Below are 576,716 nucleotides of genomic sequence, written 5' to 3'. Positions count from 1 at the left end.
AGACTAGCGCGCTGAGCGGACAAACAGCTGATCAGCTGTTTGTCAGCTCAGCGCGGCAGCCATGTAAATGTAAATGAAGCCGCGATCATTTAAAACGCGGCTTCATTTGCCTTTGCCTATGTGTCTAATCTACATGCCTCTGACGACAGAGGCATGTAGTCTAGACACAGCCTAAATGTCAGACAGTGGGGTGGAAGGCTGCATTCCTATTATTTGCTAGTAACTCAAATGCTGTAATAAGGCCTACTTTTGCAATGCTTACAGAATTGTGCCCAACCAGAGCTTGCTGAAGAATCAGGACCTGACTGCATCACACACTGGGTCTGAGTATTTTATGCATATAATTATATTTATTTGCTTTTTAGAAACAAATCCAGGTACAAAGGAAAAAATAATTCCTTTGAAAACTTTACGTTTTCTTTAATATACAATTTGTATATTAAATTTGCAAATAGAATAGTTCAGAGCTGGCAATCAAGCAAAATGAATAAAATTAGTTTCTAACCCAGAAAAGCCAGATTACATTGCCAGGCAGGGCTTTTCTTCAAATATATTACTGACAAAAGAAAATATTGTAAAGTTGTCTATTTTCACTGTACACCCTCCATTATTCATAGTTATATGTAACTTCCTACTTAAAACAATGCTTCTTTAGCAACTGGGTCCAACAATCTGTTCGAGTTGCCTCAAAACATTCCCATTTCTTTTCATTTCAATGATTGTAAATGACATGGCCCTACAAAGTTTTCAACCAATCTGCCTAACACATGCAATGTCAAACTCCATCTAGTGGTAGAAGTACCATATCTATTGCAGTTGATTCTGTGGGGTGTTTGTTAATTGTTCTTGGAAGTGTTGAAGGGCTTTATCAACTTTTTCAGCACTGGGAAAGAGAAAAGAGTAGGGGAGTTTTGTTCTATTTACAACTATATGGACACTTCTCTTTCTTCTATGCAATTTAAACAAATAGAAATTCAGTGAGCGTATGTCCTCAAAGTGTGGAGACGGATATGACTAAATTCTCAGTTGGTATAAGCAGATATAGCTCCAGTGACTACCAAGGCTCTATGCTTATTGTCACCAGCTGACAATCTCATCAGGTTGTTCATAAAAGTATAATTTTTTATGGAATGTGACATATAACCCCACTGTCTGTGGGAAGTGGTAATCAATGTGTGTTTTCCGTTTTTTGATGTGGAATGTGATTTACAATGACTATTTAAATAATAGTTTGGAAAAGAGTGCTTATTCAAAACTTTTTTTTTTTTTGCGTTTGTAACTGATGCCTAAGCCTATAGAAAGAGGCATTCATGATTAATCACAATGAAATATAACAGTGATTTGGCAACTGCAGATATGCCTTAGAAGTGCTGTTGTTATTTTTCTTGTCAGTTACACAGTGCATTAATTTCCCTTCAACTGCCCATCATTTGAGTCAGCCTTCTTTTTTACGGTTCTAGAACTCATGTAAGGCAATGGACAACAAAAAGTTATTCAAGAAAATAAAAAGCTAATTTATTTTGACTGTATGACCATTAACATCTTTCAAAATTTTAATTCTTTAGCTATCTAAAAAGACTGAAGACTTAAGAGCTACAAAGTCTGTTGTCAAATTCATAATATTTTTGGCAAATGTGAGTTGTGAAAAAAAGCATTATAGATTTTAAAACTATTGTATTATTTCTTACTTAGCATACATAGATGAAAGCAGTAGCCTGTTTCAGCAAACACTTGGTTTTCACTATATCTCATATAATTCTGAACCATTGGAGTCTCCATTTCTTTAATTTATTCATCACCTTTCCACCAATGAGGGGACTGAAAGCATTTGGTCTAAATCATCAAGGAATTTAAATTGCAGACCTTGGCGTAGTCTGTCCATTAAAAACTGTTTTGCCTATTCTTGCTACCTTGTTTAGGCAATACAGTGCACACAGATATAGGCCAAATTTTCAAGTGCCTATTGATTTTGGGTGCCTTAATGGGGCACAATTTTCCCATGGTGGTGCACATCACAGTCACTCATAACTCTGAAATGTTGGCTGTCAGTAATCTACAGCATTGATTCCAAAGCTATCGCCCATTTACTAACATGATCATGTATTTCGTCATATAAAATGGAACAGTCAGAGAAAGGTGAGTAAGTAGCATAAAAGCAAAAAGAGAGGACAAAGATGATATTGACATCACATTTTTCTAGACTATTGTAATTTGGACTTTGCACTTAAAAAGTGAATTCAGAAAGTTTGTGAGTAAATCTGCTTGATACACTGTGGTTTCCTCAGCACTTCGCAAAATTGGGTCACAGCTGTGATATTACCTGTTGTGATGGATAGGAGGAGTGCTAACCAACACCCAGTGACTAAGAGGTTAAACTCAAGTAGTTAGTAAGCGTGTTGGCAGGAGGCCAGAAGTACCAATGGGGATATAGTGCTGAAATCTGAATTGTAGTTAGATACCTTGCCCGCTCTCTTTGTGAAAAAATTCTAAGTTAAGGGCTTGAGGAAGCAGATGAAGTAATCAGAATTACCATGCCTATAAGAAATATTGGACATGGCAGTGAACTGAGCCTTGAAATACAGATCAGCATGGATCGTGAGTAGAGGGATAATGTATATTTAGTCGCGATCAGGGTATTTTTCTTTATTTTGGTAGTTTGGTTAAACTTTTCTCTGTGTGAATCTATGCCTTTCCTCCCCCGCTCACCATTTAAGTTACAGAGCGAAGAACTATAATTCTTTGTGGCTTTGATCTGCTTCTTTCTTGGTTGTTCTGTAACACCTAGCAACCAAGTATGCTTTACCAAGCATATCTTTTTGTTTTGTTAAAAAAATCATCTTTTTGAAGGCAATGATTTGATTCTTGTATCCTGGAAGGTAACAGGAGGCCTATGTGTTTCTGTCTAGCCTTGGAAGTCAGCTATCAGAGATACAGTTTGTTTTTCAGTGTTTTTTTGCTTCTTTTTTCGAGCTCTTTTGGGGCAAAAGAGCTTAGGGTACCCCTGGGGAAGGAATTCAAGTGTTCCTGTTTTTTCAGGGTTAAATCACTTGATAGTAGCAGCTGCCCCCCAAAGTCGATAAATCTGTGACTCTGGGGAGTTTTTGTAAGCAGAGCCTATAGAGGCAAGGTATTTAAGATCCCTTGCAGGCCCCCATTTTTGCACTCTGAGTGCCAGAGTGGAGAACCTGTGCTAAGAATAAAGTGCAGAGAATGCAGGGTTATTTTTTTTTCGTTTGAAGGTAAAATCTAATTATTTTAATGGTATAACCTGTCAAAAGAGTATCAGTGGTAAGTATAGAACTTGTAGGCCAGACATACAATAAAGAAGACACAAAGGAGATTGATAGTATGTGAGTTTCTGCTTACACTTTCAGAGGCTGCAGTTTGTAAGGAAGACAGCCAATACAGCCGGTCTCCGACTTACGAATGAGTTATGTACCACACAATAGGTCGTAACTCGATCTGTTTGTAAATTGGATTACATTCGCTTACGTACGGCCTTGCTGTTCGTAAGTGTGGATTTCATTTGTAACTCGGGGACCGGCTATATAGGAGACTGGTCGTAAATACGAACGGTTGTAAGTCGATGCGTTCGTACCTCAGGGACCGGCTGTATGTCTTTTAGTGTTGCTGTAATAGCTTTGTTGGTCACTGGATATGAAAGACAAGTTCAGCAACGTAATATCTTTTACTGAGCCAACTTCTATTGGTGCAAGGGACATCTCTTCTTCAGGTCAGATCTTCCACTAACAGTATTTGATCCAGTAAGTGATACTACCTCACGTATGTGGTCTCTTTCAAAATGTTTTTACACATTTTTCTGGTCCACTTGCCACTACAACCTTCTCTCTCTTTTTTTTTTCTCCTTGAGATCACACTCTGTATGTGGAGGAAAATCTTAGATACAGTTCAAGGTAGTGTAGACTCTGTTGCCATTGCTCTGGGGTATAGTTCCAAATTTTTGGATTAGATACACTGGCTCATGCTGATACCAAGTAGAAGATAATCTTATACCTTAGTGCATCAGTTGCACTTTTAATAAATTGTATGCAATAGTTCTAGTTAATCTACATGAACATGATCACGTAAAAGATGAATCTTCATTAGAAAAAAATTGTACCTGTATTCTAACAATGCTACTGGCTACTGCTGAAACAGTCCAAAAACCACTAATGCAACTGTACAGTTGTTGCCCATTGTTGGAATATTAAATTTTCTGGCATAGATAAGGCCTCAGTGAACTGCTTTCCCTCACAGGGATGCTGTCTTATGAAGTGTACTCATCACTTACAACATAGTGATACAAGAACTATTGATTCTTTAATCGCTTAGTAATGATTAACCTTAAGTGGTGAGCCCGATGTTATGGAAATTTGGTATTATACGTACATACTGACTGTGATTTAATGACATGATGGCTCGTACAGTCCTTATGAGTTCATTGACTTTAATAGGAAACTCCTTTGCTCTAGAATTACTTAAATAGGCCTGCCCATAATTTTTTCCATATTATGAACTTGGGCAGATTGCATAATGTTTATAGTAGACCACAAAAAGGTAATTACCCAATTATTGCAGAAATATATAATAGTATTCATTAGATGTAAGCAAATAGGGTCAGATCCATAATCCTGTGGGCACTTCTAGAGCCTATATTAGAGGATTCCCCCATGCCATCTTCTCTTGGCCTTCCCCTCAGTATGTGAAACATTCCAGGGCAAAGCCAGAGCTCAGTATGTCCAACAGAGAGGGGGTGTGTTATCTGCCTTACATCAGGAGCCATTCAGCTCCATTATCCTTGTAATTTGGAATTGTGTAAAAGTAAAATAATTCTGCTTCATTCCTATCTATAGATGCACTAGAATATTGCTTTTGCACACCTATGTATCTAGCACCATAAATCTAAGTAAATAAATCTATTAATTCAATCCCTTTTCTAGTTCTCAAAGACACTGTGAACTTTGAGTATTTAGTATTTAGTCTGTATTCAAAATTCACAAGACAATTTCTTCTAATAATTCTTATTCTTATATTAATAGTTATTTGTGAGCAGTTCACTATGAATATTTGGGCATTTGAAATCAAGCTGTTTTATGTTGATTGGCGGTGCAGGTCAAATGGTATGTTTCTGTTCTCTCAGTGGATAAGGATAACTCATAAACTCAGACTACCAGCAAGAATATTCCTGATTACAAGTTCATAATTGGAGGTAATTTTAAATTTTCTGATTACACATTTTTCCATTGGAAAATGCCTGCATGAAAATCAAAACTGTCTGTCAGAAAGGTTTAGTTTTGTTGTTAAAGGGGTGTTTTTTGGGGGAGGAGGTAGGGTTGAAAAAAATTGAAATTGTTAGAATGAAATATTTGGATATTTTCTAAATAAAAAAATCTGGTTCTCCAATCTTAAATTGCTTTTCATTTCAACATATAAACTAAATACATGTTTTTAAAAATTAAAAATGATCAAAAATTGAAATGTTGAAATTATTGAAACAAAATGTTTCAATTGATTTTTTTTTCAGATTTTCTGTTTGTAAAAAATTGAGATTTCAACTTTGTCCTAATTTGGGATGGGCAATTTTTTTGAAATCTCAGGCGGTGTTCATATACTCATGAAAAAAATCCTACAGCCATCTTGTTCTGCATCTCTTGCTGGGAAAGCTCCATACTTTTAAGTCAGTACATGTACCAAAACAGGAAGCCTTTAAACAGATTTCTACTTTGTTGGAATACAAACTTGAGACTTTACCTACAATAACACATTCTCTGGATGGATGTATAACCAAGTGAAGCAGCAGATGAATAGAGTGGAAAGTTATGCCTTCCCAGTGAATGGAAACAATTTAAACTGGCATTTATAAAATATAATACAGTATCAGGCAGGCTGATAGGTATGATGGAAAACCAAATCCAAGCCAAAAATATCTAGATATTCAGAGTCTTTAAAGGAGGAGAATAATCTGAGTTCACAGCTTTCCTGTAGTAAATTATTTCCTCCATGTTAGATTTAGAAGTAGCTGATAATCTTTGTACATGTGAATAAATGCAGGAGTCTTGCCAAAGGGTCAACTAAAATGAACAAAATATGAAATACAATTTATTGCTACAATTTTAAATCACATTAAGAGACTCTTAGCAGCAGACACAATGGGAGGAAAAGTGAAAACACTGAAGGAAGCAACATCCTTATTTTCCCAGATCTTTACCCAGCCACATAGTCCCACAGGCGAAATGAAGAGAGCTTTCTAAGACAAATTTGATGCTGCAATTCTTTGTCTTGCAAATACCATAATATACTATACAATTTAAGTCACATTTGGGGCAGAGGTAGGGTAGAAATTCTACACAAAATATGCTAATAGGCTCAACTAACATAACGAAGAATATTTCATAGGTTTCTAGGGAAAAAATTCTGGCGTAAATGCAGGAGTTTAGTTAGCATTTTCCTTATAAACTGTGTTGTTTTATTCAATTAGTCTGAAATCCTCTCTGCTTGCACTGGTTCTGGATACCTAGACTAAGTGAAGTAAAATGCATGCACATCCCAACCACAGGTTAATGAACCTCTGGGCTGGAATAATTGCATTGCCCAATCCATGACAGTTGTCCAGTGTGTTGGAGGCTACTGGTTCTTTAAAATTGTGGATTCTGTGGCCCATTGCCTTAGCCTCCATTAGACTTACTGTGTTGATTTTACATGGTCCTTTTTTTGTAAAAAAAAAAAAAAAAAAAAAAAGTGCCAGTACTCCAGGGGAAAAATTGTTGAGCTCTGACTGGAGGTGCTAGTACTGCATCTGGAGGTGCTGGTACTGTATACTGGGCAGTACCATCACAAAAAAAAGCACTGGTTCTACATAGGCTGGTGCAGAGACTTGAATCTACAGAGAGATCTGTATGGTAAGTGCAGGTGACAGAATGGGAAGCTATATAAAAGTGAATCATACTCACTGATACTTGTGAAATGTGTTCCTTGTATAAGTTATGTAATAGGAAGTTAGGAATTGACATTCTGGATCAGATCCAAGGTCTGTCTAATCCTATATCCTGTCTGTGACAGTGCCCAGTTCCAGATGCTTCAGAGAACTATAGAAGAACATCATGTGTTGGAAAATCTGTACCTCCTACACCCCACTTCTCCCCCTGTTAGCAATTCAATTCAACCGTGAAGCATAATATCCCTTCCCCTCTTGACACCCATAAAAATATCTAATCCCTTTCTGAATCTTGCTAAGTGCTTGACCTAAATTTCCTATGACAGTCCATTCCATGATCTAATTATGCAGTTTTAAAATTGGTGCCTTTCTGCATCACTGACTGTCCCCTTCTTCTGTTGTGTGTTGCTGAAGTTCTTCAGTGCTCTTTTGTCCTGACCTAAATAACCTTGTCATCTGCAAAATTTGCCATCCTTCTAGTAACCATGTCTTTCCAAATCATTAATACATATAAATACTGGACCTCGAATAGAATGTTGGGACACCTGACTTTAACCTTTTGCCATGAAAATGAACCATTTAATTCTCCTCTTTGCTTTCAATGTCTTAGCCATATTTTGATTAGTGTTGATACTTTAATCTGTACCCTTTGACTACTTAGTTCTTGTATGGAACATTTGTCAAAGTCCTTTTAAAAATCTACATAAATTAGGACAACTGTTTCTCCTTTATCGACTATTATGCTGAGTGCTCAAAGATAAGTGAGACACAATTTTGCTTTGTAGAAACCAACTTGATTAGATCCTATCAGATCATGATCTTCCAGATGCTTTTTTAATTCTATTTTAATTATCATTTCAACCAATTTTCTAAGTACAGATTTTTACAGGTCTGAATCACCTTGAGAGCCTTTTGAAAATATCAATATATTTGCTAACCTCCAACCAACTGGAACCACAGCTGTTTTTAATGAGATTGCATGTTTTTGTTAGCATCTCAGTCACTTACTTCATACTTGAAGTTCTTCAGAACTCTAGGCCTGGTAACTTAATGCATTTTAAATTATCTTTTTGCTCCAAAAACTCTTCATCTGGTAGTTCAGTCTTGGAGTAAACTTCATTATTCCTAGACAGAGAAGGTCTGGGGCAGGAATTTTTCTAACATCCTTGGAAATGAAGATTGATCCGAGAAATCACTTAGCTTCTCATCAATGTATTTTTCTTCTTTAATAGCTTATTTTAACCCATAGTGATTCAGCAGGCCCATTTAATCTTTCAAACAATTTCTTCTACTTATAGTTATTTATTTTATATTTACTTATTTAAATATTTTTATCCCGCCTTTCTATATAAAATATTCAAGGCGGCTGAATCCTTTATACTCTGATCCTTTATACTCTTAAAGGATCGCTGGCTTGTTTTTACACCTTTAGTTATTTGTTGTTTTAAATCAATTTTGGCCCTTCTAATGTCTAATCAGTGGTATGTATGGCTTCAGAGACTCTACTTCAAAAATATTATCCGTAACACTTCCAACAATTTTTCTGCTGTTGACTTTTACTTTAGGACACTTTTGATTTAACATCTAGTTTTATTGAAATCTTCCTCTTCTAAGGTTTAGTGTCACTGTCATGTTCTGGTACCCTACTTTGATACCCTACCTAGGATGTTGAACCTAATAGTTTTACATATTTGGTTTTTTTTTGGCTTGGTAACAATTTATTGTGATATCTGTGTTGAAAATATAGCATATTTTGGAACTTAGAAGTAAGCATAAATGAACTAAACATAGTTGTAGTTTGCCAAAACTCCTAAGAAGTGATGCAAACTTTAAAAGAATTTTGTTCTTAGTACAATAGATCATAATTTTCCAATAGTGAGTATTTCCTTCTTATTGAAGTCTTGGAAACTTTTAAAAGTGATTGCTTACAGGCACTCTATTTGTAAAATAATCCTATATAAAAATATGGAGATTTGGAAGTCTGAGTGTATAGTTTGAAAGCTTTATTTTTAATACCAGCAGTGAAGGGTTCTAAATGAAATGTAAGATGATGGTTCCTGGACAAGTTTGGGAAAGTATATCTAAATATTTTAAGCAGCATCTTGAGTTATTTAAACGTGGAATAATATTTAGTGCACCCATAGACACAAGCTTGCTATTTTCTTATTTGGATTACCAGACTTTTTGGCTTGTCAAAATCACACATGCATGTATACTTTCCAAAGCCAGCTGCCTAGTTTCTAACTGTTCAGCAGAGACTAAATACTAAATCAGTTTTCAACAGTAGTCAGCTAGAACATCGTTGGCTGTGGTACAAGAGGGAAAGTTCCCTTCTCCCCCAACTTTTCATACATCCATATGCTCCATTATGTCTTTCTCTTGTTTTCTCCCTGTCCCCCAACTTTGTAGGACTGAGAGAATTATATATGATTATATATGATTCTCTGATGATAGAACCCCTCTCCACCAAATCTTTTTGAAATGATGTTCCTGATTATCAGGATATAACAATTGCCTATTTCGTTTGTTGAAGAGCGACTCTGATCCCTAATAATTAAACAGACACTCCATGTGAGAGCAGAGATTTTCCCACATTGAACTGTTGCAGGATCATTAAGCACTGATCCAGCTAAGCACTTAGGTATGCAATTAACTTAAAGCATGTAAGTAGCCCCCATGGATTGCATGTGGCTTACTCATATGCTTAAAGTAAAATATATGCTGAAGTGCTCACCTGGACTGGCATCAGAGAGAATAAATGGAAATGTCCATACATTTATATGGGAATTTGTGCCTGCACATCAAGCTGCTTCCTTTCACAAGAAATAGGACAAATAAATTAAGATATAATTTATTTTATAATTTGTTTGCACAGTGCATAATTGAGGCTGAATAAACTCTATTGTCTGCACTGGCATATTGTCTGCTGATGGCATATGACTCAGATGATGAAAATGACATGAACATTAGTCCTCAATGGTTTGGATCTTTATTGAGCAGAATCCAGCATGAACATGGATGTGTGTCCTCTAGAAAGGTGCTCAAAATATTAATGGGCATACTTCAGGTGATATTGTAAACCAGAAGTAGGCAGCATTATGTCCTGCAAATTTAAACAAACTTGTTTGAATGATTTGGGTGAATAAGAAGTATGACTGAGTGGACTTTTAGGCACTAAAGTTTTACATGGTTGTATTTTTGAATACTTATTTTTACATAATTCTGCATTTGAAAGTTCAGTTTTCATGGTAAAGAGATTTGCAGTAGGTGAATTGAAAAATACAGTATTTGCATTAGGTGAATTGAAAAATATTGTTTCATTTTTTACAGTACAAATATTTGTAATACAAAATAAAATATAAAGTGAACATTGTACTCTTTCTATTTTGTGTTGCAATTGAAATCAATGTATTTGAAAAAAGTAGAAAACATCCAAAACTATTTAAATTAATGGTATTTTATTATTATTCAACAGTGTGTTTAATCATGTGATTAATTGCAATTAATTTTTAAATCCCTTGACAGCCCTAATGTATGTCCAGCATCTCTTTTGGTAGGAACTAGTGAAGTTTCTGCTGTAGCACTTGGGATGAAGATAATGTTCATGGGACAGAGATCAGTACAACAGCTTTCTTTCAGCTTTGAAGAATAACTATAAGTTTTGGATCTGGACTCTTATCCAGATGACCTGATCTGGGGCCTGGTTGCTTGAAGACCACATTGTTCCTGTACAGGCAGTCCCCGGGTTACGTACAAGATAGGGACTGTAGGTTTGTTCTTAAGTTGAATTTGTATGTAAGTCGGAACTGGTACATATTGTAGGGGAAACTCTAGCCAAACATTTCTCCAGAGCTCAGTTTTATTCTCCCACACCTTACTTCCCTCAGTCCTTTATTCTCAAGCTGAGGTGTCTGCTGAGAAAAGCCGCTCCGCGTCTCCCTGGTGTGCTGGGGGAGAGGGGAGCACTAGCTTCGCGTCTCCCTGGTCTGCTGGGGGGAAGCAGCTAGTGTGGGGTTTGCCTCACCCCGTTTGTAAGTAGGGATCCGATGTAAGTCGGATCCATGTAACCCGGGGACTGCCTGTACTACACTGTCAGTGATGCACTCAATGGAGGTACTTCAGCTGGAGTTTCCTAGTAGTTAGATATGGGAAGGCTGCGGGGAGAGTGCTTTGAAGTTGTGGGATCCTCATGAAGGACTCCCTCTTAAGCCTTGCAATGTGCCTTCAAGGGCAGCACATTCTGTTTATTTGGGACCAATCTATATACTGAGAGTTTAGAGAAGTATGGGAACATACAGCAGATGGGAGTGAGTCTGAAGCAGAATAGGGTAGTATCTTGCATATGTATTATTCAAATGGTTCAGCTGACTGAGATTCTTTAAGGTGCTATATATATTATAAGTGATGGAGAAAAGAGGGACAGATTCTTAAATTATTAGGTGCCTAATGGTGTAAGTAGATGTCTAGTAGGATTTTCAAAAGTGCCTAGGCACCTAAATCCCATGAACTTTAAGGATCCCCATAAGAACCTATCGACATCTTTAGTCTCCTAAATATCTTTAAAACTTAGCACCTAGAGTTTTGAATACATTTTTTATCTTAAAGCTTTAAATAAATAAATACAGATAAATAATCTGCAGTTCGGTGGCTAAAAACAGTAAGCAGATGATGACCTGTTCTCTCAGAAATCAAGATGGTAATCTTTATTCCATTTATTTACAGTTGGCAGAGAAAATCCTTGCTTTTTACTCTACCAGAATTCTATACAACTCCAGTTTTTCAGTCAGCACCATTTCAGTATCAGAAAGCATCCTTATTGTACACAGACATTATTTTTAAGAGTATGTTTCCATTGCACAGCTAACTGGGGCTCTTGCTGGGTTTTAGTCACAAACTCTTTACCATCCACCCAAAAAAATCTCTAACCCAAATCTGAAGGGCAAGATTGTACAAATGGACTCTGGGTTAGTGCCTGGGCCCTGTTTCTAACAGGTTGGAACCCAATAACTATGCAGCAAAGATGCAGGCAAAATCACATGAATGTTGACAGTCGTTTGGTGCCTTTCCCACAATTCCCCCTGTGAGTTGGACTTATTCTTCCCAACTGACTGAGGAAAATATACTAGGGAACCTCAGCATAAAGAATCATGTACTATGTCCCCTGACACACACACAGGCAAGTGCAGAAACAGTGAGGACACAATAATGCAAGCAGGGCTTTGCAAATCTTAGGTAGGCTACCCTGAATCCTCAGCTTGAACATCTGGATGACCATCATCCAGGTTAATTGTAGCGATCACATAACTGAAGGGCCATAAATTTTCCTATAGCCTCACTCTTTGCATCTCTGCACAAAACTTCTCTCAATATCAAGACAAAGTTCATCTAAACTTGAACTCTGAGATACGACTCACAGCTTATGACTCCCCGCACTTGCTTTGCTTGAGCTAATGTGCTAAAAATGGCAATGTAATTAGGAATTAGGCTGGTTTAGTTTGGAAAAGAGAAGATTGAGAGGGGGCATGATAGCAGTTTTCAAGTATCTTAAAGAGTATGACAGAGAGGAGGGGGGGGGGAAATTGTTCTCCTTGGTCTCTGCTGATAGGACAAGAAGCAATGGGCTTAAACTGCAGCAAGGGAGGTTTAGGTTGGACATTAGGAAAAAGTTCCTAACTGTCACGGCAGTTAACACTGGAATAAATTGCCTCGGGGGCGGGGAGTTGGAATCTCCATCACTGGAGATATTTAAGAGCAGGTTGTACACACATCTATTAGGGATGATCTAGACAGTGTTTGGTCCTGCCGTGAGGGCAGGGGACTGGATTCGATGACCTCTCGAGGTCCCTTCCAGTTCTCTGATTCTATAATCATGGACACCTCAGTTAACTCTGAAAAGTGTCGATTTATACCTAATCTGATCAATCCATTTAAAAGATATTTATTATCTTGTCATTTTGAGTAATATAACACACATTACCTCCTTTATGTATGATGTACTGGACTAACAGTAATTGCATTATCTTATCATGGTTTCATAGTGTTTTTATATTAATGTGCACTACAGAATTATTTGACAGATCTGAATGACACTAAGATCTTCGAAAGGTCCCTCCTATTCACAATTACAGTATACAATCTAATTCTTAACTTTATGCAGTGGTTAAAATTGTGCTACATTATTCTTGTTTCGAGGAAAAAATGGATTACTGGAATAAGTGCTAAGGTGAAGCAACAGATAAAAGAATACTATTACCAATACACTTGTATAATAGCAATCAGAGGTCCTTTATGAATGTTATATACATTGTAATTAGAGCAGGGATCAGTTACATTTTAACTAATGTTCTCTATTTTAAATACTGCACCACATTTTGATCCCTTTGCATCATTCCATCATGGGGGAGTTCCTACCGGGTGCAGTGTGCATTGGAGGTGTGCCTGAGGGAAGGTATGTAGCCAGAATTTCTTCAATCCCCAGTTGTATGAATGGCTCCACAGTGAGTTCAAATAGGAGAGGCCAAGAAAAATGGGATCTTTGTTTAGAAAAGACAGGGCTAGGGGTGTGTCAGGGCTGTTTCCCACTCTGGCACTCCGAGCGCAGAAGATGGGGGCCTGCAAGAGACTTTATAGGCTTTGCCTCTATAGGTTTTGCTTACAAAAATTCCCCAGAGTCACAGATTCACTGACTTTTGGGGGGGTGGAGGTAGCTGCCACTACCAAGTGAAACAAAAGAAAAACCCCTTTCTTCTTGAACCCAGGAACAAAGCACTTGTTACATCCAGAGTGGTACCACAGCCCTTAACTTAGGATTTTCACAAAAGAAGGGCAGACCAGGTATCTATATCCAATTCAGATTTTAGCACTGTATCCCCTTGGTTCTTTTGGCCCCCTGCCAATATCCTTGCTTGCTACCTGAGTTAAACCCTTTAGTCACTGAGTGCTGACCAGCACTCCTCCTGTCCATCACAGGGTGTAAAATTCCATTAAATTGATTAACCAGTTAAACACAGTGTTTCAAGTGGAGGGTGGGGGGGCTGCTCCAACCTGACTGGGCTGGAGTGGCCCCTGCTCATCACAGCCAGGCTGAAGCAGTCCCCCTCCACAGGCTGGGACTGCTTTAGCTGGCGAGATCAACTGGGGCTGGGCCTGCTCCTGCCTGCAGAGAAGCACTGCCTGCTCCAGCCCCCACCAGTTAACCAAAACTAGACAGGATTTCTGTTTTTAATGTCTCATCCCACAGACATAGAATTAATTGCATGGCACTCATTTGATGGGATTTAGAAAACTGAAATTTGAGACGGTCGCCCAGTCAACATTTGGATGTCATGTTTCAGGAATCTGGGCTTTCCAAAATTGACACACACTATTGAACCCCTCCCTTTTCTGACCTGCACAACCAAGTGGCACACAACTAAGATCAGTTATTCTCAGGGATGAAAGTATTATAGGTACTCTTATACTGCAACCCACTTCCCTTGTGGGGAGGCTCAAGGTAGGGGGCTGAGAGGTTTCCATATGACAATACCTGTAAGAAATTTAATTGTGGGATCGAGTGCAGGGTAGGATTAGGGGAGGGGGTTGGAGGGTGTGTGGATGCTCAGGGCAGGAGGCTGAGACTGTGCAGGTCTCAAGGAAGGATGTGGGGGATACAGGCATCAGGGAAGGCGAATGGAGCTGTGGGGGGTTCAAGTTTGTAGGGTGGAGTGTAGGTTGGGGGGATTCAGTACTGGGGCAGTCCCAGTTGGTGGCTCTGCCCCATGCTGCTCCTGTTCCTAGCCAAATGGGAGCTATGGGAGCAGCAGTGCCCATAGCCACAGGAAGGAAACTAAGAATGCAGCGTGTGCTGCACCACCCTGGGCCCCTGCACATGCTAGGATCCTGGCTTCTGGCTCCATGTGCTTGGGGCTCTGCTGCTGGCCCCATGCACCCAGAGCTTTCCTGATGGCCCTGCATGCTGGAGTCCCAGCTGCTAGCTACTTGCATCCAGGGCTTTGCTCCCAGCCTCAGTTCTGGGCAGGGGGAGGGAAAGGTTGAACAAGGGTAAGGGGGCTAGATCAGAGCCCCAAAACCAGCCAGTGACTTTCTTACCAGCGCACCTCACCGGGTCACACCAGCTTACTTTTTCCTTTGATTAGGTGACATGTATTATGAAGGTTATGAAACTGAAATTTTTCTCAGATTTCACAGTACCAACATGGCTTTCAATTCAGATGTCATACTCAAGCCCATCATAGCAAATGACAATGTGACAATACAGGACATAGAAAAAGTTGTAATTGTGCTTGAAAAGGGGAGTTTAAAATGTATGCGGACTGTTTGCTTTCAACACGTGTGTTATTCCAGGAACAAAGGGAGGGCAGAATGTGCATGAGCAGGATAATGACTGGCCTGATCACCACATGGGTTGTTTTGTCCATGACAAATGCATTCTCTTCTATTAAGGCAAAATTGTCCTTTATCCCCCAGTCGCAGAAAATGGTAATCGAATGATAGCAGCTGCAGTTTGCACGTTATGCCCTTTTTATTTAGAATTATGTAGATGAGAATTTACATTCTACATTTCTTATGTGACTGTTTTTACAAATTGTCTATTAAAGAGAAATCCTGGGCCTGCTGAAGTTGATGGGAGTTTTTCCATTGACATCATTGGGACCAAATCTTCACCCCAGCATCACATACTTTTATTAAGATGTACACAAATCTGTGTCAGTGCCAAAAATGAAACGCCTTGGAGGAGTCTGTGCGCTTTAAAGAGTCATGGTGAGTGATTTAGTGAACCGTGCTAAAGTAACAGTTCTGTTTAGATAACCTAACTCCTATTCAATCCCCTCCGGCTCATGAAAATCATTGTAAGAACCAACAGTTGTGTACACTTTGGATCATGATTTTAAGTATTAGTGGCATCTATTTGAGCACTGTCCAGTATTCTTAAAAATGTGATTTTGACTGGTAGGTTCAGTTACTGTATAAACTATGTCTGAGCATAGTTGCTTCTTTTAACTTTCAAAAAGCATAAATGCACCATACCAAAATGGGTCAAATTTTACTTTAATGCCATTCCAGATTCAAGAGTAACGACACTGTCAATTTCTAATATTTAACTACTGCCTTAACAGAACATACAATAAGTCATCATGGGCCTGAGAATGATTGCCTGGTGTGGTGCTATAGGCACTGAGCTGTGATGTGGGATAATTACATACGAATCCCTGTTTTAGTGAATGCTTAATTATTTATGCAGGAAAGAAATACATCAACAGGAAAGACTGAGAGAGACCCCAGACTAGCAGAGTAGTAAGGACAGTCACTTTGGAAGAAGATGAGTTGGGTTCAGATCTCTGCAGAAGACTGGGGATTTGAACTTGGATCTTCTACATTTTTCAGCCTTATCCACTTGGCTGAAAGTTATAAGAATGGTGTTTCTAAATAGTTCAAAGTTTTTTCAATTTGGTTCAACCCAAAGTAAACCTTTCCCGATTTTTTTTTTAAATTGATAGTGAACAGAAAATAAATTATTCATCTACTCAAGTTACAAACTGACTTTAGTTCATACGCTGTACCAGAAACTTTACTTAAACTGAATCTGTATCAAAGGGATGGCCATGTTAGTCTGTAACTTTAAAAACAATGAGCAGTCCTGTAGCACTTTAGACACTAACAAATGTATTAGGTCATGAGCTTTTGTAGGTAGAACCCACTTTCTCAGATGAGTTGGAGTGGAAATTACAGAATCCAGAATACCACAGCAAGAGAAGTTACCTATCAATTGTAGGACCTGTGTTAATGAAGCTAATTAAGTCAGGCTAGATGTGTCACATTCATAGCATGTGATTTGAAAATGCAAATATCAAAGGCAGGGAAGTTGCTTTTTGTAATGCATTAACTACTTAAAAACTTCATTCAAGCCTAAATTGATAGTGTTGAACTTGTAAATCAACTCCAGTTCAGATGTCCGTCCCCCCCCCATCAGACTATAATCAGGTGATAAAATTCTTTTGTAGATGAATGGCAACTTTTAAATCCATTATTGAATGTCCAGGGAGGTTAAAATGTTCCCCTACAAGTTTGTGTGTGTCACCATTTCTGATGTCTGATTTGTACCTATTTATCGTTTGGTGTAGAGAATGTCCGGTTTGGCCAGTATACATGGCAGAAAGTCATTGCTGGCACTTGGTAGCATAGATCACATTAGTGCATATGCAGATGTATGAGCCCCTGTCAAGTCTGTTCCCTGTTTTGGAACTCCTGAATGCAGAAGGTGGGACCCCACAAGAGAGCTTCAGAACCTTGCCTCTATAGGCACTGGTTACAAAAACTTTCCCCCAGAAACCTAATACACAGATTTTGGGGAATTTGCTGCCACCATCAAGTGCTTTTTGATCCCTAAAACACAGGGGTGAACACTTGAAACCACCCCCATGGATATTCCAAGCTCTTTTGCCCCAAAAGAGTTTGAAAAGAAAAGAGAATAACAGCCTGCAGTTTCTGGTAGCTGACCCCTCATTCAGAAGCATGCAGATACAGACCTTCCAGGACACAAGAATCAAATCATCACTTTAAAAGAAGTGATTTTTATTATAAAACAAAAGATAAACTTGATACAGTATACTTGGTTGCTAGATGTTACAGAGCAACCAAGGAAAACAAATTTTAAAAAACAGAGAAAAGTCTCGGCACAAAGCTTCGATGGTAGTAAATGGGGAGGGGAAACATAGATTCACCCAGAGCAATTCAAACCAAACCACAAAATAAGGAAAAATTACCCTGAATGCCACTGGATTCACATTTCCCTGGTACTCACTTCCAATTTTCTCTTTGTTCAATCCACTCCCATGCCCTGAATTCCATGGGGAAGGAGGGGCATAGTAGTCCTGCCTGGGTTTAAATGATTTGGTGTGTCTCAACTCCTGGTGCAACTCTCCCACACAAAGAAAGCAGGGAGGGAACCTTTATGCAATTCATATTTCAACTCTCTATCTTGACTGGTTCTCTATCTTGACACTTTTGCTAGGTACCTGAGTTAGCCCCTTAGTCACTGGGTGCTGGTCAGCACTCCCTCTGTTCATGACAGCCCCTGATATTGTGGCTTATGTGGTTAGGTCCTGTGATGGTGTCGCTCGTATTGATATGTGGACAGAGTTGGCAATGGGTTTTTATGCAGGAATAGGTTCCTGAGAGAACATATCTGTGGCATGATGTGTGGCTACTGGAAAGGATTTGCTTAAGTTGGGGCAGGGCTGTCTTTAGGCGAGGATTAGCAACTCTGAAGTTCAAGAACTTTTGTTTCCCTATTAATGGAAATATTTTAACTAACTTGTTTTCTGTTTCCTGCCTAATTGTCCTACTCAGGACAATGGGAGTCGTGCTACTCTGTCCTAATATTTACATTTTTAAAGTTTAGACATAAATACAGTAGCAAAGGCTAAGTTAAGATGAGATATGCATTATCATGTTGCTGTAAATATTTTAGTTAATCCAGTGGGAAGCAATTTATTATTTTAATTAGTTTTTGGCAAGGTCATAAGCAAAGATGAAAAATATCCTATCTTGCTCTCCTTCTTGGTTGTTTAATAACATGTACTGATTCTGTTTTTCCATGCATTACATTCACTGTTGTCGTAGTCTATATGTTTCATAGCCATAATCCAATGCATATTAAAAATATCCAGATGAAAGAGACAGTCTAATATCAAATTAGTGACATTTCATTTAAAATGGATTCAAAATAGGGAAGAAATATAGTCTGAGTCTCTCAATTTATTCTATTTAATTATCTTCAGCCTTCTGTCCACTACTTCAGCTGTAGTGCTACAGAAAGTGCAGAAACACTTCCATAATTTTTCAATTCCATCCAAAGAGAAAACACCAGTCCCCAAATGTTAGCTTGGATAGAAGAAACTGGTAGAGATTTTGCTTCTACTTCTGCAAAAATTCTAGCCTGAAAGTTTACAAATTCCTAGAATCACAGATGTTAGAGGTGGAAATAACCCATTGGATAATGAATTGATAATGTTCCCTACAATGCATTTGGGGAAATTTGTTTAGTGCCATATAATTTTCAAAAGCTAAAGCACAGGCCTTCCATCATCCTCTTGGAAGACTATACCAGAATAACACATCTTGTCAGTAGGATTTGCCTGATATTCAACCTAAAGATTTTGAAATGTTGCTATTTCATGTTTATATATAATATAGAACCACATTTATTCATGAACAGAAGGGACAAAATGTCACTAATGGGCTTGATAACTTACCTAAAATGCAATCTCCAACAGCTTTTCTTTGTATGTCTTGAGATGAACTTTGGGATTTAATTGGGAGCAATTTCAGGGAGTAGGCTTCTGATCTCAAGCACCAGATTGGAACCAAAGCACAGAAGTTGTTTCTGAGAGAACCAGTGGGGTTAATCAATTAAATTTGAATTTCATCTGGAAGCAAATGATTAATTAGGTCATCCTGTAGTGCACTAATGTAATGACATCCAGCACAAAACACTTGTACAGAGTAAACATGGAACAATGTTTTCCACTAGTGCAGATCAAATTGCAGTATTCCACTCTGCAGTAATTTAGGCAGGGATAATTATTGCATTTTCACAAATTCATTAGTGGTTTTCCAAGTACTTCAAATAGTGAAAAAACTGACTTCATGATCAGCAAGACAAAGTCTCTATGTTCATTTATTAAAATATGCATGAATAATTTTATATTATTCACCCACCTTTATGAACCTTCAAGAGGGAAGTTTCCCCCTCTTTTTGCCAACCATACATTACTGATAATTGAAAGTCAAATCAGAACCCTAGATTGTGAATGTTGTCATCCAGGTAATTTCCTCAGCCAAATAGCACCGCTACTGTATCATCAAAATTGAGCTTCAACTAATTAGCCCTCATCCAGGCCTTAGTGTCCGTGACATACTGATTAAGATCAGAGGGGTAGCTGTGTTAGTCTGAATCTGCAAGAGCTGCGAGGAGTCCTGTGGCACCTTATAGACTAACCGAAGTGTTGGAGCATAAGCTTTTGTGGGCAAAGACCCATGCATCTGACGAAGTGGGTCTTTGCCCATGAAAGCTTATGCTCTAACACTTCGGTTAGCCTATAAGGTGCCACAGGACTCCTCGCCGCTTTTACTGATTAAGATGAGGCTGCACCATCTGGGTCTGATGAAAAATGTTAGTGACACTACAATCAAACTATGCCCTTAAGTATATAACATTTTTTAAAACTACTGTTCAGTCTCAGGCAGCTACATCACTAACACTATGGATCATAAAATAACATACTCCAAACTAGAACTGGTAGGCAAAAAGGGTTTGTTGGGTTTTTCCACCCTATGAAAAAATTAAATAAATAAAAATAACTTTATCTTTTTGGCCACAACATTATGAAATGCCTGGTGGTGACTCTTGAGAGTTGTATGTTAGGTGTCTAATTCTCCCCCTATTAGAAATTCTCTTGTCTGACTACATCTCCCATGATGCAACATGATTCCCTCTTTAAGAAGAGGAAGGGCAGTTGCATCTGGAAGTGCCCAGCTGTGGTGAATCATGGCAGATGCAGTCAGATGAGGGAACCTAGCTTATAGAAGAGAATCCTCAAACAAATGTCTTTAATTTCCAGCAGTAGCTATTTCTTATGTAAGGCCCTAGGTTTCTCCACAGCCTGAATTGTTCTGCAGTCTTCCCCTGTTTACTCAAGGTATTTCCCAGGCCTCTCTACCTAGGGAACTCTTGAAGGTCAGGTTTCTGGGATGCTCCCCTTCTCTGGATCTTCCTTCTTTCTCAGGAGAATTTCCAGCAAGTTCTCCTGAGCTTGTTATTAAGTCTAGGTTTTCTTTACTTGCTTATCTGCCATCCAGCTATATAGTCAATTAAATGGACCTGGACTGTCTTAGTCCCTTCAGTGGAGCCTGAAAGGACCACCCCTGTGATACACCTATTGAGTCTAATATCAGAAAATTGGGAGTTAGTTATATCTTCCTTTAACATCACAGCTGAAACAGTGACTGGTGATATCCTTAGGTCATCTGACACATTGTGAGTCTATCTTAGTTGTATTTCTATAGCACCTAATTTTTTGTTCATCAACAATATTGCCATGTTTCTTCAGTGTTTTCACTTGATGGATTAAATTTCATGCCTCAATGCTTGGTCTCTCAAAATATGCATTTAATAAATGTTTAGTAAGGTTAATCATATCAAACTGCTCTAAATACAAAAACTCATCCTCATTCATCTTTATTTAGCTAATTAGCTCTCTATAAGCTTTCTATACTAATCAACAAGGTCCTTTGTGGGCTTGCTTCTGTTTATTTGCCCTATCACTTTTCTTATTATATTCCAGCTTGTATATCAGAAGTCCTCAAACTTTTTTATAGCATGGACCACATCTTAATAGAAAGATTTGCTTGTAAACCTCATATTCATAATTGCACAAACCACATCCCTCCTCATGGCAATTGAAGAGCATCCCTGTGATAAATACTGGAACTGCTTATATAGAAAAGTGATATCAGGAAAGTATTATATGCCAAAAATTCAAAACACATGCATCTATTTAGGCTCTTAAATTTATATATAGGTATCTAAACAAATGGCCTGGTTTTCAAGTGCTGAGCACCCAGCTGCTTCCACTAAACTAAATAGGACAAATTGTCTTTTGTAGAAAGGCTCCTTTACTCTACTTTGGCAGTGTGAAGTAACTCTATAATAGCTGTTTAGAAATAGCTATTATGGAAATGCTATCCCTGAATAACTCTTTGTGTAGACAAACTTATTCCAGAAAAAAAAATGTCCACCTATTGGGTTATTCGGGCATAGCTGTTGTGGTTTAAATTCACACGCTACCTGATTCTGAATTAATTTTCTAATTATAGACAAGTCACTAGTGTTAATGACTCATTTTAGACACCAATTTAATGAACTGAAATCAGAAAGGAATCCTGCAAAAAGTAGAAATGTGGACAAATGTCTAAGGATGAGTACAAAAGAATGGCAGAATCATTCTAGGGACAAAATCAGAAAGGTTAAGGTACAATATAAGTTACATGTAACAAGGGATATAAAAGGTAGTAAGGAATTCTGTAAATTCATTAGAAGCTAGAAAAAAACTAAGGGGAAATGTAGCTCTTCTGCTTATTGGAGAAGAATTAATAATGAATAAAGCTAAAAAAGCTGAGGTGTTCATTTAAAAATTTAGCTGTGACCAGATGCTTCGCACAATATTAACAATTGAGACGAAAGACAAGCCAGAACAGAGAAAGAACAAGTTAAAGAATATTTAGATAAGTTAGATGTATTCAAGTAGGCAGGGGCTGACTGACTTCACCTCATGGTTCTTAAAGAACTAGCTGAAGCAATCTTAGAATCACTAGAAAATATCTTCAGGAATTCATGGAAGACAGGTGAAATCCTAGAAGACTGATGAAGTGAAAACATAGAAACTATCATTAAAAGGGAGAACAAAGAGGACTCAAGAATTATAAACTAGTCAGCCGAACTTTTGTACCCAGAAACATACTAGGCAAAATTATTAAACTATCTATTTGTAAGCACCTAGAGGATAATATGGAGATAAGTAATAGCCAACATGGATTTCTCAAGAACAAATCATGCCAAATCAACCTAATTTCCTTCCCTGACTGGATTACTGACCTAATAGATAGGGGAGGGCAGCAAATATGGGACCTCAAAAGCATGCTTACAGAAGAATGGAAGGGTTTGGTTTTGTACAACATTGTCCACCACCCATTGGGAGAGGGAACTATGGTGTTTGGTCACCCTTCTACTGAGGTGGAGGCCTGCCAATCTACTTCAGGGAGGGTGGCTAAAGTAGTCAGGAGGTAATTAACCAATTACAAAAAGAAAGGGTAAAAAGAGGGAAGATATGACTACTTAGTGGCATAAAATTAAAGAACCAACGACCATGAAGAGAAGAAATTCTTTAATTTACAACATACCAATACTAGGAGTCTGAGTGACAATCAAAAGAAACTGAAGTTGCTCAGCTATTAGAATAAATTCTATCTAGCTTATATTACTGAAATCTGGTGAGATGAGTCCCATGACTAGAATGTTAAAATCAATAGTTATAAACTACAGGCAGTCTCCGGGTTACGTACAAGATAGGGACTGTAGGTTTGTTCTTAAGTTGAATTTGTATGTAAGTTGGAACTGGTACATATTGTAGGGGAAACTCTAGCCAAACATTTCTCCAGAGCTCAATTTTATTCTCCCACACCTCACTTCCCTCAGTCCTTTATTCTCAAGCTGAGGTGTCTGCTGAGAAAAGCCGCTCCGCGTCTCCCTGGTCTCCTGGGGGGAAGCAGCTAGTGCGGGGTTGCCTCACCCCGTTTGTAAGTAGGGATCCGATGTAAGTCAGATCCATGTAACCCGGGGACTGCCTGTATTTAGGAAGGATTGATCAGTGAGTTGTACTCTGTATAAAAAATGGTAACTCAAAAGGAAATGTTTATGGATGTTTTACCTCATTTAGAGGTAAAAACATAAAACGATGGAGTATTGGTTGATGTTTGACATAGACAATGAAATCAGACTAAGAAACAGGATGACTAGCTCATTGAACACACAACTGTAATGTGTAGAGGAAAAGCTGCATAATCATGACATGTGCTGGAAGTCTCAGGCTATCAGGACTAAAACATCTTTTGAATTTTAATATATTATAGATGACAATATCCTAACTCAAAAAGTATTGCAGCCAGCACAGGGAAATTCTATGAGAGGCCTTGTTTTAAAAATTGATGGTATAAGTGATTATTGCCTGAACACATTCATGAGGTACGGACAAAATTAAGTCCATAACTGTGAAACATGTACTTGTTGCTGTAAAAGGGCCAGTTTCAGAAAGCTTAAAACAATCACGATCTCTATCAGCTTGGAAGAAGAATTTAATAAAAAATATGTGAATGATAATTGCAAATTGTTTAAGAACCTCCTACCCTTCTCCCCCCCCCCCCAAAAAAAAAAGAAACAAAAACTGGGAAGAAGGCCATATTGTTTTAAAAGTGATCTGGTTTAGAGAAAAAGTGATATTGAAATTAGAAAAAAAAACACAACTGGAAGAAAAAGGAAATTGAGTAGCAGCAACCAGAAGCTATGAGTTATAGAAAAATGATAAAGGAAGCAAAAGGACACATGGAGAAATCTGTAGCCAGCAGAGTTAAGGACAATAAAGAAGGGGTATTTTCTAAGTATATTGAGGATGAGGGAGAAGGAATCCTAAAAATGGTATTGCTCTGTTACTAGACTAAAATGATAGAAATAGAAATAATAATTCAGAATCATTCAATAAATGTTTCTTTTCTATATTTGGGGGGAAACAGATGATGTAGTTATACAATAGGTTGATAACACTCTCTTCATTCCATCAAAAATCCCAGGAGGCTCTTCAGCAGCTGCTGCTAAAGCCAGACATTTTAAAATAAGCAGGTCTAGACAGCTTATATCCAAGAGTTTTAAAGAACTGGTTGAGGAGCTTGCTGTCCCATTAATGTTGATTCTTCTTCAATAAGTATTGGATCTTTGGAAAAGTTCCAGGGGACTTGAATAAAACTAATTTTGTGCCAATAATTAAAAGGATACAGACAGGCTGGCCCAGATAATTATAGGCTTGTCAGTCTCACATCAGTCCTTGGCATGAGAGTGGAGTGCCTGATATGGGACTCAACTAATGAAGAATTAAAAGAGGGCAAAATAATTAATATCAATTAAAATGGGTTAAAGGAAAATAGATCCTGTGAAATAATTTGATATCTTTCTTTGATGAAATTATAATTTTAGCTGGTAATAGTAATAGCATTGAGGTAATATGTTATTAGACTTCTTTAAAGCATTTCACTTGGTATGAAACAACATTATGATTAAATATAAAACTAATGTAGCACACATGAAATAGATTACAACCTAGCTAGTTGATTGTTCTCAAAATGTAAGTTAATGGGGAATTTATAGTGAGGTCCTGCAAGGATTCATTCTTAGCACTATTCAACTGAACATTTATTTTAATGACCTGCAAGAAAAAAATAAAACCATCATGATAAAATTTGTAGACAATGCAAAATTGGGAGAGTGGTAAATAATGAAGGGGACAGGTCAATCTAGATTGTTTAGGAAGCAGGGTGCAAGAAAATAACACGTATTTCAGTATGGTGAAATGTAAATGTATGCATGTAGGAACAATGAATGTAGGATGCACTTCCAGAATGGGAGACTTCATTCTGAAAAGCAATGATGGAAAATATGCGGGAGGAGCACTGACACCAGTTGAACGTGAGCTCCAAGAGCAAGGCTGTGGTTAAAGGAGCAAATACAGTGTTTGGCAACGTGGACAGGATAATCTTAAATAGATGTGGAGAGGTTATTTTACTTCTGTATTTGGCACTGCTGCTGGAATATTATGTCCAGTTCAGCTTTTCACAATTCAAAAAGGACATTGATAAATTGAAGAAGGCTCAGAGAAGAGCCACAGGAATGATTAGAAACACTCAAGGAGCTCAATCTAATTACCTTAACATGGAAAAGATTAAAGGGTGACTTGACTTGATTACTGTCTGTGAGTAGAAAAAATCCCCACTTGCTATAATGAAACCTTCAGAATCCAAGCCATTTATTCATTATAGCAAGGGGTTCATTATAGCAAAAGAGTCCCACTATGGGGAGAGTGTGGTGTGGAGGAGGAACTGCTAGCCTCGACACAGCTGAAGAGTTCAAGATGAGATCCAGAAACAGGGTTCATTATATCCCAAAGTTCGTTATAATTAGGCCCTGTCCTACACTGGCTTAATGTAGCTTAAAATAATGTGGCTTAAAATAACTCCCCTTATTTCAAAATAACAAGCAGAGCACCCATGCTACCAAACCTGTTATTTAGAAATAATGGGCTTGTTATTTTGAAATGATAACTCCTGCTTGTGAAGAGGAATACGCTTATTTCAAAATAATTATTTCTGGAGTTATTTCGAAATAACTTCTTTTGAAATAACCTGGTGGTATAGGCATAGCCTAAGGGAGCCTCCCTCGAATTAATTTTGAGGCTTCCTTATACAGGCAGTCCCCGGGTTACATGGATCTGACTTACATCGGATCCCTACTTACAAACGGGGTGAGGCAACCTCACACTAGCTGCTTCCCCCCAGCAGACCAGGGAGACGCGGAGCGGCTTTTCTCAGCAGACACCTCAGCTTGAGAATAAAGGACTGAGGGAAGTGAGGTGTGGGAGAATAAAACTGAGCTCTGGGGAAATGTTTGGCTAGAGTTTCCCCTACAATATGTACCAGTTCCGACTTACATACAAATTCAACTTAAGAACAAACCTACAGTCCCTATCTTGTACATAATCCAGGGACTGCCTGTAGTGTGGACAAGCTATTTCAAAATAATTACTTTGGGAGTTATTATTTCAAAATAAGTTATTTTGAAATAATGTCCTAGTGTAGACATGTCAAGTGTGTTTCAGCAGGTTGTACAGTATCTACTTGGGGAACAAATATTTAATAATTGTGTTTCCAATCTGTTAAAGATAAGAATAACATCATCCAATGGCAGTAATTAAGCATTGGAATAAATTATTTATGGGGTGGAATCTATATCAGTATAAACTTTTTAATTCTAGATAAGATATTTTAATAAAAGATGGATTATTTTATTAATTTAAAATAATTAATAGTAGGAATTATTTTGGGGAAGTTCTATGGACTGTGTTATACAGGAAATTGAACTAGACAATCACAATGGCCCCTCTGTCCTTAGAACTGATAGCATTTAGTAAGGCTTTTGAAACTGTCTTACATTACTTTTATAAACAAACTAGGGGTGCGTCTACACTTGCCCCCTACTTCGAAGTAGAGAGGCAAATGAAGCATACCGAAGTTGCAAATCAAGCCTGGGATTTAAATATCCTACGCTTGATTTGCATGTTCCCGGCTGGTCGCCATTTTAGAAATTCTCTGACCCGGAGTAACTGCCCACGTCTACATGCAGCGGTGAAACGGGAGTCCGATTTAAAGCCCCTAATTTGAATTAGCTGGTAAACCTCATTGCAGGAGGAATGCCAGCTAATTCAAGTTAGGACTTTAAATCAGACTCCCGTTTCACTGCCGCGTGTAGACGCGGGCAGTTCCTCCGGGCTAGTGAATTTCTAAAATGGCGACCGGCCAGGAACATGCACATCAAGCGCGGGATATTTAAATCCCAGGCTTGATTTGCAACTTCGGTATGCTTCATTTGCCTCCCTACTTCGAAGTAGGGGGCAAGTGTAGACGTACCCTAGGAGAACGCAACCTAGATGGAACCACTATAAGAAGGTTGCATAAATAATTGGAAAAGTGTTCTCAGAGCATAGTTATCAGTGGTCCAGAGTCAAACAGTAAGGGCATTTAAAGTGTGGTCCTACAGATATCAATTCTGGGTCCAGTTCTGCTCAGTATCTTCATTAGTGATTTAGATAGGAACATAGTGAGTACACTTTTAAAGTTATTTGATAATACTGAGGAAAGCAGGGTTGCAAGTGTTTTGGAGGATAGGATTATAATTCAAAATGATCTAGACAAACAGGAGGAATGGTCTGAAGTAAATAGGATGAAATTTAATAAAGAAATATGTAAAGTACTCCATTTAGGAAGGAATTATCAGTTGCACACATACAACGTGGGAAATGATTGCCTATGAAGGAGTATTATAGGAAGAAAACTGGGGTTTATAGTGGATCTCAAATTAAACATGAGCACAGTGATATAACACTTACAAAAATGTTGCAAGCAAGACACACGAGGTAATTCTACTCTATTCAGCACTGATTAGGGCTCAGCTGGAGTGTTGTGTGCAGTTCTGAGTGGCACATTTCAGGACAAGAAGCAATGGGCTTGTAATACAGCAAGGGAAGTTTATGATGGGTATTAGGAAAACTTGCTTAACTGTCAGTGTAGTTATGAACTAGAATAAAGCACCTAGGGAGGTTGTGGAATCTCCATCATTGAAGCTTTTTAAGAAACGGTTAGATAAACACTTGTCAAGAATGTTTTAATGTATTACATAGTTCTGGGTTGAGTGCAGGGGATTGGATTAGATGACATCTCACGGTGTCTTCCAGTCCTACACTTCTGTGAGTCTCATAAGCAAACGAGGGAAATGTGATATGGATGAAATTACTATAAAGTAGATGCCCAAATGGCTGAGGAACTATACATGAATGGTTCATTCTCAGACTAGGTGGGTGTATCTAGTGGAGTCCAGCAGTATTCTATCCTGAGTCGACTACTATTGAACACTTTCATAAATCACTTAGACAAAGGAATATTGAGTGTACTTTTGTGGAAATACATTTGTGGAAGCATTGTTAGAACTTTGTAGAACAGGATTAAAATTTAAAATTACCTTGAATAATTCTCCAATTTATCTGAAATCAATAAGTTGAAGTTCATTAAAGACATGTGCAAAGTACTACACTTCGGAAGGAAACATCAGCTCCAGAAATACAAGATGAGAAATGACTAACTAGACAGTAGAACTGCAGAAAAAATATGGAGGCTATAATGTATCATAAACTGAATATGAACCAATAATGTGATGCAGTTGCAGAACAGGCTCATATGGCGGGATGTATAAGAAAACTGTCATATTATTCTGTAATAGGTGAGGTCCCAGTTGGAGTAGTGAATCCAGTGGCAGGTGCCATACTTTAAGATGTAGACAAATTTGAGAGTGTCCAGAGTAGAGGAACAAAAACAATGAGGCTATATCTACATTGCGCTCTTTTGTGCAAGTACTTATGCAAATGAGGCATGGTGATGAATATCGCCATGCTGTAGCCAGACAGGAATCGCCCCTCTTCCCCCCCCCCCCCCCCCCCCCGTAACATTCATCTTTGCTTGCCTGGAGCACACAGGGCATAGACAGAGCAGTAAAATCAGCATAGTCTTTGATACCTTGACTGAAGGCCCAGATATGCTGGCTGCTGTGACCTTGGATGGCTGTAAGCAGAGATACGCCAATTGTTGACCTAGAGGCTGCCGAGGAGTGCCCTTGACTGAAACCTATATTGATACGAACACACTCGTCCGTTGGGGGGCGGGGGAGAAATCTCCTGACCCGTAAAAAAATGTCCAGTACTCACAATTTAGTTCTCTCTCTTGCAAGTGTAAATTAAGTTGAAACTCCCTGTAAGAACTGGCGTCACAAAGACGGACCAACACAATTTGGCATCTTAGATAAGAAAGAGAATACGGGCCCCTATGGGTATAAAGATGGGTCCAGCAGCACACTTACTCTAAGCATCAATCTACCATCTATCTGCTGGTCGGGTTAGGTGATATACCACAGGGACGCCCACCTTGTATTCATCTTTCCTAGGAATTGAGGGACCGGCCCTGGCCTGACACACTGGAGTCGAGAGGCACAGAAGGGAGTAAAAAATGTACCTGTATGTGTCCTTTGTCTTAAGTGTACACATAGACTTAGAGCTCTTTAAAGATTAAGCTGTTACTTGGTACCATTATTTCTATTTTCTATCTTTATTTTCTTTGTAACCATTTTTAAGATCTATATTTGCTAGCAGTTAAGAAATAGAGCAATAGCCGTAACCATATGATTTATAAGCTTCTTTAATAAACCTGTAACTGTTTAAGCTTTAACCTGACTCCTTCAGTTGCTGTAACAGAACAAAGCACAATTTTAAAAAACTCCAGCCGGTCATAAGGGACAGATACAGGCAGAGCTGGGCATTTGGATTGTGTTGCTTCTAGAGGACAGATTCGTAGGGGAGTCTCTCAGCCTTCCCTAGGCTGCCCACTGTGAAGGGATCCTGTATCCTAGCAGTCAAAGTCTGAGGTGTAATAAGCGCTCCCTGTAAACTCTGGGGCATTTGTCAGCCTATTGGCTGCCCACCGCAAAGGGACCTGGTCCTAGCGGTCAAAGACACAGTTGTTAAACTTCGCAGGGCACCTGTCAGCCTCCCTAGGCTGCCCACTGCGATGGGATCTTGCGTCCCAGCAGTTGAAGACTTGGGTGTAACACACACACACACACACACTGCCCTGACCATCAGCTGATACATGCCTCATTTGCATACTTAATGAACCCCCATTTTTGCACAAGGGGCTTTTGCGCAAGAAGAACCAGTCTACACTGCTCCTTCTTGCACAAAACTCCCCTCTTGTGCAAGAGCCGTTCTGCTGCTTATTTTCAGGCAGAACGGCTCTTGTGCAAGGGGGGGGGGTTTGCAAGAAGGAGCAGTGTAGACGTAGTTCCAGTCGTAATGGGCTTACTCTGCAGCAAGGGAGATTTCAGTGAGATATTAGGGAAACCTTTTTAACTATAAAGGTGGTTACACACTGAAACAGACTTCCAGGTTACCAAATTTCCATTACTGGAGGTTTTTTAATAGCAGGTTACACAATCCCCGTCAAGGATGGACTAAGTATAATTGAATCTGCCTCAACAGAGGTGGATAGTGTAGATGACCTTTCAAGGTCCTTTCTAGCCCTACATGTCTCTGATTGTTTTTTATTTTACTTTTTTAAATTCCAGGCTGAAGTGAGCCATTACTAGATGACTTGCTAGCTCTATTTGCAAAGTCAGTGGTCCATGATCAATTTGAGAATAATTTTTAGCCTACGTTTATCAAAAACAGGAAGTATGTTTGTAATGAGATAAGTGCTAATGCCATTTTTAAATGCACCACTGGACTTTAAAATTCTCTAACTTGTGATTTAAAATAAAAGGTTTGTGATTCCAAAAGGTTAGACTTTTGCATTTTTAAAATTTTTGCAAATGGTTTAAAGAATTACTGCAGTTACTTACTATATAGCAAAGCAACTTGATGTGAATATTAGCAAAGGTGTTTCAATGATCCATTTTGTTTTGTATTTATTGTACTGTATTCCTGGAAGTTCACAAACCAGATGTACCAAATGATCTTCAAACATTCAACAGCAAGATTATAAATAGGTTTGTGAATAAATTGCATACATCTTGAGTTGGGAGATTTCTCTCATGCTACGTCTAGACTACGCAGTTTTTCTGGGATACTGGAGGGAGCGCATTTTGCGTAGCTTTTTCCGAAAAAAGCAGCAGTATAGACCTAGCCTTGTTAGCACCTCTAGAACTGTGCAAAAAATTCTCACTCCTGTTGAAACCAGGAAAATTACATTTGCATATGATTGAGGACCTAATCTTACAAACTCTCTCTGCCAGAATTAGTACTTAGATTGTTATTTTTGTTCACAGATGTGCTACTTGCACTATTCACAAAGTGCTGGGATGTTTTCAAGGGAGTCAGCACTACTCATAGCAATCTTTGCAGTACTTAGCCTTTAAGTCAATACAAATAACACAATCCAGATCAGAGTATCAAATCCTTATCTCATTGAATTAAGGTGTAAAAATCCCACTGACTTCAATGCAGTAAAGTGGGGTGAAAATTAAATGGAACTGCTGGTGGAAATAAACACTAATCCTAACAATATGTGAAGACCAGAGCACTTTTTCTTGAAATCTTAGCTCTCTGTACAATGACAAGCATGCAGATAAATACCGTATCCCCTCTGGGTGACTGTTATCTGTACTGGCACTCCTAGTAAGTCTTCTCTCAAATGTCTCACTTGGTCTTTTTCTCATTCTAGCTATCAAATTGTAATTTAGAATTGTTGGCGGTTACACTTAGCAGTGGGCAGGAATGGATCACTGATATTTTCCAGTGTGCACTGGGAAAAAAGCATATGTAAATACATGAACAGACTAATATAAAATGTACCAGCAAAATAAATGAATAAACTCAAGTTGTTATGGGCAACCCTTTTTGTTCATAAGGGAGCGATGACAATGAGAAACATCTGGAACAAAAGATACAAGATCTGAAAGGAGGTACAGAAAAAAATGTAAGAAAAACGTGACAAAATGTATTTCATTCAGCTAATCAAGTGAATTGCCAGACAGACAAATCTCTCTTTTGCTCTTTGTCCTTCAATGAAATCTCATTTGTTTTTGAGAGCAAGTAGTTTTGTAGCACTGTTTTCCATCCAGCTGGCAGCAAAACCAAGTGCGAGTGAAAACCTCTATAAATGAAGAAGTATGCAAGGAAGAAGGTTCAGTTTTACTAATTTCAGCCAGGGCCCATCATTGCCAACTTTTTCCTCTTCAGTCTCTCTCCTCTGACTTTCCATCTTAGCCACAGAGAAAGACACCATGAATTGTTGTTTTTAGGGGGAGGGTTAAAAAATTTCTCTGTGTCATGTTGCTGCAAAGCATCTGAAACTTTTGGAGGCATTTCTGGTCTGTCTCTTTCTCTTAGAATTAGATGTTGAGTTAGTATATATTAAAGTTGTGAAATCCAAGGTCTTGTGCACCTTCCAAGTTTCTTGACTTTCCATTTCATTTGAGTTACATTCTGCAAAAGGTCTTAGGAGGTGAATTTAAAATACTTCAAATGACATTACTGGTAGATATGAGTAAATGCTCTCTCATTGCACAGAAGTTAAACAAATATTTACAACAGAATTACAAGGCATTGCCATGAAATTTTATAATAAAGGTATTTTTAAAACACGAGGATTTGTCAAAATAAGAAAAATATATTCTCCCTTGATAAAACTGGGGAAACTTTACCAGTCTACATACTTTACAAGAAGGAAGGGCTTGTGGTTACAATGTCATAATAGCCCAATCTATACATTTTAAAATATTTTATAGTGCCTGAAAGAAAAGAAGTCTTTATGACAAAATGGTTTTGTGGTCAACCAACTAGACTGGGATTAGCAACATGTGGGTTCAGTTCCAGATATTGCTATCAATTTCCAATATGAACTTCCACCAATTCCTCACAGCTCGATCCAAAGGCCTTGGAGTCAATGGATCTTTTCTGTTGACTGCAACGGGCAGTGGAGTCGGTTCCTAATCCATGTGCCTCGATCCCTAATTTGTAAAAAGGAGAGAGAGCCTAAGAACATTTTGCCTACAAGACCTAATGCTGATCTCTGCAATACTTCCCCAGATGCCTTCTCTCAAATCATGTCAATTAGAATTAACCTTTTTTACAGTTCACATTACTGTGTCTATCCAATCCAATTTAAAATTTTCAAGAAATTGCATTTTGGATGTCCCCTTTGAAGCAATTAGCCCCTTTGTAGAGAAGTGTGCAGTCAATTGCAGCAGGCGAATAAATACCAGGGAGCCATGCCACTAGGTTGAAGACGGTCTAGTTAGCAGCACAGAGGCCACTTCACCGTCTATGCACAACCACAGAACCTTTATCCACTGGGATACAATGTGGCATTTGACCATTGGCTGCTAGAGAGTGGGTTGGTGGGTGCAGAACTGTATAGACCATAAGTTACTCAGGTGGGACTGTGCCTCAAGAAGTGATTGGTACCTGTGCAAGCTGCACCATCCATTAAAATGTTTCTCTTTGACCCCTGTTATAACATGCTGCTGTTTAGGCCATTCTGGCAGCCTGCTTGTGAGCTCTCCAAGCCCCACTTCTATCTCACACATTAGCCTCTCACTACCTGGTCCAGTGTGGAAAATGTTTCTCTGAGAGTTCTAACTTGGAGTTTGAGGATGAATTTTTCTACATTAGGGAGAATTTACATTAGCTTTAAATCTCTTCTAACTTTGAAAATCATGGGCACATTCGTACTTTATTTTATTTTTTTATATTTCCCATGTTGTTTTTCAGGAAATCTCTACGCTGCAGTATAATTGTAACATCTTAGAATAATGCAGTTAATCGCATATTCTTTCCATCACTGTTAATTGATTATGCACATTACTACATTTTAATCTTTTATAACTACTTTCAAAGGGCAGGATTAGCACCTATTCGCATGACAGTGTCTGCTACATCATCTCTGAGTCCACATTTTGGATAAAATCTTATGGTGGTATTTATTTATATTTATTTTTAAGTCTTTCCCATCTCTTGAAATATTCCTCTTGAATATGAAAATGCTTGAGAAAAAAGCAGCAGTTTTGCAGGATGCTTCAATTTACTGATCTGCTTGCCTAGCACTTAGCAATACAGAGCTAACTGCCAGGAATTCAATATTATTAGATCTTTTAGGTAGCAACTGTTTACATTATGCAGAATAGGCAGTGAAGTCAGCACAAACGCAGCAATGATTACTGAAATAAAATTATGTTTAATTGACTCAACAGTTAGAAGGCAGGTGCATGAAAAAGAAATCTTCAGCACTCACAGAAAAGATATTATGAGAAGGTTGTATCACAGGTACATGTTTTGTAGAGTAAAGCCTTTAATACTACCTTGTAATGAAAAAGGCTTATCGGAGGAAAAAATCACAACAGTAGAAATCCAAGAACACATGCTTAAAGAAGATTAAAAATGTAAAATGAGATGAGGATGCTGGCAAAAGTTTAATAAAATAAAACTCAGAACTGCAGAAAATATAATTTATCCATCAAAGATTTAATTATGTGTCAGATTCCAGATATATCTCAATGTTATTAGCATAAGAAGAGAGATGAAAAGTTCTGTAGCATTCTGAAAATTACCTTTGTTCTAATTTCGCCTTTTGATGTTCCCATTTAACGCTGTTCTAACTACTTGAACAAGAAGATCACTTTGCTTGGCTTTTCTATGGTGTATTTCTGGGCACCTACATTAGTTACATTTAGAGAAAAGGTAACTGGCAGGTCAACTTCTATAAACAGTTCCTAGAAAAAGCACTCCACAGGGCGTATTAGCTTTCATGAAGTCAAGGTGTAATATATATTAAACATTCTTTTGTAAGCATGCCTGGATGTTAGCTAGTTTCAGTTGATCATCTCTTCACGGCGGATCCTGGAAGGTGCTTAGTCTTCAGTGGGGTGAGTGACCATTGATGTTGTTAGGTCAGCACCCCACAAAAGTGCTCAGGTGAGGATTTTGAAAAGCACCTAAGTGAGTTAAGTACTTAATGCCACTTAAAGTTCAGGGGAGCTAAGTGCCTATCTTCCTAAGGTACTTTTGAGAATTCAAGGTCAGCACCTCACAAGATGAGGCCCTATCAATACTCTGAGAAGTAAGCCACAGATTGATTTATTTTTTTACAGCTGCTTGGGTCACACCCCCATGTCAGTGGTGTTCATTCAATTTTTTTTATTACAAGCTAGTATGTTTGATTATGTATTTTCAACCCAAATCCTATTTCATGCATTCCAGGGTTTTGTTTGTTTTCATGTACTGCATACCAACTACACTGCTGTTAGCAGTTAAACTTGTGAGTCAAGTATAAAGAAGTCACTGCTGGCTTGAACTAGTGGAACTGTTCATTTTGCTCTTAACTAATCCCTTGTCTGGAAAGCTGGAAACTTAAGTTTTAATCTCCACAATTCATAACTTCTCCCTTTCAATGCATTTTCATAAACAGGGAAGTTTATTTCAGAGCTGTGTGTAACACTTGCCAGTTGTCTAGAGTCCAGTCGGGTATGGGAAGCATTATATAGGTAATTAGAGAGATGGAATCCACTGGTGGCATGAGCTAATTGTGTTATTATTGGTAACTAGGATGATATAATAAAGTGAGCTGCGATGCAGTTACCCTCTTTGCCAGGGGAGTTACCATATATAATCCATGCTTTCATGTTATCCCAAAATAGCATGTATAATTCTGCAGAAAATGTATAACTGATTTGTCATCATAGTATTCCAAACACCAAAGGGCAGCCGGGAAACACACACCTAAGAAAAATCCAAACTCATTATAGAAAATATGCTCAGTGAGGTTCCTCTGCAATTTTGGCCAGACCTACAAAAAAGGCGGGGAGGACAGAATCCTGGAAAGCACTGACTTAGGAAAGAGTTTATGGGTCATATTGGGCAAACAACTGAATATGAGGGATCAGTGGAATGCTGTGGCAAAAATGGCTAATGCATTTGTTGGATGTATCAGAAGGAGTAGGCAATTTGAGGTAATAGGATAAAATGTAATGGCCTGTGATATACAGGAGGTCAGACTGGATGATCTAATCATTCCTTCTGGCCTAAAACTTTATGAAGCTATTGGAAGTGTCTCAGTTTTTTTTTCTTCATTTAAATCATTGGTCTGGAGTGGGACTGAGGATGAGGGGTGCAGTATGCAGGCTGCCCCGAGGACAGAGAACTACCTTAGCCCTCTCTCTCACTGCAGCAGCTTGGGGCTGCATGAGAAGCACCTCTCCATGGTTGTTGCAGTTTCAATGGGCACAGCCAGGGGAAGGATGCATGTCCCCCAGCTGGGGCAGGTCTATGTTCGTCTGCCCCCGGCATTCCCCAGCCAGAGTGAGGAATGCAGCAAACTGTTCATTTTCCCTTTGCTCCCTGATGAAGGGAAAACAGCCAGCAATGTTCCCATATAAATGGGGGGGAGACTCGGGGTTCAGGCAGTCCCAGATAAGGGAGGTGCACCTCCAGCCAACCTCTTATTTTCTTTAATGTATGGTTTTATGTGGCCACGAATTCATATGGTGGGGGGAGCTTCAGTCTCCCTATTCGCCCATGCACAACCAAACCCTTATTGTTCTTGAAGTTATGATAAAAGGAAGATGCATACCAAATTTGGTGGTCCTGGCTCTTACTGTTTGGAAGGAGTTATTGAACAAAAAGATGGACTGACAGACTCACGCACTTGCTCACAGACAGACTTTCGCAAATATATAGTAGAAGAAACACTTGATTCTACTGTCTTCTTCCAGCAGAGCAGCAATACAGAGACATTGAGAAGAGGGCAACCTTTGGACACTATTTTCTGACTCTTTCTTTTTCCTTTGCTTAATTTTTATGACTGGACACAAGTATCCCGTATACTCTTATATAGTATATAAATAGTGATAATTATTTCATAATCAACTAAGTACCTAACATGGATAATGTGAGCAAACATGAGATCTGCACAATTATTTTCCATAAACATTGATAAAGTTTCCTAAATTATATATCCCTTTTTAGTTTTCTGATCGATTTAGTGAAAGGAAAATGCTCCTCAGACCAGTTAAACTTAGTCAAAACTGCAAACCCATTATTGTCAAACAATATAAAAAGTTGTAAACTGTTGACCTTCTCCAGAGTCTCTGCTTGGGTTTTTTTTTCCCCCTTCCTTCTTCTTAATGTCAAATAGCTAAAGAGAAATGCCAGAAACCAAGAATTCATAATCCTGTACTCAAGTAGTGCAAAGTGTAACAGCACTGTTGGAACATGATTAAGACAGAAATAGAAGTTGCATAAACATCACATTGAGGCCTTTTTTAATCAGAGTTTACTAAAATAAATATTGTGCCTGAGGGAAAAACAGTAGACAAAGCCAAAATATGACCAAATTAAAACTGTCATGAAAAATGTATCATTCTGAAGATACCAAGAGACAGATGTGGATCTGAACTTTCAAAACAGAAGCTGCCTTAGACTAGACTCATAAAGACTTAGGTGTCTAATTGCATCCTTAGGTGCTGGAGTCCACCACTTAGGCACTATTTGCATTTGCAAAACCCTTGCTCAGCTGCTGCCTAATTCTGTAGGCACCTAAATTCCCAGTGATGGACATGAACAAAACAGTCCTGACAAGTCTGAGCTACGAGTCTGAGCCTCCTCCTTGAGCCCTAGAGGGATTCAGAAAGTTTCCCACACCTCACTGGGAACCTGTTAAGGCCAGAACCAGGAACTAGTGTTATAAGTTGGCAGTGTGTCCACATTGCCACAGGATACTTCCCCGATGCTCCTGCAGAAGGACTGGGCCCAGGAAGAAGCACCACCCAGTAGGACTTAAATGACAGCTCCTCACAGCCTGGTGATTGGCTGACACTGGTCCTTAAGCTAGAGAGCCATAACAAGGAGTTGTCTGAGCAACAATACAGGCTTTTCTGCATGGCTTCAAACTTGAGTGTGCTCTCAGATCCCACATTTATCACTGTGTACTTCCTGCTTCATGCTTCCTGGTTTAACTTCTGGTCTGTCTGGAACTCTGACCATGATTTGACCAAACTCCTTTTCTGATCACTATATCTAACCACTCATGACCAGCTTGTGACCATTCAAACTATACTCTATGCTTAGTTATAGTTTGAGGTAGGAATTTGAAAAGTAATGTTTACAGACTATTATGAAAATCTGATCACTAAATATGTATGCAGTCACTGGGGATTCAGTGGGCAGATGCTGAGTGGCTATGAGCATAGAGAACAGGTCTTGAACTGGAATACATAAGTTTAATATGCCACTAGTACTTTCTGACCCATGATTTGAGGATAAAATATCTCCTTGTGTACATTTTGAAGTAAAGTTTTGGGCTGTCCTGATGGACACTGAAAACATTGTACTCAGCAATGTGTTTATTACTAACACTGATTTGAGGCTACAACATTGTTTAAACATTTTATTTGATGCTTCCAATGACATTTTTCAGAAAAAATTCTGAGGATGCCTTTCCCAAAGAAAGGTTTGAAAAATCGTGAAGAAAAGCTGCAGGTTAGACCTCAAATCCCCATCAGAATACAACATTGCCACACAAGCCTGACAATCTAGTGTGTTGTTGTTCAAGCATAGTGTAGAATGAATGTATTCACAGATGGGGAATAGAAAACATGGTTAATATTGGATGCAGATCTCATCCTACCACACTGCAAGTTCCGCCACACTAATCCCACATCTTAGTTTTTCCTGACCTCACATTGCAGGCGTTCAGGTAGGCTACGTCTAGAAAGTGATGCTATTTTGGGATACTGGAAGTATCCCGAAATAGCAATTCTGCATTTTTAAATGTGCCCATTATTTCAAAATATAATGGGCTCACTATTCTGATGTCCCTGTAAACCTTGTTCCATGAAGGTTAAGGGACATTTCAGAATAGCTCTTTATTTCAAAATTTGGTGCTGTGTAGACAGCGCTAAATTTTTAAATAAGCTACACAATTTGCATAGTGCAAATTGAGTAGATTATTTAGAGATAAGGGTGCAGTGTAGTCGCACCTTAAGTACTTTAAGATTAACATGGCCAAAACTGAGCGTCTTGTCTTCTCTGCTCCTGAAAGCTTCCCTTTTGCTCGCTCTTCCCATTCTTTCAGGTCCATGCACTGGATGTCATCTGAATGTCATCTCTTTAGATCCTCATGCCAAAGCTATTGCCAAGTTTTCCTACTTCTACCTATATAATATTGCTACAATCTGAACTATCAATCTGCCAAAATTCTCCTTTGGTGCTCATCTCATGCTTTCATGTTTATCACCTCAGCACTTGTCTTGATACTAACCATACATCTCCCCCACTTGTGCTGCTGCTCTAGGATCATTATTCTGGCTCAATATTCTGACCGCATCATCTCCTTTTGGGGATCTTTCCAATGGCGCCCCCTACTTCAGCACCACATAACACACCAACCTTGCTGTCTTTGTTTTTAAAGTCCTCCACAATGTAACCCCACCTTTTGTATCAGTTTTCTAACTCATTATGTTTTCAGTTCCCACCTTTGCTATGCCAGGCTTGATTGCTCACCTGTCTATTTTTCCCTCAGCTACCTCAGTGCTTTCTTCCAGGTTGACCCCATTCATGGAGGAGATTCCCAACAAAATTCATAAAGTTGTCATCTTCGCCTCATTTAGATTCCTCCTTATAACTACTTTTGCCATGATCACTGCTTAGAATGAGTTAGGCAAGTTGAAAGCTGAGACTTGTATTTTTCCTGCTAAACTCATTTTGTTTTGTTAACTCATCCTTCCCGCACACATCATTTGCCTCTCTTGTTCACTTACTGTCATTTTCTGACACCTAAACTGTAAGTTCCTGCTTTACTTGTATGTATAGCGCTTAGCGTAAAGGGCCCACAGCCTTTAATAATTAATCAATTACTGGGCAGTCATCCATTTTCCTCTCCTGTAACAAAGTTGTTCTTCAATTTATTATGTAGTAATCCTGTAAAATGCATTCTGGAGCTGTTCAAGGGAATAAGTCCAGATGTTGTCACTGATTATGAAAGGGTAGACAACAGTAGTCACTGCCAAGGAATGTCAGCACTCCTTTTGGAGGATTAGCTCACAACAAAGTTTGAAACTTCTGAAATTGCCAGCAAAGTGGTTCACTCTCCGTATTAGCTTCTTTTTCACCCTTTCTCCATGCCCTTATCCTGTCCTAGGCAGTGTGGAAAACTCATAGCTTCTTTGAGACAACCTCCTGTACACAGATGCTTCCACTGGACTTGCTCACAGGTCAGTACTGATTGTAACTGGACTTATATAAAGTGCCTGGCCAAGGGAAGGATCCTGCTAGGAAATTCTATTAGAAAAGATTCCCTCAATGTAGGAGTGAGTACCGCTGAAAACCTGGTTCTGCAGATACACGCCAATTTGTACATAAACTTCACACAGAACAATATTATGGGTGCGTACTGTAAAGACTACACATTTCTGCTCTTGCTGTCTCTTAGTTCTAACAAATTGGCTTGTATCCTAACAGTATGCAAACTCACTCCTAGTACAATCCAATTTAGCAAACCTACATTTCTCATCTGATAACTGAATTCCACACTAGAATACTGGTGAGAGTCACATATGTCTGACAGGAAATGACTGTCTCTGAAAGGATCCCATTTTAGAAATAATTTATGCTCTGAAGGGAGTATGAATACAGCTCTGGCCATGGGAAGGGAGCTTGTGGAGAATTACTAATCTTATAGATAAATTTGGGGCAATGAAGAGTTTTCATCCTGAGGATATAGAGTTTAAAATCATGCACTGTGTTGTAATTCCCAGCAACTACTTGTAGTAGGCAAATATGTCCAAACATAACAGTGACTATGGCTATCCCATGAGAAAATAGAGCAAGGCATCCATCAATTCTAGTGAAGTATGCAGAGAAGTGTGTGGAACCAGAGTCTGATCTTTTTAAAAAGTGAAATGTAGTTGGCTATCTGCTTAGCATTTAGAAATCGATATATTTATGTTACATAGAACATAGGTGTGGTTCTCATCTATGAGGTCACGTGTGATAATGAGCAATTAGCAAATGTTAACGGCATGGCATTTCTGTATTCAACCCAGGATTTTTAATAGCAATGATAATAAGTGGATATATTGGTTATTTGCTAGAGGTCAGCACCATGTTTGGGCATCAAGACGTAATTTGTCCTGTTCTTGGTTACCTGGCAGATACCCTAAACTAGTTATTTTCTGTAAGATGTAGTCCTAGAAGTTCTCAACATCCCTGGAAAACACATTGCCATGCTGCTAGTCCCTGATATTCATTGAGTTTTTTAAAGAGTTCAAGGCCTGCTTTATACATAGAGAGAGTCTGTATTCTAAAGAAACAAAATACCCCAGGGAGAAATGTGTATATGTAAAACTAAAATCCCCGTGGAAACAATCAGGTAAATATTTTAAATTAGTTGAGATTAAAAGGCATTTATTTTATTCATTTATCTACAATCTCTCAATCAATATTTGCAGATCAAATTTCCTGCTGCAAAAGGCTTCCAAACACTATGCATGACAGACATTTCTTTGATATTAAAAGCTCAAAATGAAATGAGAACCCTTTTTAAAAACATATAAACCACTAACATAACAAGCTGTATAAGTGAAATGCTAATTGCAAATACTGATGAATGAGGGCTAGCAAAATCAAGGAAATGAAGAGAGGGTTGGAATCTGACTTTAAAATGTCTGAACTATATTTGTCCTACCAGCATCATCACATTTTGCTAGAGTGTTATGCAGAAATGGATTATTGGTTGTGTGACTGGTTGAAAATTTTCAGTTAATGAGAATTTATTATTTTCATAATAAATGCAGAGTTTGGGAAATATTTTACTACTCCTAAAATAAAATGTTATCACTAATAATATTGATTCCTGCTTATTAGAGTTGGTTGAAACTTATAGTGAAGGAAGTTATTCTGTCATAAAATGCTTTTGTAGAATTTCAACTTTTGTATAGAATACTTTGAAACAACTTAATATCATTTTGCCCTACTTAAAAAAGAATGATTTGTGTCAAAATAATGATTGAAAAAACAGTTTTAATTTTGATTTTTAGTTATTAAAAATTAATTGCATTTGTCAGTTTATCAATCATTTGCAAATTTTTCCCACGGAAAAAAACAATGTTTCAATCAAAAACTCTTGAGCCAAGATTTTATTATTAGAAATTTCCTCATGGGAAACTGTTTTCTCAGATCAACTGTCATGTTTATCTCTCAGGATTTTGTATGTACTATTCTACTATCTACATGACATCTCTCTGTCTGGAATGGATAATTATTATACTGGAGTTGGGGAATCACAATGAATAACTCTAAAGAATAAATTTTTAGAATTCCAGAATAGACTGTCTATTATACTGCGCCCATAAATGTCATGATTAAATCAGTATGTCTCTTTGATAAGCCAGTTCTCATGGAAAAATATAAAGGGACTGTCCTAGCATAAAAGATGCATAAAAATGTTGAACTGGAAGGAATCTTGAGATCTCCTTCCCCTGAGGCACAACCAAGTACTGTATACCTAAACCAACCCTAGATGTGATTGTCTAACCTACTCTTAAAATCCCAATGACAGGAATTCCTTTGGAAAACACTCCAGTGGTTAACTAGTCTTATAATTAGAATATTTTCCCCAATATCTAAATTAAATTTCCTTTGCTGCAGATTGACCTGGTTACATCTTGTCCTATCTTTAGTGGACATGGAGAACAATTGATCATTGATTTCTTTATAAGCATTTTTTTGCAATTTCATCACATTGTTGCATTCAATTTGCAATCCTCTGTAACCTCTAGCATAGCTCTTCAGCAGTATTAATGTATAGCCAGTTAATCCCATTTTGTAGTTGTGCAACTGATATTTTCATTCAAAATATAGTACTTGTCTTTACTGAATTTTATCTTCTTGAATTCAGTCCAGTTCTACAATTGGTCAAGGCCATTTTGAGTTCTAATTCTGTCCTCTGACCTTTCCCATCTTGGTGTAATCCAAAATTTTACAAGCATACTCTCCATAAATAATTAAGAGTTGGGACCAGGACAAAGTCTCTGTTGGACTCCACAAGACACATTCTGCCAGTGTAACCGCAAACCACTAACAAGTACTCTTTGATTATGTTCTGTGATGAAGCAGAGAAACTGCCTGCCAATGTGACAGGAGTTAGAGAGAGATCCCTGCCCTGTTATAGCTCCAGCCCCAGGTGCTACGTTTCTTATTTTTCCGGGGGATGCTCAACCCCTACTCTGCACCAGATCCTGTCCCCTAACACTCTACTCCCACCCTGCCTCTTCCCATTTCCTGCCTGCTTGCTGCCCTACTTGATCTGCAGCGGGCAGGAGGCACTATGTTGCTAAGCCTGGAGGGGAGCCTCTATCAACTGAAGTCATGTGATGCCTGAAACAGAGAGACATTGTGGGGTTTGGCCCCATCAAACTTATGATTGTCCTGCCCAAAGCAGCCTGGCCTCCAGTGTCAATGAGAGGGTGTTACCAGAGATAAGACACCTCCAACTGAAAGGACAGTGGTAGGAAACAGCCCAAGGTAGAGGGACTTAGACATTCTACTGAGAGGTCCCCCTATTAAGGGCCCTGGACTGGGACCCAGTAGAGTGGAAGGGTTCATAGCCACCTATCCCACCCTCTGAAAAGATTTAGGCACCTCAACCAGTGAAACAAGGCTACCTGGCCCACCAAACACTCTGTTACATTGGCTGTCTTTTAACCCGCTGTGCATCAACTTTATAGTTATTTCATCTAGACCACACTTCCCTAGTTTGCTTATGAGAACATCATGTAGGATGTATCAAAAGCCTGACTAAAATCAAGAGATATCATATCTATGGCTTACTAAGGCAGTAATCCTGTCAAAGAAGAAAACTGCATTGTTTTGACATGACTATTACTTGACAAATCTCTCTTGGCTCTTATAAACCTATTATATGTATGACAAGTGCGTATAAAGTGATTGTTTAACATTTGTTTCAACACCAGGACAGATATTGCAGTAAAGCTGACTAATCTACAATTGTTGAGTATCCCCTTTGTTCCCCTTTTTAAAGATAGGTACTATGTTTGCCCTTCTCCAGTTCTCTGGGACCTCACCCATCCATGAGTTATCATACATAAACTCAAATGGTTCTGAAACTGTTTCAGCTAGTTCCTTAAATTTTGTAGGATGAATTTCATCTGACCTTGCCAACTAGAATACATCTGACTTGTATAAAACATGCTGTAACCTATTCTTTCAGTGTTCTGGCTTGTGTTCCTTCCTCTTTGTTAATATGGATTGTCATAAGTATCTGGTCACAATCAACTTTTTTAATGAAGACTGAAACAAAAGTGGCATTACACACTTCCTATGGATGTCATCTGTTTGCTCGTCTTCCCTGCTAAGTAAAGGATAGATTCATGCCCCATCTTTTTTCTTCTTTCTAACATATAAGAATGAACATAAGAACATAAGAATGGCCATACTGGGTCAGACCAAAGGTCCATCCAGCCCACTATCCTGTCTGCTGACAGTGGCCAATGCCAGGTGCCCCTGAGGGAGTGAACCAAACAGGTAATGATCAAGCGATCTCTCCCTTGCCATCCATCTCCACCCTCTGACAAACAGAGGATAGGGACACCATTCCTTACCCATCCTGGCTAATAGCCATTAATGGACTTAACCTCCATGAATTTATCTAGTTCTCTTTTAAACCCTATTATAGTCTTAGCCTTCAAAAACTCCTCAGGCAATGAGTTCCACAGGTTGACTATGCACTGTGTGAAGAAGAACTTCCTTTTATTTGTTTTAAACCTGCTGCCATTTAATTTACTTTGGTGGCCCCTAGTTCTTATATTATGGGAACAAGCAAATAACTTTTCCTTAGTCACTTTCTCCACACCCCTCATGATTTTATATACCTCTATCTTATCCCCCCTTAGTTTTCTTTTTTCCAAGCTGAAAAGTCCTAGTGTCTTTAATCTCTCCTCATATGGGACCCATCCCAAACCTCTATTCATTTTAGTTGCCCTCCTCTGAACCTTTTCTAATGCCAGTATATCTTTTTAACACATTTGGGTGCGTCTACACAGCTATGTTATATATATACACAGCAATGTAAATAACAGTGTGAGCATCTACACAGCAATTCTATTATTTCAAAATAAATTTGAAATAATGGACGGCTTATTCCAACTTCTGTAAACCTCATTCCACAAGAAAAAAACACCTATTCTGAAATAGCTATTTTGGAACAGGGCATGTGTATATGCAGCAGCTGGAGTTATTTTGAAATAAGGGGCCTTCAGGAAATCCCACAGGTGCTCTGCTGGCCACTCTGTCTACAGTCATCAGGACTCTATAGTTCCCCTTCCCATGCAGCCCTTAAAGCTGTAGCCACAGCAGAATGGGTTTGTGACAGGAAGCTGGCCCTGACAGCCTATAGCTCACACTGAAGCTGTCACAGAAACTCATTGGGCTATCATGAGTGACCCATGAGCCCCCCAAGAACCCTCTGCTACTCCCAGGCAGTACATAACGTCCCGATATATAACACCACCTTCCTTTTTCCCCTTTGTTTTACTTCCTGACCAAGCTATACCACTCTCTACCAATACTGAAGTTAAGATATAGTCCTTTGACTTTCTGTGATGCCAATTATGTAATATTGTAGATGTATGTACTGATGTGTGTATTTCCCATACTTCTTGTAGTTGTATATAGACATCTAAAATGTTGAGCAAATTTCCTCACTCTTGAAAACTTCTCTCACTGGCTAGAGGAAAAGGGGCGAGGCCTCTGTCTATTGGCACCCTATGTTCAAATATTATTGTACATGTTTTTCAGACCTGTCATAGGAGGAGCAGAGTCCGGTTCACCCAGACTGAATATCTGCTGCCCAACAGGGTGTAAAGGGAAGCACATGGCCCTTTTAAGGGAGGGGAAAAGCTGCATGTTGTTAGCAGATACTTTCTGCAGGCAATATGGCTCCTGCAGGGCCCTGACTCTCTAGGGAAGAAGGTCTGTGGATTAGGCCAAACTCCAGGCAAGAGGTGCTGGGAGAGCTGAAATACATACCTACAGGGAGATGTATCTAGCTTAGAACTGGAGAGGAAAAATATTGGAACTCTGAAGGGAAGACAGACTCTCAAAAAGTGGAGGCTGGGCTCAGCTGAAACTGAAGACTTTATAAGTCTTTTTCTTTTGATAGTGTAGAACTTAATAATTGGAACCCAGAAGAGGGAATGTTTTGAATATCTGGACTGTGTAGCCTTTTAAGGGATCTTGAGTGAAGGGGAAACTAAGGCAGGCCTCAATAGAGTCAAACCTGGTCAGAACAGTGTGGTACATGGCTGGCACACCTTTTAATAAGACCTACATTTTCCTTCAACACTGGGATCTTAATCTGATAAATTGGTGCACTTGTCCAAAATGACTACTTGATTTAAAAATGGATGCTTTATTTCTACAGCTTTCTTCCTTGGAAATAGCTGATAATATTTCATTAATGTTAATTAAATTACAAAAGTACCTCTTAAAATTACCTTCCATACCAAAAGACTCCATATCCCTCTACATACAGCATCACCCACCATTAAATTAGGCTATCTCTTGAGTAGAAGGATCATAGAATCATGCAGACCGTTGGTGTATAGGACATAGTTAAAATTTCATAGCCGTATTCTGCCAAGAGCATCAAAGAAAACACTTATACTCATGCAAAGTGCTTTTGGATCTTCAATACTGAGCAGATAGGATAAACAAGAGTTAAGAAAAGGAAATGAAAAGGCAGATAAATTGTAATAAAAGTATACAATTGCCCAAAAAGCCTGCATTCTTGTTTCCTAGCACTTTTCTGAAATATTTAAGTATAACTGTTAACAGGTCAGAAGACCCAAAAGTGAATGCCAGTTGTACTTTCCTGCAATACATTGGGGAGTTTATACAACTGCAACTTAAGCAAAGAAATAGGCATTTGTTACATAATGTTAGGCAAGCAATATGTAACTTCATTGCATTCATTTTTCTTCAAAATCCCACCTCTTATTAAGCAATGAGTAAGTTGAGGAATGACAAAAATACATAAATTAATGTTCCCACAAATAAAGAAAGCTAAAAATAAGTTGTAGTGCCTACTTATTTTAATTTCTGCTAATACTAGTAAAGGGCTATGAATTATAGTTTAAAAAGGTACACCAACGTTGTTCCTGAGATAACAGCAATGAAAACAATCAGCCATTTATACGACCTTGGGAATCAAAACAAATGCCAACTTCCCACTGAATGTCTGGCATAGACTCCCGGTAGTAATGTCACTGGGGCTTTCAAAGTGTGCAGCTATAAAAACATTTATTTCAGAAATGCTACAGTCTGAAGAGATTGTGGTGATGGATTAGAATGCTAACGTGTAAGTTATAGTCACCACCCGATGATGATTAAAACATATATTTCATAAGAGTCTTATTATATCAGAGGATAATTTAAGCCCCAGTTCAGCAAGGTATATATTTATGTGCAGGTATAACTTCATACTCCATTAAATGTTGCAGTAAGAGACTTCATATATCACCTTTATCCATCCTCACTGGAAGAAAGACAGGAGGCCATGATTGTAATTTAATTAGTCTGCATTTTTATTCATTTAAAATATCTGGGCGTAGCCATCATCAGATGTGTATAATGCAGGAAGGAAGAGGTTGTCTCTCCATGGTATGAGATCAGAATAAATCATGGTATGGATTTATTGTTGATGTGTGAATTAGTGAGATAATTCCACCTTAATTGGAAGTTATCATAGATATAAGATTGATTGAAGACATAACTAGTTCTTCCCTGTATATATAAAGAAAACATACAATAAACTTTTTTTTACTGCTTCCACACATCATTTAAAAGATTTATTTGTGGGTTTAAATGTACCATTTTTCTTAGTAATCTAAATGAACAGTCCTCTCTGACTCAGTATATATCATGTCTGAATGTTTAAATGCATGCCAAACTGTGTAAAATTATTCCTCATATCCAAAATTCCCAGTGGACACTTCTATGTTAGAAGATTCACGGCTTTAGTACAGTGGGGATGTTGTCTTATGTCAAGAGCCTAACCATAATGGTTTGTGACAATAAGGTGTAGTCCAGTCTAAGGTCTACTGTAGTTCTGGGTAGCCTTTTCTTTTGTTCTTAACATTTTATTGAAGCATAGAATTCACATATACAACATAATAATGCTACCAGGAAGTTCAATTTTAGTATAGGTACGATTAAAGATAATTTCAAGCTCAGGACCTTAGAAATCCTCTCTTTTCCTTCCTTGGCATATTTTCTTTGATCATCCCTCTCTGGTGAAAACACATGAAAATTTAGTAGTACATGTCTTTCACTGTTCATGAAAGCTTTTGGTTTATATAAAACTAAAAGACTTACACATTGTTTTTTAGGTCCTTCAGGACAGAGGCCTAGGGTGTGGGAGGTGCAGGAGTTGGCCGGGACTGCACTAGCTGGGCAGCAGCTCCCCAGGGCTAGCTACGGTGAGAACTGTGCTGGCCAGGAGGCAGCTACCAAAAGCTGGCTCACAGACAAAAACTCTCTCATATATATAGTAAATTTGTAAATATATATAAACCAAGATTTTATTCCAGATTAAGAACAGTTCTGTTCAAACTTTGAAAGAGGTCCAATCCTTATTTCATCCATCAGGCTCACCTACCCCTAAATGTGTAATATGATGTATACAATAAGACAAAAATCCTGTGTGCTCAGTGTATTTACAGATACTGAGATAGGTAATTACATTATGATAGTAATAATATAAGTACAGGCAGTCCCCGGGTTATGTACAAGATAGGGACTGTAGGTTTGTTCTTAAGTTGAATCTGTATGTAAGTCAGAACTGGCGTCCAGATTCAGCTGCTGCTGAAACTGACCAGCGGCTGACTACAGGAAGCCTGAGGCAGAGTTGCTCTGCCCCGGGCTTCCTGGAATCAGCCGCTGATCAGTTTCAACAGGCTTCCTGTAGTCAGCGCTGGTCAGTTTCAGCAGCAGCTGACTTGGGGACGCCTGGGGCAGAGCAGCTGGGGTGCTGCTGGGTTGGTCCAGTAGCGCCCAGAGCGGCGCTGCGGGACCAACCGGCAGCGCCCCAGCTGCTCCACCACAGGCGTCCGGAGAAAAGCCTGGTCTGCTGGGGGGGGGCATACTAGCTGCGCTCTCCCCCCCCCCAGCAGACCAGGGAGACGCGGGCGGCAGATCGAGATGCACCGCGGTCCCGCCGCCCGGGTCCTCCGCAGCTTTGCTCCGCGTCTCTCTAGTCTGCTGGTCTGCTGGAGACCAGCAGACCAGGGAGACGCGGAGCAAAGCCGCGGAGCATGCGGGCAGCGGGACAGCCCAGACGCACCGCGGCTGTCCCGCTGCCGGCGTCCTCAGAGGCTTTGCTCCGCGTCCCCCTGGTCTGCTGGTCTCCAACAGACCAGGGAGACGCGGAGCAAACCCCGTTTGTAACTGTGGAGCCAACGTAAGTCGGATCCGCATAACTCAGGGACTGCCTGTAGTCTAATTATTACTGAATTTAAAGAAGCTCACTTTTCCCATGAGGATTTTTTTAAACCACAAGATGCTTGTCATCTATCTAGGAAAAGCTGATTCTTCAGATCATCTTGCTAAATCCAAACTTTTCATGGGTCATGAGCACTAGAGAAGCTGTCAAACTTGGTAACTACACTTCTGGATTATTTCTAGCATCTGAATAAGAGTCAAAAGGCCTTCTACTTGCTCATTAAAATGTCATGAGGGAAAAACAAATTGTGGGAAGTAATTAAAATATCTGATCGGTAAAACATACCAAGTAAAATCTGCTTATATTTCCAGTAATAATGAGGTCCTGTGGATCAGGAGGCCATCTGTTCGGGAACGTGATGTGGTACCTGTTTTAGACGGGGTTACTCTCCTCCTGAAAGCACAGGTACGCAGCTTGGGAGTCCTCCTGGACCCTTTTTTGACATTTGAGAATCAGATTTCTTCGGTGGCCAGGAGTGCTTTTGGGCACCTTCATCTGATCTGCCAGCTGCGGCCCTTCCTGAACAAGCATGACTTGGCCACAGTGAACCATGCTCCTGTTACATCACAACTGGATTACTATAATGCACTTTATATGGGGCTGCCTCTAAAGAGCCTTCGGAAACTCAACCAGTCCAGAATGCGTCTGCTCGAGTTTTAACTAATACTCGTTATACGGAGCACATTATGCCAGTGCTCCAGCAACTGCACTAGCTCCCGGTATGTTTCTGGGCACAATTAAAGGTTTTGATTATAACCTATAAAGCCCTCAATGGGTTGGGTCCGGGGTATCTGAAGGACGGTCTTCTCCCATATGAACCTGCTCGGTGATTAAGGTCAGCTGGGTAGGCTCTGCTCAGTGTTCCCCCACTTATGGAGATAAGATCAATATCTACTCGGAACAGGGCCTTCTCAGCTTTGGTCCCAAGCTGTAGAATTCTCTTCCTTAGGATATTTGCATGGCACCAACATTAACATTGTTTCGGCATCAGGCTAAAGCCACACTTTTTACTTGTGCTTTTATGGGTGTTTGAGTCTGTATTCATAGAATCATGGAATCATAGAGCTGGAAGAGACCTCAGGAGATCATCAAGTCCAGCCCACTGCCCAAGGCAGGACCAATCCCAACTAAATCAACCCATCCAGGGCTTTGTCAAGCCAAGACTTAAAAACCTCTAGGGATGGAGATTCCACCACCTGCCTAGGTAACCCATTCCAGTGCTTCACCACCCTCTTAGTGAAATAGTTTTTCCTAATATCGAACCTAGTCCTCTCCCACTGTAACTTGAGACCATTGCTCCTTGTTCTGCCATCCGTCACTACTGAGAACAGCCTCTCTCCGTCCTCTTTGGAACCTCCCTTCAGGAAGTTGAAGGCTGCTATCAAATCCCGCCTCACTCTTCTCTTCTGCAGACTAAACAAACCCATTCGGTCCCCAGCCTGTAACAATGCTTGGGATTCTCCCGTCCTGAGTGCAGGACTCTACACTTGTTCTTGTTGAACCTCATCAGATTTCTTTTGACCCAATCCTCTAATCTGTCTAGGATTCCTCCTCTCAAGACACTTTTAGCAGGTTTTATGTCCTTCTGGGGTCTCGTATTTTAAATTTTCATATAGATATTTGTATTGGGTTTTAAACATTTTTGTAAGTCACGTCGAATATTTCAAATAGAGACAGGGTAAAAATATTTTAAATAAATAAATAAATAATAATGATGACCAGTCTGGCAGACCTCAGTACTGTGAGCAGGTACCTCTGTATTTTCTAAAATTGTTCTGACAGTCTGACTATAAGTCATAAGTTCAGATGAGTTAATGTTTTGTTTTTACATGACTCTTAAGTGCATAGTAAAGTTCTCCAAATTTGGGAGAAATGGCTTTTCTACATAGTTAACAGTTTAGATATGACCAATTCATTTTACAAGCTCAGTGCTATTTCAAATCAGAAACCACACACGACTGTATTGCATCTCTCTTTAAAAACTGAACAAGAGGAGGAAGGAGGAATCTCATTTCCTCAGGCAAATGAGGAATCCGGTTTTCAATAAACTATGCATTTGACATGAAGGCAATTGTGGTAACTAGGAGACCAGGTGCCAGCTCATGCCAACTATCCTAGCTCTCTCTAAATACTGCCAAATGCGTAGCTGGAAACCAGTCTGGCTCACCTATGTGTTAGTATTGTTAAAATAAATCTTAAGTTTATAAAATTAATTTGGTGTCTAGGTTTTAGAAGATGCTGCATGTATTAATCTAATAACATCTGTACCCCATGTTATAAAGTTATAGTAAGTGTTCACAGTATAATCATCTGAAATTATGTAAATCAAACAAGAAAGGAGTAGACATGCTGGATTCCTATAGAAGGTATTAGGTCCTGCCCACAAAGAAGACCCATTGAAACACAGCAAATTATTGCGAAACATGAAAGAACAAAGGGCTTTATTGATTCCTCCCCCACACTCATGAGACATTCAACTGGACTCATCCCATAAGCTTGAGCTCTGGGGGAAGGCAATAAAAATCCCTGACAAGAAGGAACAGTATGTCTATGCTGCTTGAACTCTGAGACTTTTAAGCTTAAGCAAGGGATTCCCCAGGAGTCTAGCCTGGATTAGCACTAAAGGACTTAACAGAGTTTGCCTATCACAACAGTTTATTTTGGAACCTAAGACTGCAACTCATTTGTGTGAATTTATCTGATTTAACCTTGTAAATAAATGAGTTATTTTCCTTGATTAACAAATAGTTTATTATTAAGGTTGCGAGTATGTAACAGAGGATTCGGTGGTTCTCTGTGATTTCTGCAGCAGCTAGTGTGGCTGGTTGGGACCTGCATGGGCAGCTCAGGCCCCTGGGCCAGCTTCACCGGCCACTGCAAGAGCATACTTGGGCCACTTGACCTTCCCCCCAACATAAGTAAGAGTTTGGGGGAGGGGAAGGCTCAGGTATGAAGCAGGGGATTGGAGTGTGGGAGCAGATGAGAGCTCTGGGTGGCACCCACCTCAGGTGTGTTGCCCAGAAGGAGTAACATGTCCCTCAGCGCCTATGCATGGGGGTGGCTGAGCAGCTCTGTGTTGGAACATCCACCATGTCCAAGGGAGCTGTGGAACTAGTGCTCAAGGCAGTGTGAAACGCCCCTAGCCATGCCTCCACCGAGGAGCTGCAGGACATATTACTATTTCTGGGGAGCTGTGCAAAGCTGGGAGGAGAGCCTCTCAGCCCTGCCACAATATGCCCAATGGCAGGATAGGTCCTGGGTCATACTGTTGCTGCCCCCATCACTCACAGTGCCCCTGGACTGCCCCCCTCCCAAGCACCCAAGTTTTAGTAAGGTGTATATAGCACAAATCATGGGCAGGTCACAGGCCTGTTTATTTTTTGTTTATTCCCTGTGACGTGTCCATGACTTTTACTAAAAATATCTCTGAATAAAGCATAACCTTACTTACTATAAAGTTAGCTACAAGCATTCTCTGTGGTTTTGAGATCCGAGATGCTATTAACTTGGAATAAGTGACTGGCTGTTTGAGACTAGAGTAACTTGGGTAGTGTTAACAAAATACAGGACTATGTAGCACTTTAAAGACTAACAAGATGGTTTATTAGATGATGAGCTTTCGTGGGCCAGACCCACTTCCTCAGATCAAATAGTGGAAGAAAATAGTCACAACCATATATACCAAAGGATACAATTAAAAAAAAGTGAACACATATAAAAAGGACAGATCACATTTAAGAACAGAAGGGGAATACAGGGGGGTGGGAGGAAGGTAAATGTCTGTGACTTAATGATATTAGAGGTGGGGAAAGGTAAATGTCTGTGAGCTAATGGTATTAGAGGTGATAATTGGGGAAGCTATCTTTGTAATGGGTAAGGTAGTTGGTGTCTTTGTTGAGCCCCCCTTGAAGAGTGTCGAATTTTAGCTTGAATGACAGTTCAGAGGATTCCCTTTCAAGTGCAGATTTGAAAGTCTTCTGGAGTAGGATGCAGGTAATTAGGTCGTTGAGACAGTTTCCTTTCTGGTTGAAATGGCAAGAAACTGTTTTTTCTTTGTGATCCTGTCTAATATCTGTTTTGTGGGCATTGATCCTTTGGCGAAGTGTCTGAGATGTTTGTCCAATGTACATAGCAGACGGACACTTTCGGCGCATGATAACATAAATTATATTTCTGGATCCACAGGAATATGTATTCTTGATCTTATAACTCACTTGGTTAGGCCCAATAAAGGTATCAGCAGAGTGAATATGTGGACAAAGCTGGCAACAGGATTTGTTGCAAGGGAAAGTACCAGCGTTGGTATTAGTGTGGTATGTCCTGTAGTTGTTGGTAAGAATCATCTTGAGGTTAGGTGGCTGTCTATAGGAGACTATGGGTCTGTCTCCCAGAGCTTCTTGGAGTTTAGTATCCTGTTCCAGTATAGGCTGTAATTTATTGATAATGTGTTTGACAGGTTTAAGTTGGGGGCTGTAGATGATGACAAGTGGTGTTCTATTGTTGGTTTTCTTGGGTCTGTCTTGCAGTTGATGGTTTCTTGGGTCTGTCTTGCAGTTGATGGGTCTGTCTTGCAGTTGATTTGGCTCTTTCAATTTGCTTTTTTATTTCTCCGGGTGGGTAGTTGAGGTTTTAAATGCTTGGTAGAGATCCTGAAGTTTCTGGTCTCTGTCAGTGGAATTAGAGCAGATGCGGTTGTATCGAAGGGCTTGGCAACAGATGATGGATCGTATAGTGTGTGCTGGATGGGAGCTGGAAGCATGTAGGTAACTGTATGAGTCAGTGGGTTTTCTGTAGAGGGTGGTGTCTAATTTTCCATTGTTGATTTGTACTGTGGTGTCCAGGAAATGGATCTCTTGTGTGGAATGGTCCAGGCTGAGGTTAATGGTGGGGTGTAGGTTGTTGAAATCTCTGTGGAATGTCTCCAGTGTTTCTTGGCCATGCGTCCAGATCATAAACATGTCATCGATGTAGCGTAAGTAGAGAAGGGATAAAAGGGGACGGGAGTTGAGGAAACGTTGTTCTAGGTCAGCCATGAAGATATTAGCATACTGTGGGGCCATGCGTGTACCCATGGCTGTGCCGCTGATCTGGAGGTATAAGTTGTTCTCAAACTGGAAATAATTGTGGGTGAGAACAAAATTACATAGGTCTGCTATCAGGTTGGCAGTGGTGTCCTCTGGGATAGTATTTCTAATTGCTTGTAATCCGTCTTCATGTGAGATGTTGGTGTATAGTGCTTCTACATCCATGGTGGCAAGGATGGTGTTATTGGGGAGGTTAACGATGTTTTGTAGTTTCCTTAGGAAGTCAGTAGTGTCTCGGAGGGTACGTCTAGACTACATGCCTCTGTCGCCAGAGGCATGTAGATGAGGCTTCCAGGCATAGGAAAATGAAGCGGCGATTTAAATAATCGCCGCTTCATTTAAATTTACATGGCTGCTGCACTGAGCCGATCAGCTGTTTGTCAGCTCAGCGCGGTAGTCTGGACACGCGGGCGTCAACATAAAAAGCATTTGTCGACCACCCAGGTATGCCTCCTGGGATGAGGTTTACCTGGGTGGTCGACAAATGCCTTTGATGTCGACACCCATGCGTCCAGACTACCATGCTGAGCCGACAAACAGCTGATTGGCTCAGCGCGGCAGCCATGTACATTTAAATGAAGCAGCGATTATTTAAATCGCCACTTCATTTTCCTATGCCTTGTAGCCTAATCTACATGCCTCTGGCGACAGACGCATGTAGTCTAGACTTACCCGGAGATAGCTGGGGGTGTTGGTTGCGTAGGGTTTGAGGAGAGAGTCTACATAGCTGGATAGACCAGTAGTGAGTGTGCCAATACCAGAGATGATGGGGTGTCCGGGATGTCCAGGTTTATGGATCTTGGGAAGCAGATAGAACAATCCTGGTCGGGGGTCAGAAGGTGTTTCTGTGTGGATTTGTTCCCGAGTAGCTGTAGGGAGGCTTTTAAGGAGACAGAGTAATTTCTTTTGGTAGTCCGAGGTGGGATCAGAGGAGAGAGGTTTGTAAAATGTGGTGTTGGAGGGTTGTCTGGTTGCCTCTTGGTTATAGTCGTGTTGAGTTGAGTAGTGTTGTGTTGAGTAGTGTTGTGATTTTTGATGTAAGCAACCATCTTTGCCTGCATAGCAACATGGATTGGAGTGCCCAGGGTGACTGTCTGACTCCATGATAAGCACTTGCAGGGTAAATATTCAATACATAGTGAAATCTAATTCTAGAACTCAGAAACAGTTTGAGGTTTATGCCTGCTTCTTCACAATCTGCCCCAAGCTGCTGAGCTACTGTTGACAGCATGACCATAAATATGCATGCAAATCTTGAGCTTAATACAAAGTCCATTGAACTCAGACTTTCATTGGCTTCAGTGGGACTATGGACCATGCCTTCAGTGCTCAACAGCACATGCACATTTTCTAAAATCAGGGTCTAAACCTAATCTTATTTATGTGCAGCATTACTTCAGATTCCTGTAGCATTTCTGTCTCCGGTCAATTTTCCAGTTTTTAGAAGAAATTTGAATTCTTCTATCAAGAATCAGCTAATTAGAGTGGATGAAGTGAAGAACATACTGAGACTGAGTCACTTAGATGATACATACTTAACCAGTTATCAAAATATTTGGACTCGTAGCACAAACACAAGTCCTTGGTTTCTCCCAAATAGTAAATAGATGAGATGTCAAGTGTAGTGTCACCACAGGCCAGAAATTCTTTCTAAGAAAGGTTAATAATTTATTAGAATTTGTAGTGACCCTTATTGAAACATACCATTTGAAATTTCAGGGAGCCATCAAATCATTTTCCATCTGAGGATAACAATCTAAATAGTGCAAATAAGAGTACAAAATCTAGAGTACTTCTGTAAAATGTGAATTTATATTTACATCAGAGTAGAATTTTACCTAAATAGTTTATAAGTAGTTTATCTTCCTTAACAATTCTGAGATTATTAGTCTGCCTCTTGTAAACAGAAACTAAGTTAAATTTCAAAAGATCATGGGAGCATTCATGTACACAGAAACACTTGAAATTCCATATATCATCCAACCTCAGTTTGGAATTTAGACTTAAATTAAGTCCAATTTCCTTTCTCATTCTGATAAATAGTTCTTCTCCTAATACGATAAATCTTGTAGTAGAGGAAAGTATAAATACAAACTTCATATAAAAAACAAACTTCATGTAAAAAATGAGATCTAAAGGTCCAGGAAACTCTTTCATCAGACTACTGAGAAATGTAAACATCCGTGAACAATGCAAAGACTATTAGAACTGTCTCTAAGCTCAAAATAGTAATATTTAAGACTATGAAGAATATATTGCCTTAAAAGCAATGTTATCAGTTGCACTAAGACAGACCTTTCCCTAAAGAATTTGTTACATTTCAAATTTAATTGGATTTTTTCTTTGGCTATGCCAAAATGAACAACTTGTCTTAATGAGATCACAGTCTGTCAGAAAGACCAGTGAGAAACGAGACACAGACAAAACTTTGGAGAGGGTTCCAAGAAGCTTGTATTTTGGGAATATTTAAAATGCTCAAGGCTGTCCTAAGGCTTTTAAGGAAGGTTGCTGTGATTCTTTGGCTACACCTCAAGCTTAATTGATACATTTTACATAACAAATGTATGTATAGGTGGTATCATCAGGTCTCCACAACACCTGCTGCAGAAGTTTGCTTGATCCTTTCAACTGTACCGATAAAGTTAATATCAGTTTGGTTATCTTCAAAGGGAAAAGGGTTGGAAACTGACTCTCTCAGTGAAAACTGTACTTAAAAAGGTCCAAAAATTAGCTGTATTAATAAGGGCATTGCTGAGCCCTCTTAATGACAGCTAAAAATACAGATTAAGGAGAGGTGATTATAGCTGTTATATCTTCAGTGACATAGAACTGACATATTCACCTCTCACTCGCCCTTTAGCATTTATATACTGTTTGTTAATAACTGGTGACCCTGTTCACTTCTTGAGCGGCAACTTAAGTCCCAAATTGTTTTTTTCATTAGTCAACAGCCCATCACTGTCCCCTATGAAACAGATGGGGATACGACATTACTATGGATTATTTAAGGAACTTTTAAATCAAGTTAAACATAAATACACAATAAAATATCAGTGCCTCATATGAATTCATTTCTTTGAATTTGGAGGATGAGGAAGAAGCAGAGATTTATACCTCTGGATGTAAACCTTCAGTTAGCATTCTTGTTTTGCTACACTTAAACTATAATCAAAGTAGATATTCTTGTGAAAATCCCTCAAAATTGGTTCAAATCTTGCAAGAGCAGCTGATTTCAATCCTGACATTTGGGATCAAAGCTTGCTTGCGGGAATGGTTAGCTTTATGTCAGCACCACCACACTTCTTCAGCTTTAAATCTATTCCGTGACCTGACTATGATTTTCATCTAAACAAAATCTTGCCAGCTTATAAGCACTTAAAGTAAGTCTATAGTTCTTGGTGTTGGGGGGGGGGGGGGGAAGAGGAGGGAGGTTTTTTTTAATTTATACATGACAAAAGGTTTCTTCATGGGTTCATCGTTTTGGCTGACATGGGAACAAAGAAATCAGTTTTTTAATAATGGGTCTAGGATTTGTTGACCGCTAGAGAAGATAAGATGGGAGCTTCTGTTTTCATTTAATGAGACATTTAAAAGGGAAGAGGCCCCTTTACAATAAGAATTTTACATAGAAAATCCTCCCCAGTTAATCTGAGATCCAGTCTTTTATGCTAATTACCTCAAAAAGAAGCTCTAAATGATCTTTCTAAAACATATCTAATGATACCTTGTTAATAAGAAATGGGAATTGACTCTGAATCTACGTCTACAGTTAATTATAAATTACTTTCAATACCCTCACTATACACTGAATTCCAGTTGATATAAATGAGGGTTCTGCATGTGAAACATATGTAGAATATTCCTCTATTTGTACAGCTTTGGCTGGCATGCTTTGAAATTAAGAAGTTATCTTCTAAAATTCTGTGACTGCCAGCTAAATTCTTTAATATCTCATTATCAGGACATACTCCATAATCTTTAAAAATGTTGTCATCCTTGACCATAGATTAGAACATCTGAAAAAAGTTCTTTGCTATCCTCCTAATTATCTTAAAATGGAGAGCTTCTATTTGCCAATGAATTGTTGATATTTCAGGCTTGTATTTGCAATATACCTCTCAAACATCTTTCATTGTTCATTTTGGCTACAAAATTAACAATGCCCCACATTTCTTTGTTTAAAATGATTTGTCAGAAATGAAAAATAACGAATTCTAGGTTATGGAAAGCAAAGGAATAGATCCTGTGTCCTTTTAAATTTGCTACAGTAACAACTTTTTTGTGTTTCATTTTAGGTCTTTTTAATACATTGCATCTCACATTGGGACACTGTCAAACTGAAAGGTATGGTTTAGAGCAGTGGTCTCCAACCTTTTTAACCACAAGATCACTTTTTCTATTTGAGTGCAATGTAAGATCTACCTCAAACCTAAATACCCTGGGCCCACTTCCTTCCCACCCCTTCCTTGAGGCCCTATCCCTGCTCCACCCCTTCTCCAAGGCCTTACCCTGCTCACTCCATCAGCCTTTCTTCCCCATCCTCACTCACTTTCACCAAGCTGGAGTAGGGAGTTGGGGTGCAGGCTCTGCTCTTGAGCCAAGAGTTCTGAAGTGTGGGAGGGGCTCCGGACTTAGCCCAGGGAAGGGAATTGGAGTCCAGGAGGGGTTTCAGATTGCAAGCATTGGGAAGGAGTTTGGGTGCCGGGGGACTCATGTCTGGGGCAGGAAGTTGGGTGCAGGAGGTGGTTCAGGGCTGGGACAGGGGTTCAGGAAACAGGCTCTTCTTTTAACTGCGATGGCTTCTGGGTGGTAGAACAGCCGAACTAAGGCAGGCTTACTTCTGCCCTGGCCCTGCACCACTCCTGAAAGCAGCTGGCATGTACATCAATGGCTCCATGCCACCATGCGCTGCCGCTCATCTACAGGCACTGATCTCACAGCTTCTGCTGGCCACAGTTCCCCATTGCTGATCAATGGGAGCTGCAGGAGTGGTGTCTGCAGGCAAGGGAAGCATGTAGAGACCCCCTGCTCTGCCTTTCTAGGGGCTGCATGGAAATGCCAGCTACTTCCAGGGACAGCAATTACCATAGGAATAATGTCTAGCCATAACATTAGGCATTTTAAGAACTCGCTACTCAAAGAATTAAATTTAAGCATAAGAGAGAAATGAAAATGATGAAATGCACAGACCAGTCGAAAACCAAAAATAACCCACTTTGCGAGCAGTAACAGAAGTAACAACCCCCCATGTATGTGTTGGGTCAGGAGATGAGAGTGAAGGACAGTGTGTGTTTGTGAGAAAGTCAGACACACACAGGCTGTGTCTACACTGGCATGAATTTCCGGAACTGCTTAAAACAGAATACTATTCTGTTTTCAGTTTTTCCGGAAAAGGAGCGTCTACATTGGCAGGCTGCTTTTCCGGAAAAGCCCTTTTTCCGGAAAAGCGTCTGTGGCCAATGTAGACGTGCTTTTCCGGAAAATACTACTGGGCTGTCTACACTGGCACTTTTCCAGAACAGTGTTCCGGAATAAGGACTTATGCCCGAGCGGGAGCAGAATAGTTTTTCCGGAATAGCGGCTGATTTTGTACAGTAGAGCATTGTTGCTTTTCCGGAAATTCAAGCGCCAGTGTAGACAGCTCGCAGCTTATTCTGGAAAAGCGGCTGATTTTCCGGAATAAGTGGCCCACTGTAGACACAGCCAGAGTGTGTGTGAAAGTGACAGATTTGCATTGCCAAGCTCCCTCCATTCCCTTCTCCCTGTGTGGAGATTGGGTACAGAAGTGGGGGGAGGAGGGACACCCTGATATCAGCACCCCCTCTCCCTCCTGTTTTCCTTCCCAAACCCTGCACAGCAAGCAGGAAGCTCCCGGGAGGGGGGCAGCTCCAAGGAAGAAGGCAGGAGCAGCATGACAGTGGGTAGAGGGACAACTGAAGTGGCAGCATTTGATAGCTTCCTGACTAAACCAGTCAGGATCACCAAGATCTACCAGTAGATCCTGATCTACTGGTTGGTGACCACTGGTTTAGAGTTTAAATAAAATGAGGCCAGATCTATTAGAATGAAACTTAAAGCCTGAATTTTCTTTTGTTCATTTTTTATCGCACTTTGCGGTTTATTAGCACATCTTATTCCCATTATTTGCTGAACTGAAATGAATTTTAATGCTGCGGCTCACAGTACTTCCTATAATTCCAGAGTGTGGTTTTTTTCATGGAGAAGAAATACATAGTTACATATCTACAGCCTATCAAAGACTATTCTGTTTTCCATCACTGGTGTATACTTATGGTGTAACTGATGGTCCCTCTGCTTTATGCATAGAATGCATTGCTTTTAATCAGGGTTTGCCTTCCTTTTATCATAAATTCCAGTCCCCACGGAGTACGAAGATATTCGTTCACATTACCAGCATTCTGAAGTAGCAACATGACAGTCAGATTTTGAATGATGTTGAAAATGAAACCTCAGAATTATTGTTGGGAGAAGGAATTCAAACTCTGAAACACTGACATGAAACATTGAACTCATTGTTATGGGATAAGGTCACTAGTTCAAATAGCATCTATATTACAGACAGTTCTTAAAGTGAAACTGAAGAAGTGCTGATATATATAATATATTAAAGGCTTCTTTTATATGTTCAGTCATATTATGTCAAGTGTGGTGGGTTTGTGGCAAGGGAGGTGGAGTAGGTAATGAGCCATAGTGCAGCTTAATTAGTCCATATATTGATGGCTGGAGAAAAAATGAACTAGTATTAGATGTATTTGGCTATACCTATTCAGCTATGTCTATTTTATAAGGATTTTTAGATAACAGAAGAGAGGATATTAATGAGAATTCTTTTCTTGAAGAATGGGAACTGCCAGTAGAGCACTCTGCTCATGAGCTTACAGATTTACTATTTGACCATCCATGTGTAACCCACACATCTCCTCAGTATGGTGTACTGTCCCATCTATTGGCACTGAGACCACTTACAGAGAATAATGCATCTGCTCTACAACTTTAGCTAATAGCCAGCTGGCTTTTAACTCATGCAGTAGAGCAGAGATCTCAAACTCACAGCCTGTGAGTCGTGCCCAGCTAGAGCAGTTGTGCAATCCAGTCTAGGAGTCCCAGTGCGGCTTGGGAGATGGGAATGAACATTTCTCTCTCTTCCCCTCTTCCCTCCTTCACCCCCAACTCCTGGGAGAGATTGCACAACTGTTCTGGCTGGGGATGGCCAATGGGGCATGAGTTTGAAACATCTGCAGTAGAGGCTCATACACTAATCTCCAGAAGTCCCAGGTTCAGGTCTACCCATAGCTGACCAGGGCCTGTTGGTGTTATACATGGATCCAGCTGTCCAAATAGAGACCAAATACATATATGTGTCATAAAGAAACCCTTTAGCAGCAGAATTTTAAAAAGCACTGAAGTGGTTAAAATACCACCTTGGTTTTCCTCATCCTACAAGGATCTCCTTCACTTAATTTCTTAACTGCATTTTCAGTGAAGGATCCCAAATGTCAGACCAATGCTTAGACCAGCAGAGAAGTATTTCTAGCTTCTTCAAAATGTTATTGGAACTTTTGAAGATCCTGAACCATACGAATGTATCCTCATTCTTCAGTAGGGCTAATCATGTATTTAAATTTAATCATGTGCTTAATTGCTTTTCTGGGTTAGAACCTAAATTAAACATGATTACAGTATTTCAATATATGTCTATAAAGAACACTTCTATCACTAATAATGTTGAAGCTAGTTTCTTATCTTCCTCCATGTATTTTACATTAGAGACACACACACACTCACACACACACACACACACACATTTATAAATCACCAAATAAAATAACAGAAGTAAGAACATGTTGATCTGATTCTTTTCTAACACTGCTGTAAAAGTCAGGATGAACTCTGCCGAAAACAGTGAGGCTGCAGCTATATAAAACTATAGTTAGCCTCTATTTAATCTGCCTTGTCATATCCTGGTATTGAAGCATGAACAGGTTTGAGAAACAAAGTCAAGTTTTATATATATGCACATGATCAGTCATGCCACTGAATGTAAGTAGTATAGAAAGTAATGTACTTGGTTAGAAAAGATGTGACTGATGGCTGATAATATATGGCTACTAAGTGAGGTAAAGAAAGAAGAGGAGAAAGAGAACATAGGCAATTTGGAGAAAAAAAAGGAGAAATAGCAGTGAGGAAAGCAGATGTCTGAAAATACTCCTGAACCACGGAGTCTCCTGTATGTTAAATTACAATAACCTTTGTCTCCATAATGTTAAAGGCTACAATGAGTACATGATGTTTTGCTTTTTAACTTATCCCTTTCTTCCTGAGAATATTGAGTCTCATACTATGTTTTAAATGTGACCTCAGGCTCAAATATCTTACCCAAATTAGATGCTTTTGCACTTGCAATTTTGTTTTCCCTATTATTGAAAGAAAGCACAAATAGTCTCACATCTCAAATGCTGTTCTCAAAAGGTTCCTTAAAAATATTTTAATCCTGATTCACGAGGCATCAGTTCCAAAGCAACACCTACTGAATAAATGAATGCCCTAGTCTGGTCAGGTGCTAGCATAGACCATCTTCTTTACCAAATAACTGAAAGATAGCTAATGTGATTGCAAAATCTAAGAAGGACTCCAGAGCTGATGATCGTGGCAGTTACAGGCCAGTAAGCCTGACTTCAATGCCAGACAAAAAAGATTGAAACTATAGTAAAGAATAGAATTGTCAGACAAATAGTTGAACGTACTTTGTTGGGGGAAAGTCAATGTGTTTTCTCTAAAGGGAAATCATGCTTTTAAGGTTGGCAATAAGTTGTGGGCAAGGGGGGTCCAGTCAATGTGCAGCACTTAGATTTTCAGGAGGCCTTTTACATAAGATACCTCACCAAAGGCTCTTGAGCAAAGTAAGCTGCCATTGGATAAGAGAGAAGGTTCTCTTATGGACTGGTAACAAGTTAAAAGATAAAAAAACAAAGTATAGGAATAAATGGTCACATTTCCGAATGGAGAGAGGTAAATGTTGGTATCCTGCAGGAAGTCTGTACTGGGTCCAGTACTATTCAACATATTTATAAATGATCTAAAAATGGGGACAAACAGCGATTTGGCAAAACATGCAGATGATACAAAATAACTCAAAACAATAAAATCCAAAGCAGACTGAAGAGTGCATAGCAATCTTGCAAAACTGCTTGGCTGGGCAATAAAATCTGGTGTTGATAAATGCAAAGTAATGCACATTGGAAAACATACTCCCAACTATACATATAAAATGAGGGCTCTAAATGAGTGGTTACCAATTAAGTAAAACTTTGGAATCATTGTGAATGGTTCTCTGAAAACATCCACTCAATATGCAACAGCAGTCAAAAAAGTAAACAGAATGTTTGGAATAATTTAAAAATGACAGAGAAGATGACAGAAAATATCATATTGCCTCTGTATAAATCCATGATATGCCCACATCCTGAACAAAAAAACCTCTATGGGAATTAGAAAAGGCACAGAAAAAATTATTCAGGGTATTGAATAGTTTCCATTTGTAGAGAGATTAAAAAGACTGGGACTTTTCAGCTTGGAAAAGAGATGACTAAGGGCAGGATGTGAGTGAGATTTATAAAATCATGATGAGTGTGGACAAAGTAAATAAGGAAGTACTATTTATTCCTTCTAATAACACAAGAACTAGGGGTCATCAAATGAAAATAATAAGTAGTGGGTTTAAAACAAACAAAAGGAAGTGTTTCTGTACATAATACACAGTCAACCAGTGGAACTCTTTGCCAAAAGATTTTGTAAAGCCCAAATATATAAAAAGGTTACAAAAAGATCTAGATAAATTCATGGAGGATAATTCCATTGATTGCTATTAGCTAGGATGGGCAGGGATGGTGTCCCTAGACTGCTGGAAACCGGGGAGTGAACAACAGGGAATGGATGACTTGATTACCTGTTCTATTCATTCTCTTTCGGGCACCTGGCATTGGTCACTGTTGGAAGACAAGATCCCGGGCTAAATGGACCTGAGTTCTCAACTATAATGGCCATTCTTATAGTCTTATGAGTCCAAATTCCTGCTCTACCATTTACTTTGCATCATATTGGCCAATTCACTGAGGACCAGATTTTTAAAGGTATGTCGGTGTATAAAATGCAGGTGGACAACTCAGTGAGCTGTTCAAAGATACCTAGACACATAACTTGATTGATTTCATTGGGAATTATGTGCTTAGGTACTTTTGCAAATTCCACTAAGTATCTATCTGTATCTTTAGGCACCTAGATACCTTTAAAAATATGACACTTTGCCTCTCTGTGCCTAAGTTCTCTATCTTTAAAACATGAATAATAATTTCCTGCCCCACTAAGGTATAGAGGATAAATATATTAAAGATTATGAAGTGCTCAGTTAACACAGTAGTGGTTGGGGGCCCATGAGAACCTTAGAATATTTATTAGCACAGTTCAGGCCAAGGAGAATATATTAGATGACAGTTGATCAAATCTGAAGTATTTGCATTCTCCAATACAACATGCATTCAGCAGGATGGGCTAGCCTTCCACTTACTTAGTAGTTAACGTTGCTTTATTGCTTTCTGATATGCTAAAGAAAGAACTTGAGAAAGTTCAGTCTAGACTAAATAGCTGGTTCTCAGTGAGGTCCTTCTCATCTAGTTAAATGGTTAAATTAATTTAAGCACATGGAGGTCAAATTATTGGTCTAAGATCAAACACTGACACAAGGTCTTAGCTTGGAATAGACTCTTACATTTTTTTAGATTCAAAATTTTAGTTTCATTACTTGACCCTCTTATCTCAGAAGTACTTTTTCTTTTTTTTTTTTTAGAATGACCAATAATCTGGTCAAGATTGTAAAATTACAGAATAAGCTCTCTTCTTCTGACTCCTTTTGCATATTACAAATTGCAATAGTCTTCTAGAGATATATGGACTTCATTATCCTAATGGTCTATGGTAACTATTCAATGAAGCCAAAACTCCCAAGAGCATGTCTACACAGCAGCGTTATTTCAGAATACCTGATGTTATTCTAAAATAACATAGTGTGCGTGTACCCTACATCTCTTTATTTCAAAATAATGTTGAGCTGGAGGGCTTCTTACTTTGACTCATAGTAACCCTCATCGTATGAGGAGTAAGGGAAGTCAAAAGAAGAGTGTTCTTCCTTTGACTTCCTACTGTGTAGACAGCGCTAAAAGCTATTTCGACTTAAGCTACTCAATTAACGTAGCTGCAGTTGCATAGCTTAATTCAACTTTAGCCCTGCTGTGTAGACATATCACAAATTTATAGATATATGCACGTGAAACAAAATAACAAAATGTTGCCTGGTTTTTCAGAGGCATTGAACTCTTACTGACTTCAATGGGAGCTCAGCATTTTTTTTTAAAATAAAGCTCCTTTGTGTGTAAATTTAATATAACCATTTTTTTAGGATAACTATTATACAGGGTAACTGTGTCTAAATTCCTGTGTCTAAAATTCGACACTCTCCGGGAGGGAATGAACAAAGACCCGAACTATCTTACCCATTACCAAGATAGCTTCCCCAATTATCACCTCTAATACCATTAGCTCACAGAAATCTATCTTTCCCCACCTCTAATATCATTAATTCACAGACACTTACCTTCCTTCCCCCCCCCCCCCCGCATCCCCCTTCTGTTCTGAAATGTGATTTGTCCCTTTCATATGTGTTCACTTTTTTTAAATTGTATCCTTTGGTATATATGGTTGTGACTATTTTCTTCCACTATTTGATCTGAGGAAGTGGGTCTGGCCCACGAAAGCTCATCATCTAATAAACCATCTTGTTAGTCTTTAAAGTGCTACATAGTCCTGCATTTTACTTCAGCTACATCAGACTAACACGGCTACATTTCTATTATAAATTCCTATATGAGTGATTGCTTTTCATGATTGTGCAGGACAAACATTGGAACAGAAATTTTAACCGTAATCATATAATGCATTGAACTGGATTGTTAGTTTATATTTAGTTCCTTGTTCCAGTTGTCAGGAATAAGGGAGCCTACTGAACAATATTAAGCAAATTTCTATATTGAAAGATTGTGTTATTTTGTGTATGCCGGGGGATATTTTCAAAGACTGCTCTACTGCCATTTGTGCTTTTGAAAATTTCTCCAATAGGTGCCATTCTGATTCTCTTTGAACCCAATGGAAATTTGTTCCTTAACTTTGCTGGGGGATTAATCAGATCCTTAGTGTAGTAAAAATAGTCTAAGTTCTTTTTGTCAGAATATTCCAACTTAATTTGTACATTCAAAATTATTTTGCCTCATACTTAAGGTATATTTTTGAAAAGTCATGATGCATTAGATGTGATAGTGTATTAATTTGTCTAGTTTTGTGCCTATCAACAATGTGTCAGAGAACTGAATTAGAACTGTCATCTAATGGGAGAAATATATCTGATGCTGCATTGTACAGTCTCATAATATTTTTCAAGAGCTGAGTTATTTATTACCATATGAAATGATAAAGACATTTATTTTGGATTGATTACTTACACTATAAATCAACTAATTTTAGCATCAACTGAAGAAGCAAGCGTTATAATTACTACAAAAGTTCAAGTTGTTGGTTACTGACTGATGTCATTATGTTCCTATCTTACTGTAAATTAGAAGATTATCCTTTGCATTCTTAAATTCAACCCTGCCAATTACACATGCAACATAGGACTTCTCAGTTTTAGACTCACGTTCTTTTCTTTGTATTTTGCAAAACTTTTTTTTTAATTCTTTTTCATACTTATCGTATTTTACATTCTCATTTTTCATCCCAGACTCATTTTATTAATCTTCTCATTCATATTTCTGGTTCATACATTTCAAATGAATCTAAACAGCATGAAATGTAATTAGTCCAATCTAAAATATTCAATATATTTTGAATGATGCTTTGTATTTTATTTGTTCTGCCGTTTAAAATCTCAAAACATATTACTTTATGACAAACATACAAAGGCACTGAGCAGGTCAGAATGCTCAATGGCACATTTTCAATTCACAGGGAAAGCCACTAAGGACCTAATCATAAACCCTTTGCAATCAATGAGATCTTTCCATTGACTTTTGAGCAAACCCTTTCCATTGACTTTTAAGTGCAACTCCTGTTTTTTCACGTCTAATTTCCTACCCAGGATGCTGAACATTTCCCTGCTACTTGCTTCCTAGAAATATATCGTGAAGCATTTCAGATTCAATAAAAATGTTAATTTCTATGGTAGTAACAAACAAATGGTGGGGACAGACATGACTTGCAATGATCATTGAAATTGCTACTTATATGCTGTTGTATGGACATATTGATATACACTATTCAAGTGTTTTCTGTACAATGAACTCATTGTTTTCCATGATTAACTTCCATGTTTCTGGCAATGCACTTGGAGTCACAACTATGTTGTAAAGTGTTCATCATGCTTTACTGAAACTTTACTGAGAGAGATCCTTACATCAACAATGGGAGATTTTCATTGTCCCTTTCACTGCTGCAATTTGGAAGCAGCTGCTTTCCCCTCCTGGACTTGCAGTGATATTGAGAATTCACAGCAATGCCTCTTGGATTTCCTATGTTCATCCAACTAACAGCACCACTGTGGACAGCCTGATTATCTCTGAGAATGAGTCTCATTCAGTACGGCTATCCAACAACAATAACCATCTTATCACACATGCTGGCACAGGGGGCAGCTGCCCTAGGGCCTGGTGATTCAAAGGGGTCCAGGCTCCCACCCACTATCACTGCTACTGTGGCAGTGGTAGTGGCTGAGTCCCAAGCCTTTTAAGTTGCCGATGAAGTGCCTTGTCTCATGCTCTGTGCAGCTCTGCGGGCTGGTGATATGTGCCCCTAAATGATGTGGAGGGATGGCTGCTTCGGCCTTGCCCCTTCCTCTCAAGGTCCCATCCCTTCCAGGAGAACGAATCTGTCCCCCCTTTGCTCAAGGGCCCGTGGAGACCGTTGGCTCCCCTGCTTCCTAAGGAACAGTTATTAGTGGTTCACAGTCAAGCTGAAAGGGCATATCAAATGGGGTCCCACAGAGATCAGTTCTGGGTCTGGGTCTGTTCAATATTTTCATCAACACTGTACACAGTACCAATCTGGGAGGGGTTGCAAGTGCTTTGGAGAATAGGACTAAAATTCAAAATGATCTATTCAAACTAGAGAAATGGTCTGAGGTAAACAGGATTAAATTTAACAAGGACAAATGCAAAGTGCTCCACTTCGTAAGGACTAATCACTTGCACACACACAGAATGGGAAATGACTGCCTGAGTAGGAGAACACGTTGAGCTTCCCAAATCCAGGACTCTCTGGTGCAGCAGGACCATGGATGTTACTGGACCAAAGTTCACCAGAGGCTGAAAGAGCACAGGACTGATGAGCCTTGGCTAGGTAAGCAGCAGCTGAGCTAGGTGGGGGCTGGGGAACCCTGGCATCAGTGGGACCAGGTGAGGAACAGGGAACCTTCACCCTAGCCAGGGAACCCCGGGTGTTAGCCAGGCCAGGCAGCTGCTGTGGCGCTCCAGGCCAGGGAACCGTGTGGAACCCTCAGTGGGAGCTAGACTGGCCCCGGCAGTGGGGCTGGCAGTGGTATGAGTTAACAGTATGACTTTTGCAAATAAAAGTGAACATCATTTTGGAATGTATTAGTAGGAATGTAGTAAGCAAGACACAACAGGTAATTCTTCTGTCTACTCAGCACTGATCAGAACTCAACACTGAGTATTTGATTATTACTTAGTATCATGTCCTAAACTAACTTTTCCTTTCATTACACATACCTTGAAATATTTTAATTTTTTTCTGATATGTGCTCAGCACTTCAGTGTACAGTATTAACAATGTATTGAATGGCAGTAAAAATAGGCAATAAATTCTTAATGAATGTTTGGAAAAAACCAAGCATCAATGCTAATTATGGATCAAAACCATGTGTTTAATATTGACAGATCCCAAATAACGTGATTTTGGCAGGTGTTCTCCAGAGTCCAACTGCTTTCTTGATGTATTTGCTTTGAAAACCTTTTCATTGGTTGCACCAATAAAAATATTTATACTGTTAACAACTTTGTCACTATCTGTACAATCAGATGCATCTTAAAGAAATAAATGACAGATGACAAAACAGCCAAAAGGAGTTACATTTAGCTTAGTGCTAAAAGGATATCACTCTGTGTTAGGAAAGGGTTAAATACATAATTGCAAGGCACAGTTTTATAACTGACAAACAACAGGAATGTAGCAGATATATGGGAGCACCCTTAACAAACACTATTCTTCAATTCAGTCTGTACAGTGATTTAGTCAATTGGTGACGTGTAGTGTACCGCAGTGGTTCTCAGGTCTGTGAGTCATCTGCAGGGCTCCCAGCCCCACACAGATCAGTTCCTCCTTCCCAGTGTCTTCTGTGTGCCTTGAAACAGCTGTTTAGTGGAGATGAGTGTGGTTGGGGGAAGGGAACAAAAGAGGCGGGGAAGAGGAGGGAGAAACATGGGATAGAGTGGGGGCTTGGACTTAGAAGGGCTTGAGCACTCCCAGGGAAAATCAGAAGCTGGCTTTGGGATCCATGAAAAAATTTAAATCAAAATGGGGGGAGGGGTTGAGAATCACTGGTGTAACATTCTGCTACATTTGTTTGTTGAACGTATTTTATTCAAGAGTAAACATGATATACTGTCCACTAAATTCAGGATGACAGAATCTAAATGAATGACTGCCATGATATTACACTAAAGATTAGGATTTACTACCTACTCTTCCTCAGAAGACATAACCTATCTAACTGGAAGGTTTGGTTATGGCACTATGTTTAACAATAATATATGATCTATAAAACAGGCTATAAAAATTACACTTTTTCAATTGCATGATTGTCTGCTGCTGACTTAGGGCTATTTTGAGGAGCAGCCAGAACTCAATGGAACCCCATAACTCACATTTCTCTCATGCCCCCTCATCTTAAACTTTTATTTAAAACAAAATACAACAAAAACGATTGTGATGATAACATTCCAAATGTAAATTGATATCCTGCTGGCTTCCTGAGTCTGCACCTGCCATTCATCTTCATCAGTAGCAGCTAGCAATGAGGGGTTGGATGCATTAATTCTTAGTCCTTCTCCTTTAAACAAATGATGCCTATCTCTCTCGCTCTTTTTTCTATATCACTTTTCAGCAATAAATCTCCAAGCACTTTACAAAGATGAGTATCATTACCCCAGTTTTATAGATAGAAGCTAAGGAACAGGAGAGCAACATGTCTAAGGCCACGGAGCAAACTAGTAGCAGAGCTGGGCTCAGAACTTATATCTTTCAAGTGCTAGGCTAGCGTGTGAACCTGTGAGCTCCCCTGCCTTGGACAAAGTCAGTACGTTGTGGCAGATCTTTTTCTTTTCTAATTTCTCTCCAGCATCATAAAGAGGAGATCAGCAAAGTGTATGGGAACAAGCAGACACTAGCTTCTACATGGCAGCACCAACGATCTCAGTCAAGGGAAGGATGGGCAGATGATGCTAGTTGGATTTCCAACTTCTGTGGAGGTTTGTTTCTCCAATGGAAGTATGAAATGCCACTGAGAGCTAAGCATGCTCACAAGCCACCTCTTCTGTCCCCTCTGAGACTAAAGCAGATTTGTCCCAAAGGATGTGAGCACAGGTGCAGTCTTTATTTCAGGGCTCCACTTCAGCTGAGCTCTTGGGCAGCCGCCCAGGAGTCAAATGCCACCGAGCTGATTAGCAAAGTACCCACACTCTCCCATAGCTGGCAGCATGTATTTCTACTGATGATGCACATCCACACAAGCCTTGGTGCACATAACAACATTTATTCTGCAGATGGATGAAAAAAATTAAAGGGAACATTGCTCAGGAGCAGCACTAATGGCTGAAATTAAGGCAGATGAGCTAGCTACAGTGTAGTGAAGGAGACAGCAAGGAGCAGCTGGTGATCTGGAGGATAGGTTTGAAAGGGGGAACTAGAGACCCAGGGAGGGAGCAGAGCAGTGCATTTTCAAGAGAAGTGGGAGAGCAGAGGAATTATTGGGGGAGTCAGAAATTCATTTAATATGGGAAAGGGAAGACACGCAAATTGCTAGATGGCTGGTTTGTTTGGGAGATGACTATGTTTTTGTGATAGGTATCTAATTGCTGGTTCCAGTCCTACTGTTTATTTTGGGCACCAGGCATCAGTCCTCTCTTAGTTATCTTTGAAGCCCAGTGAAGATAATCTAAATGTAGATACTACTTAACTATTTGATTGCTGATCAGTCTGGAAGAAACAACTGCCAATTCTGTGTCTATAAGAGTTTGAATACTGCTACCTTTTCTTTGCCTGTTGACTGATAACATATGTCCTGAATTTGTTTTGTGACTGTTAGATCCTTGTTCATGGCTTTATATCCTCCCATTTGTTCTATGATTTCATGCCATTGTTCATCATCTAAGAACATACACAATACATAGACTACAGCTTCTATAAATTGCTGCTGCTTGGATAGTAATAACACCTATAAGCTGAAGGCATAAAACTCCAGTTAGGATTCCATTCTGTTGCTGGCCAGACAAAGCCCATACTAATTTCAGAGTGGTCATCTTGGACTTTTAAGCCCTTCTCATGATCTTTTATCTTTTCACTCTTGAATTGTTAAGTACCAACTAAGGACTTCTATTATTTCATTAAGGGCTTGATTCAAAACCCACTGAAATCACAGGAAGGGTTTCTATTTATTTCAGTAGACTTTGTATCAGACCCTAGCACCTGATGCATTTGGCTTCAAAGGAATGTTTATTCTAATGGTGCATCTGCTTACTGAAAAAAGTATGTTACCATATGTAGCTGTTCAGATGGGAAAAAACACTTTCACTGTGTGTCATAGTTTTCACAGCTGAATTAATGAGCCAGACTGTTGTAATAGATAAATTTCCTCCTACTTTTTGTGAAATATACACAAATGTGAACTATGGGTCAGTTCTTCTAGCATAGATGTGTCAGAATGTGACATGATAAGAAGTAACACTATCACGTAATCAGAGGCTTGTCATGCTATGTGCTACATTATCCTGTTACATTAAATGAAAAATTACAAACATATTTGTAAAGAAAATGCATGTTTAGATGAATCAAGTACAAATAATTCAACTGACTACAGTCCAATCTAAATTCTTTTGCATTTGGTGTAGCACCAAACATTTCTACACTGAAATATGTAGATTATGTTTGGAGAGGCTACAGTTTAATTTAGAGTGCAGTATTGGTCATTCAGAAGTGTTCTGTTACCACTGTATATTGAAGCATAACCACTCAACTATAAACAGATAACCTAATGAATCGTAAACCAGATTGCCTGGTCTCATGTCTCCTAAAGAAGGAAAGCATTTGAGGGCTTGGAATGTGTGGGATTTTGACTTGATAGTTGTTTTTGTGCAGTGCTGACCTTTGTGATATTCTGTGACCTTTAAAATCAATTAGTAGGCTGCTGTTTTATTTTATTTTTTGTATAAAAAAGAAGCATAACACTAAGTAAATATTATAATACAATGGAATATTAATAAGGAATTAGGGAAAAGGAAAAAATTAGCTGAAAACAAAATGAAAAAACCCCAAATGTTCAGAAACAGTAAAAGAGAAATATTGAAGGCAGAAAATGTTCAGAGATTCAATTAACTCAGCAGAGTACATTTTCAACATGGACTAAACCTAAAAATATAAAGTGGTCAGGAATATCTATTTAAAAAATTAAAATATAAGAAAAAAGCCAAAACATTACATCACCAGTCAGTGAATACATTTCACAAAGTGATCACTCTATAGCTGAGTTATCAGTCCTCATCCTCAAAGGCAACTTGAACACCACCATCAAAAGATGAGCCTGGGAACTTAAATTAATAGCTGTGCTTGACACTAAAGATCATGAACCAAATAGATGAGCTGGATTTATGGCTTATTACAACAATCTATAAAACCCATTTATAATCCCCCACAACTGCTTCCCTCCTTTCTTCCTTTCCTCCCTTTGACTGAAGGGTTGTTAACAGGCCATGATACCTTGATATATATGTTAACTACTTATGCTAAACAATCTGTTCCGCCTTTTATTTAGCTCTGACACTAAATTAGTTTCCCAGACTTGAAAAAGAGTTTTGTGTAAGATAGAAAGCTTGTCTCCCTGACAAAAGTTGGTCCAATACACTATATCACTTCACCCACCTTGTCTCTCTAATATCCTACAGCCTGGCTGTAATAATACGGCATACGTAAAAACTCAGCATTTCTTCACAGTGAGCTCATGGTCCATATCTACACTACAAAATTAAGTCACCCTAATTTATGTCGGCATACACCCACCACAGTAATTACATTACTTTTGCATATCTACAGTTGCTGTGTCAGTGTGCATCCTCACCAGGAGCACTTGTATTGATTGTATTTTCAGTGTGGGGCATTGTGGGAAAACTCCCAAAAGTAAGCAACAATCAGCATAAGCAATGTAGTGTCTACACCGGGGTGGGCAATAATTTCTGATAGGGAGCCACTCTAAGATTTTGGAAAGTGGTGGAGGGCTGCACTCTTTCATGGTATTAAAGGAGGAGATGCGGGGTCTGGGATGGAGGTTGGGTGCAGAAGGGAGTTTGGGGTAAGGGATTGGGGTGCAGGAGGAAAAATGGGGTCTGGGAGGGAGTTTGGGTGAAAAGTTGTGACCTGAGGCATGGAAATGGGGTGCAGGTTTTGGGATGTGGTCTAGTATAGGAGGGGATTATGATCTCAGGCAGGAGATTGGGGTGTCAGACCTGGGAGGGACTATGGGTGCATGTGGAGTAGCAGGGCAGGAGTGGGGGCAAAGGGTTGAGGAAGGGAAGGTAGGTTCTGGCCAGGAGACTTACCAGTTAGCAGCCAACTCAGCCTGCTTGTAGAGTTTAAAATGTTTCTGCCTGCTCAGCCATGCACCTGAGTGAGTGAGCAGGAGGGTGGTTGACTGTTATTCAAATGGGCAGCTCCCATTGGCTAGTGTCTGTCCAGAAACTGTCCAATAGGATTGTGCTGCGGTTGGAGCAGTATCTGAATCTTCCCTCCACCCTCCAGACTGAAAGAGAAAGCGCCCCACAGCTGCATTTCTGAATAGCATACAGGGCTGTGGGGCAAGCAGGGGAGCCTGCCCGGGGCTCCACACTGCCTCCACGAGCCAGATCCGGTGACTTGGCAGGCTGGATGTGGGCCACAGGCTGTATTTTGCCCTGGCCTGGTCTACATTGATACTGCTCAACCACACTACATTGACTTTGTGTTTATGGATTTTTTTATTTCACATATTAGTTTTTCCAAATAAGTTCTTTATACAAATAATTTCTTTTGAATTAGTAAAGTTTTAGCAAATTCCCTTAAGCACGTGATGTAGGGGGGAAACCATGAGCTAAAAACAGCACATTATTCACAAATACAAATTGAAATAAATATAATGTGACAAATTAGAAATTAACTATTATTGAGCAAACCACAAGTAGATTGTCTCACATGTGCTGGAATTCCTTGCGAGAAAGGTTGGCCTTGTATTTATGGCAGTGTACTAGGACTGTGCAGATGTGGATTTAGTTCCTTAAACTAGTAAAGAATAGTGCCTGACACAAAGAATTTGCAATATTTGTGGACAGTGCTTACGTGGTTAGTGCATTAGAGGAAAAAAATCCTTGGCAAGGTCTTTCTTAATGGATTTTTGTGTATAATACCAGAAGAATACTGTCATGCCATCAGTTTGCAAACAGAACTCCCCATTCTTGTTACTGTTGTTTTTGTTTGTTATTGTTTGCTTAACTACTACTGGCACGAATCCTCCATGAGTCATTCCTGATACTATCTTATTCAAAATCCTGTATCAGAATTTTGGAGCTAACTAGAATTTTTGTATATTTCAAAACATACACATGCATTTCTATTCCAAAGGCAGCTACTCGTAGAATTTGTTGAGTACATTGTATATGTAATACTGGAAGCAGGCCCTTTCAGAGGGGAGGCCAGGAGAATCACTTGGCCCGGGCCTCAGAAGACAAAGGGGCCTCAAATTTTGACATTTTTCTATCAAGTCATTTCCATTTATTAAACACCTTGCAGTTATAACAGAGACAACAAAAGAAGCTCTATGTACCTGCAAAAAACTGATTTAAATCATTGTGGGACCTTGGTCAATTTTTCAGTCACATCCAAGTTTTCATCTTCATGCCTGGAGATTGGAGTAGCTTCTGTGATTAGTGTTTCTGTGTTATGAAATGCTGCTTACAGTCTCTGCATAGTTTAGCGGTTTTGAAAGTCATAATTAATTCTGAAGCAAAATGCAGGACAATGTAGCACTTTAAAGACTAACAAGATGGTTTATTAGATGATGAGCTTTCGTGGTCCAGACCCACTTCCTCAGATCAAATAGTGGAAGAAAGTAGTCACAACCATATATACCAAAGGATACAATTTAAAAAAAATGAACAAATATGAAAAGGACAAATCACATTGCAGAACAGAAGGGGGATGCGGGGGGGTGGGAAGGGGGAGGAAGGAAGGTAAGTGTCTGTGAATTGCTGATATTAAAGGTAGGGAGAGTGGGATGTTTGTGAGTTAATGGTATTACAGGTGATAATTGGGGAAACTGTCTTGGTAATGGGTGAGAAAGTTCAAAGACTTGTTAAGTCCTTGTTGGTAAGTGTCGAATTTTAACATGAATGACAGTTCAGAGGATTCCCTTTCAAGTGCAGATGTAAAAGGTCTTTGTAGCAGAATGCAGGTGGCTAAGTCATTTAGAGAGTGTCCTTTCTGGTTAAAGTGGCAAGAAACTGTTTTCTCTTTGTGATCTTGTCTGATATCTGTTTTGTGGGCATTAATCCTTTGGCGAAGTGTCTGAGATGTTTGTCCAATGTACATAGCAGACGGACACTTTCGGCACATGATAGCGTAGATTATATTTCTGGATGCGCAGGAATATGTGTTCTTGATCTTATAACTCACTTGGTTAGGTCCAATAATGGTATCAGCAGAATGAATATGTGGACAAAGCTGGCAACGGGGTTTGTTGCAAGGGAAGGTACCAGGGTTGGTATTAGTGTGGTATGTCCTGTGGTGGTTGGTAAGAATCATCTTGAGGTTAGGTGGTTGTCTATAGGAGACTATGGGTCTGTCTCCCAGAGCCTCTTTGAGTATGGTATCCTGTTCCAATATAGGCTGTAGTTTATTGATAATGTGTTGGACAGGTTTAAGTTGGGGGTTGTAGGTGATGACAAGTGGTGTTCTATTGTTGGTTTTCTTGGGTCTGTCTTGAAGTAGATGGTTTCTAGGTATTCGTCTGGCTCTTTCAATTTGCTTTTTTGTTTCTCTGGGTGGGTAGTTGAGATTTATAAATGCTTGGTAGAGATCCTGAAGCTTCTGGTCTCTGTCAGTGGGGTTAGAGCAGATGCGGTTGTATCGAAGGGCTTGGCTATAGACGATGGATCGTGTGGTGTGTTCTGGATGGGAGCTGGATGCATGTAGGTAACTGTATGAGTCAGTGGGTTTTCTGTAGAGAGTGGTGTCTAATTTTCCATTGTTGATTTGTACGGTGGTGTCCAGGAAGTGGATCTCTCGTGTAGAATGGTCCAGGCTGAGGTTGATGGTGGGGTGTAGGTTGTTGAAATCTCTGTGGAATATCTCCAGTGTTTCTTGGCCATGTGTCCAGATCATAAAGATGTCATCGATGTACCGTAGGTAGAGGAGGGGTGAAAGGGGACGGGAGTTGAGGAAACGTTGTTCTAGGTCAGCCATAAAGATGTTAGCATACTGTGGGGCCATGCGTGTACCCATGGCTGTGACGCTGATCTGGAGGTATAAGTTGTTCTCAAACCGGAAATAATTGTGGGTGAGAACAAAGTTACATAGGTCTGCTATCAGGTTGGCAGTAGTGTCCTCTGGGATAGTGTTTCTAATTGCTTGTAATCCGTCTTCATGTGGGATGTTGGTATATAGAGCTTCTACATAATTAATTCTGTTACTGTAAAGTAATTTTGCTTGGTCTGAGGGTGAGTTTAACCTTTAAATTGGATATCTCTGCATAGGAGATTTTCGTATTCCTGTTTTTTTCTTGTGTGTCTTCATATACAATAATCATATCAGACTCAGCTGTAAGATACCTCTTCATCCAGTTTTAGATTCACCTTTAAAGGCATTTTTGTGATGATAAACTTTTAATTCTGTTTTTTAATACACTTTTTATCTAATCTGGCAATCACCTCATGTTCATATTCACAATAATTCACCAGTTATTAGAGGAATTTAATACCGGGAACATGTTAGCAGACAGAATTTCAATACTTTGAAATAAGGCTATAAGGGCCATAGTAAATAACACCCCCAAACTGTTATTATATAATATTCATTGTGAAGTATATACAATTAAAATTGTGTATACCCAATAGCCTTTAACAAATTAAAGTATTGTATGTTACTGTGTTTTAAAAGAACCTCTTTATAAAAACAGAGGGAAGATCTGAAAGTGGTGCAAAGAAGAGATGGCAAAAGCAACAGGGTGAAGCAGCAGTTAAGAATTTAAAGCCAATAACATCACTTTTTACAGAAAAAATGCCTCAGCCATTAGACCGTGACCAAACTGACAGTGACACTTCCAGTTCTGATGATGAAAACTTTGTACCCAAAAATGACATTTCAATGCCACTGCCCCAAAATAAGGAGGTCATTAACCCAAACACAGAAGTGCCAACAGTAGCAATAGATGCAGAATCTATGTTTGATTTAGAAACTGTGAAGGCAGAAAATGAGAACCTTGGAGATGCTGTGCAGCAAGAGCAAAAACTTCTGAATAACACAGGGACACAGTGTAACAACAGTGGCATCAGAACCTGATATTGGACTTCTTGGTAAGAACAAAGTTGCTCAAATACAGTCATTTCTAGTTGTTTTCAAATGCCAGGTAATACATTGAAAGATGCTGAAAGTCATGCTTTTCCCACTCATCTGCTGACAAAAAACTCTTCCAAATGGAGAGATCTGCACAAGAGACTGTCTCTGCTGGAGCATGGAAAAGCAGGCTCTGTACTGTGTACCCTGTTTGATTTTTAGCAGTAATACTTCAAATGCATCAGTACTGTCTGATTCATCTGCTTGGAGCATTAGTACAGCTTAGAGGAAGTTGAAAGGCCAAATACCTGCACATTAAACTTCAGTTACATGGAAATCAGCTAGTAGAGAAACACTAGCTGACAGTGCAATTGAAAATTACTCCTAAGTAAAATAAACAGAAACTGATAACTGTAAAAAACTCCTTGAGTGCATATTGAATGTCATTCTTTTTCTTTCTTAACGGGGATTGGCTTTGTTCGGTTCCAGTCAATGTATCGGTGACCCTACAAATGGAAACCTTCTTGATATACTTGAGCTTCTTAGTAAGTATAACTCACTTTTATCAGGCCATGTTAAGCTTGTTTGAATCACAAGAGAGTGGAAAATGCATGCAAGTTCATTATCTGTCTAACAGAATACAAAACGAGTTTATTGATCTGTGTTGGACATTTGCGTAAACAACAGTTCTTGGAGATACAACATACAAAGTACTTTTCAATTATTATTGATGAAGCTCCAGACTGTTCTAATAAAGAACAGATGACCTTGGTTGTTCAATATGTTAACATTGCAGGAAGTTCAACGGTTTCAACTGAAGAATGATTCACTTTGTTTGATAATTTCATGAAAAAAACTGGAAAAGAAATTGCTGCTCGTGCATTAGAAATTCTCAAAGGCTTCAAATTAAATTTTCATTTCTTCATTGGCCAAACTTATGACAATGGATCCAATATGGCTGGGAAGTACAACGAAGTACAAGCAGTCTTCCTTGAGCAAAATCCAAACTGTATTTTCTCCAGTAGTGGCAACCACACACTAAATCTTGCCAGCATTGATTGTGTTGAATCATGCAATGAAGCAATCACATACTTTGAAACAATCCAGTAATTGTACAACCTTTTCAGAAGCAGTCCTCAAAAGTGGGAAATTCTGAAGAATCATCTGCCTGTTTCCTTTCACAGCATGTCGACAATGAGATGGTCATCATGAACTGATGGTGTTAAACCAGTGGCACAGCATTTGGACTCTGTGAGAAAGGCTTTAAGAGAGCTTGAATCTCTCACGCTGAGCTTAAGTCAATTCAGAGGTATATGTCCAAATGTGAATGCATTTTAATGTTGTCCATGTGGATGAAGCTGCTGAAAACAATCCATGAAACTAATCCTGTATTTGAAGCATGCAGTACATCAGATATTTAGAGCAATGACATTGAACAACTTCTTCAAGATATTCAAAAGATTCGTGCTTAATGAGACGCAATCGTTTCTGAGTCCAAATCAGTAGCATAGGGTATTGACATTTCATTTGAGTTTTCCACTAATTGCAGCCTAATATTTCAATCTTACGCAGAAAGGTACTATCGAGTCCATTTTTGTTGTTGTTATTGACTCCATCAAATCTGGACTTACACATTGATTTGAGTCACTGTAACAAATTTGTACCCTTTTTAGATTCCTTGGGGAGTTCAGAAAACTATGTGATGAAGATCTAAATTCAGTGGCTGAATAGTTTCAACAAAGGTACAACAATGAAATGTCAAGAGATCTCTTCCTGAAACATACATTCTACCCACAATTAAGAGATCTGTTCCGGAAACATATATATTCCAACCACTTTAAATTGGACTGCCAAAAGAACTGCTTCAAGAAATGTTTGATCTCAGCCTGTCAACTGTATTTCCTAATATCACAATTGCATTACCGTAAATTAGCGTATATAACCCACACCCGTGTATAACCCACACCTGTGCATAACCCGTGGCTTTTCCTAAATGTGTAAAAAAAAGTCTAAGATAATCCGCATACGTGAATAGCCCACAATATGCTACTTTAAGGTACCTGGTAATTGCTGGCCAACCTGCAGGAAGGGAGCTGCACTCGTGACTAGGCTCTGCGCAGCTGCAGCCAGCCACAATCCACCCTCCTCCGGGAGAGGAGAACAGAGAGCACAGGCAAGCTGGCTGGCCTGTGGGAGGGGAGCCACACTCATGCCCCAGCAAGTAAAAATAAACTTATATACCCCGTAGACATGTATACCCCATGGGAGGGTTGTGGGGTTTGTAAAACTTTGTATAACCCGCAGGTTATATGCGCTAAAACACGGTACACATTTTGTCAGCCTCATTGCATCAGTGGCTTCAGGTGAACGCACATTCAGCAAGTTAAAACAAATAAAAAACTATCATCATTCTACAATAGGACAAGTGTTTGAATGGGCTTGCAATGCTTAACATTAATAGTGATGTTGCACATACATATTTTCTTCAATTACACTGGTCTACAATTTTTTAGAAGTCATCTGCTTCAGAGATCAAATGTGCTATTTATTATGTATTTTGATGTGCTGAATTCAAATATGAAAATTAAAACAACTGATTGGCTACTGTTTCCAAGATATCTATGTTTTTACATTTTACGTCTATGTATATTGTGTAGATAGTAGTTTTAATCATAAATTGTAAACCTAGGTCTTTTCATGTGTTTATGGTTGCTTTACATGATAATATTTCACCTGTCTTGTTTATGTAACACTTTAAAAATCAGCAAAAGGGTTATATAAATAAAATGTATTATGAAACAAAAGGCAAAAAACTATTATGTACATAGTTTCGTCCTATTCAGTGTCTACTCGGCGCTTCTTGGCTTGTCTCTTGTATTCATTAAATGGAGCATCTCTTGTCACTGTCCAGCAATAGTCTGCAAGCATTGATGGATTCCATTTGCCCTGATAGCGTTTCTCCATTGTTGCAATGTCCTGGTGAAATCGCTCGCCATGCTCGTCGCTCACTCCTCCGCAGTTCGGTGGAAAAAAATCTAGATGAGAGTGCAAAAAATTTATCTTTAGTGACATGTTGCAACCAAAGCTTTTGTATGCCTTGAGGAGGTCTTCCACCAACAACCTGTAGTTGTCTGCATTGTTGTTTCAGAGAAAATGTATTGCCACGAACTAGAAGGCTTTCCATGCCATCTTTTCCTTGCCACGCAGTGCATGGTCAAATGCATCATCTCGAAGAAGTTCACGAATCTGAGGACCAACAAAGACACCTTCCTTTATCTTAGCTTCACTTAACCTTGGAAATTTTCCATGGAGGTACTTGAAAGCTGCTTGTGTTTTATCCATGGCCTTGACAAAGTTCTTCATCAGACCCAGCTTGATGTGTAAGGGTGGTAACAAAATCTTCCTTGATTCAACAAGTGGTGGATGCTGAACACTTTTCCTCCCAGGCTCCAATGACTGTTGGAGTGGCCAATCTATATTGATGTAGTGGGAATCTCTTGCATGACTATCCCATTTGCAGAGAAAACAGCAGTACTTTGTGTATCCAGTCTGCAGACCAAGCAAGAGAGCAACAACCTTCAAATCGCCACAAAGCTGCCACTGATGTTGGTCATAGTTTATGCACCTCAAAAGTTGTTTCATGTTGTCATAGGTTTCCTTCATATGGACTGCGTGACCAACTGGAATTGAGGGCAAAACATTGCCATTATGCAGCAAAACAGCTTTAAGACTCGTCTTCGATGAATCAATGAACAGTCTCCACTCATTTGGATCGTGAACGATGTTGAGGGCTGCCATCACACCATCAATGTTGTTACAGGCTACAAGATCACCTTCCATGAAGAAGAATGGGACAAGATCCTTTTGACAGTCACGGAACATGGAAACCCTAACATCACCTGCCAGGAAACTCCACTGCTGTAGTCTGGAGCCCAACAGCTCTGCTTTACTCTTGGGTAGTTCCAAATCCCTGACAAGGTAATTCAGTTCACCTTGTGTTATGAGGTGTGGTTCAGAGGAGGAGGATGGGAGAAAATGTGGGTCCTGTGACATTGATGGTTCAGGACCAGAAATGTCATCCTCTTCCTCTTCCTCGTCTGACTCAAGTGAGAATGATTCTGGGGCATCAGGAACCGGCAGTCCTTCTCTGTGGGGTACCGGGCGTATAGCTGATGGAATGTTTGGATAATGCACGGTCCACTTTTTCTTCTTTGACATACTTTTCCCAACTGGAGGCACCATGCAGAAGTAACAATTGCTGGTATGATCTATTGTGTCTCTCCAAATCATTGGCAATGCAAAAGGCATAGATTTCCTTTTCCTGTTCAACCACTGGCAAATATTTGTTGCACAAGTGTTGCAGCATATGTGTGGGGCCCATCTCTTGTCCTGATCTCCAATTTTGCAGCCAAAATAAAGGTGATATGGCTTTAACCATAGTGGTTATACTGCGCTTTTGTGATGCAAAAGTCACTTCACCACAAACATAGCAGAAGTTATCTGCACTGTTCACACAAGTATGAGGCATCATTGCTCACTTTGGCTAAACAGAAATGTGTCCCTTTGCAAAATCAAACACTGACAAATAAGAGAGCACGACACTGTATGATTTCCAGAGCTGATATAGGGCAATTTGTTCAGCAGAGTGATGTAAGCTTTGTTAGATTGCATCATCCATGACTTCTAGGAATAACATGATGCAATTCATATCATGTATGACGCAATACCAGCTTCAGATTGTATCATTCATTGTTTTGCCTAAAAAGCAAGTACTGTCCATTTATTAGATTTATTCATAGATCCAGTCAAAGATGTATTTTAGTCATTTCTGGTTTAAATTGAGATCCCTTCCCTTTATAACTCCCATTCGCAAGTCAAGGGTCGTATATACTGACCCAATAGCATATCTTGAAAACTAGAGCCAATCAACAATTTTAAATATTATTTTCATTCTCGGTGACCCAGAATTAGTAAAATTTGACTACATTTATTTCAGAAGCATTTTGGCTGTAGAGCAGTGTTATAAATGAGTTTGCACACAACGAAGCCAGAAAAGCATTCCTAAAATGAAGAGTTTTGCTTGCAGTGGAAACTCACAATTAAAATTGCATTGTTAATATACATGCTATAGGTATAATTACTTAATTTTTAATAAATAAATGTCTCGAGGGTTAATTTTCATGTATTCTTTTGGTTTCAGTATGACCCTATGGATGAGAAGTTAGATAATCAGAGGCCTGGGGCTGAACTGAGGCCTTTAAATTCAAAGTGGCCTGGGCCTCTGTCATTCTCTGAGAGGGCCTGACTGGAAGGTATTAACATTTTGAAATACATATGGTCATTGATTGTTGTTTAATATGTTTCATTCTCAAACTTGCAGTATTATAAAAATATGACATTTTAGTCAAATAGGATACCCTTTGAAGCAGCCTTTGGATGAGCATTACTTCCCCAATTACATTAAATTCAACATTATCTATTAATTACAGGCACAATTTTGGATAACATTGTCGGTACAGATGCCACAGCAATGGAAACTAGATTGCATGGAGCAACACTGTACAAATGATAGTTCCCGGGGGCATTTGGGGCCAGGTTCTTGACAGCACCTTCCACAACTCTTTAACACCAATAACAGCGCCAATAACAATGGGCTTCTAGCCCATGACTATGGTCATACTATCAATAATAACAGCATTTCTTGGTATCTTTTAGAAATACATGTGGAATGTTGATGTTACAGAAACACAGCACCACCTTAATATGTATCTATCCTTGCTAGTGATTATAAATAGCACTGGGAATTAATATATCAGAATTGCTATTTTTATACTACAAGAATAGGCCAAATTATATGGAATTAGGTGTTTAATTAAAGCTAGCTATTTAACTTTTCAGCTTCAAGCATGCTTTCTGGAAAGACACAATCATAACTCTGAGAAATAAACACTAGAAAGTAGGTGAGAATTTGTAAATCTTGCTTGAACAAAACTCTCTCAGCTGGCTTCAGTCTGAATGCTTACCAAAAATGTTTTGCTGGCTTAGATTAATGCTACACAAAGGGATTTGGATACACCAATTTCTTTCTAGGAGAGGAAAAAGAAAACCAGTAAAGGGGAAGAGAAATGTACAAATGCAATTGTATAGGCATGTTTAGAGATCAAAAGATGTGAATTTCACCAGTTGTTAAACAGCAAAAAATGTCCTTTGTTTTCAGAAATATAGGGTATATCTTACTATATACATTACCTGCAAGGGCTTGGAAAGGATTGTCTTAATCACATTACACTGCTTCATGCCACTACAGCTATACAATACTGTGTTTTTCAGCTCTTGCTGCTACTGATATTGTGCAGTCAGTGCTCATTCACATAGTGTTGGTAACCAACATGCTCCAGTAGGTCAAAGCTTTGTAGCTGCAAACAGCTATCTAAATTGGCAGTTAAACAGTGTGATATTATTAATGCTTCATTAAGAACATGGGAGTAGTCTTAAGTTTAAATAGGATGCTGAAAATTTAGGCAACTGTTTCTGGACAAATGCCTGATCCTTCATTTAGAAGCCTCATTTAAGAATTTAATTTTGAATTATAAAGAATGTTCTAAAGAATTAAACTTTATCTTGCTCATAAAACCAAAAATTATTATAGTAATTCACTGGCACAACTTCCTATTGAGTGCAATACTAGATTAGAATAATGAACAATGTGGAATATGAAAAGCAAGTTATTTTATTCTCTATGAGTATGTCTACACTACAGCGTTATTTTGAAATATCTTATTTCAAAATAGTTAATTCGAAATAAGTTATTTCAAAATAACGCTTCTACACACAAAATGCATTTCAAAATAGCACGTCCACACTGAGTGGATGCTGAATTGCATTTAAGGCCAGCCGGAACCAAGTCCAGCAGGGCATCAGGTCAGGAGTTATTTTGTGTGGCTACTGTCTGAGGCTACCTATGGCCTGTGCTTAAAGGGACCCCTTCCCCCCAGACAGCCAGTTCTCAGCTTTCCCTGCTTGTTTGCCTACCTCGATGAGGGACAGCAAAGCATTTTGTCTCTGCATGCTCTGGTTGCCCTCACTCGGGACACCACAGTACTCTGCAACATGAAGCCAGAGCTGCCCCTGGGCACTCTGGTGCTTCTCATGGATGGATTGCTGTGAGCCTGGCTGCACTTTCTGCAGGCTGCCATCCAGGAGGTCCATTGGGGGGCTGTCAGTATCCAGAAGGCCCTGCTGGAGAGCTTCTACCTTGTGGAGCACTAAGAACCTCCCTGATCTGCCCCACTGGGGGCTTGTGCCTCATTCCTCCCTCATGTCCTTCCACTTACCACTCCCTAACGCTCCTTCTTGATGTCAAATAAAATACATGTATTTTCATAAACACAAACTCCCTTTATTTAACAAAACTGCGGGGGCAGGAAATGAAACTCTGATGAGACTGGGGAAAGGAGCAGAGCCGGCCCGAGCCATTTTGGTGCCTGGTGCATGGCGCATGCATGGGCCCGCCCCTCCTAGGGAGCACGGGCTCGCCCCCGGGCGTATGGCGCATGTGCGGGCTTGCTCCTGGGGTGCACGGTGCATGCGCAGCCCAGCCACGGCCTTTGCCGCACAGCCCAGGGCCCACACACAGCACATGCGCAGCTCAGCCTGGCCCAGCCATTGCTGCTGGCGCGCGCGCCAGGCCATGCAGGACCCCGTGGCTGTGGGGGAAAGGGTGCTGCTGGCCAGCGCTGCGGAAGCCAGGCACGCGGCGCCAGCCTGATGGCAGCTATAAGGGATGCCACGCACCCCTTACAGCATCCATCAGGCACCCCCCATCGGTTGGCACCCTGGGCAGCTGCACAGCTCGCCCACCCCTCAGTCTGGCCCTGGAAAGGAGGCAGGAGAGAGGGTGGAAAAGGGGAGGGGAAAACCTAGGAGGAGGGAGCTGGAAGGGGGAAGCAATGGGAAGCAGGGGGAGGGGAAGCTCAGGGCTCAGGGTTGGGGATCTCACCGGACCAACTTGATTTTCATGCATACCTGCTCCTGGGTTCGCATGTGGCCTTTGGTGGCCAGGCTGGTAGCTATCATGCCATAGATGTCCGCATTCATCCATCTAGTTTGGAGATCATGGACGCTGGGGGCATCTCCCCCAAACCTGAATAAGATCCATGATCTCCACCCTGGACCAGGAAGGCGCTCGCCTTCTCCAGGCCCCGGCAGGCTCCTGGGAGCTAGCAGACTTCTCCTGAGGAGCAATGGAGGTCTGGCTGCCAGTGGCTTGCCAGCTCATGTTTTGAGGTCACTGGGTCAGGGACAGTGACTGCTGGCTCTGGGCTGGCAGGCTTGGAACTGGCACAGGCACTGTGGCCAGAGTCAACCCCTTTAAGGGCTCCGGGGAGTGGGGAGGGAGAGGAGTGTTCTTGGTTGAGGCTGGAGTGGCCACCAGGGGTCCCTGGGAAGGCTGGAGGCCCCCTATTTCGATATAAGTGTCTACACAGCACTTATTTCAAAATAGCTCTTTCAAATTTGGCGTTATTCCTCATGGAATGAGGTTTACCAAATTCGAAATAAGGACTCCACTATTTTGAATTAATTTTGAAAAAGCGGTTTGGCTGTGTAGACGCTAGTAAAGTTTTGCTGTGTAGACATACCCTACGTTTTCCTTTTGCCATAGGTTTGGGTCCTGCAATTTTCAGCACCTTGTAAAACATTGTTTGCTTATTTGTTTTCAGTATTTAACACATCCAAAATAAGGACCAACTGAAGTATAAAATAATATGCATACCCACTTTAAATCAAGGGTGAGCTACAAATCACAAGGGTTCATTCTTGGCCCTCTCATGCCGTCTCTCTTGGTGACCTAATTCATAAAATTGGCTTTTAATTAGCATATCTATGCTAACTCCGGACCTCTCTTCTTCTATGCTAACTAGTATCTTGGCCAGAATCTCCTCATGGATGTCCAGCTGTCAGCTCAAGCTCAACATGTCTATAGCTGAGATCTTGAGCTTCTACATAAGACCTCCCTTCTCCCCTTTTTCTGTCACTGAGGACAACATTACAATAACTCTGTATCATTCAGGCCATCACGTTTGACTTCTTCCCCTGGACTCACACATTCAGGCAGTGTCTATATCTTGACAGAATCTCCAAGATCTGGCATTTCCTCTTCATCAGCACATCTAAAACAGCCATCTCATTCTGCTCCCTTCCAGCCCTGACAAATCCCTTAATTGCCCTCATTCAAACACTGCTGCAAAATCATTTTCTTGCCTCATCACATTTTCCATGTCTCCCTATTCTCTTTGTATCCCTCTGGGATTGACTCCCTTTTTCTCCACCACATCAAGCACAAACTACCTATTTTCATTTTAAATACTCTTCCTGACCTTCTTCTACCCGGTCACTGCCATGACATAAAAATGTGGAACCCCACCTCTCCTCTGTCAGTGTTGCTGCCCTTGATTGACCATTTGTCAAATTTTGTTGACCCCATGGCATCCCCACTCTCCTTATATATACATTCCTCTGAAAAAATTCAGACACCCCTTTGTCATCATTTAAACATCTCCTTAAACCCACCTCTGGTATAATTCCTATGAAGTACTGGAAAGCGAATAGGGAATTAGTGTGCTGGGACTCTCTTCACTTACACAGTTGCTATTTTGTGGTGCCCCATCTCTCTGTCCTTTTTCTTTTCATAGACTGTAATATCTATCTGCAAGGGACCATCTCTTTGTTAAGTTCATGCAGTGTCTGGAACAGTAGGTCCCTGGGACTGGATATTACAATTCATATGGGTAATAATCATTAATAAAACAAGGAAAGCTTCTAAACCCTTTAATTTCTTTCCCCTTTAAAGTGTATCTTAAAGTATCTTCTAAACAATGGTGATTACTGAAGGCAGCCTCCTGAATGGAAGTCTGCAATATGGCACTTGTAAAATGAGTGCTAGTTAAAGTATTATTCTCCTAAGTTAATATTCACTCTTGCAATGAGAGCACACATAGAAGGTCCCACATGCTACTTAGGTATTGTGTTAGAACTATGCAAAACATTTGGGGAGGAACAAGTAGTTGCATTGCATCACCGTGCATCATCTGAGACCTAAGTAAGGGTATGTCTACACTACAAAGTTAATTCGAACTAACGGATGTTAGTTCGAATTAACTTTCATAGGTGCTACACTAGCGCTCCGCTAGTTCGAACTTAATTCCAACTAGCGGAGCGCTTAGTTCTAACTAGGTAAACCTCATTCTACGAGGACTAAGCCTAGTTCGAACTTACTAGTTCGAATTAAGGGGTGTGTAGCCCCTTAATTCGAATAATGGGAGGCTAGCCCTCCCCAGCTTTCCCTGGTGGCCACTCTGGCCAACACCAGGGAAACTCGTCTGCCCCCCTCCCGGCCCCGGACACCATAAAGGGGCACGGGCTGGCTACAATGCCCGTGCCAGGTGCAAGCCTGCCAGCACCCAGCCAGCAGACCCTGCACCTGGCACGGCTCGAGCCAGCCACCTGATGCCCCCGAGCCCTCCCCCTCTTCCCGGGACCAGGCTGGCATCTCCCGGGAGCTTTCCCGGGACCGCAAGAGGCGGGCACCCGCCTGGTCTAGTGCGGACATCGTGGGCCTCGTCCACGACCTCCGCACTAGGCACAGGAAAGTGGCCGTCTAGGGCAGGAGAGCTGCCATCCTGGCCACCCAGGAGCAGGTGTGCATGAAAATCAAGGTGGTCCACTGAGACCCCCGACCCTGAGCCCTGAGCTTACAATGGCCGTACTGGGTCAGACCAAAGGTCCATTTAGCCCAGTAGCCTGTCTGCCGACAGCGGCCAACCCTAGGGACCCTGGAGGGGATGGACCGAAGACAGTGACCAAGTAATTTGTCTCGTGCCATCCCTCTCCAGCCTTCCACAAACTTTGGGCAGGGACACCACTCCTACCCCCTGGCTAATACCACTCCATGGACCCAACCTCCATCACTTTATCTCATTTCTCTTTAAACTCTGTTCTAGTTGTAGCCTTCACAGCCTCCTGCAGCAAGGAGTTCCACAGGTTGACTCTTTGCTTTGTGAAGAAGAACTTTCTGTTACTAGTTTGAAGCCTGGTACCCATTCCTTTCCTTTGGTGTCCTCTAGTCCTTCTATTATGGGAACTAATGAAGAACTTTTCTTGATGCACCCTCTCCACCCCACTCATGCTTTTATAGACCTCTATTCTATCCCCCCTCAGTCTCCTCTTTTCTAAACTGAAAAGTCCCAGTCTCTTTAGCCTCTCTTCATATGGGACCTGTTCCAAACCCCTGATCATTGTAGTTGCCCTCCCCTCTTCCACCCTCTCTCTTCCCCTCTCCCACCTCCTTTTCCCAGTCTCCCCCAGTTTTGTTCAATAAAGAGAGATTCTATTTTTGAACACACGTTTTCTTTATTTTGTACATCAGGAAGGGGGGCTAGGGAAGGGTAAGTGGAAGGAGGTGAGGGAGGAATGGGGTACGAGCCCCGATAGGGAGGACTGGGCTGGTTCTGCAGGCTTCTGGGGGTGGAAGCTCTCCTGCAGCCCCCCAATTGCCCCCTCTCCCCAGATGGCAGCCTGCGGCAAGTGCAGCCAGTCTGATGGCCGAGTGCTGTGATGTGCCCAGTGTGGGCACTCAGGGCACTCCAAGACAGGACTGCTTTGCAAGCGGGGTACCCCTGAGAACTGTCTGTCCGGGGTGGGGGTCGGGTCCCTTTAAGCACAGCCCTCGGCTAGCCTGAGGCAGCAGCTCCACGCTCTAAGTCCTCATCTGATGCCCTGCCAGCACTGCTTCCGGCCATCCTTAAGCCCGGTTCAGGGTCCACTTAATGTGGACATGCTAGTTCGAATTAGCAAAACACTAATTCGAACTAGTTTTTTAGTCTGGATGCGTTAGTTCGAATTAGCTTAGTTTGAATTAACTAATTCGAACTAAGTTAGTTCGAATTAGCGCTGTAGTGTAGACATACCCTAAGGGGGAATCCCTGCTGATCCCTAAGGCCAGTGCCCAAAGCCTGGCATGATGTCACTTGCTTTCCCTTGAGTGAATCCAGAGGCCCAGTTCCCATACAGAGGGGATGAAAAGCTGTAGCCACTATTCCTAAGCACAATACTTGTTCACTCTGGCTTTGTTTGGCTTTGTTGCAAGAAAGAGTGAATTTTACTTTATTTTCACTTGACTTTGCACCAAGCTGTAGGAGGACATAACTATATTGACTCCTGTGAGGCAGCCATGTACATTAAAACTTTCTGTGCTCTCAGGAATGTAGAGGTTGCTCCCTTTGTGTGCAGGACATGTCTTCAGATGATAGAGATGGAGAAGGAGGAGGTAGAACATGGTTCCAGTCCTCACCCCATTACACCAAATGTACAAGATGAATATGTTGCAGCCAGGAAGGAGTGTGGCTATGGATGAGCTTCCTTCCTCTGCCCCTAAACAGGAGAACTCCAGCCTGTTCCCTTCCCACACCAGTAACTATAAGGCACAAAGGAACCTCAAATAAATGACCTATCAAAGGTACACTGTAGAAGATTAAATTGACTACATTTTTTGTATTCCTAGAAATATAAAAAACTGCCACTTTGTAGAAAATTTTTAAAATTCTGCCTGCCTGGTACATCAAGTGAAATTTGAATATTTTAAGAAACTCCCCTATCCCACAAGTCTGTCTTTGATTTTTTCACTGGTAGTTCATTTTTTGTTCATTCCCTCATATAGAGCACCTAGCATTTTCCATCTTTACATGAAGTTGGTATGTAGCATGTTTGAAAACTGAATGCCAAATGTTCCTTTCAGGCTAGAAGGTTAATGGCATTAGTCTGCCCCTTGACTATAGGAACCTGTCAATCTAATTTAAACTGACAGATGTGCTTTTACAGCTGGAACTGCATTGAGGATCTTTAAGTTTTGGCCTTCTGGGAGGAAAATAATGTATAAAACAGCAAGGAATTTCACTGCGTAGCTTTTCTAACACAGAATGACAAAAATTAGGACAGTGTGTTTTCCTAAGAAGCCTCAAGAATTTACAGAAGTTTTTCCAAAGCAATTATAATTGTATGAGTTACCAAAAAACCTAAAACTTTTCTCCAAGAAACTATATTATCCCAAATGAATAAAACCTTGTGGGTGGTGATTGTTATGATATATATTTTCAACATACATGATATTAATTTGACAGACTTTCTTGATTAAATGGACACATTGTATGATGTTTTTAGAGAGCTTTTTAGAATTTATTTTTGTTACTGTTTTGAATGGATTGTTTTGAATAATAAACATACAGATCAATGTTTCTCTTCAAATCCATACATGATATTCCATTAGAAGTCAATAAGAGTGGTAGATTTAGGAAGAATCTGACATCTCAGAAATACGTTCCCTGGGATAAAAAGAATATTTTTCCTATAATTGTATTTACATGAAGCTCAACAGTAACAATAGATACTAGTAAAAAGTTTAATCTATAGTATCATTACTGTATTTAATAGATTTCTGCATATCTATCTGTGTGGAAGAAATATTGATGATCGTCTGAAATTATTCAGATTTTAGTGTTATAATACATCTTATTTGACCTCATTTCATGCTACACATTTAGCTTTGCAAACATTTTACAATGGAGATATTTTATATAATCAGTTACTACACAAAACAGATCAATAAACTACAATGTTTAAAAAAAATTAGATTTAAGGGTCTCCTCCTTATAAATGCCATTCTTTATAGAAAGTGAAGAAAGTGGTACAAAAAGTGCTACTGTTGATCTCCAAGGGTTAGCACTGAAGTCTCTTGAGACAATACATAGATAACATCTGAAAGTTTGTTTAGAGTAGAACAGTATTGAGGTCACTTTTCATGACAACAAACTGTCTGCTGCATTCTCTGACCCTGAAAGGTTAGAGTTTAGGAATTTCCTGAGGAGATTCTGTTTGGTTTAACGTTTTTATGAAAGTGTCAAGGGAATAGTGAGAGCAATAGTGGGATTATTTTCACCAGAGTTGTAAAACTCTGCTATCATGCCAAAATACTTTCAGGATGATGCCTGTTCAGGTTATAGGAATAAAGTGGGGAAACTGCAATTCTATGTGAACTTACAGACAAAATGTTTGGTTTTTAAAGGGTGCTTCTCTCTGTGTCTGTAGCCACAGACAAGTACAGCAACATTCAGTGAGAAGAATAGCATATATAAACGCTATTCATTTGTTCTATGTACAATAGCAGTTTTATGCGACTGAAGTTCATGTTATGTGATGCTCCTTCTCGTTAAATTTATTTTTGTCCACTTTCGTATCTGTGATAGACACAGTCTAAAAAACAGAAAGAAACTTGATGCATCAAGTCATTTTTCTGAAGTAATGGGATTTGCTAATAATCGTTTGGGAAAATAAAGCTGCAATTTAATTTTAAAAATGGCCATGATAATTAATAGGAGGTAACAGACAAGTAGGTTGTTTCTAATAATTTTACTCATATGATATATAGAACACCTGGACCTGATATGTGGGCTGTAATAGGTCAGCGCAGCAGAATAAACCAGTCCTGCAAAGCAGTGTAACTCCATAAACATTCTGGCTGTGTCTACACTGCACCCCTTTTCCGGAAAAGGGATGCAGATTAGACACTTTGGAATTGCAAATCCGCGGGGGATTTAAATATCCCCCGCGGCATTTGCATTTACATGGCTGCCGCTTTTTTCCGGCTTGGGGATAAGCCGGAGAAAAGCGCCAGTCTAGACGTGATTCTCCGGAAAATAAGCCCTTTTCCGGAGGATTTCTTTAAAGTAGGAATAAGAAATCCTCCGGAAAAGGGCTTATTTTCCGGAGAATCGCGTCTAGACTGGCGCTTTTCTCCGGCTTATCCCCAAGCCAGAAAAAAGCGGCAGCCATGTAAATGCAAATGCCACGGGGGATATTTAAATCCCCCGTGGATTTGCAATTCCGACTCATCACATTAGAATCCCTTTTCCGGAAAGGGATGCCAATGTAGAAGTAGCCTCTCTATAAGACTGAATGATCTGCACCAGAACTGAGCCCATGCTATTTTTCCACTGCCGCTCTTTCTCTGGTCTCTCCAATTCTTAACTTATTCTTATCCAGTCCATTCAGACAATAAAAGCTAAAATCAACATCCTCACTTACCACTCAGACCATGACACTTCCCACCGGATCTCTCTTATGACTTCCTCTCTCTTTCCACATCAGGTTCAAGCTTCAAATACTATCTGCAAGACCCAGCACATCTCTGAACCACTAGTATCCTGGCTTTCATTTATTACTGCTTCTTCTCAACTGCTTTCACTCCAGTGAATCCGGCTTCATCTATACCTTTGTCACCTTCTCCCACCCCCTTCTTAGTGACTTACTCCATATTGCCCCTTATAAGTGGGACTCCTTCCCCATGCCTTCTCCTTCATATACCTCTTCAAAATTCCCATTCTTCCACAAGTGCTCACCTGCATAATAACTATGAATACCCCTTATAAGGGAGGGTGACAGCATTTTTCTGCAGTGGTTTGATATTTGTACATTTTGAAGAAGTGGATTTTCAGCAATATATATATTTGACAAGGAAAAACATACCTCTGTGTTTCTATGGTTTTGTGTTATCCTTCATAAGCTACTCGAAACAGGATTCATGCCATTTCTTTGTTTTGTTGGGCGGTCTTTCTGTGCTTAATAAATAAAAATAATCAATTTGTAGTCATGTCCCTCTCCTCCTCATAGCTGTTGAGACCTTCTGAGTATATTACTTTTCCTGTAGATTCTGGGTTGCTTGCATTGTTTCAGAGGCAAATTACATAACATCATTCTGTTATCTAAGCAACTTTAGTTAGTTTTAGTTATCACTGAATGCCCCTACTTCACCACCATCCCTCTCATGGCCAGTGAGGGTATGTCTACACTACCCCCTAGTTCGAACTAGCGGGGTAATGTAGGCATACCGCACTTGCAAATGAAGCCCGGGATTTGAATTTCCCGGGCTTCATTTGCATAAGCGGGGCTCCGCCATTTTTAAATCCCCGCTAGTTCGAACCCTGTGCTGCGCGGCTACACGCGGCACGAACTAGGTAGTTCGAACTAGGCTTCCTAGTTCAAACTACCGTTACTCCTCATTCCATCTAGTTCGTGCCGCGTGTAGCCGCGCGGCACAGGGTTCAAACGAGCGGGGATTTAAAAATGGCGGAGCCCCGCTTATGCAAATGAAGCCCGGGAAATTCAAATCCCGGGCTTCATTTGCAAGTGCGGTATGCCTACATTACCCTCCTAGTTCGAACTAGGAGGGTAGTGTAGACATACCCTGAGTGATTTGATCAGATTGGTTTGAAGGATTCAATCCATATTAGGTTATTATGCCTAAAAAGGTTGGTTTGTTGCATGATTTGTTATTTCAAGACAAATCACTAAAGGTATGCACTGCACACTTGTTTTGAAATAAGCTATTCTAGAAGAAATACTCCAAAATAGTTTATTTTGAAATAGCACGTCTACACTACAGGGAAGCTTCAAAATTAGTCCAACGCAGGCTTCCCTAATGTCAACACGCTACCTCGATTTAGAGTCCCAGGAGGCACTAGGGAGTAATTACTTTGAATGGCCCTGGAGAGGAGCTAAGAATTTATTTCAAAATAATGGAACTGCTATGTAGACTCTCGCATTATTATTTCAGAATAATGACGAACCCAAAATGAAGCAGGAGGACCAGTGCTGTACTTATCAATATGCATTCTAATGGATTTTTTCCTACATACAATGTAAAAATGAATACTTTTGTAAAATAATTCATACCGTATATTATCATTTCTGACCTTGAAAACACACTTCTTCAGAGCTAGCAGTAGTGTATTGTTTTTAGCCAGTGAGTTCTGGGAGGTTTTTTGCAATTGCCAGCATAATAAAAAAGTGGGAATATTTGCAAAATTTATATCCGTATCCAAGTTCTAATTTAAATAGTCCAGAATTAGTTAGTTTTGGAGATTTGGTTCAGACTCATTTCTGAATTAAACTAAGTATTGCATTTGGCTGAAAGGAAAGTTTGGGCTATGTGACATGATATCTACAAGACACAGCACAAAATTGTTTCTACAGTATTGGACTCTGTTCGGAAAACTCAGTTCTTTAATATTCATGTCTCAACAGCTCTGTCAGTTGAGCTTTAGACTAGAAGGCAAAAGTACAATTCATAAAATAACCAAAAAAACAAGTGCTTTTGTTCTTATTTTCTCCATTGTAGCAAGGAGAGTAAGAAAGACCTTTTATGTCAACTGGAAGATTGCTATGTTTTGCAGGACTGGTAGCTCATACTGACAGTAAGCTGTTATTCAGAAAGGGTGAATAAATCCTGAGTGACAATGGGTATATGTGCTACAGCATGGGTCTTTAACTCGGTACAACGGCAGCTTGTCTTGTTGATGAGCATCTCCATCAAAGGTTCTATCAATGAATATAAAACTACCTTTCAAACTTGGAGGCCTTGACCCAACTTCCTTATTCGGTAATGCCAAGTTTTTTCATAATGACCTTACATTTATAGAGTGGCTTTTATTCCCAAAGGGTTTTACAAACTTAAAATAATACCAGCAAGTGTATAAAAGTATCCCTTTTCCAACTGAAGCTGAATGGCAGAATGAAAATGCACTCAGTACCTTTTCATACCTACAGCTGCCCTTTGCTAATTGAAACACACAGATATAAGACAGATTTTAAGGGGCAGTTAGATAGAAAAGAAACAAAGTTGTGATGGGAAGGATTGCATGTGGAATGTCTGATGCAGTTTCCCCAAAAAGTTTTCATTTTTTCGTTCTTCATAATGTTTTTTGTAATTAACATGTTACTCTATAAACACTAAAAATAATCTGCACAGCTACCACAGGCTAACAGTTGAATCCAAAATTGTGACTGGAAGTCAAAAATCAGAGTTCAATATAATATTTTTCATGCAAAGAAGTAAAAAAAAAACTACAGACTTTCTGGAACTGAAAATCCGAAATACATAAGCAAATTATCTGAAGTACTGTACATGTAATAAGAATGTACTGTAAATTAAATTCAGTGCTTTTCTGTTACAATCATGAAATGTATTTTTAAAACATCATGAATTTTGAAAGGAAATACTTTGTCTAATTATCAACTTGAGACAAAACACACATACAAGATATATCTTTTCTGCCCTGATGCTGGTTTAACAGCCATTTAATGGGCAATAAAGTTGGTTCACTAATGCAGTAAACTGTGTGGTCCGTCCTTGAACTGTCAAGCCAGGAGTTGAACTCCAGCTAATAACAGTGCACCTCAATGATCTTAGCAAGATTTCTTTTAGGCTTCTAATAGAGTGCAGAGCACTAAAAAATGTGAAAAGGAAATTTGTGTTTCTGTGGTCTGGGACTAACAGGCAATGTTGTGCTCCATCCTTCTGTTCAGTACTCTCTCTCTCCACCCCCACCCTTTGGATCCTCTCTTTTTTAATGGCGAGAAGAGAAGAGAAGAGAAGAGAAGAGAAGAGAAGAGAAGAGAAGAGAAGCTCCTCCATCTTTGGCTTTTTCTCAAGCACATCAGCTAAACACTTCCACAAAAGATAGGCCTATGGATAATTCAGAAAGGGCCCAATTCCTGAACTCTTTATTCAGTCCTTCAGGGGAAAAATCCTCTTGAAGTAGTGAGTAAACACTGAGGAATGACTTCACAATTTGGTTTAAGAGAAACAAGTTGCTAATGTAATAAGTGTATCAACAAAACTGCCAGAGAAGTTCAAGTGCATCTTTCTCTTCTCGACCCCATGAGGAGGGAAGGGATGATGATGGAGTTTGACTATGCATTTATCCCCCACACTGTTTTCCACAAGCAAATTGCTGCTTGCCCAAAATAGGAGACTATGGCCAAAATAAGGGAAAAAAGCAAAACTGTAAATTTTGTTTTGACCCTAGAGAACACTAGTTTGCAGATATTTTCCTGCCTTTCCAATAAACTTCAACATATTTTAACAAACCCTCTCCACAATGTCCTAATATAAAAACAAAACTAGGCATCACTCTATAATTATATTTACAATCAAAGTAACATTTTAAAACACAAATTGCGGTTAGCATAAGCAGCTCAGTGTATCAGAAGGTTTTAAGATATAAACACTGCACAGCAGTCTTTAAGAAAGAAGCATAGCAGAAGATTAGAATAAGGTTTGAAGTCCAGGGGTATTAGTGCTTCTGTCAGTGTGAGTTGGCAGGAATACACAATTTGAAAAGATCAGTAACATACAGTACATGTATTCTTTTTATAGGTCATAGAGCTAGCAAGTATAACAAAATATGGTGCATGCTGAAAGATGAAAATATAAAAATAATGTATCAAAACAATCTTTTCAAATCAAAACAGGTTATTGGATCTAGATTATACCTTGAAAATATTTTAAATTGAATGACTGTTTTATAGCATTCTGTGTAAGAGGGGGATGAGAGAAAGCATTTCAGTAGTCATTAAAATTAGTCCTTTGTTCAGATACTGTACAAGAGTGAATGTTTTCAGCAGATGCTGAATTTTCATACAAAGGAAGTGCTGTTAATTAACCTGGGGAGTAAAAGCAGAAAAAAGTCTTTACATAATGAAAAAAGGTTCATTTCAATAAACACCTCTTTGCAATCTATACCCTCAACCAGAATTTGCTACTGATATTAAATAAAATTATAATTCTAGACTTGATTTCACTGTTCCCATCAATGTAGCATGACTAAAAACTTCAGGATAAAAGAAACCATGGATAAAAAGTCTCACATTCCAGAGCAGGGATATACTTAAGTGGAGGGGAGGGGGAAAGCTAAGGCTTTGTTTTCTGATGCATAGCAGTAATGTTTATAATACAGAAACACATACCCTTTTAAAACTCACTTGATTGGCTAAAAGTAATTTCTTCCATCAACTACTGAAATCCCCAAGCACATGCTGTTTTGCTTAATGGGAACCGATTTACAAAGCATTTATGGAATGTATGGAAGGAGCAAGTCTGAAAACATCTATACCAGCGATGCATACCAGCTGCAATCATTCCCTCCTTCCTCAATGACTTTAGCAATTTAGGGCTTGATCAAGCACAAAATACTCATGACCTTCTGAGTCATGTAAGCCTATAAGACTGCAGATCCACAGTAGGCCTAGCTATTCAAAAGAGAATTTTTCCACAGAAGTCCTAAAATAAATCTGCCTCACATCTGAGAACTGTGAAGTAGCTGAGGAGGAGGAAAACTAATATAAATTAGTCTCCTATTTCCCATGTTGCAATGTGCCCATTTCCCAAGAACTTCAGACCTCTTTGTCTTTTGTTATCAAAGCTAGCAGGAGAGCAAGTTATATTTCTGGGTTGCCAGTGATAGCAAGCGACTGGACTTGGTGAACCATGTTCTACCTTTTTTTACATTGCTCAATGAGCTGAGGTACAACTAGAAAATAGGAATTGCCCAGGCCTCACAGTTACTCACGGGAACCTGCTCGTCATATAACAAAAAGTAGCATACATGGCCAAAGCCAATTAATTATTGTTCCTATTTCTCCTCTCAGTTGCACTATTGTCCATTGCATGCTTCATTTGTTATTTACTTTGCCTTTTGGCTGTGGTTGTGTCAAATTCTGGTTGAGTCTATCCAAAGTCTGAGCATGTACATGTTACATTTACAAAGCTCAAACAGGCTATTTGGAATACAAGTTATCAATACTTGTTTGCAAAATAGTCGCCAGTGAAGCACACACAAACTTTATAATGTCTTATATTTTTGTAAAATATCAGTAACCAAAGCTTAGTTGGTTTGATTTAAACTGTCGTGGGTAACCTGTACATCCTCTAGATAACTGTACATTGCTCTTTTCTGTGACAAAAACATTTGAATCACAAATAAGCATTTTGTTCAGACTTTTAAATTCTCAGTTTCAAAATACTTAATAGTAATACTAGGTGCTGTCAATAAAGAAGAAAAACACTATGTCATTACAACTCTACATAGGGAAGCCATATTTTCTCAAAGGAGCTGTCTAGTAAGGACCAGAAATCTTTCTCCTGCTGAAAGGGTCTTTATCTGTTTTCTTCCCCTCAAGAACTATCCTCAGCCTTGGTAAAGAGTGTATTTTTCTGGATACTCTTTGTTCAAAACTAGTAAATTAATGTCTTAATTTAAATATAGATGTTACATCCCTAATTTTCCATTTTTATGTATAATATAGTGAGCAGGATCCTCTTCTTTGCTTAAATTTAGGGATACAAATTGAAACCAAAAGGACTAAGCAGCATGGCGTGAAAAAGGAGTACTAGATGTGTGGCATAAACACCTTTGTCTCCTTTCCCTGAATACCTGCAAGCCTCTCCATAGTCATGGATGGATTGGGCCATATAGGTAGAGAGAAAAAGTATGGGGGGAAGACACTGAGGAAATGGGGGAATATCCACTGTATGTGCCATAGTTCTCTCTCCATTTTGAAATCTGGTTTAAATTTCCCAGAGGTTAATACCATAAACAGCATAAATTTCCTCGCTGCACTTTCTAATCCCTTCAACGGGAGTAAGGCACAAATTCTGGTAAAGAATTGTAATGGAGCATTAGAAAATGGGTTGCAGAAAGCCCTATCCTGCTGTAGCTGCAGCCAGTGCCAGGTTGGGGAGGAGGAGGGACCTAGCTCAGTTCAGGACTGATTGACAAAGGGGCAGGAAAAACTTCAAAAACAACAAATAGTCTAGTAGCGCCCACGACTAAAAAAACATGTAGGTGGTATCCACTGCCTATATATGTGAGGAACATTGTGACAAGCCCGAGAGCTGGGATAGCTACGGGGAAGAAGACAGAGATGGCTGACAAGACTGGGGAGCACCCAACGATGAGTCAAATTTTTTATTTGACTGTAAGAACAGTGTGGCGCTAGGCCTCTCCAGTTTCATATCTGCCCTGCTCACAGGGACCTGAGTCCGCAAGGGGTCACTACTGCAGGCAGGATATTATAAACTTTTTGGACCAAAATAAAGGCACAGATGTAGGAAGTGGCCCAACATAGCAAATTTGGACTCCCTCTTGATACTGTTTCAGCCCATGGCTCTGCGGGAAATTACTTTGGTAGAGTCCTCTTACAGCAAGTCCCAGCCCAGGGCCCTATGGGGTTCGGGAACAACCCTTATTCAGCTGACGGAGTCCCACCCCGTAACACATCAGCCCATGGGTGCCAAAAGCTTTCTGCCCCAGGCCGCCCACGTCGCGCCTCCTCGCCCTCCTGCCGAGGCCATGGCTGGCACCTCGTGGGTTCCAGTGCAGGCCTCGGCTGGATTGTCACACTCTTTCAAATAGAATCCTCCCTTGAGAAAAGACTAAGGAGGAAACTCTGCAAGGTGAACCTAAGTTTCCAACATATTTTTTTCCCTCCTCCCGCAGAAAAAGCAATGAGATGGTGATGATTGGACCTAGTGTTTCTCTGAGCTTTCATTCCTGGCAACATTAAAAAACAATCAGTTGAGTTCATAACTCTAAATAATACTACATTAAGTGCAGTCAGTTAATGGCATACATTATGTCACACAACTTAGAAACACATTATTGAAAGCTCAAAAAGTACCCGAGGCACACTAAGAGAAGCATAGGGAATTAAATAGCAATTTTTCACTGTCATCTTAAGTAGGGCAAGTTCATTCTTTAATAAAAAATGTGTTGATAATGAATAATGAAAAGCTCTTGCTTGCCAGAATTATTAATGCATTATTCACTGAAACAGAGCTGGTTCTAATAAGAGTGGGGACCAATTCCTTTAAAAAATAGATTATTCTAGTACAGAACTATCATCAGTGATTGGCATAGGTAGCATAGGGTGCTACTAAATTATCTGAGAAACCTACCACAGGGATTAGAGTGACCTGATATGTACTTTCTGCTGTTCTTTCAGTTACTTGGATTTAAGAGGGTCCTTTTGGGGCACCTGCTCTTCTGACTTGGGAACATTCATGGGTGGAGTCCTACATAATTGAATTTTATCCCTTTTAGCATTCAACATAGATGTTAAATCCCTTGGGGATAACGTGATGTGTCATGGACTTCAGTTTTAGAAAAACATGGACAACCCCTAACATTGTATTTCCTTCACATCACACATATATAATACCATCAAACAGTTCTCCTGAGCAAGGAAAGCTCCCGGAGAAAGCAGCTGGATGAAAAATAATTCAGTGAAGACATAAGTGATGTTGATGGTGGAGAAAATGTTTCTAAAGAACTGTTATAATTGGTTACTTATTTGTATTAGCATAACAGCCTAGAAAGACAGTGACTGCTACAAAGAACTTATGGGCTAAGGCAAGAGACAACAGATGAAGACAGACAGACAGGGGAGTACAAGGAAACAGCGAGGACAATATTGTTCTGCATGATAGGCATTAGTGTTAGGACTCCACTGGCCTTGTAATTGCCTAGTTTTTGTAGGCATCATGGCAAAGGATAGTTTTCAGGAGCAATTTGAAGGAATTTATCATAGGTGACAAGTGAGCAAGAGAGAGGTGGATGGGCTGATCTAGTGGATCTATCAATAGTGAATGAGAGATGACTGGAAGGATGGATATAGGTCATATAGGTCCTTAAAACTGAAGATAAACAGCTTGGCTACGTCTACACTGGCATGAATTTCCGGAAATGCTTAAAACGGAATACATTCCGTTTTCAGCTTTTCCGGAAAAGGAGCGTCTACATTGGCCACGGAGTTTCCGCGATAACGATGCGCTTTTCCGGAAAAGCGCGTCTACATTGGCGGCGCGCTTTTCCGGAAAAGCAGAAAGCCCGGAGCCATTTTGAAGAGGGCAAAGGCCACCAGCCCTTTCCGGGGGCGGGGCCAGAGCGCCGTTCAGACACGTGCTTAAAGGGGTCTCGCCGGGCAGCCGTTGGTCTCCTGCTCCCGTGCCTTGGGGCCTCTTCCAGGGACTGACACCCTTCGCAGGTCTGTGGGTGCCCTTTGACTTTTGGGGACACCCCCCCTTTGGCCCCCAACTGCTTTTCTCTGCGGTTTATTTTTTTGCCCAGCTCTGTGTACTATGGAGCCACGGGTGGCCATGTGCCTGGTCGGGCCCCTCTTGGTGCTGTTCCGCTGGCTGCAGCTCGTGCTGCAGGCCGGTGCCATGCTGTTCATGGACCAGGAGGCAGAGATCGCCTTGGACGCCCTCACCAGGGAGGCCCTGGCAACTCTGTCTCATCAGCACCCCACTGTATACCGGCCACTCTGGAGTTTGGACATCAGCACCGACTGGTGGGACCGTGTGGTCCTCGGACTATGGGACGACCAGCAGTGGGTCCGGAATTTCCGGATGAGAAAACAGACCTTCTTGACCCTGTGCACCTGGCTCACCCCCGCGCTACAGAGAACCGCCACCCGGCTGCGGGCACCCATCCCCGTCAACAAGAGGGTTGCCATCGCGCTGTGGAAGCTGGCCACACCGGACAGCTACCGCTCGGTGGCACACCAGTTCGGGGTGGGAAGATCCACCGTTGGCGTGATCGTCATCCAGGTAAGTCCCAGGGGGAGTGGGATGGGGGGAGGGTGCTCCACTCCAGGCCCAGGGACAGCCAAGACTCCAGGCTGGGTCGCCCAGGGGTTTTGGCCATCCCTCCCTTGCACAGGCCCACTGGTGGGGGGGGACATGGGGGGCCCTGGTGTGTGTGTGTGTGTGTGTGTGTGTGTGGACAGAGGGAATCAAGGGGGGGGGACCCAAGGGAGCGCACACTCACCCCTGGCTGTATGTAATGTGTTCCCTTGTGTTTCTCTGCACCCTTCTGCAGGTTGTCCACGCCATCAATGACGTCCTGCTGCCAAGAATCATCCGCCTGCGCGACGTCGATGAGACCATGGCCGGCTTCGCTGCCCTCGGGTTCCCCAACTGCGGGGGAGCCCTGGACGCCACCCACATCGCCATCCGGGCCCCAGAGCATCGAGCAGCCCACTTTATGAACAGAAAGGGGTACTGCTCCATCGTTCTGCAGGCCCTCATGGATCACCGGGGCCGCTTCCTGGACATCTACGGCGGCTGGTCCGGCCGGGCACACGACGCCCGCATCCTCCGGAACTCTGGACTGTTTCAGAGGTTGGAGGCGGGCACCTACTTCCCCTGGCGGGACTTGACTGTTGGGGATGTACCGATGCCCATCTGCATCGTCGGGGATGCGGCCTACCCCCTGATGCCCTGGCTCATGCGGCCCTACACGGGGCAGCCGGACCAGAACCGGGCCCGGTTCAACGACCGCCTCAACCGGGCCCGAAACCCAGTGGAGCTGGCATTTGGTCGCTTAAAAGGCCGCTTCCGTTGTTTGCTCACCCGTCTCGACATGGGTGAGCAGAATGCAACGGAGGTGCTGGCCGCGTGCTGCGTGCTCCACAATATTGTGGAGCGCAGTGGGGAGGCCTTCCTCCCTGCATGGGTGGCAGCTGAGGCACAGACCTTGGACCAGCCTGCCACAGCTGCCATCCGCCAGGCGCGCCAGGAGGCGGTGCGCATTAGAGAGGCCCTGGTGGACATGTTTGCCCAAGCCCCCTAGCAGGGTCGCTTGGGTCACCCCAGAGTACTCTGTCCCAGCTCCTACCCTTCCCCACCTCCTCCCCTTACCTCCCCCCCCCAATAGTATAGTAAAGCGTCGGGTCACAGCATATCGCGCCCGTCATCAAGTCTGTTCGTCGGGTGCGTCGGGCGTAGTTAGGGTTTGTCTTTTAAGTTAGGCTAGGGTTTAGGCCACCATCGCCGTCCTGAGGAACAGCCAACAGGATTTGGGACTTGTGTGGAAGGCTTACATCAGTGCCATCTTCAATGGATCTCCTGGCTGTTCCTCTCCTGAGGCCCGGAAGGCCCAAAGGACTGACATGGCCAGCAACAGCACGATCATCCTTCGAGGGATCTCCTGGCTGTTCCTCTCCTGAGGCCCGGAAGGCCCAAAGGATCGAGGTGGCCAGCAACACCACGATCATCCGTCGAGGGATCTCCTGGCTGTTCCTCTCCTGAGGCCCGGAAGGACCAAAGGATCGAGGTGGCCAGCAACAGCACGATCATCCGTCGAGGGATCTCCTGGCTGTTCCTCTCCTGAGGCCCGGAAGGCCCAAAGGATCGAGGTGGCCAGCAACACCACGATCATCCGTCGAGGGATCTCCTGGCTGTTCCTCTCCTGAGGCCCGGAAGGACCAAAGGATCGAGGTGGCCAGCAACAGCACGATCATCCGTCGAGGGATCTCCTGGCTGTTCCTCTCCTGAGGCCCGGAAGGACCAAAGGATCGAGGTGGCCAGCAACACCACAATCGTCCTCCCTGTGCCTAGAGTTTGTTTAATAATCTCTGTTGTGTGCATCTTGTAACTGTTCTTGCTAGTTTGTAATCTATGTTAATAATATTTTGTGGTTTACCTGTTACTGAAAAGTGTCATCATTTATTTCTGCGCCACAAACTACTGACCACTACTGACCGCCCCCCCCCCCCCCCCCCCCCCAGTGAATAGAGTACAGATTTCGTTCTCCACAGTTTGCCACCATGTTACATTTAAGTGGCTACTTGGCATCTCACATCATTTTGTACACTACCCAAGAGTTACACAATACCCAACACACGAATGAACAGCAAAGTAGAGATCTGTTTATTTACAAGGGGGGGGGGGGGGGAGACCTTCAACTGGGACAGGAGAGGGGGGAGACCTTCAACTGGGACAGGAGAGGGGGAGACCTTCAACTGGGACGGGGGGAGGCAGTTACTGGGATGGGCGGCCCCTGCGAACGCTCCTCCGGGGGCCAGCCTGCCCACGCTGGGCAGACCGCGTCGGGGCAGGCTGCACGCGGAGGTGGCCAGGAGCATGGACACGGCCAGGAACAGGGGCACGGCCAGGAACAGGGGCACGGCCAGGAACAGGGGCACGGCCAGGAACAGGGGCAGGAACAGGGGCAGGAACAGGGTCAGGAGGAGGGGCAGGAACAGGGCCAGGAGCTGGGATAGGAGGAGGGGCAGGAACAGGGCCAGGAGCTGGGATAGGAGGAGGGGCAGGAACAGGGCCAGGAGCTGGGATGGGAGGGGGCATGACCTGTGCTACGGGAGGGATGGCGGGGGCCTGGGCTCTGCCCATGCCATAGTGAATGGCATGCACAATATGTGCCGTGAGAGTGTCCATGGTGGTGCGCATCCCTCTGCATTCGGCCAGGAAGGCAGCCCAGGCATCCTGCCGCCACTGCAGGTCCCCCTGCACCCGCTCCTCGATGGAGGCCTGGATTGCCTCCACAGCATGGACGTGGCGCCGAAGCAGCTGGTCCCTCTGGCGGAGCCTGTGCCTCCGGGGTTGGCCTGCTGGGGGTGGCGCTGCTGCCGCAATGGAGGGTCTGGTGCTGGGTCCCGCTGCAAGGAAGAGAAGAAAGGATGGGTCAGTCAGGCAGGCCGTCCACTGTCCCCACACCGCATGCCCTCCACCCCGAACCCAGGTGACCCCACAGTTGTGTGGCTTGGGCCCACTCGGTTCCCCTCCTGCCTGCCCCTGGAGTAGGGTCCTCCCTCCAGGGTATTGTAAGCACCGCTCTGTATCCTGGCCCCATGCAGGGCGGGAGGGTGCTAGTGCAGCGTTCACCTGTGGAACTCCCTGCCGGTGGAGACTGTGAAAAGCTTTTGGGTTAATCACTGCTGTTTGACAGGGAGTGAGATGCATCCCCACGCAGTGCCTGGGAGCACATCTGGCAGAGGCGGTCTGGGCTCTCAGATCCCCTCGTGTGGGATATCTCCTGGACGGAACCAGAAGGGTGACTGGGGGGTGGGGGGATGTCCCATCCTTGCAGCACAACTCAGGGGCCCTTCTCCCTCCCACGATCCCTCCCGCAAGCCCGGTAGCCCAGGAACATGTGTGGCCCCAGTGGGGACTTCCCTTGGGGAACCAGCCAAGGCACCGGGAGCAGGTGAGGGGCTCGGTGGGGGCCACGGTCACAGGACCGTGACGCTGCGGTCTACCCAATTAGAAGCTGGCTGTGCCTCACAGCCAGGCATGGGACAGTGTGCCGTTCTCTGGTCTGCACCCTTGCTGGAGCTGCGGGCTCTGGGCTGAGTCCCTGGGGCCCTGGCCAGTTCCGTCCGGCATCCACCCTTCCCCCTGGTCCCGCCAAATGTGTGTGAGCAGCAGGGTCCCAGGCGTGGCCTGCAGCTGCCTGCCGTGGTCACGTGCCGCTCGGTCACCAGGTTGCACGTGGTTGCACCTGCTGCTTGCTGTCCTCATGCTATGCAGCGTGCAGCTCACATGGCCTGAGTGACATGCTCTTCCCCTCCCCCCTCCGGGCACCTGGCTCCCCACCGCCCGCCCTCCGCCCCCCACCCTTGGGAGTGCAAACTGCACAGACTCACCAGTGGGTTCCTCCCCGTCCTCGGAGGAGTTGCTGGAGGGGGCCTGCTGGGTGGCAACGCTGGCCTCCTCACCAGATGCACTGCCGCTGTCGTCTGCCTCCTCCGGCTCGGTGGGACGGTTAATAGGTGGCCGCTGGCAGGTGTCCACGGGGACCGGTGGGGCTTGAGGGGCGGGCTCTCCCAGAAAGGAGTGGAGCTCCGCAAAATATGGGCAGGCGTCGGGTCCTGCCCCCCTGCCCTCAGTGGCCCTGACATACCCCAGCCGCAGCTCCTTGACTTTGGAGCGGACCTGCTCACAGTTGCAGCTGGGGTGTCCCTGCTGGGCCAGGTTCTGCGCAAGCCGAGTGTACAGATCAGCGTTCCGGCGCCGGGAATGGAGGTCGTGGAGACCCTCCTCCTCCTTCCATAATTCGATGAGGGCCTCCAGCTCCCTGGGGCTCCAGGATGGGGCCCGCCTTTTGCGGCCCCTGGGGGCCTCCTCCGCTGGGGGTCCAGGGGGCTCTCCAGCAGGAGCTGCCATGGTGCGGTGAGCCGAAAGGAAAAAAGTGTTGGGCAGCACAGCAGGCGGCAGAGCTGACCCAGACAGGCTCCTGGCACGTGTGCCCAGCAGCCTGAGAGCCCTTTAACAGCTCGGGCTTACCAGGAAGTCCGTGGCTCCTACGGGGTCTCCCAGCGTCCAAACCGCTTTTTTCCGTTTTTTCTGCTTTTCCGGAAAAGCTGTCTACACTGGCCCTTTTCCGGAAAAGCTTTTCCGGAAAATGGACTTATGCCCGAGCGGGAGCATCGTACGGTTTCCGGAATAGCGGCTGATTTTGTACAGTACAGCATCGTTGCTTTTCCGGAAATTCAAGGGCCAGTGTAGACAGCTCGCGGCTTATTCCGGAAAAGCGGCTGATTTTCCGGAATAAGTGGCCCAGTGTAGACGCACCCCTTATGTTTGTTGTGATAGAAGGGGAATCAGTGAAGGGATGCAAAGAGTGGTGATAGAGCAATAAGCTAGGAAATGATCTTCGTAGCAACATTCTGAATGGATATGAAAGGACAAGACTGCATATGTCAAGCCAAGCCATAGTTTTGCCGCTAAAAGGGGACATCTGTCCTCCAATCGTCTGTTTGTTGTGCACTCTAGGGATCCCTCTAGATTCCTTATAAGTCCTGGACTGTCATGCTCTCTTCAACTGGAACTGTTTAATGACATCTTCTCTAAGGCAAGAGGCCATGTCCGCTTCTTTCAGACGCAAAGCCGAGTCATGGTGATCTGTTGGCTCAAATTCTGCAATTCACAATGTCTGGGATAGAAAGAAACTCCAGATGTTACCATATGTTTCTAAACAATGTGCCACCCCAGGAATCTGCAAGCTTCTCTGATTTCTTATCCAATACCAGACCCAATTTAAAGTCCTTGTCTTAACCTTAAACATTCTAAGTGATCTGGGTTTTTGAGTAGAGACTGTATTTCAGTGACCATGACCTGCCTCAATAACTGTGCTCTTCAAGGACAGAGACAGAACTTCATCATACCAAGGATGAAATGCCTTTATAAAAGTCATCTTAGCATCTGGCAAGTAACTACAGAAAACCCTTTCATGAGATATTAGGCCAACTACACTTTTTATCATCTCCAGAACAGAATTAAAGATCTGTCTGTACTCATTAACCTTCACAAAGATGGACTAAAATACTTCACCACATGCATCTTCTTAGTGTCTCAGGAGACTAATAGGGAAGCACAGTCCTTGGGCTAATCATATTTTTATAATTTATAACTCAGTGCAGTGATGAGTAAGTTTAGATAGCTAAAACCTCCCTCTTGGTATGCTGCCACACCAACTTGCAGCACATGCCACACACATATGTGCAAAAAAAATCTTGTAAACAGGGAATATAGTCTGAAGAAATGTGACGTGTCAGGGCAATGCTTAAGTACTGTCTGCTGTCTTCCAGAAAGAAAACCTCTAACTTATTACAGAAGGCTGATGGCAAACTAATGCTTCCTTAAATTATAAACTGTTAACTCTGTAACAGTTTTATACAGAAAAGATTCTGTTACACAACTGAGGGTTTTTTATTGTTTTTGTTTTCATACTATAATATTCCTTTTATAAAAACAGTGGTGTTTGTCATATTTTTATCAGCACCGAAAGATAACATGTTATATTCTTTGCTTGTTAATATTCAGGTGTATATTATAGCATTTTCTATACATTAGTATCTTTTTCATAGAAGTGGTAATTCAAGTCTTCATGCTGGAGAAATCTGTTCTAATGAAAACTAACTAAATTAATTAATTAAATTCAGTAGTACTGTTTTATGAAAATAAGCCTGTACAAGCAAGCTACAACAGTAGATATTTGAAGACAGGGACATATGTTAATATTGTATTAAACAGCATGATGGAGAATGGTTTGAAATAAAGTCAAGATTAAATGTGATCATATTTATTTACCAATGACTTCAAGCATCATTAGCCAGATTTTCAAAGGTGCTGCACGCAAGCTTCTCCTGTTGGGATTTGCCAGCTCTCAGGTCCTCTGCAAATCAGGGAGTTCAGAAAATTTCTAAATAATGAAAGTCAGTCTCAAATGAGTGAGTGAGTTGCTTGCTGCTCTGTCCTTAGCAGGGAAATGCTGCTTTTAGTTAAGGGAGGAGTCCCTGACTGGGCAGGACTCATTAAACAGCTACGGGGCCATGCTACCACACAGCTTAGAGGGAACCTTGGTTCAGTCATTATAACATCAGTAATACTCTAGCTTCCTACCTCTTCTGACAGTATATCTGCAGCCTTCTCAACTAGGAAGGCAGATGTTACACACCCTCGAAAAAGAAAAAAATCTGCCCTTCTATGTATGCCAAACTAGAATGCCTTCTGATGGATACTATGTGCAGTGCCCTTCTATGCCCTTTTTCTCCTTGTGCAATAGTACAAAAGATAAGGAGTCCAGTGGCACTTCAAGACTAACAAATGTCTCAGGGTATTAGAGCATAAGCTTTTGTAAGCTACAACTCACTTCCAGAAAGAAGGAAGGAAAAATACAGAGATAGGAGTGTGACAGCAGAGCTAGTTAAATCAGAATGGACATGACAAATAATGGCAGAATTAAGAAGTTATACTGGGAGATTATTAGAGTTCCATAATTCTCTGTGTAGCCCCAGTCCCAGAGACAGGTTACAGCATCCCCGAGGGAGAGACTGACAGCTAATGTTAACTGGAATACAGCATGATCTGACCCCATCTCCTGCCGCTATCATACTCAGTTCACCAGGAAATGGTGGCTTGGCAGTCAGCCATGTCAAATGCATGTCCACAGGGGGACTCCCTCACACCTGCAGAATTTACAGCTAAGAGGATGCAGTTGAAGGCACAAAGAGGGAGTAGAGTGGAGTGGAACACAGAACTTGCTCCTCTGCACTGATCACTTGCCCTTTCGAATTAAACAAAATACTTACTCAAAAAAGAGACCCTTCCTGTATCACAGCCCTCAGTGTGGTACAAGCAGAAACAGGAAAGCATTTCCAGAGGTGGCAATTCTCTTTTATTCTTTGTTCCAGTGAATTAGGAATGAATCACTGCAATGGCCTTTTCCAGATGCCTGAGCAACATATGGGTATACCCTGGATTTCTTCTTCAGTTGGTGATGAAGACCCATTAATTTGCATTTGAATATGTCACTTTGCATTTTGTTCCAGAGCCCTTGAAATATGATGTTCCTCATTTCACAATGACCTTATATGATACATGATAGTGGAGTTAACAAATGGCTAGATCTGCTATTGATTTGGATAAGTTGGTATTTCACACCATGGTTATAGCATGGAAGAGTCTAGGTCATTCATTTTTTCATGTAAATATTAGGCCCTGCTCAACTGATCTCTGCTCCAAACAAAACACACACACTCTTTCAGTCTCTTCCACTATAAAAGTTTCTCCATGCTTCTAATCCCTTTTTTCAACTGCAACGAAACATTTGCTATTTTCTGCAGTAACTATTTTAGAGATGGGATTGTAGGGGTCAATTGTGGAAGAACTCTGTACGTGTGAAGTATAGGAGTGGCTTCCCCACCTATTGATAGTCCTAGTAACTCCAGATTAGCCACTCATTGATTTACAATAAGATATTTCCTCCTTCCCTCTCCCTCGCCCCACCTTCTGTCCTAAAATTTGATTTTTTAGTTTATAATGTGTTCACTTTCTTCATTGTATTCCTTTGGTATATATGGTCATGTCAATTCTCTTTCAGAATATGATCTGAAGAAGCGGGGCTGACCCACGAAAGCTCATCACCTAATAAACTATCTTGTTAGTCTTTAAAGTGCTACATATTTTTTCCTTTTGTTTTAGTAAGATCAGACTAACACAGCTACCTCTCTATTCCTAAAAAATGAATGGCACAACAATGGGTCCACAGAACCTGAGTTAGTTACCTAAGGATCCTATATGGACAGAATGGCTCCTAAGAATGAGATTCACAGATATCAGCAGGCTAAGTGGGAAGCACCCTACATTAGACAATGAGAGATGCTGATGAGATGGGTGTGTTTTAAGCTCTGCCATTCCCATGGATTTAGGCATCTATGTCTGTGCTGCAGGGGCCTCTATCACTGCTTGGGATCTAAAACTGGGAAAAGCCTTTCTTGGAATGAAGCAGCTTTGGTGCCTAAATAGTTTCTTGTGCCTAAATCTGTACAAATCAGCTGAGGGCTGGGAATACAAAAGTGTAAACTTTGTAAACATTCACCCATGTGAAAGGATACTCATGTGGGATACAGAGGACCATGTTTCATGTTCGGGATATAAAATCCCATGTAGTTGGTTAACCAGGTCAAGGTGATGTTTAACCAGTTAACCAATTAAATGATGGGAAGTGTGGTGGGCGCAGAGCCCTACCACCTCAGGCAGGGGTTGCTTCAGCCTAGACAGTGCAGCCCCTACCTGCAGTGCGCCTGGGCCCACCACAGATAGGGGTTGCTCTGGACGGCAGGAACAGCCCCTGCCTGGTGACGTATCCATACCCACTGCAAACAGAAGCTGCTCCAGCTCAGCATGAGATCCCTTATCTGTGACAGACCTTTTAGGACTGGAGCAGCCCCCCACCCGCAGAAAAATGGAACTGCACCAGCCCTCACTGGTTAACCATTAAGGTTGATGCTTACCGGTTAACTTTTTACATCCATACATCAAGTGCCTTCTCTCAGTCTGATAAGGAGACAGAATTTCAATAGGAGTTTCCAATCTCTCAATTCACTACCCTAATCAATGTGCTATTCAATTATTTTCTTTCTGGCTCAATTATTATTAAAGTGGAACAGACTTCAGCAAGAGCACTGAAGAACAATCCACATGAAAATATCCGATAGGGTATGTCTACACTACAGCGTTATTTCAAAATATCTTATTTTGAAATAGTTAATTCCAAATAAGTTATTTCAAAATAACGCTTCTACACATAAAATGCATTTTGAAATATCATTTTGCTATTTTGACATAGTGCATCTACACTGATTGGACACTGAAACCGGTTCCAGCAGGGTATCAGGTCAGTAATTGCTTTGTGTGGCTGCTGTCTGAGGCTATCTGAGGCTTGTGCTTAAAGGGACCCTCTTGGACAGCCGGTTCTCAGGCTTTCCTGCTTGCTTGCCTACCTTGATGAGGGACAGCAAAGCATTTTTTTTCTCTGACTCGGGACACCACAGCACTCGGCATCATGGAGCCAGAGCTGCCTCTGGGCACTCTAGTGCTCATTTTGGATGTCTTGCTGCAAGGCTGGCAGAAAGCGCTGGAGACTGCCTGGCAGCTTCTGCGGCAGCCCAAGCCCCAGGTCCTCTTCCGGACCCTCCTGGGAGCCGTGGAGGAGAGCGGCCAGATGCCAGCATTCCCTGCCGCATCTGGGGTCTGGACACCAGCACCGACTGGTGGGACCACATCGCCCTGGAGTGCTGGAGAGACCAACAGTGGACCCAGAACTTCAGGATGAAGAAGGACACCTTACTTGAGCTCCGTGAGTGGCTCGCCCCTGCTCTGTGGTGATGAGACAGGCTCATGAGGCCCACCATACCCCTCCACAAGCATGTGGCCATCACCCTCTGGAAGCTCTCCACGCCGGAGAGCTACCGATCCGTGGGGAACCAGTTCAGCGTGGGGAGATTCACTATCGGAGCAGTGTTCATGTAGGTATGTCTGTCTCCGGCCACTGTGGCGGGGGTGTGTGCGCGAGGAGGGGATGGGCTGCCCTAAGGAAAAGAGGGGGAGGGGGTGCAAGTCCCCTCCACGAGAGGGTTTGAAAAAAAACCTCATCATGTGTTTTCTATAAACCTTTGTGACCAAGTCACTGCTTCATGAATCTTTGCCACAGGAAACATCCCTCACATTTCTATTATATTTTGGAAACAAATTGGAGGGAAATTGACTACTTAGAGGTCAATAATATGTCAGGACTTGAGGCTTGACTGGGTTTTCAATCTTAGGTGCACATAATTTTATGCACAGGCATGTGCAGTAGGTTACTGCACAGAGATCCACGCTTTATAAAGGAGAGAGATATACTTCATGAGAAAATTCAGAACATTAGCTATGAAGGCAACCAAATGGAAGAAAGATGGGGTAGTGTTCTTAACCATAAGACTCAATCCCAAAAGAACACAATTATTCCTCTTTCTGAAGTTCCATCAATTTTAGCCATTTATATTACATTCCTGTCCTGCTGCTTGTCAATAAAAGACATGGGGAAAGCTCCTTGTTCATATAAGCACAATAAACAGAACTCCCTCTTATCATATAAACTTCCCTACTCACTCTGGGTATGTCTACACTACAGAGTTAATTCAAAATAACAGCAGTTATTTTGAATTAACTGTAACAGCAAACTGCTATTTCGAAATAAATTCGAAATAGTGGAGCCCTTATTTCGAATTTGGTAAACCTCATTCTATGAGGAGTAACACCAAATTCAAAATAGCTATTTCGAATTAAGTGCTGTGTAGACACTGAGGGTATGTCTACACTACAACGTTAATTCGAACTAACTTAGTTCGAATTAGTTAATTCGAACTAAGCTAATTTGAACTAACGGATCCTGAACCGGGCTTAAGGATGGCCGGAAGCAGTGCCGGCAGGGCATCAGAGGAGGACTTAGAGCGTAGAGATGCTGTCTCAGGCTAACCGAGGGCTGTGCTTAAAGGGTCCCGACCCCCACCCCAGACAGACAGTTCTCAGGGGTGCCCCACTTGCAAAGCAGTCCTGGCTTGGATTGCCCGGACTACCCACACTGGGCACATCACACCACTCAGCCATCAGCCCGGCTGCACTTGCCGCAGGCTGCCATCTGCGGAGAGGGGGTAATTGGGGGGCTGCAGGAGAGCTTCCACCCGCAGAAGCCTGCAGAGCCAGCCCAGTCCTCCTCATCAGGGGCTCGTGCCCCATTCCTCCCTCACCTCCTTCCACTTACCCTTCCCTAGCCCCTCTTCTTGATGTACAAAATAAAGGACAATTGTGTTCAAAAATGGAATCTGTCTTTATTGAACAAAACTGGGGGAGACTGGGAAAAGGAGGTGGGAGAGGGGAAGAGAGAGGCTGGGAGAGGGGAGGGCGACTAAAATGATCAGGGGTTGGGAACAGGTCCGATATGGAGAGAGGCTAAAGAGACTGGGACTTTTCAGCTTAGAAAAGAGGAGACGGAGGGGGGACAGAGTAGAGGCCTCTAAAAGAAGGAGCTGGGTGGAGAGGGTGCATACAGAAAAGTTCTTCATTAGTTCCCATAAAGAAGGACTAGAGGACACCAACGGAAAGGAATGGGTAGCAGGCTTCAAACTAGTAACAGAAAGTTCTTCTTCACAAAGCAAAGAGTCAACCTGTGGAACTCCTTGCTGCAGGAGGCTGTGAAGGCTAGAACTAGAACAGAGTTTAAAGAGAAGTGAGATCAAGTCATGGAGGTTGGGTCCATGTAGTGGTATTAGCCAGGGGGTAGGAGTAGTGTCCCTGCCCAAGGTTTGTGGAAGGCTGGAGAGGGATGGCACGAGACAAATGGCTTGGTCACTGTCTTCGGTCCATCCCCTCCAGGGTCCCTAGGGTTGGCCGCTGTTGGCAGACAGGCTACTGGGCTAGATGGACCTTTGGTCTGACCCAGTACGGCCATTGTAAGCTCAGGGCTCAGGGTCGGAGGTCTCAGTGGACCCCCTTGATTCTCTTGCACACCTGCTCCTGGGTGGCCAGGCTGGCAGCTCTCCTGCCCTAGACGGCCACTTTCCTGTGCCTAGTGCAGAGATCGTGGATGAGGTCCACGATATCTGCACTAGCCCAGGTGGGTGCCCGCCTCTTGCGGTCCCGAGCAAGCTCCCGGGAGCCGCCAGCCTGGTCCCGGGAAGAGGGGGAGGGCTGGGGGGCATCGGGTGCCTGGCTCGATCTGTGCCAGGTGCAGGATCTGCTGGCTGGGTGCTGGCAGGCTTGCACCTGGCACAGGCACCGTAGCCAGCCCGTGCCCCTTTAAGGGGTCCGGGGCCGGGAGGGGGGCAGACGAGTTTCCCTGGTGTTGGCCAGAGTGGCCACCAGGGAAAGCTTGGGAGGGCTAGCCTCCCATTAGTTCAAATTAAGGGGCTACACACCCCTTAATTCGAACTAGCTTGTTTGAACTAGGCTTAATCCTCGTAAAATGAGGTTTTCCTAGTTCGAACTAAGCGCTCCGCTAGTTCGATTTAAATTCGAACTAGCAGAGCGCTAGTGTAGCGCCTATTAAAGTTAATTCGAACTAACGTCTGTTAGTTCGAATTAATTTTGTAGTGTAGACATACCCTTAGTTTGAAATAGGGGGCCTCCAGCCCTTCCCAGTGAGCCCTGGTGGCCACTCTGGGCACAACCAGGAAAACTTACTCTCCTCTCCCCCAGCCCCGGAGACATTAAAGGGGTAGACCCTGGCCACAGTGCCCGTGCCAGCTCCAAGCCTGCCAGCCCAGAGCCAGCAGTGGCCCCTGACCCAGTGGCCCCAAAATATAAGCCAGCAAGCCACTGGTAGCCTCCACCGCTCCCCAGGAGCAGTCTGCCAGCTCCCAGGAGCCTGACGGGCTGGAGAAGGTGGGCGCCTTTCTGGTCCAGGGTGGAGATCATTGACCTTATTTGGGTCTGGGGGGGAACCCACAATATCCATGATCTCCGCACTAGACAGAGGAATGCAGCCGTCTATGGCAGGATAACTGCCAGCCTGGTCACCAAAGGCCACATGCGAACCCAGGAGCAGGTTTGCATGAAAGTCAAGTTGGTCCGGAGAGAACCCCAACCCTGAGCCCTGAGCTTCCCCTCCTCCTTGCTTCCCCCTTCCAGCTCCCTCCTCCCAGGTTTCCCCCTCCCCTCTTTCACCCTCTCTCTTCCCCTCTCCCACCTCCTTTTCCCAGTCTCCCCAGAGGTTCATCCACCCCCCCCCCCCCAGTTTTGTTCAGTAAACCCAGTGTCTATTTTTGAACATACGTGTCTTTTATTTGACATCAGGAACGGGGGCTAGGGAGGGGTAAGTGGAAGAATGTGAGGGAGGAATGGGGCATGAGCCCCCAGTGGGGAGGACCGGAGATGCTCTGAGGGCTCCTCAGGGTGGATGCTCTCCCTCAGGGCCTCCTGGATCCTGACAGCCCCCCAATGGACCCCACAGATGGCAGCCTGCAGCAAGTGCAGCCGGGTTGATGGCAACAACCCCACGAGACACACCGGCATGCCCGGGGCAGCTCTGGCTCTTTGTGGCCGAGTGCTGTGGTGTCCCGAGTGCGGGCACTCGGGCACTCCAAGACAGGACTGCTTTGCTGTCCCTCATCGAGGTAGAAAAGCAAGCGGGGAACCCTGAGAACTGTCTGTTCAGGGTGGGAATAGGGTCCCTTTAAGCATGGAGCTCAGTTAGTGTGTGGGGCTGCTGCCTGAGGCTAAGTCCTAAACTGATGCCCTGCTGGCACTGGTTCCGGCCAGCCTTAACTTCTGTTCAGGGTCCACTCAGTGTGGACGTGCTATTTCGAAATAGCAAAATGCTATTTCGAAAAAGTTTTTGTGTATAGATGCGGTATTTCGAATTAGCTTAATCCGAATTAACTATTTTGAATTAAGTTAATTTGAAATAGCACTGTAGTGTAGACATACCCATAGCCTGTCTGAACATGGATCTAGCATGTCTGCACTACATCCTTGTTCCTTCTACCGTTACCCATTCTGTGAGCCTGTCAAAGTGCAGAAGAGACTCTTAGACCTTTTTTGATAGGCATGTACATACCTTCTATATCCAAACACAGAGATAAAAGTCTCTTTTAAAGAATCTCATTAAATATAGCATGTCAATTATCACTGGCAAATAGGATTTTCTCCATTTCTCTCCTATTACTGGGCAAGAGATCTAAAATATCTTTCAAACTGACTTCAACAAGCCTTGTTGAAAGCTATATATGATTATGGGATTAATTTAACTAGGTTGCTACTAAATGTTTCTCTGCAATACTCATCCACATTTTTTTTCAAAAACAAAATTGCACTTCAATAACAATATTAAAAGAAAGAAGGCACATGGACAATGGAAAATATAAAAATGCTATAACTAGCCTGCAAAAAGAAGACCAAGAGGTTACCTGATTATGATGTATAACTACCTTTATGGGGATTAGATATAGAATACTAAAGTGGTCTTTAATCTAATAAGGCATATAAAGAAACAATGGCTGGACATTAAAGTCAGACAAATTCTAATTAAAAAATAAGGCATGCATTTTAAACTGTAAAAGTGGTTAAGCACTGTAACAAATTTCTAAGAAGTGTTTGATTCTCCGGCCCTTGATATTTTCAAATTGAGATTAGATGGTTTCTCAAAGATATGCTTTAGGCAGTCACCAGTTACTGAGATTTATAAAGAAGTAATGGGATGAGATTCTACATTGTGTTATATAGGAGGTCAGATTAGATAGCTTTATGGTCTTCTGTGCCATAAAATCTATAAATCGTTTTTAAAAACCTCATAATATTTTTCAATAAGAATGGAACAAGTATATATGAGATCACAAGAGCCTCATTATATATGATTGTGAGGTAGTTTCAACAAAATCTCCTTCCTTGAGAAAGGTTGAAAAATGTTTCAAATCTATCAATAGTTCAGCATTTTCTAAATGAAAACAATATATTTTTCCATTTTTAAACTACTTTGTTTCAAAATTTAAGCTAATTAGACTGAAAAAAGTTACAAGAAAAAAAAGGCTGAAGTAAAAACAAAACATTTAAAAGTTATTGAAATTAAATTTTTCAAACCAAACCAAAACTGTTTTCAATTTCTGAACATTTTTGAGATTACTACTTTTTGAGATAGTAAAAAAAAAAAAAATCAAACTCTCAAAAATATTTGTGGCATAAGGGAACCATTGCCCACCCAGCTCTAGGTAAGAATTAAACATGTTGTGGTTTGTTCCTATTTACTAAATTATGTGATCTACCTTGAACAAAATATCTATTATTTATCAGCCATCACATATAGATGGGAAATTTGAGGCCTTGGAAGAAATTCAATGTTGCATTCACAGCAAATAATCTATTTGTATACTCTTAAAAAAAACACATACATAATTCTAAAGTCCCTTTAAAATAAATAGGATTAGTCATGTGCTCAGTCACATACTTGCTGATGACTCTTGCTGGATCAGGTCCTATTGCAGCAGTTGTATCTGGCTATCTGGAAGAGGTATAGTAATATCAGTTGGAAATGGCGCCACGTTCTGAAAATGTATTCATGTCAAGTTCTGTCACATGGCATAATTTTGTCACATTATCCAAATCATTATTTTTTTAAGCTACAGTAAATAGGTTGAAACTGATGCTTAAAAAAAACACCTCTGAAAAATTGGCACTAAAGTATTTCAATTCACTTCTAAACAGAGGAAAATATTTTGTTCAGTTTCAGAGAAGATGGAGGTTAAAATTAATATAAAACATTTTTGGCTTCTGGCTTGCAAATTTCTACAGTTTGGAAACTGAGCAAAAATGTAAAAAAAACCTTCTCTCTCTGGGATGTCTCTCAGAATGTGAATTTGAATTGCCAGAATTCCTATCAAAACTAAAAACTGAGAAAATTAAGCAAAGCAAAGCTGCGTGGGTTCTTATATTATACTGCCAAATAAAAAAATCTATTAAAGTAATGACTGCTGTGTATTTTGACATTGTTAAGAATATCTGCAAATAATGAACAATATAAATGCATGAACTATAGTGATACAGCTGTTATTTATGAATTGTTTTCTATTATTCAGCAAATTCTACTGCCACATCCCTCGTAACCAGTTTTCAATGCACTAGGAAACATTTTTATTTGAACAATAAGAATATTTTATATTAGTTCCTGAACAATTCAATGAACAAATATTGAAAACCTAAAAGGTGAAATATTTACCTTAAACAGAACAGATCTTTTAACATTGTGGAGGACACACTTGAATGCAGATTCTGATTAATTGTGACATTAACACCAGCAGGTGCCATAGAATGTTTAACTGGTGCCTGGGGTTGTCATAGCAACCAAGGATACAAGTGTGGAATGTATCTTTTGATTTTGATTATGAAGTGGAAGGCCAGGCTGGGTACAGAATCTGACTTGTATAGAGAGAGGTTACTCAGGCTTAGGAACTCTAGGAGTTGGATTACATTGTCAAAAGAGGGTGGTATATAGGCCCATGGTAAACGATTAATTGGGTCTAAAGCTCGATAATCCAGCTGTTTGCCTCCAGAGAGATAGGAGGTAAAGATTGCATGTCTTTGGCACAGTAGAATACAGAGCTAGTTGAAGCAAGTGAAAACTAGCTGATAAAAATATCCCCTGACAATTAGGGAAATAAACATTCATCTAGGCTTAACTGGTGCTCCCTAGAAAATCTCAGCTACACTGTTGATAAGATTGTTTTACTTTACCTGAATTTATTTTTAATCCTGTTTCTTTTTTTATCTTATTAGAATTATTTTTGAAAGTCTGCTTCATTTTTAATCTTTCCATGACTTCCTGTGTCTATTTAGCTGAAAATTTTGCTAGACTTCTTATTTATCTCTATTTTTTCCTTCAGCTTGTGGTTGCTGTTTTCTATCTCTAAGATCAATGAGTGTAAGAATCTAAGTGTAATCTGACCAGCTCAAAAACAAACTAATAAATTTCTTAGACAGAACTCAGGGGGATGTATAGCCTTAAGAATACAGGAAAAGGAAGGATGAATGTTAGGAGCTTTAAAAAAAAATCTACCCAGTTGTCATCAAGTGGGTCTGGCTGTGATATCTTCTTTTTGTTTTAGGGGAGACGTCATAGCAATTTTGAAAGGGAAAGGCACTGATCTTGTCTATATGGCTGATTCCTTCTTTCTTAATTTGGTGTTGATGTTCCAGTCCATCTGGGCTGCAGGACTAGCTCACAGAAAGTTGGCAGGGAAGGTTCCTTATTATGCTTCCCTCTTCACTCCTACTGCAAACCAGAGTAAGAGCTATGCAGAACCTTTGGTCCTTAGCAGTAAATTAAGGAATTAAATCTTTGTATACAAATTGCCATCATTTTAAATCATATTAGTTAAATTTTGTATTTTTACAGTAGGAAATAATATTTTCAAAATTTAACAGGGTCTGTATCAATATGCCTGGGTGTCCATATGTAATGGGTGAAAATATCCCCATAGGTGATGCATTGTTTAGGAAGAGAGGACTGAGGCAAAGATGTTAAGATTTACAAGTGTATCTCAACCTAGGTGGTGACCTATTTTAATGTACTGTGATTTATGATTATATATGGTAATTACAAGGCAACAGGGTTTGCTATAATCTGCTCCTATTGCAGTGGTTTAATATCTTGGCAGTTATAAAATGGATCAGGTTAACATGCAAGTTCTTAGTTGTTGGGTAATTTTTGTTACCAAATATGGCTTAAATCTATTAAGTCATTGGTCTGATAGAGTGCTGCCAAAAATATGGATTCAAAAATATGGATAATAAGAGGGCTTAATTTTTCTAAGAAAATTTAACCAATTATTCCATAAAACAGACTAAGTCTATTTGGTATTTAAAGGGTTTTGAAACAGTTGAGCTATTTAACTATGAAATGTGTTTTTAAAGCATACTCAACTACAATTTGGTAACATTTCTTCAGATGACAAAGCTCCTGTTGCAGTGAATGAGAGAAAAGTTTAGAAGCATTTTAATGGGAATTTGTGTATCTATATGTTATAGAATAGGATTGTTTTTACACATGTATACATCATCTGCTCATGTGATGCATTTCTGGGGCCTGATCTGATTACAGCCAATGGTAAAACTCCCATTTATTTCAATGGAAGCAGGATCAGGTTCCGGCTCCAGGATGCATGTCATGCTGATATTCAAAATTAGCTGTTCCCTCATCTGAGAAATGTTACACATTTCTCTGAATCTGTAGCTGGACTCTCTGCAATTTTTTACATACTTTAAGATCAGTTATTTTGCTCCATTCTTTATAATTGTTCAGTGTAAACTCAAACAAAAAACGCAGCAGGACAAAATAGGGAGCACTATGTCGCACAGTAAGCAACATATTTTTGTGTTGAGAAACTGCCAATACAACACTGGACAGCCCTTCAGCTAATATCTAAATTATCTGTGCCATGACATGTTAGGAGAAAAGGGGTCAGAATCAGCATCGCTCAAATAAAGTTAGGGTACGTCTAGACTACATGCCTCTGTCGCCAGAGTCATGTAGATTAGGCTACCAGGCATAGGAAAATGAAGCAGCGATTTAAATAATCGCCGCTTCATTTAAATTTACATGGCTGCCGTGCTGAGCCGACAAGCAGCTGATGGGCTGTTTGTCGGCTCAGCGCGGTAGTCTGGACACGCGGGTGGCGACATCAAAGGCATTTGTCGACCACCCAGGTATACCTCATTCCAGGAGGCATACCTGGGTGGTCGACAAATGCCTTTGATGTCGACACCCGCGCGTCCAGACTAACGCGCTGAGCCGACAAACAGCCGATCAGCTGTATGTCGGCTCAGCGCGGCAGCCATGTAAATTTAAATGAAGCGGCGATTATTTAAATCGCTGCTTCATTTTCCTATGCCTGGTAGCCTAATCTACATGCCTCTGGCACCAGAGGCATGTCGTCTAGACGTACCCTTAGTATGGTTACGCTAATTTATGCCATCTGAGAATCTGGCCCAAATCTTTTTAGACAGCTGCAGCCTGACCAAAACTCATTGACGTCCACACACAGACTCTCCTTTAGGTCAGTGGGTTTTGGGTTAGATCAGTGATCACCAACCAGTAGGTCAGGATCTACTGGTAGATCTCGGAAACTTTTACAGGTGATTCTGACAGGTTTGGTGGAGAGACTATCAAGTGCCAGCACTTGATCTGCCCCTCTCCGCACTGCGGTGCTGCTCCTGCCCTTTACCTTGGAGGTGCCTCTTATCCCTGGGAGCCTCCTGCTTGCTGTGCAGGGCATGGGAAGAAGAGGAAAGAGGGGGATACTGATGTCAGGGTGCCCCTCCCTCTACCCTGTACCCCATCTCTATAGATCAGAGGGGGGCAAGGATGGAGAGAGTTTGCAGACTGCTTTGGGGGTAGTTCAGGGCCAGGGTAGGGGCGAGACTGTCTTACCCCCCTGCACCACCACCCAGAAGCCACCTGTGGTAAGTGGTGTCAGCTGGAGCCTGCATTCCGAACCTTGGCCCCAGTCTTGAATCCCTCCTGCACCCAAAGCCCTTGTCCCCAGACTGAGTGGGTGTGGATGGGGGAGGGAGGATGGAGTGAGCAGTGGCAGGAAGGAGGTGTGGCAAGGATGTTTGGGTTTGAGGTAGATCCTGGACTGTACTTAAATTCAAAAAGTGATCTTATGCTTAAAAAGGTTGGAAATCACTGGGTTAGATTGTTAGTCCTTGCACTGCTGTGCAGGAGACATCCCGGATTTTTTTGTTTGTTTGTTTTTTTGGGTTTGTTTTAACATCCAATACACTGCAAAAGTGAATTATTTCATAGTTGCAGGCATTGCTTTGGGAATGAGCTGTCACAGACTGTTAGCTGGAGACTTGACTAAAATAGATGTAAGCTGTAGCCACAGAGACTGATTTGCATTTCGGGAAAACTCTATCAATGAACATGTTTTTTCTGTGAGGTTTTCAGGATCTATTGCACAATAATTTTTAAAAAATATAACAAGTAATGTCCTATCGGTGCCTTTGTCACAAGTGTTATGATAAATATGCAGACATGCACAGTACTTTGCTACAGTTTCCATTATAGTGTTTTTAAAAGGTTGTCTCAGATGTTGCTGCTGCAATCTGAGAAACCATTCATGTGGAAAAAATACAGGTCACAGAAATTGGAAAGTGAGAGAAACTGTACCTGCACTACCAATCAGTAACTAAAGAAAAACCAACAGAAACCAAATGGAAGAGATTAAAAGAAATTAGATCTTCCTGTGAAAAAACTCCTTCGCTCTAAAGATATGAAAAATAGTCTTTAAAAAAAATCTTGATTTAGACTTCAGTTTCTAGTATTGATCATTTTGCTTATATCTAATCAACTCTGTGGCATATGAATACTTAAGAAACCAGTGCCTTGTATCTGTCCCACACTGAGTTTCTTGCTACAAAAAGAGGACTTTTGCAAATGCAGACTCTGTCAGACAGTATTCTGCAAGGTCAACTTTTCCCCACTGGTTACAAAGTGCTAGGAACCAACACCTAAACCAGAACTCTGATCATGTAATCAATTATGTTCCCATGAATCCGACTGTGCCTAATTAGCAGCTTAGGACATGAGGAGGAGGTTTAAAGAACTAATAAGACCATGAATGCAGCAAATAGAAGGTACAAGAAGGAAAGGCTGGAAGGGGAAACATAGGCCAACAAAGTTAGAAACAGAAAGGAAAAGATCTCCAGGCAGAGAAATCTATTGCCCTCTGTAGAGGGCTGTCTGAAGAGAAAATGATACTGTAAATGTGGCACCTTGATCAGTCAAGATTGTGGGAGAGTAAGGTTTATAGCGTATATAGTGATGTTTAGTCGTAGAACATCTTTGAATAGTCTGTTTAAGATGACCACAAGACAGGGGTAGTATGTTGCTTTGCTACAGCACCCTTAAAAAGAACAATTTTTTAATCCACAAGAAGTGGGAGTTTGCTGTGCTCAAGTCTGCATCTGACTGTCTAATAAAAATCCTGGTTCATGAAACTTCTGTCAACCAAATGTTAGCTAACTCTTGATGTTTGATCTTATGAGTTTTTTCATACTTCAGAAATCTAGTGATAGAATAACTGTCCTAGAAAAGCTTGCTGAAAGATAGTACACTGTCTCTAAAATTAAAAGTAAATGGGAAATGAAGCTTGCCAAAATATGTTGACACATCACTGGTAAGAGATGACTTCTGCTAGCCAGCTGATCATAAGCAGTGTTGATAACTTATTCATTCTTCTTCAGATGAACCGATTATCTTAAATAAAAGATACTGGATGTGAAAAGCATAACAGAAAAATAATTTAACCCTCCTCCCCTACGCCCCCCCCCCCCGCCCCCCCCGATGTTCACCATCTGAGCATGAGGCTGTTCAGGAAAGGGCAAGCCTGCCTCATGGCTTATTTGAGAAAGAAGTTGGGTGAAGTAATATCTTTTATTGGATAATTTCTGTTGGTAAGAGAAACAAGTTTTTGAGCTACTCAGAGTTATTCTTTAGGTCTGGGAAAGATACTAAGGGGCATTTTATGCTGCTTTGGGCGGTAGGCCTGAGGTTTCTCAATGAGCCTGGTGTGTGCCAGCCTGGGGGAAAATAGTGGGGTAAGGAGTCAGTAGGGACAGGTGTTGGGAGAGTTAGTGATCTGTTGCAGGTACACACTGTTACCCTGAGTGTAAATGCTATGAATATGGGTATACAAAATGGAGTCTGTGAAACCACCATTTTGTATGAGGGATGTCTTTACCAGTGTAGCTTCCCGCCAAAAGAGCAGTGTTGCACACGATACTATACCTATGCACTCATCGCAACATCATGTACACTCATCACCATAGTGCTGCACCCTGCACCAAAGCTGCACTTCGCCCCCCAATTAGCTGCACTCATCCCTCTAATCATCTGCACATAGCCCCAAAACCTTGCACTCAGCACGTTGAGCCCTTTTCCCGCCTCAAGGCCAATAAACGGCTTGGATTTAGGTGAGTTCAGGTTCCTTTGGTCCCTCTTGCTCTGTGGGTTCCTTAGGTTTCATACCCTTTTGTGTTCATGTAACATCTATGGTTTAATGGACTGTGGTGTAGCCTTTGGTTTTTGACTCTCATACCGCCCACGTGTGGAGAACTCCCACGTAAGGGTTTTTGAGGTGGAGTCCTATTACTTTTGGACTTGGACTCTGTCATCATTCCACTCACCTTCCGGACTAGATGGTTTTGCTGAAGAGCCAACCAGTACCATATCGAGGGAGAGCCATTATCCTAGATGACTGAGGAACTTTAGGCAGCCCTAGGCCAGAAGGCGAGGATACTGCGTCGGGGGATCTCCCCGCTAGTCCTCCCTCGAGGCTTAAAATTAGCCAAGAGGTAGTAGGTCGCAGGCACTGATCGCCTGACATTTTGTAAAGTATAGCCTTTTGTATTGGGATCTTTTCTATCTCTTTTATATCTTGGGATAGGGTGGGTTGTGATATTGCTCCTGTTTTGCTGTTCAGTGTTCTAAAATACATGGTTTGGCCCTAAACCTTTTTTGCCTGATTATTTGGATCAGTGGTCCGCCGGTGATAGAGATACAGATTACCAGACGACTCTCGCTTCTAGATCAGGGATCATTTACAGTTAGAGTGAGTCTAATTCTATTCTAAATTAATGTTATCTCATTCCCTGGGTAACAACACCCATGCTCAGGACTCCATGAAGGAGCAGCCAGTTTATATCTGCAGCAGGACATGACAACAGACTGGAGTGCAGACTAGCCCACTGGTGTTCCTGCCCTTCTTGAGGGCAGTGTGTCTTGCTATTCTGTGAGGGAAGTGGTTCAAGAGAGTCACTACAGGGGGCAGGAAACAGAAGATTTGAGTTAAGGCAGAAGAACTATAAAGTTAGGATACTGTAGGTAAACGTTAGTTAGTTTGGACCTTTAGTTATTCTTGTAGGGGATAGGGAACTATTATAGACTTAGCTGTAATGCTGAGCCACAGAAGATCTAGCAGGAAAATTGAGAGATGTTGGTTGGGAGGTCTGATTGTGAGGGGTGCTAAGTGGTCACAGGGATAAGGGCGTGAGAGAACTGAATGGTGTGAAGCAGAAGTACATATAAGGCTGTGTCTAGACTGCATCCCTTTTCCGTAAAAGGGATGCAAATTAGACACATCGCAATTGCAAATGAAGCGGGGATTTAAAACCCCCCCTGCTTCATTTGCATAAAAATGGCTGCCGCTTTTTTCCGGCTCGGAGCTTTGCCGGAAAAAAGTGCCAGTCTAGATGCGGATCTTTCGGAAAATAAAGCCTTTTCCGAAAGATCCCTTACTCCTTATTTTAAGAGGAATAAGGGATCTTTCGGAAAAAGCTTTATTTTCCGAAAGATCCGCATCTAGACTGGCGCTTATTTCCGGCAAAGCTCCGAGCCGGAAAAAAGCGGCAGCCGTTTTTATGCAAATGAAGCAGGAGGGATTTAAATCCCCGCTTTATTTGCAATTGCGCTGTGTCTAATTTGCATCCCTTTTACGGAAAAGGGATGCAGTCTAGACACAGCCATAAGTGTTTCCTGGGTATCGTTTAGAGGCAGATGGGCTAGATACTGTGCAGCCAGAGAGATCATGGGGCAAGTGCTTGATGACAATGTCCAGAGGGCCAAGAATGAAATGTGTCCAGGAAGCACCTTCCTGCAGGCCCTGCGCAAGTAAAGCTTCTCCCAACATGCAGCAGTTTGTAGCCCACAACTTGTAGTTTACACTGCTGTTGCTGAAGCACATTAGACATTGAATTACTGAATGAACATTTGGGAAGAACTTTTCTGAGAATTTACTCATGGGACCTACTGTCTAGATATTAGATTCTTTGTCACAACATATCACAAAAGGATAATTTGGTATTTGGAAATGCTGGCCACCACCTGTTCTCACTGAGCCCCATTGGAATTAGAGCACTCAGCACATATCAGGATTTGTAGGGTCTAGTTCTCATGGAAAAGAGAATGTATCCCAGCACTGGAAGTGGGAAGGAAAAATGATTTACCAATAGAAAACGATGAAAAATATTAAAATAGTCTGTATTTGCCAAACTACTGATAAACTAAATATGTTGAGTTGTTCTTCATTATTGTAGTACTCTTGGAAGCTCGCTCTTGCATTAAAAATATTTCCAAATTTGTGATGTAGCATAACATACAGCTATGCAAATGTATTGTTCTTTCATGTTAAAATCACTGAAAGCCAGACTCTGTGGCAACAAGTCTTCTCTTTTATCTCTTTTGTGTTTTCAGCTTTCTTGCGTGGGAGAAGAGAACTAGAAAGGGAAGATAAGAAACAAAATAATTCAGCCCCTCAATTAAAAAGAGACATTCCTAAGTGAACTGCAGCAGGATACTGAATCAATTAATCCAAGGGACTGTGTTTGAACTTGGCTTTTAGCATATTTGTGTCTCTCCCTGTCATGAGCTGGCTTCCCTTTAAGGCAAGCTGGGATCAGCATTGCCCTTAACTTAGGAGCTATCCTTCAGCCTCACTAACCTGGCAACATCAAGACTAATTAGCGACACCATCTAGTTGTAATGGGACTGACCATTCCTTTGTGGTGATGAAGCAGGAAGAGCTCTACTTAAATAGAGCTGGGATCTCCAAAAGAAGAAGGTTATGGAAAAACAGCATATTATTTCTAAAAATAGATATAAAGGCCTGCCAAAATATAGTGATCCCCCTGATCACATGGTTAGCTTAAATCAGGCTGTCTACTTTGGCAAGATTTTGTGCAAATACTTTTAATGCAAGAGTTTTTGCGTTAAAGTATTTGCGCAAGAGAGCGTCTACACTGGCATGTGCTTTAGCGCAAGAAATGTGCTTTTGCACAAAAGCATCCGTGCCAGTATAGGCGCTTTCTTGCGCAAGAAAGCTCCAATGGCCATTTTACACTTGTGCAAGAGGGCTTATTCCTCAGCGGGAGCGTCATAGTTCTTGCGCAAGAAGCACTGATTTCTTACATTAGAACATCAGTGTTCTTGCGCAAGAACTCGCGGCCAGTGTAGACAGGCGGCCGCTTTTGCGCAAAATCTTGCCAATGTAGACACCGCCTCAGAGTTTCTACATAGGTGAAGAACTAAACAGAAAGGGGAGTTCACCTCTGAAGAGTCTAGGGAAGTCAGGCTGAGTCCCCTACAGAGAGAAGCATAGGGCCTGTGTGGGAAGATTGATCTGAGATAGGACCTACAAAAAGCAGGAAGATCCCCAAAGAGAAATTTCTAGAATTCCTAGTGAAAGGAAGCAGTGAATTCTGTGGTGTAAGAAGTGTTTCAAGAGAATTGCTGCAGGGGCCAGGAACAGACCATTTGAGTGGAGGTAGGGAAAGACAGCTGCAGCCAAAGTCTAGCTGTCTACACAGTAATTAAACTGCTTTCTTAAACCCTGCAAGCTGAGTCAGCTGGCACAACCAGGCATGAGTATCTAAAAGCAGTGCAGACATACCCCTTAGTCCTTCATCTCTGCTTGGCCTCTGGAGTCACAAAATGGGAAGAACAATTCTGATAGATCTGGATTCAATAACAGGTGCCAAGTGCAATTCAGCAAACAGAAAATTAGAAAAAAAAATAGTTTAGAGAATGTGCCAAATATATCTTCCCTGTGGTTTTCAAAAGTAATTTAGGGTTCACTACAGAAAACCCATTCAAACTAGTAACTCACTATACAGTGATGACAAAAATGGAAAGTCAGGCTGAGTTCCCTACAGTGATGATATAAATGACAAAGAGAATACTAGGTTGTGTTATAAGCTATAAAACAAAGAAGGTGATTGTCACATTCTGGGGTCAGTGCAAATGAAGGGTCCCTTGCCTGGTAACTTTGGGTGCCTCACAGTGCTTTGTTGTTATAGCTCCCAAAGTGAGCTGATCACAAACAGCCTAAAAGCATGCAGGTCACACTCCTAGTGTCTCTGTGTATAACTGACCTAGCAGCTCTGACCCCAACAACCTGTCAGCAATATACCATTTACACTCTGGCTTTCACCAGCCTGGGGTACTATTTGCAGGATGACCTCAATGTAATCCTTGTCACAGATATTTCCAAAAACATGTGTTCTGCTCTCCCCAGCCCTCCCCTGAACAGTTCAGTTATAAAAGGTTTGGTGCGCCTATAAAGAATCAATATTCAACAGATTGCTATTTTCACTGATGTTATTGAAGAGTTCAGTTTTAACAGAGCACTGGATTGGTTTAAAATCTAACACAATCATTAAGGCCATGTCTACACTACAGGGTTTTTCCGGGATACCTCATTTTATGAGGAATAAGGGCTCTTCCGAAAGAGGAGGTTTTTCCCACTTTTGGCCCCAAGTAGATGGGCCAAATGTTGGAAAAGCCTCTTACAAAAAAAGAATTGGAAAAAGGTATGCAAATTGCAGTTTGCAATTTGCGTACCTTTTTCCGAAAAATAACTGCAGTGTAGCTATAGCCTAACAGAAAAAGAAAGATTTTTAAGTGAATTCAAATATGAGACAGTTAAAAACGATTACAAGCAAATAGAGAAAACACTCATCTAAAAGTCTAAAACTTAAATATAGCAAGTTTCAGTTCATGTCTTTGTTTAAAATAGCCTCTCTCTCACTCACAGTCTTTCCAGTAATATGGTGACCTTTCCTTGGCCAGGATCACTCCCAGATGCCCAACAGTGCTGCTGCCTTTGTTGCCTTAGGTGAAAGAGGAAGAATTTGAGGTTCTCTACCCCTCCTTTTATAGTCCAAGAACCTTTACAGTGGATTTTTCTGAGCTTATTCAGGTAGAAAAGAAGGTCAGGTAGGGTCTGATGATAAAGGAGGATCCAGGAACTCTCTTCTCACTATGTTTGTTAAAATGCAAATTTGCTTTGTCTTCTGCCATCTCCTCCCCCAAAATGAGGTAAAGACACATTCCTTTGATTAGGACATGCTTGTTTGGCAACTTGGCATATGTAGGGCTGTGTGGTTTTGAACATGTGCTAACACCATCATAGAGGAGGATTCAATAACTTTACATCTAACAATGCTATACACATTTCTCCATGATATTATTGACTAGCAAGTTAATAGTTTTCAAATGAAGCCTCACAAGGCATATTTTGTACAAATGGTATAAACCTTAAAATGGTATATAAAGGTGTGAGTACAGAGGTGCTTTCAGAGTGGTTCTTTTCTTTTTTAAGACCGTGTTAAAGCTCATCATCTGGAATATTGTACACAGCAGCAGAGGAGACAACAGACTTGCCAAGCTCTGAAGCAAGGTGGGATAGGGCAGCTCTACAATCCCGGAAGGGCAGGACTAGAGGCAGTGCGCCTTCAGTACTGCCTGGACCATATGGCACCATGTCCCCCCCCACCCAGGCAGTCTTCAGAACTACTTGGAGAGTGCCATAAAGTGTTTTGGCAGCAATTTAACAGGCCTGGGGCTCTGGCTGCCACTGCTGCTGCTACTGCCACTATAGCAGCAGCAGCAGCAGCCGCCAGCAGCCCTAAGCCCTTTTGAATAGCTGGGCCCTGGGGCAGTTACCCCCTTTCACCTGTCACTGGGCCTACACTGCACTGATCACTTTCCAGTGCAAGGAGGGTTAACACTTGGATAGGGGCACAGAGCAAGAAAGAGTTTAAAAATCTGTCTTATAAGGAAAATTTAAGGGAGCTAAGATCTCTCTTGATGTTGGGAAAGGGGGAGTACTCTTCAAAGAGACATATTAGAGGCTTTTAAAGTTGTTAACTGACTTGAAGAAAAAAGAAAAATACACTTTTAACATTAGTATGTATGGAGGTAAAAAATAGTGACCATAATTTAGAATGCCACAATCCTGAAAATCTTGTTTCGTTTTATTTAATTCTTACTCGCTGATTTCAATGGTTATTGTATTAGGCACTTTTAAGATGTCCCATTGAAATGAATGACATCTGCCAAAAATGATCTATGTAAAGATATCAGAATTTGATCCAATGCCAAGAAACTAAAAGAATGAATAAGGGAACTCTGGAGAACTTTATTTATTCTAAAAGTGATAAACAGAATAAGTAAACTTGGAAATGCAATTCCAGCACTATTTGTATAGGAATTCAAAGAACAATTAAATTTATTTTTGAAGAAGGGCATTGTAGTATATGATGAAAAAAACAGACTAGTTTGGATAAAAGTATATTTTATACAACCCTATCTGAGTTGCTCTGTGTTTGAGGTTAAGTGTATCGTTGAAAGCTTCACAGAACAGGGAGGACTAGAACTAGAAAGAAACTCAGCAGTGAAGCAGAGATAGGGAAGGTGTAATGTTACAGATAATACTGTTTTTCTAATTGTTAAATAGGTCCTTGTTCAGAATTAATCTTTCTGTGATATGCTACCAGTGTTACATGTCACATTTTCTTATGTTTATCTTGACTGTAAAACTGAACAAATGAAGTGGAATCACGTAAGTAAAACTATGCAGAATGCAAAAAAGCTCATTTATCTAAAGAAAAACTCTTGAATTATTAATTACTGGGACATCTAATTTTGTTTATATCTTGTAGTGTCTTTTCTGTCAGGTGGTCAGTGAGCTGAATGTAATGTGTACTCAATGAAAAGCCAAGCTTTGAGTCTGAATATTGTTTAAAGAAAGAAACCTAAAAGCATGAAAACTTCTTTTAACTCTGAAAATACACAAACATAATATAGTGCAAAAAAATCAAGAAATTGAAGCCAAAAATATTATTCTAACATATCTTTTCCCAGCTTCCATCATTTCTTCTATTATGTTGCAAACTTGCATGTTACTTGTTGATGGTACATGGTAATTGAATGCTGTGGTAATTTTTTGTTTCAAATATGTACTTCAGACCAAAAATTATTCTAATTTCCACATGCATATACACAGAGATATTTATAGTGATTGTTCAACTGTTAAACACTGTAGTTGCCGATTAAAAGCTTTTATATGAAATCAGAGAGAGTTTTGTTATCTAAAACCCTGCAGCTACATGCCATACTATTTGGGGGGGAGGGCATTATAAATACCACTGAACATTTTCACAAACCCTTCCTGTTTTACTTAGAAATATTTGATGAATACAAAGCCAAAAGTCTATCAGCTTATTGGATCTGCTTAAAATCAAGGCTAAGTAGCAAATTATAGGTCAATGTTTAATAATTATGTTTAGATAATACAAACCAAAAAGTGCCAGGAGACCAGGACATGAAATGTTAAAGGACCTATTTAAGGTGTTTGTGCAAATTGCCTTATGATCTTCTGTGATCATTAACAAATTTAGAAAGATTGCATAAAATGGGATTTACCACTCTGTTGCTGAAATTCTGGTATTTCTGCCCATTGTCCATTTGAGAAGGGAAAAGTTTATTCAAAGTCTTTAAAAAATGTTGCATGCCTCTGAATGAAAAGATTAAACTTTCTAAAAGGAAAATAGAAGTGTTTCCCACTCTGTTATAATGTGTATACTAATGTACAGCATATATAATAGTGATAAGTTATTACTAACATGTAGCTGATATAATAGTGATAAGCTCCTCAAAGTAACGATCCTAAACTTTTGGTGAGTGGGGTAAAGTAGTATGGCAAACAGGTATCTAACTCTGTAATGCTTCCCTAATGAAGAGGCCTACTCTAGTGATATAGTGTGTGACAAGTTATCAGTTCAAAGTTTTATTCCTGGGTTTTCCCCAGATTTCCAGTGTGAAAGTAATTCCCTTTGCCTCAGTTTCCCATCTACAAAATGCAATTAGTAATTTTCCCCCTACCTCACAAGCAGAATCAGACTCAGCCACAATAAAATGATAGGGCATACTAGCACCTCTCAAAACTGCTTGGCTTGTTTTTTTTCTAAAAACCTCAATTTTTGATTTGTAAGTCATTAGTTGTTATAGTTGTAAAGAAAATATCACAAATATGAATTGATGCAGAGATGTCCATATGGTCTTCAAAAAGCCTGGAACAGTAGTTCAGAGGGTTATGAGCTGCCCCATTCACCTTGGAAGGGGCTGATTTAGATGTCCAGAGATGGATAAGTTAAACTTATCAACTTGTCAACACTGTTAACTCATTCATCGTTTAAGAATGGAGAGATTGATTCACAGATGTGCTAAATATACTTTGAATAACATTTCACTTCAAGTGGGTATGGTTTGGAAGACATCACCATTTTTTTTCTCCCCAATCAAGAGGCTAGAGGTATATCTATTCTGCAATTGGGGAAACACCCACAGACCTGTCCAAGTTAGCTGTATTCGAACTAGCTCATTGCAAATAGTGTAGTTATGCTAGCACAGGCTAGCCACCCGAATATGTCTCTAGGGCTCTGCAAGGGATTATTTTTGTGACACTGGCCTGAGTTACTGTTTCAACCATTACACCTACAATTGTATTTTTAAAGAGTTAGCACAATCAAAATGTGCTTTGGTGTCTATACCCCTGCCACAATTACACTTCTTAACTGATGCATAGCAAGGGCAGATGACCATTTCGCAGGGCCCAGGGCAGCACAATTTCGCAGGGCCTCCCTTGGCGCCACGGCACATGCATGGGGCTTCTTGAAGTGTGGGGCCCAGGGCAGCCGCCCCGCTCGCCCTGCCCTATATCTGCCCCTGATGCATAGACATATATTGGCAGATCTCATAAGGGGGAACCAAATTCAAGGAGCCCAGCTAGCACTCACTTTCACATTTTTGAGTGGCATCTCACTGTGATTATTTATGTAGATGAAACATTCCATCACTCTTTTAACTTAATTTGACACATACTCACAATGCTTCTGTGAGGCTTTGTAAAGCATTTATGCCCTAATCCAGCAAAGCAGTTGAGCATATGCCTAATTTTAAGCACCTGTAACTTCAATCAGACTACAAAGATACTTAAAGTTATCATTTGTATAGGCTCTTTAATTAACTAAGGCTGTATTGATTCTCAAGTGGAAGGTGTTCTAAAAGTGCACTGTATTATATTATAATTACTTTTGCTTACATTTTAAACAATTATTGCCTTTTTACATTCCTGACCCTACTCTTCCTAAGAATAGCTACTAGCAATATTACCATGCTTTATCTCAAGTTTTCACCAAATACCTCTTGTGAGGGTTTTTCTGTTACAAGATAACCCTTTACTCCCCCAAACACAGTTATATAACATGAAGTATTTTCTCTTAGCATGGAGAATAATTATAATGCATTAATCTTATGCATGTTTATACAGGAAGAATGGGCTCCACCTAAACCAAAGTGGATCCAGACTGCTGGCACTTAACATTAAAGAGGTCGCAGAGCAGTTTTTATACTAAGAGATGGGGGAAAGCCAATTGGTGCAGAGGCGCAAGTGGATTGGTCAGAGAGGTATCTTACAGGAGAGTCTATTAATAGAGATTCTCTAGATTTTAGTCAGGAGGAGAGGATGGAAGAGGATAAAATATGGGCCAGATCAGATGAAAAACAAACATTCACATAAAAAAGAATCTGACACATCAGAAAAGGGCAGACAAATAAACAGTGACATGTTTTTAAAGTGCTTGTACACAAATGCTAGAAGTCTAAAAAATAAGATGTGTGAACTAGAGTGCCTCATGTTAAAGGAGAATACTGATATAATAGGCATCACAGAAACCTGGTGGAGTAAGGACAATCAATGGGACACAATCATTCTTGGGTACAAAATATATCGGAAGGACAGAATATGTTGTGTGGGTGGGGGAGTGGCACTATATGTGAAAGAAAATTTAGAATCAAATGAAGTAAAAATCTTAAATGAATCAACATGTTCCATCGAATTGCTATGGATAGTAATTCCCTGCTTTAAGAATATAACAGCAGGGATCTATTATCGACCATCTGACCAGGATAGTAATAGTGACTACGAAATGCTAAGGGAGATTAGAGAAGCTATCAAAATAAAGAACTCAATAATAATGGGGGATTTCAACTATCCCCATATTGACTGGCTATATGTCATCTCAGAACGAGTTGCAGAGACAACATTTCTTGATACCTTAAATGATTGCTTCTTGGAGCAGCTGGTATAGGAACCCACAAAGGGAGAGGCAATTCTTGATTTAGTCTTGAGTGGCGCGCAGGATCTGGTTCAAGAGGAAACTATTACAGGACTGCTTGGAAATAGTGACCATATTATAAGAACATTTAATATTCCTGTGGTGGGAAGAACACCTCAGCAGCTCAACACTGTGGTATTTAATTTCAAAAAGGGGAACTATGCAAAAATGAGGAGGTTAGTTAGAAATTAAAAGGTACAGTGACTAAAATAAAATCCCTGCAAGCTTCATGGACACTTTTCAAAGATACCATAATAGAGACCCAACTTAAATGTATACCCCAAATTTAAAAACATAGTAGAAGAACTAAAAAAGAGCCACTGTGGCTTAACCATGTAAAAGAAGCAGTGAGAGATAAAAAGACATCTTTTAAAAAGTGGAAGTCAAATCCTACTGAGGTAAATAGAAAGGAGCATAAACACTGCCAAATTAAGTGTAAAAATGTAATAAGAAAAGCCAAAAAGGAATTTGAAGAACAGCTAGCCAAAACCTCAAAAGGTAATAACAAAATATTTTAACTACATCAGAAGCAGGAAGCCTGCTAAACAACCAGTGGGGTCCCTGAACGATCGAAATACAAAAGGAGCACTTAAAGTCAATAAAGTCATTTTGGAGAAACTAAATGAATTCTTTGCTTCAGTCTTCATGGCTCTTTCTTATTAGTCGATAGATCCCCTTGCTCCTCACTAGTTGTCCTATGTTTAGGTTTCTCTGCATCTAAATTAGGCTGAAGTCTTTACCTTTTCTTTATTATAAAACCTAAAAAGGAGAGGTGTTTCATAAAATAAAGCATTAAATTCTTTAGTACTAATTGAAATAAAGAAACTAAGTCTTAGAAGAGATAACAGCACAGGAGGAGTGTCAAGTTAAAGCCAATTAAATAAAAAATCTGGTGGATATAGATGTGTCTGATTATAAATTTCCAAATATTTAAATTGTTAATCTCAACAATTCAAAGTATTTATGATTTTTAAAAGCAGCATTTCAACTATTTTGCCCCTTTTGATGGTCAGTGGTCTGAATATTTTATGCAATACATTGCTATCTTTAAAATAATTGAACTGCCTGAGGATACCAAATTTATTCATCTGTGAGTGAATGGCAGCAAGCAGCTGTGGGAAGAAGGCAACCAATGAGTGATGATGTCTAAATGAGGAAGGACGATCAAGAATAGTGGGGCAAAAAAGAGGAGGGCAGGGTAGGAAGTGACACTGAGTCATATGACTGGTTTCTTTTTATGTGGAAAACATGGTTCTTTATCCTCCTCCTTGATCTGTCTCTGCAGTTTGACAGTCTCGCCTTTTAGGCTTTTTCTTGTCTCTTGACCCCTCCTGCTCTGCATTTTCACATTTCTTCTCCTTGTCTTGTTGATTATTTTCTCTAGTATCAGTTTTAAATGGACCTCATTCTCATCTCTTCATATAACTGGAAGGCCTTGTCTGCATGAGAAAGTTATACCAGTTTAAGATAAGGTGTGAATTTAAACCAATATATTTTATACTGGTGTAAATCTTTTTGTCCCTTCCATCTCTTTCTTAGTAGTCTATAGATCCTCTTGCTCCTCACTAGTTGTTCTATGTTTAGGTTTGTCTTTATCTAAATTAGATTATTAATTGTTTTGTTCTCTACGTTTGTATATATGGTTCTATCAAAATGGTTATTATTATTAATAATAATTAATAATTTGAGATATCTGGGGAAGTCATAAAGGATATGATATAATTTATTGGAAACATCTATATTCAATCTTACTGTAACATCCGGAGATATATGAGCCATTATCATTTTCGGTGTCAGATTAGAATAGTTGGAGTAAAATTAAGAAATGTAAGAGACTATTTTTGATGAATATGAGAGCCTCAAGAAGGCTTTTAAAGTAACTATTTTTGTTTTGGTTGTTTCGTAAATAAAACTTATAAAAATCTATAGAATAAAGTGAAGATCTAAATTAAGCAGACCCACCAGAGTGAAATTCTAACCAGCTTTCATTTCACTCATTGGTTCTCTTGTTTGAGCATCAGACTTCACAGATCTGTGTTATGACTATACGGATGGAATAAAAAAACCACTCAAAAAACCCCACTGAATTCAGCTAAAATGCAAATAAGTGACAGATGCAGGACTGACAGAGTACCCCTTTACATCTAACAAGTAATATGTGTTAAAGTCAAAATATAGAGAGCTGCAACTGATTGAATAAAATTTTAATGATGTCTTGGGCTAGTTAAGCGCTGGCATTAAAATAAGTTTAATGGATGAAGTTATAGACAAATAACACTTGGAATCATTCCTTCTCATCACAGATTAAATACAGTTGTTGTAAAATCACTACTCAAGCATTATTTAAAAGGTTTAAGTAGACTTCCCAGGAAGGCTCATTTCCATCCAAATAAAACCAGCAATGGGTAATGCCACCCTATTTGTAATGCCTGGTGGGACACTTAAAGCTTCTGTTGTTTATGAAGTAGTCCAGTGTAAGTAATTTGCCTTGGTAAGAGATCTATAGCTTTTAGGTCAAAGGTCTTGATAGGCTGTGACCCAGAAACAAGAAATGTTCAGCCTTTTTGTGTACATAAAGTTTGGCCACTTCAAATCCTTTTGAATAATCATTTGAATGCCTATGCCATGCCCCTGCAGTTGTGTGGGTATTCTCTAGCTCAATAATTATTTTTTAAAAAACCCTTTTTAAAAATAGCACCTTTTTAGTTAGACTGTTCACCGTTCTGTATGTGAATCATACATATCACATTCATCTTAGCAATCAACCTCTTCAAGGTGAAAAATGCATTTAACTAATGATTCATTGAGTTAGGCTATCGTTTAGACAGCAGTCAAATCCATGCTGACTTCACAGGCAGTATTTAACTTTAAAACTTCAGTGTTCTAAAAAGCATGATGGTTAGCCTGTGAATCTCATTTCTTGATTTTAGAAGATCTGACTACCTTATGCAGGAGAAATATTTAGAATAGAGAAAAATAGTTTGGTTAACTTCAATTACCTCCTGCAGGAAAGGATTTTGCCAATTCATCTGTCATTTATCACCTCATTGCAGCTGCATGGATATGCAGCAAAGGATAACAATACAAAAACATGGCAGTATTCTGAATATACACTTCTGTACTATATCCTGAATGTTGATGAGCAACTTCTGAGTATCATTTTAATCCCACTAACAGGGACTTGGGCTTCTGCCTAACCATAAGTGTGTGCTATAATGCATTGCTGAATAGAGATAGATGCTTGCATGAGGAACTCAGACATCCACAGCCTTCAGACAGAGAAGAAGCTTGATATAGATCAACACCACGTATGTATAGTTACATCTACATCCAGCCCCATTGCACACTTTGATTCCCTCTGCTCCTTGTTTCACGTCCCCTTCCTTTTTTTCCCCTTCCCTCCTCTCTCCCCTATTTATTTTGGGTATGCATATCCTAAACTCAAAACTCCAGTCATCTGAAGAAGTGGGCTGTGCCCATGAAAGCTCAGGATATCATCTACATGTTTTGTTAATCTATGAAGTGCTACAAGATCACTTACTGTTTTTTAGTTTCTCTCTTACATAAAGCAATTGGAGTTATACAGCTGCCTAGGTCTAGGGAAAAAAAGAAGAGCAGAGAATCCCATGAAGTCCAAAAGGAATCTCACTCCGGCCTGAGAGTATTTGAGTGGCATGGTACTAAACATTCAAAAACCCTTTTGTAGCTGTAGCAGTAGTTCAGAAGAAAACTGAACTAAGGGTTTTTAACAGATACTTCATCAAACTACCAAAAGTCCTCTGATTTAGCACTCCTTAAACGAGAGTTGGACTGGGCCCAAACACTTTACAATTTAAATTAGATTAGTATCACAGAGCTGTGGGGAAATACTTGCAACTCCATTCTAAAACTTCAAAAGAGATGGTTTCTATATTTTGTTTTGAATTGATAAAAGTAGTTCCGTTTTACTGAGACTGAAATTGTTTGTTTTTCCTCTAAAAATACAACCAAAAATAAATTATGTCATATGCGAAGCCTTTAGTTTTCAAAATATTTATTTGGATAAACATCAACTGTCCTATCAAAACAGAAGAAATTCAATGTTTGTTTCAATGAAATAAAAAAGCTAATTCACAACATCTTGTCAAAAAACAGACTTTCCTGATCTGCTGATTGACCAAGAAAAAAAATGCATTAATGAAATTTTGTTGGGGTTTTTTTGCTTTTCAAGAAAATCCCTAAAGAATTCATTTTATATCAAACTAGAATGCTATATGACAATATGCAAAATGGATGGAAACTATTTATGTGTATCTTCATCAATATATTTTTCAAAAAGAAAGGTGAAACTCTTGAATAATTATTATTTATTTTATTATATTTTACTTACTGCTTTACAATTCAATGACCCTTAGCAAAGGGTCGCTTGTTCTTTTCAAACAATTCTTACCTCAAACCTGACAAACTCATTAGAACAAACACAACTTGAAGGATATTTATAGATAAGTCAATGTGAGGTATCTATGGAAGGCTCATAGCTTCTTAAGATTTATAACATAAGAACATAAGAATGGCCGTACTGGGTCAGACCAAAGGTCCATCTAGCCCAGTATCCTCTCTTCCAACAGTGGCCAGCACCAGGTACCCCAGAGAGGGTGGACCGAAGACAATGATCAAGCGATTTGTCTCCTGCCATCCCTCTCCAGCCTCTGACAGACAGAGGCCAAGGACACCATTTTATCCCCTGGCTAATAGCCTTTTATGGACCTAACCTCCATGAAATTATCTAGCTTCTCTTTAAACTCTGTTATAGTCCTAGCCTTCACAGCCTCCTCTGGCAAGGAGTTCCATAGGTTGACTACACGCTGTGTGAAGAAGAACTTTCTTTTATTAGTTTTAAACCTGCTCCCCATTAATTTCATTTGGTGTCCTCTAGTTCTTCTATTTAGGGAAATAATAAATAACTTTTCTTTATCGGCCCTCTCCACACCACTCATGATTTTATAAACCTCTATCATATCCCCCCTCAGTCTCCTCTTTTTTAAACTGAAAAGTCCCAGTCGCTTTAACCTCTCCTCATATGGGACCCGTTCCAAACCCCTAATCATTTTAGTTGCCCTTTTCTGAACCCTTTCCAAGGCCAAAATATCTTTTTTGAGGTGAGGAGACCACATCTGTACACAGTATTCAAGATGTGGGCATACCATAGTTTTATACAGGGGCAGTAAGATATTCTGTGTCTTATTTTCTATCCCTTTCCTAATAATTCCTAGCATACTATTTGCCTTTTTGACCGCTGCTGCACACTGCGTGGAAGTTTTCAGAGAACTGTCCACGATAACTCCAAGATCTCTTTCCTGATTTGTCGTAGCCAAATTAGCCCCCATCATACTGTACGTGTAGTTGGGGTTATTTTTCCCGATGTGCATTACTTTACACTTATCCACATTAAATTTCATTTGCCATTTTGTTGCCCAATCACTCAGTTTGGTGAGATCTTTTTGAAGTCCCTCATAGTCTGCTTCTGTCTTGACTATCCTAAATCATTGTGAGATGTACACATGAGTAATAAGAACATAAGAACGGCCATACTGGGTCAGACCAGAAGCCCATCTAGTTCAGTATTCTGTCTTCCGACAGTGGTCAATGCCAGGTGCTTCAGAGAGACTGAACAGAACACATGGGCAGTGAATGAACCTAGGGCTGGCCCCTCCTTCATTCCTGCTGTCCAAAGCCCCACTCCTGCCACTACGGCCCTCCTGTGGGAGCCAAGCACCCTCCTCTCCAAATTGTAGGGCTAGGCCCCCAGCCCAATCTCCCTGATTGGGCAGTGCAAGGCCCCAGCCTTCCTGACCCTGGATCATGGGGAGAGTGTGCAGCTCCTGCCTTCCCGGCCTTAAAGCACAAGGAAAATAGTCAGCATGCAGCCCCAGCCTTCCTAGTCCCAGAGCCAGAGCACATGGAAGGCAGAGAGTTCCATCCTTCCCAGCCACAGAGCCTCAGGTGGGGGAGGGTGGACAGCCTCAGCCTTCCCAGTCCGCCGGGCAACCCAAGGTGAAGGGAGCCATGCTGAAGCGAGAGGGAGCCTGGAGGCGGAGTGCATGGGGCCATACCTGGCAGTTTGGGAAGGCTATGCCTTCCTCTGCCTCGGATACCCACAGCACAGGCAATCATCCAGTGATCCATTCCATGCCCAGTTTCTGGCAATATTTAAAGGGGAGAGAAAGAAAGAGGGAGAAAAGATGTAGTATAGAAAAGTATGCTTTATGGACTGGGTTCACCCCATTCAGGCATAGGAAGGGTTAAAAAGTCTGTGCATCCATTCACTGAGGGAAACCCCTGGTGTGTGTGTGGCGGGAAGGAGGTGAACAAGTGTGTATAAGTGGCTTGCACACTTCTGAACAGAGCTCCCTTCAATGCAGCAGTATGCATCTCCTTGTCCAGGGATGTGCAAACCACTTGCACACATAAGCAAGGACAGCTACAAGTGAGTCTGGAGTCTGCTTCAGTGGGTGGCGGTGGAGGTGGTACAGCCACACCTGAAGAGCTGCCAAAGCTGGCACTAACTCGTGCAAGCCATGACTTGACATGCTGCTGCTTGGGGATGGGAAGCATTTACTTTATTATATAGAAAAAGTAACTTGATAAGCATAGACCCAAATGTGTGTTCTGTAGTTCTGTTTTGTGTTATAATCAATTGTTTTCATCTCTTTCTCTCACTTCTAGTTAAATGTTTATTCTTTCCTAAATACATTTCCTTTTGTTTTATCACAAGTGCTCACAAGTAGTGCTGTGTGGCTTACAGGAGTTTCAGTTTAAGGTAAAACTGGTAAATGGGGGAACATTTTGATGACTTCTGTACCTTTGGGGACAGAGGATGTGGAATCTCTTTGAGTAGCCAGTTTCAGGGGCTGGATATCACCAGGGAATGATTCAAATGGGTTTGAAGGCTAGGGTGCACATCTTGTTAATCTGTAAGGCAAAGATAGGGTGGGCATAAGTACAGAGGAAAGTATATGAGTGGCTGAAGGACTGACACCTAGCTACCACAAGCAAGAATACCTTTTCCTGGAAGCAGTGGGCAACAAGAGTGTTCACAGTTCAATGTGTCAAGAAGTGGAAAATTATAGGAGCAAATCTTCTTATCACTTTAATTAGCTATAATTTATAATGCTCATTTCAAAGGCATCTTAGGCCCTGACCTTGCAACGTAGGCCAGTTCAGGTTGGGCCTCCCTGATCTGACACCCTTGGGACACAGCCAGTCCTAGATGAGGGATTTTGCCAGATCACAGGAGGTCATATCTGCCTCCCCTGCTACCAGCGCCTCCCAGGCCTGGACCAGACGATGACCTCTTGGCCAATTCCCCCTTGCCACCAGTCTCGCTTCCCTGACGGTCCCCCCACCTCCTTCCTGCTATGCCAGGCAGCTCAACTTCAACCCAGCTCCAGCCCAGCTCCCTGCATGCCAGGCTCCTGATCCCACCGGGCAGCCTTGCTGAAGCATGCCAAGCTCCTGGCCTCGCAAGGCAGCCGTGCTGCAGCATGCCTGGTCCTGCCGGGCAACTCCACCGGGTTATGCCTGGCTGCCCAGATGAGGCACACCAAGCAGCCCAGCTATGGAGAGAGAGGAAGCCCAGCGGCAGGGAGCCCAGCTGCCAGCTCTCCACCAGGACACTCTGGTCCTAGAACTTCCATGGAGTCCTGCCAGATGACAGATGTTGATGGACCAGAGAATCTTGGTTTACAAAGGCTCAACCTGTAGCTCAGTCCCTGAGGCTGTGCAAAGTCTTTTGGATGTCAAACCAGCAACACTTAAAATGTACTTTAACTACTTGTATGATGCATTGCTCAAAAAAGGGAAGAGGCAACAGAGCTAGAATGGGAAGCCACAACTGATATCTCAATAACTAATTCAGCCAAAGTTCTTATCTAGCATGTGCAGACCTTTTAGCATCAACACAGTCTTCAAGTAAATTCAATTTACTGAAATTATTCAGCACTACATGCTGCTGATAAGACAAAGCTTGTAAGTATGACTGTTCAAATCTATTCAAGCAGTATTAAAGCAACCTTGGCTATTTGCGGTTTCCAGTCTCCTTTTCTGTGCATTCCCAGGGATGAAAGCATATTGCTTTGTACACTGACTGTGGTGGTGAGGGAAGAGGAGGAGGATGTTGCCCTTGTGGTGGGATGTTAACCCCTGCTGTAGCCCAGAAAGAGTTAATGTGACTCAGAAGGGATTAAGTAACCTGGTAAGCCACACCTGAAGTAGGGGTAGGCTTGACAGGCAACCACTGGTGGAGAACAGAGCCCAGCTGGACTGAAACAAGGTCTGGTATATGACCAGAAAGTGAGGACAGAAGGGGGCTGCAGCATAGAATCTTATAGTCACTCTAGTCTTAGAGAGGGAAAGGAGAAAACTCACAGGCCAGGGGAAACCCTGGGATCCTAGCCCTGAAGAAAGAACATACATAGAGGAGCGGTGGAATAGATGTCTGATTAAGGGGGAAGTATGAAAAGATTCCATGAGATGGGAGCAAAGTTTGCAACACTGCAGACCTTGGTTGCTAATTTGAGGGGTCCTGGATTGGAACCTGGAATAATGGGTGGGTGCAGGTTCTCCTACCTGCTATTGGAAAAGTGGCATGTGCTTAAACTGGAGGAAGGTCAGGAACAATAACTCATAAGAAAAGACAGTATGGCTTTGATGTTCTGGAAGGGGAAAGCAATAGCGATCTGGCCACTGGCCAAAGGCACAAAGAAGAAATGTCCTGAGTTACAAAGGAGAAGCACTGAAATTCCCTGGAAAGTGAGAGCAGCTGCAGCATGAACAAGGCAGCAGGGGGTGTCAGTCCAGTCAGAGCTATCTCCCAGATGCACCCCAGGGAGGCACCCTAGCCATGGGCAGAGAACATTGCGACACGTCTCCGCCTCCTTTCAGGAATATTTTTTATATCAGTAGCCATGAATAAAGCAGTATTACAAACACACATTCTTATGTGCCAACATTCCACTCCTTCTGGAACATTTAAATGAGACTTTAGTATCCAGGTGTAAGACGGTTAGGCCTCCCGGAGGGGTTCCTCCGCCTCTGGGTCAGTGGGCAGCCACTCCGCCCCACTGCACAGTCATTTAAAAATAACCCTCCAAGTCAATATATTGTTCAATAACCGTGTCTTAACCAGGTCGGGATGAGAGGCAAATTGTTCAGGAGCCCGGCCTTGCTTCAGGCAGGCGATAGGCCCACCTGAACAGCAGTCAAGAGTCCTGGCTCTCGGTCAGAGCGGTCAGCAACTAAACCCAAGTGTCAAGTTCCCAGCCCCTGGTTCAGGGCAGGGCGAGCAGCAAACAAACAGTTAGTTCCATGTGCCCTGGCCCTAGGTCAGGGCGGGGCAGCAAGCAAACACAGTCAGGAGGCCCTGGCCCTTGGTTAGGGCGGGGCAGCACACGAACAGTTTACCAGTTTAGGAGCCCAGGCCTTGTTCCAGGCTGGACAACAAATGAACAGTTTAGCAGTTTGGTGAGCCCTGCCCTGGGTAAGGGTGGGCAACAAACCGACACAGTCACTTTAAAGGGAGACCAGGCCCTGTTTCAGGAAATAGCAGCAAACAAACACAGGTCTGGGGTCTCCTTGTTCAGAAGGCAGCTCGCCTGCAGTAGCGGAGAGGGGGAGACTGCCAGGTCCGCCCACTCCACTGCACCCCGGCCCAGGGCCCTAGATGCAGCAGAGCAGCTACTGCTGGCTCAGCAGGAACTCTAGCCCGAAATGTGCTGGCCTAGGGCCTTTACCAGCCCTGGGTATCCCCGGACCACTTCCCTTCTCCCCCTCAGCAGGTACCTGGACTTTCAGCAGGTCGCTTGGGAAGTCAAGGGTAGTCTCTTCTGGTTGGGGTCCTGGCAGCCCAATCCAGTCCTCAGCCGCTTGCAGGTTCAGCAGTCCCAGCTGGTGCTTGGGCCACAGCAGGAGGCGGTGTTCCGGATGGTCCTCTGGGTCAGACTGGTCTGCAAGATCTAGCTGGTCCTTGGGATCCAGCCCAACTGGCGGTCCTTGCAGGTCCGGTAGGCCCACATGGTCCCAGGGGATTGGCTGGTGCAGGGATTCAGGCGGGTCCTCCGGGGCAGCCGCAATCGGAGGCCTGGGCCAAGCCTTAGCCTCCCCGGCTGGAAGCACTGCACAGGCCTCTGGTCCCTCTGGGTCAGTGCGAGTCAGAGGCCCGTTCTGAGCACCCAGGCTGGCTTCTTATAGCCCTGGACATGCCCCCTGACTTCCTGGCTTCCTGTTAGGTGAGTGGCAGAGGCTTTGCTGTGTCCAAAATGGCTCCCGAAGGGGTTCCTCTGCCTCCAGGTCAGTGGGCAGTCACTCTCCCCCACTACACCAAGCTAATAGATTAATAAATATTAAGGCTAAACAGGGACCATTAGATGATCTAGACTGATCTCCTGCTTAACGGAGACCATAGAATTTCATCCTGGTACTCTAGGACTGGGCCTAATGAATAGCATTTTGACTAGTGTGTGTCTTCCAAAAAGATACCAGAAGCTGGAGAATCCACCACATCTCTTGATAGTTTGTTCCAGTGGTTATTTACCCTCACTGTTTATTTAAAGTGTGTCTTGTTTTTATTTGAATGTGTCTGTCTTCAGCTTCTTGACATTAGTTCATTTTATGCCATTTTTCTGTTAAGATACAGATTAAATTCTCCACTTGAGTTACTAAATATCATTTCCTTTGGTTTTCAAATTCATTTGGGAGCTCTCGTCAACCAGTGGTGTAATTTCTACTCCAGGCATTTATACCAGACATGCAGCAGGCTCTGCTAGTGCAGCCCTTCCTGTTTTGTGTTTAAAACCCCTGAAGTTAATACCAGAAGTACTTAAGATGAGCTTTGTGAGTGTCCCTGTATGTTGGACAGCTCAAAATGAAAGAAGGAAATGTTCCCAGAACTGGCAGCCACAGTTGACATCTCAATAACAAATGCAACGGAATGTCTTATCTGACACATGCAGGCCTTCACTTACAAAGTTAATTTTCCATATAAGATCATCAGTTGAGTAAGTTATTTAAATATCAGTTATGGTTGCCTGCTCTGGCAACACTTCCTCATCCATGATGAAGGTTACATCTTCCGTTTTTATCCTAGCATCTATGGCAGGTGTATGCATGTCACTGTGCACATCACAAAGCAGAATGCTTTCAGCCCAGTCAGGAATAAATCACATTAGCATTACAGCACAAGTAGTGTTAGTTTTCTAAAGACTTTTGGACACAATTAAATATGAGCTTTGTCTCACAAGTAGAATGGAGTATTGTATTATGTCTGCAAATGCCAGATACCTTTACATCTTCAGCAGATTGTGTTCATCATAGGTAGTCTGCATGAATCACATCTACTGAATGAATCATTGGAATGACAGTTGTCACTCAAAGCACCTAGGTACTGCTGGTCTAGTGATCTACCAAAGAACAGTTCTTACAGCAGTCACAGTCAGGTGCCTAACATTTATTCTTAAAAATTCATTTGAAAAATCGTCTTGGATGACACAACTGTCCTGTTGAGTTCCGCAATAAGTGACAGATATGATTAGAAACATCCGTGAGTTTACACCAGAACTGTAGACTTGCCACACACTTTGGATATCATAAGAATAAGTATCAAATACATGAGTTTTTGAGGTGCTATTGTTAGTTTGTTTTTGGGTGAAGGATGGTGGAGAATGGTTCTTGGAAAGCAATTCCAGAACATCATTAAGAGAAAACTATTTTATATCCTTTTTATATGTGCTCTGATGTTGAAAACTGATCAAATGAAACTTTATCCAAGATCATTAAGTCACTGTAAGGTATTTAATTTGAGTTCCAGCCACCTAGACTGAAATTCTGGAGTCATGTTATTAGTGGTTATTTTGGCAGCATCCAAGAGTATCAAGTATTTCAAATTTAGGCCATCTCTGCATCCCACCATTATTAAGTCTACCATCACCTCTGATGAATTTTCTTTAGCACCCATCTTGCAAAATCATCATCATTTTCTGTGTGACCCTTTTTTGAACCTTGAACTTCCTATATTATAAGCTTTTCTGAGGTTGGCTAATTTACTGAATCATTTATTAAGAATAAGGAATAGTAAAGAGTGTGAGATCTAATTAAATATAGAGTATGTGACCATACAAAACCAAAGCTCCCCCCACGCACTCTGCCTTGATAAATACAAACTTAGGATCTAATTCAGACAGCATACATTCTGCATTTCATATTGAAGTGGATACTTTTTTAAAACCTCTTTTAGGATTAGTTGCATATTACTTTTGGTTCTTTTTGCTTTGACTTGTGTTCTTTCTGGCCCCTCCCCCTCAAAAATAGCAGAAATTAACTAATACAATACAACCAAAATTAATGTTTTATCAGTAGATTTTCCAGGATGACATATCTACCATAATGGAAAAATGTCTGAAATCTCAGCACTGAATTTTCAGATGCTATAAATCTCTCTTCGTCCCTAAGCTTATTCTCGTTTCTCTTGCTTGATTTTTCAAGCATATTTACAGCTTCTTGTAAACTTGTATTGGAACTCTAATGTTATTTAAACCTTTTCTAAAACTACTATACTAAACTATGGAAATCATTGAGATCATATTAATCTATAACAGGAATAATGTAATCATTACTATATTATGGTTGTTTGCTTAACATGTATTATAAAACTTACCGTGAAAGGATAGTTTTAAGGATATGGGAGCCTTAAATCATGGGGGCTCCTAGAATTCAATTTAACAGCTCCAAAATTCTCTCATCATGCTAAAATAGACTTTTTTTAGCATTAATTATCTGGAGGTTTTCTACTTAGAAAATTGTCTGTTTTACCTACTAAGTGAAGACCCTACTAAATACCATTTTTTAAGTATCATGTTTGGGTTACAAAAGAATTTTAAAAAATTGAAATACCCATATACACGTCCTCTAGTTCTGCAAATAAAAACTTTTAGCACTTGAATAGTTCCACTGACTTCACTGAATATGATTAACATGCATAATTATAAAGGTTTGCCTAGTTGGGGCCTTACTTTGTAATTCAGTTGCATTTTTAAGCTAAAAAACATGTGTTCCTGAGCTGAATCCTTTTCAACTTTGGCAGGTTTATTGTTAGAAGTGGAAAATACAGGAATTTAGGCCCAGTCAAAGACAATGAATACTCTGGTTCCAAATGGAGTGGATCTAGTCCATGTGACGACACAAACATTTGTGTTGCTATAACACAGTAACTAAATATAGTCTATCTTCAAGTATAGAATGTCCTCCTATTGATACCCGTGTCGTAAAATACCGCTGAAGAAAGTCAGCTATTTATTATATTACTGGCATATGTTTTATTGTAACTCAGTGTCTAGCCCCCAACTGTCTGCAACAATTTTCCAATGCTTTTTCATAACAGATATTAACAGTTGAAAAATAACAAGATTATGCTCTTGGAAAAATCTATCCTAAAAGCACAATTTCTATTAAATTTCCATAGACTTGGAAGACAATCAGCCCACCCTTTCCTATCTTACTTGCACATTTCAAAGAAAAAGATTATCTCTTATAAATTAACCGAAGTTATCAAATGGCTGGAGTTTCCCCTACTTATTGAATTACAGGCAGTCCCCGGGTTACGTATAAGATAGGGACTGTAGGTTTGTTCTTAAGTTGAATTTGTATGTAAGTTGGAACTGGTACATATTGTAGGGGAAACTCTAGCCAAACATTTCTCCAGAGCTCAGTTTTATTCTCCCACACCTCACTTCCCTCAGTCCTTTATTCTCAAGCTGAGGTGTCTGCTGAGAAAAGCCACTCTGCATCTCCCTGGTCTGCTGGGGGGGCGCTAGCTTCGCGTCTCCCTGGTCTGCTGGGGGGAAGCAGCTAGTGCGGGGTTGCCTCACCCCGTTTGTAAGTAGGGATCCGATGTAAGTCGGATCCATGTAACCCGGGGACTGCCTGTATTATTTACATTGCATAGGGCTGGTCTTGTTGAAGCTGGAAATGAGCAGGCCAAATTGTAATCTTTTGTAGATAAAAACAAAATATACTTGTTTAACTTACATTTCTCTTTAGAAGTAGTAAGGCACAAATCATATATATTATTATTTTAATATCTGTAATTTTGGATCCTTAGCAGGTCTAAATCAATGTAGCTCATGGATGTCAGTGGGGTTTAGATGATTTATATGAGTTGAGAATCTTGACTTATATTGGAGACTATATCCAGCTATGTAGGGAGATGGATTTTATGCTCTACTGAACCATTTCCATCTCTAAATACTGTGATTTTATGGGTTCTCCTATATGATACTATAATGGCAAGAGTCTCCAAATGTTCAAGCTTATATAGTTCTAAAGCATCCCTTCATGATGTCATCTTACAGATGTTACAGGAGAAATTAAATAAACTGCTACCAATAGTTCCCCAATTTCTAGTCAGCACTCATGTAAATAAGCTATAGCTTATATCATGGTGCTCTAGCAGGTTCCTCTTATAAAATGAGGAAATTTGGTTAAAGAAAGAGTCAGTTTTTATAGAAGATAATAAGGTCTCAACGGTAGCCAGATTAAGGCCTTTAGCCTTTTTTTCCTAAGACCCAAAAGAAATAAAATTACATGTCTGATCAGATTCTGCAGATATTACTTAGGTGAAATTCCCTTTAAAGTCTAAGTGAGTTTTTCCTGTTTAATGAATGGAGGATTGGCCTATAAACAGTTTTGTTTAGGCATTCTAATTTCTCCTATAAAATACTTGGAAGAAATTGAAACTCTAGTAGCACATTTTCTCCCAAAGTCTCTTCACTTAAGGACCCCACAAGGGAGTGATAGGTAGCATAGCCTGTCCCCTCACTATTCTGTCCACCAAGTTGGCCTAGTTTGTGATACACCAATTTTGATCTCTAGTTCTACAGATTTTTTTCGTTTAATAGGCATGATCTTAACTCAGTCCTTGAGTTATATCTGTAGGCCTTTTTGTTTGGAGTGATTCAGTCATCTAATCTCACTTTGGAAAAATTACAAATCAACATTTTGTACAAATCAACATTTTGTTGTAGATTATTGTGATAGTTTATGAATTTACACTCACTTTCTGAAGTTGAACTCACAGCTAAGCCCTATTATTACAACATGTCCCCTAAATAGAGAAGTCTTGGGACAGCAAGAGCCAGAAAAGTGTATCTGCTGGGTAAAGACAGTAACAGGAAATGAGTGGAAGTTCTCCTATCCTAGAAGTGAAGAAAAAATAGATGAAGTCTGAGTTGTGAGGGAGAGACTTTGCGTTTTTGTGTACACTAAAGGTGACTTTTCAATCAAATTATAATAAAAACTGTCACCGAAAAATGGAGGGAAATAAAAATCCAAACACAGACTCTGGTGAAAGCCTACTTTAACTATTGGTACAATAGTATACGGAGATTGGTGAAATGTGCCATGAAAATAAATAAAGTTCATATTCAATATTCAAAACAAACAGAAGGCACTCAAGCTATTAAGTTCTGCCTGGCACAAAATGAAAATAGCTACATATGGGAATGTTTGAATTAGGATGGTAGGAACTAAAGCGGACACGTGCATATTGCAATTTAACAAAATGCATATTTTGCATTTTTTATGCTTATTGCTTAATATTTTCTTCAAGCAGTCACTGTTGCTTCATATGACTTTACAGATTGCTCTCTGGCAGTAGCACATGCCTGTAGATACCTGTAGTACTCAGTATATTCTTTTGAGGAGCAAGTTATAAATTTCCAGCCACATGCAGCTCTATATTAGTCGGTTTTCCCGAGCCTAGCCTCTTCCCTTTGTTTTGGTTATGAAACAGTAATTTTGTTTTAGTTGGAAAACAAATGACTAATTAGCCACTCTTAGGATATGTCTAGACTACATGGCTCCGTCAATGGAGCCATGTAGATGAGTTTACTAGACATAGGAAAATGAAGCGGCGATTTAAATAATTGCCACATCATTTACATCAAAATGGCCGCCGTGCTGTGCCGATCAGCTGTTTGGTGGCACAGCAGGGCAGTCTGGATGCACTGCGGTCAACAAAGGAAGCCTTTCTTTACCACTCCGGTAAACCTCATTTCACGAGGCATAACGGCGCAGTCAACAAAAGCTTCCCTTGTCAACCGCAGCATGTCCAGACTGCCCCGCTGTGCTGCCAAACAGCTGATCGGCACAGCGCAGTGGCCATTTTGATGTAAATGAAGTGGCAGTTATTTAAATTGCCGCTTCATTTTCCTATGTCTAGTAAACTCATCTACATAGCTCCGTTGATGGAGTCGTGTAGTCTAGACATACCCTTACTGTCTGAGCCCTCTTACTGTCTGTTTTTTCACAGGTTAAAGAAAAATATTTTCATGGGAACCATTTTTTAAAACATTGGCAGCATCTCACTCAATTCTCTGTTCTCCCTGATACAAATAAAAAATATAAATTCTTCATTTACAAAAGAGAGCATTTTTATAACAATAGTGCAACCCTTCAGTGTGCCTCACTATGTGTCAGTGTACATTAAACTACCATTCTATAGAATGAAGAAATTTAAAGTCATAGTATTGAGTTTTACCAACTTGAAAATAAAAAAGTATTACCACTAATCTCCATACAGGACTGCACTTGATGGAGAACTAGCAGTACTCTCTTGGCAATACCAGGGCTGGAACTTTGTAGTTGTTCTACACAGGTCATTTATAATTAAACATAAAAACCATATGCAAAACAGAAGTCCTTTATATAAAGCCTATATACAACGTGCAAAAAAACTCTTGAATACCTCACTTTTTGCTTAAGAAGCAAAACACATATGATGAAATCCTGGCCTTAGTGAAGTCAGTGAAGGTATGTCTACACTGCACACCTATTTCGGAATAAGCTATTCCAGAAGAAATACTCTGAAATAGCTTATTTCAAAATAGCATGTCTGCACTATAGTGAAGACTCAAAATTAGTCCGAGACAGGCTCCCCTAATGCGGACGCACTTTCTTGATTTATTGCCCCAGGAAGCACTGGGGAATAATTACTTAGAATGGCCCTGTTGAGGAACTATTTTGAAATAGTAGCAGTGGAGCGTTCACGCTACCGCTATTTTGAAATAGCTATTTTGGAAGAGGGTTATTCCTTGTGGAATGAGATTTACAGAAGCTGGAATAAGTCATCCATTATTTTGACTGAATTTCGAAATAATGGAATTGCTGTGTAGATGCTTGCATTGTTATTTCAGAATAATGGTTGTTATTCCGAAATAATGCTGCTGTGTAGATGCACCCTGAGAGTTTTGCCATTGACATTCAATAAAGCCAGGATTTCATCAATTTTTAAAAATCTGATTATGGTTGCAAGCATGAGCTTTCTTCAGATTATACCCTAAGTCGAAAATGTACAATCTCCTTGACTTCAATGGGCATGCACAAATGGAACTGACTGATTGAAACTTGGTAGCTATTTCTCATGATAAAGTACAACATAAAAGTTTGTCCTAACAATGATGCACAATGCGCATTTTCATTCAGCCTCAGCTGTTGGGTTCTGAAGGAAAAGCAGTACTATTTCATTTTGCTTACTAAAATATACAGATACAATTCAATTATGCAGAGAGCAGATCTGTTGAGTAGCATGGTGCCATTTTTGCCTAGTTATATTTGGATTGTTTTCACTCTATATTTCACTTTTAATATCTGAACACTAATGATTATTGCAAATGATACTTCAGCTTTAACACAAAAAGAACCTTATCTCTTCCAGTATTTTTGAAAAGTCCATATTTCTCATATTTTGTAGCTAGTTAAATAATTTAAAATGAATGATCTCTTTTGACAACTAAACTGATTGTAACCATAAGGTTTGCTTATTTAAGCGTTAGTATTCTGGTAGCATGCCTATGACTGATTGAGCAGCAGGACACCATTTGTATACAAGCTAACATGTTCACTGGACATTAATGAAACCACAGCCCTGTCTATTTTATATTTAAACATGAGCCAAATTTAGTTGGCTACAAAAAACTTGTAGACCCTCAAAACATAGTTCCAAATAAAGAACTGTTGTTTTTTCCCCCTTTCAGGATATGTATTTAATATGTACCCATTTAAATATCAGTAAAGGGTCAAGAATGGAAGATTTCTAAAATGAAAATGAATAAAAATGTTCATAAAGTGTAAGTGTCCTTTTGGGGTATTAATTACACTCTCTAGGATTTCAATAGATGGCTTACAGTCTCTTTTTTAATCTAACTTTTGGAAACAATAACTAATGACACTGATTTATTCAGTTCTATTGTGCCTGTCACACTTCAAATAAAAGACACTTTAGAATAAGATATTCTATTTAAGACACATTTAAACAAACCAGGGGGTAAAGCTTCCTGGGAAAATGGGATTTAAGTGTCTAGAAAACAAGATTAGCCTTTTCCACTTGATCTTTGGTGAAATAAAGTTGAAATGAGATGTTTCAAAGCTGACAGGTCCTAGTGCATTCCACTTTTTCTTTGCATTACTGAATCAGAGAGCAGAGGCCATAGGCTTTTGCTGCCCTTTTATTGTTGCTTGGTTCCGTTGAGTTGATTCCCACGTGAGAATGTCTATTACATATATCTATAGAGCAGCTAAGGCTTCACTAATAGCTCTGTACTTTAGAATGGCTCTTGAGCCAATCCTATAGACTTCTTGTAGTAGTTGGATAGACTCAGATCCCTATGATTAATTGCATGTGACATTTGATACATTTTTTAAAAAGTTCAGCATAGTAGGAAGAACACACAAACCCTGTACACAAAACGGTTTTGTATAGACTCCATTTCAATTGTTAGAACCTCTTACAGTAGTACCTCACGTAAAAGTGATAAATGTGCGGGGGGAATGGTTGACATGTTTTTACTGACTTTCATCATTCTCTTAATAAATTCACACTTAGTGTGCCTTCATAACAGATAATAAAAAAGCAGACAGGGATATGTTATTTTCTAGTCATTTTTGTAATGCAGAGGACCTCAGTGGTACACAGTGGAGAAGCTGAAAATATCACTGCAGCTACTGGATTCACTGCCACATTTTATAACTGAGTTCAGAAAAAATACCTCTCCAAGGAAATTTTTCTTCATATGATGCATTCCAAATGAATTCTGTAAAAGTACAGGGCTTCAGGTATACAATGTAACAGTATCACCTTCATAAGTCTGTATGTAGAAGCAAATATAATGACTAAAATTTTCAAAATTGTGGGTCAAAAGTTAGGCACCAAGATTCATTTTTATTAGGCATCTAAGCACCCTGATGTTTTTCAAATGTGCTTTTTTACATTTGAACTGTGTCCCCTCTGAAAAATAAAATCAGGCCACTTATTTAGGGATTTAAAAATAGCAAATGCATAAAGTTTACATTTAGATTTTGGAAACCGTTTTGGGCAGGCAACTCATCTTCATGCATTTGTGTGCTCAATACATTAAAAAAAATTGTACACATATTTAAAAATTGTGGTATTTTTGGCCATGATGGAATATTGTATTTTAGTGATGAGCAAATTAAAAATAATAAGGGGGTGGGAGGTGAATAGCCCAGAGAACTAATAGTAGCACACATGGCATTTTGCCCCCTTGGTCTCCAGGTCAGATCTAGCCTAAGCTAGCAACCATCAATGAAGAGCTAATAGTTTTGGAAGAGCACCATGTTCTTTACCAATACAAAGTAGCATGAAATAAAATGATGAACAATGTAAAAAACTAAAAACTCACCCTTCAATGGCAGCTCTGTCCTGCATGGCTGGGCCTAGTTTCCACTCTGGTTGTTGTGACCTGGCACACACACACTTGCAGCACCACTCAGGTTTGCCCTGGTCACCTTTCTACAATGGGGTGTTGTAGATAAATATGACTGAGTGATTTTGAAACCTGGTGTATAGGGTTGCAGTGGTGCTTATATAACCACCACCGGGAGGATTTGAACCTAAGACCTCAGGAGCTGAGTATAGGAGCCTCTACCTCTGAGCTAAAAACCAGCTGGCTTCCAGCCCAGCTAGGTGTGTGGGTTACACTTACTCAAATGATGGAAAGGCAGGTGGCCCAAGCCTCTCTATCCCATGGCCCCTCTCCACAACTTTTGGAGAAAGGAATTAACCCCACACTCAGGGACTGCTTCTCTCCTGAGGAACGGGTCCTGATATACTCTTTTCACCCTGTATGGATAAAAAGCTTCAGTGAGGTGAGATTAGTAGCTCCCAGATCTTTCACGAGGACAGTAATGCCACCTGCCAGGGGAAAATTATGTGGTTTTGGTGTTTTTAATAGCTCTGGTGTCATCCAGGAAGTTTTGCATTTACCTTATTGAAATACCATTCATATTTGAAATTAAATCATAGTTGTGAAATGTAACTTTTTCTATTCTATCTGAAGGAGTTGGCATGTACATTAAATGTAATTTAGTACAGCGTGTTGTATGTTCTACTGTAAATATATCATAGGAAGATATCTGTTTGGCAAACATATACAAATTCTAGGAATTTTAAATGCTTATTTATGTAGTTACATAGAAAATCTTTCAAAAAACCTTATGATTCCCCAGGCTCCAATAAGACATTACAAGTATTCTAATCTGATGTTATGAACATTATGTTTATCTGTAAGTTGGGCTTGTAGCATGCTGTGGAACCAAAAAATAAGGTGGAAAGGGGGACTAATATATTTGTTTATGTCACTCAGAGAAACTATGTAAAAATGTAATATTTTTCCTTGACAGAACTGGTCCCTATGTGTCCTGCAAGCTGAATCTGCTCACTTCTCTGAGAAAAATACTTTTTAACATACTCATGTTAGTCTTGCAGAAGATAGACGCATGGGAAAATGAACGGGTCTTTTATGTGAATCATGAATAATGAATCATCAACGGAATTGTAGCAAAGTTCCACATGCAAAATCTTTACCAGGAATGATTCTTGGACTAGAAGGAGCCTAGCTTGACGCTGAGATTCCAGACTGAGTTTACAGGGTTGGCAGTTAGAAAAGGCATGTATTTTTCTTGTAAAATGAGAAATTTTGATCTGGAGTAACAAAGTAACGATAAACATGCGGCCCAATGATGACATTTTTAAAGAGATTTTTTGTAGCATAATTATAGTTTAAGGTCACTTTATGTAGCATGAGTTGCTGGATTTGCTAGGAGAAATTACTAAAAGATGTTCAGCCCTTATCCATGTTCCAATCAGTATTTTGGACAATACTTCTTTAAATTAGAAATTATTTGGGACCAAATACACACATTAGAAATTTTCAAATACATCAGTGTCCTTACCTTCCTTTTTTTTTATAATGTATCACTCATCCTCAGCTTTCCTTGCCCTATCACCTTTTGACTCTAGCTCAGCACCATATTGTATCTAAAATTTAACTTTGAGAGCTCTATAAACCAGATACCACAGAATGCAAAGAGTGAACTAGGGATGTCAAATCCTGATTTAACCTTAAGTTTAACATGTTAACTGATTAATGGGGATCCCACTCCTGTGGCTCCCCTCCCTCATGGGGGAGGCTGCTTCTGCTCCTCGACACTCTGTGAATGGGGCTGCCACTCCCACCTCTACCCCTTGCATGCACAGGCAGCCAGCTCCTACGTCCAGCCTCTCTACCCCATGTGGATGGAGCATCCTTCTGCCCACGGTGGACCATGTGGGGGGCTGCTCTCAGGTAACACTTAACTGGTACCCAGTAAGCATCACTTGGTAAAGGTCATGCTTACCAGGTAACCAGTTGCATCCCTGGAGTGAATTACACTCTGAACCTGCATTCTGATCACTTAGATGCTAATTAGTTCCCCAGAGGAAGCTGATTGGGGTAATTATCTAATCAGGCTGGTGGGCATAAATTCCAAAAAATGATAGTGCTGGAGGTGGAGCAATTTCTTCAGAGAAAGGAGATTCTGTCCCCCCCTTCCCTCAAGTCCTAAAGAGAGGGTGAAAAGTTATTGTAAACAGACTGTTGCATGGGACTGTGGTGGTATTGATGAGAACTTAAAGTCAGTGAGTGCAGAGCTGGTGGAGTTGGTGCAGTTTCTGAAGGAAAAAAAAAGAGTGAAGTATTGGTTTATCACATAAAGCACTGTGCACAATTTGGACATTGTAAAATATGTACCAATTTACTAATTGAAGTTAAACTGATCAGAATGAAAGTCATTTGCTCCTGATGATTATACTGATTATTAACTTCTAGAAAAATACAGTGCTGAAAATAGAATGTTGTATCCATAACAGTGACCACTGTTTAGCTTTCCAGCTGGTACTTATTTAATATTCTTCTTTATAATTATTTTACACTCTTAAAAGTTTATAATAACAGACTCCACCTCAGGATTTCACCTCTGCTCACACATCATTAACTGCCAAAAAAAAGCCCTCCTGTCAGTCATTGTCCTTAAACCAGGGATGTTATTGTTAAAAAGAAGTAATACATTTAGCTTAGCTTCAGAGTATCTGGAAATATGTTGTTTACATTTCTACTTTTATTTACAGGCCTGGAACTTTAATGTCTACTGAATCTGTAGGAAGGATGTGGGTTGTTTTTTTGTTTGTTTTGTAAAACTCAGTACAATTTAATGGAACTCACCTTTTAGACTGGAAATCTTCTGCAGGAAAGCTGAAAATGTAACACTTCAGAATTGAATATTTGAGGCATCAAGTGGATACTCTATATGAAACTCTCTCCTGTTTCAGACTAGAATAGAACATTCTCACATGATATAATACCCAGTGACCTAGTGGAAGCTTCTACCACTTCTATCATTGCTAACACAGTTAGGCTCCAGTAGTGTTCAGATCTTCCCTTGAATATACATTTTAACTGCTTTGTTTACAATTAGCTAGACGTTGTTCATTTTTTATTCCCAGGAATTTCTCTGAATTCGGATACACAAGAAAAATATATATCCAAGATGAAATCTGGATCTACTGAAGTCAATGGCAAAACTCCCGTTCATTTCAGTAGGGGCAAGATTTCACCCTGTTGTCATCCACTCTAAAAATGTGACATTCACCCCATTGAAAGGTCAAGAGAAAACTGTACTGTCTCAGAGGCTCAGCCCATGAGGAAGGCTATACTATTATTGGTTGCAGTGGGTTTGATGACTAGGACAGCAATCTTTGAGGTTTCGACCCTTTAATGTCTCCAGAAGTTTTAAATGTAAGGAAAAATGAAAGAAAACATACTGCTGTAGTGTGGAAAAACTGTGGAAAATTATCAAGGAGGCAGGGAATATCAGTGAAGTCCATCCTGCAGAATTTTCTCCTAAATTTCACCTCAGAAAGGAGGGATTTGGGAGACTGCTGAGTAGGCAAAGATTAAGATTCCCCCTGTGGGTATGTCTAGACTACATGCCTCTACCGATAGAGGCATGTAAATTAGACTACCAGACATAGTCAGTGAAGCGGGGATTTAAATTCCCCCACTTCATTAAAATAAAAATGGCCACCATGCTGTGCCGGCTCAGCTGGTCGTCGGCACAGCACGGTAGTCAAGACACGGATTGGTCGACAGGAAACACCTTTGTCAATCTCTCCGTTATGCCTCGTGAAACAAGGTTTACAGGAGCGGTCGACAAAGGCATTCCCTGTCAACCAATCCGCATCTTGACTGCTGCGCTGTGCCGATGATCAGCTGAGCGGGCACAGCATGGTGGCCATTTTTATTTTAATGAAGCGGAGGATATTTAAATCCCCGCTTCATTGACTATGTCGGGTAGTCTAATTAACATGCCTCTGTCGGCAGAGGCATGTAAGCTAGACATACCCTGTATGTCCAAGGGATTTAGAGGGTATGAAGCCCAAAAGGACCATGAATGTAGGATTCACAATGTGAGCAATGCTGCCTCCCCATTTTTCTGCTTGCTGTGCCTCTGTCTGTGGCATCAGAGCTCCTGTTATTGCCTGGGTTGTCCTGAGACTGCTTATTAGTGTTTAAAATGAGTGATTTTTGTACAATACCCATCAGTATTTAGTTGAAAGTCTGGGGCATTTGGAAGTATGGAGGACAATGACTATGTCAAAAAAAAGAGAGAGAGAGAGAGAGAGATTCAATGTTCTTTCTGTCTATACTCATGGCAAGCATTCTTCAGACAAGGATAAGGGTATTGAAAGCAGGTCCTTGGTTGACGTAACTGATTCAGAACAAGGAAACGTATAATTCTGAACACTTTCTTTTGGACTCTATTTTTCTTGCTGCTATAATTGGCAAGTTCTATGGGAGGTAACAGATCATGCAAATGAATGATTCCATGACTTTTTTCCAATCTCAGAATGAAGGAGGATCAGTGAATCACAGAAATTAGTGTATTCAGTGCATACGCTGTCTCTTTATTGCATTTTTATTGCCCTGTCCAAACTAGTTTATCCTATTCTGCAGGCTATTACATCTCTCTCAAGAAAAAAAATTTCTTCATTTGATCCTGTTAATTCCCATGAATTCTTTTTATACCATCAGAAGGAATTTTTGTTCTCTGTCCTTAGAGTTTCTAATCTACAAATAATATAGATGATTATTAGTCCCTCAGAATTATGAGAAATAGGGTCATTTGTATTTCTGTGTTCTCATTGAATTCCAAATCCCCTTATTGTCTGGTTTATTTGTGTGGGTTTTTTTTAAGTAAATGCCTAGGTAAATGGAAAAGAGTAAGAGAAAAATTGAAGATATTGACATGTAGGTAACTCAACCAGCAATTCCAAAAAATCTCTACTTTGACTTACTGCTACAATCAGACATTCCTGTTGTTTGACAGATATGAGATTGACTAGCATAAGTGAATCCAGATACAAATGTAGTGGATTTGTGTGGAGCAAATGGTAGCAAAATGCACCATACTAGGAGCCAGTCCCATGGCTCTACTTAATTCTTTCCCTGACCTTTCCATGTTTCATGGCCATTTCTTCACAGAATTACGGTCCTTGGTGGAGAGTGAGTGGAACAGAGAAAAATCTGGAGGCAGACACTGGGTTTGGGTTTGGCTTGCTTTCCTGGGTGTGGCAAATTTCTATTTCACCCACATGTCACTGCTGCTTAGAACAATAATAATTCCGCCTGGCTGCAACCCTCCAACAGTCACTGCCTGCTGACATCAGGTTGGAAGGCTATCAAGGAAACTGTAAGGGAGGTGCTGGGCACTCCAGCTTCCTGGAAGCCTCCTAACACTTGTGGGATTTCCATGAATTTGAGAGCCTGGACCCACTGTTATTTCTAAACCCAGGCATGGGTGAAACAAATACTGTTTCAAGTGCTGCACTGGGTGTGTGTGTGTGTGTGATGGGGGAGGAAATCAATGATGAGAAATTTTCTGAATATCTAAACCCAGACATGGTATAAACCATATATTTGTAGCCCTCTGTTTGTTTTTAACACAAGCTGTCCTGCTCCTTCAATGAAGGGTTAAGGTTAAATAGGTCATGAAATGTTTAATTGCCAGCTCTTTGTTTTGTTATGGTTGATAAACCAAAAGCTGATTTAGCTAAAATTACAATGTTTAGCTGAGCACCTTAGGAAAATAGTTTACATGCAAGGTCAAGTGTTCAAGTCAACCTGAAAGAAATGAGCAGTGTTATAATACTCCTTGTGCTGTGAAAACCTGAAGCTGGCTAACTGTTCAAATGGTGAAACTTTCATCTCAAATATGTGCCTCAGTAGGGTATGTGTGGTGGGTTTTAAGAAACGTAAGGATTTGGATTCAGAGCTCTTGTTTGACCTTGACAGCAAATGTATTGAAGTCATGATTTTTTCTCCCTATCCACTCACATTCAGCTGGGATTTTTAATCAGGCATTTGCCACAAAGTTTTACAAGACAATGTGTCATGTGAAAGACACCGCAATAGCACCAAACCTGTTATACTTCAAGTTCTATTTTGTAGCCTTGTATGCATGTTTATATTGAAAATGTAAATCCTGTCTGCCATGAAAGAGGAAAGATTCTTTAATCCCATTCTTAAAGCCTAAGTAACTAATTTTCAGATTATATTCCTATGTGATGAGACTCCATGGTCCTCTTTTTGGAAATTTTTCCAAATATAGATATATACCTAAGTAAGGAAGAAAATGAGCACTCTAGCATAAAATTCACTTTAAAATAATCTTTTCTTTAGCTGAAAGTGCTTAGACTGAGATTTACAAAGGAGTCTAAGAAAGCTAGGTGTTCAGTGTCTATTGAAATTCGATGGCATTTAAGTACCTAATTTTAATTCACCTGGGCTGCTTTGAAAATCCTAGAGTAAAATGGTGGACTGTAACAGTCCAGAAGAAACAGTAGTCTGTCACATAAAACAACATCATGGTTGTTTTACAATGGTCAGTACACAAGACCATTAGACAAATTTATTAAAGTTGTCTTATTACTATGTATTTTTTTAAATTTGTGCATGTCTATAATTTTTCAGGTTGCAAATAGTGGTTACAAAGAGCTTAATAATGTCCCTTATTTTGAAATTATGCATACATGTTCATTTGAGCAGGAGGCATGGAGAGGTGTGGCAGAGCAGAACTCTACTAAGACTGATCCTCCACTAGCATAAGACCATGTGTTGTTAGTTAGAGCTGCACTCATCTAGGTTTAGCTTGCACCTAGGGCACATGATTCAGGATTTGTTTACCTCAGTCAACATCATGAAACCCTGACCTTAACCACCACCATGCTTTCATGCAACTTAAATACAGCTAATAATCGGACCCATGTGCAGTATCCATATTATAAACTGTAAAGTATCCATGTTATAAATATAATCCATATTATGTTGGGGGAAGGGATAGCTCAGTGGTTTGAGCATTACCCTGCTTAGCCTAGGGTTGTGAGTTCCATTCCTGAGGGGGGCCATTTAGGGATCTGGGGCAAATCTGTCAGGTATGGTACTTGGTCCTACTGTGAGGGTGGGGGACTGGACTCAATGACCTCTCAAGGTCCCATCCAGATGGTATATCTCAACCTGTTGAACTGAGTCTATAACTGCAGTGTATATTCAACCCCCCAAAAAAGGAAATCTGGATTTAAGGCTGAAATTCTTCCCTGAATGCATTTTGAATAAGTACAGTGGGGTAGGGGAGAGAGGGAGAATCCTACCACTGCTTTACTATATGATGAGCATGAGTTGTGTCCTTGTATTGACACTGCCCACATATACCTCTGCAGTAGGAACTCCAGAAATTCATTTTGCCTGCCTCTCAACAAGCATAGAAACTAGGCTATTTTTCAGTGAATACAGCATATACACCTCTGTGACTGCAGGACTAGACTTGTCAGTCATTGTACCTGGATAGGATTATTCGAAGGGGGCAGGAGGGCAGAGCGAAGATATAGCCCCATCTGCTCTCTACCCTATTTGGGTGTTACTAGCCAGAAGTACTCATTACACTGTTGGAACTAAGGGTGCTCCAGCACTCCCTTGCTCAAAGTGGTTTCCATCATATGCAGAGTTTACAGTTTGGTTCAATGGCTTTCAGCACCCCAGCTATCTAAATTGTTTCAATACCCTTGATTGTTGTCATGCAAGTGCAAGGATTGCAGTTGTGCCTGATCCCTGAAAGGGTAATGAAGGAAGGGAAGGCACAGTTTGGACCTTTAAATTTGGTAAATTTAAGGCTGGCTTTCATGCTCCCCTCAATTTTTAAACATAAAAAAGTAAAATCCAACTAATATTTTTTGAAAACTCACTTTACCAATATCTAAACTAGTTACCTATTATCAGATCTAATTAATTTACAACAAATGAAGGTTGTACAGAATGTGCTTCCAACAGCTATACTCTCATAACCTCTCCTGTTCATTGTATTATTTGTTTCCTTTATGTTTTCCCTTTTAATTTCCTACTTCTTCCATTCTGATCTGTGAGTTGGTGCTGGGACAATGCCATTACTGAGGGAAGGCTTCTTAAAGAAGTGGGTTTGTTGTTGGGACTAAACACAACTTCATTCTCAATCTAGTCTCCTCTGTTAGTGTGCCAATATCTGTGGTCAGCCTCTGAGAAGGCTCTGCATGCCCTGATCTACACTAGGGTTTTATTTTGAAATAACCCCCTTTAGGCTGAATTTATAAGCAGCGTGTACACACTACCAAGACTATTTCAAAATAAAGGGCTGCTTATTTCAATGTCTGTATTCCTCCTTTTCTTGAGGAATAATGCTAATTTCAAAATAGTTATTTTGAAATATTAGTGTGGATGCTCCGGTGCCACTATTTCAAAATAACTACTCTCCAGAGTAATTTGAACTAATTACTCCCCAGTGCTTCGTGGGGCTCTAAGTCAAGGTAGCACATCCACATTAATGGAGCCTGCCTCAGACTAATTTCAAGGCTTTTCTGTAGTGGGGACTCACTATTTCAACTTTGTAAAATTGGGAATTAAGTCGAAGTTAGTTATTTTGAAATAGTTTCTTAGTGTACACATGGCCCTAGTCTAACTCTTGTACTTGAACTGTATGCTGGGCCAGTCTAGCTGAAGAGTTGCTGTAGAGAGTAGCTGTTTTGAACCTTTATGATTAGGTGCAAATTCTGAATTAACTTAGACCTAGAATTCTTACTGCCTTACAGACCAAGAGAAGCTGTTTAGGTTTCACTTGGAAAGAGGCATCCAGTAGTTTTGACAGTGCTGTTGTGCTGTGTTTATGTCAGTAGAAGTAGGAGACCTGCTTCATGAATTTAATAGGGGGGGCAAATACAAAGTACTCACTTTAGAAAGGAACAGTTTCACACATACAGAATGGGAAGTAACTGTCTAGGAAAGAGTACTGCTGAAAGTGATTTAGGGGTCATAGTGGATCACAAGTAAAACATGAGTCAACAGTGTGACACTGTTGTAAAAACAAGCAAACATGATTCTGGGATGCATTAACAGGAGTATTGTGAGCAAGACACAAGAAGTCATTATTCCGCTCTACTCTGCATTGATTAGGCCTCAGTTGAAGTATTGTGTCCAGTTTTGGGCACCACATTTCAAGAAAGAAATTGGAGAAGGTCCAGTGAAGAGCAACAGAAATGATTAAAGGTCTAGAAAACATGACCTATGAGGGAAGACTGAAAGAATTGGGCTTGTTTAATTAGAAAAGCGAAGACTGAGAGGGAGGGGACATGTTAGCAGTTTTCAAGGCGGAGAGAGAAATATTGTTCTCCTTCACCTCTAATGATAGGACAAGAAGCAATGGGCTTAATTGCAGCAAGGAAGGTTTAGGTTGGACATTAGGAAAAAATTCCTAATTGTCAGGGTAGTTAAACACTGGAATAAATTGCCTAGGGAGATTGTGGAATCTCTATCACTGATGATATTTAAGAGCAGGTTGGATAGACATCTATAAGGGATGATCTTGGTCCTGCTGTGAGGGCAACGGACTGGACTCAATGACCTCTTGAGGTCCCTTTCAGTTTTAGTATTCTATGTTTCTATGATGTGAGCCTCAGCTTCTTGGTGGCAGTCAGTAGCTTAGTCTGCATATTATGAATATGTGGATTGATGGCACAGTCCTCATCTGAAAGAAAAGTGATGTTTCCTGGCCCTCTGAAGATGATTGAAGTGTTCCAAGCCAAAGACAAAATATGAACATTAGTGCACTATCACTCTTGAATTCATTGTAACCATATATAAAATACACTGCTATAATGGCTCTTAGAATTAAAGAGACAAAGAGTGAATTTGGAATGTTTGCAGCCCTGGTTCCCCATCTTTCTGCTTGTAGAGTGGAGATGTGGGCACATCTCTGAAAATGGCTGTAATGCTTCAGTGAATCAGCATAAAACATGAAAAGTTTTTCCCTCTAAAAGGTTTACAAGTTGTATTAAACATTAGGTTTAGTCATGAACAAATCTTTAGCTAGGAGTCCAGTAATGTATGTTGCCAAGTCTAAAACGACTGATGCAACATATAGTAACTTGGATAGCAAAGGCAGCCTCCTGGCTGATTTATAATATTTCTTGCTTCATGTTTATAAGAGACAGGCAAATTTACCTGGTGTTGCTGGAGTCTGAGAGCAGAGGGTGTAGGAGTTAGGGTTCTGGGGGAGTGGGGGATGAAGAGGGACTCTAGACAGGGGACTGTGTGTGTAGGGGGGTGAGCAGAGAGGGATGCTTGCTCTTCCCCTTCCTGTCATGGTGCAAAAACAAACTGCATAGCTTGTCTGCCCCCTTTGTTCTCCAGCAAACATGATGAATGCAGCACACAGTGCACCTCCTTCGGCCTGGTATCAAGGCCTACAGCAGGGGAGTTCAGTAAAAAAATGGCAGCTTGCAGGGTTTAGTCCCTGGAGGGCTGCCACTGCCCATATGCTTACCTGTACCTCTGCAGGTATCGGAGGACTGCAGCTCTGGTTGGCTGCGAATTGCCCTTCGTAGCCAATGTGAGCAGCAAGAAGTATCACGGACTAAGACACTGCTTCCTGCTGATTGCATTGGCTGCGAATGGTGATTTACAGCCAGTGAGAGCTGTGATCCTCTGATACCTGCAGTGGCTAGGGACTAACCCTGTGGACCAAAATTCTGGCCTGTATCCACCCCTGACCTACAGCCTGGTAGGTGTCAAGCTACAGCCTAACTCTCCCTAGCTCCCCTGAGCCTTCCCAGTACTGCATTCTCTAAGGTGCGTCCCTAGGAACAAGTCCGGCACCCTCCCTGGTCAGCACCCAACTGCTCTTTCAACTGAGCAGTTCCTTATAAACAGGATTGTCCCAACAAGCTGCCCTCTGATTGGCTTCTTAAAAGCACCCCCTCTGACTGGTCAGGGCTCTGCGCAGGCTCCTTCTAGCTTGCTTTATCCCCTTCCAGCTAGAGTGGGGGCAGCCACCCCACTACAGACCCAAACAAAACTATGAAAACTGAATATCACAAACTTTATGGTCTCTGGCTCTGAATCTCTGTCATAATCTCTGAACTTTGAAATATTTGGATTTGTAATCACTGTATCTCAGGCTTTCACTAATAATGCATCTGACTTCCTCATAAATATTAAACTAATAGTTGATTTGCAAAGGCCATTACTAAGTCAGGAATCCCAGTCAATTCTATTGATTGCATTCTATGATAAATAGAGATCTGAGGATAATATAATGCCTACTACCATTTCAACCCACTACCCACAAGATTAGTGCACATCTGCCTTTGAGAAGGTGATACTTTCTGAAAATAATTTTCACATTCAGTAAAGTTTACATCTTATCCCTCTGGATATAAGTGGCAAAGTCAAGAGGAGAACTTACTGCATTCTGATTTTCTAAAATTATGCCAAATAATTAAACAGAAAGCTTAAACTAAGGAAACCCCAGTATTGGGGAAACCAACATATAAAAACAAACACCACAACATACAGTAGAGAGAAAGTGGCGTGCGTGCATGCGTGCACACTCACACACACATACACAAAACAAAACAAAGGTAATGGGAGTTGCACCTACTCACATGAGGATTGAATTTGGCCATCTGTTGAATAATTACATAGGAATTTGTTTTCAATTATTTTGGGACTTGTTTTCCTCTGTTACATTCCAAATACATTTTATAAACACTAGCAGTAAAAGGATTCTGAATGCTTTTGTGCTCTCTCTTTCTCTCTGAGTAAATTGTCAGTTTGAAGAGCAACACACTGTTGACTATGTAATGTGATGTGTGTGGTAGTCATGTGATATTGACTACTAATATTTTTCTGTTGATTTTGAAGTTATTTATATAACAACATGGCTTTGATTATACACAGATTGTACAGAATGTTCAGCTAAGAAGCAGTACAAACTCAAGAGCAGTAATTTTATTGCTTACATTCAAAGGTTATACTATGAACTGCATTATTATGTGCAGATATAGTTTAATAGGAAATAAAACCAATATTTCCCACATACCAATGCATGTGCAGGGCTTATTAAACCACTAGCTACACTAAAAAGAGAGCCTTCGCTCCTATTGTGGTGCAACTGAACCCAAAGTCAAAGACACAGCTCTGTAGTGCTGCCCTCTCCCAGGGATTCCAGCTCAGGAACAACTTTAAAGATCTGTATTGGCCCTGTCAGTGGAGCCTTCCCAACAACTACTGTTGAACAAACACTTCCCTGGAGCATGCTGCCTGTGCTGCCTACTTCTAGGTGCAGCAGCTACATCTAAGCCATTTAGGATTCAAGGATTCAAGTGTCTGAAGTACTCTGATACTCATCATTCACAAATAATTTCCACTGCCAGAGGCATTTTGACAGCTTCAGAAAGAGGAACTGAATCCAAAGAGAATGATATAATTCAAAGCATGATCCTGCAAGCCCTTGCATGCAGAACTCATATCAAGGGCTTGCAGGGTCAGAATCTTACTGATCATCACTGAATTGATTATAAATAAGGACAAGTTTCAAAATAAAACAAAAATAAATAAAATCCTCATATATTATAGACCAAAGTATCAGTTTAAGAAATTATTTTGCAGAAGCAGCATCTTTCTAATTGAATTAAAAGGTTTGTTCACGATGGCATTTTCTCTTTTAGAGGGGAGAAATGGATAAATCTACATTTTAGAATCCAAAAGTATCACAGATGCATAGCACAATTTCTTCTTGGGCATGAAGAACTGCAACAAGGGAGGTTTAGGCTGGAGATTAGGAAAAACTTCCTGTCAGGGTGGTTAAACACTGGCATAAATTGTCTAGGGAGATTGTAGAATCTCCATCTCTGGAGATATTTAAGAACAGATTAGATAGACATCTATCAGGGATGGTCTAGATGGTACTGTGTCCTGCTGTGAGGGCAGAGGACTGGACTTGATGACCTCTCGAGGTCCCTTCCAGTTCTAGTGTTCTGTGATTCCATGATTTACTTCATACCATCCTGATCCAAAGCCCACTGAAGTCAGTGGGAAGACACCAGTGATTTCAAAGCGATTTAGATCAAGTCTCAAATTACTGGGCTCAGGACCCTAACTGGGATCAGGTATGGTAACATAACCATTGAGTCAGCCAAAACAAAAACAAAAATCCCACAACCTTACTCTTGTAAATTAGAGTGTGTGAAGAAAGAAATAGAGTACATTAAGCACACAGGCAGTAAAATGGTTCAGTATGTTTAAATACTTCCTTTCTATAAAATACACACAAGAGATAGTAGAGGAAAAGGAAGTATAGATTGAATCAGACTACACCTTTAACTTTACGATTGCAACTGGTATGTGACAGAATCTCAGTGTTTTCCCCTGTGTAATATATTTCTCAGTGGCAAAAGCACAGTAAAACATGAAGAACAGAATGTAATGTTTAATGGGCATTAAAACATAAAGACACAGATACTCTGAAATTACAAGTGATTCTCAATGTTGGGTGCCCAGTTTGAAGTTCATTTTAAATGGTTTGGTTGGTTTTTTTTGGGGGGGGGGGAGAAGTTCGGTGCCAAACACTTTCCGGAAATCAGGCTCCTTTGGGGCATCTCAAGATGGGCCTCTGAAAAAGGAGGCACTCAAAATCACTAATGACTTAAGAAAATCTTGGCCAACATCCAGATAGACACAAAGAAAAACAGTGTGTGGGGGGTGGCAAAGTGAGGCTTATAATAACACTTTCACCTTTGGGAACAACTCCAAAAAAGCACCAGAAGATTCTTTTGATTTGCAAGGGCTGTGCTGTCAGTTTTTCATTCAGACTTGCATTATATACAAACTAAATGGAACCTGTTAGCAAGAACTAAAGATAAGAACAAAAGCAAAATAGCACTGTTTGTCTTTATCTTTTGGAAATACCTCTTATTTTATAAAATATGAGTCTATTTAGGGACATAATGTAAAGCAGATTTAACTTTGAATCTAAACTAACTTTGAATCTAACTTTGAAACTAAATTCAGTGACTAGATGAGACTTAAATACAAGGAAAAAACAAAATCAGAAAAGAAAAAAAATGGTCAAAATAAGATTCTTAGTTCTGTAGTTTCAAATCTAGAACAAGAAGCAGAAAAGCATGTTATAATAATAAGCTACTGATTTTACTGCTACTGTTTTAGATACACTTCCTCAAATCCACCCTTTCAGCTCATGTTTTCCTTACTGCAGTTCCCATATGACATTTCCTATCAGTGAGGTATCCTACTTCTGAAATGTGCATGTTTCCACAACTGTTTTCTATCTCCATTCATTCAGAAGGAACATGTGGACATATCAGGTATGTCTAGACACATAAGTGAATGTGCTTGACAGATATACCTGGTATACTGAAACACCAAGACAGTTCATTTTGATTTTTTTCAACCTTTCTTAAAATAATACATTGAAAAAAGGTTTGAAATAAGAGCATATAAGAGTGTATTTGTTTGCTAATCATAATTAGTGTGATGGTTCCCTCCCATGTTTTATGAAATTGGCTTATGAATATAAATATGCATAACTCAAAGATACTTTGGACAAAATACCTCATGTAACATATCAATGTAAATGTCACAGTTTGCTGGCTCTGCATATCTTATTTTAGTGCATGTATAATTCTTGAATGTAAAGTTAAAAATATGAAGGATGAGATTGTTTATAGTTTGAATGTACTAATGAGAGCCATCAATGATGATGGTGGGGGAGCCTTAACAACTGGGTGATCAACTTAACTTTTTGTAAACAGCCTTATTTGCCCTTTAAGTCTAAGCAGTGATTAGGCTACTGAAGAGATGTAACCTTACCACTCTGGGATACCAGTTGGATGCAGCAATTTTCCATGGAAGGGGAGAGGGAAATGTAGAACAAAAGATTCATGCCCAAGAAAAAGTCTGTTTAAGCTATGGGAAGCTATCAGTTCCTTTGTCTTTGGCTTAAATTATGTGGCACAGACGGAAGGATGGTTAGGGACCCTCGTCAGGGAAAAGGGAGTCTCTGAATTTAAGATTATGGCTAGGACTAGAACAGGTCTTTAGGTAAGAAATGATCTTCAATATATTTTAGGGTATTAGAATTGGCTATGTGTTTTTTCATTTTAATTCTGTAACTTACTTCGATCTGTCTGTTTTCACTTGCAACCACTTAAATCCTACTGTGTGTACTTAATAAAAACACTTGTGTTGACTATCAAGCCCAGTGCAAATAACGGTTACCTGCGCGGGGAGGGATAACCAATGTGCATATCTTCCTTTAATTGATAAAGGGAGCTTACCAGAATGGACTTTCATTGTATACAATTTTTACACGGAGAAAGATGGATTTATTCCTGGCTTTGATTCCTTTTGGGGATTGGTTTCCTAGGTGCTGTGCTGTCAACTGCATTCTCCCAGAGTTGAAGTGGTTCAGTGTCTGCATTGCTCTTTGTGGGGAGGGGCAGTTACTCTGTGCCTTGCCTGGGGGAGACCTAAGAATCTGGCCCAGTGGAGTGGAGGGGGGCCTCAGCAAACAAGAAGGCAAGTGTCAGTGGCATAATCAGCACACTGGGGAACAGTCCCAAAGAGGCTTCTGTGACTGCACCCCATCACAGTTAGTACTGCATCTATAGAGTTGTGGTGGGCAGACTGAAAAATGGCCATGTACGCCTTCAGCTATATCCTATACTATATATTATATTATATTATATTATATTATATGAAACTCACTTCTATACAGATGGTCAGTTCAAGGTCTATGCACTATTAAATACCACTCAACTCCTTAAAATAAGTCAGCTACTGGCCTTCCACTGGTCCACTCCATAGGAGTGAAATTCATCCTTATTTAACACACACATATCTTAAAAATTGAATCACATTCTTTTGCTTGATTTGAGTGTGAGGGGAGGATACACACTTTTAAGTACTCAGTAGTAAAAAATATTGAAATCAACTATTCTGTATTTTCATATTTTATGGGTTTTCACAAAAGCCAGCAAAGTCAGAGTTATTCTGTTGTTTACTAGATATCTGCATCTGCTGCCAGGTTTTGGCAAAAAGCTCATATCTAAACTTGCTTTCTTGACCAGCTCAAAGTAACTGAATTATAACGTAAGGACAGCCATACTGGGTCAGCCCAAAGGTCAGCCCAATATCCTGTCTTCAATATTGCCCCAGAGGGAATGAATAGAACAGGTAATCATCAAGACTTTGTCTACACTGCAGGGTTTTTGCTCAAGAAGCATTTTGTGGAAGAGATCTTCTGCAAAAACTTCTTGCACAAAAGCGCATCCACACCTCAAAAGCGCATCACAAAAGTGATGTGCTTTTGCTCAAGAGAACGTCCACACTGCATGGACACTCTTGCGCAAGAAAGTTCTGATGGCCATTAACAGAATGGCCATTAGAGCACCTGTGCTTTTTCTGTTGAATATCGACATACACCTTTTTACGCAAGAACTTTCCTCGTAGAAAGAGATATACCTACACCACAAAAAGCCCTCTGTTCTGCCATTTTTATTTTAATAAAATTTAATAAATTTTATTGCACAAAATGCACTTGAGGCGAGGAAGCTTTGCGGGTTTTCCGTTTTTGCAAAAAAAAACCTGAAGTGTAGATATAGCCCAAGTGATCCATCCTGTTGCCCATTTCCAGCTTCTGACAGAGGCTAGGGACACCATCCCTACCTATCCTTGCTAATAGCCATTGAGGGACCAATCCTCCATGAACTTACCTTTTTTGAACCCTGTTAAATTCTTGTCCTTTACAACGTCCTCTGGCAAGGAGTTCCACACGTTGACTGTGCATTGCTGAAGAAGTATTTCCTTTTGTTTTAAATCTGTTACCCTATTAATTTTATCTGATGATCCTTAATTCTTGTATTTCGAGAAATATTGATCACTTACTCTGAAAACTCTAGATACTTGGTTGTAAATGTACTCTTCTCAGATGATTAGATGAAAAGATTTCCTTGGATTTGTTGAAAATGTAAATTTTAAATGGTTTTGGTTATTTTAATCAACCTATAAGATGATATATGTTTACACATAATAATGTATATAATGGTTAGATTAAAATGATATATTTTACAATTTTATTAACTTAGCTGTTTAAAAGTTTGTATGTTAATTTATAAATAACTGTAAACATTCTCTAGTTAGGCTGAAAAAACATAAAACATGAATTCAGAAAAGATCTTGAGAAAGAACTATTCAGCAGCCAGTCCCAACAACCAGTGGCATATCTCATTACCTGCATGAAGAGAATATAAAGCATCTACCACTGTGGATGAGAAGAAATGCAAGATTTAGAACTTGTGGACTCTGCAAGGTTCAGAATTTTTGGCCTCTATCTTGCAGAGTTAAGTGTGTGATTAACTTTATACTTTGGACTCATCCCATTTAACTCAGTTTGACTACTCACATGCATGTCTTTGGAGGATTAGGGTTCTAATTGCAAAGTCAAAATATAGACAGAATGAGAATCTAAAAGGAGCTGGGGAAATTCTGAAGCTGGAACTAGGAACAACAAAGGTTTTACCTTGTCCTGATTTTAGTTTTAGGGAATTAAGATTTGTTCCTTGCCTGAAACTGAGGGATTGGGATAGCGTTATCTGAATTTGTGTCAACCAGGTAAATTTATGGTGACTATGGAAGGCCTGGTATGTTCCCACATAAATTATGATTTGGAGCTCTGGAATTTTTAACTGTGAAAATTTCAGTTCTTTCCAATTATTAAAGTTCAAGTTTAAGATAAACTTTTTGGGGGGTTGCTTTCTCTTATTAACAAAAGATACTACTGAACTACTAGAAAAATCCTTTACCTAAAGATAAATTATATTTACATAAACATTTTTCCCCAGAGGCCAATGACTGTAATTAGAAACCATGTAGGTTTTACATAATCCTCCTTGTAAAGTAGGATTATGTTACTGTTTAAAAACACTCTTCAATAGGCTGCCATTTTGATGAAGGATCATGCAATGTTTAAATTAAAACCAGTAACACTGTTCATGGTTTGTATGGTGCTGCATTCAGAGAATACACTTTTTTTTCCTGGCCTCTGACTAGCTGTATTACACAGGCACAAAAGTCCATTTGCTTAGATCACAGTGAACAATTGATGACTTTGTAAAGTACTATCTGAAGAACATTATCCATTTTTGTTTCATTCAACTCCCACCATAGTTCCCACTATGCAGCTATTTTGCTTTCTGTGAACAAACTACAGATGTACCAAAAAGACAAAGTGGGTAAGGTAGTATCTTTTATTGGACCAACTTCTGTTGATGGAAAAAGATAATAGAAGACTTCTTCTTCAAGAATAAAAACTCTGTGTTGCTCAAAAGCTTGTCTCTTTCACCAACAGAAGTTGATCCAATAAAAGATATTACCTTACCCACCTTGTCTTTCCAATAACCTGGGGCCAAGAAGGCTGTAACACCACTCAGACTTACGAGTACTTTATAAATATGGCTTCTGATTTTAGGCTTTAACAGATACATACCAATAAAACTCCCCCAATACAAAAAAAGAAAAAAGAAAAAAAAGAAGAAATTGGTGTTTATCTAGTAGTCACTGGAAATGGTTCCTTCTAGCTAGGGGATTGTCCACATAGAGCAATAGTGTGGAGAATGGGGGTGTGATTTCTAAAGTGTGCTAACATGTATATTAAAACTGGTGGGTGTGAACTAAATGTCCCAGTGTGCTTTAATATAGTGCTGTTTGAAACGGTAGTATGTTAAACTGCACTATGGAACATAAAGAGATTACAGTATGCACTGATAATGTAATGTATACATTACTCATTACAGTGTATTCTGAAGCTTCAGGAGGTAGCCAAGTTAGTCTGTTACAGAAAAAAAACAATAAATGGTCTGGTAGCACTTTATAGACTAACAAAACATGTAGATGGTATCATGGACATCTTTGGACATCTACACATCTACACAAAAGTCAAATTGCTAAAAATAACTGAAAAATGGCATTATAAACTCTGAAAACAGAAGTCTTATTTCTAAAGCAAAATGCAGAACAATGTAGCACTTTAAAGACTAACAAGATGGTTTATTAGATGATGAGCTTTCGTGGGCCAGACCCACTTCCTCAGATCAAATAGTGGAAGAAAGTAGTCACAACCATATATACCAAAGGATACAATTAAAAAAAATGAACAAATATGAAAAGGACAAATCACATTGCAGAACAGGAGGGGGATGGGGGGGGAAGGAAGGTAAGTGTCTGTGAATTGATGATCAATTCACACACTTACCTTCCTTCCCCCCCCCCCCCCCCCGCATCCCCCTCCTGTTCTGCAATGTGATTTGTCCTTTTCATATTTGTTCATTTTTTTTAATTGTATCCTTTGGTATATATGGTTGTGACTACTTTCTTCCACTATTTGATCTGAGGAAGTGGGTCTGGCCCACGAAAGCTCATCATCTAATAAACCATCTTGTTAGTCTTTAAAGTGCTACATTGTCCTGCATTTTGTTTCAGCTACACCAGACTAACACGGCTACATTTCTATCATTATTTCTAAAGAACTGTGAAAAATATTTGTCACTTGCAGTTGTCTATACACTGTATTTTTTCTGTTATTTGTTTTAATCTATATGAAATCCAGATCTTTGTTTCTTAAGTGTGTAATTCATCCAACCCACATGTGAAGTGGTAATTCTTTGTGTCATCAAAATAATTTCCACAGCAACAAATTGTGATGGGGCTGATGATTATAATTTAAGATGAGTAAAACAGAAGAGAAACTCTTAGGGCTTGATACTGCAACCCTTACTTATGCTGGATAGTATGTTGTTCTTGAGTGATTGAGTAATTACTGTGGCAGAATCCAACCCCCAGTAACCAAGATTCTTCTCCCCCTCCCTCGCCCCCATACCCTTATCGGGGGAAAGACATACAAAACATTTATGATACATAAGCAAAATCCTTTCAATAATGATTTTCAAAAGTTTCCATATGTGTCAGTAGCTCTTCAATAACATTGTTGACTCCAAGGGAAATGTATGTAGGGAGTAAAACCCCTTCCTGTCATATACCCAAGAATCAAACAAAGAGTATATCGCCTTAATTTAATCAGAAATGTGTGGTTTTTAAAAGGCTTTATTTGTTAAACCACAGCTTCAGTGAAATGCAGTAGGTATGTACTCTGTTTCATTTAGGGTGGCTTCCTACTGAAAAACAACTTCAATTCGAGGATTGCTCAGTTTGAAGATGCACGACACAGAGGCTGTGTCTACACTGGGCCACTTATTCCGGAAAATCAGCCGCTTTTCCGGAATAAGCTGCGAGCTGTCTACACTGGCCCTTGAATTTCCGGAAAAGCAACAATGCTCTACTGTACAAAATCAGCCGCTATTCTGGAAAAACTATTCTGCTCCCGCTTGGGCATAAGTCCTTATTCCGGAACACTGCTCCGGAAAAGGGCCAGTGTAGACAGCCCAGTAGTCTGTTCCGGAAAAAAGCCCCAATCGCGAAAATGGCGATCGGGGCTCTTTTCCGGAAAAGCGCGTCTACATTGGCCACAGACGCTTTTCCGGAAAAAGGGCTTTTCCGGAAAAGCAGCCTGCCAATGTAGACGCTCCTTTTCCGGAAAAACTGAAAACGGAATAGTATTCCATTTTAAGCATTTCTGGAAATTCATGCCAGTGTAGACACAGCCAGAAGGTATTGGGGAGTGAGTGCCCCTTCGCCCTGGCAAAATCTTATTCGGGCCATCAGTTAAAAATTAGTTTCCCCTTTCCCCTCCAAATCCTCCCCATCTAATTTAGGCATAAACTCTCAGTGATTCCTCCCCAAAAACAACTGATCGGAAGGAGTCAATGGGAGTTTTGCTTGAGGCCTTCAGGATTTGTCCATCTACGATGTGAGCAACTCTTGTGCACTGAACAATACACCATACATACACTTCCTAAACGTCTGATTCTGCAGCCAGCGGTAATCCGGCCTATGAAGAAGGGGGGGGGGGGTGCAGGGTGCTTCGTGGAGGAGAGAGTTTATGAAGCGCTCGGAGCTGGGGCTTAGTGCCCAGTGTCACTGTGAGATCGAGCACTAATCGCCCGCGTGCAGTTAGCTCTCTCTGCACCTCGGGGCACCGCAAATCCGAGGCGAGGCAGAAAAAGGTGCGAGGCTGCCAGCGGCGGGCGGGAGAGGCAGGCGTAGCGTGTGGCTTTATCGCGCCGGGCTTGCCCGCAGCAGGCGCGCGTCCCCCGTCTCGCATTTCCTCCGCCCCGGGAAAGGCGTTGCACGGCGAGTGGCTGCTTGTGGGACGCGCGGGAGCTGGAGGAGGCGGCGGCCGGGGGGGCAGCTCACACCCTTTCCTCCCCTCCCTCCCGCCGCCAGCCAGTCGCTCAGTCTCACAGGCACAGGCAGAGGGCGCCTGAGCCATGTCCGCCCCCTGCGGCCGATGCTGCCGCTCAGCTCCACGCGTTGAGAAGGCTGCTGCACCCCGGAGCCCGCTGCCGCTGACAGGCGTCCTGCGAGCTAAGGCAGGAGACTGAGTGGGACGGCTCCCTCCCCGCGCCTGCTTCGCCTAGTCCATGGGGCTGCGCTGCCTGTGTGCAGGCAGGGGGCTGCTGCTGCTGCACGAGGAGGTTTGAGCAGCTGCGCTCCCTCTCTTCTCCCTGCCCTGCCTCACCTCCCAGCTCCTGAGCGAGCCCGGCTCGGATGTCCGGTTTCCTGGTGGCTTTTCACCTGGCAAACTCCAGACAACTTCGGTGAGCAATTGCAGAGCGTCCGGGCACGCTGGGAGCTCCCCTGCAGGCAGCTGGTGCTGCTGCATCTTCTCCATCCCAGGGATTTCACCGCCTTGGATATTGGGGGGAGGCAAGGAACAAAACCGAGGAGCCTCCCGACCCCCCGTACACTCCTCGAGCTTCCCCCCGCCCCGCCACGCATCCACCCTGCCATCCATTCCGTGCACAATGCACTTGCTGGGATTATTCTCTTTGGTTTGCTATCTGGCTGCTGCTGCTCTGCTGCTGGGACCCAGGGAGCGGGCCACCGTCGCTGCCTATGAATCCGGGCAGGGCTACTACGAGGAGGAGCCCGATTTGGGGGAAGCAAAGGTAGGTGCAACCTCCATACCCTTGCAGCAGATAGGACTCCACTTTCTCAGGCATGTGACTCCTGGATCAGTTTGTTTGGAGAAAATATACGAGGAAAATCTTCTGGTGTTGTGATTCTTCACGAGGCTGCTTTTTGTGTTTGTGTGTGTGTGTGTGTGTGTGTGGAGGGGAAGGAGAAGGTTGAAACTTACAAGTTAGTGGGTTGTAGCAGGTGATACAAATTTGTTTAAAATAAATGGAGACACCTGATACGCAGAATTAAACCCAGTGGCTCAGCTCACGTAAGAAGTGAATGTAGCGAGCACTTTTCTCCTTGTTGCTGTTGTATATTGGTTGTGTGGTGTCCTCAGTACTGTACAAACAGAAAGAGAAGTGGCCCCGCTTCTTGTCCCCTAAGGGGTTGACAATCTAGTTTAGTCATTAGCAAACTGTTTGGCCGTTAGCGTGGTGTTGGCAGTGAGGTGGGTCACTGATATATTTGAGGTTTCTTCGTCAAGGGCAAAGCTTCAGGGTGCCATGTGGGTTTGTTTCGTTGGAGTGGATGCTTGTGTGGATTCCTGAAACTTTCCGATTTGGATCTGAGTAAGTTTTTTGGATGCATTTCGAGAAATTGGTGGGTTTGGGAATGATATGGTAGGGGAAGTGATACACGGGAATAATAATAAAAATGGAGATTGTTTATTTTTATCTTCTCTAGGTCTGTTTTGAAGTTTCTGAAATTTATAATGATTTACTGAAGGGTAACATGGTTTGTAACCTGACCCTTGAATATGAAAGTGTTGCCCAAATATACAGTTATGATTTCAGAGCTGTTCTCAGTTTCCAGGCAGAAGTTTCTTAAATTTGTAAACATTTGTACTTGTGTGTTCAGATCCTTAATTTAGAATGTAAGTGCCTTGGAACTTTCATCATGTCTTCTATGCCCTGTTCATCTAGTTTCCAGCACTGTGTCAATGCAGAAAAAAGGGTATAAAGTATGTATCACTGGTGTAGAGGTTTCCATGTCTAAACACCTCCCTTTTAAATACTGCAGTGTTAAATTTGTGATACACACATCAACAGCAGTATTGACACTATGATTTGTTAGTGTGGAAATGTAGACCAACAATATTGGCTATCTTAACTTTGACATTTGCTATGTTATATTTGATTGATAATATAGCCTAATACTACTTATACAGGTTTAGTAAAAGATCATATCAGGCTTGTAAAACATGTTACAGTATTTATGTAGAAAACCAATAATATACCTAACTGATGTTTTTATAATGCATACTAGTTAAGCTAATATTGTGTTCAAGCTGTATATTACCCATATTGCATGGATTCTTTGTTTTGTATTTCTAAATACACACTACAATTCTCTATGAAAGAACTAATTGTTTATACTGTATCACTTTAACAGAGTCTGGCCATTTTTATAATCTCTCGGAATTTAGAAATTTAGTTTTCTTTAAACCATAAAAATTAGCGAAACAGTATTATGAGGTAAATGTGTGTCACATCATTAAATCATAGAAATGTAAAAAGATATGCACACAATCATTCAACAGGGTTTATCACTAATGCTATTTCTAAAACTTCTTAATATTTGGTACAGGGGATCCAGTCCTTTCTAGCTATAACTGTATAAACCAGATATTAGCTCAAAGTGGATTTGATGATTGAGTTATAAACTCATGAAAGTGCTGAAAAAAACATGGTGTAAGTACTTTAGTTTTTGAAAGTGATGGAACAACATACATCTGGTAGAACAGCAAAGAAATGCTCCTGAAAGTTGAACATTGATGTGTATAATATATACATGTCCATGTTATAGACGATCAATTCTGTTTTTTACAAGTTTGAAAGTGATGCCAAAATCTTAGTCATCATTGTGCTGCATTTTGCAGAAATACAAGGGCTTAGTGGAAAACTTGGAGCAATGAGGAAACTGAAGGAAGAAAGAATCAGAAACAGGAAGAGGGTAGAAAAGCAGGTGTCAGGTGGGTCTTAGAAAAAAAAACTTTTCTCTTAATAAGTGACCAGAGGTGAGGGGTATAAGGAGAGTTGCTATGTGAGTGCCTAGACATTTAGGGCTTAATCTGGCACACTTTAGGTACCTTTGAAGTCCTTACTCATGAATGAGTCTATTGACTTCAGTTGGACTATTCTGGAGAGTAAAATTTTCAGGATTGGGTCCTGGTTAACTATTTCTCCCTGTGAGATGAGAGACTGAATCAGCAAACTTCTGAAGGTATTAAAAGGATAATACTTAGTCCTGCCATAAATTCACGGGACTGAATTAGATGACTTCTTGAGACCCCTTTTAGTCCTAATATTCATGTGGGTTCACTGCAGTTATTCACTTTACATCACATATGCTATTCTGTTACATAGGTGGTTGAGATAAGTACATGAATCTACACTTTTTTTTCAAAAACTTTTACTAAGATTGCTTTGGTGCCATTGGTATAAAAGTATACGGACGGCTATGCTGTCTTCAATATAGAAGACTCTGTGAAAGTTGGAACTTATCCTAGACATTTGCAGTTAACTGAATGTCAGTAATAAATCAATAGTATTTTTTCATATATTGCTGCCTCAAGCACACGTGGTGCAACAAGTGGACATTGATAAGTTGAGGAATAGTGACCAACTTTTTTAGCCTGAGGGGACAATACTGTTGAAGACAAATTCTTTAGAAAGCATAAAACCAACAGAATAAACCTGCAAATATGCTGCTGTGGATTCTTCCTGTTTCAAGGTGTAGAACAACTGTAATTAACTCCTCTGCATCCCACTCCACAGTCCTGGCATAGGGAAGTGACAGAGGTATGTTATGGTGAAAATAACTACAGCTCACAGTCCTTCGGGAGCCACAGACAGTTGGAATAAAATAGAATAGCCACTAGACTGCTCTGACCTGTGCAGGGCAGAAAATGAAGGAACTGTAACTGGTGGTTGGGTCTCAGTTTCTCTTTTTTCACTCTTCTGAGGGGTTGTGTGGGGAAGGCGCACCATTCTTTGCTAGGTGCTCCCGTAGCTTAAGGCAGAACCAGTTTTGCCTCTGTCTTGTTCTCCCTGGCTATGTCTATACAAGGAATGGATCCACTTTTTCAGATCAGTTTCCGAAAAAGCGAGCACGTTCTTTCGGAAGCCCTGTATCTCTCATTTTATGAGGAATAATGGTCCTTCCAAAAGAGGAGGCTTTTCGCACATTTGGCCCCGTATAGATGTGGGAAAAGCCTCTTCCGAAAAAATAATCAGAAAAAGGTATGCAAATTGCAGTTTGCAATTTGCGTACCTTTCTCCGAAAAAGAACTCCAGTGTAGACATAGCCCTTGTGGCTCTCTTGATCCTTTGAGAAGCAGACAACTTTGTTACACTCTTCATTCCCCTGTGATGCAACAGGCTGACAGCAGAGGAGCTGCTGAGCAGTGATAGCAGGAAAGGGACAACTGCTCCTCACAGAATTTTGGATTAAATCGGAGTCGATCCTGAAATGTCTCACACACACAAAAGTGGGAGATTGCTGGAAAGACAGAACCCTTCACCCATTTCCCCAAGCAGATTCAAGTGCTTCAGATAAAAAAAAAAATCACAGGTGGTGGCTCAGGAAAAACACTTTTAATTCAGTTAAATTCAATTCAATAGAGAAGCTTCAGCAGGTAGCCGAGTTAGTCTGTATAGGATAAACTTAAAAAACAACAAATGGTCTGGTAGCACATTATAGACTAACAAAACATGTAGATGGTATCATGATCTTTTGTGAAGTGGGCTGTGCCCACACAAGCTCATGATACTATCTATATGTTTTGTTAGTTTATAAAGTGCTACTAGAGTATTTGTTGTTTTTTAAGTTTATACAGTGAAAGAGGGATTGATAGAAGTGAACTCTAAGAAAATAATATTTAGTTTATTGCAAATCCTGTGAGAGTTGACTCTCTTTATTGGTGCAACACCATTAAAGCCACTGGAGTATGCAGAGGTATAACAGAGGAAAATTTGGGTCGTGTATATTAATGTGTAACTTTCATCAAAGCAAACTTTTAAAACTTTGCACTTGATTTAATTATCACACTTTCTGTAATGTTTTCAGACTCCCATGTATGTTACACCTGCTTTTGTTATTTTGTGGCTTTTAGTTTTAACTGACAATTATTTCCATATGTTCTCTGAAACCTACAGTAAACCCCATTCACTGAAACAAAACCTATTGATTTATACAGACATTTACTCCTTCAAACATGCACTCATGGAATCCAGCAGATGTTGCTAGAGATTTTCTTTTTCAAAGAAATATAAGCAATCCTTTTCCCATAGGAATGAAGTAAGTAAATGTGAGTTTTAGAAATTCTCTTTTTCTTACCAGAAGTGGAAACAATTGACTAGCATCAAATGGCTTGAAACTTTGGTTTCCTCTGGGAAGGAAGACAATAGCATCTGTCAGGAAAGATCTTGTGTGCTTTTAATTTCATTATGAATTACACCTGTTCAGTACATAGCATATAATCCATATACTGAATATGTACTACAGACACAAGAAAAAGAAGGATAGAGAACCAAATTATTCTTTACAATTATTTTTTCAAATCCATTTCTGTTGGCAAAATAATCTGTAAATAGTACAATTTCAAAGTAAGGATACTATGAATATATGTTCTACAAGTATAAATATAAAATGTTATAACATAGTTTTATGTAACATTAGATTCTGTGAAAGTTGTGGAATCGCTATTACTTTATACAAGAAAAGGTTTTAAAAGGCTTTTTTAGAACATTCTAAGATTGGACTAATACAGTGTGTTTCTGGCAATCAGCCAATGTTGAGAGATACTCAGATTCAGTACTGCTGTTCCTGAGATTTCATGCAGTTTGAATGTAGTAGCCAGCAAATTTAAAATTAATATATACCACATGCACCTTAATCATCCACAGTTTTAAAGCATATTATATGTAACTAGGAAGCCTTCCCTTTTATCTATGAATATTGATCTTCCTTTGATTGCAACCTATCCTACCATCTCTTAGGTCATGTTTCCCTTTACCTATATCCTCTTATACATGAATGAAAGACCTTACAAAGGGCTGTGCAGCTGCAGTAATAACGATATTGATGGCTCTGAAATGGAGTTATGACAGTCCTCCTTTCTTCCAATAAATCTGACTTGGAAGGATTGGTGGTACATTCTCTCTTACCAGTCCCAAGCCTCCCTTCTTCCATTCACTCTCTAGTCCTGTGTCTGATTATACCTCTTTCCAGTGTGGCAGCTCCACATGATGCATTCTTATCATTGCCACGGTTCTCCCATGACACACAAGCTTTCAACTGCCATACACAGATCCTTAGGATGTAACCATGGTGGCACTGCATGCTGTTTTTGCATTTCTTCAACTCTGGCCTAAGTATCCTTACTATCAGAGGGGTAGCCGTGTTAGTCTGAATCTGCAAAAGCGGCAAGGAGTCCTGTGGCACCTTATAGACTAACTGCAGTGTGGGAGCATAAGCTTTCGTAGGCAAAGACCCACTTCGTCAGATGCATGTCATCCTTACTATGGAATTGCTAATGTTGGGAAAGAGTTATGTATGGCACTAAGAGGCCTAAGTACGTTCCTCACTCCTCCATGTATCAAGGTCCACATTTGGCTATATCCTAAATGCCTCAGTTCTGAGATGAAATTTTCCCATGAATTATTTACATAAAGTTTCAGAAGTTTAAAGCAAAACTGTAAATCAGTAATTTAGATATAGCTTGATTTCACAACTGTTACGCAAGAATTCTTAACTTGGGTGGAAATAAATAAATCCAGTATGTCACTTGTTGCCAATTTTAAAGTTCATACTGAAAGGTGACAATTTAATTTCTTTATCCAGACAAGATTAGATTGATGAAATACAGAACTTTTTTTCATTATAAATCATTTTTTTTCTATGGAAAAGTTGAATCTTGCATTCCCTTTCTCTTGTCCCAATTTTTGTCCCAGCTGAGATATATCTGTCTTAATAAGTGAGCTTATTCTAAAGAGCTGCCAAATTATATCTAATGCAAAGTGGCTTTAACTATTTCTAGTGCATGGTCAGGAGCAAAAATAGTGTGGACAATACAGACTTCAGTAGCTTTACCTGCTCCTGCTTTCTAGTCTGTTTGGAAAAATACAGATTGGGTGGCAAAATATGCCTGCTGCTACTTTTTGTAAAGTATGCTTTACTGTTTATCTTAATACTGCAAGAGACCAGGCCAGGTTTCTTGCTCCAGACTACAGTCATCAGACTCAAACTAGTGCCACTTCAGGCAGGTAGCGGTAACTTTATTTACATCATGACTGTAATTTTTTACATACAGATTCAACTTAAGAACCCCAAGCTCCCCAAGTCAGCTGCTGCTGAAACTGATCAGCGGCTGATTCCAGGAAGCCTGGGGCAGAGCAACTCTGCCTCGGGCTTCCTGTAGTCAGCGCTGGTCAGTTTCAGCAGCGGCTGACTTGGGGACGCCTGGGGCAGAGCACCTGGGGTGCTGCTGGGTTGCTCCAGTAGCACCGCTCCTCGCTCCTTGGTGCTACTGGACCAACCCAGCAGCACCCCAGCTGCTCTGCCCCAGGCGTCCTGATTCAGCCACTGCTGAAACTGACCAGCAGCGGCTGAATCAGGACCTGGGGCAGAGCAGCTGGGGTGCTGCCGGGTTGGTCCAGTAGTGCCCAGAGCGGAGCTGCAGGACCAATCGGCAGCGCCCCAGCTGCTCTGCCCCAGGGTCCACAACAAAAGCCTGGTCTGGTGGGGGGGGGGGCACACTAGCTGCGCGCTCCCGCCCACCCCAGCAGACCAGGGACACTGGGAGCAGAGCCACAGCGGCAGCGGGGTGCTGCGCCTCTGAGGCTTTGCTCTGGCAAAGTCTCAGAGGCGAGGGACCCCGCCGCGTCTGCGGCTTCGCTCCGGTGCCTGTGGTCTACTGGAGATCGTCCCCAGCAGACCACAGGCACCGGAGCGAAGCCGCAGCCACGGCGGGTTCCCGCGCTTCTGAGGCTTTGCCAGAGCAAAGCCTCAGAAGCGCGGGAACCCACCGCTGCTGGCTTTGCTCCCGGTGCCTGTGGTCTGCTGGGGACGATCTCCAGTAGACCAGGGGCACCGGGAGCAGCTTACGAACGGGGCTTTCTCGCCCCGGAGCTCGCAGGCAGCAATCCTCGCCCTGGAGGTCGAGGTGGCGAAAGCCCCGTTCGTAAGTGCGGATCCGACGTAAGTGCGGATCCGACGTAAGTGCGGATCCGACGTAAGTGCGGATCCGACGTAAGTGCGGCTCCGACGTAAGTGCGGCTCCGACGTAAGTGCGGCTCCGACGTAAGTCGGGGACTGCCTGTACATGAAATGTTTTTTCTCTACCCTATTTATATTGTAACTTGAAAAATGCCTCCAGTTTTGAGCAGAATAACCAAAAGAACTAAGAAACTGGCATGAATGTCTTACAATGATTAAAAGGACAAATTATAGTTTGCCTAATTATGGTACAAAAGTCTACAAATAGTTGAAGGGTGTAATCAGTAGTGGAGAAGGAGAGAGTATTCTTTTGAATAACAGTTTGTGTTGTGGCTATCTACTCCCTTTATTACTCCCTATAGTCGAAGACTTAAAGAATGGGGTGGCCTCTTCTTGCACTCAATTCCATTTTACCACCCAGGGATTAGAGATGGAAGTCTGTATCTCTGCCCCTTACTCTTAGCTAACTAGCAATACTTTGCTATACTTTAATTATTGTACTTTAGATACGTGGTTTTTGTCTGTTGGCTTTAAAATATATCTAATTTAGTTTATTAGCCTTTTTCACGGCCACATCACATAGGTGGCTCCATAGTCGTCCCGTGATCAATCAGTACACCAAGGTCTTTCTCCTTCTCTATCCTTTCCAACTTATACACCCTCATCTTATAGCAAAAAAACTTGCTAGTCCCTAAATGCATGATCTTACACTTTGCAGTATTACATTTTATCCCATTTCAGTTACTCCAGTTTACAAGTTATTCGGGTGTTTTTTTTGTATGATATTGACCGTACCTCCCAACTTTGTGGCATTTGTAAATTGTATTAGAGAACACTTACTTTTTGTGCCAAGGTCAGTAATAAAAATATAAAATAAAATTGATCTAAGATCAATCCCTGAGGAACTCCACAAGTAACCTCTGACAGTTCATCTTTCAGTGTGACCCATTGTAGTGTCGTCTTTTAACCAGTTCCTTATCCACCTTTCAGTTCTCATGCTAGGGATATTAAATTGTGGGTAACTGACTAATTGAACAGACAATGCGACTATTCGACTAGTTTATAGGGCGCCTCCTAGTAACAACAGCCCTAGGGCTGTTGCTACATTTTAAAGGTGAAAGCGTCATGTGGAGCCCAGGTCAGCTGGGGAATGCCACCGCATGAGCCCAGAGTCAGGTTCCCCGTGGCATTTCAAAGTGGCAGTGCTGCGTGGAGTCCAGGATCAGTCCCCAGCTGGCCCCAGGTTCCATGTGGCGCTTTCTCTTTAAACTACTGTTCTTTTCCCCTGCCCTTTATGCCTCTTTCTGATAAAGGCAACAAAGGGCGGGGGAGCTACTAGTTGACAAGGTTGTTGACTATCCAATAAGCGTTTGCTTATCGGATAGTCAACTAGTTCTTCACATCCCTATCTCATACTAATCTCCATGTTCTCCAGTTAAGCTAATAAAGGTTCATGTGGAACGGTGTCAAATGCCTTACTGAAATAAAGAAAATTCAGGTAGATTAGATCTTCTGTGTCCTTTTTTTTTTTTTTTTTTAAAGTTGTCTTCTCAAAGGCAATCAAGTTGATCTAGACCCCCAAATTTATCAATTCATTAAAAATCCTTGCTATTGGCAATTTCCTGTGCTAGTTGTTTTGATATTCTTGGGTGGAGATTATCTAGGCAACCCAACTTAGTTCCGTTAAGCTGTTTTAGTTTGACTTCCACTTCACATGGGGTCATTTCTGCCTGCTTATCCTCGTTGCCATTAGCCAGCCTGCCACTAGCCCTAAGATGTTAGCTTCATTCTACCACATTAAAAACTAAGGTAAAGTATTTGTTTAGGTATTGGGATGTACCTAGATTACATTTAGTATCTACCTCCTCCTCAGTGCTATGTACTCCCACTTCTTCTTGGTTTTGTATGTATATGGCAATAGTACCTTTTACTGTTTGTTTTAATTCCCTTTGCAAGGTCCAATTCTGCTTAGCTTTTGGCAGTTCTTCCTTTATCCCTACATTATTTGGCCTCCAAGAGGTAGCTTTCCTTGCAGATTCCTCCTGTGTTTTATTACTTGTAGACATTTTGTTTTCTTTTAATCACCAGTTTGAGATGCTTGCTTGCTCATTCAGCTTAGTCTACAAGCCTTCCCTGTGATTTTTTTTTCTCCCTAGCGTGGAATGCGGATTTCAGTTAGTTTCTGCAACTGAGACTTAAATTCAAAGCTTCTTCCACATTCAGATCCTTGAGTTCTTCAGTCTAGTTCACTTCCCTAACTAATTCCCTTAATTTTTTTTAAAGTTAGCTCTTTTGGAATCAAGGACACTTGTTGCAGATCTGTTTTTATTCCATTTAGTTCACACTAAATTAGTTTTTGATCGCTCAAATCAAAGGTTGTCTTTTACAATTAGTTCTTCTATAAGCAAAATGCAGGACTATGTAGCACTTTAAAGACTAACAAGATGGTTTATTAGATGATGAGCTTTCGTGGGCCAGACCCACTTCCTCAGATCAAATAGTGGAAGAAAATAGTTACAACCATATACACCAAAGGATACAATTAAAAAAAATGAACACATATGAAAAGGACAAATCACATTTCAGAACAGAAGGGGAATGCGGGGGGGGGGGGGGGAAAGGAAGGAAGGTAAGTGTCTGTGAATTGATGATATTAGAGGTGGGGAGAGTGGGACGTCTGTGAGCTAATGGTATTCGAGGTGATAATTGGGGAAGCTATCTTGGTAATGGGTAAGATAGTTTGCATATTTGTTCATTCCTTCCCGGAGAGTGTCGAATTTTAACATGAATGACAGTTCAGAGGATTCTCTTTGAAGTGCAGATGTAAAAGGTCTTTATAGCAGAATGCAGGTGGTTAAGTCATTGAGAGAGTGTCCTTTCTGGTTAAAATGGCAAGAAACTGGTTTTTCTTTGTGATCTTGTCTGATATCTGTTTTCTGGGCATTAATCCTTTGGCGAAGTGTCTGAGATGTTTGTCCAACGTACGTAGCAGACGGACACTTTCGGCACATGATAGCATAAATTATATTTCTGGATGCGCAGGAATATGTGTTCTTGATCTTATAACTCACTTGGTTAGGTCCAATAATGGTATCAGCAGAATGAATATGTGGACAAAGCTGGCAACGGGGTTTGTTGCAAGGGAAGGTACCAGGGTTGGTATTAGTGTGGTATGTCCTGTGGTTGTTGGTAAGAATCATCTTGAGGTTAGGTGGTTGTCTATAGGAGACTATGGGTCTGTCTCCCAGAGCCTCTTGGAGTATGGTATCCTGTTCCAGCATAGGCTGTAATTTATTGATAATGTGTTGGACAGGTTTAAGTTGGGGGTTGTAGGTGATGACAAGTGGTGTTCTATTGTTGGTTTTCTTGGATCTGTCTTGAAGTAGATGGTTTCTAGGTATTCGTCTGGCTCTTTCAATTTGCTTTTTTATTTCTCCGGGTGGGTAGTTGAGGTTTATAAATGCTTGGTAGAGATCCTGAAGCTTCTGGTCTCTGTCAGTGGGATTAGAGCAGATGCGGTTGTATCGAAGGGCTTGGCTATAGACGATGGATCGTGTGGTGTGTTCTGGACGGGAGCTGGAAGCATGTAGGTAACTGTATGAGTCGGTTCGACACTCTCCGGGAAGGAATGAACAAATATGCAAACTATCTTAGCTTCCCCAATTATCACCTCGAATACCATTAGTTCACAGACTTCCCACTCTCCCCACCTCTAATATCATCAATTCACAGACACTTACCTTCCTTCCTCCCCCCCCCCCCCCCCCGCATCCCCCTCCTGTTATGAAATGTGATTTGTCCTTTTCATATGTGTTCATTTTTTTTTTTAATTGTATCCTTTGGTATATGTGGTTGTGACTTATTTTCTTCCACTATTTGATCTGAGGAAGTGGGTCTGGCCCACGAAAGCTCATCATCTAATAAACCATCTTGTTAGTCTTTAAAGTGCTACATTGTCCTGCATTTTGCTTCAGCTACCCCAGACTAACACGGCTAGATTTCTATCACTATTCTTCTATAAGGTGCTCCTTATTCACCAACGCTAAATCTAAAATGGCGTCAGCTCTTACTGGTTTGCTGACTATTTGGTGAGGAAGGAGAGTTATCACATTCAGGAATATTTGGGACCTACCATTATTAGTAGCACTTGTCCTTTAATCTGTATCTGGAAAGTTTAAAGTCTACCATAATAACACAATTCCTTATAGTATTTGCTTAATTAAAAACATTAAAGAGGTCTCTGACCATATCCAATCGGATCCTGATGGTCAGTAGCACATTTATTTACTCTTTCTCCTGTTTTAGAACCCATTACTTACTAATTTTTACATGCAATGCCACTGTGAAATCAAGGTATTACAGTTTAAGAGATTACTAAGGGGCTGTGCCCTATGCTCATTACACTTTACTACTCTCTTTCCCCCCCCCCCCCCCCCTCCCGGCCGCTGATGTTTCTCTGAGAGAGTCTGATGATGTGATGGTGTTGTTCTGTCACCCGGCTGGAACATTCTGTCATCTGGCCGGAGAAACTTATTTAATTAGGGATGTAAAGGACTAGGCGACTATCCAATAAGCAAATGCTGATCACGGGGTCCTCGCGGTGCTGCTGCTTTGAAATGCCATGTGCAGCCAGACGCCAGGCTGTCCACAGCATATCAAAGTGATGCTTATCTGATAGTAGAGTTGTTACTCCCCCCCCCCCCCCCCCCCACACACACACACTGCCTCTGTCAGATAGAGGTAGCAAGCGGGGGAGGGAGGTGGGGAGAAGGAGTACTTCAAAGCGGCAGTGCCACTTGAAGCCTGGGGCCAGATGCCAGGCTCCACACAGCGCTACCGCTTTGAAAAGCTGCATGCCTCCCAGGGCCAGCTGGGTTGTTCTCAGGCTGCATGCAGCATTTCAAAGCAGCAGTGCCACATAGAGCCGAGATCAGCTGGAGACTCCCCAGCTGACCCTGGGCTACGTGCAGCACGCCACTTTGAAATGATGTGTGGAGCCCGGCATCGGGCAGAACACGGCATTTCAAAGCAGCAGCACGACACGGAGACCGGGGTCAGTGGGGAACTCCCCAGCTAACCCCGAGCTCTATGCAACGCTTTCAAGTGTAGCAATAGCCCTAGGGTTGTTGCTACACTTCAAAGGTGGAGGAGCCCTATTGACTACTCGAATAGTTGATGCAAAATGCATCGACTATTCAATTTAGTCAGTTACCCAATACTCAACATCCCCCCTCTCATTTTTTTATATATATATATATATATATATACACACACACACACACACACACACACACACACGCACACACAAAATGAGAGCGAGAAAACAAATGGGATATGTTGTTTGCAAAAACAAAAAAGAAAAATTAGTAATTAATTGGTATCAATTAATAGTTTAAAATTAGGAGGAAGTCAGAGTAAGTATTTTTTTTTTTTACCAATTTTTGATAATTTAATCCAAAACATTTCAAGTGCCGAGTTTTGGGGGAAGGAAGGAGCTGAAGAGAACAAAATTTAGTTCTTGATTTCACAGTGTAGTTTGGACATGTGAGATCCCAAGGACTTTTTGTCCTCCTGGGGACTGGAGTTTATGCTACCAGTTTATTTCATAGGGGGGTGGTGGTGGTTGTTTTTGGGGAGACACATGACAGATTTTGGTGGACTACACAGCACTGTCTTCCATGTCCAGTGTTTTAGGTATAAGTCCCAGTCTGAGTTTCTAGGGCTCAGATGTCAACACTTTAAAAAATAGACCAATATTTAAGATGACAGATGTTGCACAGAAGCTTCAGATGGGGGTTTATAGAGATGTTTCTCAGTCCTACTCTGAAACATCATCAGATTTATGTGGAGAAATTTGAGCAACTTCTGCCACATTGATTCATTCAGGTCTTGACAATTAAGGCTCTAAATAATATTTTTGGCAGCTGTCCCACAAGATCTAGAGACCTCCTAGAATACATAGTCATGGAAGCTTCTCCATATTATCAGGAAATACTCCATCACTCATTTGCTGTACTGTGTGTTGCTTCCCCATGGACCCTGTTGTGCTGCTGATGCCGCACTGCACCAGGTCCTCCTGGTGACCCCTGAAGCCATGTTCTCGGGGGATGGGGTGCCATGGGTAGAAAAGGGCAGGGTGATGATAGGAAGAAGTGGGGTTTGGAGTGGGATGATCACAGAGTATCCCCTTCCTTCCCTGGGATTCCAGGATGCCCAGGCTGGGTAGTGCAATTACTCCAGCTGATGGCGTCCCATGGGCCAGGAGTTTGAAACCCCTGGTCTACAGAAATGTCACCTTAGTCTTTGTGTACATGGCAATATTCAGGAAGCTTAATTTTAATGAAATTTTTAAGTGGATTCATTAAGATATGTAGTGCATCCACACAGGGATTTTTTTATTTAGAATGAAAGTAGCTTTAATTCAGAGTTCAGTTTAATTCACTTTGGAAGCTTAATATGATTTGGAAAATGCACTTGAAATTCACAGCTTTTAGTTAATTTTGTATTATTTTTCCTGGTGTGTGTAGACCAACCCTTAGATATTAAGTGTCCACATTTTAAAACAAATTGAATTGCGTGTCATAATATGAAACATTTTCTAAACTATGAGCACACAATATTTCTGTTGCAGGGGGGAGGGCGGGACAAGTTTAGGTACATAGAGTTGCTAGATTTTTTTTTCTTCACAGTTTTGTTTAGATACTTTGCATTATCAGACGTGATTTTTGCTTTCCTCAATTTTTGGGAGCGAGAGTGAGAATGAGAATTCTTTACTTTCTGAGAGCTTGGCTACACAATGGAGTAATGCATACTTCAAGGCGTGATTTCTAAAGTGCATTAACCTGCTGCATATTCACTGATTTAGGTAGACTCTTTTGATGCATACTAAAAGTTGCCCAGAGCACTTTTATGTAGTACTGAAATTAATTGAGAATAATTATGGAATATTTTCTAGATATCACTCGACAAAGCTTTCACTCCTACAACTTGATCTAAGCAAATGGGTGCTATGTAGACATGACCTCTACATAATACCTCTGTTTGATGTGGGAGAGACTCACTGCTCTGTCCTCAGCAGGGAGCTGCTGCTGTAGCTGAGGGAGAAGTTGCCATCCTCCAGCTAGGAAGCAGAGCTTTGAGCTCCTGGCAGAGGAGGGCTCATTAAGCATCTGTGGGGCTGTGCTACTGCACAGCTTAGAGGGAACCTTAGTTGGTATCATTCACATTTGTCACGTGAAAAGCAAACTGGAGGAGTAATGTATATGGGCATCTTATTTTCTATTCACTGTTTTTACTCTTATCTTGTGTATTTTAATTAACCAAGTATAAAAGTATTGCTGCATTGCGGTCAGATCCATGTGGACACTAGGTATGTTTCTTTCTGGATGTCACTTAGGTCTAGTCTAACTGAGAGTTTAGGTCAAACTTAGCTGCATTAGGTTGATTTTTTTTTTCTAAACCAATAAGTCTACTAAGCCATTGACTTTTAGGGCCGTTAAAGTCTATTTCTGTACTCTTGCTTTCACAAGGAGTAATCCCTAAATTCGCTCTTGCATTGTCAACTCTCCAGTAGTGCAGTCAAAGTCTTTGGCCTCCAGGAGGTGTCCTGCAGTTACTGCGCTGGTCATGTCTTTGAATTCTGCTGCTTTCTAGTTGAACTGCAGGAAGTGCCCTGCAGTTACTGTGCTGGTTATGTCTTTGAATTCTGCTGCTTTCTAGTTGAACAGGAAAAACCCTAGGAAAATTTGAATTTAATTTCTTGTGTGACCACAGTGGCAGACCTCAGCGCAGACAGCACATCTGAGCAGCACACTGACCATGAGTTCCAGAGGTCACAGAAGAGTACCAGCATGGAGCATTCAGAGGATCATGGACCTCGTAGATCTGTTGGGAGAGGAATCTGTTCTTGTAGAACTATAAACTAGCAAAAGACTCACAGCTATTTATGCTAAGATAGACAAGGACATGGAGGAGAGAGGATATGCCAGGAACATACAGCAGTACTGTCTGAAAATAAAGGAGCTGAGGCAGTGATACCAAAAGACACAGGAGGAAAATGGACAGTGGAGCATTATTTCAAATACCTGTGATTCGGGGGAGGGGGGGGATTTACCAGCTTCCCTGCCCAGTCTGTGGATTCCTCCCAAGATGCTTAGGCAGCCTTGGGCAGTAGCGTGGAGGACAGGATGGTGGAGGAGGAGGAGGAAAATGCTCATTAGGCGAGTAGGGCAACCGAGATCACCGGGAGTTAAGAACATTTTTATAACTTTGGAGACAATCCCTCCTCTCAGGCTGTCTCACAGTTGGCACTGATCCTGGGGGGCGGGGCGGGGGGGGGGGGTGGCACTTCTGGTAAGTTCATGTTTTTTATCTTGCCTAAAGTGGGTTAAGACAATTGGGTGTGACCTGTGCAGATACTCCGCCTACACAGAGGGGGTCCCTTAAACAGCTTAATAACGTGTCTGGAAACAGAGTGAGAATTCTCCCTGCACATCTCCATAATAGAGGAACTCTTTAACCTTCTCACAAGATTTCTCAGGAGGCCTGCCTTATTCTCTCCTCCACCTCAAAGCACCTTTCTATGCCAAGCCAGCAGTAAGTGGTCTGGTATTCAAAAGCCCTGGTTAGGCACTGTGCCTTGACATGCCACATGGACAGATACGTTTTCCCCTTGCTCTCACAAATATTATGGAGCACACAGCAGGCTGCCACCAAAATGGAAATGTTGCATTCACTGAGGTCTAACCTAGTCAGTAAACTGTAGAACCCTCCCTTTAAATGCCCCAAAGCACAATCTACCTCTATTCTGTACCACCAACATGTAGCTGAACTGCTCCTTACTTGCAGTTAGGCTGTCCATATAGAGCTTCATGAGCCATGGGAGCAAGGGTAGGGTGGGTCTCCAAGAATCACTATTGGCATTTCTACCTCTCTGATTCTAATTTTCTGGTTTGAGGAAAAAGTTGCTGGTTGTTGAAGAGACAAGAGTTCCTAAAGGTGAACATGTCATGCAGCTTTCCTGACCATCCCATGTTGATGTCAGCGAAATGACCCTTGGGATCCACCAGCCTCTGCAGCACCGTTGAGAAGTACCCCTCGCAGTTTATGTACACCTTTGCAAGGTGATTGGGTGCCAAGATGGGGATGTGCATTCCATCTATCGCCCCACTACAGTTAGGGACCCCCAGAGTGGCAAAGCCACCTACTATGTCTATGGTCACTATCTGCCATAGCAGAAGGGTACTGATTGCATTGGCTATTTGGATCATAACAGCCCCCACTGTAAATTTTCCCACTCTGAATTGATTCCTAATTGACTGGTAGCTGTCTCATTACAAGCTTCCACAGGGCAATTACCATGTGTTTCTCCAATGTCAGAGTGGATCTCATTCTGATATTCTTGTGCTTCAGGGTGAGGAAAAGCAGTTGGCAAGTTTCCATGAAAGCGGCCTTAAGTCTGCGAAAGTTTTGCAATCGCTGATGATCGATCGTCCTATGCCCGCATAACTATGCATTCCCACCAGTCTGTGCTTGTTTGATGGCACCAGAACCGGCATACCACTGTGTCCAGACAATTGATTGCTGGTGTAATTTGCAATTCGTTCAACTCAAATTCTTTGCAGAAGAGAATGTTCATTGCTTCCTGAGATTCTTCCTCATTCCACCAGACCCTAGATATGCCCTGGACGAAATCCAGCATCAGGTGCACCAAGGTTAACATCAGCATCATGCTTTGTTGCACAACAGGATCCACAGTGGGGTCCATGGTCATGCTGCTATGATGTCTGCACAGATAACCAACAAGAGAAAAAAGGGTGTGACAAGTCTGTTTGCCATATACCGTCTGAAGCAGAGGGAAAGGGAGGAAACGAGTGAATTATGGGCTGCTGATGACATGTACCCAGAAACACTCACTGCACAGTACTGGTCCCAGCATGCACTGAGAACATAGCCTGAGATGCAAAGGGTCGCAGACACTGTGGGATAGCTTCCCAGAGTGCATCACTCTCCAAGCTGATGGTAGCTATCCTCCTGAGGACACACTACTTCGAACTACATTGAATTCTTGCATACAATGGGTATATGAACCTTAGACATTAACAAATTGGGTGCTAAAAATCAACCTTAATAAATGTGATCTTATCTCTGTGTAGACATGGCCTTAGACCCGTGGTCCCCAACACGGTGCCCGCGGGGGCATTTCCATGCGCCCGCCAGGTGCTCGGGGCTAGCCTGGCACCAGGCGCATGGCGGGGGGAGCGCCGGGCGCGTGGCGCATGGTGGGGGCCGCCCCCAGGGCGCAAGTGTCCCCGCCCCCTGGCGCCCGGCGGGCGAACGGCCACGCCCCCTGGCGCCCGACAACCTTGAAAGGTTGGGGACCACTGCCTTAGACACTAAGCAGCCAATCAAAAGAGATGATTTTCATGCCCATCCTTTCACCTCTCTATTATCTGGATGTCCTGTTCCTTTCCCAATGGTTATGGTCTCAACAAACAATAGAGAAGAAAGGAAGGAGCAATAAGGGGAATTTCAGTGAATGAGGTATAGTCATAAGTGCTGGAACTTTAGAGTGAGGGGAGGGGGAAATGCAGCACAATTGGCTTGAAGTGGTTTCCATTATATACAGGATTTACAGTTTAGTTTAGTGGCTGTCAGTACCTCCACTATAAAATTCTTCCAACATGCCTGGATTGAGTGTAGGGATGTTAAATATCAGTTAATTGAATAGTTGAGTAACCTCATGAATTCTTATTGGTTATTTGACTATTCTAGAATTCCCAGGGGTGGGGCAGCCAATGTGCTCTGGCCTTGCTCCCAAGGGGCCCCCTGCCACTCTGGGCTGCTGCCTCTGAATCAGAAGCAGCAAGTGGGAGCTGGTCTGCGAGGGGAACCAGTTTAAAAACCAGCTCCCCTCACGGACCCGCTGCCTGTCACTCTATACAGCAGCCCCTGTCTGGGAGAGGTCTGAGCTCCCAGATCCAGCAAAAGCCAGAACTGAGCTGGGTTGCTTGCCCACTCAGCTCCTAATATTCTTTAAATGCAGAGACGCAGCAGGGGTAGGTCCTGGACCCATCGCAAGCCAGGACTAAGCCAGGTTGCTGGCCAGCCTGCTAAAAAATGTATGGGCAAGAGGGAGTGGGGGAATGTGTGTAGTCTATAGCATTGATCTATAAGCTTTTACTTATCGGTACATCAACCGATTTCATCCCTAGCAGAGGGTATCTCTGATCCCCTTTTTTTCCCCTCTCTGACAGTTTTGGATAAATTCTTTCAACTACCTCCTTACATTACCCCCTTAGTGAACTCTGCATCCTCCCACAAAGAACATTCTCTAAAAGTCTTCTAGGCTTCTTCCTCATCTCTCCAGTTCCTTCCACAGTAGTATTTGGAGATCTTTTTTTCTTCCCCTCAGGAAAAATATCATTAGATACCTGTGAAACCTCTATTTCAGAGATCTGTCCTCCCTCTAGGGCCCAGTTGAGAAGGGTGAAGTGTGATCTGATGAATGACTGACCTTTCAGATTTTGGCTAACAAGACATGGAAAATAACTGTCTAAATGAAAAATATATTTCTGAGTAATTTCCAAGACAGATTATGATCTGTCATCGTATTTTAGCTCTTTTTTTCTGTTTTGTGATGGGTATGTGTTTCTGTTGTTTTTACTATAGACCAGTGTTAGATTAGCAAATGTTTCAAGAACATCCCCAAAGCAGTGCAGACAGCCATTGGGCTTTTCACTTGTGTAAAGTGGCAAATGTCTTAGGAGGAGTGGTATAGGGTCTTTAGCTGGAGAAACAGCAAGCAGGAGTGAGAGTTGAAACATGTGAACATCTTTCTGTGATGGGAAGCTTCCTGCCTGGGTGATAGCCAGGAAAGTACATCCCAAAGATCTGCTCTGGCACATACCAGAAAATAGTTGTCAGGTTAAAAAATGTACCTGTTTATTGCTTTTGCATTTGTTTTTATCCACAGCTGCTACTGTATAGTACAGATACTGAAGTATACAGAGCTTCCTCTTGCCTTTGTAGAATGTGACTGGTCCAAAACCAGCAAAGGTCTATCGACTGCGTGTAATAAAATTAACGTGATACTGTAGTAATCTTCCCATAAGGTATAGTATCCCAAACTTTCTTAAGATCAATAAAAATAATTAATTTTAATTCAGCCTTTATGGCATTATATTCATTTATGCCATTATTTACAATGTTCTGTATTAGAGTTGTGTAAATCATACATTGAACAAGGACTTCAGATCCAAAGATGTTTTCTTTGAACACGATGTTGCCAGTCCGTTCCCCGCAATTGCCTCTTTCTTCATAATTTTTATTCTATATATACATTGCTGATAAAATCTCATTTTATTCAGTAGCTGCTCATTCAAAGATTTATCATGCTTTTAGAAAATCAGTTCACATATTTTTAGCTTAACTGCCTTTCAACGGAGCTATAAAAGAGATCGTAGTGATGTATAGTAAGGTGTGTTGATTAAGTATCTAGTACAGTTTGACTGGGGATTTCTTTCTCAATTTATGGTAAAGTGTTGAGGTATTTAATATATGGAAATGGACTTCTATTAACATCTAGATTTCGTAGCTGGTCTTATGACAGAAAAAAGCCAGTGATTGAGTGCTGTGCACAAATCTTTGAAGGAGGGAGAATTGTAAAAAACCCACCCTTATGATTATTAAAAAATGCACTAACTTGCCAAAGTTGGTTTTAAAATGCTTACTTTTATCCAGTATTAGTCACATGCTTTCCCCAAATCCTTTTAAACATCCACAGTTTGTCACTCCAGTCATTTTGAAATAGAAAAGTATTCCTATTAGCAGAATAACCACAGTGACTGCACAGACTTCTAGGGAATAGTGATAGAAATGTAGCTGTTTTAGTCTGGTGTAGCTGAAGCAAAATATAGGACTAACAAGATGGTTTATTAGATGATGAGCTTTCGTGGGCCAGACCCACTTCCTCAGATCAAATAGTGGAAGAAAATAGTCACAACCATATATACCAACGGATACAATTAAAAAAAATTTTTTTTAAAAAAGAATACAATTAAAAAAAAGTGTGTTCATATGTGTTGTTTTTTTTAATTGTATCCTTTGGTATATATGGTTGTGACTATTTTCTTCCACTATTTGATCTGAGGAATTGGGTCTGGCCCACGAAAGCTCATCATCTAATAAACCATCTTGTTAGTCTTTAAAGTGCTACATAGTCCTGTATTTTGCTTCTAGGGGATAAGCATCTTGGTTGTCTCTATTAAGTGACAGAGTTGAATGTCTTACACTGTGAGAAGTGTTTAGTCTATTTTTTAGACAAGATTACTTAATACCAGATCATTGGCCCTTGTGGTGATATAACTGTGTTTGGGAAGAACAAATGCAACGTTTTCTCCAGTTGAGTTTGTCAGTTTTACTTAGAAACTGGCTGCATATGTAAATTTTACCAACATAATTTTACCTCTATAGTTATACTAGCATAACTCCCTACATTGATACCCTTAGTTCAGTTTAAGTGTGGCTCTGTCTGGTTTAGCTTGTGTTACTTTGAAAGAGGCATAAACTAAACTAGAAAAAGCAGCATATTCCAGAATTAGAGCGGGGACCTTTGGCTTGAATATATACACAATGCTACAGCGTAGATGCTACTTACGTTGATAAGAAGGATTCTTCCATCAGTGTAAATAATCCAGCTCCCTGAGGAACGGTAGTTAGGCTGGTGGAAAAAGTTTTCCAATGATCTATCACTGTCTGCATAGGATTTTAGGTCTATTTAACTACTCTGCTCAGATGGGTGGACTTTTTCCAAGAGTAGATCAGCAATTATACTAGTATAACTATAGTGAAATAAAGATAGAAATGTAGCCGTCTTAGTCTGGTGTAGCTGGAACAAAAAACAGAACTATGTAGCACTTTAACACGATGATTTATTAGGTGATGAGCTTTCGTGGGCCAGACCCACTTCCTCAGATCAAATAGTGGAAGAAAATTGGCACAACCATATATACAATTAAAAAAAAATGAACACGTGAAAAGGACAAATCAAATTTCAGAACAGAAGGGGGATGGAGAGGGAGAGAAGGTAAATGTCTGTGAGCTAATGATATTAGAGGTGATAATTGGGGAAGCTATCTTTGTAATGGGTAAGATAATTAATGTCTTAGGTTTAAACAAAGTGTAAAGTGTCAAATTTAAGCATGAATGACAGGTCAGAGGATTCTCTTTGAAGTGTGGTCTGAAAAGGTCTTTGAAAGACCTTTTTTTTTTTTTTTTTTTTTCCTCCCTGCTTCAAAGACCTTTTCAGACCACACTTCAAAGAGAATCCTCTGACCTGTCATTCATGTTAAAATTCGACACTCTCTGAGAAGGAATGAACAAACACTCAAACTATCTTACCCATTACCAAGATAGCTTCCCGGTATTATCACCTCTAATACCATTAGCTCACAGACATCTAACTCTCCCCACCTCTAATATAATTAATTCACAGACACTTACCTTCCTTCCTTCCCCTCCCCCCCCTGCATCTCCCTCCTGTTCTGAAATGTGATTTGTCCTTTTCATATGTGTTCATTTTTTTAATTGTATCCTTTGGTATATATGGTTGTGACTATTTTCTTCCACTACTTGATCTGAGGAAGTGGGTCTGGCCCACGAAAGCTCATCATCTAATAAACCATCTTGTTAGTCTTTAAAGTGCTACATAGTCCTGTATAGTGAAATAAGTAAGCCAGTTAATTTACTTTTGACAAACAAGCCCTTACTCAGATTACGTTCTGTTCAGGAATCTTTTTGGGAACTTTAGGATTCTCTCCAATACAATGTCTTCTGTTCTTTCTTTTTAAAATGCGTACATAGGCCTTAGTGAGAAAATAGAGATTGCTTGTTGATTAAAATAGTCTCTGCAGTCTCCAAAGAAATGAAATCAAAGTATACCTTGGGAATTATTATTATGTGTATGATCTGGGCAAGGTGCCACAATGGATGAAAGCAGAGCAAGGGGCAGAAAAAAGTGACTTGTATATAAATACATACTTATAAATGCATGATGTAGTCCCAAGGGCTTAGTTCTCTCTTGCACAACAGTACCTTGTATAAGCATGAATAAGGTCCATAAGTTTCAACATGCACAGTTAGGGGGGATGCGGTGTCTCCCCCTCACCATTGCACCATCAGGATGAGTAGAACACATTTTTCTATATTTAAAAAATTGCTGGTGTCTGTTGAATTTGTATCTGGTTCTGAGGGTACCTGCAATACATGCAGGGAGGGTGAAGAGATAAAGTGGAAGGGCAGGAATTCAGAGTATCTATTATTCAGCTATGCTAGGAGGTGCTATAGAATGAGGTCTAATTAAAGGTCACAACTTTATTCCTAAATATCCGGGAGTACCAGACAGGTACAATTGTACAGTGTAGGTAATTTCATAAGCATTTCAATATACAGGCACTCCTCTACTTTATAGCATTCAACTTACGCTGTTTCTGAATAGACAGCCTGATTCAACTTACAACATTGGTTTCGACTTTGATGCTCGGTCCAACGATGGAATACAATGAGGATCCAAACTATGACATTTTGATTTACGATGCAAATTTCTGGAACCAAATGTGTTGCAAGTCTGAGGACTACCTGTATATTGGGGTTAGAGGTGGGCCTGCTGTCAGCCTTCACCCTTTATCCATCCTGGTCCCCAGCCAGCCCATTGCTGGAAACTTGCTACTCCTCTTCTTAAATCAAGGTAAAGGAGAGTGGGTTGATTTCCATGATGTTCCAAGCACAGGAGCCCTGAATCTATCACCCACCCTTGTTTCCATTCCTTTGGAGAATATCTCCTTTAAATCCTTTCAGTCCATTTTATCTGACCACTGCATTCCTTCCTTACAAAGTACCTGCCCCAGACTTCTACCCCTAGGAGACACCAACAGTTAGCTTTGCTGCCTGTGCCCCTTACTGAGCAAGGTTCCCGGACATATCTAGGTGGCTTTTTTTTTTTTTTTTTTTTTAAATATCTGCCAAAACATATCAGTTCCCAAGTCTGACAAGTGGACTGTATCCTTTCTGAATAACTCTGGTGCCCTGGTCCCAGTGCTATCTATAAATTACAGCTCCCACCCCAGTCCCAGTGCTACCTATAAATTTGGCCACCTCCCAAATGTTACATCTCCTAACCTTGTTGACTAGGGTTATCATCTGCTTTGGATGGATGGAAGATTGAGCTGACATTGCCTGAAATTAAGGTAGCTGTTCTTGTTTCATTACGTTAGCATGTATAGTGTTATCTTACCTTTAGAAAAGTCCCTGTATGTGCATTAGCATAAGAATTTATAACAATACACCATCCTTCCTTAGTGTTGCCAGCCTTGATGCCCTTTTGTCTTTTTTTCAATATCAACAACTCTTCTTTTTAATGAGATAGGAAGTCCCTTTTGGATAGAATGCATGCTGTACCCCCATTTACATCTCTATAACAGGAGCATTCAATTTGGCATGTCTTTTTCACTTTTTATATTTATTAAAAATGTTGACATGTTAACTGAGCTGACTTAATTGACTGTATTATGCCATCTTAATTTCCTCTGTGGTGTATGAGGCTTGCTCTCCAGGCTAGTGGTGGGCTTCTCTGGTGTGTTAGAGGAGCTGCTGGATCAATTCTCCTTTTGTCCTCCCTAAAAAGGGTGTGTGGGAAGAGGGATGTGCTGTAGCCCATGTACATACCTGGGTTGTTCAGTTAGCTATCGTGATGGAGGCAAGGGACCCTTTGAGCTTGTCTGTTGGAGCTGCTACACTTCAGTTAAATACGATTGACAGCAGCAACTCTGAACTTTATGTTCCAGAGGTTAGATTACCTATCTTCCTTAGTGGGGCTGTGAGACTGAATCTTCCCTCTGCCTGCCATAAGAAGCATGTTGGAGTGGTTTCCAGTACAGTTGTGCTGCATGTAGCCTGATGGATGCAGGAATTGTTTCCCTCTTGTGGCTCACAAAACCATTTTTCTGTGCCTTACTAATCAACAAGATGCCAATGTTCCTTACACTTTTTTGTAAAAATATATAAAATGTACCATAGATTTTAATGTGTGGAATATTTTGAAATATGAAATTGTAACAGAGATATCATAAATGTTTGTTAGTCTACAGCCATGTACCTTATAGACAAAAATAGAGTGATACAGGTTGGGCCTCCCTGGTCCAGCACCCCAACTGGTCCCAGATGAAGGATTTTACCAGACCATTGGAGGTCATTTCTTCTGACCTACTGTGCAGCTAGCCCCACCTACTGTCCTGATGCTCCACTGGCTTTCCGGCTCTCCCCCTCCCCCCAACAACCTTTTACATCTCTATTGGGAGGGCTCTCTTGTGTACTCCTTGTGTTACTCTTGTAACTGACTCCTTCGGCACTTCCTTGGAAGAGCTGCTGCAGACACTGCATATGCTGACTGATACTCTCCAGGCCTCTCTTGCTGCCAAGGGTTACCTTGTCCATCAATTCTATCATCATGAACCCAGCAAAAGTTGTCCAACAGAGCCAGCTACAGCTCCCATCAATCAAAAGGAAAAGCAATAACTCTCTTGGACCCCTTACAGCAAAGATTGGAAATGTCTTGACCTGGTTGTCAAGAAGGTGGCCCTTCAGTTTCACAGTGCCAGTAACGTGCAGTAGTTGGCAAAGTGTTCACACAACATCTTTTCACAGAGGTCTACCTTCATTGACCATTTTCCAACTGACAAGAAAGAACAATATAAAGCTAATATTGCTGAGGGTTTCCTCACTGCCAGAATGCTTAGTAGGTTTTTTGGACTCCACTGACATGGCGGCCCACTTCATTGCCACATCTGTAGTCATGCGGAGGGGCTCATGGCTCCATCTTTTGGGTTTTCTCAAACAGGCTACAGTTGAGGGCTTATCTTTTGAGGGACAGAAGCTCTTTGTGGACACCATGGATTCAGCCTGGCACACCCTCAAAGATTCCTGTGCAATGCTGAGAACCCTGGGAATATATATACCCGGAGTTAATATAAAATCTGCCCTTTTTTTACCTGGCACTTCTGCACTGCCCCATATGCACAACTCAAAGATGTTATGACAAGCATCACAAATGCCAGATGAGACGGTGGCTAGCTGAAAAGTGATCAACGACATCTTAACCAACCACTTCTAGAGAAACATTTTGAAGTGTTAATCGAGGGCACGAGAGTCCTACATACTCTACTGCCAAAGTCATTCCTCAATTCCAGCCTATTTGGGGATTGCCTAACTTTTCTACCTAGCCTGGGCACCTGTTGCATCATAGACAAGGACTATTGCATCTCCTTCACTTCTAGCCTGCCTATCCACTCCCCCGCCTTGTCCCTCTTCAGGGACCCATCTCACAAGCACCTAGTACAACAGGAAATAAACCCCCTCTGGCAACTCAGTGCTGTAGATTCCAGACTTGCCAAACACTGGGGGAGTGGGTTTTATTCACACTATTTCCTTATATAGAGGAAAAGAAGCAGATGGAGTCCCACCTTGATGGAAGCTAAACAAGTTCATCAGAACACAGCATTTCAAGATGATTATCTTTACAACCATCATTCTGGCAATGGAGATAGGCTCTTGGCCCTCAACCTCCAGGATGCATATTTCCATGTCACTGTTCATCCTGCACACACAAGATTCCTCTGCTTCATACTAGGGAGCCTCCATTACCAGTAAAAAGTGCTCCCCTTTGAACTATCCACAACCCTGTGAGCCTTCTGCAGGATTCTCACTGTGGTCATTGCATACTTTTGCAGGTAGGGGGTAATTATATTTCCCTATCTTTGGACAACACATGTACACAAGTGGTGATGATTTTCCTTATTTTTTGGATGATTGCCTGTTGAAAGCATCAGCATACCAGATCATAGTGGATAGTTCCCTCACTACAATCCTGGTTACAAGACTAGGCATTCAAATCAGCTTCCAGAAATCCACTCAAATGCCAGTGTAACAGTTGGAGTTTATAAGTGCACATCTTGACTGCATCACAGCATCAGGAAAACAACCTCAGCAAAGCTTTGTTGCCCTAATGAACCTCATTACAATTGTAAAAAGAAAAAATCCACAAATTGTGTGTGTGTGTGTGTGTGTGTGTGTGTGTGTGTGTGTGTGTGTGTGTGTGTGTGTGTGACGGGGCGGCCCCGCCCTGCACTCAAGCCCAGGGAAACCACCTGGAGCCGGGGGCGGTGAGGGCCCCACCCACACAGCCCTACTGGGCATGCTCCGCGGGGAGCCAAGGTATAAAAGGCTACTGGCCTGCTCAGAAGGGGCAGACCACGACCCGAGTTGGAGCTAGCACCCAGCTGCCAGAGAGGGAGTCGCCAAGAGGGCTGAACGTGCTGCTGCCAGGCCCCCAGTGACGGAGCCGCCGGCCGACCCCCTGTGACCCAGGCACCGGACTGGACTCTGCCGACCCCGACGCTGACTGGGGAAGTGTTGCTACAGCCACCCGACCAACGCCAACAGGTGGGGATCGCGCGGGGCCGGGGTAGGAAGTGACCCAGGGCAGGGAGCTGGAAAAGCCCCTGAGGGCTCGGCGCGTTGTGGGGAGGAGCCCCCGCTGAGCCAGTGGTGGGAGTCACCCACTGCTCATAGGGCCTTGGGTCGGGGCCCGGTGAAGAGGGAGGGCCCAGGTCCCCCTGCCCCTCCTGCCCTGAACCCCGGCGAGTGGGGAGCTCGGCCCGAGGACTAGGTCGCAGAGCCAGCATACTTTGGGACTAGGCCAGTGGGCTGTATTACCCCTAAAAGAGGGGCATTGCACTTTGGGACTAGGACCGGGTGAGCCGAACTATGCCCCGGATGGGGGCGGCGACCCCAAACCAGGGGGAGCCCCCCGACAGTGTGCAAGAACGTGTCTTCAACTCCTATGGCACATGTCAGGCCACATTTGCTGTGCAGCATGCCAGGCACCACATGAGGTATCTACAAACATGGCTCCATAAAGTCTACATTCCTCACAGGCAGTCCATCCACAGACAACTGAAAATGCCAAGCAAGATAAAGGGCTCACTCTCCTAGTGGACAAAACAATTAAACATTTGCCTTGGTGTCCTAATTCAGTGACACAACTCATGAGTAACAGTCCCCATGAGTGCCTCTCTTATGGGTGGGGTGCACACCTGCCTGAAAACACCATCCAGGGCCAGTGGTCCATTGTGGAATCCATGCTCCACATAAATCTATTGGAACTTCAAGTTGTTTGGAATGCATGTTCTGCTCTGTGCAGAAGCTATTAATCTTTGGTAACGGTGCATCTCCCACAACACAGATCTCATGGCAGCCTACCTACCTGGAAGCCAGACTCACAGAAGATGACCTAAGGAGAAGTTTCTGCTAGGTGCATAAATGAGATTGGACCCAGCAACCCTGAACACTATATTCCAACAGTGGCTTTTTCTCTCAAAAAACCTTTTTGTGACATCCCACAATACTGATCCTATGGAGGACTTGGACAAAATTCTCTGGGAGACACCTCCCTCATGAAATAGGAAGCCCCTCTGATGTATGCCTTTCCTCCCATTCAACTGCTGACTCCTGTCCTTTGGAAAATCAAAAAGGACAAGTCCAGAGTAATCCTGATTGCATCAGTATGGTCCAGACAAACCTGGTTTCCCTACCTGACCCAGATGGCCACAACTACAATGGACTCTTCTCCTCATGCCTCATTTGCTCACGCAGGATGCCTCTGTCACCCACAACATTCTAATCTTCCATCTCAGGGTGTGCTTAGTCCATGGCTAATGTCCCTGGAACCATGATGTTCCACTGAAGTGCAGGTTATTCTGATGAAAAGCTGATGACTGACTACACATGTACACAAGTGGTGATGATTTTCCATATGGTGACAGGACAAACAAGTTTCCCCTCAAACGGCTCCATTACCCACAATACTTGACTACACGTGGATGCTGGAAAAAAATCATGCCTCCCCGTTAGCGCATTCAGAGTGAATTTAACTATCATTACCACTTTTCTGTCCAAAGTAGATGGACATATATTTGCTCCTCCCTCTCAGTAAATACTTTCTCAAAAGCATACAAAAACTTCTCGCACACTGAGACACCCGACCCCACAGTGGGAATCTTCACCTAGTCCTTTATGTGTTCATGGGCAAGCCCTTCAAACCTCTGGTTATCTGCTCGCACTCAGTACACAGGTCTTCTGGACCAGTGGTTACCAACCACTGGTCCATGGACCGGTGCCAGGCTGTGAACTGTTGAATGCCAGGCCATGCCCATATCTTGTTTTGCTCAGCAAGAATGTTTTCACTTAGCCAATTAGGGTACGTCTAAACTATATCCTTCTTTTGAAAGAGGGATGGAAATTAGACACATTGAAATTGCAATATTTGAATTTCCTGTGCTTCATTTCCATAATTGCATCATGGCGTGCTGTTGAAAAATGCTATTTTGAAAGTGAAACCGGGGTCTAGACACGGTTCTTTCAACAAGAAATGCCTTTTTCAAAAGATCCTGTACTCTGAGAGACTTTTCTTTTCGAAAGAACTGCTCTAGAACATGGTTTCACGTTTGAAATAGTGTATTTCGACAGAATGCTGACGCACAATTGTGCAAATGAAGCACGGGAAATTCAAATTTGCAATTTCGATAGGTCTAATTTACATCCCTCTTTCAAAAGAGGGATGTAGTTTAGATGTACCCTGAAATGTTCTGTTAGCTCTTTAAATTGGACAGTGGTAACTGTGTCTAGTCATTTCTGTCTAATATAGTGGCTAAGAGATGATCAAGCAAACGTCCATGGATTTCTTTTTTGGAATAAGTGCTTCTGCGAAAAAAGACAATGATATGCCATAGGATAAAGAGGAGAACTTTGAATGTGAGTCTACCCACTGTATTATTCATCACAAAATTTTGGCAAGACAAAAACTTTGTCCTGAACTTCTCAATGTTTTGCATGATGTGATCTGTATAATTAATATCAAAACACATCCACTAAATTCACATTTATTTGAATCTCTGTGTGAGGATATGGATGCCAAATACAAGCAGCTTCTCCTGCATACAGAAGTTCCTGCATACAGAAGTTCCTTGGCTGTCGAGAGGGAAAGCCCTGATCATAGTCTGTAAGAGAACAGCTGAAGAGATTTCTTACATATAAAGACTCACCATTAGCTGCACATTTTAATGACAAGATCTGGCTCTTGCTAAAGTTGCATATTTGAGCACCATATTCACTGAGCTGAAGAAACTGAGTCTTTTGCTGCAAAGAAGAATGGCATCCATTTTTAAAATAGCAGATAAAATAACTGGCTTCAAAATAAATCTGGAAACTTGAGGATAGGGAAATTTTTGACATGTTTCATACTTCTGTGGATTTTTCAGGAGAAGCTGTTGGACTTTCCAAGTTTAGTAAGTGAGCATCTGAAGTGACTCTTGGATGCATTTGAGCAATATTTCCCAAATTCAAAAGATCTGAGAGTTGGGAAAGAATGGATCCATGATCCATTTCTTCCTACCAATAGGGAGTTGTCCTTGCCATCGCAGCAAGAGGATCAGTTGACTGAGCTGGCATGTGACAGATAGACGTAACACTCTGTCATCCTTCTGGATTAAAATAAAGTGTGAATATCCAGAACTCAGCATCCTAGCTCTGAAGACCTTGCTGCCATTTCCATCTTACATACCTTTGTATGAAACGGGTTTCTCTGCAATGATTGCTATCAAGACCAGACATTGGAATAGGCTTGATGTGAGAAACACACTCGCTGTCAAGCATAATGCTTCAATATAATTTGCTTGTGTCAGGCACACAAACCCAATGATCTCAGTGATATGATTTTGTCAGCGAGTCATACATTTTCATGTTATTTAGCTAGACTAACCAGTGATATCTTCTGTATGATTTTTAACAGTGATGGACGTAAAATACTTTTGTGGGGGGATAATAATAAAAAAAATCCATTACAATGACATGTTGTTTTATATTTCATCTGTAAGCACACAATACATGTGACCTCTTAAAATTAATTACCATAATGAATATGCAAATATAATATTTCTATACTGGTCCGCTAAAAGATTTTGAATGAGTTTGCTAGTCTGCAGCATAAAAAAGGTTGGGAATCACTGTTCTGGACAAACTGATTTTATATTTGTAACTTATTTTGTTACAGAATCCATCTTCTTTATTTATGAACTCTAAATTATTAAAGACATATTTTTAAAAGATGTTCACTATTCTGGCATTTTTTCAGTCATAACATTATTATTGATAGCAGATAAAAGTCAACTATTGTATATTTGTGAAAGTCGTCTCTCCGTGTGTGCTGGCTGCGTGGAGCTGTCTACTCCCCCTTGTTGCTTCTCCCAGAGGCAGCAGTACAGAGGGGAGGCTCCCCATGAGCAATGGCTCCCCCCCCTACTGCTTCTGATAGAGGCAGTAGCGCAGGGGGCAGGTGGCTTTGCAGGAGCTGATGTGCAGGTAGCCAGCTTGGAAGCCGCTTCCTGCATGTACTGGCTCCCACCTCCCCAATCCCCTGGCACTTGCTGCCTCTGTGGGAGACAGAAGCGAGAGGGCAGGCAATTTGCTGGGAGCCGATACACGTGGGGAGCCATCTTGAAAGCTGGTTCTCTGAGCGTGCCAGCTTCGCAGAGCTGCCTGCCCTCCACCCCCTGCTTCCTCCAACAGAGGCAGTAGTTTGAGGAGGAGGGGCGCGAGAATTGGTTCCTACCTGCTCCACACTGTTGCCTCTGATAAAGAATCCCTGAGCCCCTCCACCCGGATAAAGAGGCAGCAGCACTGGGAGCAGGCAGCTCCATGGGAGCTGACACATGCGGGGAGCTGGCTTGAAAGCTGCTTTCTGCACATATTGCCTCCCACCTGCTACTCTCACCCCCTGCACTGCTGCATTTCTATCAGAGAGGGAGCAGCGCAGGGTGACGGGGACAAGTGGCTCTGTAGTAACCTGCATCCCACCTGAACACCAGGTCCTATTTCCCTGAACTGCTGCCTCTGTAGGAGGCAGCTGTAAGGAGGAGCAGGTGGCTCCACAGGAGCCAATGTGCAAGGAGCCAGCTCCCCATGGGCCACAGTTCCCACATCCCCCTTCCTAGCTATATCTGATACAGAGGCACCAAGGGGGTAGGAGGGGAGATGCATGTAGTTGTTAGGATTAACTGATAAACCCAGGTGTATTGGTTAATCGTGTAACCAAATACACACTAACATCCATACTTATAAACCTTATTTTCTGCCAAGTACAACTTTTTCTCTTGATGTACTTAATTTGTGAAAGCCCCCTTTTATTCTATTTAATTCTACTCGTTAGTATTCATTTGTTTTTTGGCTATCTTAATCTTATCCCTAAAAACCTTCGGCAGTGCCATCCACAGGTATTCAAAAATAAGTCACACCTGAAAAATCATGACTTTGGTGTAAAAATGGGATTTTATAAATAATACGATTTGTAAATGTTGAGATCTTTACATTTGCTTTCTGTTATAGGAGCCATTAGGGTTCAAATTATCAAGCTTTTCTGTTCACCCATCAGGGTTAGAAACTTTTTTGTTTGGTGAAAGCTGATAAGACCCTAAAAATCAGAGCATTCTAATATCACAAAACTTGTGGTAAAATGGTGAGCATTGAATACACTGGTACATGATTGAGTGTTCTTGCTTGGTTCCCTCTCTTTCCATATCTAGTATAGATTTTCTTTTATCCTCAGATATTTGAGCATCCCTTTGTGAAGCCATCTTAAGGTGATTATTTTATCTCATCTTATACAGTAGCACCTCAGAATTAAGGACACTTCAGGAATGGAGACTGTCTGTAACGCTGAAGAATAGGTTATGAATTTCAGTCATAGACTGGTTGGAGCTGGAGCTGCAGGATAGAATGGGAGTCAGGGCTCCAGGAGGGGGAGCTCAAGGCTTTTTCCCCTTGGGGGGTACTGGGGTTCAGGGCTTTAGACCAGAGTGAGTGCTGGACTTCAGGCCCATGGCTCTGCTCCTGGTTTCAGTCTCGCAGGGGCTGCTAGGTCTTGAGGCTCCCCATAGCGCCATTCTTAGCTTCAGGGCTTTAGCTACATAGAGAGCACTGGGCCTAATACTAGAGAGTTGTAGGGCTGAACCTCTGAGCCCCACCACTTCCCTCCGCCCACCTCCTCTAGTCTAAGGCCCTGAGCCCTTGTGCTCCCAAAAGTCAGAAGCTCGGAGGTGCATCTCTCTTCTCCTCCTCCCCCACCCCCCCGCCACACACACACCCCATCCCATGGCTGCAGCACCAATCCCCCATGGCCGAAAGCCTGAGTCTCCGTGCCCACCCTTGGCCCCCGTGGGGCTGAAACCAGGAATAGAGCCACAGAACTGAAGCCCTAAGCCTCAGTTCTTCCCTTGATCTAAAACCCTGAGACCCAGTGCTCCTGAGGGTCAGAAGGATCTGAGTCCTCCCCCCTGCCACTCCCTCCTGAGCTCCTCAGTGGCTGCAGCCTTGAACTCCAGGGCTAATGCTTCAAGACATTACAATATTTGCTGGTGGAGGGATTGGGGGTTTTTGTGGGTGGGTGCGCACTGTTGCCTGACTTCTTACGCCTCCCTCCTCCCCATTCCAAAAGATGTTCAATTAACCAGCAGGTCTGTAAACTCTGGCGTCTGTTTTTTGGGTTTTACTACAGGGAGGGAAATAATTTTTAATGGGGGGGCCCTCAAAGAATTTGGAAAGTGGTCGAGGGCCACACTCTTCCATGATATTAATGGAAGAGGTGTGGGTATGGGATGGAGGTTGAGTGAAGAAGGGAGCTTAGATCTAGGGAAGGAATTTGGGTGAAGGAGGGAGTTGTGACCCTAACTCACCCATGCACAGGCAGCAGCCATGTGCTCTGGAGCCCCTGGTGCTTTTTTGACTGCCTGTTATTGAAACAGGCAGCTCCCATTGGCCAATTTCTTGCCAGAAACAGGCTTGTATTGGGGGTGGGATTGTATTGGGGATGGGAACAGCTTCTAAAGCTTCCCCTGCTCCCCTCCAGACTCACGAGTTTTTAAAGAAAAACCACCCTGCAGTCACATGTCTGAGTGGTGTGGGGGTGGCAAATAGGGAGCCTGCCTGAGGCTCCCTGCAGAGTCCGTGGGCCGGATCTGGTGGCTTGCTGGGCTGAATCTGGCCCATAGGGCCATATTTTGCCCAGGTCTGTTGCACTGTATTTTAATGACTCCCATCACGATAATATCGGAGTGATTTGTTTTTTGCAATTGACTTTTTCAGATGAACTGTATTTTGTGGCTAATGTGCTGATGTAGATGTTCACAGATTTTCAAACTTTTTGGTAAATTTACCTCTACAGAATTTTTGTACTACCATCATATAAAAAATATTCATTAAAGGCTTGATTATGAAAGCTGCTAAGCTAGTAGGAACTGAGCATTTTGAACTCTTACAGACATCAGTGGGACTTGAGGGCAACTAGGTTCAAGTTGTAAACTTGTTCCTGAAATCATTAAAATATGTTTCATGCATTTTTCTGGAGTTTTACGCCAATGCAAACCAGTGTGTAGACTTTTTAAAACAACTCATACTAAGGATATCCCTAGAAACAAAAGTATTTCCACAGAATGCGTTGTGCTGATCTGATTTGTGCTCACTGTAGGAGAACTAAAATGGCATATTAGCAAAAGTCTAAAAATCATCACTTATGCCAACCAAATGGCAGCACACAGGTGGCATAAGTCATACTCTAGTTGACTCAAATTTGTTGTCTTGGTAATAGAGATTTCCTTCCTTTGTAGTCAAAACTTACTGAGTTATGTCTTTATTTGGGTGCATTTAAAAAGAAAGATAAATACATGTCAATCAGGAAGTTATGGATATATATATATATTTAAAAAGAAAAATAACTTTTTCCACATTGAAAATATTTTGGCAAATGTTTTGAAACTTTTTACTGTGTATGGGTGTGTTTTTTTTTTTTTTAACTGTGTGCACTGAGAAAATACATGTCTGTCAGAAAGTACCATAACTGCAAAAAGTTTAATGAGCCCTGGATATGCCGGCAGCCCTAGACTTACCGCAGAACCCCGGCCCAGATGCACTGCAGTGGCAGCTCTGGCCATGGCCACGCCAGCAGCCCCAGATCCGTGCCCTGGGTTGTGGGTAGATGGGAACTCAGCACAGCCATGCCGCAGTGGCAGCCCTGGCTCCTGTCCTTCTGGCCCCACTGTGCCCTGAGTGGGGGTAGATGGGACCCTGGCACCAGCTATACTCCAGCATTCCCAGACAGGGGTAATTGGGACCCCAGTCACTGCACAGAAGCCATGCTAATGCGACCTGTAGCCCTGAGAGACGCCCATCTGGGCTCCTCTGAAAATAGCAAATGGTTAACTGGCTAGAAGATATAGTTTTAATCATTTAAATGGTTAACTGTTTTGAACTATATTTACATCCCTGCAGAATATAGCAGTTCAATAAGCCATAATCCTTAGGCCCCAATCCTGTAAATGCTTATTTCCCTGCCTTTACACACTAGTAATCCCAATGACGTCTCAACTGCAGAATCAACTGAGGGCAGAAAAGAATGTACAAAACACACTTTATGTAACAAAGTTGTCTTTGCCTGAAAATGTGGAGATTTAGTGGGTTATTTAAGTACCACTCCCTTTGCAGTTCTTTAAGTTTATACTGAACAGTTTTTCTTTTAAATATAAAAAAGTAAATGAAAGATCTTTCTTTTTGTAGCTTGTAGCGTGACTGAAGTTTCTAAAAAAAGCAGTTACAATATAACATGGGTTAGCTTAGACTGTGTCTCTAAGCCTCGTACACTGTCTTTGTTCAGCTACTGATTTATATTTTTCAAACAATTCATTTTTTTGCTCATTTTTAAAGATTACTGCTGATGACAAGGCGGAGATATGGGCAGGCCACAACTTTTGGAAGTGAGCTTACGCTTCATTGTTGCATTTACAAATTTGTGGTTTGCTGAAAATGTGCCTGTGGGATTTGCCCTCAAAACCATTGAAAGACTTTATTAAACAACGTGCCAAGTGCTTTAGAGCACTTCACAGTAATTTATAAATAATTCTGATGTAAATACATATTAAGCTACAGTGGCCTCTAAGTCAAATTTATGCCCCATGCAATCCCATTGATGTCAATGAAATTGCACAGGACAAAGTTAGAGCAGAGCTACAAACTATAATGGCTCGGTTTAAAATCATTAGAACCGTATTCACAACTGCCAGTACAGAATTGTTCATTATAGTGTTTTCCATTGCATTTTCTGGTCCTCAAATGTCTCCAGCCAGGAAGCTTCTACCACTTCTCTTGGGAAATTACAGGTCAGTAGACCTCACTGTTGGAAATTTTGTCCTAGTATTATGCTAGTCTGATTGTAATGTTCAGTGTGATATGGCCTAGTGTCTGAATATGGAAAAGTGCTTCATGATAATGGAATGACTTATTATGTGAAGATTTGTATACTAAAATGTACATTAAATAGAGCCAACCAGGATCCTAAACCTGCTTCCATGGATGTGCTTAGCTTTAATGCTTAAAGTAGTTGGGTAATATCCAAGCAATGAACACGTTGCTAGTCATTTGTATACCAAGTCACTAGCTGGAGCACTATGAGCACAGGGCTTATTGGTGCTTAGGGGAGGTAAGGAAGGAACAAGGGACTCATCATCCTTATGGATCAGAGGTGCCATCAGAGGGGATATGAAAAATACTTATTGAGGTTTGTCTCTTACACTTCAGTAGTTTGCATTATTAGCTACTAAGTAACAAGATGGCACAAAAATTCATGTTTACATAGTCTTTTTAATTCCTTATGCTTCCCAGGATTCATATCTGTCACCCCCCCCCCCCCCCACCACCACACACACACATACTGGGCTCTCACTTGAGTTGCTGGTGTCCCTTACGATGCTCCTGCCCCTCCACCAGACCTCCCTCTTTCTGGGTTCTTTGGTCCAGGAAAATCTGTGGTCCTTGTTGGACCAGGCAGTCCCAGTTAAGGGAGGTACAACCTGTAGCTTTTGTGGGCACAACCCACTTCTTCAGATGAATGAAGGAAGGAGTCCACAGGTACAAATAAATATCAGAAAAAGAGGGGATATGGAGAAGAAAAGAAAAGGAAAAAAATCTTGTTGAGTGTCCATACTAAATGAGGCTAATAGAGTGGACTGTAAATGCCTGATACTTAGCTTTTGATGTTATTAGGGGTTGAATATAGCAGTCCATCCAGTTTATGTCTTTGTTCAACCCTTGCTTAAAAGTGTCAGATTTCCAAATTAAGGCAAGTTCCGCAGCTTCTCTCTCCAACTGTTTTTTTTTTTTTAATTGCTATGTAAAACTATAGGCACTTTTAGATCCATTGAGTGCCTGGGCAAGTTTAAATGTTCCACGACAGGTTTCTGTGTGTTACCATTTCGAATATCTGATTTGTGTCTTTTAATCCTTTGTCATAGAGACTGTTCAGTTTGGCCAGTATACATGGTAGGGGGGCATTGCTGGCACAAATCACATTAGTGGATGAGCAGTTGTATGAGCCTCTGATGACTTGTGGTTTGGTTCTGTGATGTCGCTTATATAGATGTGTGGACAGAGTTGGCACCATAGTTTATTACAGGGGTGGTTTCCTGTGGATGATTACTTAAAATGGAAGCTTCATATTGTGGGAATACTCATATGAGTAAGTGCTCATCAGCAGTAGGTTGACACAGTTGGCCTTAAGATTATTTTTCCCTACTCTATTGTTTATAATATGACGACAGTGTTGGATGTGGCTACATATTTAATTTTGGGTTTCATTTTGTAGTTAAAGGCAAAGCAGGGATTCAAACTCTTTAGGGGATGCTACATTTTTATAATACTGTTGAATATAGAATGTGAAAAATCCACAGAAAATACACTTTTTATCCAATCATCATAGTCCGGTCAGGGGCTCAGACAATTAAGTGGGACCATTGTCATATCATTGATAACTTTCAACCAGTCATCACCATTCCTGAACAGTTCCTGAACAGTTCGTGTTCAGGTAATAGTTCTGTTAGTTTTAATACATCCTTGGTACAAAGAGACTGGAGACATGTCAAGAGTTCTCATTTGTAGATTCCCTAGTAAACAATATTATTACAAAAAAAATTAAAAATTGTATGCTAATGCCAAAGTTGATTCACTTTGGGTGCGTCAACACTGCACAGCTATTTCGGCATACCGGAGATATCCCAAAATAGCTACCCCATGTCTACACAAGCCTGTTTTCGAAATAACAGGAGCGCTGTTTTGCCATACTGGTAAACCTTGTTGCACAGGGGTAAGGGATAGCTTGAAATAGCACGTTATTTCAAAATTTGTCGCTGTGTGGGTGTGCCAAATTTTGAAATAAGCTATTTTGAAATAGATTCGAAATAAGATACTCAATTTGCTCTATGCATATTGCATATCTTATTTCGAGTTTAGGGTGCTGTGTAGACACACTCCTAGCATTTAAGTTGCCATATGATTAGGACTTCAGATTTTTAACTGATAAAACATTCCAACAGGGGAAACAATTACATGGTATCTGGAAAACACCTGAAAAACATAAGAGATCATAACTTGTATCTAAAAGCTTCTCTATTTAGATAATAATGTGAACTTATAGAGGAGACAAAGGGGATTTCTGAAACCCATTATTATGTTGCACATTAAGTGATCTGTGTAGACCCTGATTGGTCTAGTGTACTTTAATTCTCTAGTGTGCTCTAATATAGTACTGCTTGAGAGAGCCCTGAACATGACCACATTTTGTGCAATTACATAAAAATAAACTCCCCCAAACAGAAATTTTGCATATGGAACAAATGAAGTACAGAATCTGTTTCTGTATCCTGATGTTTTTTTAAATCGGGTTGCTTCTTTTGAGCACTATGAGTTTGAATTTACTGATCAGGCCCATCTTACGTAGACTGATGTGTTTCTGATCATTATTTGAATGCTATCTTTTATGCTTGAAGCACTGATATGGAAATATCTTTCACAACTAGGTTTTCACAGTGCAAAATCAAAGAAACCAGCAGAATACTGGACAGGTTGAACAGACATTCTGAAATAGTATGGTATACTTTTAACTATTGATATATTATGGTCAGTTGAACGTGATGGTTCTCTTCTGTTTTTCATAATATATAACCGGCAAAATCACTTTTGACGAGATCTTGCTCATAAAAGCATTTTTACAGATTTAGGATATCAAAAGACAAACATCTTAATCCGTATTCATTTGTAGATTTTTTTTCTTAATAAATGAGTCATGCATTTAAAGGCTCATCGCTTCTTCTTTTTTTTCTTTTTTTCCCCCCCTCTCAACAACTTTGGTTCTCCCCCCCCTCCCGTTGTTTTTTCCTCTACAGAATTTTTTCCCTGGTGGTTGGTTTTTTTGGGGGCGGGGTGGTGGGGTTGGTATTTTTGGTTAAACCATCTGGCAACCCTATATAACAGTGTTTTAGTATTATTATAAACAGGACATTAATACCATTCCTTAAGTGTGGACGATAGAGGTGATAGAGGATGAAATGCACATGGGTGATGGAAAAAGTCTGTGTTTTCAGTGTTTTCGTCAAGCCAATTTTCATTATGAAATTTCTGGTATTTTACTTTAAATGCTTGGAGTAGCAAAAGGATAACTACCTGTTAACACTTTTCCATATCATATCACCCAATAGAAAAAACAATTAAGGCCCATTCAGGATTGCCCTGAAGCTATGGATCTGGAAGTTCTGGGATCCCCAAATTCAGTGTAGTTTTAAATGGCAGGGTTGCCCTGTAGTCATGGGCCCTGAGTGGGGGTCGGAGGGAGTCCGCCTGGCAGGGTTGCCCCAGAGTGTCAAGCCCTGGCTTCCCAATAGCCCCCTTGGAGAGCTGGCATTAAAGCAGGCAGGTTTTTTCACTGAACCCTGGCTATTTTTTTGCTGGAACTTCATCAAAATGTCTTCAAGAAACATCTCAGTTTTGACAAATTAGCATTTTCCAATAGAAATTTGTTTCATCAGAGCCTTCTTGACCAGCTTCACTGAAAATGGATCATTGAGGCTCAAGACTCCCAGGCCCACAGAAAGAAATTTTGGGCCCTGGTATGTGTCACAGACATTGCAAATATTTTGGCATCTCCCTTCAGCCCCCCTCGCTCAGGGCTCTGGTACAATTGTCCTCCCTTTCCTTCTCCGCTCATCAGCCCAAATTCTCAAAGAGGCTTCAGTGCTCAGAAAATCACTGAGATTCATAAAACCTTTGAAGCTGTTACACTTTGGATAAATAAATTTCATTGGATGAGTGAGAGAGAGAGAGAATGACTGTAGCCTGTTGACTAGAGCACTCCCCCAGAATCTAGTCTACCTGCCTCAGTAACTCTAAACATTTATCTAAAGTGGAACAGCTTCAGCAGGAGAGAGTGAAACACACTCACCTTAGACTATCCCATAGTCCAGTGGTTAGAGCACTCACCTGAAAGGTGGCAGATCCCTGTGTAAATCCTTTCGTATTATCAGGAAGAAGGAAAACATAATACTCTGCATCCCAGGTGAGTACACTAGCCACATAGCTAAAAGTTATAAGTGAGATCTCTTCCAGCCTCACCTGTTCTGTGTGCAGTTAAATGTGCTCAGAGCACACCTACCTGATTGGGCCTTCCAGGTGAGTTAGGTGGAGGAATAGCTGTCTTTCTCTTCTTCATGACTCATACTGATATTTACGCATCTTGATATCTAGAGCAGTGTTCATGTCCAGAGGCAGAAACATAGGCACCTAGGGAGCTTCTAGTGTGAAAAATTAAGTGCGGAGTGAATTTAGGAGTTTACGGAGTTTGGCAGCAGGGATTTTGTGAATACCAATGACAACAAAATCTGGAATTTAGGCACCAAAAGTGGCAGACATGGAACACCCTTTGTGAATCTAACCGGATAAAATGGAACTGGGGGATGATTGAATGGTTATAGGTATCACAGATAGGTATGTAAAATCTCATTTAATTAGTTGAACATTTGCATGCAGAGAGAGAACAATAAGATGTGACCCTAACAGTTTGATTTTTTCCAAAAATGGAAGTTAATGATGGATCTTACCATAGAGGGACTGGTATGTCTTGAAAAATAATAATTCAGGTAAATGAACACAAATAGTATGAATTTCTAGAGCTATTTGAATGATTGCTTTCATAATTCTATTTTCTGAAACAATTTTAGAATGAAAGCTACAGTATATGATGCTTATAAAAACTGGTCAAAGTTCATATATTGCTTATTTTTTCATCTTCAATCCTATTCATATCTATTAAATAAATTTGGAAGCAAGTAATAAATTCTCCTTTAAAATAAAATCTAATTTATTTTACCAGAAGAGTGAAAAATATTTTACTATGTCATCTATTCCAATCACTATCTATTAAAATCTTCATTATCAGACTGGACATTCAGCTAGGAAGTGTGAATGAAATTACAGGGCTCTCTAACATAAATACCGGACTTAACCATGTTATTTAAGTTTGTGTTTTATAGCCTAGTCTTTCAATTTGTTACTGCCACATGTTACCCCATTTATTTCAAAGGGACTCGCTCCATGAGTAAACAAACACCACAGATAACTGTTTGCAGGATTATAGTCCTACAAAGATTTATGAATCTGTTTAATTTTATGCACAAATAATTCCACTGAAACATAAAGACAAAACAATGCTTCTACCACTCTTTTTGTGCATATGTAAATTATAAATTGCTTTAAATATCACTTCTGATTTGCTTTAAGAGATAAGTTAAGATCACTTTATTTTATAACATGCGGAAAAAAACCCTGTTGGGGCACAGTTCTGCAACTCTATTACATTGTTTAAACTCAATTTCATGTTAATATTTTAAAATTTGGCTTGGTTACAAATCAGTACAAAAACTCAAACTTTGGTGATTCCCCTCAAAATGTAATATCTGAGCAGTTTTGTTAAGATTATTTAGATATTTCTGAAAGGTATTTATGATATGGTTGAAGTACATACTTCATTTAATTAAGAGTGAAGAGCTTTTGTTTTGATTTTTATAATAAATTGTATATGCTACAATTACAAATAGGGCTCATTCTTGTGCTTTACTTCCCTAGAAACCTGCCATACCCTTCTCTTAGACCAGGTGCTAACATACAGCACCCGGTGTACTAACCAGGCTTACACTAACATGGTTGACTAGGTTTAGATACAGGCTGAAAATTTCTCGTCAGGACCTGACTAGTGCCAAACCAGAGTATATGCTGTACTACAGAAGGTCAATTTTGTCTAGCAGCAGTACCAGCACTTCCGCTATTTACTGGGATATTAAAAGACATTTAGTGCTAAATTAGAATTAAATAACAGCACAGAACACTGAGAGCCAGGTAGGGATGTAAGCAAGTAGTCGAGTCAAGTACTCGACTACTCCCTTCTTCCCTTGCTGTCTCTGTATAAGAGGCAGCAGGGGAGGGGGGGACCTGAGCCAGTACTGGTGGCAGAGGCAGCAGCAGATGGGGGAGTAGGGGCGGCTGCCGTAAAGCAGTCCCAAAAGGGTTGCCAGGTGTCTGGTATTTTCGGCTCCTGTCCGGTTTAAAAAAAAATTCAGAGAATACCGGACACCTGAGATGTCCAGTATTTTCTGAATTTTTCCCCGTCCAAGAGGCAAAAATGTCGGGCACCTAGCAACCCTACAGACACTCAGCGCCTGGCCTCCCCCCAGCCTCCATGCTTACCTGGTTCTGCAAATCTGCCGGCATAAAATGGCTGCTGGCCAAAAGACCTAGGGGAAGCAAATGCTTCCCCCAGGTCTTAGGAACAGGGGAGCTGTTGAGCACTATCCCTGCACTTAAAGGGGGCATGCTGTTTTATTTTTTAAAAAATATATTTTTTTTGGCTTAAGTCCTTGGAGTCCTCTTCCCCCCCCCCCCCCAAGAACATTGATCTCTTCTCTCCCCCCCCCCCTTTTTTTACCCTTCAACAAGGGGGGAGGGGGAGTGTTCGGTATTTTTGTTTAAACCATCTGGCAACCCTAAGCCCCATCCATAGGGTAACCAGCGAGGAACTGTCCGTGGCAGCCTGGGCAGACAAGGGCTACTGCTGGAGCATCCTCTGTTCACAGTGGCTGGGGCTGGCCGCAACAGGGGCTACGGAACCTGTCGTGAGCTGGGATTGCTTGGTCCTAGCTCACCTCGGGTCCGGGACCACTTCAGCTCTTCATTTTAAATCTTACTACATTTAAAATGCAGAGCTGCAGCGGTCCCAGAGTGGCACGAGCTGGAACTTCTAAGAGCTGCCTGGGGGTAGCTCACAGACCCGGGGTAACTTATGGTCTTACTACATTTAAAATATAGAGCTGTAGCAGGGGTAGCTCATGGATCTGGTGTGAGCTGTGGCTGTCCACGCTGGTCTGGGACTTCTGCGGCTCTGCCCAGCTCTTACTACATTTAAAACACAGAGCCGCAGCAGTCCCAGCTCTTCTGAGTCCTTGTACATGTGTGCAGAAGAGGGATAGCAGCCTGTGGTGGCAGCTTCACGCTGTGACATGCAGTGGGTACTCTACACAAAGGGAGTAAGAGACCAGTGCTTTAAGTCTTCTTACTTCCCTGTGGAGGCACATAAGATGAACCACTGATTTATATTCTGTGTACACACAGAGGTTACATATAATCAAACAGTCAAGAGAGTTGTTCAAATATATCATTCCAACTCAGACTTTTCCATGGTGCTTAAATAGTCTTAGAACATTACTTAATTTAAAATTAGTTTGTTTATTTGATTAATTTACTTAATTTTTATGTAATGATTTGATTTTTTTTTTCTGCTTTTGTTTGGTGTTCCCTTTATTTGCAAAATTCTCCTTAGGATGCTTGAATATGAAACTTATTTTCTGATTGTGCCCTTCTATATGGAAAGCTTGCTTTTAAAAATTGCTTATTATATGGCTTATATTATTCACTTTCTTCTTGTCCTCTTCTTTGGTCTAGTTGGGGGATTATGGTTAGACAGTTAACTTGTGTTTTTCTTCTGCTGACCAACTGACTTTGCAGCATCAAAAACGTAAATACTGTAGGATCAATGTATAAATAGTGGCCTTTGTTTTTGTTTTAACTACTTTGCTACATATGGTAGATTTATAAAGTCAAAGAAGATCCAAATAATGTTCCTAATCATAACAATTTAGGGCAGGCCAAATTACCTCCTCCCTCCCCACAAGGTTTATTGTTGCTTTAATGAAGGAAAATTGGACACTGCTTCAAAATGAAATAGGGTGGCAAGTATCCGGCTTTCTATTTCCACCACAATCTGCCTACATTCAAGATATCTTAAGTGTATCTATTTTGAACTAATGAATGGCTTTTTATAACATGTCTGGGTAAGATCCCAGTTTTTGACATCACAAATAATAATTCTAACTTTCTATTTCTTACTGAAATCTTCAGTCAGAAGTACAGTAGACTTCTGATAATCTGGCACCTTTGGGACCTAGGTGGTGCCGGACTATCAGATATGCCGGTGTATCGGGAGGTCCTGGTACAGCCGCATGGCTTAACAGCTGGCCGGGACACAATCTCCCCTCTTCCTCTCCCTCTCCCCTTCCCTTTCCCCTTTGCTTCTCCTCCCCTCTCCTTTCCCCTTTGCTGAAGCAAAACGCTCTTCTCCATACTGTAACACGATCCCACTCTCCCTCCCCCCTCCCCCCAACCTTATGCACGGTCTGGGCACAGCCAGCACGTGTGCTGGGCGGCAGGCTTTTTAATCAGCACACGTGCTTGACATTTTGATGCCAGAGTAACAGGAGTGCCGAATAATTGGATGCTGGACTATCGGAGTTTTACTGTAAAGAGCTTAGGTATCAATGCTGTAGTCATGTGATTTTGGTGCTTAGTCCCGTATGCTTCTTATGAATGTAATAGAGATTTTAATGAGAATTTTAACAAGTAGACTCAAATCTGATACTTTCTGATTTTTTTTTATACAAATGTAACATTTTTATCCATAGAAACTCTGGAATTTCTCTGTCATTTGAGGAACACTGCCTAGAATTATTTAAAGCAACTATTTTGTTAAAGTCACTGTGTTCTAATTGGACCATTAATATATTCTGTTTCATTTTGAGATTTTTTTTCTATTGGTGAATGTTTATAGTCGAAATACTTGTTAGAATAGGCAATGTGACAAGGTAGGTGGTCTGCTAATTAATATTACAGCTCAGATTTATAAACTATACAAGGATTGTTTAACAGTTCAGAAATAATGCCCTATTATGTTCGGACATTTGTTTAGGAATTAAGTACAACATTTGCCTTGAAACACAATTGCTGTCATTTCATGGACTATGGAAATGATTTTTTTCCAAGAACTGCTTTAAATGTATAATTAGTTGAAGTAATTTCTGTGACCTGTTGCTAAATATTTAGACTGTAGCTTACTTCTGTTTGTTCCGAATTTTATAACTAGTAATTCTTAAAGAGTTGGCAAAAAGAGATGGTTGCTTTACAATAAAAGGGACATTATAAGCAGTAATATGTGAGATGTGTTTAAATAATAACTTCCATCATAAAAACATCCAAGTTGTCAAAAATGCAACAACTGAGTTGAGTATAAAATTTCAAATGTTGTCTAAAATCAGGACTGAGTTTTTCTTCTGATAAATCTGTTTGAGTTGTTTTCCTTTAAGATTCAGTTGCTGAATCCTGTAAATAGTTACACAGTAAATAGGAGTATCATGTAGAAATTAAAGTAGAATATTTAAGTGAAGTTTTTCAGATTAAGCTAAAAGCACTAATTCTGATTTATTGTTTTTGATCAAAGAGGCATTTCAGGAATACTATTTTTCAGAATATGTAACTACTACTAATTAATTTAATCCAACTGCTACATAAGCTTTTATATAATGTTTTTAGAACACTGACTGACTAAAAATTTAAACTGAAGAGTTTATTTCTAGAGAGATACCAGCTAAACTATGGGTAGTGTTCCATCACAGTCCGTCTTTTGATGGCTAGCCAGGATTCTTATCTTTAATCCTTCTAAATGCAGTCTGGCATATTTTCACATAACGTGTAGTCCGTCCTGAATCATGTCCAAGAGTGAGCTGGCATGCAGAATGAAATAATATAATTTCTTACATACAGATATTGTAAACACTTGAGTTTACTAATGAGAACATTGATTGGAGAATATAAAGCAGCTTCTTGCATTGTGGCCAACTGTATTGCAGCTGACCACTGATAAAAGGTGACTCCAGTGTTCAGCATATTAATGGTTCACTTCATGAGTATAGCTATTCACTACATTAATTTCACTCAATACTGTATTTGCTTTTAGTGGTTCAGCAGTTGGAAATTGCTAATAGAAATAATGATAATATCAAGGGAAGTCAGCTAGGTAAGGATGGTAATAAAGCAACAGAATATAAATGACTGGTTTACTCTCATATGCTGATCTAGTAAGACGCTTCTGACAGTCCAAAAGAAAATACAAGCTAAATAACATTGCATGTTCTTGAAAAAGTGTTCAGAATTTAAACTAGTAAAGGGATATTGCAGTTCCTAACTAAGGTTCTCTTAGGGCACATCTACACAGCAGCGTTATTTCAAAATAACATGTTATTATGAAATAACAAAGTGGGCATCTACACAGCAAGCCTATTGTTTTGAAATAATGGGCATCTTATTCCGAATTCTGTAACCTTCATTTTACAAGGAATAATGCCTATGAGAAATAATCAAATTCTACATACATCCCATTTTCCGGGCACATCCAAACCCTAACTTTGCTTTAAATTATGATAACAGGCATATTGCGTTATTTCAAAATAGGGTGAGTGTAGACAGACAACGCAGTTGTGATTATTTTGAAATAAGTGGCCTCCAGGGCTTCCCACAGGTGCACTGCTGGCCACTCTGTCAATACTTATCAGGACTCTCTAGTTCCTCTTCCCCTGCAGGCTTTAAAGGTGCAGCTGGGCCTCTCACAGCAGGCCCAGCTTGCACCATGCCACACAGCAGTGCCCAGATTTGAGAACCCTGCTGCCATGGCAGATCGTAGCATTGCACTTGAGCTCCCCCATGGCTGCCAGCACAGCTGCAAGCAGTGCCCAAGCCCCTGCCATGGAGCAGAAGAGGAGGGCACCATCCTAGATGGGTGTGGTGATCCTGGATCTCATTGAGATCCGGGGAGAGGAGGTGAACCTCCAGGATCTCCACACCACATGAAGGAATATGGACATTTATGGCTGGATGGCTTACAGCCTGGGGCAGAGGGGACACATTCACACTCAGGAGCAGGAGCAGATGAAGGTGAAAGAGCTCAGGCAGGCCTACACTCAGGGGCAGCTCCCCAAACTTGCCAATATTATGACCACCTCCACCACATTCTGGGAAGGGGGTCAGTCCCTCCCCCCTGAGTGTGGACTCTCAATGGGAAACACCTATTGTCACCCTCCTGAAGGGAAAGCCTCTAGCGGAGGAGCAGAAGGTCCATGATGCCAATCAGCTGTGATCTCACCCTATACTTGAAGCTGTTACCAGCCTCCCAGGATGTTGCCCAGGGATAGGATGAAGCCAGGGAAGGCCCATCAGGTGAGCTCCATGTCTGTTCCTGGACACACCCGGGGGATGCAGGCAGCGAGGGGCTGCTTGCTCCTCGCTCAGTCTTCTCGGCCTGGCCATCACGCAGTGACCTGTGCACATGGACAGCTGGTCCGGAGTGCTGTCCCCCAGGAGGCCTGCCTTAATCCTGACCCCTTGCTAGTACACCCTCCCACCACAAGCCACCACTAAGAAGGCTGGGGTCCTGGATACACTGTCACACAGAGCAGTGCTGCACACGGTCAGGCCTGCACTCTTGAGGCAGCATCCGCTCCTGGGCAGGCAAGGCAGAGAACACTGAGCCCTTGCTAGGGGAGCTAGCTTGGGAAAGGAAGGAAGTGGAAGAGACCCCAGGAGTATCCTCCCTGGCAAGTGGCATCTTCTGCTCTCACACATCTTCCCTCCAACCCCTGCTTCCCCTCCCCCAGCCTCCAGAGGGTAGGAGTACAAGTCCTCTGCCTGCGGAACACTGCCACTGCCAGTCCCAATGTGTGCATGGCACAGAGTGAAGCCAAGCCACCCTGTCATCCCTCTTCCATGCCCACTTGTCCCAAGGGCGAAGAGGTAGCAAGGCTTCCCCTGGGGACATCTGTGCCCGTGTAGCAAGGGGCCTGCTGTCTAGGCCACTGATGGCCTTGCTCCAAGCACATAGCCTTCCTCTGACCCTGACACCTTTCAGTGTCATCCTGTCTCCTGGGATGCCTACCCTTCTCTTTGGTTTTCACAACTGGACCAGCTGTGAGTGTGGTGCCTGCAATAACTCTCGTGCCAGCCTCCCGACCCCATGGGAGCTGCTGCCACAGACAAGCCCATGAGGACCTGAAGTGGGAGCACATTACCGCCCTGCATGACCTGCAGCGGTCTCTGGAGGCAGACATGGAGGTGTGCTGCACCACCTAGCAGGAGCTCTTGCAGAAGGTCCAAACTATGTGCGCAGCTTACGCCACTGCAGTCAACTGCCTGTTGTCCATTCCTGCCCCTCTGGCTTCTATCCCTGCCCCTCCCCCAGTGGCTGCTGAGGGCCCCAAGGCAGGTGCCACTCCCAGCCTGACCTTTGGGCCTCTCCTTCCCACTTCCCCAGGTTTTTTCCCCAGTTACATTTACCCCAAGTAAACTAAAACTAGAGTTCTTGTTTCAGAAACAAAAGATCTGTTTTATTGTATCAACAGGGGAAGGGGAGAGGGTAGAAAGGGAGGGATAGAGGGCTGGGGAAGGGAAGGGTGAGGGAGGAAAGGCACAGAGGGGCACTGCACAGGCCCCTTGTGGGGAGGCCCAGGGGAGTGTCACTGGGGTCCTTGTGTGAAACTGTCCCTCAGGGACTCTCGGATGCGCACCCCTGCCTGATGGGCCTGCTGGATGGCAGCCATACATGGCTGTTCAAAGGTCTGGTCAACTGCTTGGCCTCCACTCTCAAACTTGACAGGAATTTCTGCCTCTTGTTCTTGCATATATTGTGCAGGGGATAGCACGCCACCATGATTTGGGGGACCTCCTGCTCTCTGAGATCAAGGCAGGGGAGGAGGCAGCGGGACCTCCCTTTCAGATGACCAAAGGCATCCTTCACAACTGTGCAGGCTCTGCTGAACCTGGCATTGAAATGTTCCTTGCTTTGGTCCAGGTGTCCTGTGTAGAGTTTCATAAGCCAGGGGAGCAGAGGGTAGGCTGTCTCTCCCATGATGCACATCGGCATATCTAAATCCCCTATCCACATGATGCAATCAGGCGAAATAAGTCCCAGTGTTCACCTTCTCATAGAGGCTGGAGTTGTGGAAGTCACTGGTGTTGTACGTCCTTCCTGACTACCTAATCCTGATATTGGTGAACCAGCCTCAGTGGTCCATGAGGGTCTGCAGCATGATTGAAAACTACCCCCTTGATGTGTTCAGAGGCCTGGTGGTCAGGGGCCCAGATGAGGATATGGATGCCATCAATGCCACCCCTCCCCCCCACACACACACCCAGTTGTCCATGGCAGCAAAGCCATCGATGATGGGGGTCTATGTCGCCCAGGAGGACAAGCTGGCGCAGCGGGACTGTGTTGATGGCCCTCACAACCACGATGTGCGGCGTGGGGTCTAAGAGCCATTGACTGTTTGGAGGCAGGTCTGGCTCCATGGCTGGGAGCACTGTGGTGTTCCCAAGGGCAACCAAAGCAGGCAGTGAGAAGGCTTTGCTATCCTTCAAGGAGGTAGGCAAAGGAAGAGGAGCCTGAGTCAGGGCTGTACGGGTGTCCCTTTAAGTTTGAGCCTCTGATAGATTCAGGCAGCAGCTCAGGAAGTGAGTGCTGTCTTGATGCCCTTGCTGAAGTGCTTCTGGATGGTCTCAAATGCGATTCAGCATCCAATGAGTGTGGACACTCTATTTCAAAATAGCTCAGCTCTATTTCAACAGGCATTTGCTGTGTAGATGTGCTACTTCAAAATAAGCTATTTCAGAGTTTCTATTCTGAAATAACTTATTCAGAAATAAGCATGCATGTACCTTTAGGGCTTATCAACACCGCACATTATAGGGGTATGATTTGTAAAGTACTCTAATGTGCAGTGCTCTAACTGCCTTGTGTGGAGCCTGCCCAGGTGCTCTAAAAGGTATCTAGTTCACATATACAGTCCATCAGGATTGTGTTAGGACTGCATTAACACAAATTAGGTATCTTTTAGAGCACACCAACAGAGTTCATCCAATTAGTTAGAGTGCAGCATGTTTGTTAGAATGCCACACCATATAGACAAAACCTTAATTTCCAAGAAAATAATCAAATCTCTTAAACTCCAGTTTTTGCATCTATAAATCTTCTTCCTCAGAAGTTTGTGATTAATTTTAGTTAATTATCTGGGTCTGAATACCAAAAAAATACAGGATTTATTTTTAGAATACAAGTTGATCTCTACGGAACAACAGAATTGCTATATGACATCATTCATCGTCCTGGAATGCTCTATCATCAGGATTCAGTCCAGGCACAGTATAAAAAGGATGCTAGAACTTGCATTATAAAAGATAACCTCCTATTCTTCAAGTAGTGTTCCTATGGCTACTCCATTGTAAGAGTATGTGTATTGCTCCATCTCCACTGGAGATTTTATACAGCAGCGTTCGTTTGTTCTGCACATGTGCTATCCCTGTCTCATGCTTTGCCTCGAATATCTAGGGCTGCATGGGTGAACCTCCTTTGTCCTGAGACAGAGTGATCAGCAGTCCAATTCAAATTTCAGTTAGCATTGTAATTTTGTAGCTGGCAGTACATTTTCCGTTCTTTACAGTCTCTAAGTAGAGTTTCTGTTTGTTCTCTTTTCCCTATTTTTCTTTTTCTTTCTATCATTGTTGACACATTTCTCCCTAACCCCTCACTGGGACCTCTCCCTATCATGGTGAATGGCTCCCCCAGCTTACCTACACTCGTACTGTATTTGATGCCTCAAAGAGGCTCGCCTTAGCGAAAGTGCACTGTCTGGCAAAAGGCCAGGACCAGGAATAACCATGATCAGGGCTCGACAATCTATGTAATCTACTCGCCCGGGGCAAGTAGATTACAACCCGGAAGAGCTGGGTTCAGGCGATCTGTGCATGCGCAGATCACCGGACAGCGCAGCTGGCAAGCAGGACTCACCGCGGCTCGGCGAGCCCTGACCATGAAATAAAACTTAAACTTCTACCGATGTAGAGTTCCCTCAGACGGGCCATATTGGGATTCTTGTGCATTCTTACAATCATCCTCCATCTAGCACCTTCAGTGACCAGTTCCAGCACTTCATGTGCATACTTTGGAGGAGGGAGAGGAGGAGCCTCATTTAGTAAAGGATGTTCCCCTAACAGCGTATATTTCCTCATCCTCAGCAGACGAACAGGTGATACTTCCTCCACCATCAGTGGTGGATAATTTTAAAACTCGTTGAAGACCTCATTAAAAGGGTTGCTGATACACTCCAGATTCCCCTTCAGGAGGTGAAAATTGCATCTGAAACTATTAGACATCCTGCATGCAGCCTCTTCATCACAAATTGCCCTCCCAGTTAGTTCAGAGAATGGTAGTCAAGACTAAGAAAAACAACTGAAGACAGTTGCCAGTTTTTCAAAGGGACATTATTAAAGGCCCAAAAGCAAAACTCTTCCACTGCAGAGGAAAGATAGAAAGTATGGCAAGAGACCATGTTGGCTTAACCAGGAGATCTTACGTGATATGAAAATAAAAAAGGAGTTGTACAAAAAGTTGTTGTACAAAACAAGGCCAAATTGCAAAAGATGAATATAAGCAAACAACGCAAGTACACAGGGGCAAGATTAGAAAGGCAAAGGCACAAAACGAGTTCAGTCTAGCTAGAGACATAAAGGGTAACAAGATGTTCTACAATTATATTAGAAGCAAGAGGAAGACCAAGGACAGGGTAGGGCAGTTGCTCAGTGAAGAGGGAGAAACAATCGCAGGGAACTTGGAAATGGCAGAGGTACTAAGTGACTTCTTTGTTTCAGTTTTTACCAGGAAGTTTGATGATGAAGGGATGCCTAACATAATGAATGCTAGTGGAAATAGGATAGGCTTAGAAGTTAAAAAAAAAAAGTTAAAATTGACTTTGAAAAGTTAGATGTCTTCAAGTCACCAAGGCCTGATGAAATGCATCCTAGAATACTCAAGGAGCTGATAGAGGAAGTATCTGAGCCTTTAGCTATCGTCTTTGAAAAGTCATGAAAGAAAGGAGAGATTCCAGAAGATTGAAAAAGGGTGAATACAGTGCCCCTCTCTAAAACGGGAAATAAGAACAACCCAGGAAACTACAGACCAGTCAGTTTAACTTTTGTGAAAGGGAACATAATGGAGCAAGTAATTAAGGATGTCATCTGCAAACAACTGGAAGATAATAAGGTGATAGGTAACAGTCATCAAGGATTTGTAAAGAACAAATTATGTTAAACCATGTTAAACTGATAGCTTTCTTTAATAGGATAACAAGTCTTGTGGCTAAGGGAGAAGAAGTGGATGTGGTATACTTTATTCAAGTATTTTATACCATCTCACATGACCACCTTATCGATCAGCTAGGGAAATACAACCTAGATGGGGCTACTTTAAGAAGGGTTCATAACTGGCTGGGTAACCATTCTCAGAGAGTAGTTTTTAATGGTTCACAGTCATGATGGAAAGGCATAACATGGGATTCCACAAGGGGCCTGTTTTGTGATCGGATCTGTTCATTATCTTCATCAATTATTTAGATGATGGCTAAGAGAAGGATATTGACATTCAAAAGGAGTTGCTATAGAAATATCCTGAGAACAGGATGGATGCAGAAAGTCACCAATGAGGAATTATATAGGAAGATACAGCTGAAAGAGAACCTACTGCAGAAGGTTATACAATGGAAGTTACAGCTATTCGGGCAAATCTGCAGAATGAACAATGAGTGAAAAGTTAAGACCCTGGTATTCCGCATAATGGATGGTCAGAATAGGAGAGGCAGACCCCACAGAGAATGGGTAGATGATATAGTAGACTGGTGCAGAGCTAGTCTACAGAAACTAAGACACTCTACACTGGGCAGGGAAAGATGGAAGGAAATACTGAGGGAGGCATCGGACACCAATGGGCGTCTTGAACCCATGGTTGTTGATTATGATGATGATGATGGAGAGTATGCTCATGAAGTTTACAGATGATACCAAGTTGGGAGGGGTTGCAAGTGCTTTGGAAGATAGGGTCATAATTCAAAATGAGTTGGACAAACTAGAGACATAGTTTGAGGAAAATAGGATGAAGTTTAACAAGGACAAATGCAAAATACTCCACTTAGGAAGGAATAATCAATTTCACACATACAGAATGGGAAATGATTGTCTAGGAAGGAGTACTGCAGAAAGGGATCTAGGGATTTAGGTCATAGTGGACCTAAAGCTAAATATGAGTCAACAGTGTAACATTGTTGCAAAAAACCAAACTTGATTCTGGGATACATTAACCAGGAGTGTTCTGAGAAAGACAGGAGAAGTAATTCTTCCACTGTACTCTGCACTAATTAGGCATGAAATATTGTGTCCAGTTCTGGACAGATGTGGAGAAATTGGAGGTCCAGAGAAGAGCAACAAAAATTATTAAAGGTCTAGAAAACATGACTTATGAGGGAAGACTGAAAGAACTGGGCTTGTTTAATTTAGAAAAGAGAAGACAGAGAGGTGACACAATAGTTTTCAAGGATCTGAAAGGGTGTTACAAGGAGGAGAAAGAAAAAAAAATTGTTCTCCTTGACCTCTGATGATAGGAAGCTTTTCCTAATGTCCAACCTAAACCTCCCTTGCTGCAATTTAAGCCTGTTGCTTCTAGTCCTAACAAGGTGGTTAAACGCTGGAATAAATTGCCTAGGGAGGCTGTGGAATCTGTCACTCCATGTAAGAGCAGGTTGGACAGACATTTCCTAGGGATGATCTAGAAGGTGCTTGGTCCTGCCATGAGGGCAGGGGACTGGACTTGATGATCTCTCAAGTTCCCTTCCAGTTCTAGTGTTCTATGATTTTAAGGCTAAGTTATTTGCAAACACCAGACTCTATAATATGTATTTGAAAGAGGCTAATAAAAATATTATATGCTGTGCAAGGAGGGTGTGTGTGTGTGTGTGTGTGTGTGTGTGTGTGTGTGTGTGTGTGTGTGTGTATAAATAAAAGAAAGAAAGAGGGGACTTGTGTAAAGAGGGCACTTTTGCCTCTGTAAACTCCATTCTAATTCATCTGCTGAAGTGGGTTTTACTCATGAAAGCTTAGGCCCTAATAAATCTTAAGTTGAGTCTATACAGCAGTGTTGAGTCTATACGGCAGTGTTATTTCGGAGTAACTGACATTATTCTGAAATAGTCCATGTCTACACTACATGTAGTCCATGTCTACACTACAAGCATAACGTCAAAATAATGTCGAGCTGGAGGACTTCTTACTCAGACTCCTGTAACCCTCTTTGTGCAAGAAGTAAGGGAAGTCTGAGGAAGAGTGACGTACCTCAAGTTACATAGCTTATTCAGCTTTAGCCTTGCTATGTAGACGAGCTCTAAGTCTCTACGGTGCCACAGGACTCCTCTTTTTCTCAGATACAGACTAGCACGGCGACCTTTCTGAAACTTTTCATCTTTTTTGGTAAGCCTGTCATACTGTGCCATAGTTTACAAGTGTGAATTAAATTCTTCCACTCACTGGGAAACCCTGACTGCTCACATTATCCAGTCACATTTCCATCTTGACAACATATTTAGCTAGAGAATTTTTTCTCTTAAATAAAATATCAAGTTTGTCTTCCAATTTAAAAAAAAACTGTGAGTTCATATGTATTGATAGTTAGAGAGTCTCAAAGCTCTCAGAATTTTTCTTGTTTAGTGAAGTAGGAAAGAAAAAAAAGATATCTGCTGCAATGAGTCCTACCTTGAAAATAAACTGAAATACATATACAGTCAGTCCCCGGGTTACATGGATCCGACTTACATCAGATCCCTACTTACAAACGGGGTGAGGCAACCCTGCACTAGCTGCTTCCCCCCAGCAGACCACGGAGACGCGAAGCTAGCGCCCCCCTTAGCAGACCGGCTTTTCTCAGCAGACACCTCAGCTTGAGAATAAAGGACTGAGGGAAGTGAGGTGTGGGAGAATAAAACTGAGCTCTGGAGAAATGTTTGGCTAGAGTTTCCCCTACAATATATACCATTTCCGACTTACATACAAATTCAACTTAAGAACAAACCTACAGTCCCTATCTTGTACGTAACCCGGGGACTGCCTGTATTTCAAAGAGCTTCACAAAGGACGGGGGAAACAGAAGTATTGAGAAGTTGTTTGCCCAACATTATAGAATACACATGCATATAAGATATATACATACTTGTCTGTTCAAATTATTTCATCTAAACATTCACTGTTTAGGCACTGTCAAGCGCTTTGACAGCACTTGTTATGTTAATACTTATTTATGTTACTTTTACAGTTAAATGTAAAACTGATCCTGGTTTTTATGATTGATAATTTCCTATCCTCAGAATCAGATTACATCTAGACAGTGAACAGCACTTTATGAGAAAATACATAATTATAAAATCAGATATTTTTCAAAAGCATTTGGAAGTGGTTATTGATTACATTCACCAACAATAGTAACTCTTCAGGGTAGTTGGCTGAAAATTTTACTGTGGAACAATTTGCTTTCTGAAAATGTTTATTTGAAATATTTAATTGGAACATATTTATTTGTCAAATTTTATTGAAAATCATATAAATGTTTTGATAAGGTTAAAACATTTTGTTTTAATTTTTATCATTTTGACACATGTAAAATACACATACACATAAAAAACAAAAGGGATTAAATTTAAGCAGATCTTCTCAGTGCCTCCAAAACATTCAAGAATTTTTGCAGTAAATTTAAATTTTTTTTTTCTGATGGGGGGGGGGGGGAAAAGACATTTCAAAATATCAGAATTTCTTGTGGAAGGTTAATTCTATTTTCTGACCAGTTGTTTTCTTCAAACTCTTAAGTAGACCAGGCAAGACGTGCGGCGAAATTAAGTAATGGAGGATAGGATTCAGAGAGGTAGCCATGTTAGTCTTTTTCAACAAAAACAAAAAAGATTCTGGTAGCACTTTAAAGACTAACAAATTTATTAGGGAAAAACTCAAAAAAACAACAAATAGACTAGTAGCACCTTTAAAGACTAACAAAACATGTAGATGGTTATCATGAGCTTTTATGGGTGCAACCCAATTCTTCAGATGACAGCTTCAGGAAATCGGTGGTGTCTCAAAGGGTACGTCTAAACTACATGGCTCCGTCGATGGAGCCATGTAGATTTGTTGTTTTGGCAAAGTCAAATGAAGCCGCGATTTAAATGATCGCAGCTTCATTTAAATTTACATGGCTGCCGCGCTGAGCCGACAAACAGCTGACCAGCTGTTTGTCCATTCAGCGCGCTTGTCTGGACGCTCCCCTGCCGACATCAAAGCCCTTTGTCGGCAGCCCCGGTAAACCTCATCCCACGAGGAATAACGGGGCTGCCGACAAAGGGCTTTGATGTCGGCAGGGGAGCGTCCAGACTAGCGCGCTAAGCAGACAAACAGCTGATCAGCTGTTTGTCGGCTCAGCGCGGCAGCCATGTAAATTTAAATGAAGCTGCGATCATTTAAATTGCAGCTTCATTTGACTTTGCCTATGTGTCTAATCTACATGCCTCTGACAACAGAGGCATGTAGTCTAGACACAGACAAAGATAGCTAGGAGTGCTGGTAGCGTAGGGTCTGAGAAGAGAGCCAAGATACCACTCTCACCAAATTGAGTGATTGGGCAACAAAATGGCAAATTAAATTTAATGTAGGTAAGTGTAACGTAATGCACATTGGGGAAAAATAACCCCAACTATACGTACAGTATGATGGGGACTAATTTGGCTATGACAAATCAGGAAAGAGATCTTGTAGTTATCGTGGATAGTTCCCTGAAAACTTCTACACACTGTGCAGCGACGGGCAAAAAGGGAAATAGGATGGTAGGAATTATTAAGAAAGGGATAGAAAATAAGACACAGGATATCTTACTGCCCTTATGGTACTCCCTCATCTTAAATACTGTGTACAGATGTGGTCTCCTCACCTCAAAAAAGATATTTGGGGTTTGGAAACAGTTCAGAAAAGGGCAACTAAAATGATTAGGGGTTTGGAACGGGTCCCATATGAAGAGAGGTTAAAACAACTGGGACTTTTCAGTTTAGAAAAGAGGAGACTGAGGGGGGATATGATAGAGGTATATAAAATCATGAGTGGTGTGGAGAGGGCGAATAAAGAAAAGTTATTTATTAGTTCCCATAATAGAAGAACTAGAGGACACCAATGAAGTTAATGGGTAGCAGGATTAAAACAAATAAAAGAAAGTTCTTCACACAGCGTGTAGTCAACCTGTGGAACTCCTTGCCAGAGGAGGCTGTGAAGGCTAGGACTATAACAGAGTTTAAAGAGAAGCTAGATAATTTGTGAGTCCATAAAAGGCTATTAGCCAGGGGATAGAAATGGTGTCCCTGGCCTCTGTCTGTCAGAGGCTGGAGAAGGATGGCAGGTGAGAAATACTTGATCATTGTCATCAGTCCACCCACTCTGGGGCACGTGGTGCTGGCCACTGTTGGCAGACAGGCTACTGGGCTAGATGGACCTTTGGTCTGACCCAGTACGGCCGTTCTTATGTTAAGATAGCCTGATAATCCTTTTCTAAGTGTGCCAGTGCTTGAGATGATGGGTTGTCTGGGATTTCTAGGTTTGTGTATCTTGGGTAGCAAATAGAAAATTCCTGGTCGGGGATTGGAGGAGGGGTGTTCGTTGGTCCTGAGCTTCATGAGTAGTTGTTTCAAGTTTTTTTTGGTATTCCTTAGTGGGATCACAGGAGAGAGGCTTGTAGAATCTGGTGTTGATGAGTTGTCTGGTTGCCTCCTGTTCATAATCTGTTCTGTTTATGATGACTGCAACGTCCCCTTTATCAGCTTCTTTGATTATAATGTTAGAATTGTTTTGGAGGCTGTGTATAGCATTGCGTTTCGCATGACTGAGGTTGTATAATATATGCTGTTGCTTGCTGACTGTCAGCTCAAGCACATTTCCAGAAGCAGTGGATGTAGAAGTCAAGACTGTTAGTGGGGGTCCACATAGAAGCCTTCCTCTGTGGGATTGGCGGTGGGGAGGAGCAGCAGGGTCAGTGCGTTGTACATCAGTGTGTTGGAGATATTCCTTTAGGTGGAGGTGGCGAAAATAGGCTTCCAGATCTCCACAGAATTGAATCCTATTCATAGGGGTGAGTGGGGCAGAAGGAGAGTCCTCAAAATAGGACACATTTCTCTGCTGGGCTAAGAGAGTGATTGGATAGGTTGACAATGTTGCTAGGTGAACTGAAAGTATCTGGAATGAGAGATCCTGAGGCATGTAGAAGTTTGGATAGTTTATTGTCCTTTTTCTTCTGAAGGGAGATGAAGTGATCCTTGTAGGTGGTTTGTTGAATTTTAGTAAAGTCTGGAAAAGATGAAGTGTGTGTGGAAGCTTGTTTTTTTATGACCGTTTCCAATGTTGAGAGGTGGTTCCTGAGTTTCTTTGCGAGTGTGTGGCATAATCACTAGCTGTAGTCTGTGGAATACGTAGATTGCAGTGGGTTTTTCACACTCAGTCCCTTGGGCTGTGTCCAGACTCAGGGTTTTTTTTGGGAAAAGTAGCCTTTTTCCAAAAAAACTTCCCCTGCGTCCAGACTCAAGCCGCGTTCTTTCGAAATTAAATCGAAAGAACGCAGCTTTTCTTTCGATGGCGGTAAACCTCATTGCACGAGGAAGAACGCCTTCTTTCGAAAGTTCCTCTTTCGAAAGAAGGCGTTCTTCAATGTAAATAGGGCTTCTTTGAAAGAGAGCATCCAGACTCACTGGATGCTTTCTTTCGAAAAAGCAAGCCGCTTTTTCGAAAGTTCAACGTGCATCTAGACGCTCTTTCGAAAGAGCCTCTTTCGAAAGAGGCTTGCAGTCTAGACATAGCCTTGGGTATGATCATCTGTTTGCACTTGGAAAGGAAGATGATGTCTCTTTGGATCTGTGCGAGTTTCTTTGTGTAGTTGATGGATTTCTACTCCATATGAATGCAGTGCCTTGCATGTTTAAAAGCTTCAGAGGGGTAGCTGAGTTAGTCTGTAACAGGAAACACTTAACAAAAACAACAAATAGTTTTTAAGGTGCTACTAATCTAACAAAACATGTAGATGGTATCTCAAGCTTTCGTGGGTGCAACACACTCCTTCAGATGACAGGAATTTATTAGGGTTTTAGAGCTTTCGTGAGCTACAATTCACTTCTTCAGATGCTGAAGAAAAAAAGAAAATGATACAGAGATGGGAGTGTGACAGCCATGCTAGTTTAATCAGAATGGGTATGGTTCATCTTCAGCAGTGGTGAGAAGGTGAGAATACCTGAATGGGAAATTACCTATTGTAATGTGAGTCCTATTCTGTGTTTATTTAGACCTTGGTTCAGGGTGTCGAATTTGCATATGAATTCTAGCCCAGCAATTTCTCTCTGAAGTCTGTTTTTGAAGTTTTTATGTCTGATTTGTTTCAGGCCGGATTATCAATGTGTTCTCTCTTTCTCTTTCTTTTTTTTGTTTTTGTTTTAAACTAAAGGATTTGTATGTTTTCTTTTAGAAATAATGCTTTTGTAGACCTTTTCATCCTCCTTTTACCTGCTGTTAAATCCTTCATGTGTCTAACTTCTTTCTCCTTCTTCAGATCCCTTCTCAAATTCATTTATTTTGCTTTTCTTTTACTTCAGCCTCTATTCATTTTCCTTTCCTCAGTCCTATTCTCAGTGTTAAAAATATCAAAATGTATAAAGCTCATTTGAAGTATAATGCAATTCATATGTTTATTTTACCCTCTCTTTCACTTCCTTTTCTATCATTTTCTTAGTTTTCTATGTTGTTTGTCTGATGTGGTTTTAAGCTCTTTGGTGTTGGGGCAATGGATCTGGTACTGATCTGACTCATATCAGTTGTATACTGGTATAGTCCAATTGACTTCAGTGGTGTTATTCATGATTTAAATTAGCATTCAGATGAGAATCAGAGTCTGTGTCGTCTTCTGATTTCTGTAAGGAGCTATGCAAAGTTGTATTACTCTACAAATATTTAAAACTATTAAAAAAGAATTGTTATGATTTTGTAAACCAGTTAATTTATACTACAGGCAGTCCCCGGGTTACGTACAAGATAGGGACCGTAGGTTTGTTCTTAAGTTGAATAGGTATGTAAGTCGGAACTGGCATCCAGATTCAGCCACTGTTGAAACTGACCAGCAGCGGCTGAATCGAACACGCCTGGGGCAGAGCAGCTGGAGTGCTGCTGGGTTGGTCCCGCAGCGCCGCTCCTCGGCGCTACTGGACCAACCCGGCAGCACCCCAGCTGTTCTACCCCAGGTGTTCCCAAGTCAGCCGCTGCTGAAACTGACCAGCGGCTGACTACAGGAAGCCCGAGGCAGAGCTGCTCTGCCCCGGGCTTCCTGGAATCAGCCGCTGATCAGTTTCAGCAGTGGCTGAATCTGGACGCCTGGGACAGAGCACCTGGAGCGCTGCCAGGTAGGTCCCCGCAGCACCGCACCTCGGCGCTGCGGGGACCAACCCGGCAGCACCCCAGCTGCTCTACCCCAGGTGTCCCCAAGTCAGCCGCTGCTGAAACTGATCAGCGGCTGATTCCAGGAAGCCCGGGGCAGAGCAGCTCTGCCTCGGGCTTCCTGTAGTCTGCCGCTGGTTAGTTTCAGCAGCGGCTGACTTGGGGACGCCTGGGGCAGAGCAGCTGGGGTGCTGCTGGGTTGGTCCAGTAGCGCTGCACCTCGGTTCTGTGGGACCAACCCAGAAGCCCCCCAGCTGCTCTACCCCAGGCATCGGCGATAAAAGCCTGGTCTGCTGGCGGGGGGGGGGGGGGCGCACTAGTTGCGCCCTCCCCCCCCAGCAGACCAGGGAGACGTGGAGCGGCTTTTCTTGCTGCGGGGGATGCGGGCAGCGGGACCGTGGCGCGTCTCGGCGGTCCCGCCGCCTGCGTCCTCCACGGCGAGAAAAGCCGCTCCGCGTCTCCCTGGTCTTCTGGGTGGGGGGGGGCGCTAGCTCCGCGTCTCCCTAGTCTGCTGGGGGGAAGCGCCCCCCACGCCGCCAGAGGCGGCGACAGTGGGGGAGGCACCCCTCACTAGCTGCGCCCCCCTCCCCATTCGTAACTAGGGGTCTGACTTAAGTCGGACTGACGTAACCCGGGGCCTGCCTGTACATCAAAATTGGGCGCCTCGTATTCAGTTATATGTAAGTGATATATAGCAAAGTTGATTTTTTTAAATCATACAATTGAGTTTAGATTTTTCTTAAACTGGAATTGCTAAATTTTCATTTAATTGACATTAATCACATCAGAATTCTAAAGGAAAAATACATATAATTTACAATAATTCTAAAGGATTAAGCAAGAGAAATGTTTACACGCAGTTGTCTTCAGCAGTGTTTCCATTTACTTACATATGTTTGCTTCACTATGCTGAATTAATTGTGGTTTTTTTTCCCAATATAATTCAATTGGCCAATAAATGTACAGTAGTATACATATACAATAAATTGATTGATTGTTTTATAGCCAGAATTTTCGTATTAAGAATATCCTTGAAAATGTAATACACTGACCACTACAATCACAGCAGATGTTCCTTATTATTAATATTACTATAAATTGCACCTTCAATTATGTATCTCAGTCTCTACCAAATACTAAGCATTTTGACCTTTTATATTGAGAGAGAAGTCTGTAAGGGAGACATAAAATGTAAAGATGGAAAAACATGTTATAAATTTCATTTTGTTCATAGTTTTTTTTTTAACCTTCCAGATACTGTTCTTCTGTAAATTATAATTTTGTGAAATACTTAACTCTCTATAGAGTTGGAATATCACATGATGTTCTACATCTATTTTGAAGAACAATGTTTTCCAAAATTTAGATAACTAGAAGATTTACTGGCATTGCTCAGGTCCTTAATTTGGAGCAGAGGGAAATGTACCAAGCCGAGTCTGGGCACCGCTGAGGGAGTCCATTCAGGGCAAATTGCTCAAAACCAGGGCTACTTCCAGTTGAGTCCTTTCCTATGTAGGCAACAAAACAGTTACACAGAGCACTTCAGCTGCCAGTTTGGCCAGCTGGAGGCCTCATTAGCAAAACTCCTCAGACACCCCAAGTTTACTTGCGCCAGAACCAAACCTACATCTTATACACAGGTGAGAGGTTATAAAACCCAGTCTCACCAACTCCAAACAGATCCTCCAAGTTCCCAAAGGACCAACCACAGCCCCAGGTCAACTTATGCCTTGGGATCTTACCCAAAAGAGCATGCTGTGCCAATCCTTTAGAATCTAAAATCTAAAGATTTATTAATAACAAGAAAGAAAAGGGTTGAGTGTGAGATTGTTAAAGAGAATCCATTACATACATCAGTCACCAAGTGCTTGATGCAGGTTCTTAGCGGTGATGTTACCAACTGCTAGCTTAAAATTCTCTGGTGTACATCCTGTAACAGGATGCGTCAGCTAATCTTTCCCAGCTCTCTGTCCCAAGTGAGGATGTATCTGGAATCAGGAGCAGGCTTCAAGACAAGATGGAGGCAGCTTCATTGCATTTTTATATTCCCCATGCCTCCCAAATTGGAGCTGGTCACATGATCAAGTGATCTGTCTGTGTTTCACATGAAAGTAGCCATTATGCACTGGCTGGTCTGCAGGTTTTCAGATGCATTCCTCAGGTATGTATCCTTGTGTACTGCACAGTTGTTGTTTCAGCACTGCTGTATGCATGTGAAGCCTGAACAACATATAAGTGTCACCTGAAGGCACTTGAACAATATCATCAACACTGCCTAAGGAGAATCCTAAATATCCCTTGGGAGGACAGGCACACGAACACTAGCATCCTGGAAGAGTCAAACATGACCAGCATTGAAGCTATCATTATCCACCAACAACTTTGGTGGACTGGTCATATGATCTGGATGTCTGATCAGCACCTCCTAAAACAGATTCTGTTTTCCGAGCTGAAGGAAGGACAGAGGAGCGTGGGGGCCAGAGGAAGCAATTTAAGGACATGTTGAAGGCAAACATTAAAAATTGTGGCATTGGTATCGATGCTTGGGAGAACCTTGCCCAGGACCGCCCCCAGTGGAGAATGGTAATCTGTGAGGGGGTGGTGCAGTTTGAGAGGTCCCACCACAGCGCAGACAAGGAGAGGCAGAGAAGGAGAAAAGAGCAGCAAAAACTGGTCCGCATCCCTCCAATAGCAACCAGCACCTGCCCCTTCTGCAATAAAGCCTGTGACTCCAGAATTGGGCTGGTCAGCCATCAACGGATCCACAAATAGGAGGGTGACAGAAAGACATCCTATTTGTTATCGAGTGAGACACATTGGCCACCCTGAGGGCCATTGTCCATGAAGCATTATTTGTTAGCACAGCCATTCACTGAACAGTACTTCCTCACGATAGCAGTCCAGGCCCTTTCCTCCTTCCTAGACAGAAAACATTAAAATATAAGATCAGAGCCCATATTCATAACTTCACATACAAAAATCATACAAGCATATGAGTATCATACATAGAATCTGTAGAGCATAAGCTTTCATTTGACACTTCACATGGCCCACTTTGTACAGAATTTGGAGCAAACAGCCACTAGAGGGTTCAACAATAACCTGCCTGCTCATATTAAAATCCATTAATGTGATGGGGAGGGGTTGAAAAATAAAATGAAAATGTACATAGAAGTCATTTGACAAGAGGCTAAGGATGAAGTTTTCAGTGTGAAGGCTCCCCGGGAAAAGAGGACTATTCCAGCCCTCTCACCACAGCAGGTTTAGGCCAGGTGAGACGTGTCTATCCATGTGCAGCTGCAGTGGGCACAGCCGGGGGAGGGGTGCCTGTCCCCAGTGAGGGACAGAAAGACACACAAACATTCTGAAATATATAGTAGAGAGCCGTCCCCTTTCTCCACCTCTGACCCTTGCTAGCCCAATGGGGAGATAGCTGTCCCAGTCCCTATCTCTGACCTCTGGCTGCCCCTCTGTGGTCATTCTGCAGTTTAACTCCCTCCAACAGACCCCCTCTTTCCATTTTTTAAAGAAATAATCAAATTCTACATGCATCTCATTATCTGGGCACAACGAAACCCTAGCTTTGCTTTAAATTATAAGAGGCATACAAAATTTGGTGGTCCTAGCTCTTACCAATTAGGAGGAGTTCTTGTACAGACTCACAGATGGGCAGACAGATGCACATTTCTAAAATATATACAGTAAGATTATATGCAGCAGCTTTGATATAAGAAAATCAAGTTGTATACTTTCCTATTTCACAAAGCTACTAAGATAGCACAGTAATAAGAACTGTGGAAATATAGATCTATAAGTAATTTACTGTGAGGAATAGTTTATTTACTATGTCATGTTACTTTATGTAGAAGGAGAAGATTCATCCCTCGATTCATTTAGGGGCCTTTCATCCCTGCTCCTCAATAAACCATGTGGAGGAGAAGAAATGAAGCGAGCTTCGTCTTGTGGGATTTTCTGCTCTCTCACTCTCTTTCAGTTGTTCAACTTCACACAGTCACTCTTGCCATTGTAGAAACTGATCTTTGAAAGAATTTTTGGGACTTTTCCTCCAAAATGTAACCAGCTTGTACTCAGCATGATCACACACCTATGCCTATGGTTGGCCTGAATATTTATTTTAGGATGGATCAGTGAAATATTTCCTTGAGCTCAATTAGATGATAGAAAGAGAAAGAGGAGCATGGTATATAGCATTGTTTCTCAAACTGTGCTCCGCGGAGCCACAGGGCTCCGCGAGGTTGACAAACTGGAAACATCGATAGGTACAACACATACAATCAATGGACCGCTGGGGCTCCGCATACATTTTTACGCATGTAAAGTGCTCCGGAGCCCAAAAAGTTTGAGAACCGCTGGTATATAGGTAGCATTGTCCCCTCCTATCAAGGAGGTGAAGCTGGCTCAAGTCTCTGTTATATGCAAGAGGCTCCCTTTGAAATCAGCAGACTACTTACATTAATCAAAGGTCACAGTCTGGCACTGATGGTTTTAGAATTGCCATTATCTAAATAACCTGATTGTGCTATTTTATGGCAACATAGCAGTTATGTTTAGTACAATGTCTTTATTTTAAATTTAGGATTACATCTAATAGTTCATTTGAGAAGGACTAGCATGGTGTGAGTAATCAAATATCCAGACCTTAATCATTTGCAAACCTTGTTAATCTGACCTAACATAACACTGTTAAATACAAGGGCTCTATTAATTAATTTACAGTATATTTGTTCTTATTTTGGATTTTTTAATATTATGCTTTTCTGAACAGTTATTATGGTGTTAATTGTCATGAAGGCAAATGCCTTAAGATTTAAAATGATAACTTCTGGTATGCACCGTGTCAAAGCAGTTGTACAATCAACAGCAGAGCAAAGAGCTGAGATTTAAAAAACAAAACAAACAAACAAAAAATTAGCTGGTTTGATTGGATGAATAATCAAATCCTGTGTGGGTGTCGGGAGGGAGGGGGAGAGAGAGATTTTTGCAAATCTTCAAGCATCAGTTAGAACTGTTTTTATAGTTCGGCTATAAAATGTATTTAATTTTTTTATACTACATACTTTTTCCTTTATCAAACATAGCTGGCAGCATGTTCCAGCTCAAGGTTCCTTGGCCAACTCAATTATTGTTAGAAACGCTGTTGGCGTCCTCCATTTAATCAAGTGGAAATTAAGATTTAGTTGTGTGTACAATTTTGGCGGCAGTGTCTGTTTGATTGCTATGCCAGAATTAAATTACTACATAGGTCATTAATGCCTCTAATTGTCGTGTTCAGCATAAACCAGTTATAAAGACTTGGCTAATTTGCCACAGTTCAAAACTTATGCCTTTTACAGATGAATAATGACTACAGCAAGGAGAGATCAACACACATTTTGACATACATTTGCAGACACATACTGGCAATAAACATACAAGCTTCCTTTTCTTTCTCTTCTAAAATGTTAATGGTGCTTTGGAGGGCTCTGGTTACAACCCTTAGTACAGTGTGTGAACCTTTCTGTTTGTGCTAGCTTTTATCCTTACTTTCCTTGTCTGGTTGACTGAATAGGATTCCTATATTGTACATATAAAACTGACTTAAAACATCAGTCACTTTAAAAAAGAAGAGTGTCCATTAATTAAGCTCAATAGTAAGTTATTCTTAAGAACAAACTGATTTTGTGGTTATTCCAATTACTTGTAACTACAGAATTATAGGCCCAATTTCATAGGAATTTGGAATAAAATGTATTAATTATAGACTAAACCTAGTATAGAATATTAGTAAACTTCCCTCTGCTATAATCAAAATACTTATATACTCCCAGTGAATCTATTTTAATCACTCTCCTACAATTTAAGGAGCTGTAATGAAATAATCTTGTTGCACTTATTCAGCAAGCATCAAGTTAGTATTCCCCCACTGCTTCTTCACCAGGACTTAATTTTACAGTAATGTATCTTATAAATACATTGTGTTTTCCTTTCTGCATACGTGTGAAAAATGGATGCAGGCTTCATTTTGTTTTCCTTTAAATGGACAGTTTAAATTGTAAACACTATTATGTTAATATTACCTATGGATTTTCCAGAAGGCCATATGTAAATGCATTTTAAAAACATGATTTCACATTATATCTTAGATCAGGACTTGAAAATTATACTTACCAATAGTGAATATGCAACTTTTTCCTCACAAGAGTGGCTGGGATTCATAAGACATCCATATCTGCAGATTTCAAGCTTCTCTTGGGACATGTATTGCATTTCTAGCTCATGGAAATAGTAGAAATGTAGGGGTAGAAGGGACCTCAAGAGGTCATCTAGTCTAGCTTCATGAGCTGACACAGGGTTGGGAAAAAATTATCAGCATAGCCCAGGATTTGCTGAGGGAAGGACAAAGATTCCTATTGAGGTAGTTGTGCTTGCACCCTAATTGTTGGCTACTAGGGGTCTGATACATTTGAAGCTCCTCCACCCCTAACAAAATTTGAGTTAGCTCCTTTATGAATCCTTTGGTCTTTGGTGATCTGTAAATGAACAAAGTAACCTGTTAGCTTTGGCTCTGGTTGCTGCTGCTGAAATTTAGAAGACTTTTTCTTATTACCTGAGATGACTCTTTCAAATTTTATGTTAGAAGAGAATATGAATGCAGTGCCTCCTGTTCATCTTGGTCTGCTATAGGCCTAGTAGTGGGGAGGGATGGGATGATGAGGGCTAGCACAGGGCTTGTAAGATATGTCTACGCTGCACCAAAAGTTGAAAAGTTAAATCTTGCATATCTTATTTCAAAATAACTTTTTTTGAAATTTGGCACTTTCTACACAGCACTTATTTTGAAATAAATCGCTATTCCAAAACATCCCTCACTCCTCGTGGAGTGAGATTTACAGGGATGTCAGAATAGTGAACCCTAGTATATTTCAAAATGACAGGCAAGCTCAAAAGACACAAAATAACTATTTCAGGATACTGCAGGTATTCCAAAATAGTGCTGCAGTGTAGACATAGACGTAGTGATGTCCAGCCTGGTTTCCAGGATACAGGCAATCTTGAGTACTTCACTGATGAGGTCGTGTATTGTTTGTTGATGATGGATCTTGCATTGATCGGAAGAACATCATAACATCCGTTCTGAGTAAGACCAATTGACTGTTCAGCCCAATATCCTGTCTTCCAACAGTGGCCAGTGCCAAGTGCTTTGATGGGAACGGGAATTCAAGGGTATTGAATCATCTCCTGTTATCTAGTTTCTTCTAGTTTGAGGATAGGGTTACCCAGATCATGGAACTGTATCCCTGCCCATCTTGGCTAAATAGCCATTGATGGATCTGTTCTCCATGAACTTACAATTTTTTTAAATCTCACTATAGCTTTGGCCTTCGCAACATACCATCAACAGGTTCCACAGGCTGACTGTGCATTTTGTGAACAAGTACTTTCTTTTGTTTTAAACCTACCGCCTATTAATTTTGGTTGACACAACAGGATGTTCTGTGGGATGCAGTGCAGCCTCTGTCCACAGGGAGCTGCCCTCCCCCCCCAGACAGGGGCTTCTACTGCCCCATGCTGCTGCCTCTGTATCAGAGGCAGGATTGCAGGCTAGCAGGGAGCTCCCCAGAAATGGGTCTGGGAGTGCACTGGCTGCCGGATAGTCTCGTAACCACTAAAATTTTATGCGATACCATGTATTTGAATAATTATGTAATCTAACACCCTTTTAGTCATCTTTTTTTCCAAGCTGAAAAGTCCCAATCTTTTTTTAATCTCTCCTCATATGGAAGCTTTTCCAAACCCTTAATCATTTGTGTTGCCCTTCTGTGTACCTTTTTCAATTCTAATTTTTTTTTTCAGAATGGAAGAACAGAACTTCATGCATGTGTGAGCGTCATGCATACTGTGGTTTTATGTAGTGGCATTTTGTGATATTTTCTGTATTATTAGCTATCCTTTTCCTAATGGCTCATAACAGTGTTAGTTTTTCTGACCGCTTCTGTACACTGTACAGATGTTTTCAGAAACTAATCACAATGAATCAAATATCTCTTGAGTGCTAACAGTTTAATTCATTTTATATGTATAGTTGGGATTGTTTTCCAGTTTGCATTACTGTGCAGTTATCAACATTGAATTTTATCTGTCATTTTGTTTCCCACTAACACCGTTTTGTAACTCTTTGCAGTCTACTTTGGATTAAAATACCTTGAGCAATTTTTATATTGTCTGCAAATTTTTCCACCTCAATGTTTATCTATCTTTCCATATTATTTATGTATATGACGATAAGCTCTGTATGGTCCCCAAACAAATGCCTGGAGGCATTGTTTACCTCTGTTCATTCTGAAAACGGACCATCTAATCTTATCCTTTCTCTCCTTTATAATAAACAGTTTTTGATCCATGAGAGGACCTCTCCTCTTATCTCATGACTGCTTAGTTTGCTTTAAAAGCCTCTGGTGAGGGACCTTGTCAAAGGCTTTTGGGAAATCGAAGTACATTGTACCCACTGGATCACCCTTGTCCATGTGTGTGTTGACATCCCCCTCCTCTGCCGCCATCCCAGGAGAATTCTAATGGATATGTGAGGCATGGTTTCCTTTTACAAAAGCCCTGTTTACTCTTCTCCAACAAATTGTGCTAATCTGTGTCAGTTAATTCTATTCCTTACTATAGTTTCAATCTATTTGTTTAGTATTGAAGTTAGGCTTACTGGCCTGTAACTGCCAGGATTGCCTCTAGTCCAGGAGTAGGCAATAATTTTTGGTGAGGGGCCACTCCAAGATTTTGGGAAGTGGTCAAGGGCTGCACTTTTCTGTGGAGGAGGTGCAGGATCTAGGATGGAGAGTTGGGTGTAGAAGAGTGCACGAGGTACGGGACAAGGGTGCAGGAATGGTATGAGGTCTGATAGGAAGTTTGGGTGAAGGAGGGGGATGTGACCTGAGTTGGGGATTGAGGTGTAGAGTCAGGGAGGGAATGTAGCTGCAGGAGAAGATAATGGCCTGGGGAAGGGGTGTAGGAGGGGATACAAGTTCTGGGAGGAAGTTGTGACTTGGGGAAGGGAGTGCAGAGGGTTTGGATGGTGTCCTGGTGGAGGGAGTTGGGTGTGGGTGGGAGGGGCAGGGGTGCCAGAGGCAGGCTTTGGCTTGGAGGTGCTAACCTAAGCATCTCCTCACCAGCAGGCCTGCAGCACCCCCAATGCAGGATGGACTCCCTGTCTGCTGCAGCCCCAGACCACTTAAAACTGCAGGCTGCTCCTTTCATGTGGCTCTCAGCTTCGGGAGGGAGAAGAGGCTTGCACTGCCCCTGTCCCCCAGGCCAATCTCTTAGCTCCTCTTGCCTGGTCATTTCTGGCCAATAGGAGCTTGAGGATTGGGCTGGGGATGGGGAGATCACACAAAGCTTCCCACCCCCTCTAGAGCAGAGAGCCACATGGGACAGCCCTGTGCTAACAACAGCAGCTGCCGCATGCCTGAGGGTCTCAGCTGGGTAGTCTATGGACTGGATCTGGTGCTTGGCGGACCTCATCCAGCCCCCGAGATGTATCTTACTCATCCCTGCTCTGGACTTAAAAAAAAAAAAAAAAATACGTGTCACTAACTATCCTCCAGTCATTTGAAATTAAATGATAGGTTACATATCTCTGCTAGTAGTTCTACAATTTCACACTTATATGCCTTCAGAACATAATTTTATTTTAGGTAACTTTGGGTATGTCTACACTGCAGACACCTCAGACTTGCACTAAGGGTCTGTTTAATTGCATTGTGATGTAGGCATTTGGGTTTGGTCTGGAACCAGGCTCTAGGATCCTGCAAGCTCCAGAATATTCCTTTCTGATTTCTGATCTTTTAGATCGGGGTTGGGAACCTCGGGTCTGGAGGCTGGATCTAGCCCCTAAGACTTAGCATTTGGGAGCCTGTGCTGTCACTCCAGCCCCCCAGCAACTCTCCCACAGGTCCGGAGCATTGAAAATCTACTAGCCTGGACCCCGCCCCCAGGCCTTGGTATGCAAGAGGAATGTGGGGAGTCTCTCATATTCATGGGCTTCTCACTTGTGTGAGAGCCCCCAACTGATTTTTCCGTGGGTCAGTAGCCTCCAACTCAAAAAAGGTGCCCCACACCTGCCTTAGATTCTGTGTACTTCAAGGTTTTCCTCAATGCCTGGAATGCTAGAAGGTTCTGTTGTGTTTCTTAATGTCAGCTCCGGGGCCTGGGTATTTTAGTAAAGCCATAAATATTGCAAGACTGACAAGAAAATCATGAGAGTTGGAAATAGAGCAATATTTTGGAACTGTGAAAGGAATAAAACTTAATTAGCCTCATTAACGCTGATCCTACACATAACTAACTTCCTTCTTTTCTTATATATACACTTGGCTCTGTAATTTCAACTCCAGTTCATCTGATGAAGTGGGTTTTGCCCATGAAAGCTAATACCTTAATAAATCTGTTAGTCTTTAAGGTGCCATAGGACTCCTTGTTTTTTGGGCAGGGAGGGGATCTGTTTTAAATTGTTAGACACTAATATGGAAACATTTTTAATGTGGCTGTTTCTTTCTGGGATGCAGAAGATAATAGCCAGTATGGGATGCAGAAGATAATAGCCAGTATATGTGTGTGTGTATTTATATGTACAGAGGCCTCAGTCAATAAACACTGTGTATGAAAGACTGGTTATGTTGCCTCTAATATTGCTGCCCACACCAGCATGCCCATGCATGAGGAGCTCTAAGGCATCCCTCCCTCCTCTGTGCTGGCTACCTATGCTGCACTCTGGAAGGTAAGAAGTTCCAGAGAACCTATGTGTGTGTTTTTCCCACCACCATTGTTCATTTGACTAAAGAGCTGGCAGGAAATGGGTGCACTGTATTGATCAGGTATGTATTCTGCATGATGTATTGGGGGGGCGGGAGGTGCATACTCTCCCTGCGGCACAGAAGATTCACAAGGCAGAATGTAATTCAGAGTACTAATCTCTTTCCCAGTCTGCATTTGAGACAATGGGCAATCACACTGGCTCCTATATATGGAGATTGGGGCAAAGCCATGATTGATGCTGAACAGGAATTTCCTTAAATACCTATGATAGGACCCTGAAGATGAACAACAAAATAGCAGTTTCCAAAAATTCTCTTAATTTCTTGTTCACCCATTTTTGCACTTATTTTTTGCTTTCATGAATTTTTGGGAAAACGTGCAAAATTTTACTTTGTCATCCTTGTTAATGTTACATGGTACTAGGCAATATGCATATAATCATAAAATCTGTCTGATTTTGTTTGAGGAAATAAAAAGTATTTAAAATTATTCAGGTATCCATAGTGCAAAATGTACCCCATTGCCTTATCTTGCAAATTGTACTGTGCAAATGTTTATATCTGCTTCTCTCTTCTCATGAGTAATACTTATCTTGAACAACATGTTAGAGTAAGAGTTAGTGATGGTAGAAAGGCATTGTAGTATCAGATGCTACAGAACAACATTAGTATAGTGTTTTTCACAAGAGGATTCAAAAGGTGAAGACTTAATTTTACAAATGTTTAGCTGTTTGTTCATCAAACTAATTTACAGCAAAACTTGTGCAATGCAGAAAATAATTAATCTTGCATATTTCTTTAACAGGCTCATTCAAGTAAAGACCTGGAAGAGCAGTTGCGGTCTGTGTCCAGTGTGGATGAACTCATGACCGTACTTTATCCCGAGTACTGGAAAATGTTCAAATGTCAGTTGAGGAGAGGGGGCTGGCAACACAACAAGGAACACTCCAGCTTTGACACAAGATCAGATGATTCAGTAAAATTTGCAGCAGCACATTATAATGCAGAAATCTTGAAAAGTAAGTGCAGGAAATAAAAGGTGTACCAAACACTGTAAATCAAAATCTGAAGAAATGTCAGTTGTGTAAAAAAAATTTTTAAAGTCTAAATACTGAAATAAAAATGGCTAAATCCTTAGATTGATAGGAATCCACAAGTTAGGACCTTCAGACCAGTGTTTAATTTGTAATGAAAGAGGTGCCAGGGCTCATTAAATTTTTGTATTTTCATAACTATTAGGGCAAGTCCTAGAGGTGCTAGGACTATGAACTACCAAGCCTAGAGATGCCGAGGATCAGCCCTGGCACAAATTAAGCATGGCTAAGAGACTAATCCTTATGGCTATTTTTTCTGACACATTTTGTGAACTCAGTGTGATGCGTGAGGTATTTACTGATCCAAAAGGAAGTGATTGCACCATTTTCAGATGGTACTGTACAGCAGATTTAAAATTAAATCCAGAAGTCCTTGGCTGGAAAGAATCTCTGCTGTGTTGTGACTTTGAAGACTTTGCAGGAGGCATTAATCTGTGACTCCCAAAGAATGTATCCACTGGAAAAAAAATGCAAATATTTGTGTCTTCCCCCCTCATTTACTTCAATTAAGCATTTACCCAGAATAATGCATGCATGAATTAGCTATTGATGCATGCCGCAGATGAACTGGGAGATTTAAGGCAAAGGATCTATAATCACCTAGAGTAGCTAAATAAAGCACATTTTAGTGGGACTTATTCTACAACAAAGCAGTTGAAGAATTGAGGGACATTAACAGAATTCTTTTTGTTTGTATCATTCTGCCTGAAAAAATATTTTAAGGGTTTTTTTGAGGGAATGTAGAATTCAGGAGTAAAATTCACAATACAATAGTTGAGTTTGAACTGTTATAGGAGGAATAGATTAAATAACAGGTGGGGAGTGAAATTCTTTGAACCACAATCCTAATATGTGGTTGCTCCGAGACAGAAGATGGGGGTTGTGATGAGGTAAGTTACATAACTTGTTAGTGATGAGGCCTCAGCTGTGCACAACTACAATTTGTCAGAAAGGCCCAGTCAGGAAATCTAAGCATGGCTTTGGACAGTGTCTAAGGGTTTAGCCTAATTGTGCTCTTTCCTTAATTTTAAATGCCAGAGATTATTATTATGTAATTAACAAAACTAAATGATCATCCAATTGAATGTGTTTTTACCTTAATAGTATAGAACATAAATCTAGGGATGTTAGATAGTGTGTAATTGAATAATCATGTAACCGCTTCAAATTTCAGCAGTTACACAACTATTTGATAGTCCCCGTGGGCAGGGCTGGGAGTCAGTGCACTCCCAGCCCTACTCCCAAGGAACCCCCTACCACTCATCTATGGGGGGAACCTGAGCTCCCCATGGACAGAGGCTGCACTGACATCCATGAAGCAGCCTCCCCTGCCCCTCTCTGCCTTGTACTACTGCAGCATTGGGGGGGAACGGGGAGGCAGAGCTGGTGCTCATGGGGAACTAGCTTTTAAGCACTGGCTCATGCCTCTCCCACTCTCCCCCCAGTGCCTTTTAAAAGCCAGCTCCCCACATATCAGCTCCCGTCTGTCCCCCTTCCTCCGTGCTGCTGCCTCAGAGAGAGGCAGGGAGGGAGCAAGCAGCTCCACGGGAGCCGATATATGTGGGGAATCAGTTGAAAGCTAGCTGGCTTCCCACATGTACTGGCTCCAGCCTGCCCCCTACACCCTCTGCACTGCTACCTATCAGAAGCAGTGGTGTGGAGGTGGGGAGAAGACAGGATCCATGAGATTCAGTGCTTGTGGGGAGCTGGCTCATGGGCGCCTGTTCCTCCTCTCTCCCCTCCCCCCCCCGCCCTGTCCCCCCAACTTGATGCCTGATACAGAGGTAGCAAGGAGCGGAGTGTAGTCGATAGGATTAACTGATAAGATGAGCTACATGTTGACATTCTGACTTTTTACATAGAGTATGATTCAAATTCTGAAATGTTATTCAGGGCCAGATGATTCTCCTCTGCAAATATAGCCAGGTAGGGATAGGAAACTGAATTCTGGAAAGTTACTGAGAAGGAATTCTATTTCTCTACAGAAATGTGTATTTCATTGAATTAGGCATCTAAATACATGAAGTCATGTGCTAGTCCGATTCCAACCTTAAGCAAATTCCTGTTAAACTACGGTGGGGTGTTCTTATTTTAACTAGTTGCTTTATAACATATGGAATTCCCTATAACTTGGCAGGTATTGATAATGAATGGAGGAAAACTCAGTGCATGCCACGTGAGGTGTGTGTGGATGTCGGGAAAGAGTTTGGAGCAACAACAAACACCTTCTTTAAACCCCCGTGTGTATCCATCTACAGATGTGGAGGTTGCTGCAATAGTGAGGGACTGCAATGTATGAATATCAGCACAAGTTACATCAGCAAAACGGTAGGTTTTTATTCCAGTTACATTCTTAGTTGTCTGTGTTTCAAGTAAATTGATAGCAATATGTTAAAATACATAACTATATGGAAAAACATATCCCAGTCATTTCAACACACTGTTTCCAGAACTATGCTACCTTTATGTACTGTGCAGCTAACATTACTAATGGTAGAACAAGGGAAACTATGTTAAAACAAATTTAAGTTGGAAAATCAAGCACTTGAAAGTTACACAATGCCAGATTTAAGATTGCCCGTGAAACCTTTAAGGCTATTCCTGGGTGTGTCACACTTTGCATGATAGGAGGTAGACAGTGATATAGAAACAGAAGTATGTGATCATATTAGTAAAGACTGTATCATACCATACATGAAAGGGTGCAGAATTGAGATCACAGGGACACTTAACTTTCAAGTGTGTATGTATCCAACTTAAATGCCATTCATTTAACATATTTGGGTTTTAATGCAATTTCTAGAGGGGGGTTTTTTAAGGAAAAACAGCTAAAATTAAATACTTGTTTGTTATGTGCAGTTACAAGAACCATACATTTCATCATTGAACAGCATAGTTAAGGAACCTCTCAAATAGACATGCACTATTGTCATCTCAGATCAGATGACACTGATTTCCTTTGGTAGCTTATATTTTTTCTTCTCTCTTGCTGAATGCCCTAAATGAGGATGATCTAATTTTAGAGTTAATAGCTCCTTTATCACCTAGTTCCCTTTTTGGTGAAATACTGTAGATATATGAGAGGGAGGGGTACAGTTGGAACCTCAACACAGCAGTAGCAGCTGTGGAGTGACAGCCAAAGTAAGTAGCCACTTAGCCATCTGCTTAGTGTACAGTCCAGCTAAGGAAAGGATTAAGGAAAGGGACTGAAGAGTCACTGAATAAAAGATAAATGGTCATAATCTTATCTTGGTCCTGAAAGCCTTTTTTCAAACACTCTGGTCTGAAATTGTGCATTCTACCAAAAATTTCCAGTGTAGAATATGAGCAAGTCTAGCATACCAACAAGTCAAACATTGCGTGTTTGTTTTGTTTTTTAAGAAAATAACTGTTGTTTCAAAGCCACGGTTACTCCAGCTGGTTGAGATACACAAATGATAAATCTTCACACTACTAACAATTTAGAACTATGGCTTCACTATTTTAGTAGGTAGTGTCTCAGGTATGTACTTTTTCCAAGTCTTGCTTACGTGAATAAGCGATTGCCTAGTGCAGATGTAATTATAGCAGATTTTCAGATTCAGAACCAGACTCCCAGCTGAAGTACATAGTCCATTAATATCAGTGGAGCAAGATCAGTTTACAACATAGTTTGTATTTCTGATACTGGTAGTGATCTCATTTTCAACATCTTAAGAAAGTCGGGATCATCTGCGTGCAATGTTCAGTCAGGCTGCGCAGGTGTGAGTAGTGAGCTGCGTTCCTGCCTTTGAAGTTAGTGTGCTCAGCCCAATTCCCCTCAGTTCCTTCTTCATCATCCTCAGCTACAGACAGAGTTCCAACCCTCTCCTCAGCCCACTTTTGAAAAACAAAGATGTAGTAGTTAGTGTAGAATTGCCCAATACTTTTTCCCCCCTGTTAATACAGTTTAAACTTTTAAAAAAATGCTTTTTTTCCCCCCTTTAGCATGTTCATGGTTTAGTGAGACTAGCAGTTTAGTGCTGCATAGCAGCAAGCTGCAACAAACTACCAAAAAAAAAAAAAAAAAGAAAAAGAAAGAAACCAAACATACACAGTTCTACTCATACCATCACAAGTGGCATAGTCTGCCAGCAGGAGACATGCCAGAATCTCCTACCGCCAAAAGATGTGACACATGGCGAGACTGTGGCAGACTTTGATGGTCACAGCAGATCCATAAGTTGTTTGTAGGACACGCATATTTCACAGAAATGTCCATTGTCACAGTCTGACAGTGAGAGCTCACCAGGAAAGAGAGTTCATGCAGAATACGCATGCTGTCTATTGACAAAGTCCTAGACCCCCATAAGTATAATGGGGGCAATAAGAGCTTGGGCACGACATCCCCTCAAGGGAACCTCTCAAGCCCTTCACCTCAGTGCACTCAAACACCCCCTGACCAGTCCACTTCCTCCCATCACAATGAGTAAGGGAGATGAACCTGGCACCTTGGGCATGGCAAAATCTTGAGCCTCCTCACTAACAGGCTCAAAAGTGTGCTCTAAATAGGCTGTGAAATCAGCTACCCACCCATTAAAAAAGGGCACCTACTAAGGGCCCTGAATTAAGAGGCACCATTGGCACTACTGGCATCCATGATGCCTCCAGCATAGTCGATATCCCCACTGTGGAGCCTGCTCCCGGCGCAGCTTTCACCTCGGGTGCAAAGAAATGATTAGGCTAGTTCTAACTGTGCTCTTGTGCATCACAATAACCCCAGATCTCTCAGGTTATCAATTGGACCCATGCCTCCACCACAGGCACCAGCAGACTCAGCAATGGGGCACAAGACATCAACCCACCGTTGTTCCCCATGCTTCATCAATAAATGACAGGAAAACTAGAACCAAATCTCCCAAGAAATCTTCAGCATGTCACCGTTCTTGCTCCCCATTATCAATGAGAGTCTTTCCACCCTCACCACACTCACCAACTTTATCACAACTCAGTGCCTACCACAGGAGTACAAGGAATGTTTTCTCCTCACAACACTCCTCCCCAGATAGAGCAAATGCATCATATGGGGCATACAGGCAATCAGTACCCCCGTGGTACCCTGACTGGCAGTTTTATTCTTGGCATAATAACTGATGGTCCCTCTATCACTACTGGGCACCATGACACCCCTCCACTGCCCCTCCTATACCTGCACAAAGTAAGGATGTTAAGTATCAGGTAATTGACTAGTTAATAAGGCACCTCCACCTTTGAAGTCTAGCAGCAGCCTGAGAGCAGACTGAGGATGATCCAACAATCAGACATGCTACCAAATGATAGCTCCTCCTCTGATCCTGATGAAGCAATTATCCCAAATGACCCAACACCTAGTGACGACCTCAAACAATTCCAGGATTTATTCAAAAGAGTGGCTGTCAGTCAGGAGGTTTGCAGTGCACAAAAAACACCATAGGCTATTTGGATGATTGCCTCATCCAAGGTCCCTCCCAACAACCACAAGGGACATGATCAGAATCACAAAGGCCTCTCTTCAATCAGTAGGCTTCATTATCAACAACCAGAAGTCCACACTATGCCCCAACGCAATCCCTAGAGTTCATAGGAGCTCACATAGGCGCGTGCTGTTGTGGAATCTCCCCAGTCATTTCAACAATATAAAAAACCTGGTCACAATCATAACCATCAGCCCAACTGTCCCCATCCTAGCTTGTCTCAAACTCAGGGGGCACATGGTAGCTACCACATATGTTGTCCCACATGCCAGACTGCACTTTCGATGTTTCCAACACTGGATTTCCTCAAGTTTATACACCAACCAACCGCCACGTCCACAGATACACTGTGCCTCCTCAAAAAGTCCTTACCTCCTTACAGTGATGGACCCAGGCACAGAACCTCTGCAAGAGGGTGCCCTTCCACCAGGATCAACCGTCCAAACAGATCATTATGGACACCTCCCTGCTAAGCTGGGGTGCACAATTTCAACAATAGTACATGCAAGGGAAGTGGCCCAAAGAAAAGTCCAGACTCCACATCAACCTGCTTGAGTTTCAAGCAGTTCATAACACATGCAAGCACTTTCTTCCACATATTTGAGGGTCTTTGGCGCGTATCCTCACCAACAATATGACTACTGTTTTACATCAACTGCCAAGGGGGTGCAAAATCCCCTTCAAAAGGCAGAGGCTATCTGGTGATGGAGTTGGTATATCCGCCACAACGTAATCATCATGGCAGCATACCTACCTGGGGACGAGAATATCACAGCCGATACCCTCAGCTGCAACTATCTCACAGAAAACAACTGGGAACTGCATGTTCAGATCACCCACAATCTGTTCCAATGCTGATATCGACCTCAAATAGACTTCTTTACAACCAGACAAAATTCCAAATGCCCCCAGTACTGTTAGAGAGCAGGCATAAGACATGGCTCTCTAAGACACACAATGCTTCTCCCATGGATTAGTCCTACTATATGCCTTCCCTACTATCTCTCTTGTCCCTAGAGTTCTCTGAAAGATACAGATGGGGCCTGTGTGATTCTAATAGCCTCAGTGCTCCCAACAAGTGAGATCTGTCTTACTGCATGGCAGTAGACCAACGACACGCGAGACTTACTTGTACAAATGGCAACGGTGTACACAATGGTGCACCCAGACGGGAGTCCAGCCAGCTCCACTCCATCTGATACTGGAATACATCATATACCTGAAACAACAAAATTTATCCCTTTCATCACTCTCTGGATTCACATGGCTGCGATTACGGCCTTCTACCCTGCTCCTCTCCCTCATGGGGGTATGTCTACACTACAGCATTAATTTGAGTTATCTTAATTCAAAACAGTTAATTTGAATTAAGGTAATGCGAATTGATGCATCCTACACACACAAACTATTTTGAAATAGCTTTTTGCTATTTCGAAATAGCGCGTCCCCACTGAGTGGACCCTGAACCAAAGTTAAGGCTGGCCGGAACCAGTGCCAGCAGGGCATTAGGTTAGGACTTCGTGTATGAGGCTGCTGCCTGAGGCTAACTGAGTTCCGTGCTTAAAGGGACCCTACCTTCACTCCAGACAGACAGTTCTCAGGGTTCCCTACTTGCTTCTCTACCTCGATGAGGGACAGCAACGCATCCCTGTCTTGGAGTGCCCTGAGTGCTCGCACTTGGGACTCCACAGCACTCGGCCACATGGAGCCAGAGATGCCCCTGGGTACACCAGTGCGTCTCATGGAGTCGCTGCCATCAGCCCAGCTGCACTTGCTGCAGGCTGCCATCTGGGGGGGGGGAGGGGTCCATCGGGAGGCTGTCAGGATCCAGGAGGCCCTGTGGGAGAGCATCCACCCCAAGGAGCTCTCAGAGCCTCACCAGTCATCCCCACTGGGGGCTCGTGCCCCATTCCTCCCTCACATCCTTCCACTTACCCCTCTCTAGCCCCCCTTCCTGATGTCAAATAAAAGACATGTATGTTCAAAACCAGAAACTGGGTTTATTGAACAAAAGGGCGGGGGAGAGAGATGAACCTCTGAGGAGACTGGGAAAGGAGGTGGGAGAGGGGGGAAACCTGGGAGGAGGGAGCTGGAAGGGGGAAGCAAGGGGAAGAAGGGGGAAGGGAAACTGGGGGTCAGGGTTGGAGGTCTCGCTGGACCAACTAGATTTCCATGCAAACCTGCTCCTGGGTTTGCATGTGGCCTTTGGTGGCCAGGCTGGCAGCTATCCTGCCACAGACGGCCGCATTCATCCATCTAGTGTGGAGATCATGGCTGTTGGGGGAATCCCCTTCCCCCTCCCCCCCCAGACCTGCATAAGGTCCATGATCTCCACCCTGGACCAGGAAAGTGTCCGCCTTCTCCAGCCCCTGGCAGGCTCCTGGGAGCTGGCAGACTGCTCCTGGGAGTGGTGGTGGACTGCCAGTGGTTTGCTGACTCATGTTTTGGGACCACTGGGTCTGGGGCCTTGATGGCCACTGCTGGTTCTGGGCTGGCAGACATGGAGCTGACACAGACACTGTGGCCAGAGACTACCCCTCTAATGGCTCGGGTTGGGGGAGAGGAGAGGAAGTTTTCCTGGTTGTGCCCTGAGTGGCTATCAGGGCTCCCTGGAAAGGGCTGGAGGCCCCCTATTTCGAATTAAGTGTCTACACAGCACTTAATTCAAAATAGCTATTTCAAATTGGCGTTACTTCTCATAGAATGAGGTCTACCAAATTCGAATTAAGGGTTCCGCTATTTCGAATTAATTTCGAAATAGCGGTTTGCATGTATAGACGCTATTACAGTTAATTTGAAATAACGGCTGTTATTTCGAATTAACTTTGCAGTGTAGACATACCCTAAGAGATTTTTGGAAGGGCCTACAGAACCTTCACCCACCACGTACACCCCTACCCCCATGTCGGATTTAGAATTTTTCCTCCACTCACAAAACCACCCTTCGAACCAATGGCAACTTCATCACTTACCTTTCTCACCATGAAAATGTTCCTTCTGGCAATCACGTCCACAAGGACAGTTGCAGCTCTCTCAGTCTCATTTTCACACACAACCTTTCGCAGGCATAAAGTTATTTCCAAAGTTGGTTCCTAATTTCATATTAATGAACCCATAGTCCTTCCCACCTTCTACCCAAAACCACATCACTCCAGGGAAGAAGCCATATTACATACTTTAGATGTCAGAAGGGCCAATGCTTTCTATCTGGATAGGACTCAACCTTTTCAACTCTCCCAAAGATTGCTGGTATCCCTAGCCAAAAGGTCCAAGGGAACACCACTTTCTTCCTAGAGCATATCGAAATTGATAACATCCTGTATTACTACCTGCTATTCACTCCAGAATAAGGCATTACTGGTGACTCTCAAACCCCATTCCACCATATGGATGGTGATGTCAACTGCCTTTCTCAAGGGAGGGAGTCTCACTCCAGGAAATCTGCAGAGCAGCCACATGGTCATCCAATCACACCTTTTTAAATATCCACCATGCTCCATAGCAGATATTGCAGTAGCCACTGCAGTCCTCTCTGCAGCTTGTAACAATTAGCCAAAGCCCACCTTCCATCTAAATGGGCTTTGCTATATAGTCACCAACAGTGGAGCACCCAAGGAGAAATCACTCAAAGAAGAAAGAGAAGTTACTCACTCTGTGCAGTAATGATTGTTCTTCGAGATGTGTATCCCATGGGTGCTCCACTACTCGTCCTTCTCCCCACTTCTTCAGGCACTAATAATCTGCTATGAGGGCGTCAGAAAAGAAACTGAGGGGAGTCGGGCTCCACACGCTAATTTCAAAGGTGGGAATGCTGCTCAACACTCATGCACGTGCAGCCTGACTGAACACTTCTCTGAGAGTCTCTGATCTGTGGCACCAGGACTAGCCCAACACCAATAGTGGAGCACCCACGGGTAGCACGGAACCCTGTATGATGGTGGTATGTTTTGGTTTTTGGTTGGTTGGTTACCTATTCCACAAAGCTGAAGAATTTCATCATTTAGGTTCCTAGCCTCCTAATATTGAAAGAAGCCATTGGCAAAATTCCTTAGAATTGGTACATGTCTTCCGAGACCAGAGAGATTTTCAGAAAACTTCCTTTTAAAGAAAGCAAACTTAAAACATCCTTATTTTTTCATTTTTGCTCACCTGAAAATTACAGTATTAAAGTAATACAACAGTGGTTCCATATTGCTCATTTCATTAAAGCATAGCAAAGAGGATTAACAAAAAAAAATCAGCTCTAATTTCAAAAGACACACGCTAAAATTTCAAATGCCCCCCACATTTTTCACCTCTTTTTCCCGTATATTTCCCTAATGAAATAAGAAAAGTTGTTCTGTTTGCTATACATTGGTTTGTTTCCATTACAGCCATCATAACAGTTGCCATAGTAGATATCCATTGGTATTCCCCAGGATAGCTACTGTTACCACTTACGAGAAGCGTAAGATGACAGATTAATCCTACAGACCAATGCAAAATTGCAGTATTTAGAGTCTATAACTCAGTGGTGGGCACACAGGCCTTGCCATGCCAGTGGATCCACCCCAGACCTGCCCTGCTGCCCCCAGGCCAATCCACCCTGATTGGCCTGGGAGTGGTGGTAACCTGCGAAGTCTCCTCCCCCAGCCAAGGGCACACATCATCAGAGGGAATCGCCAGCTGTTTTAAAGTAGACGGTAGCTGCTGCACACCCCTGGCAGGGCGGAGGACAGAGGATAAGAGACTTGGGGCACTCCTCCCACACCGGGCCCTCATTGACCGAAGTGTGAGGGGGAGTGAGTGAGGTCTCTTCCTGTTGCAGTGCCTAGAAGGAACCACCAGCTGTTTTAAAACAGCTGGTAAGTCTCTCTAGGTGCTGGGAATGGGGGGAGACTTCACACATTTTTCCACCCTCACACCAATCAGGGTCTGTGGGGGAAGCATGAGAAGTCTCCTGGCCCTGCCCGTTTTGTCCAAGACCCTGCACCTTCTGAGGCGGCCTGGGGCCACTTCAGAAATTTAATTTTTAATTTTAAAAATTGCCTACTCCTGCTATAACTGGACACTGGCAACTAAAAGACAGCTAAATATGTACATACGCTTTTATAATATCACTTTTCCCACAAAAGCAATTAATGTAGTTGCCACAGGGAGATTATACAAATGACAGGAGAAATGGTCCACAAGATCTTTTTTTTTTATATTCAGTTGTGGTCTACCATATGACAATATCTGAGAAACTCTGGACTAGGTAACTTAATTCGCTAGACATATTACTTGTCTAATTTCTGTCTTTCAGTAACATCTTAAGTTTAATGGTGGTGGCTTGTCCAATGAAGAAACTGACTTTTTATTGATTTACACATTTTATAAAGTATTTATTTCTGTACTATCTGGGTAAGGCAACAGCAATTAAATTGCGTTACTCCTAGGCTGGGATCGCAGAATCTGGTGGAAAAGCAACCAGTTCCCCAGTTATACTTCGCCCACGTGTCTGCCACAGTGCCCATAAAGGCACATCTTCAAAGACTGTTGCCTTACTGACATCTTTCCCCATGTTGTGCCTCTCTTGGCAAGACCCATAGCTCCTCACTTCCCTCTGATTCTTGAAGTGGAAGGGTGCATAAAGTTCTAAGTAATTTAGTTTTCTGATTACAATAATAGTCTTTCAAGGGAAAATATTTCTAAGTCTAAATAGTTTGAAATAAGTTTGAGGAATTGTTCTCATAGGAAATATGCTACCAGTGTGAAGTTGCTTGCAGTTTTTGATACACGTTCTGTTCATATGCACAGAGTAGAAATGTATTGCAACAGAAGAATGTTTGAGTTATTTAAGAACTATGGGCCTGGTTTTCCCATGTATCTTTTCTGTTTAGTCTGTCAAAAATGATGATTTATTGAGTAATGCTAATATTGGCTAATATATCAGTACAGCGTAAATACATTTTCTTGTGATGTTTTGATAATTATTTTACAGCGTGTAACATGATTTAAAGTTCAGAAGGTGGCTTAATGAAATCTAATATATTATCAGAAGTTAAATTTATCATTTGACTTGAGATTTTTTTACACTATCAGTTTATATATTACCCACTAAGGTCAGTGCAGTCTTTCAAAACAGAGTGATGCGACCTAAAGGCAATCATAAAAGGATGAACTATAATTCACTGGCCATCAACTATAATTTATTTTCCTCATTTGTAATATAGAAAGGTTTTTTTTGAACCAAACAAAACTTTTGTCCTGTAGATGGAAAAAACTCTAGACAAATTCTACTCTGTTACGCTGGAATACTTAGCTTATAATTCAGTCTATAATGTCAGTTTAGGAAATGCACAGATCACGTCATGGAAACCATGAATCAATTACTTGGCAGGAAAGCTGACAAAAGAAACCAGAAACCATCAGAATACTACAGTACAAATTGGGATATGCAGGTGTGTCACAGCAAGAGGGAAATGGATAAGTTTACACAGAGCATTACCTTAAGATGAGAGCTTTAATTATAATTGTATCATTAGTAAATTATCATAATATTAATTTATTTGTGCCAGAAAGAATGGCATTATCTCAAGATAATCTGTGTTAAAAACTGACCAGTGACTCAGAAATATGAGACTTATAAAAAGATTGATATGTGGAAATTATATTAATCATTGCTTCTATTTGGATTTTAATAGCTTTTCTGGAGAGGCAGTTGTGGATTATTTTTATTAATGTACTTTACCCTGGCCCTTCTCAGGTGTGCCTTCTCAAGAGTTGTAGGTACAGAATCTACTCCCTTATCTTCAAGGATTTCAAACACTATACATATAGAGCTAAAAATTATTTTCCTTAAAGCAATTTTGTTACAATCACACAGATGCTTGTACAAGGTCTCTGATGATAGTTTTACCCTTGTTCTCAGCCAAAAGTTCTTCATTGCAACTCACAGGGGGTAGGTGGTGTTAAAAAAATAGAATCTCATTTGGTAAATCTGAACATATGTATTTTGTGAGTTGATGATACAATACTGCTACCTGGCTCTTACGTTGCGTTTTCATAGATCTCAAAGCACTTTACAAAGAAGACCAGTGTCATCATTCCAATTTTAAAGATGGGGAAACTAAGTAAGAGGGTGGTGGTGTGGCAAGTCCAGGATCACCAGGAGTATGTCTGCACTATAGCTGGGAGTGACCCTCCCAGTTTAGGTAGACAAACTTATACTAGAGGAGCTTGATCTGTTCTTAGCAGGGCTCAAGCTTTCATACTAAAAATAGCAATGTGGACAGTGCAGCTTAGGCTGTAGCTTGAGCTCTCAGGCCCATGTGATTCCTGAGATTAGACAGCTGCAACATCCACACTGCTGTTTTTAGTACACTCTGAGATGGGAGGCTGCAGTGTAGACATACCACAGCAGACCAATAGAAATAGAATACAAGGTCTCTTGAATCTCAGTTCAGTGCTCTATATACTCTAGGCCATGTTGTCCTGAATCATTTAAGGCACCACAGGACTACTCATTTTTTAAGTTACAGATTAATGTGGCTTGAGACTCCGACACTTGATAAAATTATGTCTTATAAATAAATTTAAACACTTTTCTTTTTTTATCAGACACCTACTGGGTCATGACCAGGATTTGAGAATTCTGGAGGGTACAACTTTTGAGTATTATAGTAAAGCTTTTATTTTTTGTGTAAATTTATAATTTGGGTACATTGTTTTAGAGGCTTTTTGTACAGATTTTGAATTTATCTGAGCTTTTAGGAAATGTTGGACAATATTCTTATGTTTGAATCTTTTAAAGTTATAGGCCAAATTTCAAATTCTCCTGTGCAAATATGCAGGAAGGAAGAAGCTGTAAGTATTCTCTTTCCGACTTTCAAACACACAGAGGAAGCTGCCATAACTGCTTGTACTTCAAAAGTGCAAGTGTTAGGTGAAGGCAAGGCACTGTTGGCTATGGGGATTGTATTTAAGTTATGGAATAGAATAATATATCCGATTATGCCTGAGGTAAATATATTTGCTACTTAAATTAGAACTCTGAAAGAAAAAAATCTCTGATCTGTTTATTTGGTTGTTCTGCTTTGGAAGTAAAGTATAGTTTGACATATTCAACTATTATTTTTGCCTTCTTTACATTTGTAAATAAGATAACAGAAGTGAAAGATAGAAGAGCTGTCAAGTCTGTCCACTGCTATTTTTCAATTATTAAATGTGTTCTTCATATGGTCTCAATCAAAAAGATTAGTCTCTAGAGAATATCTCCCATTCAAAGGAGATCATTGCAGTCCATTGAGTATACACCACTATGATGATATCTTATTTCATTTTAGGTTATAAAATAAGCATATGAGAATGTAATATAAATGAAAGAAAAAACTGAAAATTAAGCCAGCTGTTTTTATCCTGGTTGCACATATAGTAACTGAATACAAAAACCCAGAGTAAATAATTTGATACTATTAAGTGCAAAGTGCTTTTGTCCATATGCTTTGATCCCAGATACTAAATTATACAAAAATGGAAAAATACAGGAAGGGATATAAGAAATAGAGAACCCATTCTGTGATACCCACTTTGATTCGCAATACTACCCCCTTCATTGCTAAAGTGAGGGAATTAACATTCCAAGGCTCCCTGGAGCATGCCATGGGCATACCTCTCAACACTGAAATAGTTCCTCTTAAAAGTGAAGTTCGGTCCTTTCTGCTACATGTGGATCTAGTGACATAAGACAGATAATAATAGGTAAGGAGAAGACCCAGCAGTTCAATTGATGGAGAAGTTAGCTTAAGATTGAACTCTGTAGTCCCCCACTCTGTGGTCCGGCAAGATTTTAGTTAGCTGGATGTGCACTTATCGTGCGTGTGACCAAATTTCTTATGATCCCATTGTTAAGGCTGGTCCCCATTTTGGCACTTTAAATGCAGAAGGTAGGGCCCATAAAAGACCTTTAAAATACCTTTCCTCTACAGGCTTCGGCTTAAAAGCTTTCCAAGGTCACAGATTCCCTGGCTTTGGCAGGTAGCTGCCACCACCAAAGTGAGAAAAAACACCTTTTCTTCTTGAACTCAGGAAGAAAGCACTCAGGAAATTCTTCCAGGGGGTACCTCAAGTTCTTTTACCACAAGAGTGCTAGAAAAAAATGGAAACAAACTGTAATCTCCGATAGTTGACCTCTCAGTCTTATACACACTCACACAGACCTCCTATTACCTTACAGGACACAAGAATCAAATCATAGCCTTAAAAAGGGTGACTTTATTTAAAAAATAAAAATGTATACTTAGTAAAGCATACTTGGTAGTTAAGTGTTTTAAAGCAACTGAGTAACGAACAAATTAAAACGGAGAATTTTCTCCCTGGGATTCATCTTAAAGTTACAGTGGATTGGGGGTGCACATGAATTTAGCACAGAGAAGTTTAACCAAACAACAAAACAAAGAAAATAACCGGATTGCATCTAAATAAACATTCCCTATCTACTCACATATCCATGCTTCAAGTCAGTCCATTTCCATGCCCAGTATTCTTTGTAGGCATGGTAAGTCCTGCCAGGTTCAATTCATTTTGTTCTCTGGCTCTTGGCTTATACTCACACGCAGGAAAACATCAGGCAGGTATCCCTTTCAGTTCAAATCTCCATACTTTCTTCTCATTAGTTCTTCTGCTCCCTGCCAACACTTTCTAGCTACCTGGATTTAACCATTTGGTTACTGAATGCCAGGATGTTCAAAAAAGGACAGCACTTCTCCTATCCATCACACCCATCAAGTTTGTTTACAGCCACCTGTCCTAGCTCTCAGTGTTCTGTGACATTTAGTTCTAAATGTCTTCTAAAAACCCAGCAAGCAGTGGAAGCATTGGTAATGCTGCTAGACATTACTGACTTCCCATGCTTCAGCAAACTCTGGTTTGGCACTGGTCAGATCACAAGGATGCTGGACTAGAAAGGTTCAATCTGTACTAATGCAGTTCTAGATGCCTATGTCTTAGACTTAGATATACTTAAAAACAACAACGAAGAGTGTTAAATTTTAATTAAGCATCCTCACACCTACTTTCCTCTTTTAGTTCTCTACATTTTCACATATAATGTACTGCATATCTATATAATTCTCTACAAGGAAAGAAAGAGGAGATTGAGGGCACAAGTTCCAAGACTGAATAGTTTGGAACTGATAAATATTCCCCCATGATAAAGCTCTGGGCAAGCAACAACTCCAGGCATATTTGGTGTATGTGTCTGTGTGCATGAGCTTGTGTTGGTGTGTGAAAGAAAGGGTTCATGGTCCTCCACGATGATGAAGCAGTTAGGTTCTACACTGAAAAGGAGATAGCTAAGGAGAGCCTGTGTACCCAGTTGACCCCACTACATTATACATACAGCAAATGTGAGGCATGACAAAGGGCACTAAACTGAGGAAAACTGAATGCAGTTCATAGCTGACCAGGAAGGAGAACAGAAGCAGCTTCTCTTGATGAGAGAAAAACCTGGTTGTAGCCCAGAGTGTGAGCTAGCTTGCCAGAGGGTAAGCCCATGCCAGAAAGCACAGCCAGGACTGGGGGTGCAGCTGAACAAAAACTGTTTTAAGAGAAGCTCAGAATAGAAAGAAATGGCCTAACCCAAGATTTGTTGGATTGACTCTGTTTTGAGTTGTGGTGTTTTAGGTTCCTGATTTCCTTTAAACATTCTATAAGGGGTAGTATTGAAGTGTTCTTTGGCCACTGTCTCCAACCGCCCATCAACAGCAATGTACTGACTGAGACCTGAATCTAGGTGAGGCAGCCATAGCATAACCAGATACAGATCTTCATTTTTTTATCTGGGATGATCCTGAATTCAATGAATCAGTGATCTGCTGTAATGTCCCTATGTTCACATTTTTGTGTTTATACATTTTCAAATATTTGGCTAGCTTTTTGTTGATTTTTTTTGTATTCTTCTACCAGTTCATTTTGCAATAATGGTTGTAAAAATAAGACAGACAATGAAGGTTTACTATAAACTACTTTTGTACAAAAATTCCTATAAATATAGCTATAAATATTCAGCTTTTGTCTGGTACTTTTGAAAGCTTTCTATAATGAAAATGAAATGTATCAATGGCTAATTCAGCTGATTTCCAAGATGTCCCTATATAGTCTCCCAGATAACATTTTACACACAGCTTTGTTTCCCACTGAGAAAAAAAAATAAGGTTCCTGATGCTGAAACATAAGGATTTTATTTTTAAAAGGTGAACAATTAAGTGGTAAGATACCGTATAAAAGCTATTTTACCCTCATATTTGATTGTAGTGGTTGCATTAGATATCTGGAATGAAAAGCCAATTTTGATAAGGGATTACCAGCCAGTCTGTTAGTTTCCATTCAGAAAGAATTAACATATTATAAATTAATAAGACAAATGTGTACAACTACTCCTGAAAAGCTAGTTTTTATAAATATTTAGACAATAAAGTTCATCAAAGTGCACATTATAATAATGTGTCTGTAAACAACGCCTTCTTTTCAAAGTAAAATCTCATGCACTTAGCATACCAGTAAAGTCAGCTATCTGATAATGAATGCTTCAAAGTACTATGTGTAAATGCTATTATTAACCATTTTATCTAAATGCCTTGAGAAGTAAAATACAAAAATAACTGTCAAGTATTCATGATAGGAAAATGCAACCAGAAAAGCGAACGTGATTTTGGAGGTGAAGCACATTTGTTAGTATTTATTAATAGTTTTACAAAACAGGTACTTGTATTTGATTCTTATTAAACCAAATGTGTTTATTGTGCATGATCTCTAGCTGGGAGCAAATGTGAAAAACAAAAACAAAAAAATCCTTTTGTATATCAGCACCTGGACTAGAAAGTGAGCCAAGTTTTACCTTAAATATACACTGAACACAGAAAATAAATTTGCAAATAATAATTCAACAACAGAGAACTTCATTATGAACTTTAAAAAATATGTATAAACAGATGGAACTAAACTCTGAGCTCACATACTATACAGTTCCCCCAACTGCAAAGGAATTGAGGCAGAATTTGAATTATGTTAATGTTACAAACAGTATATGGATTTTACATAAGAACAGCCATACTAGAATAGACAAAAGTTCTGTCTAGCCCAGTATCCCGTCTTCTGACAGTGGCCAATGCCAGATGTCCCAGAAGGAGTGAACAGAACAGAAGATCATCAAGTGATCCATCTCCTGTCATCCATTTCCAGCCCCAGACAAGGCCAGGGATACCATTCCTACCTTATCCTGGTTAATAGCCATTGATGGACCTAACCTCCATGAATTTATATAGTTCTTTTTTTTAACCCTGTTAAACTCATGGTCTTCACAACATGGTCTGGCAAGAATTTCCACAGGGTGACTGTTTGCTGCATGAAGAAAAACTTCCTTTTATTTGTTTTAAACCTGCTACCTATTAATTTCATTTGGTGACTCCTAGTTCTTATGTTCATGTATTTGGGGAGCAACATGATGTATGAGCTAGACTGTAAGAAGGAAATAGTGACTAGAATAGCGAAAGCAAGAATGAGTTTGAAGGCAATGGATAAGATCTGGAAAAGTAAAGCAATTAGCTTAGGAATGAAGCTGAGCATCTTGAAAATGTGTGTATTTAGCAGCATGTTGTATGGATGTGAGACATGGGTGATAATGAAAGATTTGAAAAGAAGGATATTGGGATTCAAGAGGAGTTGTTATAGAAAGATCCGGAGAATAGAATGGATGCAGAAGGTCATCTATGAGGAATTTATATAGGAAGATACAGCCAAAAAAGAAGCTACTACAGAAGGTTATACAACAGAAGTTACAGCTATTTGGGCATATATTCAGAATGAACGATGAGCAAAAAGTTAAGACCCTGGTATTCGGCATAATAGATGGTCCGAATAGGAGAGGCAGACCCCACAGAGAATGAGTAGACGATATAGTAGATTGGTGCAGAGCTAGTCTACAGAAACTAAGCCACTTCATTCTGGACAGGGAAAGATGGATGGAAATAGTGAAAGAGGTATTGGATACCAACGGGCGTTGAGCCCACGGTTGTTGTTGATGATGAATTCTTATGTTATGGGAACAAGCAAATAACTTTTCCTTATTCACTTTTTCCACATCAGTCATGGTTTTGTAGACCTCTATCATATTCCCCCCCCCCCAATCTCCTCTTTTCTAAGATGAAAAGTCCAAGTGTTTTTAATCTCTCTTTATATAGGACCTGTTCCAAACCCCTAATAATTTTTGCTGCCCTTTTCTGAACCTTTTTCAATGTCAATATATATATATATATATATATATATATATATATATATTTTTTTTTAGATGAGGTGACCACATTTGTACATGGTATTCAAGATGAGGGCATACCATGGTTTTATGTAGAGGCAATAAGATATTCTGTCTCTGTCCCTTTTTTTAATGATTCCTAACATTCTGTTTGCATTTTTGACTGCTGTTGCATATTTTCAGAGAACTATCCACCACGGCTCCAAGATCTCTCTTGAGTAGTTATATCTAAATTAGCCCCCATCATTTTTTATGTACAGTTGGGATTATTTTTTCCAATGTGCATTACTTTACATTTTTCAAGATGAAATTTCATTTTCTATTTTGTTGACCAAATAACTTAGTTAAGATCAAAGCAGACTGTGAAAAGCTTCAAAAAACATCTCTCAAAACTATCGTGAGCAGTTTAGTTTCATCTGCACATTTTTCCACCTCACTGTTTACCCCTTTCTCCAGATCATTTATAAATAAGTTGAATATGATTGGTCCCAATACAGATGCTTTGGGGACACCAGTAGTTATCTCTCTTCATTCTGAAAACTGACCATTTATTCCTACCCTTTGTTTCCAGTCTTTTAACCAGTTTTCAATCAATGAGAGGACCTTCCCTCTTATCCCATGACAACTAACTTTACTGAAGAGCCTTCGGTGAGGGACCTTGTCAAAGACTTTCTGGAAATCTAAGTACACTGTTTCCATTGGATCCCCCTTGTCCACATATTTGTTGACCCCTTCAAAGAACCCTAGTAGATTAAACAACCAGTGGTCTGGTAGCACTTTATAGACTAACAAAACCTGTAGATGGTATCATGAGTTCATGATACCATTTACGTGTCTTGTTAGTCTATAAAGTGCTATCAGACCATCTGTTGTTTTTTTCCTGTACAGACTAACTCAGCTACCCCCTGAAGCTTCTAGTAGATTAGTAAGGCATGATTTCCTTTTACAGAAACTATGATTGTCTTTGAGTGCTCCTTTAGCATCTCGATCATCCAGTGGCTGCACTGGTTGTTTAGCAGGCTCCTGCTTCTGATGTACTTAAAAAACATTTTGCTATTACTTTCTGAGTTTTTTGCTAGCTGTTCTTCAAACTCCTTTTTGGCTTTTCTTATATTTTTACACTTAGCAACATAAACTCTGTCAAATTATTTTCCTCATTAGGATTTAACTTCTTTTTAAACAATGCTTCTTTTACTCGGTTCATGAGCCACAGTGGCACTATTTTGGTTCTCCTACGGTATGTCTATACAGCAGCGTTATTTTTGAATAACGTCTATTATTCCGAAATAAATATGCAAGCGTCTACATAAGGCAGCTTATTTCAGCATTTGTAAACCTCATTCTATGAGAATAACACCACCTCTGTAATAGCTATTTTGGAATAGCCGTAGTGTGGACACTTCATAGTTGCAATTTCAAAATAGCTCCTCCCTATTGTGGTTGGAAAACCAGAAGACCATTGTATTTTGAAGAGTTAGTGAATCTTCCCAGTATTCATGTCTGCAAACTAGAAAACAGTCTTTGGCCTGCTGTTAGCAAGGAAAATTCCCAGCTAGCTAGCTTGTTAGAGAGTTAGGCTGTGCTCAGTGTGGTGAGCTCATCACATGGTTTAGATAAGCTTTGGTTTTGGTGTTTTCCTCTGCACATGGTTAGTTGCTGTTTCTAGAATTTTATGTACAGGCTATATATTATGTCATGTTGCCAATACCCTTTGGACTTCTGTAAGGACCCGGAACTGCACAGAGGTGTCTTTGAGACCTGACCCAGGAATCTATCCTTTGTTTGCTGAGTCAGAGTCCCAGGAAGCCAAAGGGATGTTGTAAGCCTTCTCTTGCCTTTTCTTTTAATGTCACCTGTAGTATCTAATAAACCTTGCATTTATTCGCATTAAGTGATTTGTGTCTTCTTGGTTACCCTCCGAACCTGAGAGCAGAGTCTGGCTGACCCAGCCTCTGAAGTAAGACACTCTCCTAGACCGTTCTAAGTCATTAATCCCTAGTGCTTCTTGGGGCTCTAAATTTGAGATAGGACATTCACGTTAGGAGAGCCTGAATAATTTACAGTCTTCCCTGTAGTGTAGATGTACTGTTTCAAAATAAGCTATTTTGAAGTATTTCTTCTGGAATAGCTTATTCCAAAATAATCATGCAGTGTATATGTAGCTGTACTGTGTTTTTTAATTTGGGGTATACATTTAAATTGGGCCTCTATTATGATGTCTTTGAAAAGTTGCCATGCAGCTTGCATGGATTTTACTTTTGTCACTGTACCTTTTTAATTTCAGTTCAACTAATCTAATTTTTGTTTAGTTCCCCTTTCTAAGTTAAATGCCACAGTGTTGGGCTGCTGAGATTTTTTCCCACCATAGGGTGTTACATTTTATTTCATTATGATCACTATTTCCAAGTGGTCCAGTTATATTTACCTCTTGGACCAGATCCTGCGCTCCACTTAGGACTAAATCAAGAATTGCCTCGCCCGTTGTGGGTTCCAGAACCAGCTGCTCCAAGAAACAATCATTTTAGATATCAAGAAACTTTATTTCTCCATCCTGTCCTGAGGTGATATGTACCCAGTCAATATGGGGATAGTTGAAATTCCCCACAATTGAGTTTTTTTATTTTGATAGCCTCTCTAACCCCCCTTAGCATTTCATAGTCATTGTCACTATCCTGGTCACGTCGTCCATAATATATCCCTACTGCTATTCTTATTATTAGAGCATGGAATTACTACCCATAGAGATTTTTATGAAACGTTTTGGTTAATTTAAGATTTTTTACTTCATTTGATTCTACATTTTCTTTCACATATAGTGCCACTCCCTCACCAGCATGACCTGATCTGTCCTTCCGATACATTTTGTACTCTGGTATGACTGTGTCCTATTGATTGTCTTCATTCCACTACGTTTCCATGGTGCTGATTATATAAATATCCTCCTTTAATACGAGGCACTCTAGTTAACCCATCTTATTATTTAGACTTCTAGCATTTGTGCATAAGCACTTTAAAAATTTGTCTCTTTATCTGTCTGCCATTTCCTAATGGGTTACTCTTTTTCATTTGATTTTCTCATCTGATCTTATCCATATTTTATCATCTTCCATCTTTTTCTCCTTACTAGAAGATAGAGATACGATATTTTACTCATATCAGAAACCGTGCTATTTTTCCATCCTCCAAGAATCTCAAAAGGCATCAGGAATGAGGAATTGTTTTCATTTATGCTATGTACATGAATTTGCTATGTAATATATGCTATGTACACTTATGATATGTACAAAAATTTCATTAAGATACAGTATTATGTGGGGCTGGTAGCAATGCCTATTACTATAAAACCTTGCCAAGATTAAGACAAGGAACTTGTGGGTGGGAACTGGGACTGAAGGCTGTTTGCGGGAAGGGAAATTGGGGCTAACTGGGTCCGATAGCTAAGGAGCGCCACAGTGGGAACTGGGAACCTAGGACTGGGACTGGCTAATCAGGGAGGAGAGACACATTTGATGAGGAATCATAATGAGGGTCCGGCTGGGCAAAGAAGCAGGTTGCAGTGGATGGAACAGAAGAATCTGCCCACAAGGTTATATTCCAATCCAAAGCCAGGAATGGAACCCAAGATTTTTGAGTTTTTCTATGTAAATAGATCTATATGGCAAGCCTCAGAGAAGGTTTTTTTCTCTTGCCTGAAGAGTCCTGTTGCATTAAACGTGCTCTTGATAGGGATGGAGGGAACAGAGTGGATTTGGCCTTATGTGACTACAATAAAAGTAATAAGACAGTTCAGACTATCAGCTGCCTAGCCTTTGGACAGTCCCAGAGGTAATTTCATATCCACAAGATAGCCAATAGTGGTGCCAAAAAAGAAGCCAGCCAATCAGCTAGCCATAAAACCAGATGTTGTGCTGCATTTCTTCTTGGACAGCCTATATTAGAGCTTGACAACTAGCTATTACAGCTGCCAAACATGCCCTATAGTGGCTGCAGATGTTCGGTTCATTCTTAGATCAAATAGAGAACAAAGACTTATCAGGAATTGAATTAAGAAGCAAACAAAAGAGAGGATTATTATTTTGATTATTATTAATCGCCAAACCTTGTTTAATTGATTCATAGTGAGAACAATATGGAGCCAAATCCTACTTACACTTCAGCTCCATTGACTTCATTGGTACTGCTCTTGCATAGCTGAGAGCAGAATTTGGAGTTTGATATATTTTAAATTTTCAAAGATTAAGCCTTGTAGAATTATTGTGCATTAAACACATAATTTCCAGTAGTAATGTTTCCTGTAGTAGTAGGTTATGCTTCAGGAATTTGATTATCACGAAGTAGGCATGTCTCCTTCTCAATGAAGACAAATCTACCTTGATACCTACTCAGAACCTAGAGTTTATAGGTGCGCGCCTCGACTCTGTCACAGCAAGGGCATATCTACCCCTTACCAGGTTTCGGGCATTGCAAGACCTATTGGACCAACTTCTATACAGACGTTCAGTGCAAGTCGTAACAGTACTCAAATTAATGGGTCATATGGCTTCCACTACATATGGCATTCCCCATGCCAGGCTGCACTTTCAGCCATTACAACACTGGCTGATCACAATATACGATCCCATAAGGTACAACGTACACAAGTGGGTAACCGTCCTGTCCATGGTCAGGTCTTCCCTCCACTGGTGGACGGTCGACGACAATTTACTTTCGGGCACTCTGTTTCATCACCCACTACCTTGCTTTCACATGACCACAGATGCCTCCCTCATCGGCTGGGGCACTCACATGGGCAATCTTTCCATACAAGGTCGTTGGTCACCACAGGAATCTCTGTTACACATAAATCTCCTTGAGCTGAGGGCTGTTGCCAATGCCTGCAGACATTTCCATACGCACCTCTGCAACTCCGCAATGGGCGCCCTCACGGACAACATAGCGACCATGTATTATATAAATCATCAGGGAGGTGCGTGATCCCAATCGCTGTGTATGGCAGCAACCTAACTATGGAATTGGTGCATTGCCAACAGCACTACCCTTGTGGCATCCTACTTACCTGGCATCAGCAACACGATAGCTAATTCCTTCAGCAGGAATTTTGCAATGGCCCACGAATGGGAAATAGATCGGGACGTTCTCCATTCCGTTTTTTGCCATTGGGGTTTCCCCACAAATAAACCTATTCACCACCGCCAGCAGCAGAAAGTGTCATAGATTCTGTTAGTGGGCCTAGGTCGCCACTCCTTAGGGGATACCTTTCTCTTCAGTTGGAATAGTCCCCTCATGTACGCTTTTCCCCTACCCCACTTACCTTCAGAGTTCTTCAGAAGATCAAGTCCAACAAAGCCTCAGTCATCCTGATGATGCCTGAGTGGCCTCACCAGCATTGGTATCCAATTCTCATGTGACTGGCGCAACGTCCATCATACTACCTACCGGTGATCCAGAACCTCCTGACCCAGGAGCGAGGCTCTCCCCTTCACCCACAATTATATACCCTTCACCTGTCAGCCTGGTACATAGCTGGCTGAACGCCTCCGAGGAACCTATGTTTGGACCATGTCAAGGATGTTCTTATACACAGTAGGAAACAAAACACATGCGTCACTTACCTTTCCAAATGGTGACATTTTACTTCCTGGTGTTCTGAACGCAACCTCGATCCTCAAATGGTCCCGATCTCCATCATCCTAGATTATATGATGCACCTGCAACAGAATGGACTAGCCTTAGCATCTATAAAAGTCCATCTCGCAGCACTGACTACATTCTGACAACCAATAGAGGGAATTTCACTCTTCCCTCACCACCTCGCTAAGAGGTTTCTCAAAGGTCTATTAAATCTAAACCCTCCTCTCCATGCTCCCACCCCACTATGGAATCTGGACTTGGTACTTACCACCTTAACAACATGACCCTTCGAATCTCTGGCTACCATACCTCTCCAGACACTCACCCTAAAGTTGGTCTTCCTGATTGCCATCACTTCAGCGTGCAGAGCAAGTGAAATGTCAGCACTAATGGCATCACCTTTAATAAGGGTAGTGTTATTCTAAGACATCACCCAGCCTTTATTCCTAAGGTTTGCTCTGAGTTTCATCTCAGCGAGCCAATAGTGCTACCTTCCTTTCACCCAAAACCTCATACTTTTCCATGCGAGGCAACCCTCCATACACTGGACGTACATAGGGCCCTAGCCTTTTACTTGCAGCGTACCAAACCATTTAGGAAAACCGATAGGTTATTAGTTTCCCTCATGGAACGGTTGAAGGGACAACCCCCATCATCCCAGAAAATTTCTAACTTAATTGTTTCCTGTATAACCCAGTGCTATACACTTGGGAAAGTTTCCCATAATGTCTCAGGGCCAACTCCACTAGGGTAGTGGCTACTACTACTGCTTTCCTTAAAGGTGTACCCCTTTCTGATATATGTAGGGCTGCCACCTGGTCATCCTATGACATGTTTGCTAAACACTATGCCATTCAATCTAGATGGATCTCGGATTCTTCTGTAGCATCCTTAGTTCTCTCTTTACATACATAGTGACATCCAAATCCCACCTCCTTCACTAGGGTGGGTACTGCTTCTCAGTCACCTAATGTGGAGCACCCAAGGGGACATCACTTGAAAAAGAAAGCGAAGTTACTCACCTTCTTGCAGTAACTCTCATTCTTCAAGATGTGTGTCCCCGTGGGTGCTCTACTACCCACCCTCCTTCCCGCTTTGGAATCTGTTTCTCTTTCGCAGATCCTGAAGCAGGTCCAAAGAACTGGTTGAGATTGGATTGTGCAGCGTGGGACAGCGCGAATGCCGCGAGATGCCCCCTCGCGCGTGCGCAGTCCAGCTGACTATGCCTTTGAACATCTCCGTCCTGCGGCACTGGGGTAAGCCCAGCACCTAATGTGGAGCATCCACGGGGGGACACATCTCAAAGAACAACAGTTACTGTATGAAGGTGAGTAACTTCGCTTTCCTCTCCAGCCCCTAGGCAGAGGCACAGCTCAGCAGATGCTGCCCCCACAGCTAACATGGCCAATGGGAGTTGCTGAGCTGGTACTTGGAGTAGGGCTATGTATGGAGCCCTCTGGCTGCTCATAGGAGCTGGATGTGGAAGACCTGTTGCTGCTTTTCAAAACCATGGTGAAACCTCAGGCATTATGAATAAATTAATGTGAACACAGCTATTGTGTGATCAAGGATTAAATACAAGTTGTCATGTTCTTGCAGTTTATTAGATTTAAGACCACACAGACATAAGCAATAGATTTAGAACACTCCAGATTAGGTAATTTACCTAACATTTGGAATGATACTGAGTAAATTAACAGCAGGTTCTTGGTGGCCAATTGTTCATCTGCCTGGGAAAAAAGGTGTCCAGAAAAAGTCTCTTAAGAGTGCTGCTTTATAGTGCATTTTATTTTTTAACAGCTTTTGCAAACACAAAGGTCACAATGACCCCTGCTAGGTTATTACTTTTAATATTAGAGGTGTTTATATTTAAGGGGTTCTTTTTTTTTAAACCATCAAGGTTTTTAGTCTTCATTGTTTACTTTTGTCCCCTTTTTATTTTGATCATCAGAAACTGTAGCTTATTTTGACTTTGCTTTTGAAAGCCTGTTTTTAAAATAACTCTTAATTATGTGGGGTTTTTATTTTATTAATTTTGGATAGCTGAATACACATAATACGATTATAGTTAGTTTGATTATATTCTGGGGTATATGCACACCCTATACCCAGGGTAACATTCTAACTTACATCTTGGGTTGGAGTGGCATCCAACTGGCCTAAGGAGGCAAAAAAATGTGTAGAACTCACATTTGTCTCCCATCCCTGTTTCTGCATCAATCACAGCTTGGCTGCAGCAGTGAAATGGTCTCAGATATCAGATAGTAAATAATTTTCAGTTAATAGGTTTTGCCAGTTCTATCTATAGTATTGTATCAGTTAGGACTTTGGGGCTGGTGATTGTTTATATATGAGAATAGGGAAAACAGAATATTATCTCTGTGACTGTAATATAAAATGAAGTAAACCTTGTCTTGTTCCAAAAGTTCATATATGTATAAGAGAATCAATATGCAAAGCCTGTTTTCTCATCTGTAAATCTTTTTATATTGTCCTTTTTTTTTTGTCAAAGGGCCCAAACCTGGTCTCCATTTCTTGCGCGCACAACTTGGTATGCACAAGTGATAGACTTTGCATAAAACCCACTGGACTTGTGTGTGAATTATAACCCAAACAGAAAGAGAAGCTAGTATCAATTATATATGTGTGTGTGTAAGTGTGCGTGAAGCTGTGTGCACATAAATAAGTGTCACTTTTGAAAATTTGGTACTTTGTGTCTATTAAACTAACGCAAGCAAACAGGAATAATCTTCCAACTAGTTTGCACAGACAGTGGATTGTAGCAAAAACAAATACCACAGTCTGTATTTGGTGAATATCTTTTAGACAAATAAATAGGCACTGAGAATGATAGCCATATAAAAATCAGATTAGTCAAAGTAGAAATGTAGGGTTTTTTTTGTGTACTTACAATTATTTTAGGGCGGTTTTTCAGATGTGACATAATAGTAAAAATGTGTGCAGTCATTAATTTGATAATACAGCTATACTAGGCAGGATAAAGAAGGGCTAGCAGTGGATCCTAAACCAAAGGGGGATTATAAGTGTAATAAAAACTTGATAAGTAGCCTCCTTTTAGAAGTCTGTGTTGAACTCTTAGTGAAGACCCAGGAGGTGTCTCTGGTGATGTCTGCCTCTCTCAAGCACAGTTATCAGTTTAGAATTCACTTTAATAACATAAATCTTTACACTGAAATGGACTTTTCCTTTGACTTTATCTTGCTGAAGAAGTGAGTTGTGCCCATGAAAGCTCATGATGCTATGTATTTTTGGATAGTCTCTAAGGTGCTACAGGACCATTGTTGTTTTTTACATTTTTTCAAATCTAACAGTTATTTTTTGCAACTGAAGCAAGTGTCTAAATGTTAATAGTTTAATTAGTAGTTTGCACTGAATTAGATGACACCATTCTTCCCATAGTAGCTCTGTAGATGGATGACGATTTCATCAGGTGGGACAATCAGTGAATCTGTTTTCTGATTATTTTTTTAATGCACAACAGTAGACAAATCTATTCAGTCTTTAGAAACTCTGTTGCAAATTATCCCAAATTTTAAAACTCCCAAAATTGCTGTACTCATAGGACTGTAGAATAAAAGTCCTCTGTTTATTAACTGAAAAGATGTAACAGGCAGAGGTAATTCAAACTTTTCGGCTAAGTCTATACTGCAGGCTTCTTGTGCAAGAACTGTTTTGCACAAGAGTTCTTGCACAAAAGGTATTGTGCAAGAGCGCATCCACACTGCCATGTGCTTTTGTGCAAGAGATGTGCTTTTGCGCAAGTGTGTCTATGGCGGTGTGAACGCTCTCTTGCACAAGAAAGCTCTGATGGCCATTTTAGCCATAGGGGTTTCTTGTTGCCCATCCACACTGCCTTCTTGTGCAAGAGCTCTTGCACAAGAGGGCTTATTCCTCGTGGGGAATAACTCTTGCGCAAGAAGCCTCTGTTCTGACGCTTTACTGTAAATTTATACTTGCACAAGAATGCGTGTGCAGTGTAGATGCTCCGCAAGTTTTTGTGCAAGAACAATTGTTCTTGCGCAAAAAGCCTCACATAGCCCTCTATTAGAAGAAATAGACATAGCCCTCTATTAGAAGAAGAAAATTATTTTGTCCATTCAGTCCTTGGTATCTGCTAAATCTGTCAAGAAAAGGCCCCACTACTGCCAAATAGTGATGTAAACGTTTAACTGGTTAACCGATTAATGCTTCAGTCTGATCAGTTTTAGTTAATAATTATATTGCACTGCTGGCAGGAGCCCAGGACTCTACTGCCACCCCAGGAGAAGCACTCTCCCCCAACCCCCAAAAAAACCACCCATGCTTCAGTACACAATAAAGATGCTCCCTTCACACAGAAATGTTTTGGCCTAAATCCAGTATTACTGTTTTACACATCTTTGTAATTGAATAACCAATAAATTATGTTGTAAATGTGCCACTTTTAAAGCTATTATTAAGACATGATCGTTTAATGAAGATAGCAACTTGCAAATACTAATTTTTGGTTTTAAAGATACCAGCAAGTTGCAAGTCATTTTCCATTGAACAATATGTTTTTGTAATGCAGAGAAAATACTTACCTAATTGTTACACTCATTAGATGCATAATGGTAATGTACTAAGTCAGTAGTATTGAATACTGTTGGAGAACATTATCATGATTTAATCTCATTTACATTTCATTTTGTACACCGAGTTTTTCTTTTCCAGTATACAGTGATTAATAAGTGGTTCTTTTCTCTTTTCCCTTTTTGTAGTTATTTGAGATTACAGTGCCACTGTCTCATGGCCCTAAACCCATAACAATCAGTTTTGCCAATCACACATCCTGCCGATGCATGTCTAAGCTGGATGTTTACAGACAAGTTCATTCAATCATTAGACGCTCCTTGCCTGTGACGCAATCACAGTAAGTAAACGACTTTCATATCTCTTTTGCCTTATCATAAAACCTGTACTTCCATGAGAGGAGGACTGCAATGCAATGTTGTAGTGCAACTATTGATTTTTTCAGTAAAAGTAGTCATTTTATAGCGATATATGACAAACATAAAGTACTACATATAGTTTGGGTTATGACTAGTCCCTAATCAGCAAAATCATGGACTTGCTTATACATTTGAATAATGATTATGCTTCTCTGTATAAAGCATCAAGTTGCAAAAGCAGCCAGCTTGCTGAAGAACAATCAAAACTATTTTGCATTCGTTAGGAACAGAACAGTCTACCTCATCAAAATTACAGACAAGATGGGTAAACAAGACAATACATTTCATTCACTTTTTTCGTCAGGCAATCTCTCACTAAGAGTTTGTCTAAATATGTATGTCAGAATTTAGCTGAATACAATTATTGTATCTGAAACCAGTGGTACTGTGCTGATCAATTCCAGAAATTATCTGAATTGAAAGAATATAAAATACCATATTTAAGAATAATTAAAAATAGAAAGAATATGACAAACAAGATATCTGTTTAACATAGCTCTATATGTATCAGTCCACATTTCTATTACAAGCTCTATGTCTACACTCCTTTGCATACAACAAATTGACAGTGGTTGGCCTGTTGGCATTCAGAGACCACAGCATATCATGATGACCTATGTTATATCATTGTTTACTTCTGTCCTCCAAGCAGCTGTACCCATCTGTCATCTCTTGCTTATACTTACACTATAAGCTTTTTGGAACAGAGACTGTTTTTGTTTCTGTGTTTGTACAGAGCCTAACACAGTGGGGACATGGGCTATGACTAAGGTTCCTATGTGCTACGTTAATACAAATTATACGTAATCAGAGGATTAATATAATATTCATGGATTATAAAACGAGGAGTAACCAAGATCATTTAGCCTGACCTCCAACATAACACAGGCCCTAGGACTTACTGTTTGGACGTTTTTCTAAAATATATGCTCTGTACTAGACTCTAATCTTGAAAATTGCCAGTGATGGAGAATCTGCCAGAATATCTGGAAAATAGTCCCAAATTACCTGCATTGTTAAAAATGATGCATATTATAGCCAGTCTGAATTTGTCTACCTTCAACTTCTAGCCTTTATATCTTGTTATGTCTTTCTCGGTGAGATTGAAGAGACATTTGATATCAGATATGTATTGCCTATGGAGGTTTTTATGGACTGTGAGCAAATCCTCTCTTAACCTCTTTGATAAACTAAAGAAAATCTTTGAGAGATTTTGCTCTCTTGCTCTCTCTCAGTAGGGTTATATCTACTACTGTTGAAGAAAGTGATTGCACCTCAAGCAAACGTATATGCACTAGCTTTAATCTAGCTAGCATAGCTAAAAATAGCAGTGAAGATATACTGACACAGATGCAGCACATGCTAGGAATGCAAGCAACTACCTAGGTTTCCAGGCAGGCTTGGACAGCCTAGGCTGAAGTCCATAAATATGATGTAGGTAGAAACAGCAAATAGTTGATACACACCGTAGAGAGAGGCCCAAATCTAAAAATGGTGCCCAGATCATAGGTCTGACTGTCTATGAAAATACACAGAGAGAGAAATTAATGGAGAGGAGATCAAATTACGTGGCTGACAGTGATCTGGTTTTTGTGTTTTATGCTATATTTGGGGCAGTCAACCATGAGAGTGTGTGTATCTGGTTCTGGTTCTGTCACGCTCTTGCTCAGGCTACAGATGTTTGAGAAGACAGCTGAGGTTACCTACTGAACCCTTAGAAGTGTCCTCGCATCATTTCTCTTTGCAGTCTTATTAAGGAGCAGTCATAATATCCAAGGGAAAGTCCCCATTTTCTTTAGGTGTAAAAATGGTGACAGATATGTGGTGTGTGGGGGGGAAGTCAGACTGATTTAGGACTTGCTTGGAAATAGGAAATCTTCTCTTCTCAAAAGCAATCATAATACTTTCTTTGTACACAAATTATCATCAAGTATCTTTTGATAGCAACATGTCTAATTAAAACCAATCACGCATTATGTTGCAGAACATCAATGATATTTTATAATTGATGACACCTGCATTTCATGACCAAAACTGCAGTGGGGAAGTACTATCAGTGTCTATACGTTATATAAATGGTTTGAGAAAGGAAGATAATTAGGATAGATTATAGCCTGTAATTAGGGTCATGTAAGCTATTGGCTGAGGATTTCTCTGGGGTGGGGGAACCTCAGATAGGAAGCATACTATGGGTATGACGGGGTTTGGCTGGACATAACCCTAGGAAGTAGTTACAAGTTAATGCAATTTAGAGATTCAACCTTTATTCACACAGCCTTGTGTCCCACCAGATGTGCTAACTGAAGCTGTTGAGCACATATAAAGTCCTGAAAATATTCAGAACTGGCACTTGATTCCTTTTGGGAATTTATACATAACACCATTAAGATACCTTTATGGGAGGAATTTATAGTCAAAGGCTGAGATTCTCAAAGGGAGCTAGGTGCCAAAGTCCCAGCCAAAATGTAGGTCAGTTTTCCATGAAGAAAACTTCATTTTCAATGAAGCAGCAAATTACACTGACTTAACTCTGATTGTCATGAAATATTGCATTTTTGCATACTTCGGTATGAATTAACGAAATGGCCTAAACTTGGCTGTTGCTCCCACTGCAGCCTTCATGGGATTAATTGGCCCTTTTTACCTATTTGGGCTTTGTGTCAGGTAGACACCCTATCACAGTCATGTTTTTCTAATCTTTAAACCATTTGTAAGTTTAGAGCAGAGCCTATCTCCAATTTATCAATGTTCTTGGCTCATGGGCATCAGAATTATACTAGGTATTCCAGTGGTAGTCATATCAGTGTCAAATACAGAGGTGAAAACTTGTCTACTCCAGATAGCCATATTTAAGCATCCCACGTTTACTGTAGCTCTTTTGGGCACAGTATTACAATAGGAGCTCATGTTCAGCTGTTTAGCCACCCCACTACCAAAATAGTCTTTTTTTTCAAAGTCACTGCTTCCCCAGGATACAGCCCCTCATCCTCTAAGTACGGCCTGCTTTCTTTCTAGGGGTACGTCTAAACTACATGGCTCCATCAACGGAGCCATGTAGATTAGTTTACTCGAAAAAGGGAAATGAAGGCATAAAGGATCTGTCAACGAAGTGTTCTGGGGTTGGCAGATCCCCATCTAGACTGCTCCGCTGAGCCGACAATCAGCTGATCGGCACAGCGCGGCGGCATTTTTATTTAAATTAAATGGCAATTATTTAAATCGCCACTTCATTTCCCTTTGCCGTCCTGCCTAATCTACATGGATCCGTTGACGGAGCCATATAATTTAGACACACCCTAGATGTGTCTATTTACAAAAACACATTGTTTGCTTGTTTGCCAAGTGATCCCACTCACTCTGAATCAGTAGCTTGTCCTCTTCGTTATTTGCCACTCCCTCAATTTTTGTGTCCTCTGATCCTTATCAGTGATGATTTTGTTTTCTTTCAATCCCTGATAAAAACATTGAACAGTGCAAGGACAAGAACCAACTGCTGCAAGGCTCTGTGCTAGAAATACACCAGCTTGATAATGGCTCCCCATATACAGTTACATTTTGAGACCTATCATTTAATCATGTTTTTATTTCATTCAATGTGTGTGCTATGTGAAATTTAAATCATTGTCTTTTAATTAAAAGACAAGGTCAAATGCCTTACAGAAGTCTAAATATATCAACACAGTAACTTTTATCATCCAAGCTTGTAATCTCTAAAAAATATCAAGTTAATGTGATTTGCATATATTAGAGATGAACATGTGGATATATAATCCCACAGTGTGGATTCCAATACCATGTTCAAATCTTTTTGTCATAGATCAGTTATTTTTCCTGTTTGTTTTGTCTTAGCTCAGAATAGTCTTCTATGCAGGGAGAGACCAACTCTCTGTAAGAAACTCTTTGTAAAAGTAGACAGAATTTACCTCCCCGCCCCCCAATAAATATGGTTTACCTACAGAAGTGGACTTTATGTTGAGTAATAATAGAAGTGTGGCTTTATCTCATAGCTTGTAAGTGCTCAGCTAACACTTTTGCCTCCTTAAAAAGCTATAGTATTCTGATCCTATCAGCTCTTAGCAAATGATGAATGAGCTTCATTTTATCTTTAGTGGTCTGGTGACAAGGTACTGAATGTGAAATATTCCAATTTAATTTTGCAACCAGTTTAAGAAGGAAATGTTTTTCATTCTCAAATATTTTACAGTATTCTCTTTTACTAGTCCCAGTCCCCAATTTGAAACATTCTTTTCTGACTTAGAAAACTAGACTTAATTAAATTAGAGATGTAACACAAATGTCATGAGTAATCATGTATTTTCAGTTCAGGGTTGGATTTCAAATCAAGGAAATTTTCCAAAATGGAAAAACATTTCCAGATTCAATAAGGATTAAGTGAATTCTGAATATGCTAAAAAGACAAAGCTGAAAACTTTTCACCGGTAATTCCAGTGCTAATTACTCACATCTTTTCCTCTTAATACCTATAATCAATCAAACTGTACTTGTCCTTAAGCCTGTCTTCCCAATTGTCAGCCATTTTATTATGCACAGTAGTAGTATGTACTGTACATGCAATTACATCATAAAACTGTTTTAAAATAAGTTTTTCCGATATGAAAAAAACAAGCTGTACAGTACAATATGATGAAAATGTGAATGAAATCAAAACTTTCATCAGTTACATTGCTAAGAGAAGAATGGCTGATAGCCAGACACAGAGTTATTTGTCTTTTGTATTTTATGGCAATAAATAAAAAGTGATTTCATCTATAGGTGTCATGTGGCAAACAAGACTTGCCCAAAGAATCTTATCTGGAATAATCAGATTTGCAGATGTCTGACACAACATGACTTCAGTTTCTCTTCCCACCATGGAGACACTGGTAAACACTTATATTTTGTAAGATTAAATGTAGTTGTTCTGTACTAATTTATAGAAAAATAAAACTTTAATACTACGCAAATTAAATCATTTGAATATTTTTAGTACTTTGTAATCTGTTGTTTACCAAATGGTATTTTAGAATATTAAAAAAAAGTAAAACATCCTCAACATGGGATTATATTTTCACCATTTTAAAATTGGATACATAGTATTTCCTTAATTGAGAAATGTAAAATAAATAGATGGTTTCTCCATTTTAAGGAATGCATGGATTTTTTTTCTGTTGTATTCGTAGATACTGCTGAGGAATTCCATGATATCTGTGGACCTAACAAAGAGCTTGATGAAGAAACCTGTCAATGTGTTTGTAAAGGGGGTGTACGCCCTTCAAGCTGTGGACCCCAAAAAGAATTGGATAGAACATCATGCCAGTGTACATGTAAAAACAAACTTTTGCCTAGTTCCTGTGGTCCCAACAAAGAATTTGATGACGATAAATGCCAGTGTGTATGTAAAAGAACCTGCCCTAAACATCAGCCACTAAATTCTGCAAAATGTATCTGTGAATGTATAGAATCTCCAAATAAATGCTTTTTAAAAGGAAAAAGGTTTCATCACCAGACATGCAGGTGAGTTAAATGACTAAAAAAATCTCTAATTTAATTGTTACAGCAATGGACAGGGAATACATTTGTTAGGCTCTGTTTTTACCTTTGCCATGGAATTACTTTAGGACCTTAGGCTCTCCTTGTCTCTTTTTAGCCATCTATAAAAGGACAATCTGAGGCTTATTCAGTGTTTGAAAACCATGTTGCGATCCTTGGACCCTATAGATAAGAACAGCTATGCTGGGTCAGACCAAAGGTCCATCTAGCCCAGTATCCTGTCTGCTGACAGTGGCCAATACCAGATGCCCTGAGGGAGGGATTACAACAGGTAATCCTCACATATTCCTTCCCTTGTCACCCACCTCCAGAGAAACAGAGGCTAGGGATACCATTCCTACCCATCTTGGCTAATAGCCATTTGATGGACCTAACCTCCATGAATCTCTCTAGCTCTTTTTTTAACCCTGTTAAAGTTCTAGCCTTCACCACATCCTCTGGCAAGGAGTTCCACAGGTTGACTATGCACTGAGTCAAGAAAAACTTCCTTTCGTTTGTTTTAAACCTGCTGCCTATTAATTTCATTGGGTGAACCTAGTTCTTTTATTGTGGGAATAAGTAAATGGCTTTTCCTTATTCACTTTTTCCACACCAGTCATGATTTAATAGACCTCTATCATATCCTCCCCTTAATCTCACCTGAAAAGTCCAAGTCTTTTTAATCTCTCTTCATATGGGATCCATTCCAAACCCCTAATAATTTTTGTTGCCCTTTTCTGAACCTTTCCAATGCCAATATATCTTTTTTGAGATGAGGCAACCACACCTGTGTGCATTATTCAAGATGTGGTTGTACCATGGTTTTATATATCCCTTTTTCAATGACTTCTAACATTTGCTTTTTTGACTTCCGCTGCACACTGAGTGGATGTTTTCAGAGAACTATCCAAAATGACTCCAAGATCTTTCTCTTGAGTAGCTGTAGCCAAAATAGTCCCCATCATATTGGGATTTTTCCAAGGTGCATTACCAGGGCTCACCGAACCGTGGCGAGCCCCGCTTGCCAGCCACACTGTCCGGTGATCTGCACATGCGCAGATCATTCTGCTCATGCGCAGATCGCCCGAACCCAGCTCTTCCGGGTTGTAATCTACTCTCCACGGGCAAGTAGATTACATAGTTTGTCGAGCCCTGTGCATTATATACATTTATCAACATTAAATTTCATTTGCTATTTTGTTTTCCAATCACTTAGTTTGGTGAGATCTTTTTGGAGCTTTTCAGTCTGCTTTGATCTTAGCTATTGACTGTGATTTCAGGTAGAAAAAACAGCATGAGTTTACACTCTTTTTGTGTATCTTTCAGCTGAGGTATACTGTAAAACTAAATTCTAAACTACTGGTAGTCCTTAAAAATCCCAGTATACCTTTCACCAGAGCTGGAATGGCCAATATCCAAGTTGGATAATTAAACTACAGGCAAAATCTACTTCAGAACCTAATTTGGAGAAATTATTCATTATATTCCATCCTAAAATTAGTTGTGTAGTGTTTGTGGTGCAGGATGACTTCTGATGGTGGTTGTTATATCTCAGTGGGTGAAAGCAACTGGCATACAGGTTTTAAAGCTTTTGGAGGTCATTGTGGAAGGTAGAGACTAAGTACAGGCTCAGCTTCTATAGTCCAGACTTTCATAGTCTGGCATCCCCGTGGTGCTCCTGGGCTGGAGCCCTCACCAGGAAAAGCAGGGTCCTGTGCTCAGCAACTCCTTCCCTGCTCTCCCATGGCTTCGGGAGCATTGCAAATAACTCATTTATAACACTCAAGTTCAGGGAAAGGAGGTGGAAGTGGAGCCTCATGGAGCTGACCTCCTGGCAGCCAGCTGTAGGGCTCCACAGCCAACCTGCCTCTTCCCAAGAATCGCCTTTCTAAATCTGTTTTGTACGTAAAGTTAAGCAGATATAATTTAGAAAATGTTGCTAGGAAAAACAAGATCACGAAGTTCAGTAAATAGTAGTAATAATAAATATTCATATTATTATAGCAATAATAGACCTAGTATGAGATGCATATTTGACCAATTACCTAAAACCACTGAAATTGTTACAAAATTTACATTTTTATTTAATTATAAATATTTTGGCAGCAACTAAAGAGCCCCTAACAGGAATGGTGGGTTATAGAATAGAAAATGGATCCTGCCCTGAAGATTTTACAGTCTAAAATGGCAACACACATAATCAAATATAGAGAAACCTATATCAAAATACAGAATTTCTAAATTGCAATTTCAACTACGTGACAATAGGGTGACCTCAATCAAACTCCTTGTCCATTTTGGTTCCCCTTCTTTCACACACAAAACCCCCTCCAAGCTCCTTCCTATAGGAGAACATTAATCTTCACTCTGAAAGGGGGGAAAGTAAGGGAATAAGGGTGAAATAAGGTGTCTTAAGACAGCTCCTAGTGGCTTCCTCCTGCTCCCTGCTCAGGACCCAGGCATGGGGACAGACAGCTCACATCGTACATCTCTACTGTCTCCATTGTATGCCCAGAATCAACCCCGGCCACTCCTTGGTCCTGACTTAATGGCAGATAAGGGTAATTACCACTAGGTATTTACTACCTTGTAGAATGGGGGCCTCAAAGAGCTCATCAATGTTTAGTATATGGGTATAAAATTTCTACTGGAGTACAATGGAAATTACACTTCAGGTTGTGGTCTATGCACCTGACAAATAAAGTTCACTGGTAAGAGACACATTTAATGATCTTCTCCAAACACAGAATGTATCTCTAGTGGCATTATGCAGCAGAGAACAAAATGAAAAGAATCTGAGATTCTAAAGTCAAGCACTCAAAAGTTGGGAAACGCCAGACTACTTTGTTTGCCTACGTACCCTCATTTCAACCCTTTTGTGCGTGTGAATTATGATAATCATCTTTAATTGTAAGGTTCCATAGAGTTTTTTTTCACACTATGGCTTGAGTGCACAGGATGGATGGTCCTCAATAATATTTTGTTTTCTATTGTGTGTGTTTGGCCCTGAACCTTATTTACTGCACACTAGTAAAATCCTGCTCTGAAAACAGTTATTCACTTCTTTATGTGTTTTTCCATAGCATTCTTCACAATTTATCTTCTACATTTCTGTAAAGGGGGGTTGATATCCCCACATTGTCAGATTCCCAGTTACCAGTCTCTCTCCCTCCACATATGCAATCCCAGTTGCCTTTGCTCAGACAGTCGCTGGTACTGGCTTTCCTTCCCTGGCCCAGTTTCATCATCCCATCAGTCCCAGATCTCCTCTTACACCCCACTTTTTGTCCCATCTGTTTTCCCTCCTATCTCATCTCACTGTACTCCCAGTATCCCCCTCAGTTTTCCTCTCCTGCTCCCAGTGTCCTCCATCCAGGGCTCCCAGTTTCCACTTTTTCCAACTTCTGATCTGCCTCATCTCCTTGCCCACACAATCCTAGTCTCACCAGTTTCCTTAGCCCAATTTATTCCTTTCCCTTCCCATGCTGCAGCTTTCGGGTGCCTCTACAATTTAATTAGACTGCTTCCTCCTCCACCATGCTGCTTGGGTTTAGGAGAAATGGGCTTCCATTTTAAATTCCACAGCTTTGGCCCAACCCCATCATATCAGAGAAGCTAGGAGCGATGCGTATAGGGATCTCTGGCTTGCCCTGGAACTGGAGCATTCCTGATCCATCTGTGGAGATGGCATATGGGCAGTCTGGTCAGCACTAAGAGTTGTAAAAGGCCTAAACATGCTCCATGAAGACAATCTCCTAAAACATTAGTTGATCTGTTCTGGCATTCTCTCTTGAGCATGTTCCTCTTGTGATTTTGAATGAGAAGGCATAATTTAATGGGGATGGCAAAAGACACATCCTTAAGACAACAGTGATTCCTCTTGCACATTGCTAGTACCTGCTTGAAAGCATAGGTACACCAAGAGCCACTTGAATGAAAGGTCCCCAGAACTTTTTTTTTTTAACATGGGGAAAAGTTGTTTGACCCTAGTCTCAGAAACAACTAAAGCAATTTGATTGAATATTTCTGAAAAAAGACAAGTTGAAAATTTCCGTCCATATGGTTAAAGTTTGACCAAGTTATAAGCAACAGAACGCACTGCTTTATAATGAGAAGTGTGCAACCTTAAACACGTGATAACAGGATCAGCCCCTCTTTAATTAATTCTTCATCCCTCATACCTCCTATCTATATAGTCTATATCAGCATAGTTATGAATATCAGCATTGCTGTAGTTATGCTAGCAATCACAGTGTAGTCATCACCTACAATGATGGAAACTGTTTTTTATTGGTGTGGGAACACCAAACAATGGCAGCAACATTAATGGAAGCATTCTTCCACCAATGTATCTGAATCTATATTGAAGTTAGGCCACTATAGCTATATTGGTCAGGGTTGTGGATTTTTCATACCGGACTAACATTGCTATATTGACCTAACTTTTAAGCACAGAGTTGGCCCAATGCCAGATTATTTCAATGAGGGCAAAGAGATCTGTGGGCCAGATGAAAGTATCTAGAGGGTAGTATCAACCCTGGATGACAGTCTTTTTCTACTTTTTATCCATATTATCCAACTGCTCTGCTTGGCTTAAGCACATTGGGACATACATCCCAAAAGATACGTTTTTGGGGCTTTGCCTTAAAGATCAATGCCTGAGGTGGTATGCCCTTCTAGGGGAAGTTCATACAAATGCTTTGAAATCTTTAAATGAGAGGCACTATTGAAGGACAAAACATTGTAACATGCAGGTCAGAAGGCAAACAAATTCTACAGCCACTCCACCCCTATTTCTGTATCCACAGAAGATGAATTTTCCAGTCCCAACTTACTCCTGATTCTTTTTGTTTATTTGCTCAGATAGTGTCACACCCTTCAGTGATGGCACATAAATGAATCCCCCCATTATGTTGGATAGGGATCAGCTCTGCCTCTTCCTCACTTCAACATCCTCAACTCTTTTGCCATATTGACATGCCGAGCTTGAATTGCAGGTGTGTTATATATTTTACAAAATATTCAGTACTAGGCAAATTTAAGAGAAATACCTTGAAAATTGCTAATTTTATCCAAGATATTTCTAGAGTTTTAAGTGATATGGCACAACACGAATCTCAGAATTATATAAAACATGCCAATGAATCAGACCATTATAACAAATTACACTGAAATCTCTGAACAAGATACGGCTAGTCAATAACTACCATTGCTTCTGTGTCTTCCTCATTCTTTCCTGATTTCTTCATATTCATTTTCATTGGTTGAATTAATTGGCTTGCATTAATGCAAGTGTAATCCAAGACCTCATTTTATAAACACATTACAGTAAAGTGGCAAATCAGTGTCCAAAATAAACACTTCATGTGCTAAACCCATCTGCAATGATAATTAGAGCACGTCTAGTATAAATAATTGCCTAGGGAAGAAAATACAGAAAGTACCTTAATATTATGATGGGTAGTATCTGTAAACAGAAATATGTAGCAAGAATTATTACAATAGAACATATTACGCCAGTATGTTTCATAAAACAGACACATTATTTCAAGGAAAGTTTAAAATATAACTGTTGAAACATGAAACATACACTTTTCTTTCTTGAGTTACTGCCAATGTCTGAAAAAGCCACAGACTAGTACTTTGTCTCCATTACACACCAGAGGTTATTTGGCATTGTTATTGTAAGGTTATTTTAGGTCAAACTGTTTAAAAAAATGAGGGGGGGGGAAAGCCAAGGAATTGGCTTTGTAAAACTTCTTGTACAAGCAAATATCTACTAATGAGGAACATCTTGTTTAGTGATATCTGTAGTTTAATGATCTATTGGCATTAAAGTTATTTCAGTTAATATTGTTATTGTTACCCTTTCTTCTCCTGTAAAATTTACCATATACATATGGGCTTGGATCCTACATTAACATCACATGGTGCAATACAGCAAACATAGTTCTGCTGAACTCACTGGGAATAAGAGAAAGTATATGGGTTTTCTCTGGGCAGTCCTCAATGAAGGATGTGGGTCATAGTATAGAAAATCCATCCATTCTATTATGTACATAAGTGTAAAGTAAGAAGTAAAGGCACATCAACTCATTAGAGAGTGTTAGCTCATGCTTCAATAGTGGCATCCTAAACTGGGTTGCATACTAGAAAAACATTCTAGAAGTATTTGTGAGAATAGACTATAGTTTGCAAATGAGCAATATTCATGCCCATCTGTAATATTCAGGCCCATCTAATATAAAAGAGATCCCCTCTGGTATTAGTGCAGTTTAAGTGTACCCAGATATATATATTTCTCTTTGACACACGTGCCTGCCCTCTTTTACCAATGCCTGTTTTTTTCCTTCCTCCAGTTGCTACAGACCACCATGTACAGTTAGAACGAAACGCTGTGATCCTGGATTTTATTATAGTGAAGAAGTATGCCGCTGTGTACCCACATATTGGAAAAGACCGCTTATTAATTAGCGAAGAAAGCACTACTTGCCATTTTTGGTGTACATTTTTTCCATAAAAAAAGACTGTGCTAACATTGGAATTAACTGTGCACCAGAGACCCTGTGGGGCTCACAGAGACAGTCACATCATGATCTTTCTCCAAGAAATGTGGAAAGCACATGTAGACATTAATGGGGCTCATGTTGTGTAAAGAACTCACTAAGGACTTGTTTTCTGCCAATGACCAAACAGCCTTGGTTTTCCTCCTTGTGATTTTTTTTTTAAAAAGAGATAATGACTATATAATTTATTTCCACTAAAAACATTGTGCAGCATTCCTGTTTATAGCAATAACAATTGTTAAAGCTCACTGTGATCAATATTTTTATATCATGCAAAGTATGTTTAAATAAAATGAAAATTGTATTATATACTGGTGAGAATGTTCAATTGATTATTTTACGACCCAGTTTGTACAAATCAACCACAGCGCAACAAAGTGAATGGTGGTTCTTAAAATAATTTCTAGAAATCCAATATAAATAAGTGATTTTATGAAAGCAAGTGTAAATGAAATAGCAGTGAACTTTTTGTATCTGGTTAAACATCTAGGCTGAGATATTAAAAAAATTATATTTACAACTTCTATGTCAATGATATTTTACTATTTATACTGAAACTAGCTAAGCACAGATGCTGTTTAGTAAAATTATTAAGCCTCTACATTGCACAGAAACAAACCTTGTCCATAGGAGAGCAGCAGCTATTAATAGTCACATATATGCATGCCACTATATATTCAAATATTGTATATATGGTAAGTATTTATGCATATACAATGAATAATTAAAATCTCATTAAAATATTTACATATGGCAATAACAGTCATGCATTTTTAGACTGTCTAAAATTCAAAACAAAATAGTTTAAAATTATTTGGTGTTTTACTATTTCATACTTATGTCAAATGATCATGATCTGAAGTCTCTTGTATGCCATATGCTTTTAAGAGAGAGTAATGGGTTTTTCTTTCCACTGTGTACCAGAAAAGACTTCTAGCAAGCCAGTCTAGATTTGTAATCTCTGTACAAACAAATGTTGCAGAGCATTTGTACATGGAGAGTCTCCAGAATAACATCTGTATACAAACTTGAGAAAAAGAGGTAAGCTTTTAACTTGTATAGAAAAATAACGTGGATGGGATAGTCTAATAGTAATCAAGTAGTCATTCCATTTCCACTTCCCATTGTGCACACACTCAAAATGCCTGAAATAGGAGAGTTTTCACCTGTAGTGTGTGATGGTCTGTAAACCAGTTCTCTTGATCCATGGATGGGATTATTGCAGAGTGTGTAAGCATCCTGAATTTAGATTTTGAGTGTAAGGGGTAAGTAGCCTGAGGTTCAGGATAAACCTTTATCTGCTGTGAAGTCTTTGTGTCTTTTGAAACCTCTCTGCATACACTGAGTGGGAAGTGGTTCTGTAGTTCTCAGGTCTGGGAGTGATTCCACTAGGAGAACCTTCTCTTTATAGAAGACCATGCTGGTTTTCCCTGTACTATTTGGCACAGTGTGTGTCTTCAGCTTGATCAGAGTGTTGGCTCCTTAGCAGCACTGGATGTACTTGTCCTTGCCTGGTATACAAAACCTCCAGAGTTTTGGAGTGGAATGTAGCTATTCTTCTCTTTTGAAGATGACAATAGCATGGAAGTAAGATCTAGCTTATTTGGGGGTGAGGGAGATGTCTACATCACCGCATTATTTCCCAGCTTTCTACCAGAATCTAAGTGCTTAATGTTGAAGGCTGTGGAATCAACTGAAGCTAACCTCGACAGGGCATTCCTGGATTCTTAAGGCCAATGTAATGGGGGATCCCCTGGAACTGGGATCAGTCTTTGCTCTTATAGCTCTGTCCATGAGGAATGTTTTTGGACAGATCCCCCCCCCCCCCCATCCTTTCTTGTCTATCAGGACAAGGAGTGGCAGATGCTGCATTTAGGGGTGATGGGAGTCCTCTCTCAAGTAGTACTGTATAAATAAGTGTTGTGGTCATCACTGAAAGGCAATGGGCTCAGACGGCACAGTTTTTGAAATCAGGAGTCTTGGGTATAATCAACAGGTTCCTGGCGCCAGGAAATAGAGAACATAACCCCCAGATCTAGACCTTTCTACCAAACAAAACTATTTCTAATTAACCATAAAAGATTAAAACTATAATAACTTCAATAATGCTAAATACACACAAGAATTTAAAAAAGCTATCCAAGAGTACAGTTGTGTATGGATATGAGTATCTTCTTAGGACAAAAGTGTGAGAAGTAACCGAAGTGACAAAGTTTGCCGGAAAATAGATATTACTACCAAAAACCTTTCAGTCTCAGGTTTGTGGTAGCTTGTGCTACCAGAAGAGGAATATACATAAGAAGTACTCCTGGAAATTATAGGTTATTCCGAAGCAATATTTAAAATTTTAAACTATTGCACCTAATGCACTGGTTCCAAACAGCAGCTCCTATCCAGGTTTCTTTTTTTGTTTTCTTTAATATTATGAATCCATGTTTCTTAGAAAGCTAATGCATGTTTTTTTTAAATGTTGCTAAACTTTCCTTAGACCCTAGAATGCTTATATATCATAGCTCATAAAACTGAATAAATCAATTTGCCCTGTGAAATGAATAAGCATAAGATAAAACTGGTGTAATATGTAGGCAAGAGGGGTGATAGGTTGATGTTTCTTGGGAAAATGATAAGCAGCAGAATTTGAGACATTCTAGTGTTCTTAAAATCTTCCTATGAGGCCAGCTGTAATCATCCAAATTGGATAGAAATCAGTCATACAAATACTAAGGAGATGAAGTAATGTAATAAATCAACAAATCTCATCTCAGATGAGGGTGAAAACCCCTTGAAGGTAGATCAGCGTCAAAGTGCTACCTTGAGTCATGACAAAGCATACATCTTCTTGTCCATTGACCGAATGGTGACTTAAATCACCAAGGTCTGATTTTGTCAATGTCACTTCCATTTAGTTGCATCAACATATAGGTATTGGCAAAAAAGTTGGAGAACAAGACATCCCATTTGTGAATACCAGGCAGGCAGGCAGGCAGAAGATATAATTAAAAATCAATGATGATGAAGTATAATTGTGCTTGGCTTCACCATCAAAACAAAATTTTACACGGTACTGTAAAGTAAATTTTCCAGTTAACAGGTCAACAAAGCTAGAAGAGAGGCTGTGGTGAATCAGCTTATAATAGATTTTAATTCTATTCTTGCAGTGAAATCCAATTGTTCTCAGAAGCTAAGAAACACCGATGAACCAGAGCCAGCAATTCCAAGAGTCAACTCTGCAAGGACCATAAAAATCCCATTGTACGCTGCTAAAGTGCATGAGAAGAAGGGATACCAATAAAGAAGATCAACTAAAGTTGAAGCTAAACAAATGTTCATTTTGCACATGAACAAGTGCAGCACTGTGAACGTGTCAAAATGAGATGAAATGTCTGCTTGATTACTATTCCACTTAAAACTTTTTGAGTTCCCATTGGACATATTGTATATAGAGAGATTACCAAAGCAACCATTTCTTAGTGCATCCTCCTCACAGATGGGAAGAGTGAGAAAATGAGGCCAGAGACCAGAAAACACCCACTTTAATACAAAACATTAACAATCAAGAAGATTAACAATTTTTCAAGTTGTTTAGCTTCTGAAATATATTTTCACAATGTATGAGCAAGTGCCAAATCTCCTTTTCAGCTAAACACATTAAAATAGGCAGCTTTTAAAATTGTGACAAAAGCAAGAGCTTGATTTACAAATCTGGACCCAAATACATTTATGCTTAATTTCCATATGCACTTGGCATCACTGTGTAAACAAATTAGTTATTTGTGCAAGTGCATAAGTGGCCAGTCTCCCAGGTATGTATATGCACAGCATTACTGTGTTCTAGCATAAGAGTGCAGATTTTGCAAGTCATATCCTGAATGTTTTTTGTTTTAAACAGTATTTTTTCATTTGCTATAATTATAGGCTAGCAATAATTATTTGAATTAGCATTAGCCTGCAGATCTCCATTCCATCTTATAAAAATGTCCCAGTGTTTCAAGACATTGGCTATGTTTACAGCAATAGTTTACTCCTGGATGCAAAATATAGAGGGTTTTTTTTTAAGACGAGTGATGCAAGCTGTGTAAAAGTTGATATTTTCCTGCTGCTGTGTGAAGGTGATATATGGGGATTATACTTGGCTATACTACATTTTTTAACATTGTTTGAATATGTACTTTACAACAATTTCTATTTTCATTCCAATTTTATTGCTTCATACTTAAAAATGAAGTGTGCAGTGTTCAGCAAGCACAACCTTAAAAGAGTTGAATCTGTAGGCCAATACAGATTTTATATACTAAGTGGTTCAGCACCATCAAAGCATAGTTCAGACTGTTTTGGAAACTCCAATCCTACATATTAAGGTCATGCAGCCATCTATGAAAAGTGTCTCCATACTAACGTTAAACACAGTAACTTAAAATCTTGAAATACCAATGTAGACAAACTACTGGCAGTCAGGCACAAAATGCTAACAATTTCTGTAAATAACATTTAAGGCAAAACATTTAGCTTATGTCACACATTATATCAGTAATGTACAAAGAATGAGTCGTAACTTTTTACCTAAGCAATTCTAGTGAAGCAGTCATCTCATTGTGTAAGACAACTTGAATTGTGAATAAACTTCTCTTCCTGAACTAACTGTGGCTAGGAGACTGATTATGTACAGTATGTGTGTCCTTAGCTCCACTAAGGTTAACACAAAGTTGGGCTTACAAAATATTACTGAACCAACTGCTACGTTCATTCTCTTATCTCCATATGAAGGAGCAGCAGAAAAGTTTCTGGTGCCCAACTTGGATTATGTCACTTTTGATTGGCCCTCCTCATAGAAATTTGACTCTCCAAATGATCTTTATGATTTTCATAGACTGTATCTTAATGGCAGCGTCAATTGCCCTTTAATTCCATGTTTGAATATACTTCAATTGCCCTTTAATTCCATGTTTCCTCATTTTCATGGAGTTTTGTTTCCAAAACCATGAACAGATATGATTAAGTGCAATGAAACGTAATTCCTGTGATAGGACATTCCTTGCAAAGCCTTTGCAATGCGCTTCCCTTGCAGAATTACTTAGCTTGTTCACATAAGACCACTGTTTTCACTCCTGTACCTAAATCAAAGGAGCCAAATAATCTGTGTTGCCACTGTGCTCTCCAGAATCTTCTGCTGCCTTGCTGATGTTACCATAATCAGATTGGCCAGGTATAAAATCACATTTATAATGTTGGGGGTGCAAAAAGCACTAAAAAATTAATTTAGTGCTTGTGAAAGATTCACGCTTGACAGCTCCGTAGGGTAGAGTTCTCTATAGGTGCAGGATGGAATTTAAAAAATGAGTAAAAAAAAAAATCAAGCTTTCTAGTTTTATATTTATCATTATCATTTACTTCATTAATAAACTTTAAAACGTCTCCACAATATTATGCATAGTGATTTATTTCATATGTATTCCTACATCCGAATGCTGGAAATGAACAGTAGTTTTGAGTGGTATGACTCTTAATATTTCAGTAATTTGTTATAGTAATAATAAATATTGTTTTACCCAGTGCCTAAAGCTAAAAAGTGAACTTAAATTTAGTATGGGGATCTGAGAGAGAATTTCAGTGGTTTGCCCTATGAGAAAAGGTTTATATCATAAAACAATGCATTGCTGCTTACATTAGCATTTGTTTGGCAAACCTCTTTGGAAATTTCTGTAAGTCATTTTATTGCACTATTACCTTGTTTCAGCATACAGTATTGCACTATTTTCCTGTTTCAGCAAAGTTCATCAAAACCACAGTTTATATGTTCATATTTTTATTCTGGGTAAAAGTTCTGTATCTATTCTTGACACACACTAACCTTTCATCTCAATTTCAGCAAAATTTCTATTTCCGTCTCTACATTTGGATCAACATCTCTGGCCACGCCACATAGACTTGGTAACATTCTCAGTGTGTGTTCAACCATGCACACACATTCCACTCTTTCCTTTTCTCTTCCCTTTGTCTCTTTGAATGAAATGATTCTCTAGTTGGATATGATTTTTAGACAAATCCAGTCAGTTGGTCAAATTTCCATTTGTATCATCCTAGCTAGGTGGAGAAGACACTAATCTGTTTCTATTCATCAGTCTGCTGCTTTTTCTACCATCGTTACTCATTTATCTTCTCTTACACTTCCTCTCTGCTCTAAGCTTCTACCACTCAGAGTTTTCCAATCTTCAGCATGCTCCGATCCCTCTTTAAAGTTGGCCCTTGTCCTCTCTGCCTGTACGGGTGAAATTGATCCCTATATGGAGGACTAGCCCATGGTCCCATTTAAGACCTATTTTAAGGTCTTCTGCTACAGGTGTTTTTATCCTAGATTAATTTATCTTGCCCCATTATTTCTTCCATTCCTATTATATAGATGATTCCCCAAATATCTCTCTCGAACCTGACCTCTCCTCTTGTCCAACATTCACATCTTTAAAAGCCTCTCATCTTGGACTTCTGGTCACTGTCTCAAATTCACTCTCTCCATAACAGTGCACCCTGTCTTTTTCAATTGTCCTTCTTTCCTCTTCCACTTGCTCTCTAGTATCAGTTCTAACTTGCTTTATAGTCTTGACTCCTCATTTTCTTTTCTCCTTGCATCCAAGTTCTTGCTAAGCACTGCCATTTTTCCTGCATTATATTTCCTAAATTCATGCTATCCACCGGCTACCATCCAGGCAGCCCTACACCACCCCAATGCTGAGCATGGTCTAGCTGTAACTGATTAGTAATAATTTAAACTACAACCTCTTAAAGCACTGGCTCAAAGCAACCTCTTAAAGTACTGGCTCAAAACCTCACAATGTGTATATACAAAGCCCATCTACCCATCTTAGTACTGTTTGTAGGCAACACTGAGTTTCTGCCTATGCAAACCTTGCAGTCAAAAACATCCTGCACAAAAAAAGTCTATGTAAAATAGACCAATTTATGACCTCTGACATTCGGGAGCTCAATGCTGCCTGGTGAGGAGCATCTTAGTCTGAGTCCTGCACTGCACTTTAGTACTTCCATCATTCAGATCAGTTCCTTAAACATTTTTGTTGCAGCAAATTATCTTTGTTTCTGAAATACCAAACAAAGTCTTAAATAAGTTACATCATGTGCTCTTTTTTAATCCTCAGAAAATTGAAGAAATCTGTTTAAAAGGACTTAACAGTGAAACATACCAAATTGCTTTGCTGCCTGAAAACCCGTACACCTGAAAATTTTCCAGTGTTTTATCCTTCATAGGTGGCAGTGCTAAATTCCAGAGGGCAACTTAACTAACTTCACTGAGAGAGAGATTTTGAAATCTTTTCCTTAAATAAAACCAAGCTGATTGCTTTTACTATGATAAGATTTAAATTTACTGCCTCCTGGTGAATGAGCATTAAATGGTGTTTAGATACATGATAGAGTAACTACTCCTCCCCAAAAAGAGGAACAATGAGGCATCATGAGATACATTTTATATTATGGCTAATAACTAAAGTTTCCGAAAAGAAACCATGTTTTATATAAGAAAAATAAGTTCTATAGGGAAGCATTACTATATATTGGATAGATATTTTAATTGCTATAGTACTTCTTTGTATTGGTTCACTTTCAGCAAGTTACAGACAGCACTGTGATAGCAGAAGTACCAATATTGGAGGTAAGTAGAAAGGAAATTTATCTTTGTCCCAATACAGAAATTCCATTAACATTATGCACACTTTGATGAGACAGTAAGATACCTCACCAATCCTGAAAACACAGATGCCCATTCATACTCCAGTTAGAGTAGAGGGATGATTCCCGTAATGCAGGGACTGAGGAAGACTGGTGTAAGTCTGTCTTCTGAAAACCCCTAGGGATCCCAGCATTAAGAAATCATACTGATTTCTTAAACCAGTAACCCCACTCCCACTCAGGAAGCTGTAAGTTCTGTGCTATGCCTCACACATGAGTCACCCTGAAATTATTTCTCCAGGCTTAAGCAATGCAATGCCATTAAAATAACTTGCAGAAGACAGCCTGATGTAAGGGTATCCTTTAATCCTTCTGAAGCAAGGAGTATATTGCTGAAGTTTCATTGCTTTATGATGTTGTAATTTAATGTGAAGAAATGGTGTCGTTGGCAGTTTTGAGCAGCAAGCAGAGCCCAAGTCAAGTAAACAAAAGATTTATGCATACTCATTAGTAATGCAATCTGTAGCAGGAGAAGCGATGCTGGAGAAATGAAGGTTCCAGCAGAACAGAAACAAAATAGATCATCTAGTAGCCATGCAAAGAATAGCAAAGATGTAGGGCTACAGCAGTGGCTAGTGGAGGCCAAAATGAAGTCAAAACATTTCAAATGGGAGCTTTCTTGATATGAATCAATCTAGTAAATTTCAGGGATTTGAAAGTATTTTGGGTAACTCAACATGGAGCTGTGGCTAGTGACATGCAAACATGACAAGAAAGCTAAGTGCCAATATACATGCACAGTGAGTAACTCAGCTGAGAATATATATATATATATAAATCAACAAGGTGTGTGATTTCTAACTCACTGAAATATTTATACTTTCATTAGAATAAGTGCAGGATTGGTTTGAATGTGATTTAACCACTGTTTATCAATCATATGGTATCATTTAAATGCAGTTGCATGATATGTTCATGACAGTAAGATCTGGCAAAAAATACCTACAATCCTATGCTATCCAGGTCATTCCAGCATGTCTGATTAATTGGAAGGGAGAAAGAGCAATATATTATCTCTAGTATAGAGTTTGCTTGTAGAATTAGACTCATAAGTACCTAATCCTAAACAGCAGCTGCTGGAGAAATCGCATTGCTTGGGAAGAGCTGACCTGGGAGACAGTATCCATCTGTAGCTTCTTTTAATTTAATTTTTACCACTATTTTTACACAAAATGAAATTTACAGGTCTCCACTGAAATTCTGGGTAGGTTTTTAGGAAGATGGACAATAGGAGGTCCAGCTGATGGCGTTCAAAGCATACATTGTGGGAAAAGTCTAAAATTGAAGGAGAGAGAATTGGGCGAGTTTGCAAGAAGCTGGCTGGTGAGCAAGATGCTCTGTAAAAGTTCTTCTTGCCCTAAGAGCCGATACTGCAATGGAAAATTTTAAAAAATTCCAACATGATGCACAATTAAATTTCCACAGTTAAAGTATTAACTAAGCTAAAAACATATTTTACTGTAAATGGGAATAATTTAAAATGTTCTGGCTGAAGTCTGTTTCCTCTCAGAGTGTCTTTTATATTTCCTACATCTGGAACAGTGTTTTTAACTTCATTGACTGATATTTGGCAGCACAGGCTTCGACAGCAGCACTAATAAAGGGTAACAAACTACAGTCTGGAGGAATGATGAAAGCTTGGGCTGAATGAAGACCCAGGCTTTCCCAGTACCATTGTATGGTATGTTGTTACTATGATGCCCTCAGATGATCGACCGCGCAATTGATAGCACTCACCCATGTACAAGTAGCTACTGACCTGAATACTTTAAAAATTAGCCTGCCTTCACATTTTCTTTTTTTGGGGTGCTCCAGAGACAGACACTTTTGAAAGTTAAGCACTGCCACCATTTACAGAACTGTGCAAACGTTCTAAAAATACAGGTGTAAGACATTTTCAGGGTAAGGAAACCCACTAGCCTCTTAAGTAGCTAATGCCTCTTGCCTTGTTCTCCTGCTTTAAAAGAAATAATTTTCTATATCATGAGCATTGCCAGTTTCCTTCATAAGCTACAAAAGTAGCCTAAAAGCATGCTAATAGGAGACGCCAATAGCCAGCCCTTATCATTCACAGAACAATTGCTCCATTCCTCAGCTGCCATGAAGAGTTGCACAGAAAACACAGCAGAATTCAAAAGGGTTTCATGGATTAAGGTAGCACAAAGAAATACTAGCCTCCCTCCCAGTGTTGTCACTGATACCAGAAAGTACAAAGCCAGGTGAAAGGAGCTAAGATTAAAACATCTATATCCTCTATGTATTAGAGTGAAAGGAACCCTTTCCTCTGACTTTCCAATGCCTGGAGCAGGCGCTCTCAGTATGGTCAGTAAAAAGTTGTCAGTTTCACTTTGGTTTATAATCAGGTTTGCTTTCAGATTTCCAGTGTTTGGGTACCAGAGCTTGCAATGCAATGCTTATTTCTTTAAAAATAATTTTTTGCATTTCAATTTAAAAACTCAGAAACACATTAAATAGTTGTGGCTACTATCATTACAACATTGCTCTTGAGTTTTGTGCTTTGTTGTAATTTAAATTTTAAATGGACAGTGCCCCATTTCACTCTTTCACCTATCCAAATGCAATTTGTCGCAGTTGCATTTTAAAGAACCTGCATGACCTCTTCCTTTACTGTCTAGTGAGCAGTAGTGAAATTATATAACCTATTTACATATCATGCTGATAACTGTGTTAATGCTAGAATTTCTTGCATAATTTTCAGTGTAAGATGACATCCTGAATGTTACCAGAAGACTTCACTTTATACTGCTCAGCAGTTCCGGAGCTATAGCAAGTCTAAGAGCAAATCCTTTTAGTCTATCTAGCTCCTGTGAGTAGTCCCATTGTTAACCCGCACTGCGTGTACTAGCATAAATAAGACATGTTCCTTGGCCCTTTGACTAATGTCTTTATTTTCATGTGATATTCAGGATTTCCATAAAGCATTACAGGCACATTTACAATGTTTTGTATATTGGCTTTACTTTCATTAACATGTAGGATACATTTAATGTTAGAACTTGCTACATTCATCAACTGGGAACTCTGTTTTACATTGTGTGTACTTTGTTCTTTTGCTGCATTCTGTTGGTATATCATTATAGATGTTGACATAGATAAACATTATTGAATATTATATATTTTCTTGAGGCCAATGCATTTCCCATGAGAAAGGCATTGCCTTGATTTTTAGTTCATGCATAACAATTAAAATGACTTAGGAATGCAAAACGTTTTGAGCAGAACAATCTTATTACCTAAACTCAAATGGAGTGAAATGCCCTGAAGACAGGAGAGTAATGCTATAAATTTGCTTCCATGTCCTTAATAATTCTAACTTTTTTTCCTCAAATCCTCTAGGAAAAAAAATCAAAGTTCTAAATGGCAAAATGTGTTATAAATAAACATGAAGAGTCTGTCTAGCATTAAATGCAGAGCTGTCACTGGTTCCACAGTAGTAACTCAGGGCAGAAATCTGACAGGCTTCCTATGTAATTCTGTAATCCATATTAGTCAAGCTACTTGCACATAATTACCAAAGCCAACTGTCTGCAGGGGTAAAATCCTTAAATACAAGAATTTCCTTTTACATTTTCTAAGGCTGTGAAACAAAATGTAAAAAACTGTTACCACCAAATTCTGCTCTTATACTTATAGCAAGAAATGTTGGGAGTGTAGCCCAGTGGCCTCAATTCTCCCTTCGTGCTGGTGTAAATCAGAAGTGACTCCGCAGACATGAACAGAATGACACTGGCATAAAAACAGTGAGAGGAGAATAATCAGACTCCATAATTATAACATGAAGGCTGTCTATTCATCCACATACAGCAGTGAGGAACATGCAGGGTTGCCAACCATCAGTAAATTTATGGACAGTCCATAAAAAATTAGGCGAAATTGGAAATTGTTTAGGTAATTTAATATTGTTTGCCATTAAAGTTTACAATGTCAAAATCTATGACAAGAATGTCATATTGTTCTTGTGATGTATGAATGACAACGATTACTTTTCACTTTTGGTCATTTATGTCATCTTAATATAGTATAAAAATTACGTACTTAAAAAAATGTGTCTGTCCGTAAATTTTTCCTATTTTGTCCGTAAATGAAATTTCTGTGGGTTGGCAACCCTGGGGATATGATGTAAGTATCTTAGCATTTGATTACTTCAGCAAGAAACCTGCAAATTCTCACACTCTCTTTTTCCATCACTCTGCTGAGCACAAAATATTTGTGTATCAGATTTGGGATAATATCGATTCTTTCAATTTTAAATAAATCACTTTATTCATATGAGAAGGATTTTTTTGCCCACCTGAAGGGAGGAGAGTAGAAAATGCCTACCTTTCAATCCAATGCTGTCTAAGAATAGAGGAATTTGATCTTACAGTTGGGAGTCTTAGGACTGGTCTCTGCTGCACAGATAACTAATTTTTGTTAGTGTCTACACTGCAGCATTCCTCCTGCCATTGTTAGCGTCCTATCACACCAACATAACTCCACCTTCACCATAACGCTTATGTCAATGTAGCTAGAGCAATGAAGTGTCTGTGTAGACACTGTGCCCGTCTATTGACTGTTTTGTCAGTTTCATGACAGGAGACATAAAACTGACATGAAAGCTTGACAGCTGGAGCCCAGGTGTACCAGCTCCCCTGGAGAATTGGATGACTGGATCCTGCTCTCAGCTGGGACCTAAGGAGGGAAATCCCAGTTGCCTCTGTGCGTCATGAAATTGACATGGCCACCCAGCTCACCATGGTGGGACAGAGGGCCTAACAAGTCATGGAATCCAGAAGCTTTCCCCTGGCTCTTGACAGGATATGAGGAGTGGAGGGAGGGAACAGCCCTCTAGGAGTTCTTAGCTTGTGGGACAGCCAGGCTCCTGGCAGAGAGCTGCCAGCAGAGCTGAGAGTCTGAGCTTGTCACACAGCACCTCTTAGGATGGTGGAAGCTCTCCTGGTGAGGATACTAACAACCAACTCAAAGAGGGTAGTGTGAACATGCACCACTCTATTAATCAGGTCATCATACATTACTACTGTAGTCTTACCAAGAGTATTGGTTTCTCTTCTGATTTCATGGGCCTTCAATATTCCCATAGGTTTCTTTCCCCAGTACCTTGCCCTTGTAAGAGTTGCTCAGCAGAGCAGTTCGGGCCTGACAAGGGAAGGTACAGGACTAGTTCCCAAGGAAGCATCCTAGAGAAAGTAGTGCTGGGCAGGCTCAGGGAAGAAAGAGGGAGGCTCAAGTCTGACACTTGCCAGGCTGCAGGCCAGGGAGGTGAAGGGTTTACAGGGAAGTGGCCCAGGGAACAAGAGGCAATAGAGGGGGAAAGAAGAAGGGCAGGACAGAGGTACCCTGGGTTGGGTTGAGTTCCTCCCTTCTCCCTTGCACTGCACATAGTCACACTAAAGAGTGGCCTTTATGGACTGGGGCTTGTCCTTGTCCTTAAGATGAGGGGCTAAACCTGAGGCTGCAATAAGCCACGGTGGAAGGCACAAGAGTGAGGTCTGCTGGAGCTTGTGGGCCTGCAGAAAATTGTAAATTACAAATTATAAGGAGGCAGAGGGAAGTAGTGCCAGGTAACTGAGGAGAGGAGCCCACTGGAGAGGCTGGTGCCTCCCTGTTTGGGACCAGTCAAGGGAGCCGGACCAGAGAGATCCAACCTGTATAAGCCAATACTCTACAAACCTGTACTTGTGGAAGTCAATGAACAGGGAAACACTTTACGAATTGTCCTTTTCTGAAAAGAACGGAAAACTACTAATCACGAGACACACAAGGCGAGTGAGGTGGTTTCTTTTATTGGACCAACTTTGGCTATCATGTCCTGGACCAAAACTTGCCACAACACTGTAAACTGTTTAGTAAGGTCCATTAATGTAGCTGTGACCTTTCTAATGGAGATTGTGGTCTCCTCAAATACAGAATTGGTTGAACCATTGCCCATGGCATAACTTTAATATAACTTATTTATAACCAAAGTAAAAAAATAAAACTGGAAAGTGAAATGGAAGAAGCTATATGGAAGGAGGGGTGGGTGAGATTCTGTGGCCTGCACTGTGCAGGGGGTCAGACTAGATGATCATAATGGTCCCTTCTGACCTTAAAGTCTATGAGTCTATATGTTCATCAGAAGCTGTTTTCCTACCCATCCTATGTAAATGTAGCAGGGAAAAAGTACTAATCAGCACAGGGGTTAGCTTTTGTTGCTGACTATTTTCATAGGAAATGAAATGTGTGGCAGGGTACTTACCTTATGATAATTCCTGTGCAACGTGGATATGCAGACCTTGCCTTCACTCTACTTAGGTGAAGCTGTGACAAGTAACTACCAAAATCGGTAGAAATGGTAGCTGCATGTTTTGGGACATTTGTGAGCATTTGGAACTTTACATTTCCTTGCTCAGTTAACTATCTGAAATAATGCAATTGCACTAATAGGGACATTTTTGAGATATTACATTCAGCCTCTTTGGCAGACTCCCTAAAAGAACTCACTGCTACAGAAAGACAGTACTGAGTAAACAGCAGGTTGTAGTATCAAAACACAGAGTGGTGTAGACAAATGGCAGTAATCCCAGTACAGAGTTAGGCAGAAACTCGGTTGTGCTCGTGGAGTGGAGGTACGTAGTAATGAGAGAAGCCTGGATTTTTCTAAAGGTCACTGCAGAAAAGGTAGAAGTTATGACAGTAGGGAGAAGAAGCATTTGAACAGAATGGCAGGTTCTCTCATCTCTATTATAATACTGCCAGGCTGTCATGGGGAATGCACTCGCCTGCACGGCACCTCCCACTGGTCGCTCCAGGAATCAGCACTCCTGCCTCAGAGTGCCCTCTACTGGTTGGTGTCCCAGCCTCTGGTGCAGGTCTTCTGCTGGTTCAGTTCCGTGTCCCTTCCTGGCCATGGTGCCCTTTCCTCCTCAGACTTTCCTAGGTCAGTACCCCTGCACTCTGGGGTCCTCCACTCCCAGAGGTTCCCCCATTTCCCCTATGTCCACCTTGGCTCAGTGACCCACTCACTGCCAGTCATCATCTAGCCCCTTAGCTCGGGGGCAAACTGCAGTCTGAAATGGCCACTCATCATTGGGAAGGGGGTGTGGACCTGCTGCCTTTTCCCATGCCGGCTGTCTTCCTGAGCCCTAGAACTCTCAGGCCTTGCCGGCAGCAGGGGAGTGAGGTCAGACTAGAGCCCAGTGTGACCAACCGGAGGCAGCATGGCAATGCATCTGGACTCCGTTGAACTACCTAATATAAAAAAAATGAATAAAGGCTTGCCAGGAGGTGTTAGGAGTGACAACTTCTAGTTTCACTGAAATCACTGGGAATATTACAGCTGATCTTAATAATGTGGTTTCTAGTGATTTTTTTTTTCCAATTCCCCAAGCTCCATCAGACCACTGCCTGTAATGCCTCCTTCCTTGTAATAGTTAAATAACTTTTTGCACAGCAAAGTGTGCGTAGCAGACTGAAATGTACAACATCATCTAGAAAACAAAGCTTAACTGCTTCAGATGGGTAGACTTTGTGTTTGTTTAAATACTTCCTGTCTGCTGTGGATGGACTGCTAGAAAAATGACAGCTGGAGCGAAGTCTGATTAAATTAAAAACAAAATTATTCCTGATCAAATTCCAGCTCAAGGTGCAAGCAAGTGACAAGTAAGTAAAAAAAGAGATCATAAAGTGCAAAAAGGATGAACTGACTGGATTGGAGAGGTCCTATCTTGCACATATTTAGATCTTCCAGTCCTCTTCTATAGAAGACTGATAGAGGTTGGGTGGCTCAAAATGATTACCTAGCTATTTAAGGAACTTTTCTGAATCTTAAAGCCTGACAGACTATGGAACTGATATTTGCATGATGCAGATTACATAAATGTCAAAGTTAAGGGGCCCGAGGGAGTTAGCAAACCATTTCCAATGTTTAAAAGAAGAGTCACACAATATGTCTAACTTCAACTTCAGTAACTGCTTCTTAAGCAATAGCAGAAAAATACCTTTTGATTGTGTTTTTTTTTTAAATAGGGAAAGTCCTCTTAAGTTTTAATAATATACAAGTGAATATTAAGAAAAGTTGCATGTTTTGCTTCAGCACAGGGGTGGGGAACATAAGGCTTGTATGGATCCAGTCGCTGAAGTTCGGAGCTCCCCCTCAGCATTGGGGAGCCCAAGCTGGCACTCTAGCCCCCTCCTTAATATTCCCCTCCCTCTGCTTGGGGCAGGAGCCAAAATCTACTTAGCCTGGGCCCAACTGATTTTTCTGTGTCAGCAGCCCTGATCCAAAAAAAAAGTTCCCCACTCCTGCTTTACAAGTATTTATATACTGAAAGTTAAGTTGGTGAGAGAATTTCCTTAACGAATACAGACAGAAATCAGACGGATAATTCCACACCACACTTAAAAAAAAAAAAAAAAAAAAAAAAAAAAAGACTTTGCTAAAATTGAAGAGTCAGTTTCATACCAGTTCACAAGTCCCTTGAGGGGCCTCTTCAAAGTTTATTTGCTTTTGCTATGTCAAAAAAAGGGAGAAAGTATATGGTGATGTGAACACACACACACAGGCTGCACTAATGAGAATAGTTTGCTGCGGGAAAACATTCTCCTTACCTGAATAACTTGCAAACAAACAATAATAAAACGAATAACACCACTTCAAGCTCACACTACAAACCCAAATTGAATGATGGATAAAAATCTGTTATTTTTAAAATGAAAGGTAGTTTATGCAGATAGAGAGCTGTAATTTTCCACACCAAAATATCCTTTAACAAAACAGCTGGACAGCTTTTAATTTTAAATTGTTCAGTTATTCATTGACTGAAGAAGCATATCAAGAATGCAATTGATTGGCTCTTTATAAATTTTGTTACCAAATAAAAAAAATACATTTATACAACAGCATTTAATAGCACATATTATACTTACATTCTGTAATTTGAGATCATATTACTTCCCTCTCACAGGTTACTGTCCAGCATTTGTCAACCTGGATATAGTGGATGGCGTCCTTCATTCTTACAAGAAAAAGCATTTCTGAATGGCTTCTGTCACGTTATTGGATTTTAAGGGGAGCAGCCAGATCACTGCTGTGCCTATGGTGGGGGGGTTTGCCCCAAAGTCTATTCAAAGGGGGCCATGTGAGGCGTCAAACGAAAGCTTATATTCTACTGAGTCTAGATATGCTATTTATGTTCCTGTGTGATATATGTATATGGAGTTATGAATGTGGACTCTGTGCTGATACTGTGAGTGTTCTCTGCCTGAGATAGAGCAATGGGCCTGAACTGCCTGCTATAAGGAAGGAATGTCCAGTCAATGACTATGCTAATTAGCAAGGCTCCAGGGACAATGTCTCTCAAAGTGCCCAATACACACCTGAGGAATGTGTCTGGGACCTGCAAACCAGCCAGGGCATAATGGCTGCCAGCATGTGACCTGCTCTGGCCAGGAGGATGTCAGGAGAGAGATATAAGGCCATGAGGTGGACTCCATCTTGCCTTCAATTCTGCTACTGATTCCAGATGCAGCCTTGCGAGGAACATCGAGCCGGGAAGAATCGTTGGCCCATCCTGACACAAGATGTACACCAGAGACTTTTAAGATAGCAGCTTGTAATATTTCTGCTAAGAGTTTGCATCGAGAGCTTGGTGATTTGATGCATGGAATGTATTCTCCTTAACCTTACTCTCATGATTTTCTTTCTTTCATTAATAAACCTTTAGATTTTAGATTCTAAAGGATTGGGCCAGCGTGATCTTGTGGGTAAGATCAAAAGTGTAAATTGACTGGGGATTTGTGGCTGGTTCTTTGGGACCAGAAAGACCAATTTGGAGCAGGCCCAGGGCTGCCTGTGGCACAAGGAGAACTGGCGTATCAGAGGGGTTTTGGTCGTGAGGCTTCCTGCTGGCTGGATTGGTATCTGAAGTGCTCGGTGTGACTGGTTTGTGGCCTATTTGGGAACGGGCTCCAGTCAGGGGCTGTAAGGAGCCCTGTGTTTGAGCAATTTGCCCTGAACCGATGCCCTCAGTGGTGCCCAAACTTTGGTCCGGTCTGTCACAGCTTCCCAACACAAGTTCTGTCCATTTAAAGTTGCTACTTCACCACAATGGGATAGGTATTAGCTAAAATATTCCAGATGTGCTAACTTCCCAGCACAGGGCAGGCAGACACCTCTTCTTCCTCAGTAAAGGGAGATGATCTCTTTGGCTACATCTACACTACATGCTTCTTACACAAAAAGCCTTTTGCGCAAGAGTTTTTGCACAAAAACTTCTTGCGGAAGAGCACATCCACACCTACAAAGCACATTGAAAAAGCTTTTGTGCAAAAGCATCCACACTGCATGGACGCTCTTGCACAAGAAAGCTCTCTGATGGCCATTCATAGAATGGCCATCAGAGCATCTGTGCTTTTTCCCATAGGAGTTTCTAGGGGTTACAACCCCTCTGGAATGTCCACACTTGCCTTTTCTCGCAAGAACTCTTGTGCAAAAGGGAGTTATGCATTGTAGAAAGAGGTTTACCTACGGCAGAAAAGGTCCTCTGTTCTTCTGTTTTACTCTTGATTTCTTTGCACAAAAGTGCATTTGAGGTGTGGACGCTCATCGGGTTTTTGCGCAAATACCTTGCAGTGTAGATGTAGCCCTTATGTTTTCTAATGTCTGGTTAATGTAACATTTTCACCTCACATAGTAAAACTGTCACAACAACACAGTAAAAACCTTTGAAATATCAGCACTTGCCAAATGAAATCACACTGTTGCCTCCTATGTAAGATATATGGAAAAATCTGTGGTTTTATGGGAAATGAAGATTTCAGTGGTGAACACTGTATCCACCACAAATGCTACCTTATAAAACCACGTTGCTTGCTCTCTATGTTGTAGCCCTTCATTGATAGAACCTTTTGCCTAAATATCTCCAACTATAAGGAAACTGAGCAACATGAGCAATGGATCATCACCACATAGTTGGGATCTCAAGACTGCAGTTTACTGTTAATGACCAGCTACAGCAGTCCACAAATACGTGCCCACTGCAAATGCTATTGTTCAAAAAAAAGTTCAGCTGTTAGAGCCCAGCAAATGAATCCTAACACAAGGGCCCAAAAGAGAAGTCTCTATTTTTGAATAATAGAGATCCAAGTTGTTTCTAAAATGCACAGATTAGATGGGACAGGGAGGATTTCACAAATGTATGTACATTCTCAAAACTAAACATAATAATCCAGACTTTTCCAAATCCTACACAAGTACAGTCTCTTTGGCTCATGACTGTTGATTATCTTTTGGAGTACCCATTTTAGATGGGTGTCTCATCTATCTAGACAGTTGCCTTCACAAAGTGAAGCTGATGTTGTTTTTTAGATGTAAAATCTCAGCAGCAGACAAACACATCTTGCTTCTAATCTTCAGAGTTCACATGGGAATTAAGATTAATGGCTTCTCTGTTGAAACTGGAGCCTATGCTACCCAGAAAAGGGACTTCCTCATACCTTTTAACAGTTTTCTATAGAGAAAATAAAATCCGGAATGCCCACAGAACTAGTTTCTATTGGGGCCTTCACATGTTCTATTCCTGGAAGGCCCTATAGTGTCTTCTCCCTGTAAGAATGTTACCCTTTGCTTATTTTAGGTCATTCCTGTTGCACAGTTTTCAACGTGGTTTTTTTTTTTCCAAGTTGTGGTGTATAGTATCTAAGGACCCTGGGGAACTTGTCACAAAGAAATCTAAATCAAGCTATTCAATGGAGATAAATTCTGTGATGATCTTTCTGCTTGCCTGACTGTGGACAGAAGAAACACCACTCTGTCCAGGTTGTTTGTTCTGCTGAACAGAAAACTATTTGGCAGGTAGGGAAAGTCACTTTTCTCCGCTGAATTTTGCCTTTTCCAATATACCCTGATAAGAGGGGAGTAAGCGTCAAATAAATCTGTATTTAACTAAACTTTGCTTTTAAGCTATTTTCTTTTTTGTTTTACTTATTCCTTTATTCTAATCACTTAAAACTTACCCTCATAATCTGCCAAACATTGTGTAATTATGTTAAAGATCTAATCTTGCTCCCATGTCAATGTAAATTACAGAAAACAATGTTACACTTATACCCTTGAGAGTCTTAACTACAAATTATGCAAAGAACATTTCAAGGTTTTCATATCACTGAATATGATTAATTATAGGTATAACACTATTCATACATTTTTCAACAAAGGAAAATAAATACAGGTTTTTAATGACACATGCATTCAAAAGTAAAACAGTCTCAAGATGTGGCTTCTCGCTCTCACATAAACCTTTTCAGACCCACAAAGGTGATTGTTTAGTGCTCAAGTCAGCTCCTTTTGGGGTTTGAGCCTCTGAAATATGTGGAAAGCTCCTAAGTGCCAAGGATGTAAGCAGATTTCTGGAGGAGTTGAAGATGCTCAGCATCCTCAAAGATCATTTCCCTGAGCCCTGTTACCCAATTCCAGAGCTGGGGGGGGCCTAGCCTGACCTCACTCCCCTGCTGCAGGACTTGAGGCAAGGCCTGAGAGTTCTAGGGCTCAGGAAGACAGCCTGCATGGGAAAAGGCAGCAGGTCCACACCCCCTTCCCAATGATGAGTGGCCATTTCAGACTGCAGTTTGCCCCCAAGCTAAGGGGCTAGATGATGACTGGCAGTGAGTGGGTCACTGAGCCAAGGTGGACATAGGGGAAATGGGGAAACCTCTGGCAGTGGAGGACCCCAGAGTGCAGGGGTACTGATCTAGGAAAGTCTGAGGAGGAAAGGGCACTGTGGCCAGGAAGGGACACAGAACTGAACCAGCAGAAGACCCACACCAGAGGCTGGGACACCAACCAGTAGAGGGCACTCTGAGGCAGGAGTGCTGATTCCTGGAGCGACCAGTGGGAGGTGCCGTGTGGGCGAGTGCATTCCCCATGACAGCCTGGCAGTATTATAATAGAGATGAGAGAACCTGCCATTCTGTTCAAATGCTTCTTCTCCCTACTGTCATAACTTCTACCTTTTCTGTAGTGACCTTTAGAAAAATCCAGGCTTCTCGCATTGCTACGTACCTCCACTCCACGAGCACAGCCGAGTATCTGCCTAACTCTGTACTGGGATTACTGCCATTTGTCTACACCACTCTGTGTTTTGAAACTACAACCTGCTGTTTACTCAGTAGTCTTTCCTCTTTCTGTAGCAGGGAGTTCTTTTAGGGAATCTGCCAAAGAGAGGCTGAATGTAATATCTCAAAAATGTCCCTATTAGTGAAATTGCATTATTTCAGATAGTTAACTGAGCAAGGAAATGTAAAGTTCCAAATGCTCACAAATGTCCCAAAACATGCAGCTACCATTTCTACCGATTTTGGTAGTTACTTGTCACAGCTTCACCTAAGTAGAGTGAAGGCAAGGTCTGCATATCCACGTTGCATAGGAATTATCATAAGGTAAGTACCCTGCCACACATTTCATTTCCTATGAAAATAGTCAGCAACAAAAGCTAACCCCTATGCTGATTAGTACTTTTTCCCTGCTACATTTACATAGGATGGGTAGGAAAACAGTTTCTGATGAACATACAGTTTCTTCCATTTCACTTTCCATGTTTTATTTTTTTACTTTGGTTATAAATAAGTTATATTAAAGTTATGCCATGGGCAATGGTTCAACCAACCCTGCATTTGAGGAGACCACAATCTCCATTAGATAGGTCACAGCTACATTAATGTACCTTAATAAACAGTTTACAGTGTTGTGGCAAGTTTTGGTCCAGGACATGATAGCCAAAGTTGGTCCAATAAAAGAAACCGCCTCACTCGCCTTGTGTGTCTCGTGATTAGTAGTTTTCCGTTCTTTTCAGAAAAGGACAATTCGTAAGGTGTTTACAAACCTGTACCTGTGGAAGTCAATGAACAGGGAGAGTATTGGCTTATACAGGTTGGATCTCTCTGGTCCGGCTCCCTTGGGACTTAACTGTTCCCAGACAAGGGAGGTTTGTGGAGAGGGCACCAGCCTCTACAGTGGGCTCCTCTCCCCAGTCACCTGGCACTACTGCCCTCTGCCCCCTTGTAATTTACAATTTCCTGCAGGCCCACAAGCTCCAGCAGCCCTGGGAACTCTTCAAGCTCCGCCAGACCCAGGAATGCCATCGGCAGCCTAGGCGGCTTGCAGTCCTCCTAGCTGTGAGCTATGCAGCCCTCTCTTTTCCAGCCCTACCAGCTGCAGGGTTGGTGGCTCCCCACCCTGAGGGCTCCAGCTCTCCTGGTAGCTTGCCGGGCCGGCCATTGGTGGACTCTGGTGCCCTGCTGGCCTCACTTGCCAAGCCAGCTCTGTTCCTAGGCAGTGGCAACCTGCCAAACTACAGATGTTGCTGAATCAAAGATTCCCAGATCACAGAGGTTCAACCTGTACAATATATGGAACTATCACTCCAGCTGCATCTTTCCACGTAGCACTGTAAAACTACATAGCTACTTGTCCAAAGCAGGAAACATGATTGCTTTGGACCAAAGCCCTGGTCTTCTTTCTAGAGGAGAAATTTAGGAAAATTACCTGACATTCAATTCAGTTCATTAGTCTGTTTGCACAGTAGTCAACCTACCTGAATATACTAACACCAATGACTGAATTGATATTGAATGCAATTACACAAAAATGTTAATATCTTCAATTAAGATTTTTGAACCCACCATTCAGTTCAGATATAAAACAGGAATAAGCTAAAAGCTTATAAGTATGCTGACTTATTTATGCTATTCCCATTAACAGTAGTCATATTATCCTGCATGGAAAATCTATTCAGCTTTATATAATAAATGCCAAGTCAATGACCGTATAACATATTTAATATGGATTAGGAGCTATGTAATGGCTACAAAGTCCCAGGCCTAGGGCTTAAGAGTCAAAAGCTATGTTCTAATTATTGTATCTGTTCAACACAATTACTTTCCTATTAAATTGACATTAGATGCTTATTTTGTATCTCTAGTGTACACCTGTACTCAAAAGCGTTTCTTAATGTTAATTCCCTGAATGCTGGTCATGTGGTGTTTGTGAGCTTGTTCACTTCTGTCTCTACTCACAAGAATTATTGGTCACCATTAAACAGATTTTATTTACCCAGAGTTATCGCACAGGCATAAATAAGATACCACAGTTTTGCCCCCTATTTACTATAGGAAATAACTGTGGAATCACATTCTGGTAAATTATTGGCAAATGCTGACTTCTTACATTGATAAACCCACTAAGAAAATCTGATTGGCATGTATCTGACTTTGTCAGAATCACCCAAACAGCTACAGACAAGAACTTCAGATTTGTTATAGGAGATAAAAATGAGTAGTAAGTCTAAATTAGACATCCACTACAGGTTGAACCTTTCTAGTCCAGCACCCTCTGGACCTGAGTGGTGCCAAACCAGAGAATTTGTTGAATTATGGGAGGTCAGTCTTATCTAACAGCATTACCAATACTTGCTTAGTAGGATCTTAGAAGACATTTGGTGTAAATCGGAGCTAAATAACAGCACAGAATACTGAGAGCCAGGACTGATGACTAAACAAATTTTATGGGAAACTTGGCCACACCCATTGTAAGTGGGCATCCTGATAACTAAAATCATACCAGACAATGGACGTTGCCATATCAGAGAGTGCCAAACTAAAGAGTTTCAACCTGAAGTTATATTAATAAGATATTTCCTAATTTATTCATCTTTGCTGCTCTATTTTGGGGCATCCTAACAAATTCACAAACTTCATAGTCTTTGAAGTGAGGTAAAAAAGGCAGTTACAGACTGAAATTTGATGGAAACCTGATGATGCTCTTCTCGCCGCTGAAGATACTTGATTTGAAAAATTGACCTACCCTATCAATTTCTGTTACAATAAATTTCTTTGTACACCGATAGATGGTAATTAAATTTCTGATCTTGTAAACAGAGACTTATACATAGGCTTCATTTTAAGTATTTAAATATTAGCATTGTCTTAATGGACTATTCATAGGCTTAATGTTAACCATTTGAAGGCAACTATAGGCTTTAGACCTAAAGTTGCACTCCTAACATCTTCCTGCCCAAGAGGACAAACTGTCACATAAAAGTTCCTAATAACTAGGATTTTGAGAAGTAACACTTGACATATCAACTATTACTACTATTCAGAGATCTGGAAAGGTAAAGGTAAAGCTAAATTTATTTAATTTACAACTATAAAATGAAACCCAAGGGTTCTTGGAACTACGTCAATCAGACTTTAAAAAATGATGTGTACTGATTTAATATAAAGTCTTGATTATATCCTAGAAAAGTATATGCTCTTTTTCTGAAATTAATGCTGGGGCCATAAAAGAACTACTGTATTTAGATTTCTTTTCTATGGAGCTAGATTTGACACATTTTCCGATTAAAGAAACAAATCATAAAGTCTGCTTAGCAGCTTTAGATCATCTTTTTGTATTTATACGTATTTCCAGTGCTTCTCCCTATACTCAACTGTCTTACATTTCTGTTTTGAAAGACAGGAGAGGAAGCTAAGTCTTTAAGGTATTGCTCTTTGTTGTTTTTTAAGGGTTTTTTTAGAAATGTCAAAGGAAGTGGAGCCATATCCACCTGAGTCTCATTTCACCACAAAGCTGGCATGTCGAAATATTTTTTCATCAAATATTAAAAACAAATAGGTACCCATGGCATGTCTGCCACAATTTATGAGCTGCTTGGGTACAGAATGAAAAGTTTTACAACTATGTTTATTCTCTTTATTTAGCACATTTATTCCATGAATCATATGTACAAACTGATGTGCTCTTGTTAATGTAGATAATAGATATAAAAAAAAATCTGGCATTTATCTTTTGGGTAATTTGTTTTGTGTTAGAAGATTGGCTTCTAGTAGCTTAAAGAGATATAGCTTCTCAGTTGTCCTCTGCTGCATAGGGGAGAATTTCATTTTGGATCCCAGACAAAGGAGCCTGGCTAACTAGAATCCCCTCAGCGACTTGTACACAAAGCAGATAAGCTGTTGAAAGGATGGGATTGGGCGAGAAGCTTGTGACTCTCCAAGCAATCTCCCTGCTTGCTTGTGATGGGTGAGGAAGAGAACCTAAAGTTTATGTTGAGATGGATAGGATAGCCTGCCATGATCACATCAAAGGTTCTCAGTGCTCTAGAAAGATTTGAATGCCTACAGACCCTGCTTCACAAAATGAAAAATCTGCCTTAACAGGGAGTAATGGGGTTACTTCACTGAGGAAATGGCTCTAGGATGAGGAAAGTCCTAATGCGTGATGGCCCAAAACTGAAGCAATATGTGGCATCACATTGCACATTGGCAGTGGTAGGGGTGCTTTGTTCTTTTAATCATTTTACTGTAATTTATATATATACGTTCAGTCACTTGTATATAGCTCCAGTACACAGAACTCCAGACTAGCTGTGTGCCCACTGATCAACCAAGAGCTGAAAATAAATGCTGGGGTTGCACTCACTTGCCTCCTTAGTTTGTGTGGCATTTTGATTATTTAGTTAGTAGGATATTTTAATTATTGTTGTGGGTTTAATTGGTCATTCACCTTTTCCCCCTTGATTCTCCTGCCTCTTCTTTTACCTCCAACTTCTACCTTTTCCTTTTCCATTTTATTTAAAAACCTTGTCCTTTCCTCAACTGAAATATTGGTTCCTTCTTAAAACAGGTTCTTATGGATTGTTTCTCATTCTTAATGCCCAAAGATTGTAGAGAAAATAATGTACATTCCTATATTCCCATTAACACTGAGTGGAGGCACTGTGTACTGAGACTCTAGCTTCATTCCAGTGACTAGTAAAATAAGGACTGCAAGCTCTCAGGCCAATGAACACAAAAAAAATCCAGGTTTCACTGGTCCTAATGAACAACTCGTCTCCATCATGGCAAAGATAAAAATTTATAAAAGTAAAATGATTGCTTACCTCTAGATTTTGGTATAAAACGCACATGATTTTCAGATTTGAATTTTAAGTGCCAGATTTCCAAGTCCAGTCAGCATATCTTGGAATATGACCCAAGTAGCTAGGGATACCAGTGACTTTACACCACTTTTGTAATCCCTTGATTCCAGTTAGAAACCGGGCCACATCAATGTATGCTAGCAAGACACGATCCTCCAGGGGCCATTCACCATCGTAAAAGAGACACCAGCCATATCTCCTCTCCCATTGGAAACATGACCCTGTGCCAGGATGGAACCCAGAGGGGATGGTGGAGATTTGTCTCCATTCCAAATCCCCACATGTTGAATTAGGATTTTTGACCCTTTCCAATTCTATTACAGTATCATAGAATCATAGAATACTAGGACTGGAACAGACCTCGAGAGGTCATCGAGTCCAGTCCCCTGCCCTAGTGGGAGAACCCAGTACTATTCTAGACCATCACTGATAGACATTTATCTAATCTACTCTTAAATATCTCCAGAGATGAAGATTGCACAACCACCCTAGGCAATTTATTCCAGAGTTTAACCACTCTAACAGTTAGGAACTTTTTCCTAATATCCAACCTAAACCTCCATTGCTTCTTGTTCTATCCTCAGAGGCCAGGAAGAACAAGTTTTCTCCCTCCTCCTTGTGACACCCTTTTAGAAACCTGAAAACTGCTATCATGTCCCCTCTCAATCTTCTCTTTTCCAAACTAAACAAGCCCAATTCTTTCAATTTTCCTTCATAGATCATGTTCTCTAGACCTTTCATCATTCTTGTTGCTCTTCTCTGGACCTTCTCCAATTTCTCCACATCTTTCTTGAAATCTGGTGCCCAGAACTAGACACAATACTCCTACTGAGGCCTAATCAGCACAGAGTAGAGCAAAAGAATGACTTCTTGTGTCTTGCTCACAACATACCTGTTAATGCACCCTAGAATCATGTTTGCTTTTTTGGCAACAGCGTCACACTGTTGACTCATATTTAGCTTGTGGTCCACTATAATCCCTAGATCCCTTTCTGCTGTACTCCTTACACATACAGAATGGGAAGGGACTGTCTAGGAACACTGATTGTTCCTTTCTAAGGCTATGTTTAGACTGCAAGCCTCTTTCAAAAGAGGCTCTTTCGAAAAATACTTTCGAAAGAGCCTCTTTCGAAAGAGAGCGTCTAGACTGCACGCGGAATTTCGAAAAAGCAAGCCGCTTTTTTGAAAGAAAGCACCCAGTGAGTCTGGATGCTCTCTTTCTAAAAAGCCTGTTTGCTTTCAAGAACGCCTTCTTTCGAAAGAGCACTTTCGAAAGAAGGCGTTCTTCCTCGTGGAATTAGGTTTACCACCGTCGAAAGAAAAGCCGCATTCTTTCGATTTAATTTCGAAAGAACGCGGCTGCAGTCTAGACGCAGATGAAGTTTTTTCGAAAAAAGGCTACTTTTTTTCGAAAAAACCCCTGAGTCTGGACACAGCCTAAGTGGAGCACTTTGCATTTGCCCTTATTAAACTTCATCCTTTTTACCTGAGGCCATTATTCCAATTTGTCCAAATCATTCTGAATGATGACCCTATCCTCCAAAGTAGTTACAACTCCTCCCAGCTTGGTGGTATCTGCAAACTTAATAAGCATACTCTCTATGCCGATATGTAAATAGTTGATAAAGATATTGAATAGAACCGGTCCCAAAACAGACCCCTTGCGGAACCCCGCTTGTTATACCTTTCCAGCAGGATTGTGAACCATTGATAACTACTCTCTGAGAATGGTTATACAGCCAGTTATGCACCCACCTTTTAGTAGCCCCATCTAAGTTGTATTTGCCTAGTTTATTGATAAGAATATCATGCGAGACCATATCAAATGCCTTGCTAAAGTCTAGGTATACCACATCCACCACTTCTCCCTTATCCACAAGACTTGTTATCCTATTAAAGAAAGCTATCAGCTTGGTTTGACAGTAGACAGGAGCCAGGCTGGGAGCAAAGAATCAAACCCTTTCTCTCTTTGGAAGGAGAATGTTTCAAACATTCAAAAGACAATGCATTTCAAAAGTAGCTGTAGATTTTAGCCAACTGCCTGAGACACTCACGGCCAGAATATGGTCTGTTTAAGTCAGTGGCAGACTTCCCACTGCCTGTGAGGGGGATCAAGCTTTTTCCTGGAAAATCCTAATGAGCATCATATTTACTTTTAAAGGTATAATTTATGTAACAGTTCAAATGCTTGTAAAGATTCTGGTTTTAATAGACTACTTCATCCAGACCTTAGCTCAAAGAACTGTTTATGAGATCCCAGTAATGTCTTCCCTCCTTTCCAAATCAAAATACCCCACATAAGAACCAACAGTTTGAAACTAGGTGTCAAAAGTTAGACACACGTATCTGTTTACACCATTAAACACCCAAAATGTAGATTCAGATACCTAAGTTGGAGCACCTGAGTTTGCCAAGATTTGGGAAAGGTTTTTGGGTATGTACACACAGCAACATTATTTCAAAATAACTAGCATTATTTTGAAATAACTTGGCCCGTGTCTACATAGCAGGCAGTTATTTTGAAATAATGTCAAAAGACTATCAAGCTAGAGGACTTCTTACTCTGACTCCTGTAACCCACATTGTACGAGGTATAATAGAGCACCCTTCTTCCAACTTCTATTTCGAAGTAAGTGTTGTGTAGAAACTCCCAATTTTGAAATAAGCTATGCAATTGACATAACTCGAAATAAGCTACGCAAATTGAGCTAAGTACTGCTGTGTATATGCACCCTTTGCAGCCTGTGACAATTTCTGTAAGATGGAACCTTAGGTACATTTTTATTTGATAGACTTCCCTAGATAGTAGGCTGCTACAAACAAGAAATGCCTGTGCAGACAAAAACACCAGAAAAGTAGAATTATAATTTTTGGAAGAATGCTTTTTTATCTTCCTATCAGAGGTAAGTATGGTCAATATTTTAATAACATATGCATTTTATGTGATACTTTCAGTACTTCCTATGGTTATAATATCCTTTACTCTAAGCAGCCAGCATTCTGTTTCCCTCCAAGGCTCTTCATCTTAACCAAGACAATTTTCTGGCATGCCTTATAATTGTGTTGGCTTTAGGCAGCTATAAATTTGATTTGGGGGTTTCTGTGATTTACTTTATAAGACATTATGTACCCAAAGTTAAACACTACCAGGCCATTACCATTGCAGTTTCTAGTTAGAATAAAAGTTCATTGTCACCCTTTTCCCCAAGATACTTACACAACTGCCATTGATAGTGTTGTCTGTACCAGCCAATTCAGCAGGACCATACACGTGACTGCAAAATAGAGACCCTTCAAAACAGAGGTCCACTGGCAGCAGAAACTCTGTAAAGCCTGATGCACTCAGAACCCACACTTATTACTTCATTTTCATCAGCACAGGGGCTGAGCACCTTTCTGTAGTGTGTAACCACCACAGGGCAGATTTGAACGTGGGGTTTCTGGAGCTTAGCTTAGGAATCTCTACTGCTTGAGCTATAAAGCCAGCTAGTTTTCAATTGAGGCTGTAGCGCTCCCTTGTTTTTCTCTCTTGCTGAAAATGGTCTAAGTGCCACTATAAGGGACAGTAAACCACACTAGGGCTATGTCTACGCTGGCAGCTTCTTGCACAAGAACATCTTGTACAAGGGTTCTTGTGCAAGAAATCTTGTGCAAGAAAACGTCCACACTGCCATGTGCGAGCTGCGCTTTTGCGCAAGAGCATCCATGGCAGTGTGGATGCTCTCTTGAACAAGAACACTCTGATGGCCATTTTAGTCATAGGGCTTTCTTGCACAAGAAATCCCTGCTGAGCATCCACACCTCCTTCTTGTGCAAGAACTCCTGTGCAAGAGGACTTACACCTGTTAAAACACAGCATAGCTCTTGCGCAAGAAGCCCTCTTTTACCACGCCATACTATAAATCTTCTTGCGCAAGAGCAGGCAGGCAGTATGGACGCTCTGCAGATTCTTACACAAGAACCGCCATTGTTGCGTAAGAACTCGCCAGTGTAGACATAGCCTAAGTGTGTGGCTTACAAGTGCATTAAGTAACATACTAGCATCCATCACATTTAATTCTTTCCTACTTTCTTTATGTCTGTGGTTTTATTTATATACATTCTTTTTAGTTCGTGTGGAAACAAAACAGCTGAGAAACAAAGTTAATTTCAGCTTTAAATACCCACAGATGCTGAACACTACTCCAAAGGTCAAATAGGAGACTGTTCTTTACCCATGGGCCACTATTTTCTCTCACCAAAACAGTCCCGTTCTCAGGCACTTTTAACATTTAAAGTTTTTGGGGACAAACCCTTTTCCCCACAAATGGTAATAGGGACTAAGATATTGAAAGTGCAACTTTTCTCTGGTAAGTGGCCAGATAAGAACTTGAATTCTCCTCACCCTTCTTAGAAGGTGGTGGCTGTGCAACTTTCTGTCCTGCATTCTCATTTCAATTACACTGGGCCCCGGTGCATATAATAGCCCCTCTCTGCTAGATGTCATTATAACTTCAATAACATTTTACTTACCACAAGGCAAAACAAACAAACAAAAGCCTGGAGCAGTTGTTACAGAAAAGCTGCATGAGGTTCTGGTTTCAAAAAATATCCAAGTACCAGTAAAAGCCTATTGGAAAATTGTATGCAAATTCGATTCAATTAATTATGGACTTAAGATATGGGGTGGTGGAACCTTTATAAATAAAGGCGCTAACTACTTTCTGAATGGTATCTTTCCTGCCTTATCCATCCACTGACTTTGATCTTTATCTACTCAGGTTTAGCACCCTTTCTCCTGATACTTTATGCATAGAGGTGGGGGGGGGGGGGGGCGACAGAACATCTTTCCTCCCTCCCCCCCCCCCCCCCCCCCCCCCGCTTCCTTCTCCTATTTATTTTGAGTTTCCTTATCCTCTAGTCATAACTCTGGTCATCTGAAGAAGTGGGCTGTGCTCACAAAAGCTCATGATACCATCGACATGTTTTGTTAGTCTATAAAGTGCTACCAGGCCATTTGCTTGCTGGGTTTTTTTCCCCACATTAATTTTGATCCCTCTGACAAAAATGAAGAAGGAAAACTGGGATGGTGGAGTTCTTATTTAAACTTCCTGAAATATTGAAGATTTCATTCAGATAAAGCAGAAAGGAGATGTGAAGATTCAGTCTCATGTTGGCTATTGTAATGTGACAGACTTCTTTATAATTGCATACAGTTATATCAGGTGTGATTTTTACTAAATTATCCTTAATTATAACACCATATATATGAAATAAAATTTGTTTGGAAAAAATCATAATAGTTTTAAATGTGTCTCTCATTTGGAGAACTCCACAGTTGAAGGGTGGGGGGAAGGACCCTAGACACATTAGCAGTCATTAAGTGCAGCCTAACTGTCACACAGCAATTCCAGTTTGGAGTTTGAGTTTGAGTTTGTTCTTATCCTCACAAGGTAGTAGTTAATATTCTTTTTAGGGAATTCATTCTTCGGTAAATAATATTTTGCTCCATGAATCTCTGTAGCTTGCTTAGTGTTCAATGGTATGTATGACTATGTAACTGTGTAAACAAAGTTATTTTGTGATTATAACATTGACCACTGTAGCTAAGGTTGCAAACCAGTTTTCCTTGTAACTTGGTTTTCATCTCCTCTGAACTTAAAAATTTGCTCTGATTTTTTCTATTTGCTCCAGGTTTGGTTGGTTGCAAATCTGAGACCTGCTCCTTTACACAGTATTCTGTAAAAGTGACTTCTCTTGGTTTAAAAAACCCTCTCTAGCCACAATGTTTTGAGTGGGGCTAATGCAAAAAAGACTGAAATCAGACTCTGAAATTGTGAGCCTATACTTGGTTTAGAAACATATTAATTTGATTTTACAAATGTAAAACATGGTCATTAAACTTCATACTGACCATAAACAATAAAGATTTTCCTTAAATCCTCTCTTGAGCACATAAACATGCATGTATAGTTAATAAAATGTGCAGATGTTGGTTCAAAAAATTACAATGTTGGACAATAAAACAAATTAAAACCTTGATCCTGCAACTGAGCCTTGTATGGGCCTTTGCTCTCAGAGCCAGATGAACACCACATCCTGAATTTGAAGCTCTCAACATCCAGTGTGCTGAACTAGGGAAAAGAAGAAGTGGTGCTGAAGAAGCAAGTTATTCTGGAGATGTGACTGCAGCATGTGTAGGTATATCTGATTCAACTTTAATTTACTTCTAGTGGCACACACTTTAGCTAAAGTCATGGCAATCTGGACTTCAGTGTGGACCAGCCGCTTGAGTACCCAGCGTTCTGGATAGGCCTGTAGCCCATGCTGAAGCCCCTGCTTCCCTGCTGTAGAAGCTAAGCTAGCTCAGGTATTGCTGCAATCATACACCCAGACTGTAGCGTATACCCCATGAGGGAGCACTAGTTTGGAGGAAGAGGTCTCAGAGATAAGCAAAATGAACTCTACTGCGATGGAGGCACTATTTTTTTTTTTAATAAAAATGTCTTACTCTATATACTAAAAAGTACTAAATAGGCTCAATGAAGCATATTCCCTGTTTAGTGAAGCCTTCATAGTTTGTATTTTTCTTTCAAACTGCCAGTGAATGAGAGTTTTTAATGTGGCCACACAAGGAAGAAAGTCACAGGATTAAAACGCAAGGGAAGTTTTATTTTATTCATGTACTCAAATATCACTTAGTATGGTGGTTTTCTGCAATGGACTTTAAGATCCTATATGCAACAACATTTAAAGTACATTCCATCCTTATTTTCATTGCCTGTTAAACCTGAGAATGTATTTGATCTCAGACAATATGCAGCAGCTACTATTGTTCTATAAATTGCCAGTATTGGATTTTCTGTGTGAACATACTCTGAAAAGTATGCTGGCTGAATCTGTGGTCAATTCAGTCATTCTGAGAAAGCTCATAAAATCCCAGGAGAGTTGCAAAGAACAATCAATCCCTGCATCAGGAAGTAAAGAGGAAGTGCCAACCCAGTGGAAATTTATTTATTACAGGTTTGAAGGCTGCTGAAATAACAAAAAGTCTGACTTTACAGGCAAACAAGGCAGACACAAAGGCAATGGGATTAATCTTGCTTTAGGCCAGTGAATGATACTCAAGTAAGTGTTAAAAGTATTTTTAAGTCACTCCCATAAAGTAAAAGGAAAAAAAGCAATGTGGTAATATAAATTAAATTAGGCATCAATGAGAAACTTTCCTTGACCTAGCTCCTTGCAGGAAATTGGCTAAATGTAGCCCCTTGGCGCCAAGGAGGTCAGGAGCTTTGCGTCAGTGGTAATTCATTTTTCGTGACCACATTGTGTCGGGAAATCCCGATTCCCAGTGTTGAAGTGTTAAAACAAGACTTTGAACTGTATGGGATGTGCATGTGATGTGCTGAACATGAATGAAATTTTAGTTCCTCAGCCTTGAAAGTAGTATACAATTTCTAAAAATATTTAATTAAAAAGTGTTACTCAATATCTTAATCACTTTATTTTACTGGGCTTAAAATAGCTTTTTTTTGCATTGGTATAAAAAATGGAATAAGAATTCCTGATGAAATTCAAACTTGTTCTATTCTGGGATGGCCATTCAAACAAACTTTTTTGTAAAAAAAAAAAAAATTATTTTAAGTTAAACTAAAATTTAGACAAAACCAAAACTACTTAAAGCATTTGTCAGTTTTCTTTACTGCTCTTTGGCAGATAATATTTGTGGACAATTGAAGACTATGGTTCATTATGCTCCCAATTTAGGACTTATTTTAGTATACATGCTGCCGCATTCTGCATTAGCCTACAGCTTGTCAACACACAGAAGTTGAAGCTATCTAATTTCGAAGTGACAAAAGCAGAGATAATCATAGCAAAGTCCACTTTGGAGGGAAAAGATTGCCCTCTTCTCACCAAATGCAGTTTAAAAAAAAAGACACTGTCATTACAATTGTTGCCTGTATCCAGGTCCAGGCTGTGATTTGACAACACTATCATAATCTGCATCCTTTTTACAAATGATGGTTACCATCCATCAGTGGAAAATGCCAACCAATGCTCTGACAACCCTTCAGCTGTATCCCCCATTCCAACTCCGTTTTGTCTGGATGAAGTTGCAGCCAGCTAGCTCTCATCCTCACCCAAATTCTGTTTAAAAATGTACAAGGAGAGGTGTGGTAAGGGAAGAGAGGGAATGAGTCAGGAGCATTGAAGTTTGGAACCCAGAGGCAGGCAGGCAGGCAGCCAGTTCTTCTGGAAGTTCAAAGCTGCATCTTGATGGCTAGGCAAATCTAAGTTGGCATAAGAGGAGAATGCCCTGGGACAAGCTGATGCCCCTGTTATAATCTTTGACAGCCAGGGCATAGATACTTAAAGCACATCCAGGATCTTTTCCCAGGGATGTATCAAAGTTTGCAGCCCCAGGCATGGTGGGGACTTAAGAAGTCTCCAGGAGAAGACAAGACCAAAAGATACATGAATCATCTGGAACAGGGAGGATCAATAGCTATCTACCAGAAATCTTGAACTGGGGAGCTGAATTATTCAGGGATAATGGATATACTTTCCACCCGAGGAACAAATATATAATTTTGATCAGTGTTAAGGAAGGAATGGATAACTATTTAGGAACCCATCTAAAGATGAGGGTAGGCAGCCAAGTTACTTGCTAGTGCCTTGTGCTGGCATGAATTCAGATATTCATTCCAGGAGTACGCGTCAGTTCCCTGATAAACTGAATTTGGAAACAGATTTAGGAGAAGGCATCCATCCCTCAAAGTAAAGGGCAAATATCAGCCCATGAGCTGCCATCACTATAGTTACCTGCACCTTTGCAGGTATGGCTGATTGAAGCTCCTGTTGGTCATAGATCACTGTTTCCAGCCAATGGGAGTTGTGGGAAGTGGTGTCCTGGTCTGTGTTGCTTCCCACAGCTCCCATTGGCTGGAAATGGTGATCTGTGGCAAATGGGAGCTGCAATTGTCCCTACCTGTGGAGAGATAAGTAACTATAGCAGTGGCCACCTGCCTGTAGTTAACCCATCTTTTTATTGCCCATCCCAGCAATAAAGGCAGTGGGGAATGGGTTTGGGGTTCCTAATGTCTGTTAGGAGGCAACGCTCTTTCCCCAGCACCTTAACCCTTACAGGAGGAAAAGGCAGTGGAGCCCTGCAACAGGATGGGAGCAGTTGTGGAGATGTGATTCTCTGGTGGCAGCCCTCCACTGGACAGAAATTATTAAGGAAGGAATCATGACCTCCATGGACAGTTCTCAGCTAAGTTTGTTAATAAAGTGGTAACCTAACTAAGCCACATCACTTGCAACTTGTCCAGGCTGTGTGAGAAGACAGCCAAGAGACAATTCTGCTCCAGTTGGGCCAGAGAGATGAGAACGAGAGAGCTCAGAGTTGCACTCTCTGAAATTGTCGTAGTGCTCTGTTCTCAGAACAGCTGTCTCCAAATTTAGACACGTGCCAGATAAAACATTAACTAAAAAGACAAGCTATTGTCTGTTTCACAGCCCTACAGCAGGCATCTGGAATCCCAGTTAATCAATAAACAACAGGATTATAGTTAAAACACACACACACACACACACACACACACACACACACACACAAAGTATTGAGCAATCAAGTATACATCTTAGAGGCAATTCCTGGTTAGCCTGACAAACAGTAAGAAAACCTGTTGCTCAAAGAAGTCCTGATAATATAGTTTAAAACTACGCCATGAATATTATAAGTGTGACTAATGTTTTCTATTTGCCTTCTTGTCTCTTTCCCAATTTGATGTAGCACTTAACTAGAGCAAAACAACATGCAGAAAGCAAAGTATCAAGACAATATTCCCATCTCACATCTAATGGGAAAGAAAAGTAAAGAGAAGAAAAGACTCCTCCTATAAGCACACTATGTTCTGACAACCATAGCTATATTTATTTATATCATCCTTTCTTTAAACTCACTAACAATATCTGTTCCCTCGGTGTCATGGGACAGACTGACAGCTCACATTCCAATAGCCTCTGGACTTTTCCTAGACAAAGGTACTGGACTATGGAAACACTGCAACATTTTATTTAGTTGAAAACTGAACTAAGCTCGCCTCTTTGATACTCTGTACAGGCTATGCAACTTATGTCCCATCAGAGGGTGACCAGATGTCCCATTTTTAAAGGGATAGTCCCATATTTAAGCTCTCCTACAGGCACCCCAACTTTTAAGTGGGCCATTTGTCCTTTATTTTTTTACTCTCCCCTTCCATTAGTACATGGTGAGTCCTACGGCTGTCTGGATCCTCTCTCACCAGCTTCTGACCCACCCTTGGAGACAGGGGTATGGGGTCTAGTGGCTGATGATGAGGCTGAGAACACAAGGCTGGTTGTTGGACAGAGCAGCAGCCTGCAGGGCTGCCCATTCACCCTGCTGGTCCATGAGTGCACTCCCTGCTGCATGCTGGCTTTTGGCCAGCAGGTTCTCGCTCCCCCATCCTGGCTGCTTCCTGTGCTGGCTGGGTACTTGTCACCTCTGCTGCCCATCTGTTGGCCCTTTACACACTTCTGCTCCCACTGCTGTGCCATTCACCCAAGCCCCACTGCTCCCCTATATCACCCCCAGAAGCATATGCCTCACTCCCAGCATTGTGCGAGGAACCAGCCTCTGGTTGGATCATTCAGCTTACCAACAAACTAGTTAGCAGGCTCCTTTGTCCCCCACTGCCTCTCATTGGGGTGGCACTCAGGGAAAGCTCAAGAGCTGGCCTGGGTGCTGGCTTAGGAGAGGCAAAGCCCAGCATGTTCTAAAGCCCCCCACAGCACTGGCATGGAGAAGGTTTTCCACCCCTCAGCTAAGCTATGCAGTGGTGGGGAGAAAGCTATTTCCGGCATGTTTGTGCCACAATTTTTTTGGCTCCACAGAAGCCCCCCAAAACAAGGGCATAGCACTCTCGACATTTTTCCCCTGCCCTAAAACCTGCCCCCCCAATGCTAAGCCATTTCTCTGGCCCCTGTAGACAGATTCTCTGAGACCTGGTGCACAACATATCCTTATGACTTAACCCATAATCCTGTCCCCTGGCTAATGAGTGGGTAGGAAGGAGTTATGACAGTAGCCAGGAGCGGCTTGGACCTGTTTGCTGCCTTCAGATACAGTGCAGGCAGAAAGGAACAAGTTGGTTTCAGCCACAGGGGAGCAGTGGACTGGGAAGGAAGAGATGACCTCTGCAAAAACACAGGCCAGGTCATCCTTACCTCTCCATTCCCACCCCCACTTCCCATGGCTGCAAACAGCTTCATCCCTTCCCTCCCACACAGTTCTGAAAGGTTGCTGCTGGCTATGCTCTAGTGTGAATCCTGACAGAAATCATGGGGGCTGTTACCCAGGTGCTTCCCACATGTTCCAAATGATGCCTCAAGAAGACACAATGCCAGGTACCAGGAAAGATGGGTCCCTCCCTGGAGCTCAGTCAGGCATGGAGGGCAGAGAGCATTGTGCAGGGAGAATTGGATCAGATTGGTCAGTCACCCCATCTCCATGTAAGGGAAGGGTATGTCACTTTTCCCCATGCAAACCTTAAAGATAAGGCAGCAAATAAAAAGATCTCATAGAATCATAGAACACTAGAACTGGAAGGGACCTCAAGAGGTCATCAAGTCCAGTCTCCTTCCCTCTCTAGGCAATTTATTCCAGTGTTTAACCAACATGACAGTGAGGAAGTTCTTACCAATGTCCAACCTAAACCTCCCTTGCTGCAGTTTAAGCCCATTGCTTCTTGTTCATGTACACAGTATTTTTTCTAATAGAGACTCTGTCAACTTGATGTTAATTTGAATGTTAGTACTGCATAGTTCCAGCTGATTACCATTTAACTCCCTTAAAATTACTCATATTTACCAGGTATCCCATATTCACCATAGGGAAATATGGCCTCCCTATTCAGTCACACCAGTAAACTTCGATGGAATTGTCTGCAGTCTGCTGGAGACATGACTATTCTCCTCTCTCCTGGCTGCTGGAGCTGCACCTCTCCCATGCCCATCACCTGACTCCTGCCCCCCTCTGGCACGTCCTGGTTCTCCGCCTGGTTTCTCCACCTACTTTTGAGAGAGTGAATTTGCCACCCACATGGTTGGGCAGTGGCCTGTGTGAAATTAGATGGCAATAATAGTTCAGTTACTTTTGAATTTGTCTGTCTGACAAAGTCCATCAGCACAGTTGTCGTAACAACTGGAAATCTCAACAGAAGCTTGGGGGGAGAGGGGGAGATAATAACTGACACTAAATTACAATCTAGATATTGGTAATGAAAATGCAGGGAAGTTGCCACACTGTGTTGTACTTAAAGCTTTTTACCTGGCTACTCGATGCAGTTATTTTTAAAACTAGTATTAGTTGTAAACAATTCTGCAACTATATTTCACTACTGGTTATGAACTAATTTTAACAAGACTCCTTGATTATGCTCACCTTTTATCATTGGTAAGCATTTATGGGAAGAAAATGGGTGCTTTTGCTACAAACTGACATAACTGGATCTACTTGGAATATTCTGAAAGAACTCTTCTCAGAGAGAAGAGGGTATTTAAAAAAAAAATCCACAATGCTCATTGCCTCAAAACAATTTTTCAAAACAAAGAAAGAATTAGAAACCAGTGAAGATGCTGGGCTTTTTCTCTGTTTTCACAGTGAGAGGAATGCTGTGGGAGAAGCAAGCGAGAGCTATGTTGTGGGAGAAACCTGTAGGCATCTGACTATGTTAATTAGTCAAACATTTTGGAAGCAAGTATTTGACATTTCTCAAGGTGGCAATCTGCTGTACTCTCTTCTCTGAATGAATTCATTATACAATAGCTAGCATTTTGGGTGGGGGGAAGACTATACTAAATGTAACTTGTATTTGGTTATTTGTGAACAATTATTGTCACACAAACGCTATAAGTTGTGGCTTATAGGCCTTGGCCTATGTCCATCCCACCAGTGAACAGTCCAGAGGCATTCTGCCTCAGAAAGGAAGAAATCCTCTGTTTGTCCTGGGCTACAGAGATTTGCTATTGTTGAAAGTAAACATTGTTAATTCTATATGATAACTCATATGAGCGAAGACACACCAGTAAGATTAAGGGGTTCGTAGTGCAGCCTTCACTCACTCTGTATCTCAGACCCCATCTGTAAAATGTGAATAATAATTTTTCCCTGCTTCAGAAATGTTGACTTCAAGGTGACTTCTTGTCATCATAACTCCTCACTAGTGAGAGGCCGAAAGTGATTTGCCCAAGGTCACAAAGCATGTGACAGAACCAGGCACTGAAAATCTCTCTTCTCTCCCAGTCCTCAGTTACTAAAGCACACCCTCTCTCTAGATAGCTCTGCAAGGCTGCCTACTACTAAATTGTGAAACAATTTAAAAGAAACTGCCAGAACTGTGGTGCATTGCTCACAAGAAACGAACACTCTGGCAAATGAGCCTTTCTACAATATTTCCTTAGCTGACTGCTGTGGCCCCAAAATATTTGGGATTAAATGTGAAGCTGAAGTCTTCCATACATCAGCAAAGGAGGAGACAAATCAACTAAAGCACAGGACCTGCAAAAACTAAAAGTAATGTTGTTGAAGCCCTAATGTAGCTCTCAGAATCAGGTTCTCCTGGTGATTCTGAACAGGATTTTGGTCAGGATGGAGTCTGGAATAAGGTGGTGAGGTGGGATAAGAGGGCATAACCTCCCGCAGTATTTTAAATTAAAGAACATTGAACAGAAAAGCCCACAAAGAATTGTGAACATTTCCTATTTGGACACGGATTGCAATTTCTGGAAAATCCAAAGAGCAGTCTGCAACGTAGATAGATAATTGCAAGACAGATCATCCATAATTCTGACAATGTTCCATAAGCATGAATTAAGCTTCACAACTTCCTAATGAGGTAGGTCGTGTTGACAAATGCAGAAACTGAGACACTGAAAGGTGTTCCATGACTGAAGTTCACACTGATGTGTATGCGCACGCACACGGTCTGAATCTCCATCTAGGGACTCCCATCCGATTTTTGGAAACATTTGCTAGTGTGCATTTCTTGTGAACAATTCATCACAGTTCTGGCTATTTCTTTTGTTTTATTTATTTATTCCTTCCACCCCAAATAGCTTGTAAGAGAGAGAGGGATACAATCAAAATATTAAAATAATTAATTTTTTAAAACTGCTGTAAATTTCGGAAAATCCTCTACAGTAGAGCACAGCTTAGTCTTACAAAGACAGTTCATTTAATAAAAAAAAAAAAAAACCACCCACACACTACAATCCATTGGCTAACTGCAATATTTAATGCGGTGATTTCAAGTTAAATATTCAGTACAGCTGAGGAAACCAAGGCAGTGATGGTCTCCCTGTGGGTGCTCCACCTTAGGTGACTAAGGAGCAGTACCCATGAAGCAGGCAAGTGCTTCAGTGAGGTGTCATTGTGCACCGCATTGAGGACAGTGTGTCCAAAGTGGTTAACCAGTGAGGGGTGACTGTCCCAAGCATAGTGCTTCACAAATATATGAGCAGAGGACCATATTGCCAATCTGCAAATGTCCATGAATTGGATACTGTATATATAGGCTGTAGAGGCTGAAATGGCCCTAGCTGAGTGGGCCCACATCTGAAAAGGAGGTGGTTGATCATAAGTAGAGTAAGCTAATCTGACACAGTCTACTATCCACCTAGATATTCTCTAAGTGGAAATTGGCATGCCCAGGGACTTCTCTGTGGTCAAGACAAATAGTTTGTTTTGTGGAACAATTTAGTTCTGTCCAAGTAAAAGTCAACCGCCCAACGAGTGTCTAGAGTGTGCAGCACAGCCTCCCTGGCATTGTCATGGGGCTTCAGGAAGAAGACAGGTAAGTCTATAGGCTTGTTAAAGTGGAAGGGGGTGGAGACCTTGGGGAGGAACTTTGAGTGAGGACAAAGAACAATCTTGTCTTTGCAGAATATTGTGAATGGAGGGTCTACCATGAGAGCACCAATCTCACTGACTCTCCTAGCAGATACCAGTGCTACCAGCAAGGCCACCTTCATGGATAGCTGGAGCATGGAGTATGTTGCCATAGGTTCAAATGGTTAAGTAATGAGAGCCTGCAGAAACAAATTAAGGTACCATACCGGAGTAGGTGGTCTTTTAGGGGGGTAAGTATTCTGTGTACCCCTTAAAAAGCATTTGGTCATTGGACAGGTGAAGACTGATTCATTATCAATAGGTTGATGAAGAGCTATTATGGCTGCCAGATGGACCTTCAGAAAGCTGACTGACAGACCCGAGTCTTAACTCCAGGATATATTGTAAAATTGCCATCAGCAGAACTGTGGTTGGTTCCAACCTTCTTCTCCGTCCATTGTGAGAACCTCTGCCATTTGTAAAGGAAAGCCTTTCTTGTTGATGTTCTACAACTGTTCAGTAAGATCTGTTTGACTTGTCCCAAGCATGTTGCTTCTAACGAGGTGAACCATTGAAGAGCCACGCAAGGAGGTGGAGTGCCTGTAGGCTGGGGTGGCGAAGATGCCCATGTTCCTGGGTCAGGAGATGAGGAAGAAGGGGGAGACACCATAGTCGGCTTGTGGATATAAGGATTACTGTGGCTGTCTCCGGTCTGATTTTGTTGACTGGTAGGCATAGGAAAGCATTGTGTTCCACTGTATTGTAAATGCATCTCCCAGGGAATGCTTGCCAATGCCCACACGTGAATAGTACTGTGAACACTTCTTGTTGGCATTGGTTGAAGACAAGTCCACCATGGGGAACCACCAATGAGTAAACAGCTGCTGTAGGATCATCATGTCCATCTCCAATTCATGAGTGGACTCGAAATTCCTGATTAAGTTGTCAGCAGTGAGATTGTCCTTTCCCAGTAGGTATAAGGCCTACAGATATATTTTGTGATCTATGAACCAAGTTGAGAAGCAGCCTCCCTGCATAGATGGTAGGATCTTTTCCTCCCTTGCTTGTTGATGTAAAACATTGCTTCCAGTTTGCCCGTAAAAATCTGAACCATGCAGCTGTGTATTCGATGTAGAAAGTGTTGGCATGTGTAGAATACTTCCCTGAGTTTCAATACATTTATGTGCAGGTTGGATTAAACAGAAGCACTGTATATTGGAAGCGTGCCCTGCCGACTGTGAAGCTGAGGTATTTGCAGTGAGAGGGGTGAATGGACATGTGAAAATATACATCCTGGAGGTTGAGAGTCGATAATCAATTGTCTTTGGTCAAGGCGGGGATTATGGTGGATAGGGTGACAATTTTGAATTGCTGTGGTCATGTATGCCTGTTGAGCCTCCTGAGATCCAGAATTGGTCTCCATCCTTTCGCCTCCCCTCGATTTCTTTGTGGTGAGGAAGTAGTGGGAATGGAACCTCTTCTCTTCATATTGCTGTGGTACATATTTCACTGCACCAAGATGGAGTAGATGATCGATCTCCTAGAGGAGGACAGTCATGTGAGATGTGTACCTGAAGAGAGATGGGAAAGGTGAGTGGGAAGGAGTAGTAGAAGAAAAGGGGATGCAGTACCCTTTCTTTACAATGTACAGTACCCATCTGTTGGTAGTGATGGAGTACCATTGGTGGTAAAAGGGTGCTAGATATTGCCAAACAGGAAAAGGGGGTGAGGTTGCCCCGAACAAAGAGATTTACCACCAGACTCTCGACATAACCTTCAAAATATTTGTCTTGAAGTAGGCAGTTGGGAAGTGGAGGGTTGGTCAAAACTTTGTCCTAGTCTGGAGTTATCTTCTGTTGTCAAACTGCCTTTGTGCGTCACTGAAAAGTGTTGCTCTGAGTAAAGTTTCTTTCATGAATACCAAGCATTTTTAAGGTAGCGTGGGAGTCCTTCAGGGAGGCATCTGTGGTGTCAGTAAAGAGTTTGGATCCCTGAAAAGAGATCTTCAGCCATGGCCTGACCCTCGTATGGAAAACCAGACAGGTCTAGCCAAGACAACCTCATCATCATCATTGCAGTCACAATAGATCAGGATGCAGTGTCAGAAGCATCAAGCACAGCTTGAAGAGCCGTGCATGATATCAGGGTGCTCTCATTAATATTGGCCCTGAATGTGTCTCTTTTGTCCTTAGGTAGCGCTTCAATAAAATGTGTAATCGAAGATGTAGTGCAGTGGTCCCCAACCTGTGGAGGTTGCCGGGGGCCGGTGCCCCCCCTCCTCCAAGCGCCCGGGGCCGGCGCCCTCTCCCCCCCAAGCGCCGCGCGCCCGGGGCGGGCGCTCACGATGCGCCTGGAGCCGGCTCCGGCACTGTGCATGCGCCACGTGCCCAGGGCCAGGCCAGCCCCGAGCACGTGGCGGGCGCACACGAATGCCATGGCGCCCGCGGGCACCGTGTTGGGGACCACTGATGTAGTGTGTATACTTAGCCAGCATAGCTGCATAATTCGAGATGCACAGCAATAGGGACACAGAAGAATATGCCTTTCTCCCCATGAGATCGAGGTGTTTCCATTCTCTTTCACATAGGGTAGTTCTTGTCAAAGCCTGTTTGCCCCTTTAGATCACTACGTGGAATTTGGAGTTGGATGCGAGAATAAGTAGTCATAATATTTGCAGTCTGACCTTCTGCAGACAGATAGTGTCATAGCTGGTGTCTGCCAGAGCACTTTGGCTGGATCCATGAGGGCTGGGTCCATAGGAAGTGCCAGTTTATCTGCTAGGGAGGCATGCAGGATATTAGTTTATGCTGAAGCTAACCAATGAGACTTCAAGAATGTCTGCTACCCTTATGTACAGTTCTTGGAAGGATTTAAAGCCATCTCCCACTGTGGGAGGTGGAGGCATCAGAGTATCATTGGGGGAAGAAGACGATGTGTGTGTAATTGGGTGTGAAGAAACTGTAGATTCGTCAGTAGAAGGAGGCTTGTCCTCCTCTTGCTACCAGGATGTATCCAGTGATGGTATGGAAACCATCAGTGGTACAGCTGGGGTTGGTTGTGGCTGCGGCTGCATCTGTTGTGGCTGCTGGATCCTGTAAGGAGCCCAATATGACCAGTTAGCTGGCATAGGGAGTGGAGGTGGGACCCACTGGGATACTGGTTCTGCTGCCAGTGTTATAGACGAGGTGAGGAGTGCCTCGGTGTATGAGCACTGACGGGTTCATCATCTTCATTGCTTGACAATGGTGGTGCTGAGCCTACAAAAGTCAATAAGGTAAACTTTCTAGAAGTTGGTGTACCATTGGTGCCGAATAACGGAGTGGTCGTCGTGGATGTCACTCTGAGCTCCTTATCTATCATCAGCAGGAGCAGTGCCGGTGTTGATAGTACCGATGGAATCGAAGATGGCAGTACTGGCAGGTACCTGAGGTGCTGATGACACCCATTAAGCAGCAGATTGCTTTTGTGGTCTCAGTACCGGAGGCAGCATAGGTACCGATTGTGTGGTGTGCAACTTAGGCTTTTTCAGTGCCGATGGAATGTCTTTGTGGTGTATTTTTGGCTTGGCTTCATTGGGTGCTGAATCAGAGGCGGGCAGTGCTGTTGGTGCCCACTTTGACTTGGGCTTGTCCAGTGCCCTATCAGCTGTCTTTGCAAGGTCCTTGGACCCTCGGGAGCCATGAGATGATGATGGTCCCAGTACCTCCCTATCTTGGACCCTAGAGTGTACCCCCTAGTGCTGGGGGTATTTTAGGTGTTTGTCCTTGTTTTTTTGAGGGGGAGTCACCTTTGCCCAAAGAATAAGACCTCTTCCTAGATGGTTCTAGGGAAGAGTCTTGAGTGGCAGAGGCAGATGGGGCTGCCTTCTCAGACATAGCCACTGGAGAGGGCTGCTGAGGTGGAATAAAATGCTCCAAGTCAGAGGCTGGCCTTACTGTACTTTCTAGGGAGAACAACTTCAGTTGTAGCTCCCTGGCCTTCCGTGTCTGGGCCATCAACTACTTACAATGCTGGCAGTGATCTGTGGCGTGCACCTGGCCCAGGCACCGAACACACTGACTGCCCATCCAAAATAGGACTAAAGAGTCTACAGGAGAGGCAGCTTTTAAAGCCCGGAGAACCCGGCATCCAAGGGAGGTGGATTGTTAAGGCATAGAAATGTGGCCTTCGTGGACCAAAATAGAAGAAAAAAATGTTTTTTAAAGAATGAACGCTAACTGTTTAACTATCAAGTACAAAACTGAAAACTAACAGGTAACTGTGCCTATCCTACTCTAAAACAGAAATCTATGTTGGAGAGCACAGAGGTTCCAACTGACACCGGTGGCGGCAGAGAAGGAACTGAAGGGACGAATGCTGAGCATGCATAGTAGCGGCACCGGACATGCCCTCTGCTCCATGTGCACAGTCCACCGGAGGGCACCGCTACCAAAAATCTCTGACGAGGCACCCCAACACCTAAGGTGGAGCACCCACAGGGACAGTCCTTGAAGAAGAAGCTATGTATACCTAGTAAACTTGATCACACCTGACAGTTTCATCAACAATGAGGTTACAAGGAGATGTGCTGTGAGTGCTGCAAAGAAATTGACTAATATTATAGAACATTATAAAAATATTACATTTGTTGCCAAGTTACTTTTCACATCAGTCATCAGGAAACAAATGCGCTAATTGAAACAAACATCAGATGGCAGAAGAGTTTAGAGTTCTTCAAAAAATGGCAGGTATAAAGTGGAATGATTTAAAAACAAATGAAAAAATGTAAAAAATAGAAGATATGAAGTCAGAGTATAGGACTGGTTCTCATCAACAAGATTAGGACAGCATGTCTGCAAAGACATGGTGGGAGGAAAGACTTGAATCTCACAAAGACTGCTTCTTTGGAATAAATAATTTTAAAAACAAAATTTTCTGTAGGTTAATTTGGCTTAGAGAAACAGAGAAAAACTGATAATTCTGCAAACAGCTATAATACACTCCCCTGATTGTTTTCATCGCTTCATTAATGAATAGATACAAAATCAAAAGATCCATTATTCTCCTTTGATTCTCTGCAGCACCTAGACACTCTGATCCATATTCCCTACTATGTAGAGTTTCATTTTAGCACAGCAGAACACCACTGGGGACAGCTTACACTAGTATCGCAGCATTGTCAATCCCACAGTACTTTTGTGCTCTGAGTTGGTATAAGTATTTTAGGGCAATACCAGCCACATGCTCTTCATCTCCATCATACCCTTTGAACCAGGTTGAGGTCATGAAAAAGTCGGTGCAGAGCTAACATACATAACAGAGCTTCATCGCACTAGAGGCTCTCTTAGCTAGTCAGGTCTAGACATTTTCCAGCACTTTGCAGCATAATGTGGCTAATATACATTAGAGGATGGGTGGGCAATAAGCAGCTCATGGGCCAGATGTAGTTCACCAGGGTTAGCCCTTGGCAGGTTGCTGGTGCTTTATTTACCTGCACACCCGCAGGTACGGCTACTTGCGTTTTTGTTGGCTGCGGTTTGCCATTGCCAGCACTTGGGAGCTGTGGGAAGCGATGTCCCAGTCTGTGCTGCTTCTCACAGCTCCTACTGGCTGGGAACGGCAATCTGCAGTCAACAGGAGCTGCGAACAATCATACTTGAGGATGCTCAGGTAAATAAATGCCGGCTAACCCTGGTAAACTACCTCTTTCTGACTCTGCCTGAGAGCCCCATTCTCCTCTCACAATGTATCTGTATAAATGAGGGGTAACTTGGTAAATAAGTTAGTGCAGGTACATTAGTATAAGTGTAAATGTGAGAATACTTCATTTGCTTTTCAATATTCAATGGTCCCATTAAAGATGTTACCTTACCCATCTTGTCTCTAATATCCTTGGACCAGGAGGGTTACAACACAACACCACACACACAAGCAGCTACAAAGTAGTCAAGGTGCATTCAGCCTGTGAAAGGAGCCCTGTATGGGACCAAACTGAAATCCACATTGATCTAAAAATTGATGCACACAAACTCACTCCTCTCACTCTCTTTCCTGCTCATCACACCACACAGATTTACAAGATTGTATGGTTTTAGAGCCTAAACAGTTTATGTCTCTTTAACTTGATTATCATTCTCAAGTGCTACCACGCATACCTGGTGCATCAGGCAAAGCACAAATTGGATGCTGTCCCATATCCCAAGGATGTTATTATGAAGTGTCAACTTTCCACTTTATTTTTTTATTAGTCTCCAGGGTTGCATAATTTTGACAGCTGCTAAAATAATTTTCCTACAGTTTTAACAACTTTAAAAACAAAGAATCATCACAGGGGATGAAATTCTGCATTTCTTAGTGCCAGCAGCAGGCTTTGCCTCCCACAATTCCAAATGTAACAGACTAGGACAATGGCAAGGAAGGGTTTTATTTTGTTTGTTTCCCTCCAACAAGACAGAGCAAAAGGTTCCAATAGCTGCACTGAGCTTATTTCCTCTTAATTTGTCTCCTGCTACTTATGAAAATCAACATCTAGGTGTTTTCTAATGATTCATTCTTACCCGAGATATTATCATCCCCTTCTAATAAGCTACAGGTTAGTTGGCTTGATTAAACCCTTTAACTGTTATACTTCATAAAATGTTTGGTTTGGAGAATGGGTAAGTGTCTAAGGCAATCTGTAACTCCTCCCGTTTCATCTCCAAATCTTGTCTGATCTGAGGCTTCCCAGCTGCCTCGTGCATAAAGAAAATTTGAAGGACATTGAAAAGCACAGCAGATATTGAAAAGCACAGCAGCAATTAGCATACTATAAAAATATTGCAAGTGAGAGGGGCAGTGTTTACCAGTCTGTGAAAGGACTGCCCACTCATACTTCCAATGCCATTGGAATAGGGTAAGCACAACATTCTTGCATGGAAAAGGCTCACTGAAAGACTACATCTGCCCCATGACAGAGAGAGAACTACTTCTCCATACAAGTAAGGAGCAAAGAAGTCCTCTGAAGGATGGTTAGGTCAGTTGCATATCCAAACAATTATCAAAGCAATGCTTAGCTGCCAAATGTTTGAGGTTCTTACCAACGATAAATGAAAGTCTGGAATGAATAAACATCTTCAGATTACCGGTCATCTGAAGACGTGGGCTGTGCCCACGAAAGCTCATGATACCATCTACATGTTTTGTTAGTCTATAAAGCGTTACCAGACCATTTGTTGTTTCAAAAGTTGAATGTTAACTCATGCAAGAGCCTTGATGGTTGGCCCAAGAAATTCCAAAATGTGAACAATCCCATTTGTGACCAATATCTACAATCAGAACACATTGCAGGATGGGAGATTAACTTCGCTGGTGTCTTTTCATTTTTCAGTCTAATTCTTCACCATCCTTCAATCTGCTGTTCTAAAATGCTGTGACTGAGGAATCTTCAGAACAAAGCCTATTGCCTGAACATACACACACTTCCACCAGCTCCTTCCACGACTGATTGTACAGCTGTTTCGTCAGGTGATGCATATCCCTACTGGACACCCACAATGCCATTCTATAGGCACTTTATCCTGCATCTAAGGTGCTCTATTCTAGTTGAGCCAGTGCACAAGCTGATCCTAGCGTGACTGAAAACAAGCTCTCTTCTCTTATACTGGTATCTTTGTGCACCATAATTTGCCTGAATTATGCCTCTTTCTGAACTATGCATCGTTACGAGTCACCATGCATGACCATCCATACATTTTTAACACAGTGGGGGTATATGATTTCCTCAGTACATAGCAGCTTTTCCCAGCCGTAGGGACTCAAATACCAATATGCATCTAATGCTAAAATTTGGCACTTATAGCTTGGGCATATAATTATAATTCAGATAACTATACACTGCCTGCAACTACGGCCAAGCACTGATTTTATAGTTAATTTGAAATCTCTTATTTTCCATTATGTCAATTTTTTACATATTTTTTGCAATCCATTTTCTTAAAGGCTCTGTAAATCTGTGGCTCCATGCCATTCACCGCCATGTGAGGCCTTGGCTTCAGAATCCAGTGGTTTTCCTCTTGATTTCTACAACTGGCAGGCATCTCTATGTGAGTGAGTGGGTGAGTGTGTATAAGCTGCTTCAAGGAACATAACTTCTTCATTAGGGCTGTTACCAGGGTGGGGACAAGCTGGGCAGCAACTCAGGACCCAAAGCCACAAGGGTGGAAAAAATGGGGCAGAAGGACAAAAGGTGATGCATGGGGAGGCACATGCTCCCCTCAGATTCTTGCCTTCCATTTAGCACAGAAGTTTTCAAGTTGCCCTCTAGTTTGAAAATCTCTGTGCTAAATGGAAGGCAGCAGTCTTGGAATGCAAATATGCTTGTTCACCCTGGGCACTAACATGTCTAATTACAGCTCTGTTCTCCATATCTATAAATAACAAGTGTGACAAGGACCTTGCCTAGGCCTCTTGCCCTGGGACTCCTCCTTCAGCCTCAAATCACCAGGAGATCCTCTCTTATACAGTCACCTGTGTCTTTGTATTGCATGTGCCAACTTCCCACCACCTTTTATTTACAGAGCTTAGTTTTCCCACCAGCTAACTCAGCTACCTTCTCCTTCTGGATGGGGTGCACACACTCAGCTATTCTCTGGCTGCTTTATCTAGTCCTCTGCTTCCATTAGCCCTGCAGGCCTGGTCTTGCTCAGCTGGCAGTAATTGTCCTTTCCAGCCAGGCTATAGTGGCAGAGCTCTGGTTTAGCCAGTAGTCTGTCACACAAGCAAATGGTAATTACAAAATCTCACATCCATTAAGAAAAGATCTGGCTATTATGTAGGCTGAGATGCAGGAAAAGACAGATGGGAAAGAAGAAAAGTTTAAATTGTCACAAATGAAAAATATTGCAATTAATTAGAAAAATCAGGTGCACCAGTTAGCTGCATCAAGAGATGTGGCCGATTCATACACAAATAAAGCAAGCACTCACTGATGTTGGCAGTGATGCAAGAGTTACTTTTTTTAAAAGGATAAAATGTTCTTGAACAGTATTTTGGTGAGCTAAGATGGTTCATTTTAATGTGTATTTTATTGTGTCTACATTTTAGCTGGACAAAATTGACAACATTTGTTCTTGTGAAAGTAAACAAAGTTGCAGTTCTCCATCTATACTTGGGTTTTCAAATGCAGCCTTAGCACATTTGAAGCTGTTGAAAGAGTACAGAATCTCTTCACTTTTGATGTTTCAGGGAGCAGTACAAGAGAATTTTTCTGCACCTAAAGTTCTCTCCTCTTGGAGATGCAAACTGAATTTTTGTCAGTTTGACACAAAAGAATCCATAATGTGCCTTTTGGCATGCTGCAACTGAATGCACTGAAAAAAGTGCTCTACAGAAGGAGGGCATGGATATTGATGCCTGCTCTGACTTTCAACATTGGATTGTGGCAGTTCTGATGCTGCCTGACCTGGTTCAGTTTCCATGGTCGCTCTCTGTGGTAGTATAGAATCTCTCGGCACCGCTAGGGTCAGTTCGGCTTTTGCGGAGTGAGCTGCTTTTCTTTGCGGCGGCGCTGGCATCTCATGCAGTGCCACACGTGTAGAGCACTCTCGGGTTTCTGCCAGCACCGAGGAAGCGCACCCTGGTCCTGGTGCTAAATCCGAGGATCACCCAGCCACTTTGTTAGCGGGGGTCCTTGTAGTACCCCTTGTCTCTCCTTTGTTGGTTCTTGGGGAGGAGGGAAAGGAAAGAGTGTGATGGTGAGGTTCTCTTTTTTGAAGTGCCTTTAGAAAGCGTTGGAGGCTTTTGTGGCCGTCAGGAGGCATTCTGCACCTCAGGCAGTTGTAAAGCCTTATCAAATAAAATCATTCTAAGGTGGAGCTCTCGGTCTTTCCTGGCTCTCGCCATGAGGGAAAAACAATGGTCGCATTTTTGTGGTATGTGGGTTTGCCCCAAACACCGTATACATAGCGTATGGCCGTCCAATGCCAGCAAGGGCTTATGGCACTGCTCACATTTTTTAAACCCAGAGGAGCCAGACATATTCAGTTGTCTGAAGTGATATCTTTCTTTCTCCTTCTTTCCATGTGTTTGTCTATCTTTTTTTTTTTTTTTTTTTTTTGTGGTAAAAGAAAAGCTGGAAGAGCCCCAGTTTGCAGAGGCTCTGCGTGGGAGAGTGTTCAGATCCCCTGAGGGGGAATTTTTCTCCTTCGTTTTCTCTTTTCTGCCTTCATATATAAAAAACAAGGGAAACTATGACTAAAAATTCATTAACAGTAAGAAGGTAAGAGTCTGACAAGGAGATATTGTTAGCTCCATCCACTCACCTGGGCGGTTGAAGAGAACTTAAAGGGAAAAGTTGAGCCACGTGACCAGCAATCAGGAGGGAGTGTATCAAGATGCCTCTTGTGCATGCACGGCCCAATGAGGGAAACTGCTTTGCAAGGCTCGAGTGGAGCACCCACGGGGACACCACTCGAAGAAGGAGTACAAACCTCTCCACACTCAATACCTATCATCCAAGGATCTTAAAGCACTTTATAAAGTTGGTTAAGTAGTGCTCATTTTTCCAGATGGGGAAACAGATACAGAGACTAAGTTACTTCCCCAAGTTCACACACAAAGTTATTTGCAGAGTCCAGAGATAAAATCTATTGGGAAAAATAATCAGTGATTAGTTAGTTCCACTGAGAGCAACGTTAATTCAGCCTTCAACTTTACATAATCCTATAGAGCAGCAATGTGGAACCAAGAACAATGACTGGGCCATATGATTGATCCGCCATCTCAGTGGACCACAGCAGCTCACAGTCCACTGAGGTTTCATCTTCAGCCCATGGACCCCCATTCTGTCCCCCTTCCGCATGTACCTCTCCCCCACTGGGGCACCAGAGCCCCACACTTTCTACTCTTCCCTTTCCCTCCCTGCACTTTCAGAGTGACAGAAATCACCCTTCTCCCAGAGCTTGAACAGACACAAACAGCTAATTCATGGCATTCCAGCTCTCCAAGGGAAGGGAGGAGCAAGGACAGAACATGAATCAGCAGATTCATGACATTCCAAAAGTCTGGGAGGGTAGGGGAGAAGTAGGTAGTTCGGGGCTCTGGGGCCGCAGTGTACGAGAGGCATGTAGGGGAAGGGGAAGGAAGACATGGAGAATTCATGGGCCACTGGTGGTGCCCCAGTGGGCTGCATGCAACTCACAGGACACAGGTTGCCCACCGCTGCTATAGAGGCACAAATCTAGATTTACATTTCAGTGACACCAATGCAACGAAGATAAACTCATCACACTGAGCATAGCTAGCAGCAGCCAGTGGCAACACATCAGGACATGTAGATATAGTGAATAAATTAGAGGAGAAAGTCTTGTCTTGTCTAACTGGGCTTCATAGTGAATCCTGCCCAAAGCTCTATAGAACCACCAGCGTCTTTTTACTGCTTCCATTTCCATCCAATCCACATTTCTGATAGCCTTGTCAGACAAGGAGGAGGAAATCATGCATCATACACGTGGCAAGAAGAAAAGCTGAGGAGTTTGATTTAACTTGCTTCTCTCAGCATGTTTTTATGGGGGAGGACTGTCCATGCCCTTAGGTAATTATGTGCAGTAAATCCCAAAGTATTAAAAACCTAGTGTAGAAGATAGAAGTACCACAACACATTTAATTAACACGATTCTACCACTCACCATTTATCTATTCCTCCTGTACATATTGAAATAAATATTTCCATTAGTTACCACATAAGAAGAATCCTTACATGACATTTGGGCTATTTTTTCTGTGCTGTGAAATTAAGTGATTTTGAGGTCCCAATTTTGGGGGACCAACTTAAAGCACCTTAGAAGAGTCTGATTTTCTGAGGCTGGACTTTCAGCACTTTCTGAAATATCAACCCCCCCCTTTTAGAAGCGTTTCAGATTAACCACAAAAATGAAGGCATCCAAAATGACTAGTCATTTTGATAGCCTTCACCTTTGGATTTATATAACACTTTTCAACAGACCAGATTCACTCCAACCTAAGCATCTGCAATTCCCCTGAAAGGAATGGAATTACACCTGTTCAAGTGGTGGTTTTGGCCTAAGGTAGCCAATATAGTTCTGTGTAATTATGTACTTAAAACTGATAATCTAGCACAGCAACCAGGTGCAGAAACCCTCATACACGCAGACATAGCTCACAACCACGTGTTTATGGAGTAACTTGGTAATAATCTATATAAAGCTAGGTGGGAAAATTTCCGATAGCAGGGAGCTCTTTAATTTTGCACAAAAAGGGAAAAAAGATCTAATAGCTAGAAGGTGAAGCTAGACAGACTAGAAAGAATGTCCCTTTAAGATAGTGTAGGTGCATTGGAACAATTTATCTAGAGATGAGCATGATACATCTAATGCTTATCTTTTAGATTACACATTACTTTTATTGAAGAAAACAATATTGCTCATGAGTTGAATAATCAAATGCCAATCACCAAAGCTTTTTAGCCTTTCACAGTTCTGCAAGAATTTTGATGAGGACATATGAAGTCTCATCAGAACATTTCATGCCCCTATAAAAATACTACAGTACTCTAAAATATCACCACCACATATCACTACCATGTCTTTATGTATAAAATGCAGATTTTATTATCTATACTGTTACTATGTAACTTATTTTGAATGGTTAACTATCTTCACACTTACAATTTTTTCTAGTATCTAACCTAAACTGCCCATGATGCAAAGAAGATTAGGTACTTCTTGTATGACCCTCTGTAGATATGGAGAATAATTTATCAACATCCACTAAAACAAATACAAACCCCCACATTACTTTTTAAATGTAATCTCATTTGATCACATTATTCTGTAAACTATAAAAAAAATTGCTCTCCTGTAGAATATGATTATACATCCAAACAGAGGACCTGTACTGTATGTCTAAAGGGTACCATCTTTGGCTCTCAATTTTTAACTTCAAAGAATGTCTTCTAAAAGGGCATAATTTTTAAAATGTAGCTGAGCTACATTAAATCTCATTCAAAGAGGGGCATCAATACTATCTGTGTAAATGAAAAAAACCAGCCTGTTCTCTCTGGCTAAAGCAGTCTGCTTTGTGGGACAAGAAATTAAATGAAGGAGAGGGGAGAACTTGTACGTGAATTGCATGTGCTCTGATAAAAGCCTTCATCATCCACTAGTTTTACTGTAAAGAGTGATTTTCACACCAGTACTAACCTGAAGAACATACTTTTTAAAGGGCAATTTCCCTAACCAGTACTTTCATGTATTCCATGTATAACATTCAAAACACATTTTGAATGTTAAGCATTTTCTCCTTTATACAATTTGTTTCTCTCTTATTTGCACTTTCAAAAAAAATCCTAATCCTTCTGCATGCCTCTATATAAAACCATGGTACGACGACATCTTGAATGCTGCGTACAGATGTGGTCACCTCATCTCAAAAAAAAATATATTGGCATTGGAAAAAGTTCAGAAAAGGGCAACAAAAATGATTAGGAGTTTGGAATGGGTCCCATATGAAAAAAAGATTAAGACGACTTGGACTTTTCAGCTTAGAAAAGAGGAGACTAAAGGGGGGGGGGGGACACAGGATAGAGGTCTATGAAATCATGACTGGTATGGAAAAAGTGAGTAAGGAAATGTTATTTACGTATTCCCAAAATAAAAGAACTAGGGGGTCACCAAATGAAATTAATAGGCAGCAGGTTTAAAACAAACAAAAGGAAGTTTTTCTTCACTCAGCGCATAGTCAACCTGTGGAACTCCTTGCCAGAGGATGTGGTGAAGGCTAGAACTTTAACAGGGTTCAAAAAAGAGCTAGATAGATTCGTGGAGGTTAGGTCCATCAATGGCTATTAACCAGGATGGGTAGGAATCATATCCCTAGCCTCTGTTTCTCTGGAGGTTGGTGACAAATGAAGATTGCCTGTTGTGATTCCTCCCTCTGGGGCATCTGGTATTGGTCACTCTCAGCAGAAAGGATACTGGGCTAGATGGACCTTTGGTCTGACCCAGTATGGATGTTCTTCTATTATGTTATGTTCTTATGTTCATGTGTTTTCACAGTCTGTTTATACTGAAAATTATATTAATCACAAAACTTATTCAGTACTGGATAACAAAAGATGGAGGAAAAGTCAGCAGATGTGTTTTGACAAAGAGCAACAGATGTAATTGGATGGACTTACTCAGCAGAAACAAATACAGGTACAGTCAAAGTAAGCAATTTTCTTGAAAGAATGTTTATAATCAGAAATCAATGCAAGTTAACATATGCAAAACTGGCATAACAAAGAATTACTCTAGGTTAGGATACGCTTATGACCCTCTGGTGTAGAATCCTGCCTTCCTCTCTTTGTCCCAAGCAACCTTGTAAATTCTCCTCTCTCTGTACACCTGTGCAAATATTAGTAAAAGGTGAGCAGTTCACCTCTTGCTCACTGTACATCAGCTAATGATTTTCCAACATGTTTTAGGAAGAAAGGAAAGTGACAAAAGGGGTCTAATGACTAAATATATTCTTTCTCCCTCTGAAGCAGAACAATTCTGAAATCAATCAATTTCAAGCGTAACCAAGACTGAAGTAAAATCAAACTCTTCCCATTTCATGGAAGACCAGAAAATTAGTCTGAAACAGTACACACAACTTTTTTGGACCAGCTCACTTCTGAATAAACATTCTGCACTGCTTAGTCAACAGACAAAAATGTCACGTCAGTTTGCTGTAAACAGAGTGAGAACAAGCACAAGACGAAGGCAGCAGCTTCCCTAGCAAGGGCTTTGTTGACATTTAGAAGAGTTATATTTTTAATTAACAAATAGTTACAATCATCTGTCTATTACAGTTAGATTGCACAAACCTGAGGACACTTCACAAAAACCAGCTATAGCCGTTTTTTCTAAATCGGTGCTATCATTTGAAAAATCAATGGCAAAAAAGTAAAACACACAACTCAGTACATTTTTTAGGAAAACATTACAGGTCAAATTGTGCCCCTTTGAAGGTCCTTAGGTGTAAATGGAACATTTTTTTTGTACTCTCAAAAGAGCTAAGAACTGAAACACTGATGTTTTGTTCTTTATTCATTTACTTCTCCCTCTCCCCCAGTAAATTTGTTTGGATTAGGAATTAAATTGGTCAGCGGGCATGTACTTGACTTATAAAGGGTGAAAAGGTTTAAAACTAGTGTTTGCTCAAAGGGATTTTTCTCCTCTTCCCCTCTTTACTTAGCTGTGATGAGATTTCTATTATGGAAAAAGGGGCCTAGTGCTATTTCTCCTGTGAACTTAAACTGAATGTTAAGTTTCAGTTTGATATGGACTCTGAGACACGGTGGTCTGGAGAGGGAAAGATAGACTGTATAAAGGATCCATTTGTTCCAACAAGAACTAAAAACTTATAATCATAGAATACTAGGACTGGAAGGGACCTCGAGAGGTCATCGAGTCCAATCCCCTGCCTCCATGAAAGGACCAAGTACTGTCTAGACCAGGCATGTCCAAAGTCCAGCCCGCGGGCCAAATGCAGCCCGCGGTCGGATTTAATACGGCCCCCCGCTTCTCCTGGCTCCCTGGTGCTTTTTTTAAACTGGCGCGCGCAGCGCGCCGCTTCGGGCCACCGCCGCCGCGGTCCCAAACCCCTGCCCCTGCACTCCGCTTTGGGGCTGAGAGTGCGGGGACAGCCCCCGCTTCTTCCCCCTCTCCTAGCTCCCCGGCGCTCCTCTGAACTGGCACCGCTTCCGGCCGCGCCGCCGCCGTCCATGGCGGCCGCTGCGGTCCTAAAGTCTTCCATGTAGGGCACATCCGCAGCCCCGCTCCCCCGCTTGGCTACGGGTTCGCCCTGCCCCCGGGCCGCCGTGAGGCCAGCGTGCCCTGAGCTCTCCGCCCGCCTCTGACCCTGCAGGCCCTCTACCTTGGGGCTGAGAGTGCAGGGACGGACTTGGCAGCTGCTGAGATCAGGGACGGACTCCGCAGCTGCTCAATCTCAGTATCTGTGATTGGCCCTGCGCACTGTCAGCTTCCTGGCGGGCTCAGGCACGTGGAGCTGCGAACATTAGAGACTTCGCCACAAACAGCCACAAAGGCAAGAGAATTCTTGTTGGGCAGTGTATTAGTGCAGTGTATTACTTGGGCAGTGTATTAAACCTCTGGCACTGCGCTCACATGATCCCTTCCCCTTCTGGTCAATTTAAAAAAATGGTGACTGTAAATAAGAGAAAGAAAGTTGACAGTGAGGGCCGCCGCTTCCAGGACAGGTGGAAAGTGGAATATTTCTTCACTGAAATAGAGAATCACTGTGTTTGTCTGATATGCCAAGAGACTGTGGCTGTTTATAAGGAATTTAATGTCAAGAGACACTACCAGTTGAGACATAGCACATACGACAAGCTTACAGGGCACGACCGCAGTGAAAAGTTGAAGCAACTTGAAGCTGTTTTAATGTCACAACAGAAATTTTTCATAAGAGCCCGTGAGTCAAATGAAAATGCCACAAGGGCGAGCTATGAGGTGGCAACGTTAATTGCTAAAAATTGCAAATCTTTTGCTGAGGGTGACTTTATCAAAGAATGCGTTATGAAAATGGTTGAGAATATCTGTCCCGAGAAGAAGCAAGAGTTTGCCAACATTTGCCTGGCTCGTAACACTGTAGCACGGAGAATTGAAGAGATTTCATCAGATATTAAGAGACAGTTGACATCCAAAGGAGTGGATTTTGACTCCTTTTCAATAGCCTGTGATGAAAGCACGGACCTATCTGACACAGCTCAGTTGCTGATTTTTATGAGAGGGGTGGACGATGAAATGAATGTGACTGAAGAGCTACTTGACCTCCAGAGCCTTACGGACCAAACAAGAGGAAAAGATTTATTTGTTTCTGTTAGTTCCGCCATAGATGACATGAAACTGCCTTGGAACAAAGTTACTGGGATTATTACTGATGGGGCACCTGCCATGGTTGGTGAACGAAGTGGATCATCAACCCTAATCTGTAACAAGGTGATCGAAGAAGGAGGCAAAGCTATTAAACTCCATTGTATCATTCATCAACAAGTTCTCTATGCTAAACATCTCAAATATGATCATGTTATGAAACCGGTGCTAAAGACTATTAATTTTATTCGCTCTAAAGCCCTGTGCCACTGCCAGTTTAAACAGTTTCTACTGGACATCCAGGCTGAATACGAAGATGTTTTATATCACAACGATGTAAGATGGCTCAGTCGGGGGTCTGCACTGCAGCGTTTCTACTCTCTCAGAAAGGAAATCGGAGAATTCTTGGAAACAAAGGGACAACCAATGTGAGAACTATCTGATCCTATTTGGCTGGCTGATTTGGGGTTTCTAGTTGACATAACAAAGCATCTGAATGTACTGAACACGAGTCTTCAGGGGAAAGATGCAGCGGTGAACCAGCTTTATTCACATCTCAAAGCCTTTGGGACAAAGCTGCAACTTTTCATAAGGCAGTTGTCACAAACACAGCCCAATACCATACATTTTTCAGCGTTGCAGGAAATAATGAACAGTTTTCCACAGGACAATATCAGTGCGCAAACGAGCAGGTATGCAGCAGACATTGCATCTCTGGCTGGGGAGTTTAAACGGCGCTTTCAGGACTTTGCAGCTATTGAAAAGGAGATCAGCCTTTTCTCCTCTCCATTCTCTGTTGACCCCGAGGATGCTCCAGATCAGCTGCAGCTCGAGCTCATTGAGCTGCATTGTGACAGCGAGTTACGCAGTCGTCACCAACAGCTCTCTCTTGTGAACTTTTACCGCCAACTGGATAAGAGCCGGTTTCAAGAGATTCGAACATTGGCTACGAAAATGCTGAGCTTGTTTGGCTCAACATATATGTGTGAGAAGACATTCTCTGCTATGAACTTTAACAAGAACCGCGTGAGGACAAGACTAAGTGACTCTCACCTGCGTGACATTTTGCGCATCAAAACCACTGCCTTTGAACCAGACCTAGCTTATGTGCTGCAGTCCAGATTTCAGTTTCACCCTTCACATTAGTGTAGGCAAGTTTTTTTTTCAATTGAGATGAATACATTGTAAAATCTCAGTTAATGTCAGTTGGTCTAAATCAGTTATAAATATATTTGGACACAACACGTATAGTTGGTGTTATGTCGTTTGCCATTTGCAATAAACTTTGCATAAAATAGTTAATTTGCATTTAATTTTAATGGTTCAAAGAATGTCAGGCAAAATGGTTGGCCCTCACGCATGTTCACTTCATCAAATCTGGCCCTCTTTGAAAAAAGTTTGGACACCCCTGGTCTAGACTATCCCTGATAGACATTTATCTAATCTATTCTTAAATATCTCCAGAGATGGGGATTCCACAACCTCCCTGGGCAATTTATTCCAGTGTTTAACTACCCTGACAGTTAGGAACTTTTTCCTAATGTCCAACCTAAACCTTCCTTGCTGCAGTTTAAGCCCATTGCTTCTTGTTCTATCCTCAGAGGCCAAGATGAATAAGTTTTCTCCCTCCTCCTTATGACACCCTTTTAGATACCTGAAAACTGCTATCATGTCCCCCCTCAATCTTCTCTTTTCTAAACTAAACAAACCCAGTTATTTCAGCCTTCCTTCATAGGTCATGTTCTCTAGACCCTTAATCATTCTTGTTGCTCTTCTCTGGACCCTCTCCAGTTTCTCCACATCTTTCTTGAAATGCGGTGCCAAGAACTGGACACAATACTCCAACTGAGGCCTAACTAGTGCAGAGTAGAGCGGAAGAATGACTTCTTGTGTCTTGCTCACAACACAACTATTAATGCATCCTGGAATCATGTTTGCTTTTTTTGAAACAGCATCACACTGCTGACTCGTATTCAGCTTGTGGTCCACTATAACCCCTAGATCCCTTTCTGCCATACTCCTTCCTAGACAGTTGCTTCCCATTCTGTATGTGTGAAACTGATTATTCCTTCTTAAGTGGAGCACTTTGCATTTGTCTTTATTAAACTTCATCCTGTTTACCTCAGACCATTTCTCAATTTGTCCAGATCATTTTGAATTATGACCCCTATCCTCCAAAGCAGTCGCAACCCTCCCAGCTTGGTATCATCTGCAAACTTAATAACTTGTTAATGAATCAGAGTAATCCAGTCATAAAATTTATTTTTTTATAAATCACTTAGTAGTTTGTAAGAATTTGGTGTCCCTGTGGATAGGAAAATTATAAAACTAATCTTCCATTTATAAAATGAAAGATTTATGTCAAAAGGGCTCAGTTGTGGTTTCTGTGGGAATGATGAGTCATTTTTATCTCTGTTATACTGGAGTAAATTTGAAGTATTTTATAGAGTTTGTACATTATCTTCATTGTTTGCATTTTTATTAAAATATGTAAGAGTGATACATATTACCTAGCTTAAACTTTTAGAATTTCATAGTAATGGTGAGCATTTTTTGTAGAGTGAATGTTTTGGTTTCCTTACCATTTAAAATGGGGTGCCCAAATACGCCTCTAACTCTTTCCTTTTCCCAGGGTTTTACAATGTCTGAGATTTTTATACAACTGGAGAAGCTGTAGTGAAATGAAATTAAGAAAAAAACTTTGTGTTAAATTTAAAAAAAAAACTTCACAATTCTTCTTGCTTTGCTGATAAAAACCTCTCAATGATTTCATCAAGTTGTGGGGCTAGGTAAAAACTGCAGGATTGAAACGTTATTTTGAGTTAATTTCATGGTCTGGTTCTCCTAATGCATCTAGTCTTTTTTATCCATCTTCCAAAAGTTCTCTAGAGTTCAGACAATCTCAATATGTGGGTACCGTTCAGCACTTCATAACTGAAACATACAAAAGTGTCAGAAAATTCAGTTATGGCACAGATTCTGAATATACTTTCTTCAGTTGACTTCAATGAAGCCATTAAAAACCAAGGTGACTTAAATAGAGTTATTCCAGACATCAGCAGAATTTGTCCAATAACTCAATTTCCCATATTTTATATGTACAACCTATGAGATGTTATGTCATAGCCACCTAATATGGCACAGTGATAATACAACAATAATTTAGGATAGCTAGTGATTATTTCCAACTAAAATCATACAGATTATAAGTATTCAGAATTTTATTACCCCAAACTGCAAATTGGCCAGGAAATTTAATACATCCCTTTTAAAAAAAAAAAAAAAGTTACCATTGAGTTATTCGTGACAGATATTAAGGACCACAGTTTTACATCTGATCTCAAAGATGGCATTAGAAAAGAAATTTCTATCTATATACCAAGTTATTAATATTTTCTCACGTTTATGTCTATACTACCAAGTTTTGTCAACAAAACACAAACTTTTGGCAACAAAACAGTGAAAGTCAGGAAAAATACCCAGTTTCAGCAACAAAAACTTCCATCTCTTTTAGGGTATGTCCAGACGTAGCCTTAGAGACTTTTTTCTTCCCCTTTCTATTATTGTTGACAAAGAGCTAGTGTAGACACTGCTGAATGTCCTGTTGACAGAACTGGCTTCCACAAATATCCCACAATTCCTGCCCGATAGCTCTACTCATTGTTTTGTCATTTCTGGTGCCCTGAAGGCATGTGCCCCTCCTCTTTCAAAGTTCCTGGAAGCATGAGACAGCTGAGTGAGCTTCTCTGTTTGGGGAACAAACTAAGAGTAAATCATTGGCCTGCTCCTCTTCTTCCCTGCACTAGGAACAGAGCAGCAGGCAGACTACTGATGCAGAGGGGCAGGGATAGGCTGCTGTGCTTCCCTGACAGTGCTCAGAAGGGAGAGCTCACAGAGCTACTCATGACGGTGCTCCCAGCAGCTGAGGAGGCCGTGTGAAAACTCAGGAGGAGACCCAAGATGCACAGCTCCATTTTCCCACAGCATAGCACTGGGGGATACATACCCACAATGCATTCCTCACACTGTTGATGGTGCCCCTAGTGTGGGCAGGATGTATCAATTGAAGGAACAAGTGTGAATATGCTCTGGCTATTTTTGTTTTGATAAATTTTGGATGTTGACATAAGTTTAGTTGACAAAACTTGGTAGCGTAGACATACCCTGAAAGAAATAGCTTGGTTAGTTTATAGCTTTGCTTGCTTCGTTACGCCTGATTTGAGTCCAAGGCTTGGGTCTATTTGTGTCAAGAAACTATTGACATGAATTTTGCATTTAATTCTGAAAACGAAGATTCAGTTTTTTTTCTTGTAGGAGTAAGTTCCATGGTCTATGTCCAGCTCCTGTGAAAGTTCTGTTTCCTGCATTCACAAGCCTCCCCCACTTATCTGACAAGTTTATTGTTCCAGTGGAACACAACTGTCACGTGAAGTCATAACTGCAGAGGGAGAAGCAATATTTCAAGTAGCTACTTAAATGCAGGACTTTGAAAATCAGGACAGAGACCTTGAACTGGACCCTCTGCTTCAGTTGGGGAGGGGACAGGACAGTGTGAAGCCCACGGCTTCTGTGATCATAGCAATCTATGTTTCTAAACTGACTTTTTAAAACAGATCTTTCTCCTTCAGAATGGCTTCACTGACAAACATGAGTTGCAATAATCAAAGCAAGGGATCATAAATACTTTATCAGGGTTTATCTGATAGGATGATACTCAAACTTCTGACAAGTTGAAGACAGAGTTGCTGCCAGGGGATTGAGCGTTCCCAATCTGTGTACTAATTTCGTCAGTGGTAGAGAGAGGATTAGAATCATAACTTCCTGACTGTCAATCCTCGCTCACTCATCCAATTCAAAGCCTTTCACAAGGACATCCTATATAGGTAGAAAAAATATGGGAGAGAACTGAGCCTTGAGGTATTCTACAGCTGAGGACTTTGGAGCTCAAGTAGCAGTTGCCCATAACTATTCTCTGCGTTTGGTCTAGGTGGGAGAACTTGAACCATTACAGGGAGTCTCTGTTCATCCCTGCAGCATCTTGGGCACTTGGGTGCTCAGTGGCATCAAATAGCACAGAGAGGTCCAGCGAGAGGATTTTAAATGTACTTTACTTATCATGGACAGCAGGAAGTCAAACACCAAAGCAGCAAGTTTGACTGATAAGGATCCAGAGAGCCAGCAGCTAACAGGTGTCATTTGAGGTGGTTGTTTGCTAGCTTCTCTACGCTATTCAAATCCAAGATTAACTTCAGAGACTGAGTGGGAAAATGAATGAGATCTGTGTGCGCTCAGCTAATACAAAACCTGACTTAAATCTAGAGTATATAATTATGAAGGGAATGCCACTGTATGGTCACATTGCATCAAGTGGAAAAAAAACAGAGCACATAAATGTAAAGGTCTCTGCAGGCTTCATGCTGAGAATATTTATGAACAGACCACTGTATGCAATATGGATTTTTCAAAGTCATTTCAAGAAACTAGACAAATATTTGACAAAAATGTATTGTTTAGTACAACGGCTTCAGTTTGATTGCCAGATCCAATGTAACAGTTTCTAAGCCCTTTTCTAAGTAAATTTACTCTGTAGCCATAAAACTGTAAAATGTAATGTGATCTTTCATCTGTTTAAACTGATAGCATCTCTCATCTGAAAATAGGTATTCATTGTTTTAATTTCCTGTAGGAAATTAATTACATTTCCTCACTTTGGCTTATTACGTTATATAATGCAATACTCCAGCCCATCTACATTATTTAAAATTAATTATTTTTTCCATCCACCAAGGTGAAATCTTCTTGGAGACATGCATTAACAAATGAATACTTCACAGTAATTGGATAATCTACAGCTACCTAGATAATATCCATTAAGAACCCAGATAGAGAGGGGACAGGCTCTCTTCGTGATATATGGAAGTTTTCTGAATAGTTATTCATTTAATGATTTCCTCTTTTTTTCTTTTTGTTTAAAAACAAAAACAAATCTAAACATCACTATGCTTAGAACACTAAAGATAGGCCAAAGTATCAATCTAATTCTCTGTTGGACACACTGCTTTCACATCCCACCTTTACGTTCTTCCTAGAGCTCAAGGCTTACACCTCTATATAATTCCTAAGGCAAAAACCCAAATTATTTAGGCACCTTCATTTCCCAATTCCTAAGGCTCAGTGAAAGGCACCCAACTGTACTACTCTGTTGGCTCTAGGTAAACACCTATTCCCTGTGGAATCAGGCTTAATTTTCTGCAGTTTATCATCAGTGAAAGAACTTTACACTGTAATAAATATTATGCAATCACAGAAACAGAATGCACATTCTAAGCTATCAATGCTTACCACTCCCAGTAAGGCAGATGAACTTTTCTTGATGGAAAGTGGACCAGTTGGAATCATGTCATCTCAGGACTAAGTATTGCAGTCTAGCAAGTCTCATCTTGTGGTTATATCTTGGAGTAGGTTCCAAAGAACTTCCTTTTGGACCTCAGTATATATAGTGAACTTCTGTCCTGCTTAATTTTAACCAATCATTTTACTAAAATACTACTTAATTTTCTAACCAATCCTAACTAATCCTAATCGTAAACAATTCTTTAATCAATCACACCGCACCATCCTAGTTGATTTACACCAATCAAAATTAGTCTGCAACAGAAAGAAACAAGCAAAGAACCAGATAAACAATAGAGAAGTGGAGAACATAAAGACAAAAACAAGAAAGAAATAGGGATTTCACAACCACAATGTTAAGTAATTTCTTGCTGGACAGAATGCCATCAAACAAATTTTTCTTTAACCATAGTAAGATCTGTATTTTTAATCTAGTGATGGTGGAAGAGGATCACCTTCTTAACAGCCCAATATTACATCTTTATGATGTAATTTAGATGTAATGGGAGTATGTGACTTTCTTCTTCTTGGCTCCTGGCTGCAGTTGTCTTAACATGGTTGCAGAAAAAAGGCCTACAGGAAAGGGGCTTATCTTGACACTATGACCATACTGCATCATGCTCCAGCTGAGGAGTCAGACACATCTGAGAAATTGGAAAACCTTGGAGTACATGGCAGGGTGCACACAGTGTTGACACACTGCTGTATGTCATGTAAATAAGCCATACACTGGACTCTGTGCAATAGTTCATAGATATCTTTGTTAGTAAAAAGCACAAATAAAATTTCCTACATACTAATTTAAAATGAATCTAAATAGATACTTTAATCAGAATTTAAGGAGGCTGTGAAAAGGAATTATACAATATATTATCTGACAGGAAGCTGGATCACAACCTCCTCCTGACATTTCCAGTCCCTCCCCTCTAGCTCAGCCCCCTATGTTCTCTCTCAGATGAGATGGACCGCTGGGTCTGTGTTTTGAGCATAATATTGGGTGGGGGGAGTGGACAGCTTGGCTCTCTTTCGCCACAGAGGATCTGTGTGTTCTTGGGTTAGTCAATGCGATATATGCTACTGACCAAACTTAGTCTACAATATTCATAGCCAGTTGTTGTCTTGGCATCCTGCCAAGACTTCACTGACAACACAAACTGGTGATTTAAAAAAATGCACATCTTAGCCAAGCCAGAACGGAATTTCAGGAGAGAAAGCAAAAGCACTTTTTTTTAGTCCCATGGTAAATTATCTATGTCCTTGCAGTGAATAAAGAATATCTGAGTGTCTCAAAAAGGTTGTATATATATTTTGTAACTGAAAAAATTATTAGGCAACCTATAAAACTATTCCCTGGTGATGAGAAAATACAAAAAAGAAAAGTGTGTACACCTCTTTTTTTAAATTTAGTTCCCAGTGACAGTATTTCCAATTCAAAACAATGCTCTTATGATTACAGCACCACCTACTGCATTTTAGTACTGTCTTGTGCTGCATTTGAAAGCATCTCATTTCCCAATGCCCCTGCATATGGCTTTGGTTTTATAATGGATGCCTGAGGCATCCAGGTCATTGCCTTTATGCTGTCAGCAGTGTTTTGGGTGGGTTTTTTTTTTTTTTTAATAAATTCAGATATAGCAGAGGAATCTCAGTTTCCCTATTTGAGAAGAACTCCACAAAGGACTGACTGCTCTGTATTTGCAAGACCTACACTTTGCAGTACTGTCATTTACACACAAACATTTCTACAACCCACATTTCTACAGAAGGGCAAAGATGTGTTACAGAAACTGAAAAGCAGGAATGTGACATGCTAAAAAAAAAAAAAAAATCAAATCAGTGTAGTCTCTGTTCTCCTGTATCCCCCTTTCACTCTTTACCTGTGTCCTGTTGCGTGAAGGTGAACTATAACTACATAAGAACTCAGAGGAATGAGATATAAATCACTCAGCATTTTCCTTTAATCAGAAATGCTTTACAAATGTACCATTGTTAATCACCATCTAAGCAAGTAAAATTGACATGGGAGTGTATTTATCACTTACTCTAATCAAATGTCAGATGTGCCAGGGAGAAGAGATACAGGGTGCATAGGGAATACTGATTATTTATGCTGTATATAGATGGGGAAGGAAGCATGAGGGTGGAATGAAAGGAAAGGGGGAAACAGTGACTAAAACTAGCTCCTGCATTTCTCGTACTTATGGGTTTAAAGTACAACTGTGTAACTCAGTAACCCCAGTATTTGGAAAGATGTATTACTTGCTTGACTTGTTTTAAGAATCAAAAAGAGAGCGAGAAAGAGAGAAGGGGAGGATTGGGAGCTCAGAATCATTCTAGGAATCCCACAAAGTTACATACTACATATAAAAAGCACATTAAAAAGAACATTAAGGCTGCATTCACATCAAGCACTCACAAGTTAGAAAATGCCAAAAAGAAGGTTGCCCATACAATCTCTGGTTGTCTTCTTTGTGCATATACATTTTGCTCCAGTCTCTAGTTATATGATCACATACTATGTTTGCCACAATACTCCTGACCTCATTCATTGCACAGGATGAACGGTGCTTACTGAACAGGTTTTTCTTTTATCCTTACTATTTGTGTGTGGTCTCTGCTTTATTTACTGCACACTAAGCCAACCCCACACTGAACACAGAATTATTAATTCCCTTGGGGGCTTTTCTATGTCACTTAGTGCTCCACAAACATAAATGAATTCATCTTCGTAAAAGATGAGCTGCTGTCATCACTCATTTTACAGATGAGGAACTGCAGGTCAGAGAGAATACTGACAAAATTGTCAGACGTTTCCACTACTTTTGGGCACCTGCTTTCGTAGGTGCTGGAACTAATGGGGTGGGGACTGCTACTGCACCCCCTCACTTGAAGTGATTTCTATCATATATAGCAGTGGTTCCCAACCACCAGTCTGTGAGCCACTGGCTGCCGGGCCACAGCGACTGCTGGAGCTCAAGCTGGCTATTTGCGGCGGCTCAACTCTGGCAGCCGTGGTGGCTGAGGTGGCAGAGGAGGCGGCAGAGGATGAAGCGCCTCCCACTCTGCTTGGTAATGGTGGCCCAGCCAGAGCTTTGTGCCCCCACGCCCATAAGGGCACAAGACACATTTGGGGAAAGAGGGGGTGTGAAGGAGGGAGCACACATGCTGCAAATGACCGCTCCCCCTGCCCACACAGCAGTAACAGCCATGCTCCCTAGGGGGGCAGACTCACTCTGGGGAGTGTGGTGGTGGGGTAGGGGCAAAAGGGTGTTGGGTGAGAGCATGGTGGGGTCACGGGGCAAGACGGTGTTGGCATGGGCTGTAGGAGTCAGAGGTTAAAGTGTGACAGGATATGGGACGAAGGGGTCAAAGGGCGTTAGGCACTGGGAACAAGGGGCTGGGTTGGATCTAGGCGGTCATGTAACATTTTATTTGCATATTCATTATTTGTATAATGAATATGCAAATAAATGTTCCCAGTCCACCAAAAATTTGTGAATGGGTTTGCCAGTCCCCAGCATAAAAAAGGTTGGGAACCACTGATTATAGGATTTAGAGTTTGGTTCAATATCTTTCAGCACCACCACCCACCCACCTACACACACCAGTCTGTACAAAATTGTTCCAGTGCTACTGCCAACTTAGAGACATGAAAGGTGTAATTTTTCAGAGTACCTAATGTTTATAGCATGTTCCATGTTCAGAGCACAGTTTTCATTAATTTTGGTTGCAACTGGGCATGCTCAATACTTGTGTCAATCAAGTATCAATGCTTGTGTCAATCAATTGGAAACACAGAAAATGCAGATCCCATAATTAAGTGACACCTGCAAAAAGTTTGGTGTCACTAACTTGCTCATTATCTCATAGAAACTCTATGGCAGAGACAGGAATAGAATCCAATTCTCCAGGATGATATTGTCACAGTTCAGGGCAATGGCACCTGAATTTCTTCTCTCTGGTCCTGCAAGGGTACCAATCATTATTGGACAGATACACACATATCTGCTTATTGACAGAGTTTTTCGAAAGGCTGCACAGTCCCCTGTCTAAACTATGAATTCCCAAGCAAGTCAGACACCCAAAAGACCAGAGTTTTCACTTCGCTTTCTCTTCAAAGGCTACAAACAGCTGTAATTGCCCAGTTATAAGTTACCACATAGCTCACCACAAGCAATTATATTTATTCGAACGTTACAGAAAAAAACATTAAAAATTATTTTTTTAAATGTATGTTTGTTCCATGCTTGTTATGCTAAGAAAGCTGACCACAGATTGCTCTCACCCTCCACTTCCAGCAAAGGTCCTTGCCAGTTTCCTCACAACTTTTCCTAAGAATTAGGGGCCTCTTTGGATAGATGCCCCACTCTTTTGCTAAATCAGAAAGAAGGCTCTGAGTCAGCTCAAACTCTGGCTATTTATCCAAAAGTGTTTTGTCAGCAGGGCTCTAGAGAATCCAGTTTAAACTTGAGGAGGGTAGTGTTGCAATCTACATGAAATTGTCAAATCATACCCCACTGCTTTTACTTCTTGGAGGAGGGTCTATTCCCCTCCCTAGTCCATACCAGTACATAAGTTTACTGTATTAAGAGGTCCTAAAAGATATTTCAGGAAACTGCCATATCGTCTATAACTATTCCAGTCTCTTAGCCATAAACCCTCCATTTGCTGCCTCATTCACTTCTCATCTTCCAACTTCTGCAACAAAGAGAGGCAGAGTTCCTACATACAACAGTCTTATTCACTTGCCTGATTTATACTATAAACACAGTCCATCCTGTGCATTGAATGATACCATAGAGATCCTGTGAAAAAACCCAGCACGTGGAATATTTTTGTGACGATGTTGCGTGAACATGGTATGACAAGTTCACCCTAGGCTAATGGCCAACTGATTATCTTTAGTAGCGAGTTTCTGTTAGGCAACTGACTCTAAAGCAACTCATCAATGGTGCATCACATCTTAAAATTAGTCCTACAACAGGTCTACCTTCCCTCAGAGAGGCTGTGACAGGCAACAGATTCGTAAACCATTCCAGTCAGACTTTGATCATGGAGTGAGAGCTGGCGTCTGCTCTCCTCAGCCAACCTTCAAATGGAGCTGTGCTCTTCCCTTTTCATCACTGCTTCAAAGCATGATATCTATGGCAGGTGTAGTGCAATAGGATTGATTAAGCCCATGGCAAAATATTAACCCATTCCTGGCCAGTGGGTGATTTGTATACTCCATGACATCTGGGCAAACCAATCAGTATAGCCTCTCTCCCTCAGAAACAGCTAAATTGTCTTTGTGGAATTTTAAAGAAATCACCCTGGACATGAACATAGTATGAAAAGTTTCAGTCCAAATGGTTAAAGAGCAAAGCAATAACCAACTGAAAACCAGAACTTGTAATAGAAATTTTAAGGTAAATTTACCTACATGTGTCACTACCAGCTCAACTTATATTGTTTACTGTCATATTCAGCACTGATCACTTTGTGGAGAAATAGCATTCATCTAATAGACTAAATTTTACTATTAATATTACTTTTAGAAGTGCTGTATATAATTATTTTAAGCAAACTAAAATAAAGCACAAAAGTATAAAAATTTGCCAGTTGGGTGAGTCAGAAAAATGACAGAGGTTAGAATTTTGATGTTAGTTAAATGAGTTAATGTCAAATGAAAACTCCTCATTTGGTGACACAAAGCCAAAAGATTCAATTATGTCAAAGAAATGTAGTGCAGCTCAAAATAGTAAACAAAATGTTTTAATGTAAAGTACTATCTTTTAATGTAAAGTACTAGTATCTTAATCCAATAAATCAGGGGTTCTTCAACTTGTGATACCACGACCCCCTAAAATGCTCAATGAATTTGTGAAAGCCCCTCATCCCACCCTCACTGCCCTGGGTCGTTTCCTCCCCCCTTCTCACCAGACTCCTTGCCCTCCTGGGGTTCCTTCAAGGCATTTGCGGTCCTAAACATCCTTCCCGCCCCTTCAGGCTCGTTCCTCCCATCTCCTTCTCTTCTAGGCCTTTTTTCCATTCCGTGTCCCTTTGGTTCCTTCTCTCTCCCCTCTCCTCCATCTTCCACTCCTCTCCTGTGTCTCCTCTGCCTCCTCCTCTGACCCCCACGTGCCCTTATTTACCGCCCGGTCCTTTGCCTCGACCCAATTCCCTAGCCCGCTGCCTGAGGGACCCCGCCCTCTTCCAGCTGGGGAAGTGTTCGGTCACCCAGCAACTGTGCTCTGGCGCCAGCCTCACTCTTCCACTGCCTTGCCTCCTCCTGCAGCTGAGCTGCACTCCTGGAGTCCCACAGTCCCGGCCATGCTGCGCGGCTTGCCAGGAGCTGCCTTCCACCACCCTGCCACTCTTTGGGGCCCGGGGGACAGGGGTCACAAGTGAAAAACCGAATCCAGCTGCGACCCCCGTCTAAGTTGCTCAACAGTTTGAGAAACACTGAAATAACTACTAAGCTATTATTAACAGCAAAGCGCTGTTAAATAACTGTGCAACATTTATGTTGAGTAGCACTTTCACAAATTACACATTGCTCACACTATTTGGCTTTAGAGGAGTAATCAAGCAGAAGAGGGAAGAATAAATTCCATGTGCTCACCATGCAACATGTGTTGTCATCAGGAACAGAGCCCTTATTTTCAGCACCAGAGAACAAACATTTGCTTCTTGGACTAAATGAACTATTAGCCAGTAGCAGTATTAGGCTTCTCTTCTTCACATGGGCCAATGATTAGAGCGTGACAGGGTACACTTACCAGCATATTACACTCTTCACCTTTAACAGACGATGGCCTGGGATAAGTAAAACATTAATTGAATCTGACTTGCTCATTTCATGTCTTCTGTTATATAACTTTACAAATTAAAAAGCAACACAAATCGCAAATGATTATTGCTACTGAATAAGTGTGGTAAGCTGTACTAATCATGAGCTGCAAGGTCCAATTAGGTTGCATAAAAGTATTTTATATATTAAGCTCTTAAGGTTGGTCTCTCCCTTCCTGCTCTGTCCATTATCAAAGCTATAGTAACAATTTTCCTGACTTTTGCAACACTCCTAAAAAGCCAAAACATGAAAATGTATTTCCTGTGTTACCCTCAATATTTGTTACTAGGACCTCAAAAATATACAATATTTAACATGTCTTTGTTAAACTTCATTGTGTCTAATTTAGAACAAACAATACACCTGTTAATCTTTAAAGTGACCCAGGAGTAAAGTTATTCAGTGATATTACTGTAAAAAGAAAAAAAAAGGAAGAATTAGGTTCTTGAAGTGTAAATGAAAATGATTTTTCAACAAAAATTTAGAAAAAGAAAGAATAAACTTTACATAGATAACAAAAAAAAATAGGACTACTTTTTAGGTAGGACTATTTGAGGTAGAGGAATACCAAGTTCTAAACATGCCATTTGCCCCAACCTGTTCAGGAAACACTACAGAAGTCACAGAAAGATGCCTTTCCTTGTGTTTATGAAATAATGGTACGAGTTATTCAAAAATAATTTTCTTGCACAGTAACTGTTTATTTAAATGAAGCATCTGTCAAATAGAGAAACCCCACCCGAATCTTATACAACAGCTTTTTCAAAAATGTCTACAGTACTATCTGACTTGTGGCAAGCCAGCAAATGGAAAAGGAAGTGAATCAAAGGAAGCTGAAGTAAATGTATAATCTGTATAATCAAAACTAAATCTAACAGCATTTTTAATCATGCATAAATGAGATGCAAGCACACAATACATTTTGGAGGACACATTCATCAAAGAGACAGAAGATTTAAACAGTGAAACAGACATCGAGTGTAAGATAACATTTAGAGAGCTATCTGTGACATTGTCATGTTAAAATATTCTCTCAAGATAAAGAAATTTATATCCTCCAAAGAAGCTGTCCTTCCTATTTGTGTGTCATCATGTGGGCGTGGATTCAAAAACTATCCACAAAGCCATGATTCCAAAGACCACTTGGCGGCTCCCAAAAATTTATCTTGTTAACTTAATTTTCTTTGAGTTTGCCTTTATTGAATTTTTATGGACAATTAATCTTTAAACAAGATACTATGCTCCTATTGCCACTAAAAATATATACATATGTTCATCCAACCACTGCCCTTCAAATAAATTTTACAATCTAAGAACTAAAAATAAAGTTTCAAGTGATACTGTATTTTCTTGGGAAGCATTAAGGAGCATTTTCATGCAGAATCAACTTCTCAAATTATATTTCTATTTGTCACAAAAATGATAACTGGAGTCACTCAAAAGCTTTTAAAATGGAAAAGGGACAGAGTTTGGCATTACAGTGAAATGAAGAGAAACTATCACATGGCAGCAAACTTTATTACAACATTTAATACTGTAATCCAAACTTGACCTAACAGCTAATCCATTTCTCTGCATTTTTTCCCCCGTCAATGCTAACTATTACCAGAAATCCCTGATATATAGCACAAAATACAGGACCCCCAACTTCAGAGGCAAGTTAAGCACAGAGTCACCTGCGTGTAGTCCTTTTAGTTTATAAGTTACATTAACATAGACTCCTTTAGACATGTTCAACATGTAATTTAACCACTAACTCTCAACTTTGGCTAGTATCTGTGACACACAATGACAAAGTAACAAAGCATTTTTGCAGTACAATCAGTAATAAAAGAAAGGCTGCAGCCACTGAATGAAAAATTGCATAAAACCTCTCTGTTCTTCATCTGCCCCCTTTTACATTAGGGAAAGATCAAGGAGTTACATAGTGGTGCAAAGACATGTTATTAGTATTCCCTAAAGGGCTTGAGCCTGCACTCAAACAAGGTGTTAATTAGGTAAAGTAAAAGAAAGAACATGGCATAAGTGAAGAAGAATGACCTATGATCCCATCACATATTGACCATTTACTATAATATCATCCAACCTCTGGTCCCAGACAGAACCCCATTCAGCTCAAAGGCATTCTCATAGAGTCTGTGGGTTTTATCAGAATTCTCCTAACTCTTCCAGATTTAGCACTTCTATAGCCGTTAGACTTCCTGATAATACCTGCTTGGTATGAATTGAAAACTGAGTTACCTCCATTAATCCCATGAAATTCTCCAAAACTAAGATTTACTCGATTTACTTGTGATTCCCCCCCCCCCCCCAACAATACAATGTATCCCTTTAAATCTAATCCTAAAGCATTTATTAATGCAACAACTAGAACTACACATTTGGATGAGAGCTGCAGGAATGGGCCTTATGGACAACCGCAGAGAGATGGGAACGAAGAGCCCCATGGATACTGCTCAAATTCCCTACAGATGTCTATTGTCCCTACATGTGCACAATACATGCTTTATGATCCTCTGTCTTACAAGTTAATAAAATCAAACAGTTGCCTTAGAGACAGGTTAGATGTGGTATCAACTGAAAAATAAAGTGCTACAGGGAATTTCCAGGAAAAATGCACTTAATTAAAGTGTTAAGGACTATTCGAGCCAACCACCCACCCAGTATAAGTGTTCTTTGGCAGTAAAAGTATTATTGTTTCCCTGCCTTTACCATATAATATTTTCCCCCCTAAGACAATACATTCTTAACCGTGTATTGGCTACATTGCTAAAAGATGGATCTGAGGTAGAGAGATCCAAAACATCTTATTACGGGCTATATCTTTTTCACATGCATCTCTTAATCCCTATTAGGTACAACTTACATTCACCACTACATGTAAGATATTCAAAAGATATAGTGGTCAGTTTATGTTCTTGAAGTATATTCTTGCTTCTTATATACTCCAATCATTACTTGCTACGTTGTATCTCTCAGTTGTCCCTTCATCCATGATGCAATACAGCAATGGAGAAACAGATTAGAATTTACCCCAATATGTAAACGGTTGTTATTGAGTTGCATGAGACTAGATGCACAGGGAGAATGGAGATATGGCAAAGGAGTGTGATATCCCAAGTCATACTGGCCACATAGGATAGATTTAGGTATGGATATGGCTCTAGAGACTGTAATAAATCTTTGGTCATCGCAAGTGGACTAAGCAGGAGGTATATTATATCTGTGTTATCACTTTCCTATGGTTTGCAATTTGATGTTCCCTGTAGCGTGTAGAGACAGGAAAAGGGAATAAGGGAATGTGTGTGCAGACATCTTGGTCTTGTTAATAAGAGAGCAAGAGTCAGGCTAAGTCTGTGGCCTGACAACGCGAGATCTGTAAGTAGATGCTGCCTTTGCCTCTTGCCTCCATACGGAGATAAGGATAGAATGCTGACTCTGGCAGGGACCTTGAGATAAAGAGCATCTGGGTGAAACTAAAATAACTGTTAGCCATTGGTGTTCGTAATGGGAAGGAGACTAATTGTTATTATATCTGATGGGCAGTATATAAACTGCTTCATAATTGCTTGTATTTGAAGATCTGCCTCGGAAGGGGGGGGGGCCTTCCTCCCCTCCCCCGTCCGAACCAGTTTTCCCTTGCTGCAGCTCGTAATAAAACTGCCTCTGGTTACTTGTTGCTTACAAACTCAGAGTGAGGACAATGTTTTCTTCCACAAGTGTTTCTTATGTTATCTTCATGTTCTCTGTTCAATAAGCTTGAACAGTGTCTTTGGGTTCATTTTTCTGCAAATTAAACTTGGAGAGTAAAACCTATCTAACTTTATTTTGTGAGTTGTCCCCCTAAAAACACCATGACTGCTCACAAAGTACTACTCACCATGAGTAAGGCTAAAAAGATGACTACCCCAATAAGGGGAGGGGAGTCTCATTCAACAGGATCTGTCCCTTTAAGAACCCTTTTCTCGGAGTTCAACAATGGGGATCTTTAGTCTCTCACTCTTGCTACTTATAAAGGATTCACGGACAGTTAGCAATCCCTTCCCCACAACCAGTCTGAGGAGCCTCAGTTCAGCAGCAGTTCATTGGGGCTTTCTGAAGCACAATCAAAAGAAAGCAAAAGTAATCAAAGAGATCAATTTTCTCCAGCCAGTCTTCTCCAATAAAACAGTCAACAGATCTATCTATCCACACTCAGTACCGTCTGCTCCTGTCTCAACCCACTGCAGGGTCCTTCAGCTTGACAGCTTGTGACCTTTTCTTGAAGATTTTAGGAGGAGTTTTCTCCTGTCTCTTGGAACTTCTCTTCAATAAAGCTTCCTCAAACAGAAGTTACAACTCATCCCATCAAGTCCACATCTTGCCTCCTTAAGCTCTATTAAATCAGGATAGGCACACCCCACTACAGGGTCACACAATCTGTCCCACACATCTGTTTATGGTAACCAAGCACTTGACTTTCACCCATTAGTTGAATGGTAGCAAATTCTGTATGTGGATCACAGTTTTTCACAGCTCTAGTTGTCTGCCTCTTCCTGGCCTCTTGCCAGATGTTCGGGATCATGGCTCTCAACCTTAATCCACAACGCTCTTAAACGTTAGTCAGACCCTACTTGCCACCCAGTGACCTACTGACATGTGCTAGAACTACTCAACTATAGCAGAGGACTCCAGTTCTAGAATCTAATAGATGAAATCCTGGGGGCCCAGACTGGACCCCAGTGACTATTTAACCCAAATACAGGAACAGAAAGTTATATTTCTGGATGCGCAGGAATATGTGTTCTTGATCTTATAACTCACTTGGTTAGGTCCAATAATGGTATCAGCAGAATAAATATGTGGACAAAGCTGGCAACGGGGTTTGTTGCAAGGGAAGGTACCAGGGTTTATAAACCTCAACTACCCACCCGGAGAAATAAAAAAGCAAATTGAAAGAGCCAGACGAATACCTAGAAACCATCTACTTCAAGACAGACCCAAGAAAACCAACAATAGAACACCACTTGTCATCACCTACAACCCCCAACTTAAACCTGTCCAACACATTATCAATAAACTGCAGCCTATACTGGAACAGGATACCATACTCCAAGAGGCCCTGGGAGACAGACCCATAGTCTCCTATAGACAACCACCTAACCTCAAGATGATTCTTACCAACAACCACAGGACATACCACACTAATACTAACCCTGGTACCTTCCCTTGCAACAAACCCCGTTGCCAGCTTTGTCCACATATTTATTCTGTTGATACCATTATTGGACCTAAACAAGTGAGTTATAAGATCAAGAACACACATTCCTGCGCATTCAGAAATATAATCTATGCTATCATGTGCCGAAAGTGTCCGTCTGCTATGTACATTGGACAAACATCTCAGACACTTCGCCAAAGGATTAATGCCCACAAAACAGATATCAGACAAGATCACAAAGAAAAAACAGTTTCTTGCCATTTTAACCAGAAAGGACACTCTCTCAATGACTTAACCACCTGCAGCATTCTGCTACAAAGACCTTTTACATCTGCACTTGAAAGGGAATCCTCTGAACTGTCATTCATGTTAAAATTCGACACTCTCCAAAGAGAATTGAACAAACACTTGAACTATCTTACACATTATCAAGATAGCTTTCCCAATTATCACCTCTAACACCATTAACTCACAAACATCCCACTCTCCCCACCTCTAATATCGCCAATTCACAGACACTTACCTACCTTCCTTCCCCCCCCCCCCCCCCCCCCCGGCATCCCTCTCCTGTTCTGAAATGTGATTTGTCCTTTTCATGTGTGTTCATTTTTTTAATTGTATCCTTTGGTATATATGGTTGTGACTATTTTCTTCCACTATTTGATCTGAGGAAGTGGGTCTGGCCCACGAAAGCTCATCATCTAATAAACCATCTTGTTAGTCTTTAAAGTGCTACATTGTCCTGCATTTTGCTTCAGCTACCCCAGACTAACACGGCTACATTTCTATCACTATTATGATACCAGTTTCTCTTGCCTGCTGCTGATCTCCTGGTAGAACCCTACCTGCCAAACCTGACTCAGTTTCCTTCTGGGCTGTCTTGGACGCTGACCTCATGCTACTGGACCCAGGCTGACTGCCAACTCCACTAGGTCACACCAACCATATCCTAGTTATGCATAACACCAGACTACTAAGAAGGGACCCAGCTGTTGGATACTGTGTGTTAAGCATGCAGAGTGTGATCAGGGTCTAGGTGCTGTCCTCATCTTGGGGACCTCAAAATGCAGTTTTAAAGTGCAGGTTCTCTGTTGTGCACTCTGTCCCGTGAGCTTAAACCATACAGGTGACCACCCAGCCCTTGGAATCAGTGCTGGCCTCTCAACTTTCCCTCACAGCTTAAACAAGTCCTCTCCCAGAACTCCACCTGAAGGAGTGAGCTTTCTGGTTTATATCTTCAAGATTGTTCAGCATTTACACCTAACACAACTAAGAGACACTTTGCACATGATTTGAATACATCGCCACTGCTTTTTAATCACAGATCTATAAAATAGCAATCCAAAGGGGGATTTTTTTGTTCAGAATATCATTAAGTTGAATCATCACTAGGTTTCATGATCTGTCACAATCCAGTTTTTTAATTCTCAGCCATTTTGACTTTACAGATTATACCCCTACAGTGTACAGTTACAATAGGCATGAATCTCCTCTGGATAGAGACTAAACCAGATGGATTCTGGTCCTTATCTCTCTCAATCAAATAATGGGAAAGAAAGGAAACTGCTCTAAGTCAAATGAGGAAAAAAAAGTATAGAAACACACAAACACCACCACTAATCTATGTTAGTTCATGGATCTTCTGCATCAGCTTAAGATACATGTTGAACAGAAAAGATAAAAAGGCTGATCTCTGTGTCACTCTGCAGCTGGGTCTTAGGGAATGAAAAATTATTGCACATAACTACCTTCTGAGAGCTCCCTGACAAGGATGAATGGAACCACTTTACTGTAAACCTGTCTCCACCTCAACACATCTCAGAGTAAACGGCACTTCTTGGCCAATGGAATTGAATACTGCCAAAACATCTATGATATACTAGCACAAAGATCTCAATTCTCTGTTCATTGCCACAAGGGGATACTAAATTGATCTATGAGATTCACCTTATTTTCATGCAGTCTCCAGGCTTGACGCCTGTTTTGCAAACATTCAAACAATCAAAGGTGTCAAGTGCTCTTGGAGTTGGCCTGCCACCACCTCTCTCAATTATGTTTACCATAAAAAATAGGATTAGTAATAAGGCACTAACTGCCAATGACATTTATTGGCAAGACAGTTTCTTGCAGAACAACTATGCCATTACCTATGTGAAGGCTGCTAACAAGTTGTCTTCTCTCAAGTCAGCTTTTATGATCCCCATTAAACAGGCTTAAAAAGTCTCCACTGTTTTTCCAGAAGCTACAAAAGGCATGGATCCAATTTGTCAAGTCAGTTTCAGTTCCCACAGAGAATCTAAAACTTCTAACTGGGATTGGATGAAACTTAGTCAAAAAGTCTTTAGTAATTCCCTCCTTCCTTTATATACTATTACAGCACCAGAGAAACCATCTCAGATGCAATCTATCAAAGGAGAGAGTGAGCTATTATTTTTTTTTAGAGAGAGAGAGAGAGAGAGAGAGAGCGCGCACAGTGAATGGGGAGGCTGAAAAAAATTAAAAAGGAGAAATGGATCTTTCTGGATCATGACACTCACAAGCTGAACAAATGAACAAGCTTGGGGGGAAACATTTGCAAGTCATTTTTAAATGCAAATATTACAGGTATTACAATATATTCACAGAAAAAATCCATGTTTCAGTTCATTGCTGTATGCTTCTGTTATGCAAGTTCGGACATGCATCCACATACACTTCTGACATTTCATCTACCATTTAAAAATGTGCATAGCACAACAGGTTTCTAATCTCAGACACATTTTTATGGGTCAATACATGTCTTTCAAATACTTGTTGAGACTCAAATTAAAAGCACATAACGTGGTTGGACAGATTCTGTAGATAGAGATTTTCATTACAACCGGGATGGCTAAACTACCTTTCCAAGCAGCATATGATAATCTTCAGACGTTTGAGAGCTGCAGGTCACGCTTGCCAGGGCCTGGGTTTTCTGTCCCATGGGGCATACACATGCCTGGGGCTTCAGTCCTGCTCAAGCCCCAGTTCCAGCAGGTGCGCCCTGAGCCCCAGCGAGCTCCCCTCCCTCCCCTCCCTCCCCCCCCCCCCCCCACGACTAAAGCCCCAGGAATCCACTTGTGCAGGACAGAAGCCCTTAATTCCATCACAGTCTGGTAGGTGGAGAATGAGGAGAGATCTATCATATAAGATCTACCATGCTACTGATCAACAGAGACTGAATTTTGAAATATGCTGGTTATATGAGATTTCCCTTACCAGTTCCATTACCAAATCAACTGAAACTAGCCGTATATTTTAAATGGTTCATAAAAACTACTAGTCAAATCCTCTAGCTTTATTCAGCTTCTAGACTCTGATCAGATTCAATATCCAGTTTAAAGACATAAGGAATATATGTGAGAGAGAGAGTGAGACTTCTCTCTCAGAAACAGACAAAACATATTTCTGCTCCACAAAAGAAATATTTAATACTCCACATAGTTAGCATTACAACTTTGAGGAGTCCCAACCTCATTGATACTCACTAGACTGCTGTACTTCAACTTACATACTCTTAGAGGTGGGTTGGTATAGTGGTCAATTGCAGAAGAACTTTGTATGTGCTAGTTTAGGGATGGTGCAGCCTGCATTCTTCCCCCGCCCCCTTCCCTTTCCCCTATATCTGATGAGCCAGAAGCAAGTCTTTGGGAACATACACCACTTAAGATAAGCATTGTTGCCAGTATAGCAAGAACAAGTATGAGATAAGGGTAAAGGGCAAGAACGCATAAACAATTCTGTTTACCCTAACGTACTGATCACGTAAACTGAGCCGAAGAACAAGAAGATCCTGATCAGAACCAGATCGATAACTAGCGGCTAAGCCCTACATCAGCACGTAATGAGTAACCCCTAGAAATTTCCAAACTGCTAAACAAGGCAGGAAAACTGTATTTAAGGCTGCTTCAGAGCCTAACAAATCGGACTTCACCGATTGGCTTTGGGTACCGGCTCCTCAGAAGCTGAGAAAACCTCCTACTTCATCCGCAGCCTACCCGGGATCCCAGGCTTGCAGGAAGGGACATAAGATATACCGCTTCTTTATTATATTGTTCTTCCATTTATGGGGCACAGCTGTTAGCTATCAAGAAATAAACTACTTGTGTTTGACAGATACCTGTGTAGCATCCTTTGTATTTTGGGAACCCAGTGTTGGACCTGAGACTTAATCTTGCCGACTACACTTGATCTGAGAAGAGTCTAGGAATGGTCTCTGGCTCTGAGAATGCTCCTGGAGTACAGATCCTAATTTTAGCAGCCTTCCCCCAACTTCAACCATCACCTAATAAACCATCTTGTTAATCTTTAAAGTGCTACATAGTCCTGTCTTTTGTTTTTACTTACCTCCTTTGAGAGATGAAACTCTGCCTTGCATTGAGACAACAGCAAAGGCACATTAGGTGGCACTTAAGATGACCGTCACAAAACAAAACTGACTTCGTAATTTGATATAGGTATGTACAGTTACACAATAATCTGTCAGAACTATGTTTTTTCTTTAAAGGAAAAAAATGTAGCTATCAATTCCATGAAGGTTGTAACCAGTAGTACCACTTGAAGTCTGTATGATCTTGAAGTCTAAATTTTCAAAGCAGATGGAAACCAGAACTCCTAGCTTATTATTTAGTCAGTCAGAAGTTTTAGACACTATACGGACTGCAAAGGAGAAGCACTCACTCAGCCAAGGGACACTTGTGAAAAGTGAGTATACTTTCACTTTCTCCTTGTCTTGCAGTAAGTTTTGTGTCATGACTCAGTGAAATGACAAATAGATAAAGTCCAACAGAGGCTTATTCCAGTAGCCCTCAGACAGTCAGTGTCATCCTGCAGGCCTTCCAGGCTAGCCTTCTAATTGTTTGAAGATCGAGGGACTGTCTCAACTTTTCTGTTGTGGGCCATGCCCCCAAGTCTTCCTCCCCAGAGGTTCCTCACTCCTTTGGGACTTTAGTGGTCCAGCTAGAGAGCTGGGACCACAAAACAGTGAACTTTCTGAGAGTGTATCACAGTTCAGTATTGAGGACACTTCATCAGTGAGTAATGGGGGGTCCTGTGCCCCCCATTACTCCAGATCCCAGCTCAGGGATCCTATATGTGACCCTTTAACTAACCTATGTCACTGCTACAATCCCCACAGTCACAGCACATTCGTCACCCTTACCTCAGGTCTTTGTTCTGGTTGAATCCTTCTTGCTGCCAAGGTCCCGGTCAGCAACTGCTCTGTCTGAGGTCCTGCAGACAGCCAGAAGCACCATTTTCACACTTGGCCCCACTGGGAAAAAAGTTTTTATAGGAAATTTTCAATAACTCTTAATCAAAAGGAATCTGCCATTTGTGTATCTGCTTGCTGCAACTTTAACATTCATGGAGAAAAAATTGGATTCTCAGATAAGCTGCTCCAATTCCATTTAGGTCTTTAACCTACAAAGTCAACCCCTTAAAAAAAATCTAACCAAAAGTTCAAAGATAATCAAATCTAGGAGTAATAATGATGTTTGCTCCCTACTGAATTATGTACAAAATACTGTGTTAAAAGAACCTTTATGTTAAATAGAAAAGCACTTAGAAGTTAGGAAAAGTCCAAATTCAACTTGACTGTCCAACTCCATACCCAAAACCTGCCTCCAGTGGCTTTCATTGCTTTCTACCTGCATTTCCTTCTCTCCCAGCCCCTACTAGCTCCCTGTTCCCCTCATGCCATTGTTTTCCCCAACTCACTCCCAGATTCATTTTCATCTGTCTCCTCATACAGTTAGTCCATCTCCCTCATTCTTTGCCCCAGCTTCCTAGCACAGTCACCCACATACCCCCAGTTTCACTCCCTGACTATTTATCCAATAAATCATCCTGCCACAACACTGGTCAGGTTCACACCAAAACCAGATTTATTTCCACAGGCATGCACAGAAAGGACAGGTTTATAGGTGGACCAGTGGAATTTCCAGGGAAATTCAAAGAAAGGTGGAGTCATGATATCCGTGGATAAAGTGACTACTGCATTTGTGAATAGTAATAGAGAGGTAGCCATGTTAGTCTGATCTTGCAAAAACAAAAGGAAAAACTATGTAGCACTTTAAAGACTAATAAGACGGTTTAATAGATGATGAGCTTTTGTGGGCCAGACCCACTCCTCAGATCATATTCTGGAAGAGAACTGGCATGACCACATATACATCAGACATCAAATCAGACAGACATCAGACATCTTCACAAGGAAAAACCAGTTGCTTTTCATTTCAACCTACCTGGACATAATATTAACAACCTTTCTACATGCATCTTACTTCAAAGAGACTTTAACACCAGATTTACAGAAGGAAACTTCAGAACTTTCTTTCATTCTTAAATTTGACACTTTACGAATGGGCCTTGACAAAGATGCTAATTACCTTAACCATTACAAAGATAGCTTCCCCATTTATCGCCCCTGATTAGCCATTCATTGACTCATGAATAGCTATTCCCTCCCTCCCTCTCACCCCACCTTCTGTACTAAATATGATTTGTCAGTTAAATAATGTGTTCACTTTTTCATTGTAGTCCTTTGGTATTTTATGGTCATGCCAATTCTCTTCCAGAATATGATCTGAGAAAGTGGGTCTGGCCCATGAAAGCTCATCACCTATTAAACCATCTTCTTAGTCTTTGAAGTGCTACATAGTTTTTCCTTTTGTTTCTGCATTTGTGGGAGAGTTCAGTAATTGGAAATATCATGAATCAAATATTTAACTGAATATTTTCAGAATTTTTGAATTCTGTATTTTAAATTATGGGAAAACACTAGAATATGGATAGGTGCCAGAGACAAATACATATATTAACTGGATTTTTTAAAAATATTTTTTTAAGATATAAAAATAAAAGAATTTATAAAAACTGATGAATTGTTTGTTAAACTGTGGAAATGCAGAATTAGGATAAATGCATAACCTGCTACAGGCAATGTTTCTGGCAAGAGTGTGTCTGAGGTCTGACACTGGGTTCTCAAAGTACAAAAAAAGCTACACGGGTATCTGTCAAACACAAGCAGTTTATTTCCTGACAGCTATCAGCTGTGCCCCTTAACTAAAAGAACATGATAGGAAAAGCGGCATTTCTTACATCCCTTCTGCTAGCCAGGGAACCCGTTTTGGCTGCAGATGAAGTGGGAGACTGTCTCAGCTTCTGAAGCGCTGGTACCTAAAGCTCATCGGTGAAGTCCAAATTGTTGTGCTCTAGTTCAGCTTTAAATACTGTGTCTCTACCTTGTTTGTGGCAGTTTGGAAATTTCTGGGGGTTACTCATTGCTTGTTACAGTATGGCTCAGCTGTACTGCTTGTCCTTTGACTTTGTTTACATGATCAGTACATTTAAGTAAACAAGATTGTTATGTTCCCGCCCTTATCTACAATTCGTTCTTGCTACAATGGCATACATTCCTAGAGGCTTGCATCTGGCTCATCAGTAGTAGGGAAGGGGAGGGTGAGAATGTAGAAATGGGGAGAATGCAGGCCTCATCACCCCTATACTTCACATGTAAAGAGTTCTTCTGCAGTTGACAACTACAGGCAATCTCACAGCAAACTAGTGAAGAGGGAGCTAGCGCATTATTTAAATTATTATGTTAAACATCTTTTAGATCAATTCTTATTTTACCAGCTTTTTCTTTCACAGGTAACTCACCTGATTATTTCTCTCCATCTACAATATCTTCCACAAGCTCATTTTCACACTAACTGCTCTTCACACCCCCAAATTGAACTGAGGTCTCCTTAGAGCCATCTAGTCCCCTCCTCAGTATTGCTTAAGCCCTGAAAGCTGCCTCTTTGGTGTCCTGAGCATCCTTAACACCAACTAACATCAATGTAAGTTGAAGACACAGTGCCACTTGGAAGACTGAGTCCTTTGGGAGCAATTCACAGCTAAGATGCTACGTTCAGCAAATCAGTTACCGAAGTCAGTGTTGTTCAGTGCATAAAAAGGTCATCTTGTGAACTTTGGCATGAATTTCAACTAAGACACTGCATACACCCTATTCCTTTTGAGGTGGCACAGCCCACTCCACCCTCTAATATTAGAGTAAGGAATTCACAGTGGATTTTCCAACACTAAGCAAGAGCTACATATACTTGGAGCTATCTGTAAATATTTATAATCATGTATAATTCTTAATCTTTAGCTCAATACATGTTGAGGATTTTGCCACTCAACTAAAGTGCAACAGTACCTTCAGACAGCTGACAAATAATTGATACTTTTAGGATAAAAATCCATAGGTCATGGTTTTAAACCATCATTAATGGGCTGCAAATGCATGGCAGAATTTTAATTCACCATATATGATTCTAACATTAAATCCAACATAGCATGGTAGGAAAAGTTAAAAGAACAGACCTATTTGCCGATCCTGACTAGAGAGTCAGTAAATATGACCAGAAATCACTGATTACCTGTTCCTACAGTCAATGTTCCTGTAAAATTGTCACCAAAATTAATGTCAATTTTCCTGCTTAAAAGTGGGATCATGTCCTAATTTGTGTTGTCATGATTTTCATGTATCCAAAACTTGTTTTTCTATTTTTATGAATAAACAAATTGTGAATATACAACGTGTAGTGTTCAGTTTTCTTTCCTGAGTTAAGACCTGGGTTCTTAAAAGCATAGTCATATTCTTAAAAGCATAGTCAGAGAAAAAAAAACTTAAGTTCACAGACTATTTTAAACATGTTAAACATGTAGCTTTTGGGCAGTTTTTTTTTTAAGTAAGCGTAGTTCGACAGTTATTTATAAAGTTAAGCTCTGGTCACAGATCAAATTGCAGCTAATATTCTATTAATAAAAAGACAAAATACTTTTTTTTTATTCTTCAGGAAGGATGGGAAACTATAATGAACCTAAAGTGAAATTTAACTTAAACAACCTTGTATTTAAAAATATTTTTCCTTTAGAACCATTTTCTAACACTGCTGCCATATTATTTATTTATGGCACAGGAAAAAAATTAGCTATTCTCTGAGAAGACCTGCAAGCAATGCAACTTTTATCAGTACATCTTGAAGTGAAAAGGAAGTATCAGCCCATTGGACCATCACCTATTATTTGTTTGACAAGCATGAGTAAACGGATGAGCAATCAGACAATGGGCAAACATGATGGGGTCATCTTTGTTGTAGACACATGAAATCTGATAACACATAAGATTTTACAGCCTAGACAATGAAGGCACTGAGGAAGTAAGTGAAATGAAGACTGGCACTATTGAGATGCTTTCCCTCCTCTAGCTTTTTGCAAAGCAACTTGAAATTTTAGATGAAAGGACAAGAGAAGAATCCTTATTCCTGTATATCTTGTTTCCATCTAGGTTCACAAGTGAAACCTGAAGGTATAGACTTGTATTAATATAAAGAAATGAATTCAGACCCTAGTCAACTTTGTTCTGGAAACTGAATTTTGCTTCTCTGCTGATTCTGTTCAGTAAAAGAAGTCAAACTCTTCACTTCAGGAACTGTAGTGTTGTTCCAAAAGAAATGGTTCCACTCAGAAAAATAAAATAAAATCTAAATATGAAGTGTCACTCATCCCAACTCCCAGTACCATTTGCAGCTATTAAACAACTAGTATAGTGCATTCATCTTCTGTATGAAAGATTCACTTATGACAGCTACTCCAGTACCTCAGGCTGTTATTGCACAGTTTGTTAGGGCACCCCAAAGTAGTAGCAGTAGGACTTGATAAGTAACTTCATAAATTATAGGGACTTTCTCAAGTACAGGTGAACAGTGAGGAGAATTTTTGAAAGGGCTCTTTTAGGCTACGTCTACACTACAAGTTTTTTTCGGCAAAAAATATTCTAATGAGGCACTCATTTGCATGAGTCAGTCTCATTTGCATATTTTCTGCCTATCTGTTTTTTCGGTAGGTTTTTGTGCAAAAATAAGCAGCATGGATGTTTTCTTTTTGCACAAAATCCCACTTTCCCGCAAGATTGGTAAACCTCCTTTTTGGGGCATAAGGATCTTGCGGGAAAAGGGGGTTTTTGCACAAAATGAAAATGTCCACTCTGCTTGATTTTGTGCAAAAACTCTAGCGAAAAAACAGTTCAGCAGAAAATATGCAAATGAGATTGAGACTCATGCAAATGAGTCCCTCATTTGCATTTTTTTGCCAAGAAAACTCGTAGTGTAGACATAGCCACAGGGTGTGTCTAGACTACCTAGTTTTGTCGACAAAAGTGGACTTTTGTCAACAAAACTATACCAGCGTCTACACTACCGCTGAGTTCTGGCGACATAACGTCGACAGAACTCAGCAATTTTGTCGACGCTGGTATACCTCATTTTACGAGGCATAACACCTTCTGTCGACAGAACTCTGTCGACAGAAGGTGTTATTACCTGTAACGTTGCGTCCAGACTACGGAGTTCTGTCGACAAAGCAGCTTGCTTTGAGTTCTGTCGACAATGTGTCTGGACGCTCTTTGTCGATGGAAGTTTTGTCGACAGTATCTGTCGACAAAACTTCCGTCGACAAAATGCGGTAGTCTAGACGTACCCTTAGAGAATGACTATGTTGGCAGCTAAGGATGCAATAGGAATTAAGATTTCTCATGTATAATTTTGATTTGTAGCCATCACTAACTAATGAAATGCAATTGGTTTTTAATATTACATCATTTATGTGACTATTGAAAGCCTAAGTAGAGGGCCTGTACCACAACAGATCAACATTTAAAACAATCATTACAGTTGGCCTGTTGATTTTTTTAAGTAATGAACATGGGTGAAAATCAGAACTTTCCATCATAAAACATTTTTGGAAGAATAAAACCTGAGATATTGAAAAGACAGGACAAAACTGAGGTCCTCCTTGAACTTCAAGGGTTCTAGCTAAATCATCACACTGCTTTAGATATTTGCCTATTCAATCCTGAGCAATAAAGATTTCCAGAACCAGAACTTAACTACCTACCTCAGCTCACATACAAAAATATTAGAATTAAACCTCCTGGTGTACTATGTAATATTAAGGTCATTTTCTGGTCTCAAATGACACCTATGTAAATCTGAACTGACCCTTTTAGGTCAGTGGGTGTAGTGTTGGACAGGAACCTTTTAAACATAAAAGGAAATGTGTAAACAAAGAGGGAAAGTTGATTTTTTAAATATTTCCATATAAGTAGAAAATTATCACTTGCCTTTATTAAGTTGATAAATTACCATTCCATTATTAAATATTGAAGAGCTGTGTCACATTGCAAAGACACTTCTTACCACACTGACTTTACCAGGCCTGGCCCACAACATTTTAGCACCTCAGGCGGGGAGCTCAAATGATACCCTCATGCTACCTTTTCGCCTGCCTGCCTGTTGTGTCTCTTGTGCACTCCTTCCTCCAGCACAGCACTCCACCATCTGTGTGCATGCAGAGCAGAGAGAATACGTATGCACCAACAGCAGATACAATTTTCTACACTCTGGGTCCTAATGGTGCCCCCCATCCACAGTCTGGCACCTGAGATGGCCACCTCAGTTTGCCTCATGGTAAGGCCAGCCCTGGACTTTACAGTTATCTAGTTATTAGATACAATCAATAATACTAAGAATGGGACAGAACAGTGGAGATACTCAATATTTGGACAAGTCTCCATTATCCTCTTTCTTGAATAATATATTATTGAAGGTAAATCACAAAGTCTTTATCACTTTGTCTTAAATTGCAACACACATAAATTTTAGAGGTAATCTGACCTTCAGCATTGTGAAAACACCAATTCTATAAAACACACAAACGGTATACTTTAAATTCACATAACTATAGAACAGAAATGAAGTCATGCAATAAGCCAATTCTGCTCATCGCCACAATGCAACTTGGGTGCATTTTGTCCTTGATTTCATATTTAATCTACTTTTTTGGTGTCTTTTCCTTGGGAGTTACTCTTTGGGAAATTATTACTCTAATATATAACATTTTCTTACCATCAATGAAAATACACTGGATTAGTGTAATTTATCATTAGAGAAAGGAAAAATGAATAGGTATTATTTTAAAATGGACAGTATCTATTAAAGAGCAATTCCAGGAGTAAATTCAGATTAGCAATAGAAAATAGTCAGTCAGATGTAAATTGTAGTTTAAAATGCTTTTCCGGAATTTGATATCCACAGCCTTATGAACTCAGTTTCACAGGTTCTATTTTTAGTACTGTAGTGCCAGAATTGAAGTCCTGCACTGCAGATTTCCAACTAAAAGAGATGGTGTTATTTTGATTTTGCAAATATGCATTCAAAATTTGTAAAATTTTCATTTGTATCTATGATGAGTGACTCATTCTCTGCCAATAACTAGGAGAATAATTTGTATTGTAATTATTTAGCAAACAAAATCAGAAACATAGGCCATTTGGAACACAACTAGAAACATAAGGCATACATAGGACATTTCTTACAAGCCTGGTATAAGCCAACTGTCCATGGAAAAGCATTAATTTTAAAGTTGGTTGTAAAACGGGAGTTGCACTCGGTCCCTCTTTTAAAAAAAACCTCTCTCTCAACTAGTGAGCAGACTCTCTTATTGGCTGGAGGAGGTGAGTAAACCAACAAGCAATACATTTCTACAGGGGCTAGCCTACTGTATTCTTCATCAACACCCTACTGAGAGCCAGGGAACCTCTTCTTTGTAAGTAAAGTGCACGTACACTGGCGTTACCAGGAAACTATTACTGTAAAGTTTGGGAGTCATGTAAAGGGTACCCTTTTAGTACTCCATCTCACTTCTGATGATAGCAACGTGAAAGTGATTACAATTCTAGCCTATGCACTTCTTAAATTAGTAGAATTTACCCATATCTTTACCAATGGCTTATTCATGGAGTGCAAGATGGAAACATCTACAAGGAGTAGCCAGAATCAACAAAGAATGGGAGAACAGCAAAACACTGTCAAAGAAGAGCAAAGTTACTAGCATCAACATAGAAGGGAATGAAATGAAGGAGCATCAATCTGACACACTGCGGTAAGGCACTTTCAGAGAATCCTTGTAATACAGAATCACTTAGACACCCAATTTGAAAAAACTTGGTCTAAGTTGCTAAATACAAATATTATGATTTTAAAAAGGTGCTGAACACCTGCATTTCCCTTTGACATTAGTGTGATTCATGGGTGCTTGAAACTATCTGGAAAAAAAAAGTCAATATTTAGGTGGCTAAATATGGATTTAAAAACTAATGTTGGGCCCCCAAAATTTACTCTAAGTAAATGGTCTAAAATGAAGAAATATGGGTAAATATAACCTACATTTCAACTTTAGAAGAAAGGAAGGGGTTTTTTTAAGCTGAACAAAAGAAATCACACACAATATATCAAAGAAGCTGCTCAGGAAAGTAATAACAGATCGTGACGGGGGGGAAAAAGTCACAGCAGCTAGGCGATCAGTACTGTTCTGCCTGTAGTTGGGATGTGTGACAATGTGAGTGTCGAACAATAGGTTATATTGAAGGATAAACTCTTCTCTCAAATATACATTTTACCTCCCATTGCAGTCAATGGTAGTTGTACAGGTGCGTTCCTCTGAGCAAAATTTGGCTGTGTGTAATTTTAGATAGGAAGGGTCAAAAGCATTATTTTCTGCAAGAAATGCCAGAAAATACTTTTTAATTATTTTATTCTCTTCTCTCATTAGGGATACAGATGACTCCTACTGAAGTTGTGCTGAGTGGTGAAAAAATAAACATGCATAACCTACGTGAACTAATGTTGGACCCCCAAAAATTGTGAATCTTCTTTACAATCTGAAAAATAGTTGCATAACTAAATTTTGGGTTTGAATTTTATAACTAGTCAGTCAGTAAGCTGCATGACAGATGATCTTCAGTACTAGCTTTTTCTCTCTCTTGGACAATATAAACCTGGAAGATTACTACTGAAGTCAATACATATGCTACACTAAGGATTTTTTAAATAAATGCCACCATTGCCTAACATCAGTTCAGCTCCACTGAACATTGGAATCAGTGTAGAATACTTCTGGGAGCCATCTTCAGCAGTAAGCTGATTAGCTGACAGTGGACTTTGATATTGTCCCATTATTTTGCATGCTTACCATTATCTGCTATGCTTCAGAAAGGAAAGGCCATGTGTTCCATACTGGTAAACCCAGTTTCCTGTAGGCAAATTCCAGTAGTAGCTAGAACCCAGTATGGATACAAAACTGGTATCTGCATCTGCAAAAATGATCTGCAGATACAAAGCAGATATCTGCAAATTTGCAGGACTCTCGCACAAGATTTTGAGACATCCCTGAAAATGCCTGATATATTTCATAAGCTCTTCAGTTCAATACAGAAGAAGCTAGTGTTAGGGTGAATTCAGATGCTTCATTTCTATCTCAGCACTAGTAACACATAGAGGGATAATAGTGTAATCATTAATGCAGGGCCCAGGATAGCAGTCCCTCAGGAAAAACTCCTGCTGATGTTGGTAAGAGTTTTACTTGAGTAAAAAGTGAGCAAAAAGCACTTATGAGGATCCATAATTATAGGGAAAGTGTTTGATGACTAGGATATCCTGCCTCCTCCCTATCACGTAACTTTGACTACTTAAATAGTGTTGTATGATTTACACTCCTTAAGGTTAATTAGAGACTGCTTTTCATATTTCCTTTAAAATGTTTGCAACACTTATTCTGATTTTAAAGGGACAGCTAAAGCCTGTTCATCTTAGAAACATAAAGCAAGCCTATCTCCCTCCCATATAGGCTAAAATTTGATAATACTGGAAAAACTTCATTTTACACCAAGAGGAGAACTTAGGGTTCAATAATACAAAGTCATGTTGTACATGGACTAATATTGGACACATTTAAAAACTACTATAGACTGATGCATTGCATAAACAATCTCTGTTTGTGTCATATTTTGCTGTTACCCATTGAGTTACTTTCTAGCATATGCAAGAAACAGTGTATGCACCCGAGAATGTGTGTATGTAAAAGAGAGAGAGAGAGAGAGAGAGAGCGCACTTGTAATATAAACATGCAGCTCTTAAAAAAAGACATTTTAAATAGATGTGAAATTGGCAATACTTAACATGCTTATGTCAGTTTGAAAAAATTATGCATTGGCTTGGTTTAAGATCAGAGATTCCCACATTGGTTGTGTTGTGAACAGTCCACTAACAAAGCAAAACAATGACTTGTTGGATGAAGCTTTAGGGATGGGTGTTGATGAAAAGGTTTCCTTGTATTATTTTCATTGTTTCCTGCTTATCTTATCACTAATTATTGAGTGGAGAGCCAGAAAACACAAAGGAATTTTAAGAAACGTCTTGGGAAATTATTTCCTTTGAAACTGGAAATTTCACCCACAAAGTTGCTCATCTGTTTAAATGGCTCCCAGCACTTTAGTATTCAAGCACCTCCCAAGCTTTAATGTATTTTTTCTCAACACTCATTCAAAAGTGTCTTCACTGCAATTGGTAACAAAATAGACTTGGGAGAGGAGAAATCACTAAAGGCTGTATAGTGAACCTCTTACTCATATTAGTTAGCAATTATTTACCTCAGCAGGGACCAGTGTGAGCAATTACTGTCTAATACTCAATACTTCTAGAAATACTCAAGGAGCCAATAGAGGAGCTATCTGAGCCTTTAGCTATCAACTTTGGAAAATCATGGAAGACAGGAGAGATTCCAGAAGATTGGAAAAGGGCAAATATAGTGTCTATCTATAAAAAGGGAAATAAAAACAACCCAGGAAATTACAGACCGGACAGTTTAACTTCTGTGCCAGGAAAGATAATGGAGCAAGTAATTAAGGAAATCATCTGCAAACACTTGGAAGATAATAAGGTGATAGGGAACAGTCAGTATGGATTGGAAAGAACAAATCATGGCAAACCAATCTGATAGCTTTCTTTGATAGGATAATAAGTCTTGTGGATAAGGGAGAAGTAGTGGATGTGGTATACCTAGACTTTAGTAAGGCATTTGATAAGGTCTCACATGATATTCTTATCAATAAACTAGGCAAATACAACTTACATGGGGCTACTATAAGGTGGGTGCATAACTGGCTGGATAACCATTCCCAGAGAGTAGTTATTAATGGTTCACAATCCTGCTAGACAGGTATAAACAGGTGGTGTTCCACAGGGGTCTGTTCTGGGACCGGTTCTGTTCAATATCTTCATTGACTATTTAGATATCAGCATAGAGAGTACACTTATTAAGTTTTCAGATACCACCAAGCGTGGAGGGGTTGCAACTGCTTTGGAGGATAGCGTCATAATTCAAAGTGATCTAAATAAATTGGAGAAATGGTCTGAGGTAAACAGGATGAAGTTTAATAAGGACAAATGCAAAGTGCTCCACTTAGGAAGGAACAATCAGTTTCGCACATACAGAATGGGAAGTGACTGTCTAGGAAGGAGTACTGCAGAAAAGGATCTAAGGGTCAGAGTGGACCACAAGCTAAATAAGTAAGTAATTTACACAAGAACCTTAACCTCAGCAAAGGTTCTCTGTCTCAACCTAGATAAGTTTGAAGAATTCTTGTTTGAGCGAGTCACATTCTATTTAAATGCAAGGGTAAGAGGAGTTTGCAATTTCTGCTGATGGTGTACTGCATAAAAACCTTTAAGCAAATTGGTAGGTAGCTTGGGAGTCTTCTATAATCTTCCTCACAAGTCCTATAGTTTCAAGTAAGGGTGGCCCACTGTGTATTTTACCCAATAAGCTAGACAAGAAACTAGTTATTCCTCTTAGGTACAGACATTGCAATTGTCTTCCATATTTTTGTGATTTCCAGGAAAACAAATTCTCAGATTACATAAAAGTTTCTTCCAGGTTTAATTTCTGTAATGAGTTCTGTATTAGGTCAACCCTTGTAGTACACCAACAAGCATCAGTGGGTTCAGAGTACAGCTACCTACTTTTAACTGAAGCAGGCACCTGTGAATTAATAACAACTTCATTTAAGTGTCAGAACTGGCTTCATTTTTTAATCAGGATGCCATGTGTATTGCTAGTGATAACTTAAAATGATCTGGTACGCAAGCCAATGTCATTGCTGCAGTTAAGATCCCCTGAAAGCATTTTACGATTAGAACAGATATTTTGAACCAGACTAGATCCTACTTTCATTTAAACCAGGAATAACTTCACTGAATTAAACGAAGTTACACCACTTCTACAGACATGTAAGTGAGAGTAGATTCAGATAGGCTCTTTGAGTCGCAGACCCTCCTCTTTGGAATACACTACAAAAAAATGTATCAGGACTTGAGGCTAATGAACTTCATGGTATGATGAAGAACCCAGTTTATTTACATTTGCAAAGAGACATACAGGCAGTCCCCGAGTTACGCAGATCCGACTTATGTCGGATCCGCACTTACGAATGGGGCTCTCTCGCCCCGGAGCTCACAGGCAGCGGGACCGCCCAGAGCGCAGTGGTCCCGCCACCTCGACCTCCGGGGCGAGAAAAGCTGCTCCAGGTGCCCCTGGTCTGCTGGGGACCATCTCCAGCAGACCAGGGACACCCGGAGCAAAGCCGGGGAGGCGGGAGGGGGGGCGCAGACCAGGCTTTTGTTGTGGACCCTGGGGTAGAGCAGCTGGGGTGCTGCCGGGTTGGTCCTGCAGGGACCTACCTGGCAGCCCAGCTGTTCTGTCCCAAGCTCGAGATTCAGCCGCTGTTGAAACTGATCAGTGGCTGATTCCAGGAAGCTGGGGGCAGAGCAATTCTGCCTCCAGCTTCCTGTAGTCAGCCCCTGGTCAGTTTCAGCAGCAGCAGCTGAATCTGGAGCCAGTTCCGACTTACATACAAATTCAACTTAAGAACAAACCTATAGTCCCTATCTTGTACGTAACCCGGGGACTGCCTGTACATCATGATTCTCAGACACTGGGGGACAGGCCAGTCCTCAGTTACAGACAGTCCACACAACCTGAAGCAAATATTCACCAGCAGCCATAGAGTGCACCATAGAAACACTAACCCAGGAACCAATCCCTGCAACAAACCCCTCTGCCAGCACATCTAATCAAGCCACATTATCAAAGGACCTAACCACAGTCACACCATCAATGGCTCCTTCACCCTGTACATCTACTAATGTGATATATGCCTTCAAGTGCCAGCAATACCCTTCTGCCCATTGGTCATACAAAAGAGTAAACAGACACCAATCAAGCATCAAGAATGATAATGTATAAATACCAGTAGGAAAACACTTCAATCTACATTGTCTTAACCTGGGAAGATGACTGATCACAGTAATTGACCTGTGCCTGTATTTAGAAACTCCTCTTTCCCTATCAGTTTTTAGCTACAGTACAAGCATAGTTCAATCTTTGGTTTCTATGTTCTGATGTTTATTGGTATCCAGGTGGTTATTTAATCAGCTGCTTATGTTGTAAACCCATTTATTAAATCAGGAGAGCCATAATCAAAGGTGTAATGCAACTAAAACATCAAAATAGATTAATGTCAATTCATCAGCCAGATACGAGCTTCCATACAATAGAAGAATATAATTGTTTAAGGGTCTGGTGTTGTGATTAACTGGTCTTTCTGGCTTCACTTCAATACATTTATTGTTTCAGTTTCAAATGAAATATATCTGATGAAGAATAGGCATCCGCTTCAAATGAGTTTGTTTTGGCATTTGCATTCAATAAAGGTAAGTTCATTTACCTGCTATAGGACTTACAGTTACTAGAGAAATGCCATCATTTAGTCATTACATTTCTGTCCAAAGCAATAATGTTTGCCTTTCAATATTGTGTTCAATTTCTTAATGTTTCTAACTATACTTTCTAATCCATCTCACTAATCAGTTTGTTAATACCTACGTAAACCAAAAATACCTAATTTATGAGAAATCTAAGAGGGCACCATAGTCTAGACGACCCTATTACATAAAGGAAAAGTCTGTTTTAAAAGCAACTGCTGCAGAGCTCCAACTTGAATTTTGTAAGACTCAAATCTAAGCCCCCCTCTCCACTACTCTATCAACCTCACTCTATCTTCCTTCTGCACACACAACTACAAGACAGAAAATAACTGTCTTGATGGTAGTGGTGCTGGAAATGAACTGGGGGTTGTAATGGATCACATACTGAATATGGAGTTGTCAATGTGTTGCAGCTGCAAAAATAATCTAATATGATTCTTGGGTATATTAAGAGGAATTTTGTGACATAAGGGTAACTGTCCCACTCTACTTGGCTCTGGTGAGGTCTCAACTGGACTATTGTCCAATTCTGGGCACCACAACTGAGTGAAGATGTGGATGAATTGGAAAGGGTCCAGAGAAGTACAACAAAAATCATAAAAGGTTTATGAAAGTCAGACTTAAGAGGAAAGCTTAAAAAACTGGCCCTGCTTAGTCTTAAGAAAAGGAGACTGATGGGTAAGCTGATATCAATCTTACAATATCTTAAGAGTTATTATAAAGAGAACTGTGATTCATTATTCTCCATATCCTCTGAAGGCAGAGCACATAGCAATGGGTTTAATCTGAACTGAGGGAGATTTAGGTTAGGTATTAGGAAAAAAATGTTGTAATTATGAGGGTGGTTAAGCTCTGAAACAGGCTTCCAAGGGAGGTCATGGAGTCCCCATCATTGGAAGCATTTAAAAAAAAAAAGTTGGACAAACACCTGTCAGGGATGGTCATGAATGTTTACTTGGTCCCTGACACAGTGCAAGGGGCTGGACCTGAGGACTTCTCAAATCCAACAAAACGTAGAAACTAGGGCAAATGAAACTACGTAAAATGACAAAGGATGAATATAAACAAATAATTATGTTGGGATAAAATTAGACCATTTCTTTTTAAACATGCATCCCTAAATCGTAAATAATGATTTAGGGATGTATGTTTAAATAGAAATGGTCTAATTTTCAGAATTGTTGAGCACCCACAAATTACAATGAAGGTAATGGGAGCTATAGATGACTATCCTTTTGAAAATAAGGCCAAATTTAAGTGCCTCAACACAGATGTGGGAATCTAACTTTAAATATTCAGATTTGAAAATCTTCAGTCATTTAGACAAAATGGGCCCACAAGCTATAAAGTTTATTTATTTTAAATGTAAGTGAAGCACCCTTAACCTTAAAATTATATTCCCTCTTAGTTTACCTCCCTTTATATCTCCATCTGTCTTCAGTGCACAAAATATATTTTCTTTGTACAGTCATTGATGGCTCTTAAGTTATAAATGGCATACAACGTACATCACCATTTCTTACGATTTACTTTGAGCCAGTCCTCATGGAAGTCTTTTACATATTTCAGGATGAAATTGGCACAGCATATTCTGATAGAGTAAGATAAAGATTCCTGAACACGTTACTTTTGGGGGTTTACTTACTGGAGCTTTTTGGGGAGTGTTGGGTAGTGAAGCATCCCCTGACTTGAACATGTGTCCATTATACGCAGTTTTGTTCAATGGTTTTCATCACCCCCACTATAAAAACCGTTGCAGCTTCCCGGTGTAGCTTATTTGCAGATCTGCTATTTATAGACCATCTCTAAGTATGTCAGTGTTGTCCATCAAGTGTTTCAAAGTTTGATACTTTTCATGACCGCTAAACTTGAAAAACATACCTGCCAATTTCCAACAAGCCACTGTGAACTTAGTAAATAGACATATGAGTAGAAACATATGTTTTTAAAGCATCCAGCATATCTTCCAAAGAATACAAAGGAGGAATGCCTCACTACATATTTCAAAAGAGCAGAACCCAACATAGCCCCCTCAGTTCAGGCATGAACTTGAAGATCTAGCAAGATAATCCTGTAATTTATGCCAAGGCTCTGATGACAGCTATGGCACTTATATCTTATGTAGTGCCAAACAAGGAAGAAAATAATGAGTGTTTGGGAGGCTGTGAAAAATACTTGTTTTTTCTAATGAAAAAACACGTTAAATCATTACTTTGGTTGCCCTTAAAATCCAAAGTCAATTCCTTATTTATGTGCTTTACAAAACAGAGTAAGACCTAAGTCATCTGAGTCTATCTCCTTGTTGATGGAGAACTATTTCCTCCATCATATTCTCATGTTCTATATTGCTCTTTATAACATGATCCACCACTCATGAATTTTGATTATTATGATTACGAAGTGCTTCACCACTTTCCAAGAAAGAGAGTTTCTCAGGCCCCATCATTTGTAAAAATTCACTGATATTTAGTTTATGTTTTCCCTTTCTTAATTTCAGATAACTTACTTCAAGATTTATGCCCTTGGACAACCATAAAAATATTCCTCTTCTCCAACAGGATTTATATTTTTCAGGTATTTGTAAAGCCCCCCCCCCCCCCCCCCGCCTCTCCAAATCTACATAAAGATTTTCTTCTTCTCCTTAAGTAATAATTTCTTTCCACATAAGTCAAGACCTTTCCCCATTTTTATTTCTCTTCTGAATTTCCTGTTATTTAATCTGGGTTTTTTTGGGTACAGGCAGTCCCCGAGTTACGCGGATCCGACTTACGTCGGATCCGCAGTTACAAACGGGGCACTTCCTCTCCCCCTGCAGACCAGGGGGAGCGGGAGCAGAGCGGAGCACGCGGCCAGCTGACAGCCCAGACGCTTCTGGGCTGTCAGCTGGCCGCGCGTTCTGCCGCTCTGCTCTGCTCCGCTCTGCTCCCCCTCCCTCTGGTCTGCAGACGGGGGGGGAGGGGGGAGCAGAGTGGAGCACGCGGCCAGCTGACAGCCCAGACGCGTCTGGGCTGTCAGCTGGCCGCGCGTTCCGCCGCTCTGCTCTGCTCCCCCTCCCCCTGGTCTGCAGACCTGGGGGACGGGGAGCAGAGCAGAGTAAAGCCACGGAGCCCGAGGGCAGCAGGATAGCCACGGCGCGTCTGGGCTGTCCCGCTGCCCCCGTGCTCCGCGGCTTTGCTCCAGACGCCTGTGGTACAGCAGCTGGGGCGCTGCCGGTTGGTCCCGTAGCGCCGCTCTGGGCGCCACTGGACCAACCCAGCAGCACCCCAGCTGCTCTGCTCCAGATGTCCCCAAGTCAGCAGCTGCTGAAAATGACCAGTGGCTGACTACAGGAAGCCCCTGCCCCGGGCTTCCTGGAATCATCCGCTGATCAGTTTCAGCAGCAGCTGACTTGGGGATGCCTGGGGTTCTTAAGTTGAATCTGTATGTAAGTCAGAACTGGCATCCAGATTCAGCCACTGTTGAAACTGATCAGTTTCAGCAGCGGCTGAATCTGGACGCCAGTTCCGACTTACATACAGATTCAACTTAAGAACAAACCTACAGTCCCTATCTTGTACGTAACCCGGGGACTGCCTGTACTTATGAGCCATAACTTCAAGCAGTGTTTCAGGTGAGTTATCAGTTTTATAGAGAGGGCCTGTCATCTCCCTGCCCAATGACATGATGTGGCCCAAAAAAAATAAAAAATAAATAGTATTTTGGGTTTGGTGCAGTACTAAAGGCTAGCTAATTTAAAAAGCAACCACCATTTTCATTCAGAATTACTTTCTTCTGGGTATTTCCATCAAGAATATCTGAACTTAAAATTATTTTACTGTATACCATCTCACAAGAATAAAATTAAAAGTTGTTGCAGCATGTTATACATATTGAAATATATACTAGATCCCAAGTACCTAACTCTGAATCACGGACAAAAGAAAAATGTGACATTGCCCTGACAAGATACACTTGAAATGAGTCAAGTTTAGTTTTTTCTGGTTATTTGTATCCATTTACACCATCTTTTGGATCTCCCTTCCTCAGATTCTTACATGGCCTTATGTTGTTGTATTTTGAGTCCTTTAATATTTTTTTTAAAAAAATCAAAGACTAAAATTTTATTTCTTTCTGAAGGCACTGTTGCTAGAAAGTCACAGAAAATGTTTAGAAGCGTCGCCCTCTAAATTTCCAAACAGATATTTTCTTTCTTTAATTGTTATAATCTTTATCTTCTTCTTCTGCTGCTGCTAATAAGGCACCTTCAACTTCCTGCCCCCACTCTCTGCAAATGATTGTTTAAAGGTTTCTAAACCCCTTCTCATTCTTTTTCTAAGTACCTCAATATTGATTTACTGAAATAGCCCCACTGAAGCCCATGACGTTGATTTACACCATGTGCTACTCTGCAGAACAGATTTCCATTCTGAATAAAAAAATTGGGAATCAGGCTAAAAAGGATCCTCTTTTCTTCCAGATGAAACTGATTCCAAACTTTCTTTGTATCCCTATGAGTCAGAGCGTTTCCAAGAACTTATGGACAACAACACGTATGTGCATAAAGCATTCTTACACAGTGCACTCTTCTTTTAAAATTGAAGAGGCTATGCTACAAGTCATAGATTTAACTTTCTTGGCATACAATTTGAAAGATTCTATTGTTAGTTCTGGTGGATGACTGTTCACCAAAGCTTACTGAGACACAAATTTGGACTCTATTTATATAAATATACATTGAAATAAAATATTAATAATTTCATATTACCTCATCCTCCCTCAGATCACAATATAAGTGACAGAACCAATTCTAACATTCCATTTTACCTTATTAAATTCAGACAACAATCAGTATATAGCATCTTAAATCAATACATGCTCACTATCCCCCGCCCCCCGCCCACCCACACATGCTCTCTGCCCTCCTTCACAGCCAGAGAGTGTGATGATGTCATTCTATCACCTGGCAGAAAAAAACTTTTTATATATAAAGAGAGATTACATCAGCTATGTCAAGAGTGGGCAAAAGGGCCTCTGTGGGCCGGGTCCAGCCAGCCAAGCAGGTTGATCTGGCCTGTGAAGGCCCTGCTGCTCCAGGCCAATTGGGGCTGGGGGCAGGAGGAAGCACAAAGTTTGCTCCACCCTTCCAGAAGCATGCAGTGCTTTGAAGTGCTGAATGCGCCTGGCAGGGTGAGAGAAGATTTCACATGTTCCCTCGCCCCCAAACCCTGATTGGCCTGGGGTTGGAGGGAACACATGAAGTTTCCTCTGCCCTATCCCCGCCTTGCGAGGAGCATGCGGTACTTGGAATCACCATACGCTCCTGGCAGGGTGGAAGGCGGCTTCACGAGCTCCCCCTCCATAGGCCTTTATTGGTCTGGGGGTGGGGGAGCACGGGAAGTCTCCTTCTCCCACCAGGGGCATGGGTTCCTAGGGGGAACCTGGGAGAAGCAAAGGGGCACCCACACCCCCAGACCAATCATGGTCTGTGGGTGAGGAAACCTGGAAGCATCCTGGCCCCGCCCCTTTCAAGGGCCCGCCCCTTCCGCTGTGGCCTGGAACAACTTCAAAAAATTTTGAAGTGGCCCCTAGGAAAAAATTATTGCCTATCCCTGATCTATGTAATGACCTTTACCCTAAGTTACTGACCCATACTCTGAAATGTAACTCCATCTTTACATGGATTAGTTATTTTTGTCCAGGACACATACTTTACACTTATCCTATTTCCCACCCTATTTCCCACTCTTTTCTATCAGAGATCATGGTTCAAAATTCTTTTTTCAGTATAACAGTTCTTCTCAAGCCTGTATTCAAGGAATCTATAGATTTTTGTCTGTTTTCTTATAACTGCCTCTACTTTGTTTTCTCACATGATGCATTCAAAAAAAGGCCTCCCGGATGTAACCTGATGTTTCTCATCAACAAAATGTATGGCCACAGGTGGTATTTGTCTGGTTTGCCTACAGTACTTTTGCGTTCTGTAATCCCTATTTAAAAGTGTGTTAGTTTCACCCACCCACAACACTACTCCAGCAGAACATTTAATCCCATAAATCACATCATCTATCACACATGTAATTCTGCACTTAATTATTTCCTTCTTCCTATTTTAAGATGGCAGAAAGTCACCCCATTGAGAATTTGCTTGAGTTGCCTGAAATACAATGGGAGTTTAAATAGATTTTCGTAATGTAATATGATACAGGATAGTGATAGTGGAAATATTGCCATATAAAGTTTCTCGGCTTTATAAAAATATTTGACTTGAAGGTTGTTATGGTCTTACTTGTATTTTTGCATCTGCTATAGAACATATTTTCCTCCTTTTGTTTCATTTTATCCAAATGGGTATTACTACTCTAGAAAACACTATCACATGATTAGGCAAAACATTCTATAAACTAGCCTCAATAATACTAATACTAAAAATAGTACTTTGAATTCTATAGCATCTTCCAGCCCAGGATTTTAAAGTGCTTTAACAAGTTTTAGTAAGCTAATCCTTGTACATCCCATGTTGTAAGGAAGAATCTTCTCCATTTTAAAGAATAAGTTGAGTCAAACAGAGGATATATGATTTTTCAATAGTACATGAGAATCAGAACCCCAGCCCTCTGGTTTCTCTACTCCTGTACCTTTTTAAAATGTCCACCCTTCATCCAGGTATCTTTTTTTATTTAAAGCATCTATTGCCAGGTAGAAAACATTGACAAAGTCAGATTGGAAGTTCTGTGCATTGCTTTAAAGCATTGTATTGGTTATTGTAAAGCATTGTATTGTAAAGCTCTCTTAGCCACATCAATAAGAACTGGAAAAAAATAATGTTACAAAACCTATGTAGAAATGTTTGTCATTTTATAGAGGATCATATTATTTGGATGGATAAGGACCACCCTATCATCAGATACAGTTCTTTGCAAGTCTAGGATTTCTTCCTGCAAATGTGAACCTGTTCAGTATTAAACTGATTGCAGTCTCCTATACAATTCAATATGTCTAAGATATTTAGACATTTTAGTAGAAAATATTACTGTTTATCATCTTTATGTAGGAATAACCAGCAACGCATAGCTGAGAAATATTGTTTAGACTTTATTTTTTCATTATATTCTAAGCACGGTAATTCACAAGTTTATGGACATGTTGCCCAAGCATTCAGGACATGTTGTTCCTATGCTCAGTGAAGTGAATGGCAAATATCCCATAAATCAGAGGTATAGGATCAGGGATACAGATATCAGATCTAAATCCCCTGAACTTCCCCCTGTATTTAAACTGTCCAAAGGAAAAAAACCTGATCGTTTTAGATGAAAGTGAAGTAGAAATGGTCAGTTCCACTGCAGCTTTGCTGATGGGTACAAGATTTAATGTTCCATTCAAATATAAAGGTTAAATATGAAAAACTGTTTGAAAACATGTTGTGGGGATTTTGGGCTCAGTTCAGGATAGAAGAGAGATTATTTTAGCAATTAAAAAAATAAAAGTAATGAAGATGAGGAAAATGATCATATTATCCAATTGTACATTGTTCCTCCTCTTCAGTCACATATTTCCCATTAAGCTAGTGTTTGTTAAGTGTGCTTATGAAGATAATATTAAAAGTCTCAATCTAACAAGTGACATTTCCTCTTATTGTGAGGAAGAGAACACTCCCTCTTAATCACAGTCAGTGTACTGGGAGGATGGCATACAGTTTGAGGATTGTTTATGCATTGTAGGTGTTACTGCCAAATTTGACAGTATTCAAATTCATCAAGTAATTACAGAAGGTTTCCTTTCTTCACTCTTAAAACATTGAATTTTGTGTGTGATATACATTAATTAAAACAAGCAAGTAAATGCTACAACTTGTACCATTGGGTTAAAAAAAACCCTGTAAATTTGACAAAAGTAAAATGCAAACATTATTTGTTGTCATAAGATTAAGATTTTTTTTTTACTAAGAATCAATTTAAATCCTCAAATACTTACTCAGATTGATATACAGATCATTTTTTAAAACATGGAATAAACCCTTTTCACAGAAGAAAATATATTTATATTTTATGGTGATTTGCTATTCTCTACATATGTTGACAATACTGACATTTATATAACATGTTTCTGTTACAGAAGATAGTGGTTAAATCTTAGCTGCATGAATAAAACTGATTTATTGCACACATGGTAATTTATTGGTTTCAAAATAGTGAACTGCTGGATTTTAAGAAGGTGCAGCCTATTCTGGTAAATGTATCTAGACTCCAATACAGTATACCACCTACTCTTTTCTGTTGAAAATGCTGGTCTTAAGAGCATCTAATGGCTAAATGAGAACCCAATACCCTAGTGCTCATTGAACAGGAGAGCAGGAAAAAAGGTTTGGTTGTATGGCCATCTATTTAAATATACAGTGAAAATGCATCATAATTAGGCCACTAAACATTCAAAAGATATTTGAGTAACCCATTATTCCATGTGTATTACATATTCCCCTTTGTGCTTGCTCTCATGTGGATGAGGATATTTCACCTCACATTTAGGGACTGTACTCCTTGAGTCCTAGTTCAAATGATAAAGGTTCATGATTTAGCTCTGGAAGCCTTCTGGTTCACTTTCCAGTGATTACCAAGATGAAGGTCATTACATTTGTTCATGCTAGTAAATATAGATTGTTGATAAGCAGCTGTTTCTACTACCTTGAGCTCCATTTCCTACAACTCCTATATCAGAGGGAAACGAGGTTTTCAAATATTGTAGTATTTCCTTCGTAACAGTGCACCTCATTTTTGTTTGAACATTTTAAGAGGAGCCCCACTTCTTTTTGGCCATTCAGAGCCAAATTCCTGTCTGGATCCCATTCAGCAACCATCTTGTATGGTCAACCACACCTCTGGTAAATTACTGACCCAGTAATGCTAAATACATTCATAACTGGCCTTAGGTAAGAGCTTGGCTTTTAGATATCTGACGGGTCACTAAAGATCTGTTACTGCCAACTGCTGCTGGTAGAAGTACAACATTTACACAGCTCCCCTGGGCTTGACTTCTGCAGCTACCCATTAATGCTTGTTGTTAGGTAATGCAGCAGGGGCAAGCATTTCTGCCAGGGCATCAGGCATAGGCAAGAACAGTAAGACCCCAGTAACACAGGACAATTAACTGTAAACCTTAACCCACTGCAGTGAGGAAACTAACAAGCATGCCAACACCAAGGGAGCATTAAACATTTTGCCAAATGCAAGCAAAACCCATAAGAGTTTGGAAGCATCTAAGAATCACCAAGTCATTTTCAGCAGAGGCTAGAGAATATCAGGGCCTCAGCATGGAGGAACTAAACCTGGGAAGAGAGTCAAGGGATATCGGAGCCTCACAAAGCAGATTTAGACCAGATAACTCCAGCGGGAGACTAGGCTCCGAATGAGAAAGCGTAGCTTTAGCTTATTGTTAAAATCCAGTTTTATTGTTCTGTAGTTTAATCTATTTCACTACCTCCTTAGGTAATCCATTCTGGTGCTTCACCACCCTCCTAGTGAAATAGTTTTTCCTAATATTCAAACTGGCCCTCTCCCACCACAACTTGAGACCATTGTTCCTTGTTCTGCCATCTATCACTACTGAGAACAGCCTCTCTCCAGTCTCTTTGGAACCTCCCTTCAGGAAGTTGAAGGCTGCTATCAAATCCCCCTCACTCTTCACTTCTGCAGACTAAACAGATCCAATTCCCTCAGCATCTCCTCAGAAGTCATATGCTCCAGCCCCTTAATCATTTTGGTTGCCCTCTGCTGGACCCTCTCCAATGCGTCCACATCCTTTTTTGTAGTGGAGGGCCCAGACTAGACACAATACTTCAGATGTGGCCTCACAAGAGCCAAATAAAGGGGAATGATGACATCTCTGGATCTGCTAGCAATGCTCCTCCTAATGCAACCTCATATGCCATTAGCCTTCTTGGCTACAAGGGCACACTGTTGACTCATATCCAGCTTCTCATCTACTGTAATCCCCAGGTCCTTTTCTGTAGAACTGGTTGGTCCCCAGCCTGTAACAATGCTTGGGATTCTTCTGTCCCAAGTGCAGGACTCTGCACTTGTCCTTGTTGAACCTCATCAGATTTCCTCCAAAGCAGTGCAACTTGCGATCATTGCTTCTTGTCTATTTTCAGTGACTGAGAATAGTCTGGCTCTATCCTCTTTGGAACCCCCCCCCCCCCTTCACACCCCTCCCTCTTCTCTTCTGCAGACTAACACCCAGTTCCCTAGTTTCTCCTCATAAGTCATGTGCCCCAGCTCCCTAGCTGTTTTCTTTGTCCTCCGCAGGATTCTCTCCAATTTGTCCACATTCTTTCTGTAGTAGGGGGTCCAAAACTGGATGCAATACTTCAGATGTGGCCTCACCCATGCTAAACAGAATAGAATAATCACTTCCCTCAATCTGTTGGCAATGCTTCTACTAATGTAGCGCAATATGCTATTATCCTTCTTGGCAACAAGGGCGCACTATTGACTCATATCCAGCTTCTCATCCACTGTAATCCCTGGGTCCTTTTCTGCACAGGAGTTGCTTAGCCAATCAGTCCTGAACCTGTAAAAGTGCATGTGATTCTTCCAGTCTAAGTGCAGGGCTCTGCACTTGTGCTTGTTGAAACTCATCAGATTTCTTTTTGACCAATCCTCCAATGTATCTAGGTCATGCTGGACCCTATCACTACCCTTCAGCTAATTTACCTCTCCCTGCAGTTTAGTGTTATTTGCAAACTTTCTGAGCGTGCACTGCAACCAACCCATCATCCAGACCATTAATTAATATGTTGAACAAAACCAGTTCCAGAACCAACACCTGGGGCACTCTGCTTGGTATCCAAATCCAACCAGACAACGATGGGAGCAGGTATTCAGAGACTCTGAAAATACTGTAACTACTAAAAGTCAAAATGCAATGAGGAGTCCTGTGGCACTTCAGAGACTAATCTTAAAGATTTATTTGTGCATAAGCTATCATGGATAAAAATCACTATCTCCATTCATCTGACGAAGTGGTTTTTACCCATGAAAGTTTATGCACAAATAAATGTTTGTCTTTAAGATTCCACAGGATTCCTCATTGTTCTTGCAGACTAAAATGGTTATCCCAATGAGAAAGTCAAAATAGACCTGTAATTGGAAAACAAAACAAAACAAAAAACACCTTCTATATTCAGGTCCAACTCATTAAAAAATATATAGGAAAAACGCTTACATCAATGCCAATTAATTTTTTAACTTTCTTGCAGCAAAGGCTATTTAAAGTAGACTATGTATTGCTACTTCCACACTCCTCTTTAAACAAACACTTTCCAACTGCTCTGAAGGGAGAATGGGATGAAGAAGCAGTGGTCTGAAGATTATAAAAATCATACCAAACTAAGAGGACTGAAGGAAAGTGATTAAAAGATAGCAATGGCATAGGATCAAGAGTCTTGCTCCTTCTCCTGGGTATATAAAATCTGGCCCTTTGTAGCTGATCTCAGATGCAAATTTCAAGACTAATTACAAAGCACACATCATATCACTTGCTGAGCTAAAAAATATTAAGTACTGTATATACTCATTCATAAGACAACTTTTTTTGGGGAAAAAATCCCACTATTAAGAGCAGGGGTTAGCTTATGAACGGGTTCTTCCTACAGCTCAGAAAGCAGCATAGGCTGAAGGACTTGCCGGCACCGAGCCTCTCAGCTCCCATTCACTGGGAACAGCAAACATCAGCCAATGGAAGCTAATAGGACTGCAGACTGTGTCCCTCAGCTGGCACGGATGAGCTGGGACTGAAAGTCTGTACTTTGGGGTTGGCTTATAAATGGGTCAGTGACTTTTTTACCATTTTCGCTCTGGCTTCTGTTCAAGTATATACACAGTTTCATTTTATTCCTCACAAGTTCACTGGTTGAACATATTTGAGAACATTTTGAAATCTGCGCCATCCTCATGGCTGGTAAGAGGACACACAGTCCTTCTGCTTCTTTTCCCAATTATGTTTCTTTTTCCCCCTTCTCAATAATCCTTGCCCTTCTCCCTCTGAAAAGGCTAGTGGTCATGCTTCCCACGTCTTGAATGCATAGTGTGGTCCTTTCAATTTCTTTTGTGCATGAGGTTACACAGCTGTTGCTTTCCTCTCCTCTGCTATGTTATGCCAAAACATTACAATACCCAAACTCTAAGAATACTGTTTTTATTTTTATGCATTAAATTCATTCCAGAATCAACTTACATCTAAATCTATTGTGTAAGTATATTACACTAAGATTTATTTATTTTGAAAACCTGAAGAGAATGTATTTCATAGGAAAAAAGGAAGCAAAAGAGTTGTTAATCAAAACCCAAATGTTTTGCACATCTCTTTACACCACAGATGGTATAGACCTCCCTCAGTGCTCTTAAAATCATAAAACCAGAACCTCATACGCTACTTTTCTTGGTCAACAGGCCAACGTGAAACTGTATCCTTCAAAACTAAATACGGACAGTCATTCAGTTCCCCAGGCATGGACAAAATATTACAGATTGACAACATCCACTATCATGTAATCATTCTGTGGTTGCCAAGCAATCTTTGAAAATCTCTGTGGTTGGACCATATTCATGATTCCATGTCCTTTCTTGGATATTTTTGTCCTGAAGTCTATTGCACAGCTTTACGAAGCTTTGCAGTCAAGATTAAATTAATCTACAACCTTAAGAGACAAAGATTGTCACTCTCATATCGCAAGAAATGTGAGCCAGGGGTGATACAAATATTATATATCCATATAAAACATATTTGGCAATATTCCCAGCTTAATTTTTCTGCCATGCCAATAGCCAAAACAAAGAGTAAGAGGACACATACAGCATTGAGTAAAAAAGGACTGGGGAACGACAGCATTTCATGAAACACACTTTAGAAATTGCAACAAAATGGACAAATGACTAACTCCCAATTATTGTATCATACCAATATGAAATTATTGTATCATACCAATATGAAATTTGATGTACAGGAAAAGTGCTTTGTATGCTGCCTGAGTACAGGCAGTCCCTGAGTTACGCGGATCTGACTTATGTCGGATCTGCAGTTACGAACGGGGCCCGTCTCCCTGGTCTCCAGCAGACCAGGGAGAGGAAGCAAAGCAGCGGAGCACGCGGGCAGCGGACAGCCCAGACACGTCTGAGCTGTCCGCTGCCCCCGTGCTCCACGGCTTTGCTCCAGACGCCTGTGGTACAGCAGCTGGGGCGCTACCGGTTGGTCCCGTAGCGCCACTCTGGGCGCTACTGGACCAACCCAGCAGCACCCGAGCTGCTCTGCCCCAGGTGTCCCCAAGTCAGCCGCTGCTGAAACTGACCAGTGGCTGACTACAGGAAGCCCCTGCCTCGGGCTTCCTGGAATCAGCCGCTGATCAGTTTCAGCAGCAGCTGACTTGGGGATGCCTGGGGTTCTTAAGTTGAATCTGTATGTAAGTCAGAATTGGCGTCCAGATTCAGCCGCTGTTGAAACTGATCAGTTTCAGCAGCGGCTGAATCTCGACACCAGTTCCGACTTACATACAGATTCAACTTAAGAACAAACCTACAGTCCCTATCTTGTACGTAACCCGGGGACTGCCTGTATAAATCATGGTGTTCTGCATGATAGCTTAAACACTAAGGTCTAAATTCTGTACTATATCTTCAGGGACTATGATAGGCATGCAGGGCTGAATTGAGACTTCACCTGGTCCTGGGGGGAGCTGGCCTCAAAGGACCCAAAAAGCTGTGTGGCCTCAGGCAGAAAGGACGGGGCTAGAAGTTGCCATTCCCCCAACTAGCCCAACAGTGCCTCTGCCAGAGTGTAGGGCATGTGCCACCAGGGGCTACAGCTGCTGAAGCAGCAATGACCAGGAGTCTGGGCCACTTTTAAATCACTGGGCTCTGGGGCAGCAGCCCGATTAGTGGGCTTGCGGGGATGAAGGAGAGCCACCTTTGGTCCTCAAGAGACTAGAGTCAATTTTTTATATAAAAAGAGAGAAATGGGTGGTGAGGTTGGGAATTAGGCATGACAAACAGGAAAATGTAAAGGGATTAGAAGAAAGCAGAGACTGGAGGTAGGAGAATGAAATGTAATAAAGGTCAGAAACAGCAGTGGTGATACAGGTGAACATATTTTTTCATTATGTGGTGCGCAGTGTAACAATAAAGGCATGAACAAATAAGGATAACCAAGAGCTAGAATGAGATTGTCCCTTTGAGGAAGAAGCAGCACATAGCTCATTATAGGGACGTAAAGTTAACCAATATGGGGCTGGAGCAGCTCCCCAGGCACGGTGGAGATGGGGCTCCTCCAGCCCCAAAGAGCAGCCTCTGTCCGTATTGTGCCTGGCCCCCCACACACAAACCCACCACCACATATTACACCCTGGCTCCCTGGGAGCTGGCTGCAGAGCCAGCAGTGAAACTCCTGGGTGACTGCCAGGCTACAGTGGCAGCAAAGCTGCCTCCCTGGGAACAGGCCTGGCAGCAGAGCCTCCTCCCCAGCAGAATCAGAGCTGGCACCAGAGCCTCCTCTCCAGCAGCAGGGCTGCCAGCAGCCCCACGCCTGGGGAGGCTTCGCAGTGGGCTCTGCAGTATAAAGCTTAGTTAAGGTTTATACTGCAGAGCCCACAGTGCGCGTAACCACTAGGATTTTTAGCAGTGACACAGTTACATTTTTAAGTGCATTTTTGCGTCCCTAGTTCCTGATCAGTAGCAGAAAACTACACTTCTGTAATTAGACACCTTCCCACCAGCGATAAATAGCCCATTGGGAAAGATTGAAAAAAGGCTCCATCCACTTCCCACTCTATCCATCCAGTCTCTGTCTATATACATGGTGGGGAAGAGGAGATGATGGGGTACCAGCAATGTCTGCAATAGAGCAGGGAGGGATGTCTTGCTCTCCTTCACACCCTTGTAGGCTGCACAGGGCTGATTTACAACTTGGCACCTATATATCTGGTTACTACATAAAGGCCAAATGCTAGCTTTGATCTTTGTGCAAACCTGCCATTTATATCAAGGGGGTTCAACTGTGAACTAAGGGTAGCCGATAGGCTTCCTAATCTTATATCCCATCTTGTAGACTACAAATACAAATGCAGTTCACTTCTCAACACAGAACAAGCTTTGACACTCCACTCTACCCTTTTTAGACTATTAAAGGTCAATTCTTTAAACTTCAGCTCCTTGGAATCTGATAGCTCTAGTTCTAGTAATAATGGATAATTAACCCTGTAACGAAGATACATTACATCAAAGGGTTCTGGTGACCTCATTAAATACAATATCAGAGTTTAACATAAACATGCAAAAAGAAAATTCAGACAGGCAAACTAATAAATAGATTTAGACTTTTGAATTTGGCTTGTTACAAATTATTTTTTATTTCAGAATATTTACTTTGTCTATTTTGACTAGAGAAGTGGGCAATGTGTGTGCCAATTGGTTTATAAAGCTTTGATTTTTTTAAATCTCCATATGTAATGTCATTAACCAATAACCTGACACTCCTCCCATAGTTTCCCATAACTGAAAATTTAAATGGATACAAATCTTAAAAAAAAAAAAAACTTTTAAAACAAACATTTATTTTATCAGTCAATTCTAAAAAATAAAATTGTGCCAAGATTCTTTATGTAGTACATCTGGTTTTGTATTTCAATACTATGCAGTTAGAACATGTCAAATGTAGAGTGCCTCACACACATACATTCCATATCCTTAAAAAACAACAACAACATTTGGCAAGATCTGTAGAGAAGCTGTGGAGCTACAATTCACTCTGTATAATCTTACTTCAAACAGAATTACACTGGAGGCAAGTCAGGACAGAATTTGTCCTGTCATCCTCAGAAAGATTTACCTTTGTGGCAAGTCCTTCTCTGAAGAATGGTGGAAAACATGGCAGTGTCCATTGCAGAGAGGTAGAGGAAAAACTGTATATTCAAAGGTACTAATCTTTTTGACAGAGCAGTTCAAATATATTGATCAGCAGTCTTTTGAAGATTCTTTTCATTGTGTTCTTTCCTGTAGTATATGTAATGGTTTGCATTTCTGCTCGTAAATAATGACCCTTGTGTCTCTTCTGTATGCCCTGACCTGGAAGTGGTATTTTTCCCACCATCATTCTGGGTATTTTCCAATGTCAACATTTACAACAATTTATACCAGCCATGGCAAACCTATGGCTTGCGAGACGCATGCAGCTCTTCCTCTCTCCCCCTCCCCCCGGGAGCAGCTCTCGAAGCCCCCCCCCCTTTTGTCACTCATAAAGCTGCCCCCATGCCCCTGAAAACAGCCCTCTCCTCCCAGCTCCCTGTGCTTACCAGGGTAGGCGAGCTGTCCGGTGCAGCCATTAAAGCTGGAGTATTAAAGATGGTGTCGGGAGCCTGATGTGGCCCAAAAGACTCAAAACACGTTTTCTTAAAGGGGCAGTCCTTTTTTCTCTCTCTATATTGGATCCACTGATATCTTGGCTCTATGCCCGGAAGGGGTTGGCCACCCCTTATCTATAGCTAGCCATAGTAATGTTGTTCACAATGTATTTGATGTCAAGTTCAAATCACAAGCAAATATTTAGGCTACCATAGGTAGTAATATTTTTTCCAACTAGTGATATTAATTAGAAAGGAACAGAAACTTGGAAACTATTTTGAGCATGCCTAAACACTTCAGTGTCACTGCAGGGCATCGTATGATGCCATATTAGTATTCAAATTAGCCTATGGGGTCAGATTTTGTCTTTCGAATAAGAAAAAACCCAGAATGATATCTTAAGCTTTCTTGACTTTATTAATGTTCCAACACAACCTTGTTAAATTGTACGTGGATATGCTCTTCGATAGGATAGACAGATAATGACTGCTCCTTCATGTACTACCAAGTGAAAGTAAGCTAAGGAGGAAATGGTCTTTAAAGTACTAAAGAAATGTGCCTGGGATGATTGAAAGAAAGAGCTTAAAGCAATGTTTTCTACTTGTGTATTCATATTGTTAGGGTCTATAACTAAACCAGAGTTTCTTTGACCTCAGAAATTGAGCTCCTAGCTCATGAAGACCAGGCACTAAATACTGCAATCTAAAAATATACCACAGAAAAATGATCCATTAACTTTGAGTTGAGACTGCTAAATTGGATTGGTCAGTGCAATAAAAAAAATCCAGTAATTATACCAATTAAGACAACATTCACATCCCAATTGGCAGAGCACCTGCCTCCATAGCCAAGCTGCAAGCGCCATGTCTCTGAAAATTTAACCTGTGGTATCCCCTCATCTGCCTTCAATTACTGGCCATTCCCATCATGTCCTGACCCAAGCACCATGACAGGAAATGAGGGATACTTCTAACCTAACTTGCCAGAGAAATGGAGCTTGAAGCTCTGCTCTTAGTGCAGCCGCTCCTTCTGATGAGCCTCTTGAGGTTCTCTTAAGAGGATCTCCATTTTGATAGACATGTTGAAGTCCATCTGACTAGGAGTGAGTTTCTCAAATGTAACAAGTGGCAGGAGGAATTGGAGGGGAGGAGCCCAAATGAGTTTTGAATAAATTCAAGTTCAGAACCAAATTTAGAAGCAGTACAGCTGGGCAACAGTTCTCCTCTGCCCACTTGTCCTAACCACAGGGATTTAGCCATGCATTCCAAATTCACTGCAAGCCCAATCCATGCAAGAGTTTTATATTTTCCACACAAATTTCCCACCACTTGTGAGACCTCTACTGCTCTTGTATTCGGATAAACTTCAGATCACGCAAATAGATCCTGTGGCAGGCAGACATTCATCAGAGGACGAGTGTCTCGATTGCATTTGTAAGCTCTGCATCTCCAATAAAATTTTGGGTTTAATTTCTTCTTACCCTTTGCCCAGAGGGGATGAAATATTCACCTCCAATTTTCAAACACAGAGAGCCATAGAGTGCCAGGAAAAAAAGTGAACTCCTGAGTAGTCAGCTCCACTATGGAGACAACTAATTCTTGTAGCATTTTAGAAAAACAGAAGCAACTGACAAATCTGAGCAGTTCAGCCATCTTCTCTTGATGGAACTAAATTATTCCCCAAATCCACCACGTTATTTCATTTAAATTCAAAATGGAAGACAATGTTCTACTCCTGACATACTGTAAGCATTGGTGCAATATTTTAGAAGGGAAACAAGAAATGACTTTTGTTTTACCACAGAATAAAAGATTACAGATGAAGATGATTTAGAATTATATAATTCATCAGATCAAGGAGAGACATGGTGAAAGCATATAAAATGAACTGTGTATGAAACTAGGTCAGAGGATTTTTTGAACCTGTAAGACAAATGTGGAATTCATTGCCATAGGATGTCTTTGAGGCCAAAACTTAAAATTCAAAAAGGGATATGGAACATACAGCGTTATAACAGCTCATGTTACTGCATTCTAGAAGAGACATTAAGGGTACATCTACACTACACCATTATTTCGGAGTAACGACCGTTATTCTAAAATAACAATGTGAGCATTTACACCGCAATTCCGTTATTTCAAAATAAGTTTGAAATAACAGACGGCTTATTCTGACTTCTGTAAACCTCATTCCATGAGGAATAATGCCTCTTCCAAAATAGCTATTTCAGAATAAGTCTTGTGTGGACGTGGCACAGGGAGTTATTTTGAAATAAGGGGCTTCCAGGAAATCCCACAGGTGCCCTGCTGCCCACTCCATCCACACTCCTCAGAACTCTATAGTTCCTCTTCCCCTATACCCTTTAAAGCTGCAGCCATAGTTTTAAAGGCTTGTGGCAGGAAGCCAGCCCTGACAGCATCCAGCCATACCGCAGCTGCCACAGCGACTGAAAGGGCCAGTATGGCTGACACTTGAGTCCCCCAAAAGTCTTCCCCCACTCCCAGGGAGAACTAGTACTCTGATGACTCTGAGGAACCTGCCAGATGCACAAGAGGTGTGCGCCAGCCTGGTCTGGGGTGGACATGCTGGCCTCACTGAGGTTTGAGGCAAGCAGAGCTGATCTTAGGGGTGGGTGAGCCGGGCGGTCACCCAGGGCCACCATTTTTAAGGGGCTGCCGACAGAGCCTAACAGAATCCTGCTTGGGACACGCGGCAATTAAAGGGGCTGCATTTCGGCCCCTCCCCTTTTTTTTGCACTCAAATTTAGCCTGGTGGTCATCTGGGGCTGTCAATTGGTTAGGACCAACCCTGGGGGCAAGGAGGAAAACCTCCAGGATCTCCACTCCAGAAGGTGCAACACAGACATCTACGGCCACATGGCCGATAGCCTGGCCACCAAAGGCCATATCTGGACCCAGGAGCAGGTATGGATGAAAGTCAAAGAACTCTGACAGAGCTATGCCAGGGTGAGGGAGTGAAGCTCCTTCTCCAGGGCAGAACCCCACAGGACCTGCACTGAATCCTGGGGGGTGGTACAGCCCTTTCCCCATGCCTGGTGATTGACCCAGGACTAGAGATGCTGGTCGTTGCCCGCCCGGGGTTTCGAACTGGTAAGGAGGAGGATGACGATGACCCCAACAAAGCCAGTACTGTCACCTCGGTGACATTGGAGCCGGTAGCCCATGGCCTGGATGGGTCCCAGGCATCCTCCAAGGCCCAAGAGGGAACATCAAGTGAGTGACCTTATATTTCTCATACAGACAGGATGGAGGTGGCAGGTGACAAGGGGCGCTCCTCACTCGGCCTTCTCGGCCTGAGGAATCACACTGCAGTCCATGAACATGGATGCACGTGCAGTGGCAGTTTGTGCCACACAGCCCCAGGAGGCTGCATTTAAGCACCCCTGGGCTCCTGCTCAGAGTCTGGGGAGGCTGGCCACACTTCAGACAACCGGATGGGACACCCTCAGACCACGGGACACCCTCAGACCACAAGCCACCGCTAGGAGGAGGCTGGGGCCAAGGACACACACACACACACTGGAGTGCCACACACAGCACACAGACATGCCTGCACACTCAAGGCAGCATACACTCCTGGGAACAGCCCTGTCACGTGTAGGTATAGGTATGTCTCCTGATCAGAATCGCTTCCCCCGCTACACCCTCATCCCTTTTCCCCTAGCAGCCAGGGCTACAAGTCCTCTCCTCTTGAGATGCCACTACTGCCGGACCCAGCATGTATGCAGCACCAAGGCAAGCCCAGCCAGCCCAAGGTCCCCCTCCTGGCCCACAGGATCCTAATGTAGCCGGCAACTACTTGCTTGTCCCCAGGAGGTGAGGTGGGAGGAGGGAAGCATGCTCCCTTGGGGACGTCTGGACCTCAGTAAGAAAGTTGTCTGCTGTCCAGACCACACATGGCCTTGTTTCCAGGACATCACCTTCATCTGACCCACAAACCATTGGTCTCAGCTCACTGATTAGGGCAAGGCTGCAAGGACAGCATAGATCAGGGTGACTGACCATCTCTCTTTATCCTCCCCAGCCAGACCAGTTGAGAGAGGAGGCAGGAAACACCACCCCAGGCTACTGCCAGACACCGGGGTATCTGCAGGTGCTGGAGAACGCAGGAGGAACTGATGCAGGAGCACATCTCCAGGTCCTGCATGAGACACTGGTCCAGAAGGTCCAGAAGGTCCATGAGGACATATAGCAGGGGAGAGAAACCTGGATTGAGTTGCTGCAGCAGGGACAAAACATGCGCACGACCATGCAGGCTCTTCTCACCCACCCGCAGCCAGCTCCTGCTCCTGCTGCCGTATCTGCCCCAGTCCCAGTTCCCGGTTCTGCCCCGCCCCTCCTCCCATGCCAGCCCCTGCCCCTCCTCCATGCTGGTGGTCAGGGGCTTAGATGGGGATGTGGGTGCCATCAATAGCCCCCCCTCCCAGTTGGAGAAGCCCATGGCGGCAGAGCTAGCGATTATGGGGTCCACATTGCCGAGGTGGATGACTCTGCACAGCAGGATGGTGTTGATGACCCTCACTACCTAAAGAAGGAGACAAACAAAAAAGAGAATCAAAGGGGTGCCAGGGCCCTTTGGAGGTCATGAGCCCTCCACCCTTACCCCCCCCCACCACACCAGGAACCACCCCCTATGTAGCCCATCCTCCAGGAGGACTGTGTGAGGGCAGTACTGGAGAACCGACCAGGGAAGGGGGCTCCCCCTCCTGCTCCTACCTACCTCTTTCCCTAGGGTTCCCCTTTCCAGCACTTCTCACACCCCATAACTGCAGGATACCTGCATGATGAGGGTCCTGACTGTCAACTTCCACATGCCAAACTCGTCCCCGACAGATTGGTAACTGTCCGGTGTGGCAAGCTTCCAGATAGCGATGGTGATGCACTTTTCCAGTTCACATCTGGGTGTCCCATCGTGTGAGGGCAGGGGCAAGCCAGGCACACAGCTCCAGAAGGTATCCGACCTCATGAGGAAATTCTGGAGCCACTGCTGGTCATCCCATCGTTCTGTCACGAGCCGGTCCCACTAGTTAGAACGGGTGTCCAGCCGCCAGAAGTGGCCGTGCACAGTGGAGTGCAGCTTGAAAAGCTGCATTCCCAGACAGAGTTTGAGGGTCTCCTCAAAACAGCTGGGGTCATGCTCCTGCAGGTTCAGGAGGGCAGCCAGCATAAACTGCAGCATGACGGTCGGGGCCGCGTGCCCAGAGGCAGCTCCGGCCCCATAGCTGGGAGTGCTGTCGTGTCCAATAACAGGGCAGCCAAAAGATACTGTGAAAATGCTTTGTTTTCCTTCAGGGAAGTAAGCAAGCAGGAGAAGAATCTGAGAAATGGCTGTACAGAGTGGGAAGGGGGCACCCTTTAAGCGCATGTCTCAGATAGCCTCAGGCAGCAGCTCCAGGAAGTAACTGCTGACCTGATGCCCTGCCTGAACTGGTTCCAGGTAGCCTTAAATGCAAGTTAGCATCCAATCAGTGTGGATGCTTTATTTCGAAATACCTAAGCGCTAATTTGATGCACTTTGTGTGTGTAGATGCTCTATTTCAAAATAAGCTATTCCAGAAAATAAATTCCAGAATAACTTATTCTGAAATAAGCATGTAGTGTAGATTTACCCTAAGCTTCATGCTTCAAAATTTAGGAGAAATATTTAACTACCAAGGATTAGGAAAAACACTCAGAAGGTGTTATCGGACGTAGTCAAAGATAGCATACTGGATATGATGGGCCATGGGTCTGATCCAAGATAGCAATTCTTATGTTAGTGCAGGATTAGTTTTGCACAGTACATATGCCAGTGCTTTACCCAGCCTAGATTGCAAAAAGGGACTTCCACCACTTGCTTGAGAAGTGATCATTTTTACTTCCCTTCCACAATGTTGCACACATACCCCAGAGCTGCATAATGTAATGAACCCTGATATTCACATTTCCCTGTTTCATAAATCTTTCATCTCCCTTGGCTCTCCCAACACCACTAATCTCTTGTCTGTATGCCTTCTATGCACAGGGGCCAGCTTGGAAAGACTTTTCTAACTTACTATGTTCAAAACACAAATTTGAAATAAAAAAGGATCTAATGTCAGCCTTAACAGTTAAAATTGCCACTACATTTTATACATTTAGTTAATACACTGATAGCAAAAACAAACCCTAAAGAGACAATATTCATATTACACCACCAAAACATGTTTTTTCCTGGCTAGAGCTTCAGAGACAAAATGAATGATATTGAGTTAGTCTCTTTTTGCTTCCCTGCAAATGACAACACCACTTTTCAATCACTGTTTACATAAGATTCTTAAATCCAATCATATTGTCAGATCACTTGTAAGAAACATATCACATAACTCAATTTTATTTCATTGCCTGCCAAAATACCATTTCATTCAATGCTAAGTAGATTCTGACTAGGAATGTTAAATTTTGATAAATCAACTAAATTGAGTAGTCAATGGAATTTCCATCAACTACTTCATTATTCGATGAGAGGGGTGCTCGCTATCCCTTTGAAATGTAAGAGAGCCATGGCCTGTCCTGCCCCCCGTGGGGGAAATTGGTTTTTAAGCTGGCTCATCCCAGCACTGACTCCTGCTCCCCCTTTTGCTGCCTCTCTGATAGACATATAGATAAACTTATGCTTATAAGATAGGCAACTAGTTGCTTACATCCCTAGTTCTGATATACTTTAGCCTTGCAGTCAGTCACCCTTCACTTCTAACAAATAGAGAAAAATCTTCCTCTTTTAGGGCTTTCATCAGCTAAGAATCTTGCTGTTTTCATTGGCATCAGATTCAAAAGGCATCATTTGATGCACAACCTAAGAGTGTATTGCCTAATCCAATACTCAACATGACAATATAAGTGAAACAAACCCTATTGTCTCCATCATTGCTCTATTGTATTTTCTATAGTATTTTACAAGTTAGAACCAGCTGCTGCTCCCTATGCTGCCTTGTCTTTTCATGGTTAAAATCAAGTGAGAGGCTGAATCCTATATTCTACTTGTAGTTAAGAAATATTTTGATGAATTAAAATCAGTGTTGTAGGAAATAAGAATGCTCCTTTGAGATGGAGAATACAGTAACATCCATACAAGTGTATTTTTTTGAAGAGTTACATAGTAAAGCTATTACATTTCCTCAATCCTATTGGTATCTAGTTTAAAACAAAAAAAAGAACATAGGAGTCATGTATGATATTAAATCAGTTGCAACAAGGATATTCTGGAGTGGGGATATCCCTACATGTTTATTTATACCATGGTATACATGTTGAGACTCACTGCTGTGGTTTACCATATAATTCTTCTATACTTATTTTTCGGTGCTATAGAACATCAGGAGAGAGTTACCATTTGGAAAAAACAAGCTATTTGATTTAGAAGGAAAAGTAGGTCAATCTCTGATTTAATGACCCTTTTTGGTCTTCTAAAAGAATGTAAAAAGTACATAGTGTATAAACTGAATCATTTAAAGTTTGTGGTTAAAGAGACTCTAAACAGTTCTTCATTCTGTGAAGCAAGTCAATTTTCAGCTCCATCTGCTATAATGTCCCTGCATCCATACAGTTGGGTAGCTCTTTTCCAATGAAAATTAAGAAGCCATTACAATTAATAATCTTTCCAGATTTCATAAACTCAGTGATTGTGACTTGAGTTCTAATCTTGAATGTATAAAGCTCCTTTGTATTCCAGCACCTTTAATTCTGATTCTGGACATAAAGAAATGCCCAAGAAGAAGATGGGAAGTGTGTATGGGGAGGGACAGTGATGGGAAATCTATATTAAAAACAAAATTAAATTGGAGTTTGTGTTTCAGTTAACTCATTTTTATAGTTTCACATCCATTTAGATCAATTACCAACAATGTCACACACTATAGCCCTGTGAGGAGAATGTGTTTGTCTGCACATTGGAAGAAATGGGAATGTCCTGCATGGTGCTCTTTACTAAATAGGATTAGCTTGAGTCTTCCACTGTAGTAAAGTTTCAGCTTGTACATTAGTGTGTATGTGAAACCTTTACTGTGGCTTGTGTACTATGTATAACTATGACTACAACCAGGGGCAACTAATGAAGGTAGACGGGAGCACTGGCCACAAGACACTCCCCCCCCCCAGCCAAGGGAAGAGTTGAGATAGCACCAATCTGCCCCAGACACCGCCTCTTCCCCCTCCTTGCTCCACCCTCACCACACCTCTTCCCCCATCCCCAAGTAATGCTGCACAGGAAACTAGTGGGGCTGGCGATGGCAGCAGGGGTCCACCCCCAAGCAATCACTGGCAGCAGCAGGGGAAATGGAATAACACAGCCCCAGCTCACACTGCTCCCCCAGCTGTGTCACTGCTTCCCACACATCCCATCCCACCCCACCCCTGAGCGATGTGGCCAGAGGAGCACAATGAGCTGGAGGCTACTGCTCCACTTGCCACGCTGTTGCTAGTGAGCGCATTGGAGGGCAGACCCATGCTGCAAGCACCTGCACCCCCTCCCTGCTAGCTCCCCTTCCAGCTGTTGGCTTGCTCACTGCCCCTCCCATCCATAACGATAGGGCACATGCTCCCACATGTCACCAGTGTCTGCTAACACCAGGTGTTGGATTTCATTATATAGTGTTATAGTCTCTCTCTTTCCCCCCTTTTTTTTTTTAATTATAATACTGCTTTATTAATAGTTTTCCTGTTGCCCATACTAGGTTTTTAGTATAAATTTAGTTACTTTTAAGTACCTGAGCCTGTCAGACAAAAGCCCCTGACAAGGTTACATTGTTTACACTTCTAGAGGATAAGATCAATTGTTTCTTTAACCTTGCAGGTCTCACACAGCCAATCTTTGTGTTATTAATAAAAGGGCAAGTTACTGTTTAAGCCACAGAGCCACTGTCCAGCAAGTATTCAGAGTAGAATTACTTCACACACTCTCAGGTTCTTGCATTATATTATTTTCAGTTCTAAGGCATACTTCATTCAATGTTTTCCCCTAGTTTTTTGTCCATGCTTCCTGCCACTCCCTTCTTAGTCCATTTTAAATTAGGGTTTTAAACTTCGGATCCCTTAAAGGGATCATTGTAAAAATGGGGGAAAAAAATCTAGCATTTTTGTTACTCTGTCTGCAACCTCATTTTCTGCTACATCAATAAGCATTAATTGTATCATTTCTGCTATGTCAATGCCCATTTCTGATTGCCTATAGCCCTGATAGAGAATCAGACAAGATGACAATGGAGACAGGTCACATATCCAGTATTCAACATAATGCCAACATTACTTGCTGACTCCACCTCTGGCTGGGGCTGCGCTCCCTGCCACTAGCCGTGACCAGGGTTGCGCCACTCCTCCTCCCTCCCCCTACCAGCCCTGAATGAGGCAGTTTCCCAGCCTCAGCAGGGTTGCACATCTTGCCACAAGTCCTGGCCAGGGCTGTGCTCCCCACCATGCCAGCCCCACTGGGGATGTGCTCCCAACCTCCACCCGAGCCTGGGCTGTGCTTCTGAACCTGGGCAGCTGGGACTCTCTGGTCCAGCAACATCTATGGTCTTGGCAGACCACAGATGATGTTGGACCAGAGTGTCACAGATTTTAGAGGTTCAACCTACACACGTAACTGTTCCTTTCTTATTTTAATTTCAGTATGTAGTTCTTCATTTATATTGTCTACAGGGCACAGAGAAAAGATTTTCCACCTATCACACATTTTCCAACGACTATATATGCTAATTTATTTTCTCTCTCTTTTCTTTCAGTTCCTTTGTACATGATTTAATCAAAGACATTTTTTACTTCTCCACCCTCTGTGTTGTCCATTGACTGCCCAGCATTCTTGATATTTTATATAGTGTTTCCAGCTTCCCTTTTTGCCAAGAAGGTAAAGTCCAATAATTAAATGCTTAATGTTACAGGCATTTCATCAGCAGCTGTATGCATTATATACAAAAGGGCCATGGCAAAGGCACCAAATATGATGAATAATGCTTGCACTTTGTTTGGCTCTAGCTTCTGCAGTTTACTTTTTGATGCCGAAATAAATGCTTGGCATCCATATTCAAAAACTGTTCTTATTAATGTTGTATTATCCGCATCCCAGCTTTATCTGGAAATATATTTAATTAGACTGATTTTACCTTCACATTTATCTACAATATTTTCAACGTGATCCTTCCATGTTAGCTTGCTATCAAATGCCACATCCAGAAATACATAGCCTTTAACTACACCCATTCGCTATCCATACAGAGCCAGATAACAGGTTTAATTTTCCTCTTAGTGAATACTGTTCCTTTAGTCCGGAGAACTGAAAATTAAAAGCTCTATGTTTCCCCATTCCACATTTTTCCTAAGAGCTTCATTAATTCACTTCTCAGCTATTTCCTAGTTTCTGACTTTAGCCCATATGGCACAGTCATCTGCAAAAAAAAGGAAATGTTCACTCCTGCACTCATCCTTTGTGGGAGGTAGTTTGCCATTCTGTTGAGTAAGCTGGGGGCTGATGACGCTCCTTTGTGAAGTGCTGTCTGCAGCCTCCTCCTAATCTGCACTTCCTTTCTTTAGGGCCACCACCCAGCTTCTTCCTCTGCTGAGTTTCATCTTTAATTAATCCTGGCCCACCCTGTAGGTACAACTAGGTAGTATAACTAGCCTCTTGGGCCCTGCCTTAACCTTTTTGTTTTCTGTGTAGGGAACACATCACAAAGCACTATGGCCTGATATTATACTTATACCAGTTTTACACAATATATAGTTCCAATAACTAACATAATTCCTAGTGCAAAATAGAAGAGACTCAAATCCCCTTTATTTTGCTGATTGACTAAACCACATTCACTTGTATGTGCTGAACAAGGATGGTCTTTGATCTGTATACAAGTTTTTATTGTTTCTGCAGCTCACACTTCTGTCCTTGACTAGAAATGTCTTTTAATAGACTTTAGATTTTGGTACAGTAAGTGAAGAATTGTAATTGTTTCTATATATGTGCTCTCTTCAATTTACATTTTTATATTAGAATTTTAACAACATTGGAAAATCTGGTCATATATATTATATTAGAATTGTACTGACAAGTAGTTATACTCTTTATTCATGAACACTGTGAGAAGCAATTTAAAAAAGTAATGACATGTATGATCCAGAGAGGGGCAGAGCATCTGCTGTTGCATCTTAATTACATGAGAAAGTTTACTCTCCTCAACACCATCATGTACTTTAATATTAGATAACAAGCCTCATCAAACATATCCATTTACTAATATTTGCAATGGTGAGTTCTTTGTAGAGTTGAGGCAAGATATGCCCTTTACAAGTTAGTACTAGTCTTCATTACATCAGATCTCTTCTATTCGGCCATTTCGGAAACTATTATTAGTTAACTATTAAAGTTAACTACAGTTTTAGTTACAGCTGAGATCTAAACAAACAGTGGCCTCCAGTGGAATGTCTATTCTAATCAATCACAGAGTTCACTGTTTCAAATGACTCGTGTATACTTGATCAAAGGAAGTGTGTGTAGATATGCAAATAGCTTTAATGTTTAGAGCTTTTAAAAAGTAAATGACTAGCAGCAGGAAAAGACAATTGTGAGAACCTCCTGCAACATCCATAGCCTCTACTACTTTCTATAAGTGTCATGTACTCATGTTATTCCAGTGCAAGTTTGCTCCCAAATATAGACTGAAAATATTACCAAGATTATGCAGTAATATTGTACAGTATAGCATGCTAAATCTTGATCCTACTAAAGCCAGTGGCAGCTCTTCCATTGTACAGCCCACATCCCATTAGGAGATGAACTATTGTTCACTTTCACCAACTGGCCAAAGTCAGTCACACTGTAAGCCAGCACAAATGCATTGCAATCAGGAGGACCACCACTGGTCATATCCAGCATGTCCAACCCATATTTTTCAAAAGTGGCCAATGCCAAGTGTTTCAGCAGAAATTAACAAAATAGGGCAATTATCAAGTGAACCAGTCCCCTGTTGTCCACTCAGAGCTTCTGGCAGTAATAGACAAGGAATGCCCAGAGCATGAGGTTGGATCCTTGACCATCTTGGCTAACAGTCATTGACTGACTTCTCCTTTATCAGCATATCTAGTTTTTTTAAAATGCTGTTATATTTTTGGCTTTCACAAGTTCCACAGGTTAATTGCACACTGTTTGCTTTAAACTTCCTGCCTATTAATTTCAGTAGGTGACCCCTTTTCTTGTGTAAGGTAAAGGAAACTCCACTCATTTTCTCGACACCAGACATGATTTTATAAACCTCCATCTTATCCCTCCTTCACCCTCTCTTTTCCAAGCTTAGCAGTCTCAGTCATTGTAATCTCTCATTATATGGATACGCAATCTTTTGTTGTTGTTGTTGTTCTTTTCTGTACCTTTTCCAAATCTAAAATACCTATTTGGAGATGGGGAGATTAGAATTACATACAATATTCAAGGTATGAGCATACCATGGATTTATGTACTGGCATTATGACATTTACATTCTTATCTAGCCCTTTCCTAATATTTCCTAAGACTGTTAACTTTGCCAACTTTGCCACTGCACATGTGGTTGATGTTTTTCAGAGAACTATCAACAGTGATTCCAAAGAGCTCGAGTCAATTAAGTTACACTATTTGAATCTGATTCTTTGTTTTGGTTAACTTTTTTAATGGATTGGAAACAGACTCTCTATCCCATGTTTTACCAAAAAGACATATAGAATAGAGCTCTATTGGACTACTGATGTCCTAACATTTCTTACAAGCAAGCAATTTTGACAGACGAGACATATTTTGAGGATGAGGAAGAGATCTATCAAGGGGAAGTATGATGCCCAAAGTTGGACCTTGAGAAAGAAACTGAAACAACCTCTGTGTCAAACTGGATAGTAGATATCAACTGACAGAAAAAAGTAACCAACACAAAGGTAAGAAAAAAAAGGACTGATGCAGGGATTGCCTCTGAATGTGCTGAAGTATTGGAAAAAGGTCATGAAATAACTTCAGAGAGAACTTTGAGGAAATACACTACCTGGAGAAACATGTCAAGGATGCAGTCTCTCCTTTATTACAAAACCCAATTTCTGATATAAATTAATTTTGTTTAACTTTAAGATATAAATGTGCAGAATCAAAGGTACTCCTGCTAAGACCCTCCCTCCCCACCCCCAAACAATACAGAACAATCACTTAATTGACTTTTTCAGTGATCTTGCAATTAGAATCACCAGTAATCTCTATAAAGCTAACTTTTAGACATCTTATAGAAGTTTTCAAAGTTCATAGGAGCAGAACTTGTAAGAACTGGTATATATGCACAGCCAATATATTAGATTAGAAACTCAGCATTTAAAAAAAAAAAAAATCACAGTACTGGTGTTGGGTGGCATTAAGCTACTTTTGTAACTTCCCTGTCCTGAATCTCTAGAGTAATTTATAGAGATTTGGAGGCAAAGGGAGGGAAAAAGAGACACAAACACACACATACAGATTTTTTTGTTTGTTTCAGTGGCAGGTTGGGATGGGGGAGGAGAATTGGGTTTAAAAAAGCTGATTTAAGTTATCAGCAAGTCAGAAAACTTGGAAAAGCTTTTAAGTCGAGCAAAACATTGTGTTTGGGGAATCAGATATATAGTAGCCCAATGTCTGAGAGTCTGTACTGCTGTAGCATTACAGACTCACCTCTGGGGAGGCACTCTTGCCTCCCGCCGTGGCGCTCGGCTGAGTTCTGCACCGCTCAGCTGGGTGCTGCATGGGGAGCGCAGACCCCAAACGGCCGCTTGCTCCCCCGCCGCGGTCCAGCTGAGCAGTTCAGAACTCAGCCAAAAGCCAAGGTGGGAGCGTAGGGTGGTGATGTACATGGCCAGGGGATGGGGCCCAGCCAAATGAGAGGCAGGAGAAGAGAAAGGGAGAGTGAGAGGCAGGAGGGGGAGAAGAGAAACAGAGATGGAGAAAGAGGCAGGAGGTGGAGGAGAGCTGGGGGGGGGGAAGGCAGGAGGAGGAGAGAGATACGGACATGGGGAGGAGAGTCCCAAAAAATCCCGTTGTATGAACAGGTTATTGGCTAGTTTTTAATAAAAAGCCAAGCAAGTAAAATGCCACAAATACGCAAATAGCCCAGTGATTTAACTGCTAATATGGGAAGCCCATGTTCAAATACCTACTATGGAGCAGGTCTGGCTGCCTTTCCAGCACCAACCTAAAAAGTCTTCTAGGATAGCTATTGTAATTTCTCCTCTTGGAAATGTTCTACTTTGGCTACATAAGTTTTTTGAAGCAGGGCTGGAACTCAGGTCTACTAGGCAAGTGCAATAAGTTATACAGTATTCTCACAGGTCAAGTTCTATACATGAAATGGAAGAGAGATTAAGTCTTAGCAATGCCATCTCTTGGAGGAACACACCATAAAATATCTAATGCATAGATTACACATTGATAAGTGGGTAGTTCCAAACAGTAAACTGTTATGGGGGTCTGTTAACTGCCATAATTCACAATAGGTGGTCATTTGATTATTGCATACAGTCCGTCTCTCACCAGCATACGTTAGCTGGCATCTAGTTCTAGCCACAACTCCTCATCCGATACTACTAAATCAGAAACAGGATTTGGTGGGAAGCAGAAAGGAGAACATTGTGGAATGGGAAAAAAATTGAGAATCTTACTTCAGGTTCAGGATATCTGAATACTTTCTCCTCTTTCCTACCCCATATTACCATCCTGGCTAGGCTATTCCATAAACATTTATAGGAACACATTCCATACCAATTTAAAATCATGAATACAGTACAGCATAGCAAAATGCCAGAAATGTTTTGTTTATTTTTCCAGAACCCATGGAACTCTAAGGCAGATGAGTGAAGGATCCTGCTACAAGTATTTATAACACCCACCTTTCAACTAATTAAATGGATGGATTTTTATTTTAGCCTGTTGTGTATGGATTCCCTCAGCATCCACAATGAAGATTTCTCCAGTAGTTCTGAATTATTCTGAACACTCAAGAAAATAAAATTGGAAGAGAAGAGGGAGAAGGAAATACTCTTATGCCTTAGATGCTCAGACTCTACATTGGCAAATGTGCTTTAAGAAACGGAACAGAACAGACAAGCAACCCTGCATCAGAAGTAGAGGCACAGCCATTCCCAAGTTATAAATTTATTCTTTGAGTATTTTTCTTGTCTTTGTTAGGAGGCACCATCACTCATATGTAATGGCAACTACTGATATTTCCACGGACATAAAATATATTCTTGTAGTTACATAAAAGCCCTTTTCCTGTTAATGTTTGTTAAAAATCTAATGATAAAAAAAATAAAGAAAACAATTGTGGTTTTGTAGCTTCAAATATATAGTCATGGTTTCTTAGAAAGAGGCTGGGTGTCAGATTGAACCCAAGTTCTCTGACTTCTAACTTCAGCTCATTGTGTTACTTAGGCAACTGCTTCTATGTACTACTTGATCCTTCTGTAAAATAGGGGAAGATAATATTTAGACAATTAAATGGCATAAGATTATTGGATGAGACTCATCATATGATGTTTGTGCAAAGTATTATCTGGGTTAAAATCAATCCAGACAAGTACTTTTGCTATTATCATATAATCATAGGACTGCAGACCTCAAGAGGTCACCAAGCCCAGTCCCCCACACTCATGGCAGAACCAAACACTATCTTGACCATCCCTAACTTGCTCTTAAAAATCGCCAGTGAGGGAGGTTCCACAACTTCCTAGGTAATTTATTCCAGCATTTAACCACCCTGACAATTAAGAATTTTTTCCTAATGTCCTACCTAAACCTCCCTCGCTGCAATTTAAGCCCATTGCTTCTTGTTCTATTATGAGAGGCCAAGGAGAACAATTTCTCTCCCTCTTCCTTGTCTCCCCCTTTTAGGTTGTTGAAAGCTGCTATCATGTCCCCTCTTATTCGTCTCTTTTCTAAACTAAACAAACTCAGTTTTTTCAATCTTCCCTCATAGATCATGTTTTCTGGACCTTTAATCATTTTTGTTTCTCTTCTTTTGACTATCTCTGAATTGTCTCTCTCTTTGAATTGTCCATCTCTTTCCTGAAGTGCGGTGCTCAGAACTGGATACAATACTCCAGCCTAATCAATGGATATAGAGCAGAAGAATTATTGATAGTTTCGTATTTTTCAACGCTCCTGCTAATACAACTCAGAACGATGGGGGTTTTTTGTGGGGGGGGGGAGGGGGGCAAAACACTGTGGGCTCATATTTAGCTTGGGGCCCACCATGACCCTCGATACCTTTCTGCTGTACTCTTTCTTAGGCAGTCACTTCCCATTTTGTACATGTGAAATGGATTGTTCCTTCCTAAATGGAGTACTTTGCATTTGATTCTTATTGAATTTCATTCAATTTGCCTCAGATCATTTTTCCAGTTTGGCCAGATCATGTAATATATATTATATAATTATAAATATTGAATTGCAATCCTATCTTCCAAAGCACTTGCAACCCCTCCCAGCTTGGCATCATGCACATATTTTATAAGTGTACTCTCTATGCCATTATCTAAATTACTGCCCTTATCTAAATTACATATTGAACAGAACCAGTCCCAAAACCAGTCCAGGTGTAACTCTACTTGTTATGCCTTCCAGCATGACTGTGAACCATTGATAACTACTCTACGGGAATAGTTATCCAACTAGTTATGCACCCATTTTCTGGTAGGGAAATAGAGGAAGTTAATTTATTAATGAGGACAAGTCATTCAAGATTGTATCAAAAGCCTTAATAAAGTCCAGTTATACCACATCTATGGCTTCCTCTCATCTACAGGGCTTGTTATCCTGTCAAAGAAAGCTACCAAGTTGATTTGACAAGATTTGTTCTTAAATCCATACTGACTGTTCCTGGTCACCTTATCTTCTAAATGTTTGCAAATAGAATAATTATTTGCTCCATTATCTTTCCTGATACAGCAGTTCAACTGACTGGTTTATAACTCACTGGGTTGTAATTATGTCACTGTATTTGCCCTTTTCCAGCCTTCTGCAATCTTTCCCATCTTCCATGATTTTTCAAAGATAATAGCTCATATCAGTCAGCTCCTTGAACATTCTAGGATGCATTTCATCAAGCCCTCTGATGACCTCATCTGAAGACCTCTAACTTGCCTGAGTCATTTTTAAATGTGTTGTTTCCCTATTTTAGCTCCTGAGCCTACCCCATTTTCACTGTCATTCACTATATTCAGCAGCCAATCACCAACAACCTTCTTGGTGACAAGTATAACAAAGAAGTCATTAAGCACCTCTGCCATTTCCATATAGTATTTTTACCATGTTTATCCTCACTGCTCTTATTTATTTGCTGCATAACCTTTTTATAGGTATTCTTTTTATATGAACAAAACCCCACAATATTAAAGCCTACAAGTGAAAGGCTGAGCAAAATATACTGGAATTAATAGACTCCCACACAGTGCTTCATCTTGCAAATCTTCTAATCCTCTATTAATTAGACACTAACCCATTTTTTGGCTATGAGAAAGGCATCTCTTTCGAATGCCTTCCCTTTTTTTTACCCCTTTTCTCTCCAACAGAGGAGATCTATGATGAGACACATCACTCTACCATATCTAGCAAAGGGAAAGCTTTTGAAGATTGGGCTTTTGGCAGGATCAAGTCAGGCCTCACAGCGAGTCTGAAAAAAAAAAATCTCATTTTGTAAACCAGACAACATTTTAAAGAACAAAGCGCACACATCGCGAGTACATTACTTTCAGATGTCAAACTTTCAAAAGAAAAACACAGCTGCATCTTCAAACTTTCTGCATATGAGCATGAGCATCACTGTGGTCTTCGTGAAGCACTAACAGTAGAAACCTTATGAAGGCCCTGGAAGAAGTACCAATTGCCATTGCCCTGAAGTTCCTTGATTACACTCATTTCATATATCTTGTCAGGGACACAGATCACCTAGAATATCTGGGATGCTGAAAGCATCCACGATTGTCTTGTTCGTTGTCAGGCAAAAAGCACACATTGTTTACTAAAGAGGCTAGTAGGATATCTGCTCTGGAGAAAGGCTGGTATGGACAGAAATTGAATGTGGGTGCTTTAAGGCAAGGTGAAAGAGAATCTGCACTGGAGAATAGGCATGATCCACTATGCATATGCTGATAGGAGAATTGGGACCCATGGCCCAGCCAATCTGCACCTGTGTCCTGTTTCTGGCTTCAAGATTTTCCTCATAAAAGTTCATCTGACCTTGGATTAGACTGCTTTCTGCTGGTAGGAGGATGTAATAATCACAAGAATGAAAGTTTTGCTTGGAATGAGGTCACAGGAACCCAGGAACACCTGGAATGCAGGCTGTTGATGAGGCAGAGCTAGCTAGAGCAATCCCAAAAGCATATGGCACAACTTGGAGGGGCCATGCTCCCAGCAATAATAGCACATGGTCATTCAGAAAATGTTTGATGCATCTTCTACTAGCACCTGTGGAGCCTTAACCACAATTGAAAGCTGCTCTTCCTTGGCAAAACCCCTGTAAGGGAGTAGCAATGCACAAACTATCTACCTTCTGAAGTGTCACAGAGTGCAGTCTGCATTCTTCTGCACCTGTGGGGGATGAATCAAGCCTGACATCTGTTTTTTATTCAAAATTAATGTGTATAAATATAAGCTACAGAATGTATTTCAGGCATGGAAAGTTTTAAGAATATACCTGTATGTAAAGTTGATTAGTGTCTTTATTGCAGTGGTCGTGTAAGATTCTTCATTTCCAAGCAGCCAGATTTCTGAGAAAAAGTTATCCTCACTTGTCTTCCACATGGGTGGTCCTTTACATCTTCAGACTGACATGTAGAATTAACACTAATGTTAACTAGACTATCATTTCTTCTCCCTTACCCCAAATCAGCTGTGTCCTGCTATAAATATCAGATCCTCACAAACATTATACACAGGGGCTGTATCTAGACTGCATCCCTTTTCCATAAAAGGGATGCAAATTAGACACATCGCAATTGCAAAAGAAGCGGGGATTTTAATCCCCCTCCCCCTCCATTTGCATAAACATGGCTGCCACTTTTTTCCAGCTCGGAGCTTTGCCGGAAAAAAGCACCAGTCTAGACGTGGATCTTTCGGAAAATAAAGCCTTTTCCGAAAGATCCCTTATTCATGTTTATGCAAATGAAGCGGGGGGATTTAAATCCCCGCTTCATTTGCAATTGCGATGTGTCTAATTTGCAACCCTTTTCCGTAAAAGAGATGCAGTCTAGACACAGCCAGGGGCTACAAGCAGTCTATATTTTAACAGGCTGTAATTTCAAATGCTAAACAAGTAGTGTAATATAAGAATTACAACATCTGAATTTATAAACCAAAGAACTTTCTTTAAAAAAAAAAAAAAAAAAAAAGGCAGAAAACCCTAGTCTATTAAATGCTCCAGAGTATCTTCACTGAAATTAATGATATTACTACCAATTCCTATCAATTCCTATCAATTCTGAAATCAGAAGCTGCCTTTGATTAGCAAGGACATGCTGATATTTTTCTTCAAAATGATCACAAGAAAAGCAATTCTAAATTTGTCTCCTGTAAATGATCAGTATAAATGCCATCTACAGTACTTCATAATTTCTGTGTAAAATGGTATTTTAGTGCTTCTTCATTCTGAAGTCTAATTTTTAATAGATGGGAAAATTGCATGAGTTTCTCCTTACACAGGTCTTTTCAATTTACAAGAACAGTATTTATAGTTCAAAAGAATAGCAGGAAATGTTAAAAAAAATACACTTAACTCTTGGTCTCTAGGAAACCAGAAATATACTATATCACTGAGAGCTGTTCCATTGCACCTTAAAAGTGTCTAAGCAAGCATGAAAAGGATTCAATTTTCTTTAGACATCAGTATTATGAACCAGTTAAATATAGACATTTAAATCAAGAGCTCAAGAATAGCTTGCTGTTGGTTAAATAAGTGTAATGCAAAACAATTTATGTTCAGATCTGCAGCTTTACTCTGAAAAAAAAAATGCTCTAAAGATAGCATTATGGGGCACTCCATTTGTCATCTCGAAATTTTCATGTAAATTATGTACATGACATTTGAGAAGTAGAATGAGCAGGGTGAGGAACATCATGTGTCAATGCTGCGAATTCAACCTAGAATCTAAAAGCTGAACTGGCTTATATCACTCTCAAACATTAACAGTAACAATTGTTCTACATGCCAAAATTAGGCCCTAAATGATAACTTATCCATTTTCTTCTGCTGTAAAGTTGTAAAGCACAAGTGTAAATGAAAACAACAGATTATTGAGAAGGAGAAATAAAATTTAGCACCCTCTAAATTAGTTGTGTGGGCTCTGCAAGACTGAGAATAAAACCAACTTATTTTGTCACTAGGTAAACAAATCTGCCAGTGGATGTTTACCAGGAGCACATCTGCAGGGTTGGGATGTATTATCTTGTGACAGGGCACAGCTGCCATATCTGCCTCCTCCACAAATGCTAACAGTTTTTAGACCTTTTTTCTTATAAATGTTGCTGTATACTATATTTGCAGTGTCTTAATTCCTCCACCAGTACGTACCAGTGCACCCACACCTTTGCACTACTTTCCAGCTGTCCAGCCAACACTTCCTGGGTGGTGTAGCTGAGTTTTCTCTACTCAGAGAGCTCCTTTTCTCAGGTTCTCTGCCCTCCAAGTACTTCCTATGCTCTTTTACATCACTTGCCTGTTAGTGGGCTAATTAGCTCATTACTAGGACAAACTGGTTAGAAAGTTTATCAGGCACACTCCTTGATAAATTAGGCCTTCTCAGTGTAACCTAATTGGGGAAAAGAGTGACTGGAGTGCTGGTTCAAGACCCATCTCATAGCAGCATCTCATACCTTCCCCAGTTTTCTAACATAAGGCAGTTTTATTACTCTCTCATTTTCTGGAGGTTTTATTAAAGCATTGACATGCCTCACTATCTAGATGATCATCTTGGTTCCTCCTTTAGGATCCATCCACTCTCCCCCCACAAAAGTCATGTTTTGTGAAAGGAGGTTGCCCCCCTAGTTCTGTCTCTGTACACAGGTCCTCACAACTAGGGCAGCCCTGATGAGTTATTCTCCTCCCTTCCACTCTTTGTTTGGTGTCTGTTTATTCTTGTCCTTTTGCCTCCTGAGTACCCTGGGTTTCTGTTTTGCACAACCCTCCAAAGTGTTTGAAATGAATGGAGATGCCTATCTCCCAGAACTGGAAAGGACCTTGAAAGGTCATAGAGTCCAGTTCCCTGCCTTCACAGCAGGAAGGAGTACCATCCCTGACAGATTTTGCCCCAGATTCCTAAATGGTCTGCTCAAGGATTGAACTCACAACCCTGGGTTTAGCAGGCCAATACTCAAACCACTGAGCTATCCCTCCCCCCACTAGAGAAAAGGAAGAGACTGTTCCAGGGATGCCCACTCCCAACATTCTAGAGATAAGCGTTCAGCTCACTGTTCAACTTCTATGGATGAGCTTGAGCTATCTTCTTTGTTTTCTGTCTCCTTCCCTCAGTGCTCTCTCTCTACAGCTTGTATCTGTGTCTCTAGGTCTCTCCAGCCCCTCTCTACTTATCTTGTTCCAGGGGAACACTGTATAGCCCTTTTCTTCTCTTGGAAGGGCTCCCAATCCACACTCAATATAAGGGGATGGGGAAATTCAACCACTTTTCCTATGTGTTTCACCCTAAACTTCACTTTGACTGCCAAGGCACCTCTGCATTAAACAGAATTTCTTGTCCCCATGTACACATTCCATTTTGACTCCATCCATAGCAAGTAGCCAGTCAGGTTTCACTAGATTAATAAACATGCTAGAGACATGTCTACTAGGACCTTCTGGTACCTTCCCCCTACCATTAATAAGAGGTTAGGAATTTCTTTTTTTATTTCTTGCCTAAGAGTCCTGGCCCAGTCACAACAATTCTGGAAACCTGCATATAATACTCTGTATGTGTGTCCTTCACAACCACACTGGGAACAGACTGTGACTTGAGCCCCTGTCAGAATTCTTTAGGGCTCCTCCTTCTCCCTCTCAGTGCCATTTTCCACTGTAGGCTCCTTAGTCTTTCCCTCCAGATCTAGTTCCTTAAAATGAGCTAATAACTAGAGCCCTGCTGCTTCATGAATATCCTTTCCACGACCATTTTTGCAGATACTGGCAGGGGAGAGCTCTGTGTGAGTATCCACTAAGAGAGGGTATGTCTACACTACCCTGCTAGTTTGAACTAGCGGGGTAATCTAGGCATACCGTACTTCCACGAGGAGTGATGGTAGTTTGGACTAGGAAGCCTAGTCCGAACTACCTAGTTCGTGCCGCGTGTAGCCGCGCGGCACAGGGTTCGAACGAGCAGGGATTTAAAAATGGCGGCGCCCAGTTTATGCAAATGAAGCCCGGGAAATTCAAATCCCGGGCTTCATTTGCAAGTGCGGTATGCCTACATTACCCTCCTAGTTCGAACTAGGAGGGTAGTGTAGACATACCCAGAGGGGGGCACTAGGGCAGGCCCCTACACTGCCAGTGAGGAAGGGATGCAACAAGCCCTTAAATCTCCCTGAAGGAGATGGGCCGTGTGCTGCCCCAGTCTAGCTCTCCACTCCCTCCACCCCCACCTGATGGGCACTGACTTGTGGGAGCCCCAACCCCATTCATCTTAGGGACACATGCTGCCCATCCCACACATTGTTCTGTGCTGCCAGCTGGTGCAGTTGGGAGCATGTGTGGGGGAGGCAACTCATTTCTGGGAGAAGAGGAGGGTTCCCAGCAAAGTAATGAGTTATCCTGGTTTGTAGGGCGGGGCAGGGGGGAGGACCTGAGACTGATGCTATGGGGGGCAGAGCCCTGGGAACCAACCAATTCCTGGGCAGTAGAGTCCCCCCACCATAGGAATTTAATCAGGCAGGACTCGAAGGCAGTACCCTCCCATCCCACCTCACCTCACCCCAGGCCCTGCTGTGATCTGACACAAGCTGCTACAGCACATGATGCAAGTCTGTTCTCTCCTCTCCTTCCTTCACCCCTCTGAAGACCCTCACCCTTCCCCGTGCTGCTCCTTATCCCCAATCCCTGCTCTGATGCTGCCTGCCTCTTCCCTGCAAAACACTGCCACCCCCCTCCCCTCACTCATCAGTGCTCCCTCTCCCCTCCCCTCCAGATTACTTGCTGTGTGGATGCAAGTAAAGTCCTGACTGAGGATCGAATAATAAGTTGAGCCTGACAGATGCAAACCCACATTTTTGTATCTGCTCAGGCCTCAACTAGCTACCTTCCTAGACTTAGTCTAGCTTAGGTTTCAGGCATGCCCCTGACCAATTAGACCTTCTCAAGGAAATCTAAATGTTGATCATAGTGAAGAGAATGCTGGCCCATGCTCCATCTCGCAGCACTCAGTCATATAGCATTACACAGTCAAACCAAACCTCACTTTCCAACTCATGTTACAGGACACATTTGGAAAGGCACATAATAAAGATATATTGAGTATGCAGTTAATAGGCAATCTCCCTTATTTATTTACATATCTCCTAGAACTGGAAGGGACCTTGAAAGGTCATTGGGTCTAGTCCCCTGCCTTCACAGCAGGACCAAGTACCATACCTGATGAATTTTTGCCCCAAATGGCTTCTACAAGGATTGAACTCACAACCCTGGGTTTAGCAGGCCAATGCTCAAACCACTGAGCTATTCCTCCCCCTCCCCCATTTCCACACAAACAATGCTGGATAGAATCCCATAAATGGCTAAGAAAATGAGTTAAACTATAACAGAGGTGGGCCGATACCCCTAAATCAAAAGTGCAAATAGTGGTACCACTTAGTCCTCTGGATGTTTTCCCAGCCCACTAAGCCTTAACCTTAGCCAGATTCTGGCATAGCCAAATGACACTCATTGCTCAGTTCTAATAAGAGAGAGACCTACTGCACAATGAAGTATCGACATATTGATGGCACTATAGTTTGTTTTTCTATCCTTTCTTGCTTCACATCCATTCTGAGAAGAGCTGACCTATGGTATCCCACAAGAATGCTCTGGATGCAGGCAAGCAACTCCTTAGCTCTACCATCTCAGAGCAAACAGTGTCCACAGCATCTGCAATAGCTCAGGGCCAACAATATGACAAGTTTCAACCTTCAGTTGTTTTCCCTAAAAACAGACACACAGAGCAAAAACTAGAAACTCTGGTAGTATCAAGGTGATTGGTTATGTATCAAGAATGCAGTTTTATCCCCACCGAATAGCTACAGCTATGTACGCCACCTTTTCCAAGTTCAGCTTGTGAGTCACGACCAAGAGGCCCACAGAACTTTCAGAACCTCTGTGATCAAGTGTGGCTGAGAGGAGTTTGCCCTTATTGCCCAACACAGTTCTGTTACATGCAAGCAGTCCAAATATTCCAGGTCTAATCAAGCCTGTTCACAAAATACAAAAACCAAATTCTTAAGATAAAATAATTAAGGCTTTATATTTGAGCTGAGTACAAGAGACACAAACTGAACCTCGCATATGTTGCTGTGGTAATAGTGAAAACTTTATATCAATGCCATTTATCTAGGAGTGATAACATTCCGAATGCATTTGGTCCAACTGGCACTAGCCTTCTCCCTTCACACTCCATCTGCTGTTGCTCACATCATAAGCAATGGTAGCTTGAGAGAATGAGAAAGAAGAAAAGGCCCATTACAAGTGAACATGCATGTATGACAAGGACATACAAGTATTTTAGGCCATGGTTATCAGACACTGTAAAGTCACCAAAAGAGTGGAATGTGGTTGAATAGAATTCTCTCAGAATTATGAAATCCAACTGTGTAGGCTGACACTGAGAGCCAGGTCTCATACAGAATGAGACAATATACAGATCATGAAAAGGATGTCATCTTCACTGTCCAAAGCTCCAAAATAAAATTGGCACTATGGCCACCTTCAAAACTCCCCTAAGGTAGTCATTGAGCTAGTATGGTGGACTCACCATCCATCTGGACATTAAAATAGCCCAGGACAGTATATCTTGATGACTAACACCAGCCAAATTAAAATTCAGGCAGCTCAACCTGCCAGATATATTTGGGTAACCTATATACTATTACTATTTCAATTTTATTTCACCATTATCCTCAAACTCAAGCACATAAAGCTAGATACAAGTTAACCATATTTTGGAGTAAAAGACACTACATATTTAAAGGATAAATGCTACCAACAGAAGTACACTCCTCAGAGAATTTACAGGTCACCTTGAACATCTATTTAGAGATGGCTGATATATTAGGGCACATCTACCCAGCAGGACTAAAGCTGAATTAAGCTACATAACTTGAGCTACGTCAATTAAGCTACGTCAATTGCGTAGCTTAAGTCGAAACAGCTTAATTTGGCTTTTGGCACTATCTGTACCAAGGAGCCGAAGGAAGAACACTCTCCCTTCAATTTCCCTTACTCCTCGTAAAATGAGAGTTACCATGAGTTGGAGTAAGTCCTCCAGTTAGACATTACATTGAAATAAAGGCTTATAGTGTAGACATTCACTGTGTTATTCCGGAATAATGTTAGTTATTCTAAAATAACGCTGCTGTGTAGACATACCCTCAGTGGCCTTGCAGTATCAAAGTTAATTTGATTTTCTAAATGGCAATAATTCAGCATTATAAAAAAAACAAGACTGTTTACTGCATTGCATCACTTGAAATAAAATATATATGGTAAATTTAGGTACAGCATATCAGTTTTTATTATCGCCCTATGCAAAATTCATAAGATATGGGAAGTTAATGAGTTGTAGTTTTTTGTTGTATCAACAGTTCAGAGATATTTATTATTTAAAGGTAGAGTATCATTCTTACCCAAACAGCAACTTTCTTCTACATCTCATAAAAAAAAAAAAAAAAAAAAAAAAAGGTACACTCATTTTAACACACCATAGTAAAACAAAACTATCCTCAGTTACCATTCTTTATAGAGGCATCAGAAAATGTCTTATCACCACTAATGTACAAAAAGAAATATAGCTAATTTGGAACTGGACTGTACCCTAGATACTGTTCAAACAGTTTATTAGTAAATAAAATTCAAGTTTATACTCAAATAAGATTATTTCTGATTAATTTCTCTTTTCTTGTGTGTTATTGGTTTTATGGAAACGATGATTTTTTAAGTAAATCAGCAAATCCTGAGCTGTTAATGCTTTTATTTATGTGCGAGTCAAAAGGAAGGAAACTCAATCTAGTACCCAAACTTCACTTTGAAAAATGATATATTATAGTAGTATGTATTGTAAAACTCTACTAGCATCCAATGAAATATTATATTTGCTGTAGAAAGAACAAAGGAACTCAACTTTCACTAAGTGGAAATATTTTTTATGGCACTTGTGATTTATACTGTACTCGGTAGAGAACTGAATTTAATGGGGACTTTGTATTTGCTGCTATGAGGAAAAATAACCTAGAGGTGCATTTATTTTATAACAGGCCATACAGTAAGCTAATATGTGAGCTTTATAGCTCATTTGTTCAATGTGTAATGTGACTCTGAAGCCAATAAAGCCCATACACATTGCATTATATTCCTGTTTAACCAAGATAAATAAATGCCACTTCATTCTTATATCGTGCTTTTTAATCAGCAGATATCAAATTATTTACAAAGGGAGATCAGTATCATTAACCAACCCATTTTACAGAGAAGGAATTATGGTATTAGAGATTACTATATTTTTACTTACGCCAAGTTTTTACAGTTTACTTTTGCCTAACATCATTTTATATAAAAGAAATCAATCCAATCACAAATGTGTTCATTACGTAACAACACATAAAAACATATAGATATGGCAAATAAGTGATCTAATATATATGATGATCATATCCAAAAATAGTAGTGTCAGAAGACAATACTATTTTTGGATATGAAACTTGACACTAGATCTGGTTGGGAAACAGGAAATCGTTTGCGACTTGAAAAATATTCTCTTTTCATTTTGACAATTACAATTCCCCCTCAAAAATTTTTTTCCAGAACTGACCATTTTCTGCAAAAGGATTAAGTTTCCAAAAAATCCCAACCAGGTCTACCCAGGTCATACTTCCCTTGGGGAAGAGAGAACAACCACATCTCAGATGTGTAGTCATAGTGAGTGCTTACTAAGCAGACAGGCTACATTTACAGTGCAGGCTTCTTGTGCAAAAAGTTTTTGCAGAAGAGATCTTTCACAAAACGTTCTTGTACAAGAGTACATCCACACTGCCATGTGCTCTTGTGCAAGAAAGCTCTGATGGCCATTAATAGAATGGCCATCAGAGCACCTGTGCTTTTTCTGATAGGTGTTTCTTGTGCAAGAAACCCCTGTTGTCAGTCCACACACACCTTTTTCTGCAAGAGCTCTTCTGCAAAAAGGCTTATTCCTCATAGAAAAAGGAAGAACTCTTGTGCAAAAAAAGCCCTGTCTTCTGACTACCTACTGTACTTTTTCTTGTGCAAAAATGCGCTTGTAGTGTGGACACTCTGCAAGTTTTTGCACGAAAACTCTGTAGTGTAGATGTAGCCCTAGCGTGGTGATAAGCGAGGCATAAGAACCTCAAAAGAATAGAACCCATTCCCGTGACCTTCTTTGCAGAGATACTGATTACTCACAGCTCCCGTTGACTTCACTAGGGCCTGCCAGTGGTCAGCACCACTTAAATTTAGGCTTTAGGTATCTAACATTGGACACCTATTAAACCCTGAAGCATTCTGAATTTATGAGCCATTGTGAAAACATGTATATATCCTTCCCCCATGCACTTGCCATCCTAAATGGCAAAGATGAAAATGATTTCCCATTCTATGTTCTCTTTCACCAACAAAGAGAAAGTAAGCAATAATTACAGCATGTTTGTGAAACTAGCTTACATCTGAAAATTCCATTCTGTGTAAAGGAAAAACTTTGTACACACAATGATCTCTTAAAAGCTTCCTGGCAATATCTGAGCAAGTTCCAACAGAAAACTTTAAGTCACCTCAGGAAACAAAACAGAATTAGATGTTTCCACATTAAGATTCGGACAACTGTTGATCGTCTTTCAGGATATTTTCTAAGTGTGTAATAAATACCTTACCTACATATCAACCAGAATAATGGCAAAATAATGGAATAAATCCCCTTCCCACTCTATGCAAATGTGAGTGACTCCATTGACTGACACACTAGAGTATTTCCTTTGCACAGCAGGACTCAATCTGGGAAGCCTACATAGGATGTGGCTGGTTACCAGCATGCTGCAGATCAGTGTTCCACAGAGTTCTGAAGCTGTACATAAGGGTGTACTGGGGATGAAGGCACAGCCAGTGGATTCTTGAGACAGACTATGAGCCACAGAACAAACCATGCGTCAGCTTGCCTGCCATCCTGAAGAGGAAATAGATGATGAAACAGATTCACAAACTGAGTTATGACCCCCACAGTTCTTTTGAAGAGCAACAAAGGGGACGTACAAACGCCACGCAGAAAATTCTCCTGGTGGTTAAAGGGGAAATTCCCTGCTGGTGAATCTGCACTTTCAGTTGGCTCCTAGTCTCTGCCTCTCCCTTAATGTATTTAGTGTGAGAAGAGGAAAATGGCATGGTGTAGTTCTGGTCTAACACAGCAATCTAAAAGACCTAAGCCAGTGGTATCAAAAAGTTATGGCAGCAACTTTAAGTGACCCTATCCCTCAACCTCAAAGCCTACACAATTTTAAAGATATTATAATGCACATCCAGAAAAGGAGCCCTTACATGTGTGCATGCCATCTTTTACATTCAGTTGTTCAGGAAATCTGAAAAATTCTGTGCCACTTTTGCAAATTTAGTCAGTCCAGCTTCAAAATTATATAATAGTATAGGCATTATAATTAGTTCTAGTTTAGATTAACTATCATTGTCTGGAAATAGGCAATTCTCATTTTCCAACTGTGATCCCAATGTACTGTAATGTAGAAAAGATTAATCCATCTTCAGGCTTAACTGCTGCTAACATCTAACTCCAATCCATTAGAAACATTTTTAGAGAATTTATTAATACCTCATCTATGGAAGCCTGTAAAGAAAAGTACAGCATAAGGCAGCATTTTACTATTACACTCACATTTTCCTATCCCGAATTACACCATTTGTTATGTTGTCTGGCTTAAATACTTTAGCATTCAGCTAAGAAATTGTAATCAGATAAATGGTTTACAGTGACTTAATCTAAAGCTTATTGACTGAATTCACCTGATGAATTAAACAGATAATTGAAAGGGAACAATAGAGCATTACAAATTTTAAAAAAGCTAAGTGAACACTGGAAGCACAATACTGAGATTCCAACTATTATGATCTTTTAAGTGTGGTATCCAGCCCCAATGGACCAAATTTTGTTATAGTGTTAAAAAGGACCTGAAATAAATTGAGGAAGCATGTTGGTAATCCAGGCATCTGAGATAAAAGGCTCATATTCAAAATGAGTGTAAGATCTATGCCATTGATTTAGTTTGCTCAAATCTAGGGTGCACCATCTACACAGCACCCTAAACTTGAAATAAGATATGCAATTTGCATTACACAAATTGCATATATTATTTCAAATCTATTTTGAAATAGCTTAATTTTGAAATTTGGCACATCTACACAGCACCAAATTTCTAAACACCACACTAGTTTGAGACATCCCTTAACCAAGGGTGAAACAAGGGTTACCAGGATGCCAAAATAGTGCGCCCATTATTTCGAAATAATGGGTGGCTTGTCTAAATGCAGGAGGATACTGGAGGTATCCCAAAATAACCTTGCAGCATAGACATGCCCCTAGAAGACAGCAGGGTCTTGTAGGTATTCACAAAGCCAAAAATACCATTCCCCATTACCGCAAACTCCATTTTCACCTGCTTGTTTTTCACCAAGTTGTAAATATGGTATCATTATAGATTCCTTCTTTTACTACCAGCTACATTATAACCAATACCACGAAGTCTGTTCTATCATCTGCAAAACTCTTAGCTGTGACTGGTCAAGCATATATTGTATAAATTAGGAAACTCAAGAATAACTTGCTAATAGAACATATTAGATTCTGGCTTTTCTTCTTGTATAATCTGCATGTTTCCTCCCTAACAGAAACAAGTAGAATATGTAAGAATATTACAAATACTTCAGAGGTGACAAGTCACATGGGGATTAACAAAAAAAAAATCCAAAGTGACTGAGCTGATTCTGCGGCATAGTTCTGCTTTCCCAGTTTTTAAACAAGTAACAAAACTAAGAGTTTAAAATCCATACATGCATTAGAGGCGGGGAGTCCAGGGCGAAAACCACTCAGCTCTTGGGTCACATTGTCTAGACTAACTGGGTTAAAGATTACAGACAAACAATAAAACATTTGTTTTAAGTTTATGCATGAAGAACTGAAGCCGTCTCTGTAGAAAGGATTTGAGTAGCTAATTGACTGCTGACTTGAGCCTAAAAATAACCTCAAGACTGCTAAATTTCATAAACAGCTTTGAACAGAACTTAATCTGATAATTAGAGTCTTTTTGCACAAACATTCTTAGCAGTTTTCAGCAAGTTTCTAACAGACACCACCACTCCTCCATACAACAATTAATTTCCAAGCAACCAAAGTAAGGTCCATTGTTAACTGCTTGAGATAAATATAAAAGTAAATTGATCCCAAAATGACACCACAGTCTGTTAGTTGTGATGAACATTAGAAGTCATAATTTAACTCTTGTGTGTTGATCTTATTTGCCATGATGTTACCACCTCAAGAAGTTAGACTTTTCAAAGTTCACTAGCATGGAAAAATTTCTTTAAAAGAAATTCTCTGTAATTGTTCAGAGCTAACTCTCACCTGCAGTCCTTGGCTTTATTCCTGGATCTGCTATATCTGGATTCAGCTCTTACTGGTAGAGGAGTCTTTTGCTCCAACCTCTAGGCCAGACTGCCGCGGAGCAAAGCCGCCCAGGCAGCAGGACTCCCCCCGTCTGGGTGGCTTTGCTCCTGTCCCCCTGGTCTGCTGCGGGGGTCCAGCAAAGCCGCTGGACCCCCCCCCCCCCAACAGACCAGAGACATCCGAGCAAAGCTGCCCAGGCGGCGGAAGTCCCCCCGCCTGAGCGGCTTTGCTCCTGCCCCCCTGGTCTGCTGGGGGGGTCCAGGCAGCGGCTTTGCTCTGGTGTCCCTGGTCTGCTGGGGGGGGGGTCCAGTGGCTTTGCTGGACCCCCCCCCCCCCAGCAGACCAGGGCGACAGGAGCAAAGCTGCAGAGCACGCCCGCAGCGGGACAGCCCGGGCGCGCTTGGGCTGTCCTGCTGCGGGCGTGCTCCACGGCTTTGCTCCTGTCCCCCTGGTCTGCTGGGGACGGGGGTGCAACTAGTGCCCCCCCCCCCAGCAGACCAGGCTTTTCTTGCCTACCCCTGGGGTAGAGCAGCTGGGGGCTGCCGGGTTGGTCCCGCAGCGCCGATCCGGTCCATCCCGGAAGCACCCCAGCTGCTCTGCCCCAGGTGTCCTGATTCAGCCGCTGCTGGTCAGTTTCAGCAGCGACTGAATCAGGACGCCTGGGGCAGAGCAAATGGGGTGCTGCTGGGTTGCTCCAGTAGCACTGCGGTGGCGCTACTGGACCAACCCAGCAGCACCCCAGCTGCTCTGCCCCAGGCGTCCCCAAGTCAGCCGCTGCTGAAACTGACCAGTGGCTGACTACAGGAAGCCCCAGGCAGAGTTGCTCTGCCCCAGGCTTCCTGGAATCAGCCGCTGATCAGTTTCAGCAGCAGCTGACTTGGGGACGCCTGGGTTTCTTAAGTTGAATCTGTATGTAAGTCAGAACTGGCATCCAGATTCAGCCGCAGTTGGAACTGATCAGTTTCAGCAGCGGCTGAATCTGGACGCCAGTTCCGACTTACATACAGATTCAACTTAAGAACAAACCTACAGTCCCTATCTTGTACGTAACCCGGGGACTGCCTGTATCTCTCAGTAAGGCAAGTCAGTATTACCCCTACTTTTCAAATGAAGAAATGGAGAACGATTAAATGACTTGTTTAAAGCCACCAAGCAAGGCAATGGCAAACCAGGATTAGAATATAGAGTTCTATGGTATTTGTCCCCTGTAGTGACTGGGCCACATAAAAATATGAGTTTGCTACCGCTTCTAGCAAAGGGACTGAGTGTTAAAGACCTTTAGATCGAGAGCACCTCAATTCCTGATAATTCGTCTAGAATCTGTTTATCATACTCATTCCATTAGAGCAGTGGTTCTTAAACTGCAGTTTGCTAATCCCCGTAAAGTTCATCTGGCCTGTGGGAAGCCCTGAACCTTGGTCCTCTCTGCCCCCTGTCACCTCCCACCCCATGGAGCTGGAGCACCACAGAAGTGAAGTGTCTCCGTTAGGGGCCACATCAGTGGAGATTGGGTTTTTTGAGGGGTGGGTCCACCTCTCACTTGTGTGGCCCTACTGACTGATTTTTCTGTGGTCAGCTCCCCACCTCTGTTAAGACAACATTGAAACCTTTTGCTTTAAACAAATTAATATTTTACTGTATTTAAAATTAATTTGGTAAGCTAACATGATAACGTTAAAGCGTGTCATCTCTAATTATTTTGATGAGTACTTCTTACCAGTTATATTCCACCTTATGTTATAGCTCCAGTAGCCTAATATGAATAATTTAGTATTTAAGGTATTTAGAGATAAGTGAAGACATTTTGTCATCATGGGTTGCTGGCTGGTGATCCACAGAAAGATTTGCCTTGAGAACCATTATATTAGAGTAAGAGTACAAGGGCACAATGGAATTTTATAAGTGTTTTAGATAAAAGTGGATGAGTAATATGACAAGAGGAGCAGAAGTGCAAGAAGCAGTTGCAGAAAGTTATGATTTGTCAAGACAGAGGCAAGATTTGATTGATATCCATGATGTCTAGTATCACAACCATTTTGAATAAAACCTGTGTGGAATTCAGTGCCACATGAACCTGTGAATTGTGCCTGAGTGCCATGCTTCAAGAAATGTCTTTGAGAGCAAGAATTAGATTTTTCATTTCATAAGTTCAGATTTCCTGTGCTATATGTGGGATAAAAACAAAATATTCCAAGTTTCACACACAAGTTGAAATATGGATAATTCCAATTTTGACACACTGAATAAAACAAAGGACTATGTAGCACTTTAAAGACTTACAAAATGGAGCTTTCATGGGCCAGACCCACTTCCTCAGATCAAATAGTGGAAGAAATTGTCACAACCATATATACCAAAGGATACAATCAAAAAAAATGAACACATATGAAAAGGACAAATCAAATTTCAGAACAGAAGGGGAATAGGGGGGGGGGGGGAGGTAAATGTCTGTAAGCTAATGATATTAGAGGTGATAATTGGGGAAGCTATCTTTGTAATGGGTAAGGTAATTAAAGTCTTTATTCAAACTTAGGTGTAAAGTGTCGAATTTAAGCAATCCTCTACACTTAAGTTTGAATAAAGACTTTAATTACCTTACCCATTACAAAGATAGCTTCCCCCAATTATCACCTCTAATATCATTAGCTCACAGACATTTACTCCCCCCCTCCCCAATTCCCCTTCTGTTCTGAAATTTGATTTGTCCTTTTCATATGTGTTCATTTTTTTAATTGTATCCATTGGTTGTGACAATTTTCTTCCACTATTTGATCTGAGGAAGTGGGTCTGGCCCACGAAAGCTCATCACCTAATAAACCATCCTGTTAATCTTTAAAGTGCTACATAGGCCTGTTTTTTGTTTCAGCTACACCAGACTAACACGGCTACATTTCTATCACTATTCTGAATAAAACAAAGTAATTTTGAAACGGAAAACCAAAATGTCTCCAAAAGGTTGTAATGTTATATTATCAAAATGCTTTTCCTCTGCCCACCCTCATGTTTTCCTCTTTCAAAACAAACTTTTGTTAAATTAGACACCTTTGCAAAATATTTGGCTTTCTACAAGCCCACATTTTTTGGCAGAAGAACATTCCATTAGAAAATTCCCCACCACCTCTAATAAATCACTCTGTAGATAGCAAGTGTTTATACACATGCACGCTTAGTTTAATTAGTTTCAAGGTGAAAACTATCACAACTAATTAATATGAAATAAACCCTACTGAGACCCAGAAACTCATAATTCATATAAGCCAAGATTCCTGAACTAAACTAACTTTCCAAGAATCCAAATGTGGTCTGTGAGAAAGCAAGAATTACTCTATTCAGCTATAGGGTCATTATCGTGAGACTACCCTTAGGAATTATTGGTGAACTATGCATGGCTGTATCCAGTTGCAGTTATTTAATAAACTAGGGATCTATGTCTATATATGGGGATAAGGAAGAGTAAAGAAACATGTGTAATAGCAAGAAGACCACAGAAGAAGAATCTAAAACCAAAACAAATTCAACATGAACAGAAAAAAATGTAAATTGAAAAGATTGGTATACTGCATAATACGGTAACATTTTCAGTGAGCAAATAAACTAGACAATAATGGCAGCTGTTTTGTATTATGTAGCTGTAACAGTCAAGTGAATATGTACAGGTATAATTCTCAGAAAGTAACAACATTCATATCTAGTTATAGCTCTTCATGGGTTGAATCTGATTTACAAAAAAGTCAATGTAAAATATGGTTAAGATAAGTTGAAAAGAGTCTCAGTGGAAGTATATGAAAGTATTAGTTTGCCTTGTTAAAAAAAGTCATGGTGTCATAAATTACTCTCTGCTGTGAGAAGCAAAGGAGTCTTGTAATCAGAACTCACTTTACTAGACTACAGCTTAAAGGCTTTGCTAGACATAATTAAAAGAGCACTGATGAATAAGTGTGAAAATGAATGCATGAGGCTCTGCAGGCTATTTAGTGGATTAACAGCTCTCCGTCCATCAAACACTAAATCATACCTGAAATTATTTTTTAAAGAAAATCTATGTTACTGTCAACTGCCAGATATATAAACATTCCTTTAACATGATAGCTACCAATTTTATTAGAAAATGTAAAAGTCTCTACACATTCATCTAATAGGAACCATATGCAGAAAGAAGGACCAGCACCAGCTAGGTGGCTCTTTTCACCTACTGAGCCTTCTTTTCCCAAGAGCTAATACATTTTCATTTTCCAGTGGAGAGAAGAATTGGTGTTCACATCAGCATCTTTTTTTCCCCACTGATGATGGAAAATGAGCACTTAGCTAGGTTGATTCCAGAGTGTAATTACCAAGAAGAGCACTGGCAAACAGTGTGTGCAGCTGGTTATGAACCCTGCTTAGGAAAGTTAATTTGTCAGAATAGACTAAAGTTATATCATTCCAAAACATCACTCGTATTACAAATGTGCAGAGGGAAGGAAAATTTGAATACAAAATTAATTAGCTTAGTGTTTATGACTTTAGAGAGCACATTGTTCTTCTAGCCATTATGTTCCAGTTGGATATCACATTTTAAGGGAAGAGTTGAACATTATACTGTGCAGCATTATCATGCTGAAGAGACAGTTTAACCTTTTGAAGGCCTGAGCCTTGGATACACTGAGCACCTTCTACAGAACACTGCTCAAGTCTCAACTCCTGTTGAAGGGAGATGAGGACACTTAGTGCTAAGTGACGGTGCTCAGCACTTGGTAGAATCAGGCTCAGAGAGAAAAAAGGGAATCGTGAGTCTTCTAAGCCAATGGGAATACAAAACTGAAGTGACATGGACATTAGTTTGTCCTAGCATAAAACCAAAGCTTTGTTCTGGGTACTATAGTATGTCTCAAACAATTTGGCTCTTAATGCATTCTTTCGGCTTTTCCTTCAGAAGGAAAGTCTGCTAAGGTAGGAAATCTACAAAATACAGGCTCTACTTATGACTCATTACTATTGTTTCCTTTAACTTTTCTCACCATCTCATCCTGCGCTATTTCCCTTGTTCTCATGAATGAAACACACTAATGGAAATGTCAATGTTTTTAAAATCTCTATTGGTAACATTCTGAGAAATTTAATGAAATATTTTCAAACTGCACTATTAAGCTAGAGTTAAATGCAAATTTTTGTTTTCCTTTACCCCAACAGTGGGGTAGGGCAAGCTTGCTTTCTTGCACAGCATAATTTCAGATAAACAGTGTGAGCATCGGATTTCAGTGGTGGTGCACAAATACACAGAATCCTGTAATGCTAAGAGGTCCCACAATACCATTACACTAAGAAAGAAAAGTATATTTAAATATTCTGATTGTGCAATTTGTGGTACAAATTACTGAAATTCCAAGGCACCGTTCCAGCCCTACTTTTGTCTGAAGATGAGAATCCATGATATTTAAGATTAGTGGGAATTAGAGTCTAGGTGAACATTTAGGAGACACATAATCCCAGGCTTTTTACCATAGCCTATAGGCTAAATGAAAACTGGAAGCTTATTTTCCCCTTTACTATCCAGAGTTGTGTTCTTTGCTTCTTATTTTACGGAACTGTCATTAATTTCAGTTAAAGCGTTTGTGAAAATAAGCATAGAAAGCAAGCTACAGGACTAGATTTTGCTAGGTGCTGAGCATCAACTACAATTTGTTGTGAGCAAGACATGAGAAGTCTTTCTTCCACTTTAACCAGCACTAATCAGGCCTCAGTTGGAGTATTGTGCCCAGTTCTGGGCACCACATTTCAAGAAAGATGTGAAGAAATTGGAGTTGGTCCAGAGAAGAGCAAAAACGATTAAAGGTCTAGAAAACATGACCTATGAGAGAAGACTGAAAGAACTGGGCTTGTTTAGTTTAGAAAAAAGACTGAAAGGGGACATGTAGCAGTTTTTAAGTATCTAAAAGGGTGTCACAAGGAGGAGGGAGAAAAATTGTTCGCGGCCTCTGAGGATAGGACAAGAAGCAATGGGCTTAAATTGCAGTAAGAGAGATTTAGGTTGGACATTAGGAAAAACTTCCTAACTTTCAGGGTACTTAAACACTAGAATAAGTTGTCTATGGAGGTTGTGGAATCTATCACTGGAGATATTTAAGAGCAGGTTGGACAGACATCTATCAGGGTTGGTCTACATGGTGCTTGGTCCTGCCATGAGGGCAGGGAACTAGACTTGATGACCTCTCGAGATCCCTTCCAGTTCTAGTGTTCTATGAATTTGTTCCTTCACTGACTTTATTGAGAATTAGTACTCCACATTTCATAGCACAGCTTTATACTCCAATTTCTTCCTTTATTAAATTGGTCATAATTTTAACAAACTCATCCATGTCTTCAACCTTTGGGGTTAAAGTAAAATTAATTTCTTCCCAGCATGAGAGGGGGACAGCACCAGTGGTAGATGAAGGGAGACATGTGACCTCCCCATGGGTACATCTACACTAGCCCCCTAGATTGATTTAGTGAGGCTAATGAGGGTGACCGGAATTGCAAATCAAGTCTGGGATTTAAGTATTCCGTGCTTGATTTGCATGTTCCCGGTCGGTCGCCATTTTAGAAACTGACTAGCCCAAAGTAACTGCCCACGTCTACACGCAGCAGTGAAACAGGATTCCAATTTAAAGCCCTAACTCAAGTTAGCTGGTATTCCTCCTGCAATGAGGTTTACCAGCTAATTCGAGTTAGGGGCTTTAAATCGGAATCCCATTTCACTGCTGCGTGAAGACGCGGGCAGTTACTTTGGGCTAGTCAGTTTCTAAAATGGCGACCAACTGGAAACATGCAAATCAAGCACGGAATATTTAAATCCCGGGCTTGATTTGCAATTCCAGTTGCCCTCAGCCTTACTAGATCGATCTAGGGGGCTAGTGTAGATGTACCCCATGTGACTTCTGCCATGCTCCCAGCCTTGGGTCCCACACATTCTTCCCCTTCTCGTCCCATATTGTCCAGACTAGGGGAGGTACAATAGCTGGAAGAGATGCTGGCAGTTTTGCTGCTCTCCCCACTCTTCTCCTTTCCCCACTGGCAAGGACAGAGGCCCCAGCCCTGTCCCTGCACTTCCACGGAGCTGCCTCTCCTCTGGTTCCATCTGTGAATCATCAGCTCTGCCGGAGGGGAGGACTGGGGGTTCTGCTCCTTTCTCCACTAGCAGGGGCAGCAGGAAAAAGCAGCAGACCACTGGCAGCTCCTCTGGCTGCTGCACTGCTGACAGCCCCCACCCCAGCCCTGTTCTGCAGGGCTACTGCTGTACAGATGCAGCTAGAGGAGAGGTGGCTCTGGGGAGGGGCTGAGCACAGTACAGTGTCTCTCCGTTATGTTGTATCACCTATGGGCCAGTACAGCATACTAGATCTTGTTGGTCACTGTGGTCCAGTACAGTGAACCCAGCTATACCAGTTTATTTTCACCTCTAGCACCACTAGTTTCCTGAGAGGTAGCAAATGTCATGGCCACTCTGGTTGGGTTTTCATTAGGGAAGAAATAGTGACAAAAAGCCAGGATATGTTCTTAGCGCAATTTGTTGTATACACCCCAGCCTTGAACAGAAGTGATCACAAATAGTACACAAGTGAACCCCTCTTCCAGGAATTTCAGCTTAAACACCAGTGCCAAGGGAGTAGCCCTGTCTTAAGAATTGACTCAAATTAGAAAGACTAAAGGCAGAAAGCAAACTCTTCTGCTGTTCGTTACCTGTATCCTAAGGAAAAATACATCAGAAAACACCACCTCCGCAGCATTTTCTTCATAAAGTAAAATTTGCTCACACACCAAGAAAGAATTTATAAGACTATGTATGTAATAGCACCATCTGGTGACCTGACTTAAGAACAGTTTATCGGGGAAAATATTCTAAAGCATAAACTTGTTTTTACCAAAGCAATTTGGTATGCTCAGAGTTTCAGGAATCTCTTTCCTAGGACAGATCACCTTAAATTATTCATGTAACTTACTAGCAGTGCAGTGTTCCATTTTTACTGGATTAAATTAATTTCAGAATTTGCCACTGATACTTTTAAGTTTCCAAGTGGCTAGAATTTGGATCCAGCATCAAACTCTTCCAGTTCTCCTGCAGCACAAGCACTCAGACAAACTGAGGTCAGGTATTCAGTAATGAGCAAATCTTAGGCAGTCTAAAAATACCTCAAATGTTTTTCCTATTTTGTAGAACATTCAAAGAGTTGAGTTCAGAATTCTGTGTTGGTACCGCCACAAACATTCACAAGGAAAGTTAAGAAAGGCATTTCATTTTATATATTAAGGACCTGAGTGAGGCCTTATTTCATCTACTTTTCTGCTGTACGTGTGACAGCTGCCATTTTGTCTAACACCAGCATTTAAAACTAGGGACTCATAGGGCTTGAGTGAGGGAGACAGCCTCTCCAGCTAAAAATTATAACAGACCCACTCCCTCTGTACATTCAGGATACAACATTAAACACTGGGTTACATCCTTCCCTTGAACAGTAATAGCTTATCCCAAACATCTAAGGCTCACGTTCTTTCTGGATTAGAGCACAGAACAGTGTCACGTAACACAATGGCCAATCGGTTACTTATTCAAATCTCCATCTGACTTCAGTGAAGCTATGGGATCCCAATGAGAGAGAGAGAGAGAGAGAAAAATGTTAACTTCTTACTGTGAAATGTTTACCATCAAGCCTTTTACAATATTAAAGCCATTAACAGAAAGATCTGAGAATATTCAGGAATGAAATCTGAAGATTACTAGAATCTAGACAACTCAACTGTAACACAAACAGTATTGCTTAAAGCTATTTGTCGGATACAAAATGAAAGATAGTGTAATCTATCAACACTATAATAGTAAAATGAATGTGAAGAGTAATTCCAGGCCTATTTAACTGTGTGTACCTATAACAATCATTACCATAAATTAAAATAGGGTCTTTCTGTGCAGTTTGTTACAGTTTACTTGAACTAATTGGTTTGCAGGGCTTTCATCATTCCTGCCTTCCAAATTTTCTTGTCTGCAGGCAGTCTTGAAATATTGTCCTGTTTCATGTGTACTTTTCTTTCTGGATATCCCATGTCCATTGCAGGCAGAGCAGAGCTTTAAATGTAATTATTACTCTAGGGTTTCTTTCCTTGCCTTCAATGTTTTATTCAAACCATAGAGGGTAACAATTTGGTTGAACTCCTTGCAATCTTCACTGCTGTGTGAGGTCTGGCTAAAGGGATGCTTTCTATTTTTCAGAACATTCAGGAATGTCTTAAGATAATGCAGAGATACTAAAGTCCAAATTATTCTGTAGACTTGTCAAGAAAGTACCACTGACAGTTTTGTGATAGTCATAATCTGCTACATGCAGTTTTCAACAGACAGTAATTAGTCATGTCATTTCATATACTGTAAAAAGACTTTTAAAAAATGGTTGCAGTATTTATTATAAAGGAGGAAATGGTGCTTTATCAGTATGTTCTACTCCACTTGTCCTCCCCACCATTATACAGAACTCCACCCTTGTATAAACTACTGAGCCAAGCTATCATGTGTAAAAGGTCTCCTCCCAATTTGTTACATTTCCAGCATGTTATGCTCTTACATTGTACCTATACTTAGCACTGAGATTAATTTAATGGCTTTAGGAAGCATCCAGTATGTCTGAATGTTTTCTGATGCATGGAACTAATCTTAATCTCTTGGCTTCATTTTGACTGAAATTCAAGAATACTTCCCCAGTGGTTAAGAGTCTGAAAAAGGTTAATATAGCACTGATGTTAGCAAATACACCCCCCTCCAAAACACACACCGTATTCTCAAACTAGCTGTTTCATGCTCATTTTTGCCTTTGTTTGTATTGTGCTATCTGAAGATTAAGTTGCAGCTGCTTGCTTCTAACTTCACACATGCAAACTGTGAATGGTTTTAAATCAACCTTTAATAGCTATTGGCCTATCTGAAGAGCAAAATAAAGCCTGATGGTCTCAAAAATAAATGAGCCATCATTGATCAGAAGCCCACTCTCTCTGGAGACTGCCCCAAAGTTAGAACTGGTTGACATTTCAGATGAATACTTTATTCCATGAAAAAAGTTCAGCCTGAGGCCACTCTTGTATTATACAGATTTGGTTTAAAAAAAAAAAAAATCAGGAGGAGCGGCAGGAGATGTTAGGCACTGTTTATAAAATACTTAGAGGAGTGATAGTGACTAGTTCCTTATAAACTTTAGTCTGTTGGTTAGAGCATTCACTAAGTACATGGGAGACACCTGGTTCAATTTCCCCAGCTGCCTGACGTAGGAAAGGGTATAAAAAAATGTGAACAGTCATTGGGCCAAAAAGGAGAGAGAGAAAATGACTTTCTACACCAGTGGCTAGCGTGGGCGGTGGGTAACACAGGCAAGGGAAGGCAATGCCTTCCAAAACTGCCCACACTCTGGGCTGGAGCCACACTACTCGCAGGGAAAGAGGAGGCTAAGAGGCCTGAGTGTGTTCAGAGACAGAGAGTTATCTGGGTTGGGGAGTGGCTACTGCTGCAAGAGCCGGGGTGAGGCTGCTGAAGGGGTGGAGCTTGCCTTTCCCAGCTGGGCAGTCTCCCACTGCCCACAATAGACATTTTCATTCAGACCCCTGTGATGCGAAAACCCCAAGCTCCCATCCCTGCTTTGATCACTGCACAGCAGAACAGCTTCAACAGGAGAAATTGAGTACCCCACAGCCAAATAGCCCAGAACATAGTAGTTACTGTGCAGCAGCTCAGGTAACCCTCGTTCAAATCAGGCAGGGGGGGAATTGAACCCAGGGCACCCACAATCTAGGTGTGTGACTTATCCACTTGGATAAAGATTGCACCTTCTCTGGATGCTTTGTAAACCTAGCCCTTCATTTCCTTTGCTTTCTAAAAATAGAGTCAAAACTTTTCTGGTTGACTGATTCGTTTAATTTCTCAGAATTTTCAGAGTCTATTTGGGTCAACCAGTTTTTTAAACTACCAAACAAAAAACAAAGCCAGTTCCTTAACCAAAGTGACCTCAAACATCCCAGGGCAACACTGTTCCATCTTTGTTAGGACAGCGCATCTGTGAAGAACTCAGTCCGCCTGCGTCTAGATTGGCATAATTTTCCATTAAAAGCATTTTCGGAACAGAGCATCTAGATTGGCACAGATGCTTTTCCGCAAAAAGTGCTTTTGCGGAAAAGCATCCATGCCAATCTAGACGCGCTTTTCCGCAAAAAAGCCCCGATCGCCATTTTTGCGATCGGGGGCTTTTTTGCGGAAAACAAATCTGAGCTGTCTACACTGGCCCTTTTGCACAAAAGCTTTGCTCAAAAGGGACTTTTGCCTAAACCGGAGCAGAATAGTATTTCCACAAGAAGCACTGATTTCTTACAGTAGGAAGTCAGTGCTTTTGCAGAAATTCAAGCGGCCAGTAGAGACAGCTGTCAAGTTTTTCTGGAAAAGCGGCTGATTTTCCAGAAAAACTGGCCAGTCTAGACACAGCCTCCTTGTGTTGTTGTTCAAAGAAAGTTGCTTACATAGCACCTTCCATCAAAAAATTTCAGAGTCAAATAACTGAATTATTAAAATTTGTACAAGAAGTTTCACAACTGTCCCGATATTACTTAAAAGCTATGCCTCCATTTCACCACCTGTAACCTGTTCAGAGAAGTCTGACTCCTGACTTCAGCTCTGGGTTTTAGACACAAAACCATCCTTCCTCTTGTAACTAATCTGTGGTAAAATTTTAGGAGTGCATAGTTGATGTGAATCCCAACTATCACTACATGTTTGTAGTATGACAAAGGCAAATGAGAGGCTATTACTGGTGAGGCAAGCATTTTGGTTTATTTCTTAGTGGCCATATAGGTGCTATTTATAAAAATCTATTTGGCAAAAGAAATAATATTCACATTAATAGCAATGGGACCAAGCCACAAAATTCAGTTCCAGTTTAGACCAAGCTCAAAATCTGGGGTTGTGTGGATGCGAGCTTTTGTTTTGGACCAATCTCCTGCCATTCTTCTCACATTGCTGCATTTTAATATCTACCAGCTATTCACATCTGCTAGTCAGACATAACCCAGCTTACTGTAAAAAAAAAAAAAATCAACTGTGATAAGAAAACTTAAATCACTATTTTAATTCAAAATCTTAGGTGAGGAAATTACTGATATATAACTAACACACCGTATTTCAACTTAAAATGAAGGCTTTTTCCTGTAGAGTGAAAATGGATACTTCTTGAGCACAACTGTTTTCTAAAGTGAAGGAGTGACACCTGCTGGTAATATTTATGTGAATTGGCAAAGGTCTCCATTTTTATGTAGTATTTTAAACTGTTTCCACTGTACTTTTGAGTTATAATATAGTGGCCCTTTTTCAAATGTTTCTCTAGCAACTTTAAGAGCTAGCTTACTTGAAAAGTAGTTCCTTAATTTAGGTAGGCAACTTCAAAATCCCCCAAAAATGTGTCCAGAGAAAGTTGAAACCATGAAAATTAACCACCATCCAAATGTTTACTTCTTGTACTAACCTGTCTTCATATGTAGAATACATAAATGCCTGATAAACTATTATACCTCATGCTCTTCAAGCTACAGAGTAAAAAAAAATGGACTGTTTCTCTTGTTTAAAACATTTTTAAGTCAGGCTAAGAATATCTGGAAAATATAGTTTCCAATTGGAATAATACATGAGGATCCTTCCAAAATATTCTAAGTTGGCAAATCCAATTAATGAGCACATAAATGAATAATTGGTTCCCTCTGTTGTGAACCAATTATAGCTGCATCTGCTGATTCAGGTGTCAAATTTCACTCCAATATCTTTATTGTGCAGACAGTTTGGATTCCCCAACTACGCACAAGTAGTCAAAAATAATGGGGGAAAATCTTGGCCCCCATCAAAGTCCATGAGATCTTTGCCATCCCCTTCAAGGGCCAATCTCTTTTATGGGTCATCACTTCAGTTGCAGTAGACCTACATACATTTCTATAAATCTATAATAAGGATGAATTAGCCTTAATATCAATGAGCAGTGGCATCTGCCGCTCACACACACCTCCCACTGAGCATCCTGCCCCACTCTTCTCAAGCAGGTAGGGGTATAAGCTCTCTCCCTGTAGGATGCCACCACTGTTGGACCCGGCCTGCGCATTGAATGGAGGGAGGGAAGAACAGCCGCCTGGGCTGCAGCCTGCAGAAATTGCTGTATGAGTTGAAGCACAAACTGCAATAGCCATAGACTGCCCAGAGACAGCTCCAGCTCCATGCCTGGCAAGCTGAAGTGTCCACAAGGTCAACCGCAGCAGGCAGAAGAAAAGGCTTCGCTGTCCCTTAAGGAAGTAGGCAAAGGAAAAAAGCCTGAGACACTGCTGCTTAAAGGGATCCCTCCCCCGTACAAGAGCCTCAGACGGCCTCAAACAGCAGCCACATGAAGTAACTGCTGACCTAATGCCCTGCCTGAAGTGCTTCTGGGTGCCTTAAATGCGAGTTAGCGTCCCATCAGTGCGGATGCGCTATTTTGATGCGCGTTTGGTGTGTAGATGTGCTATTTCAAAGATATCTTCCAAAATAGCTTGTTTTGAAATTAATGTGGAGTGTAGACATTGCATCAGAGATTAACAAATAATATATATTTGTTAGTCTCCAAGGTGCCACAGGACTGCTTGTTGTTTTTAAAATTACAAATTAACAAGGCTATACCTCAGACTTGTTATTCTGGATATCATAAAACAGAACTCCTTGTCTTATCTAAGCTACATCATTGAATGAACACTAAAAGATAAATGGATTTCTTGGGGACCAAAAACCTGATCCAACTCTTACTGATGTACCATTCAAGTTAGTGGGAGTCTAATAACTTTAATGAGAGTTGATTCTAGCCCTAAATGATTATGGGTGTGCACAGTCTGCAATAAAGGTGAAGAAACTACCTAGGTTTTAATACCACATCCATCATTGTGGTACCTGAGCTCCTATGAAATTAGGAACTGACAGTACAGCACTTCAATTGCTTTGATAAAGTATAGTTCATAAAATAAGAGATTGTTGATACTGAGATCATCTTACAACAGTAAAAGGGTCACCCTCAAATTACAGTAAGAAGAAAAGATATCTTAATAGGGGCCATCTTTAATAACGTTTATGATCACTTAGACCCACCAAAGGTTACCTAGCATGTTCAGAAGCTTCAAGGGGTAGTTGAGTTAGTCTGTTACAGAAAAAACGACAAATGGTCTGGTAGCACTTTACAGACTAACAAAACATGTAGATGGTGGTATGAGCTTTTGTGGGCACAACCCACTTCTTCAGGTTACCTGTGAGCAATCTATGCTTTCCGTGTAACCTGTTGGACTATGTACCAATTAAGAAGGGCCTGTACAAAATATCACATCTTTACCAGATGGATACTGGTTGTGAACATTTTTAGTAACCATTTCTCAATGTTCCCTATTTCTGAGTGTTATACCTGACAAACACTGCTAAACAGGGTTACTCATGTCCCTGCTCTCACTCCAGAACACATTCTGCCTTAGACTCTGATCTAGCAACATGAAGTGAATGAAGCTATGTGCTGATGGAGGGACCTGCTCACAACAGGTTGCAGGATTAGAGCACTGCAAATTAATGAACAACAAACAGTTTAAAGTGTACAAACATAAAACTGACCATGCCAAAGTTTGAATATTACAATATCTTGATTTCATACGGCTTTTTAAAAAATCCCTCACAGACTAGTATAACAAGGATATAAAAGAGATGGTGAGAGTTTGATACATCCTCATTGCAAGTCAGGGCAGAAATATTATACTCCTGATACAAAGCCCATGGAAGTCAATCAAGACTTGCATTGACTTTGATTAACATTACATCAGGCCCTAAACTACTATTTCTGTACAAACTTAAACAACAAATAGCCTTTAAGGTGCTGCTAGACTAACAAAACATGTAGCTGGTATCATGAGCTCTTGTGGGTACAACCCACTTCAGATGAATGGAATATCAAAAGTCCAGTTCCAAAATAAATAGTAGGTGATAGGAGGGGGAGGGGGGAAAAGAAGGAAGGGGAAAGTCAATTTAGAGGTCATGCTAAATGAAGCAGACAGAGAATGTACAAATTGTTCTTAAGTACCCATTGTTTGTTTGTTTTAAGTCATTAGGATGTGGAAGGTAGTGTGCTAGCCAGGTGATGTCTTTATTCATACTTTTATGATGGGTCCAAAACCTGTAACTGAAGTTAACTTCCAAGGCTTCCTGTGTATTTGGCTTGTGGAATTGGCCTGAAACAACATGGTGACTGAGATCCATTAATGACTGCCCAGCCAGGTTAAATTTTTTGCCAACAGGTTTCTGTACAGGCAGTCCCCGAGTCACGCGGATCCGACTTACGTCGGACCCGCACTTACGAACAGGGCTCTCTCTCCCCGGAGCTCGCAGGCAGCAGAACCGCCCAGAGCGCAGCGGTCCCGCCACCTCGACCTCTGGGGTTAGAAAAGCTGCTCCCGGTGTCCCTGGTCTGCTGGAGACGGTTCCCAGCAGACCAGGGACACCCGGAGCAAAGCCGGGGAGGCGGACGGGTCCCGCGCCTCTGAGGCTTTGCTGTGGCAAAGCTGGGGAGGCGCGGGACTCCGCCGCTGCTGCAGCTTTGCTCTCGGTGTCCCTAGTCCGCTGGAGACGGTCCCCAGCAGACCAGAGGCACCGCGAGCAAAGCGGCAGCGGCAGCGGAGTCCCGCACCTCTGAGGCTTTGCCAGAGCAAAGCCTCAGAGGCGCAGCAGCCCGCCGCTGCGGTTTTGCTCCCCATGTCCCTGGTCTCCTGGGGGGGCGCAGCTAGTGGCCCCCCCCTCCCCCAGCAGACCAGGGAAATGTGAAGCAAAGCCCCGGGACTGTGGTAGAGCAGGTGGGGCACTGCCGGTTGGTCCCACAGCACCGCTACTTGGCACTTCTGAACCAACCCAGCAGCACCCCAGCTGTTCTGCCCCAGGCATCCTCTAGTCAGCCGCTGCTGAAACTGACCAGTGGCTGACTACAGGAAGCCCCTGCCCCGGGTTTCCTGGAATCAGCCGCTGATCAGTTTCAGCAGTAGCTGACTTGGGGATGCCTGGGATTCTTAAGTTGAATCTGTATGTAAGTCAGAACTGGCGTCCAGATTCAGCCGCTGTTGAAACTGATCAGGTTCAGCAGCGGCTGAATCTGGACGCCAGTTCCGACTTACATACAGATTCAACTTAAGAACAAACCTACAGTCCCTATCTTGTACGTAACCCGGGGACTGCCTGTATTACCATTTTGAGTATCTAATTTGTGTCCATTAATCCTTTGTCATAAATACTGTCCAGGTGGCCAATATACATGGCAGAGGGGCATTGCTGGCATAGATCACATTAGTGCATGTGCAATTAAAGAAGCCTCTGACGTGGTGGCTGATGTGGTTGGGTCCAGTGATTATACTGCTTGTGTAGACATGTGGACAGAGTTGGCACTGGGGCCAACTGCAGGAGTGGGTTCGTGGATGAGCATGATGGAGGTGTGTTGCCTAGTTTCTGGAAAAAGTGTGTTTGAAGATAGGGGGTTGTCTGCAGGCAAAGATTGGCCTGTCTCCCAAGGCCTGAGAGAGTGAAAGGTCATTTTCCAGGATAGGCTGTAGACTGTTGAAAATTTGTTAATGTAGGTCCTATGATGACAATAAAACATTGGTCCGGTTATTAACTACTCACAGTTAACTTTAATGACCTCCTTTTGCTCTCAGCAGGTATTGCATATAGCATTAAAGCATTTAATTAATTGGAATTACGAAATTTAACAATGATGTTAGTCACTGAGAAACTGATTGATTACTCAACAGCTTATCTGTTGAGAGTACCTTAGGAGGCAACAAAATACATAAAGAAAGCCTATTTAGAAGAGGCATTTATCAAACAGAAAATGCCCAGCTCATCTCCTCGGCATTCTTTAAAAATCTGCACATAGAATATTACAATTAACAAACATTCTGTAAATGTACGAGAAGTATTTTCTTGTCATAAGAGAAAGCAATATTTGCACCAACACAAGAAATAGCTATTAGCCTCAGAATACACTTTAAAAAAAAAAAAAGAAAGAAAATGGGCCAGTATTTACTCCATCTCACACAGAGAAGAGGAGCTATATTATTTTACATGTATGTATTATGTTATATTGATGTTACAATTAAATGTGACTTTAGTCACTGTATGTAGAGATATGATCTCTGTTTTTCCTGGAACACTGTTAATTCCGGGGTATCTAACCCTCTCCTATAAATGTGATCAGTAATTGAGTCTTAGTCATTATACCCAATTAAAAAAAATATTTCTCTTGGAAGACAGGAATTGTGTGTTATAATCCAGATTAGATAAAATGCTTCCCAGTTTCCAGAAAAAACAAAAAAACACTTTAAACATTCAGTTCCACCCTTATGAACCAAAGAGTTCATTGCTGTCCAGTGGCTACTGACCAGAAATAGTAAAAGTGTTAACTTTCTTTTCCAAAGCTCATGGCTCCTCATCCAGGATAGATTTGGTTCTCACAAAAATGAAAGCGCCTCAATGTACTTAGATTTTAAATTATTTGATTACACACAAATACACTCCTGCCTAGAAGCCAGTCATGCCAAAGACTAGACCCAGACAGACATTCCCTTCTTGCATGCTAAAATAATCTACAAGGGCATATGTACATCAATATTTTGACAATTACAGAGGGCAATACTCCCATGTACATTTTAAAAAGCCCTGTTCTATTGAGTTTTAATAGTAATAAAAGTGCATTTCATTTTCTGTATGACACTCATTCAACTCTCCAGGAAGGGATGGCTCCATTTTGTTTATAAAGAATTACAAATTACTCTCTTCCCCACCAAGATTTGCAAGAAGAATTTAAAGTTATTTGTTAGAGGAGTTACCTGTATGTACATTTTGGGGGGCATATTTAGTCAAAACGACAACAAGAAGATCCAGATGCAGTTCTAAGTTGCCACCTTACACCTATCATCCAGTGCCCAGGCCTGCTCCCCCAAAACAGTGTTTTGAGTTTTTAAAAAGTCAGATGCATGTTTTCAAAAATAGGCCATCGTTCTAAAGTGAGGACTATTCTACCTGAAATTGTAATGACTGAAAAAAACATAGGAAGATCTTTATAAATGGTAATGCATAGGATGAAATCCTAAAACACACACATTGTTTGGAGAGCCAGAGTAAGGAGGGGGAAGGGAGACACATACAATTTGAAGCAGAGATATCAACAGATGAATTACTTTTAAATGGGGCCTTCCAAAAATCTCTTGAGCTTGGTGGTTTTAGCATCAACCTCTGCCGATCTTTTCAGGAGCTACGGAGTGTATTGAATCCTTCAGATCTCTCCTTATTCTCTTGGGGAAAGAATATTGCTCATTCATGAGCAAAATCCAACATATCTGTATTCCTTAAAATAATTCATAGCAGTGTAGCTTATGTTGGCCAAATATCAATCTAGACAAAGAAATACCATCACCAGTTTTAGCAAATCAGCTACAGGTTGGACCGAACTGGTCCAGCATCTTCGGGACCTGAACTGTCCCAAAGGAGAGAGCTTGCTGGATCAGGGAAGGTCAGCCTCTCTAACAACAGACTCCAGGCTCTCCCAGGATGTGTCTACACTACAAAGTTTTTTGAAAAAAAATGGCCTTTTTTAAAAAAAAAAACTTCACCTGCATCTAGACTGCTTTCGTGTTCTTTTGAAATTAAAATCGAAAGAAAACAGGTTTTTTTGAAATCAGTAAGCCTGCTTTTATCAGGAAGAACGCCTTTTTTTCTAAAGAGCTTTTTTGAAAAAAGGCGTTCTTGAACACAAACAGGGCTTTTTTGAAAGAGATCATGGATTGCCTGGGTGCTCTCCTTTGAAAAAAGCAGACTGCTTTTTTGAAACTCGAAAGAGATCTTCTAGACAGCCACAAGAAAGAGGCATTTTCAAAAGAGCTTGTTCGAAAAAGCCTCTTTCGAAAGAGGCTTGTAGTCTAGCCATATCCCCAGGGTCTGTCAGCAGATTGCCAAGCTCTGCTGCCACGTGTATCACTATTATATGCTGTTCTCTACAGATTTGTAACTATGCCTCTTTTTGTTTATCTGATGGAAAAAGAGATAAATTTTCAAATATCCTCTTCCAAACAGTACAGAATGGCCAGTTCCTTCAGCTGAGTTTGCTCTTAGGAAAACTTTTGGGAAATGTGCTATCAATTCAGGTTTCCAAAACAAACAGGCTTTCAATCCAAACCCAACCCAGGGAGAAAGGGGATTTGTTTCAACTTTTGTTTGTTTGAATACAATGCGCAATGGTTGAAATTTGAGTTACCGCACCTGTGCCACACAGGGGATAAAAGATTGTATTTGTATTGTACATTGAGAGCTCAGCCGTGCAAGTATTTATTAGATGGTACTATGCTTGCTAGCCTGAACAGTCTCATTGATTTAAAAAACAACATTTTTTTGGTTTGTCTGGTCCAAGTCACTGAACTGACAAAAAAATTGGTTTCCTAAAGTTTTGGGATGCCAACACCTTTTCAGTACATACAGAAACATTTTCTGTCTCACAGTTTCAGGGAACTTTATGTTCTGCTTGTCTAGCCTTCCGCTAGCCCCATCAACTTTATGCCATCAAGCTTTGAATATTATGTGCACATTACAGCCTAGGGTTTCGATCCTTCAAACACTTAATCCAAGTGCTTAAATCTACGCATGTGACTAGTTTTCACTGCCTTCAATTAGTATTCACATGCCTAATCTTAAGAGTATATGCAATAGTGACTGCAGGATAAGGGCCTATATTTGGTCCTTGAACTTTTTTTTAAGTCAGAGCAACATTGCTTTTTGGATACAAGAGAGAATTTCAGCAAAGCATCCAGAAGCAAGCAGTTTTAATCTGTTCTAGTTTCAATTTTACTGATGCTGTAGTTTGCATATATTTTGACTCCACAGTGGTTATAGTTACCAGTAAGTTATCCTATTTGTTGTCCAAATAATCATTTAGTATTTGCAAATAATAAGCAATCCCATACAGAGGTTCCACACAAGACAGGAAACATTACTCCGGGGAATTTGGACTGTGCCTTAGACTGGAGGATTTTGCTCAAACTGAATCCAAATATACAGTTAATGGTATTCTCTAATAAAAGATGTCATGGGGAGGGGGATTATTCAAGTGTTAATACTTCCATTTGTAATGACTTTCAGTGTCTCACACTGTATTGTCTATTTCTAGAAGAAGCAAAATATTCTCATTCAGACCTAGTTTCCAAGAATGCTGAACACTATAACTGAAGTAAAGCAGAACAGGAGATGTTAGAGCTGAGCTCTAACGAAAGGTTAGTACTTACTACTTTCTAGTCAGAACCAAGTTTGAAGGCCATTTTATTAAAATACCACAATTCAAGATGAGTGATACCCTCATAGCACATATGGCCCAAGTCACATGTATAGATTAGGAAGTATACTCACAAGCACTAAGTAAATGTAAATTAGGAGTAACAAGCTCAAAAATGTACAAGAGAGATCCAAGAATATAATAAGCTCAAGACCAACTCAAATAGCTGGATGTGAATATACGATTTTAACCATGCATACCAATCCAAGCAATTTTATTTAATAAAACTAAGGAACATTCTAACCACTGAAATCAAAACTAGTAAAAAAGAGAACATTGGGAAAAAAGTTACAATAAAAAGCCATCATAGTTGATGACTTAGTCAGTGCTTTACCATTTTTATCCTGTAACTTTATAGTGCCATCTAGCTGCAAATAGTCACACATACACAAGTTCAATGGAAGTTAAAGTCACTCCTTAAGTTTTCCAAAGAGCTTGGCAAATGTTAACTACAAGACTGGACCAATACATTTCTTTCACTAGCAGAAAAACTTCCCAAACTGAGACCAGCCTTTAAAGAAACAGCCTTAATCTCAGGACAGTTAGAGGAGCTCTCTTTCCTAAAAACTCCTGTTGGAGCAGTGGCTCAGATCATCATCCCTTTATTACTCCAGAATGAGAAGAAGTCCTGATAATTTAGAGTGCTTGCAAAAACAAACAAACAAACAAACAAAAACACACACCACACCACCCACTTCTCTTCCTGAGACCAAAACAACTCCACCAAGCAACCAAAAATCAGCAGGAAACCTGAAGGCAAGTTTGTCAGAATGCAGCATTGGGCAAATCATTTAGTTTCCCCTTTGTAAAATAAAACTGGTCAATGGTACCTGATGCCCATGGGGCTTACTTAGAATGCCTATACCAGAGCCTTTCCACACTCCCTTGGAAAGTGACCAGATCTTCAAAGCAACCCACTTACACAGGGTACTAGTTGAAGAGTGTCATGAGGAAGCAATTTTATATGGGATAAGGGAGGCAAGGCACGGGGAGGGAAGAGCTATGAAAAAAAATTAAGTTTACCCACATTTTACTCTCTCAAAACTGAAAACTTTACAGCAAGAGTAGAATGGAAGAAAATAGTATCTATCCCTGTATGATCACTACCCCCCCTCACTTTGGTGTGCTTTGCTATTCACACCCTCATCCACTCCAATCTATTAACCACTGCTTCTGCTGTCTCAAGCTCCCATCTACCACCAGTCTATAATATTCTCCCTTGTAATCAGCCATGCCAGCTCAAACCTCTCTCCCCCAGTTCCCTCTAACCCAGCCCCCGCCTATACAGGAGCACTGTCCCATTCAAGTCTCATTCAGACTCACGCCCCAACTCCCATTCATCTACCCTGGAAGGCTCAGGACCACACACACCTTTCTATCTAATCTATCCCAGGCATAAAACACGCCACTCGGCCCCAAAACACGTCTCCTTTCTGACCCAGCCAGCCTCAAAACCACCAGCATAGCCCCACCCAAACCAGGTAGGCTCGGGACTGAACTGGAATAAGCAGTTACTATAAGGAAGAAGCGCAGCTGATGCCCCTGTCCCCTACCCCCACTGGAACTAACCTGCATCCTGTTTTCAGGGCTCCGCTCCTTCTTTCTTCCCACAGCCAACCCCCGTGCCTGTAATAACCTAAATTAGCACAGCCAGAGGACTGTGTTTCCCGCAAGGCGCGGAGGGATCGTCTGTCCCCTAGAGCCAGCCAGAGGCATTACACGCTGCAGCACCTTTGCAGCTGCAGATACTACAGTGATTGTTATTGCGGGCACCTGTCGAGGCGTGATTGGCATCAGGGCTTAGCCCTTTGCGCCCCTAACAACCAGCCAGCCTTTGCAGACGAGAGTTACCTTTCGTTCTCTAAAGGCACGTTGAGATCCTTCCATGACAAGTGTAATACTAGTGCTAATTAGTATTCACTCACTCATTTTGGGTATCATTTGATAAACCAACGAGCTTTGCATCCCACAAAATATAAAACCTGCTCTCACCTTGTCAGAATTCCTTAGTGCTGTAATATTAGCCATTGTAATCACTGAGCCCGTTTTTACTGGGCTACCTGCTTTCTTATCCATTTAGGCACGAACATTCACAACAGGTGCTTTAAATCAATGGGACTACTCGGGCCAGAAAAGTTAAGAATGTGTTTGTTCTTGCAGAATCAAGGTATTGCTCAGATTTTAGGCATGTTTGTTGGGTAAATAAGTCTCAGAGGGATAGCCCTGTTAGTCTGTAACGAACCTCCCTCTATCCCCCCACAAAAAAAGAACAGGTCCTGCAGCACCTTAGAGCAGTGGTCCCCAACACGGTGCCCGCGGGGCCATTTTTGTGTGCCCACCAAGTGCTCAGGGCTTGCCTGGCCCTGGGCACATGGAGCATGTACTGTGCCGGAGCTGGCCCGGGCGCATGGTAAGCTTGGAGGGTGAGGGGGGGGCGCCGGCCCTGGGTGCGTGGCGCTTGGGGGGGGAGCGCCGGCCCCGGGCGCGCGGCGCTTGGCGGGGGAGCACCAGCCCCGGGCACGCGGCGCTTAGGAGGAGCGCAGGCCCGGGCACGCGGCACTTGGGGGAGGAAGGGGCGCCCGCCCCCGGCACACGGCGCTTGCAGGGGGGGGCCGGCCTTGGGAGCGTGGTGCTTGCAGGCGGGGGCCGCCCCCGAGCACGCGGCTATGGGGGGGCCGCCCGCCCCCTGGTGCCCAGCAAGCGAACAGCCACGCCCCCTGGCACCCGGCAGGCTGTAAAGGTTGGGGATCACTGCCTTAGAGGCTAACAAAAATGTAGATGAAACAAAATACAGGATTATGTAGCACTTTAAAAACTAACAAGATGGTTTATGGTATTATGACCCTTTCTGGGCTCAACCCACTTCTTCAGATGAAAAGCTCATGATACCATCAGGGGAAAGCTGGTGATGCCATCTACATTTTTTGTTAGTCTCTAAGATCCTGCAGGACCATTTGTGTGTGTGTGTAAATAGTTGCTAATAAAATACTGGGTTTTTTTTATTAAGAATATCTCCTGATTCTTTAGCAAAACTAGAGAAGTGTCAAAACTACAGACACACACCTTAATCATTTAATGGATTGCCTAAAAGTCTTTCATATATTGATTTTCAGTGCTGTAAGGGAACAGTGTTAAATGTGATGGAAGCTTGCTTCCATTAAATTTCTTTTTTGAACATTTCAGCATATTTTCGAAGGAGTAACATTGCTTTGCAGGATTTCCAATCCAAATAATCTGGTTCAGAAGACCAGAATGAAGCCAGCTATAAACAAATGTAATATCAACACATTTATTTTCATGATCTATAATGAATATAATGCAAACAAAAACAACCAGAATCGTTAAAAGCAAAGTAGGTTTTTAAAGTGTTGTAAACTTCTATAACCCAAAGTGTTAATAAGATCATTAAGGTTGTTCATGGCTTTTTCGACACAGGAATTTTAAACTGTTTCAGCCAAATACTGCTTTTCACCAGTTTGCCCATTTTAATAGCATCAGAGGAGTAGCAGAGTTAGTCTGTAACAGAAAAAACTTAAAAAACAACATATAGTCTAGTAGCACCTTAAAGACTAACAAAACATGTAGATGATATCATGAGCTTTCATGGGCACAACTCACTTCTTCAGATGACAGGAGTGTCATCTGAAGAAGTGGGTCGTGCCCATGAAAATTTATGACTGCCATCTGAAGAAGTGGGTTACGCCCACAAAAGCTCATGATAGCATCTAAAGTACATGTTTTGTTAGTGTTTAAGGTTCTACTAGACTATATGTCATTTTAATAGCAAACAGCCTACATTTCTAATCCTCAACACAAGATGGTGTTCAGAGTCATCAGAAAAGCAGGTATCCCAGAAAAGCTCTTCTGCGTCCAGTGATGCATTTGCTCTCCTATTTTTTTCCAGAACAGCAAACGCACTCTTTCAGAAGCCCCTGTATTCCTCGTCCTACGATGAATAAGGGGGCTTCCAAAAGAGGAGTTTTTTTCGACATTTGTCCCAGTCAAGATGGGCCAAATGTCAGAAAAGCCTCTTCCAACAAAAGGATCGAAAAAAGCTACACAAAATGCGGAATGCATTTTGCGTAGCTTTTTTTGAAAAAGAAAAAACCCAGCAGTGTACCCTCAGAGACTAACAAAAATGTAGATGGTATCATGAGCTTTCCTGGGCACAACCCACTTCTTCAGATGAATGGAGTTTAAGGGGTTCAAGTTCCAAATAAATAGCAAAGAGGGGATGGGGAAGGAAAGGAAAAAAATGGGGAAAGAATAATTAGAGTTTCCATGCTAAATGAATCTGATAGGGTGGGATCTAAGTACTTTTAAGTACCTGGTGTTTGGCCTTTTATGTTATTCTGATGTGGAATGTAGAGGGTAATTCAGTTAAGGTCTTTGTTTAAACCTCTATTGTAGGTATCAAACTTGTAAATGAAATTAAGTTCTGCAGCTTTCCTTTCAAGCTGGTTTGTGAAATTGGCTTGTAATAATATAGTAACTTAGAGATCCATTAATGAGTGGCTGAGAAAGTTAAAATGTTTCCCAACAGGTTTCTGTGTGTTACCTTTTCAAATATCTGATTCGTGTTCATTAATCCTTTCTTAGGGTACGTCTAGACTACATGCCTCTGGCGACAGAGGCATGTAGATTAGACTACCCAGCATAGGAAAATGAAGCAGCAATTTAAATAATCGCCACTTCATTTAAATTTAAATGCCTACTGCGCTGAGCCGATCAGCTGTTTGTCGGCTCAGCGCGGTAGTCTGGACACTCCGTGGTCGACTTCAAAGGCATTTGTTGACCACGCAGGTATGCCTCCTGCCAGAGGCATGCAGTCTAGATGTACCCTTATAGAGACCATCCAGTTTGGTCAATATACGTGGCTGAAGGGCATTGCTGGCACTTGATGATATAGATCACATTGGTGAATGTGCAGTTATATGAGCCTCTGATGTGGTGGCTAATGTGGTTAAGTCCTGTGATGATGTCACTTGTATAGATGTGTGGACAGAGTTGACACTGGAGTTGATTGCAGGGGTGGGTTCCTGGATGAGTATGATGGAAGTGTGTTACGTGGTTGCTGGAAAGAATTTGTTTGAGGTAGTGGGTTGTCTGTAGGCGAGGAATGGCCTATCTCTGAAGGCCTGTAAGAGTGAGGGGTCATTTTCCAGGATAGTTTGTAGATGGTTGATAATGCAGTGGAGGGAAAGTTGCAGACTGTAGATGATAAGTGGAATTCTATTGTTTGTTTATTTGTACGGTCTATCTTGAAGAAGCTGATGTCTGGGTACTTGTTTGGCTCTGTCAATTTGTTTTTCTGCTTCTCCAGGTGAGTATTTTAGTTTTAAGAATGCTTGATATAGATCCTGTAGGTGTTTGTCTCTGTGGGATTCAAGCAAATTCAGTTGTATCTTAGGGCCTGGCTGCAAACAATTGATTGGGAAATGTGTCTTGGCTGGAAGCTAGAGCTTTCATTAGTGACATTCCAGGCTCTTCTTGCATTAGGAGAGGATAGCAAAACATATAACATTAACATTATTTTTTCATATTCCACTGATATTAAAATGTCTTTATTCGCATACTAGATTCTCCAATTTTTGTAGTAAGTTATGTTTGTGTGCATTTGTTTGGTAGCTGCTCTCCTTTTAGTAAAAGGACTTCTCACAGAGGCTAATGAACAACCTTCAGACTAATAGAAGGAGGCTCTATCAAAGGCATGGTAACTAATATAGTTCTCAGTTGAAAGCCAAATCATAGGAAATAAACTACTATAAGCAAGAATTCTGGGGAATAATTAAGGGTATCAAGCAATTTAAAAAAATTAATCATAATTAATTACGCTGTTAAACAACAGTATCTTGCCATTTATTTAAATATTTTGGATGTCTTCTACATTTTCAAATATATATTTCAATTAAAATACAAAGTGTACAGTGCTAATTTTATATTTATTACAAACATTTGCATTGTAAAAAACAAAGTATTTTTCAATTCACATAATACTAGTACTGTAGTGCACTCTTTTTATCATGAAAGATTATAATTAAAGTTCTAGAAAACATGACCTATGAGAGAAGACTAAAAGAATTGGGCTTGTTTAGTTTAGGAAAGAGAAAATTGAGGGGGGACTTGATAGCAGTTTTCAAGTATCCAAAAGGATATTACAAGGAGGAGGGGAAAAAATTGTTCTCCTTGGCCTCTGACGATAAGACAAGAAGCAATGGGTTTAAATTGCAGCAAGGGAGGTTTAGGTTGGACATTAGAAAACATTTCCTATCAGGGTGGTTAAAGACTGGAATAAATTGCCTAGGGAGGATGTGGGATCTCCATCACTGGAGATATTTAAGAGCAGGCTGGATAGATATCTATCAGGGACAATCTAGACAGTGCTTGGCTTTGCTGTAAGGGCAGGGGAACTGGACTTAATGACCTCTTGAGGTCCCTTCTAATTCTAGAATTCTATGATTCTATGAGAGAAGTGCTTACAAATGTTGAATAATGTACAAAAAATGCTAGGAGCAGCTGCTTCTTGTTTACAATCTCTCCTGCAAATGTAAACAAACTTGTTGGAGTGATTGGCTGAATAAGAAGTAGGAGTGAATGGACTTGTAGGCTCTTAAGTTTTACATTGTTTTTTGAGTGCAGTTATGGAATAAAAAAAATTCTACATTTGTAATGTGTGCTTTCTCAGTAAGAGATTGCACTACAATACTTATATGAGGTGAACTGAAAAATACTGTATATTTTATCATTTTTACATTGCAAATATTTGTAATCAAAATATAAATATAATGGGAGCACCATACATTAATTTCAAATTAATTTTAATCACAATTAATTTTATGAGTTAATTGTGATTAAAATCGACAGCCCTAGAAATAATCTGTCTATATTGGTGACAGCAATCTGCAGAGTTAATGCAAATTACACTATCAAAAGGAACAGATATAATGAGCAAAAATTGCTATTTACTACAATTTATGGTTTCTTTTTCCCTTTTGCATGTAGCCTGTTTTTTTTAATGTATTTGTGTTATAAAAATTGAGTATGCCAACCTCACTAAAAAGTAACATGCAGCTGACAAATTGAGAACACATGTGCACTGTACAAAATGAAGAAGAGCAGAATACTACTTATATTTACAATATGACATTAGTGTAAGGATTTAATTGCAGAAGCATTTAGTTACCAAGTTATTTCCTAATAATTAAAAAATTATTCCCTAATTTATTCACACTTCATATTAAAGTTGCATTTATTATAAAAGGTTCATGAATGAATATTCAGCAGTATAGCTATGAGCTGTTTGCATTACAGATGGTTATAAGCACATCAATAGAAAGTGTTATGGATGGTATTACAATTGGGCCCAGTCCTACCACTGGGCAAAGTCTATTGTAAACTGTCCCATATCCTGGGCCCCGTGTTTTTGTAAGTACCCTGGTCTAGTTAGTGGCCAGTCATTGTTGCTTGCTCTGGATCTCCCAGGCACATGCAGATGCAGACACCTTCCTTAGGCAATGGGACCGATACTCCAGCCACTTTAAACCCTGCAAAAGTGGTTCAGCCTTTCCAGAAGGGACGTGAAGGACTAGTTGACTATCTGATAAGCAAATACTTATCAGATAAAAGTCCTGTGGCCCCTTATAGACTGTGGCTGCATCTAGACTGGCAAATTTTTCCGCAAAAGCAGCTGCTTTTGTGGAAAAACTTGCCAGCTGTCTACACTGGCCGCTTGAATTTCTGCAAGACCATTGACAATCTCATGTAAGATTGTCAGTGTTCTTGCGGAAATACTATGCTGCTCCCGTTCGGGCAAAAGCCCTCTTGCGCAAATGCTTTTGCGCAAGAGGGCCAGTGTAGACAACGAGGTATTGTTTTGCGCAAAAAAAGCCCCGATTGCGAAAATGGCGATGGGGCTTTCTTGCACAAAACCACATCTAGATTGGCACGGACGCTTTTCCGCAAAAAGAGCTTTTGCGGAAAAGCGTCCTTGCCAATCTAGACGCTCTTTTCCGCAAATGCTTTTAACGGAAAAACTTTTCTGTTAAAAGCATTTGTGGAAAAACATGCCAGTCTAGACGTAGCCTAACAGATTTATTGGAGCATAAGCTTTCGTGGGCAAAGACCCACTTCATCAGATGCATGTAGTGGAAATTCCAGAGGCAGGTATAAATATACAGTACCAATCAAGGGTGTAAGGCTAGAGATAATGAGGTCAATTCAGGCAGGGAGGGGGAGGCCCACTTCTAGCAGCTGATGTGGAGGTGTAGAGGAGAAACTGCTTTTGTTGTTGGCTAGCCATTCACAGTCTGGCTGTGTCTACATTGGCAACCTTTTCCAGAAAAGGGATGCTAATGAGACAAGTCGGAATTGTAAATGCCGCGGGGGATTTAAATATCCCCCGCTTCATTTGCATGAACATGGCTGCCGCTTTTTTCCGGCTCGGGGCTTTACCGGAGAAAAGCGCCAGTCTAGATGGAATCTTTCGGAAAATAAAGCCTTTTCCGGAAGATCCCTGATTCCTGATTTTAAGAGGAATAAGGGATCTTCCGGAAAAGGCTTTATTTTCCAAAAGATCCCGTCTAGACTGGCGCTTTTCTCCGGCAAAGCCCCGAGCCGGAAAAAAGCGGCAGCCATGTTCATGCAAATGCCACGGGGGATATTTAAATCCCCTGCGGCATTTGCAATTCCGATTTGTCTCATTAGCATCCCTTTTCTGGAAAAGGGTGCCAATGTAGACACAGCCTCTTTGTTTAATCCTAAACTGATGGTATCAAATTTGCAGATGAACTGTAGCTTAGCAGTTTTTCTTTGAAGTCTGTTCTTGAAGTTTCTTTGCTGCAGGATAGCTATCTTTAAATCGGCTACTGTGTGTTCAGGGAGATTGACGTGTTCTCCTACAGATTTTTATATATTACCAATCCTGATATCTGATTTGTGACCATTTATTTTTTTACATAAGGACTGTCTAGTTTGGCCGATGTATCTAGCAGAGGGGTACATGATGGCATCTATAAGGTGCCACAGGACTCATCGATTTTGCAGATTCAGACTAACATGGCTACCCCTCTGATACTTATCAGATAGAGGCAGCAAGGAGGGGGGTACTTTGAAAAGCAGCGTGAAGTCTGGGGCCAGCTGGGGTGTTCCCAGGCTGTACATGGCCAGCTGGAGTGTTCAAAGGCAAAGGTGCCCTATTGACTAATCAAATGCATCGACTATTTGATTAGTCAGTTACCCAATACTTAACACCCTTACTTTCAAGGGCACCAATTGCATGGGCAGGGTGGGGGCAGGGCAGAGAGAACTTCATGTGCTTCCTCCTCTCCCCACTCCCAGGCTCTAATTGGCCTGGGAACAAGGGAGTGGCAGGAACCATCCAGCCTGCAGAGGCCCTTTTGCCCACCCCTGCAATAGTGGCAGAACTGGCTTAGCCAGCAGTCAGTCACACCTTGTTTTCTAGGACATAGGCTTTTTTGAGCCTTTACCCCTTCCTGGCATATATTTCAAACATGTAATTTATAAAATAGCTGATTGTCTGCTTCCCACTTAGTCTATTCACCTGCAGACATAGCTGCCAAATCCTACACACCCAGCCTACAGTATTAGGGAGAGAATCCCACAGGAAGAGGGTAACAGCCATTGCTGAGTCTTGGGCTTCCATCAGCCACCCTGTCACTGTGACAGGGAGCAACACAGTCACCCACCTCCAGTAAGTATCCTACAACAGGTCCCATCTCCAATTCTGTCTTGGGAACTTGAAATATAGAAAATCTATTTTTTTTAAATCATGTCCCCCATTTGACTGTGTTGTGGGTGGGAGAGTCCAAGTTCAGCCTTTCCCACCGATTTTGACGTCTATGTATTTATTTAGTTTTTTTTTAAAAAAACCATTAAAGTGCCTTCACAACATCCTCTGGCAGGGAGTTCTAAAGGTTGATTGTGCATTATGTTAAGAAATACTTCCTTTTGGTTTGTTTTAAACCTGTTGCCTATTAATTTCATTGCTGATTCTTAGTTCTCATGTTATGGGAGGGAGCAAATAACGTTTTTTCCTTACTTACCTTCTAAACTGAAAAATTCCAATCTTATTAATCTCTCATCGGGCAGCCTTTCCATACTCCTATCGTTTGTTGCCCTTTTCTAAACCTTTTCCAATTCCAGTCTTTTTTTTGAGATGTGACAGTCACGTGTCTACAGTATTCAAGATATGGGCATACCATGACTTTATAAAGAGGCAATATGTCTTGTTATGTAGCTCTTTCTTAATGATTCCTAATATTCTGTTTGCTTTTTTGACTGTTACTTCAGATTGAATGGATGTTTTCAGAAATCTATCCGCAATGCCAAGATTTTCCTTTTGAGTTGTAACAGCTAATTTAAACACCATCATTTTATACATATAGTTGGGATTATATTTTATAAGCATTATTTTGCATCTATCAATGTTGAATTTCATCTGCCATGTTCTTGCCCAGGCACCCAGTCTTGTGAGATCCTTTTGAAGCTCTTCCCACTCCGTTGTGGATTTAACTATTTTAAGCAATTTTGTATTATCTGCAAATGTTGCCACCTCACAGATTATCCCTTTCTTCAAATCATTTATGAATATGCTGAATAGGATTGGTCCCAGTACAAACCCCGGGGGACAACAATAGTTACCTCTCTCCATTCTGAAAACTGAATGGAGAGAAGTATGTAAAGTCATTGTTCCAGCAGGGAGAAGTAACTCGGTGTTGATTGCCAAGTCACATCTTCTCTGACGGTCAAAGCATGGCCTCAAAATAGATGCTTTCACTCCCAAAACATCACCCCCCATGATGGTTACAATACAAAGCAAAGGCTGTGAAGTAGTTTCCGGAACTGATGTAGAGCTGACAGAGATAGATCTGTCCCCAATCTGTCAGTTATAAGCAACTTCTGACTTGTTTAAATCTGTAACTGATGACACACCATTCAGTCTATAAAACAAAGGAAGATCTGGTATCTTCCCCCCCAAAATTCACATTGTATATTAGACATACGACTTAGACTTGCAAATTATTTTAAATGCAAAAGATCATCAAGCCTCACAAGCTGTGTATTTTCCATCACTCCCCCTTCTTTAAAAACAATGAATAGTTCTTTGGCACTTTCGAGACTAACAAAAATAAATAGGATCATGAGCTTTTGTGGGTAAAAGCCATTTCAGTACCTGACCAATAGAAGGCTTTATGAAAGAAATGTGTATCAAGATAGGACCTGAACAGAGAAAGCAGGTTCTTGGAGGGCAAATGGAGAAAGACACAAAGGTAAAATTTTCAAAAAAGTGATTTAAGGCTCATAAATTACTTAATTTTTTTTCTCCAAACTTTGCCTTCAAGTCTCTAGGCTAATACTACTTTTGGAGAAAATCAAATGGAATGGTGACGAATGGTCAGTACATTCAACGTAAAAGTGAGAGTATACCAAGTTGCCACTGTGACAGTCTTTTTTAATGTCTCTTATGTGTATTACTTTTATGCCTAGACACTAGTCAGAAATGAGGATCTCATTGTGCTGGGCATTGTACAAACAGAACAAAGACAAGTCCCTGCCCCAACAATATTATAATCTAATGTAAGATAAAATTTGTAATTTCTATTGTTTGTTCCAACTTCAATAGTTGGAAAGTAATTTATACTTTTACTTGTTCAGTTGATTCTCCTGGCCTAATTGCAACACCACTTACTGCTGGGTTTTCTTCTTCCTCAGTAGATACTAGGCAAGCAATACCACATGAATATGGATTATTCTGTTTCCGAATTAATTTCTCTATTACAACATGTTCTGATGGTACAGAATTTCTATAGCCTATAACTAAGTCTCCACTGTAGTACCTGTTTTCTGTGTGGATACCTGACTGCTCCAGTGTCTTTATTTTGTGGCTCCCATTGGCTCCAGTTTGCGGCGTGTGGCCAAGAGGAGCTGTAGGAAGCCATGGCTCAGCTCACGATGTTTCCCGTGACTCCCCTTGGCTGCAAGCTGTACACTGGAGCTAATGGGAGCTGTGAGGCTCTGTGGCTGTGGAGCTAGAAAATAAACACACTGGAGCGGCCAGTTAGCAGGTTTCTCCAAGTGGTTTTGTGGACCACTCTGAGAAACACTGCTCTAGAGGAACAACTCATTCTAAAGAAGAGATCTAGTAGAATATACCTTGATCCTTTCCAGAGAAGAAAGTACAGCTAATGTGAAGCTTCCTGAATACAAGTTCTTAACCACTTGGACAAGGTCTTGGAAAATTATGAATTATGACTATATCATAATCTAAGATACAACAAGAATTTTCTTCCCTGCAAGTCGAGAGAGAAACTGAAACAAGAAACTAAGAAAGAAGCTTAAATACACAGAAAGAACAGTTTATCCTTGAGGAAAGCCAGGAGAATAGAGCAGTTATTTATTTGATTGTTTTTGTTCATATGTGTGAATATTAAACTTAGTTAATACCAAACAAAAAATACCGAACATGGCGGGAAAAAAAATTGATTGAGCACAAAAAAAAAAAAAAAAAAAAAAAAATGGGGACCAAAGTTTTGGTTTTTTTTAAATCAACAAAACACACACACAAAGAAAGTCACGGCCCCTTTAAATATCCACACACTTCCACGTTCCCTTCTCCCCTCCCCCCCCCCGGGGGAAGAATGTCCCAAGCAAGAAAAAACATGTTGGGTTTTACATGTCTGGTATTTTCTGTTTCGTTTTACCGGACATATGCTGTAAATACCGGGCTGTCTGGTCCAATACAGCTTTAACTTCATTAACATCTATCAATTTTGGCAATTACAAGATAACATATCAACAAGGCATGATTCTTTATACTTAGGAATACTGTTTAAAACGGTTTATTAAAACGCATTTTTCAAAATGCCCACAGTACAAAATTCTATTTTAGTACTCCAAACAAACGGTGGTGTTTTTCTCTCTGCAGCAAAGCAGGCAAGAGTAAACACATTTAAGAGCAGAGAAATCAAGTTGGCAGAACCTCACTAACAGTCCCTCCAAAGAAACATGAATACAAAGATACATTTTATAGTTGAGTGCAGCTGCTTCAGTTGGATGGTCAAGCTTTTCAAGAGCATGAATTTTCAAGCACCCAACCTGAGATGCCTGGAAAGTTTGGAAATGGAAAGTGCTGAGCACTTACTTACCCTCTGAAAAATCAGCACTCTTTAAAGAGCCACAAGTTGAACACACAAACATAGATGCATCCAAAAAAATCAAGGCACTTATAAAAATCTTGGCCTATGTACATTCTTACGCAGACTTTTTTTTTTAAACCACATAATCCATTCCCCTCTTAAATGCTATTAATTGTATGCATTGAGGTATAATCCACTTTCTACCCTTCTCATAAAGGAAGGAGATGCACAACAGAAAAAGGCCAGAAAGAAACACATACAGTAAGCTGCCATTAGGGTAATCAAATAGCAACTGTGAAAGATCAGGACTGGGGACGGGGAGGTAATAGATGCCAATATAAGACAATGCCTGAATATCAGAATTGTCTCTAAAATAATCAGAGCATCTGGTCACCCTACTGCCACTGCACATAGATGACCTAGGACACACGGTATTGGAGCAAAATTTTCTACACACCCTGGCAGCATGGTGGCAGACAGCTGTTATCCAGCCTCCTCACAAAGAACAAGCTGTTGGGATGAAAAGATAATCCTGTGCAAACTGTCTGAATTTTTTTAAAGAGTCAAATCACTTATATCAACATGGATTTGTCATAGAGCAGAGGTTCCTCAAACTGTGGGTCAGAACCCTGTTTTAATGGGATTGCAAGGAATGTTATTAGATTTACTGGGGCCCAGGACCTCTCTGCCTTAGACCTACCATCCAGGGTTGAAGATAAAACTTGAGGGTTAAAGCCATGGCCTTCACTCCCCCAACCTGCCCTTGGCTGGGGTGGCAGGGCTAGGGCAGGCTCAGTTGTTGGTTGTTCTTCTCCCTCCCTCTTCCCGAGATCACACAGTAATTTTAGTTGCCAAAAGGGGGTCATGATGCAATGAAGTTTGAGAACCACTGTCATAGAGGATCACTAAATGTCCATTCTACTGTTCTGTTTTTGATAATTGCTGCTCTCACATACTTTAGGAGAAGGCAACATATTTCACAGAGGTCAATTATGAAATAATCTACCAAAATGAGTATTTCTTGCTGAATTCAATTATTCCATTTGGTTTTATTTTAACTAACAAAACTGACTTTGATTTTATATGTATATAAATATTGCATCTTTTTAAAATTCTGCTCAGCTTTTGGGGTAATAAACTTCACAGACTTACTATGAATTGTACAAGATAGTATTTCCTTCAATCAGGTTTTTAATTTGTAGGCTTTTTAATTTCAGAGTATTTTGTCTCCTAGCTAAGTAGTTCCAATCTTTTTTAATCTATTCCTATGAAAGTCTAACTTTAGTTATCCTCAGAGTTTTACTATATTTGAATTTTGCTTGCCTAGAATACTGAAAGTCAAAAATTCCAAATATTTTACAAGAAAATCATGCATTCTATGAGTACTTTTTTATTTTGGATTATTTTGTATACTGCACAACACATCCTAAATGCTTGGAGATTATCTTCTTCATTTAATTAACCCAAAACTATTTATTTGTGCAAGTGTGAGAAAAATTCACGCTCTTGGTGCATTTCTTAAACTTTTTACGACTAAGCAAAAAATTATATGCTAGAGGTATTCTCTTACTGTTTTACCCTGCTTACGAATTCTCCAGAATCTGTGTTGTAAACAACTCTTAAAAGATGTGGTTTTTTTAAACACCTATTCTTGTAAAATTGTATGAATGTTACATTAATCTTTCAAATAAGGATTTCCACCCAACCAACATCAAATCTGAGCTGGAATAGTAACAAAATACTCCTGATTATTACCTATGAGCCATCAAAGAATCACAATTTCCACAGAATGCTTTTGATGCTACTAGAAAGCAAACAATCTACCTTAATGCAGCATTCTAAACTTGCTTATTTAGCAGCAGCTGAAAAACACAATACAATAGTCACATTGCCTATGAACATGTAAATACTACTATATTTTTAACTACAACACTGACATTTGTGCATTGAACTTTGGATGGATTACATAAAGAACTTTCATATACATTTAAAAATAATCAAACTGTTTTGATTTTAAATGTTTATTTATAAGAAACATATTTTTCTACCCACATGGCCAACAAAAGAAAAAAAGGTAGTTTCTCAAAAAAATTAAACCAGCAGTTTACCTTTCCTTGAAGTTTTAGCATCAATGTTTTATTTAATTTTGTAAGGGCTAAATTTCAGCTGTTCTTTTCCTGCTCAATTAGACCAAAGAAATCAGGTACCTCTGGTTGCAGGGGATAGGAGGAAAAAAAAATGATAAAATTTATTCATTATATACAAGTATAAAAATATGTTGCTTAGGATTCAGCATAATAACTTAATAACTTTTTGCTGTTTCATAAGTATCTGGGAATGGAACAGATACATGTCCTGATCCTGTCACGAGAGGTAGAATGCCAGCATTTGGTACAACATTCCAGGAGAGAGTCAAAGTAACATTTCTGTTTCCCCTGTAAAATCAAAATGGATCATCAGAGAAATACACACAACTTATAAAGACATAAATTACCTTGAATATGACACCTTTTCTGTGTGCCAGAAATGGGCATTTTAAATTTACATAGTTTGCATTCCTTTACATTATTTGCATAAAGCTATTGCATGGACTGTGCCCTAGAGTTCAGATAGCTTTCCTGCAAAGTAATTGAGGAGTCTCCATACTTTGCAGGACATGACCCTAGTTCTGTAGCCACAGGATGAAACTTCAGTCATACACTGAAACTTAGCAGCCAAGCACTTTTAGCAGCTACTTGCTTTTCAGCCCACTGAATAAGAGGGGCAGACCATGGAGGTCTGGATCTCTGCCACATAGCACATTTCATCAGCTGCTTTATGAAGATGTAATTGTCTTGAAATTATAAGATATAAAATAACAATGAACCATTAAATATTCACCTTCCCTCTTATCTCTCTACCACCCCCAACCTCAGCAACACACAAATATCCAGAGTACAGAAGAGCTACATAATAAAGAAATGAAGTTTACTCACTTGAGACCATTTCCATCATCAAAGAAAAAATATTTTGATTTCATGTCTTTTAGTAACAGCTTTGGATTATCTCCTCTCAAAATGATCTTATCCCAAAGGACAACTTGGTTCAGGGCCTACAATTACAATTATTCACTGAGTTAACACAACAAAGCATATTTGACCATTGGAAATTAAAAGCATTATTGAGTCAAGAAACTGATTCTGAAGAGCATAAACTTAGGTTTTTGGATTGCGAGTATAACAGAACAATTTATCAGAAGAAAAAAGGCGTACCACTAAAATATTTAGATATGACAGCAATAGCAGATTGGACAGAACGTTATTTTAACAGCAGATTTTAAAGACTTACCAGTAAACCAAAAAAAAGTATGAAAGGCCAAAGATGCTAGTTTTTAGTAGCAATACAAATGAAAAAGCGATGTTAAGCAATGTAACCTGCATTTGGACGTTGTCTCAGGACTGAAAGATGAGCTGTACTGAAGTCAAAGCTCATCATTTTGTCCAAATTTTTCAGCGTTTTTATGAAAGATTGCTGTATTCAGATTTCAAGTATAATTCCAAAAGAACAATTGTGCCTCAGTGAGGTATCTTGAATTTACAATAGGAATGTAAAATCCCTCTTAAAATGTTAACCAGTTAAACTTTAACTGGTAAACAGAGATCTCACAGATAAGAAGGAAAAGGGGGGCTGTTCCAGCTCAGCCAGGCCACTGGTTAACACCACATAGCACTTAGCGGGTGATGCTTACTAGGTAACCAGTTAACCCTTTACATCCCTCATTTATAAAAGACATTTTATACATCTCTTCTGAACTGCTTATTCAGCAATGATGATTTTGGGGTTACTCAGAATTTTGTCTAATGTCTTCTGATGCATTTGAACAAGAGCCTACAAATATGCCATTATAATGTACCTATTTTATAAGAGTTGGCTGTTTATAAACTGAACTTCTAAAATATGAAACCAGATAATGAACTCATCTCAACTAGTCAAAGTACAGTGAAAGCTGTGTTACCTGGCACTGATGGGGAATGGGGTTTGCCAGTTAACTGACTGTGCTGGATAACAAAGATTAATGCTCTATCCTTGCCCCCTACTGGAGATCTGGCTCCTGGCAAGCTGAGGGGGAAGGAAGCACCAGCTGATGACATAAGCCAGCAGTAACAGCTGTCAGAAGCCCGCAACAGCCAGCTGGACAGGCAGGAGTCAGGCATGCATGCATGTAGATGCAGCGGTATTGTGAATGGGAGCAATGCCAGTTAACAAAATGTTTTGGTTAACAGAGTGCCAGATAACAAAATTTTTGCACCATAATCTTTCCTAGGATTACCACTGCATGTTAAATAGCAGTTAAACTAAATAATGTTAATTGTTTCAATTTTGTATTTCATACTTACATTGTTTTTCGTTGAATATTCTGCAGATAAATACAGAAATAACTGTTTAACATTCCAATCAAATATAGTTTGCAGATGTGAACCAGTTAAGGAAATAATATATCAATTTTATTTTTAAATAATATTTTTACTGAATTCTAACATAGATCAGCTTATATCCAAGTAGAATATAAATTATACTTTCCTACATTTCAGAATATCTGTTGTTATCTGATGCGCAGGGTATACTAGTTAAAAGATTTTCTTTCTTTGACAATTCCAATTATAATACCTATTTTTAGTTGCAAAGCCAAACTTCCCTTGTAATGATCATTCCCAGCTGCTCTAGTCAGGCACCAGAACTGAGAGCAGGGAATTTGCGTCTCCTGTGCTCTTAATACTCCTCCTCCTGCTGGTACAAAGACAAGCAAAGAGGTACCTGATCAAATGCAAAAGGGACAAAAGCTAAACCAGGGGAAAGGGAAAGGAATAGACTGGGACAAGGTTTCTAGTGAGGCTAGTATAACCTGAGCAGGGAGGAGGGAGAAACTGGGACTGGCTGTGCAATGAGAGTGGGGACATTAGAACTGGCTGGGCAAAAGTGGAAGCTGACCAGGGAAATGGAGAATCATTCAAACTCTTGTCTGGAGCTGGGGAAAAGACTGGGTCAAGGCAGAAGGGAGCTGCTCTGGCAAAGAGGAAGAAATGGGATTGGCTGGGCAAAAGGGACTGGGATAAGGAGCCAGAAACGGGGATAGAGGAGACAGAGTATGAACCAATAAATGACCAAAGAGGAAAATAAAAGAAATGCAAAAATAAGAGACTGGCGATCAAAAATAGAAAGAAAAGGAAGAAAGTAAGACGGGGAGAAAAAACAGACGACAAAAGTTTTGATATACTTGTCTATGCTGCTCAGTAAGTTTTTTCCAATGAGTGATGCTAAATGCAAATCATACTTAATATTTTAGTTAAATAAAGGACAATTTCTGCCCTCAATCTTCTAATAAAAATACTCCCACTGACACCCATGCATATTATAAGTCCTTAACTTGTAAACCAGGCTTTCCTAATAGAAACCCATGAGTCTGAAACCCATGTCATAGATATTTAGGTGACAGTCAAATAAAAAGCCAGGCACTCTATCCATTCATAAAATATGCATTACATAACCAGACTCACACCCCTACTATGGCTCTCTGTAGTAAGAATATTATTCCTCCAACATCCATCATGATAATGCTACAGCCAGAGTGACGGAGGTAAGTGCTAATCTTGAGCCTACCACTAGATACAGATTACTTCATCCACCGAAGAACATGCTTGTCATCAAGGTAAATGTTGTGGCCCTTTCTGTCCTGCTTCCATTTCTCTGAGATATTGTAGTGTGAAGAATAAGCTGTGATTGACATCTGAGACTAGTCTAACTGACCCAGCCATGAGTGTACCCAGCTTTATTTGCCACAGTGCTCGCGGTCCCTTCTGAACTGATTTTAAACTGGCCAGAATATAGGTGCAGCCAGCCTTCACACCTGGAACTAACAGAGGATCCTAAACACATGCGTGGCCAAACAAGGTCACAGTTTACTAAGGACTGAACTTGGACCATATTTGGTGGTGGTTGGAGGACTCTTCACCTTGCTGATGAGATTTCCAGAAAATGGCTTGGAAAGTTTGTTATCTGATAAGAACTACAATAGAACCTCAAAGCTACTAACACCAAAGATATGAACTGACCAGTCAACCACACCCCTCATTTGAAAAAAGAAGTGCACAAGTAAGCAGCAGCAGAGACAAAAAACAGCAAATATAGTACAGTACTATTATACATAAGCAACTTTTTTTAAAAAGAAAAGCAGAGACAGGATTTTTCTTCTACATAGTAAAATTTCAAAGCTGTATAGTGTTAATGTTCAGTTGTAAACTTAACTAACCATGACATTTTGTTCAAAGTTACAAACATTTCAGAGTTATGAACAACCTCTATTCCTGAAATGTTCGTAACTCTGATGTTCTGGTGTATGTCTTTTCTCATCTAGTATATTTCTCTATTTACTTTATAACAATGCTTTCCAGAGATATTGGTGGTTTTCCTCAAACATTGGTTTTCCATAAATGATACACTTTTGTTTTGAAGACTTTTCCAATGTCTTCTGGTTTAAATTGTTGAGGACTGGTTTCATATATTACAATAATAAAGTGTATGGAAGCAGTTTCAACATAGAGTTTATAGATTAAGCAATAATGTATTTATATAAAGGATATCGGCAGTAATGTCAAATGTAACAAAGCCTAGATCACTTCTTTCTCTGGGACCAGTGAAGTCTTCCACATTTTTTCTAAAAAAAGAAAAAAAAAAAGCATGAACACTAAATTAGCATTACTTGTTTTATGCCAGCGAATACTCTTATTGGTTTCCCTTGTACATTTTCCACCTTTCTGATTGTTTAAGAGAATAAATGAATATCAATCCGATCATAAGCACTTTGGGTCATGGACATTGTTTTATTCGTTGTACACTCCCTAGCACAATTGTGCCCTTATTCTGATTGGAACATTTAGGCACTATTAGAATACAAATGATAAGTAACAAATAACTGATGGAATTTTTCCTGCTTGCAGAGACATGGGCAGCTAAATTGGACTTAATTTGATTTTTGTCAAGAATATGTAGCCATCACCGACTAGTCCAAGGCTACTCGACTTTGGAAGCTTCAGGAGCCACAGTGATACTCATAGCACATGGCGAGGGTCGCAACTTAAGTTGCATATACATGCAAGTATATATGCCAATAGCTTCTTTGACACTGATGAGCATAAATACAAAGATTAAGGCAAGATTACACAACAAGCAGGCCCCATTTAAGTCAGTTCTGCTGATATTAATAAAATGCACTATTTAACCGATTTCTATCCATATGACAGCACTTTTAATGGGCAATGACAGTTCAGGAATTTAATTGTTGAAATGCATATCAACAGAAGACCATTATATTGAATTGCCATGGTGGAGTGTGTTCCCAATGAAGGCCATGTTCAAAATATCCCACCCGTGGGTCTTGTGTTTTGCCCCACGTAAGTCCAAACTGCACTGCGGGCCACAAACAAATGCATGTGGGTCACCTGTTGAGTAGCCCTGAACTAGTCAATGGCAATTTGAACATCTGCAGCAGCAAAGTCAGGCATTTTGATTGTAACTACTATTTTGTTATACCAACTGATTTTACATCACAGAGAGTCCCCATCTCCCACTCCCCATCTACATTAGCCACCTGTTAACCCTGGTTAATTTCATATTTGTGCTGCGCGCACGCGCGCGCACACACACACACACACACAGTTAAGCTCTTCCTTAACATGTACAATCCTCAAAAATAAAAAATATTACAATAGTTGAAAGTTTATGCTGTCTCCACAATATTAAGTCATTATGTAATTAATCATGCCATAATTTGGTTGGCAATGGTTAAACCTCACCCCCAAAACTTCAAGAACTTTGAACCCAACATTAAAATTTGCTCCAGGCTAAAACTGAGCTTATTAACAAACTTCACAAACTTCAGAACTGAAGTTCAAAACCAAAACATTCAAGTTTGCCACATTGTTGCCTTCCTCACTTCAAAATTAAAGAAGCCAAAAAAGCCCCCAAGCTTTTGTTCTGAAGACTATGAACTGTCCCTAACACCTTCATGGTATTTTAATGAACCTGTATGAAAAAAGATGCAAGCAGGGATATCCTCACTATGCAACTTCAATTCCATTCTGACTGGGTGACTAGTTTGGTTTTTTTTAAAAGTGTGTCTTACAGAGATGAAAGGTATTCAGACATTTAAAGTTTGTCAGTACCTATTTATATAATCAACTACTCTTTTTAAAAGAAAGTGATTAAAGAAAGGAAGCTGGCATGTTGAAAAGCCCAGCATTAAGCCCGACAGAAATCACCCAAGGAATCTGAATTGAAGAGGATGTTCCCCCAGGTTAACATGGCTCGCCTTCACATAAAGCAAGAGTGTTGGCCTGTGTGACTGTCTAAGCCTTCCCTTCCACACAGTATTGGCAGAGGAGGCGGGGAAAGGACAGCAGTACAGCAGAGTTGCCTGTCGTGTGCTTCCCTCATTGGCCCGGGCAGGGGAAGCGAGGCAGCAGAAGGAAGGTAACTGCAGAGGCAGACCCTGGGGTACTTATTCGAGGCCCAAGCCACAGAGCGCGCAGTGCCGACGTGTGCAGCGTCTCCCTAGAGCAATCGGGGCAGGCAGCAGGGCGCCCCACATCCCCAAGCCAGAGCCCCCCCGCTTGTAGCCCGCGGTTCCCCCCGCAGCCGCAGGGAGCCGTTGGCGCCTCGGCAGCCCCAGGCCCTGCGCCCGCCCGCGGGCCGCACTCACAGCATGACCCGGGAGACGGCGATGCGGACGGGCACGCTGCGCTCCTTGAAGGCGGTGGTGATGAAGCAGCCGAAGGTCAGCGCCGCCATGACGCTCAGCGAGAAGGCGAAGAGCGAGTTGGCCCGGGACAGCACCGTGTTCATCCTTCCGCCCGCTCAGCCACGCAGGCCCCGGCCGCCGCCCCACGGCCCACTCCGCCCGCAGCCGCCCGGCGCCGAGCTCCTGCGGGGCCACGAGCAGCAGCAAGCGCGTCGGTGCGAGACCCAGCAGCCGCCGCCGCCGCAGGGAGAGAGGCCGGGCCGGATGCGCCTGAGCCCGCCCAGCCAGCGGGGAGGAGCCGCGCTGCATCAACCCAGTCCTGGGGAGGCGGGACATCCTGCCCCAGCCCCAGCCTCTGCCTGGTACCCAACGCTTGCACCCCCGCCCCTCCCTGCCAGCCACGCTGCTCGCCTGCCCCCCAGCCCTGGGGTTATCCTCCTTGCAGAGCTGCATTGCTAATGACCCGTCTCTCAGTCTCTTGGGGTCTGGACTGTCTCTCCCTGTCAGTCTCTTTCCTGGCCCATTGATGGCCAAGTCGTTTGTTCTCTGCCTCTGTTGCACCATGCTCTGGGTCTCTGTTACCAGCTCCAGTTACACTGGTCTATGTCTACCCTGGGAAAGTTTGGCAACAAAAGTGCTGTTGACATGCAAAAGTCAGAAACAGTGAAACTGGTTTTTCTGCCTCCCATTGTGGATGTTTCATGGCCTCATTGCTAGCACCTAATTGACAGACCAAAGCAATGTGAGTAAGCATCCCACAGTGAAGTATTGTGGGAAGGCAGAGCTGATCCCTATGTAACTACCACTAGGCAGATGTGAACCTGGGATCTTTGGAGCTTAATATAGTATAGGAGCCTCTACCCTTTGAGCTAGAAGCTACAACTGCTTCTCAGCCTATGGTGTGTTGAGGTCTCTTGTCTTAGCTGTTGCTGTGGTCCAAGTGCCACTATATGGGATAGCAAACCCTACTAGGTGTGCAGGTTACATATTTTCCTTGGGTGAAGTGCATCCTGAGTTTCAGAGACCTGGTTGAGATGCCACTTGTAACCACCACCAGGCAGACTTGAACCTCAGACCTCTGGTGCTTAATATAGGAGCCTCTACCCTTCTTGGGATCCCCTTATAGCTCTGTGAGCTCCCTGTGCTAAGGAATGTCAAAGCATTATAGCAGTCTCTCCAGCCCTCCTCCTACAGCAGCCATCTGCCTGCTTCCTATCAGGGAAGAACATGAGCATTACAATGATTTGTTTCTCAAATGGAGCAGCTCACTCAGCTATCAGATACTTCTCAGAGCTTTGAAAGGGGGAGAGGGTGCATTCCTGCAGGGTAGCAGAGATCACAAAACACTGAGCATAATCTATCAGGGGTACAGGTGGAAGCCAGTTCTCTCAACAAAAGAAACAGCAGAGTCTACACTGGCTCTTTGTCAACAATAAAGGGATGGCTAGAAGTTTGTCACCAAAACTGGGTGTTTTTCCCAACAAAAGTCAAATTGCACTGTAAATGCTCTCACTGTTTTGTTTCCAAAAGATTTTTTTGGCAACAAAATGTGCCGGTGTAGACAAGCCCCGTGTGCTGGAGACTCTGCTGGCATTGAATAGTTCATTGTGCTATTAAGGAAGTCTGTTAGGCTTGGCTTGCAGTAGGGAAAAATACTTGTAACTGACAGCAGGTGGCAGCATCAGTTCAGCTACATTTAACTGAACTTCATGTGTAGAGCTAGAGAAACAGTCAACCTCCAAAAGAATAGAAGTTAAGACTATGTAGATCAGATCCTAGCGTGATGGTTGTGTAGCAGTCAAGCTTGCTGATTTTTATCTGAGTCAACCATTTATTTGCTATTGTTTTGGTCTGTTGTCCCAACTGTAGTTTTAAGTACTTGAGTATTTGTGCCATAGGGATAGGAGTTAAGTGTTGAAGCTATCCAGTGATGTCACTGAAAAGTGGATTTTGTTTTCAAGTGATTGAAAAAAAAAAGTCTCTGGCCTATTTGGCAGTGACAAGTACAAAGCTTCTCCTGTAAAGCTGTGGGACTGAAAAGGTCTCCATTTCTAGCCTTTCTGGTTGCAAAGATGCTCTTCAAAAATGTGAGAGGAAGCAATGTTCACCTTTGTCTACAGGTAGATAGCTTCATTGGCTATGCTGCTACATATGGCTTTCCACTAAACATCAGTGGAATCAAAGACTATGGTCAGTTTCCCTACTGCTATTTAGAACCCTATGAATAGAAATGAAAGTCAAGTGTAATATATCACGTTTCACTTCATTGTTGTTTGGAAGTACTGTGAACTGGCACAGAGAGAACTCAAAAACAGAAGCTGTGGAAAAGTAAACTACAGAAGAATCTCAACGTTATGAACACCAGAGTTACAAACTAACCAATCACTCACATCATTTAGAACTGGAAATACACAATTGTCAGCAGAGACAGACTTTCAAACAGCTAATACAGTACACCAGTAGTCTCCGACCTTTTTATACCCAAGATCACTTTTTAAATGTCAAGGCAAGCCAAGATCTACCCTATCGCCCCCTGAGAACCTAATCCACCAGGAGACTGTGACGCATGCAACTGTGTCTACTACAGTCCACAATGGAAGACACTGTGTAGCCCTCCTGCATGATATTGTGTTCAGGTAGGTATTGTACCAGGTCCTGGAGTTTTGAGTAGTTGGAATAATCATAATCTGCTAGCTGGGTGGTATAATTTAGTGCTCTGAGGAGCAGAGTGGCTGAGGAGTATACTTTACCAGAACCCAGGATGTCCATTTTTTTGTGGTCCTTGTCCTGTGGTGTTGATCTCATACTGGATTGTCTGGATTTGTGTCTAATGGAATTGAATACCAGGGAGTTTGGTGGAGGGTGGGTGAAAAGGAAGTTCATACTCTTTGATATAATGAAATATTTTTGGTCTGCTCTTTTGTTGGAGTGATGGATGCTGGGATCTGCCAGATGTCTGCCCTACCCTCCGCCCAAGTCAACTGGGTCAAGAGCTCTGGTCTGGTGGTCAGGGACAGGTGGTAGGCAGGCTCCCTCCCACCCTCACTTCAGGCCATCAGGTGGAGCGCGGGTTCGCTTCTCTATCTAAGCATTTATTTATCCGCCATTCATCCTTCTTCGCCGGAAAACTGGCAAGGTTTGGAAACCAGGGTGGGTGAGTGGCTGTGGAGATAGACAGGACTGCTCCAGTATCTCTCCCTTCACAGGAGGGCGCTGGTGCTAAATCAGCTGAGCCAGTGCTAGAGCATGGACAGGACCAACACCCTGAGCCCGGCCCTGGAGGTCCTGGCCAAGTTCCAGAGGATGGCCCTGGAGTTTTTTTGGCCAGGACTGTACTGGGTCTCTGCAGGGGTTCTGTTTCTGGGGGAGGGCCTGGTCTGCATGCACAGCCAGGTCTGGACCTTCCGCCTCCAGGCCCTGCAGAGACTCCTCTGTAGTGCAAGTAGTCTGGCATGGAGCACTTTGGCACATGTCTTCCTCTGCCGCCTCCGACGGCTCCGATATGACCGGCAGCTCTCTTTTATCCACTCAAGGAGTCTTCCGTGAAACCTCTCAGAACTGCTGGAATTCTATCAGGAACTCCTCCAGACCTGGAAACTGTTTTCAGTGACCAGGTCCATTGTGTCCTCGCAGAGCCCCTTGTGACAGACTGGGCTGGGTCTGGGCACCGCAGAGGACATCCGCTCAGGGCAAATTGCTCAAATGCAGGGCTCTCTCTAGCCCTTGACTGGCGGCCCTTTCCAAATAGGCCACAAACCAGTCCCACAGAGCACTTCTGCTGACTGCCTCACCAGCCAGAAGCCTCACGAGCAAAACCCCTCCGACACTCCAGTGCTCTCCATGCCCCAAACAGCCCTGGGCCTGCCCCCAAGTAAGGGATTTTGGAACCCAATCTCACCTACCCTCAACAAGTTCTGTCCAGTTCCAAGAAACCAGCCACTGATTCCAGGTCAATTTACAGTCTGGACCTTACCCACAAGATCATGCTGAGCCAATCATTTAGAATCTACAATCTAGAGGTTTATTACTAAAAGAAAGAAAGCATGAGAGTACGGTTGTTAAAGTATCATACATTACATGCATCGAATCTCCCAGTTCTCGATGCAGCCTTGCAGCAGAGATGTTATAACTGCTGGCTTCAAAGTCCTTGGTGCACATCTGGGGTCAAGAGCAGGTCTGAGCACCAAGATGGAGTCAGCCACATGGCCTATTTATATCTCAGCCCCCCCCCCGGCTTCTTCCAAGCTGGAGAGAGTCACATGGTCAGTGGCCAGGTGTGTCTTTGGCTTCCAGAGGTCCATTGTTCCATGGAGCTTTGCTCATTAGCATATCCATGGGCAAACATTCCTGGACCATTGCTCTGCCTCAGACAGAGAATCTTTCAGCATCAACACAGAGTATATATTTATAACTTCACACTGTCAGCCAATATGGTCAGGGCAGTGTGTGCGTGTGTGTTACACCCAAGTCTTCATCTGCTGAGATGCAAAGTCTCGTTGCAGTGGGCAGCCTAGGAGGCTGGAGGGCGCCCTGAAAAATAGTTTAACGTCTGTGACTTTACTGCTAGGACCGGTGTCCCGTCGCAGGAGGCAGCCAACAGGCTCTCAGATGCCCCGAGTTTATAGGAAGAGCTTATTACACCTCAGATTTTAACTGCTAGAATCCAAGATTCCTTCGCAGCGGGCAGCCTTAGGGAAAGACTGAGAGGTGCCCCAATGGATCTGCCACCGGGGAGTGACAATCCAAAACGCCCAAGCTCTCCCTATACCTGTCCCTTTTGACCAGCTGAAGTTCTTTTGTTTGTGTTCGGTTCGGGTATAGCAGCACGGGTTCAAGTCAGAAGCTTGACACACACTGGCTTATTTATAAGAGAAAGAAAGAGAAAAGAAATAAAGAAACTTGGTTCAGTATATATATATATATATATATATATATATAAGTGAATGAGGGCACCCCACTTATTCCCAAAGTTTATAGCTAAATCACCTTACCAAAGGCAGTTTACAATAGAAATGAAGCAGCTTGACTTAAGAAAACTATAATAAAATAACTAATTGTCACTCTGTTGTAAGTTTAAAGTGTACACAAAGAAAACACATTGCAGGTACAATTCTCACCCCTGCGTTCCAGACTTGGCGTGGCCAGCATCTCTCTCTCAATCCCTCAGGAAGAAGTAGGGCAAGGTTGGGCATCCCACGGACCTCGGGAGACAATCAATACCTGCCAGCAACTCAACCCCTCTTTATACCTCTTGGGTCACATGGGCTTCTTCCTGGTCTCAAGTGGCCAATTAGGAAAAATGGCTTTGAATGCCAAGTTTCCCACGAAGGGTGCAAAGCATAATTCACACCTGGGAAAATGCAGACAATGGGCACCTCTGGTATGTGATGGGCGAAGATTCCTCTCCTGGGACAGTGCAGGCGTGTCAATTACTGGTATTAGCCGTCATGGCGACGGGAGACCTCCCAGTCATCAGCTAGCCCATTTACTGTCTGGTTTCTGTTTATGGTAGAGTCAGGGACAGGCACCACACCTGCGTTCCCAGGGCATCAAAGGCTGACTGCCTTTCTCTTGCTCTCTGGGGGGGGGGGGGGGGGGGGAACCAAATGGGGTTTGTGTCTGGCTACACACACACACACACACACACACACACACACACACACACATTATACAGGTATATGAAGAGCATATACAGAATCCATAGACAATAAGCTTTTGTTTGACCCCTCACATGGTCCCCTTTGTACCAACTTTTGGGGCCAACACCCCCCTAGGGGTGCAGCAGTGATCTGGCTGCTCCCCTTAAAATCCAGTAACGTGATACCCCTGCTCCACAATCCAGCCTTGTGTGTACAGGTGACGGAGTCTTCCTCGGTGCACTGGAGGCTGATCCTGGCAGAAACCACCAAGGTCGGAGACCTCCTGGACTATGACAGGGGGAACTGGGTGGAACCCCGAGCCATCACTCAGTGCATAGGGCTCTCCCCCCCCCCCAAAAAAAGCCCCTGCATCTAGTCCAGGTGGTGAAGGTAGCTTTACCACAGCCCACTCTTGATTTCCTGCAGCGGTCCCTGCAACAGGGTTCACCCCCCCCCCCTTCCTGCAAACCCTCCATCCATTGTTATCGGTCCTCTGTTTCATGGCCCCCCCCCAACCCACCCACTTCCCACCCCTGGTCCCCCAGCCGGCTGCAGGATTTACAGCCAGTCTGTTTCCAAACCACGCCAAAAGAACACCTGTACATGCTCATGCTCCACACTCTGCATTTGTTCACCCTTGTGTCCTGCCCACACACCAAGTGGCAGAACTATTTAAGATTAATAGAGGGTGAGGAACCCTGATGGGCCAGTGTATATTCCACCTTAATCCCACAGCCCCCTGAGGACATCAGTTGGTGGCTCCTGCATGGAGCTGTGAGCACGGGTGTGTACCTGGCATGGTTCACCCCTGTCCCGGATATCTGCCCCTTCTGTGGTGTGGGGGACAACCTGGCACATGCATCTCTAGAATGCACCAGGCTGCAGCCCCTATTACAGCTCCTCCAGAACCTCTTATTGAGATTCTGGCTGCACTTTACCCCACACCTTTTCATTTATACACACCCTATCTGTGGCCCCACAAAGTCGCGAAACCTCCTCGTCAACTGCCTCCTGGCCTTAGCAAAAGCTGCCATCTACAATACCAGGAGGAGGATGCTGGATGAGGCAGTTCTCTGCGACTGTGGGGCCTATTTCCGTTTTCCCTGGTTTCACGTATCCGGGCAGAGTTCCTCTGAGCTGTGCCCACTGGCTCTAGCGATAGCTTTGAGGATCAGTGGGTGCTGTCTGGGGTCCCCATCCAGTTCCCTCATTTTAAACCTGTGACCTGAACCCCAGGACCCTTTAGTCATTATTTGTCCCCCATGATCAGTTGGACATGGGTCCAGTCATCCCTCCCACAAGGCTGGGGGAGGAGCTTTTAGAACGTGGCAGGCTATGCCCACTCACCTTCCCATGTTTTCAAATAGGAACCCACTACAATCACAAACAACTTCCATTCTAAGGGACTGCATGGGAGAGGAGCTTGGTAGCTCAGGCTTTCTCCAGGACTAATATGCAAGGGTGCCATTCCAGCTGGCTGAGGGAGGGGAGAGGCAGCAGCCATGTGCTCCAGGATAAAGCTTGCTTTTCATCCCATTCCCTGAACGTTAAGGGAGTGAGGGGAAAGTGCTTGCAATCCGTGCATGCCTCTCGCTCCTGGCTGGTGAGCTCCCTTCACTGAAAGACATGCAGAGATTTCAAGCACTTTCCCTTCTCTCCCTTAGCATCCGGGGAACAGGATGGAAAGCAAACCATATCCTGGAATGTATGGCTGCTGACCCCCTTAGCCTCCCAAAACACCTCCTCCCTCCCCCACTATTCAAAGAACAGAACTAAACAGGCATCATTAGATGTTTCTCTTTTACATAGGGGCTGCTTCTAGACTGGCATGATTTTGTGGAAATACTTTAACTGAAAAACTTTTCTGTTAAAAGTATTTCCGCAAAAGCACACCTCGATTGGCAAGTGCCTTTGCGCAAAAGATTTGCTTTTGCTCAAAAGCATCCGTGGCCAGTCTAGATGCAATTTTGCACAAGAACACCCTGATCGCCATTTTAGCCATCGGGGCATTTTTGTGCAAAACAGTTCTTCCCTGTCTACACTGGCCCTCTTGCGCAAGTATTCTTGTGCAAGAGGGCTTCCCCCCCCCCCAAGCAGGAGTGTGAAAGCATTTGCACAAGAAGCACTGATTTTGTACATTACAAAGTCAGTGCTCTTGTGCAAATTCAAGCGGCCAGGGTAGACAGTTGGCAAGTTTTTGCGCAAAAGCAATAGCTTTTGCACAAAATCTGCCAGTCTAGACGCACCCTAATTGTGTTGGAGTTTGTTTCTTCTAACCTGTTTGCTAAGAGTTGAAATCACTGGGAGCTGAAATCACTAGAGATTGATGGGCAGAAGTCACAGCCAAGAAGTGGATAGAGCATGACTGAGCCAGCAGGGAGGTGGCAAAAAGATGTGACAAGGGCTGTAGCATGATGAGTGGCTAGCCAGGGAGCAGCAGAGAAAGGAGACGAATGGCCATCAAGGTGGTGCCAGACAGCAGTGAACAGGTGAGAGACTAGCAGAGTAAGATGCCTCTTTACTTCCCTCCACTCAGGATGGGAGATAGGTGCATCTGCAGAGTTTTTGAACTCTGGAGCTGCTCTGATCAAGGGCACAATGAAAGTGGGGTGCAGAAAAGGGTTAAACATGTGAAGAGGACATTTACATTGCTGGACTTGAGAAACTGAGAGGAAAAAAGACATTGCCCAACCTACTTGAAGTGGGACATTTAATCAGTGTTTTATTTGCAGTGTTCCCCCAAATGAATGCCAAGTTACTTTCCTCTCTTTGATCAAGAGTGTCTTTTCTACACTCTGACTTGGTGCTTTCAAGTGGGGAATTATTGCCTCTTACAGGTCCCTGAGGGTGGTGTGAGAACTTCCCAGGTTGCTGAGTGGGGGCTCAAACCAGTTCTGTGTGGGATGGATGAAGAGGAAATCCTAGATATTGAACTTGGCCCTGGCTATGGCTGGCTGCACCTGGCAGAAGGGTTACAAACACACTAGTTAAGAGACAAGTCCCCAAATATTCTTGGATCCCAAGTCAGTTCTAAATATGCTTTGGAGCTAAAGGCAGCACTTTTTTGGCATCAAGCTAATTTGCTTTTGCCCACATGGCATACAAAGCCTTGTAAGGTAAAGTCCTTTTCTATGTCACTGTTTTAGTTGAGACCTTCATTGTGCTTTGCATTCCATGGCAAGAAGCCTGACTCACTGATCTACCTCCCGGTGGTTTTATCTCACTCCCCCCCAGTCAATTCCTTGTCCTCTGTCACAGTGTATTTTTATGTCTCTTGTCAAAGCACCAATGACTTTTAACTAGAGGTTGTTATTCCTTTTCTCAAGCCAGGATTTGTTTTGTGGGCTCTACCGTCACTTAACTGATAGTATTTTTACAGGAGGATTTTTTTAAAATACATTAATAGTAGGATAGTTACCAACTCACGTGACTGTGGAAAAATCTTTTAAATCTAATCCATGTCATGTAATTCAGGCCACAAAACAGAAATGAGCTGCACCAGTCAGATTTTTATCGTGGTATCAGAAAATTAATCAAATCTTTGGGGAAAAAAGGGTACATGTAGTCCTCTTCATCTCTCAGTCACTAGCAGACAACCTGACTCAGAATTGCAAGACAGTTTCACGCTTTTCTGAAAACAAATGCTACTGAAGATAAGTCAGGGAGGGTTGAAATCCTGCCCTCTCCTATAATGGCAGCTCTCACATAGTTATTGGAAGTGTACAGTAAATTCCATGGGGAATCATGAAGACTGCAAGTTACTAGACAATTTAAAATATCAAAAATAATTTGATCCAAGCAAATATTGTTTTACATGAAATTAAACACAAGATAAGACCACTGTCAATTATCTTAAAGACCTGCTAAGTAAAACTGAATAAGTTAAGGAATGATGGAGATTCAAAAGATTGTAATAAGGCTAGCAAATGCAAGAAAACCGTTGTGGGGGGTCATGTCTTAGTTTCAAAATGCCAGAGTATTGCAAACTAAAACATTTGGCATCCCTGACTCGAAACACAAAATATAAAGCTCTTCGCCTTCAATTCTCCTTTTAATAGGCTGATGTGCAGAGACAAGACAGCACATCCTCAATCTTCCAGAATCTGGAAAGAGTGGAAGTAATAGTTGATAGTCTGCTGATTTTGGGGAAAATAAATTAACACAATGAAAATATGTAATGTTCTGCAGTTTGCCAAAGGAAAAAAAAAATCTTAAAATGAACAGTAACAAATGCCAGATAGAGCTGCATAAATTTAGATCAATAAGAGTTTTAATGGACCCATGAATGATAGAAGCAATTGCATAAATGGCAAGACCTGCAAAACAAGGAGAGATTACAGATGGACCTGAGAATCTATGTAAATTTACTCCTAATATTAACAATTAAGTGCTTCACTCAAAATAATGCTTAATGGCATGACCAACCAGCTACAGATGAAGAGCCAAAATAGTGGTTGATACAGAGACAAGAGTGGAGGGAAAAAAATTGTTGAGAAAAAAAAAAAAAAAGCCCCTGGCAGCAGCCCTTTTAAGAGTAGAGCAGGCATTGCCCTTTTAAGATGGTGCCAAGGGGCTCATCCCCCCCCTTGGCTCCACCACAAAATCAATGCCGCTTTACCAGTGATAAATACAACTCTAGCAGCCTAGTCCCTAAAGTCAGTGCCCCCCTACCAGGGTAAATATGGCCTTTGTGGCCTAGCCACCCAGAGAAGCCTCTCCTGGACCAGGGGTTGATTGTCCAGAGTAGGGAAAATGGGTGGTAGGGGGACCCAGGCCCTCCCTCTCCACCACATCCCAGCCCAGGGTGCTTTAGGCAGGGACCATGGCTCCTGCCCACTCGGTGGGGAATCCAGCCAATACACACCAAATCCTTTGCCCTGGGCTGCTTCCTACCACACCCTAGCTCCCCTGTGGTCTATTTTCCTCAGTCAGTACTTGCCAGGGCTGCCATCAGGGTTGCAGGTGCGTTCCTGCCTCCCTGGGGTTGGCGGCTGCTGTCTCTGCTTCAGGGTCAGACACAGGCAGCAACTCCAGTCTCAGCTTCTGCAGAAACACCAGCACAGCCTGGACTACTTCTTCCCCTTGCAGCTTCCCTTGCTGTAGGGCTCTCTCTGCTTTTATACCCTGCTCTGCTGGGCACATGCCCAGCAGGGCTGGAGGGGCAGGGCCTTCTCAGCCAGCTGAGCCTGGACTACTCCCTGCCCTTCTGTGTGGGGCCTGTCGGCCCCGTCACAGGTGACCATTTTGAAGGCAGCCATTTTGAAGTCTGCACCTTCATCCTGTGCAGACAGAAACATGCTGTCCCTTTCAGAGCCGCAGGTGCAGGAGCCACAATTTTTTCTTTGAGGAGTCGCATGTGGCTCATGAGCTGTGGGTTGGCCATCCTGGGGTAGAATGTCACAGCGAGGTTTGCAAGTATTAAGGCATTAAAAAAAGTTGATACAGGAGTACAAGTCCCATAATATTTAGAAATTACGAATGATCATTAGAAGATCTTAGAAACTGTCCCTCTCCAGATGGTAGCCCAGGGGCATATGATTGTAAATCAGTGACTAAGACTGAAAAAGAAATGTTGACAATTTGCAAACAAGCCTTGTTACAGAAAACCCTGTGCAAACCATTAGCTATTCTAGAAAGCGATCATGAAATTCTTAGTACTCTAATATAAAGTAATACACCTGTTTGGAGGTTTTATTGTATATATGGTTTATACAAGACCACCTATAAATAGTGAAAACCAGTACCTGTAGGAAGAGGAATTTAAAATAAATAGGATGACATTTATTTTAGATTTACACAGTACCTAGTACAATAGGGTCCCAAATTTAATTGAGGTCCCTTAGCAGTACAGTAATGCAATACAAATATTAATTTTTAAACAATGTTTAGTATATCAAAATGCCAAGTTTTGGTATGTGCATTATGTGTACACTGAGTGCTAAAATGTATCAATGTAAATTTTGATAAATTATGAACACTTCTTATCAGCCAAGATGTTTGCAGATGTGTCATAGTTACTGGTTTTCATTGTTGTCTCTGTTGTTCTTTTGCCTGCTTAAGAACTGTAGAATTAAGCCACTTTGAAATATTTCAGAGTTAGAAAGTTCCTGTCTTTACTGCTATGACTGCTACAGAGAAAATACAATGTTCAATTAAAATGAGAGAATACAGTTTTAAAACAGGGTGTGCATGTGAGGAACTATCAGTTTTCCTTTGGGAATGAAGCAAATATTACTCAGGTTTTTTAAAAACAAATTGATAGGTTCACTTGAGAAGTCCAGATCGATGGACTGCAGAAAAAGCCTACACACTTTCAAGCATAAAAATGTGCAATCTGAAAATCAGGCCATGAAGAGTTTCATCTCAAATTAAATCTACACTAGAGAAATGTACTTTACTAAATATTATTTGCTCTCTCTAGAACAAGTGACTAAAATGTTCCAAACAGCTAACACTGTGTTGGTGAAGCTAAGAACTGCTCTAGTCTGAACTATTTTGTTTTAGTTCTAGTATGGAACCATGCAAACTGAAACAATCTAGTCATCTCTCTAATGTCTCAGTACAAAGGTGGCTTTTTAAAAATCTTCTAGAATATATTACTTTGGGGGGGTTATGGTGTAATAACTATCCAGAAAGCATATCCATAGGATACAGATGTCATAAGGAAGACGAATGCACAATAGCAACCTAAAAGCATTTCATATAAGTCTAGTGCGTGGGCACATCTGCAAGGGTACTTAATGTGACTCAGGATGGCAAGTATGGATTCACTTAACCATTTATTTAACCTGCTGCAGTATGAACAGTTCAATTTAACTAATACAGTTTTCTAGCATAGACAAATGTTCAGGGCCCATGTTATGTGATCTTATTATAACTGAATGAATAGATAGAGTTGTTAAGTAGACCAAACACATTCACGTGATGACGTTGCTGATAGCAGGGACTGTTTTATATTAGACAAACTGTGATGATGGAATTTGTCACCATGTGATTGGCAGTTATCCATTGGGTATAGTATGAAGTTGTGGTACTTTAAAAATATTGTAAAGTGGTATATAAGAACTGGGGAGACATGAAATCTAGTACTTGATGGCTGCTAACGTGTTTGAGTTCATTTTTATGATTTTGAATGCTCCTTCACCCAAACTCCCTCCCAGACCCCACATTCCCTCCCGAACCCTAATCCCTTACCCCAAGCTCCCTTCTGCAATCAACCTCCATCCCAGGCCCTGTACCTCCTCCATTAATATCATGGAAGAGTGCGGCCCTCAACCACTTTCCAAAATTTTGGAGTGGCCCCCATCAGAAATTATTGCCCACCCCTGACCTACACACATCTGTGAGTTGTTACTCTTTACCTGGACCACCTTTACCAGCTGGAGGAGGGGAGGGCTGCATTATTGGTTACGTCTACACTGGCATGATTTTCCAGAAATGCTTTTAACGGAAAAGTTTTCCGTTAAAAGCATTTTCGGAAAAGAGCATCTAGATTGGCACGGACGCTTTTCCGCAAAAGCACTTTCTGTGGAAAACCATCTGTGCCAATCTAGACGCGCTTTTGCGCAAAACAGTACTGTGCTGTCTACACTGGCCCTCTTGCGCAAATGATTTGCGCGAGAGGGCTTTTGCCCGAACGGGACCAGCAAAGTATTTCTGCAAGAATACTGACAATCTTACATGAGATCGTCAGTGTTCTTGTGGAAATTCAAGCGGCCAGTGTAGACAGCTGGCAAGTTTTTCCGCAAAAGCAGGTGATTTTGCAGAAAAACTTGCCAGTCTAGACACAGCCATTGTGTTTCAGTGCACTGCTTTCTATGAATAAAGGCACAATTTTAGAATGGTTCTATGCTTTTATTTACTGTTTAACTAGGTCACAGACCAATCACTAGGAGCCCAGGTGCAGGCATTAAAAGCATGTTCCCAAGTATGTATTGCATGGGGGTGGGGGTCACATGGAAGCAACTATAACAGAGGTTTATTTCATTGTCCTTTATTTTAAAAGTGCATACTCAAAGCCTCCCTGATGTTGACAGCAGCCCTATCACTTCCTCTAACGGCTCTGTCTGGCTGTTCAAACTCTTTCACTAAGGGTATGTCTAGACTGAAGAGGTTTTTTTGGAAAACGGCCATTTTTCCGAAAAAAACTTTACTTAGGTCAACACTTCAATTGCATTCTTTTGAAAAAACATCAAAAGAACAGAACAGTTTTTCCAACATTCGTAAACCTCTTTCTATGAGGAAGAAACCTTTATCCAAAAGAGCTCTTTCAGAAAAAGGCGTGTGTGGACAGGGAAGAGGGAGTTCTTGTGAAAAAAGAGGAGAGAGGAAAAAGTACAGGTGCCCTGGTGGACACTCTCTCCATAGTAATCACAGCTTAAATGTGAGATAGAGTCCACACTGAATGGACACTGTCTTTCAAAAAAGCAGATTGCTTTTTTGATGCGCTTTTCCTGTGTAGACGTTCTCTTTCAGAAGAAGTTGTTTTGGAAGATCTCTTCTGGAAAGCTTTTTCCGAAAGAAGCCTGCAGTCTAGACATAGTGTGAGTGCTGTACAACAGTGCTCCATCCCTCAGCAAACAAGTCCCCCTTACTTTGACACAAATTATGCAAAGTGCAACAAGCTGTGATAACCAGGGAAATTTGTCCTAGCCTGCCATAAAGACACCTACATTCTCACCTTCTGTCTCCCAAAGGCACATTCGACCAGCATGTGGCACCTGCTCAACTTATTAAAATGCTCCTTACTGCTGTCTAGGTTCCCTGTGTACAGTTTCATGAGCTAGGGCTGTAAGGGGTGAGCTCCAAAGATCACAGTGAGCAGGGCTTGCTGAGCGGCGGCGAGGCCCGCTCGCCAGCCACGCGGTTTTGCGCTCCGCGCATGCGCAGATCGCTCCGTGCCACCTCTTCCGGGGGTGTAATCTACTTGCCACGGGCGAGTAGATTACACTATTTGTTGAGCCCTGACAATGGGTATTTACATACCCCCCATTGTAATCATGTGGTCTTAAAAGGGTGCCTACCTGCAGCTTTCTGTACAGGCCAGTGTTCCTGTAGAAGTATGCATCATGCACCATAAAAGCTCATGATACGATCTACATTTTTTGTTATTCTCTAAGGTGTGGCAGGACTATTTGTTGTTTTTTAAGTTTTTTCACCCTGAAGATGTGTGCATCATCCTGTGAAACACTCGCAGTGATCCATAAGTGCCTGCAGAACCATCAAGAAGTGTACTTTCTTATTGACGTACTCAGTGGCAAGGTGGACTGGCGCCAAAATCAAAATGTGTGCACCATCTATTCCCCACCCTCCACAGTTGAGAAATCCCATGTCCGTAAAGCCAGCTACTATGTCACGCAAATTTCCCAGAGTCACGGTCCTCTGTAGCTGAATGTGATTAATTGCCCTGCACACTTGCAGTAGTACAGCACCAACAGTAGACTTCCCCACTTTAAACTGATTTGCATCTGGATGGTAGCAATCAGAAGTTGCCAGCTTCCACACAGCAATTGTCACATGCTTCTCAAATGAGAGGGAAGCTCTCATTTTGGTGTCTTTGTGCCACAGTTCAAGATCCAGCTCAGCACACAGCTCCAGGAAGGGTGCTTTATGCATCCTAAAATTATCTAGCCACTGGTCTTTATCCCACACCTGCATGACAATGTGATCCACCAATCAGTACTGGTTTCTCTAGCCCAGAAATGATGGGCTATCCTGTACAGCTGCTCTGAGTGCCAAATGCAATGTCAGGTTGCTGCTGTCCATATTGTGCACACTGTCAAACTATTCAAGTCTTCCTCTGTCAATAACTTCAAGATGATCTCCGCTGTCATGTGCGAGGTCCTGACAACTGTTAACAGAGCATTCAGGGAAAGTACGGGATTCATTTTTTTTCTCACTGCCAAAGTGCACAATAGAGAATGATGGTTGGAAAAAGGACACAAAAAGAAGCTGGAAGTTCCTGAACAAAGTGGTGCTCAAAAGGACATTTTGCATGGTCCCAAGATGCCCTGCGCTTTCTTCTGCAATACCACAACACCTAGTGACATATGGCGTTGTCAGGCCCTGTGAGACATAGACCCACAGTGCATTGCTCCTGCTGTTGAAGGGAGAACTAAAGATGTTGACACAATCTGTCGACAGAGGGAGAAAATGTAAACATGCTTTGACAACGTTTTTTTATGGTGACTTCTGCATGTCAATATTAGTTTCCTTAACAAAACTCAGTAGTGTAGACATACCCTTAGTCACTTTTACTGAGAATGTCTCAAAACATTCAGTCTGAGGCAGATTTCCAGCATGAAAAACTTCAAGTCAAATGTTTAAATATGGAAAAGTTACAAGCACCTATAAACAGGGGCTGTGTCTACACTGGCATGAATTTCCGGAAATGCTTAAAACAGAATAGTTTTCGTTATAAGTATTTCTGGAAAAAGAGCATCTACATTGGCAGGCTGCTTTTCTGGAAAAGCCCTTTTTCCGGAAAAGCATCGGTGGCCAATGTAGACGTGCTTTTCCAGAAAAGAGACCCGATTGTCATTTTCGCGATCGGGGCTTTTTTCTGGAAAAGACTACTGGGCTGTCTACACTGGCCCTTTTCCGGAACAGTGTTCCGGAATAAGGACTTATGCCCGAGCGGGAGCAGTGTAGCTTTTCCGGAATAGCGGCTGATTTTGTACAGTAGAGCGTCGTTGCTTTTCCGGAAATTCAAGGGCTAGTGTAGACAGCTCGCAGCTTATTCCGGAAAAGCGGCTGATTTTCCGGAATAAGTGGCCCAGTGTAGACACAGCCATGCAGTTTTAAGAGTTCGGTGACTTTAACTATAGATGTCACAACTAGTTCCATCCATCATCAGTAGCTATTACTGGGTTTTTGTTTATTAACACAATGCTGTTTTTTTTAACTGCTAGAAATTAGGGAGAGTACACCTGTGGGGCAACTGTTTCCTCCTCCAAGAGGAAAGCAATTCTGTTCATCAGCAAATTGTGCTTCTTCATTGTTCTGAATGGAGAGTTGGCAAGTGCTTCAAAACATTGGGGAATGCTAAGTACTGATTATCTGTTTGAATACATTTTTATAACATCACAAAAAGGTGAGGAGGAAAATATGAAACATCAAACACTGGGTGTATGACTAAGGAAAATATAATTTCTGTTAATGATTGAAGCGGAAATTGGCAGCGGTGGTAGGAACATAGTACACATTTATCCCTATGGAAAACATGCCACTTCAATTCAGTATCAGATAACAATGTGCCAAATATAAAGAGGGCTTTTCATCTGGCAGTTTCTCAAATACTCACTGATGCTTCTCACTATTTTATTAGGAAAGCAATATTTATGCTAGCTGGTCACTGAAATGTCTATGAACAAACTTTAAGTATAAAGAGTATATTTTTCTCTATAAGATACATTATTTGTATATTGCTTTCTCAATTATTCCTGTGATTTTGCAAACATTAACATTTTTTCAGAAAATAACATAAAACTCTCCTTCCTCTCTTTAAGATAAAATTAAAAGGACAAGCAGCAAAAGACCTTGATATTTATTCTCAAATGGATGTTCTCCTCCCACCCTTCTGCTCACAGAGGTTTTTTCACACTTTGCTAGGTGTCTGGTTTTCAATCAGAACACCCAGTTGAAAAGGGACCCTGGTGGCTCCGGTGAGCACTGCTGACCAGTCTGTTTAGGAGGACAGACGGGCTAACAAGCTCCATTTGGCTCTGTGAAATGGCTGGCATGGCTCTCTGGTTTGGGGGCAGCCACGGGGGCTCCATGTGCTGCCTCCATTCTGAGTGCCAGCTACCCAGCTCCTATTGGCCAATGGGAGCAGCAAGGGGTGGTGCCTGCAGGCAGGAGCAGTACATGAAGCCTCCTAGCCATGCTCTGCCTAGGACCTAGAGATACATGTTGCTACTCCCTAGGAGCTGCCTGTGGTCAGCACTGCCTGGAGGTTGCATCCTAAACCGCCTCCTACACTCCAAACTTCTGCCCAAGCCCTGAGTTCCCTCCCACACCCAATCTTCCTCCTGGAGCATGTACCCTATCCTGTGCCTCACACCTCTCCACTAGCCAGGGCTGGCCCTACCACGAGGTGAACTGAGGCAGCCGCCTCAGGTGCCAGACTGGGGGGGGGGGGCATCACTAGGATCCAGAGTGTAGAAAATTGTGTCTGTTGCTGGTGCATATGTAGGTAGCAGAACAGTACCATGAGAGGAGTAGAACAGGAAGAAAGCAGAACTGAGACCTTTCTAAGTTTTGGCCCAAGCGAGGAGGTATGGGGGCATCATTTGAGCTCCACGCCTCAGGTGCCAAAATGTTGTGGGACGGCCCTGCCTGGGCCTCTTCCTGCTCCCTTCTGGAGCCCAAGCCCCACATCCCTTCCCACTCCCCAACCTCCATTTCAGCTCTGACCCCCTTTCTGCACCTCAACCTCTTGTCCCAGCTCTGAAACGCCTTCCACACTCTGAATCCCTTGGCCCCAGCCTGGAGTGCCTCAGAACCCCCAACCCTCTCTGTGGATGGGATCTGCTCAACCCGTCACGTGACTGGCTATTCTGATGTGTGGTTGCTGCACTTGATTGGTCACCAGACTCCCGGCCCACTCGCTAGTCCGTAACTCCCTTGCCCCGTGCAGGACTCTCAGTCCACTGGTAGTCTGCTCCATAAGGCTAACAGTCTCCTAGTCACAATCAATAGATGTCCTTGACTCCAGAGTACTAGGGCATAATGACCAGAGTCAATAAGTGCCCCTGTTTGCAGGGCAGTAAGGCCTAATGGCCAGAGTCAGTGAGTCAGGGTTTTGCCCCTGGTAGGAGCACCCTGCTCCACTGGGTCCCAACCCAGGGCCCTATGAGCGTATGAGTTGCCTACCGCTCCCTCTCAGCAGGACACCTGCCGAAATACACTGAGGATACCTGGGTGGGATGGGCGGCTCCTGCACCTTCCCTGGGTCACTTCCTACCAGTCCCATCAGGGAGTCATCTCATGTAGCCATTGGCTCTCCCTGTTCCCCTGCAGTGATTTCTCCCTGGATCTCCATAGGGGTTGAGCAGTTGCTGCCTCTCAGCTCCCTCTATCTGGACCATGGGCTGTAACAGTGCTGGAGCTCCATCTAGAAAACCTTCCCCTTCCCTGGCCACCCTAGACTGAGCTGCTCCCTGGCCTTGTATACTGCCCCTGCACTTGGAGCATGCCCAGTCTGCTTGAAGGAGCGGGACTTCCTCCGCCCACAGGGTTTTCATCCCTCCCATTCTAGTGAGGGGTTTGCTCACCCCGTCACACCCTCATTCCTGGTCCCATCCCAGAGCCCACACCCTCAGTCAGATCCATTCCCTTTCTTCCCCCAACATCAGCCTGGATCCCCCTCTTATATCCTGGAACCCCTCATTTCTGGCCCTACCCCAGAGCCCACATCTCAGCTCATATCCCTTCCCACTCCACAGCCCCCTCCCTCAGCCCAGAGCCCTATCCTGTACCCCAATCCCCTGTTTCCTGGCCACACCCCAGACCCCACATCCCCAGATGCAGCGCTTATCCCCTCCCATATCCCAACTCCCTGCTCAAGTCCAGAGCCCCCTTTACTATATCCCGAACTCTCATTCCAGAGCCCACACTCCCAGCTGAAGCCATCATCTTCCTTCTACACCCCAATCCCCAGACCCAGCCTGAAACTCCATTACAGACTCCAAATGCCTTGACCCCAGACCAGAGCTCCCTTCTGCATCCCAAACATCTCATTCCTGGATCCACCTCAGAGCCTGCACCCAACTGGGAGCACTCAACTCCTCTTACACCCCAGCACTTTGCCCCAATCTGGTGAAAATGAGTGAGTGAGTGAGTGAGAGTGAGTAGAGGAAGTAAGGGGGAATGGAGTGAGCAAGGGTGGGGCCTTGGAGAAGGGGCAGTACATGGGGAAGAAGTGGGGCAGTGGGTGGGGCAAGGATATTTGGTTTTCTGCAGTTAGAAGCTGGCAACCTTGTTTCAGAAATCATTGCACTTTTCACATTAACAACTTAGCCTGAGAGCTCCGTGGTAAGTAGATTTATAATTTTGCCATTTTTACTCTGGTAACATGCATTGAAATCCTATTTTGAGTCACACATGAAAATATGTTTGGTAGTTCTGCCTAAGGGCCCAACCGAAAGGTCACTGAAATCAGTGGGGGTCTTTACATTGAATCGAGTGGGCTTTGGATCATGCGTGCCATTAGTACCTCCTGCATATTCTAAAATTCATAGAGAAGTTTGCATGAGTTGTAATTGTTGTGCAAAAGAGCCAGGAATAGAGTAGAAAGGGTGTTTCAGATTTAAGATTTATATAGCACGGCAGATCAAATAAGGAAGTTCACACAGTGACAGATTCTAGTCAGTAGTAGTAGTCTTCCGGTATTACGTACCTCAAATTAGAGCAAATTAGAGGAGTAATCTGACCTGATAAGTTTAACAAAAATCCTTTCTTAAAATTTCTGAAAGAGTAGGAAGTTGCAGTCTATATTTTTGGGTTGATACTTTCATATTATGTTTAAATATATTAATTCCTTTTTTATATTCAAAATTTAAAAAAAAATAATAGTGTGAGATCCACAGATGTTCTGTCCTAATATGTTATTTTTGGACTGTGGCTCTCTCAGAAGAATCTTGATCTATCCTGCTGCTCTTCTGTTTGTGTCACATTGTGAAGTCATTGCTTCCTTGTGAGCAGTTACTCACACTAATGGAACAAGTGATCAGTGTGAGTAATGGATTTATAATCAGTTCTCTTTGAAGAATTTAAGGAATGCATTCAAACAAGTCAAGACATAAACCCGCCACATCATAGATATAAAATAACATGGCACACCATAATAAAAGTGCGTATCAGAAAAGACCTACTGGGTCATAATCTCTGCCAGTGCAGGATTATTCCCTATTGTATATTTACAGGTGCTTCGTCCTATGAATTTTTAAATATTTTGAGCAGCAGATCTAATTATAAGAGCAATACAGGATTTGTTTCTCTTGGCAGCTATTTGATATTATATCAGTTAACAGTTAGGTAAACCATCAATACTAGATGCAAAACAGGTACTCTGGAGTAACATGTCATTATTCCTGTCACTCCTGAATTAGAGACACACTAAATTGATAGAAATTGATAGGCCAAAATTTATTCTACTCTGCATTTTCTTATCTATTTGCAAATCCATATATTTCAGAAAAAAAATTCTTTACTGATAGGATATGGTTTTGTTAGAAAAATATATGGCAGCAGTCCATCATCCTAGAAACCTAACAGTAATAACATGAGAAACAAAGGGAACACATCTGGGGGAAATTGGTTTCATATTGAAAGTTACAAAGCACTTTCATTGGCAACTCTGAGTAAAAGGGTTTTAAAATAACAATTCTGACAGTGTTTGTAAGTAAGAAAAAGTAGAAATAATTAGAGAAAAATTCTGGAATGAAAAAGACCTTTTAAATGGAAGAATCTTGGAAACTGAATGTCGGAAATTGTTTGTGGATATTCTGCTCTAGCTGAATATCATCAGGCCAGCACGAGCTGTAGTGAACTCAATACTATGTACAGTATAAATAATCATCATATTTTGAGCAGCAAGCATCATGACCAGCTGATATTTTCTTTCCTCAGTACCAGCTGTCCCTGGCACTGAGGAGTGCCTGACTGGAGCCATATGATCTTATTAACACATTTGAGATTTGTACCGAAACACTGACAAACACTCTGGTGCAGCTATGACTGTCATAGAGGAAAATCGCCCTTTTGCCCAGCAACTCTCCAATGTCTACTTTACTATACTTTCACTTTTTTGTTTTAAACTTTTTGTGAAAATCAGCCTTGCCATCCTCAGTCATTTCTACATTGTAAAAGGGAATCGTAAGGAGGCAGCAAGGATAGCTGCTGAATTTTATGGAATTCCTCAAGGGCAAGGTATGTTTGTACTTATTATTTTAGTTTATTGCCATTGGATTGTTTTTGTTGGAGTTAAGTATTTAACTTCTCACGTGATTTAAAAAAAATATTTTCATTAAGCCAACTTGTGTGTGATTTGTTTTTCAATATAAGATAGCTCATATTACAACATTATCATTTTGTTTATTTTGGGCCATATTCTGTCATCCTTATCTTAAGTAGAAATTTTCTCCATGAAATGCTCCACATATTGTGAGTATAGCTGGTGGAATCTTTTCTATTATTATCAGGAAATTTAATTATTAGATCTCTTTATGTTTGATATTGTTTATATCAAAAAATTACAAGGAGGAATGTTCCAGAGAAACATCTATTAGAAAACATGAGTTATGAGTTTTAGGTTAACGTGTGAGATACTGTATAAAACTGAATGATTATGGGCAGCACTGATAGTTACTCCTACAGTTAAGGCTGCCCAGGACTTTCCATTATAAGGCCCTATGATTTGTTTCATATAACACTGCTAGGATGCATCTACATTGCACCCTTAGCTTGAAATAAGCTATGCAATTTGAGCTATACAAATTGCATAGCGTATTTCAAGTTAATTTCAAAATATCTTATTTCAAAATTTGGCACAGTGTTATAAAGCGCTATTCCAAAACGTCCCTTAATTCTCATGGAACAAGGTTTACAGGGATGTTGGAATAGCATGCCTGTTATTTTGAAAGCTATTTTGAAATAACGTGCTGTCAAGATGCAGAAAACACTATTTCAGGATACCAGAAGTATCCATGCCATGTTTCTGAATTTTCCATGCCATGTTTCTGATTCAGGCAGAGTATTTTAGAATATTTCAACAAATTAAGGACAAATATTTTGCTTTGCCCATATTAAAATCATTACAACCATTTCTTTGAGACTCTCTAGAATCGTCATGTTTTAGAATAGCCAAAGGACTTAACATTTGGCAGGAACATTACCAAAAAGTCGGAAATGGACTTTTCAGCATCCTCATAAAAATCCACCCATATTTGATCAAGTTCTAAGCCTCTGAAAATTACAGTACACACTTGCTCAAGCAGAGATTTGTCAGTTTGACAGCAATATTCTCCAAAGAGTCCATCTGTTCTGAGCATGTTCAACCTCTACATCATTCCTGTGTGCACATGCAGCATCCCCACTGATGAGCATGCTCCTGTTCAGCTCAAGACTTCTGGGATGAAGTTTCCCTGAAATTACTCCCATATCTGTCTGAGATCGCTTCTAGAACTCATGTAGCATACAGGAAAAGGAATTACCCTGAATTTAATGCAGTGGGGGTGAAGTGCTTGTGAGGGAGACTAAGACAGGTGCTGAGTGAGAGAGGAAGACTGAGACAGGCTGGAGTAGATAGTGGAACCAGGCTTAGAAGAATATTTTAACCACTATAGCACATTATTGCACATTCCCTTACAGAAAATGGAAATAAACCCAAGAGTCCTGAGTCTTATTGTTCCTTTGTTATCTGAAATTCACTGCCAAAATATGGGTCTTATCTTCCTATGTGACTTGTCCATATAGGAAGATGAGACCCATATTTTGGAAGTGAATTATAAGAATTTACTACTGCTTAAAGCTACAGTTAGCTCAAGTGGCTAAGAGGTCTGAACTGATCTAAAGGTCCCAGTTCTTCAGGTGAGCCATTGGAGAGTGGGGGTGTCAATACAGTTACAGAAGATGGAATTTCTGTCTATTTAGTTTATTTGTGATATATCACTAGTTGGTAGACCCCCCCAAAAAATAGGCCCGAAGGAACATGTATATTTAAGATTAAGGATGATGATGTCTTGTTGCACTGAACAGTTATTTTATATAGCATTGGTTTTCATTAAGAACAATATGTGATCCTTAACTTTGGATTTCTTAGCTGTTATCTGCAATACAGTTTAGCAGTGATTTTGGGTTGATTTAAAAAATAATGATTTCCAGGGAGTTGGTGGGGGAGAATGTGGCTGAATTTTGTAATTTAAGTTAAGTAATGTTAAATTTGGTGAAAGTGGATTTATTTTAATGAAAAGAGATAGATGAGAAGGGGCTATGGGGAAATGAGCAGGTCTCTTGTTAAAAAATAGAAGGTAGTCTCTGAGTAAAAAATAACAAATGTGTAATGTATGTTGCTTTTGTATTTCTGAGCTCTATCTGGGTGTTCAAAGTTCCAAAAAATAAATATGCATGTATAAATTACAGTAGTCATATAGGGTGCATCTACACAGCACCGTAAATTTTAAATAAGATACACAATTTGTACTATGCAAATTACATATCTTCTTTTGAAACAATTTCAAAATAGCTTTTGAAATTTGGCATGTCTACACAGCCATCCTTTATCCCTCATACAACGAGGTTTACTGGGATAGCAAAATAGCACACACATTATTTTGAAAAATATTTCAAAATAATGGGCAGCTTGTGTAATGCAGGGTAGCTATTTTGGGATACCTCTGATACCCCAAAATAGCCGTGCAGTGTAGATGTATCCATACGGAATAAATTTCTATGTATAGACACATATGCGAATAAGACATTAAATATATTTTTTCTTTTCTGATGCATCCATTTCAAATGGGAAAGTTAATGTCTTAAAATAAGTCATAAGAGCCTACTTCCATTCCCAGTGAAGCTAATGGTAACACCCATATTTTAAAATAGCTTCAATGAGAGAAGGATCAGGTCTATTATAAAGTTCCCATTACCGGGATTATTTTTTAACTTTGGCTCTGATCTTGCAAACATTCACATGCTCAACTTTATATTCATAGTTGTCTCAATGAACTCAGTGAGACTGCTCAGGTATATAGCACTAAACGTGTGGGTCCGGGGCCTATATAGGTTTATGATTGTGCCTAGTTTTTCCTTTTATTTGTGGTGAACGGTACCTAAGGTTGATTATTTTGCATGACAAAAATGTGTAAAGTCGTCATTCTAGTTACAAAAGAAAAGGAACATACACCCCCAGCTTACCAAACAGTATCCTAATCCTGCATTTGCAAGCAGGGAATACCTCAGCTTCCAGGATTTAGTTTCTCTTTGGATGGTGTTTCCAGCTACCTCACTACATAATTGCTCCTTCCATTTAACCTGAAAGGAGGGTGCTTAGTACAGCCATTAGTCAGATCTATGTGTGCTGCTTACCAGGAGCTCGCATTCAGGATGTGACCAAGAGTCTTCCGAAAGTGATTAAACCTTTGGATTGCTACCCCTTCCTGCTTCTCCACGTGGGAACTAACGATATGGCCAAGAATGACCTTGAGCGGGTCACAGCAGATTATGAAGCACTGGGAAGAAGGATCAAGGAATTTGAAGCACAAGTGGTGGTCTCGTCCATCCTTCCGGTTGAAGGAAAAGGTTTGGGTAGGGATCGTCGAACTGAGGAAGTAAATGCATGGTTGCGCAGGTGGTGTGGGAGAGAGGGCTTTGGTTTCTTTGACCATGGGATTCTGTTCCGGGCACAAGGATTGTTAGGAAGAGATTGGATCCACCTAACCAAGAGAGGAAAGAGCATCTTCACGGGCAGGCTTGCAAACCTAGTGAGGAAGGCTTTAAACTAGGTTCGTTTGGGGATGGTGACCAAAGTCCTGAGGTAAGTGAGGAACTCGGACACCGGGAAGAATCACAAGGAGGAACGAGCAACAAAGGAGGACTCCTGATTCAGATGGAGAAGGTAGGGCAATCAACTGGTTATCTAAGGTGTTTGTACACAACTGTAAGAAGCCTGGGAAACAAACAGGAAGAATTAGAAGCCCTGGCCCAAAAGAAGAACTAGAATTTGATTGGAATAACGGAAACTTGGTGGGATGACTCGCATGACTGGAGCACTGTCGAGAAGGGTATAAATTGTTCAGGAAGAACAGGTGGGGGAGAAAAGGAGGAGGAGTTGCATTGTATGGAAGAGAGCCGTATGATTGCTTGGATATCCAGTATATAGAGGGAGAAAAGCCTGTTGAGAGTCTATGGGTTAAGTTTAGAGATGGAAGCAACAGGGGTGATGTTGTGGTTGGCGTCTGCTATAGACCACCAGATCAGGTGGATGAGATAGATGAGGCTTTCTTTGGACAACTGAGAGAAGCTTCCAGATCGCAGGCCCTGGTTCTCATGGGGGACTTTAATCACCCTGACATCTGTTGGGAGACCAATACAGCAGTGCACAGACAATCCAGGAAGTTTTTGGAGAATGTTGGGGATAACATCTTGGTACAAGTACTGAAGGAACTGACCAGGGGCCATGCACAACTTGACCTGCTGCTCACAAACAGGGAGCAACTAGTAGGGGAAGTAGAGGAGGGTGACAACCTAGGAAGCAGTGATCATGCAGTGGTAGATTTCAGGATCCTGACCAAAGGTAGAAAGGTGAGTGGCAAAATACACACCCTGGACTTCAGAAAAGCAGACTTTGACACCCTCAGATAACTGATGGGCAGGATTCCCTAGGATGCTTACATGAAGGAGAAAGGAGTCCAGGACAGCTGGCAGTATTTTAAAGATGCCTTATTAAAGGCAGAGGAAGAAACCATCCCAATGTGCAGCAAGAAAAGCAAATATGGTAAATGACCAGATTGGCTTACCGGGGACATCCTTGGTGAGCTTAAACACAAAAAGGAAGCTTACAAGAGGTGGAAACTTGGACAGATGACTGGGGAGGAGTATAAATATATTGCTCGAGAATGCAGGGGAGTTATCAGGAAGGCAAAAATGCAATTGGAATTGCAGCTAGCAAGGGATGTGAAGGACAACAGGAAAGGTTTCTATAGGCATATTAGCAATAAGAGGGTGATCAGAGAGGATGTGGGGCCCTTACTGGGTGAGGGAGGTAACTTAGTGACAGATGATGTGGAAAAAGCAGAAGTACTCAATGCTTTCTTTGCCTCTGTCTTCATGGACGAGGTCAGCTCCCAGACAAATGCACTAGGCAACGCAGTATGAGAAAGAGTTGGACAGCTCTTGGTGAGGAAAGAACAAGATAGGAACTATTTAGAAAAGCTAAACATACACAAATCCACGGGCCCGAATTTAATGCATCCAAGGGTACTGAGGGAGTTGGCAAATGTCATTGCAGAACCTTTGGCCATTATCTTTGAAAACTCGTGGAGATCGGGAGAGTTCCCGGATGATGGGGAAAAGGCAAATGTAGTGCCTATCTTTAAAAAAAGGAAGGACAATCCAGGGAACTACAGACCAGTCAGCCTTTTCTCAGTCCCTGGAAAAATCATGGAGGGGATCCTCAAGGAATCCACTTTGAAGCCGTTGGAAGAGCCGTGATCAGGAATAGTCAACATGGATTCGCGAAGGGCAAGTCGTGCCTGACCAATCTGATCAGCTTCTATGATGAGGTAACTGGCTCTGTGGATATGGGAAAGTCAGTGGATGTGCTATACCTTGACTTTAGCAAAGCTTTTGATATGGTCTCCTAAAATATTCTTGCCAGCAAGTTAAGGGAATATGGATTGGATACATGGACTCTAAGATGGATAGAAAGCTGGCTAGACTGTTGGGCCCGACGGGTAGTGATCAACGGCTTGATGTCAGGTTGGCGGTCAGTGTCTAGCAGAGTGCCCCAAGGATCTGTTCTTGGACTGGTTTTGTTCAACCTCTGTATTAATGACCTGGATGAGGGGATGGATTGCACCCTCAGCAAGTTCACAGATGACACTAAGCTAGGGGGAGAGGTAGATATGCTGGAGGGCAGGGATAGGGTCCAGAGTGACCTGGACAGATTAGAGGATTGTGCCAAAAGAAATCTGATGAGGTTCAACAAGGACAAATGTAGAGTCCTGCACTTGGGACGGAAGAATCCCAAGCATTTTTACAGGCTGGGGACCGATGGCTAAGAAGCAGTTTTGGGGTATGTCTACACTGCATTCCTCTTTCAAGAAACCTCATTTTATGAGGAGTAAGGGTAATTTCGAAAGAACAGTTTTCTTTTGAAATAACCGCTTCTAGACTGCATTTCTTTTTTCGCAATAGGGTATTTCAAAATAGTGCCTGGATGCGATTATGCAAATGAAGCATGGGAAATTCAAATCCGCGCTTCATTTGAAATTTCACTCAGCTGCATTTGCATTCCTCTCTCAAAAGAGGAATGCAGTGTAGACATACCCCTGCAGAAAAGGACCTCAGGATTACAGTGGATGAGAAGCTGGATATTAGTCAACAGTGTGCCCTTGTAGTCAAGAAGGCTAATGGCATAGTAGGATGCATTAGGAGGAGCATTGACAGCAGATCCAGAGATGTCATTATTCCCCTTTATTTGGCTCTGGTGAGGCCACATCTGGAATATTGTGTCCAGTTCTGGGACCCCCACTATAGAAAGGATGTGGACGCATTGGAGAGGGTCCAGGAGAGGGCGACCAAAATGATTAGGGCGCTGGAGCACATGACCTATGAGGAAAGACAGAAGGATTTGGGTTTGTTTAGTCTGCAGAAGAGAAGAATAAGGGGTGATTTGATAGCAGCCTTCAACTTCCTGAAGGGAAGTTCCAAAGAGGATGGAGAAAGTCTATTCTCAGTAGTGACGGATGGCAGAACAAGGAGCAATGGTCTCAAGTTACAGTGGGAGAGATCTAGGTTGGATATTAAGAAAAACTATTTCACTAGGAGGATGGTGAAGCACTGGAATGGGTTACCTAGGGAGGTGGTGGAATCTCCATCCCTAGAAGGTTTTAAGACTCGGTTTGACAAAGCCCTGGCTGGGTTGATTTAGTTAGGATTGGTCCTGCCTTGGGCAGAGGGCTGGACTTGATGACCTCCTGAGGTCTCTTCCAGCTCTATGATTCTGTGACAGATCAAAGGAGCTTACCCATTGGCAACCATTAAAAAGATGACACCCTGAATGACTCATGCTAGAAGGAAAAAAGAAGAGAAATTTAACAAATTAAAATTTATACAAACCTATTTACATATTTACAGAATGTTTGTTTTTCTGACAAGACTTTCACATCACCAACCCAAAATGATTTTACTCCCACCTGAATCTACTTGGGCTCCCCCACTTCCTGATTTCCTTTCAATCACATGAAATTATAAAATAATAAATCAATTGGAATATAAATACTGTAATTCAATGTATTGTTTATATTGCTCTATATACAAATCATTGTATGAAAATTTTAGTTTTTAGTGACATTGCTTGTGCTTTTAATGTAGCCTGTTGTAAAACAAGGCAAATATCTAGATAATATGATGTACCCCTGAGTATCCCCAGGGGTACATGTACGTATGGTTGAACATGACTATTCTGTAATAGAAAGAGTGGTCTCCACTCTACATGTCTGCAAGTGCCTGATGGATTGACCATTATGCACTGTTTTCCTTTGAATGACAGAAATTCCCTTGTCATTGATTGTGTATCCAAGACAGATTTTTTCTTTTTGGAATATCTCACATTTCTTTTGGTTCAGGTTCAGATTGGTGATCTTAAACTCGTCACTAAGGTAATGTTTTTTTTCATGGATGTTATGAAGGCCATGGAATCTGCACATTTCAGTGACCCCCATAGCTTAAGCCTCCCCCCCCCCCTTTGGCCAGAAGCTGCAGGGGCTCCTGCCACCCAGTGGAAGTACCCTGGAACTCCTGGTCTGCATGGGTGGCTGGAAGAACCTGGAGCTCTGAGCCCATCCCCACTGGTAGGGGGCTCCCTGAATCTCTGACTGGCCTCCCACAACTGATCTCCCATTTTGTCATAGATATTTTTAGTAAAATATCCCATTTTGTCACGGCTTCAAGACTTTTGCTTTATTGCCTGTGACCTGTCTGTGACTTTTACTAAAAATATCTGTGACAAAATCTTAAGCTTTACTTATCACAGACTGTAAATATATCTGCTCCTGTTCAAAGGTTTTTAACAAGGACCACAATCTTATCTAGGTACAAGGGTGCTGGAACAGGACAGCCAGTTGGGACCATGGCCTTTCCACATTTCAGGACAGGTCCTCACCCCCTGCTCCCTCCTCTTCTAACCAGAGCCCCGCTCCCCCCCCCCCCCCAACCAGGCCAGATGCCAAGGTAAGCCACGTAGGAATCCTGAGTAGCTTTGAGAAGCTCTGGACAATCCACCTCATCTGGGCTGGGGGAATGGGGCCCCAGAGTGGCCTCTGGCCCTTGTTCCTGCTCCCTGGGGTGCACCACCCAGGACAGGTATAGAGTCTGGGGCTCCCCACAGTGGTCCAGACTCCCTGGGTAGCTTCTACCTCAGCCCAGCTGCTGATATTTGGCTCCCCTGAGTCCTTTTCCCCTTTCCATAGGTAGAAGCTGGAGCTAGGCTGACATAACAGCTGCCTGGGAAGCCTGGGCACCTGTGGAGAGCCCTGGACTCTCAACTTTCCATGGGTGGAGACATGAATCAGAGGCTGCTCTTAGGCCTCCCACCCAGCAAGTTGAGTGCGGGGACGCTATTACCGTGGCTAGGCTTTGGATTCCATACTGGGTAGGGGACAGGACTTCCAGGGAAAAGGAGGGCAGGAACAGGACCACAGAGGGGCAGGGCCTTGTGCTCCTCCTTTTATGAAAGATCTGTCATCCATGGCTACTATAACAGATACGCAATGCAATACTTTATCTAGTAGGAATGTTAGCATGTAGTCAAGTACACAATTAAAAGATAAACCTAGGCTTATTGGTTAATCTTATTGCCTACTCACATTCTGCCCCCCAGTTTTTAAGCCGGCTCCCCATAAGTACCACATCCCATGGAGCCACCCGGATTCCTACCCCTAATAGAGAGGCAGCAATGTGGAAGGTGAAAGGAGCAGGTGGGAGCTGGTACACATGGGAAGCCGACTTTTAAGCCAGCTTCCTGCGTGTATTGGCTCACACAAATTGCTTGGCCCCTCCCCATGCTGCTGCCTCTCTATCAGAGGCAGCAGCATGGGAGGGTCGGGGGAACAAGACAGGAGCAATACACCTGGAGAACTGGCTTCTAAACTGGCTTTCCTGGCCCCATGGAGCTGCTTGCCCCCCAATGCGCGCACACACACACACACACACACACACACACACTGCTGTCTCCATTAGAGAGAGGCAACAGAAGAGGGGGGCCAGGGATCAGCTTCTGTCCTCATGGGATGCTGGCACAGCCTCGGTCCATGGAGAGCTCGGACCCCCCACAGACAGGGGCTGCTGCCACCCCCGCTGATACAGAGGCAGCAGCGTGGGGCGGCAGGAAAGAGTTGGCCTTCATGGGGAACCAATTTTTAAATACATTGGTTTTTTGATATAGAGGAAGCAGCGTGGGGTAGCATGGGGCTTCCCGGGATTGGGGCCAGGAGCACACTTTCTGCCATCTCTGTCCCCTGGGACTATAGAATTGTTGTGTAACCAATAATATATTGTGCAGTTAGACGAGTATTCCATTAATCACTATCTAACATTCCTATTATTTAAAAGCCTCTCAAATGTGTCTGCATTACACAAGTCAAATGCCATAATTTTAAATTGTTGTAGGCCTTGTCCTGGTGTGAAAGCAGTCTTTTCCCTTTGTCTTAGCTCCACTTCCACTTACCAGTATCACTTTTATGATCTAGCATGGAAAACCACACTGAACCTACTACAGCATCCAGCTTTCACAGTAATGGACAAAAATACTTTATTTAGCTTTCCATAGCCCTTACAGAATCTAGTGCTGCCATCTCTTCTTAATTAAAACCATGGATAAGGCCCAAGGACTAGTTGAAGATTCAATTTTGCCTTCCTGATACATTTCTTCAGTGACTGGTAAAGCTGTTTCCTTCTTTGCAATTGGTTAACAGTGAGGTTGCTGTTTACTGGGCTGGTTTCTCCCAGCAGCAAACTTATGTTGGACCAGAGCAGTAAAGCCTTTTTGCTGGATAACAAGGACAACTGCTGCTTCCTAACCAAAAAGTCTCTTACAAGGTTTTGCTGCAACCAGAGAACCCCTGATCCTACACAACTTAATGCCTCATCAGACTTTGTCATGCATGCATGACCAATCACTTGGATAGTGGCTTCTATTGTTTTCAGCTGTGTCATTAGTAGGGCCCTACCAAATTCAAGGCCCATTTTGGTCAGTTTCATGGTCATGGGATTTAAAAATATATATTATTTTTGAAGGAATAGTTTGCAAAAAAGGCAAATTTTGTTTGACAAAATATTTTCAATTAGTTCAATTTGTTGAATTTGGCAAATAATCTTAGCTGAAAAAAATTCTAAAACTTCAAAAAGAATTTTGAAATGAACTTTGAAAAAAACATTATGCTTCATTTTGAGTTAAACAAAATGTTTCATTTTCTGGTGTGTTTTTCATTTTGCCAAAACAAACAAATCCCAAACAAACAAAAAAATCCATTTTGTGTCTACATGAAACATTTTTCCCTTAGGTTTTTTGTTTGTTTGTTTGTTTGTTTGTTTTTGTTAAGATTGGGTTTCATAACTAAAGTTAGAAGCTGCATAGCTATCTGTTAAGGGAAAACTGAAGTAATATTTTTACTATTTCCTTAAACTACTGATAAAGGCCATTTAAATTAAATATATAAGCCATATTAATAGATGTAAACATTTGAAACTCACCAGTGAATAGAAAGTCAGCAGCTGTGATGTATGGGGTCAGGGTGGGAGGGGAAAGCTTTTTCGAAAGATCCTGTAAACCTCATTTTTGAGGTTTACAGGATCTTTCGAAAAAGGCTTCTATTTTTGAAAGAACCATGTCTAGACTGCGGTTTTATTTTCAAAATAGTGCTTTTTCAAAAGAGCGCCATGATGCGATTATGCAAATGAAACGGAGGAAATTCAAATCCCAGCTTCATTTGCAATTTTGAAGTGCCTAATTTACATCCTTCTGTCAAAAGAGGGATGTAGTCTAGATGTACCCTTAGGGCTGAGCATAGAAATAAGAGTATAAAGGCTTGTTTATCAGTAGAGGTTGGACCTCCCATGTCTAGCACCCTTGGGACCTGAGTGGTTCTAGATGAAGAATTTTGCTGGACCAAGGGAGGTCATTTCTGGCCCCGCTACTACCGCCTCCCCCCACCCAAGCACTGGATTGGCTGCTAACCTCCTGGCCGCCCAGCTCCCCTCCCCTGTCCGCCTGCCTCACCTCCCTGCCAGTCCCCATCTTCCCTGCTAAGCCAGGTAGCCCAGCTCCCTGTACACTGGGCTCCTGGCCCCACTACAGCAAGGGTTCCTTGCCCCACCGGGCAGCCCCACTACAGTATAGGTTCCTGGACTCACCAGGCAGCCCTCTGCAGCATGCTGGGCTCCTGGACATGCTGGGCATCCCCTCTGTGGGGAGCCGGACTCTTGGCCCCACCAGGCAGCCCCACTGGGTTGTACCTATCAGCCCAGCTGTGGCGTACCAGGCAGCCCAGCTACAGGGAGCCCAGGCACCAGCCTTCCACCGGGATTGTCTGATCCTGGAACATCTGTGGTCAGGCTGAACCACGGATGTGGCTGGACCAGGTGTCTCGGTTAACAGAGATTCAACCTGTACCAGATTTAGAATGGTGCCACACCCCTATGCCCACACTCAAAAGGAGCACTACCCTGATCACTTGTGCTGTGTCCAGTTCAGCTGGTTCCACTTCTCTGCTTTGCCCACCACCATTTGCTCCTCTTGCCCAGCTGGCCAGAACTTCTCGCTACACTCTCTGGCCTGGGCCACTGGCTCCTCTCCACCACATAACCCCTCCTGCCACCCACTGCTTGCTTCTGTTGGCCAGCAACTGGCTGAGGGCTCCTCTCCGCCCCCAGCACTAGCAGGCAGCTGGGAGCACAGAAGGCTTTGCACTCCTTGGGCTCCCTAGGCGCAGGGCCCACCTTTTCCTGCTGTTCTGTGGAAGTGGAGGAGTGGGAAAATTGGAGGCTGCTGCCTGCCATTCAAGAAACACCTTCTGTACTGTAAGCACCAGTGCCAGGCAAGTAGGGCTGCATGGGACTCTGGAGGATGGAGCTGCTCTCTGCTCCCAAGCTTCTGCTGTCCTACCCCCTACATGTTCTGCACTGTCACATCAGGACCTGGAGGCAGGGTATGGCAGAGTAGATCTGTGCAGGGAATGCTGAGAGGTGGGAGACACCGGGCAGTGGAGGAGGTTTGTGTGTTTTGGGGTGCTAGACAGTGACAGCAGTGATAGTCTGTGTGAAGTGCTGTAGTTTTCAGTTTTCTGTATACAGGAATTTGGGGGGGGGGATGCTTTTTTTGTAAATGTGGATCACAAAGGTGTGAATGCACCTCCCATGGTCCCCAGGTAATCGGGAAAATCAGCCCCAGCCTTCCCCCAGCCAGCCAGAGCATGGGAAAGGGAGGCTTGGGCAGCGTGCTGCTCCTGCCTTCCCCTGGCCAGCCAAAGCATGCTTACTTAGGGGGCCATGGTGGATGCTTTTGCACCCTGTGCAACCCCTACACTGCACATACGGGCCTGTTATGGTGGTGGGGCTGTGGGTAAGGGTGCAGGAAAGTGGGGGTTGGGTGGATTTGTGCTGGTTGGGATGCTGAGCAGTAGGAGGGTCTATGTGGGGGTACTGGGTAGTTATGGTGGGGCTAAGGGCACTGGGCAGGGTGGTGGTATTCAGGGTACTGTGCGTTTGTGAGTGAGTGGAGGTTGCTGGGCATAATAGGTCCAGGAGGTGTTGGGTAGGGAAGCTGTATGACACTGCCTGCACTCACCCAGATGGGGAGGGGGTATGCTGGCAGTACAGGGCTGAGTAGGCCAGTGTGCACTTGGTGACTGCCGGTTTGTAAAAAGTATTCTCATCTTGGGCGGAAAGGGACTGCTCCTGCCATGCCATGGCCCATTGCACTTGGCCAGCATCTCACTCCAAGCACTCACCTTCCCATGTCATATTCCATTGCTTCTCTGGGGGCCCCACAAATGTGTGTGGATCAGAGCCCACAAAAAGTAAATTTGGCCCTAATTTTTATAAACATTGGGAACGCATTTCTGCTTAACAGACCTAGGAGCCTTTATGTGCAGGTATTTTATGTGTCAGAATTTAGTAAGGTGTAAAAAAAAAATCAGTAACAACCATTGGTGCTTTTATACAAAATTCTTGGATTCAGAGGCCTTAGACCAAAAGCCAAGTTCTTTAGACTACATGAAATTGTGAATAGCTAGTATAAATGCACTTCTTGAATAGTGTTTTTATTTTTTACGTTTTGGTGTTTTAATTATTATTGGATAATGACTTTGCAAACTAAAAAACAATATCCTTACAGAGAGGGCTCCTATCTCTATATGACGAGACTGCTTTAAAAGTATACTTGAAAATGAATGAGGCATAGCCTATACTGTAATTCACAGAATCATCGAATACTAGAACTGGAAGGGACCTCGAGAGGTCATCGAGTCCAGTCCCCTGCCCTCATGGCAGGACCAAATACTGTCTAGACCATCCCTGATAGACATTTATCTAACCTACTCTTAGTTATCTCCAGAGATGGAGATTCCACAACCTCCCTGGGGGTATGTCTACACTACCCTCCTAGTTCGAACTAGGAGGGTAATGTAGGCATACCGCACTTGCTAATGAAGCCCGGGATTTGAATTTCCCGGGCTTCATTAGCATAAGCGGGGAGCCGCCATTTTTAAATCCCCGCTGCTTCGAACCCCGTGTAGCGCGGCTACACGGGGCTCGAACTAGGTAGTTCGGACTAGGGTGCCTACTCCGAACTACTGTTACTCCTCGTGAAACGAGGTGTACCGGTAGTTCGGAATAGGCACCCTAGTCTGAACTACCTAGTTCGAGCCCCGTGTAGCCGCGCTACACGGGGTTCGAAGCAGCGGGGATTTAAAAATGGCGGCTCCCCGCTTATGCTAATGAAGCCCGGGAAATTCAAATCCCGGGCTTCATTAGCAAGTGCGGTATGCCTACATTACCCCGCTAGTTCGAACTAGCGGGGCAGTGTAGACATACCCTCAGCAATTTATTCCAGTGTTTGACTACCCTGACAGGAAATTTTTCTAATGTCCAACCTAAACCTCCCTTGTTGCAGTTTAAGCCCATTGCTTCTTGTTCTATCCTCAGAGGCCAAGATAAACAAGTTTTCTCCCTCCTCCTTATGACACCCTTTCTCTACATCTTTCTTGAAATGCGGTGCCCAGAACGGAACACAATACTCCAATTGAGGCCTAACCAGCGCAGAGTAGAGCGGAAGAATGACTTCTTGTGTCTTGCTCACAACCCACCTGTTAATGCATCCCAGAATCATGTTTGCTTTCTTTGCAACAGCATCACACTGCTGACTCATATTCAACCTGTGGTCCACCATAACCCCTAGATCCGTTTCTGCCGTACTCCTTCCCAGACCATCGCTTCCCATTCTGTATGTATGAAACTGATTGTTCCTTCCTAAGTGGAGCACTTTGCATTTGTCTATATTAAACTTCATCTTATTTACCTCAGACCATTTCTCCAATTTGTATAGGTCATTTTGAATTATGACCCTATCCTCCAGATTAGTCGCAACCCCTCCCAGCTTGGTATCATCTGCAAACTTAATAAGCGTACTTTCTATACCAATATCTAAATCGTTGATGAAGATATTGAACAGAGCCAGTTCCAAAACAGACCCATGCGGAGCCCCACTTGTTATGCCTTTCCAGCAGGATTGTGAACCATTAACAACTACTCTCTGAGTACAGTTTTCCAGCCACTTATGTACCCACCTTATAGTAACCCCATCTAAGTTGTATTTACCTAGTTTATTGATAAGAATATCAGGCGAGACCATATCAAACGCCTCACTAAAGTCTAGGTATACCACATCCACCGCTTCTCCCTTATCCACAAGACTCGTTATCCTATTAAAGAAAGCTATCAGATTGGTTTGACATGATTTGTTCTTTACAAATCCATGCTGGCTGTTCCCTATCACCTTGACACTTTCCAAGTGTTTACAGATGATTTCCTTAATTACTTGCTCCATTATCTTCCTTGGCACAGAAGTTAAACTAACCGGTCTGTAGTTTCCTGGGTTGTTCTTATTTCCCTTTTTATAGATGGGCACTATATTTGCCCTTTTCCAGTCCTCTGGAATCTCTCCTTTCTCCCATGATTTTCCAAAGATGATAGCTAGAGGCTCAGATACCTCCTCTATCAGCTCCTTGAGTATTCTAGGATGCATTTCATCAGGCCCTGGTGACTTGCAGGCATCTAACTTTTCTAGGTGATTTTTAACTTGTTCTTTTTTTATTTTAACTTCTAAAACTACCCCCTTCCCACTAACATTCACTATGTTAGGTGTTCCTTCAGACTTCTTGGTGAAGACCGAAACAAAGAAGACATTGAGCATCTCTGCCATTTCCAAGTTTCCTGTTACTGTTTCTCCCTCCTCACTGAGCAGTGGGCCTACCCTCTCCTTGGTCTTTCTCTTGCTTCTAATGTATTTATAAAAAGTCTTCTTGTTTCTCTTTATTCCGTAGCTAGTTTGAGCTCATTCTGTGCCTTTGCCTTTCTAATCTTGCCCCTGCATTCCTGTGCTGTTTGCCTATATTAATCCTTTGTAATTTGTCCTACTTTCAATTTTTTATATGACTCCTTTTTTATTTTTAGATCATGCAGGATCTCGTGGTTAAGCCAAGGCGGTCTTTTGCCATATTTTCTATCTTTCCAACACATCGGAATAGCTTGCTTTTGGGCCCTTTACAATGTCCCTTTGAAAAACTGCCAACTCTCCTCAGTTGTTTTTCCCCTCAGTCTCAATTCCTATGGAACCTTACCTATCAGCTCTCTGAGCTTACCAAAATCCGCCTTCCTGAAATCCATTGTCTCTATTTTGCTGTTCTCCCTTCTATCCTTCTTTAGAATTGTGAACTCTATGATTTCATGATCACTTTCACCCAAGCTGCTTTCCACTTTCAAATTCTCAACTAGTTCCTCCCTATTTGTTAGGATCAAATCTAGAACAGCTTCCCCCCGGGTAGCTTTTTCAACCTTCTGAAATAAAAAGTTGTCTCCAATGCAGTCCAAGAACTTATTTGATAGTCTGTGCCCCTCTGTGTTATTTTCCCAACATATATCTGGATAGCTGAAGTTCCCCATCACCACCAAATCTTGTGCTTTGGATGATTTTGTTAGTTGTTTAAAAAAAGCCTCATCCACTTCTTCCACCTGGGTAGGTGGCCTGAGGTAGACTCCTAGCATGACATGACCTTTGTTTTTAATCCCTTTTAGCCTAACCCAGAGACGCTCAACACTTCCGTCTCCTATGTCCATCTCCACCTCGCTCCAAGTAACTCCTAGATATTGGGTCAGATCCTCAAATCAGATATATCCTCTTTGTGTAAAGATGAGATTAGCTGCTTTGGGTAGAGAAATCTCCACTTCTGGAAGAACAGACATAAGCCAGCTTTCTTGAGCCCCTCCAACATAGGAGAAGTCAGGAATTGATGGGATTTGTGGCTGAGTACTCTGTGCTCTAGTGATCTCCAGCTAGGTAAAATTAGAACATCCCTGAGATTGCTCTGATTTAAGCTTGGAGCTTCCCACTCCTCTCAGGATCATAAAAATACAAAAATAGTTTTAAGCCTTGTTAGCACCTTTCCTGCCCAGTCCTGCCTGCACAAACACAGCTGGTCAGACCCAAAGACCTAAGCCATTAAATATAGGACATAAATAGTATTGTGCTTCACTTTTGGAGATCCACAGTCTGAAAAGAGTGACTTCATTTAAACTGCAGTGAATGTGGTTAAACAGAGTAGGCTACGTCTAGATTGCATCCCTTTTTCGTAAATTGCTAATGAAAAGGGATGCAAATTAGATGTATCGCAATTGCTAATGAAGCGGGGATTGTTTAAATCTCCCCCACTTCATTAGCATAAAAATGGCTGCCGCTTTTCTCGGCACGGAGCTTTGCCGGAAAAAAGCGCCAGTCTAGATGCGGATCTTTCGGAAAATAAAGCCTTTACCGAAAGAACCCTTATCCCTTATTTTAAGAGGGATAAGAGATCTTTCGGAAAAAGCTTTATTTTCCAAAAGATCCGTGTCTAGACTGGCGCTTTTTTCCAGCAAAGCTCCGTGCCGAAAAAAAGCGGCAGCCATTTTTATGCTAATGAAGCGGGGGAGATTTAAATCCCCGCTTCATTAGCAATTGAGATACATCTAATTTGCATCCCTTTTATGAAAAAGGGATGCAATCTAGACGTAGCCAGTAATGTTTTCCTATAATCTATTCTTACAATTGGTAATGTCACTTAGTAACAGTTGTTAGGGGAGAAAAATAAGCTCAACTCACATTCCACACAGATCATAATTCTATTAATAAAAGCCATATAACACCTTTACTAGCTTCCTAAATACAATAGAGATTCATTTGATAATGAAAAGAATGTTGCACAGAATAGCTATTCACACTGCTCAGTGTGTAGGACACCAACATTTGGCTATTTTCATAGATTATATATAGTCTATAGTGTTAGGCATTCAAAAATACTTCTCAAGTATATGTTGTTAGGAATGTAGGAATGATATTTGTAAATAAACCATCATATATATTTAGCTTGTCAAGGCAAAACATTTATTTGTACTCTAAAAATCCTGCTTCTTGTAGGCTTCAATTTTAATGTAAAATGCATGATTATTTAGTTTCTTCTTGTGTTTTTTTTTATTTAGTACTTTGAAATATACTACAATTTGGGAGTAATTTACCGATTCAGTGACAATGATGATCACTGGGTTATTTCTATAACATTCAATCCAGACTGGTAGCAAGTGAGTCAAACTGTGATGCATTAATATATTAGGATTTTAATTTCCCTCATATAATAAAACGTTTAAATGCATATCAGTTGTCTTAACTTTTAAATCTTATGTATTACTATATTCTTAAAAGAAAATATCAGAAATTTTCTAAATTACAGAACTTCACAATCCTGCACTACTGAGACTGACATAGGCCTGTTAATAAAACATTCCAATTATATATTGGGAAAAACAACTTGTTCTACAGAAACAGCCATGTATTTGTCAATATGCTAGGAGTTCTAGAAAGCAAGAGAAAAAAATTCTCTACCATTGAGTTCACTGGGAAAAGCTCATGTGTTTATTTAAATATATGGTATAGTTTTTACAAAAAACATTTCTGATAATTTTCTAGTCAGATGGAGTGTCTAAGATTTTTATAAAATGTTGATAATTAGCATTTCAGTATTTGGGCTTCTTTGAAACTCTTCCCTCTAAATATCAGAATGAGGTCCTAGTCATTTTGTCCTCACGCAGGAGCACAAAAGGTGGACACTAAGCCAAATGACCTAGACATGTGAAGTTTCCTCTCTACTTAGACTTGAGATATCTTTGGCTTCTATGTTATCCTTTCCTCGATAGTCTTGTAGTTAAGACTTGGAGGTCTATGTTTAATTTCTAGTTTTCCCCTTTGACTTCCTTTGTTACCATAGAAAAACTATTTATTCTTTGTGTCTTAGTTATCCATATACAAAATAGAAATAATAGCACTTCCCTTCCTCATGGGCATATTGTGAGGATAAAATCACTAATCTACCTAGGCTTAGTGTAATTGCATGCAAGTCACCCCAGTACCCCCACACTGATCAGGCACAGCCTTGCAAGTGAGCAAGGGTATGTCTACACTACCACCCTAGTTCGAACTAGGTGGTAATGTAGGCAACCGAAGTTGCAAATGAAGCCCGGGATTTGAATTTCCCGGGCTTCATTTGCATAAAGCTGGGTGCCGCCATTTTCAAATGTCCTCTAGTGCGGACTCCGTGCCGCACGGCTACACGCGGCACGGACTAGGTAGTTCGTACTAGGCTTCCTAGTCCGAACTACCATTACTCGTTTCACGAGGAGTAATGGTAGTTCGGACTAGGAAGCCTAGTCCAAACTACCTAGTCCGTGCCGCGTGTAGCCGCGCGGCATGGAGTCCGCGTAGCGGACATTTAAAAATGGCGGCGCCCGGCTTTATGCAAATGAAGCCCGGGAAATTCAAATCCCGGGCTTCAATTGCAACTCTGGTTGCCTACATTACCACCCTAGTTCGAACTAGGGTGGTAGTGTAGACATACCCCAAGTGACTCAGTTTCCCATCCCTCTAGGTGTAAACAAGTCCAAGCAAGCTTTTCTGCTATTAAAGGGCACCCTATTTAGAAGCTTTTATTTCTTTAATGGAAAAGAACACTATGAAGACAAATGAAATGAGGAGAGTTGGTAGTTTTTCAAAGGGACATTGTTAAGAGCCCAAAAGCAAGGGAAAGAAGAAGACTTTTTATAAATACATTAGAAGCAAGAGAAAGACCAAGGAGAGGGTAGGCCCACTGCTCAGTGAGGAGGGAGAAACAGTAACAGGAAACTTGGAAATGGCAGAGATGCTCAATGACTTCTTTGTTTCGGTCTTCACCAAGAAATCTGAAGGAACACCTAACATAGTGAATGCTAGTGGGAAGGGGGTAGTTTTAGAAGTTAAAATAGAAAAAGAACAAGTTAAAAATCACCTAGAAAAGTTAGATGCCTGCAAGTCACCAGGGCCTGATGAAATGCATCCTAGAATACTCAAGGAGCTGATAGAGGAGGTATCTGAGCCTCTAGCTATCATCTTTGGAAAATCATGGGAGAAAGGAGAGATTCCAGAGGACTAGAAAAGGGCAAATATAGTGCCCATCTATAAAAAGGGAAATAAGAACAACCCAGGAAACTACAGACCGGTTAGTTTAACTTCTGTGCCAAGGAAGATAATGGAGCAAGTAATTAAGGAAATCATCTGTAAACACTTGGAAAGTGTCAAGGTGATAGGGAACAGCCAGCATGGATTTGTAAAGAACAAATCATGTCAAACCAATCTGATAGCTTTCTTTAATAGGATAACAAGTCTTGTGGATAAGGGAGAAGCGGTGGATGTGGTATACCTAGACTTTAGTAAGGCGTTTGATACGGTCTCGTATGATATTCTTATCAATAAACTAGGTAAATACAACTTAGATGGGATTACTATAAGGTGGGTACATAAGTGGCTGGAAAACTGCACTCAGAGAGTAGTTATTAATGGTTCACAATCCTGCTGGAAAGGCATAACAAGTGGGGCTCTGCAGGGGTCTGTTTTGGGACCGGCTCTGTTCAATATCTTCATCAACAATTTTAACAAATAGAGAGGAACTGGTTGAAAAATTGAACATGGAAGACAGCGATCATGAAATCATAGAGTTCATGACTATAAGGAATGGTAGAAGGGAGAATAGCAAAATAGAGACAATGGATTTCAGGAAGGAAGATTTTAGTAAACTCAGAGAGCGCTGGTAGGAAAGGTCCCAGGGAAAGCAAGACTAAGAGGAAAAACAACTGAAGAGAATTGGCAGTTTTTCAAAGGGACATTATTAAGGGCCCAAAATCAAATTATTCCACTGCATAGGAAAGATATAAAGTATGGCAAAAGACCACCTTGGCTTAATCAGGAGATCTTGCATGAACCAAAAATCAAAAAGGAGTCATATAAAAAGTGGAAACTAGGTCAAATTACAAGGGATGAATATAAGCAAAAACACAGGTATGCAGGGGCAAGATTAGAAAGGTAAAGGCACAAAACAAACTCAATCTATCTAGAGACGTAAAGAGTAACAAGAAGACATTCTATAAATATATTAGAAGGAGGAGGAAGACCAAGGACAGGGTAGGCGCATTGCTCAGTGAAGAGGGAGAAACAAACAATAACAGGAAACATGGAAATGGCAGAGGTGCTTAATGACGTATTTGCTTCAGTCTTCACCAAGAAGTCTGATGATACAGGAATGCCTAACATAATGAATGCTAGTGGAAATGGGGTAGTTCCAAAAGATAAAATAATAAAAAAGAACACGTTAAAAAATACTTAGAAAAGTTAGATGTCTATAAGGCACCAGGACCAGATGAAATGCTTCCTAGAGTATTTAAGGAGTAGATAGAGGAGGTATCTGAACCTTTAGCTATCATCTTTGAAAAATCATGGAGGTCAGGAGAGATTCTAGAAGACTGGCAATGGGCAAATATAGTGCCCAGGTCTAAAAAAGGAAAATAAGAACAAACCAGGAAACTACAGACCAGTCAGTTTAACTTCTGTGCCAAGAAAGATAATGGAGCAAGTAATTAAAAAATTCATCTACAAACATCTGGAAGATAATAAAATGACAGGTAAAGAACAAATCATGTCAAACCAATCTGATAGCTTTCTTTGATAGGATAACAAGTCTTGTGGGTAAGGGAGAAGTGGTGTACATGGTGTACTAGACTTTAGCAAGGCATTTGATACAGTCTCGCATGACCTTCTTATCAATAAACTAGGCAAATACAACTTAGATGGGCCTACTATAAGGTGGGTACATAGGTGGCTGCATAACTGTTCTCAGAGAGTAGTTATTAACAGTTCACTGTCATGGGGTTCTGCAGGGGTCTGTTTTGGGACCAGTTCTGTTCAATATCTTTATCAACGATTTAGGTGATGGCATAGAGAGTATGCTTATTAAGTTTGCAGATGATACCAAGTTGGGAAGAGTTGTAACTGCTTTGGAAGATAGGGTCATAATTTTAAAATGATCTGGACAACCTGAAGAAATGATCTGAGGTAAATAGAATGAAGTTTAATAAGGACAAATGCAAAGTATTCCACTTAGGAAGGAACAAACTGTTTCACACATACAGAATGGGAAGCAACTGTCTAGAAAGGAGTCCTGCAGAAAGAGATGTAGAGGTCAGATTGGACCACAAGATAAATACGAGTCAACAGTATGATACTGTTGCAAAAAAAGCAAACATGATTCTGAGGTGCATTAGCAGGAGTGTTGTGAGCAAGACTTGAGACGTCATTCTTCCACTCTACTCTGTACTGATTAAGACTCATTGGAATATTGTGTCCAGTTCTGGGCACCAAATTTCAAGAAAGATGTGGAGAAATTGGAGAAGGTCCAGAGAAGAGCAACAAAAATTATAAAAGAGCTAGAAAACATGAATTATAAGGGAAGACTAAAAGAACTGGGATTGTTTAATTTAGAAAAGAGAAAACCGAGAGGGGACATGACAGTGGTTTTCAAATATTTAAAAGGGTGTCACAAGTAGGAGGAAGAAAATTTGTTCTCCTTGGCCTCTGTTGATAGGACAAGAAGCAATGGGCTTAAATTGTAGTTGGGGCGGGTTAAGTTGTACATTACGAAACATTTTCTGTCAGGGTGGTTAAATACTGGAATAAATTGCCTAGGGAGGTTGTGGAATCTCCATCACTGGAGATATTTAAGAGCAGGTTAGATACACATCTATCAGGGATAGTCTAGACGGTGCTTGGTGAGGGCAGGGGACTGGACTTGATGATCTCCTGAGGTCCCTTCCAGTTCTAATATTCTATGATTCTGTGATCAATGATCTATGAAACTTTGGCTATACCTCCCATATTACAGTGCTGTCAGGAGTGGCCCGAGGTGGGCTGTGGCAGATGGCGCCCCAGATGGAATGTACGATCAGTGCCCCCCACCTGCTTGGCCGTCAATGGAGTGATGTCATCATCGGGCACCCCGGGTTGCCCTGTTGAAGGCGGCGCCCTAGGCGACAGCCAAGTCGGCCTATAGTCATGGGCCGCCCCTGAGCACTGTAGTGACATGGCTGCACTGTAGCATGGGCAGCACAGACATACCCTCAGACACAGGTCATGGAGGCCATATAAATGCCTAGATAAATAAGTTTGGGAAAAGAAGGCATGGCCAGGGCACCTGATGTCCAATAGATCCCCAAAAGCTCCGAAATCTCGGGGGGTGGAGCGTTTCCTGAAGGCTGTCATGTACTAGAGTGTAGGCCAGTGCCCAATGACCGCATCATCAGGGACTCTCACTCCTTGGCAAAGCACCATGTTGGGATTATGTATATTCAATGTGTCATTGTTATTAAGGAGAAAGAATAATCTTTTGGGAGTTGAGAAACTTATGTTCTATTCCCAACTTTTCTCAAATTATCTGTGAGACCACAGGCATGACTCAATTTCTCCTTGCCTCAGTTTTGCAACCTATAAAACTGAGTTATTATCTATGGATGTTATGAGGCATAATTCTTGAATATCTATAAAGAACTCAGATTTTTTCAAGTAATGTACCATACAAGTTCAAAGTAATTTTAATCACAGTAAAAGTGTCTCTGGCACTCTGTTAACTAGCGATGTGAAATGCAGACAAGGGCTGCTCCAGTGAGGTCTGGGAACTGTGAGCTGGTGGCAGTCCCAGGCCCTGTTTTGGAGCTGCAAGCTGGTAGAGCCAGCAGCAGCCCTGGCACCCATGCGGGCAACCAGCCCCAGCACAGGGCTGCGAGTGGGAGCCCCACAGGATGGGGACTGCTTCAGCTGGCCTGGAGTGGTCCTCCGCCTGGATCCCATTTAATTGGTTAACCAGTTAAACACTAGGTCTTAAATTCTGAAACATGAGTAATTATATATTTCAGCTCCGTTTCATGTAATTGAGGATATTATCTGTATAAATATCTAATCTTTTGTGCAAAATTACTAAAATTACTGACCTCAATACTATTCATAATCACAATACTATTTTGTGTCAGTGATTTTCCAGAAGCTTATGACTTGTGTAACATTTAACCAGTTAACTGATCAACTGGGACTTGATATTCCTACTGTTAACCAGAAAACTTTAACTGGCCTTGTCTCTAGCCACAATACCACCATGTCTACAGGCACATATGTCTGACTTGTGCCTGTCAAGCCTGCCATTATAGGATTTCTGCCAGCTGGCACTGCCAGCTGATGTCATCAGTAGCCGCCTTCTTTCCCTTCAGTCTTCCTTGAGCTGTGGAAGCCAGATGTGCTGAGCAGAGCAATAAGATTTATTATCTCGCACATTCAATTAATCAGCAACTCCTATTCCTCATGCATGCCAGATAAAAGAGCTTTCACTTTTTTCATTGATCTTAATAGCTCATTTAAAGAATTCTATTTAAAAAGCTCACTTTATTCAATGTTATTTATTCATCTGGAGTTAGAATAAGGTAGCAATTAATGTACTAATATTAAGGCACAAAACTTTACAAAAATAATCCTTATTTTAATTAAAATAATAGCAGAGACCATTTTCCTATAAATTATATCAAAACAAAATTTCTATTGTTAAATACACTTTGAAACTTGTCTTAAATACTTCTGTGACAGGGCAGGTCCTACCGAGACCCCCAGTCTGGTTCTGAACAGGCCCTGTGCTGCCTTTTAGTCTTTCTTTACCCTCTGTAAAAGCGGCGAAGAGTCCTGTGGCACCGTATAGATTAACTGAAGTGTAGGAGCATAAGTTTTCGTGGGCAAAGACCCACTTCGTCAGATGCATGTAGTGGAAATTTCCAGAGGCAGGTATAAATATGCAGGCCAGAATCAGGCTGGAGATGACGAGGTGGATCCAATCAAGGAGGATGAGACCCACTTCTAATAGCTGATCTGAAGGTGTGAATTCCAAGAGAGCAGAAGCTGCTTTTGTAGTTAGCAAGCCATTCACAGTCTTTGTTTAATCCAGAGTTGATTGTGTCAAACTTGAAGATGAACTGTAGCTCAGCAGTTTCTCTTTGAAATCTGATTCTGGCCTGCATATTTATACCTGCCTCTGGAAATTTCCACTACATGCATCTGACGAAGTGGGTCTTTGCCCACGAAAGCTTATTTCAGTTAGTCTATAAGGTGCCACAGGACTCCGCGCCGCTTTTGCAGATTCAGACTAGCACAGCTATCCCTCTGATACTTTACCCTCTGTGATACTCAAGTCTTCCTGGTCATTCAAAGTTCAAATTCAGTCCCATGCTCCTCACTCGAGAACTGCCATTCGCCACTACCTGAGGCTGCTACACTGGCCCGCTGGCTTCCTGGCGCTCCTTGGTTCTCTCCTCATAGCCACGGCACCTTCCGGGAGGGGGAGAGAGGAGGGAAAGTACAACCAGCTACCCCAGCTGGGGTCCCCTCTCCTCTCTTTGGGAGTCGGCCCTCTTTTAAATCCCCCACCACCAGTCTTTTGCCTGGCCTCTGAGGATGACATCACTCATGCAACAGCCTCCCCCCGCCTCCCTTCTTGTGTCTCCTCAAAAGTGCCCCGGTCCACTCTCTTGTGCGGCCGGATGCCTCCCGCCGCAGCACAACCCTCCCCAGGATCCTAAAGCTCCCTCTTGTGAGGTCACTAGCGCGCATACGCAGCAAGCCCTCAGTGGCCTGAGGCCATCGGGCAAATGTATTCCCCGTCCCGAACCCCGAGTGCAGGGGGGCGTGTCCCACCAAGCGGAGGTAGGCGACCCCTTGTCGCAACTTCTTTCAAAATAAAATGCTTTTCTGCTGAAATGGATGGGAAATATTTTTTTAAATTTCACAGATGTTGACAGGAACACTGGAATATGAGCCAGGGAATTATATCATGTTTACCAGTTAGATTAGGAAAATCAAGAGTGTCAACATTCCATACCTATGAATAACATCCTTTAGTTAGTTTCCATACTCACATGTTTCAGACTGTGCCCCTTCCCCTAGATTATTTTGCTCTGATGGTCACAGCATCACAGTCATAGATAACACTGACATAAAAATAATTAATTAATTGCTTGTCCATCACAACAGCTGAACATATAGTACTTATAAATGGATGTTTAATCAAATGTTTTTATTAAAGGATTTTGAAGGTGTTTAAATGTCTTTTATCTGGTACATTTCACAGTAGTATCTGAGCACCTCAAAAATATTAATGGCTTGATCTTCACAACTGCCCAAAGAGAAAGTGAAATATTATTCCTGTTTTAAAAATAGCAAAACTGAGTAGTGATTTGTGCAAAATAATACATGAAGGCTACGTCTACACTGGCCCCTCTTCCGGAAGGGGCATGTAAATTTCAGCAGTCGTCGTAGGGAAATCCGCGGGGGATTTAAATATCCCCCGCGGCATTTAAATAAAAATGTCCGCCGCTTTTTTCCGGCTTTTAAAAAAGCCGGAAAAGAGCGTCTAGACTGGCCCCGATCCTCCGGAAAAAGTGCCCTTTTCCGGAGGCTCTTATTCTTACTTTGAAGTAAGAATAAGAGCCTCCGGAAAAGGGCACTTTTTCCGGAGGATCGGGGCCAGTCTAGACGCTCTTTTCCGGCTTTTTTAAAAGCCGGAAAAAAGCGGCGGACATTTTTATTTAAATGCCGCGGGGGATATTTAAATCCCCCGCGGATTTCCCTACGACGACTGCTGAAATTTACATGCCCCTTCCGGAAGAGGGGCCAGTGTAGACGTAGCCGAAGAGCATAGCAGAGTTGGGAATGGAACTCAGGTGTCCTGTGACCCAGTGGTGAACCACAAATCCATCTTTCCTTTGCATACATTTGGCACCTGTGTGTTTTTCTTTTATGTTTCCAACTGAAAACTTTAGGCCACTAATCATTTCCTTTTAAAAATTTTATTTTTGAGAAGAGTTTGCTGTCAGTCTTGAAAGAGCCATTTCACAGCTTCAGTATGACTCTTGCCCATAAGCAAAACAGTTGTGCACTAACACATTCAGAGAAGGTGTAAATTTCAAGGATGCTCTATAGGATAAATTCTGTATCCTTTAAAATAGTTAGGAGAATGTTCACACCTCTTTGTGTGTTATATTCTCACATCCTCCAAAGTATCTAAAATATGTTGATGAAGTTGGTAGAAAATAAGGACAGTCATATTCATTATCTAATTGATTATCTATGGGAAAGGAGCTATACCTCTCAGCATCCCTGCTTTCAGGACGCCAGCTTTTTGAGCCATCCCAACTCTCTTCTCACATATTTTCCTCCTGCTCCATTGCCAAATTCTTTGGGGAAGAGGGAGAAAATGCTTCTCTGGCATCCCAATTCAACTCCTCTGAAGCAGCAGCAGTTGCCAGCCGTGTTCTAGCTGCAAACGGTGCCTGCTAACTTCATTGCTACTGCTCCTGCTAGCCACACCCTTTGCTGACGATTACATAGACAACATAGCAGAGGTTTAGAAAACACACTGACCTTAATTCCTTCCAAGTTGATAAATCTGTTTGCTTAACTGCCCTGAGAAGCTAGCCAACCTCATTTTCAGCTGACAAATGCACTCATTGCTCCCCTAAAAGTATGTAAGACTGGACTTCCTTCCTAACCAACAGCCCTTCTTCAACAATAGCATCCTATCCTAGATCACAAATTCATCTGTAGCTTTGCTTTTCCTCTCAAAAGCATCTCTATTCCCCTTCAAATGGAAACACAGTCAAAAGGGTTTGTGAAAGCTAGAAGAATGCCAAAGTCATGAAAGATGGGGAAATTATTGACACTCACTCATGTATAATTCAGTTAGTTGTTGAAGAATATTGACAATTTAACAAGGAACTTTATTCATATTATAATTAAATTTATAATGCACCTACCCTCCATCAAGTGTAGGGTTTTGTTCTGGCTTTTATAGTCAAGCCCTTGTCTGTGGAGATATGTCCTCCTTTTGATGTGGTCCCTAACTAAGTTTCCTCTAAGCCAGTGATCTCAAACTCATGGCCGGTGGGCCATCTATGGCCCAAGAAGTTCCACAATCCAGCCCATTGCCAGAATGTGAGTCCTTGTGGCCCATGGGTGGGGGGATGTTCCAAATCCTTCCCCAAAATCCAACCCCTGCTCCACCCTCTGCCCCACATCCTCCCATCCCAGGTCCTTCCTCTTCCCTGCATTGAACCCTTTTGCTCAAACTCTCTTCTCTGCGGGACGTGGCCTCAGGCATTACTGGAGGGGCCTGATATGGGATAGCAGCAGGGATGCCCGCCCCCGGACTCACCATGGCAATGGGAGCCACAAAGAAGCAGAGTGACACAGCAGCTTGTACCACTCTGCCACCACCCAGGCCAGCCAAGTTACTGTGCTTCACCACAATGGTCTACAGAAGAGACAGCTCTACACACAACTTCCCCGGGCCAGCAGCTAGCATCCAGAAGCCAGTCTAGCCCTACTGTGCTGCTGGTAGTGGCAGCAGGGGGCCCCAGGGCATTTTATTTGCCCAGGGGGAGCAGGTGAGGCTGAGGGATGCATGAGGAGGGGAATGCATGCAACAGCAGGTGAGACTAGGAGACATGCAGGGGGGCAGGCACAGAACCCTTCCTTCTCCCTCCCCAGAGCCACAGGATTTGAGGATTGGCACTGGCCTTAAGGTAAAATGAGTTTGAGTCCCCTGCTTCTAAGCGATGTGACATGTGGTGGCACAACTGCTTAATAACCCCCACACAGGGTGTTAGGGCTGTCACACATGGAACTGTGTATTATGGGAACTAATAAAGAACTTTTCTTTATGCACCCTCTCCACACCACTCATGCTTTTATAGACCTCTATCATATCCCCCTTCAGTCTCCTCTTTTCTAAGCTGAAAAGTCCCAGTCTCTTTAGCCTCTCTTCATATGGGACCTGTTCCCAACCCCTGATCATTTTAGTTGCCCTCCCCTCTCCCAGCCTCTCTCTTCCCCTCTCCCACCTCCTTTTCCCAGTCTCCCCCAGTTTTGTTCAATAAAGAGAGATTCCATGTTACTGTGGGGCTAGGGAAGGGTAAATGGAAGGAGGTGAGGGAGGAATGGGGCACGAGCCCCCGATGGGGAGGACTGGGCTGGTTCTGCGGGCTTCTGGGGGTGGAAGCTCTCCTGCAGCCTCCCAATTGCCCCCTCTCCCCAGATGGCAGCCTGCGGCAAGTGCAGCCGGGCTGATGGCCGAGTGCTGTGATGTGCCCAGTGTGGGCACTCAGGGCACTCCAAGCCAGGACTGCTTTTCAAGCGGGGAACCCTGAGAACTGTCTGTCCGGGGTGGGGGTCGGGACCCTTTAAGGACAGCCCTCGGCTAGCCTGAGACAGCATCTCCACGCTCTAAGTCCTCCTCTGATGCCCTGCCGGCACTGCTTCCGGCCATCCTTAAGCCTGGTTCAGGGTCCGCTTAATGTGGACGTGCTAGTTCGAATTAGCAAAACGCTAATTCGAACTAGTTTTTAGTTCTAGATGCATTAGTTCGAATTAGCTTAGTTTGAATTAACTAATTTGAACTAAGTTAGTTCGAATTAACGTTGTAGTGTAGACGTACCCTGAGAGAGTCCTGGTGGGAGCCCTTTCTCCATAGGGAGCCTGTACCCAAAATGCCTCACCCCCACCTCCATCCCAGATCCTTCACCCCTAGCCACAGCCTTCACCTCTGCACTCCAACCCTTCTGCTCCACCCCTGAGATCCTTTCCATATCTCTCTTCTCCAGCCCCACCCAGAGCCTGCACCCCCAGTCAGAGTCCTCATCTCCCCTAACCCTGAGCCTCCTCTCACACTCTGAAGCCTTCAGCTTCAGCCCTGCCACAGATTGTCCATATGCATAAAGAGTTTTGTTATTTGCACCAATATGGAGGTGATGTGTTGCACATCATTTCCATATTGGTATAAATAATACATAAAAAATTTGAGGGAACATTGAAGGTATTCTGGCTCACTCAATGAGAATCCTTCAGAGGAAAATACATGTATAGGAGCTGCAAGATCTTTGAGAGAATGAAGCATGTACTCTCCTCTACATTAGCTTTGCTCTGCTGGCCAGGATGGTATGAGATGTACTTCTCACTTCTAATTCCTTTGGGCTCTTTATGTACTAAGACTGCGAGGCCCCATGACTGCATATACATTTAGTTCAAATGTGCAAGACCCCTTGACTAGCTCCACAAAGGGATTTAGCCACTTAACTGTCACTTCAGGGAACCTAATTGATTAATGTAGATCCTCAAAATCTCTGCTTGGCTGGTGCCTCTGTTTATGTCAGTAAAATCCATCAGATGCCTAAATTTCTACCCATGGACACACACGAATCTGCCTGAGTCCTGATGCCTGGCCTCTAAATCATGAGGTTGGAGTCACAAACTCAGCATTCCCCCTGCATCTTCTTCGTGTGGTAGGTGTGCTCAGAGGCCACCTATTGATTGAACCTCACAAAATACTGAGTGTGCTGCCCCTTTACCTGATAGTCCAGTGGTTAGAGTAGTCACCCATGGCAATGTAGTAAATATGCACTCAAATCTCACCTCTGCTTGTTGATGAGCAGGGTCTTAAACCTAGGTCTCTCCCTTCCTTGGGGAGTGCCCGAACCACTAGGCTAGAGTCATTCTCATTCACAATCTCTCTGGCTCAATAGCTATTTAAATATTTGAAAGAGAGAGCCCTACCCCAGAATTCTATAGTTTAGGGCATTCTCCTAGGAAGTGAGGCCCTGTCTATGCTACAGATAAGATTGAAGCAGCCGCAGTTGATCTTCCAGGGTTTGAATTAGTGGGTCTAGTGAAGACATGCTAATTTGAACTGAGAGGGCACTCCCATCAATGCTGGTCATCCTGCTTATATGAGGAGTAAGTTGGGGGGCGGAGTTGAAGGGAGAGTGTGCTCCCTTTGACTTTTCGTAGTGTGGATGGCGCTAAAATTCAAGTTAAGATACTTCAACTTCAGCTACGCAATTGACATAGCTAATGTTGTATATCTTAATTAGAATTTATCCCCTAGTGTAGACCAGGAGCGAGATATGGGTTCAAATCTCTGCTCTACACCAGGAAAAAGAAAGATTTGCACCCATAGCTCTCATATCCTAGGTCACGGCTGTAACCTCTGGGCTTGTGAAAAAAGTTGATCTGGCTTAAGCACCTTAGCCCAGAATAAGGTTCACAGTTGTGAACCTCGAACAGAGGAAGGTACCTCTAGTGGGTGCCTAGCTCCTTTTTTCGGGGGGGGGGAGGGGAAGGGTAACACTTTGGCTTTTCCCCCTCCTTTGCATAGAGTTGCCAATTTTGATTGGACATACTTCATCACATAACATACTTCTTTAATTAAAGGTTAATCTTTAATTCTGGGAAACTCAAGGACAATCCTAGAAGATCGACAATCCTATTTCTTATTGGATGTCTGGGACAGCTAAGGGTGGCACGGGGTGGGGTGGGGGGCTTGTGGGACCCATCTCCAAATTTGCCTTAGTCCTCCCATAGCAGGCAATGTTATATGGCCAACAGCACAGATTTAAGCCTGGGCAGGGTATTGGGTGACCAGGTGCAGCCCCCAGCCCATGTCCCCATCAGCGAGGGCATGCCATCCAGGACAGGTATAGGGTCCAGAACTTCACACAGGGCCCAGAGTGACCCACTTCTCCATCCCCTTTGTGGATCTATTCATTGTGCCCTCTGCCATGTCCTCCCCTTACTCTCTTGTGCCTGCTACTTTTAGTCTATCCATTTTTTAAAGTTCTGTTTGAGAGAAATAAAGGGAAAAAAGAGGCAAAAATGCAATTTGATATTTCTAAACTCAATTTAATTTCAAGACAGATAAAAATATCTCACTGATTGGTGGGACAGTGTCATCTACTTTAATGATCTTATGTTTCTATATTTGGTATAGAATTGTGAGATGCTAACTTGTTTGATTATTTTTATTTATGTGAATGTATGTGTAAAATGGGTATTTTGAGGGTTAACTGATTAATATTAATATTAATGCAAAGTAATAGTGTAATTTTAAAAGTGTTGATGAACAGGTTAGCTTGCACATTAATAAAACAAGACTGTGAGAAAAGTGTTTTTAAACAGCATGTCAACATATTACTACAGTAATAAGATCAGTGCTCTAGTTAATCCATGCTGTCATTTTATCAGGGATTAGTTGTGCTTTTTGCCTGTCCATGCAGATTTGTTTCCAGCATTACAAGCCAGGAGCCTTGTTCTTAGTTTGTTGTCCTTGTTACTATTTACCCTGTTATCAAAAACTAGTGACTTGGGACTCCTTCAGATGATTACAATCTTACTATCATATCTGGACACCACCTGCAAAGTTACCAATTACACCATTTCTGCTGCCATATGAAAGCATTTGCTTATTCAGGAAGATTTTTCTAGTTTATTTCTATCCAATATTGTGCTCTACATACACAATTAGTGTTGCATTGTTGAATAATTCTCAAGTCCTATGCAAATTCTTTATCAACTGTAGATTTATAGTAATTGAAGCTGGTCATGAGACAGTATTTATTACTGAGGGTGGGGGGGTTCACCGTTTAAGGCTGTCATCTATCAGAATCATAATTCTTTTATTAACACACTCATATTTTTTTCTATTTTTAGCTGTTTAGTATGCAAACTTCATTTAAAGAATAAACGGTGTTATGTTTTAATAATCAGCTACTTCCCTGGTCTAATAACAATAAAAAAGACTACATTCTTTCCACTTACATCAGTAAGTAGTTAAGACTCATGCTGTATCTAAGCTGATTTTTTTCTCCATTTTAAAAATAGAAAATGCTAGAGCTATCCTTCCCTTCCCCCACTGTGCACTCACTGGATTTCAGCGTTGTAGCTAGCCTTCTACAGTAAGTACAACAAGATCCTTTGTGAAAATCTGTAGGGGTAGAAAACAGTAGTTAGAAATCCATCCGTGGATGTTCCTCAGTACAGAACCTGCACTAATGGTAAACAGACTCTGCAAGAGAAAAAATAACTAATTATGATCACAAGTACTGCTATTCAGAGGAGCTGCACTAACCAGAATCTCGTAAAAAGAAGCCTAGAAAGTATAGGGGAGTGTCCTGCAAAACGAAAAGCTTGCTGGGGTATTCTGACCAGCCAAGGTTAGTATAGCAGCCATTTCACAAGCTGACAGTGCACGAAAATATATCAAGCTGACCCAGTTTTTTAGCATGCTAACTTAAACTGAATTTTCAATAATCACATTTGTAATTAAAATCATGCTTATAATAATTAGTGATAGTGTATTACACTTGCATGGGTTACTACAGAGATAATACAGCTTAATGTAATTTTTGGACTGTACGTTTTCTAATGTTGCAAACTCATCCACAGTATGTTTTCTTGTTTGTCTGCCTTATTTGTAGCAAGGAAACAAAAGTCAATGTAACTAAATGCTGAGAGCTGACTGTTTACAAGTGTCTCAGAGGGGCAGTTGTGTTGTTAGTCCGTAACTTTAAAAACAAAGAGTAATCCTGATCCGAAGAAGTGGAATTCAAGGGAATAAGTAACTATATGTTAAGGGAGGCTTGAAAGTAGCTAAGGAAACTTTTGGAATAAGTACAGGCAATGTAGAACCATTATATTTTTTAGTACAGATACTGAATAGAGTACATTGATTTTAGGAATTTACCACAGATAATCTGTTCAAATGTAACAACAGACTAGACACTAACATTAAGAGAAAAATTATGAAATGAAAAACAAAATAGAATGTAGAGGTATTTAAAATTACCTGGACATAAACTGGGACATTTTGAGAAGGGATATCTTAAATAATAAGCCTGAGGATATGATGGGAATATTTTAGAAGTGTTTTGTTACATGATAGTTAAAGCAGAAATTAGAAAAATAAAACACTTATCAGAGACAGACTGGATTAACACTTTTGGAGGAATAAACATGGTAGAGTATTTTTTAAAATAGTAATCATACTCTAATTAGGATTAAAATGAGAAAAAAGGAGAATAAAAACATCAACATTTAGCAGCATTGATTTTAGAAAAAAACAGCAAATGTTTGATACAACAGTGTATGTTAAAATAATAGAGAAAAAGGACACAGAGCTAAAAGGGAAAGTTTTGAGTTACACCCTAAAGGGTACATTTGGCATAAAAAAATTAAAATATAAAACACAGTTGTGAAGTAGGGCAAAATGTAAGAATACTTAAATAGTGTTATGGTGATAACCTTCACTACTGTTGATATTGACAATTAAGATATATTCAAGAATAGAAATAGCAGCGATTATACTAAAAAGAGCTTTAATTTCTTTAAGGGCAAAAGCATAATACAATAAATAAATAATAATAATAATGTTTTTTCAAATGTGGTACATGTGTAGAAACCTGGAAAAGGGAATTCAATATAGATATTTTGGACCAGGAATATAAACTTTCAGGCTACGTCTACACTGGCATGATTTTCCGAAAATGCTTTTAACGGAAAAGTTTTCCGTTAAAAGCATTTTCGGAAAAGCACATCTAGATTGGCAGGATGCTTTTCTGCAAAAGCACTTTTTGCAGAAAAGCGTCCGTGGCCAATCTAGACGCGGTTTTCGGCAAAAAAGCCCCGATCGCCATTTTCGCGATCGGGGCTTTTTTGCGGAAAACAGTACTGTGCTGTCTACACTGGCCCTTTTGCGCAAAAGTCTTTCGGAAAAAGACTTTTGCCCGAATGGGAGCAGCATAGTATTTCCGGAAAAGCACTGACGATCTTACATGAGATCGTCAGTGCTTTTCCAGAAATTCAAGCGGCCAGTGTAGACAGCTGGCAAGTTTTTCTGCAAAAGCAGATGATTTTGCGGAAAAACTTGCCAGTCTAGACACAGCCTCATAGTTCAGGCCAACTGTACTCTCCCCCCCCCCCCCCCCCCCCTGCAGGATGCTCAGCCATCACCTCTCTGGAGTAAACTCATAAAACTCATAGACCTGTGTGTGTCTGCCTTTTGACTAGAGTATTTTCAGGTGTTTAGTAGTTCAATCCTCACACAAGGATTTTTTCTGTGGTAACCAGTCCATAACAGCTTTCTCTCACAACTAGCTTCTCCATCAGTAAGGTTGTCCCTCCTTTATCTAGTTTGTGCCTTTAAAGAGTCCATTAATAGATAATCAGCCAGATAATTAGGCTTCTCTCCAACCTGCTGCTTTAAAAGGATGGCTCTGGAAGTGAGTAATTTGCATTCCCTTCTTCCAAAGTATTTCCTAAAAATTCACCTCAATTGGAAGTTGTCTTCTCTGCTCCATTGTTTTTTAGAGTCCTTTGAAGCAGGTAACACGTTGTAGTTTTTACATTAGTTCTGTTTCTCCCTTAAAAAGTTACATACCATCCCATGATAATACTTAAACATTTGCATTTTAATGCAGTGATCTCCTAAGATACTTATATGATGCTGACTGATGAGCTCAGGCCAGAGACATAGGCAAAAAGGAGACATCGACACTGCTCCTTTTTGTGCAAAAGCTTCTTGTGCAAAAATGGCTGCTAATTAATTATGCAAATGAAGTACAGCGATATTCCATGCCATGCTTCATTTGCATAAGCTTTTCTGGAAGAAGGCTACAGTGTAGTCGTAGCCTAAGGGGGAATATAATAGCGGTATATAAAATCATGACTGGTGTGGAGAAAGTGAATAAGATAAAGTTATTTACTTGTTCCCATAACATAAGAACTAAGGGTCACCAAATTTAATAGGAAGCAGGTTTAAAACAAACAAAAGGAAGTACTTCTTCATGCAACACACTGTCAACCCATGGAATTCCTTTCCAGAGGATGTTGAAGGCCAGGGCTTTAACCAGGTTAAAAAAAAGAGCTAGATAAATTCATGGAGGATAGGTCCATCAGTGGCTATTAGCCAGGATAGGTAGGAATGATGCCCCTAGCCTCAGTTTGTCAGAAGCTGGCAATGGGAAACGGGTGAGGACACGTGATGATTCTGTTCATTCCTTCTCTGAGCACCTAGCATTGTTCACTGTCAGCAGACAGGATACTGGGCTAAATGGACCTTTGGTCTTACTCAGTATGGCTGTTCTTATATTCTTATCTTATGTTCAGTTATTCTGTCCTGTTAGAATACAAATGATCCAGGGATGAATAATTTTCTCCTTGAGTCCATGCATACTGCTTCTCACAGAAAACAAGCTGACTGGGTCAGTATGCACTTAGGCTCTTTCTTTCATTGGCAGAGACAGAAGCACATTTAAAGTCTTTGATCTCTGATCATCATATGACCACTTGCTTTCAAATGCAGTGTTAAAGTTCTTCATTTGCATTACACAAGACTTCTTTCTCATTTGCCAAGTTAATTATATGTTTGCTATTACATTATAACAGGATGTAGATAAGTGAAAATAATGTATGTAACATTCCATTAGTTTTTACGAAGTTTAAACACCAAATATGTTCTTATACATTTAACAATCACCTTTTCTATACAGTACATATGTGGATTGGTCTCACTTTCAGCAATGCTTTTGTAAGTGTTCAGTGAGGCCTAGGGCTTTAGCATGAGCTAGCACCTGGTTTGCTAGTGTTACACTGTTTATAAATTATATAGCCTACTTATACTTTTTCTGTGCTCTCATGCTGTACTATCTTCTACTAAATTTATGGACACCACTTATCTATTGATAAACCGGGATTTTTTAAAGTGTTTAACATTGGCTTAACAGTTTGGATTCAAAAGTGGAAGGTGCTCTTTTCTCTTGGTGAATTTGGATAGAGATGATGTCTTGGAAAACAACAGTGCTAGAGAGATGTCATACTAAGATAGAAGAAGTCTTAAAAGAATAACTAATCTTATGAGAAGTCAATCATTCTAGGTTATTTGATATTGTGAGATTTCCACCATTCAGTGCAGTTTTGTAAGAGTAGCACTGTAATATCAATACTTGAAATGTTGCCCTAATTTGGTCCTCATCCTGAACTCCAAACACTTCTTCTTTGGATCATCTTTAGGTAAGTTAGTGTGTGAGTCCTGGGTGGTGTTGGTGCCTTGTGATATATAGGCAGGACATAATTTTTTATGTCTGTATGTGGAATCCTCCATTCAGGTACATATAACAAAATTCATTCTGCACATGGATGATCTGTGGCATGAGTGGGACAGAGGAGTTGGAGTGAGGGAGAGGACTCAGAGTGGGGTGAGGGTCAGGGGCGGCAGGTTTGTATAATTTTTGGTGGTGCCCCATTAGCCAACCCCCAACCCGTTAACTACTCCTCGACCCCCATTAGCCACACCTGCTGACCCCCATTAACCAGGCCTCTGGAGGTAACACGCTCGAGGCAAGATGGACACATGACCAGAATAAAAGGTGTCATGTCACCCCTCTCGAAGGACTTTTCCCACTATCCTCCTACCAACAGGGATTAGTTTGGCCCCCACCAAACCCCCCTCGTGAAACTATCCTGCAATTGCATTAACCCAATGTGTGTGACATTAACTGGGGGGCAGAGAGGCTGGGTTCCCTCTAAGGCTATGTCTACATTTGCGGCTTTTTGTGCAAGTACAGACGTTCTTGCACAAGAACCCACAGAGTATCCACAATGCCCGCCTGCTCTGGCGCAAGGAAATGTACAGTACGGCGTGGTAAGAGAGGGCATCTTGCACAAGAGCTATGCTCTTTTCTAACAGGTGTAAGCTCTCTTGTGCAAGAGGGCAGTGTGGACCCTCAGCAGGGATTTCTTGCGCAAGAAACCCCTATGGCTAAAATGGCCATCGGAGCTTTCTTGCGCAAGAGAGCGTCCACACTGCCATGGATGCTCTTGCGCAAAAGCACAGTTCGCCCATGGCAGTGTGGACATGTTCTTGCGCAAGACTTCTTGCATAGGAATCCTTGCTCAAGATGTTCTTGCGCAGGAAGCCGCCAGTGTAGACATAGCCTAAGAGTTTTCTCCAGAATGAATTTTGTGTTGTGCACCAGTACTGAGTTCATAGGGCTTGTTTGGATGTGCCACTGTGGCACCCAAGTTCTTAATAAATATTTTATAAACCTTTACCTTTTCTCTCTGCTGCCATGTCTCCTCCCCTTGCTCCATCAGCTCCCCTGATGCCTGCTGCCCCCCAACTCTTCACCCTCCTCTGCTGTCCTGATTCCTGCCCTTCTCACTGCCCTAAGCCCTCCTGCGGCTTGCCACCCTCCACCAGCCCTTCTCTGCCCCGTTCCCGCTCCAGTAGCCCCACTCTGATCATGTGAGCTACCCCTCCTCATCCCCTCTTCTAACATCTCCCTCTACACATCTGCCCTGCTTCTCTCCTCTGGTGCTGGTCCCTCCTCTGCAGGTGTCTGCCCTTCTGCTTCACCCCCAGAAACCCCTGGCACTTGCACCTTCCCTTAGCTCTTCACCCTCCTCCTTCCCTTACTGCCCCTGCACCCTTTGCCCTCTTTTTCCCTGATGCCCACCCCCTCACCACCCTCTGCCTCCATTCCCCTCATGCCCCTCTGTGCCCTCACACGACTTGCTCCATCCCCGCCTTTCTCATGCCCACCCCTTCTTTCAAGCCTTCTCCCAGTACCTCCGCCTCCCCCCTCTAGCTCCCAATGCCCTTCCCCTCTCCACTTCTCTCCCAGCATCACCCTGTCCCCCCTCTCACTGACACCTCCCCTCCTGCACTTTTCCTCATTGTCTGCACTTGGCTCCTTGGCATTTGTCTCTTCTCCACGCTGTCCCTTGGTGCCTTCCACTTTCTTCCCCCTCCCCTCCGAACAAGCCCCTTCCTCTTCCCCTATTTTCCCCCTCCCCCTCCGCACAAACCCCTTCTTCCCTCTCCCCTTATCTTTCCCCCTCCCCATACCCCTCCGCACAAGCCCTTTTCTCCCCCTCCCCCTTACCTTACCTTTCCCTTCCCCTTACCTTCTGCCTTCCACTTTGCAGGGCCAGATTCTGCGCTCAGGCCCCAGAAGTCCCCAGACACTGAACCAGGAGCAAGGCTGCACGGCGCGATGCCACACCGAGCAGTTTTAAAGTCCCGGGCCATGACGTCACGCCTGGGCATCTCCCTGCTCACCTGTAAATGCTGCACATGGCAGCAGCAACTGGCAGTGCTCACTGGCAAGAGGGAGCCGGACTGAAAGCTGCGCACAGCAGGGCCAGGACAGGGACAGGGGAGATGCTTTGGGGCTGGGGTAGGAGAACACGTGGGGGGCGGGGAGGCAGCAGTGGGGGCCAAGGCTCACTTGAGGCAGGGCCGGGGGAGAGACCCAGCTCCAAATATTGGTGGACAAGGGCCCCCGGCTCTGACTATTGCTGGAGCATGGGCACCACGAGCCCATATAACTCACCGCCCATGGTGAGGGTGGGGAATCTGACTGGAGGCTGTGGATGTGGTGTTTGGGGTGCAGAAGGGGCTCCAGGCTGAAGCCAAGGAGTTTGGAGTGTGAGAGCGGACTCAGGGTAGGAGGTTGGGATGGGAATGTGAGGTCTGGCCAGGAGTTAGGGTGCAGGAAGACACTCAAGGTTGGGCTACGGGGTCTAGGATGGACCTGGAATGGTGAAGGAGGCTCGGGGATGGAGTAGAGGTTGGGATGTGGGACACTTGCTTGCAATTCCCATTTGATGGCTCTGTGCTGCCTCACAGTTCCCATTTGCCACAATTCCAGGGAAATGGGAGCTGCAGGGACAGAGTTTCCTGGCGTTTGGAGTGACGTGGGTCTAGCCAAGGGCGGAGGTGGGGGAGGAATGGCAGTATGCAGAGCTATCTTTTCCCTCTCCTCCACCAGGAAGGACTGACCCAGAACACAGGGATTTTGGGGCTCCAGTCTCTAACGCTCTTTTCTTAATCAGCACTGCTGCTGGGGCTGATGTAGAAATCTTCTCCCTTGCTGCCTCAGCAATAGCTGGGGCCAAAGGAGCATGCCTCTCCCTTGGATGTGGCAGCTCCTTGCATGGCAGCTATAAGCTCCTGCACAGGGCTTATTAGGAAGCTGCATGGCCACACAGTTTAGAGGAATCCTTAGATCAAACCAGATGATCTGGCAAACCTTTCAGGACTTAAACACTATGATGGACTATTTTTTAGATTGTAAAATCATTAAGAGCAGGGATTGCTGTTTACTATATTTGAAATGAACCTAGCACAGTGGGGCTGCAACCTGATCAAGGCCTGTAGTAATTATATCCTACAAATTATAATAATGGTAAAGCAAAGTGTTTTACATGGAAGATATATGAAAACCCAGTGCCCAAGCATTCATCAGGTTTAGGGAAGGTCAGATTCAATATTTGCTAAGTTCTGCATTGGGATACTGCATTCTTCAGATTACATACAGTTTTTGAGAAGAGGGCAAGAAACAGTAAAATTTGTAGGCTATCCCATCAAACTGAATCTCTTATGGACAAAGCACAGAAATTTGGTTTGGTCTGTATAAGAAAGTTTTATATAGAATGTCTGGAGAGTCTACATGAGGATTAAGAGGAATCTATTATATGGCCCGTACTAGGAAGGACCAGCAGGTATTAATGGGGAAGAAAGGATAGTCTTGGTGGTTAAGGCATAGAAATGGAGGTCAAGAGACCTATTCTTTTTTGGCTTTTACAGTCCTCTGTTTTGATTTTGGACAAACTAGTCAATCTCTCGATGTCTGTTTAACTATTGGTTTGGGATACATGGAGTATGGGTACTGGAGGGGGGCAGAAGGTTGGGAAAGGGAGGGGCTGGGGTGCCAGAGGCAAGCTCTAGCTGGGAGACCTTATCTGCCTGGCCCTCAGCCAGCAACCCTGCAGGTTGCTTAACCAGGTCCTCTGCCTTTGGGCCATGTTTGCTGCTGCGAACACTGGGGGATGAGGAGGGAGGAGCACTTCGTATGCTGCCTGTCCTGCAAACAGAAAGCTGCTATTGGCCAGAAACTGGCAATGGGAACTACTGGGGGCAGGTGCTATGTGAGAAGCCTTTCGCCCCCTCACCTGCACTCTCAGCATTCACAGAAGCACATGGCCCTGCAGCAGTCAGCTTTCCTGAGTGCCAAGTGGGGGTGGGTCAGGCAAGGAGCCGGCTGAGGTTCCTTTGGGTACTACTTTATTGCCAATAATCATAATGATAATTTTTGAATCAGGCCACAGTTGCTAACTAGTTTTTTTTTTCAAGCTTTGTTATGTGAAAGAAAGGATTTTAATTCATTTCCTTAAAAAGTCAATATGCTTGGTTAATTCAAAGTTGGAAAAAATAACACTAAAAGTAGCTCAAAATTCAATATAAACATCTAATAATTAAGAATTTCTACCAGTCAGTAGTGAGCAGCAAGAAGACAGCCAGAAGAGAAAAACACAAAAACACCATCCTGTTTTTCTCACTGATGAGAACAACATTTGTCTCAAGTTCACAAACTAGCAGCAATGTTATTTACTTTTAAAAGTAGTATTGAAATATAATAAAGCAGTCTGTGTGATCACTGCCTATATCCCCACTCATAAGGCTATATATTTATAATGAGTTGAGAGGATACCTGTAAAATAATTTATTTTCATAAGTTCATCTCATTCTACAAGGTAAAAGATGGATAATTAAGGCTTGATTTTATAGTCCTTATTCAGGCAACGTTTCCATTGATTTCCTTTAGAATTTCACTTGTGTAGAGATTTCAGGATCAAAAATAATAGAAAGCAATTAATATTCCCAATATGTTAACTTTTTCATATAGCTATTTTAAATGGAAGGTGCTGCTTTTTAATAAGAAAATAAGTGGGTTATTATTGTCACCTAAGCTGATGCCTTCAAATTGTGTTTACCTCATAGGTTTTAGAGGTGAAAGTTCATATTACAAGAAGCTGCTGATCTCCTTCCAAACATGGCTGAGGTGTATTAAGATTGGCCCCAGCTAGTGGGGACAGGTTTTTATTTTCACACAAAAGGAAATGAGTAGAATTTATAATTTCAATTGGCTGGATGTGCCATGGGGAGATGGAGATTTAGGTATTGTATGAATTTTTGTCATAATTATTTGTAGTCTTTAATAATATGAATTCTTTTTTACTTTATTGCTGTTGTGATTACAGAACAGCATAGGCTGCTGTTCCTGTAAATTATATACCAGATGTCTTGGAACTAGTGCTATTTCTAAATATAGTGAGAGGCAGTCTGTGTTTAGCATAAAACAAGACCACAACATAGAGACATGATAGATTGTTTTTGAAGAGACCCTATTTGCTAATATTGCTCTTAGATGGCATTATGAATAAGTACATTTATTAATATTCTTAACGCTTTCTAGATAGCAGAAATTGCAAGACTGGAAATCATCAGAAAACAAAGAGATAAATAAGTTAGAATGTTGCTTTTTATAGCCATCTTTGGATATTTTATTTGGAAAGCTCCATTTTGCTGAGTTGACCGTGATTTGGAGTCTGTTTCTGTTCCCATTGTACTTAAAGACAAACTCCTATTGATTTCAATGGAAGCAGAAGCAAATCCTTGGACAGTGGTAGAATTTTCCTAAACTTCATTTGCATAGAATATTTCTGTAGTAATTTTAATATCTGTATGCTGTTTATAATAATGGAAGCAATCATATAACTAAGCCCTCTATATTTAATGGCTTTAGCAGAAGCAATCAGCTGCTGGATTTCACTGATCTTGTGGGCAGCAACTGAAGGAGGGGCTAAGTACAAAATAGAACTTGGAATGCAATCTAGTATCATTTGATTCTCACATGTCACTGCAGTAATGACATTAGCAGGCAGTTTCCTGAGCAATTCAAAGAGTGCACGTGTGAAGGAGGCAGGCAAGGGAAGCAAAGATGGGAGTAAACATGGATTGCAGAAAGAAACTCTGCCTGCATATCCCTCCTTTTTTTGTATCTAGCTGTATCTAAAATGTCCATAGCACCAGCATTCAGAAATCTCTTAGAAGACTTTTTGTATGTTTCTGTGCTTTGTGTAATGTACCATTTTATCTGATTGTTTTCTACAATACGGCAGTATTTTTTTTCTTTCATCTTAAACTGGCAATGGAATAGGCTACCAAAAGAGAATAGAGATTTTTTTTCAGTGGAGATATAAGGTCACTTTTGAAAGCAGGCTCTCAATGTGAGCGCCTAATTTTTCTTGTAGAATCATTTGCAGATACAAGAAGATAACTTTTACTCACTACCTGTTTTGTGGGCATAGACATTGTTTTAGATCTTTTCAGGTTTTCAAAAGTGATGGCAATATTGTGTAGCCTATTTTAAATATCATACAAAGGCTTGATTTGAAGGGGTGAATGCCCAGCACTTTCTGAAAATCAGAAATCTTCAAAGAGTTCCCAGTTGGTTACCGTAAAGTTATATCACCTACAATCACTAGTAACCTTTTTTTAACTCTTGACTATTATCACTAAAACTAAGAATTGCAAAATGTGCTTAACCTTAATCAAATAATATATAGAAAGGACACATAATACCAATTATAGCAAATAATCCAAAATGAAAAACAGGATATGGCTATCTTAATAGGAAGATTCAGAGGGGTAGCCGAGTTAGTCTGCAACAGGAAAAACTTAAAAAACAAAAGACTGCAGGCTTCTTTCGAAAGAGGCTCTCTCGAAAGCATCTTTTGAAAGAGCCTCTTTCGAAAGATCGCGTCTAGACTGCAGGCGGATCTTTCGAAAGAGAAATCCGCTTTTTTGAAAGAGAGCACCCAGCGAGTCTGGATGCTCTCTTTCGAAGACGGCCTCTTTACATTGAAGAACGCCTTCCTTCGAAAGAGGAACTTTCGAAGGAAGGCGTTCTTCCTCGTGAAACGAGGTTTACCACCATCGAAAGAAAAGCCGCGTTCTTGAGTCTGGACGCAGGGGAAGTTTTTTCGGGAAAAGTCTACTTTTCCCGAAAAAACCCCTGAGTCTGGACACGGCGAAAGAAAGAAAGAAAGAAAGAAAGAAAGAAAGAAAGAAAGAAAGAAAGAAAGAAAGAAAGAAAGAAAGAAAGAAAGAAAGAAAGAAAGAAAGAAAGATAGTAGCTCAAACCTGTGGTCCATGGATAAGAGACTATCTCAGATAGTGGCCAGCACCACATCAAAAAAAAGTTCAAGAAGCTCCACAGTAGGTGAATGTTAAATAGAGGATTCTCTTCCTAATCTGTGGGTACGACTATAATTGAACACTCTTTCAAAAGAGGGATTCAAATGAAGACATTCGAAATTGCAAATGAAGCCAGGATTTAAATATCCTGCGCTTAATTTGCATAGTCACGTTATGGTGCTATTTCGAAATAACAGACACTGTTAAAATGCGGTTATTTTGAGAGAAAACGCTTCTCTCAACATAACCCTTATTCCTCATACAGGGTATGTCTACACTACAGCATTATTTTGAAATATCTTATTTCAAAATAGTTATTTCTAAATAACAAGTCTAGACACAAAATGCAATTTGAAATAGCATTTTGATATTTCAAAATAGCGCATCCACACTGATTGGATGCTGAATCACATTTAAGGCCAGCTGGAACCGGTTCTGGCAGGTCATCAGGTCAGGAGTTACCTTGTGTGGCTGCTGCCTGAGGCTATCTGAAGCCTGTGCTTAAAGGGCCCTCCCGGACATCCAGTTCTCAGGTTTCCCTGCTTGCTTGCCAACCTCGCTGAGGGAGAGCAAAGCATTTTTTTCTCTGTGTGCTCTGGTTGCCCTCACTCAGGGCACCACAGCACTCTGCAGCATGGAGCCGGAGCCGCCCCTGGGCGCTCTGGTGCTTCTCCTGGACGTGTTGCTGTGAGCCTGGCAGCACATTCTGCAGGCAGTAACAGTCTCCCTGGTGTGCCCCACTGGGGGCTTGTGCCTCATTCCTCCCTCACGTCCTTCCACTTACCCCTCCCTAACCCCCCTTCCTGCTGTACAATAAAAGACACACGTGTTCATTACAACAAAGTCTCATTATTGAACAAAATGGGTGTGGGGGAAGAGAATGAAACTGAGGTGAGATTGGGAAAAGAAGGTGGGAGAGGGGAGGAGGGAGGGTTGGAGAGTGAAGGGGGAACCTCGGAGGAGGGAGCTGGCGGGGGGGCAAGGAGAGGAAGAGGGAGGAGAAACTCAGGGCTCAGGGTTGGGGGTCTCGCCAGCACAACTGTCTCCCAGCACTGTGGATGTGGGGGCCTCGGCATCCTCAGTGGGGTGGAGAGAAAGAAGCAGGAGGGGGAGAAGGAGTGGGATGAAGAGCGGTAGCTGGGGAGCCAGCAGGGGCTGGAGCAACAGGAGGCTGCAAGCTTTGCACCAGGGTCTGCAGGTGCTCACAGATGGCATGGCCCTGGGCATGCAGCCAGCTGGAGCCACGTGCCCAGGGGTGGAACAGCACGTGCTTGCACATGCACAGGTTGCTGCGTGATCCGTGGTCAGCAAAGCCCACCTGCACACTCCCTGGTCTCCCTTTCTCCCCTCCATAAGGGGACAATGATGGCACTCACGTTGTTGCCTCCCCGGATGACACTGGCGACAGGTCCACTGGGATGGCTCAGGGGTCCTAGCTGCACGGCATGCTCCCTCCAGGCTCCTGCGGCTCCTGGCCCTCCTCCTCCTTCTCTGTGCCCTGGTCAGGGTCCTCTGCCCCTGGGTCGATGACCACCTGGGGGGCACAGACTGTTCCCTCCCCAGGATGCAGTCCAGAGCATCAAAATAGGGCAGCTCTCTGGGTCTGCCCCTGGTTGGGAGCTGCCCCCTGTGGCCCTGGCATAGGCCTGCCACAACTCCTTATTTTTCATCCAAACCTGCTCTTGGGTTCAGATGTGGCCTTTGGTGGCCAGGCTGGCAGCCATCCTGCTGTAGATGACCATGTTCCTCTGTCTAGTGTGAGATCATGGATGTTGGAGGCATCCCCCCAAACCTCAATGATCTTCGCACTGGACCAGGAATGTGCCCACCTTCTCCAGCCTCTGGCAGGCTCCTGGGAGCTGGGGGACTGGGCCCAGGGAGCAGTGGAGGGCTGGCTGGCACTGGCTGCCTGGCTCATGCTGGGGCCACTGGGTCAGGGGCAGTGAATACTGGCTCTGGGCTGGCAGACCTGGAGCTGGCACAGACACTATAGCCAGACTCTACCCCTTTAAGGGCTCCGGGGAGGGGAGGAGGAGAGGAGTTTTCCTGGCTGGGGCCAGAGTGGCCAGAAGGGCACCCTGGGAAGGGCTGGAGGCCCCCTATTTCGAAATAGCCCCTATTCCACGTCTACACAGCACTTATTTCAAAATAGCAATTTCAAAATAGGCGCTATTCCTCATGGAATGAGGTTTACCAAGTTTGAAATAAGCCCTCCACTATTTTGAATTAATTTTGAAATAGCAGTTGGCTTGTGTAGATGCTAGTACAGTTATTTTGAAATAACAGCTGTTATTTCAAAATAACTTTGCTGTGTAGACATAACCACAATGAGGTTTATCAGTTATTTCAAAAGAAGGGTTTTCTCTCGAAATAATTGTGTCTTAACAGCGGCTATTATTTTGAAATAGCGCTATTTTGAAATAGTGCCATAACGCAAATATGCAAATGAAGTGCAGGATATTTAAATCCCGTCTTCATTTGCAATTTCGAATGTCTTCATTTGCATCCCTCTCTCGAAAGAGGGTGCAAGTGTAGAAATAGCCTCTGAATTCAAGACACACTAAAGATCTAATGCATGAAGTTTTGTCAAATTTTGTTTTTTAGTATTTATTAATATAATTCAGTATTCTTGCTATCCATTTAAAAGTCCAATTTCTTTTTTAATCTAGCTGAGTTCTTGGTCTCAGTAATACCATGTGGCAGAGGGTTCCACAGTCTAATCATGTGTGGGATGAAAAATATTTCATTTTATCAGTTTTGAACTATTCACACTTCATTCAATCAATGTCCTTTTGCTCTCTTGAGAGGAAAACAGAAACTCTACATCTGCCTTCTCTACCACTCGCTTCATATGCTTCTATTATGTCCCCGCTTATTCATCTTTTTAAAGCAAGCAATCTCAGTCTTTCCAATCTCACTTCCAGGGCTGTAATCATTTTATTACACATCACATTGCCCTTGAAGCTGCAATATCATTTCGAGAGGATGGTAAGTATTGCAGACAGTATTCCAGATGAGGCCACACTATTTATTTATATAATGACATTATATTTTTCATATTCGTCTCCACTCCATTACTTATGTATCCTACTACTTTTGTTGCCTTATTTTTTCCACAACTGCACACTGAGACTAAGATCATGTCTATACAATGGACCTCACAGTAGTACAGCTATATCACTGCAGCTACGCTTCTGTAAGGTCTCCTTTGTAGCCACTCTATGCCAGCAGAAGAGAGCTCTTTCCACTGGAATAATTAAACCACTCTCAAAGAGCAGCAGTAGCTATGGTGGTGGTAGAGCATCTCCCACTGACACACCTCTGTCCAAACGTATGTCCTTCAGCGAGTGTGTTTTTCACACTCCTGACCAACAAAAATACTAGTAGACAAAGCAAAGGTCTTCATTGATTAGTCCATACTGATACTGATCCCTTGACAAGGGAGATTGTGGAATTTCCATCACTGGAGATATTTAAGAGCAGGCTAGACAGACATCTATCAAGGATTGTCTAAATAGTGCTTGGTCCTGCCATGAGGGCTGGGGACTGGACTTGATGATCCCTTCCAGTTCTAGAATTTTATGATTCTAAGTTGATTCCTAAATTGATACAGTTAACTTAGAACCCAGTAAGGTTTATCAGCAGCTTGTATTACTTTCCTGTAATGTGTATTGCTTTGCACATTATCAACTTTCAGTTTCATATGTTGCCAATTCACTAAGCTTGTGTAGAGCGCTGTGAAATTTGTAGCAGCTTCTTATTTAAGACAGACAACATTAACTGGTCAGCTTGATGAAAAATATGTCTGGAATATATCTGATGCTGTACAGTAATATTACAAAACCTTGTATCTAGAAATTCTTGTTCTCCTTTCTCATACAATTAATCCCACTAACAATTTTATCACCCAGAAAAAAAATCAGAGGGAGAACTGACAGAAGAAAGAACTGTGACAGAGAGAGGGAACTTTGTTTCCTACATGCAGTAAACTTTATCTGGTTTCATAACTAAACAAATCCATCGTTTGCGTTGAAGTTTCATTGCAATTCACATTGATTGCAATACTCTCTGCGTAGTTCCAGCATCTATTTAATAAAACCAATCAAGCAAGGGATTATTATTAAGTGACAATGACATGGTACTTTATCTGACTCCATATGCTGAACATACTTGCTACTGTGGCATTCCAGCATCAGTAAGCTTATGCAGTAAGAAAACGGGATTGAAAAACAAACTTAAATTTCCTGAAAGATGCTGCAGAATAAAGACCAAAACCTACACCTAACCTCCACCCCAGACAATTAGACAGAAAAAGAATCCTCTCCCTATGTTGTAGGTGCCTGCAATGTTGCTGCAGGCTAATAGTTACATGAACATTCTGCAGCTCTCCTTAAGCCAACACCCTCTTACAGAAGCAAGCAGCTAAGGATCCACAAAAAAGTGCAGAAGGATTTTACCAAGCCCCTCAAATCTTGTCTCCTAACTCGAGTCATCTGAAGAAGTGGGCTGTGCCCACAAAAGCTCATGATACCATCTACATGTTTTGTTAGTCTATAACGTGCTACCAGACCAAAAAATGAGGAGTAACGTTAGTTCGGACTAAGGGCTTTAGTCCGAACTAACGCGTCCTGGTGTGCACTTCCTGGTTCGAATCAGCCGTGATTCGAACTAGTGCTCCAGAAAGATCATGTTAATGAAGCGTGGGATCTTTAAATCCCCGCTTCATTAACTACTTCGGTTGTCTCCATTTACATCCCTAGTCCGAACTAGGGATGCAATGTAGACGTACTCTTTGAGAGCTTGTGCCAGGAATTCTCATGGTATACTGGAGAGTCCAACTTCCTGGGATTCTCTACAAAAGTTTGTACAATAGAGTAGAACCCTGTAGAAAAGAGTCACAAAAGACCTGGGCACACTCTTGTCTCCATTAGAAAATGCAGAGTAGTTCTGTGGCCTGAGACGGAAGCTAGATTTACTTTCCAAGCCCCGTAAAATATCTTTGTATCAAAAGCATAAATCCTTGGATTTCATCTAGGGGAGAGAGCTTAGCCCTAAAAGCCTATTTTTACCATGGGAACCCTTTAACAGGGATTTACATGCAGATTTCATGGGGGAAGCATAGGCTGGAGGATATAGATTGGTCTTGTCAGCCATGGACATTCAGGGTTATTTTTTGTTTTAGAGCAGCTTTTCCTTTTTTTTTTCCTTCCAGGAATGTGTTTGAAGGCAAGTGTTATTAAGGTTAGCATCTTTCTGACTGCAGAAAACCAAACATCCTTGTTCTACCTCTTTCTCAAGACTCCATCCCTGCCCTATCCATTCTCCAAGGCTCTGTCTCCCACTGCATCCCCCCACCTGTCACTTGCTCTCTCCCACCCTTGTCCACATGCTCATTTTCACCTGGCTGAAGCAAGGAATTGGTGTTCAGTAGGGAGGAGATCTCGACTAGGGTGTGTGTGCAGGCTCTGGGATAGGGACAGATATGAGAGGCTGGTGTAGGAGGGGGTTCAAAGTTGGGGCAAGAGGTATAGAGCATTGTTTTTGGTGGGGAGTTTGGATGTGGGATGAGGTTCTGACTTGGGACAGGGGATTTGGCATGTGGGCTCCAACCTTACCTTAGATAGCTCCCAGTCAGTGGCATAGTAGGACTAAGGCAAACTCCCTGCCTGCCCAGCTAATTCATCCAGCCCTTAGGTGGAGGTGTGGTCAAGTGGCTCTGTGCAGTGCATACTGCTTGCAGTTCCCATTGACTGTGGCTTCTGGCCAAGGGTGCTGTGGTGGCGGTGCTGGCGGTGATGTGCAGAGCTTCCTTGGCCACCTCTCTGTCTAGGAGCCAAAGGGAAATGCCAGCTGCTTCTGCGAGGTGTGTGGAGCCAGGACAGACAGTGAGCATGCCTTGGCCCCCAGGGCTGGCCCGAGCCATTTGGCGCCCTGGGCAGGCGGCACCGCCCGGGGCACACAGCGAATGCGCGGGCCCGCCCCCAGGGCACGTGGGCCCACCCCTGGGTGCACGGTGCATGTGTGAGCCTGCCCCAGGGGCACACGGGCCCGCCTCTGGGTGCGCGGCGCATACGGGGTGCACGGCAGGCGCACGTCATATGTGCTGCCTAGCCACCACTGCTGGCGTACAGCCCAGGGCCTCCTGGGCAGGCTGCACCTGGCTGTGAAGGGCCCCGCAGCCGCAGGGGGAAGAGCACTGCGGGGGTTAACGCAGCCCCCGCCCCAGGCAGCCACCGCAGCCTGCCAGGAGCCGGGTATGCGGTGCCTGATGGCAGCTATAAGGGGCACCGCACTATAAGGGGGGCACCCTTTACAACTGCCATCAGGTGCCCCCCATCAGTTGGCGCCCCAGGCAGCTGCCCAGCTCACCCACCCCTTAGTCCGGCCCTGTTAGCCGTGCTGTGCCACTGACTGGACTTTTAATTGTCAGGTTAACAGTGCTGACCTGCAATTCCGGTTGAAAACTGGATGTTTGGGAATCCTATGTGTGATCAACATTTTTGCATCAGATAATGAATCCAATATGTTTGTGTGTCCTGTTGAAGCTAGTAAATTTTGAAATGCCTACTACAACACCAAGTAGTTTACTTTTTATAGAAAATTATAAAAGACTCTGGTAGTCAAGCATCATGAATATTGCTGAAGTAGTTAAAATGCATTAATAAAAAAACCCACATAGAATCTCTTTCTCCTTTCATACAACAGAATTATTCAGTGTAGATGTTTAATATTAGTAATGTAGCCTGTCTGTCCTGAGTTCAGAAAGAATACATGTATTTAAGACGCTTAGTTCAAAAAGAGACTACATCATTTCACAGAATCTTTGAGTTCATTTTTTCCTTAACCACTTCTGCTATTCTTCTGTGCATCCTAAGAAAAGTCTAATTGCTGTTATTTTTTTCAATAAATATTTGTATTCTGTAGGTTCTTGGGCAGATCGTTCACCACTGCATGAGGCAGCCAGCCAAGGACGTCTCCTTTCTCTAAAAACTTTACTGTCACAGGTAAATGCCAATGTGATTCTTAAAACATTTTCCTATTACACCTTATTTAATGACAACCCATTAAAAGGTAAATTTGACCTGATTATCTGTTAGTGTTTCCGTGTGAATAATGCTGAAATATTTTTATTTGGGAGCTTCCGATCCTGTAAAATGTAAAGACATCCCAAGATACTTTTCCACTGGCTTTTAAAACATTTTCTAAAATGTACTCTTTGCGAAGCCTTGATAGATTAAACCTGTAAAAACTGTTTCCTTGCAAATGTTGTTACTCCTTTAGGACTGTTCCTAAGGACTAGAATGATGCTACCTATTTATTTTAATTAAAAAAAAGGCAGTAATAAACTTATTTTGGAGAATTAAGGAAGACTGGTGTCTTACAAACACAGTGCATCCTGGGGTTACTTCTTGGGTGGTACAATTTAGGTACCAGCCCTTACTCAGAGCTGTGCCTACAGCCACATAACCATAAATCAGCATATTTGCCCTGACTTCTCTCCTCAGCTGATATAAACTGATATCGTTGCATTGGTTTCAATATAGCTATATCAACTTCCACCAGCTGAATTTATAGCCCTAACTGTGGGAGAAAGGATTAGTGTATGCTAAATAAAGCAATCACCCTGTCTACTGACCAGGAAAAAGACTTTGGCATTCTTAAGGAAAATTCATTGAAAATATCAGCCCAGTACACCGCAGTAATAAAAAAATACACCAAAGATTAGTTTGTAATAGCAAAGGGATAAAGTAAAATCAGGAGTTTTACTGTTATTGCAACAGCAAACCTGCTATTTAGCAGTTATTTTAATAAGGTATCAAATAAGAGCCCTTTGTGGAATACTGGTAAATGGCATTACAGAAAGTATTTTGTGTAAGCCAATGTAGTATTTTGTTAATGATACAAAGTTGGCTTCAGTGTAGTATCATCAACACAATGTTGGATTGGAATATTATACACAAAGATCAGGATTATTGAAGACAGGAGTCACAAAAATAGGATGAAATTCAATAGATCATGCAGCTAATATGTAATCAGAAGAACTTCTGCTGCATGTTGCAGGGTAGGGGGAAGAAAGGGGGAGCATCATTTGGAAGCAATGTAGGAGAGAGATGTGAGTGTGGGGATCTATTATAGATGTCTATGAGCCCCCAATGTAATGTAGCTATGAAAAAGATAAATGTGATCCTCAGATGTATCAGATGAAGCATTCCCAGTAGAAACAGAAGTTTTAATGTCATTGAACAAAGCAATATAAAATCTCATTTTAGAATACTGTGTATAATCGTGGTCACCCATATTCAAGAAAGAGAAATTCACATTGTAACAAGTACAGTGAAGACAGATAAAGATGATCAAGGGAACAGAGGGCCTATCATATGACAGGAAACTGGAAGAGGTTGATTTTTTTAGTCTAGCAGCAAAAAGCAGTTTAAAAGGAAATATAATTGCTTTCCATAAATGCATCAGAAGGGTAAATACGGGGGTGGGGAATAGAAGCTATTTATGCCACATTGGTGGCATAAAAACAAATGGATATACAGAGCACATGAACAAACTAATGGCTGAAAATTAAAAGACGGTTTCTAACCATCAACAGAGTGAAATTCTGGAATAGTCTCCCAATGAGAGTTGTGCGGTCAAACAATTTAATTAATTTTGAGAGCTGGACAAATTTGAGTGTAGTTGTATGATGAGGTTACTTGTGATGGTAGGGAGTAAAGACATTAAGGACTAATTGACTAATCATTTCTTCCCCACCCCCTTGCTGCTTCTATCTGATAGAGGCAGCAAAGGGGGGCAAGAGGGGATACTTCAAAGCAGAAGTGCCTCACGGAGCCTGAGGTACAAGCTCCATGTGGCGCTGCTCCTTTGAAATGCTGTGGTGGTGTTTCAAAGGGGCAGCACCGCACAGCTGATCCCAGACTCTGTGCAGCGCTGGCCCTTTGAAATGCTGCCATGGTGTTTCAAAGAGGCATCGCCACATGGAGCCTGGGGTCATCTGGAGACTTCCTAGCTGACCCTGGGCTCCATTCAGCATTTCTGCAGAACCCGAAGTCCCCAGCTGGCCTTAGCTCTGTGCGGCATTTCAAAGTGGCAGCATCTCATGAAGCCAAGGGTGAGCGGAGGACTTTGAGTCCCTCTGCTGGCCCCAAGCACCCTGTGGGCACTTCCGCTTTGAAATGCACAAGAGCCCCCGCTGGGGCACACCGCCTGCCTGGGGGCTCTTGTGCATTTCAAAGTGAAAGTGCTTGCGTGGAGCTCAGAATTAGTGGGACTTCCTGCTGGCCCGGGCTGCATGTGGAGTTCCAACTTTGAAATGCACAAGAGCCCCCGTGCCTATCGACCAGTAGAAGTCGATGGAAAGTTGACTAGTAAATTAATCGATATTTAACATCCTGAGTGGGGAGCAGTACACAGCAGCTGTGCAGGTCACTTCTGGTTTGTGTGTTATGTTCATCAAAGCTCATGTTTTAGGGTTTCAGCTGCCCACCTCCAGGGCTTCCACAAATTTATTCTGAATTTTTTTTTTGTCTCCGTCCTCTGAAGTGTCAGAGATGGCCATAATTGGAGATGGGACATTGGAAAGAGTGGATCAGTGCTCTGAGGTGCAAACACCAGTATCTAGGAATTTCGTGATACAAAGGAAACCTAAATTCAAATCCCTTCTCCACAGCACAAAGAGAGAGGAATTGAATCTGGGCTTCCAAGCTGACTCCCCTAATTAGTGGATAAAGCTTATAAGAAGGTACACTGACAGCAGACTATCTTCCTCCTCTCCTTGTTTGTAAATTAACTCCTACTTTCTATTACTTTTATCAAAATACCTGAACATTTTATTTAACATTTTCAGGATGAAACAAAACATTTTGTTTCAATATTACTGAAATGAAACATTTTGAATCAAAACTAAATTATTTTTGATTCACTGAAAAATTTGTAAAATGTTGTTTTTGTTCAACCTGAAACTATTTTTAAATTTTTTTTACTTGCCAGAAAACTGAAAAATTCTTCATTCACTCGGCTCTAATAAATTGTGGTGCTTGCAACTAATAATGTAGAAAACTTAGCCGTTTCGAATAGCTTTTTTCTCTTAGCTTTCTGTGCGGCTCCTATTTTATTTAGGGTTACAATGTGGATACTCTGACAATTGACCAAGTCACTCCACTGCATGAAGCCTGCCTGGGAGACCATGTAGGGTGTGCAAGAATCCTTCTTGAAGCAGGAGCAAATGTAAGTATCTTTTTTATATGTAAAGTACTGCACTAAGCTTGTCTGATAAAGACATATTCCTTGATTTTTTCAAAGCTATCATTTCCACATTTTCCCTGATTCAATATGTTAGTTTCCTTTGTTAATAACAGGTTTGTCTTTTATGGTTTTTTAAAAGTAATAGCTGATTATTTTAAAGTCTTTACTGATAGACAGCAAAAGAGAATGATGGGATAGTTGCATAGTGGAGGACAGAGAAAATTGTAGATGTAGAGAGGAGAGAGAAGATTACGTAAAACGTGTGGATAGGATAAGATACCACACAGAAGATGGGCAGACAAGAGAACAGAAAATAGATAAGAAAAAAACAACAACGGAGAACCCACAAATGTATTGTTTCCACAGCAGCCATACATATTTCCTCCAAAACTGAGAAAAATAATGTTTCTGTTACCAAAGAGTTTATATTCTAAATATGAAACAAGACATAGCAAGGGAGAGCAACAGTGAGGGAAACAGGGAAAAGGGAACACAAGATTTACAAATAAAAGCATAAGAAACGTATTTAGGTATGCTTCTTCATTTCTGATGGTATAAGCTACCTTTACACACACGTATCCAACAGTAAAGCTTCCAGAGAAATTCCCTCTCCTTAAAATGGAGAGTCCACATTTTTAAAAATATATATCAATTTAATTATTTTAAATTTAGGGGGTTTTGAGGGTATGTGTAGAGTAGAAGACTAATTCCTCATAGTAATAACTTTAGAGCTTGTGGAATACTAAGAAAGAATTATAGGATGATAGAGATAGGGGAGTGCTAACAGAATTTTCCATAACATGCATCCCTTACTGCATTCCCATCTTAGAAATATCTTTCTATTCTAGGTAAATGCTACAACAATTGATGGAGTGACTCCGTTATTTAATGCATGTTCAAGAGGTAGTACGTCTTGTGCAGAGCTTTTGTTGGAATATGGTGCCAAAGCTCAGTGGGAGTCATGTCTCCTTTCACCAACTCATGAAGCAGCCAGTAGAGGTAAAAAAATAGCACACATAGAACATACAGCATACATAGAACAGTTGACAAATAACATTACATAGTGTTACGAAATGTATCAGGTTTCGTAAATGGAACGTCCAACTCAAGAGGCAAGCAAACTATGTCATACTCTTTTGGCAGGTCATAGTGAATGTCTGGAAGTGCTGATCTCCTGGGGCATAGATGTTGACCAAGACATTCCTCATCTGGGAACACCTCTATATGTAGCTTGTGTTTCACAGCAGATCCATTGCATTCGAAAACTCCTTTATGCAGGTACAAGTTCATTTACTTAAAATATTAATATATTTTAATACTGTTACATTGGGCCTAAAGATATTAAATTTAGATTAATTAACTAATTGAATAGTTGATGTAATTTGCATCGACTATTTGATTAGTTGATAAAGGCGCCTCTGCTTTTGAAATGTAGCAAGAACCCTGTTGGGGCTCTTCTATATTTCAAAAGCAGGGAGGACGGAGCGAGCAGAGGACTATTTGAGTCCCTGCAGCACTTCTGCTTTTGAAATGTACCAAGAGCCCTGTTCTTACTACATTTCAAAGGTGGAAAAGCCACCAGTTCCCCACTGAGCCCCTGCCCTTTCTCTGCACAGAGACGGTGGTAGGGGGAACCGGCTTTTAAGCCGACCTCCCCCCACAGCACCGGATCCTGCCCCCGCCCCCCGCTGCCTCTTTTTGATAAAGGCAGCAAGTGGAAGGAAGTGATTAGTTGACTATCTGAGAAGAATTTGCTTATTGGATAGTTGATGAGTCGAGTCTCTAGTCGCTTACATCCCTAATTGGGTCCTGACATTAATAGGTTATATGGTCTCATTTATTTGCTCAGTCTGTGTAATAACTGATGTCAACAGCTTCAGGGTTTTTTCTAGGTTTTAAAATAATGAATGCTGAATTTTGTTATTTCTATTTTATTTTTATTTTGTACATATATTTGTATGTGTTTCATTTTGTGTTTATATTTGATATAAAGCAATTAAAATAATGTTTAAAAGGAAGTATTTATACAAAACAAGTATTAGATATCAGTTAATACCACACAGCTATATTTAGCATAAATAATCTGGTAACTAATGTTCATTTTCATTTAGAGCCCAACTTCCTAATCAGCTGTGAAATTTAGTTTTATAATTATTGAGCAACAATTTATTGAATTATCATCTAATTGGCTCTTAGCAATCTTTGAAATTAAATGATCTAGTTTCACTGAATTATAAGTATTACATGGGGGCTATGTCTACACTGTAGGCTTCTTGTGCAAGAACAGTCATTCTTGCGCAAAAACTTGTGGAGCGTCCACACTATAAGCCCGTCTTGTGCAAGAAAGTTTACAGTAGATTGTCAAAAGAGAGGACTTTTTGCGCAAGAGTTATTCCTCTCCCCATGAGGAATAAGCCTTTTTGCGCAAGATCACGTCTCTTGTGCAAAAGCACATGGCAGTGTGGACGTGCTCTTGCACAATAACTTTTGCGCAAAAAATTCTTGCACAAGAAGCCTGCGGTGTAGACACAGCTGATGAGTCCCTTACACCTTTATACAGTAAAACTCCGATGGTCCGGCATCTGATGGTCCGGCACTCCTGATGGCCCAGCACCATCAGGACCCCGGAAGTGCTCCAGGCAGCCAGACCATTGGAGCTGCTCTGCCCCCAGTTTCCCTGAATGGGGGAAGCCGGAGGCAGAGCAGCTAGAGTGCTGCTGGGTAGGTCCCCTAGCGCTGCCCCTCGGGGCTGCAGGGTTACCAGCAGCACCCCAGGTGACCCCGATTCAGCCGCTGCTGAAACTGACCAGTGGCTGACTCCAGGAAGCCCGAGGTAGAGCTGCTCTGCCTCGGTTTCCTGGAATCAGCCGCTGATCAGTTTCAGCAGCAGCTGACTTGGGGACACCTGGGGTAGAGCAACTAGGGGGCTGCCGGGTTGGTCCCCGCAGCGCCGAGGTGGGACGCTGCGGGGACCAACCCGGCAGCGCCCCAGCTGCTCTGTCCCAGGCGTCCAGATTCAGCTGCTGTTGAAACTGACCAGCAGCTGACTCCAGGAAGCCCGGAGCAGAGCAGCTCTACCTCGGGCTTCCTGGAGTCAGCCGCTGGTCAGTTTCAGCAGTGGCTGACTTGGGGACACCTGGGGCAGAGCAGCTGGGGTGCTGCCAGGTTGGTCCAGTAGCGCCGCACCTGGGCGCTGTGGGACCAACCCAGCAGCCTCCCAGCTGCTCTATCCCAGGCGTCCTGATTCAGCCGCTGCTGAAACTGACCAGTGGCTGACTCCAGGAAGCCCGGGGCAGAGCAGCTCTACCTCAGGCTTCCTGGGGTCAGCCGCTGATCAGTATCAGTAGTGGCTGACTTGGGGACACCTGGGGCAGAGCAGTTGGGGTGCTGCTGGGTTGGTCCAGTAGCGCCGAGGAGCGGCACTGCGGGACCAACCCGGCAGCACCCCAGCTGCTCTGCCCCAGGCGTCCCCAAGAGCAGCTGGGGTGCTGCCGGGTTGGTCTCGCCGCGCCAAGGGTCAGCGCTACCGGACCAACCCAGCAGCACTCCAGCTGCTCTGCCCCAGGCGTCTCCGATTCAGCCGCTGCTGGTCAGTTTCAGCAGCGGCTGAATCAGGGACGCCTAGGGCACAGCCGGACTATCGGAAGGGGGGGGCTATGAGGGGTCTGGGGTGGCATCCCCCCCCTCTGATAGTCTGGCATATCTGATAATCCGGAACCCCCTGGGTCCTAAAGGTGCCGTATTATCAGAAGTTTACTGTATGTAGCAAAAGATATGTTCATGGGGAGCCCCAGACTAGGTAAGTGTCACAGCTGAGGACGTGAATCTGATGAAGTGGGTCCTTGCCCACAAAAGCTTATGTTCCAATAAATCTGTTAGTTTATAAGGTGCAATAGGACTTCTAATTGTTTATGCAGATTCAAATTAACACAGCTACCCCTCTGATACTTGTCACCAGATGAGGCTAGATAATTATCAGTAATCCTTTGAGAGTTTACCTAGTAAATGTGGACATTAAAGTACAGAATATTTTTAAAACAGTATCAGTGTTTGATCTTTAGAGTGTTAACCACTAAGATTTTGATCCATTGCAGAATTCATTGTGGAAATAAACTAAGACCAAGCCAAAGATTTTTAAAAGTGCCTAAAGATAGGCCCCTAAATCCATGTTTCAATATCTAAATAGGTGGTTTATCTTTCAAGGGCACTGAGCATCCAGCTCACGTTGATTAGTGAGTGCTCAGAACTTTTGGATTTTTGATCATTTATTTAGATATCTATTTATAAACTTAGGAATGTAACTTTAGACACTAATTTTATAAACATTGTTCCAGATTTTAAAGCATTAATTTTTAGCACTGACAACGTTAATTCATCTATTTGTTTCTGTCTGTCCAATATATTTATATAGGAGCTAATGTGCAGAAAGGAAAATATTTGGACACTCCACTACATGCAGCGGCTCAGCAACCCAGTACTGAGATAGTAAATTTACTTCTTGAATTTGGAGCGGACATTAATGCCAAGAATACAGATTTTGAACGGCCTGTAGATTTAGCTGTCCCAAGCAGCGTGGTGGAGAGAATGTTGCTTCTACAAGAAGGTAAGTGGGACAGATATACTTTTATTGATAATTATATATTTTTTGTCTTGCACAAACTTGAATCAGGAAAAACAGTCTGATAATGTTTATAAATGATTGTTTACACTCAATTAAAATTCTGGGGCCAGGGCTTGGGTGAAGGGTATGTAAGCAACTAGTTGAGTTACTACTTGTATAGTCGCTTCTCCCCCCCCCCCCTTGCTGCTTTTATCAGAGGCAGCAAGGGGGGTAGCAGCTGGTTCACAGCACAATCTCCACAGGGGAGGGGGGGATAACAGCAGAGACAGAGGCACAGCGGGGGATCGGGCGTGAGCCAGGTCAGCTAAGTCCCAGCTCGTGCGAATTTCCTGCTGCGCCTTTGCCTTTTAAATGTAGTAAGAGCCAGAGGGGGCCTGTTGCTGGGGGAGGGCAGGAGAGAGGGCAATAGAATCTCCCCCAAAATAATTATTTTGAACTAGCGCATATCTTTTTATTTAAAAAAATCTAATCCTGATTTTAAAATGATTAGCTATGGAAAATCTACCATGACCCTGGTAAATTGTTCCATTGGCTAATTACCCTCACTAACAAACACTCAAAAAGGCTTTTTTCCAGTCTGGATTTGTTTAACTTCAACTTCCAGCCACTGGATCCTATGTCTTTTTCTGCTGGATTGAAGAGCCCATACCAAATATTTGTTCCCCATGTAAGTACTTACAGTGATCAAATTAACACCCAACCTGCTCTTCATAACATAATGCCCTAAAACAGTAGCTGGCTGATACATTTTTAATGGAGACTTTTGAGGGAGCATTTTGCATCTCTGGCACTGATTCAACTCCAATAGCACCATCTGAAGGATGTAGGTCTAGTTTTTAAATGATCAAATGTCCTTAAAACACGCATACACACCACAAACACACAATATCACAGGCAGCAGCATTTTTGGAAGCCTCAGCAAAGAGGCCAAATCTGGATGGGCATGAAAGGTGAACTTCTGTTTAACTCCTAAAAGTGTTGCCTACAAGGAAGTACAGATGTCAGTGTGTAGATGACTACACGATTAACCAATAAGCCTAGTCTTATTGGTTAATCCTGTAGATTTCCATGATTCCCTCCCCCCCCCCCCCCCCCGCTGCCTCTGTATCAGAGGCATCAGGGTGGAGAGGAAGTGGGAGCCTTTGTCCCTGGGGAACTGGCTTTAAGATGGCTCCCCACGAACACTGGATCCACCTGTCCCCTTACCCCTATGCTGCTGCCTCTGATAAAGAAGAAGCAACCCAGAGGATAAGGAGGGCAGGTGGGAGCCGAGACACGTGATGAGCCAGCTTAAAAGCTGGCTGGCTGTGCATTCCCTCTCCACGACCTGAGTCCTCCCTCCTTGCTGTCTCCTACAGAGGTGGGGGGGGGGGGAGAGGAAGCAGGAGCTGGCTCCCCCTAGCACAGCAGGCTGCTGTGAAGCAGTCTCTGTCTTTGACAGCCCATGGAGCAGCAGCTCATGTCTGTGGGAGTCTGAGCTCTGCTGTTTCAGAGGTAGCAGCGTGAGTCAGCAAGGGGCTCCCCAAGAGTGGGGCCAGGAGTGCACTGGCTGCCGGTTCTGCCCCCTGGGAACTATTGAACAGTCATGTAACCACTAAAATGTTATGTGGTTACTAAGGATGTTAAGGACTAGTCAACTATCCAATAAACAAATGCTTATCAGATAGTCGGGTTGACTAGTTGATTCCTCCCCCCCTTGCTGCCTCTATACACAACATCATGAGTTAATTGATATGTGTTCTTCTGGATAAACACAAGTTTCCTTGATCTTTCTGTTTCCTTAATCATTAATAAAGTTTTAATGATATTTTTATTCAGTTATTTATCTAAGGCTATGTCTAGACTGCAGGCTTCTTTCGAAAGAGGCTCTTTCGAAAGCATCTTTCGAAAGAGCATCTTTCGAAAGATCGCGTCTAGACTGCAGGCGGATCTTTTGAAAGAGAAATCCGCTTTTTTGAAAGAGAGCACCCAGCGAGTCTGGATGCTCTCTTTCGAAGACGGCCTCTTTACATTGGAGAACGCCTTCCTTCGAAAGAGGAACTTTCGAAGGAAGGCGTTCTTCCTCGCAATACGAGGTTTACCGCCATCGAAAGAAAAGCCGCGTTCTTTCGAAATAATTTCGAAAGAACGCGGCTTGAGTCTGGACGCAGGGGAAGTTTTTTCGGGAAAAGGCTACTTTTCCCGAAAAAAACCCTGAGTCTGGACACGGCCTAAGAGACTACACTGTATAAGATCAATAAGACTGATAAACAGAAGTTTTAAAAATGAATGTTTTTAGGTACTCCATAATAATATAAAATGTTGTAAACTCCTAAAGATACTGAATATTTACTTAATTCAATTTCTTATCTGTTTTTAGCTACTCCTTGCTCTCTTTGCCAACTCTGCCGACTATGTATCCGAAATTGCATAGGAAGAGCAAGACTGCATCTTATCCCCCAACTTCAGTTGCCAACAATATTGAAGGATTTCTTACAGTATAGATAAAATAGCGGCTAATCTTTAGAAAATTGAACAAGTACTGTTTTGTCTATATATTGTCTATATAGTGTAGGTTCCACATGAAGAACTTCTGGGGAAATAGTCTTTTACATAGTACCATACTAAGTCTTTTACACCAGAAGTTGAATATTTGGGAGCCCTTGAACGACTCAGTGCCAAGGTGCTAATACAACTGAGTAAAATGAGGTGTGCTAATACTCTGGGAAATGACGGTATAGCTAGCTTTAGTTTAACACTTACTAATTCGCTATTTTGCCGATAAAGTTCATTAATTGTATTTGTACATTATAATCTGTTTGATACATCTCAAATCCCACAGAGTTCCTTTACAATTAATGTTGAGTTTGTCAATTTGGATTGTGTATTTTGTGAATGCCTGTTATTTGTGCTTAGAAATATATGGCAATAGGTGCATCCTATAAGTTGAAAAAATAAATAGATTTCACAATTTTTCTTTCTTGCTTTCCCTATGTAGTAAGGGTAAGAAGTGGTGTCCCTAGCCTCTGTTTGTCAGAGGGTGGAGATGGCTGGTAGGAGAGAGATGGCTTGATCATTACCTGTTCGATTCACTCCCTCTGGGGCACCTAGCATTGACCACTGTCAGCAGACAGGATACTGGGCTGGATGGACCTTTGGTCTGACCCAGTATGGCCGTTCTTATGTAGGTTAATGCTATAGACTACATGCATTTCCCTCCCTCTCCCCCAACCAGTACATTTTTTAGCAGGCTGGCCAGCAGGCCACCTCAATTCTAGCTCTCACTGGGTGCGGGGGCCTACCCCCATCGTGACTTTAAAGTATATTAGGAGCCGGGTGGGCAGGCAGCCTGGCTCAGTTCCGGTTCATGCCAGGTCCAGGAGCTCAGACTCCACACTCCCGCAGACAGGGGCTGCTGCTACCCTGCACTGCTGCCTCTCTATCAGAGGCCGCATCACAGGGCAACAAATAGCTGGTCTGCAAGAGGAGCTAGTTTTTAAACTGGCTCCCCTGGCACACTAGCTCTTGCTTGGCATCCCACATTGCTGCTGGCCCCATCCCCAAGGACTAGAGAATATTTGACTAACCAATAAGAATTCATGAGGTTACTCGACTATTCAATTAACTGACATTTAACATACCTACTCCGCACCAGACTGGCTGTCTGCCACCCTGCGTTACTGCCTTTGATACAGCAGAGCTCCCTACGGACAGTGACTGCGCCGGCTTTCCCAACAAGACCTTTATGGCAACTGTTGCTTGCTTACATGGTTGCTGTCTTGCTCTCTAATACTGTAGTGTCCAACCAGTACTATAGTGGCTATTGCTATAGCAAACTAGCCACACTCAAATGGCTAATACCCACACTCAACTAGCCAAATAGCCACATGTGGCTAGTGTGTTGGACACCACAGTGGCCATGCTTGTGTTTTTTAAAATCTGAATAGACTGAGGATCCCAGAATTACAGAACAAAGGAGTTGCTGGACTACTGAACAGTAAACTATACCTGTTGACTTCTCAAGCTTGTGGCTTTTGAAAATCTTGATTGAACAGCTGGCTTCTTAACACCCCCCGAAACTACCTTCTTGTATCAATCAGGACATTTGGGCCTGACTAGCCAGCTGTTCTGCAAATCCAAATCCTCAAAAGGGACTGTGACTTAATCAACCTATTGAAAATTTTGGCATGAATCTTAAGCAAGTGAAAACACCTAATCTCTAGGCAAAATACTGAAATTATATTGCAATAATGAAACAAAAGCACCACACAACGATTTCTTTAAATCTCTTGTGTTAATTATGCTTTAGTATTTTAAATTTGATAAATTATACAGCGTATGGGCCCTGTTTGTAAAGGAGAAACAAAAGGATTATTTCTACAAAAAGTCATTTTTCAATTTAGTTGCATATTTGTTTGTAAATATTCTCTTTGCTCTTCAACATTTAGAATGTGGCTACTGTGCATTGAACGAATCACAGAAAAGCATCATAACATTAATTCATAAGATGGTAAAAACATTTTTGTTTTATATATTATATTAAAATTAATTGTAAGGTAAAATTTTTGAAAGTAGCCAAAAGACTGTCAGTGTGACACAAGCTTCTTTCTTTGTGTGAAAATTTCACCCTAACATTCTTTAAAATGTTTTAATTTCACTGTTTCTAATAACTTAAATCAAAGCACTTCACCTCATCCCATTAATGCAAAATTTCATCTCTGAAGAAGATTTAAAGGCAGACTAGCCACAAGAATAAAAATAAACAATATTTTGGTAAAAATTCAACAGCCGTTCCACAGGGGCCATGAGATTTAGGGATTTGCACGCTGTCCCCGCCACCGGCCCTGCAGTGGGGCAAGCTGCGTTGACACTCCAGCCCCTGGGACGGGGAAGAGAGTGCTGAGTCACGCCCCATACGGCTGGAGTGCAAGCACCAGATTCCCACTACTAGGGAGAGCCTCCAAGGCCCTCAAGACGGATCAAGGCAAGCCGTAGGCCGAATCAGGCACGTGGGTTCTGCCTGGTGGAAGGAAGAAGAGGCTTTGCATGCTGCCAATAGGGAAGCTCTATCCCTGTGGCACTGTGCTCATTTGCAAGCTCCATCCCCATTGGTCTCATTGGTGTAGCTACTTGTGTCCCCTGAGAGCTGTGCCAGGTAGGCACCCCAATTTCCTGTCCTTTCCTATACCTCCACTCCACTCCAGATTCCTACTTCTTGTCCAGACCCCACACTCCCTCCCTCAGCCTATGCCCTAACTCCTGCCCAGTTCCACACCTCCACCCTAACTCCAACCCTGACCCCGGAATCCCAACTCTCAACCTGCTCCTGCACCCTTCCTTCACACTGGCCCACTCCCCAGCAGCCCTTTCCCATATACTGAATCCCTCATTTTTTATTCTGCCCCAGAGCCTATGGGGGAATCACAAAATCTACTAGACCTTGACCCTCAGAAAAGTTTTGGGTAAGCCCTCAGCTTTTGATAGTTAAATATAATACATCTCCAACAGCAAACAGGTCTACATCACAATCACCACCATGTTTGGAATTGTCATCTCTGTTGGCAACTGTCTGTAGCCCCCAAATGAGATCAGAGACTAAGTATGGAAATAAACTTAGAAGCAAGACTCATGATGGAGCAGCATGAGGAGGATGCTTGCAGTGCTGCTGCCCATGCCATTATCTAAATCACCAATGAAGAACTATATGGAGAACTGGGGGCCCCATTTGATATGTCTGTACAACTTGACTGTGAACCACTAATAACTACTTTCTGAAACAGTTTTCCAACCAGTTCGGTACCTTGCCCCAATATAGTAGCTCCATCCAGGTTGTATTTCCATAGCTTTTTATTAATTATTAGTAATTATTATTATTATGAGGATACATGAGGCAATATTAAAAATCTTACTAAAGTCAAGGTATTTTCTCAATTTGTTTCCCGGATAGAACCCTCAAATACCGGACTGTCCGGTACAAAACCGGACACCTGACAACCCTACCACTCCTTGCATCCTCCCTCCTAGCCAGATACCCTACCCCCAATCTGCTCCTGCTCCCACCTCCTGACATGCCCATGTGGTGCCGGGTCTCCCAAGCCCTGGCTCAGGCTGGGCAGAGGATGCAGCCGGGTGAAACACTGAAAATTTATTCATTTTTAATTCTTTTTTTGTGTGTGTTTATATTTTTGGGCTGCAAAAAACAGTACTGGAAAAAAAAACAGGTTCCAACTAAAATAAAAAGTTTGGGAAACACTGGTCTAGCCAGCTTTTGATCCATCTTACAGTTCATTTATCCAATCCATATTCCCTTAACTTGCTGGCAAGAATATTGTGGGCGACCATATCAAAAGCTTTACTAAATCTGGCACTGGGGGCTTTGGGAGGACCAGAAACAACTTATTTGAATAGTCACCATTTGCTTAATGAATATGCAAATATATGTTACCAGTCCTCCAAAAGCTCATGAATGAATTTACTGGTCCCTGTGTCAAAAAGTTTGGGAATGCCTGTGTTAGGATGTATTTCATCAGACCTTCATTGACTTGATATTTTGAGGCATTATAATGACTGCACAAAATGATGTAAATTTTGATGATTAGCTGAACTCCGTGATTTCTCTATGATTTGTTTTTAATGATTTAATAACTTGGGTAATGGTTACATTCAGGTGTACATGCCATATGACATCGTCTAGAATGAATTATGCTATTTAAAGTTCTCTCAGTACTACTCTGCTTAATAGAAAGATGAACTCTATTAAGGTCTGGAAGACTTCAGATAGGATGACCATATTTTCTGAATCAAATATTCAGAAGGACACATTAGCCATGCCCCCAACTCCCTTTAGTCATGCCCACCTGCCACTGGAAATCCCACCAAGGTTGAGATGGGCACATGACTGGAAGTAAAGGGTGTGACTCAGAACAGAGAAAACATAATCATTTAATTGATCACTTGTCTCACGTGTCAGGATGTCAAGTTCAAGAACTTTCACATTAACTCCAGTACTTCCATGAAAATATCTTACTAAGACAGGAACAAAATTTTGATTTTTGTGGTTAGAAGAATCTAACATAACAGTGACACATGAAATTTCACCTAATTCCTGTTGCAAAATCTTTTGAGCTTCTGGAGCAAGAATGTTTTTCACAATTGCTTCACTTTTTGTTTGTGCTGATGAAAATTTAGGCCCAAACAATGCAGAAATTAGCTTAGAGGTGCAATCTAAAGATCTGTGATTGTGTTTTACAGTATGATATACAATTACTGCTTCCTTTGCCACCAGGTCCAGTTTCATAGAATCTTTTATAATACATTTCTTCTTTGAAGCTCTGGAAGCTACAGAGCGGACATCTAACTGATGTTTCTTTGATTGAATATGTGGTGTCAAATTTCCTGCCATGAACAACATTTATCTCACTACTACATTAGGTGCAAAATGTTGTGTGTGGATTGTCAAGTTTCTTTAAAAAAGGATATTCCTTTTGCAAAGTCTCAGTAAAAGTGTACATTCTTTTCCTGCTCTTTGCATTCATTTTAACACTAAAATAAAATTTTACAATTACATTAGTGGGCTATCCCCACTACTTGCTAAACTCTCTAGCACCCCCACCGACCGTGCCACCATGCTTGCCAATTCCTGCCCCCCAACCCTCCTCAAAACCCTAACCTTCTCTTATGTTGCCCTCAACTGAAACACTTCACTCCCCTGGTGCTTTAACCTCACAGTGAGGGGAGTAACTTTTCTGGGGTTTCAGAGTTAGTGGATTTTGTGGGCCCCCTTGTGCGGGAAGTAACTTATCTGAGGTGGATAGGGGTGGGAGTGAAGACTCTGGGTAGGAGGAGGTGAGGGTGAAGAGTCTGGCCAGGAAGAAGGTGCAAGAGCAAGGGAGGGTGCAGAACTGAGCTGGGAGTGTAGGGTCTCAGTGGAGGGTGTATGTGAGGGGGGATGGAGGTACAGGGTGGTGAGTGAGCGGGCTGGGGTTGCGGGCAAGGAACTATCTAGAGCAGTGGTCTCCAACCTTTCTACACCCACGATCACTTTTTAAATGTTGGGGCAAGCCAATATCTACTTCATCCTTTCTCCAAGAACCCACCCCTTCATTGAAGCCCCACCCTCTCCATCATTTGCTGTCCCCAGCCCTTACTCACTCTCACTGGGTTGAGACAAGAGGTGCGGGCTCTGGAGTGGGAATGAAAGATTTGGGTAAGGGAAGGGGTGAGGGGTGCAAGCTTTGGAAGGGAATTTGGATGCAGAAGGAGGGAGGGGGCTCCAGGCTAGGGAGTGCTGGATTGGGGTGCTGAGCAAGCCACAGGCTAGTGGAGGTGGGGGTGCAGGAGTTTGGGTTTGGGTGTATGAGGGGTCATGGCAGGGGGGTTGGGAGCATGATGGGCACAGGTTTGTGATGTGTGGGAGGTGCAGGAGTGTTCTAATGCTGCAGCCAGATGGGGGCTTAGCCCCAATTAGGGGCTTGTTGGCCAGGCTTTATTTTTAAATAAAATATTATGTCCAACATGAAACGTTTCAGCATTGTCTTTATTTATGGCAGGGAACCTATTTTGGGTCAGGGGCCACTGGCCCATAGAAAAATTAGTCGGGGACTACACAAGTGAGATGCAAAAAAACCCAAGCCTCACTGATGTGGCCCCAACTGAGACACCTCACTCCCCTGGCACTCCAGCCCCCTAGAGGGGAGGGGAGGTAGGACAGAGGTTCAAGGCCTTAGGCCAGATTAACTCGTCGGTTCCAGGATTAGTGGATTTTGGTGGGGCCAAAAATGAGGGATCCATTGTGTGGGACAGGGCTGCCAGTAAGTGGGATGGGGGTGCAGAATCTGGGTGGAAAATAGGGTACAGGAGCAAGCTGGGGATAGATGTCTGGCCAGGAGAAAGGAGTCAGGAGCAGAGTGCTGGTGGGTGTCTAGCCAAGGGAAGGGGGTAGGGTGCTGATGGGGGTCTTGCCAGGGAGCAGTGGCAGGGTGCTGATGGGGGGACTGGGCAGGGGCAGCTCAGCTAGTACCTGGGAGTCTCAGCTGGTGCCATCCCATGCAGCTCCGCCTCTTAAATCTAAGACCTGCATGTCTCTTACTAGGTTTAAAATGCAGAGAAGATCAGCTGATTCCCATCTGGCTGCTGCTCTGTCCTTTAAACTTAGCAAGAGCCACGCTGCTCTTCTTAGATTTAAAAGGCAGACCTTCACGGGAAGGGGCCAAATGAGCTTGAAATCAGCTGCCCTTGCTTTGTGAAGAGTGCTGGCTCTGCCCTTTAAATCTAGGAAGAGCACTTGGTTCTTGCTAAGTTTAAAGGGCAGCGATGCAGTGGGACTGGTAATCAGCTGAGTCTCAGCTACAGCTGTGCTGCCTCTCTGCCTTTTAAACCTAGTAAGAGCTGTGGAAGGGGGTAGGGGAAACAGCAGCATGCAGCACTTCTAGCTGTGCTGCTGTTTCAGGGATTCTTTTCAGGGAGTTTGGAGGCACCGGGACAGGAGACTGAAATCTGGGACTGTCCTGGATCTTTGAGGTTATATGGTCAGCATACCATTAGACTCACCAACTCTCCCTTTCCTGATTGCATGCAGTGATGCTGCTGAATGGAAAGTTTTGGAAGCTGCTAGTCTCTATTTCCAGCCAGCCAGTCACCTGCCCTTCTTTGTTCCCTCCATTGCTGTTTCTGGAGAGGAGAGAAAAAGAAGAGGAAAAAAATGCTTTCATTTGTTTAAAGAGAAGAGAATTATTAATTGACAAGGTTTTGCCCTATTAGCCCTTCATTACCAGCCTTTGTTATTGAAAACTTCTTCAGTTTGTGGACGACTACATCACCTGGAGTTACCAAATATTGATGCATGTGAATGATCTAATGCAGTGTTTCCCAAATGGTATTCCGTGGAACCCCAGGGTTCTGCAAAGTGAAAATAAGGGTTCTGCAAGAAAATTCCATTACAACCTGAATTATTGTAATGGAATGTGTTGCAAAGTATTCAATGATTGAAGGCTTATACAAATGTATCCTCTGTAATAGTGAGCCTAATGTACGTGACTCACTTTGAAATGTCATTATTGTATCCATCATGTATTGCTGTATCATGGCATGTCTTGTAATGTGTATCATTTTTGTAACCTAAACTGTCAATCATCTTAAGAGACCATTAGCGTCTAGTCATCTGGCATGTAGTAATACCTGACTGTTTGAATTTGAAAATTTATGAATATGTGTAGGACACCCCAGCAGACAAGGGGGGAGGACCTCCTCCCCTTGTCAAGTCTCCTCCCTGGTCGCCCCTCTTGTCCCAATAGGCTGCTGCATGGCCTGGGCCTTAAGCGGCGCAACGAGACCAGGCACAAACGGTATCCTATCTGGCTGGGTGGGGGGGGGGGCGGGAAAGGGGTCCGGGCCCGCCCTCGCTCCGGACCCTGACCCAGGGCCCTAGAGTCAGGACACCTGTCCTCACTCACAACGGGGGTGGGGGGTCTGGGAACCCTAAACTCCCCTGCTCACGGGTTCCGCGGCCCCACCCTGGGCCGCTTCTTTCCCCCCAGCCAGAGTCCTCCTCTAGCCCTGGCCCCCTGGATTAAACTGCACCCAGGGCCGCCAGTACCCGGTCCGCTCCGTATCCGCCAGAGCCACAGCCACTCCTTCCCTCCTCAGGCCTCTCCCTTCCCCTGGCCCGGAGTCCATTTTTAAATCCCCCGCTGGGCGCTGGAAGATGATGGCCCGCCCTACGTCATCGGCCTGCGTCCTGCACCCGGGGTGCTCTGATGACGTCACCCCCAGCGCAGTCCCGAACAGGCGCCCGCCCCCTCCCCCCCCGGCACCCTTGCGTCCGGGTCCCGCTATCGCCCTTCCTGGCTCGGGTTGCCCCCGGGCCGCGGCGGTTTCCGGGGGTGGTGGGGCTACCCCGCCACAATATGTAAAACAATCGAGCGTTGATATGAATATTCTTGTGTTATTGCTAAGGAACGAATCCTTTTAAATCTATGGCCAATCATTTTAAACCTGAGCCTGCATGAATAAGCCTAGTCTTTATAAGACCGAGCAACGCCCGTTTCTGGTGTTGCGTCGGGGCGTCGGGCTTAGTCATAGATCTAGCTTAAAGAGTGTGTGTGAGGTCTAAAGTCTTGGTCCTATGTTTAGCTAAAGGAATGAGAGAGGTCTAGAAATCTTTTGATGTGGAGGTAAACAGAAGGTTTACCCTCCCTTCCTACAGGCTAGGTTAGTTAGTTTAAATTTTAGTTAGGGTAGATCTCGTCGTCGTGTATGTTCGTCAGGCTCGCATCGGTCCACGCATGTCGGCCGTCGTCGAGTCTGTTCGTCGGGCGCGTTGGGATTAGTTAAGGTTTTATTTTAGGATAGGTTAAGTGTAGGATAGAGAGTCTAGCATCAATCGCCGGTTCCAGCTGCATCCGAAGAGCAGGAAGAGACGACGTGGACGGAGGCTTCACAGAAGGTGAACTAAACTCCATCGCTCTCAACCAGCCTCCGAGGGATCTCCTGGGCTGTTCCTCTCCTGCGGCTTCAAATTAGCCAAAGGATAACAGGTCGCCAAGCAATTTTCATTTGTGTTTGCCACAATAAGTGTCCCTGTGTAATGCTAGCTCAGCCAGAGAGTGGGTACGATGATGTCACTACTTAGCGCTGTGCACACAGTCAGTCAGGGGTTCCACAAAATTATTCTGAGTTGAAAAGAGTTCCATGGCCAAATAAAATTGGGAAACACTGATCTAATGCTTGGGAGCTATTCTGTTTAACCCACTGGAACCATAAGTTTGATAATTGTGTGTGTAACGGTTTGCAGGATCAGATCCTTCTTAAGGACTATCAACAAGCAGACTCCAAAAAAGAAAATGAATAATTGGTTATACAGGAACTATTAAACTCTACAAATTGTATTAGAAAGAATGATTATGTAGGTGTATTTCAGACGGAACAACTGACTAAACAACTAAGCTTAATTTAGTATGTAGTATGTAGGTAAAAAAAGGTAATTTAGTATGTAGATCTAAACTGAAAAGAGGAAAATATTAATTGCAACCTTGGATTATTGTTCTAACTAACCAACATTAAAATTAGTCTCACAAAGGAAGGATGTCAAGGCTTCTTCCCCACTCTGGCACGATAAATGCAGAAGTGGGGACCCGCAAAAGTACCCCAAAACCTTATCTTTCCAGCTTTGGTATAAACTCCCCCCCTCCCCCCGAAAATCTTTAAAAGAAAATATCTAGATTTTGGGGATAAAATCTGCTGCCACCACCCAAGTAATGATAAGAAAAATCAGGGGAGAGATCACTTGGGAAATCTCACCCCTAAAGTAAAAACCAGGACACAAAAATTAACCTATACCAGGTTAATAAAAAGAAAAGAGAAAGAAGAAGAAACAGTTACTCACCTGTGCAGTAACAGCTATTCTTCGAGATGTGTGTCCGCATGGGTGCTCCACCAAAGGTGTCGGGCTTGTCCCGGCGCCGCAGCTCGGAGAGTTTTCTTTAGCAGTAGCCCCTGGTGGACCGCACATATGCAGAAGCCATCTTGCGCTGTTCGTGCCTTTTCTGCATTGCGCGGTCCGTCCCGCCAGTTCCTCCTAGCCGGAACCTCTGAAAAATAGAAGGACAATAGTTCCAAGCAGGGAGGAAGGTGGGTTGTGGAGCACCCATGGGGACACACATCTCGAAGAACAGATGTTACTGCACAGGCGAGTAACTCTTTCTTCTTCTTCTTCTTCTTCTTCTTCTTCGAGTAGCGTCCCCCTGGGTGCTCCACCAACGGTGAGTATGAAGTAGTAGTTCAGTGTTAGTATTGTGCTTCGGCCCTATGGTCTGTGCACGGAGGAAAGCACTGCGTGAGCCATTGCCACTGGCAGTAGGTAGGATGTTTGCAAGGGCGTAATGCTTGGCGAAGGTCGATGTAGAGGACCAGGTAGCCGCGTGGCATATGTCACTCAGCGGTACGCCCTTAATAAAAGCTGTAGAGGTAGCCATGCTTCTAGCTGAATGAGCCCTTGGTTTGCAGGGCAATGACTTGTTACGCAGAGAGTAGCAGTGAGTGATGCAGGCAACGATGTGAGACGAGATACATTGCAAAGAAAGTTGCTGGCCCTTAGAACGGTCCTCCATGGACAGTAAGACACTGTGATTTTCAAAAGGGACACATCCTATTCAGATAAAAGGCAAGTGCTCTTCTGACCTCCAGTGTATGTAGACGTGTGTCCTCTAAAGTGGAGTGTGGTCTTGGGTAGAAGGTAGGAAGTGTAATAGGTTCATTTATGTGGAATGACGAATTGATCTTAGGCAGAAATGCTGGGTGACTACGCAGTGTCACTCCCCGTTCAGTAAATAACATATAGGGAGGATACGCCAAAAGTGCCACCAGCTCGCTCACATGACGTGCGGATGTGATGGCAAGCAGAAATGTCACTTTCATGGTGAGAGTCTGCAGACCGCAAGTCACTAATGGTTCAAACGGTGGGCAAGTGAGCATGCCCAGGACTAGGCCTAGGTCCCAAGGTTCCAGAAACAGATTGCATGGAGGATAGAGATTTGCAATACCTTTCAAGAACCTTTTGGCGAGCGGATGAGTGAAGACTGAGCTGCCATCAATGGGGGGATGGAAATTGCTGCCAAGTGTATCCTAAGTGAAGACATAGCTAGGTTTTCTGATTTTAGGTAGAGAATAAAATCAAAAATTAGGTGTATGGTTACATATAGGGGATCGATATCTTTTGCCTCACACCAGGACTAAAAACGACGCCATTTATGAAGGTACGTCTTTTGTTTGGTTTGTCACCTACTATGCATAAGGACGTCTTTGACTGCCTGGGAACAGGTTAACTCTGGACCTTGTAGCCAGTTAGGAACCAAGCCGTCAGGTGTAACCGACTGATGTGTGGGTGAAGGAGCATCCCGTGCTGTTGTGACAGCAAGTTGCGCGACTGTGGCAGTTGTCGTGGTTGAGATGCCGACATCCGCATTAGCTGTGTCAACCAGGTTTGCCGTGGCCAAAATGGTGCTATCATTATCACCGTCGCCCCATCCATAGCTATTTTCTCCACCACCTGTGGGATGAGCGGGATCGGAGGAAAAGCGTACAGCAAGCGGTGCACTCCTCAATCGATAAGAGTGCGTAGTCACCCACTCTTGAGCGGTAAAGATGGCACTTCCTGTTGTCTATGGTGGGATATCCCCAGATCTCGAAGAGGCTGCAGACTACTTTGTCGAGCAGTTCCCACTCGTGTTGGAAATGAAAGGTCCTGCTCAGAGCATCTGCGAGGATATTGCTCTTGCCGGGGAGGTATGCGGCAGTGAGTGTGATTCCACGGCAGATAGCCCAATTCCACAGGCGAATGGATTCAGCATAGAGGGATCGGGATCTGGCACCCCCTTGCCGGTTGATATAGTAGAAGGTGCAGTGAGGATCTGCACCATGGTTTTCTGTATCATATGTAGGAAATGTTTGCATGCATTGAATACTGCCCGTAACTCCAAAAAGTTTATGTGAAGGAGGGACTCGTGATGTGTCCGTAGCCCCTGGATCTGGTGGTGATACATATGGGCTCCCCAGCCTACGAGGAATGCGTCCATAGTGATTTGGACAGTTGGCCTCTTGGCATGAAAGGGGACGCTCACTAAAGTATTCCCTGGATTGAGCCACCATTGCAAGGACTCTCTCACATGCTTGGGGACAACAAGCTTGCGAGTACTCTGCGTGCCTGGTGTATAAATGGTGAACATCCAATGCTGAAAGCATCTGAAGTGAAGGTGTGCATGGGGGACGATGTAAGTAGCGACTGCCATGTGTCTGAGGAGCTTTAGGCATGTGAGTATAGAAGTTTTGGGAGTAGTGAGTAGAATACTCCCTAAGTCTTGGATAGTGTGGGATCTGTCAAGAGGTAAGTACATGGTAGCGGTCGTGGAATCCAGTCTCGTCCCGATGAATTCAAGAGACTGGGAAGGAGTCAAGGAAGACTTCAGTATGTTGATAATGAGGCCCAGAGCTTCGAATGTCTCCCTGGCTGTGATGACCGCAACGCGAGCGTCGTCTTCAGTAGGCACCTTCAGATGATCATCCAAGTAAGGAAATATTGTGATGTCAGAACGTTGGAGGTAAGCGGCTACGATGGCTAGGGTTTTGGAGAACACTCTTGGTGCTGCCAAATGGCCAAATGGTAGCACTGTGTACTGATACTGCTCGTCGCCAAGTATGAAATGTAGGAATCTCCCGTGGGCCGGGTGCACCGTCACATGAAAATATGCATCCTGGAGGTTGAGAGACACGAACCAGTCCCCTTCGTTCAGAGCTGGAATGATAGAGGTTAAAGTAACTATCTTGGATTTTAGTTTTTGAAAGTGGCGGTTGAGTCCGCGGAGGTCCAGAATAGGCCTCCATCCTCCAGACTACTTTTGTGTGAGGAAGTTCCGGGAATAGAAGCCTCTCCCTCTGAATTGGTACGGAACCACTGCTCCGATGGTAAGTAGGCATGAGACCTCTTGTTGCACTTTGGGCTGGAGGTCCTTTGGTACGGAAGCCAAGTGAAGCCACGAAGCATGGCGCATGACCACTGAAGTTGCTGTGGTCCGGGAGACCGTGTCAGTGATATCAAGGGCAATTTGAAGTACTGCGTGGGCTGCTGTGTAACCCTCCTGTACTACAGCCTTCAGGACTTGTTTCTTAGGTTCGGGTAAGTATTCCATGAGGCGGGCCGGCTTGGAATAATTGTCAAAGTCATGATTTGCGAGTTGTGCTGAGTAATTAGCCATCCTGACTGTTGCTGTGGCTGAAGAATAGACCCTTCTATACCCAGCAAATCCAGCCATTTTGCTTCCTTATCAGGCGCAGAATTCCTGCCATGTGCTGTCTTTGATTTTTGTTGTACGGCATCCATAACAATGGAGTTGGGTTGGGGATGCGTAAATAGGAACTCCGTCTCCTTGGCTGTGACGGTATGCTTATTTGTGGGTGGCATGGAAGCTGGGGTTTGCCATATATCATTGGCTATTTCGAGAATGACTTCATCAAAGGGGAGAGCCAACTTTGATTTTTGTGACTGCTGTAGATTTCTCAGGAGAGAGTACATCGGTGGTACGTAGATCCTAAGAGCGAGCTACTCTTTTAAAAAGCTCCTGATACTGTTTATAACCATCTACAGGAGAAGAGTCGCCTTGGAAGACTGTGTCATCTGGTGAAGAGGATGATTGTTCAGTCGGGGAGTCCATATGCTGCTCCTCACAGGTGGAAGACTGATTATTATCCCTTACATGTTGGGTGGAAGTCGAGGGCGCATCACCTGTGAGAGTTGGAGGAGCCTGCGCGGGAGGTAGGGTGTCCTGGGTTGAGATATGTAGAGACTGTGACCAAACACGCTCTGGTGATATGGATGGTGAACGAAGTACGCTGCAGGAGCGTGGGAGTTCACGGTAGTGTAGCGACTACAATGATGTAAGCATGTGGGGAATGCCCAGGAGAATAGGAACTCACACTCCTGTAATGGGGGTAGTCTGAATGAGCTGGGAACCCTGGAGATCTTGATCGCATTGTGTAGCGCGGTGGTGAGCAAAAGTGATATGACCGGTGATAATGTGAAGGCGTTGGAGACCGACGTGGGGATCTCCAATAGTGCCTTGAAGGTGATCTAAAACGTCCGTGGTCATGTCTATGCGAGTGACGGTGCGGTGAAGGGGAAGGTTCCAGGGAAAACACAGCCTTGGTGTTGGTGTGCACACGTGCCGAGCCTTCCTCTGAGCTTTGGTTGGTAGTGTGGAAGTCCTTGCTGGAGGAGGCACCGTAGGTAGTGGACTAGCAGGTGTGGAGATGAGAAAACGTGGTTCCGACAGCTCTCGAGCGCTGGATGGTGACTGCGGCACCGGTGAAGTCGGTGCTGACAACAAGGCGGGGTGCATGGACAGAACGGTGCCAGGCTTTTGTGCCGCGGAAGCCAGTCTTGGCGTCGCTTTGACGCTCGTGACGGTGCCACTTCGCCCCTCTGCGCCAGTGTCACTGCTGCTTCAACCCTCGGTGCCAGAGACGGTGCCGCTTTGGCTCTCGGTGCCGCCAGAGCCTGTACTACTTTAGACGGTGCCGATTCCAGGCACGGTGCCGTGCACAACTCCGACACCAGCGCGGAGGAAATCGTGGGACTAGGCACCGAAGTGCTGTGGGCTTTAGATGGTTTTGCCACAGTGTGCCTAGGCGGCAGAGCCGATGTGCTCAGTGCATCTCCTGCACTTACACTCCTAGATGGAGTGGAGCCCTTTCCATCGTGGGACTTACGCGCTCCAGGAGCATCCATTGTATGTCCCGTAGATGGCGGCTGAAGTGCTTTATTGAACAGCAGCATCTTCAGCCACATTTCCCTGTCCCGTCTGGTGTGGGCGGGTAACTTTGAGCAATGAGTGTACTTTTGAGGGATATGGCCTTCCCCCAAGCACCTTTTACAGCAGGAATGGCCATCCGACACTGGCATGGCGTCCCCGCATGAGGCACACTTCTTGAACACGGGGGAGCCTGGCATGATGACTGAGGAAGGCTAAAAAGGGGGGTTGGTTGGCTGACCGACAACTATGTACAACGAGAGAACTTTTTTTTTTTTAGATACAACAAACTAACTAGAACTGTAATTCTACTATAACTAAAGGGTAGGGGCTGAAGTGGGACGAAAAAGATAATCTAATTGCTATTCTAGGCTTCTCCTCAGGGCAGAGGTAGGAGTTTGTTCCAACTCCATCCGCGATCATGGACAGTTAGGAGGAACTGGCAGGAAGGACCGCGTGATGCAGAAAAGGCACGAATGGGGCGAGATGGCTTCTGTGCATGCGCAGTCTACCAGGGGCTACTGCTAGAGAAAACTCTCTGAGCTGCAGCACTAGAACGAGCCTGACACCTTTGGTGGAGCACCCACGGGGACACACAAATCGAAGAACTTTTATTATCACCACAATATTCCTGTTGCAAGCATAATGACTAGATGGAAAAGTCACAAATTAATATACTCATGGGGGGGGGGGACCCCCCATGGGCCAGGACTTAATTAAAAAAGAGAGCAAAAACCCATTATTTTAAATGCGCAGACATCAGATCCCATCTCCCAAACCATGAAACAATAATACCTAACAGATTTATCTAAACTTTACCCTACTTGCAGATAGTGAAGAGTCTCTTCTTGGAGGGAGACATTCTGTCTGTTCCCCTCATTAGCTGGAGAGCAAAAAAACTGCCCAAGGACAAAGGAGAGAAAACCCCCAAAATTCCTTTGTCCCAGTTTGAAAATCCTATTTACATTCCTATTAGATGGACTCTACCTGGCTCAGGTAAGGGACATAGTTAACCCCTTAATCCCCAGGCTGCTGGCTAACCCTCATGATCACGACAAAGGAAAAGAAATCTAAACATTTTCCCAGGGTCCAAGATCAGACAACAAAAGTAAACTGCACCTTGTATTTTAACAGTTTTCTTATTTAACTATTTTTAAAAGTCTGGCTGTACAATCAAGAAAGATTTAAATGGGAAGGACTGCATATATATGACAAAAAGATGGTCTGGATTTTGATCTCATTTACACAAGTATAAGTCCAGAGTAACATAATTGACTTTGGTAGTTATTCAAGGCTTACATTGGTGTAATTAAATCGAAATGTGTTCCATTACTTATATGCTAATTCTCTTGTGGTAGAACATATTCATCACAAGAAACATGAAGGAATATGATAAATGAGTAGAAACATCACTTGTTCCCCCCATTAAATGTAGCACATAAAATTACAGAAAACTATTTGTTCCTTTTTGGGTGGGCTACCGTGCCTAGATTTTAAACTGCAGAAGTACAGAATCTTGGGGGACTATTTTGGAGTTTAAGAATGTGCAGACTATTTCCACTGTATTAGGCAGTCTATGATATATATGTTAATTTAATCTCCAGCAGAACTGTGTCTTCAGCAGAACTAACTTCGGGAATCTAGTGAGATAATTTGCAAACAATCCAAACACTGCAGTAAAAAAATTCAGAACTTGCAAAATAGATTCTCTTTACATAGCAAAGGTTGTGGAAGGATGCCACATTAAACTATGGAATAACTGTGAAAACATTATTCCACATTTATTAGAACAGGTGTCAGCTGAACTGCTTTGCTCTTATTCTTTCAAAATCTTTGTATTTAGGCTTGGCTTGACTGATAATAGTGATGTTTATTTTCAAGCTCATTATTTTTATTAATTCAAATTTTTACATTTATGGGAAAATAGGTGGGTCAAACAATTTAATGACAGACTTCAGATTAAAAGTGTTAAAACGCAATCTGTCAACATCATGTCAAAATACACAAATAAATATCCTTAAATTAAACTGTAAGCAGCATTTTTCTTACTATGTGTAAATTTGGATTATTATCAATCAAAATATTCTGGGGATTCTCTATGGGTATGGTAAAATTGCCATTTACTGATAAAAATCTGATATTTCCAAGCATATTTATATTGTATTTCATATGGATACAAGTCTCTTTTTTATATATGTAAAAATTTCCTGTGGAATGACAGAGAGATGTCATCACATCACTCTGCATTCTCAGGAACAAGCCCTGCCCACTCCCAGCATGGCCTTTCCCAGGGCCCACAAGGAGGTCTGGGGCTGCCTATGGCCTAACCTTCCCCTCTTCTTCCCAGAGGCTGGGGAGAAAGCTGGTCCAGCACAGCTTGGCCTGGCCCCTCTCAGAGGGGTTTTTTTTTTCCGAAAGAAGAAGCTTCCCTCCAAGCAATCAGAACTTAAATGCGCGATAGTGTCCACATTCATTGGATGCTATCTTTCAAAAAAGTACATTGCTTTTTTGTGGTGCTTTCGCTGTGTGGACACTTTCAAAATAAGTTTTTCCGGAAGATCTCTTCTGGAAAACCTTCTTCCAAAAAAAAAAGCCTGCAGTCTAGACACAGCCTCGGTGACAAGCCACAGAGAGGTACTTTTTTCCACTAGGAATCCTCAGCAAGTAACCCTTCCCTGGAATTAGGTACCTAAGCCAGGTTACTTGTTGCTCATGTAGTCCATGCCATAGAAGCCTAAAATCCTCTCTCTCTTCGGATCACTCTTGATACTTCTTTCCCTGTGTCCCTGGCCATCTTCTGTGTGGATGCTGTGCTGTTTCCCATTGGTGACTAGGGCTTGACAGGGTCAAGTACAGGCCCTCCTCACTTTAAATCCAACCTAGGTTAAAAAAACCTCAGACTTAGAGTGAAACAACTTAAAGCGGGGAATTTTTCCCCCGCAGCTGACTTCCATTTAAGCAAATTGGGGGGAGAGGGGAATGTTTTGCATGACTTATAGTGGGGAATGGAAGGACTTATAATGCATCAGTTCCTACAAACGTCAATGACTTTAGTGTGGAACGGATGTATACGGGGGCAACTAATAGTGGGGACACCCTGTATAGGCAAAATTAGACCAACAATACAGGATGGGGCCCTGCTAATGATACAGGCATTCCCCAGCCTAGAGTGAGAATCCCATTTCAGGGTATTTTGTGCTTCAGTTTGAGCTAGAGCTCTGAGCTGCTCATTAGGGCTACGTCTACACTGGCCCCTTTTCCGAAAGGGGCATGCTAATTTTAAACTTCAGAATAGGGAAATCCGCGGGGGATTTAAATATCCCCCGCGGGATTTAAATAAAGATGTCCACCGCTTTTTTCCGGCTTGTAGATAAGCCGGAAAAAAGCATCTAGACTGGCCCGATCCTCCGGAATAAAGCCCTATTCCGGAGGATCTCTTATTCCTACTTCAAAGGAATAAGAGATCCTCCAGAATAGGGCTTTATTCCGGAGGATCGGGCCAGTCTAGACGCTTTTTTCCGGCTTATCTAAAAGCCGGAAAAAAGCGGCGGACATCTTTATTTAAATCCCGCGGGGGATATTTAAATCCCCCCTGGATTTCCCTAATCTGAAGTTTAAAATTAGCATGCCCCTTTTGGAAAAGGGGCCAGTGTAGACGTAGGCTAGCTGTTGGAAGAAGTCTTTGTGTATGCAGACTGACAGGATTTCAAGTATTTTAAGGATTTCTTAGATTCACTTTGTAGTAAATGGCAAATGAGCAGTAGTATTGATAATACTAGTGGGCTACGTCTAGACTACATCCCTTTTTTATAAAAGGGATGTAAATTAGATGTATCGCAATTGCTAATGAAGCGGGGATTTAAATCTCCCCTGCTTCATTAGCATAAAAATGGCTGCCGCTTTTTTTCCCCGCACGGAGCTTTGTCAGAAAAAAGTGCCAGTCTAGACACTGATCTTGCAGAAAATAAAGCCTTTTCCAAAAGATCCCTTATCCCTCTTTGAAATAAGGGATAAGGGATCTTTCGGAAAAGGCTTTATTTTCCACAAGATTAGCGTCTAGACTGGTGCTTTTCTCCGGCAAAGCTCCATGCCGAAAAAAAGCGGCAGCCATTTTTATGCTAATGAAGAGGGGGGGATTTAAATCCCCACTTCATTAGCAATTGCGATACGTCTAATTTACATCTCTTTTATGAAAAAGGGATGTAGTCTAGACGTAGCCATGGAGTTTAAATTGTGAACTTAGGTTCCTAAAAGAAGATAGATGCCTAAAATCCTTTGAGGATCTAGAACTAAATCTTTAAATACTACTTGGATTTCTAGACATCCTGACATTGCTTATTTTTCTTGCATTTGTGCAAGTGTCCTGATCCACCAGCTGTGGTTTTTGGAAGCTTCTCTAACAGAAAATAAACACCTGCTGAGATACTTCATGAGAGAAGCTATTGAATGAAAAAAAATCAATGAGTTCAACAGTTCAATGCAATACAGCTAAATAATCTGTAAAATACATTTTCTTTTGCTACTTTATTATTTGTATAGTGGAATAAATTCAAGAATGTAAAAACATAAATCCAAATCTATGTGGAATAATTTTCTCCTGCAAATGACAACTTTGATGGGATATGCAAATTACAGGAAATGAGACAAAACAGATATTCCATCAAACAAGCATGAACTGCAACATGAATCTATGTCTGCTAATGTACTAGGAAAAGTCTTTCCAAGCTATGTATAAAAGAGAATAGTGAAAATAACTGTTTCCTGAAAGAAAAATAATAACTTAAAAATTATTTTAAAAAATCCTAATACTCCTCTTTATATGTGTGTGTGTATAAATTTAAAGAATTCAAATTATTCTATGATACCATGTTAAGAACTAACTGCAGGAATATAGGAGTGAAATAAGCATACAAGTCAGTATGAGTGTATATTTGGGATTAGGAAAATTCAGCTGTTTCAGGAGCAGGGATGGTCAGGGTACTGACCAATTCTAAACAGTTCGGTGTTGCTTCCCTCTGTTTACAATGAGGACTTCACTTATTTTGGATGAAATGGAGCAGATTGCAACTGCCCTGGCAGTCCCGGACATGGGTTTCAAGATATCCAATGCTTTTTCTGAATCCAAAAAGCATGACCACATGTTTCTTCTTCCATCTACTACATTTGTGCAGTTGAGTTTAGGGATGTCAGCGTGTAGCGGATTATACGATTAACCAATATACCTGGACTTAACGGTTAATCTCATCCACATCCCCCCCACCTTGCTACCTCTGTATCAGAGGCGATTGGGG

At 41.6% G+C, this 576,716-nt stretch overlaps 4 protein-coding genes and 3 long non-coding RNA genes across 11 annotated transcripts; 2 read left to right on the top strand and 5 right to left on the bottom strand.

Moving 5' to 3' along the window:
• Positions 1-91,645: 91,645 nt before the first annotated feature.
• LOC112547194 (uncharacterized) lies at positions 91,646-119,234 on the bottom strand. 2 transcript variants are annotated; one of them, XR_003090941.2, is made up of 6 exons: positions 119,157-119,234; positions 118,389-118,442; positions 109,217-109,328; positions 94,012-94,103; positions 93,571-93,653; positions 91,646-91,811 (listed from the first exon to the last, which is right to left on the bottom strand). It is a non-coding gene; the product is annotated as an uncharacterized LOC112547194 (long non-coding RNA). The 2 variants fall into 2 exon arrangements; XR_003090940.2 differs by lacking the exon at positions 109,217-109,328.
• On the bottom strand, positions 105,059-107,340 carry LOC142829446 (uncharacterized). Its single transcript, XM_075929160.1, has 2 exons — positions 106,771-107,340; positions 105,059-105,783 (listed from the first exon to the last, which is right to left on the bottom strand). The coding sequence occupies exons 1-2, from the start codon at positions 107,288-107,290 to the stop codon at positions 105,149-105,151; spliced, it is 1,155 nt and encodes a 384-aa protein (XP_075785275.1). The 5' UTR covers positions 107,291-107,340; the 3' UTR covers positions 105,059-105,148.
• A 56,571-nt stretch (positions 119,235-175,805) lies between the features above and the next one.
• On the top strand, positions 175,806-290,444 carry VEGFC (vascular endothelial growth factor C). 2 transcript variants are annotated; one of them, XM_006131592.4, is made up of 7 exons: positions 175,806-176,822; positions 248,389-248,602; positions 250,815-251,005; positions 277,810-277,961; positions 282,814-282,923; positions 283,221-283,554; positions 289,929-290,444. In XM_006131592.4, exons 1-7 carry the CDS (start codon positions 176,679-176,681, stop codon positions 290,041-290,043), a joined length of 1,260 nt encoding a protein of 419 aa, XP_006131654.2. In that variant the 5' UTR covers positions 175,806-176,678; the 3' UTR covers positions 290,044-290,444. The 2 variants fall into 2 exon arrangements, with proteins under 2 accessions (XP_006131654.2, XP_075786350.1); XM_075930235.1 differs by lacking the exon at positions 175,806-176,822 and adding an exon at positions 176,872-177,404.
• LOC142829630 (uncharacterized) lies at positions 252,400-454,052 on the bottom strand. The gene is made up of 5 exons (XR_012904248.1): positions 453,942-454,052; positions 371,177-371,287; positions 273,031-273,126; positions 255,278-255,367; positions 252,400-252,535 (listed from the first exon to the last, which is right to left on the bottom strand). It is a non-coding gene; the product is annotated as an uncharacterized LOC142829630 (long non-coding RNA).
• Positions 454,053-465,213: 11,161 nt separating this feature from the next.
• Positions 465,214-474,596, bottom strand: SPCS3 (signal peptidase complex subunit 3). Its single transcript, XM_075930233.1, has 5 exons — positions 474,261-474,596; positions 472,144-472,217; positions 469,903-469,979; positions 468,502-468,617; positions 465,214-467,961 (listed from the first exon to the last, which is right to left on the bottom strand). Exons 1-5 carry the CDS (start codon positions 474,401-474,403, stop codon positions 467,829-467,831), a joined length of 543 nt encoding a protein of 180 aa, XP_075786348.1. The 5' UTR covers positions 474,404-474,596; the 3' UTR covers positions 465,214-467,828.
• A 20,986-nt stretch (positions 474,597-495,582) lies between these two features.
• On the top strand, positions 495,583-557,087 carry ASB5 (ankyrin repeat and SOCS box containing 5). 3 transcript variants are annotated; one of them, XM_006131593.4, is made up of 7 exons: positions 495,583-495,868; positions 546,202-546,281; positions 549,403-549,510; positions 550,377-550,527; positions 550,672-550,806; positions 553,940-554,131; positions 556,509-557,087. In XM_006131593.4, exons 1-7 carry the CDS (start codon positions 495,673-495,675, stop codon positions 556,634-556,636), a joined length of 990 nt encoding a protein of 329 aa, XP_006131655.1. In that variant the 5' UTR covers positions 495,583-495,672; the 3' UTR covers positions 556,637-557,087. The 3 variants fall into 3 exon arrangements, with proteins under 3 accessions (XP_006131655.1, XP_006131657.1, XP_025044696.1); XM_006131595.4 differs by lacking the exon at positions 495,583-495,868 and adding an exon at positions 527,903-528,391; XM_025188911.2 differs by lacking the exon at positions 495,583-495,868 and adding an exon at positions 537,016-537,195.
• LOC112547196 (uncharacterized) lies at positions 520,545-563,798 on the bottom strand. The gene is made up of 4 exons (XR_003090948.2): positions 563,678-563,798; positions 528,103-528,162; positions 521,267-521,338; positions 520,545-520,679 (listed from the first exon to the last, which is right to left on the bottom strand). It is a non-coding gene; the product is annotated as an uncharacterized LOC112547196 (long non-coding RNA).
• Positions 563,799-576,716: the final 12,918 nt, after the last annotated feature.

Source organism: Pelodiscus sinensis, chromosome 5 (genome assembly GCF_049634645.1).
Source record: "Pelodiscus sinensis isolate JC-2024 chromosome 5, ASM4963464v1, whole genome shotgun sequence".
NCBI classification, from domain to species: Eukaryota; Metazoa; Chordata; order Testudines; family Trionychidae; genus Pelodiscus; species Pelodiscus sinensis.
The sequence above is the reverse complement of the archived record's forward strand: the minus strand, read 5'-3'. Positions and strand labels throughout refer to the sequence as shown.

What these genes read in the sequence shown, in the direction of transcription:
- SPCS3 (XM_075930233.1), bottom strand. Translation starts at nt 474,403, where the DNA reads ATGAACACGGTGCTGTCCCGGGCCAACTCGCTCTTCGCCTTCTCGCTG. An exon ending in GCCGTCTCCCGGGTCATGCT is followed by an intron (nt 472,218 to 474,260) that starts GTGAGTGCGGCC and finishes TTCTTTTTTTAG; the next exon opens with AAAAAATGTGGAAGACTTCA. An exon ending in TACATTTGACATTACTGCCG is followed by an intron (nt 469,980 to 472,143) that starts ATATCCTTTATA and finishes TAACTGGTTCAC; the next exon opens with ATCTGCAAACTATATTTGAT.
- ASB5 (XM_006131593.4), top strand. Translation starts at nt 495,673, where the DNA reads ATGACTGTCATAGAGGAAAATCGCCCTTTTGCCCAGCAACTCTCCAAT. An exon ending in TAAAAACTTTACTGTCACAG is followed by an intron (nt 546,282 to 549,402) that starts GTAAATGCCAAT and finishes TATTTTATTTAG; the next exon opens with GGTTACAATGTGGATACTCT. An exon ending in AATGTTGCTTCTACAAGAAG is followed by an intron (nt 554,132 to 556,508) that starts GTAAGTGGGACA and finishes ATCTGTTTTTAG; the next exon opens with CTACTCCTTGCTCTCTTTGC.
- VEGFC (XM_006131592.4), top strand. Translation starts at nt 176,679, where the DNA reads ATGCACTTGCTGGGATTATTCTCTTTGGTTTGCTATCTGGCTGCTGCT. An exon ending in CAAGTTACATCAGCAAAACG is followed by an intron (nt 251,006 to 277,809) that starts GTAGGTTTTTAT and finishes CCCTTTTTGTAG; the next exon opens with TTATTTGAGATTACAGTGCC. An exon ending in TTTCATCACCAGACATGCAG is followed by an intron (nt 283,555 to 289,928) that starts GTGAGTTAAATG and finishes TCCTTCCTCCAG; the next exon opens with TTGCTACAGACCACCATGTA.
- LOC142829446 (XM_075929160.1), bottom strand. Translation starts at nt 107,290, where the DNA reads ATGGCAGCTCCTGCTGGAGAGCCCCCTGGACCCCCAGCGGAGGAGGCC. An exon ending in GGACGGGGAGGAACCCACTG is followed by an intron (nt 105,784 to 106,770) that starts GTGAGTCTGTGC and finishes TCTTCCTTGCAG; the next exon opens with CGGGACCCAGCACCAGACCC.